This window comes from Callithrix jacchus, chromosome 1 (assembly GCF_049354715.1).
Source record: "Callithrix jacchus isolate 240 chromosome 1, calJac240_pri, whole genome shotgun sequence".
Lineage (NCBI taxonomy): Eukaryota > Metazoa > Chordata > Mammalia > Primates > Cebidae > Callithrix > Callithrix jacchus.
In genome coordinates, this window is record NC_133502.1 from 170,276,722 (window position 1) to 170,853,437 (window position 576,716).

The following is a 576,716-nucleotide window of genomic DNA, read 5'->3' on the forward strand; positions in this document are numbered from 1 at the left end:
CTGGCTTCTCAGGCTGTCCAGCTCTTGAGGACCCCTTCCCTCCACTTGAGCCAGCCACTCCTGGGGCCCTCCTTGGGCTGCTATCACCTCTGACCTCTTAGGAAAGTGTCACCCATGCTGCTCACAGCGGGCACAGCTGCCAGGCCTTCCCTGCTCATCCTCCACATCAGCACCCATCTCCTCCCCCGCCCGTGTGTCCTCTCTGCCTTCCCCCATCAAGCCTAGCCCCTGTGGGCTCCCTCCTCAGCCCTTCTCTTGACAGTATTTCTTGACAGTATTCCTTGACCACTTTGGCCCTGGCTCCACCCAGCAGTCATCATCTCCAGCCCACCAAGCATTGCCGGAGAAAACTAAACACCCCAGTTCCGACTGTGCCCTGTGGGTCTGTTCCTTTCTCCACTCTCAGCTAGGCCTTCCTCCCTCATTCTCCACTCTAGTTAATCCAAATTTGTACCTCTCTTCGGATCTCCCAGCCAGCCAGCTGGCCCTTCTCTGAGTCCTGCCTCCTTCCACACTGAGGAACCCCCACACCCTCTCCCTGGGCCGACCACCAGCCTAGCTACCCCAGCCTTCAGCAGTGGCAGGAGAGGAGGCAACCTGTTTCTTCCCAAGGCAGCCCCTAGCCAGTGCCTGCACCCCCTGCCTCTTGCTGCCTCCGTGGCCTCTAAACCTCCAGCCTCCCCATCCCACAGCATTTTAAAGTGCCAGGTCTCTAATTGGCTCCAGGCTGTGTCTGCTTTTCTCCCTTTCAGCCAAACTTCTTAAAAGTATACTGCCTACAGGGGCCTGCCATCTCCACAGCCTCAACCCTCCTCTCTCCCTGCCCATCAAAACCTGACTTTGACCTCCCGCTCCTTGGCCACCCCATTGCTTCTGCCCTGCTGTCTCATCCCTAGGCTCAGGGACCACCATCCCTCTGCTGGGGAGTTACTCGTAAAGGACGCTGAACTCAAGGAGACAGCAATGAACGCGACAAAGAAATCATTTCGTGTTGATAGGAGGCATTTATTTTACTCTTTTATTTGTATGAATTTAAGGGATATGGGTGCAATTTTGTTACATGGATATATTGCATAGAGGCATAAGCTGGGCTTTTAGTGTATCCATCACCTGAATAGTGTACATTTGCCCATTAAGTCATTTCTCACTGCCCACCCCCTTCTACCTCCCCACTCTTCTGAGGCTCCAGCATCCACCTGTTCACACCCCATGTGCACGCATTGTTTAGCTCCCACTTACAAGAGAAAATGCCATATTTGATTTTCTGAGTTCTTTCCGATAGGAGGCATTTGTAATGAAGATACAAACGGCATGAACTTCTGTTTGTGGATAAAATCGCGTCAACTAGAAAGCAAACTGCTGGAAGTGCGAAGGAAGAAACTGACAGCCACAATTGCACATGAGACGAACACACCACTGGCATTAGTTTATTACAGGACAAGGAGGAAAAAAAAACCAAGAGGATTTTAATAATTAATAAGGTTTAATAATCTGTGATACACCAAGCTCTTACCCTAGAGAGAGCACACCCTTTTTTCAGTTAGGATTTGGAAGACTACCCAAAGCTGATTGTATACTGAGGTATGAAGAAAACCTCAGAAAGTTGCCCAGAGAACCAATTCAGGCCGCAGTCTGTGCCTTGAAGCAGAAACAAAAATTCAAAAACCCAGAAATTGGTAAAAAGTGTAGAACTTTTTAAAGTCACCGTAAGGGTAATGCTGGGAAACTCCTGGCCTCTGCTACCATCTTTAAAAAAATAAAAATAAAAATAAATCTACCATCAATAAGTTTTTAAAAATAAATGTTGAATCAGTAGATTCAAAAACAAATTTGTCTTCTAATTGAACCAGGTGTATTGGCATATTGACCACATGCATTTATCTTTTCTTCCGCAAACCACTATACAGACAGGAAAGAAAAGATTTATGCTCTGTAAGGATAAAATTGATTTGGGAGATAAGAGAATTTGGAAAACTCTGGCAGATGGAAGGGGATGAAGGTGAATCTAGCAGAGCAGTGGGAGAGACCAACCGGAAATGAGCTTATCAGGCCCCAAGGAACCCCCAGAGGCTCAGCAGTGGGAGGTCCCCCACTGTGTTTCAAGATGGGGGCTGGGATTGGGGGGACCTTGGGGAATGGTGCACCAGGCTGGAAACGGAGATCAGAGCCCGACATCCTCCCCTGCTCTGCACAGCCGGAAACTACTCTTTCCCCCTCATCTCCTTGCAAGGGACTGGACATTTAGTCTCTGGAGAAATGGAGCCAGGTATATTCTGGACTTGGGGACGCAAGGGGAAGCAGAATTATCTGTGGGGGTGGGGCTGCCAGCAATAATGTTCCTCTCCACCCCTCACAGCCCCATCACGGATCCCAAAGTGGCGAGGGCCACACGTCCAGCCCCCAGGGAGCTGATTGGAACATTCTTTGGAAAAACCAGATCCCAGGTATTTCCCCCACCTGAGTCACTGTCCGGCATCCCATAGTGGCACCCACCAATCAACATGCCCTACACACACAAATACGCACGCGCACGCACACACAAAAATACGCGTGCGTGCACACACACAGAACACAGCTGAGGACTCCCCAGACCATCAAGGAAAGCTAGAAGTGTGAAAAGGAGAGGCCAGCTCAACCAGCCTATAAAAGGAAACAGAGGCAATGTAGAAAAGAGATGAGCCTTAAAAAAATAACCCACAACTGGCTAGGCACAGTGGCTCACCCCTGTAATCCCAACACTTTGGGAGGCCATGGAAGGTGGATCACTTGAGGTCAGGAGTTCAAGACCAGCCTGGCCAACATGGTGAAACCCCATCTCTACTAACAGTACAAAAATTAGTCGGGCATAGTGATATGTGCCTGTAGTCCAGCTCCTCAGGAGGCTGAGGCACAAGAATCACTTGGACCTGGAGGAGTGAGATCATGCCACTGCCCACCAGCCTGGGTGACAGAGCAAAACTCTGTCTCAAAAAGAAAAAAAAAAAAAACCCACAACTTTAGTATCCTCGGAGAGATAAGAACAGGATGCTATGAAAAAGGAACCGAGATTGAGAAAGAGATTCTTCTTATTAGAAAGTTCTTTCACAAAAATAAAATAGTTAATAAAAGTGATGGAATAGAAGGTTGAGGGATTTTTTTCAGAAAGTAGATCAAAATATGAGAATAAAAAAATAGGAGAAAGGGAAAAAAATCTAGAGGTTCAATCTAGGCTGTCCAATATCCAGTTATTAGGAATTCCTGAAGGAATGAAAGATTAAAAGGCAGGGAGAAAATTGTCAGAAGAATAATAAAGGCAAGTTTTCTAGGGCTCAAGAAAGGACCTTAGTATCCAGGTTGAAAGAACCCGGTACAATAGATGGAAGAAGACTTAGCCCCCACGGTACAGGACCACAGAACGCACAGCCATGGCCAGAGCCACCCAATCCACACTGGCTGACCTCGCCTAGGAGCCCAGAGAAAGGAAGGGCAGCCTGTGATGTGGCCTGAATGAGGGGATGTTACAGAACTGTGGTCCCAGAGAGCGTAGAGGGACTAACATTCCCAGGGATTCCTGGTGAGATATCCTGGTAAAGAATTGGAAAGTTACATCGAGGCCTGTCAGCACAGTTGTGTACTTTTCCATGGCTATGGTCATGGAAAACCATTGACCCTGCTGGACAATAAAATCATAAACAATGAGGTGTGCATTGTTACCCGACAAAAATGTACACACGAGCTTGTAACTGCCCAGAATCTGGCCTTCTAATCTATAGTAAATGGCAGGGGGCATTCCGCTATGATGAAGAGTCCTTGGGCCGGCCTCTTAAAAAATATTTCAGTAGGATGCCGGAATGACACCCTGCCTTCAGTTTGCCTTAGTTCCAAGTTTTGCGTGCTTTTTTTCTTAATACACCTTGACAATATGCCATAGTCACAAACCCCAAAGGCTTGGTGACCTGGCAGGAAATGAGTGACACAAGCAGGCCTCCTTGAGATGACACCCAGACTCAGGTGTCAGGAGACATCAAGGAGGGGGTGGAGACTGGAGGGAATTGGAAAGCATATGCCCTTGCTAAAGGCAGCAGGGAACCATCGCTGTGGATTGACATATCATCCATTCGCTGTTGACTTCTCCATTTCTATATCAGCCCCTCCACATCCCAAACTGCAGGTTCACAGGGCTGAATGCCCACTTGGATAGTTCATAGGCATCAAACTTGTTATTTCTTAAATGGAGCCCTTGACTTCTCTGACTCCCTAACCTGTTCCTCCTCTCATCTTCCAATCCTAACCAATCATCCCAAACACTCTCCTCCCCACTGCTCCAGCCAAGAGCCAAGTGTGACTTCTTGATTCTTGCGCATTAAAAAGGATTTATAGGTTTGGAACAATGTTCATGATACATTGTAGGCGAAAAGCAAGCAATAGATCAGTATGCCCCATTCCTGTAAGGAAAAATAAATAAATTACATTGCGTACAATAAATTACATAGAAGAACGATGTGGACGCAGATGCATCACGCTGTTTATGGCGGTTTCCACTGGGTCGTGGGGCTCAGCAGGATAGGGAAGGAGAATTTGCATCTTCTATTTTATATTCTTTAGTATTGCTTGAATATTTTTACAACCAGTTTTTGTTTCTTGTTTTGATATGGAGTCATTTAAAAATAAATAAAACATACCCATATAATGAAACACTATGCAGCCGTTAAATTTGCAGAAGAATCATAAATGGCATTGAAAGATGTTAATATAATACATGTAAAAGCTAGTAACAAAATTGTATGTGCAGGATGATTCTAGTTTAGTTTTTAAACTATATTTGCAAAATCAGTTCTGGATTAAGAGAGAGTAGAGTATAGGTAAGAGCTTGAGCTTGGACAGAAAAGGGAAGTGGATGTGAGTCTTGATGGCTGTGGATTAGCCATAGAACCTTAGCCAAATTGCAAAAGCCTCTAAGTCTCAGTTTTCTCTACTGTAAAATGGGGATAACAGTATCTACCATAGAGAATTCTGTAAGGATTTGGAAATAACCCTTTTCAGCCCTCTACTTAGCAGTTATTAAAATATAAATCATATGTGTCACCTATAATAGTAATAATTTTTGAATTAAATCATAATACACTTTTATATATATCTTAAGATATAAATCACAAATAAATATAAGGTATATATTTGATATTTACCTTATTAAGATACATATCAAAGTGTTAACAAGACAGTGACCTAGGGATAATGAGATAATAAACGACTTGATTTGTCTCTTCACTTATCAGTATTTTCTAAATTTTTTTCATTAACATACTTTTATAATAAAAACATTTAAAAAGAATATCTTAAGCCAATATTTATATTCGACATCGTCCTTAAGAGCAAAATATAAGAGACCTTCTTAATGAGGAAAGAAATGACCTGGATGCAGATCTCTGCCACATTTCAATGCAAAAAGGAAAGAAATAAACTGGAAGAAGTCTGGAATTGTGTTCCTAGACTTTTCCAACAGAAAAATGGTCCCTCTATAGGTAGAGTGGCTGAATACACAATAAATATACAAAATTGAGATTGCTTCCCCAGATACCAGTTTGTGCCCATTAGCAAGATTGCGGAGGGTGGGGGTGGGTTGGTGATGGTTACCAGGAGAGGTGGGTGATAGAGGACCACAAACCGGAACACCCCAGTAAGGGTGCACACACAGTCTGGATGGTCACCAGACCCCTGGCTAAGGTGGAGAGCCTGTCTCCCACAGTGCATTAGGACCCTGATCTTATTATCTGATGAAGAGTGGAATTATACTATACAACAGTTTACTTAACTTGTATTAAAACATTTGTGTTATGTATTTAATGTGAATATTCAGAATTTACAGTCGTTTTTATAACCCTCTTGCCATTTCTTTATTTTTATATACCCTTAAAACATCCAGAAAACAAATTAGTCTAGGACTTCTGTACTCTTGAGAGACCTAGCCAGTCAGAAACAGAAACAGTCTCTTCCTCAGGGGATGGTAATCTGACTTTGGCCATGCCCTTCCTGCCAGCCACTGGTACAGTGGATACGAGGGGACCAGAGGGGCCACTCACCTGAGGTGCAGGATCCCTGAGGAAACCTGGAATGGGGTCCCTGGGGGCCTACACTTGGTAGTGTCCAGGCTTTGCTGACACATGAAGTTTGGCTTCATGCCCATCATGGACTGGCAGGAGGGGGTTCAAACTACAGAGTCAGTAGGTAGGGGGACCCCCCTGGAACTCTGAATTAGGTACCCTGGAGAGTTTCAGGAATATTTTATTTATTTGTTTATTATGATTATTATTATTTGAGATGGAGTCTCTCTCTGTCACCCAGACTGGAGTGCAGTCGCACAATCTTGGCTCACTGCAACTTCCGTCTCTGGCTTTAAGCGATTCTCCTGCCTCAGCCTCCCAGGTAGCTGGGACTGCAGGCATGCACCACCATGCCTGGCTGATTTATTTTATTTTATTTTTAGTAGAGATGGGATTTCACCCTGTTGGCCAGGCTGGTCTCTAACTCCTGACCTCAAGTGATCCACCGGCCTTGGCCTCCCAAAGTGCTGGGATTATAGGCCACCATGCCCAGCCTACTTTTATTTTTTTTAATGTTTCTAAATATGACCCTCAGTGATAAAAATAACAAATGATTGTATTACAGAATACATTTTTAAAACAGCAAACCCTGGTTCTCGTGCAAATATGAAATGAACATATATTTAGCATTTTTAATTCATTAATTGATGAGGGAAACAGTCAGCTGTCAAAACCAATTCAAAGGAAAATTCAAAGAACCACACTTATATAGGCAATCACAAATGTTGAAAAAAATTTACAAATAGATGCAGAATTGATCTCTCCTCAGGGCAACAAACAAGTGCATTCCACCAAATATCACTTATTTGCATTTCTTTGATTTTTTTTTTATTTTGGATAAAGAAAATGTGGCACATATAAACAGTGAAATATTATTCAGCCAGAAAAAGAATAGAATCCTGTTGCTTGCATTCCTATGGATAAGAATCACATACACCATGATCAGGTTTTTGTGACTTGCAGAGTAATAAAGCAGCTCAAAGAAAATGAAAGGCAAGTGGTAGATGTAGGACGTCCAGTAATCCTTTTTGCCTATTTTATTTGATTTACTTCTATATTTTGAGACAGGGTCTGTCTCACTCTGTTGCCTGGGCTGGAGTGCAGTGGCACGATCTCAGCTCACTACAATCTCCATCTCCCGGGTTTGAGGGGTCCTCTCACCTCAGCCACCTGAGTAGCTGGGATTACAGGTGTGCATCACCATGCCCAGCTAATTTTTGTGGTTTTTGGTAGAGACAGGGTTTCACCATGTTGCCCAGGTTAGTCTGGAACTCCTTGGCTCAAGTGATCCACCCGCCTTGGGTTCCCAAAGTGCTGGGATTACAGGCATGAGCCACAACACCTGGCCCCTTTTTGCGTATTTTAAAGACTTTCACACATTTTCCTGCTTACAAAAAAAACTCAGAAATATATAAAGTTAAAAAGAATTTACTCACCTACAAGTCCCCCCTCTGTAGATACCTACTGAAAAAATGGAATCACACTACACACAGATCAATAGTTTGCTTTTTTCATTTGGCAGTATATCATGGACATGATAATACTACAGGCATAATTCTTTTTTTTGTGTTACTTTATTATTTTTATTTTTAATCATTATACTTTCACATAGCCTAAAATTTTAAAATCCCTGGAATCAAAAATGTTTAAAAAGCCTTTTGCTTTGGAAATCATTTCTGACTTAGAGCTAAGTTGCTAAAATCAATGGTACCAGGAATACCCATGTGCCTTTTACCTATTATCTCCTATTAATATTTTTATTCCCTTTGCTTTATCATTCTCAGTCTGTCTCTCCATACACACATACACACACACACATACACACATACACACACACACACACACACACACAATTTATTTTCTGAATTGCTTAAAGATAAGTTAAAACATCATAGCCCTTTACCCCTAAAAACTTCAGTAGTGTATTTTTTTCTGAGATTAGGAATATTCTCTTACGTAATCAACTTCAGTCAATTTAACATTGGTATATATTTTTATCTATTCTTAACATTCACATTCCAATTTTCTCAGTCGAACCAATGTCTTTTTCTGTAATTTTCCCCTCTAGTACAGGAGTCAGTCTAGGGGCAGGGGTTGCATGCAGCTAGTTGTCACATCTCTTTAGCCTCTTTTGGTCTGGAACATTTTCATAGCCTTTTATGATCTTTTATGCCATTGACATTTTGGAAGAATACGACCAAGCACACCCACCTTTTTCAAGAATAGAAAGGCATTTGTCTGATGTTTCCCTGGGACTAGTTTTCTGTTCTTCATTCTTAGCCAGAATCCTGCATACAGCTTCTCAGAGCAGCACATCTGGAGGCACAGGACAGCCATCTGTCCTTCCTTGATGATGTTAATTTTGATCACTTGGTCAAGGCGTAGTCCCTTTTCTTCACTGTGTCATTACTGGTTTTTTTTGGTCTTCTTTGCAACTAATAAACAGTCTGTGGGGAGACACTTTGAGATCATGGAAACGTTCTGTTCCTCATCAAAATGTTCCCCTAGATTTAGCAACTGTGAATGATTCTTAATTGATCCCATCTTTACTAGGATGGTTGCAAAAGATGGTTTTCTAGCTCTAACAATCCTTCCATCTCACTGGTTGATTCTCAGAATTCTATCATCAGCATAGGTCCTCCTTCTCCCCCACGTATTGATCTATCTATTTACTATTGGTATAAACTCAGAAATTACCATTTTAAGGGTTTATATTTCATTATTATTTGCATGCTCAAATAGTCCTAGGTTTTGCCACCGGGAGCCCCTTTAAGCTGCTGACATGCCTCCCAAAGTGCTTTGGACCATTTCCTTACTTTCTGGCACAACAAAATGTCCCAGACTCACCATGTATCTACCCTGCCCCAGCTCTGGAATTAGTCAGTTCTCCAAGAAACCCTGGGGAATGATATTCAGACCCAAGATCTGAAAGCTAGTAGAATGGCTTTTCTTTTTGACCTTGTCAGCAGACAAAACCAGGAAATAAATGCATATATGTGCATATACACACATACCTGTGCACACAAATGTGCATGTATACATTCTACAAATCACGGGTTTATATCTGTACCTCCAATTCCGTGGAATCTGAAGTTTAACAGGGACCCCCGGGAAGCAAGCTCCTGCATCAGGCAAATCAGGAAGAACCTGTGAATGCTCATCAGGCGGGGAGAAAGCAACCCGCAGGAGGGAGAGGTAGGGCTGCTCCCCGCACCGAGCAAGCCACCCTATAGTCACAGATGAGGCCAGGAACCCGCAACGCAGGGCAATGGTCTTGCTTTGCTCCCCATCAGAGCATGTCAGAGATGCAGAGGCCTCTTAATGGGTCTTAAATAAATGCTGGTTCAAGTGATGTTTCATCAGATAACAGGAGTGAGTGTGCTCCTAGGACAAAGGAGCAGGCTGAAACAAAAATTTGGAAGGAAAGAACGTCGTTGCTGATGGTGGCAAACAGAATGTACGTGCTGAAGTCAAAGTAGTGATCCATTCCAGAACGTCGGCCTGAAGTATCCAAGAATAAGGTAAAAGGAAAATAACTGGTAATTAAAGGGACAATAAATAAATGGGAATATGCTCATCCATGATAATAATTCAAGAAAAGCAAATACAAATAACAAATATCTCTATTATTTTGTCCGGCAACGGTTACGTAATAGAAACACAAAAGGAATCAACCTAAATACAGAAAAAAACATGAGATTTGTTAAAGAACATAGAGGGGCTGGGGTTCCCTCTGTCACTGCGTGTCACATCAAATTGTAAATTTTGGGGAGTGGTGGTGGGTATCTATCACTTCAAGCATTTATCATTTATTTGTGTCACAAACATTCCAGTTATACTCTTTTAGAGTTTTTTGGTTTTCGTTTTCAAGATGGAGTCCCGCTCTGTCGCCCAGGCTGGAGTGCAGTGGTGCAATCTCATCTCATTGCAGCCTCTGCCTCCCAGGTTCCAGAGATTCTCCTGCCTCAGCCTCCTGAGTAGCTGGAATTACAGGCAGGTGCCACCATGCCTGGCTAATTGTTGTATTTTTAGTAGAGACAGGGTTTCACCATCTCTACAGTTGGCTAGACTGGTCTCGAACTCCTGACCTCAGGTGATCCACCCGCCTCAGCCTCCCAGAGTGTTGGGATTACAGGTGTGAGCCACTGAGCCTGGCCTATTTTTAAATGTGCAATAAATTATTGTTGACTGTGGTCACCCTGTTATGCTATCAAATACTAGGTCTTATCCATTCTTTCTAACTATATTTTTATGCCCATTAATTATCTCCACTCTCCCTCTCCACCCTCACCCTCACCATCCTTCCCAGCCTCTGGTAACCATCATTCCACTTTTTATCTCCATGAGTTCAACTGTTTTAATTCTTAGCTTCCACAAATGAGTGAGAACGTGCAAAGTTTGTCTTTATGTGCCTGGTTTATTTCATTTAATATGATGACCTCCAATTCCATCTATGTTGTTGCAAATGACAGGCTCTCATTCTTTTTTATGGCTGAATAGTACTCCATTGTGTGTATGTACCACATTTTTTTAATCCATTCATCTGCTGATGGGCACTTAGATTAATTCCAAATCCTGGCTATTGTGAACAGTGTTGCAGTAAACATGGGAGGGCAGATATTGCTTTGATACACCCATTTCCCTTCTTTTGGGTATGTACGCGCAGTGGGATTGCTGGATCATATGCTGGCTCTACTTTTAGCTTTTTGAGGACCCTCCTTACTGTTCTCCATACTAGTACAAATTTGCGTTCCTACCGACAGTGTATTGGTATTTATCTCCACATCCTTGCCAGCATTCGTTATCGCCTCTCTTTTGGATAAAGGCCATTTAAACTGGGGTGAGATGGTGTCTCATTGCAGTTTTGATTTGCATTTCTCTGATGGTATTTTATTTGATTTGTGGCTATTGTAAATGGGATTGCTTTCTTGATTTGTTTATGAGATTGTTCTGTTGGCATACAGAAATGCTACTGGTTTTGTATGTTGATTTTGTATCCTGTAATACAAATTATTACTGAATTTATCAGTTTTACTGATAAAACTGAATTGCTTAGATTTTTCAAATACACAATCATATCATCTGTAAACAAGGATCATGTGACTTTTTCCTTTTGAGTTTGGATGCTCTTTATTTCTGTCTCTTGTTTTATTGCTCTGGCTAGGACTCCAGTACTATGCTGAATAACAGTGGTGATAGTGGGCATCCTCGTCTTGTTCCAGATCTTAGAGGAGAGGCTTTCAGTTTGTTCTCGTTCAGCATGATATTAGCTGTGGCTCTGTCATGTATGACTTCTATTGTGTTGGAGTATGTTCCCAGTTTTTTTGAGGGGTTTTATCATGAAAGGATGTTGAATTTTATTAAATGCTTTCTCAGCATCAGTTGAAATGATTATATGTTTTTTGTCCTTCATTCTGAAGATACAATCTATTACATTGATTTACATAGGTTGAACCATTCTTGTATTCCTGGAATAATGGATTGTAAATGTTGATTTATTTATGCTCTGTTATTAGGCTGCAGGGCTCAAGTTTTATTCAACTTAGTATAATTATCACCTAACATGATGCTTGTCACATGGTAGTTCTCAATAAAGGAAAGGCCATATTTTTTAACCACAGAGCAATGAAAGTAGGAATTAATAACAGGAGCTTACCTGCTGTCTGGAAATTTCATCAACAGACAAATGGATAAAGAAAATATTATATATATATGTAATTTATCTACATAATTTACATATATAAATTATATATATAATTTATCTATATTATATATAATCTATATATATCTAAATTATATATAATGTAGATATATTATATATTATGTAATTATTATATATATAATTATTAGATATTAGATATATAATAATTATATATTATTATCTATATATAAATTATATATTATCTATAATATATTATTATCTATATATAAATTATATATTATATATATACATATATATTATGTATATACACACACACACAATGGAACACTATTTCAGCCATAAAAAGAATAAAATCTTACAATTTTCGGCAACACAGATGAACCTGGAGGATGTTACATTAAGAGAAATAAACCAGGCACAGAAAGACAAATAGTAGTAATGCGTGTTCTCACTCATATGTGGAGGCTAAATAAATTGATATCCTAGAGATAGAAAGTTGAATAGTGGTAACTAGAGGCTGGGGAGGGGAGGAGGAAGCGAGGACAGAGAGAGGTTGGTTGACAAATACAAAATTACAGCTAGATAGGAGGAATGAGCTCTAGTGTTCACTGTAGGGTGACTTTGGTTAACAATTATTTATTCTATATTTTCAGATAGCTAGAAGAGAAGATTTTGAGTGTTCCCAATACAAAGAAATGATAAATGTTGGAGGTGATGGCTGTGTAAATTACCCTGATTGACTATTCCATTATGCATGTGTGGAAATATCAGACTGTATAAATATTATGAGTTATTGTGCCAATTAAAAATAAAGAAAAAAGATGAGATGCTAAAATAGATGGAATTATATATAATTCTAATAAAATAAAATAAGCATAAAAAGCTTTACATTGAAAAAAAGCTTACCTGCTGCTTAGAAATTCAAAATGCATGTAGAAATGTGTGTGGATGTATGTGCACATGTATGAGAACATGTGTGTGTAGGCATTTGTATGTGTGGATATGTGTATTTGTATGTATATATGTATGACTGTACATGTGTGGGGGGATATGTGTGTGTGTGGATGTGTATATGTGGTTGTGTGCGGGTTTGTGTGTGTGTGTATATGTGGATGTATGTGTGTGTGTATGTGTGTGCTTGTGAGTGTGTGTATGTGTGTATATGTGGATATATGTGGATGTGTGTGCTCTTGTGTGTGTATGTTCACTTGTTTATGGGTGTGTGGATGTGAGTGTACTTGTGGATGTGTGTGAGGATGTGGTATATATGTGGATGTGTGTGTGTGTGGATGTGTGCTTTTGCATGAGTGTTTTTGTGTATGTGTATTATGTGTACATGTGTGTGTGTGCTCTGTGAATATTTGGGTGTGTGTGTATGTGTGTGTGTATGTGTATGAATGTACATGTGGATGTGTGTGAGGGTGTGTGTATGAATGTGTATATGTGGTTGTGTGCTTGTGTGGGGGTGTTTGTGTGGGTGTGTGTATATGTGTCTCAGTGTGTGTGTGGATGTGTGTGTGTGGATGTGTATCGGGTATGCTAGCTGTGATTAAGGTGCTCTGACTAGGTGTGGGTAGGTGTAACCATTACCTTGGAATGTGAGTGGGTATCTATGGATGTGTTTCTGTGTGTGATTTGTATACCAGTGTGGGCTGGTGTCCCATTTTAGTTTGTGAGGAGGTGTGGTAGGTGTGGTGTGTCACCTGCAGAAGGCAGAAGTCAAGGCCTGCGGCTTCCAGGAGGTGCGGCAGAGTCAGCCGCAATGTGGCCAGGTTGTAGGCTTCTGGGGTTGAGTCCCTGCTGGCTGGCCCACCTGTAGCCCTGCCGTAGCAGGGGGCAGTGTGGTGGGGCAAGGGACAGGGACTTGAGGACAGGGGCAGGGAGGCAGGGAGACACAGGGCAGAGGACAGGGGTAGAAGCTGGAAGACAGTGCAATGCCTTGAGATCAACTCTCTGTAAATTGCACCCAAGTACAGCCCCCAGCCCCCAGCACCTCTCAAGCTGCAGCAAGGAGTGAGCTCAAGATCCTCCCACTCCTGTCTCCCTGGAGGTTTGGTAAAATAGTCCTGGCAAGGGGAGGGGGCAACATGTTCATTATAGAAAATAAGCTGCACAATTGCATTCTGAGAAATCCACACAGATTTCAGAGCAGCACGGGGGCTCACGGGCTCTGCGGGCCGTGGAATTCAATATGATATGCTTCAGCTTGTCAGCTAATGGGCTTCAGCTGGACATCACATGACCCAGCCTTCCTGGGAACGCTAAACAATGCTGAAAAGTGGCCCAGATTTATTTATTGGGACGGCGCTTCTGCCTGTGGGTGTGTGGGGTAATGACAAGTTGTGAAAACAGGTGCGTGTGAGCAAGGGCGGAGGAGCTGGGGACTCCACGCTACCCCAGGTCCTCCCTCCTGGACCTGCTGCTGGGTCTGCTGAGCACTGGGAACAGGATGTCCCACCCGGATGACTCACCTCCCCCTACCCCACCCACAGTGTCAGTTTCCCCATCTGTTAAATCTGTCCATCCATCCATTCTTCCTTCCCTGTCACCTTTCGTTCATTCATTCCCAGAACACTCCACCTTCTGTGTGCAGAGCCATGTTCCTAGATACTATGATGCAGCTTCCCACAGAATGACTAGGCTCTGCCCTCAGGGAGTTTCAATCCAGTAGAGAGTGAGATGGCAATTGAATAGCTGCCCTGAGAAGTGCTGTCAACCTGGCCTGTGTACAACCGCTTGAGTGCGTGCCCTTCATCTCCAGGGCCATGCCAAGTTGGAGCTGCCAGCCCTCCCACCTAGACCCCTGCACTCACTCCCAGCCTGCCCCTCCATGCCCACTCTTGCTCCACCCAAATTGTAAGCTTGGTTATCTTTAAAAACACAAACCAGATAGTGTCATCCTCTGCACACTCTCCAATGGCAAAGAGAAAATCTGCTACAGGTGCTGTGGGGATTGGCCCTTCTCCCATCAGCCTCCCCCTGCCCCAGGTCCTGGCCCTGCCCTCTGCTGGTAGTTAAGCCAGCCTGTCCACTAGCAAGTTTCCCTGGCCCTTTGGCTCTGGGCTGGCAGGGGCCACATCTTGTGCCTGGGAGATCCCGATGGCAAAGGTGTTGGTGCCCACCAGGGTCCTCCTAGGATGCCTCTCTGTGGGGGGTCAGGGTGGGTAGAGAATCTGCTCTCTGGAAAGTCCTCAATTGTGAATCTGAAAAGCAGACTAGACCTTCCAAATAAAAAATCCTCCACTGCAGACTCAAGAGGTGCACTTTAATTACCTGGGAAGGGCAGGTCAGCTACATTTTTTTCAAATGTGCATTTTACAAAGTGTTTAATGGATATTTATATGAAAGAGCAGCCCATTGGGTACGTGCATGACTTTAAATTAGGTGGAGGAGGTTCTGAGCCCTCCCTGCTCGCCCCCTGTGCCGGCTGAACTCGGCCATCAACGGGGCCTTCGGTCCCTCCCTCCCTTGTTCCTCCTACATGCAGGTCTTGAGGGCCCCTTCTGTGCCCGGCCCTGGCTGGGGGTGGGATCCAGATATGAGTGGGCACAGCCCTGCCTGGGGTGCACCTGGTAGAGAGTCACCATGAAGTGGCTTAAAGAGACACACCACGGGGTGGGGGAGCCACCTGCCAGGGCAGAGGCAGTATGCAACTGAACAGCTTCCCCACGTGGGGAGCGGCATTAGGGGCAGAATAAGGACCCAGACGCAGTGCTGGCCAGATCACAGAGCCAGGCGCATTTGGGGAGTGGCAAAAAGAGCCAAGAACCACAAGGGAGTTGATGAGAGGTGGGCAGGGCGCAGTGGGTCCGAGGAGGGGCTCCTCCATTGGTAATCTGAAAAGCACGCTGGACTCGGTATCCGCGTGTCCCTGCCCTCTGTGCAGACCACAGCCTTCATGGCAGCACGCGGTAGTCCTGCTGGTGGGGAGGGAGGAAGCTGGTCTTTCCCATTGGGAGAGACCCACAAAACCAGGTGAGGAGTCGAGCTGGACGCTGGTGACAGGAATCTGTTTTTGGTCTGTTCAGGGGTGATACCATCAGCTTGGCTTTCCAGAAAGGTCACTCTGGCAGCCCATGGAGAATGGGCTGCAGGTGGGGAGACAGTTGGCTGCCGGAAAATGACCCAGGTAGGATACATACTTTTCAAAACTGTGGCAAAAGACTAGTTCTTTTCATCTGCAAAGCTGCTGCAAATCAACAAGAAAAGGACTAGTAGAAAAATGGGTGAAGAATGAGGCTCCATTGCATTTATAATGTAAGAAATGGCTGGGCGTGGTGGCTCATGCCTGTAATCCCAGTACTTTGGGAGGCTGGGGCAGGAGGATCGCTTGAGCCGAGGAGTTTGAGAACAGCCTGGGCAATATGGTGAGACCCCATCTCAATTTTTAAAAAATGAAAAGAACATGGAATGGAAGTGAACATTTTCTGTCTGGCCTTAAAGCAGAGAGCTCTTTGCTCTGCACTGAAGGCCCCTCTCTTAATGAGACTTTTGTCCCCTTTCCGCCTGTCAGGCACCAGGTCACATGCAGCCTGTGAGCGCAGAGAAAGAGCTAACAAGAGTGGCCTTTCCAGACCGAGCTGAAGCCAGGCACTGCCCGGGAAGCCTCTCTCCTGACCATAGGGTTGGGAGTCCAGGCTTTGGGGTGGACTCTCTGGATGTTGTTTGCTCGCACGTCGGTGGCCCCAGGTGGTTGGAGCTGAGGGATTTTTTTTTTTTTCAATACGGAGTCTTCCCGTGTCACCCAGGCTAGAGTGCAGTGGTGTGATCTCAGCTCACTGCAATCTCTGCCTCCTGGCTTCAAGAGATTCTCCTGCCTCAGCTTCCCAAGTAGCTGGGATTACAGGCACCCACCACCACACCTGGTTAATTTTTGTATTTTTAGTAGAGAAGGGGTTTCAGCAAGTTGGCCAGACTGGTCTTGAACTCCTGACCTCAAGTGATCCACCCACCTTGGCCTCCCAAAGTGCTGAGATTACAGGCATGAGCCACTGTGCCCAGCTGGAGCCAAGAGAGTCTCTGACCTGCAGTCATGTGGGCAGCTGCTTTCTTCTCCAGTCTGTGGGGCTCTGCACCTGCTCTGGGCTCAGAGCTTCTATGGTGGCCATGTGGCCTAGTCAGGGTGGCCTTCTGCAGCCTTGGGCAAGGTAACTAACTTCTCAGGACCAAACCTGTTTCCTCAGCTGTATAAAGAAGGCAATGCCACCTGCCTTGCCATGATGGCTGGGGTGATGCTGGCGCCTGGGACAAAGCTGGTCCTCAGCACACAGCCACCTTTTCCCCCACTAGCATCCCCTCGCCCACTGCCTGGCCCATTTAGCCCAGAGATGGAGGCTGTCCCAGTGAGCTCAATGTTGTTCCCAAGGTCCCTTCTGCCATCACCTTGCTGCCAAGCACAACAACTCACAAAAGCTGGAACCTCTTGGGCAACCCTAAGTCCCGCTTACTGTGTGAACCTCACTGAGTTGGGGCACTTCCTCCAGGACTTTGAGTTCAAAGGCTTTGCAGGCAGGTTGCTATTTGAGGCCTCTCCCAGAGCCTCCACTTTGACACGTGCCCGGTGCCTAGCTCCTCTGCAGAGTCGCCTGGGCTCGGACAACCTGTGCCATCTTGGGCTCACCACTGCACCTCTGTTTCGAACTTCAGCTTCCTCTACTGTAAAGCAAGGTGATAATAGGAGTGACCACCCGAGCCTGTTTCTCAGACTCAATGAACTAATGCCTGTGTGCCCTGCATGGGTCTAGGCCTTGTGTGTGTGAGACCCTAGCCATGAATCGAGAATGTGCTTTACATTTCCCTACCCCCACTGCCTATGTTCATCGTGACAAAACTTCCAGCAGCTACAGGAGAAGCCCGATGTCATAGGATTCACTGCCTGTGAATTCTTGGCTTTGCACAAAGCCTGCCGTCCTCAGCAGGGAGCCAGGCTCTCCTGGCTCATCTATGCAGGGGCAGCTGGAGAGGGCTTGGCCAGAGCCCCCTCTCCAGGCCAGATGGTCCCTGGGGCGTGGTCTCAGTGCTCTGCTCTGGCCTGGGAAGGATCCCTGCCTCCTCAAGGGAAAATGTCAGTTCACCGGCTTTGGACTCAGTCTTCCAGGTGATGGGGAAACTACCCATGGAGCTTGGAGCTGAGCTGCACCCGGGCCACAGAGCCTAGGGATGGCTTTCTTGGTGGGAAGGCATAAGACACCCTCTAGCTCCCCTGTGACTCTGGAGTCAGGAGACCCACGTGACCTCCATCTGCTCCAACCAGTGGAGAGAAGGAGATGGGGTGGTGGCGCTGTGTGCAGCCCCAAGAGAACCAGGATCATTTCATTGGTGAAGCCATTTCATGTGAAGATTGAAGGGGAGAAAAATGTTCTTCCATTGAAACTAATAGGAATTGTGACAAAATCAATATTATTTTACTTTTGTCTGCTTGTGTGCCCGGGAAGGGCTCATGTCACATGGTCCTAGTACTTCCATTGGGGCCATGGGACTGCTTTCTGGCCAATGGCATGTAGGGGGAGGTGGAGTCAGCCCCTCTCTGAACAACATCCCCTGAGGACCCCTCTTTCCCCCTCATCTCGCCAGGGGCAACTGGGAGGCTGTGGTTGATGAGGAAGAGGCTGGAGCTTGTCAGCTGAGAGCCATCCTGAGCCAACCAGACCCAAGTGACCTTTGCGTTCACAAGAAATAAACGTTGGCTGTGTGAAGCCCCAGAGCCCTGTGGGTTTATCTGTTATCTATTCACGGTGGCCGAACCTAGCCCAACTAAAGATGTCAAATAGAGCAGAATGCAGTATTTACAGGACTTTCAATGCTAACACTAGTGGCTTCGAATAAATGGCTGCTTGTAGCTGGCCTCTCTGGGACATGCCCTCAGACTTCTGACCCATTAATGTCTGGGGTCTGTCTCCTCCCAGCACAGCTAGTGATGGATCCAGTGACCCACCAATGCCACCCGCCGCGGGCTCTGGAAATAGCTCAAAGCAGGTCTATTTACATGGTAGGTGAGGAGCTATGATGGTGGAAATTCTTCAGTGGGTCCCATCATCCACCCTAGATGTCTGATGATTAGTGTCCAGTGGCAGATGAGCCCAGGGCCAGCCTCAGGGGCTTCCAACAACTGTTCTACCAGGGGCAAAAGAAGCCAGGTGATGGACGAGGTGTCCGTGTCCCTCCCAAATTCATCTGATGAAATCCTAGCCCCCAGTGTGACGTGCTAGGGATGGGAGTCCTTTGGGAAGTGATTAGGTTGTGAGGGCGGAGCCCTTGTGAATAGGAATAGTGCCCTGGTGAAAGAGACACTAGAGAGCTCAGTCACCCTCTTCCTACCATGTAAGGCTACAACAGGTCTGCACACCTGGAAGAGAACCTTGGCCAGGACCCAACCGTGCAGGCGCTGTGATCTTGAACTTGCAGGCTCCAGAACTGGGAGAAATAACATTTCTGTTATCAACCGCCCAGTGTACTTTACTTTGTTATAGCAGCACAAATGGATTAAGACACCGGCTGGGTGCGGGGCTCACCCCTGTAATCCCAGCACTTTGGGAGGCCGAGGCAGGAGGATCACAAGGTCAAGAGATCGAGACCATCCTGGGCAACACGGTGAAACCCCATCTCTACTAAAAGCACAAAAATTAGCTGGGCGTGGTGGCTCATGCCTGTAGTCCCAGCAACTCGGGAGGCTGAGGCAGGAGAATCGCTTGAACCTGGGAGGTAGAGGTTGCAGTGAGCTGAGATCGCACCACTGCACTCCAGCTTGAAGACAGAGTGAGACTCCATCTCAGGAAAAAAATAAAAAAGGACACCAAGCCAATATCTGGAGGCGAGAGGTCCCAGCTCCTCCCTGGGTCCCAATGTGTATCAGCCCAGCACATGAGCACCGGAGCCAGCATGACACATACATCCTCCAGGGCAGGGCTGGGGGTCCTAGCTGGGCTCAGGCAGCCTGAGGAAGATGCTGCTGTGGTCATGACCTTGAATGAGTTACTTCTCCTAGGCTGCCAGCTTTGTGAAAAACTGGAATTGCCCCACAAGTAAAATATTGTAAGTGATTACGGCATTTGAAGCTTTTTTCTTACATGCAACCCCAATATATGAAACAGCTAGCTGAGCTGCTCTAGGGTTTCATGGGATCTAGCTTGAAAACTCCTGGCCTGAGGCTCTCTAGGTTCCTTTCTGTGGGTATTTGGTGAGGTGATGGGCTGGGGTGGTGCAGGCTTCTGATCACACAGGGCAAAACAGATTCCTTCATGGAAGAGGCCTTAACTCATGTCTCTAACTTGCTGGGCATTTGGGGCAAGCCCCTTCTCCTCTCTGGGCTTCCCTGCCTCATGTGTAATATCGAAAGGCTGGGGTCAGCCGTGGATACTATCTTTTTTTTTTTTTTGAGTGACCCTGACTATTCACAGCACCCAATGTGGCCAAGACTATTTCCAATTTTGTATTTTATTATCTGATAGATTAAAATTAATCCCATGTTTTAGTTTGCATTTACTTATTACTGGTATTGACTCATCTTCTGTATCTTGATACTTTTTTTTTAATTGCATTTTAGGTTTTGGGGTACATGTGAAGAACATGCAAGACAGTTGCATAGGTACACACGTGGCTGTGTGATTTGGTGCCTTCCTCCCCTTCACCCATATCTGGCATTTCTCCCCATGCTATCTCCCCCGCCACTGTCCCTCCCCTATTCCCCCCAATAGACCCCACTGTGTAGTGCTCCCCTCCCTGTGTCCATGTGTTCTCATTGTTCATCACCCGCCTATGAGTGAGAACATGTGGTATTTCATTTTCTGTTCTTGTGTCAGTTTGCTGAGAATGATGTTCTCCAGGTTCATCCATGTCCCTACAAAGAACACAAACTCATGGTTTTTGATGGCTGCATAATATTCCATGGTGTATATGTGCCACATTTTCCCAGTCCGGTCTATCATCGATGGGCATTTGGGTTGATTCCAGGTCTTTGCTATTGTAAACAGTGCTGCAATGAACATTCGTGTGCATGTGTCCTTATAGTAGAACGATTTATAGTCCTTTGTTATTGTAAAGCTCATCAGGTCAGTCTGGGAAAGCTGTAGTTGCCTGGGTTACAGACAGAGGTGGGGTCTGAGCCCTGAGGGGATCCTGGGGGGTGGGCAGCAGTGTGAAAGGGCCCTTCTGGCCTTCACTCAATCCCCCAAAGACATGCCTGGCCCAAGTCAGCCCTAAGCTCTCACGCTGCCCTAGCTGCCTCTCCTCCAGGCTGCAGGGCCTCGGGCAGGCAAACCCGGTTTTCTCCAGCAAAGAGTGGCCCGACAGCTCCGCCACACTGCAGAGCCGTGACCTGTGACACAGGAGCCTGGGACCGAGGTGCTGGTCCATCTGAGGAATGTGCAGAATCTGAATGGGTCATAAAAAGGCGAACTGGGATCCAAAGGACTGGCGGGGTCACCCGTGGGAACAGGGCCTGCGTAAGTGGCCTCCCTGGGCGTGGGGGGCCATGTGAAATCAATGTTTCTCTGACACCAGTGGGTGAGGGGATTTCCAGGGAGCTGGGGTCTCACTTTATTTTTAACTCAAGGCCATCTGCTTTCTACTTGCCAAATATTCTGAAATATTCAGAGTAGACATATGCTGCTCCCCAAGGGTAGAAGGAGAGGAGGGGTGATAGGAGGGGGCGGAGCGTCTGTTACCAGGGACAGAGCCACCAGCTGGACCAGCGGCCCTAGGAATTGCCTCTTTAGTGTGGGGTGAATGGTTTAGTTCTCTAGGGAGGCCCCTGCCTCTAGATTCCCCAGTGAGGGTGAAACGTGCAACACTCACCAGTCTAGCCGGATCCGGGCACTGGGGCTCCTCCTGCATGCAGCGGGCTGCAAGCGGCCATCCTCTCTCCCAGGGCAGCCACAGTCTCCACCAAACTCTAGGTCCCTCCCTCCCTAAGGGAGACTGTCCCCAGCAGATCAAGGGTTGGAGGATTTTCTAAACCCCTCCCTCTACCTCTCCCAGGATCTCACAGTCCTTGAGGTAATATTTAGCTTCCCAGGCAAATATTAAGCATAAAGGGAGAAAAAAAAATTAAAGGTGTCCTTTTCTCCATGATTGACCCCAAGTGAACAGGCACTGTCCACCCCAGTGGATTTGCTGTCAAAAATTATCACCCAGAACAAACTGTCAATACTTCGCTGTCGTTTCTACAACGAGCCTGTGTTTAGCAACACTCAGCTTCGTTTTATTATTGCATTTTACAAAGTTGCCAAGACAACTGAGGCCAAGTAACAGAACCTTGACTTTATGCGCCATGAAAATTTAATAAAGAATTTTTAAAGGCTTTTAAGAGGCAGGAGCTGCAGTCTCTTAAAGGCAGAGCTCAGCATGGAGCAGGGAGGGCTGGAGCACCTGGGGCCTCTCACCAGACCTCCAGGAGCCTCCCCCGTCAGGGAGGTGGAGGTGGGCAGACGTATTTCCTGGCATCTGTGTCGTTTCCTTGCTTTGAGACCCTCCCTTTTCTCAACAGACAGGTATCAAGACACTTCGCAGGTGCCAAGTCCCACACTCGGCTCTTTACATACATTGTGATGTGATCCTTACTATCTAGGCAAGGAGCAGGGATCAGAGAGGTAAAGTCACTGGCCCATGGCCATTTAGGGAGAAAAGGACAGACACAGCCAAGTTCAGACCCAGGTCTGACGGCAAAGCCCTCACTTTCCTGAATAGTTCACAGCCTCCTCTGGGATTCTTAGCCCTCATTTTTCCCATTCTGATGCAAGGGCTTCTGAAGGGAAAATATCCCTGTGGTCTGGGAAGGTCTGGGGGAGCAGACAGTGTTCTGTGGCCCAAGACTGGGTACTGGTTGGAATCTTAGCAAACTCCTTCTTCATGTTGGAGGCAAGGTTTCCCACGAGCCTCTTGGTAAGCACGACACTACCCTGGGGCTGCAAAGAGCCCTTTCCACTCCGCTCTCTAAATAAGACTCAGAAGCCAATCACCAGAAATTAGAAAAACATCAGTAATTTTGCCATTTTCCGCCAAAGTTCGGCAGTGCTCAGTGTGTGTGTGCGTGCGTGTATGTGTATGCATGCGTGTATGTGTGTGCGTGCGTGTGTGTATGTGCGTGCGTGCGTGTGTGTATGTGCGTGCGTGCATGCATGTGTGTATATAAGTATTATGCCATGTGGTTTTCCCGGTTATATAACAATCAAGACTTTTGGCTACTGGAGATAAAGGTAATTGAAGCTGTGGCCTATTCTGCAGAGCTGCTCCAGAAACAGAAAAAAAATTAGACTTATTTTGTGAGGGAGAAATTCGTATGCCATATGGGAAAATTTCTCTCACATTCATCAAACCAAAAGGGAGATTGGCAAAAATATCCATCAAGGCGAGGTGGATTTCAGGTTAATATACACGGTAGTGAACGATCCCTCCATGCAAAGAGGGCAGCGCTCTCGGCGGCGGCAGGGAACGCCAGCTCCCTGCTGGGAGAGCCATCATTTCTGAGCTTTCAGGGAAGATGTTCTCTTGTCCTGGCCATTGCAAGCCCAATTCTCAATTAGAGGGCTGAGGAGTAGAGGACATTAGTCAAGAAATGGGGAAAAAATTAAGCTATTCTGGAGGGACACTGCCAATCACAAGGCACATTCCGGGTGTCAGAGAAGCAGCGGAATAATTTCTCAGGCTATAAATGTCTTTAAATATGTGGGAATGAAGGGGAGGAGGGGAGGGGCAGGAAGAGCTGACTGGTGTGGTTTCATCTGACTTGATGGATAACATTATTCAGGAAAGAGCTTTTACCTTCATCCCTTTACACTTTGTAGGAAGCCAGTAGCCAGGCTGAAGATAACGCTGCAGCACTTTGGTCTACAAAACACTTTCGCATTGATGACGTTTTCTGTGAGCTCCTCTTATGCTCCCAAAGATCAAGTGAGACAGGACTTGCTACTCTCACTGAGTGGCTGGGAGAACTTCCTGGGGTGCTCGGCAGGAGGAGAGCAGGCCAGACAGCCCCAAGCTAAGTCCGCAGAACTGAGTGGAGCCAACACCCAGCCTTTGTGGGACGTGGGTTTCCACATCTGCAAATGGGATGTTTTGGGGAGCACTGAGGCACCGTGCAGAACCAAGAAGTGCTGAGGAAGGAGTGTGGGATCTGGAGCCAGCTGGAAGCCTCTGGGGGACCCTGGCTCTGTGCTTCACCAGCCAGAGACCTCGAGACCTCAGTCAGTCACTAAGCCTCCTGGAAGCCAGTTCTCCACCTCAGGGAAAAAAGAGTGCCAACGATCCTCATCCTTCATGAGGTTGGATGGATCTAAAAGTACTTGCTAAACTGTGAAGGATTGAGCATGTGCAGATAAAATCATGTAGGATAAGGACACCATTCCAAGTGTCTGTGCCCCTACCCTCCCACTTCCTTCCCCTGGCTACCCACATGCACATCAGGAGGACCTGCTGGGAACTTACCAACTCCACACAAACTCAGGGCAATGCAGAGTTGAAGGGAGGCTGGCTGGAGGGGTGTTGTTGGTGAGGACTGTCCAGCCTGGCATCCTGTCTCTGAGACTGAACGAGAGGGGGTGCCCATTGGTACACAGCCCAGGTCTGCCCACAAAGGACCGTGGAGAGACACCTAGGGTCAGAGGAGCCATTATTTGTCTACGGACACAAGACAGCTGCCGAATCCCAGGGAGCCAACAAGGCAGGCGGGGATGTAGAGGTGTTCAGCAGATTGGCTTGGCAAGGTTTAGAAATCTGTGCTTCTTAAAGGCATCCACAGGCGAGGCGGAGAACAAGCGCGGTCACACTATCTCTTCTCCTGGGGTCTGCTAAATGTTCCTATTCACAGCAAGCACCCGCTCCGTGCCAACATGGCCCTAGCACATGCCTGATCCTGCAGGAACGCACAACTTGGTGGGAGCCAATGCTGTGGTCCCACAGTATGCGCGACAATACAGGAACTTTCCAGTTCTTGGGAGTGTGGGGAGGGAACCACTCACTCTGTTTTGGGGATTGCAGCAAGGGTATTAGAACTGGGCCTTGGAAGTCTGTTTGCCACTGGGCAGAGGAAGGCCATTCCAGGCAGAGGGGCAGAAGACAAGGATGGCGGGAAATAGCACACCTCCTCCTGTCTGGTGACAACAGATACAAACAGTCCTGGGAGCAGGGGTAGGACAGGGGCTCAGGGAGGCCACAGAGCCTGGCCCTGGGGTGTGGGGGCCAGGCATGGGCCTTACGATGGAAAGAAAGGAAGGGCACCGATGGGGGCTGCTTTCAATAGGCGACTGAACATCAGCTCTGTTGCTCTCCGAGTTCCTTCCACACTAGTGGGGATGGAGGGTAGGGTGGAGGGGTGAGAGGCAGGGAGGCAGCGGAAGCCCAGGCGAGAGATCATATCTGAGTTCGGGGGAGTGGGCAGAGGCTGGGCGGAGAAGGAAGAGGAATCCAGGCAGTTTGTTTTAGGGATGGACGCTCATCTCTCCTGGAAGCCCTGCCTCTGCACATGGGGAGGGGTCTGTTGGGACCAGCACTTGCCAACAGTGGCACTGAATCCAGTGGGTCTTTATAAGCACCTACCGCAGGCTCCATTCTGGCCAGGCCGTGAGGACACAGCTCCTGCCCCTAATAGCAGAAACGCTGAGCCTGTTCCCCTGGGAGGTTGGAAGGAAGGGCAGGCAGGGTCAGCATGGCAGGAGCAAGGAAGCTGCCCAGGGGTACACCCAAAGGGGCAAGACTAGCACAGCAGGAAAGGGTGGGTCTGCCCTGTTCTGATGCATCTCTCCCCAGGTTGGGCCCACTAACTTGTCATACTTGGATGTGAACTCCTCAAACTAAGAACTGGCTGGGCCTGATCTTACCCGTTCGTTCCAAGCCCTGGAGCACCCAGCTCTCCAGGAACTCAGTCAGCAGACTAGGGAGAGCATCCATGTGGCTGGGCTGTGTGTGCGCTGGGGGTGGGGCAAGACAGGTGTCAGTAAGAGGGGGAGGGGACAGGAGAGGGAGAGAGAGAAGACGCTGGAGATGGGTACTGAGGGCCCTTCCAGGGACCGGGCTTATCTCGCAGCAAAGCACAGGGGCTGCACAGCTATGTGCTAGGGCCCCTGGGCCCGCCGGACTCTGGGCTCTGCTTCCTGTCCTCTTGGAGGAAGCAATCTGCTTTTGCTATTGCTTCAATTACACCAATAAAATGAGTGGCCGATTACCAAAGGGGTAAATACAGTGGGACTTCTTCTTAGGAACAGAGGAGGCGGGGTGAGTCAGCTATCACTCATTCTGATAATGGAGCAGCCTCGAAATGCTTTTGGTTGAACTGAAAAGGGGCCAATCTGTCACAAATGGCCTCTCAGAAAATCACCAGCGAGGCTCCGTGTCCTGGGGCTTATTTGGGGCCTTGTCGACAGAGGAGGGGCTACTCCCAGGATACAGGAGCCATGGTGGGGGGAGCAACCTGCCTCCAGATAATGGCAGGGGTGGGAGAGGCCCTTCCTCACCAGGAGAGCTGACGATTTTATATCACCCCAGACAAGGTGGCTGGAATTCAACCTCTTTATTTTATTTTTCAAAACATTCAGTGTGCTTGGCTGGTTTTGGACCCGAACATTGAACTCCATTTTGGCAAATGAATACCGTCTAAAGACCAACCTCAAGAAAGAGTGCCGAGTGAGAACTTTGTTAAGACTCTTGGTGGCTCCCACTTGATGACAAGTGTGCCCCGACTCATTTCCTCTGGCCTTTCTCTGGGAAATACATTTGTTCTGCCAAAGGGCATTGGGAGAGCCGCATGGGGGCTTCCAACGTTGTTTCTCACACTGGACCATTTAGGAGTCCTGACTGCCTTGTCGCATGCCACCAGACCATGACAAGCCCCAGGCAGCCCCGAGCGGGGTAGTCCTGCGGGGTCTCTACTTGGAGCTGAATTCATGCTCGCCTAGGGACAAGGAGCCGACAGACAGACCTGGACCAAGTCCTGACCACATGGCCTCCTGGGCCTTCCTTTCCTCATCTGAAAGGGGAGCAGTGGTACGGACCTGCCCTAGGACCTGGGGAACTGAGCCAATGACACCGCCACCGTGCCCCAAGTAGGGGGCACTCGACACACCTCAGCAGGCATATTCTGCCTGTGCCATCTTCCCACCTATCCCGCCTTCTGCTTGGGAAAATAAAGTCATTGCATAAGTCTGCTGACACTGAACAGCCCAGAGTGGGTTCTGCCGGGCTCGGGCCCACAGCCCCTCTAGGCTGGGGAAGAGCGGCAGCCTTTGGGCTCTGCTAGTGGCAGGGAAGGGGCACTGCACGGCAGCCACACCAGGGGACACCGGTTTTCCTCCTTGAGAGGGTAAGCTCCCGGCAGCAAGGAGCCCCAGACAAGGAGGAACACAGCAGCCCCTGCTCTCAAATCACTTGCCAACAACTGGAGACACCTTGGATTAAAAACCTTCTCTTTGGGTTTAAAAATACCTGGGGAAGGCGGATTCAAGTAACTTGTTTCCACAGATGCTTTTGAGTACCTGTTATGAACCAGGCTGTGGGCTAGGCCGTGAGTCAACTGCTCTTCTCAGTTTGAGGGAAGAGGACTTGGGTCAGGAGGCAGGACAGGATGTTGGCAGGGAGGAAAAAGCTACAGGGGCTTGTCTGGGATGCGCCTCTGCCTCCCACGCCCCTCTCCCTGGCCGTGCATACGAGCCTTTTCTGAGTCCTTCTGTGTACCAGGCACAGTACTAGTGCCTCAAAGACTTTCCTCCACCTCGCTTGGAGCCTGATGATTGACTCTTCCCAGGGCCCTCAGCATCCTTTAAAGGGACCCTCCAGGAAAGCGCCACATCAACCTCAAATCCAACCACACTCTGGAGAGCTTGGCTTTGCCAGGTCAGGTCTGCCTGTCTTCAATGGGACCTGCACCCTGACGTGACCAAGGCTGTTTCCAAAACACCACCTTCCGCTGCCTCTGAGGTGTTTCCTCTGAGAGGGGGGCTACCTGGGGATACAGATGGAGACAAGGAAAGGGTCTCATGGAAGAGAGAGCTTGAGCTTCCCTGTCCCTGGCACCAAGCCTAACATGCACTCCTCCTCTCGCTCTGGTTCTCATCCACGTCTGATTTCCTCTCCTTACTAAGGGCTCCCAACACAGTGCTGGGCATGCAGGGACACCTGGCAGTGCTTCTTGTGGACACACTGGCCACGTGACCAGCACCCTACCTATGCAGGGGTCCACTCTGACCATCTGATCAGGGAGGCTAAAGATGGGATTCCTGCTCTGGGATCACAGTCAAACAAAATCAAACAAAATGACCTCTGAGGCTCCTGCCAGCTCTGAGGCTCTAGGAGTCTTAGTTACTTCTTGATTAATTATTTCTTAATTAATAGCAAACCAAACATTGCAGCAACAGGCAAGCTAATGAACTAAATGAGGGTAATCTGTTCACTACACCCGTGTAGCACATGATTGGGATGGGAGATTCGCAGACGCCTACTTGATATTTCCACTTCCTTCTCATGGAGCGGGTGGCAGGAAATAAACACAATGTTCTCGGGCTTTTCCCTGTGGGCGTGCGGAGGTCCCGGCAGATCCCAGCACTCGGCTTCCTCTCCACGGCTCCAGGCCTTGGGATCGTTTGTGTCCCGTGCCCCAAACACAACAGATTTGCCCCAGTTGGTGCTTCCTGTGAGCCCAGAATAGAAGCTGCCATCTGTCACGTTTTAGATGTCATATGTCCACTGATGACTCGAAAACAGGGTGTATCACCAAGAGGTGCGGGGAGGAAGGCAGGTGAGAACCAGCCAACCTGGTGAAGTGCAGCTCAGCCACAAGCAGAGACGGTTCATGGGGGCGGGGCAGCCAGGCCCTTCGGCGGCCTGCAGGCAGAATGCCTGGGGCTCTCCAGTCCTGAAAGTCACCCTCATCTTCCATCTTCTGCGAAGACAGAGTGGCCCTCAGGAAAGGGTATGTCTGGGATGGGACAGCTTATTGGCGCAGCTGGTGCGGGGTTGGAGGTTGTCCCCAGCCAGCTGGGCTGAGGGGGAGGACTCCTGGGGAGTGCCACGGTGGGCGGGTCGGCCCCCAGAGGGGATGCCCCGGGCACACACCAGGCGCTTTTCATCCAGCAGGGACAGGTGGTACTCGCACAGGTCAATCAGCGAAGCCACCTGCTCATGAAGTGGCAGCATCTTGAACTTCCTCTGAGCCAGGAAAAAGAAGGCTTCTACGAAGGCCTGCAGACACATCCCTGTGAACAAACAGACTGAATGAGGGGTGCACATACTGCCCATGCTGCCCTGGAAAGGCCCATCTCTGGCCCCAAGGATGTCAGCGAGAAATGGCCCTGCTCCCCACCGTCATCTCCATTCCAGAAACTCCTATCAGAGCTAACTCACAGAATGTCCACCAGGCACTAACTAGGCATTTGACAGCCATGTACAGACCCAATTCCTCACACAGCCCTATGAAGTAAGTTCGATTAACTCCATTTTACAGATGAGGAAGTTGAGTCTCAGCAACATGGAGAGACCTGGGGAAAGTTATATGAGATTTAAACTTAGCTCAAAGCCTTGTAAAATATCCACAATGAAATGCCCCCATTAAAACCCAGCTTTTGGCCGAGCTCAGTGGCTCATAGCCGTAATCCCAGCACTTTGGGAGGCCAAGGTGGGTGGATCACTTGAGATCAGGATTTTGAGACCAGACTGGCCAAGATGGAGAAACCCCATATCTACTAAAAGTACAAAAATTAGCTGGGCGTGGTGACACATGCCTGTAGTCCCAGCTACTCAGGAAGCTGAGGCAAGAGAATCCCTTGAACCTGGGAGGCGGAGGTTGCAGTGAGCTGAGATCCTGCCACTGTACTCTAGTCTTGGTGACAGAGCAATACTCCAGCTCAAAATACACAAAAAAACCCAGCTTCTTAACTTGTTTAATCAGGGAACGAGGTTATGAATATATGAAGATAAACCCAGTTTGACAGCAAAGTTCCATCTCACGATAGTGATGCTGGTTACATGGGTGTATGCATTTGTCAAAACTCAAATTGTATCATAAGGCTCATGCATTTTGCTGTCTGCAAATTTTGTCTCAAAAAGTAAAATAAATCCAACCGTCTTTTCTCTGGCCCAAATTACATTCTGGAAAATATAAATAGTAATCCCTAAGACACTCCTGGAATGCTCTTCCCTGGTTTAGTCTTATAAGCATCTACCGATGTTTGGAACCTGAGCTCAGAATCACTCATTCAGTAAAACCTTCCTTCCTGATCCCCAGATTAGACCGGGCCCCTGATACAGGCTTCCTTCCCTTCTCTATGCAGCACCTGCTGCAGCTTGCTCTGTGTCTGTCTGTTTGTGTGGTCTCCATCCTCCTCTCTGGACTTCGTGCTTCCCATGCTGCACAGAGGTGCTCAGTATAGACAAATGAGTGACTGAATGAATGAATGCACTGATGCTAGGTACTTTACCGAGATTGCCACTAATTCTCACAATACCTTTATGAGGTCAATATTATTATGCCATATCTTATAGAATAAGAAACTGATTAGCTAGGGAATAATAAAGTACTTGCCAAAAAAAAAAGAAAAGAAACTTACGGCTGGGGTGGTGACTCACACCTGTAATCCCAGCACTTTGGGAGGCTGAGGCAGGCAGATCACAAGGTCAGGAGATAGAGACCATCCTAGCCAACATGGTGAAACCGTGTCTCTGCTAAAAATACAAAAATTAGCTGGGCATGGTGGCTCGTGCCTGTAATCTTAGCTACTCGAGAGGCTGAGGCAGGAGATTCACTTGAACCAGGGAGTTGGAGGTTGCAGTGAGCTGAGATTGCGCCACTGCTCTTCAGCCTGATGATAGAGTGAGACTCCTGGTCTCAAAAAAAAAAAAAAAAAAAAAGAAACTGATACTCAGAGAAGCAACTTCCCTAGGGTCACATAGTCAGGGAAGAGTGACCTAAAAAACTGATTCCCAAGTGTTTTAACTAAGTTGTTAAAAACTTAGTTAAGAATTTTAACTGCTTGAAAAGGTCTGAGTTTCCCCAATGTCCAAGTAAAACTGAACCCTGGGATCTAAACCTATAGGACTCCCTGGGCTCCTTGGGAAAGGTGACAGTAAGGCTGGACTGAATGCCATGTGGCATTTTAGATTAGGCTGGTGTTGACTCTGAAATCCACACCTTCCTGGTGATCATGCATTATTGTTACCTGCTTCTGGCACCCGCAGCAGAAGCCTGGTCTAGGGTTTATAGATCCCCGGTTACATACAGGTCCTGGGATCTGAGAGCTGTTTTTGCCTTGGGAACTTGAGCTGGGCAAAGAAGTTGTGTTTTGTCTCCCTCCTAGTCCATCAAAGCTCCTGGGCTGGGCTTCTCTTGACTCCGGACATCCTACGAGGCCCTGCTCTGTTTCATCCTGACATGAGGAGCTGATAAAAAGGGTTTTACACCAGGGTTACTTTTAATGTAAACAGAGGCCTGGGGTGGACCAAGACACAGGGATGTGGGAGCCTTGGTCTGACTCAAGAGACAGATGTTTTCTAATCACTAACTCTGGGCCAGGGCTCTCCTAGGGTGGGCTGTGCCTGTGCAAATATGTGCATCTGTGTCTGTGAGACGGTCGGGTGGGAGGGTCACACACAGAATGAGAAGATTAGGATCAAAAGCTAGAGAAACCCAGTCCCAGCCCCCTATTTTCCAACTGTGTGATCTAAACAGCGCCACTCAAAGTGTGGCTGGCTGACAGTGCCAAGCCCACGAACTGTGTGTCCCTGGTCCCTGACAAGATAAGGAGCAGGGGCCAGAATGTTAATCACGGCCCTCATCAATCACATTGTTTAGTTTTGTTGGCAGTAGTTAGTATAATAGCACGTATTCTTCTGTAAACCAAGCAGCGTGCTATATACATTCTGGCTCAGGCCTCTTGTCCAGGGCTGTGAGTCAGTGGGTTGCAACTTTGAGTAACTCTGCTCTGCACAGCCCTTCCCAGCTGTAATGCGCACTTCAGCCACCAGCTTGTCCAAATTCAAACCCTGGGCTGGGGCCAAAGACACCGAATTTCTAGCAAGCTTCCTCGTGGTGCTTATCCCACACTTTGAATGGCACTCACTGCCCCTCTTTACTTTACAAATATCAGTTCTGTTCATTCGGTTGAAGGTAGACTGTGATTAGAGCTATAATGCATAGAAAACATACAATGAGGACTGATTTGGAAAAAAAAAAGGCTGGCAACATTATCTAGAAAAAGATATTCTCAAAGGAGAAGTGGGATCTCACTGTGCTGGCTCGGCCTGCTTTCTGCTTGTCTGCATTTTGTGATTTTCTACAGTAAACACGTTTGCAACTTAAACATCTGCAGTGGGAAATTCAAGTGTGTGGAAAGAGATGACATAGGCGGAGATGCTTTTAATTATGGACCCCTTTCTACGATTTGAATTTGAAATCAGGTACTTGTATTACTCTGAAAAACATACAATGCAAACTTTGTACATATATTCTACTTAACTTTTTATCAAAATAGAATATATATTTATATTTCTATATATTTATAAATATATATTTATATTTTTATAAAATTTATATTTTATAATTTAATATAATTTTATATTTTTATAAAATTTATATTTTATAATTTAATATAAATATATATAAATATATACAAATACAAATATATATATTTATATATGTAACATATATTTATATATAATATATACATATATAATATATATTTACATGTATTTATATATTTTTTATATATATGCATACATATATATGGGTTACTGGTTGTATAAAACCATATATATAGGGTTTTACACCAGGGTTACATTTGGCAGGGCTGAGATTTGAACCCAAGCCTCATGCACTGCTGCTTCTGCACCTTATTCCCAGAAACCCTCTGGAGCATCCCTGCCAAGAGCATTTGAGGATGGAAATGGTAGAACCTGCAAGGAAACACGGAAGCCAATGCCTCGGAGGATCTGGGGGTTGGGGCTTCGGTAGAGGCTTGTGGGGAAGTGGACATTACAGTAAGGCCTTGCAGAATGGGGAGGGCTTTGAAGGGCAGAGATGTGCTGGGGGTGGTAGACTGGGCAGAGAGCAGGGACCTGCAGGGCAGGAAGGCGGGGTGGATGGCCCGGGAGCCTGCTGCAGAACAGGCTGGGGAAGAGGCCAAAGGGACTACACCCGGAAGCCATCGGTGGCCACTGCGGGGCTGGAGTCAATGCTGGATGAAGCCACCAGGACCCCCCTGCAGGTGCTGGGCAAGGCCCGTGTGATCCGAGTCCCATGGGTGTGGACCCGTAACAGCCTGATCACATTTTCTAGTCTGGTGATTTCTAACCATTTTTTTAAAAATAGTAATGAAGACTGTGAGGGATTCTTTTTTTCTTCTCTTGTTTTATTTCTCAACTGAAATCTTCTGAGGGAGTCCAGTATGGCAGACAGGTAAAGGACCTCTCTCCCCGCTCTATTTAATCCAGGTGAAGGGTGGCTCAGAGCCCTGCCACACAGTCCCTCATCCCTCAGGGGCCTTGGATCTTCATGAGCAGCACAGTCACCGTCACCCTGAGGCCCTCAAACCCCTGCCTAGCAACTGCATTTTGCTGAAGAGTGTTGGGGGTATCTGAGGCCCCCAGTCACACTCAGCAACTGACAGAAACAGGGCTCGACCCCAGCTCTGGGACCAGTGCCCAGGGCACCCTCAAACCACATCTCCCCTTCTGAAAAGAAAATGAACGCAGAATCAAACCAATCACTTCTCCAGCCATGGGCTGTCTCCACTGACAGACAGCCCTGCTGAATGTATCCCAGTGAGTGCTGGGACCAGGGGATGCCCCAAACTGCACGCCACAAGCACATGGGCCTCTGGTCCCCACAATGGCCCATTCTAATGGCCCTTTGAGTTTGACTAGACTTGGCTTTAATCCTCAATTCATCAAGGAGGCCCAGGAAATATTCACTGACCCAGGCCAAAATTCACTGAGCTTACCGTTTGAAGGTTTCAAGGGGATGGGGGTGGGAGGAGGAGTCAGTGCACTGAGATAATTCAAGTTACGCTGCAGGAGCAGGGCTGCTGAGTTCCTGCTGAGACTCCAGCTTGGGCTCTGGGTCATCCCCCACCGGCTGCAGTTTCCAGCCTTTCCAGAGCATCCACAATAGAACTGGGGCTTTCTCCTTCCTTATGTTTACTTACTGTATTGTAATGAGAATCTCAGCAGAAAGTGCAGTAGAACCTGTGCCTGGCCTTCCCTCCAGCACTTACATATTCTTGCAGACTGACCTTCCACCCTTATTCTTTGTCCAGAGGAAGATGTGTTGTCACTTAGTTGTGATAATACACATAGAATTTTTTTTTTTTTGAGATGGAGTTTTGCTCTGTTGCCCAGGCTGGAGTGCAATGGCACAATCTCGGCTCATCGCAACCTCTGCCTCCTGGGTTCAAGCGATTCTCCTGCCTCAGCCTCCTGAGTAGCTGGGATTACAGGCACACATCACCATACCCGGCTAATTTTTTGTATTTTTAGTGGAGATGGGGTTTCGCCTTCTTGGCCAGGCTGGTCTCAAACTTCTGACCCCAACTGATCTGCCCAACTTGGCCTCCAAAGTGCTGGGATTACAGGTCTGAGCCACTATGCTTAGCCACGCAGAACTTTATTTTGCTTAAAATTGTTAGCATTTTTGTATGTTGCTAAGCCGCCTTCGTAACCATTAATTTAATGGTTGTGTAAACGTCCATCAGATTTTTGCCTTCTGTGCCATTTCACCACCCTGTCCCTGTTGAACACAAAGACTATTTACATTTGTTTACTATTGCTGAGAACATTATGATCAACACTTGGTATTTCATTGTTTTTATTTATGATTTGTTTATTCTATATAATAAAACCCTTGGGAACTGAGTGGTTGTTTTTTTTTTAATAAATGTAAGGTTGGTTTGGTAATTAATTTAATGATAAAAAAATACATAAAACCTTACAGAAGCTGGGTGAGATGGCTTAACCCTATAATCCCAGCACATTGGGAGGCTGAGGCAGGAGGATCGCTTGAGCCCAGGAATATGAGGCTGAAGTGAACAATGATCACACTGCAGCACTCCCACCTAGGCCACAAACAAGACCCCTTTTTTTTTTTTTTGTATTTGGGCTCTGGGGTACATGTGCACATCTTGCATCCTGCAGGATTGTTGCATAGGTACATACATGCCATGGTGGTTTGCTGTCTCCATCCTCGCTTACCCCGTCGCCTACATCAGGCATTTCTCCCAGTGTTATCCCTCCCTATCCTCCACACTCCCTTACTGTCCCCCCTCCCCTCCCCTTCACTCTCCCACCTAGCCCTGTGAGTGTTGTTCCCTTCCCTGTGCCCAAGTGTTCTCATTGTTCATCACCCACCTATGAGTGAAAATATGCAGTGTTTGGTTTTCTTTTCTACTGTCAGTTTGCTGAGAATGATGGTTTCTAGATTCCTCCATGTCTCTATGAATGACACGAACTCATCATTTTTTTATGGCTGCATAGTATTCCATGGTTATATGTGCCACATCTTCTTTGTCCAGGCTATCATTGATGGGCATTTGGGTTGGCTCCAAGTCTTTGCTATCATAAACACCACCACAATGAACATATGTGTGCATGTGTCTTTATGATAGAACGATTTATAATCCTTTGGGTATATACCCAGTAATGGGATTGCTGGGTCAAATAGAATTTCTATTTCTAGATCCTTGAGGAATCGCCACACTGTCTTCCATAATGGGTGAACTAATTTACATTCCCACCAACAATGTAAAAGTGTTCCTTTTTCTCCACATCCTCTCCAGCATCTGTTGTCTCCAGATTTTTTAATGATCGCCTTTCTAACTGGTGTGAGATGGTATCTCAATGTGGTTTTGATTCGCATTTCTCTAATGAACAATGATGATGAGCATTTTTTCATATGTTTGTTGGCCGCATATTTGTCTTCTTTTGTAAAGTGTCTGTTCATATCCTTCACCCACTTTTGAATGGGTTTGTTTGTTTTTTTTTCTTGTAAATCTGCTTTAGTTCTTCGTAGATTCTGGATATTAGCCCTTTGATGGGTAGATTGCAAAAATTTTATCCCATTCTGTTAGTTGCTGATTCACTCTAATGATTGTTTCTTTTGCTGTATAGAAGCTTTGGTGTTTAATTAGATCCCATTTGTCTATTTTGGTTTTTGTTGCCAATGCTTTTGGTGTTTTAGTCATGAAGTCCTTGCCTGTGCCTATGTCCTGAATGGTGTTGCCTAGGTTTTCTTCTAGGGTTTTTATGGTGTTAGTTCTTATGTTTAAATCTTTAATCCATCTGGAGTTAATTTTAGTGTAAGGTGTCAGGAAGGGGTCCAGTTTCAGCTTCCTGCATACGGCTTGCCAGTTTTCCCAACACCATTTATTAAACAGGAAATCCTTTCCCCATTGCTTGTTTTTGTCTGGTTTGTCAAAGATCAGATGGTTGTAGATGTGTGGTATTGCCTCTGAGGCCTCTGTTCTATTCCATTGGTCTGTATCTCTGTTTTGGTACCAGTACCATGCCGTTTTGATTACTGTAGGCTTGTAGTATAGTTTGAAGTCAGGTAGCATGATGCCTCCAGCTTTATTCTTTTTGCTTAGGATTGTCTTGGCTATGCAGGCTCTCTTTTGGCTCCATATGAAGTTTAAAGTGCTTTTTTCCAGGTCTGTGAAGAAGGTCAATGGTAGCTTGATGGGGACAGCATTGAATCTATAAATTACTTTGGGCAGTATGGCCATTTTCACAATATTTATTCTTCTTAACCATGAGCATGGAATGTTTTCCCATCTGTGTCCTCTCTTATTTCCTTGATCAGTGGTTTGTAGGTCTCCTTGAAGAGATCTTTTACATCCTTTGTTAGTTGTATTCCTCAGTATTTTATTCTCTTTGTAGCAATTGTAAATGGGAGTTCGCTCATGATTTGGCTCTCTGTTAGTCTGTTATTGGTGTATAGGAATGCTTGTGATTTCTGCACATTGATTTTGTATCCCGAGACCTTGCTCAAGTTGCTTATCAGCTTAAGGAGGTTTTGGGCTGAGATGATAGGGTCTTCTAAATATACAATCATGTTGCCTGCAAATAGGGACAATTTGACTTCTTCTTTTCCTAATTGAATGCTCTTTATTTCTTTTTCTAGCCTAATTGCTCTGGCTAGAACTTCCAATACTATATTGAATAGGAGTGGTGAGAGAGAGCATCCTTGCCTAGTGCCAGTTTTTAAAAGGAATGCTTCTAGTTTTCACCCATTCAATATGATATTGGCTGTGGGTTTCTCATAAATAGCTTTTATTGTTTTGAAATACGTTCCACTGATACCTAGTTTATTGAGAGTTTTTCCCATAAAGGGTTGTTGAATGTTGTCGAAGGCCTTTATGTGGTTTTTGTCTTTGGTTCTGTTTATGTAATGATTACGTTTATAGATTTGCATATGTTGAACCAGCCTTGCATCCCCAGGATGAAGCCTACTTGATCGTGGTGGATAAGCTTTTTGATGTGCTGTTGGATTCAATTTCCCAGTATTTTCTTGAAGATTTTTGCATCAGTGTTCATCATGGCTATTGGCCTATAGTTTTCTTTTTTAGTTGTGTCTCTGCCGGATTTTGGTATCAGGATGATGTTGCTCTCATAGAAAAAGTTAGGGAGGATTCCCTCTATTTGTATTGTTTGGAATAGTTTCAACAGGAATAATACCAGCTCCTCTTTGTATGTCTGGTAGAATTCAGCTGTGAACCCATCTGGACCTGGGCTTTTTTTTTGGTTGGTAGGCTAGTAATTGCTGCCTCACTTCAGACTTTGCTATTCAGGGTTTTAACTTCTCTTGACTTAGTCTTGGGAGGGTGCAGGTGTCCAGGAATTTATCCATTTCTTTCAGATTTACTGGTTTATGTGCATAGTGTTGTTTGTAATAATCTGATGGTAGTTTGTATTTCCGAGGAATCAGTGGTGAGCTCCCCTTTATCATTTTTTATTGCATCTATCCGATTCTTCTCTCTTTTCTTTTTTATTTGTCTAGCTAGTGGTATATTTTGTTAATCTTTTCAAAAAACCAGCTCCTGGATTTATTGATTTTTTGAAGGGTTTTTTGTGTCTCTATCTCCTTCAGTTCTGCTCTGATCTTAGTTATTTCTTGTCTCCTGCTTGCTTTTGAGTTTTTTTGATCTTGCTCCTCTAGCTCTTTCAATTTTGATGATAGGGTGTCAATTTTATATCTTTCCTTGTTTCTCATGTGGGCATTTATTGCTATAAATTTCCCTCTAGACACTGCCTTAAATGTGTCCCATAGGATCTGGTACATTGTATCTTCATTCTCCTTGGTTTTGAAGAACATTTTTACTTCTGCCTTCATTTCATTGTTTATCCATTCCTCATTCAGGAGCAAGTTGTTCAATTTCCATGTGATTGTGCAGTTTTGAGTGCTTTTCTTAATCCTAAGTTCTAATTTGATTGTGCTGTGGTCTGAGAGACTGTTTGTTATGATTTCCATTCTTTTGCATTTAATGAGGGGTGATTTACTTCCAATTATGTGGTCAACTTTGGGGTAAGTGCAACGTGGTGCTGAGAAGAATGTGTATTCTGTGGATTTGGGGTGGAGTGTCCTGTAAATGTCTATTGGGTTTGATTGGTCCAAATCTGTGGTCAAGTCCTGGATATCTTTATTGACTTTCTGTCTCTTTAATCTGTCTGATATTGACAGTGGAGTGTTAAAGTATCCCACTATTATTGTGTGGGAGTCTAAGTCTCCTTGTAGGTCATTAAGAACTTGCTTTATGTATCTGGGTGCTCCTGCATTGGGTGCATATATATTTAGGATCGTTAGCTCTTCTTGTTGCATTGATCCTTTTATCATTATGTAATGCCTTTCTTTTTCTTTTTTGATCTTTATTGTTTTAAAGTCTGTTTTATCAGAGACTAGGATTGATACCCCTGCTTTATTTTTGCTCTCCATTTGCAAATCTTCTTCCATCCCTTTATTTTGAGTCTATGTGAGTCTTTGCATATGAGATGGGTCTCCTGAATACAGCACACTGATGGGTCTTGACTTTTTATCCAGTTTGCCAGTCTGTGTCTTTTGATTGGGGCATTTAGGCCATTCACATTCAACATTAATATTGTTACGTTTGAATTTGATCCTGCCATTTTGTTAGTTACTGGCTGGTTGTTTTGCCCATTAGTTGACGTGGCTTCCTCCTTGAGTTGTTGTTCTTTACCATTTGGTACATTTTTGCAGTGGCTGGTACTGGTTGTCCCATTCCCTGTTTAGTACTTCCTTCAGTAATTTTTGTAAGGCAGGTTTTGTAGCGATGAAATCTCTCAGCAATTGCTTATTCGTAAAGGATTTTATTTCTCCTTCACTTATGAAGCTTAGTTTGGCCAGATATGAAATTCTGGGTTGAAAGTTCTTTTCTTTAAGGATGTTGAATATTGGCCCCCACTCCCTTCTAGCTTGTAGGGTTTCTGCCAAGAGATCTGCTGTGAGATCTGTTTGGCTGCCCTTAGGATTTTTTCCTTCATTTCAACCCTGGTGAATCTGACAATTATGTGCCTTGGGGTTGCTCTTCTTGAGGAATATCTTCATGGTGGTCTCTGTATTTCCTGGATTTGAATGTTGGCCTGCCTTAAAGCCTCCGAGAATGATGGGATTATGTGAAAAGATCTAATCTACGCTTGATCATTGTACCTGAATGGGGCGGGGAGAATGTATCCAAGTTGGAAAACACTCCTCAAGATTTCTTCTTCTTCTTTTTTTTTTTTTTGGAGACAAAGTCTTGCTCTGTTGTTGCTCAGGCTGGAGTGCAGTGGCTTGATCTCAGTTCATTGCAACCTCTGCCTCCTGGATTCAAGCGATTCTCCTACCTCAGTCTCCCTAGTAGCTAGGATTACAGGCACCCATCACCATGCCCAGCTAATTTTTTCATATTTAAGTGAGAAGTTTAGTAGTAGAGTTTCACCACGTTGGCCAGGCTGGTCTCGAACTCCTGACCTCAAGCAATCCACCCACCTCAGCCTCCCAATGTGCTGCGATGACCCAGACAAGACCCTGACTTCTAAAAAATTTTTTTTAATTTAACATTTTTTAAAAAATAAAATCTCCTGGAGTACCCAAATGGACAAAGCACATGAACGGGCAATTCACATATATCAGCAAATAAGAGAGAAGACATCTGGCCCCATCCAAGCCACAGGGGCTACTGCTCACCAAGTAAACTAACAAAAGTATTAAATGCTGATAACTGGAGGTAGAAGTGAAATTGCTATAGACTTTTGAAAAGCACTTTGGTGGACGTTTTAGGAGCCATTCAAATGTTTATATTAGGGAGGTTGGAAAGGAGGAAAAAAATAAAAATTAAATTTTGTTTAATTGAACATAGTGATCACAATCCTAGGAATTTACCCTAATGAAATATCCCTTCCAAAGGAAAACAATGTAAACAATGGTATTCATTACAAACTTATTTATAGTACCATAGGGCATGGGGCATGGGGGAAGGCAGTGCTAGACTTTTAGGGTATTTTATATCTTCATCCTTTTCTGAATTTTCCAAACAAGATAATGTATGCTCGTTGTTGGTAATAAGTACACACACACACACACACACACACAATTTAAAAAATATCCCTGACCTAGCCTCCGAGGTCACTGGTTCTGGGAATCTGTCCTTGACCATTCCCAGGTGGAGTTAATCACCCTTCATGGTGCTTCCTCTTGTTTTTCATCATATATTAGGATAAATCCATGGGTACACGCTGTCTCTCTAATGAGACTCTGCTCCTGCAGGTGCGGATCCTGTCCCTACATTCCCAGAGCCCAGCATAGCCTGGCATACAGTAAGCATCAATATAGATGCATTTAACCCACTGAATAGACTGTGAACCTTGTAACAATCTTGTGATGCAAGTGTTATTGTGCCCCCTTTACAGCTGAAGACACTGAGGTAAGTCAAGGGGTGAAGAAAAAAAGAGACCCATGGAAACTCTTCTCTTAGAAGATATGCAGACTTATGAATGCAATGATCCAGACCAGAGGCTCTCAAACTTTTGAATCCCCTAGAGGGCTTGTTAAAATACAGATGGAGGGTCCAACCCCACAGCATCTGATTCAGAGAGCTGAGGTAGGGCCTGGGAGTTTGCATTTCTCACAAGATCCCAGCTGATAATGAGCCCTGCCCCTTCCCCTCCCTGCTCTCCACTGCAGTCCAGTCAGTATAAACTTCACTCTGAAGCCCATCTGCAAAGAGGGGCTTATTTGCAAAAGGACCTGCCCCCAAACTGAGAGAAGCTTGACTTTGGGCTAAAAATGTCTACATTTTAAAGACACTCTGATTGAGAGCAAACCCAACCAGTTATTTTTAAAAGACTAATGATGGAGCTGAAAAGCCATGGAATTGTTCCAACTATGCATTAAGTTCTCTCTTCGTTTCTGAGAAACTGCACAGCCTCAGATTCTTCCAGCATCACTGCTTGCCAACTAAGTGGGAGAGAACTTCTCCAAGCCATCTCCTAGGCCCTGCCCTTCCCTGTCTGGGCTGTGTTACAGGAGACCCAGAATGTTCCAGGACGCTAGGCCATAGGGGCCCTTGTAGACCATGGCAGGACTTTGGATTTCAAAATGAAGAAGATGGGAGGCCACTGGAGAGTCCTGAAGTGACATGTCACTGTGGAAGCTGTGTTAAAACCCAGTGGTAGGAGCACAGGTGAGAACAAAGAGATCCATTCATGGGCTACTGCAGCAGTCCACATAAGAGCTGATGGGGTGGCTGGGACCAGCATGATACTGCTGGAGGTGGTGAGGGATGATTAGATCCTGCATATATGGTCTGAAGGGAGTGCCAGTGCCATCCGAGATTTGCCCATGGTTGGATGTGGGTGTGAGGGCAAGCCAGGAATCTTATGCAGGAGGGCCTCTGACACCAGGCTGAGAAGACTGGCCTTCCCCCAAGGTTAATGGCTTTCAAACATTTTTATACATAACATAATCTGGGGACCTTGACAAAAATGCAGGTTCCTGTTCCCTCTCCCTGGGGATTCTGCCTGTTGGCAGTGAGGCCCCAGAAACTACATTTGTAATAGCAGCATTGGGTCTTCTGCCCCAGTGAGTGATCAGGAAACAGAATGAACATGCCAACATGGCCAGCTCTTGAAGGGCTCTGTAGGAGGCAGTGGAATGAAGAAGTTAAAAGAATGGTTTTTGAGAAACTTAGTACTGGGCTGGCCCTGCTGCGGATGATCAAGAGCCTTTGCAGACACAGAACGAGCTTTGTCCTCTGAAATACCACTGCTCACTCTCTGCTCCTGGTCTTAGTCTGCTCGGGCTGCAAAATCCCATAGCCTGGGAGGCTTAAACAACAGAAATTTACTTTCACAGTCCTGGAGGCTGGAAGTCTGAGAACGGGGTGGTGGGGGGGCCCTGCATGGTTGTGTTCTGGTGAGGGCTCTCTTCAGGATTTGCAGACGGTCGCCTTCTTGCCATGTCCTCACATGGCAAAGAGGTAGACTGGGCTCTCTGGTGTCTCTTCTTATTAGGACGCTAATCCTATTCAAGAAGGGACCCACCCTTATGACCTCATTTAACCTTAATTACTTCCTTAGAAGCCCCATCTCCAAATACAGCCACATGGGGGGCAGTTAGGGTTTCAACATATAAAGTTGGTGGGAGACACAATCGGTTCATAGCACCCCCAAACACTCAGTTCCACTGAGGTGCACCTAGCTCTTGGGGACACTCTCCTACTACTACTCAAGTCTCTGAATTTACTTGAGCCATTTAGAAAAAAATATAACCTGCTCCTTCAGCAGCACTCAGAAAACCCCTCACAGCTTGGATTGAGAGTTGAAAGGAACTCTGACAACATTGTCTTAATGTCCTGTTATGGTAGAAGTAATGAAAGTAAACAGTAATCATTCATATTTATTAGCCCTCATTATGTGGAAGGCCCTGGGCTATGGGGTGCCTTCGAATTATTTAATTTAATCAGACAAAAACCTTATAAAGTAGGTATTATTGACAATCCATTCTACATTCAAGACTTGTCAGAGTCATTTGGCTGGTGGGTGGCAGACCCCAGCCACCTTGCTCTTAACTCTCTTACTCCACTGCTGCTTCGAGAGTTTTCCAAGATTTGGCCAGGTGTGGTGGCTCATGTCTGTAATCCCAGCACTTTGAGAGGCTGAGGCGGGGGGATCACCTGAAGTCAGGAGTTGGAGACATGGTAAAACCCCAGCTCTACTAGAAATACAAAAATTAGCCAGGCATGGTGGTGCGCACCTGAAGTTCCAGATACTCAGGAGGCTGAGGCAAGAGACTCACTTGAACCCAGGAGGCAGAGGTTGTAGTGAGCCGAGATCGCACCATTGCACTCCAGCCTGTGCTACAGAGTGAGACTCCATCTCAAAAATAAAAATAAAGTGGGGGGAATGGGGTGAGTTTTTAAAGACTTGGCCAGGTGTGAATTCCAGTAATTTAGAACAGAAACAATACCAGCCTTGCAGTGAATGAGGGATGGAGCCTCATCTACCTCTGCTGGATGTCAACAAGAAGATGCAGCTGGATTCCCTGGTCTTTGCAGACAGACTCTCCCTACCTGCCCCGCACGCCACAAGGTACGCTGCTGAGAATTTTTCTAAACCTCATTTGGGTTGTAGTCTTCATTCCAGTTGTAGTCAGCCACACGTCTCTCACCTGAGACTGCCACTAGGATATTGAGACGCGGCCCCTGACAGATGGTGGCCTCATTCTGGCAATCGGCTGGGTAAGGATGGCCCACCAGCTCCTTCTAGACCAAAGCCCCCTGCTCTCCACTCCCGGGAAGCCATCCTTGCACTCAGGGCTTTATGAAAACATTGGGAGCTGCTCACCAATAATCTCATCGTGTATTCCCCGGTGTAAGGATGGGAACAAGAATAATATCTTACGTCTGCACAGCACTTTCCAGTTTACATAGAATATTCATTATTCTCATCTACTTCTCAGAGTAATAATGGGAAGAGGATATGTTTACATGTATTCTTCATTTTCAGTGGAGGAACACAGGCCTAAAGAGGCTAAGTAGCTTGTCAAGGTCATCATCCAGGTGGACAAGGCAGCACTGAAACCCACGCCTAGCTGACTTTCGAGTCCACGCTCGTTTTTCTACATTACGCTTTCTTAACATCTGACATTTATGTGTTATTTTACAGTTTACAGAGCACATTTGAATATATGATATAATTAAATACAAATCATCGCCGACAGCCAGGGATATTATCCCGGACTGAATATGAGGTATTTTCTTCCTCTCAGAAGTACCTGAACTTCCTTGCTAGTAATTCAGTTTCCAGGGATTGGTGTGTTTGAACAGCCACTTGCCAAGTCCTTCTTTCTCTCCAACCTTTAAATCTCTTTCTTATTACTCACCTGGAATAGAGGTTTCTGTCTCATCATGCAATTCTAAACGTATAAGTATACAAGTTTGCTGTTTGGAATCATTGGTAGGAAATAAAGCTGAATGATCTTGACTAGAATTAGCTTAGTGCTTCCTATCTGTGCAGTGAAACGGCCCCCAGAGGAGCTATCTGTGAAGGCTGCACAAACTCCAAGGCGGTTCATCACAGGAATCTCAGCCTTCTCTCCATTCTTGCAGCCTGGCTCCCTGTCTGCTGCTGCATGGTTCCCCCATACTTGACCATAGTCTCTCTAAGCCTGGGGCTGGGGCCTTGAAGGACTCCACACGTGGCTGATCAAACCTGGGCATCTCTCAGTGAGATGGCATTTGGCTCCATGCACAGGGACTGGGACTCAGATGAGCTGGTTGGGGTCCCAGCTCTGCCTTTTACTGGCTGTCAAAGCATTTCACTTTTCTGGGTCTCAGTTTCTGCAACTGTAAAGTAGGGATAGTAATAACTGCCCTGAGTGGTTTTTTTTCCCCCCACAAGGTACCACACAGAAAAAGCAGTACAGTGCTTAAAAAATAGCGGCACGAGTGCTTCCCGTCATATCTTCCACTTGGAAGTCTGCCCCCTCACCTCACCAGCCTAGAGGGCTATCACAATATTGCTTTCATTTTCTCTTATTGAAGTTGGCCAATTTCTTGTCACCCCGCTGGACTGAGTTTCATGAGGCCAGGAATCTGAGTTAAGGGGCCTGGCATCTCCATGGTCTCTGCCCCAATACACTGCATGGCTTTGAGCTGGTCACTTTCCCTCAGTGGGCCTCACTTTTTTCCCCTCTGTAAAGTAAGGGGCTGGATGAGGTGATCTCTGAGGATTCCACAAGTATTGGAAGTGATGGTGACTTCTGAATATTTTAAGAAGTGAAACGTCCATGTTTATTGAGGACGTTCTGCCCACCGGGATTCCCACTGGGCATTATCATGTCCAGCTGCCACCCTAAGAGGCTGAAATGCCAATACTCACATTGTGCAGAGGAAGTGCTGAGCTCAGGCACCTGCACCAACTAAGTTCTCTACCAGTTCGTCCCCAACCCAGATGGAAATCTCAAGGCCCATAGTTTAAAGGAAGAAGGAAGAAAGCCTTACTCCTGCCACCGCCCACCTTATCAGCTTGGGAACAGACACTGCACACATGCAGTCATTGTCTGAAGCATTACAGCAACAAAAGTCACTATCACCTTTGTCCTTGGCTGGATGGAGAAATTAATAAGTGTCAGGACTGAACCATAAATAGATCTTGCAGAAAAATCATTACCCCCAGAAGACTGCAGCACCCAAATAACAAACATAATCAAAGGAGAAAGCAACTATTCCATCATTTCATTAATCACCGGTCATACTGCTGGCCAGGGCAGAGTGGCCCAGAGGTCTCAGTCCAGTCCCATCCAACGTCACCCCTGATTCCACCACGACATGAACTAAGTTCCTGAGTCACCATCTGGGAAGACAGGGCCACCGTTCTGGTCACTGCTTCCTGCAACTGCTTCATGCTATTGCAGACATTTCTCAAGAGATTAATGGCTCCTATAGAACCTTCTGAGGCTCAGCACTCATTCCTTAGCAAGTGGTCAAAATCTCCGGCTTAAAAAGGATTTCAGAGATAACACAATCCAGGCCCTTGCAGGGTAACCAAGACACCTGTAATGATAAGCGGAATTACTAAGAGCAACCTGTATACAAGAGGTGCTTAATAGCTGTCAGGCACTGTGGTGAGCACTTTACGGGCAGCTCTCTTTAATCCTCAGAACAAAATCTGGGTGGTAGATGCTTTTATGGCCGCTGCTTTCCTGTGGTTGTTTGCCTTTGTTTAGTGACATGGCAAAGCTGTGTAAGTGTCTCGGGTTCTGTGTGTTAGTTGGGTGTGAGCAGACCCAGCCATTACTCAGAGTCCCCCAGGCTGGGGCTGAGAGTGGGGAAAACTGGGGCAGATAAAGCGTGATTTCTGGTCCTGTCTCTGTGGCTTTCTGCAGTTTGCCCTGTGAGATTCTGAAGGGCATGGGTGGTCCTTCCTAACATTGCTAACAATGGCCATCCAGTCCCCACTTGGTTGCTTCCAGCGATGGGGAGCTCATCACTGCCCCAGGAGGTCCCTTCTCACTACCATGTGCTCTCTGCTCTCTGCCTGGGGGCTGAAATGTGCAAAACCTCCCTTACATCTCACTTTAACACAGAGCAAACCAACCTCTTCTTCCACCACCACAACTTTTCTCTACGAGGATTTGAGGATTCAGAAGGCAGCAACCATGGCCACTCAGTTCCACTAGCCCTGGCTGACCCCATCGTGTGGATTCAGAGATGAGCAAGCCTCCTCTGATGCAGGGCAGGGAGAAGCAGGGAGAGGGTAGGATGACCCAGCGTGAAATGGGGGTGTTAGAACACAAAGGAAGAAGCAAGTCATTGCCTGGGAGAGGCAGGAAAGGCTACGGAGAGCGTGTGGTGCACATGGTGAGAAAATTCAGACAGAGACAATGCACAGATAGTGGAAAGTCAGGGTCCTGTTTCCCTCCTCTGCCCTGCAACCTCTGATTCCTGTGCACCGGAAGTGAATGCTGTTTGCAATTTCTGGCATGTATGCATAAAAATGAAATATATGCATTGCCGTATGCATCAGTATCCATATCATATAATTTTGCATATGAATAGGATCCCATTATATGTACTGCACTGCACTTACACAGTTTTAACCATGTCTTGACACTTCTCCATATCAGCATATCTAGATCTACCCCGTTGTTTATAGACTGTATAGGATTCCATAGTATAGATGTACCACGAGGTTTTAAAATCCTTCCCCTACTAGTGGATACTTAGGATGTTTTTCTTCTCTTTGCTTCTTTTTTTCTTTTTGATATTGCAAATAACACTGCAATGAACATCTTTGTGTATATAGCAGTACATACTTAAATGAGAGATCACTTCTTTCTAATGGAACATATGGATCAAGTAGTACGTATTATCTGTACTAGTACGTTTTGATAGCTCTTGCCAAATTATCTTGGAGTTGGGATCTTCAAGGATCAGCACTGGGGAGGAAGATCTTTCTGAGGAGAGGAGCCAGTAGTACAAAATCTTGGTGCTATGAAAGGGCTTTTTGGGGCCAGACACCATGGCTCATGCCTGTAATCCCAGCACTTTCGGAGGTCAGGAGGTCGAAACCAGCCAGACCAACATGGTGAAACCCCATCTCTACTAAAAATACAAAAATTAGCTGGGGGTGGTGGCGTGTGCCTGTAGTCCCAGCTACTTGGGAGGCTGAGGCAGAAGAATTGCTTGAACCCAGGAGGCAGAGGTTGCTCCAGCCTGGGTGACAGAGTGAGACTCTGTCTCCAAAAAAAAAAAAAAAAAGAAAGAAAGGGCTTTTTTTAGGGTGCTGGGGAACACAGCTGGTGCTGTGGGTGTCCTGGCAGGTGGGTTTTGGGGTGGTGGGGGTGAGGGATGAGGGGAGGAAAGGGAGTTTGTCTAGAGTCGGTCCTGATAATGCTGCCAGCTTGTCAGTTTCTCCCCTGCACCTTAATGCCACCATCTGCCATCAAACACCCCTGAGATCTTGTGTCGCTGAAAAGCCTGCCTGACACCACATCTCTCCTGTCATTATCCTCTCTATCTCCTCACTTCTCAGCCAGTCTGCCCGTGTCCCTCTTGGAATGGTACTGTCTGCACAGCCTCCCTTCCAGCTTGAGAGAGGACATCCACCCCGTCTATCCTCCTTAAAGGGCCCTTGACAAATGCCTGGGTACCTTCCACTCCCATCTCAGTTCTGAGCTCCTCTCGGCTGTCTCTCCATAGCATGTGACCATGTGGAAGCCTCCCTCCTGGAGACACGATCTTCCCATGTCCGTTTTTTGTCGCTCTCCTGCCTCTCACTCCCTCTCTCTTGCTGGCTTCCGTCTGCTTTTCCTTGCTGTGGGCCCCACAGGGCTCTCTCTCTCTCTCCCTCTTTTCCTGTCATTCATTCCCCAGGTTGAAATATCTTCAATAAATCCATGCCTCCAAATCATTATCTCCAGGCCAGCCTGCTTTTTTGCCACTGGGATATTGCATTAGCCTGTTAAAAAAATGAATCCCTTGGTCTTCTCTTCCCAATTCTATTTTTCCTTGAGTCTAGCCCATTTTAGTAAATGGTCTCTCTACCCACCTAGTTGTTCAAACCAGAAGGCTGAGGTCATTTCTGAGACTTCTCTCACCTCCTCTCAACACCTCCACATCCTTAGGACCATAAACCTCTGCTCTCCTGCCCTGACTCACCTCAGCAGCTGTTGCCCCTGAAGCCCCACAGCCTCCTTGCTGGTCTCCCTGATTCCACCACTGCCCCTTCCAGAATGACCTTTTAGAAACACGAATCAAACCACACACTCCCCTGCTTTGAACTCTTTAACATTTCTTGCCTTGTCCACCTACCTCTCTTGCCCTGCTCTGTGGGATCAATGCCCACCTCTCCAGCTGCCTCTGGAGCCCATGCCCCTGTTCCCGTCACCCTGCGGCCCTTCATTTCCCAGAACCCGCTCCACATGATTCCACCTTGGGACTGGTCCCTGGCCTCTGCCTGGAACACCCTGGGTCCGACCTGGCAAAACTTCCATCTCAGCTCAAACGTTACCTTCACTGACACATCTCTCTGATCCACCTCTTAATATAAACGAGGTCCTCTCTGTCCTCCTCATTAAAACTTATTTCACAGACCTCATCACAATGTCCAATTACATGCATATTTCTGCGTTTTCGTGTTTAATGTCTGCCTCTGCTACCAGATTTCAGCAGCGCCAGGGCTTGGGTGTTCTGTTCGTCCTTGCACATCCCCATCACCCGCAGTTCCCGGCGTGTGGGGGCTGCTCAGTGAACATTAGTTGATCCACTTAGGGTAGAAAATCCCAGGCTTGATATCACACATGCCTAAGTTCAAATCCAGGGTTGGCCTCTTACACATTGTGGGATGACCTTGGCTTACTCCCTGCCCAGTTGGGAGCCTCAGTCTTTCTACCCTGCTAGGCTCTGGGGAGCTCAATGATAGAAAACAGACATAAAGGGCAGGGCCTGTGTCTGGCACATGGAAGACACGCTGTAAAGGTAGACTTCTTTCTTGATTGTCTTTAAGTCATGAGAAGGCCAAGCCTGGCAGAATAGAGAGTTCCCTTGGAGGGCCACGGCTCAGATTCCCATTCCATCCAAAGATGGGCAAATTGGAAGTTGGGCCCCGCTAACTTAGCCACCAACAGCAACTCTCCTCTCCATCCTCCTGGCTGTCCAACAGTTAACTGACCGGGTCTTCTGGAATCTCCAGAAGACCCCTGCCTCAGCCTTGGGTGGGGCAGAGCGGTGGCCACTCACCAAGCGGACCGAGCCCTGTCCTCAAGGTGAGAGCCTTCTGAAGAGCTCTTCAAAGCTGGCCTGCCGTTTGGAGTGGTGACAGAAGGCAGATCAGTGTCAAAAATAAGACAGAGCAGGGGGTTTCAACTTGACTCACATTAAGAATGTCACATTAGAGCACAAATGAAAGGGAAGAGAAATGCTCTTTTATGCGGGAGTTTATTTTTGTCACTTTGTCAGAGAGAAATTGCAGCCTGGAGGGCACTGGAGCTGTACCGAATCACCCAAAACATTAACATGCAAATTGCCTTCTTTAGAGAAGGTAATTTTATTAGTGCACGAAAATGTTTCTTTCACTGTATTCATGCCTAGGAGTGGTGCTAAGGGCTGGTTAGGACAACCGCAAATGGAGAATTAGGGAGGGTCCCAAACTCAGTTAGGTCTAGAACTCATTACCTACCCAGCTTGGGACCACTACATGTCCTCGGATGCGTGGAACAAGGCACGCTGCAATGTGCACAGGCTCGAAAGGGCAAGTGACTTGTTCAAGATCATACAGCTTCTTCTTTTTTTTTTTTTTTTTTTTCCTTTTCTTTTTATTTTTTTGAGACAGGGGCTCACTTTGTCACTCAGGCTGGAGGGAGTACAGTGGTGTGATCTTGGCTCACTGCAACCTCTACCTACCAGGTTCAAGTGATTCTCCCACCTCAGCCTCCCGGGTAGCTGGGATTACAGGCAACTGCCACCACGCATGGCTAATTTTTGTATTTTTAGTAGAGATGGGGTTTTACCATGTTGCCCAGGTTGGTGGCCTCGAACTCCCGACTTTAAGTGATCTGCCTGCCTCAGCCTTCCAAAGTGCTGGGATTATAGGCATGGGCCACCATGCCCAACCCATCATATACTTTCAATGAGGAGGCAGAGCTGAGGCCACACAGCCTGTGTCCGAATACCAGGTGACCAGTGGCAAACCATGAGGTCCTGGAAGTAGTTGCTGTGAGAGCAAGGAGCCTAGTGAGACCCCATCTACCTATTCGTTCACTCATGTGCTTGTTTATTCAATAAGCTTCCCCTGTGCTACGTGCTGGGACCCTAACATGAATCAGGCATGAGGCACCTGGCATCCACTGGGGGCAGGTGGAGAGGGGATACAGACACTTGCAAATACTTCTGATCCAGTGAGTTATGACGGCCAGAGAGATGTGCCTGGAATCAACAGATCATAGAAGAGAGCACGGTTGTGTGGCAGGGAGGGCAGGGAGAAGGGTCTGGAAGCTTCACAAACTAGCGTCTCCCCCGTGGGCCTTGTGCAGGCAATCAAGGCAGGGAGGGAGGTTACAGGAAGGAGACACTATGAGCAGAGGCCCCACGATGGAAGCACGCTGGCTGGCCCCAAGCAGCACAGGACGTGTGGGCGAAGAGCGCGGCAGGAATGGGGGCCATGGTTGTGGAGGGTGGAGATGAGGCTGGTAAGACTGATCTCAAAGGCTAAAGAGCTCAGAGGTACCTGTATCCTGCAGGTAGCAGGCAAACCCTCCAGGACCATTCAGCACAGAACCTTGAGATTTTAGAAGGGAGGGGCTTCCCCAGGCCCTGTGTTGCCAAAATGACAGAAGGTTCTCTGAGGCTGCGCTTATGTAAGGCTTCCTCCTCCCTTCGCAGATGTGATCAGTGGGGAAGTGTGGGCAGAGACTCCCACCTGCTACCAAGAAGAACGCGCTCAGTCATGTAAGGTCTTGTGGAACAGATGAGGTGAGCTCCCTTTTTCTAGAGGCTGCTTGGGGCCTCCTGGGTCAAGGACACATCTTTGCCCTGAGTCTGGTGGCAGATGCATGGTGTGGCTGTGGTGGGGTATGAAGACCTGTGACAGTAGCCCCAGGAAGCCAAAGGGGAGAAGTGGCTACTATTAACATTGGACCAGCCCTTCTTTGTTGTGGGGGTCTGTCCTGTGCATTTCAGACTGTCTAGCAGCAGCCCTGCACTGCTAGATGCCAGTATAGCAACTCCCTTCTCCCAGTAGGACAACGAAAAATGTCTCTAATCGTGGCCAAATATCCCCTCGGGGACAAAATTGCCCCCAGTTGAGAACCACTGGTCTCTCTAGACCTCAGGGAAGATACAGATGCCTGGCCACTGGAAATCCCCCAGTTCTTCCAGTGAGATGCAGGCACCCCGAGAGCACACGCCTGCCTTCTCCAGCTTCCCAGGGGGCAAAGGACAGGGCAGTTTTCATCACATACTTGTGGACTATCTCAAGAAGAAAGGTGTCTAACTTAATCCTAAAAAGATCTGGTAAAAGAGCAGGCTGGGATGTAGAAATCTAATGGACAGTAGGTGCTTCTCCCAATACTTTGCTAGGGCCTCAGAGTCCCTCATTGTAAAACAAGAAGGTTGCAAGAGATGATCTTTAAGATTCCTTCTCCCTTTTCTTTCCTTTTCTTTTCTTTTCTTTTTTTAAGACACATGATTTCTCTCTGTCACCCAGGCTGGAGGACTGGAGTGCAGTGATGTAATCATAGCTCATTGCAGCTTTGAGCTCCTGGACTCAAGCAATCCTCCTGCCCCAGCATCCTGAGTAGCTGGTCTTACAGGCGCATGCCACCATGCCTGGCTACTTTTTTGTAACTTTGTGTATGTATGTGTAGAGACATGGTCTCGCTATGTTGCCCAGGCTGATCACCAACTCCTGGGTTCAAGTGATCCTCCTGCCTTGGCATCCCAAAGTACTGGGATTACAGACATGAGCTACGGTGTGCCTGGCCTCCTACTTTTGAACACTATGATTCCATGTCAGTAATATGAATATGCAGGAAATGTTACCCAGGAAGTCTGAAGGTGGCTCCTTTGGGCCAGATGAGGCTCTGCTTAGGTAACCTGGGTAATCATTCTCTTGATGACAAAAAACTGATCAGATGCTGTGTAAAATTCTCTCTACTCTCTTGGGTTAAACAAGTAAGCCCAGATTTCCCCAGAGAATCTGAAGGGTAAACACTTCTGGAATGTTAGTCATTGCTGCAGTTTCTCAAAGACCATTACAATCTAAAGAATTATGGCTCTACCACTCACGAGCTGGGTGACCTTGGACACATTACTTAACCTCTCTGAGCCTTAGCTTTCTTATCTGTAACCTGGAGTGGAGAGCTTAAATCTCAGGATTGGTGGGAGATGTGCAAAATGCTAATAGAGGACTTCTAATGTCAGCTCTGACATGTAAAGAGCTTAGAAGTCATTGCTCTTGGCTGGGCACAGTGGCATACACCTGTAATCTCAGCACTTTTGGGGCCGAGGCTAGAGGATCCCTTGAGCCCAGGAGTTCAAGACCAGCCTCAACAACATAGTGAAACCCCATCTTTATTAAAAAAAAAAAAAATGAGAGAAATAATCACTTCTATCTTCACAACAAGAAAAAAAGCCGAGCAAATTGAAAATCAATTATTCTGAGGTTACAGAATAAGCTGCTACCCTAAAAACCAGAGAGACCTAGGAATATAGAGAACCACAGCTGAGCTCAGCTTACCAGGAGCAGAAGCTGCAGGAGCCAGGAGTTGATAACATTTCATTGGTAATTGATGAACTGCTAGCACAGTGTGAGGCTCAACCTTTAACTAGGTTGAGTTAAAAATGCCTGGGGGCCAGTCTTAGGGGGTCTCCCACCTTTCTGTGGGTGGGCTCCAGGAGCCCTACCAGGTTCTCAAGAAAGAGTGGAGGTGTGGGCGGTAACTATTTTGGCATGTGCCTAGAGCACTCTCTATAACCAAGGCCTGCTAATGGAGGAAACTATTACTTACTTATTTTTTGCTACTATCATTATTATTAAAGACAGGGTCTTGCTCTGTCACTAAGGCTGGAGTGCAGTGGAGGAACCACAGCTCGCTGCAGCCTTGACCTCCTGGGCTCAAGCCAACCTCCCACCTCAGCCTCCGAAGTAGCCTGTCAACCTCCCACCTCCTAAATAGCTGAGACTACAAGCGTGTGACACCAGGCGTGTGACCTGGCTATTTTTTAAATTTTTTGTAGAGACAGGGGTCTCGCTGTGTGGCGTAAGCTGGTCTCGAACTTCTAAACTCACATGATCTTCCTGCCTCAGCCTTCTAAAGTACTGAGATTACTTGGTGTAAGCCACTACACCCAGCCAGAAACTACTTTAGTGGAGGCTGATCTGACCTAGGGGAAGGGCAATTAGACAACTCTAGCCTTTCTAGCCTTTCTAGCATTCACACATAAAGGGAGAAAAAAAGGGGGCCAAGAAACACTTCTGAAAGTCACAGCCCGCTAAGAATGGATTTAATCTCAAGATTACAAAATGCTTTCTCTGCCCAGCACCTTGTCACCACATCAACAGGGCTCACTCCAGTGTAACAACAGAGGATTACAACTGAGGGAGATCCAAGGAAAAGACTCAATTTAAGGAGTTTTTAGGGAACTCCAAAGGCAATGGGGGAGAAATAAAAAACAATTGGAGGAAACGGAAGCCTCTGGCACCTATGACTACAGCATATATTAAACACAGCCCAGCTCCTAGCAAGATAAATATAAAACCTCACACTGAAAGCCTGATTACCTCAGTTCCTATTATCAGATACTTCATGGCTGGCTTTCAACAAAACATTACAAGATCTGCGAAAAGGCAGGAAAATACACAGTGTGAAGAGACAAAGCAAGCATGAGAAACAAACTCAGGTATGACACAGATATTGGAATTATCCAATGAAGAATACAAAATAATGATTAATATGTTAACGTCTTTGATGGGAAAAGTAGGGAACATTCAAGAACAGATGGAAAATGTACAGAGAAGATGGAAACTCTAAGAATCTAAAAGAACTGCTAGAAATAAAAAACATCATAACAGAAATGAAGAAGGCTCTCAATGGGCCCATCAGCAGATTGGATACAGTCAAAGAAAGAATCAGTGAGTTTGAAGATATGTTAATAGAAATGCCCGAAACTGAAACAATTAGTTAAAGAAAAAGAATACTGAAAAAAAAAAGAATATACAGGAACAGTAGGACCATGACAAAAGGTACACAATATATGTTACAAGAATATCTGAAAGAGAAGAATGAAGGGAGCAGAAGATATTTGAAGTAGTAATATTTGATAATTTTCCAAAATTATAGACAGACACCAAAACCACAGAACCTGAAGCTCACAGAAAACCACACAGGACAAATAACAAAAAGCTACACCTAGGGAATAGTATATTTAAATTGTAGAAAACCAGAGACAAAGAGAAAATCTTGAAAGAAGCCAGAGAGGAAAAACAATATCTTACCTATACAGCATTAAGGGCAAGAATTATACCAGCCGTCTCACCTAAAACCATGGAAGCAAGGAGAGAGTGAAGTAAAATACTTAAAGTATTGAAAAAAGAAACCCCACCAACCTAGAATTCTGTATGCAGTGAAATTACCTTTCAAAAATGAAGGAAAAATACACTCTCAGACAAATGAAAACTGAAGGGATCTCTTGCCAGTAGACTTGCTTTGTAAGAAGTCTTAAAAGAAATTTTTCAGAGAGAAGGAAAATGATACAGGCCAGAGACTCAGATCTACATAAAGAAAGGAAGATCATTAGAGAATAAATAATGGAAGATAAAATAAAATGTTTTTTCTTAGTTTTAACTGATCTAATAGGTAATTGTTCAAAGTAATTAATAGCAACAAAATATTGGGTGATTATAGCTTGGGGATAAGTGAAATGAATGACAGCAATGTTTTAAGGCATGGAAAAGAGAAATCGGAAGTTCTCTGTTATAAGGTACCTGCACTATCTGTGAAGTGGTATAGTGTTACTTGAAAATGGACTTTGTAGCTGGAAACTAATTGCAAACTCTAAGATAATGACTATTTTAAGAAAATAGTATAATTGCTATGCTAAGAGAGAAAATAAAATTATACAAAATTCTCTATTAAAACCGGAAAAGGTAGAAAAAGAAGTAAAAACAGAAACAAAGAACAAGTCAATGAATAGAAAGCTGTTACAAACATGAAAGGTATCAATCCAACTATATCAATAGTTACTTTAAATGTGAATGGTTTAAGTAAATTAAAGGACGGAGACTGTTGAGAGGATAAAAAACAAGATCTAACTGAAACACAGTTTAAAGATGAAAAGAAATATACATTTAACATAACAACAAAAAGAAATAGATAAAAAAGTAAAAGGGATGGAGAAAGATATATCATGATACCCTAACTAAAAGAAAATTACAGTAGCTATGTTAATTTCAGACAAAGCAGATTGAAGAACAAGGAAAATTATCAGGGATAAAGGTGGGTAATAATGATAAAGGGGACAATTCTCCAAGGAGACATAACAATCCTTAGCATGTATGCACCCAACAATAGACTGTCAAAATATGTGAGATAAAACTGATAGAACTGCAAAGAAAAATAGATGAATCCACTATTATAGTTGGAGACTTTGACACTCCTCTATCAGTAATTGACAGATCCAGCAGGCATAAAATTGGTAAGGGTACAGTTGAACTTAGCAGCACCATCAATCAACTATATCTAATTGACATGTATATAATACTTTATCCAACAAGAGTAGAAAATACATTCTTCTCAGTTCACATGAAATATTCACCAAGACAAACTACATCCTAGACCATAAAACAGACCTTTTTAAATAAATTTAAAAGAATAGAAATCATACAAAGTATTCTCTCAGTCCACAATAGAATTAAACTAAAAATCAGTAACAGAAAGATGGTTGAAAGTCCCCAGATATTTAGAGAATAAGTAGCACATGTCTAAACAACATACAGTTCCAAAAAAAATCTCAAGAGAAATTTGAAAATATTTTAGGTCAGGTGCAGTGGCTCATGCCTATAATCCCAGCACTTTGGGAGAGGCCAAGGCAGGTGGATCACCTGAGGTCAGGAGTTTGAGACCAGCCTGACCATTGTGGAGAAACCCCATCTCTACTAAAAATACAAAATTAGCTGGAAATGGTGGTGCATGCCAGTAATTCCAGCTACCCAGAAGGCTGAGGCAGAAGAATCACTTGAATCCAGGAGGCAAAGGTTGTGGTGAGCCAAGATCATGCCATTGCACTCCAGCCTAGGCAACAAGAGTAAAACTCTGTCTCAAAAAAAATTTTAAACTAGGTGAAAATTAAAATATGTAACTTATTGAAATTGTGGGATGCAGTGATATTAGTGCCTAGAAGAACAATTTATAGCAATAGATTAGACAAGAAGAAAGATCTAAAATCAATAAACTAAGCTTCCATTTTAGGAAACTAGGATAAAAGCAAATTTAATACAAATTAAAAAGATAGAAAGAAATAATAAAAATTAGAACACAAATTTATGAATTAAAATAGGAAGAAATCAATAGAGAAATTCTATGAAACTGAAAGCTGGTTCTTTGAAAAGATCAATAAAATTGAAAAATTTCTAGCCTGGCTAACCAAAAACAAGCAAACAAATAAAAGCAAACCAAAAAAGCAACAACAGAGAAAGAGAAAAGATTCTTAGATTACTAATTAGCAATTACAAATTACTAATATCAGAAATCAAAGAGGGATCATCACTATCACTACTGATCCCATGGATATTAAAAAGAAAATAAAGAAATATTGTGAATAAGTCTATGTCTACAAATTTGATTAAATGAAATAGACCAATTTCTTGAAAGGAACAATTTATGAAAACTCACACAAGAAAAAACAGATAATTTGAATAGGCCTTTATCTATTAAAGAGAATAATCAATAAATTTTCAAAAAAGAAAGCACCATGCCAGATAGGTCCATTGGTGAGTTCTAACAAACATTTAAGAAATAAATGATACAAATTCTTTGCAATCTCTTCCAGAATATAGAAGCAGAGAAAAAACTTCCTAACTCATTCTGTGAGGTAACAGCATTACCCTAATACCTAAACCAGATGACATTACCAGAAAGAAAAACTACAAACCAATATCTCTCTTGAGCATAGATATAAAAACCCTCCTCACGCCTATAATCCCAGCACTTTGGGAGGCCAAGGCGGGTGGATCACGAGGTCAAGAATTCGAGACCATCCTGGTCAACATGGGGAAACCCCGTCTTTACTAAAAATACAAAAAATTAGCTGGGCATGGTGGCGCGTGCCTGTAATCCCAACTACTCAGGAGGCTGAGGCAGGAGAATTGCCTGAACCCAGGAGGTGGAGGTTGCAGTGAGCCGAGATCATGTCATTGCACTCCAGCCTGGGCAACAAGAGTGAAACTCCATCTCAAAAAAAAAAAAACCCTCAATGAAATATCAGCAAATTGAATCACAGGCTGGGCACCAATGTAATTCCAACACTTTAAGAGGCCAAGGGAGGAGGATTGTTTGAGTTCAGGAGTTCGAAACTAGCCTGGGCAAGCCAGCGAGACCCTGACTCTACAAAAAAATTTTAAAATATAAATTAGCCAGGCGTGGTGGCACACACCTGTAGCCCTAGCCACTCAGAAGGCTAAGGCAGAAGGATAAGCCCAGGACTCTGAAGCTACAGAGAGCCAAGATTGTGCCACTGCACTCCAGCCTGGGCAACAGAGCAAGAGCCTATTGCTAAGGGGAAAAAAATTTAAAAAAAAAGGAATCATATACCATAACCAATGCAATTACTTCATCAACTTGATAAAGCAATATCTACAAAATCCTATAGATTAATGGAAATAAACTAGATGCTTTCCTCTTAACATCAGAAACAAAAAGCCCCCCCTCACCTCTCCTGTCCAGCATTATACTGGAAGTCATAGCTAATGTGATAAGACAAGAAAAGGAAATGAAAGAAAGGTATAGAGATTTGGAAGGAAGAAATAAAACTGTCTTTGTTCAATGGATTGTCAATGTAGAAAATCCCAGTGAATTGACAAGGAAATCTCCTGAAGTAACAAAGGACTGTAGCATGGTTGAAGGATACAAGGTTATTATAGGAAAGTCAAATTTTTAATATATTAGCAACGAGCAGTTGGAATTTGAAATTAAAAACATAACACCATTTACATTATCACATTTAGGTATAAATCTAACAGAATATGTCCAAGATCTATATAAGGAAAACTACAAAAGTTAGATGAAATAAATAAAAGAAGATCTAAATAAATGAAGAGCTACTTCATGTTCATGAATAGGAAGATCACTATTGTTTTTTCTGACTTGATTCAACACAATCCAAATGAAAATCCCAGCAAGTTATTTTGTGGATATTGACAAACTAATTCTACAACTTATATGAAAAGACAAAAGGCCAGAATGGTAAACATATCACTGAAGAAGAAAAAGAATAAAGTCAGAGGACTGACACTACCCAATTCCAAAATTTACTATAAAGCTCTAGTAATCAAAACAGTATGATATTAGTAAAAGAATAGGAACTAGACTAATGGAATGGAATACAGAGTCTTGGTAGGCCCTTATAAATATAGTCAACTGGTCTTTGACAAATGAGTAAATGCAATTCAATGCAGGGAGGTTAGTCTTTTCAACAAACTGTGCTGGCACAATTGTGCACTGATAAGTAAAACAAACAAATAAATAAATAAGATAATCTAAACACAGACCTTACACCTTTCACAAAAATGAACTCAAAATGGATCCCAGGCCTAAGTGTAAAATACAAAACTACAAAACTTCTAGATGATAATATTGGAGAAAATCTAGATGACTTTGGGTTTGGCTATTAAATTTTAGACACAACACCAAGAGCAAGATCCATGAAAGAAAAAAACTGTTAAGTTGAACTTCATTAAAATTAAAAAGTTCTCCTCTGAAAATACATCGTTAAGAAAGTGAGACAAGCCAAAGACTGGGAGAAAAGTATTTGCAAAATATATATCTGATGAAGAACTTATCTTCAAAATATACAAATAATGCTTAAAACTCAACAATTAAAAAATGAGCAAAAGGTCTGAACAGACACCTCATCAAATAAGATATACAGGTGGCAAATAAGCACATGAAAAGATACTCAACATCAAATGTCTTTAGGGAATTGCAATATAAAACAATGAGGTGGCACTACATACCTATCAAAATGGCTAAATCCAAAAAACTGAGTGTACTAAGTGTTGTCAAGGATGTGGGGCAAAAGTAACTCTGATTCATTATTTGTAGGAATGCAAAATGGTACTACTTTGGAAGACAGTTTGGTATCCCTCAGCATCCACAGGAGATCAGTTCCAGGTACCCTCACTGATATCGAATTCTGCAGATGCTCAAGTTCCTTATATAAAATGGTGCAGTATTTGCATATAACCTATGCATATCCTGCTGTATAATTTAAATTATCTCTAGATTATTACTTATAATACCTAAGACAAGTAAATGTTATGTAACTGTTATACGGTTATTTTACTTTGTATTTTTTAATTGTTATATATTTTTTTATTTTTCTTAAAGAAACTATCAATCCATGGCTGGTTTGAATCTGCATATGTAGGATGCATGGATATGGAAGACTCACTGCATATATATATATATATATATGAGAGAGAGAGAGAGAGAGAGATAAATAGATAAAGATATAGATACAGAGACAGATATTAATAGATATGAATATGTGAGAGGGGATTTATCAGGGGAGTTGACTCAGGGCTGAGAAGTTCCACACACGATAGGCCATCTTTAAAGTGGAGACCCTAGGAAACCAGTGGTGTGGCTGAGTCCAAGTCTAAAAGCCTCAGAACCAAGGATGCCAATGGTGTGACTCTCAGTGCCAGGCCTAAGGCCTAAGACGCTGAGGTTGGGGGAGTGGGGGTGAGGGGAGGACCTGGTGTAAGTCCTAGAGTCCAAAGACCAGAGAACCTGGAGTTCTGATGTTCAAGGACGGGAGAAGAAGAGTGTCCCAGCTCCAGGAGGGAGTGGCGGCAGAGGAGTGGAGAGGTGGGGGACAAGAGAGACAGAGAAAGAGAGTCATCTTTGCCTTTTTTGTTCTATTTGGGCCCCCAGCTGATTGGATGGTGCCCACTCACATTAGAGTGAATCTTCCCCATCAAGTTCACCAACTCACACACCAATCTCCTATGGAAACACTCTCACAGACACACCCAGAACTAATGCTTTCCCAGTTCTCTAGGTATTCCTTATTCCAGTCAAGTAGACACCTGAAATTAACCATTGCACCGTACGATCCAATTGTCACATCCTTGGGTATTTGCCCAATCGTCTTACAAACTTATGTCCACACAAAACCCACACACGAATGTTTATAGCAGCTTTAATCATGATTGCCAAAAACTGGAAGCAACCAAGGTGCATCTGAGTACACCTTGTACCTAAGTGAATAGATGAACAAACTGTGGCATATCCATTCAATGGACTATTATTCGGAGATAAAAAGAAATGAACTAGCAAGCCATAAAAAGGCATGGAGAAACCTTAAATGCAAGTTGCTAAGTGAAAAGGGCCTGTCTGAAAAGGCTAGACACTTTATGATTCCAGCAACGTGACTTTCTGAAAAAGGCTAAACTAGAGAGAGTAAAGATCAGGGGCTCAGTGGGGAGGACTGAACAGGAGGAGCACAGGGAGTTTTTAGGGCAGTGAAACTATTCTGTATGATACTGTAATGGTGGATATGTGACACTATGCATTTATCAGATCCTGTACAACGCAGGGTGAACCTTAATGCAAACTACAGACTTGAGTTGGTCATAATATTCCAAGGTTTTCCCATTAATTATAACAGCACAATAATGCAAGATGGTGTTGTAAGGAAAGTGTGTGCATGGGGTTGGGGGAGTGTATGGGAATTCCATGCTATCTGCTCAATTTTTCTGTAACTGTGTGTTCTAAAAACATTAAGCCTATTAATTTTTTTAAAAAGGTTTTTAGAGCACCTGACCTGTGTTATCTGCTTGATAAATGTAGCTGGTGTTGGTGTCAGTCACTGGCAGTGGCACTAGGAGAAAGTCAGGAGACCTGGGTCTCAGCCTGAGCACTGCAGGGGCCATTGGAGATGGCCCCTAACTTCCCCATCCTTATTCCCACAGCTCTAAATCTGGGATAAGAGAAATTCCTTCCCTCAGGGCAGTTGGGAGGGTTGGGTGTCATGTTTTGCAACAGTAAAGTGTGTACAAACATTCTACTGACTTCCAGTCTGGGGAAGAACAGATGAGAGGGGTGTCAGAGGAAACCCTCACAGCCCAAGAGCTCTCTGGACATGCTGTTGTTGTTAACACCAGACTGAGCCAAGACTAGGGGCCAGACCGTCCTACTAAACACAGCTCTGCCCAATTCTCAGGCCTGGGAGCATCTGAGGGCCGGCACGGGGCTCACATTTTCATATGCCTGTGACTGTTGTCACTGTGCAAGACAGCCCAGGACTGAGACTGGGGCGCAGCTCCTGTTGCGCCCCTGCCTGCCTGTCGATCTGTTTCTAGCCCTCTGAGTCTTGGTTTCCTCCTCATAGATAGGATTGTGGTAAGCTCACTGGGAGTGTGTGCACGGTGTGGACAAGTGGGTTTGGAAACGGGTTGTAGTCTATAACACCTACACCCACCAGGAAGGATGGTGGTGGCTAACACAGAAAAAGAGCTACCGTTTTGGCCGGGCGCGTACTTCATCACTAAATCCTGACAGTGCCCCAAGGTAGATGTCATTGGCCCCGTTTCAAAGGAGGCTGAGGCTCCCAGAGGTGCAGTGCCCCTTCTTAGGGCTTCCCGATGGCAGGTAGCAGAGTATAGAAACCCAGTCTGTCTGACTCAGCTGCTGGCTTTCTGCACAACACTGGATGCTGTGGCTGCTATTCCTGAAAGATCTGAGGATGGTGAGCAACAAGTGTGGGGAGAGGGGAGGCCTACATCCAAAAGAATTCAGCTTTCCCCGCTTTGTCTGTTTTTGAGGGATGAGGCCAGATGATAGGGAGAGGTCGTATTCTCTCCACCCTCGAGGTGACTGAGGATGAGGAAGGACAGGCGCTCGCCTGACAAAGGGGCAGCGGGTGTGACCACACCTTGCCGGGTGGCACTACTGGGGGAGAAGTGGCTTTAGCAGGGCTCGGAGATCAGGGTCTGGGTGAGCGAGGGGGAGGTGGATCTGGCATTTCTGCTGGCTCACTTGCTTTTATTAAAAATAATTCTGATGCCAACTATTTTGTAAGCATGTAGGGCACACATCCAGAGAGGCCCATCTGACTGTGAGATAATTTCAAGGCTGGAGAACATCGTTCGTGCCAGACACCTCAAATGAGCCACTGCGTGAAACTGGCCTACTTATCCGTGGCCTCCTGTATTTCAGAGGGAGGGGGCAAGCATGTTTATGTATAAGGGAGGCTGCCCTCAACATTCCAAATAAAAATACTCTTCAATATTTCAGTGATTCTTTAACCAAATACATTTCAGCTGGGGCTCACTCCAGCCAATGGAGCAGAGGCGTCAGAAGACTTGCAGTCAGTGACTGAGGAAATTCAGTGAGAGATGGTTATGAGGCTCAGAAACCACGGGATCAGCAGGTTGCTGAGCCCTGGTCCCTGGGACCTGTGTTTGCAGAGCACCTGCTAGTTGCCAGGCTCAGTGCTTGGCCTCATGCAGGCGGGAACAGCTCTGCTTCCTGGATGTTGGCCTCACGTCAGGGGCAGATGTCCAGGCTCATTCACAGTATTCCATGTGTGCTGTGGTCAAGGGCAGCGCTGGGTGCTGTGGAGCAGGTGAGAGGGTGCTGGGCCCAGCCCGAGCACTGGGGGAGGCTCTGTGAGGAAGGGGGACTGGGTGGTGGTGAGCAACAAGAGGGGGTTCCTGCAGAGGTGGGGGCCCAAGGGGGCAGACCACTCTGGCTGGAGTGAGTATGAGGCTAGTGATGAGTGTGGGGACTCAGAGCAGACAGAGGTCCAGCTCTCAAGGCCCTCAAATGCGCCAATGCTCTCCCCTGGGGTTGGAACTGTGAGACTAGTGACTGCAGGTAGCTCAGAGCCAGCACAGGTCTGCAAGTGATTAGAAGAGGCAGGGCTCTGGCTTCCCATAGTTATGGCTGAGGCTGCCAGCACCGCCTTTCCTCTGCCTTCACCAGCCTCACCATCCCCACTGTCACCAGGGTGGAATAAGGAGGGCCTGGCACTCTGTTGGCCAGCAAGGGAGTCTATTGTGGCCACATCCAAACCCTCTCATCTGGCTGTGAGGCAGGGCTTTCTTCCATCTCTGTTGCCAGCACCTGCAAAGCAGCTGGCAGGGGTAGGTGCCCCGGAAGCACTTTTTGAGAAAGGAGTGCATAGAAGGATTGGGATCATACTAGGGGCAGCCCTGCTTCCTGAGCATTTTCCATGGGCAGACAGGACCCTGAGTGCTTTCCATGTTATGTTTCATTTCATCCATCCCAGTGTTTCCATGAGGCAGGCACCATTATTATCTCCACTTTACACATGATGAACTTGAGGCTTGGAGGAAGTTACCTAACTTGCTTGAGGTCATATAGCTAGCAAGTGACCAAGAGCAGATTGAAAACCCAGTTTGTCTGATTCTGAAGCCTGTGGCTTTGGGTACATAGCAAGTCAAACCAAGGCAGCCCCCCAGAGGTGGGCATGTAGCTCATCAAGCAGTGGAAGAAATGTTTCTTATTTTGGTCAAAGAGTACTCAGCATATGTCAGACATTAAACAATGCCACTCTTAGATTTCCCTCTCCAAGAAAGGGGTGTGTGGTGTTTGAGTTCTCATGGGAAGGGGAGGTGGGGAAGTCGCCGCAGTCAGTTTTTTCTTCCTTTGCTCTCATGTTCCCTTTGGTTACTGAGAGGAATCTTTAGCTTACCTCTTAAAATAGCAAAAACATCTGGCTTCGAAGTAAACAAAGTTCAGAAGCCTCCAGATGTTGGTCTTTTGTTAGATGGACAGGATGCCTGGTTGCCCACCTCAAATATTACCTTTGCAAGTAAAATGTTTGACTCTCACAGCTGACACCAGTGATTTTGTCTTTAATTGCCTAATCTTGATTCTCTACTCATCTCTTACCACGGAGATGTGAAATTCCACTCTGGAAAGAACTGAGGGCAAAGTCTCCATGATAAGAAGGAGCTCGTGAGTATAATTTACATGAAATAAATGCATACTGACAAATTTGTTTCTTTATTTCATTCTGGGCAACAAGAGGGCTACTTGAGGGCTACAACATCCTGGTTTTGCTGATAACACTCTCATTTAGAGTTCTGTGTCCTGCTGGAAATTCTAGAGTTGGAAATTAAAATCCTTTTCCTTTCTTTCTTTCTTTCTTTTTTTCTTTCTTTCTTTCTTTCTTTCTCTTTCTCTCTTTCTTCTTTCTTTCCTTTCTTTCTTTCTTTTCTTTCTCTCTTTCCTTTCTTTCTTTCTTTCTTTTTCTTCCTTTCTTTCTCTCCTTCTTTCTTTCTTTCTTTTTAAATGACAATTACATTGGCATGCCAGAGAGCGTAAGCTACATGTTAATAAATTCCATCAAGCTCTAGAATAGTCATTGACATTCTGACAGAGGTGAAGTTGAGCCCATTTAGGGAATGGTGAACCCAGGGTGCAGATAGAGAGTTCCTTAGGTGGGGAGAGCCACATATTAGATATAGGTCATTGTCAAGTCCTAGCCTTTGTTGTGAGCGGTGAGTTTGTAGATGTCTATTCCATTATTAAAAATAGCTAATTTAAAAAGCTAACTAAATAAAAGTAGGCTACACATGGATCGTGATGGAAATGTCTCATGAACCAAGGGTGATGGTTAATCTCATTCTACGTACCTGAGGTCTAATAAAGCACAAAACAAACAATCAAAAGCAAACTTATTTAAAAGGATTATTTGAGGTTTAGATTTCATAATGTGCATGCTTTTTCTCACTAGTTTTGATTTTTTTACCTGCCTAATTATTTGAAGCACCATTTTTTCTTCTCCATTTCAATAACAAGGTCCTCTTTTGCATGCTATTTTTGTTCATAGAAGTCTCAAGCATCAGGGATCTGGTTAACCCCTTCAGTGGGCAGCACAGTCTTATTAGGGCAGAAGGAAGGCCTGACTGGCTTCAGGAGAGGAGAAGACGCTTTAGCACTTTAACACAGCAGGCACTGGGTATGAGTGATGATCCAGTCCAACTGGGCATTCAGAGGAGGGGAGGGAGACCCTGTCAAAGAGACCACCTCTACTCTAAGCTATGGTTCTCACACTCAGGACTCCCTGCTTTGAGGACACAGGGCATCTTTTATTTTTGCATTTGTCCACTCATCAAACACTCACTGGGCACTGGGCAAGATGCTCTACACATTCCAGGCCATGTGCTAGGCCCTCGAGGATACAGACGCACAGTGGGTGGCTTTTCTGGGTCACAGCATCCTACATGGCTTGTATGCATTCTCTCTTAACCCTCACAGCAATGCTCCTCTGTTGCTTCCCCCACGATAGCTCTGGTCGTATACTACTGCAACTGTCAACGGTCTGTCATATTCATTTGTGACTGAGAGACTGGGTATAATGGAAAGGGAAGTAGGCTCTGAAGTTAGATTGGTTTTTATTCAAATAATAGGGTCCCCATTGTAATGTTTTCTTTAGAGGCAGGATCTCTTTCTGTCACCCAGGCTGGAGTGCAGTGGCACCATTGTAGCTCACTGCAGCTTTGAACTCAGGGGTGCAGGCAATCCTCCTACCTTGGCTTCCCAAGTAGCTGGGACTATAGGCAAGTGCCATCATGCCTGATGAATTTTTAAATTTTGTGTAGAGATGGGGTCTTCTTGCTACATTGCCCAGGCTAGTCTTGAACTCCTAGCCCCAAGCAGTCCTCCCATCTCAGCCTCCCAAAGTGCTGGGATTATAGGCATGAGCCACTGCTACTGGCCCCCACTGTTACACTTGTCATGTCTGTGTAATTTTACCTCTTTGAGGCTCAGGTTTTTCATCTGTTGAATGGGAATAACAATGCTTATCTCACAGGACTGTGTGAGAAGCAAATGAGATAATTCACAGCAAGCATTTTTTATTTCTGTCCCATATAAATGTTCAGTAAATGGTCTCTCTTTTTTCCTTAAGAGGGTAGGATCTGTACATAATTTATCTTTATATCTCTGCAGGGCCCAATACCTGGTAACACATTCATGAGCTGTTAGTTGAGTGGATGAATGAATGAATGAGTACGTGTTCTCTGAGCAATGAGAACCTGGGCTCTACCATTCTTCACAGGTTTCTTTCTTTTCTGCCCCCCAGGAGTCACAGATGGGGAAAGTCGTCTCCCTCAGCATAACATCCATGCCTTCAGCCAGTACCTAACTGGATCTGAGAGCCTGAGAACCGCTTGGCTCCACACCATGGAGGGAAGAAAAGAAGACCCTCTGGCCTTTCTGCTGACACTCGGCAAAAGGAAGAATGACCACTCAACCACAGACTTCATCTTTTGCTACTCAGTAGCTTCCTGAGTGGTCCTAAGAAGGTGGCTGTCTCCAGATGCCCCTCTCCTTGAGAATCAGGGGCTTGGACCAGCCTTGGGAAGGAGGCAAAAACTGGGCCCTGGCTGGCACCAGCAGTGGCTCCTGAGACCATGGGCACAAAAGGCTTCCCATGCCTGGCTTTCATGCCCAGGCCCACTTCCTAGACTTCAGGCCCTGTTACTCCTTCCAGGAGTGATGAAAACTCCGAGGATGGAGGAAGGAGAGACTGGTGGTTGGACAGGAACCCTCTCTGCTCCAGTTCTATCCTCCCAGCAGGCTCTGTGAGTGCCTCCTGCTGCTGCCATCTTCTCTGACTCCTGCATCACGAGCCCCGCCCCCTCTGCATCACTGAACAAGAAGTGTTTGGTGTAGCCCTGGATGGGGGAACAGCACCCTGCGTGGGGGGTAGGAGGCTTGAGTTCAAATCTTGCCTTCCTTTGCTACTCTCTGGCTGTGGGAGTTAAGACAAGTCACTTTTGCTCTTGGAACCTCGGGGTAATCATCTGTAAGCTGGTGCTGTTGCTCACCCTGAAAGCTGAGCGTGAGAATCTGCAGTGATATGTGCACACATGAAGTAATCTCAAAATGCTGTTACTACTGGTGATGACCACTCTACCTAGTCAGGGACTGAGGTCTGGCGAAAGGCCTGGGAGATCCCAGCCCTGAATTTGCTTATCAGTATGTGCTAAAAATAAGTATGTTTCTCATTTCCATAGCTTGGTCAGCAGAATGCAGAGACCCTGGCAGACCCCAGAAAACCTCACCAGAGCTTGAACTTCGGACAGCCCCTGTGGATTCTGCTTACCAGGAGCAATTTAAGAGGCAAACAAAACATGAAAAACTACTCAGAATTAACAATGGGCCAGATGGTAATGCTAGTTTGCAGCAATAAAACATGAGAAATAGCTTCCCGCTGCTACTCCTGATCAATTTCAATATTTAATAATTCCACAGCCACCCCCACCCCCTCATCTGGCCCCCTCCACAGGATCCTGGATGACTCCCCACATTCAGCTCACAGAGCAAACACTTCGCTTTCTAAAGGCGTCAGCAGAAAGTGCCGCCGCTCCATTGTCACGTGAGCACCCTCAGCCCTCGAAATGATAATTAATCTGCCTACTTGTCCTGAAAACGAAGACGCTCCATCTCATGCCTCTCCTTGTTGCCAGGGAGGGCTATAAGGGAGCTGCCAACTGCAGAGATGCCACAGAAGCACTCACCTTGTTGAGTCAATGACTGCTGGTATTTCCTGGGTTTTGATTTTGACTTAAAGAAAGGGGAGCTGCAGGGAGCTTGGTGGTGGTCTCACTCTAGGACCAGTTAGGGGGAGAAGGCAACCTGAAGAGGCTCAGGAGGGTTGGTGTTTGAACCTTATCCACCAGCCATGCCTCTCGGGGCCTCAGTTTCCTCCTCTGAACAATGGAGCTAATCATATCTACCTCTAGGAGAATTCTAGCTGGTGCTGCATATGTAAAGTGCCTGCAGAGCGCTTTGCATATAAGGGCCAAGAACTGGCAGCCGGGAGCATCATTACTAAATAGGAAGCCAAGCTGCAAATGGTGCCTGAGCACCAGTGCCCTGCAGGAAGGACCTGCTGTGTCGCTGTGGTTGGGAAGTTTCTGGCCTACATGGGTGTAGGGCAGGATTGGCTAGGGGTGCAGCAGGTGCCAGACAGGTTGCCCCCAGGATTCTCCTCAAGGGGTGTCCACTAATAAGATAAACTGCCCCGCGCTATCAGCAAAGACTCCAAAGACCTCAGCACAACCCTGGAGAACAGGGATTGTTGGTGCCATTTTACAGATGAGGAACTGGAGATTAGGAGGTGGAATAGCTTTTCAAGCTGACAGGGGCAGGAAATGGCATAATCAATTCTAATCTGGATCTCCCAAATGACTTCATGTTGTCTCCACCAACTCACAGGAGCAAGCTGCCCACCCCTCATGACCCGGTGCCTCCCCTTTTGCAGGGAGGCAGCCAGAAGAGGATGTGGCATGGGTGTCAGGGTGCTGTGGCCTCACAGTTCATGTGTGATCTCTGTCACCTGAGCTGGAGTTTACTCGTCTGGGAAATGAGACTCATAATGCCTACTGCACTGATTCATGGGGACATTTAATGAGGAAATATGCATGAAAGGACCTTGGGGTTTGGTGATGAGCTGTACAAATGTCAGTTGTGCTTTTTATAATTGGTTTTAGAAAAATACCCTCTGGGCTGGATGCAGTGGCTCATGCCTATAATCGCAGCACTTTGGGAGGCCGAGGCAGGCAGATCACTTGAGTTCAGTAGTTCAAGACCAGCCTGGCCAACATGGTGAAATCCTGTCTCTACTAAAAAAATATAATATTAGCCGGGCATGGTGGCTCGCACCTGTAATCCCAGCTACTTGGAAGGCTGAGTTACGATAATTGCTTGAACCTGGGAGGCAGAGGTTGCAGTGAGCCGAGATCACACCGTTGCACCACTCCAGCCTGGGCAACAGAGCGAAACTCCATCAAAAAAAAAAAAAAAAAAAGAGAGAGAGAGAGAGAGAAACACCCTCTGTGAGGAAAAAGTTTGGAAACTCATCTACTTAAAGGTGGGTTCTTCTCACAGAATGCTTTACCACAGAACCTAAAGGATCAAGATCAAATTTTCTTGTGTGGCATTCAAGGCTTCGACAGCTCCTGTAACCTCATCTCTAGCCCTTGTCACATCCCTTTTTGCTCCTCCCTGTCTGGGGTGCTTGGTATGGTGTAAAGCTCAACAGCCTCTCCTGCGTCATGCTAAGGCCAGGTAATAGCCCTGCCAGAGTGTCTGTGCCAGCCCTGTTCACCATCTGATGCCACACACCCTTCTTGTGAAGTCTTCCTTGGTCCGCCCTGGATGAGGAGCTCCTCTGCTGGGTTCCTGGATAGCTTCTCTGAGCTGCTCTCCATCCCAGCCAGCATCCTACTACCTGGCATCATTTTCTCATCTGCCTCCCAATGCTATAGAGTTCCTTCGGGATGAGAACCAAGCACTACACCCTCCAGTCCACCCAGAGCTGGGCCCAGCATATGCTCAGGAAATGTGTGTGAAGGGTGAACGAATGAAAGAATAACTGAGCATTCCCCGTATGGATGGAATCTGAACCTTAAGCAAAGGCAAGGAATGGCTAGTGGTAGCACGAGAATTTGGAAGCAGACAGTGCTCCAGGATTTAAATTCAGCTCAATCCCTGGGATGATGTCTTGATCTGATGGGATCATCTTCTTCCCCCATCTGCACCCTATCTGGACCCTTGACAAGAAAGAATAGAAAATGTGCCACCCACACCTGTCAGGACCCCACAGGCCATGGCAGAGGAATTTGTCAGGTACCTGAGTCCCGCTGGTCCAGGGTCATGGAGTTCCACCTCCGTGTGATGTCAATGTAGAGGATGTCCACAGCGGCCATGGACAGGCTGCTGCTGCTGAGTTTGCAGTTCCTGCCAACAATGGGAAGTGACATGTCACTGCCAGCCTGAAGCCTGTTCTGTCCATCTCTCCTCCATTCCTGTTAGGGACTGATTGTTTATCATCCCCAAATCCGTAGTTTGAAATCCTATCCCTCCTATGTGACGGCATTAGGAGGTGGGGCCTCTGACAGGTGATTAGGTCATGACGGTGGCGCCCTTGGGAATGGGAATAGCGCTCTTCTAGGAAGAGAGACTAGAGAGCTTGCCTCCTCTCTGCTCTCCACCATGTGAACATAGAGGAAGGTGGCTGTCTTCAAACCAGGATGTGGGTCCTCACCAGACACCAGATCTACCAGCACCTTGATCTTGGTCTTCCCAGCCTCCAGAACCATGAGAAATAAGTTGTTGTTTAAGCCACCTAGGCTGTGGCATTTTTGTTCTAGCAGCCTGAACAGACTAAGACATTGTCTTTGCTTGGATTGTGTTCCGGGTCTAGAATGTCCTCCCTTACTACAGCTGGAACTACTGGAGGGTGTCTGGCACAGAGCGGTGGGAGAGAAGGCTGGTGATGTAAGCAAGGTTAGACCCTTGCGTTCCTGTAAGTTCAGCTATTTGGTTAGTTAGGGGTCTAATGGGCTGGAAAGAGCAAGAACTTTAGGAAAGCAAGTCTTTTTTTTTGGCATAGAGTCTTGCTCTGTTATCCAGGCTGGAGTGCAGTGGTGTAATCTTGGCTCACTGCCACCTCCACGTCTCAGGTTCAAGCAGCTCTCCTGAATAGCTGGAATTATAGGCACCACCACCATGCCTGGCTAATTTTTGTATTTTTAGTAGAGACAGGGTTTCTCCATCTTGGCCAGGCTGGACTCAAACTCCTGACCTCAGTTGATCCGCCTGCCTCAGCCTCCCAAAATGCTGGGATTACAGGTGTGAGCCACCGCGCCTAGCCAGGAGGGCAAGTCTTGAGTTGTAGCCTGGCTCTGCCACTTGGAAGCTGCATGGCCCTGGTTAAACTATTTCACCTTCTTGAATCTTGGTCTCCTCACCTATAAAACAGGTGGTCTTTATTACAGTCATTGTGTATCAGCCTGACCTTACATGGCAATGTGGGTCCCTGCCTGCTCCAAATGGGAATGAACTCCACACAAGAAATACCCCCATGCCCGTGTCCTCATCTTCCCATCTCTCAGTCACCAGGAGGGGGAGGGAAAGCTGGGCCTTCAGCGCTGCCCTCTCCAGCCAGTGTCCAGGTGGCTGACAGTGTCATGCTCAGATGACCCAAGGATGACGGCATGTTACCAGTACAGGCTGAAGCCATCACTGCTGTCCAGGAGCAATTCCCCCTGGAAAGGCTCACCAGATGAGTCCCTGAGGACAAATCTATGGACAAGGGGTCAAGGCTTCTGTACTTTACCCATCTTAATCTGTCACCAGAAGATTCTACATAAGCCCCAGATCAGCCACACTAAGCCCAAGATTTATAGAGCAGAACAGCTCAGGCTGGGTCCTCGCTCCTCTGTGTGGGCTGACGTGGCATCGCTGGGGAGGTTCCTTGTTCCTGACTTTAGGGGAGTCACCTGGAAATGACAGGAGGATGAGGGGGGCAGGCCTCTGAGCTTCAGATATTCTGCTTGCTTAGGAGCAGGGAGGCCACAGTCACCAACCAGGTTTTCAGTCTGATGTCAGCATTGGGACTCCCTGTCCAGGCCACAGCAGGGGTGTTTAGAATCCTCCTACCCCTCTCCAGCCTTTTTTTGGTCTGGACATGTGAAGGGGAGAGCAGCCTTGTATGCTGAAAAGAGCATGATTTAGGCACCAGACAGATGAGGATTTAAATCCTGACTGGCACGTTTTCTAGCTGTGTGACTGTGTGGAATTTACTTACAACTTCCATGCTTTTATTTCTTGGGCTCCAAAATGAAAATGATAATACCTGCCCACAAGATTTCTGGGGCAATGAGTACATGCCAAGAACACAGCATGGTGCTTGTCGCCTGGTAGGTCCACAGCAATTGTGAGTTCCCTTCCCCAACTCTCTCCCCCTTTTCCCTTTTCTTCTTCTAGAGCTAGAGCCATCCCACCCCAGAGGCTGCCTAGAGTGAAACTCTCAGTGAGTGACCCTGCCCATTCTGGAGAAATGGAATGCACCAGCCGGAATGTCTGCGTACAGGGCTTGGGCTCTCTGTTCAGACTGGAAGCAGTCCTTGGCTTGTCCGGGTGCACCCCTGCCCTGGGCTGGATTTGTCCAGGGAATCCTGAAAGCCAGGCCTCTGGGCCAGCTGTCAGGTTGGCTGAACTACATTCAATGCTGCTTTCAACTTTTCAAATGAATCCACATCCACTGCCTCAGCTAATGATGAAGTGGCTCTTTGATTTCCCATTTGTCATTATCCCCTGTGTGAATAGCTCTGTTAGGGACCAGACAGGGGAGGGGTTGATGGGCAAGCAGGATTTGGGCATCAGAGGCCCCTCTCCAAACCCAAGCACACCCCTAATGATGGTGGCTGGGCGTGTGCCCCGCATGGTGCCCAGACAAGGCTGGTGCTCCTTGTATGCCAGCACACTTTCTCACCCCCTTCCTCCCTCCTCCCTCCTCCCTTCCTTTCTTCCTGCCTGTATATCCCAGGCCATCAATGCACATCCTGCTTCCTCCTGGGCTCCTGCTCCATATTTCAATCACAAGTCACGGCAGCAGACTTCAAAGCACATCACCACACAGTTATTGAGCCCCAGTAACCACTTGTCAATGGACGCCGAGATTTTCATGTCACTTGTCACCAAGACGGCTACCTAGTGGGTTCTGTGGGGCATGATGTCCCAGTCTCTCCCAAGGTATTCCAGCAGCCTGCATTGCTAATTTACAAGGCTTCATTAGGAATGGCCACAGTGTCCTCTAATTATCATATCAGTGTCCTCTAGGCTACCTGCTCTTCCACAAGACAGGAGGAAGCACTGCCTGGCTTGCTCTGTGGGTTAATGGAGTATTAAAAGGGGAACCAAACTGACCACTGGTATATAGTTATTTTTTTTTTCTGACAGGCAGAAAATAGAAGTGTCAAACCTTTAGCAGGAGCCGTAATTTACCAAAGAAATTCTCCATTTATTCCCTTTCCAAGGTAACTCTTTCTCCTTAGCGATGCCTGCAAATAGAGTTGACTGCAACGTCTGCTACTGGGACAGAGGAGGGATCCATGCTGGCTGTGGTAGGCAGGAAATGCAAATGCCTTTGAAGAATTTTGATACTGTAGGCATTTCTTGGGCACCATCTATATGCTCATTAGCTCTCTGGATTTTAACCATTCTTTAAAGGTGGTATTCCTAGTCCCATTTTGATGAAGGGTATGCTGAGGCTCAAGAGATGGGACGTGACTTGCCCAAGATCACATGGCTGGAATTCACATCTAGTTCTTCCTTGGAAGGTGGAGCAGTGGGTTTGGGAGCTGTGGGGAGGTGGCCCAGTCCAGGGTTGCAGGAGGAATTCAAGAATCAAGAAACCAGGTCTCAGGCCAGGGACCAGTAGGGTTGGGGCCTCTAAAGCACTCCTGTTGCAAGTTTTGGGATATGGGGCTTGGGCTGAGAGTCCCAGGGCACTTGGATTTGCCCTGTGGTTACCAAACATTCTCAATAAACTCAAACAGGAAATGAATGACTTCAACAATCAAGATATCAAGACTTTGGAATGAATTTTTCATCCCATCTATCCACTCAATGTGAATGTATTTGTGCCCTCTCTGTGGAGGCAGTATTCTGAGCTCCCACAGCAGTGAAGAGCTGAATGGGCCTTGGATACCCCTCTCAGAGACTGTACGTGATCTCAGAGTCTGGGGTAAAAATGTGAATCCTTGGTGGCTCCTAATCATTGAGAACAGTTTTCCCTTATGCCTGGGGATGCAGTTCATCAAATGACCGATAAATTCTTTAGTGGAAGAAAAGTCCAAGAAATAGGGTACCATGAGAAGCCAGAAAAGTTTCTAGGAAAGGATGGGTTAGAAATGTGCATGGAAAAGACTAGCTTTGGAGTCAAATGCACATGAGTTTGATCTTGGCTTTGCTGTATGACCTTTGTAAGTCATGGAGGCTGTCTACATTGACATTAGGAAAGATTTATACAATGAGAATGAGGCCACTCACCATACAAGGCTCTTTCAAGGACTAGCTCAGTGCCTGGCACACATGGGGAAGTGGCAAATGGCAGTTCCCATCCTTCCTCTCTGATGCAGAACCAGTTTCAAGAAATAGTATGGGCTTTTTTTTTCCAGAATCAAAGGAATTTGGGCACATATGATGGGAGCGACTCACAAATCATTTAAGTTCATTAGGAGTCCAAGTATAGAAAGATTTGAAATGATCATTCTCATTTCCTCTTAACAACTACTGACATCTCATGGGAAATTTAGGAACCAACTTTTTCCACTCCATAAAATCCTATTTATAGAATTTCTTTTGTGTTCCTCCTTCTCTGTTCAGAAAAGAAGCTTCTTCTTTTTTTATTTTTATTTTTCTGGAAAGGGTTCTATAACATGAAAGCTAACAAATGATCAATATTTATTTTTTTAAAACCATACTACATAAACATTTGGCAGAGGAGTGGCAAGAAGACTACTCCGGTTTAAAATGTATGGCTTCGAAAGGCCATTTATATCCAAAGCATGCAATATTGCTGGAAAGGGATCATCACAGAAGTGGGGGAGATTATCAAATCACTGAGGAGTTAATGACAGAAGGGGAAGCTAGGCCTCTTACGCTCCTATTCTAGAACATTCTAACACACCATGTTGCCTCTCAGAGACTAAAACCCCTGCAGCTACCCTTTATGAAGCATGTTAATATCTCCTTGTGATAAAAGGGAGTGGAAGGGGAAAGGGAAAAGGAAGAAAAACCTTTCCCTCATTCAGGAGACCCAGGATCGGAAGCCACCCAGTGGGAGAACCTCACAGGAAGCAAATGCTCGTGGTATAGAAAAGTGGCTGCATTTCCTAGAAATAAAGCTGGTTTGGCAAACTGCTTAATTTCTGGGCTGCCATCATGAAAAATGTAGCATATGCAAACTGATGTCAAATTCTGATGTGGGATACATTTGTAAAAATTTCCCTTCGTGAATTACATAGATGCCCCGCCAATCAGAAATCCAGTGGAAGGAGAATGACAAAAATGCATCTCCCTCCAAGAAAGCTGTCAAGCTAAAGAGTCAATCAGATCATGTCTAGTTCTCGGGGAAAAAGATGGCTTCACACCCAAGCAATTATTATAAAATAAAATGTTAAAAAAGAAAGAAAAGGGGCACTTAATTCATGGTAATATGCGCTACTATTATGTGCCTCCTGAGGAAGTGACACGAAAAGCTGGTGAGGGAGAGTTAAGTCTAGACGAGAGAAGAACAGTTCATTATTTCTCATTTCTTGGTGAAAAGGAAAAATAGAAGATGGCCAGACTGGCATTAGCATAATTCACTCCGAAAACTGCTGATCTATGCAGCACATTATAAGAGATGGACACTGGAAATAAATTCGATTGGAGTGTTTATTATTTTCTTCCCTCTAGTTCTTTTCAAGGAACTTGGAGAGAGAGAGTGGGTAGAACAGATGAAAAGCAAGTTCAGCTTCTGCCATTTGCGTGGGAGCACTGAGGAGTGTATATCTCGCCAGCCAATATGTCTTTTTCAAAGTGCTCCTGAGAAGGGCACTTGGTTCGATTTAACATATGGCATAAATATTATTAATTCATAATGAAGCAAAATTTTAAACCAAAGTAGAAGGAAGAGAGAGAAGTGTTGTTACCAAGAGAAAGTGTGTGCTATTAAATTTAGCTGGCAAGACTGAACATACTCAGAGAAATCTAAAGGCGGAGAATATCATCTTTTATGATTAGGTTGCTGTTAGGATTTTTTGGCACATTTGAAAAAGAAAAATCTGCCTGGGCACAGTGGTTTACGCCTGTAATTCCAGCGCTTTGGGAGGCTGAGGTGGTGGATCACCTGAGGTCAGGAGTTCAAGATCAGCCTGAACAATATGGGGAAACCCCATCTCTACTAAAAATACAAAAATTAGCCAGACATCCTGGTGCACGCCTGTAGTCCCAGCTACTCAGGAGGCCGAGGCAGGAGAATTGCTTAAACCTTGGAGGCAAAGATTGCAGTGAGCCAAGATCACACTACTGCACTCCAGCCTGGGCAATAGAGTGAGACTCCATCTCCACCTCCCTACAGCTCTCAAACCCACTACTCTGTCTTCCAAGGAAGGACTAGACGTGAATTCCGGCTGTGTGACCTTGGGCAAGTCATGTCCCATCTCTAGAGCTTCAGCATACCCTTCATCCATTTCAAAAAAAAAAAAAAAACAATCTATTAAGGATTGTGTAATGCTTTCTCCATTTCTTTTTGCCTTTTTAATTACTACATGCATTTGTTGGGAGGGGAGGGAGCAGGGAGAGGGCTCAGTCTGAGCCCTGGCTGCCTGGTCCCCACTTGAAGACGTGGGTCTCAGTGTCATGGTCAGTCACCATGGCTCCCTAATTGAGCTTGGCCACTCACTGATTGGGAATGATGGCTGCAGGAACTTAATAGTCTCTAAGGTCACAAAACCCAGGTTTTCATGCAAATGCCCTTAATTATAGAGAGCAAAAGGGTGGAAAATCATAAAGCCTATCACACGGAGACAGATGTATGGCAATATTTTTGACCTCGCCCGGTTCCAGTCTGAGAGCATGTTAGGAATCTTCTTGGCTAGAACCATTGTCAATTCTTTCTTTCTTTTCAAGAGTCATAGCAGTCCTCTTAATAGGTACCTCCTCTTGTACCAGAGGTCACGCACCAATGGTGTTGATGGGCAGTCATGCTTTCATTGAATCCATAGTGTTTAAAATTATTTTTCAAATTGCCAACATTTATAGATATGTATTGAGGTCTTACATAGATATTTAGGATGGAAAAATCAAAAGCTCTGGTGATGTGAGCCCAGCAACGCCTTCCTTTAGATGGGGATGTGCTCTCCGGCTTGCCACAGCCTGCCTCCCTCCCTGACCTTTTCTGCCCAGCCCTCTGTGATAGCTGATGCTTCCTGCCTAACCTGTAGGCAAGTGAGATGGTGATTCTTACCATAAGTAATTTTTCAAATCTCTCCTTCTCTCTTGAGTTCGGGTAGGACTTTATTAGGAGTAAAAAGGAAGCATTTCCATCTCTACTAGCAATTTAACCTAGATGATAAACCTTTCTAACTTCTAAATTTGGGCTATACGTGCCATCCATTCTCAGGCTCTCCCTGCTGCCTGGAAAAATCCTGCTTCTACCAGTCCAAACCCTGCCTCCTCTCGGGGGCCTGCCTTGATTCCACCAGGGAGGCAAAACCTCTTGCATTCTGTACTTGTAGCATACCAAATGCTGCCCCGCTGGGGAGTCCATGAGCAACCGCCCTGTGACTCTGCCAAAACATTGCATTTAATTGTGTGTTCATTGCATGCTGTCTGTTAGACTGGCAGCCCTTTGAGGGCAGGCAGGGTCCCTTTATTTGCCTTCGAATGTCCCATGGCTACCAGGTGCTCAGGAACAGTTGTTAGGTCAAACCAGACATAATCCTTTATAACGTAAGGTTGAGATAGAACAGATCTCACAGGACCAGGGTTCCCTGCAACTCCCAAGATGTCATCCCCATGAAGCCAAGCCCTCATGCTCTGTGATCTTGAATTGAGTCTTCCGTGTGATGGCACAGAGGCTGGGGAGGGCCAAGAAAGCTTCTGCCTTTGCTCGGAAGGTCTGTGCCCTTATGCTGAGAGAAGCACCCCAGCTTGCTCAATCTCATCATTCTCCAGGGTCCCAAAATACTTCCACAGTGCCCTAAGTGCCCTCATGACCTGAGGCCTCTGTCACTAAGCTATTTCCTCATGTTACAAGGTCCAGGAATCACAAAGGGGCAGAGCCCGCCTACCTATCTGTTACCTTACTTCTCTTTTACACTATAATGGGACAGCACTACACATAGTTATAACAATTCTGTTTCCCAGCTTCCCATGCAGATGTTGGCAGCCAGTAAGATGGAAGGGGAAGTCACCGAATACAGCTTCCAGAAAAGCCTTTTAAAGGGATCGAATTCATCTGTGGAGGCCTGTTTTCTTCCTCCTCTTCTTCCCCTTTCTGCCTGGAAATCAACCATGATGGTTGGGCTTTGAGCAGCCCTCTTGTGACTATAAGACAACCCTGAAGTGGAAGTACACATTTAGGATGGATGAGCAGAAAGACAGAAAGTGGAACACGGATCATACTGTGACTCAATGACTGCGATCAAGCTGAATGGCTGTGGAGTCACTCACCAGCTCCAGAACCCCCACTGCAAAAGCTCCTGTTGTATGAAAGAAAATTACTATTTAAGCTATTTGTAGCTGGTTACCTATTTCTGAAAGCCAAATGTAATTCCTAAGTGAGTCAGAGGGTATCATGTCAGGCAGTCTTCTCAGCGCAAATAATAACATGTGCCTATTGACTTTTTCGAAACTTCCCACTGCCTGATGGAAATAATAAGCACAAGACTCCGACTAAACAAGCAGCTCCCATGAACTAAGCATCAGGCCAGCTGCTTTATGATAAATTATCCCAACCTCATAACAACCCTGTAAGGCAGGAACAATTGTTCCCATTTTGCAGATGAGACAACTGAGTGCAGAGAAGATAAGGAATTTGCCCAAAGCCACACAGCTATTAAGTAACGTGTGATACTTGGCTCTGAAGCCAGGCCTGTTTGATCTCAAAAGCCTGTCCTCTCTCCACTGGGCTTCTCTCCCCTCTCCCAGCCCTACCTCCTGAAACTAACACAAATCCCTTCTCAAAGTCAGCATGCAAAACTACTACTTCAGGTGTACCGAAACGGCAAAATTCCTGCCAATACTTCTGTTTACCATCCTATCAGGAATAGCAGAGGGCTAGAGTTAGAATTTATAAAATTTCTTTGGAAACAAACTTGACAAAAGTGGTTTCCCACTCAAGACTTCTAATTATATTAGTGAATAAAACTGTAGAAAGTGTGACTTTGAGGTGCAAGACAAAAATATTAACATCAGTGATGAGAAAAACAACAGCAACATTGAGTGCTAGCAGACATGCTCCTCGGGGTGTACAGGCTACAGTTAATTGCTAAGGAGCAACTCCCTAGCATAGCCGATTCTGTTTGTTAAAGGGATCCAGGGTTATCAGTTTAATACATACTTAGCGGGACGCTTCTTTGATCAAGACTCTGTGTAAGCTCATACATATCTATATAAATATACATAAAATTTCATGAAATTCTTTTAACCTTGCAGGAAGAAACTGACATTTATTGATCAGTTACCACATGCTAGATGGTTCTATGGAATCTTAACTAATCTTACACACACTATTGTAGGCCACAGACAGCTTCATCCTCTTTTGTCAGGATGAAGTCATTGAGGTTTAGGGGTGCCCTAGGGTTTCTTTCCCTTGAAGCTAGTAAATGCTGCTGTATTGCCCCAAAGTGCTCCACAGGGCAGAGGGAAATTAATGTGTAATCTCAGGAAAACAAGTGGCAATTGCTTACTTTGCAGGCTGCAGCAAAGATATGATTTCTTTATCTCATGTTTTATCTTTAAACTTCATGCAAATTTTGCATTATACTCTATAACATAGCCATGTTATTTTTATATTAGAAAAAATGTATTAAAATATTTATCAGCTGAATTATTTAACTTTTCCCTCCTGAAACTGACACTTTGGAAAGATGTGCTTTGCTTCTCTGTTGTGGCTTCATGAACGCCAAGCACACAGCCGTGCACCACTGGGAGAAGCCTGGTTAAGAGGCACGAGGTCTGCTTGACTCCAAGGGGTGATTATTAATATGCGTTTTCTGGACTCAGCTCAAGGTGGGCACAGAATTGCTTTTTAATCATGAACATAAGGTTGTGAATGCTGTCACATCCATCATATTCATTAATTCACTCAACAAATGAGAGTCTACCGTGTGCCAGCCACTAGGCTGATCCAAGCTCCAATGGGGTACTGACCCAGCACCACAGACTCTCCCAAGCGCAGTCAAGGAGAGCCAACCAGCCAGATGTGAGATTGGACTCCACCCTGCCCAAAGCCCAAGCCAGAGGGGGTGTTCTCACTGACCTTATAAAGGTACGAAAGCCTGTTGGTCCCAACTTCATTGTCCCCTTGATTCCCAGGAACCGGATAAACAAATTTGCCATTCTGTCCACCAGGCGCAGGTAGTTGAACTGCTTTGCGTACTTGGGGAACACCTGCTTGAGGCAAATGGAGGGCAGGTGGGCTTCGGGGTTGGCGTTGCTATCTGGAGCACTGGTCAGCTCACCGTCCAAAGCATCTTCCTGGCCAGCGAATGGTTTTTCAAGCTGCTGAGACCTGAAACACACAAGGAATGAATGATGTAGCACTTTCCCTTGCAGATTTACCACCTCCTCGGGAGGCAGCATTACCAATATTTTTATTTTACAGGAGGCAAGATTGACCACAGAGGAGTGACCTGCCCAAGCTCACACAGCTAGCACACAGCAAAGCCAGGACATGAAGTCAAGGCAGAGCCAGGGCTGGAAACGTGTGCTTCCTCCTTTTACCCATCCGGGTTTCCCAGCATGAAAACCTTCCTTTACTGTATTCACGATTCAAGAGAATACTCTATTATGTAGCAGTCTGGCTTTGATTTCAAACTCTTACTTATGGGTAGTAATTGAATAATTAAGAAATATAAAAATCTCATTGAGGGCTGGCAAGAAGCCAGAGCACGGTTCAACGAGCAATTTGCAAAGACGCCTCAGCTCCCGAATTCTAGGAATAGGAACAATGATGTTTCTGGCTTTACTGTTCTTTTTAAAATTTGGAATTCATACAAAAAATGATTATAGTGTTGTGATTCCTTAGTCTGGATATTTTATTCAGAAATTACTTTGATATTCAAGAAAATTATCAGCTAATAACTCTTAAATATCCACCTCTAGCTCAGAATGTTCTTCTCACCTTAAACCCATGTATTATTCCCCCTTGCCCCAAATCTATGTCCCCCATCTCCTTGAATGTCACAACCATCCGCCAGTCACCCAACAGGAAAGTGTAGAATAAATGCCGACTCCTCCTCTGCCTCCGCCTGCAAGTTAGTTTTGCTTCCTTAGCCCTGGAGCCAACCCCTGCTCTGCCCCCACCTGGACTGCAGCAAAGGCCCTCCTGCCTCTGGCTTTACCCATCCATAGATCCATCCTCCGAACTGGCACCTGAGTCACCTCTTTTTAGGCCAACCTGGCTGAGTCACTTACTTGCTAAAACCCCTGAGGACTTCTGAGTCTGAACTGCTCACTCTGGCACTGGAGGCCCTTCCCGACTTCTTCTCGGGCCTCCTCATTTCCAATCATTGCCCTCGCCAGGTGCACTGTTCCAGCCCAAGCCTTGTGTGCTGCTCCTGCCAACCTGCCACTCGTTGGCCTGCCTTGGAACCAGAGACTCCATGCCCCCTGGACACCCAGCTCCCTTCCAGACCCAAAGGCCCTCTCTGCAATTGCAACTCAGTTCTCACTCCTGGGTCCTATCCTGTCAGGATCTGGGGCCAGGTGTAACCCTCTCCCACCTGTTGTGTTCATTCCTGAGACAAAACCTTGAGCATGTTATACATGGTCAGTAAATGCTGCCTGGTGGACTAACTGATCCAAGAAAATTAGAACGACATCTCATGGTACTGAGACGTGGTGCTGTTAATGGTACCAAGGCCTGTTCTCTACTTTTTATTAAATGGCCTCATGCCCAGTGCTCTCATTTCCAAGCAAGCACATCATCAGTGCCCAGGTTGGGCCATCTGGGTGTCTCTGTGCCTGCTTTCCTCTGGCCCTGGCCACCTGGCACACTTCTGCTCCACTTTCAGAACCAGCTGAGATGTCTTCTTGACCACACTGGTCCCTGTCTCTCATGCCTTACTCCGTTCTTTGGACCTGCTTCCTTGTTTGCTTTGTCATGCCTGCACTGCACTGGTTTAAATGCCAGTCTTTCTCACCATTGTGTGAGCGCACTGAAGGCACGGTCTACCTCTATTTCACATAGAAATTGAACTCCTATTTCTATAGGACCTGGCACACACTTGGTGTTTGGGAAAGTTTCATTGAATCTGTTGAATTAAAAAAGTTTGCAACATAAGCCTTAAAATATCAAGGTTACCATGTGTGGTAATCTGTAAGCTCTTTTAAATTCAATAGCAAAGCAACACGCATGACAGCCCTGCCTGAATGGGTCCTCTCTTCATCCCAGTCCAAGGAGCCAGCCTCTGGGAAAAACTCCCTTGCGTGAATAAAAAGTCCCAGAAGGCCTCTTCCCGGTTCCTCCTTAGTGAGTCTTGATGCAGGTCTCAAAGCAAGGACAGGCAGAGGGCAGAAGCAGAGAAGCATGAGGGGGAATCTCTTTGCAACTTCAACAGAGTGGAGGGTTTTAAGGAAAGAAATACTCCCTCCTACAAAGAGGAGAGTCCTGCTCCTTGGGAGAGGCAAATGTGCCCAAAGGGCTGCAATTTTCCTTTAGCTAAAATGATTTTGTCATCATCACCTTGAACTTAAGACAGTAAATATCAGGTGGTTGCTTTTCAGATGAAATGAAATGTTTTCCCATTAAGGTCATAGGAAGAAAGATGAGAAAAAAGGCGACACTCTTACCGGAAATTAGCCCTTAAATTACTGGGTAAGTGGCAATCAATGACTTTATAAGCACTCAGTAAGTTTTTATTCAAGGAAAGATTTGGAAATGTACAGTTGGAATGCACTCAATAACAATCAAAATAGCTCAGAGGACTCCTCCATCAGCAGAACCGTCCCACAGTTAGGGGGGCATTTGCTGTTCACTCCGCTCGTGCAGGAGGTTGTTATGACTACGCCCCTGTTCCAGATGAAGAAACTGAGGCTTGGCAAGCTGTTGCACCTGTATCATCTAGCTGAACTGGAATTAGAAGTCAGCTCTTATAATCCACTGCTCTTTCTATTTTGCTACCCTAATTTTTCTCCTCCTTCCTCTTCCTCCTTCTTCTCCTTCTTCTTCTGGCTTCAAGCCATTCTCCTGCCTCAGCCTCCTGAGTAGCTGGGATTACAAACATGCACCAGCATGCCTGGTTCATTTTTTAAATTTTTAGTAGAGACAGGGTTTCACCATGTGGGTCAGGCTGGTCTTGAACTCCTGACCTCAAGCCAGCCACCCAGCTTGGCCTCCCAAAGTGCTGGGATTACAGGCATGAGCCACTGAGCCACCATGCCCAGCCCTTCTTCTTCTTTTATTTTTATTTTTTAGAGATAGGGGCTCACTCTGTCACCCAGGCTGGAGTGCAGTGGTACGATCACAGCTCACTGTAGCCTCAGCTTCCTGAATAGCTAGAACTATAGGTGTGCACCACCATTAGCCTGGTTAATTTTTTCCTGAGATGGAGTCTTGCTCTGTCACCCAGGCTGGAGTGTAGTGGCGAGATCCTGGCTCACTGCCACTGCAACCTCCACCTCCTGGGTTCAAGTGATTCTCTTGTCTCAGCCTACCAAGTAGCTGGGATTATAGGTGCATGCCACCACTCCTGGCTAGTTTTTGTATTTTTAGTAGAGACAGGATTTTGCCATGTTGGCCAGGCTGGTCTCGAACTCCTCACCTCAGGTGACCTGCCCTCCTTGGCCTCCCAAAGTGCTGAGATTACAGGCATAAGCCACCATGCCTGGCCAGCCTGGCTAATTTTTAAATTTGTCTGTAGAGATAAGGTCTTGCTACATTGACCAGGCTAGTCTTGAACTCCTGGCCTCAAGTGATCCTCCTACCTTGGCTGGCCTTCTAATATCCTGGGATTATAGGCGTGAGCCACTGTGGCCAACCCACCACCCCATTATTCAAATACACATCATGGTTCACATTACGTGTTACAAATCCTATGTGGAATTGTTGATTTTTTATTTTAAAGAGTTATTTAAAGATTATATTAGTACATCATGCTCTTTGTAGACATTTTCAGAAATGTATAAAGGAATCAAAATCATTTGTAATTCTATAATCTGAGATCAATACTATTAACATTTTGATTTCTTATCTATATTTATAAAGTTAGGATTACATTACATGCATTCCAAATCCTTCTTTTTATACCTTACATTGTAAGTATCTTCCCATGGCATTAAGTGTTTTCATGAGTGTAATTTCTCATGACATGAAGTATTCTGTATTAATTAGCCATTCTCCGTCAGTTAAAGATTTAGTGTCACATGGCCTGTCATTTGACTAAATAGAGTCAGTGATCAGTCCCTTGAGCAATGTACTCCTTCTCAGAAGCATAAAATCTTACAGCTAGAAGTGGCTTTGGAGATCATTCTGTCCAATGATACCATTTATTATTTTATCATAGTCTAATAACAAACATAAAGCTCACCATTATAACCATTTTAAAGTGCACAATTCAGTGGTATTTCATGCAGTTCACATTGTGTGTAACTGTTACCACTATCTAGTTCCAGAATATTTTTGAAATGACTTTAGAGAAGAAATTGAAACCCAGATAGATAAGGATGTTAACACCAGCCAGTCATTTGGTCAGGACATCATCCAGGGTCATGACCTTAGCTGGGATTGCCAGGTGATGGGAACCCCACCACCTCCGGGACACCTCAGACTAGAAAGCCTGTCCCAGTGGTAACCAGCGGATGTCATTCTCCAGGATCCAACTCCTGCCTCCCATCCTGCCTCCAGAGCCTTGCAGAATGAGTCTGTTTTTCCTTCTAGCTATAGCCTTTCACATTTCTTTCAAGGGTTGCTATATTTAGTGGATGACTACCATTTCCCATCCTTTCTGAATCCCAGTTATAACCTTATGATGAAAAGAGTCTTCAAAGCCACAGATATTATTTTCATGAACTCAACCACGAATTCAGAGGGAGGTGGTTTTACTGAGCTGGAAGAAGGCACTAAAGATAAAGCTGATATGTAAGAGGAAATAAAACAATGAGAAATGGTATCTTTGCTGGAGATAATTCCAATTATCACATTGAGATCCAAGCCATCACAAATACTGTAAGATCCTGTTTTTACTTAATAACGTTTTAATGGAAATGTCGGGCTTATGAAATAAAAGTGACTGGTAAAAAAAAAAAAAATACATAAATCAAGCTTACTAGTCCTTTGGGATAATTTTTTTTAAATTGCATTTGGTATATCCTTGATTCATTAAAATAGGTGAAGAGTTCTAGAATATTTTATCTACTAATGTTTTTTAAATAAAATGGAATTCTTTTTCATTAAAACTTGTGAAAAACCACCTATTTCTATTTTGTCTGGAAAGTTAACTGCTAAAAATCACCATTTATCAAGGGCCTACTACCTGTCAGACATTGCTCCAAGCAACTTACCTAAATTATTTCATTTGTTTCTCATAACAATTTTACAGTGCAGGTAGAAACGATTCCCATTTTACAGATTAGGAAACTGAGGCCCAGAGAGGCTGAATACTTGCCTAAGCTCACCCAATCAGTAGTGGAATCAGGATTTACACTTGGGAGTCTCTCATGACATACCTTATGCTTAGTTCACTATATAGTTTTTGTGATAATTTGATTTAAATCAAATCAGAGACTTTTCTTCTATGTATAAGGGATATATAGTTCAGAAATTAACAAAGCAGAGAAGTAGACCTAGCAAGGTCAAATTCTAGTTGCTGAGAAGTTGCTTGAGTTAATTTCCATCTCCAATTAGACATTCCTTCAATAATTTATTCATCCATGAAACACGTTCCAAGCACTCACATGCCCCAGGGGCCTCGGATACAAGAGTGAGGTGGACACAGCCCCTGTCACCCAGAAGCATGTGACCAAGTGGGGAAAGACAAGACCCATATATAAACAGTAACTTGGCAGTGTGATGATGAGCTAGCTAGCGTGGGTCTAGGTCACATGGGACCCTAATGTGAGAGAAGCGTGCTTGGACATAGTAGTGAAGGGAAGGAGAAGAATGTGGTGGATTTTGAGGAGAAGCATGACAAGATTAAAACTGTGGTGGAGACAAATCAATCTGCCAGCACTGTGTATTCTGAATTGAGAGGGGAAGGATGGATGGTATTAGAAAGCTACTGGAACAGTCTAGGCCAGCAATTCTGAAAATGTGGTCCCCAGCCCAGTATCTTTGGGGCCTCCTAATAAGTTGTTAGAAGTGCACATTCTTAGATCTCACCCCCGACCTACTGACTCAGCAACTGTGAGTGGGCTGGGCAGTCTGTTTCAGCAAGCCCTGCGGGTGATTCTGATGCAGGCTAAAGTCTAAGAATCACTGGTCTAGGTGAAAGAAAATGAGACCTAAACTAGGGCAGTTGTAATGGGCATAGACACAGGGAGTTTCAGACACACAGATTTAGCAACTACTGCTTAAATATGTGGGACAAAAGGGGAGAGAACGCCCTGGCTCACATTCCCAGGGAACCCCGCGGCTTGGCAGGAGAGCCTTGTGGCAGTGGTGCCGCATGGCAAAGGGACAGAAACAGGTCCCCTTCCCTGCTGTTCAGCCAAGGCGAGTCCCTCGGTCACTAGCGGGTTCCAAATGCACATGTATCATGTTGGCATTCCTGCAGAAAATGCTAACCAGGCACCAAAGAAGTCCCTTAAATTAGCCCTGCAGCTAATTTAAAGAATCGGAGGATGAAACACTAAAAATAAACTTTACTGTATAGCCCAGCTCTGTCGCTTGATAAATCTCTGCTATCACAGAGGCCCCATTTGCCTGCTGGGTGATGCTAGGTGACTTAAAGGGAAGGCAACAGACTCTAAAACAGGGGAGGCGTGGGCTTCCAGTGACGAGGAAAGGACTTAATAAGAGAGCTCCATCTGCCATCCAAGTTCCTCTAAGACCTAGGCCCATGCTGAGCCTACTCCCACCTGTTCCCCTTCACACAATGACCCTTCCTCCCCACAAACCCTGGCCAGGCCACTTCCACCTCACTTGATCGCTTTCCTCTGCAACATATCATCAAACAGCGACAAAACATCAAAACCCAACGACACACAACAACGATGGTATTAATTGCACATGTTATGTGCTAGGAACGGCAACTTATAAAAATTAAATCTTGATAAAATCCTATGAAGCAGGTGTTATTACTAATATGATTCCCATTTTACAGATGAGGAAACCAAGCCACAAGAATGTGAACCAAGATGTTGTGAATCTGGGACAGAAACCCAGACAGGCAGGCTCTGGCATCCTTGCTTCTAACCACTGCATCATGCGGCTCCATACCGGGGAGCCATCAGGCACTGAGTACCTCGAGAGTCAGGCTGGTTATTTGTAACATCTCCTTTGACCCTAGCAAGAATCCTATGAATTAGGTATTACAAATGGTCCCATTTTACTGATGAGGAAAGTGAGCTTCAGAGAGGTTAACGTACTTTCCTAAGGTGGCTCAGCTTTGAGTACAAAGACCAGGTGCTTTCCACCTCGTCAGGCTCACTTGGTATGACTGCGTTTTCTACTCACTGAACTCATTTTTCCCTCCTTTGCAATGGAGAGAAGTCTCTGACTTTATGGGGTGGTGTGAGGCTTAAGCAGGAGGATGGAGCCCACGCCTAGCACAAAATGGCCACGTTGTTTAGGACTCAAAACAGCCTTTCCACAAAGCATCAAGCTGAATCTGCTGCGGGGGGCCTGTAACTGTCCTCAGTGTGACTTCTTCGGAGGGCACCAGTGCTCATCTGGCTGCTTCGTTTTGTTTGCCAAACAAGTCAATCTGTTACTTTACATTCTGGGCTCCCACGAATTGCTGACATGTAACGTTTGTAATGTTTGCTGACTATATGAACTAACAGAGGACCCCATGGCGACAACAGCAGACGAGGTCCCTGCCTGGAGATGGATTCCCCAAGCTGCCAGGCCTAGGGTTGCTGCAGGAGCATTTTCCTGCACGGCCAGGCAATGCATTAACTAAAGGACAAGCATAAAGACTTACTTTAATGCCCTGGCTCCTACAGACCCAGAACTCGTGCTATTTCAGAGCTGGAAAGGCCTTTTGGGGTCACCAGGCCCAGCCCTCTCATTTTACGGATGAAGGAGCTGACAACTCATTTTACAAAGACCTCCCAATAAGTTTCTTTTCCAACAGGGCCCTCCACTGTGCCGACCCTGAGCACAGAGCACGTGTCTTTGCCATCATCTCTCTTGCCCAGTAGGCCTGCAACATGGTCAGAGGCAATGAAATATTTTTCACACACAGGCCAAGGAGGTGTGCTGCCAGTCCACTCCTCCTCCCTGGGCTGGAGGCCTGGTGGTGCAGGGGGTCTGGAGTTTGAGCTTTGGGGGCAGATCAGGGCATGGTTGAAATCCCAGCTCTGCCACTCACAAGTTATGTGAGTGGCAAGTCATATAATCTCAAAGTCATATAACCTCAAAGCTTTTGTTTCCTCTAATATAAAATGGAAATAATAATGGCACCTAACCTATAGTACTGATGTTAGGATTAGCAGAGAAGATAGACACAGCACCTCAATACCTGTCAGCTGCTCAGATCATGACCACTGACATCTTTCTCTCACGAGTGTCATCATCTCAGGGGCCCACTGTCTAGTCACCAGCCTTCAGTGGGAGAGACTGGTATTCACCCATGGGAACTCAGGATAATATGGGTTCTGCCACACTTTCCACCCCATGTAACCAAACACTAGATTATCCTTCTGCTCCTCCAACTTGTTCTCCTTGGGAAACTCTCACTCCAGACTGCCCAAGACCACCTAACAAACCCTCCACGTGTGCCTCATTTCTTCAGGCCTTGCTGGGGAGCTAACTGCTCCTGCACTGACACCCTCCTTCTCTATTGAAGATGAAATAATGCATGAGAGAGAACTTTGCTACTTTGCTGCCACCCAGGTACAGAAAAACTTAAATTTTGGAGTTAGAAGGAGCACTAGCAATGACCATGTTTCATTTTCCTTCTGAAATATATAAGGAGTGGGTCCAAGCCCCTGGCTTGAGGTGAGGCATCCCTCAGGGGTGGCAAAGGCCCCCAGACTTCCTGTCCAGAGCCTTTGAGATAAAAAAGAGTGAAAAAGAAGGGAGGGCATAGTGGTTCATGCCTGTTATCACAGCACTTTGGGAGGCTGAGGTGGGAGAATTGCTTGAAGCCCTGAATTCTAGACCAGCATGGGCCACATAGTAAGACCCCACTTCAACAAAAAATTAAAAATTAGCCAGCTCTGGTGGTTGGGATGACACCTGTCATCCTAACTACTTGGGAGGCTGAGGTGGGAGGATTGCTTGAACCCAGGAAACAAGGCTGCAGTGAGGTGTGAGCAGTGCCACTGTACTCCAGTGTGGGAGATGGAGCAAGACGCTGTGTTTAAAAAAGAAAAAGAAAGGGCCGGGCGCGGTGGCTCACGCCTGTAATCCCGGCACTTTGGGAGGCTGAGGCAGGTGGATCACGAGGTCAAGAGATTGAGACCATCCTGGTCAACATGGTGAAACCCCGTCTCTACTAAAAATACAAAAAATTAGCTGGGCATGGTGGTGCGTGCCTGTAATCCCAGCTACTCGGGAGGCTGAGGCAGGAGAATTGTCTGAACCCAGGAGGCGGAGGTTGTGGTGAGCCGAGATTGTGCCATTGCACTCCAGCCTGGGTAACGGGAGCGAAACTCCATCTCAAAAAAAAAAAGAAAAAGAAGCCAAAAATGACACAGCTATTGAGCATAAATGCCGGATTGGCCAAAATTCTCAAAGAGAAGCTCAGACTCTTCTAACCACCTTGGCAGAAAGGGAGGAAAAAAGCCTTTTGCCTGAAGGACTTAGGAGTACCCCTTTAAACCTCCTGGGTAGTTGGCCACTGCCTTTCTGTAGATAAACTGGCTGGTGCTTAGTTTTTCTCTGAAACCCAGAGAAGGATTTTTCTGCCCAAGGCACGGTGGACAAGGCCCCCAGGCCCACGAGCATTTGAGGTCTGCACGGCCTGGTTCCTGCCTCCTCCATCCTCCGCATCCACATCCCTCCCTCCTGTTATAAATGATCCACTTGAAAAACATGCATCTTTCAAATCTTAGATTCTCTCTCACCTTTCCCAAAATGCTTTCCACGCTTTTGGAGATAGAATCAAGCATTCCTTTCTGTATAACCTCCTGACCTAGTACTTCATCCTCATCATCATCAAGAAATTTATTGAGAACTCAATCTGCATCTTGCTTAATGCTAAGCCCACAGGATACATGTATTTTTTCTTCAGAGTAGTTATCGCACTCAAATGGCTGCTGGCATAACTGTCTGCTTAATGCCTATTTTTTTTATAGACAGAAAATTCCCAGAAGGGCAGGCACCATTGCTGCCTGGTTTATGACTATATCTACAGCCCCAGCACAGCTCCCAGTACACAGTAGATGCTTAAAAATATCTGACAATAGGCCAGGCGTGGTGGCTAACGCCTGTGATCGCAGCACTTTGGGAGGCCAAGGCAGGCAGATCATGAGGTCAGGAGATCGAGACCATCTTGGCCAACTGTCTCTACTAAAATACAAAAAATTAGCCAGGTGTGGTGGTGCAGGCCTGTAGTCCCAGCTACTTGGGAGGCTGAGGCAGGGGAATTGCTTGAACCTGGGAGACAGAGGTTGCAGTGAGCCAAGATTGCACCACTGTATTCCAGCCTGGGAGACAGAGACTCTGTCTCAAAAAAAAAAAAAAAAAAAACCTGGCCATAAATACAGTCATTATTTCAGTGAACTCTCACAATAATCCAGTTAGTTTGGCACAATTACTAATGTGAGTTTACACCTAAGGACACTGACGCATAGGGCAGTTAAGTCAGTGGTTTAAGTGATGAGGTGGGGGTTGGAACCTGGGTGGTCTGCCTCCACAGCCCATGTGCTAAACCTCCACACCACCCCGAATTTCCATACCCCTTTACTTCTGGGTGCCAGAATGAGTATTTTTTTCCTCTTGTTCTCTCAGATCCTGGGAAGAGCCTGGTCTCTACTCTGCAAGAACAAAAATTTCCTCATGGCAACAGCAAGAGGCTGCCCATATGACAATTGTAATCAGTGGTTGTATTAGCCGCTTTACCACCTCCAAAATTAGCAGAAAAGGCCAACTTGAGCCTTCATTGTACAGCTCTGCTAATGAAGGGATCCTTTTAATTACATACTCAGTGCCTATCTGCAACACAAAGCATTTTAGTATTTAAACACAGTTGTGCACCAAAGTATAGGCCTATGTGAATACAGACAATACAAGGGGGGGAACCATGTGTAAAAGTTATTCTTTGCCTAGACTGTAATTTCTTTTTGGCATTCAATTTCATCTAAACCCAGTTCATTTTCCATGGTAATCCTAATTCTCTTCTGTACACTGAGCACTCAATGAACCCTTATTCAGTGATTCTGTAGGCATATCCCAGGTCAGATACTCCCCCTTCAGATTGCAGATGAAATCTGCACACTTTGTTAATTTCACTCATCACTGACTGATTTGCCTTGAGGGCTCTCCCCACGTACCTGCACTGGCACATCGGTCAATTCCTGCAGTACAGGTGTTGAACACAAAACCAGCTTCACTCAGCATCACGCCAGGAGCTCATGGCATTTGTATCCCACTTTCCAAAGCAATTTTTGCACGCCATTCTGTATGGGATTTGCACTGAGGTGAGGGAGGCCTTATGGGGCTGATCCCACAGACCTTTCTCAGACAAGGGTATCCTGATTTTGCATTTGTATTTGGTCAGGGGGAAAAGGGAGTCACTCTTAGTAAGCTCCTCCTATGGGCCACGGAGTAACAGGCATTCATTACCCTGGTTAAGCCACACAGAGACCTTAAGATGCGGATATTAAGATGTACCTCCAGAGCCAGAATGCCTAGGTTGGAATCCTGTTCCTGTTCCTGTCCCAACTAGCTGGTTATCTTTGAAAAGTCTCTTATCTTGCTCATGCCCTGATGTCTTTATCTGTATAATAGGGATACTCATTCTCCCTATGTCCCAGCATTGTTGCGATAATTAAGCAGGCTAATCCCTTCAGAGCCATACCTGGAATGTGGCAAGCACTCAGTATTAGCTGCTATGGCTGAACAAACCAAGCTAAGCTCAGGTTAAATACAGTGCTCAAGGTCACATGCCTCCCAAACAGTGTCAACTGGTAACCAGGACCTGCCTGACACTTAAGACCCTATTCTTTCTAGGCTTTCAGGGAGGCTAAGCCGAGGGGGTCTCACTGCTGGTCCACTCCTTGGAGACTGTAGTCAGCGCCCTGGCCTGGCAGAACATGACCAAAAGACAGTCCTTCCAGGTGCATGGTCCCCGTCTGGCCACAGCACGAGCACACTGGCTTCTGCTTTCACTGCCCACATACTGTTCTCTCAAGGATGACCATGTACCTCCTAATCGCCACGGATCTTCCTTTTTTTTTTTGAAATGGAGTTTTTCTCTTGTTGCCCAAGCTGGAATGCAATGGTGCAATCTTGGTTCACTGCAATCTCTGCCTCCTGGGTTCAAGCAATTCTCCTGCCTCAGCCTCCCGAGTAGCTGGGACTACAGGCATGCACCACCACACCCGGCTAATTTAGTATTTTTAGTAGAGACTGGGTTTCTCCATGTTGGTCAGACTGGTCTCAAACTCCCGACCTCAGGTGATCCACCTGCTTTGGCCTCCCAAAGTGCTGGAATTGATTACAGGTGTGAGCCACCACCTCTGGCCCCACCACTGACCTTCTTAATCTTTCTTCAATCTTGCTTGTTCACAGCATTTGATGCACCTGAACACTGTCTTCCTGAGCCTCACATTTCCCGGCTCCGGCACCCATGCACTCTCCATGGTATTTTTCCATCCTCTATTTTTCCTCCTCTAGGACCCTCAGTGGTAGGTGGTCCCATAAAGCCCCTGTCCTTGACCTGCTCCCTGCCCACAGTCTTCCTCGTGATTTTAATCACACACACAATGGCTCCCAGGCCTGCACCTCATGCCACCTCTCTGGGATGCCTCTGTCCTGCCCACCCCTTCACCACAGGCAGGTCCAAATCCTGCTCATCCTTCCATGCTCACTCTAGACACCAGCCCACAGCCTTCTCGGATCCCTCCCACTCAGAAATACTCTCTTTCCGATTCCCACAGTACCTCATTGTGGAATTTATCATTTTCTAAATTTATATCACAGTCATTTAAGTTTGTGGCTTCTTTTTCCTGATAGACGATGAGTTTGCCAGAAATAGAATCCATTTTTGTTCCTCTGGCAGTACTGTACATCTAATAGGTGATACAAAAAAGACATGCTGACACATGACTGTGTAAGTAAAGTATTTCTTAAGACAGAGAACATGAAGAATTTGGGATAATTTTGCCTGAAGACAAGAAAATGGGCAGGGTGACCTCTGGGTGTCATTTTCAGTTTACGGGTCTATAAACCCATCTTTAAGGTTAAAAAGGCTACATTAATAATTTATGGTGACGAGAATAACGGTCATACTGGTTCCGTTCCTTACCAATTGTGTGGCCTTAGGAAAGTGGCATCAACACTCAGCCTCTGCTTCTCTTCTGCAAAATGGAGATGGACGATAGAACCTACCCTCTGGAGGTGTTGAGGGATTAGATGGGCTGGCATAAACAAGAGGCTGGTACGCTGGATGGAACGTCGTATGTACAAAAGAAATGATAGCTGTTATATGACTCCTTCGACATATATTTATTGAGTACCTACCCCGCAGCCAGGTATGTTGGGTCAACTCAAGCCCAGCCTCCTCCAGGAAGATTTCTTGGCCTCTTTTGACCCATAACATTCTTTCCTCAAAGAATTTTGGTCCTATCAAGATTAGATTTTTAAAATAATTCGACTAATAAATTAGGCATGCCTATTAGCAATCAGGTCCAGAGAGAAAGTCCTAACTTTTTCCTTGATGCAATTTGAATTCCCCAAACATAGAGCTGTTGTCAAAATCCATTAAAGTATTTAATTTCTCTCGTCACTGCACAATTCCCCAAGCAGACATCCAGACAGTTTGCAGTGGTGTTTCTCACAGAAGTGCTAAACGTTTAGTTATCAAGGTACATTTTTTAGATGATGCCTCCCTGATGGCTCTGGAGACTCTAGAGAGACTGTGTAAGTTCAAGTGCAAGGTTAAGGCAAGCAGCCGAGTGGCAAGCATTGCAGGGAGTATGAATCACGCAGGCCTGGGCTTTAGCTCTGACACTGGCACTTCCTGGCTGATTGACCTTGGGGAAGGTACTTAACCTCACTGAGCGTCAGTTTCCTCATTTGCAAAGTGGCGACAGCACCAAACCCATGGGGCTTTAGTGAGCACGAAGTGGAAACCAAATGTAAAGAACATAGGAGCATGCCAACGCATCACTGGTCCTTGATACCAGACGGCTTAAAAATCTCGGAGATTTGCAGATGCACAGACTGGGGTCTAGAAGCTGCCTTCCCCTTCCCCCTCCCCCTCCCAGAGGGACAGCCCTAAGGAGCAGTGTGTTTTTGGCGACACAATGACCAGACCCACTGAGTCCCGACTCTTCGCAGCAGCCTTTCCCAACACCCATTCAAATCAATTATTACCCCACTTGACCGACTCACCCGGTGGGAGCCAAAGGTTTCCATGCCAACAGGAATGTGGTGGGCATCCCAACCCCCAAGAAAGAAAACAAAAGCGATTCTTTTAGTTTCCCTACTAACAAGCATGGAGCTGAAGTCAGAGCTGTCTCTTTCTCAGTTGTCATGGCAACGTCTACTGACCTACCCTGTCCTGCTAAACACACATGCGGGAGAGAGAGAGAGGGCAAGGGGAATGTGTGGGAGATGGTGGCAGAGGGATGAGGGGTAGGAGAAATGTTCCACAGTGCTCGGGAGAGAAGTACAAGAACACCTGCTTTTACAAAAAAAAAAAAAAAAACAAACCCACTGGCAAATGCACATCCCTTGCCAGGGAATGGGGAAATTCCAGTTTTTACTGTGTAGTTCCTTTGGCGATTATGAACAAATTTAGAGTCTATTCAAAAGGCCAGTTCAAACCAGAAGAGGGAACAATTATTATTTCCTCAGCTATGACACAGAGACAGGGGGCACTTCACTTACACCTCTCCTATCCTGCTCAGCATTTGGGGGTCTGGGGTTGATGCCACTATCTGCTGCCTCTCACCACAGCTCAGGGCACAATCGACAGGGCAATTTCCCCTTCCTGACCTATTGCAGCCTCAGCAGCAGCTTGGGAAGAACAAAGCAATGTGCCCACTCTGCAGGCAGGAAAACTGAGTGCTATGACCACAAACTCATGAGTACCCACTTCTGTTTTCTGTTTCCTAGTTTGCTCTCTGCCCCCAGAAGTCTTCACCCAGGACAACACTTGAATCTGCCCAAATGGGATTAATTATTTCCCACTCTCTCAGTCTGCATGTAGCTTTGAAGAATCATTTTCTGGCATTCCAACGACTGCCAGAAAAATCCACCCAGATCGCCCACTTGCATCTCAGTAATCCAATGTTCCAGGTTGAACACAATACGTCACCTTGAACCTGCTTCCTGCTATTTCCATGTTGTTACCGGCAACTTCATCTCCCTCAGTGAGCCAAGCTCCAAACCCTGAAGTCAGCTTTGCATTCTCCCTCTTCCTCAGCCTGGTTTCTGGGGACTTGTACAGAAGTCTTTCACTGTCCCTCTTCCATTTGGAGGCTCTGATTCAAATATTCTAGGGCATTCTAGCAGGTGGAAAGCAGTGAGCAGTGGCTAACCGCAAAGGCTGTGGGGTCAGCATGCCGGGGCCCTCACTGTTTGTACACCTGTGTGCTAAGCACATCCTCTCACTTGATTCTCACCACAACACTTTGAGATTAGGATTCTTCTTCATATGATTCCCAGTTTCCACAAGAGACTGTTTCCCTATAAGATACAGAAAACTGACATAATTTGCCCAAGGTCATCCAGCTTAGAAGTAGCAAAGCCAGCTTATGAATCTAGATTGGCTTGACTCAAACTCTCACTCTGAACCAATACGTATAGCTCCTTCCCACCCAGCCACAACTTTTTCTTTCTTTCTTTTCCTTCCTTTTCTTTCTTTGAGACAGGGTTTCACTCTGTTGCACGTGCTGGAGTGCGATGGTGTGATCACGGTTCATGGCAGCCTCAAACTCCTGGCCTCAAGCAATCCTCTTGCCTCAGCCTCCCAAGTAGCTGGGACTACAGGTGCGGGTCACCACTCCTGGCTAGTTTTGCTATCTTTAGTAGAGACAGAGTTTCTCTATGTTGCCCAGGCTGGTTTCTAACTCCCAGGCTCAAGCAAACCTTCTGCCTTGGACTCCCAAAGTGCTGGGATTATAGGCATGAGCCACTGTGCCCAGCCTATAACTTTCTTAAGAATAAGGCTCATCACTTCATTTTATATCTCAGCGCTGACACCACAGCCTGCCTCGCAGCACCTGATGAGCCACCTGATCAAAGCTCCACACACTGTCTTAGCTTGGAGCTGACCAGCCTGCGTTCCACTCCCTACTGAGACCCTTTCTCCGTATGTGACTTTGGGGAAAGCATTAGATAACAGCTGGAAGGCAGCAGTGGGCAGAACACTGTCCCCCAGAAGATATGAGCAAGTCCTAACCCCTGAAACCTGTGAATGTCGTCTTGTTTTGGAAAAAAAGAGTCTTTGCAGATATAATTAAGGATCTCAAGACCATTCTGGATTTACAGAGGGGCCTAAATCTAGGGACAGATGTTCTTATAAGAGACACAGAGGGACACACACAGAGGAGAGGCCACGGGAAGCTGGGGCAGAGGCTGGAGTCATGCTACCATAGCCAAAAGCTGCCAAATGCAGGAAGAGGCAAATAAGGATTCTCCTCTAGAGCTTTGGAGGGGCCATGGCCCTGGGGACACCCTGGTCTCAGATTTCTTGCTTCCAGCGATGTGAAAGAAGACATTTCTGTTGTTCTGAGTCTCACAACTAACTTGTTAGGCAGACCTAGGAAACTGATGTAAAAGCCCAGTGTCCTTATCTCTGACTGGGTTGCCCTTGGGGGTTACTGTGAGATAATGTAACTGGAAGCAACAGTAGGCCCCTCAACAGATGCCAGCTGAACAGCGCTAAAACATTCTGAGCACTAAAACATCTCAAAAACTTCTTTCCCAAGGCACACCTGGCTGACTGCCTCTGTCTACATTCTCAGGCTTGTAAAATGTTTAACTTCAGAACCCATGAGCCAGAAGGAAGAGTCACAGGGAGTATCTATCTCCGCTGAGCCCAGCTGTGTGGGATGAATGGGCAGCCAGCAGAGACACTGGTGTCCTTGCGAGGCTGGTAACTAAGTGCTGGCCCATCTCCAGCCCAAGATGATGAGCCTGTCACGGTGGGTTTCACAAAACATCTGTTTCAGGAACAAGCCTGTTGTTTCAGGCAAGCTCTAGAGATAATAGTATGTTTTTCCTATACACAGCCATGACATGTTCACTGAAGCTGAGTATCTCTAAATGTGACCAATTTCTTAAGTGGCAGAAGCCCATCAAACTCTTTGAGAACAAATATGGTATGCGGGCAGCCCAAGTGGCTTCCTTTGCTGCTGCAGAGCTAAAGCAGCACTCACACTGGCTTGCAGGGAGGCGGTCAGAGTGGGGGCGGGCAGCTGTGGCGACTTCTCTGAAGTTGGTCCCTCTTAAGGTTATGCTTAATTCTGCAAGGGAGTCAGGTCCCCAGGCTTCATGCATATGGATGGCAGTGGTGGCTGAATGATAACCTGCAATTTCTCTTCCCCACGGTAATCGACTTGGGTTGGCTACCGAGAATTTGACTAGGCAACGCAGTGGCAGTGCACATACCAATGATCCCAGGATCTTAGCACAGCTCTGCCTGCCGGCTTCAACTCGATTCTAGCCTGAGATAAGAAAGCACTAACGCAGCGTCCCACGTGAGATGAGCAGGCCGTGCCTTGGCATGAGATAGAGAGACAGCCAGAAGGCTGACCACAGCAAGGAGATCTGGGACACTTTCCCACAGGAGAGGGGAAACTTGGGCCCATGAAGCACATGCTGCAAGATCCCCCATGGAGAAATGCCTCCACCACAGCAAGCACAGAAAGGCTGTACCCCGCCTTCCTCCCGGGGAGGAGCGGGATGTGAGCTCCTTCCCTTGGCACACAGATCAAGCCTGGAATATGTCTGGTGTCTGATGTGCTGCTTGGGAGTCAGGCTTGAACTGCTTGAGGCGCCCCAGGCAGCCCCAGCACCCAGTAGGGGTCTGGAGTGAGTCAGCTTCCTGGCCCCAGGAGCCCAGTTAGCCTGAAGCTGCCCTGGCTTTTGGAACCTCCACTCTTAATCCCTCTGCTCACCCAGGTGGGCCACTGGCCTGAAGCCTTGACTTGGGTCCCTTCTTCATTTCTGGTTCTATCCTCCTCCCCTTTCTCACCAGACTGCTGCTGGGATCCCAGGATGCCACAGTTCAGCCCGTCCTGGCTGACCGAGAAGGTTCCAAGGCCAAGTCTAGGTCGCTCGAAAGGCAGTGACTCTGTTATAACCTCCTGCAATGATCCTGTGCCCTGCCAACTGCACCCAGAGAGCACTGGCCAAAGAGTCAACAGGTTTAGAGAGGAAATAACTTCAAGCCGCAGAGACCAGCAAGTTCCACGTCCTCATTCTGCATGTAGACAACTTCTGGAGATGGGAGGTGTGGCTTGTCCAAGGTTTCCTGGCACTGAGGTTTTAGGGTTTCTGCACTCCTAGTGCAGTTTCCTGTGACAACGTCCTTGGCTCTACTTTGGGCCAGTATCAGCTCTTTGCAGACAGGGGCTGTGTCTGACTCATTTCTGACTCTCCTGCAACAGCATGGGGCCAGGCCCAGAGCAGGGATCAGTCAATGTTACTTAGACTTGGCTCAATCAGTCCCCTTTGTAAAACGAACAAATCAGACACAGACACATTACTGAAGCCAGCACAAAGGTATGACTTCAGGATCTTCAAATACCTCAACTACGAGCAGGGAGGTGCTATTTCTGCCTATAAAATGGCATGGAAGTAGAAAAATATGTCACATTACTACGTGATTTTTTCCTTGCATAACTGTGACCCTGTATCCACATAGTAATAGCTGCTATGGTCTGGAGGTTGTGGCTGACACCCAGATACTGCACGGGGGGGCCTCGGACACAGGTCCGATTTAGTCCTGCTCTCAACCCTGCCAGGCAGGAACGACCAGCCCAGAAAGTTCCTGATAATAGGTGGAAACTGAGGCTTAGGCCAGTTCAGTGCTTTGCCCAAGGGCACATAGCTCCCAAGTGCTAGAGCATGGACTTGAGTCCAGGTCTGTGCTGTTTTACCTGAATTGGGCAGTTCTATCATAAGAATAGTAATAACTAACACATTGTGAGTTTGCTCCTCTGTGGCAGGCAGGTTCGGTGCATGGATTCATTTACTTCTCACAGAAGCCCTATAAGGCATCGCTACTTTACAGATGAAGAAAAATAGGCCCAGAGAAGTGAAGTAATTTTACCTGGAAATTCTAAGCCAGCCTAGAAGACAGGGAGTACTGAGAGGCAGAGAGAGCTCAGAATAAGAGGCGGGGGTGCACAAGGAGCTCTGGCGTTGGGCTGGATTTGCCAGCTATGTGATTTGGGGCAAATTACTTGGAATACTTTTTTAATTTTTGGAAAACTGATATAACATACAATTTACCATTTTAACTATTCCAAGTGTATGATCCACATCACACACATGCATTGTTGTGCAGCCATCACCACGTTCTGTCTCCAGAACTTTTCTCATCTTCCTTCACGAAACCCTGTCCTATCACACAATAACCCTCGACTCCCCACATCACTCCCAGCAACCACCACTCTACTTTCTGACTCTATGAATTTAACTACTCTAGATGCTTCCTAAAAGTGGAATCATGGCCAGGCGCAGCGGCTCATGCCTGTAATCCCAGCACTTTGGGAGGCCAAGGTGGGTGGATCACAAGGTCAGGAGTTTGAGACCAGCCTGGCCAAGATGGTGAAACCCCGTCTCTACTAAAAATACAAAAATTAGCCAGGCGTGAGGGCTTACACCTGTAATCTCAGCTACTCAGGAAGCTGAGGCAGGAGAATCACTTGAACCCGGGAGGCAGAGGTTGCGGTGAGCCAAGATCGTGCCACGGCACTCCAGCCTGGGCAACAGAGCAAGACTCTGTATTGGGGGGGAGTTGGGAAGGGGGAATCATATAGTGTTTGTCTTTCTGTGTATCTAGCTTGTTTCACTTAGCATAATGTCTTAAGGGTTCATCCATGCTATAGCACATGTCTGAATATCCTTCCTTTTAAAGGCTGAGTCTGTTATTCATTCTTCATTGATGGACATTGTGAATAATGCTGCTATGAGCAAGGTGTACATGAGCAAGTCATTTTTAAGTCAGTCATTTTTCTACCCCAATCCGGAGCTTCCAGCTTTGTTCCTGACTCAGAGGAGGGATTCCCAACCCACCCAGTGTCTGGGCCAGACACCAGAGAGAAGAGATTAATTCTCCCTCTCCTCTCACAAGCACCAAGCCAGCCAAGTCCCAGCCCTCCTGCCACTGCAGTTCACATGCATCTCTGCCATCGCTTGTCATCTCATAATGGGTCACCTGAACTTCAACGGCCTCTTCAACAGTTTTCTGGCTTGCAGTCTCCACTTCTAATGCCTCCTCCATGTCATAGCCAAAACCCAAGCCTATCCCTGGCTCACTCCCTCATTTCCTTCAAGTTCATGTCCAAGTGTGCACATCTAAGGCAGGCTGCCCTGACCACTCCACTTCCAAGTACAGCCCACAGCCTTCCCGGTCCTCCAGATCCCTCCCTGCTTCATTTTCTCCATAGCACTCATCAGCACTCATCACAGTATAGATTTTACTCATTTATTTTCCATCTTCTGTCCTCTCATCCTCCACTCTCCATAAATGATGGCAGTTCACAAAGGCAGGGACTGTTGATAGTTTTGTGCACTGCTGACTCCTCTATCCTGGTGTAGAGTAAGTGCTCAATAAACACTGGCTGGGTGCATGAATGTATGAATGACTGGCTTCTCTTTACCTGCAGGGTGAAGTCTAAAGTCTCTAACCTGGACAAGCCTTTCCATGCTTTGACTTTGGGTCCCTCTCTGGCCCCATCTCAGACCACAGTTCTATTTAAGCTCCAGCCACTCTGCCCTGACCCTCAAGTCCTCCTGCTGTCTGATAGACAAAGACCTTAAGCCTTTGCAGCAACCTGGTCTGTGCCTGGACTGTTATTCCTTCCACTAAGCCCCACCCTTCTGCTAGCTTATGGGACTCCCTCCACTAGGTTCCCATGACACCCTGGTTTTTGTTTAGTTTAGTGTTGTTTTGTTTTGTTTTTGAGACAGAGTCTCGTTCTGTCACCCAGGCTGGAATGTAATGGCGTGATCTTGGCTCACTGTAACCTTTGCCACCAGGGTTCAAGCGATTCTCCTGCCTCAGTCTCCTGAGTAGCTGGGCTTACAGGTGCATGCCACCATGCCTGGCTAATTTTTGTATTTTTAGTAGAGATGGGGTTTCACCATGTTGACCAGGCTGGTCTTGAACTCCTGACCTTGTGATCCATCCCCCTCGGCCTCCCAAAGTGCTGAGATTACAGGCACAAGCTACCACACCCAGCCGACACCCTGCTTTTACCACTTGTGAAGCCCTTTTCACACCATATTACAATCATCCTTGAACTCATCTCTAGCTGTTCTAAACTGCCAGCTCCACCCGGGGAAGGAAGACCTCGCTCACACTGGGATTCTCAGCGCTGTGCACGGAGAACATCGTAGATGCACGGAAAGTATCTACTGAATGACATTGTCAGTCTCCACTGCTTCCACCTGCAACAATGGCAATGCCACTCCTGCAGGGTTGCCCGAGGATCAGATGTCACACACAATATGTGCAACATCTGTCAGCGTGCCTGGCACAGAGCAGGCGTTTAACACTCACAGTTCAGTGCTACCCTCTGATGCAACAGAGGGATCACAACGGTTAAGAAGATCTGCGTTTGTTTAGAAGCCACCAGCTGAAGTCCTTCCATAATTTGTCATCTCTGGGGCCACGCTGGTAAATGTCAGCCCCAGAAAGAATTCCTGTCCTTCCTGTCTTATCCATCACATTTTGGCAGCGTATCCGCTGAGCACAGAAAACATCCAAGTTCATGTTCTTCTCAGAACGGACTGTATCTATGATCATCATGTCACAGAATTGAGAACTTCCAGGGATTTCAAGGACCAACTGTGTTGATCACTCATTTTACACCTGAGGATACAGGCTCAGAGACGTTGTCTAACTTGCTCATAGTTGCTCAGCCAGCTAAGAATTTCACCTTCTCTTTCCTTTATGCACATTCTCTCTGGTTGAACCTGTTGGACCCTAAAGGATTTGAGAGTTTAGTCTAAAATTCTCACCTGGGCTCAATCCTAACTATATATATGTATATATACAAACATACATAGCGATGATAATATCTATCTATTCATCCATCTATCTATTATGAAAGTTAAAAATGTCTCCTTCTACCTTCATATATATATAAAATACATATAATATATAAATTATATATTATAAAATATATAATTCTTATATACAATATATTATATATAATTATATATAATATAATATAAATTATGTATTACATGTATTTTATAATGTTCCAGTATAATCTTCCAATCAGCAGCATCAAGTTCATTTTAGACTCTGGAAACCGTATTAGTCAATTTTCATGCTTCTGACAAAGACATACTCAAGACTGGGAGGAAAAATAGGTTTAATGGACTCGCAGTTCCACATGGCTGGGGACGGCTCACATGGCAGCAGCAGGAGAGAATGAGAGCCAAGTGAAAGGGATTTCTCCCTTACAAAACCATCAGATTTCATGAGACTTATTAACTACCACAAGAATGGTATGGGGGAAACCACGCCCATGATTCAATTCCAAACGCCTCCACGATTCAATTACCTCCCACCAGGTCCCTCCCATAACACGTGAGAACTTATGGGAGCTACAATTCAAGATGAAATTTGGGAAGGGACACAGAGCCAAACCACATCAAGAACCTTCTCTGTAACCCAAACAGAAGAACTCTTACTTTTTCCATCCCCCTGAACGAATGACCTGCCATCCACAGAGGGATGGCAATGTCACCCCAGTTCTCCATGGAAGAGAAGTTCCTCCCTGGAAAATACCTCTGCCTGACTGGAAGTGGGGTCCCCTTCGTCGTGGCCACCAGTTCTGTTGTTGGACTGCTTTGAGTGGGGAGGGAGGCTGCTGTGGGAGCAGTGTCAGGTCTGGCACTCAGAGGGGTCGCAGAAGGAACAGGAAGGCAATGAGGGGTGGTCTCAGCTGGAAGTGAACCCAGAACTCCCTCCTCAATGGAGGAGGGAGAACTCCCTCAATGGAGAGGGAGTTCTGAGTCATCAGCCACCACCTACAGACTAATTCACAACCTCTGGTCCCAGAGGAAATCATTAGTTCTAATTATTATTATTAGGCATTATAACTAATTAGTAAAAAATAGCTACCATTTACCAAGTGCCAACTTACGCTTGATACTTAATGCATATCATTTCTTTATTCCCATTTTATGTCTTAAAGTTTATTTCCTATTTTCCTAATTACAGTCAATATATGTTCATGGAAAAAAATAGTTAAATATACCAAAAAGCAGACAAAGGGGGAAAAAATCATAGTTTATTCCCCCACCTACCTATGATCATTGTTAACATGTTGGTGTTTTGTTTCCAGAATTTCTTCTCTGTCTGTCTGTCTGTCTCTCTAGTCTTCTCCACGCATGCATATGTGTGTGGGGGTGGGGGCATGTGAGATTGAACATACTTGTGATTTTACAAAAAATGACTTCTAACTTCTATAACAATCCTATGAGTTGGGTACTATTGTCCCCATTTTACAGATGGGAAACCTGAGGCTCAGAGAAGATGAATAATTTGCCCAGTGTCCCACAGCAGGTCTCTGGCAGGACAGGGACTCATAGCAAGTCTTTCTGTTATCAAAACATGTCCTTTCCCCAATCTGCCACGTTCCTTCCCACTTAGCAAGGAAGAACTAGGGGTCTTTTAATTACCTCTACTTCTGCCATCCCATTCCTCTGCCTGTATCTGCTGAACCACACCCCACTGAGAGATATAGGTAAGGGAGATGCTCTCACCTACATCTACTCAATTGGTAGTACTCAAGGATGGAAAGCTTTGAGAGCTTAAGCTTAGACACAGACATTCTATCAGAAACTGGAGGGAATCTGTGTTTTCCGTGCATACAGATATCTAGAAAACTGAAATCAGAAAGCACAATGAACTATTTTTTGCAAGCTGATTTGCATGAGAAAAATCTAACTCTCTTCTGCGGAGCAGCTGCAGGATGGCCTGCAAAGCTCTAAGGGGCTAGGCCACCACAAACCACTCCTGTGGGGCTAAGCAATGAGCACGTGGATTCCACGTTTCACCAAATGTCTGAGCAAAGCCAAGGGTACTACATGTCTTCATGTTGGCACCAAGCAGATAACTGTGACATCTCTCTCCTATATGCCAAGCACTGGGCACAGGGGCTGTAAAATAAATAAGACAGTGTCCCTGCCTGCAAGGAGCTTACAGCCTGGTGCAGAAGACCCCTAAAAGAAGAAACGTACACAAGGATGTAGGAAGTGCTGAGAGGGAGACACAGAAACCTTTTTGGAGAAATAGGAATGCTTTTACACTGTTGGTGGGAGTGTAAATTACTTCAACCACTGTGGAAGACAGTGTGGTGATTCCTCAAGGATCTGGAACCAGAAATACCATTTGACCTAGCAATCCCATTACTGGGTATATACCAAAAGGATTATAAATCATCCTACTGTAAAGACACATGCACATGTATGTTTATTGCAGCACTATTAACAATAGCAAAGATTTGGAACTGATTCAAATGCCCATGAAGGGTAGACTGGATAAAGAAAATGTGACACATATACACCATGGAATATTATGCAGCCATAAAAAAGAATGACTTCATGTTCTTTGCAGGGACATGGATGAAGCTGGAAACCATCATTCTCAGCAAACTAACACAGGAAAAGAAAACCAAACACCACATGCTCTCACTCATAAGTGGGGGTTGAACAATGAGAACACATGGACACAGGGAGGGGAACATCCCACACTGGAGCCTGTCAGCGGGTGGGGAGTAGGGGAAGGATAGCATTAGGAGAAATACCTAATGTCGATGACAGGTTGATGGGTGCAGCAAACCACCATGGCACATGTATACCTATGTAAGTGACAACCTGCACATTCTACACATGTATCCCAGAACTTAAAGTATAATAATAATAATAAGGTTAAAAAATTGGACCATCAAGGTCCAATTCCTAAAAACATTAAGATGGGAGAATTCATGGTTGAGAAGAAAAGTCAGCAGGGGTCGGGGGAGGTGGGACCAACAACAGGAACAAGCTGATTAAAGCCTATGCTCATTTAAATGAAACTACAAAGACAGGACTAAATAAAGATATATCTTTATCTTACACATCTTAAATTTAGTAACAATGAGTTGCCACACTTCACTCCCTAGGGAGTTTTCAGGATCTTTCTCTCTTTCATCTTGAACAAGATGTCTGGAATGTTTTGCTTTGCCGCAGATAATGTTCACAATGAACGGTGTCTGTGTGTCTGTGTGAGCTTCTGTTTGTGTGTGTTTGTGTGGCTGTGTTTGTGTGAGTGTGTGCATGTGTGTGTGGTGTGTTTGTGTGTGTGCATGGATTTGTGTGGTTGTATGTGTGTTGGAGGTTTGGGTGTGTTTTCTGTGTTTGTGAGTATGTGTCTATGTGTGAGTGTGTTTTATGTGTTTGTGTGTGGATGTGTGTTTGTGTGGTTGTGTGTGGTTTTTTGTGTGTTTGTATGACTGTGTGACTGTGTGTGCCTGTGTGTCTGTGTGAATGTGTGGTTATGTCTATGAGTGTGTGTTAGTGTGTGTGTGATTGTGTGAGATTTTGTGTGTTTGTATGACTGTGTGACTGCATGTGTGGTTGTGTCTGTGTGAATGTTTGGTTGTGTGTGTGTATGGGTGGTTGTGTGTGTTCATGCCTGTTAATGTGTGGTGGTGTGGGTGTGTGACTGTGTGTGATTGTATCTGTATGTGTCCATTTGTGTAGTTGTGTTTATGTGTGTGTCTGTGTGTGTGTATGTGTGGGTGTGTGTTTGTCAGTGTGTCTGTGTTTGTGTGGATGTGTGGGTGTGTTTTTTGTGTTTGTGAGTGTGTGTCTGTGTGGATGAATGAGTGTGTATATGTGGGCGTGTTTTGTGTGTGGTTGTGTGGGTTTGTGTGACTGTGTGATTGCATCTCTGTGTGTCTGTATAACTGTGTGTGTGAGTGTGTCTGCATGTGTCTCTGTAAGTATGTGTGTGGAGGTTTGGGTGTGTTTTCTGTGTTTGTGAGTATGTGTCTATGTGTGAGTGTGTTTTATGTGTTTGTGTGTGTGGATGTGTACATGTGTGTGTTGATGTGTGGGTGTCTTGTGTGTTTGTGTGTGGATGTGTGGGTGTTTTTTGTGTTAGGGATGTGTGGGTGTTTTTTGTGTGGGTGTTTTTTGTGTTTGTGTGTGGATGTGTGGGTGTTTTTTGTGTCTGTGTGTATATGTGTGTGTGTGTCTGTGAATGTGTGGTTGTATGGGTTTGTGACTGTGTCATTGTATCTGTGTGTGTCCATTTGTGTGGCTGTGTGTGTTTGTGAGTGTGTGTGCTCCACCATCTACAGGTTCTGTTATCTCTAACTGAATAACCAGGAGTTGATGAATTCTGCTTCTGGCTCCCACCCAAGACACAGAATGCTGGGAATGCTTCCACCGTGGTCCAGTGCAGCAGTTATCAGGAAAGAATAGACACATTTCTTAAGGCATCTACTGCAGGCTCCCCTTAGAAGGGCTAGGTGGCTTTAGCTTAGAGTTCCCATCTGTCGACCAGGAACCTACCCCTCAGCCCCTGGAGGTCAATCCCACAGCCCTGCCCACTGCCCTCAGCTCTCCTGTCTCACACACAGTCTTGTACCCAACCTCTTCTGTGTCACTTTTTCTCCTACTCTTCCCTCTCGTGCTTCAACTCCCAGGCCCTCTTTCTCCTGGGAGTCGGGGCATGAGCCGGAACTCACACTTCTCCCTGGTTGGGACAAGAGTCATGACTCACTTCTGGGTCCAAGGTTGCACGGATGAGCGTGCAGGAGGCCATCTGCAGGTGCCTGAGCTTCAGTGCGGGGTCCTGGGGGGGCAACAGGAATGACTATGCAGACCCCAGCCCTGAGGCAGGAGGAAGCATCGCCTCCATCGGTGGCAAGAGGAACAGGCGTTCCAGCCAAAATCATTTTGGAAACTGCTCCGGCAGCCTGCAAACGGGGCTGTTTGTGGGTGTCGCAGCCATCCCATGCCACAAGGAAAACGCATGCAGGCATCTGAGGCACGAACAATCCGCACATGACAGATCGCAGCCTCGAGTCAGCTGTAGGTCTTTTACTTATGACCACTTCCCAAACTGGCTCTGCAAAGTCAATGTCAACCAATCACCTATTCAACAAATTTGATTCAGGCCACATTAATTTGCGTTTGACCTCACAGTCTAGCAGTGAATAGACCTATGAAGGAAACCCAAATGACTATGCATACACATGAAAAGGTCAAAAGGGGGGTCTTTGTGAAGAAAGGCACAGCTCACCCCTACACAGAGGCTATGTGCTTGCAGTTTTTTTCCAGTTATGAAAAATAAAACCATACTGATTTTCCACAGCTGATATCCACTGGGTGCTTTTAAACCTCCTAACAAGTCTGCGAGGCAGGAAACTGAGGCCCAGAGAGGTAAAGCAGCTCCCTCAAGATCACACAGCTAGCACGTGGTAGAACTGAGGTTCAAACCTGGCCAGGCTGAGCCACTCTTAGCTGCTGCCTCTTCTGGGGGCTGCGGTCATTCTTCAGGGCCAGTCTTCAGCTCATTTTTCTCTCTCTTCTCTCCAGGCACTCAGCATCATCAGTGCTCTGGCCATCAACTCTGTGATGACTCCAGGTTGATCTTTCGAATTTTCCCTTCTCACCAGGCTTCCAGCCCACTCTGCAAGTCCCTGCTGAATGTTGCCTCTTGGCTACCCCCGCATCCCACAAGTCCACCTTCCCAGGCATTTCCCTCCAGATACACACACACACACACACACACACACACACTCTCTCACATACACACACACACGAAGTCTCCAGCGGCCCCCGGAAAGGTGGTCTCATTGCAGGCCACCTCATCAGGGAAGCTTTCTCTGCCCGTGTCTCCATCTGATCCATCCGTGGGTAATGTTTCCCCTCAGTCCTGACTATACCAGGCACAGCCCCTGCTGCTGTGTTTTCCCTCATATCACTGCATTTCTCCCCATCAAATGGATGTTTTTCCTCCTTCTCTCTTCTCTTTTCTCCTCTTCCTTCCTTCCCTCCCCATCTCTCTTTTTCTTTCTTTCTCCTTCCTTCCTTCTTTCCTTCCTTCCCTTCCTCCCTTCCCTTTTCTTTCTTTCTTCTTCTCTTTCTTTCTCTCTTTTCTTTTCTTTCTTCCTTCCTTTCTTGACATAGCCTTGCTCTATTGCCCAAGTTGGAGTGCAGTGGCATGATCTCAGCTCACTGCAATCTCTGCCTCCCAGGTTCAAGCAATTTTTGTGCCTCAACCTGGTCCTTTTGCCGGGTGCCCTTCTTTTCCCGGCCTCTGATAGCTCAGGAGACATGGTGATCTTGGCATTGCAGAGGGGCCATCTCCTGCTCCATCAGCCCCTGTCTTCATCAGACCTCAGCCCCTGTCAGGGGCCATACAGTGTCAACAAGCTACTGACATCACCTCCTCCCTGGGCTCCTCTGCTCCAGCTCTGCTGGCCGCCTTGCAGCGCCTTGAACTTGCCAGGCACAGTTCTGTCTCATGGCCTCTACACTTGCTGACTACCCTGCCTAGAGACCTCTTCCTCCCTCAGCTTGCTCCCTCTACCCTCTGCATTTTCACTCAACACCACCTTCTCAATAAGCCCTGCCCTAAACACTCTCTATGCATTTTGCTGCTTTATTTTGACTCTCATAATACTTATCACCTCTTAATTCACTGTGTTTATGTGTTTATACATACATTATATATATATATACACATATCTATATATATATATCTAGAGACAGAGTCTCACTCCATCGCCCAGGCTGCAGTGGCACGATTATGGCTCACTGCAGCCTTGAACTCCTGGGCTCAAAAGATCCTCCTGCCTCAGCTTCCCAAGTGGTTGGGAGTACAGGAGCACCATTATGCCCAGCTAATTTATTTTTATTTTTTGTAGAGACAAGGTCTCGCTATGTTGCCCAGGCTGGTCTTGAACCCCTGGCCTCAACCAATCCTCTTGCCTCAGTCTCCCAAAGTGATGAGATTATAGGCATGAGACACCTTGCCAGGCTCACCCTATATTTTAATTAATTTTTTCCCTCCATTTTCTCCCTCCTTCTATCCCACCACCATTAGAATGTAAGCTCCATGGGATTAGAGTTTTTGTCTGTTTCATTCTCTGTTACATTCCCAGTGACTAAATACAGGGCCAAGTGCATATTACATGCTTAATAAACACATGTTGAATGAATAAACTTAAAAATTACCCTTCTAAATGTCTCTTAGGGGTTTTATGTTGTATCTTATTTAACTCTGTCAATAACCCTATGCAACAGACACTATTTCCCCCTTTATAGAGGAAGAAACAGTAGCCAGTGAGTGACATGAATGACTGAAAAAGTACACATGCCTAGTAAGTGGGATTTGAAACCAGGACAGTCTCTCTCGCGCCTGTGCTTATTACACTCTCCACATCACACAAGGGTGTCTCCTGATAGTCCCAACAGCCTCTGGACCTAAATTTAGCATTTAACGACAGCATCTTGCCTTTAGCGAGGGTCTGTTGCTCCTAGTTCTCAAGGGTCTTAATTTTGCCCCTTGTCTCGAAAGGTTCATAGAGTATATAATTCTAAGTTTTCAGTTATTTTCTCTGAGCACTTGAACAGATTTCACTGACTTCTGAATTGTATTGTGACTGCTGCAAAGTCAGCGGTCAGTCTAATTACCACTGTGTTTCAGCACATAATCTGCTTTGGATCTCTGGTAGCTTTTACGATCTTTTCTTTGTCTTTGTTATTTGGCAGTTTCACAATATGTCTACCCATGGATTTCTTTTTATTTTGCTTGAAATTTGGTGGGCTTCCTGGATCTGATCATTGACGTCTTTCATTTCTATTCTCATCAGAAAATACTCAGCCCTAACTTCTTTGAATATCAACTCTCTGCATTCTTTCTACTATCTCCTTCTGGAATTCCTATTGAAGGTATGACCTTCTTATTCTAGCCTCCATTCTTAATATTCTTCCACTGTGTTGTCCATCTCATTGTTTATTTGTGCTAAATTCTGGCTAATTTCTTCAAATGTATCTTCAGTTGTCTATCCGTTCTCTAATTTCTTTTCAGGTGAGTCTAATCTGCCATTAAACCCACTGAGTTCCTATTTTAGTTTTCTTTACTTATTTTTGAAATAGGGTCTCACTCTGTTGCCCAGACTGGAGTGCAGTGGTATTATCATGGCTTACTGCAGCCTTAACCTCCTGGACTCAATTGATCCTCCCGCCTCAGCCTCCTGAGTAGCTGCGACTACAGGTGTGTAGAGATGGAGTCTCATCATGTTGCCCAGGCTGGTCTTGAACTCCTGGGCTCAAGAGATCCTCCTGCCTCAGCCCCCCAAAGTGCTGGGATTACAGGAGTAAGCCACCACACCCTGCCTGGTATTTCACCTTCTTTGTGGCTACTGTAAACAGGATTGTGCTCTTGATTTGATTCTCAGCCAGGACATTATTGGTGTATAGAAATGCTACTAATTTTTGTACACTGAAACTTTAGTATCCTGAAACTTTACTAAAATTGTTTATCAGTTCTTAGTAGCCTTTTAGCAGAATCTTTTGGGTTTTCTAGTTAGAGAATCACATCATCACTGGAGAGAAATAGTTTGACTTCTGCTTTGTCTATTTAGATGCATTTTACTTTTTTTCTCTTGCCTGATTGCCCTTTTGATCTTCATTGGTAGGAATTCTTAGAGTCCCAGGTTTAAAGTTCATTTTATCAGAGAAGAACTGTGTTTGCTTCTGTTATGTGCCTGGGAACACCAACAACTTAGAACAGCTTTAAACTAAACTGTAAGTATTCTGTTTTTCAAGTCACACAGATCATGTGAACTCCAACTCTAAATTCCTGTGACAATGGGCTTATGACTCTTAAAGAAGACACTGTCTTCCCCTCCCCACAGAGCCAAGGCCAACACTGGCAAGTATCCCTACATTGCCCTGCAGGATGGGTTTTTCCTGGTTTACTTGCTGAGAATGTGATCTTTCAGCGCTCCTGGTTTTATGTAGGAGTTTCCAATCTAATTTCCCTCATTGTTTGGTCTCTAGACTTTGTCTCTTGTCTCCATGTGGGCCCAAGCTCTAGGCGACAGGGGATTGTCAGATACTTGCATGGAAACCCTAGTTGCACCTGCTCACGCGCTCTGAAACTGGTTTCTCATTGCTTCTGGCTTCTGATGATTTTTCTTACTTTCCTGTCAGCACATTCATACATTTAATTTTCTTTTTAGCCAGCATGTACTGGGGGAGTTTCTTCAGACATCTAGTCTGTAATATTGTTAGACACAGATCTATTGCGTGATTACACAAAAATTACTTTCGTTGCTTTTCTCTCTTTATAAAAATAATATATATCCTATATAAAGAAAAAATAAAATCACCGATCATCAGGATGAAAATAAAAACCATTTCTCATCCTACAGCCCAGAAACAACCAGTTAACATTTGGTGCCTATCCTTCCTTATCTGCATAAAACGGGTCCTCTGTATTTGTTATTTTGAAAGCTTTTTCCTCCACTCAAACTATGATGAATATATTTCCCTGGACTTCACTATTCTTTAAAAACATCCTTTGAAGTTACCGGAGTGCACAGGTGTGCTATGATGGAGGCAGTTTTGGATAAAAGTCTGCCTGACTCCTGAGTTCTTCCTTTTTCCCTTGTTCAGTGCGAGGCATTTCCCTCTAAGCATTAGCTAAACCACAGTAGTTAGGAACCCTGGAGAGAAAGATGTTTCTCACAGTCTGTTTCAATTCCCTGTGTCCCACTCTAGGCTTAGTGTGTCTTTAATTGTGTGCAGCTGGATTTATGCTTGATCTGTTTAGCCTGGAGTTTCTACCGAGGTTTTTTTTAAAGGTCCTTAATGGGATGTTGATGTGTTTATCTCAGTCTCCTTTTCCATGCCTGTACTGTGAGTCTGAGTAAGTCATCAGCAAGCCCTCCATTTGTGCGTTTTTAGTGAAGTCCGGATGCTTCTTTTGTGACACAGATGGGAATTGAACAGCAGACCCAGGGCCACAGGAATGCTCAGTGACCACAGGAATGGTCAGCCATGCCGTTCTCTCTGGACTTCTAGTTCATCATTGTACCATGCACTGGGAAATTCTAGAGCCTTTTCTGCACTGACATCCAGCAAGCATTTTCTCTCTCTCACAGAGTCATAGGTTATCAGACAGGGGATGTCTGCAGGTTCTACACTATAGACTATACTGTCTACCCCCGGGACTCTTATCTAAAATGAGCCCAGCTGCTTGGGGGCTTTCCTATGACTACTGTAACCACATTTCCTTATCCAGAAGTTCAGACACATTGTCTGATGGCCTCGGTCCAAAGGTAATAATCACAATGGGCCAACTCTCAGAGGCCTGCAATGTACCTGAAACTGCACTGTATTTCACATAGATCCTCTAATCCTCATACCACCCCTGCGGTGCAATAGTCTCCCTATTTTATAGACAGGAAAACTAAAGATTAAAGAGATGAGCCTGCCCAGCATCACACAAATAGGAGAGTCAGAATTAGAGCCTGAGTCCCACTCTTTCCATCCTGCTGTACTGCTTTTTGCTCTTGGGTTTTTAGAAGACAGAAATTCTGAGGGCATGGAAAAAACACTTAGCTAAATCTTTGGCAGTCCCCAAGGCTTGGCTGAAAAGTGCCTATCATGTGTCTGGCAAAGCTGGATGGCACTGGTAAAAACAGCACCTGCTTTAAACTCAAAACTGGGTTCAAATCCCAACTCTGTCACTGAGACACTGTGTGACTTTGGGCAACTCACTTAACTTGTCTGATCTTCTGTTTTCTTATCCTTAAAATGACGGTAATACCTCACTTGCAAGGTTGTTGTGAAGATTAGGTGAGATTTTATATAAATATATACATGTAACATATGACTATGGGATTATGTATATTTATTTTTATGCACTAAGGGAGACCTATGGGGATCGCTCCCGTGTGAGGCCCCTAGGAAATGGGCCTCACCATACGGTGAGCTGGAGCCCGAACACAGATCCCTGGTTGGGGGAGTCGAGCTGAGGGAAAGCAGGAACCGAGAGAGGAACTATGCGTTATTCAAAATAATTAACAGACGTTACTTTATGGATATGAGGACTTGGGAGGCATCGTGTCTACTTTCGGCTTCTTATGGTTTATTGTCTCATTGTGATCATTTTGGACCCTTGTTACCTTCATTGTAAAATATTAACTTAAGTATTTACACTTGGTAACTTACTTACCATAACTTACTGGGCATGACTGTAACTTACTTACCTTGACCTATTGGGCGTAACCTACTTACTGGGCGTCACCTACTTACTGGCTTAACTTACTTACTGGGCGTAACTTAGTGGGCGTAACTTGCTTACTGTAACTTAAGTACGTTGATCTTGCGTAAACAACTTGGACTTCAGAAAAGTATATAATGAAACATATTGCAAAAATAAAATCACTGCATGAGCATAGCGCATGTAGCCCTCCAGACCTCGCTCTTTTCTATTTCCTTTTTAACAGCAAATTGGATAATTGAAAGGATTAGGTAAATATGAAGTATTGAAAGAGAATACCGAGATGTGTCTTTTCTTCTGTGCTTTGTCTTTTCTTCTTGTCATTTTGTAGCTAAGGGTTTGCAGGGTTTTCCAGCAGAGCTCAAGGATATCAAGTGCAATGTGGGTTAAATACACAGGCCAACTCAGCTTCACGCCTAGGCTAAGACTGTCCATGAAGCATAAATTGCTTTAATTCCCATATTCATGACAGAGATCTCTTGGGAAACAGCATTTTCTGTGGAGAAAATACTAACAACTAAAACTATTTCCACATTTCATAATGATCATCCAAGGGACGTCTGCAAATGCATGGCTTTGATCCATTTTTACACGTTTAATGTGCGGCCCATCTAGAGCTGCACCAGCGGACTCAGCCCTGTAGGAGCCTTAAGCCAGTCTGGCCCCAGCAATCACCTTTGCCCTGGTGGTGTTCTTTCTGACTTAAGTCTGGAATCCTCACTCGTAAGAGAAACCTCAGGCTCTAGTAGCTACCAATCCCATCATCGTGGAGCCAGGTCAATTTCCTCCAACTGGGCTTCTGCCCTTGTTCCTGGTTGGTACCTTGTTTCCCACTAGGGAGACAACCCGACCAGGATCCCTACCCATTTGATGAGCCCCTGCCATGCCCTTGTTTCCTTTTTCTACCAGGGGAGCAGGTGTTAGTCCCCACACACCTTCTTGCTATCTGGGTCCGGCTGTGAATAACCTGAGCTCATGAAATCGTGAGGCCACCAGCATCTAGTTGCCAGGGTTGACTCATGTCTGGACGTTGATGCTCCTCCTGCCATTTTAAAACCACAGCTATCGACACATACAAATCCAGGTTTGACTTGTCATGTCCCTTCACTTTGAAAAGCCCAGATCACTTTCTGGGTTGGTTCCCAGGCCCTCAGAATGTGCTGGCCTATGCTGTACATTTCTAGCTAGTGGTGGTCCAAGTTGTGGGGGTTCTCTCTAATATCACTGGTTCTAATGTTGTAATATTATATCTCTCTGTAGAAGACAAGAAAAATATAGAAATATATAGGCAAGAGAACAAAACTCTCATATGTAATCTCACCATCCAGAAATGATCACTTTTAGTATTTTGATAAATCCCTTTCCACTCCTCTTAGATGCACATAATATTTTCATGTAGCTGAAGTCACATTCTATATACAATTTTAAAACCTGCTTTTACATTTAAAACTTTTTTTTTTCTTTGAGACAGAGTTTGCTCTGTTGCCCAGGCTAGAGTGCAATGGTGCAAACCTGCAACCTCCACCTCCTTCTTGAACAAGGTTCAAATGATTCTCCTGCCTCAGCCTCCTTAGTAGTTAGAATTACAGGCACACATCACCACACTTCACTAATTTTTTGTATTTTTAGTACAGACAAGATTTTCTATGTTGCCCAGGCTGGTCTTGAACTCCTGAGCTCAGGCAATCCACCCACCTCGGCCTCCCAGAGTGCTAGGATTACAGGCATGAGCCACTGCACCCAGCCATTTAACATTTTATTATAAACATTTTTGCCATATCACCAAGTTTATGTACAGACATCATCTTTTTTTTTTTTTTTTGAGATGGAGTTTCACTCTTGTTACCCAGGCTGGAGTGCAATGGCGTGATCTCGGCTCATCGCAACCTCTGCCTCCTGGGTTCAGGCAATTCTCCTGCCTCAGCCTCCTGAGTAGCTGGGATTACAGGCATGTGCCACCATGCCCAGCTAATTTCTTGTATTTTTAGTAGAGACGGGGTTTCACCATGTTGACCAGGATGGTCTCGATCTCTTGACCTCGTGATCCACCCGCCTCAACCTCCCAAAGTGCTGGGATTACAGGTGTGAGCCACCGCACCCGGCTAGACATCATCTTTAATGACAGAATGACTATCCCTCAAGCTAAGCCATATTTATACTGTTTCCAATTTGTCACTACTTGGATGAACTTATTTATGCAAAAAATCTTTCTCATAACTTTGGCTTGTATCTTTGGTGCAAATTTCTAGATGTGAAATTTCTGAGTCAACAGGTATTAACATTTTAAGTCCCTTGATATACAATCTGGCTTTAGTCTATGACCTTGTGAATTGTTAAAGAATAAATTTATAGTCACCAATTCAAAGATTTTTCATCTATAATCTTTTGTTGGCCATGAAGTTTATGACTGAGATCACAATAAAATAGGATGATACATTTTTCTGTTAATTTCAACACAAATATGGGTTTAAAAATGTTTCACACAGGAGTATGGGAAACTGGAAGTAATGAGATTAGGCAATATTTTCAAATGACCCACAATCACTTTCCTAATAATAGGAAATAGTCACTGAGATTTGTATCTCTAATTATTTTTTAGACTCTTCAAAGCTATGAATCTGATTCTGAGTCAGCAGCCTAAACAGCCAGAATTGGAAACAGTGAACTCTATTTCTGAGTTTCTTGTGTAGAATGGGAACTTGGGATGTCAGCTGCTCAGAATCCATTTATGTAATAATTTTTTTGAAAAAATCTGTCTTCTCCATGAACCCTCCTTGGATTCCTCCAGGCAGAATTAATCACTCTTCCTTCTCTGCCCTGCTCATCACCAGTGCCTCATTTAACACTTGTCTTGGTCTTTATCCTATCTGAGTTATTTGTTCAAGTCTCTCATTAGGCTGGGTGCTCCTGGAAGGCGAAAGCTAGTGTGTTTCCCTAGACTTAGCACAGAGACCAGTGCAAAACAGGCACACACAAACAGGAGGAGGGTTTTTCTTTTATCTGCTAGTAAGCATGTGGATTGTGTTTGCTGGGAATCCTATGTGTAGGACAGATTGGAAAAAGAAAAAGGAAAGGGCCCTACATAGGGTCCTATGGAGGCCATCCATGAGCAATGATCAGAAGAGAGTATTACTTCTAAAATTTCAGTGGTTCCAAAGTGAAAAGTTCATTGACTGTTTCATAGACATTGTGGTATACCTTCTAGGGAGCAGGTATTGTGCCAAGTTATGGGGTCCAGAGAGGAGTGAAAAGCTCTATTTGCTTTTCTAAAGCTCCTGGAGACCACAACCACCACAAAATATATAGATTTTGGCTGGGCGCAGTGGCTCACGCCTGTATTTCTAGCACTTTGGGAGGCCAAGGCAGGAGGGTCACCTGAAGTCAGGGGTTCGAGATCAGCCTAGCCTACATGGTGAAACCCCATCTCTACTAAAAATACAAAAATAAGCCAAACATGATGGTGCATGCCTGTAATCCCAGCTGCTTGGGAGGCTGAGGCAGGAGAATCACTTGAACCTGGGAGGCGGAGGTTGCAGTGAGCTGAAATTATGCCACTGCACTCCAGCCTAGGCAACAAGAGCAAAACTCTGTCTCAAAAAAAATAATAATAATAAAAGAGATTTCAATTATCCTATTAAAAAGGTTGTCCATGGATAAAGGAAAATAAGCAATGCAAATCCAGATAGGATAACAGATAGAGCCTGGACTTCCACTAATCAGGACTTCCACCTTTAAGTCCATTATCTAAAAATCATTTAAGATTCTTTCAAGCAATCACCATGTATCAGCCCTGCTATCTGCCATGTGTGGGTTATCTGCTCACTCATTTCCATTCGGTAGCAAGTTTCCAAGGATAAGTAAGACCTTTGAAATCCACTAAATCTTACTACAAATTTTTTGGGGGGTTGTCACATCTGTGGTGGCTTGCCATGAAAACTGTATTATATCTAACCAAGTGGATATTTAAAACTATGTTGTACACAATTGGGGAAAAATAGCTAAGGTTTAAGAATAAAGATTCATTAAGAAAAAGTGTTGCATGATAAAAAGTTGTGGAGGGACATGGCCAAGATAAAATCCTCATTCTACTGGACATTCATCCATAGCCTTGATAAATTACTTAGCCTTCTGGGGCTCAGTGTTCTCAGCTGTAAAATGGGGATCTCCTAAAGAAGAACAGAAGGAGAGGGAGAACAAAGAAGGCTAGGCAGGTTCCACACAGATGTCTAGCACCCAAACATATGGAATGTGGAATGCATAAGAAAAAAGGGAAGATACCTTCTTCTGGTGGGTAGAAGACTGAGCAAGAAGCATCAGGTGACTCAGATTCCAGTCCCAGATCCAACCCAAACTCTCTGTGAGACCCAGGGAATCCCATTCTTCTCTAACAATTTCAGTTTTCCCATCTGTAAAGTGAGCAGGCTGGAATAGATGACCCCAGTTTCCTCCCAGTTCTGGCATTTCATCAGACTCTTTTGTTCTCTCTTCTTCTAAAGCATGTGAGTCAGAGGACAGTGAATCAGTTAGGATCGGGGCCAAGGCAGCATCGTAACATGGCTCATTCAGGCTTTCATGTCTGCAAGTTAGAAGGCTGCTAGACTGGCTTGCCAAGCAGAATACTTAGTACTTGTGAGAGATCCTGCCACAAGCTGGCGTTTCATGAGCAATGAAAAGAAATCCATCTCCCATTTTGACAGCGCTGCACCAGGAAGTCACAAAATATTCAAGTAACTAATAAAGTCATTTTTCGATTCAGCAGTGTTTTTCTCTACTCATCTCTTCATTTGTTTGTCCATCCAGTTGGTGATTCAACTCACTGGAGCATCAATTATGAAAAGAGACATGCAGATGTGCTGCTTGTCTTCCAGGAGCTGTTGTTTCAGGCCTCTCTTCCTGACTTGTAGTTGGCTGTCTTCTCCCTGGGTCTTCACATGGCCTTCTCTCTCTATGTGTCTGGGTCCAAATTTCCTCTCCTTGTAAGGACCTTATAAGGTAATTAGGGCCTACTCTACTTCATTTTAACTTGATTACCTCTGTAAATACCCTGCCTCCAAATAAGGTCACATTCTGAGTTACTAGGGGTTAGGATTTCAACATATGAATTTGTCGGGGGACACAATTCAACCCATAACAGTCAGCTTGTTCATCCATTCCTTCATTTGTTCATATGTTCATTCATTCTTCCATTCAACCCATAAGAGTGAGTCAACTTATATATCCATCCCTCCATTTGTTATGTTCATCCATTACACCATCCAACCCATAACAGTCAACTTATTGATCCATTCCTTCAGTTGTTGATTTCTTCATTCATTCTTCCAACCGTAATTGAGTATCTTATTCCGGGCATTGTGTTGGGAACTAGAGATGTATCTACGGAAGGTGTTATATCTGGTGGAGGCACTATGCACACAGCTTACTCAGTTCCAGGCAAGCTTAAAGCAAGGGCTGGGCACAGGGAACGGGGCACTCAGCTCCCATGGAGCACTCTGGGCAGGTTTCTAAGTCTTCAATGAGGTGATGCTGTTGGGGCCAAGAGGTGAATGACTTGTGTAAAGCTGAGTAGATGGCAGGTAAGAAGAGAGGAATGCCTGGATTCCAGGCAAAGGAAACTGCAAAGGAAGACATGAGGGAGTGTGGAAAGAAAGGGTACCATTTTAGAATTCAAGTAATACGGATGGAGTCTAAGATGCGGTTTCCACCTGTAACCTCACTGGATCCTCAAGGCAATGATGGAAGGTATGTAGGGCAGAAATTAACATTTCAAAATAAAGATAAGGAAACTGAGGCCAGAAGAGGATAACTAATTTGCTCACACAATATAGCGTTCAAGTGCAAAACCAGGGCTAGAGCTGTGGTCTCCCACACTTTGCGATACAAGGGAGAACAGCAGCAATTAGTGTCCTGAGGAAATTTTATCTATTTGAGTTTTGCAAATGACCTTGACCCATCTATTTGGATTTTGCAAATGACCTTATTAAATCTCTTATACTCTGAGTTTCTCTCATGAGGTACTTCTGATATCATTTTGTTATTACTTGAGCCACAATATGCTATTTTTCCACAGGGAGCACCATGGCTTGATTTCAAACACTGTTACTTGAAACAATTCTTTAACATTTGGCTACTAGGAAAAACGTCCCTGTATTCTTTGAGTGCTTTAGAAACTTTGCAGTTCCTTTACAGTTTCCTCCATCAGCTGAGTGTAGCAGTTTGGAAAACAGTGATGCATCATTACAGCAAAATGAAACACCAATTTTAACCCTTTCTAGCAGTGGTTTTTTTTAGTACGCATCCATCATTAAAACAAAGGGTTGTGGGTTTGTAGGGAAAGTGACATTTGAGCTGTCAAGACAATCAAACATATTTAGGAAAACATGTCTTTTTTTTTATAGATAATGCTTGGTTTTGGGGCAAGTACAATTTCAAAAAAAAATTCTTTCTTGTAAATGAACATTTTTAAGATAACATAGGGAAGAGCCAGGAAATCTTTGATTGTCTCAAGTATAATTGTTGTTTTGACTAATAAGTCAACTTTGCAATAACAGAAAGGCAAGTCACAAAATTAACTATGTGGTTTGCATTTGTTTGTATTTTCAAAGTGTAAATCCTGAGTTTTGTTAAGTAAGAGAGCCAAGAATAATCATAAAGAGATTTTTTTTAATGTGTGGGGAACTGGTTTTTCAACATTGGTATCGGTTCTAAGTGGTGTATGACTCTTTTTAACAATAATAATGGTGACCACATACTATATTTAAATAAACTCTGAGACTTTACAAAGTTCTTCCACCCCTTTTATGCCCCTGGTTCTCAGAATAGCCCTATAAATGGCCAGGGGTGGTGTCTCATGCCTATAATCCCAGCACGTTGGGAGGCTGAGGTGGGCAGATCACTTGAGGGCAGGAGTTCGAGACCAGCCAACATAGCCAAACACTGTCTCTACTGAAAATACAAAAAATTAGCTGGGCAAGGTGGCAGGTGTCTGTAATCCCAGCTACTCTGGAGACTGAGGCTGGAGAATCACTTGAACCCAGGAGGTGGAGGTTGTGAGCCGAGATAGCACCACTGCACTCCAGCCTGGGAGACAGAGTGAGACTCCATCTCAAAAAAGAAAAAAGAAATTGACCCAGCAATCTCATTATGGGGTGTATACCCTAAGGATTAGAAATCATTCTACTATAAAGACACATGCACATGTATGTTTATTACAGCACTATTCACAATGGCAAAGACTTGGAACCAACCCAAATGCCCATCAATATTAGACTGGATAAAGAAAATGTGGCACATATACACCATGGAATACTATGCAGCCATAAAAAAGAATGAGTTCATGTCCTTTGCAGGGACATGGATGAAGCTGGAAATCATCGTTCTCAGCAAACTAACACAGGAACAGAAAACCAAACATCTCATGTTCTCACGCATAAGCAGGAGTTGAACAATGAGAACATATGGGCACAGGGAGGGGAACATCACACACCAGGGCCTGTCAAGGGGTGAGGGGAAAGGGGAGGGATAGCATTACGAGAAATACCTAATGTTGATGATGGGTCCAGCAAACCACCATGGCACAGTTATATCTTTGTAACAAACCTGCACATTCTGCACATGTATCCCAGAACTTAAAGTATAATTTTAAAAAATTAATTTAAAAACAGAATAGCCCTTTGAGGAAGGCAACTACAGGTGGTCACCCCACTGTACAGATAGGACACTGGAGCACTGACAAATACTTACAAGCTTCCACTACGTAAGAAGCCCTGGCCCGGGCACTCCAAGCTGAATTAGACACAGTGCCCCTGCTCCCAGGGAACTTACATGAGTTTGCAGGCAGGCAGACAGAGCAGGGCCTATGACCCAGGGGCCTGGGCCACTCATCTACTGTACTATTAGATCTATCTCAAATCTGCAGCTCTGTTAAACGCAATGGTGAAATTTCCTATTGGAAGAGACGCCTCCTGGTCTGGAGGCCATGTGGTACCTGCCAGGCCTCTGTGGTCAACCTGAGGAATCATCCAGAACACTTCAAACCCAGGTCCCCAAGGAGGTATAAGCACATCAGGAGAGCCTCTACCCTTACCATTCCCCTGCCCCTCCTCCCTGTCCAGCAATACCACACTGCTTATACTCCCCCAAAACATGAAATGCTCTCTGTGTCTCTGCCTTCACATAAGTTCCCCATTCTGCTCGGAATGTCCCTCTCTGCCCTACAATCCATGTGGACTTTGTGTGTCACTAAAACCTAGCACTCCCTTGCCTGAGTCCCTTCTATACCATGTATACACATCCACTATTGAACTTGTCACCTTAAATTCTGTCTGTCTCAATACCCTATTCTATCTGGGAGCATCCTGAGAGTGGGGGCTGTCTTTTGTGACTTTCTAGAGCCTCCGTGGCTAGTCCAGAATCTGGCACAGGGCAGATCTTCAACACATTTAGTAAACACTTGGAATGTGATGAGTTTGACGTACCCTCTAAGTGTGTGATCTCTAAGCCCCATCATGATCCTGGGTGGCAGGTGTCTGTAATCCCAGCTACTCTGGAGACTGAGGCTGGAGAATCACTTGAACCCAGGAGGTGGAGGTTGTAATTTACTAATTTTACATATGAGGAACCTGAGATTTGGAGAAATTATGAGACTTGTCCAAGATCAGAGTCAAGAAAAAGAAAAGTAGTAGGATTCAAAGCCAGGTGTATCTGATTCCAACATTCTGTCCACAAACCCACAGTGACTACTGAATTGCCTTCAAGGTAGTTTCTCCTGCAAAGTTTGGTAAAGACTGCAGTGAACTCTGGCTGCTATATTCATTCTCCACTCACCCTGCTCCATCTCAGACAAAGGGAAGCAAGGAGGTTTGGGTTTAGAAGTCTCCTGACGATTTCTTCTCTATGCCTCCCGTTTTGTTTGTTTTATCATAAGAGTGTTTCCTATAGCGTGAATCTGAATGACAAGACTTTAAGCACCTTGCTCTTAGTAATCTTGACTTAGAGTGTTTTTTCTTTTTAATCATCTGACTGCTTCTGAAAATGGTCAAAGACCACATCTTACTGACACTAATTATTTCTTTCAAACGTGCAGATCCGTCCGTTGGCAAAAAGAAGTCCAGGAGGCAAAGTTAAATTACATAGTACGTCACTGTCCCCAGCACAGTCATCGCTGCCACTCTGACAGTGTGAAAATTTACAACCCATATTATCTCTTTGAAGGGGTTCAAGTCCTAGAAAATACAAACTAAATTTTAAGTAGAATTTAAATTTTAATGAAAGCTTCAGGGAATGCTGTTTATGTTACTTATCTTTCATACCTGGTGATTAAGTTAATTTATGCTTAATGGAAATGGATATTTCTAATCCCCAGCCAGAGCTCAACATCTGTCTAGGTCTGAGTTTTTGGATGCTTTAAGCTGCCTGTGATAGACGTAACAAAACCAGGACACCACTGAAGGCTACGTGTAAGGAAGACCAGGGACATTATGTCCCTGCCCGGTGCTTGTATTGAAATCAAATCAACATCCCAAGCACTTCATTCTGTCAGCCCTTAAAACCCTGCCTCACCTGCTTTCATGGTATTCCCTGGACAGGGCTGTGGAAATGAAGGTGGGTTGTGAGGTGGGATCTGGCATTCGCACTCAGTGAAAACTAGCAGTTCTTGAGCCCCTGTGACATCTACAGGCCAGGGCTCTGCTAGATGCCTTATATACACTGTCTTGTTTAACTCTCACAATAATTCTACCATCCCCACTTTTCACTGGGAGAAACTAAGTCTCAAAGAGGAGAAATTGCTTACCATGTGACACAGTTGGCAAGCTAGTATTTGATCCTAAGACAGTCTGCTTTTGTTCTTTTTCCCATAGTATAGGCAGGAGTTGACAAACCATGGCCCTTGGGTCAAACCAACTTGCCATCTGTTTGTGTAGATAAAGTTTTATTGGAACACAGGCAGCTCTTTGTTAACATATTGTCTACAGCCAATGTCACGCAGCAACGGTAGAACTGAATAGATGCGACAGAGACAGCCTGACTGGCAGAGCCTAAGCTAGTTTCTAACAGCCTTTTACAGGGAAGTTTGCCATCTCCAGGCATAAGGCTGATACCATCACAAGGAAGTGACCTTAGCATCTATTACCTAGGAGGCCTGAGTTGGGCCAAGGCATGGAATGAAAGTTGATGAAGATACAGCCCATGATTTCAAGGACCTTAAAATCTGTAGGCAGGGCCTTTGAATGAAATAATAAACCCAGATGTTAACTATCTCGGCAGCCCCCAAGCTGCCCAGTAAAAGAGACAGTGCTGTCTGCTCTTACCCTCCACATGGATCGCTTGGGCTTTCCTAGGCGTCTCCATGAAGAGCCTCAAGAGCACCCAGCACATCCTCACACAGCCCACTCCTGTGTCATGCAGCCTTCTCCATCCTCACATGGCCCCCTCCATCCTCATGTGGCCCTCTCCATCCTCACATGGCCCCCTCCATCCTCATGTGGCCCCTGCCATCCTCACATGTCCACCTCCATCCCCACATGGCCCTCTCCATCCTCACGTGGCCCCCTCTATCCTCATGTGGCCCTCTCCATCCTCATGTGGTCCCTCCATCCTCATCAGCCCACTCCTGTCTGCACTCTTGCAGACTTGCAGATGGCCTACTTCCCCTGTGCATCACGCTGCTGATGAGCGCTGCTTGGGAGCGCCATGCCACAGTAAGAGGGCTGGCTCCTCCTGATCCCTAGGCTACCTGGGAATGGAGCCAGATTCCATGGAGAAGGGGAGAGGACTAGAGTCAGGAGCCTGTGTCACTGTACCCCTGGGGTCCTGCTTATGCCAAGTGTGGCCCAGGTCCTCTCATCCGGACCCATCCGCTCTGCCTCTAACCCGCTCTCCACAGGGGCTCATAACTAGTGCTAGGGACCCAGGTCAGGAACACATGCCATTTCATCTCAATTTCCTCCGCCTCTTGTTGCTCTGTGATGGAAACCTCTCTCCTTAGAGAATAGACGGTCACCAGCAGTGGTGGTGGGAAGGGGAGCTGGCCAATGATTGATACCAATGACCACTGGACATAAAACTGGGTATTCACCCATCACAGTAAAATGAGAAAAGTAAATAAAGTGTGTGTGTGCATGTGCGTGCATATGTGATTGTGTGAATGTTGTATCATTCTTTCACAAAATTATGCTCACAGGACTATGCTAAACCATATGAAATAGCAGATACTGGACAATTTTTACATACAAAATGCCATTTTGGAGTGCATATACTTGTGCTTTGCTTGTATACAGAAGAACATGTCACAAGAACATGTGCACGTCTGCCAGCAGACAGGACACTCCCAAAGTCAGTCCCACCTTCTTCTGACTTCCTGATACCTTTCACGTTTGCTTATTCTGATACCTAACATGTTGTATTCTAACTGCTTAGGTAGATGCCCGTCCTTCCTAAAATACTACGTTTCCTTCTTGAATCAGAAACTTTTGTTATTTTTAAATATCTTTGCCTACCTAGCATTTCCCAGTTCAATATATGTTTGTTGAATAAATGGACTGTTTTGTGTGTAAAAGAATAACAAAAAATAACATGGTTCAAGTCTAATAATCAATACTTGATTTTTTTAAAAGTACCCTTACAGGGAAAAGTAAAATATTGGCTACTTTATGTTATCTTCGCAATTTTGGTTTTTCTTTTCCATTTCATTGGTTTATAAAGTCTGGAAGTCTGGAAATTACTTATCTTATACAAGCAGCAGTTGGCTTCCAAACATTCTCATAAAATTTGGCAGTAGCTATCAATATTTAAAATCACCTATTTTCTTGACCCAGCAATTTTATTTCTTTTCTTTTTTCTTTCTTTTTTTTTAAATTTGAGACAGAGTCTCACTCTGCCACCCAGGCTGGAGGACAGTGGTGCGATTTCAGCTTGTTGCAACCTCCACCTCCCGGGTTCAAGTGATTCTCCTGCCTTAGCCTTCTGAGTAGCAGTGTGTGCTACTCAGAAGTGTGTGCTACTCAGAAGGGACTACAGAAGTGTGCCACCACGCCTGGCTAATTTTTTGTATTTTTAGTAGAGATGGGGTTTCACCATGTTGGCCAGGCTGGTCTCGAACTCCTGACCTCAGGTGATTCACCTGCCTTGGCTTCCCAAAGTGCTGAGATTACAGGTATGAGACACCATACCCAGCCCAGGAATTTTATTTCTAAGGGTCCATCCTGAAGAAATATTGGCATGTATAGACGACACACACACACACACACACACACACACACACGCACACACACACTGAGGGGTTCCTGGCAACATTGTTCGAAATGTGAAAAAGTAGAAATAACTTAAGTCCTCATCAGAGGATTGATTATAAAAAGAATGAAAATGCCCCAAACTGGAATAGAAACAATGATGTCCAGATCTGTATCTCCTGACGTGGAAAGATGTCCTTACCGTACTGATAAGCGAAAACAGCAAGTCGTGGAATGTCATGTGCGTGATATCATACCTAGTGTGATCCTGTCTTTATAAAAATTACTACAACAAAACAAATTTGCCTCTCTTTACAGGTTTCAGTATCACTAAGAAGGTTAGAAGGGTTGTTTATGGTGGTTGTCACTGGGAAGTGAGGCTGGGTTGAAGATAAGCTGGGGGATGATTTGCCTTTCGATCTACAGGCTTTAGAAATTGTTTGAATTATTTACAAAGAAGATGCATTACTATTTTTATAATTTTAAAAACAAAGCAATAAAGAAAAAAAAAGCCTTGATACGTAGTGGTGATATGTGCAAAGCAGAATAAGAGAGAATACAGAAAAGGGAAAAATTCATTTTGATTCTGGGGTTCTGGGAAGGCTTTCAGAGAAAGCAACTTCTGAGTTGGCTCACAAACGATGGTAAGAAATAACAAAACGATGGTGCCCAGATTGAAGGAATCATGAGAGCACATGAGCCTCGAGGACAGTTATCCACGTTATAGTTTGATTTACAGTTGATGACAGTCAGAGTTGAAAGTTTTGTTACAAAACTTGATCTCCAGTTAAGATTCTTATTACTTTATTCAGACAAATCTAATTTCTCATCAGGTAAATGCCTCTTACCTGGAACCTAGCTGCCTAGGTATGTGAGGGCTGGGAAGCTGCTGCAGATACAGTTAAAGCCCACCCTATGGTGGCTCACACCTGTAATCTCAGCATTTTGGGAGGCCAAGGTGGGTAGATCACCTGAGGTCAGGAGTTTGAGACCTGCCTGACCAACATGGAGAAACCTTGTCTCTATAAAAAATACAAAATTAGCTGGGTGTGGTGGTGGACACCTGTAATCCCAGCTACTCAGGAGGCTGAGTCAGGAGAATTGCTTGAACCCAGGAGGTGGAGGTTACCATGAGCCTAGATCGGACCATTGCACTCCAGCCTGGGCAACAAGAGTGAAACTCTGTCTCAAAAAAAAAAAAGAAAAAAGAAAAAGAAAGAAAGAAGAGGGAGGGAGGGAGGAAGTAAAAATGGAAGGGAGGGAGGAATTAAAAAAGGAAGGAAGGAAGGAAGGAAGGAAGGAAGGAAGGAAGGAAGGAAGGAAGGAAGGAAGGAATGGAGGAAGGAAGGAAGAGAGGAAGGAAAGCAGCCGACAGCACCCAGCAAAGTAAGCATAAATTGTGAGTATAATCTCTACATCTTACATTTAAATCTCTCATTGCTCCATAGGAAATAAATTGCACTTAAAAATCTACTAGAATTAAGTTAATGGAATAAATGCATCTTTCAATGCACCTCATTTTATAGGTAAAGAAGCTGCAGTCCGGTAAGTGGCTTGCCCTGGTCATGGAGGCTGACAGAAGTTGTGAAGTTCTCAGCCTTGGTCTGTCTGGCTGTAGCCTGAGCTTTCCTTCCAACGTCACGCTGCCTCTCTTTAGCTCTCGGGAAAGTGATGCTCTCGTTTTCATCCTCAACTGAAAGAATTCCTTTTTTTTTTAACTGCGTTTGCTTTTGTGCTAGAGAAGTGATGGTTTGGCTGTGTCCCCACCCAAATCTCATCTTGAATTGTAGTTCCCATAATTCCCACATCTTGTGGGAGGGACCTGGTGGGAGATAACTGAATCATGAGGGCCATTTCCCCCACAGTTTTCATGGTAACGAATAAGTCTAATAAGATCTGATGGTTTTACAAGGGGAAACCCTGTTTGCTTTGCTCTCATTCTCTCTTGCCTGCCACCATGTAAGACGTGCCTACAGCCATGATTTGAGGCCTCCCCAGCCATGTGAAACTGTGATTCCATGAAACCTCTTTTTCTTTATAGATTACCCAGCTCTGGCATGTCTTTATCAGTAGCGTGAAAACCGATTAATACAAGAAGCCTTCCCAGACACCCTCAAGTGGAGTTAACCTCTGCCTCTCTCTCATGCTTTCAGTACTCAGTATAGTGTGTGGCCCATTGTGGGTGCTTGGCGTGTAGTGACACTGTTGAATGTCAACCTAGGATGTTTCCTTCCCGTCTGAGTGCCACATTCCCAGCACTGTGGCAGTGATCTCTTATGGCAGGGCAAGGGGGCAGAAAAAGGAGGCAAGGGCACAGCCCTGGCTGGCTCCCAGTTCCTGAGTTCTGTATGCTGCCTAATGTTATTTGTTAGTTGGTTTGTTCTAATCACAGTGTAGCTGAAGAGGGTTGGGAGATATTGAGAACAATCCTTTCAGAGGAAAGTGCAAAAGAAAGACTTGGCTAAGCAAGATGGGGGAAGGAGCAGGTGAGAGTTCTGGAGATGAAGAAGAGAAGCTGGAGAACAGAGGAGAAGATGACAGGTGGAGAGACAAGCTTTGGGAGTGCCCTGATGAAAAGGCAGAAGTCAGAGTGAAACTGGGCACTTCCAGAAAGAGGAAAGAAAAAAAAGAGGCCCAGGCAATTTCCTGCAGAAATACCTGTGGGGATAACAAGCACTTTTTTCAAACCTGAGCAAAAATCATCGAGCCCAGCTACTTTTATCATCTAAAATTCATTCTGGAGATTTCCTCCAGCTTGTGAGAGACATCTTAACTCTCCCTGAAATAGTCATTTGTCACAGGGGCTGGAAGTGAGCCAAAATGTCTGTAAGCGAAGTCCAGGGGCTCTATATAATAAAACAAATTGCAAAATATTGATTTTGTTTCTTTTCAACCTGTTTTAATCCAACAGTATCATCTTATTACGAGAATTTCCTCTCCTGATGGCGAGGAGAACAGGCTCAGCTGCAGGAGAGGAAAAACAGGCTTCATTTCTCCTCTGAATTCTCTGTTTAGAGATCTCTAATGTCACCAGCAGAACTGCAGTTCCAATCTTCCACCATGACATTTCTAAAGGAAAGACCAAAGTGCTGAAGAACATGACAAATAGGGTGTGTGCTTTCTTCCTAAGCTTAGAAAAAAATAAAAACAAGAACCCAGGGAAAGTGACCAAATGTCACTCAGGTGCTACTAACACCTTTTGAAGAGCCCATGAGATGAGTCCCAGGCTCCTAGGCTGGGTGGGCTCCCAAATAGGGTGGGCTCCCAGACAGGGTGTGTGAGGCCTCCTGCTGCCTGGCTTCCATCCACCTCACTAGCCTTCCAGCTGCACCCACCCACCCCATCCCTACACCATCCTCCCCTTTGTTTTCTGGACACATCAGGCCTGGTCATGGCTCTGGGCCTTTGCTCATGTCCTCCCTTCTGCCTGGGAGGCCTTCTCTCCTCTTCCTCGAATGAGCATCTACTCATTCTTCAAATTCATGGGCTCCCTCCTCAGCAAAGCCCTCCTGACCTTCCCAGGCAGGGTGAGAGGCTTTCTCCCTAGGTTTCCCTTAGGTTCCCATGCCAAGGCTCTCCAGGGACTCCCGCAGCTGTCTCCTGCCTGGACTGCACGGGCCTCAGCGGCAGGGGCTGGTCTCTGAATCTCTCTGTGCCCAGAGCCTAGTCCAGAGCCTGGAATGGACTGAATGAATGAATGAATGGCAGTGCCCTGCTCCCCTCCTCCACCCTCACCATTTGTTTAAGAACACCACCCATTCAGGGGCAAGAGCCTGGCACCCAGGCCTCTAATCTCAGGATGAAAGGCACAGTCCCGCTCTTTAGAACATAAAGCATTCATCTTTCCTTCCATTTTTCTTGTGCCACAGGAGTTCTAAAAATCCTGCCATATCAATGTCTTCCAGGTTCTGTGTTCCTCTCAAAAAGATACCAGTTTGCCCATGTGAAGGCTCTGAGGTTATTGAGTCTCTCGAGGGTTTTTTAATCTTCGGAGGCAGAAGAGGATCCTGACACACACTTTGAAGTTTCCCTTCACACACATCTGCCAGGAAGGAGCCATGGTGTTTCAGATGTGCGGAGTCTCTGCTTCAGAGGGGCCTGGGGCTGGGGTACACAGTCAGAACTGGCCCTGCGGGGACCCTGCACTGCCCGCAGGCCTTTTCCAGCATGCCAGGGGTCAGGGCAAAGGCTTGCCACATGCTCTGAAACTCTCGCTGCTATCCACACGCTCTCCCTCCAGGCCCCTGGGTCCCTGCTGACCCAGGCTTTGTTAAGAATCCGAAAATAACTCCCCGCTTCTTGTGTTCACTGCCACAAGGCGTACTAAGGAGTCATTCACATTCATTAATCCCTTTCATTCTCAGAACAACCCGATGATGGGGACAGTGGCTGGGTGCCAGGCGCTGGGCTGAGAACCACACAGCCCTCAAGGTGGTGCTCTTCCTGGCCCTGTGGCACAGACAAGGAGCCTGATGCTGGGGAGGACAGCAGCTTGTGCCCAGTCTTGGGGCTGCTTAGGGGCAGAGCGGGGCTTTGGGGCCAAGCCTCCATCAACAAGGCCGTCTCCTCTCTCCCGTGTCATGTTAGGGTGTTCTTCCTCTTCGAGGCTGGAGCAGGAGCTTTGGCATGAGCCAGGACTGGCTTTGGATCCTAGCAATTCAGCTATATATTGGCACGCTGCTTGTCTTCATCCACTCTGGCTGTTAGAACAGAAAATCATAGCCAGGGGCCGCACGGAAACAACAGAAATGTAGTTCCCACAGTTCTGGAGTCTGGAAGTCCGAGCTCACAGGGCCAGAATGGTTGGTTCTGACAAGGGTCCTCTTGCGAAAGCAGACAGCTGACTTCTCATGAGAGCCTCACATGGTGGAAAGAGAGTGAGGGGGCGCTCTGGGGTCCCTTTTATAAAGGCATGAATCTCATTCATGAGGGTCTATCCTCATGATCTAATCATCCCCCAAATACCCTAACTCCTAAGACATGGCAGGGTTGGGGGGATGGGGTTAGGATTTCAACATATGAATTTGGAAGATCACAAACATTTGGTTTGTGGCATAGTATTACTTCATGTCTCTATGCTTTCTCTCCTCGCCCATCAAATGGACAAAATAATAGTAGCACTGTTGTAAAAATGAATTGAAGTAGAGCTTATAATGATCTCAGCACAGCATCTGACACATAGTGCATGCTCTGTGTCTGTATCTATATATATATATATAGATAGATGGATAAAGAAATATTTATATAACCATTATCCTCTTTCTAAGCTTTTCCATTTCCCTGGGAATTTGATTCTCATGGTTACCCTTTTTGTTCAACAAAATCAGCACCATGATCCTCTATGAACAGCCCCTCCCTGAACTATGATGCAGCTTTTCAGATCAGTAAATCCTGCTAAGTGTCAAGCACTCTCAGGTAAAGGAACCTAGAGATATATGATAACCTATTTTCCTCGCCCCCAGGAAGGTGAAAAGAAATATGTAAACTGATCACTTTAAAATAAAATAGTAAATATCACGAGAGCAGAAAGTGGCATTTTTTTGGAAGGTGGGCAAAGGCAGAGAAGACTTCTGGGGGATACCATTCTGCCCAGGACAGCGACAGAGGACTAGGAGTTAGTGAGGCAAAGAAAGGGCCTAAGCAGTGCTCTGAACAGAGTGGAGAGCCGCTGCAGTGCTGGGTTATCCATTTCCTTTTATTCGGTATCATAGCACAGTTCACTGGGAGACAGGAGATGGTGGCAGATGGTTTTAGCAAGGTGGAGAGACCCAGTCATGAAGTAGCTGAGACTACAAGTGTGAGCTCCCACACCCCATTTGGGTTTGTAAAAATGCTATTTATTTACAGTCATGATAGATTATTTTTAAAATTTTATAAAATTTTATGTGCACACACAACATACATTTGCCACACAACTATAAATGAATCCTCTTTCTCCTTTGAATAAACAATAATCGTCGGCCTACAAGAGACAACCTTTGTGATTTTACGTAGAACATGCAGTTTCAGACAACGTCGACCATCAAAACATGGTCTTCAAATATGAAGAGAGCCCCAAAGTCCCCCAAACCACAGAAACTTTCCATAAAAGTTACACATTTTATTTTAGGAGAGCCAGAGGCCTTTGCAGTTTCTCTTTCAGTCAAGGAATATGTATGAAAAACGGGATGGGGAGGGGTGGCCACAAGGTTAAAATTAGACACTAGAGCTACAAACAGAGCATGCTGAGGCCATTTGCGGGGCACATAGGCTCATTCATTTGTTCCTTATAGCTTTTTGTGCTCACTCTGTGCGGGGGTCCCGTGCTGAGTGCTGGGATGACACAATGCAAGGCCTTAAGGACAAAAAGTTGTTATAACATAATAGACAGGAAGAAAGCGTGCCTGACAGGGAAGCATGAGGCAGGTTCTGAGGACCAGCCCTCGGCCCCTCTCCAGCTGTGTGACCCCGGACAGGCCACTTCGCTCCTTTGGGTGTTTGTAGAATAAGGGATGAGTCACAGTTCCTTTTAGCAATAAGGTCCTATGCTTTGATGTTCAGAAGGAAGAATCTAATCACCAATAATTAAAATTAACTGCTGCTAAGAAGACACATATGTGTAAGCATTTTAAAAGATTTCACATTTTAAATGGCTACAGTTAAATTTTTGTGGTTAATGAATAAATGCCTGTCATTTGAAAATAATTCACTTAAGGGAAATATTGCATTCCCCAAAGACTCTCCCAACATTTGAGAGCTAGAAGAGTTCCTTAAAGATGACCCAATCGACTTCCATCATCTGAGGAAACTGACGTCCAGGAAAACCAAGTCTAACCAGATAGTTAGTAGGTGAGTGGCAAAAGGAAGCTGGGCCATATTCCTGGCTGCATCAGAAAAAGACTTTCTGTCACATTGTGCTGCTGTGATTTATAAATTATGGAGTAAAATGTGCAGTATCAGTAACTGGGCTTGAAGCGGGAGAAAAAGGCCTTGAATTCTTCAAAGCACTTGGCCTCTATTTGAGCTCTTTAACTCAAATAGTTTGAAGCCTTAAGGGAGTAGCCCCAAATCATTTGCCTGGGGAAAGTATAGATACAAATTGGTTCGTTTTCTCAGTTACACACATACTCAAACCATGTCCCACATCTTAAGACACACCATCCAATGACAAAGTCTAATGGCTGGTGAAGAATTAAACTCAATCCCATAGCAATCAGCACCTGAGAATGCTCGTCCTCCCAGATCACCTGCTGCAGACAGAAGAAATGGCTCACCCAGGGCCAGCCAGCCAGCTGGCAGTGGCAGAGTCCTGGGCCAAGGATGAGAAGGACCAGAGCTCCCAGCTCCCTAGGTGCTGCTGTCCCAGGTTGGCCGTGCCCGTCGGGTGGTCCTGGTGGTCACTGCACCACACTACGCTTGGACCTTTGTGTCTCTAAGATGGAGCTGACATGCTGTCCACGCTTCACAGGGCAGTTGTGAGGACACGTGTTTAAATGCAAATTTCCTCACAGAGTTTGGCACTTAATAAGTGTCTACTTATTTTAATGTTTTTAGTCAATGGCAGTTATTAACGTTATGGGCATCACAGTCTCACACTGCCCTCCTTCCTGATAACTGAATTTCCACTCAGCGGTACACAGTGAGGAGACAGGAAGTGCTCAAGCGGGAAGCACAGCCAGTGGCTTGGAATCCATCTAATCACTCGTTTCACTTTATTCTGCCATTAACTGGTAACATGGCAAGGTTCAAAGACCTAATGATTAGTATGAGCTCTCCCTGCTCAGTCAGGCCAGCTATCTTCCTGCTCCACCTGGCTCAGCCATTCACTGGGAAATTGCCTGAGTGGCACCTGTCCCATTTGTCAAACGCCGAAGCGCTGGGTAATGATCTAACGTGCTTGGGGCAGAGAGCACATGCTAATGGCAGCAGGCCACCCCACGTCCTCAGAGCCCCTTGCAGGCATGCAGACCTCTCTCAGGTAGAAGACGGAGGAAGCTAAGTGGCTGCAAGGTTAAAATTAGCTGTGCCATGACTAGAGTTCTTGTTGGAGCAGGAGTAATATGTTCTCTCCAGTTTCTTTCTCCCACACTGTCTCACCCCTGCCTTTCTGGACTATAAGAAATGTTCAAAAGATTGAGTGCAGTGCCTCATGCCTGTAATCCCAGAACTTTGGGAGGCTGAGGCAGGTGGATCACTTGAGGTCAGGAGTTCAAGACCAGCCTTACCAACATGGTGAAACCCTGTCTCCACTAAAAATAGAAAAAATTAACCAAGCATAGTGGTGCATGGCTGTAGTTCCAGGTACTCAGGAGGCTGAGACAGGAGGAACACTTGAACCTGGGAGGTGGAGGTGGCAGTGAGCCAAGATTGTACCATTGTACTCCAGCCAGGGCAACAAGAGAGAAGAAAGAAAGGAAAGGAAAAAGGAAGGGAAGGGAAGGAAAGGAAAAAGAAGAAGGGAAGGGAAGGGAAGGGAAGAGAAGAGAATGGAAGGGAAGAGAAGGGAAGGGAAGGGAAGAGAAGGGAAGGGAAGGAAGAAAGGGAAGGGAAGGGAAGAAGGGAAGGGAAAAAGGGAAGGAAAGGGAAGGAAAGGAAAAAGGAAAGGGAAGGGATGAGAAGGGAAGAGACAGGAAGAAGGAGAGAGAGATTCAAGCCTCATTTCGGATGGAACTAAAATGCCCATGAACTATTTAAACACCTCAGTGCATGCTGGGAACAGAACTTGTGGAACACTAGAGGGCTCTTGGAAGGTCCCATCCCAGCAGACTAGCCTCCTGACATCCCGGATAGCCTGCCTGCTTTCCAGAGGAAGCCACTGGTCCCTCTGCACTTTCAGCAGAGAAGTAATGATGCCAACTATGGCTCCTCTCTCCCCTTCCTCCTTCATGCCTTTCTCAACGATGTCAGCACACTGATTTCTCTCCTCTCTCTGAATTCTTGCAGTATTAGTGTTGGACCTCATAATTCGGAATTGATAATAAAGCATCTCTTTCAGAGAGGCTTCCCAAGTTCTTCAATCAGATCTTGTCACCATTCCCAACCTGACCCACTTCTGCCCCTTAGCCACAGGGCACCTTGTTCTGTCCTTACCTGCATCCAATGTCCTACATAGCAGGCTTTGGGCTGCATATTCTATTTAGCTCCATTACAAGCTTATGAGCTCTTGAGAGTTGACCTTTGCACACTCTTCTCCTCTGCCTCTGCTACATCCCAGGATGCAGCAAGGGGCCTGGCCTAGGTTTGACATTTATGATAGATGATAGATAGATAGATAGATAGATAGATAGATAGATAGATAGATAGATAGATAGACAGGTATGTATGTATATATATATATATATAAATTAGCTGCTGCTAAGAAGACAAATATGTGTAAGTATTTGAAAAGATTTCAGATTTTAAGTGGCTACAATTAAATGTTGGTGATTAATAAAACAAATGCCTGTCATTTGAAAAGAATTCACTTAAGGGAAATATTGCATTCCCCAAAGACTCTCCCAACATTTGAGAGCTAGAAGAGCTAGAATTGTATGTGTGTGTGTGTGTGTGTGTGTATAATATATATTATATATATATTATACACACATATATAATATATATAATATTCAATATATATATTATATATGTGTATATATATGCACATGCTACATAAGTATATATATACACACACACATATTAAGTATATATATATATACACACACATATATACTTAATATGTGTGTGTGTATATATATATAAAATGAATATTCTGCATTGTGCCTGAGGTTTTGGCAGATGTAAATATTTTGTTTCTGAGAACACTATATTCTTCGTTTCAGATACAGGCTGTGTTTTCTCCTGCATCTGCACCCCTCCTCGGTACCAGGCACAGCTTGGGTACATAACAGGTTCTCAGGATGTGTTTGGATTACAGAGTTTTAGAGTAGGATGAGCTTTCACAAATATCCAGCCCATTCACTTCACATATGGGAAAAAGTAGATCCAAGGAGGAAAAGAGTCTCATCCAGGATCATTAGCAGCCAGTGGAAGCCCCATTCCCCACCTCCTCAGCCGACAACATGGAGAGCTAGTGCTATTACAAAGGCTTTCTTAACAGTTCAAAAAGAAAATCTTCTCAAACCTTGCATAGTAGTATGGCAGGCTGATAGATGTAGATAACCCATTTTTTTTTGCAAAGGAAAAACGAATAATAAGACTAATTCCCATTGATCCTGAGGATCGGTGAGGTCTGAGTTTAGACTTCAAGAGGATGGAGCTCAGAGAAAAGATGATGTAACATTAAAATAGGAAATTTGGCAGATGCAAAAAAATAAGTACCCATCTCAGAGATTTCCCACTACAAGAGACAAGTAAATCGGCCTCATTAATGACAAAATGCAGATGCTTTTCTTCCTGAGCAGGAAAAAAACCACAGAGCAAATTATATCCGAGCCTGTAAAGAGGCATGTGAGAACGCTCTTAAAAATATATGATGTCTCAAAGAAAAGACTGATCAACTGGCTCCCTGAGCATTGAAAGTGTCGGTTAGTTTTTCCTTTCTCTTGTATCAGATGGGTGGTGATTAATATAACACAGCGGACAGTGAAGGAGGCGAAACTTGTAAAACAGGTACAAAGGGGAAATGATCAAGGACGGACATAATGAGAATTTAAATCTGAAGGTAGAGAACATGTATGAAATATATTAACATGGAGCCTATGGAAGGGAGAGAATGTGAGCGGGTACCACAGATGCAGGGAAAGAGAAAGCTCTCCCGGGCTGTGACGGTCAGAGTGAGGAGAGGTGAATTACATAGTGGAGAATGGGGAACAAACGGGTTTTCAGCAGAAGAAACTATATATGCCAAGGCCTTGGCACACAAAGGAGTCAAGCTGGAGTAACTGATGGAGTAATGGAAAGGCAATAGTTTGAGGGAGTTCTGGGAAAACTAGGAGTGACGTGAGATAAGTTAGATACCCGGATCTCTGTCTAGTGTCGAGATCAGTGGTGTTCAAAGGTTTTGGTCCCAAGAGTTTTTTATACTCTCACTATCGATTTCCAAAATAGAAATGAAGGCAGAGAACTTTAAAAAATATTCACTCATTTAAAAACAATAATAATAAATCCATTATGTGTTAGTGCAAATTATATATTTCTGTGGGAAATTATCATTTTTCCAAAACAAACCAAAAAAAGTGAAAAATAACACTGCTTTAATGTCTGGCTTAATAAGAAATAGCCGGATTTTCATGTTGGTTTCTACATTTGGTCTGCTGTGATATGTTGGTGGGCGAAGAAAATCAGCCATGATCAAATCTGGTCAGGCAATACTTTCTTAAAGGTTAGTTGCAATATGGAAGCTGAAGCCATGTCAATAAACTTTTCATACTCTGTTACATTTAAATCCGTTGGTCCATCTTGCGCTCTGGATCTTTTACCCATACCAAACTGTGTAACATCATACCCACGACACCTGGAAAATACTGGTTTAAGTACCTCTTCCGAATGTTGTGGATTTCATCATACATCAGAAAATCACATTCATTAAAATCACCAACTGATCTCAACAGAAAAGTCTTTTTTTTTTTTTTTTGAGACAGAGTTTTGCTCTTGTTAAAACTCTGGAGTGCAATGGTGCGATCTCAGCTCACCGCAACCTCTGCCTCCTGGGTTCAGGCAATTCTCCTGCCTCAGCCTCCTGAGTAGCTGAGATTACAGGCACATGCCACCATGCCCAGCTAATTTTTTGTATTTTTAGCAGAGATGGGGTTTCACCATGTTGACCAGGATGGTCTCGATATCTTGAGCTCGGGATCCACCCACCTCGGCCTCCCAAAGTGCTGGGATTACAGGCTTGAGCCACCGCGCCCGGCCAGAAAAGTCTTTAAATATTGTGAAGTTGTCAAGCTCATGGTGGCAGATATGAGTTTTCAGAGATTCCAATTTTTGCTTAAAATTTCAAATTTTATCATTGGCACAAAAGTTGGCTGTTTTCCTTGAAGAAAAAGGCTTACTTATTTCAGTTTCAGGAATGTGTCTGCAAACGTCCAAACCTGAACAACTATAGTTTGTCTGCCAATTGTTCTTTCCACAAATAACATTTTGATTGCTTCAAGACGAAAGGGGCTCATTCAGCTTACAACCCAAACAATCACTAGAGCTTGACTGTCGGTTCACTGCAACCTCCACCTCCCGAGCTGAAGCCATTCTCCTGCCTCAGCCTCCTGAGTAGCTGGGATTACAGGCATGCGCCACCACGCCTGGCTAATTCTTTTATGTTTTTAGAAGAGACAGGGTTTCACCACATTGGCCTCCCAAAGTGCTGGTATTACAGGCGTGAGCCACCGCGCCCAGCCAGAAAATTTTTTTTTACTGTTTTGTCAAGGAACTTCTTAAGTGAGTCTGGCTTATTGTTTGTTTTAAACTTCAAAGTATGTGGTGGTGATGAACATAGTGACTACTGGTCCACCTCGGTGCCACTGTCTCAAGTAGTAATAAGCCCCCAGCAGTTTGACTCATCACTGCTTTTACATCATCACTGCAAAAGTCAATACAAGAACAAGGCAAAGGATGTCTTAGCATTATTATGATGAAAAGTTTTCACCTCATCGATATCCTGACAAGATACTGGGGACCCTTGAATATTCCAGGACCCCACTTAGAGAACTGCTGGTCTAGTCTAGATCAGACAAGGCCTTGTCGGGCATTTAAAATTTTTTTAAATTTTATCTTTCTCCTCTGGGGAAATGAAAAGCCACTGAAGTGATTTTAGCAGGAACTTAATCCAATTAGATTTTAGTTTTGAAAAGATCACTCTGGCTGCTGTGTAGAGAATGAAATGGATTGAGATTAAGAGTGGATGAGGAGAAAGTAAGTTAGGAGATTCTTAGAGCTCTCCAACTTGAGAAGACGACTAGACAAAAGTGGTGAAGATGGAGAGAATGACAAAATGACAGATCTTTAGTAGTTGAGCTCAAGGGGGCTCATTGAGAATTCATGGTAACCACCAGGGGTTCTGGCTCAGGTACTTTGAATGAACTGAGAGAAGAGCTCAGAGAAATAAACAACGCGTGTCGTGTGCAGAGCACAGAACCTCACTCGGTGAATGCCAGCTGCCCAGGCTTGGATGCAGCACAGCCCCCACAGGTCTTGAGGTACCCTGACCCTCTCCTGGCTGCTTCTGGGAAAAGCAGCCTTAGGTAGCAAACTGCGTAACACAGTCTCTTAGTGACTGGCTGAAACTGAGCTATTAATGCCTGCCAGAAAGAAATACTCTACACCAAGGGTAGTTTGGCCAACTCAGTTAGATCTCCCTGCTTGGAAAATGGTAGGTGAGAGAAAGGAGAGAGGAAGACTCACAGTGGTGGAGTGTGAGAAGAGAATCTCCTGAAATAATCAGAAGAATTTAATCATTAAAGGGTGACAAGAGTCCATATAATTAAGACCTCTTTCTTTCTTTTCTTTTCTTTTTTTTTTTTTTTTTTTTTTTTTTTGGAGACAGGGTCTCACTCTGTTTCCCAGGCCAGAGTGTAGTGGCTTGATCACAGCTCACTGCAGCCTTGATGTCCCAGGCTCAAGTGATCCTTCCCACCTTGGACTCCTAAAGTGTTGGGATTATAGGCGTGAGCCACTGCCTTAGGCCAATTAAGAGCATTGATATCAAGCTGGATTGCAGAAAGAGAAGAGACAAGACTTCACTCCTTTTCTGCCCTTGGGGACCCAGAAATCCTGTTTCTAAAGCCCCCACACCAGCTCCAATGTTTGCCTGTAAGTAGGGGTCCTACTGGCACTGAGTCTTCTGGGACTTGATGTCCTCGCACAGGTATAAGTGGGTGGCCCTGGCTCCCTCCTTTCCTTGCCAGAGCAGGCTCATGGTAGAAACTTGGAATACACAGAAAAACTTAAAGAAAAAAGCTAAAATTATAATATTACAGGTCAGAGATCATCATAATTAACATTTAGTGTTTCCTTCCAATATATTGTATGCACACAAACCATACATTTAAAAATAAACTTGGGGCTATATGCACATAGTTATAAAACATTTGACTACATCATTACATGGACTTTTAAAACATAACAATAACACCTAACTATTATTGTTAAATGATGTTTGCAGTCCTTTCTCTGATTCCTCCTTATGAGACGTGCTAGGCTGTTTCTCCGGGCCTTTGACATGATTTCACATTTCTGTAATGACACCACTAGATGCAGACAAGAATTTTGGTTTAAACCATCCCAGGAAATGACATTTCTTTCCCTTTGCATGGTGTTCTACATTTATCAAAGCCTTTTTACACATATTAATAAAACCCAACATATTTACAACATTTTACTAAATGTTCCCACACGCTCGTATGATAACATCTGTCAAATGGTAACAGTAATCTATCTCATAAAGCAATTGTGAGGATCAAATGGAAAAACAGACATGAATAATGACAGCTATTTTTGGTTGACTTTCACGCTGTACCAGATACTGTGCTAAACATTTTATATCATATACATTCAAATGTAGTCTATAAGGTAGATCCTGTGACTATCCTGCTTTAAGAGAAGAGGTTAACTGGGGCTTTAAAAAATGAAGTAACTTACTAACTTGCTTACAGTGACATAGTTAATAATTGATGGGGCCAGAATTTGCATCCAAATTCATTGACTCCAAAACCTGGGTGTCTGGCAACTCTCCCTGATTGCTTTGCTGTAAGCAAAGCAGAGAGCAAGCAGAGAGCAAGCACTAACTGTATTCACCAAACACTGAGTTCACAGAGTCCAGAGATTCCTCTTTGCCCACACCCCAACTCTTCTCTATTGGCATACAGTAGTTGCTTAATAAATGTTTGGTGACTCGATGGCTATGGAAATCAATGGAAGCAAAATAAAGAGACTTCGTGGAAAGTATTAAGAGAAGTCCCTCCCTAGAAAAAGACCAGGGAAACCAAAAAATCCTGAAATGAGAATATTCAAAATAATTAAAATTTAAAAGAAAGAACATCAAATCCTCAGGGAAGAAATGATTAAAAATAAAACAATAAATCTAAGATAAAAACCAAAGAGAATATCTAGAAATAAACCCAGTAAAATATAAAAAATAATATATAATAACCAAGGTTTATCCTAGGATTGCAAGGATGGTATAAAATCGCCTGACAAACGATGCCTACCAAACCCCACAGCTGGGATGTGGTACTCACACTCATATGCATACACATACTCATAGTCATACTCAACAATAAAATGTAAGAAAGATTTTCTTTAAAATCAGGAACATGACAAGCATGTCAACAATCCTAATTCTCACAATTAGGGAAATGAGATGTTAAAAAAGAAATAAAAGGTTTAAGAATTAAAAAGAGAATAAAACCATCATTCTTAGCAAACAAAAAATAAGACTATATAAAATTGAAAACTTCTATTAATCAAAGGGCAAATTAAAACAAGGTAATAGACAAATTATAGCCTAAGAGACCATATGTATAACTCATAAAACCATCAAAGGGTTTTTATTCAAGACAAATAGAGCATTTCTACAAACAAGAAATTTCCACAAATTTTCTTAGAGCATTTCTGCTCTAAGAAAACAGAAATGGCAAAGAATATGAACAGATATTTCATAGAGAAAGAAATCTAAATGGCCAATAAATCTATTAAAAAGCTGTAAACCTCATTAATGATCACAGAAATGCAAATTAAAGCAATATGACACCATTTGATATGCACCAGATTGGCCAACATTGATAAGTTCCATAACCAGGTGTTGGCAAGAATGTTGGAAATGGAAATACTCATATAAACTGGTGGGAGTGTAGGTTAGTACAGTTGCTCTGGGGAGTAATTTTTCTGTGTCCATTCTTTTAACAAATATTTATTGAGTATTTACAAGGCACTCTTCTAGGTGCAAGGGATAAGGCAGCAAACAAAAGATGAGAAATATAACCAATATGAGAAAAATAACCCATAAAATAGAAGATGCCTATTTCCATTCTAGGTGTTAACCCCAGAGGAACTTGCACGTGTGAATGAGAGACACATAGAAGGACATTCACCACAGCTGTGCTTGTAATAGCAGGAATGCAGAACAACTTGGCTTAGTAACAGTAACCTAACAAGGAGGGATTCCTGTATATTTCCTTTAATAAACCCCAGTATTTGTGTATAATAAAACTGGGGTTTATTGAGGGAAATATTAAATATTATAACCTCAGTTTATTTATAATATAACTGGGGTTTATTAAAGGAAACATTATACAGCAGTTAAAATCAATGTGGCTCCAACATAGATCTAAATATATCATATTGGACAAATATCAGAAAGATGATAAGCAGAAAGGCTGGTTGCAAAAGGACATATGGATCGTATCATTTATATAAAAGGATATTGTATCATTTATACAAAAAAGTGATACATCAGTCACTTTGTTGATAAACACACACATATGTAGTAAAAGAACATAGTGATTCTCTGGGGGCAGAGGGAGAAGAATGTCATATCTGTAAATGGTTTCTTTATTTTTAAAAAAGCAAAAGAGAGATCTTAAGTAGGTATGGCAACATTGTTCACATCTGCAGAATCTTAGTGGGGAGTGCATAAATATTCATTATACTGGTTTCTGAAAGTTTAAAAGATTTCATAATCAAAAACAATTTTTTAAAAAATTTTATAAAAGAAAGAACAAAACAAAACATCAGCCTCAGCACTGAGATCATGGCTGGTGCTCACTGCGCCTCCCTTCCTGCACCCAGCCCAGCCTGTGGATGGCAGGTCAGGTCAGGCACCTCTGGGATGCAGTGGCAGCTGTGAAGAGCATTTCAACTGTCCAGGCTTGTATGCATTCGCTCAGCAAGGAGAGGATGAAGGCAGCAGAAGGCAGAGGGGAGCAGGGAAGGAGGCTGGGGGAGGGCTGGTGAGGACGAGAGGTGAGTGAATCTCAGGTACTACCTGAAAAGGTGACTTGCTGAGAAAGGACAAATGCCTTCCCTCCTCCAGCATTCTGAGAGGACTGGCTCGCCTTCCTTCATTACTGGAACTTGACAACTGAGCTTATTCTCAGATATTCCAAGAATGGCACAGGTCAAACATTTATCCAGTCTTTCAAGGCTCAGCTTACAAGCAAAGGGCTTGTAATAGCTGTGTGATATTTTTTGAATCTTGTTTCAGTCATAGTCACAAATCCTCTTTTCTAAATTAGGTGAAATTATGGGAAGCCGGCAGCCTCTTCCCTCACCCTCCTTCTCTAAAACTCTCTCCCTCCCTTCGATTTCTAACCATCTGTGGTCTATGCCTTTCTCTCTCTTGGTCTATCCCTCTCCTTCACTCGCCCACACCCAATCAGCCACCACAGGAGAGGTAAAAACACGTCTCAAAGCTGTCCCCAGGATCGGTGCCGTAGTTCAGGCCTCCTTGGCTCCCCCGGACCAGAGTGAAGTTCTCCTAACCGGCCTTCTGTTCAGATTGGCATTCTGCCCTTTTTTTCCTGGTGTCCTTCAAGGCCTACCTCAGCTGTCACCTTCTCTGGGCAGAGTAAGCTACTTTCTGATCTGAGCTCTCTCAGCACCCTGTCTCCCTCCAGTTGCAGACCCTGAGCGGCCTGAGGGCAGGGACCATTTCTTGCTGTATTCCGCAAATCTGTCTCTAGCTCACTGCACAGTAGAGAGCAGGCTCCATGGGACATTTGCTGATCTCCGCTTTTTCTATTTCATATAAACTGGAAATATAATTTTAATTGGATTACTAACTTCTTAAAGCATGCTTCAACTCTAATTAAACAAAGAGGTCTTTATTCACCACCAAACCCAGAAAAAACGTTGACTAAAGAGGTAGCAGGAAAGCTGGAGGCTCCTCAGAACTCCAATTAAGGCAGGAGCCAGCTATATTTGGGAGCCAATTAATTTCACAATGTCGAAAACTAATGCATTTAAGATTCTGCCGTTCACATCCATTTTACTCCATTAAAATGTTTTAACTGTGTTGTGCCTGTCATCATCTTACCCAGAGTAAGTGGGTAAGAACTTTCATGTAAGGAGGACCTCAGGATTGCTGGAGATATATAACCAGTGGCTTACTCTTTGCCTTCTAAAATTGCAGTCAATTTTAAGGCACTTTCAAGTCAATCCACATTCATCACCAAAGTGAGCCCTGAGTACTGGAAAATGCTTTTTGCACCAGCTTCTAAATGAAGTGGGGTGGGGGGTGGTGCTGCTTTCCTCCTCCAAGCTCTTCTCGAGCTTTCCACTGGTGGACCTCACCTTCTGCTATGACCTCAACTACCTCTGACAGACCGATGGCTATGAAATCAGTGATGACAGTGACAACGGTGATGAAGACAGCCGACATCTGCCGAGTGTTAAAGTCGACCTCTCCAAACCTGGACTTCTTTTCTTCCCCTGGAATCTATTCCTCCTGTTGCATTTCTCATGTAAATTAACCATTTCATTCTCAACCCCATCATGCTCAAATTTCTCAACTTCTTAGCTCATCAGATCCCACTGATTCCTCTGCCTGCATAGCAGAGCCAGGAATGATGGTCCCTCTGGCCAGTTCCCTTCCCAGCTCTCCTGCCCAGTGCCTTTGTTCAGTGGTCACACTTCTCATCTGCCAAGTGGCCCTGCAGTCTTCTAGTTCTCACTGACCCTGCTCATCCTCGGGACTGTTCCCAAAGGCTATTTGTGTGGCACAGATTGGTAGTGTGTTCATTGCCTCTACCCAGCCGCTCAGGCCAAAATCCCTAGAGTCTTCTTGATTCCTCTCTCCCTCTTCTCCCTCATTGTACCCAGCAGGAATCCTGCCACCCCTGCCTCCAAACACCCTTACCCTGCCCTCTTACTCTTTCCCCACTTCTGCAGAGCTTGTTCAAACCACCACCATGCCTCCTGCAGGTCCCAAAATAACCAGGAAGGGCAAGAATAACCTGCCCTTCTCACACGCAGTCCATGGAGCAGCCAAAAAGCAACTCATGTTGCCAAGCAACTCATGTCAACCTGACCCTAGAATAAAATCTATATTCCTGCTCTAGCCTCTGCAATTCAGCCCCCAGCATCATCTCCTACCATTCCTGCTCTTGCCCACCACCACCTCAGCAATGCTGCCTTTGTGTCTGGTGAACTTCAAATGCACCACTCATCCTGCCTTAGGATCTCCATGCCAGCTGTTCCTGGTGCTGATTTTCCTGAGGAGATTTTCCCTCAGCTCCTTGCATGACAGCCTCCTCTTTGACACTCAAGTCTCACCTTCAGTGTCACCTTCACAGACAGACTGTTTCTGATCATCCATTCGCAAATAGTTTCCCAGGCACTAACACATCATCCTAGCTCTTCATTGTTGACTTATTCCCTCACTTGTGTATTGTCTGTCTGGGACCTTGCAATGAGCATCTTTCCTCTAGTGCAACCCTGTAACCCCAGCTCCTAGAATAGTGCTCAGTACACAGCAATTGCTCAATACATGTTTGTAGAGTGTTGAATGAATAAACAGGGATGTCACCCTCTAGTTAAAAACTGCCTGTTTTTCCCACTGCCATGGCATCTAGTCTGATCTCTGAGCCTGACATTCAGGTTCTCGCAGTCTACTTGCAACCTGCCAAAATTAATCTACTACTCTCTCCTTCCTCATGTTTCTAGTCTTTTTTATTTTTATTTTTCTTTCTTTCTTTTTTTTTTTTTTTTTGCCTGAATATAGCTAGTGCTTTCACACTTTCCTGCCTTTGCAAATGTGGTTCTCACTGCCTGATGTTTTCCCTTTCTCTGTCTGATGAGCTTCTCTCATTCAGCAACAATCAAGCTCTAACATCCCCTCATTCAAGAAGGTGGGACCACGTGCCCCCAAGCAAGGGAGCTGTTTGCAGTTCCCCTGCCCTTGCATGCCGGTGTATCAGACTCGGGAAGGTGTACAGTAGACCCATGGCGCTGGCAGTCCTGAAGTTCACATGGCATGCGCGGTGTGAATGAAGATAATAATCCTTACCACACAATCGTGAAATGAGATGAGTGCAAAGCACCTTTCGTGACCTTGACTCACCCCCTCCCAGAGGCAGGTTTGAATTAACAAGTCACTTAACTAGTGAATGAGCCCACTTGACCAATGAATATGTGCATAACAGTCAATTTAAGGATTCCCAAAGGTTTCTGGACGTGAGCCTGGTGACTATCAAGGACCAACTGTATTATAATTATTTATGTATCTTTTTCCCCCTCCTCAGAAACAGGGATGAGAAGCCTGGCTCTTCTTAAATATATACAGACCATACAGACACTAAGATAAAGGTTTGTTGCATTAATGACTGAAATAAGACCCAGGTGAATGTGTGAGTCCATGGTTGCCGGAAAGACTTACCACTTCCCCAGACATTTACCTCGTCTACTTATAAATCCCCAAATTATTATATCGAGAGACAAAACCTTTTCTTTTACAATGGAAGATCATTCAGACCTCAGCAAAATGACAAACTGCTACTACATTTCTCAGATCTTCGTGGTTGCTCAAGAATGATCGAAATAGTACATGTTAAACCTGCAGGTGTCTAGAAGCCAGAGTTTGCATCTATTCTGTTTAAGCATCTGCCTCTCCACTCTACAGTGAGCACCTCAAGAAAAATATGATGTCTCATTGTCCCCATCGCTGTCCCATCACCGTAGTTACTGGCCTCGCTGCACTTGTTTTCTTTCTTTGTATACATGTGTGACTCCTACCTACCTCCTTTGAAATTCAGGCTTCATTGGAAGAGACCTTCTAGTTAGCCTCGCAGCTCGCACCCCACACAGGAGATGCTCAGAAAGTGTTAGTTGAATAAATGAATGAATAATTCTATAAGCCTGCCCATTTCTTTCTTTATGTCTAATCAGAGAAAACTCAATCCTTATATTATGAATAGCTAACAGTGAGAGAGTCAAAACCCAGATTAATGTGATGTTTACAAATCCCTGATCAAAAGTGAGTCTATACAATTGCCATTTTCCTGAAAGGAAGAATATACTGTGACCAAATTAACAAAATGATAAATATAGCATGGGAAGTGCAGTTGCACCATATATCATCATTGAAGGATTAAACTTTTGCCCTTGGGGCAATTTTATAATTTGGGTCTTCACTATTATAGCAAGAAAATACTGAGTTTCGGGCCTGGTGCGGTGTCTCACACCTGTGCTGAAAGAGGCTGAGGTGTGCAGATCACTTGGGGTCAGGACAGCCAGCATGGTGAAACCTCGCCTCCACTAAAAACACAGAAATTAGCCAGGCATGGTGGCAGGCACCTGTAATCCCAGCTACTCGGGAAGCTGAGGCAAGAGAATCACTTGAACTCATGGGACAGAGGTTGCAGTGAGCAGAGATCATGCCACTGCACTCCAGCCTGGGCAACAGAGTGAGACTCCATCTTTAAAAAAAAGAAAAGAAAATGTTGAGTTTCTTTAAGTGAATTGACAGTAGTGGTGTTTAATACACATCTATAATATACTTAAGCTGTATTTTCAAATTATTTTTTATTATTTTCCAGATGCTTTTAAAGTAAAATACAAATTCCTATGTCATAAAGCATGGTCCATTGGCAAACGGAGAGCAATAAGCAGATGACAGCGAAGAAGCTGTAGAAAAGAACAAGGACATGGGCCAGCCCTGGGCTGAATCCCAGCCTGGCCCACATTGGCTATGTGACCTTAGGCAGTGACTCAGTTCTCTGAAACCAGGGTTCCTCTTCTGGAAAAGCAGTATTTGCAAAGTCCTGTGAGAAACTGGCAAGATAATAATATTTTCAAAGAACCCACACTGCCGCTGGCACCACGTGTAACAAAACATTCATCTCAGAAAAATGTGGTATCAGCCAAGAACTGGATATGCTTGTTTTCAGGGTTAAAAAATACCATTAGGGTTTCTTCACTAAATGAACTAGTAATTTTAGAAGCCTGGTCTGAAGAAGGCCTGTGGTTTAACAAGCAACTAATTAGAAACTGCTGCTCCCTAAGCTCTGAGTGACACCTGCTTTTAAAACTGTACTCACAGAGAGGAGTCAGGTGCAAAGGACAGTCACTGGCTGTGCTGTCTCTGGAAAATACAGCTAGGAGCAAGCCCCAAATGATCCCTTTTAATAATATCTTCTCAGAAAAATACATGGGTTAATAATATGAACAAAGGAGGTTTGCTGAGGTCCCATCAGTTTAATTCCACCCAGCATCAGATTATTCCTGCCAGGATGGGCTGTGAAAATAATGAAAGCAATAATTAAAAGTAAATTATGCAAATGGCAAGGGCAGAACAGAAGATTGGGGGATTGCTCAGAAGGAAGAGTGATTTGATCTCATCTGTTCAAGGGCGGACCACAATGATGCTCTCACCCACCCACTGGGCGTGCCTCTGCCACTCTTCCTCTGAAGTGTCCACGGGGTCCTCCTCTCTGCCCAGAATCAGATCTAAAGCTCCTTAGCCTGGCATTCAAGGTCCTTTATCATCCAAATCCTTGCCAATCCTTCCAAACTCATTCCCTCTGCTTCCTACATCACTGCTTTCATCCATACTAAACTACTTCCAATTTTCCTAACTCACCCTGCATTTAATGATTCCATCCCAGACAGATGGAATTCTGTTGGAGAGAAATTTATTTTAAAAGTCAATGTCTAAGTCCCTTAAAGAAAGTGATCCACAATTTAGCAATCATGGTTAAGCCCTGCCATGGGGACTGAATCTCCCTGTGAATTTTCTGGAAATTAAAAAACACATTCCACTTACCTGAAAGTCACCCTTTCATAAACTTATCCCTCTAAGTCACAGTCCTGAATACAGAGGTAAGATAGAATTGCCTCCCATTCACCCATTCTTCCTTCCATCTTTTGAAAATATTTTTTAAAAAAACCTCTGTGTGCCAGGCCCCATGCCAAATGCCAAGGGCACAGATGCATCCGATGTAGTTCTGAGCCTTGAAGAGCTTACAGTCAGGATGTTTAGCCTATAAATCCAGCATGCCTTCTGCTGGGTTCATAATGGGCACTAAATAAGTATTTGTTGAATTAAGACAAACACGTAAACGAATAAATGACAATATCATACAGGAAGTGCTGTGCTGGGGTGGGCACAGAGGGGAGTGCCCTGGGAGGGGTGGGGGGGCAGGGGTGAGATGTGCAAAGGCATAGAGGCATCAAAAAGCATGGCAGACTTTGAAGGTCTCAACAAGCCGACATGGGCTGGGGAATGGGGTAGGGAGAGAATGGCAAGCAGAATTCCAGAATCCTTTGCTCCTGAGCCCCCTTTTTCCTGGCATGACCTCATCAGTTTCCATTTAAGATCCACACAGGCACAAAACACACAGCCCTCTGGTTCTGCCACAGCTCACGGTCTACTAGGCAAAGCAGGTGTGGCTTACAGAGACAGGGGCTTTGACCACAGGAATCATACCTGGGGCCAGCCTTCAAGATTTAGGAAGATAAAAAAGCCCTTATGCAAAGAACGTTACCAGGTTACCACACAGTACAAGAGGCTGGGAAGGCTATCCTGTAACACCTGCTGTGTGCCAAGTCGTTGACTTATTTTGGAGGTGACAGGCATACTCACTACCCACAAGTGTCTGTCGGGACCAGTGGTCCTCAAATGTGACTTGTGCATTTGAATCACTGGAGGAGAGTGTTCTTCTAATTTTTTAAAAAACCATGTTCAGGCTCCACCCCCAGAAATTCTGGTTTAATTGATCTGAGGTGGAGCCCAGGCAGGAAAGAAGTTCCCCATTAGTTCCAATGTGCAGCTGAGCTTGAGAACCACTGTTTCTGGGGTTTTCCAGAGTCCCCACTCAGCCTACCTCATTCATTAGATCAAGTGCTTGGCCTCAACAGCACTTGGAACCCCGACTTCTGCCACCTTCTCTGGTCCTCACTATCACTCGGGGTGTAGTCACATCTAGCTCAGTTTATACAAAGAAATTCAGGTTAAAGACCCTGCCCCAGGTAAGCCCAGATTTCAAGCAGAAAAATGAGGACCAAAACCAGGCATGTCCAGGTCTAACAACCATGTCCTTTCCCCAGTGCTACCTACGCTGCTTCCTTGCAGAGCTGAGCTCAAGCTATCCACAAATATTCAGGAGTCTTTTGAGCTGGTTGTTAAAGACCGCTGAGAGCCTGAAATTAGTTGTGGAGGGAATATTTACACATGGAAATAGACCAACACTACCCATCGAGAGGTATTTGTTTTGTTTTTTTGAAACCAGTTTGCCAGCACACCTCTTAATTCTAAGGCACCAAGAAAAAAGAAAAAAAAAAGTCAAATTATATTCCTTCCATTTCAGGAAGCAGCTGTATCATGCATTTTTAGGAAGATTTCCACTCCAAATAGTTAAAATTGAAAGAACTTTTTGAGTTTAGAGAGATAAACCTCAAGTGTGTGAAAAATATACACCTGTAACTTTTATTACGATGCCACATGGGTACAGATGCATTTTGCATGCTGCTGTGGGTTAGGTGCATTCAGCTGAAAGTCACTTAGTGCCAGTGAAAAAGGAAAATACAAGTGTGGAGCAAGGTCTCTGGAGGTGCTCCCTATCTCAGCCGCAGGGAGCATAATAGAAAATGTTCTCTGAAACAAGCCATCTGGCAGCCCACCTCTGCCTCAGATACCTTGATATGTGGAGTTTCAATATTGGAATGCTGGATGGGAGCCTCCTATTACAGAATAACAAGAGAGACTAACAGGAGTTACTTACCCCCCGGGATCTCCAGTACCACCGCAGAGCTCAGCTTTAAGTGGTCCCCACTGAACAAAGAACTGTGACATTTCTCTTCCCAGCATGGTTCCTCTAACAGCAGGGCCGAGAGCTACAAAGCCTGGTCATACTGGTACAGTGCTTTTGGAGGAGGGAAGAAGATTGTAAATTGAAAAGGAATAAAGGAAACTACCGTTTACTGACTGTCTACTGTGCAACTAGGCACTGAACTAGACACTCTCAGACCTGGCACTAGAATTGACATTTATTGAATAAATATTATATGTCAAGCCCCATTCCAAGCCCTTAGCTACATTACCTCATTGCATCATCTTAATAACCCTATGAGGTGGCTCCAATCATTCCTGTCTTACAGAGGAGAACATAGAGGTGAAGATGAAGGCATTTCCTAAGTTAACATAACTGGACCACGGCAGGTAGGACGGGAACCAGGGCAATGATCCTGGGGCTGCTCTCCTGAGAAACGGAAATACTTCTGGCAGACAGGAAATTGTCACTGACTTAAACTCTGGTCTTCAGGTATGCTATAATTAGGAAATTATAGAAACAATTTGTAGGTAGCTACTGTTCATCAAGTAGTATCTATCATCTCTGAGAACTCTGCCGATCATTTGATGATGGTGATAACACGCCACTCTCTAAGCCCTTCCATATGCCAGGCACAGGACTAAAAAAGCATTTAACATCAATTCTCATAATAATTGGATGAGGTAGGTATTGTCCCAGTTTACAGATACTGAAACAGGTTTGAAGAGCAACTTGCTCAAGGTCACAGAGCCAGGAAGTGGCAGAACCAGGCTGGAATTCAGGATCTGGGGCTTCAAAAGCTGTGGTCCTAACTTTAAATGCCAAGCATGTGGGCTGCAGAGTGGGTTACACACTTCCTGAATGGGTGACATTGCATGGCTACTCAGGGGTGGGTAAAGTGCTGTTTTCTGAGTTCCCATTGCATGAAGCTAGTGCAGACACAACACGGCATAAGAGCAAGAATGTGACCTGATGCAAACTTTGGGCACAAAGGGACCAAAATGGGAATGTGTCTTCCCTAGTCATAGGGCTCAGCATTTCTCACCAAGGCATGGCTGCCCCAGAAATGTGGAATCTTGGAAGTGAGAATGACCCTCAGGAAAACTGAGCCAGCCTCTCACACAATGTTTATGTCACCACTGCAATCCTGAGTCAGACACTCTGCCACTCACTCTTGTGAGATGAGGCCATCTCACAAGATTGGGTCTATTATGATTAAATGAGATATTAGTAAAAGTGCTTAACCCAATGACTATCACATTAGTTAACAGCAACTAACATAGTCAATCCCACCCTCATCCAACCACCCAATACATTTTAAGTTAGAGTCTATTATGTACCAGGCTTGGGATAAGACCCATGCTCAAGCTTCAGGGGTGATTTGGGGGGATTAGGGAGCATCACTGATTCACTCATTAATTCATTCAACAAACATTTACTATTATATGATGGCACTAAGCTAAAAACTCTAAGAGAAACTCTTTGTCTTAGATGGAATCCAAGACAAATTCGTCGGATGACTAAGAGATATTCATCAGTAACTACCAGGAAATGACAATGAGCATAATAACTAACACTTTGTGTGATGTCTCATAGTTTATAAAGCACTCTTATACTTGTAATTAGGTCCTTGCAAGAAATGCAGATTCAGATGAATCAAGTGACCTGCCTGGGGTCATACAGCCAGTGTGAAAGTTTGATTCAAATCTAGGTGTCTGATGCCAAAGCTAGGCTCGCTCTCCTTTACCAACTTTGTCACTCAGAGCTGCTTGGGCCCATCAGTCTGCTCAGTGGCAGCCCTGTTCCACTTTTAGAAAATCTTGATTATGGTCAGGCACGGTGACTCATTCCTGTAATCCCAGAACTTTGGGAAGCCGAGGTAGACAGATCGACTGAGGTCAGGAGTTTGAGGCCAGCCTGAGCAACATGGAAAAACCCCATCTCTACTAAAAATACAGAATTAGCCAGGCATGGCAGCACATGCCTGTAATCACACCTACTCAGGAGGCTGAGGCAGGAGAATTGCTTGAACCTCGGAGGCGGAGATCGCACCATTGCACTCTAGCCTGGGCAACAAGAGCAAAACTCCATCTCAAAAGAAAGAAAGAAAGAAGGAAGGAAGGAAGGAGGGAGGGAGGGAGGGAGGGAGGGAGGGAGGGAGGGAGGGAGGGAGGGAGGGAAGAAAACTTTGATTATAAGAAAGTTTTTGCAAATATTCATTAAAAATTCTGCTAAATTCTATCTTGTTACTCTTAGCTCTTCCTTCCCTCCAGAGCCATGCTGAGGACAGTTCCTCTGTCCTCAGAGAAACTTTAATAGTCTTGCTAAAGTCTTCTCTGCTCCAGGCAACATGTCCAGGTCTTCTGTTCTTCCTGTTCTGACCGAGCTACTAATCCCTCCCCAGCTTGCTCTGTCGGCATCCATCCAGCCTCTCCTCACACTCCCTGGCTTGGTGGAAGTTATCTTTTCCTAGGAGTCTTCCAATGACTCTTCACCCAAGATCTAGTTCCGACCCATCTAGGCGCTCTGTACCCTGTGTAGCTGCACTCCGCAAATGGTGTTGGCATCTTTCATCTGTGTGTCACTCTTTGCAGGCAGTGAGTTCCTTGAGGCTGTGGGCTGGTCTGCAGTCATAATCACAGCACCGCTAAGTACCCACCACACCTTAGGCACAGTTTAGGCCCCTTCCATTGAGTGCCCCAACCATACGAGACAGGTGCTATTGTTAAACTAACTCCTACCCTGAGGCCTGACAAACGGCAAGGATTCATAGATTTTTTTCAGAATTGAAAGAAACTCTAATTTATTCATATCCCCAAAGACTGGTTGATGTCAAGGGTGGTTTCTCTGACCAGAGCAAGGCAGAGTCTGACCTGAGGCCAGTGTGTGCCACAGGGGTCCTTCAGAGAGCCTGGCTTCTCCCAGGAACATTCAAGTGCTCACCAGGCAAGGAAGAGAAATGAACCGTATCAAAAAATGTGGGCTGTGGTGAGACATCAGCAATAATCACTACCAGGAGAAGGGAAACTGCTGGTTAGTGCCGAATGGCAATGACAGGAAAGCTGCAAGGGGCTGACGGAGCCTCCCTCCAGGCTTCAAGGAGCTTGTCGCCTGGGCTCCCAATGACAAGGCACTGGGAGGAGCCGAACCTGGCTCAAATCATGACTCTGCTCATGACCTGGAGTAAAATGAAGACAATAATACCTTATAGGGTTATGGTAAAAATTAAACCCAAAAGCATGTGGCCATAGTAGCCCTTGATCAATGTGATGATGATGATGATGATGGGGATGCAGAGGTGGTAGAGTGAAGCTACAGCCCCCTGCTCCACCTTCTTCCCGGGCGGACTCACTGCCAGGGCCGCCTCTGGCACACGAAGCTGTCCCTTAAAGCCTGACGGCGGAACATCGACTCATGAGCACTCCGAGCCTGTGTCAAATTGCCACTAATGATTTCTCAGCATAAATTAAATGGCGTGAAGACTTTCTAATGGCCACTACAGAATTACATGACAGCTTCCAGGAGAAGCTACAAAAATAGCTGGAATCAGAAGGATGGTCATTCAGATGCCTGCAAGTTTCTCATTAATTTAATTTCTTCTTTCCTCCTGGCATCTTTGTAAGAGCTGACAGAAAAGAGATGCGTAACAAGCCACCAGGTACTCCCAGCCTACTTAGATAAGCCTAGGGAGAGAGCACTGACCATATTGTATAGCAAGTGGAATCTAGCATTGCAGTAAAACCACTACCATAAATAATAAAATTTATTTATGTTTATATAAACCTGCATAATTTACAAGGGACATTTATATATTTGTCTTTGTCTCATTTGACCTTCTATAATTTATGGAGCACTTATCACGGGCCTGGCATTTTAAATATATTATCTCACTTAATTTTCACAGTGACTATTATCTCTCTTTTACAGGCAAGGTTCACCAAAGCGGAAGAATTCCTCTGGAATCATACTGTACCAGAAAGGGGTCCTGATCCAGACTCCAAGAAAGTCTTCTTGGATCTCTTGCAAGAAAGAATTCAGGGCGAGTCAGAGGACTAAAGTGAAAGTAAGTTTATTAAGAAAATAGAAGAATAAAAGAATGGCTACGACTCCATAGACAGAGCAGCCCCAAGGGCTGCTGGGTGCCCATTTTTATGGTTATTCTTGATTATATGCCAAACAAGGGGTGGATTATTCAGCCCTCCACTTTTTAGACCATACAGGGTAACTTCCTGACGTTGTGGTGGCATTTGTAAACTGTCATGGTGCTGGTGGGAGTGTAGCAGTGAGGACGAGCAGAAGTCACTCTTGTTGCCATCTTGGTTTTGGTGGGTTTTAACCGGCTTCTTTACTGCAATCCGTTTATCAGCAAGGTCGTTACGACCTGTGTTTTGTGCCCATCTCCTGTCTCATCCTGTGACTTAGAATGCCTTCGCTGTCTGGGAATGCAGCCCCAACAACACAGCCCAAAAGTGCAGGACTAGGATTTGAACCTGGGTCTGTCTGGCTCCAAAGTTTATTCTTTGAGCTCATTACCCAGCTTCTGTTTGGGGTGGAGGCACTTTTTCCATACTCTTGCTAATTCTTCCAGCATGAGAGGAACACCTTTCAAATAACGTTTCTGGCCTCTCCGGCCCCACATTCCCTGTTCCCCTGGGGAAATACAATGCCTTGTTTGATTGGTGAGTTTGCAGAAACTGGCAAACGCACTCAGCCCCTTCCTCTCCTTCCTCATGGAGCTCATTCCTGCCGCCCTTCAGAGCCCGGCTCTGGTTTCAGCAAACCTGCTTGGGTTGCAGGGGGAGCTGCTATCTGCCTGAGTGGAGCTCTGGATTCGGCCTCAGGAAGCTCATTTGCCCACAGACCTGACACATTCCCCAGCAGCACCTTTTTCATAATGAAGGTGATATTTTGTCCCTTATCCTCTTTATTCCTTTATCTTATTCTCAAGTAATTCAGAACCTAAGTGGAAGAGAGGAATATTTATTGGCCTTCCTTCAAAGATTCTAATGATTATGATCCTCATTTTACAGATAAAGCTCTTTCCTAAGAAAAGAGTTGAAATGCTGGCAGATGTGTGATAAATAGCCCCATACATTATTATGCTATGTGAATGTAATTCCTTTACTTCATATCAGTACATGTAATGTAAGGATGAGGAAAATGGACGACTGGAATGATACCACCAAAAATGACTCACACGTGAAACAAACTAAAGGAGAAAACACAGCTTCATATGAGCACATCATAATTTAAGAAAAGCCATGCTCCACCAATTGAGAGATCTTTGGCTGTGGTACTATATGCAGTAGACTGAATGCCAGTAAGAGCCCCAGACAGAAAATAAACCACAGCAGTCAGGCACCATGGCTCATGCCTGTAATCCCAGCACTTTGGGAGGCTGAGGCAGGCAGATCACTTGAGGCCAAGAGTTCAAAACCAGCCTGGCAACATGGTGAAACCCCACCTCTACTAAAAAATACAAAAATTAGCCAGGCATGGTGGCACATGCCTGTAATCCCAGTTACTTGGGAGGCTGAGCTGTGAGAGTGGCTTGAACCCAGAAGGTGGAGGTTGCAGTGAGCTGAGATCGCACCAGTGAATTCCAGCCTGGGCGATAGAGCAAGACTCCACTTCATAAAAAAAAAAAAAGAAAAGAAAAATGAAAATTAGCCAAAGCATTTCCCAACTACCAAGAAAGAACCAAGAACCAGTTTATAGAGACCAAACCCTTCCCCCAAAATCCACAAAAAATAAACAAAGCAAACAAAAAACCCAACAAACCTTGCATGGGGTACAAAACAAGCTCACAGTCTAAGCATGCTTTTTGGAGCCCTCTGTAATTTGGAACCCATCCAGAGATTTACCTGTTGCTGGAGTTCTACCAAAATGGCCACCTATATAACAGGCATGAGGCTTAGTATTACTATGATCAGTAACTGAGTTAACAAACAGAATGTTAGGACAAAGTCCTCAGTATTCAAGCCAAAGCCCTTGCTGAAGAGAGAAGGCGCTAATGACAGAGCTGGCAGAGGGAGCATCCCTGAACCCCCTGTGCATCCACAGGACCCAGCACAGCCCCAGGCCCACTGTATGTGAAAAAGAACCACATCAGCGGCAGGGCCAAGGCTGGAACCTGGGTCTCCCAACACTAGCATTGCTTCCTTTTCTTACAGTGCATCAGCTACAGTGACACTTGTCTGTTCACTACATGGCTATCATGTATATTCACTGTCGTGTTATCATAGGCCAAGTCAACAGGCCTATGGACCAGAGGAATGATCTCTCATAAACAAACAACTGGCTGGGCACGGTGGCTCATGCCCATAATCCCAGCACTTTGGGAGGCCAAGGTGGGCAGATCACTTGAGGACAGGAGTTCAAGACCAGCCTGGCCAACAGAGTGAAACCCCGTCTCTACTAAAAATACAAAAATCAGCTGGGCATGGTGGCAGGCGCCTGTAATCCCAACTACTGGGGAAGCTGAGTCAGGAGAATGACTTGAACCCAGGAGGAGGAGGTTGCAGTAAGCCGAGATTGTGCCACTGCACTCCAGCCTAGGCAGCAAGAGCAAAGTTCCATCTCAAAAAACAAAACTGGTATAAGGGTGCTAAGATTCAAACTATGGGTGACACTGAACAATAGCTGAACATGGAGACAAGCCCCATAATTACAAGCACAGGTTCACCAAAGACACTAGCAATGAACCCAGGCCGAGGATAAATGCAAAACCTTGTAATATCACTCTTGTAAAGCACTCAGATTCTAAGAGAATCAAAAAATGGCCTTCTGTATCCAGAACTATTTTTAGAAACACAATCCTAGTCCTCTTGTTCAAACTAATTAGCGTTCATAACCAGAACTAGAGTGTTTCTTCTGAATGCAAGGGAGAAGCAAACCTTTCTTTTTGGAAGCAAGAAGCTAGATGGTGAGAGACTGTCAAGAACGCATTCAGTGCAAGCACACACACACACACACACACTCATTTCTGATACACTCCAGATGATCAACGCAGCTTCCAATTAAGCCGGCTTCAACTATTGGCAGCTAATACCTGTTGGTTTAAAAACAACTGGCAAAATTTGCAGTCTAAGGGTTTTTAAAGGATGAAATCTTGCTTTTAATTTTTTGTATTTCTCTTTTTAAAGGGAATAAATCACATGCATTTACAGAATTGTAGCATTTTTGCACAACAGCTGTCTCTAGAGATGAACAGATCACAGCCAAGGGCAGTGTGGGGACTGGCCCTCAGTCAAGCTCAGAGTGCAGCGGCCCCAGGGCAGACATGCAGCCCAGAACCTCAACTCCCAGCCAGGCTCCCCACGCGGTCAGAGCTGCCTTTCCACATCAAAGAGAAGTTCATGAAAATCTATGGAGTCCATTTTCAATGTGAGGTGCAAATTGAAGAAATGTTTTGCATCAGGGGTTATCTTAATTAAACTATTTATTATGAGCCATGTTGGTTTACTTCAATCTTCCTGAACTTCATTAAGCTTTCCATTTGCTTATATAAATTCCCGTCTTAAAAACTAAAACTCATATAGTTTGTGTGGTAGAAAACTGTATTTTAATATACATCCATGTGTAAAAATTGTGACGATGTTAACAATAGTAAAACTAAAACTCATTTGTTAAACCGCATTTGGGCTCAACATTGTGATAGGGACTTTATATGATTGTAACAATAAGAAAAATTACAATATAAATTTAGCACCACTCATTAAATGCTTCCCATGCTCAGGTAGTATGCTGTGTAGTTAAGAACTATAATTCATTTAATGATCACCATAATCTTGTTAGGTAGCTATTACTGTGATTCACATTTTACAGATGAAGAAACTGATGCTTTGAGAAGTGAAATCACTACCCCAGATTTCACAGGGAGTAAAAGAAAAAGTCTAGAGTCATATCCAGGCCCACTGGCCCCTAAAGCCCTTTGCCTTTTCTACTGCACAAAGCTACATCCCCATTTGTAAAAGGATTACTTCAAGCTCCATTTCCAGCAAGGACATTTCTAGATCCAAGGACAAACTAAATGGTGCAAAGATGACCTATTCCCAATGAAGGCCTTGGACTTCTCTATGGTCTGGAACAAGATAACTCTGCTACTGAATTTTCCAAGGGAAAATAGAGCTCACAGCATCAGAGTAATTAGATAATGCTTAAATATGAAGTGGTTCAGAACCACAATGAAATTTGGGAGTCAAACGTAATTTGTCTATTGTTCCATTTTAAAACATTCATGAAGCAAGGAAGCATTTCCACATTCAATAATTAAGTGGTTAAAATCTGCATCCTGATATATGTACCAATCATGAATGATGCATTCCTAGAAGGACCTAAATTCAAATTAGCAGCCCCACAAGCTGCCGTGTTACAGTGTAAAACCAAACAAATGAGACAGAAATGTTGCTGCTGTCTGGAGAAAACATTTTCCCCACCACTGGCTCTGCTGCAGAGAAAAGCTGAGTCCAAATCGAAAATGCACCCAGGACTTTGCCTGAAAAGCAGCTGGAAGAGAATGAAAGGGGGAGAAAAAAATCTGCAACTTTCTCCCTTGTTGGAAGAAGTGTTCTAAGATGCTTTGATTATTCCCTAAATAAGGTTATATTTTTACAATCATTTCACATTTCACTTGTCTTAAGAAACCTGCCCAGAAAGGCAGGGAAAGAAAACATTCATGAAATTGTGAATTTAAAAAGTGGCTCTGTTTTGCTTCTTCAGGTCTCTGGTCACAAGTAATATATGTGACACCTGTGAGTAGAGTTGTATTAAACTGGGTGTCTTGTTCCCTGTATTACTGGCAAACTCTGTTTCCAATGGCCTCCCTCGCCAGAGGCATCCTCCATCACTGTGCATGAGGATGGGGCCTCTTGGCTGCCCTGCTGAGAACACAGTGCCAAACCCTAGTGGAGATGAAGGGCTGCTTTCCAGGGTCTTCAGGTGGCCTGGGACAGATACAAGGCCAGGGGCTGGCAGGCAGGAAGTTCTCAAAGTGTTGTACCTGGACCAGCAGCATCTGTTTTACCTGGAAACATGTCAGAAGTGCAAACTAATCAGAAACTGGGAGTGGAGCTCAGCAGTTTGGGCTTTAAAAACCCCTTCAGGTGATGCTGGCATCCACCAGCTCCAGCCTGGGTGGCCGCTCCTCTTCTGTCCCTACTTAGCTTCAGGCTCTAAGATTCACATCCAGTGGATCTGCCCCATCCAGTCCTACAACCTTGCTACCTCAGCAGGGAGCAGTTAGCTGACTCCAAGCCCCAGAAGAAGGAGGGTCTGGAAGTGGCCTTGCTGACTCAAACCAGAATCCGATGCCCCGCTGTGTCCTCCCCGCTGCGTGTTGGCCCAGGTGGCTGTTCTAATAGGGCTGTGGTTCTATCCTCAACTCCGTGGCTAAGGCCTGGGCTTTGCCACTCTCTCCCACCCCAGCCCGGCACCCAGGGCAGGAGCTTGTAGTCTCAGGTCTTCCTCAAACCGGCTAGCCAGTCAGAAGCAGGGGGTCCCTTCTACCACTGCCCAGGGACTCTTCCAGAAACAGCCTGCCCATAGAGGGCCTTCACCACCACAGGAGGAAGAATGCTGATCCAAAAGGAAACTTAGTCAATCTGTCTCTACGGACTTCATCATTTGAGCTGCTGGCCCACATCTCCCTGCCCCCTCCTCGCTCCTCTGCTTTCCCAGCTTTGTGCCCTCCCTCTGAGCCTGCCACTGAGGCTCCAGAATGGCTCCTGGCTGAGTACATCCAGTGTAACTATAACTAAGCACCACCACTTACTGAGTTAGCCTAGAACACTGTGCTTATACCCTGGCAAGTGGGTCCCTGCCTGTGCCCTGCATTTGAGAGGGTCCTTCTCCAGCCTGACTCTGGTAGCCCTCTTCCCAAGGGGCAAGGAGTCCTTGAGGCCAAGGAGACACACTCACATGGAGCCCATGCCCTACCTCCTCTGGGAACCCCTTCTGCGTATCTGGGAAAATTCCCCTCCTAGATGGCTGGAGTCCATCCTCTCAAGGGCAAATGGTACTTCTGGGGCCTTCCTCTAGACTTGAAGGATGGCCAGGGATAGCCAGGTGTGGGTGGGGTTGGTGTGGACAGAGTTGGGATGTGTGAACTGTAGTGTCTACCCAACTCCTTGCCGTGGTGGATGGAGTCAGGAGTGGGAAGAGGAGGAAGGCCTGGAAGGAGGCTGAGGTTTCAACTTGTTTTCTTTCTTGGGCCCCACAAATGTTAGGGGCTGGCCTGCCATGAAAATTAAGTCAGATCGCATATGCCATGTCCCTAGCAGGAACTCAGTAGCTACTTGCAGAATGAGGGTACCCAGAGATGTGCTTTGGTACCTTCTTAGATCCTCACAACCAACCTGCAGTGTAGGAACAAACAGCATGCTCATCGTCTAGAGAAGGAGACCTGGACTCCGAGAGGTTAAGCGACTTGCCCAAGATGGCACAGCTAAGAACTGAACGGCTATTTAGGCTTGGTGAGATCACTTCCAGCTACATGGAACTTGCTGCTCCTTTCAGGCAACCCTTATCATTCCGGGCAAAGAAAGTCATTGCTGCTGCTGTTTTCTTTCCTTCCTCCCTTCCTCCCTTCCTCCCTTCCTCCCTTCCTCCCTTCCTCCCTTCCTTCCTTCCTTCCTTCCTTCCTTCCTTCCTTCCTTCCTTCCTTCCTTCCTTCCTTCCTTCCTTCCTTTCTTTTTTGAGACGGAGTTTCACTCTTGTTACCCAGGCTGGAGTGCAATGGCGCAATCTCGGCTCACCGCAACCTCCGCCTCCTGGGTTCAGGCAATTCTCCCGCCTCAGCCTCCCGAGTAGCTGGGACCACAGGCACGCGCCACCATGCCCAGCTAACCCTTTGTATTTCTAGTAGAGACGGGGTTTCACCACGTTGACCAGGATGGTCTCGATCTCTTGACCTCGTGATCCACCCACCTCGGCCTCCCAAAGTGCTGGGATTACAGGCTTGAGCCACCACGCCCGGCCTGTTTTCTTTCTTTCTTTGAGCTTAAATCTCCCTGCAAATTTCAGTCATGGGTCTTTGTTCTGCCTACTGGGGCCGGAAGAGACTTCATCCCCTTTCCCACATAACCACCTTCAAGCTAATAATGGAAATGCTATGCCCTTGGGGTCTTTTTTTCTTCAAGCCAAATTATTCCTAGCGCCTCCACCATTTCCTCCTGACAGAGGATTTCCAATCCCGCTCCTCATCAGGCCTCTGAGGATGGATTTCAGCTTTTCTCTCCTCCAGCACCTCACAGAGGTCATGGTGTATAGAAACAGACCCCAGCCGAGGCTTCACCTAGTAGATTTGGACACAGGTAACCGTTTCCATCACCAGCAACCTGCCCTCCAACACACTGAGTCCTAAAGCCTAAAACTTGTGAAATGCCATGCTGAGTCTTGGTTCCCTTGCCTGTGAACTGGGAAGAATGACTCATTTCCTGCCTATTTTGTGTGGTTGAGTGAATATCATTTAGGATTATTGGTTTGAGATGACTCTATAAACTGCCAAGCCCTGCACAGGTGTGTGGGGTGATGGTGGCTATAATGACAACGAGCGGAGGAGGAGGCTGGCTAGGGAAGCCTGGAGAAGCAGGTGCTCCAGAGAAACCCTCACTGCCTGCTCCACTCAATAGTCTTCAATCACTCTTCCTGCCAGGCACGGGCACCGCTTATAGTGGGGGTCCAGTGCTTCTTAAGGTCTGCAAGGCACTTGCACAACTCTGAAAGCCTAAAAGTGAATTAAGACAACAGAGGTAATACACAAAAGGCACCGTGAAGACAGGATGTTTCTGTGCCCAGCCACTGAGCCAGCAGGCAGGGCCGAGCTCCGTGAGCATGCCGAGGTGGAACAGGGTGAAGAATGTTGCAAAAGGAGGAGAGAGTCAGGATCTGAACCCAGACCTCCTGTCCTGGGCTCACCCCACTTCACCACCATGGCCACCAAAATCACTTGGTATAGACAATGTCTAGTCCATACATGGGGACCAAACCGTCCCTGTCTACTCTGTGGAGCAATTATTCTTGCAATGGGCCACATCCTCTCATGAGACCACAGTCCATGCACCCAACTACCTATTAGATAATATTCCTGGAAGTCTCAGGGTCCTTCGTCAGCCCTCACAAAGCTGTTCTTTTCCTAGGTCGTGGCATTTCCATGACTGGCACCCACAGTCACCCAGTTGCTGAACCTGAGCCCTTTCTTGGTTCTTCCTTCGCACTCACATCTCAGATCCAATCCGCCACCAAGCCCTGTACTTTCATCCTCCTAAAAACGTCTTGATACAAACATTTCTCTCCATCCCTACTACTGCCACTAACTCACATGACTGACATCTCCCAAAACTCGGAATTGTCCTACCTCCGCCCTTGCCTCACCCCAGTTTGGCTTTCATGCTGCATGCAAAGCGATGGTTTTAAAACATAAACCTCATCATGTCAGCCTGCTTTTAAAATCTGTCCATTGCTTTTAGAAGGAAAAGCCAAATTCTTGGCCTGACCCATGAATTAGGCCCTGAAGCTCTGGCCCCATCTCTTGACACCATCCCTGCTTGCTCTCTGTGATCCTGCTATTATACATTAGACTTCTTTATATTTTTCTCTAAAATTTTCAAATATCACACATATACAAGCCTACAAGCCTGTGTAACATAGATGTATACATTTAAAGAATAATTCTAAAACCTATACCGCCACCACCTGGGTTAAGAAACAGAACACAGCCAGATCTCAGCCTCCACCTGTGACCCCTCAGATCACACCTCCCTCTACCCATCTCTGTCCAGAAGTAACACCTTCAACTCTCTGATCCTTCCTTCTCACTTTTCTTTGTATTTTACTACTTAGGGTTATGCCTCTATAAAACAAGGCTTAGTTTTGCCTGTTCTGAATTTTATTTCCTTGAGCTGTACTGTAGATGTCCTTGTATGACTTGCTTCTTTTGCTGTACATCAATATCAACGCACAAAGCTATAACTCATGCATTTTCATTACTCGCTGCCTCCTTCCTGCCCCACATCTCCTCATGCCCAGGCCTAGCTCACCTGGCTGTTGGTGCTCCTGCTGCCTCCTATACCTCACAGAGACTACGGGCATCACCGATCCGGCCTCTAGCACAGGACCTACGTGTAGCAAGCCCTCAGCACTCATTCGTGCACTTACGCATACTTGCATTCATTCACATGTTAGCAGTTTCTCAGGACTGGTCTATGGTGCTGCAGTGGCATAGTGCAGTCTAGAAGAAGAAAATGATCCTCTCTAAGTAAATAAAGGCATCCCCCCTGACAGGAATTGCACTTCCAGGAAAGCCAGCCCCACAGCTAGACACAGAATTCTGCTGATTCTCACTCCTGAGACGCACGCCCAGAGAGGATGAGCCTGGGGGTGGATCCCAGGGTGGATCCTCCTGCTCTGAACTGCTGAAATTCCACCCTCTCCCTGCTCTCCCATTAGCCTCTGTGATGACGGTTGCAGAGGGCTCTTGGGCTGCTTGAAGTGAAGGAACAAATGGAAATTGCATGAAAAGAAAAGGAAGGAAAGCAGTTAGAGAACACTGCCAAACACTTGGTGTGATAACCAAGGGCTTTCAAATGATGACTGAAACTGACCTTCAGGTTGACCTTTCCTTTCTGAGAATCTAGCAGATCACTGGAAGAAAATCAAACCCACCCTCATGGTCGAAGATGAACCTGGCACTGCTGCAGCTAGCTCTCTTCCCACTTTACCACCCCTTCCTCCACACTTTCTTCCTCAAGGAAAAAACCTCCAGGTTACATATATTGTTCAATTTATTTAAATACATTCAGATTGGATATTTTCCATGACAAACACTTTCTTAGGAATAAGCAACATATTCCCTCTCTCCAAATTAAGAACTTCTCATTGCTTTGTAGGTTTAAAAACATCCAACTGAAAACTTCCTTTTATGGATCGAAAAAAACGACAGTACAGAGAGTGGGAGTCTCTGCCCCATTTATGGTGACAAATGCCAGAGCCAAGATCTACCCCAAGAGTCTCAATCCCAGGCCCCAACCCTTACCCGCCCTGCCCTTCTACTGTACATTGAAAACCAGAGATCTCCATTCCTGCTGCCCCAGGGACTCTCTCCACCCTACGACACCATTCTTATTGCACACAGAGCTTTAAGCTTAAATGCTAGAAATGAACTGAACATTCCCCGATAGGAAGGCAAAGTCTGATCCAGTCATTGATGAAAATGATGTTCATGAAGAGTTCTGAATAAGAAAGGGCAACTACTGCCTTATAAAAAGGAGAAAAATCGGCCAGACATGGTGGCTCGCGCCTGTAATCCCAGAACTTCGGGAGGCCAAGGCAGGCAAATCACCTGAGGTCAGGAGTTGGAGACTAGCCTGGCCAACATGGTGAAACCTTGTTTCTACTAAAAATACAAAAACTAGCCAGGCATGGTGGCAGGTGCCTGTGATTCCAGCTACTCAGGAGGCTAGGCAGGAGAATCACTTGAAACCAGGAGGTAGAGGTTGCAGTGAGCCAAGCTCGTGCCACTGCACTCCAGCCTGGGTGACAGAGTGAGACCCCATTCAGGGAAAAAAAAAAGGAGAAAAATAAAAACAGCATACCAAAATTACACAGACAGTATGGCTTCAACTATAAATGACAGAAGAAAACTACACTATTTTTATTAAGTAAAAAGTTAATAAGGTCAGCTCTTGGTGGCTGACTTTGAGGAAGATGTTATGCTATGCATTTTTCAGTGCTTCCCAATAAGCTTTTCTACAATAAGCACACATTACTTTTATAATGAGGAAAACATTTAAATAAGAAATGGGCAGCAGGGAAGCAGCGTCTGTCTCCCCCCAAAATGTCCTTTTGGAAGTATGATGGGTGGTCCTGACCCACCACTGGTGCCTCCTTAACCCTACCCAAACCTGTCACCTGCTTCCTGCCTCTCCCAAGCCTACTTATATATTCTCACTTATCCAAGCCCAAGGTAATGCAAGCCCCCCTTCTTCAAGAAGCCGGTCTTGACCATTCCCAGCCAACTATTAGGTTAGCCATATGACATTGCCATTCTTGTATTCCAGACACTGTCTACTCTGGGTGACTTCATATGACTCAATCTATTCATTGCAACCTCCTCCTCCTGGGTTCAAGCGATTCTCCTGCCTCAGCCTCCCGAGTAGCTGGGTCTACAGGCTACTACAGGCACCATTATGCCCAGCTAATTTTTGTATTTTTAGTAGAGACGGGGTTTCCATGTTGGCCAGGATGGTCTCGATCTCTTGAACCGGTGATCTGCCCACCTTGGCCTCCCAAAGAGCTGGGATTACAGGCATAAGCCACTGCACCCGGCCAACTCACCCAATCTTCTCATGAAACTTCGGCCTATTCCCAGGTCTGGGACGCACAACTGCACATGGGGAGTTTTTTGCCTGGGACTGTCTCTCTTGTTTCATGTGGAATCTGGCTTTAAGTCACTCTTCTTAGTACACTGGCTTACATTATATTCATTCTGGTTGTGAACATTACTGAAAATAAAGCCACAGACCTTCCTCACTCATAAGCACCTGCTTGGGTTCTACGCTTGGCCTTGGAGACAGAGACATGAGTCCCTGCCCCAAAGTTTGCAGAGAGAGAAAGAGCCTTGGATAGGCATGAACCCAATCAGGGAATGCTAATACCTTGCTGGCACCCATCTCTTTAATGTGCTGAATACCTACCCGTTGGTCCTCTTGCAGGGCAAGAGCTAGATGGGCCTGTCTTTAAATCTAAGTCTGTCTCTCATAAGCAGGTGGACTTGGCCATGCCACTCAACCTCTCCAAGCCTCAGTGTCCTCATTTAGAAAATAGAAGTAGTTATAGCCCCTACTGCAGATCCTGTGTAAGGACTAACTGGAAGTACATGTGAACATTTATCACCATGCTATACATAGTCACACTCAAGAAACTCTCCCAGCCTGGCACAGTGGCTCATGCCTGTAATCCCAGTGCTTTGGGAGGCTGAGGCGGGCGGATCACAAGGTCAGGAGTTCGAGACCAGCCTTACCAACATGGTGAAACCCTGTCTCTATTAAAAATACAAAAATAAAATTAGCCAGCATGTCAGTGCGCACCTGTAATGCCAGCTATTCAGGAGGCCAAGGCTGGAGAATCGCTTGAACCCAGAAGGTGGAGGTTGCAGTGAGCCAAGATCATGCCACTGCACTCCAGCCTGGGTGATAGAGCAAGATTCCATTTCAAAAAAGAAAGAGAGAGAGAAAGGAAGAAAGAAAGAGAGAGAGAGAGGGAAGGAAGGAAGGAAGGAAGGAAGGAAGGAAGGAAGGAAGGAAGGAAGGAAGGAAGGAAGGAAGGAAGGGAGAGAGAGAGAGAGAGAGAAAGAAAGAAAGAAAGAGAGAGAAAAAAGAAACACTCCCTTGTGGAGCAGGCAGGGCAAAAACTATTACTCCCTTTATTTCCTAATGAAGAAACTGAACTCACGAAAGTCTAAGTGACTTTTCTGAGACCAAGTGGTGCTGATACTAAAATCTTGGTCTCCTATGCCCAGCGTGTGCTGTGTTCTAGGCTAACATCTGCTGATTCTAAAAGCACACAAACATTTAAGGCTCACTGGTGCAACTCCTAAGGAAATTTCCAAACACATTTGCTACCTCATCACTACCTGGAATAACTTTGGAAGGGCCCACAAAGAATTCAGCACTGCCACTTCCCCGTGATGATGACTGGCTGGCCATATGCTCGCCTAGTTTCCCATCTGCTCCACATACGGAAAGAGGGAAAGCGTGCCTACCTGCCGGCAGAGGGGCTCAGCTCCTGTCTAATGGCCCTCCAGAATGATACTCTCACATCAGCTCAGGAAATTCCACCTTCCCCAAACGTCTTGGAAATGGTTCCCTCTCAACAGACTTCCCACAAATAAGGCTTTTGCTGGTTACTTCTGATTTAATGCTTATACATTTTCAAATGGAAGAGAGTTGTCTGGTTTTACATTTTGCACATAAAATAATGTACTTATCATTAGTCATCTCCTGTCTGCTCACATTTGAAAATGTATGCACATTTTTCTAGTTTCCTATCATCTGAAACCTGAGACCTTTCAAGGTATGGGGAACACAGTGTATCTTGAAGCCAGGAACCTCAGACAAGTTGTTGTGGCTTTTTATAGCCTCAGTGGTAATAGGATGACAGTTTGGTTCTTCACTTTTTGAAAATATGATGAAACTTCTGGCCTTTGCTCCAGAAAAAATACACATAGGCACAAAATCACAGATACCCTTCAAGACTTCATGCATTCCAGATAGAAAAACAGCTCCATAACAAACCTGCTTATATACCCCCTGACCCTGAAATAAAAGTTGGAAGAAAGAAAAAAGGTTTTGAATATTGCGCCAAGGATTCAGAATGAAGACTGTGGCATGTTCGTTAGAGGAGGGCAAAAAAATAAGATAAAAATCACACATAAAACCGAGTTCACATTTCTTTCCCTTTTTTCTTTTCTTTTTGAGACTGAGTCTCCCTCTATTGCCCAGGCTGTAGTGCAATGGTGTGATCTCAGCTCACTGCATCCTTTACCTCCTGGGTTCAAGTGATTCTTTTGCCTCAGCCTCCCAAGTAGCTGGGATTACAGGCACCCACCACCATACCCGGCTAATTTTTGTATTTTTAGTAGAGACGGGGTTTCACCATATTGGCCAGGCTGGTCTTGAACTCCTGACTTCACGAGACCTGCTGCCTAGGCATCCCAAAGTGCTGGGATTACAGGCGTGAGCCACCATGCCTGGCCTCAAGTTTCTTAACTTAACATTCAAGGCCATAAACCTCTGGCTGTGGGTTCCCATCTAGTTCCCACAGCCTCTCTCCTCATCCACTCCATGCACACGTCCCTCCTGCCATCCTGGCTCCCCTAGCAGAGACTTATGCCTTTGTTTCCTTCACCAGGGACCTCCTGTTTCCTTTACCAGGGACCTTCTTCCCCTCATTTTCATATTTCAATCCTACTCACGCTTTAAACCTCAGCTCAAGTGCCACCTCCTTGTCAGGTTTTTAAAAGTTCTTCCCATCAGGAAATTACCTCTCCCCCGACACTTTCCTCCCTTAGCAGTTTGTCTTTATGCTTGCAGTACTTAGCACATTCCACCTTACAGATATTGATGCATGGGTCTTGCCACCCCTACTGGCTGGCAATCTAATTCGCTTCTGTAGTCTTCCCCTGGCACATAGTAAGTGCTCAATAAACACCTGAAATAAATGAATATCTGTTTCTCTAATTCACACACAGTGCAAATGAAATGCAAATAAATATGCATTTCTCTGTGGCCCAGACTTTTATTTATGTAAAATCTTCAAACATGCTTGGGGTCAATGGGTGCTTGTCTGTAGGGTCAGGGTTCCTAATTGAACCCTCATGTATTAGTCTGTTTTCACACTGCTATAAAGAACCACCTGGGACTGGGTAATTTATGACGAAGAGGTTTAACTGACTTACAGTTCTGCAGGCTTAACAGGAAGCATAACTGGGAGGCCTCAGGAAACTTACAATCATGGCGGAAGGTAAAGGGGAAGCAAGGACCTTCTTCACAAGGTGGCAGGAAAGACAGAGAGAGAAGGGGGAACTGCCACATACTTTTAAACCATCAGATCTCATGATAACTCACTTGCTATCATAAGAACAGCATGGGGGAAACTGCCCCCGTGATCCAATCACCTCCCACCAGGTCTTATGGGGATTACAATCCGAGATGAGATTTGGACAGGGACACAGAGCCTAACCATATCACCTCAGGAATGAGTTGAGCCCAGAATTTCAACCAAAGGTCAGCAGTACACATGAATGGGCCATTCAGCAGAATAGCTGATGATTCTCCTGGAAGAATCTATTCTCCAGTCAGAAAGATTATGTTCTACATTTATGACTACTTGCTTAATCTAGATAAATATCTAGATTAAGAACCTCTTTTCCTTATTTTTGAGGGGACTTCAATAACAGGTGCCACCAATTTAAGGGGCAGGGTTCTGGGTCTGGAGGATTTCCGATTATGGTTTCTCCAGTCTTCTCCAGGATTGGACAAAGCCACATTCCTTGGTTGTATGACAAGGCCCAGCCACAAAACAGAGTCCACTGGGAGATTCCTTTTTCTCTGTTCTCTGAGATTGTTTTACCTTTATTCTAGATTCTACATAGAATCCACCAGATTTGGGGATTCATCTACTAGCACTAAACATGGCACAGGGCCCAAGAGATGTGCTTGGAGTCAGGTAGGAAGTAAAGCCTGAGTGCCCAATAAAACCTTTAGTGGACAAACACCTCTGAATTAGGACCACAGCTGCTTGGCAGGCTGACTCCTCTCTTTACAGCAAACCTGGTTGTTATGGTGATAGAAAGTGAATGAAACTGGGAGAGGATTGTGAAATGTTACTGTGGAAAAAGGGGCTTCTGGGCCTTATATAAGTCACGTTCCAAATATATATCTTTGAATAAGAGGCAAGGAGTCCATAACCCAGCTCCTAGGCATTGCGTGGTGTTGTGATATTAATAAAACCCCCGCCGATTTTTCCAAGCCTGTCTCTGCCTTCATTTATATTACACTGGGGTCCTGAATGGTTGTGATTCTTGAGAAAGGAGTCCAGTTCCCTGAAATATCTACTTTCAGGAAAAGGAACCCAATACTAGTAAAATGGTTCCCCGGGGAGCCAAGAATGAATCAATCAATGGAATAAGCACCTTGTTTTCAGAATACCCCAGACTGCGATTCATTTACTTCTGCCTCTGATAGAGGTTTTAGAAAGAAAGACTTAGGCTGCCCAAATACCTTTAGTAAAAGGAGAAATTTTCCATTGATGATAATGATTATTATTATTATTTTGGTTAACTTCAAAGTTAAGCTTTGAATTGAAAGTGGAAACTGGAGCCCAAGGCAGCCTCATGGCCAAGTGAACACTGTTGCAGAAGTCAGGCCCAGGGCCCAGTTCAAGTCTGCCTCTAACTAGTCTTGGGACTTGGGGCAAGTTTCTTGCCTCCCTCCAGCATAGCTTCCCCATGTATGACTCAGGGGGCCAGAACCATTGTATCCACAACTCAAACAGCTTGTCTCAAGAGCTGGTGACTTTTTTGTCACCATCAGCATGATTTTAAAGGAAAGCCTGATTGATGACCTGGTGATCCTAAGAAATAGCTGTTGTCTAATGCTCTCGGATTCCATGGGGCTCTCTCACAGATGTCATTTCATATCATGACCATGACAATTCAGCCAAGGAGGTACCTTGATTCCCATTTTACAGACGTGATCAGACCAAAGTGACTTGACCACCAAGCTCATAGTGCAATGATCAGAGATTAAGGACATGGTCCCAGGCCTGACTGACACCAAGTCTCGTGTCTTGCCAGGACACATGCCGCTCCTCTATCAGTAATGCTTCAGAGGGAGATTCTTGAACCAGGGAACTGACCAGTATGATGAGTTCTAAGGTATGTGCTTTTAGCAATAAATGAGGAGGCTGGATGAAAACAGGGGTTCTAAAGACATCTCATAGCAGGAAAAACTTCTCATAGAAAACTTCTCTAGTCCCTCTCTTCAAATGAAATCTAACGAACCTAATGTAGAGTGCCAACATATGAAATAGATAATTGTAGCATCCCTCTGGTTGAAAAAGAGATGGCATCCACCCAAATGTCCATCAACTGACAAATGAATACTAAATGTGGTCTATCATCTTATGGAATATTACTCAGCTGTAAAAAGGAATGCAATACGGACACATGCCGCAACAAGGGTGAACTTCAAAAATATTATAATAAGTGAAAGAAGCCAATCACAAAAGACTGCTTATGGTATGATTCTATTTAGATGAAATATCCAGAATAGCTAAACCCACAGAGACAGAAAGCAGACTGGTGGTTGCCAGGGACTTGGGGTGGAGGGGGTTGGGGATGGAGAGTGACTGCTTGATGGTTTCCTTTTTGAGTGGCAGAACATCGTGGAGCCAGCTAGCAGTGATGGTTGCACAACTTTGTGAAAGTACTAAATGCCACTGAATTGTAAGCTTTTAAATTGTAAGATAAAATTCACTATCATAAAATTCACATATGATAGTGAATTTTACCTCCATTTATATAATGTTTCCAGAATCCCACCCCATAAGCCTCCTCCTTCCCATGCCACTAAAGAGCCTCCAGAGAACCCTAGTAAGAAACTCAAGTAACGAGTTTGAGTAAGAAACTCGTTTGAGTCACTAGATATTACAAAACACTACCTTCACCAAAATAGTTCACATATGACAGATGTTTTCCTCCTTCAGGAGCCAAAGGTAATTTCTCCTAACACATGAAATAAATATGAGCCAGTGACATCTTGCTACCTGGAAACAGAACCTTCCATTGGTAACCAGCTCCAATGTCGATTCTAGTCCACAGTAATCAAGCAGCTTCGTTTTTAGGATACACTATTGGTTTTAAACTTTAAAAGTCTATTTTTAGTATACCAGGAAAGAGAATAACAACTAAGCATTGCTTTTTCTTTCATGTCCAGTAGATACTTTCACTGTTGAGTAGTAAACTCAGCATTATCAAGTGCCTACTATACATTAAAAGATTTTCTCATTTATTTTTATTTATTTTTATTTATTTATTTTTTTTGAGACGGAGTTTCGCTCTTGTCACCCAGGCTGGAGTACAGTGGCACAATGTTGGCTCACTGCAATCTCCATCTCCCAGGTTCAAGTGAATCTTGTGCCTCAGCCTCCCAAGTAGCTGGGATTACAGGCATGCACTATCACACCCAGCTAATGTTTGTATTTTTAGTAGAGATGGGTTTCACCATGTTGGCCAGGCTGGTCTTGAACTCCTAACCTCAAGTAATCCACCCACCTCAGCCTCCCAAAGAGCTGGGATTACAGGTGTGAGCCACCGTGCCTGGCCTCTCATTGTTTATTTGAACATCATTATCCCCATTTTAAAGAAAAGGATACTGAGGCTCAAAACAGCTAGGCAACGTCTCCAAGGACTCACCATCAGTTGGTGAGAGAGTCAGGATTGGAATCTCCGGCTCTTCAGCTCCAGAGAAGGCACTCTCAACTATGCCAAGGTGGGTGTATCAGCATCGAGCTCGTCCCCTGGTAGACTGCCTGAGGACTACTATCAGTCCCCCAAGAAACTAACCCCAGGCTGCAAGACCCAGAGGTGGCAGAGATGCACAATGCATGGACACAGGTCTGGGGCCCCTTCTGATGTCTCCTCTGCATCTGTCCAGAGCAGTCTGGGGAGATGAGGAGTTCGGGGTATCTACTTTTTTTCTTTAGTCTGTGTGGGGAAATAAAGATCCACTTCAGCAGTCTTGCTGACAAACTGTTCTCAAGAAATGACTAATGATGGACAGACACTTCAGACCCTCTCTTGCTAAAGAGTTGAAGGGAAATGCTGGGATTCCATTTGTTTTTTAAAAAAATAGGTCAGATTCTGTGCAAAGGCTAGAAACCCTGGCTTCTAAAGGTACCTTCTAGCCTGGAAGTCTGCCTGACATCATTTTAACGCAGTAGGAGTGACAGAGTCTCAGATTTAGACACAGGAAACACTGTGCAGCATAAATTGGTAACTTTTCAACTTATTTGGAAACATTTCTACTCAAAGGAGTTGAGAAGAATTTCAGTCTTTTCCTCTGCATGGTAAATTATCAAAATGATCATAATCCCTTACATACAAACACACTTTGTGCATTACAAAGTACTTTCATGGATAATCCTTGCTGAGTTTTTTTTTTAAATGGTGAAATTAAGAAAAAGTATCAGTAAATAGCATTGAACTATTATCATATACTGTTACATTGTAGGTAAGAAGAGGATGAGAGGAAAGGGTTTTATATTAGAATGAAAGTCAGGTTCCAACTTCTCACTATTCCTGGTTATCAATAAAGTCAATGCTTTTTAAATTAAAAATGAGGTGCTGCTATTTATGACTTGATAAGTTGTAAAATGCGTTTCCCATCTTTCCCAATGGTCTTATGTCCCATTATTATTAAATTCTAGGCCTGTAGCTCATACAGATCACACAGAATGCAGCTCCTATGAATTATATACATGTAGATAAAGAAAAGCAACTAGAACAAGAAAAATAAAACTAATTTTGTTTCAATGTTATTTAATGAAAATACAGTAGAACCCTCTATCCCCTCACATTTAGGTGGCAGAGCTTGAATAGACTCAGGCCATGCAATGGCTCTTGAATTTCTTCTTCCCACCAGAGGACTAAGAATGCTGATATGCCAAGGTCATCCCAAAAACACTGTACTGCCATGCCATACTGGCATACACCGCTACCCAAATCTCCTGACAGTACCATATGGTTTCCCAGAACCTAGTCTCTGCTGGCGAGACCAATAACTATTAGAGAATAGATTTTTGAGGAATGAGTTTTATTGCAGTAATTCTCACCAAATGGCAACTAATCCACTGCTTTTCCTTTGAGATGGCTAAAGAAAGCAGCTGCAGATGCATATGTACTGGCGAACACATTCTTTGGCTGCCATCGGGTCTAGGCTGCTCAGAGGACAGCTTTGAAGCACTCACCAGTGGAAGCCACACCGAGCAGGACTGGCCTTTACAAACTACAGGTAAACATCCTCAGCTGAGCCTTGCCAACAGCGGCAATCTGTGCCTCACACAGTCAAGAACACTCTTGAGAAGAACTCCGCCAGGCAGGCGCCATCCAGCCTAACTCAGAACATGACCAGTACTTCTTCAGGGTAATATTTCCCACAGGGAAGTGGCACTCAACTTTGGCTGCACAGTAGAATCACCCAGGGAACCGGGAAACTTTCCGTGGCCAGGCCTGCAACGCAGACCAATCAAAATCAGCACCTCTAGAAGTGGGAACTCTACCATGGGTATTTTTGAAAGCTGCCCAGAGGGTTCTAACGGGCAGCCAAGCACGAGAAGCACTACCATAGGGTGATATTTGGGCCTGAGCCCAGGTGATGAGAAGCCTTGGCAGAGGAACCTGCAAAACACCACTTGCTTGGGGAAGTCTGCATTCCTCCCAGTCTTGAACAATCACTGACAAGTGCTTTACTTGTCTGCGCACATTAGGGTCAATCTGATTTGTCTAGAGGTACGAGAAGTGCTATTTGAGATGCCTGTCTTTGACTTTTCTTCCTGAAACACTGACACAATGATATGTACTCAACCCTTACTTTACCTGGAATTTGGTAAAAACAAAACAAACAGCATACCCAAGTGAAATATCATTCATTTCCGGGGTGATTCCACAGAGGGAGGGCGGGGAATGTAATGTGCCACTGAGTGGGGGGGGTGATGAAGCAGAATTACAACTGTTGTAAATATCATAGAGCTGGCATTAAATGGGGTCTGCCAATTTTGAAACAAAAACTGTATACTGCAAGAGTGTATACATGAAGAAAATAAAAAGGAAGGAATTTTACCATGTCCTAGTTACCTGTGGCTCTCTTCTCCTGCATTTTATTGTGCTCTTCCTGTGCTTGAGGATTTCAAGGAGAAGCACTATATGAACAATAGCAGGCAAGTGGGAGGCCTGTCCTTGAGGGAGCTGTGGCTTCTTAGAAGAGACATTCCAGATTTGGATATTAGAAATTCATCAACGGAAGGAAGCCCATTTGTCAGATTATTCCCAATTTGAGTCACTGGTTGTTTGGGGGCTGATATTTATAAAATGAAGATATTTTATTAGAATTGTTTAAGAGGTAAATCTCACTCACAATGGTAAGAGGTTCCAAGAACTTACCTGCTTAGGATATGAAGCAGAGTTAGGAAGCAGAGCTGATAGAAAGGAATGACATAAAAAAGCACTTACTGGTTCTCCCTTTTCTTCTTGAGTGGGTCCATGAGGCGCAGAGTGTCTCTGATCACAGCCACTTTCACTTCTTCATCAACAAGGCTGGGGACATTTTCAAACACCCCTGGAGAAAGCTTGAATGGGTAAGGATTCTGTGTCACAGTGGAGACCGTGATTCGGTGCCAAGTGGCTATCAGCATCCAATCCTCCATCTAGCTCCAGGGGTTATACTATCAATTTTGCTTATCCTAATCTATAGAAGAAAATGTTTAAAGACTTCCTTTATACTACTTTAAGATCAGTTTCCTTTTATAAATTAACCAGATATACGAAGAGAAAAAATAGCACGATGTTTTTCTAATTATCAAAATGATATGTGCTCACTGGAGAAAATTAAGAAATATAGAAAGGGGTTAAGAAAACTAAAATAATCTAAATAATCTCCCCTAAACCCAATATTGATATCTGTTGTATTTCCTTCCAGTTTTTCTTAAATGCATTTTTTGGGGAGGGGGAGAAATACAGAACCACTGTTAAATGTACTATTTATCTTAGTGATTCAAGTATGTCAACATGACTAAATCATATTCATAGAATTTCAATTAGTTCATCTCCTGAGGTTAACTAATTAGTTCATGTCAAAACTGATGGGAAGGCTCAGCTGCTTCTAAGTTTCCAGACCTTAAAAATTAGAAAAATGGCATGCTGGGAAGTTACCGTAGGTCAGATAGGTATTGTATTGATAGTCTATGTTCAGAGCTCAACAATATTGAAATTATTTGACTTGAGCACAATTTGGCTATGACAATTTGAGAATGTTCAGTCTTGTTCTGTTAAGTGAGCAGCATGAGGGTAGGAATATTCAGCTGAATGGCAACATCATCAATGAAATGCTCAACATACTTACTTCGTGCTCATGTTCGATTCTCATACTGGGATTTGCATTTACTTCAAGTAGTATAGGCTTCAGGTTTTTCATTAGAAGAATGTCGAAGCCTAAAATCTGGGCAGGATAAACACAATTCAGAATTACTCTCTCTATTGAGTATGGTATTAGGTTCATTAAGTTGAAAATAAATTCAAACTCAGTCCCCAGCCTTGGCCTTGACCCTGGCTTCTCTTGGCCACAGCCCCTCTTCCTCTGGGTGTACTCAACAGACCAAATGGACAGTTGGAAATTTTATGGGAACCTTGATAATGGGATGAATTCCCACAGTGCATTTCAGCAGCATCTTTGTCGTCTGAAGGGCTGTGAAGTTGATGACCTCTTTCTTCTTTAATAGGTTTATTACTATGTTGAGGATGAGTAGTAGTCCCTCGATTTCTCCCTCTGCCTTTTCTTCTGCTATCCTTTACTAAGTGGCTCCTTAGCTAGCTCTCTAAAAACCTAAGGTTGCTTCTGCGAAACTGAGATATACATCAGTGTCATACAAGGAACCCTTTTAAAACCACCACATTGGCTGGGTACGGTGGCTCACGTCTGTAATCCCAGCACTTTGGGAGGCTGACGTGAACAGATCACCTGAAGTCAGGAGTCCGAGACCAGCCTGGCCAACATGGTGAAACTCTGTGTCTACCAAATACACAAAAATTAGCTGGGTGTGGTGGCGCCTGCCTGTAATCCCAGCTACTCGGAAGGCTGAAGCAGGAGAATTGCTTGAACCCAGAACGCGGAGTTTGCAGTAAGCCAAGATGGCACCATTGCAATTCAGCCTGGGTGACAGAATGAGATTCTGTCTCAAAAAACAAATACACACAACCCCACTACATCCCTACAGAGTCAGAAGTGCTCAGAGCAGAACCCAGGTGAATGTATTTTGAAGAAAGCAAATTCCCCAGGTGATTCAGATATACCCTCTTAGTTAAGAAGAAGTTAATACTGATTAGGCACCTATTACTATACAAAGCCCTGATTATTCATAGTCTCATTGAATCCTCATGGCAGAGTATTTGAAGGAGGGATTATGCACTCCACTTTACAGAAGTAGAACTGAATCTCAGGAAGGCCAATGGATTTCCCAGAGGCCGCCTCGCTAGTTAGTAAATGACAGAGCTGGCTTTTCCACCCAAGCAGGACTAACTACACAGTGACCTGGCTCAACATGAAAATGTGGGGCCCTTTGTTCAAAAAGGATGAACAGTTTCACGATAGGCACATTAAATCAAGCTCAGAGTCCTTCTAAGCGCAGGGGCCCTGTGTGACCGCCCAGTGTAGCTGGAGGTCTTCAACACCATTTGCTTTAAGCCTGCTCTCGAATCCAGCATGCTGCCTTGGGTGAGGCTTTGTCTTCCAGCCCCTCTAGTTTCTTTCCATTCCTTACAGAACCTACAATCCAGGCCAGCCACTTGTGAGCATCTTCTTCTCTCCGCCGAAAACAACTCTTCATCTGGATAACTTTTGCTAATCCTTGAGATTGCTGCCCCTAATGAAATTCTGATTCAGACAACAAAGACTTCCGATTCTCCAGAGGACTCTCGTTATTGCTACAGAAGTGATAATGCAGAAAGTTTCTAATATAACTAATAGAACCCCAAAGTCTCAAAAAATAATGCGGAGAATAAAGAGAAAAAAGAAAAAGGGTTATAGACTCCCCTCTTCTGTGGATTCAAGGAGGAAAGATGAGGGAAATCCATTTACTTGTCTATATAGAATATGCATAAGTTAAATGATAATTATTAAACTTTAGCTCCATCCTTATTAATGAAATTGGAGCCTGAATGATCATTTTGGGGGGTGATTCAAGATGAAGTTATTTTTCAGTGAAGGGCAATAAGGATGAAAATTTGGGAAAAGTCATCCTCACTCTACTTTTCTTTCCTTGGTCATGAAAAGAAAGAAATGGAAATTCAGTAGAAAATGTTACATGTATTATAGATCTGCTTAATAATACATGACAAGTGGAAGTGAGTGATGAGGCCTTTTAGAGACTCTGGTGACATCATCAGTCTAACTTCAGACCTGGTTGGAGACATGTGATGTTGATGAGGCGACAGAGAACGGCAGGCTGTGGTGACCACGCTTATCATCCTTAGTCATCAACTCTTATTTTTGGTATATTTTGTAATTTCTCAGCCTGGTGGACTCTTCCCAGTTCAATGCCCAGTGGTTTCATGAATGTAAAGCTGGGAATGCTGAGAGCTGGAGCAGTAAAGCCTTGTCAGCCCTATTGGTCTGCACTCACCAGTGTCATGATTTTCCAGAATCTAAATTTGGGTGCATGGTTTTGAATATGCTGGGTCCTGTACAGGAATGCTTTGGAGTCAGAAAGACCTGGGCTCCAACCCCAGCTCAGTCTCTTACACTAACTAGATGACTCTAGGTAAGGTGCTTAGCTGCTCTGAGCCTAGGTGATCTCATCTGGAAAATGAAGATAATCATAGCTATCTGTCAGGGTTGTTGATAATGGTAACAACCATTAATTTATTATTTTTCTTGAGACAGAGTTTCTCTCTTGCTGTCTAGGCTGGAGTGCGATGGTGCCATTTCTGCTCACTGCAACCCCCACCTCCCAGGTTGGGGGTCAACCATGTTGGCCAGGCTAGTCTCAAACTCCTGATCTTAGCTGATCCACCTGCCTTGTCCTCCCAAGGTGCTGGGATTGCAGGCATGAGTCACAGTGCCTGACCCAGAAAATATTTATTGAATGCTTTCAATATCCCAAGAACTACTCTAGCTGCTGGAAATACAGCAGTGAACTAGAAAAAGTCTTACACTCCAGTAGGGGAGATAAGATCGAATAAAGATAATGCAATAGGCATTTTTTTGCACAATGCTTGACACATAGAAAGTGCTTAATGAAAGCCAGATATGGCATTTTTTCATAAGTTCAAGGAAATATGCATGATTTTCTTTTCAAAAGTCCAATAAAATATGTAGCATCAATGGATCTGAATACACAGAATCATCGAACTGGGAGATATGTAGAGTTGATCTTGTCGTAAAATCACAGAATGTCCCAGTTGGCAGAAAATCAGGAAATGACTTCATCCAGTGGTTTTCAAAATGGGGTTCTTTTTTGGGGTCCCAAGGGGGAGGCCAACCAGATCAGACCAAATTTTCCCTTTTACCTATGTGGTATATGGGGTTCCCAGGGAAAAAGCTTTACCTTTTTTTTTTTTGAAAACCCACTTTGTGCAGACAAGGAATGTGCAGCTTAGAAAGGGGAAAGCCTCTTTCCAAGTCCCTCTAACAGAGCAGGAATTGTTAAACGGAGAGAGTTTTCAACCATGTGACATTCTGCCTCCCCAAGTAATTCAATCAGCAATAATGTGTTGAGCACCTCCTACCTGAGGGGCTTCCTTGGGAATTTAAAGATATCTGTCCTTCATTCCTGACCTCTAGAAGCTTCAAATCAAGTTGGGGAGATTCCTGAGCCATTAATTATAAATTCAAGCAAAGGCTCCAAACTATATCTCAACAAGAGGCATTAGTTCCTGAGCCCCACATCTACACTTCCATCTGCATCCAGAGTATCCCCAACTGGGAGGTCCTAGAGTCCACAAATTCACTGTATCCAAATGCACTCTGTGGCCGACTATCTCTAAGACACTCCTAATAATCCCTACCTCCTGATATTCACAGCCTTTGTGTAATCCCCCCTCAAACACATTGGGGTGTGACCTCACCTAATGACTTGTTTCTAACTGAATAGGGCAGAAATGATGAAATGTCACCTCTAATATCGGGTTATAAAAAGACTGTGGCTTCTGTCTTGGATGCTTTCTCTCCCTCTCTTGCTCACTCATTCGGAGGGAGGCCACCTGCCATATCATTGTGAGCTGTCCCACGGAGAGGCCCAGGTCACAAGGAACTGATTTATCTAGCCCACAGTCCCAGTAGCTGAGACCCACCAACAGCCACGGGAGTGAGCATGGAGGAGGAGCTCTCCCCATTTAAGTCCTGAGATGACTGTAGCCCTGGCCAACCTGTTGGTTGCAGCCTTGCAAGAGACTTTGAGCCAGAAGCAGTCAGCTAAGCCTAAATTCTGACCCACATGTACTGTGAGATAATGAATATTTCTTGTTTTAAGCTGCTAAGATTTGGGGTAATTTGCTACACAGCAATAGATAATAAATATACCATTTTTTCCCTAAAATCTCCTTTGCTTTCTGTATTCCTTATCCACCCAATAACACAAATCAAAACTTGCCCCTTCATCCCTTACAACCAGCTGGTCACTAACACCTGCACACTCTACCTCCTAGAAAGCTTTCTAGACCTGGCCCATCCCCTCTGCTTCTACTCTCCACAGGTCTGTACCATCTCTCACCTTTCCCCTGCTCTCAATCTCACTCCTCTAATTCATCCGACACAAGGAGCCATTTTTCTAAAGTGCAAATAGAATATTAACACTCCTCTGCCTAAAATCTCTGCCTACAGAACGAAGCCCAAGTCCCACAGCATGTCCTACAGATTGCTCTGTGGCCTGACATCTGTCAACACTCCAGGTTTATCTCCTCCCACTTGCTACTATACATCTTGGGCTCTCATTGTGCTGAACCATTACTAGTTCAAGGATGGTTTACTGCTCTCTGCCTTCATACTCTTCTGCCTGAAGGCATTACTTCCTTTGTCAGTTATTTATTGAGCACCTACTAAATACCAAGCACTGTTCTTGGCACTGAGTGTAAAACAGTGACAAGACAAAGCTCCTACCCTCTTGTAGGTTACATTTTAGAGGGGAGAGATACCACAAGCAAGCCAATAATGAAAGCAAGGTAAGAACACAGAGTGTGATACAGTGGGTGGAGGGGAGCATCTGGGGATCTACCTAGGAGGGCCAGTGAGGCCTTTCTAAAGAGGAGACATTTGTCATTGTCTCTGGCCAGAACAGTTTCTGATGAGAATGTTGTGGTTATTCTTTGTTCTTCTGACATAGTGTGCCTTTTCTTTCTGACTACTTTTAAGATTTTCTGATCATGATTGGTTTTCCAACAGTGTTGATTATAATTTGGGGGTAGTGTGCATGTATTTTATTTGGAATGTCTTGAGCTTCTTAGATTGTGAGTTTATAGCTTTTTTTCAAATTTGGAAATTTTGGCCATTATTTCTTGAAAAACATTTTTTATATTCCCTCTCTCTTCTGCCCTGAAACTTCAATTACACATGTTAGACCACCTGATATTGTACCCTCGTCCACCAAGGATCTGTTCTTCCTTTCCTTGGCATTTTCCTCTGCTTAATTTTGGACACATTCTATTGCTATGTCTTCAAGTTCACTGATGGTTTCTTCTTCAGTGTCTAATTTGCTGTCAATCACATCCAGTGATATTTTCATCTCAGAGATTATATCTTCTGTTACAGATGTTTCATTTGGCTCTTTTCACTAGCTTCCATTTCTCTCTTCACTAAGCTCATGTTCCTTAAAATTTTTGTATAGAGTTATAACAGCTGTTTTAATATCCTTTTCCTGCTAGTTTCATCATTTCTAATATTTCTGGATCTGTTTCTCTTAAATGATTTCCCCACTGGTGAAGGTGACCTTTTCCTGTCTTATGGAACGTTTAGAGACTTTTTCTAATTGAATGCTGGACATTGTGATATTTCAATGCTACGTGTCTGGTCTTGGTCTTCCTTTGAAAATTCTGGGCTTTGTGTTGGCAGTCAGTTATTTGCAAATCAGCCTGATGCCTTCAAGGCCTTTTGCTTAAGGTAAATAGGATGAGTCTCGAGTAACCTTTATTTCAGGAAAGATTTAATCCTCCCCGTTACGGCAGAACTTCTTTGGAGTCTCCACTGAATGCTCCCAGCCATCACCACAGACCCTTCACTCTGACTGCTCAGCCCTCAAATGCCTCCCTGCCCTGTGTGAGCCCCAGAAGTGGTTCAGCTTATCAATTCCCCGGTTATTCTTTGCCCAGCTTTGTGGATTAACACTCCATGTATGCACGGCCTAAGACTCAGCAGAGACCCACTGAGATCCCACGCAGCTTTCTGGAGCTCTTCCTGCTTCGCTCCTTCTGTAATTCTGCCCCACAACTTCCAGCCACCTTAGGCTTCCCAAACTTCAGTCTTCACCTCCTCAACTCAATGAGGTCACTGGACTCTGTTTAGGTTCACCTCCTCTGTGTCCATATTCCAAAAATTGCCCCCTGACGAAAAGCTGAGGCAACCATAAGACTCGCCTCAGTTTTCCCCACTTTTCCCAGAGATTACAGTGCTGAGCTATCTGTGGTTCAAAGCCTGAAAATGCTTCTTTTGTTTACATATTCATATATATTTCTGGTAGTCTAGTCGTTTGAAGAAGGAGGTTACATTTAGTCTTTGTTACTCCCTTATCACCGGAAGCAAAAGTCTCAGGAGGTGACATATGGACAGGGGCTGAATAAAGTGAGAGAATAAGTCATTTTTGGGCCAAGCACAGTGGTTCACATCTGTAATCCCAGCACCTGAGGAGGGTGAATCGCCTGAGGTCAGGAGTTCAAGACCAGCCTGACCAACATGGTGAAACCCTGTCTCTACTAAAAATATTTTAAAAATTAGCCAGGTATGGTGGCAGGTAGCTGTAATCCCAGCTACTTGGGAGGCTGAGGCAGGAGAATCACTTGAACCCCAGAGGCGGTTGCAGTGAGCCGAGATGGTGCCGCTGCACTGCAGCCTGAGTCAAGAATGAAACACCATGTCAAAAAATAATAATAATAAATCATGTTTGAATAGCTGGGGAAGAGCAGTCCAGGCAGAGGGAAAAGCAAGAACGAAGGCTACTTCTGAAGAACAGCAAGGAATGAGTGAGAGAGAGAGGCAGAAGATGAGGTCAGATAGACAAGGGGCAGATGGCGCTGCATCTTGTAGACCATGAGAAGGAGCCGGGATTGTAAGTGCAATGAAAAAGCTATTGGAGGGTTTGAGTCAGGAGAGTAACTGGATTTACCTTATGTTTTAAAGCATCTCTTTGGCTACAGTGAGAAAAATAGGCTATAGGCAGCAAAGGTGCCCATGACAGCCATTCACGTGCAAGGTGACGGCTGCCTAGACTTGGATGGCAAGAGTGCAGTTGGCTAGAAGTGGTTACATTTGGGAATATTTTAAAGTATATTTGCAAGAGTTTCTTATGGATTGGAGGTATGAAGGAGGGAAACAGAGAAAAGAAGGATGACTCAGGCTTTTGGACTGACTGAATGTCATTCATTTACTGAAACAGTAAAGACGACAGTGTAGGTTTGGGAGGGAAGTCAGGAGCTTGACTTTGGACATGTTCAGTGTTTGATGGTTATTAATCATCCAAGTAGAAAATTAAAGTGGACAGTAGGATACACCAACCTGGAGCTCAAGGAAAGGTCAGGACTGGAAATACAGTTGTAGGCACCAGTATAGGGCTAGTGCTTAAAGCCACGAGGCTATGAGATCATCTAGGAGGGATTGTGAATAGGGGGACACCTTTCAAAGGATTGAGCCCTGAGACTCTCCAACACTGACAGGTCCAGAACAAGAGGCTGAGAAGCAGCCAGGGAGGTAGGAGGGTATGCTTCCCTCATATTCTGCTCGGCAAACCCTTCTGCATGCTTTATGCTCCAGCTTAAGCAACTCCACCTCTGGGAAGCCTCACCTGACAGGGTTAGGCAAAGTTACCGACTCCCTTTTCTGGGCTCTCCCAGCATCCCACAGGGACCCTCTCATGGCTTCTTATGAGGGACTGCAGTTCTCACGAGCCAGCCCTCCCCACTACACTGTGCACACCCTCAGAGCAGGGACCTTGTCCTATCCGTAACCACACACCCATGCTAGCTCAGGGCTCATCTCAGTAGTGCCCAGGGAATGTGTCAGAGCCGAAAGGAAGAAAAGCTGAACTATCAGAAGTGGTTTTTGCAGGAAGGGTTTATCTAGGAGGTGGGGCTTGAGTAGCACCTTGGAAGGCATTGACGTTTAAGAAACCGAGAACGGGAGAGAGCATGCCAGGTCAGCTGAGACAGAAGAGAACCAAAGGGCAGAAATGGGAAGCACAAATTATGTCTGAGACAGTAATCGTATCTGTTTTGCAAGACCGCAAGTCTTAGGGCGGGTACAGTGAAGCTAGACTGGGGCCGGGGTCAGGGTGACAAATACCAGGCTAAGGAAATGGTTTGCAAACTCTGCTCCTTGGAACACTGGCGTTCCCGTTAAGTTTAAGATGTGAATATTTCATGGTTTCTTATAACATCAAGGCATCATAGACAAATTTGAGAACTGTTGTGGTTACAGAAAACAAACAATGGACTAATCACAAAAACGGTCATTTATTGATTCCTATGTGCTAGGTGCTGTGCTAAATATTCTTCCTTGCTCTTATTTGCGCTTGTGATAATTCTGAGGGGGAGGTACGAGTATGATCTCTAAATGCAGATAAAGAAACTGAGGCTAAGGATTGCTAACTTACCAAACCGACTAACTAGAGGTGCCAACCCCAGGCCAAACCCAGGCCATCTAAGAACCAAATCCAAGCCCTTTACCTCTCACTGTATTGCTCCTTGGCCTTCTTCCCTTGGGGTGACTGGGCTGAAGGGTAAGGGAGAGATTAAAAAAAAGAATAAAGAGGAGAACCATCTTAGGATTTAGGGATAGCATCTCCTTCAGGCATCTAAGGGAAAGGATCATGGGCCAAGGAGAGAATTAGACACAGGGAGCTAAAAGAAGATACAGACCAAGCAATGGAACTGGGAAGGAACGTTCTTGAAAGCTAAGCTGGAAGCCTTTCCTCCGCATGTGTAATTTCTGCCATATAATTCATCTACACTGAGGCAGGTCTCGCTGTTTAAACCAGAGTCATACTGGTGCCCTCAGGAAGACTGACATGAGGATATATCGCTGGGAGCTACCTAGACAATGACAGGGGACAGGCTGGAATGACAGGGCAGCCACGTTCCTCAGCAGCAGATTACAGGAAACCTGCCCGCAGCCCAAGCAGTGCCCACAACTGCTTCAGGCCACCACAATTTCCCAAGTAGTTATTATGGCTATGATTGAAAAGGGTTCACCGTCACGTGTTTAAGATACATGTGATCTCTTTGGCTAGAGTTTATGTTCTGGAATACTGCAATCTGGGCCAAGCCAGGCAATGAGCGGGAGAGGCTGTACGGCAAAGAAGCAATATGCTCTATCTGCACCAAACACCACGGCTTGAAAAGCCATTCATAATCTTTAGCTCACTGGAATTTGACAACAACGCTGTGAGGTAGGCAAGGAAGAAGAGGCACAGAGAAGTTAAGTGACTTATACAAGAACACACAGCAAGTCGATGGCAGAACCTAACTGGGTCCCTAAATCTCGTGGTTCCAAGTCAGCTCTGGTATTTGAGACCCCAGCTGAAAAGTGTTCTTTCAAGTGGTAAGAATGAAGTTGGAGAGGGCTACAAGGAGAAAAGGATACCATTTTCTCCCTTGACGACTGGGAATCTGAAATTCCAAATATCTGACACCTTATACCCTGTCAAAGTGCTGTCACCTACATTACTTCACAATAAAAGGCAGGCAGGGAAGTGAGCATAGGTGATTTACAGAGAAAGCAGCAGAGGCTCAGCGTGGTGAAGAAATGTGCTGGAGCTGGCACAGCTGGGAAGAGGAAGAGCATTTCCTCTCGCCTGGCCTCTCACACTGTGCTCCTCCTCTCACCCAGGCCTGGAAGCATTTAGTGTGGTCAAGCAGTGGGAGACGGTCCCAAGGCCGTGGTTCCATCTGTTAGACATGATCTGTCCAAACCAGTGGCTCCCTGCCTGTCTGCCCCTTCCACCAGCTCCCCACAGCTTGGGCCCCAACGATGGCTGCCCCATGTGGCCCACCCATAGCAAGACAAGTAGCAAAACAACCAGCCTGGCCCTCGACCCTGCCACTCAGTCCAAGCCAGGGCTCTGTGGCTTGGCTCTGCCTGCTGGGCCCACATGATACTCCTGGAATAGCTGTCACTGTCAAACAGATGTGACCACATGGTACCCTGGGATGACCCCTGGACATGTCCACGTTGCAGCTTAACTCCTTGACCCTAACTTTTTGCTGGCTTAGGTCAAGACTTGTTTTCTCTGGTCCTACCTCTAAGTTCTGCCTTTTTCTTCTTACTAATATTTTAAACCACCTACCTGATGGCTGAGCTGTCCATCCTCCCTGGGAACCAAAGGCCAGGGGTCTAAGTTTCTCAGGACAGATCTCTGGTTGACAATTACCCCCTCCTGGTACTGATCCTGGCCTGAATTCCCCTCCAAAGGGTCCCGCCAGCCCATCCGGAAATCCTGCTGATGGGTGCCCAGCCCCTGGGGTGGCCTCTCTGGGTTTGGGGCTGCACTTTGGGACCAGCCTCCTCTTCTGCTGTTGAATGAATGCCCCATCCACTAGAGACACTTCCCCACTCCCTCCCTTCTCCCTTCTTGTCCCAAGAGACCTGTTACCCACCTGCCGAGAACTGGAAATAATCCAAATGTTCCTTGACAGAAGAACTGATAATAATTGTGCATGTTCACAATGGAATCTACAAGAGTGCAAATGAGACGGTGCCCACGACCACCACCAGCATGGGTTGACCTTTGAAACCTTACGCGTAGCAGAAAAGAATGTTGCAGAAGGCTCCATACTTTATAACAGCATTTTTATAAAACTCAAAAACAAGCAAAACAAAACAATACATTGTTTAGGGATACAGTCACGCCTAATGAAAATATTTTCTAAAGCAAGGAAATAATAAACATAAAATTCAGGGTGGTCTTTACCCCAGAGCTGGGCAGGGACACTGGCTGGATGTCTTGGGCTGGAAGGAGCGTTTGGGATGATCATTTTGTTGTTTGGCTTCATGGCTTACAAATATGTTCCATGTATTCTCTTTTCATATCTATCAAGTGCTACAAAATAACTTTAAGAATTAGATGGAGAGGGTCCCAGAGGTGTCCCTTCTTTTCTTCTCCTCCCCACACAAATTGATCTGGGGGAAGGAAAGTATGTGTGCCTTTGGAGTGTCTGGATGCCACATCTCCCCATCCCACACTGTCACAGCTGAATGGCCTTTAAGAAGGTTCCAGCCTCATTCCTCATTTCCTGCCCTCCCACACTCTGAGTCCACCAGACTCTGGCTCCATTGCTCTGCTGAAGACAATTCTCTCTAAGTCTCCAGTCAACCCCTTGTGGATGGAGTGGACAGTTTCAGTGCTGGCCTTGCCTGGCATCTCAGCAGTATTGGATGCGACAACCCCTGCCTGCTTCTCCAAGAACCTCTTCCTTGGCATTTCGGGTCTTTCTCTGGTATTTATCTCAAGACACTCCTTCTTGGCCTCCTTTTCTAGCTCCCTCTCCCTTCTCTGCCTATCCCTTGGTTAAACAGTGGTGCCCACAGGTGTCTTCTCAGTCCTCTTGTCACCCTCTTGGGTCACCATTTGCCAATGAGTTCCCATCTCTGTCCCCAACCTGAAATCTGTCTCCTGAAATCCAAGCTTCAGGCTCCAAATATCCAATTGTCACCTCAATCTCTCCACTTGGATGCCTCATAAGCACTTCAGGTCCAACTCCCAACCATCCCCCAACAGCCTGATCCTCTTCCAGGGGCCTCTATCCATCCACACAAGTACCCAGGCCACCTGCACATCAGTCTCGGTTCCTCCCTGCCCTCACTGCCACCATCTGTCATCTCTCTCCAGCCTCATTCAGTCACCAAATTGAGCCTTTCTAGCTCCTTCCCTGGCACCCAAATCTGTCTATTCCCCCTACCTGTACCACAACTTTCCCAGTCCAAACCAGCATCCTCTCCAGCTTCTGTGAAAGCAACTGTCTCCTAGGGACCTCCCCACTTCCAGACCTGCCTCAGTGTATTCTCTACCCTGCAGGTATGCTGTTCTTTATAACATGCAAATCTGGGTGTATCTTTCCCCTGCTTAAAATTCTCCAGGGACCGCCCCCCTCCATGCCCAGGCTCTCCACCCCCTACCTTCCTCTCCCATCTCACCTTCCCTCACCTCCCCTGACATCTCCACCTTGGACCCCACCCACCAAGCATACTGAACCTCCACCAGCGCCTCATGCTTCCCCCTCACCTCTCTGGCTACAGCATGGTTCCACCTGGATCCCTTTGTCTCCCTCCGACTAACTGTCACTCCAGGTTCCAGTTTGACTGTCATTTCTTCTGGGAAGCCTTCCCTGACCATGCCACTCCTGCCCAGAGAATGTAACATGGCTCCACCATCTCAAGCACCTCAGATGTTTCCTATTCTATTCTAGCACTTGTAACCCTTTATAATTATTGCTTTTTAAATTATACATCTCTCAAAACACACTATATGTCAGCCGGCAGGGTCCTGACTTACTTTCTCAATAGAACCCGGGACAATGCCTGACCCCTACTAAGCATGTGGCAAAAGTTGTGGAATGAGTAAGTAATGAATGAATGAGTAAATGAATGAATGTAAAACTCTGCTTTATATATGTTATCTCATTTAATTCTTACAAAAACTTTTTAAGGTAGGTATTCTTCATTTCCTTTTACAGGTAACAGAGGGAAGCAGCTTGCCCCAAATCACACAGCTAGCAAACCAAAAGCTGGAAGTTGGGCCCAGGTTTAACACCAAAGCCCACAGCACCACCGCTCCTATCCCCTCCTCTGGCCACCCCACCCCATCACTCATCCCACACAAAGCCAGAGAGCCCATTTGAGGCTGCTCAAGGCTGAAATGCAGGCTGAGAACTGGTTACCTGGAAGCACGTGGGGCCTGGCCTCCCTGTGGGGATGTCCGACTGGTAGAAGACCCTGAGCTCTGGAGTCAGCGCGATGACAGTCTTTATCACGAGGGAGATGATGTCAGACCAGACCTTCTTGATGTCAACGCCTTTGGAAGACAGTCTACAAAGGATGCTGGAAAAAGTCCTTTTGCTGCCTGTGCTAGCACTGTCTGAATGGACAAAGTTGCTGCTGTGGATGTTCAGGGAATAGTTGGTTAAGTGCATAAAAATGTGGTGCAGGTTTTTGGGGGTGGGCTCCTGATATGGCTCAGTACAAAACCTGGAGAGTCCGTCTTTGGCTATATAAATCTCTAAGGGGTCTAAGGACTTGAGTAAGACATACAGACGAATATCAAACTTGAGCTTGTCGATAAGGAGAGGTTTGCAGATGTACTCCTGGACCACCGCCGGCCTGCTCTGGAGGGTCCCTGCCAGGCGGATGTCACTGGGGTCTTTAATGAGGTAGATTCCGTCACCCTGACAACCACCATCAGGTTTCACGATAAAAGTGGGCTTCCAGGAAGGGTCACCATCTTTCACCATTCGAACCTGAAAGGGGGAAAAAAGGATGGCTGACATTATATTCTTTTCCCTCTGGATCCCTAGCACAGAGCAAGGCCTTGGCAAATGTGTGGTGAATGAGTGACAAGATGGTCCCTGCCGATCTGACCATGTGCTGAGCATCTTCCATGGAGACTACACTGCACAAGGTACTGAGATCGTGACATCAGGATTGGCCCCCGTCTTGTACTCCAGAGTGAGACAGAGCTCTCTTGTGAAGTGGATTGGCAGTCACAAGACCTGGGTTTGAATCCTGTTTTGCCAGTTATTAGCTTCCACCTTGAACGGGCCATAATAGCACTGAGAATAATAATGATGGTGAGCTAATATCATTTATGAGCTCCCGTGAACACTATATCAGGCGCTTACCTAATTAGCTCATCTAACCCTCACCAGAAATATGGTCGTGCCTTTTCATGTCAGGAACAGATAGGGTACAGCAGTTGCTAAGAGCACGGGTGTTGGAGTCAGATGGCCTGGGCTTAGACACTGGCCCTGCTCCTTATCCTGGGCCTTGGGCAAGTGACTTAAGTTATCTACACCCTTTCCATCTATGAAATAGAAGTAAGGTTGTTTTGAGAATTAAATGCAATAATAAATGCAAGAGGCTAAGTACCTAGAATCTGACAAATAAAAGACAGTCCAAAGCCTGGTTGTCGCTCTTCTTAGAAGATGAAGTGGCTTGACCAGGTGCAGTGGCTCACGCCTGTAATCCCAGCACTTTGGGAGGCCAAGGCAGGTGAATCACCTGAGGTCAGGGGTTCGAGACCAGCCTGCCCAACATGGTGAAATCCCATCTCTACTAAAAATACAAAAAATTAGCCGGGTGTGGTGGCAGGCACCTGTAATCCCAGCTACTCTGGAGGCTGAGGCAGGAGAATCGCTTGAACCCAGGAGGCGGAGGTTGCAGTAAGCAGAGATTGCACCACTGCACTCCAGCCTGGGCAACAAGAGCATAACGTTGTCTCAAAGAAAAATAAAAATAAAAGAAGATGAAGTGATTTGCCAGCTAATGAGGTTAGAATTGGGATCAGAATCTAGATTGATGATTAGAGCCCTCAGACCTTCCTCTATCCCACAATGTCTTGGTTTCCTCACTTTAAAAATGGAGATATAGACTCCTACTCTCATTGGGTCATTGTAAGGATGAAATAAACTAAAACGTGCAAAGGACCAAGTGCAATACCAAATACAGAGCTAGTGCACAGGAAATGTCCGTTTCATGTTTACGCCCCTTCTTAAGTTCATCTGGTAGACCTGACCAGTCCTTCCATCTGTTGAGATCTTTTTGAAACAAGATCCTGTCGTCTGTAGTATTTGCTCTCCTCCCAGCTCCAGGTCAGCAGAACACTCACATAACTAACTATCTGGGCAACTGACCATCCAGATAGTCGGTCTGGACCTGTGGTTCTGCATAATTCATCCTCACCCCATTGCCCCCGATGCTGGTGAGATGCTTCCTGCAGCTATGGAGAGTGGATGGACTGAAATGGCAGGAGAGGAGGTTTTCACCAGGAGAGAGAAGCTGGAGGAAATGTAAGGACGGATTTCAAAGAGGGAGCCATCCTCTCTGTAGCTTCTTGCGTGAAAGTTTCCCTCTGAAATTTGAGAGCAGTGCCTGGCAGGCTGAGTTGGTGCCCCAGTGAGGGACTCCTCTCAGCCCTCCACCTTTGCTGTGTAAGCCCAACCCAGGACAACTGCACTCTCGGTTGCACTTATCTCTTTGACCAGCCTATATTTCTAAATGAAGCTTATGCCAATTCCTTGGGCACTATCAGTTATTCCAGGCTTGTAAAAGATCTTTAACAATGGAGAAACACTTAAAGCCTTAATAATGGTCCACATCAATTGTTTGCCCCTGTCAGCAGGATTCAAGAATGGAACTTCACAAGAGATCAATGCAAGCCTCCCAGGGCCTTCCACTGAGGCTTTCTTGCAACTGTGACCTTGATGTTTATGTAGTTACTTAATATTCATCCAAAGCATTCGTACACTCGGCCCTTTACAGTAAGTATAAGCATGCTGGACAAATGGCAGCTATGGATCAGGAAGTGAAAAATGTCAGGTTTGCACTGATGGGAAATTTTCCCTCTGGAAAGCTTTTGCTATGCCGAAGACACTAACAGTTCAATAGATTATCCAGAGCAATATTTTTTCCTTTGAATTCCATGTATATGCCTTAAATAAATTAAACTACATGGTCAATAGTCTCAGTCACTCACTGGATCCCTGAATACTACTTCTGCTCTTTGCCAAAATAGTGCCATACAAATCAAGATGATTAAAACTCATAGAGTCATTGAAATTTTAGAACTTGAAGAATCCTCGGAGATCAACATCACCCAGTGCTCTCAAAATTCATGGGGAAAACTGAGGCTCAGAAAGGCGACATGACTTCCCTTGGGTCTCATAGCTGGCTAGGAGGATGGTCAGGATGAGAACCTAGGTCTCCTGACCCCACCTCAAGTTCATGGTGCCATTTTCACCTCTAAGATAAAACTGAAGATGTCTTTTTCCTCTTCTTACTATAGGAAAGTTCCTCCTAATATATCAGACAGTACTGATGTCTGTGCTCTGGCCTCACCCTAAAGATTTTGGCCCTGAGTATGGCCATCCAGGAACTGTATCTGTAGATCCTGAGTTGGCCAGACTGCCCCAGTTTCCAATCTTCTATCTGGGTGCCTGGCTTGTTAAAGCACAGGTGTGATCTATAGGAAACCCTCACAATTGTTCAGAACGTGGTTCCTGTAGCCACGAGACCCTTCTGCCACTGCTACCCTAAAAAGAGAAACATTTTTCATAATTCATATTTACTTTTCTCTGAGATTTATTCAAAAATGACCCTTTCCCAGCAGTTATTAAAGTTAAAAGGTCACATATTGGCTCTTAAAAAGAAGTGATGGACCAGAATGAAAATATAATCCATATACCTCAGCCCCAGCCTCAGCAATTCTGATTTAATCGATCTGGGATGAGACCTGGTCATATGTATTTTGAAAAAATCACCACAGGTGATTCTGATGTGCACTCTGTCTGAGAATCACCGGACTAAGTGAATTAAATTAAGATACCATCTGAAACCAACATATTCAATGAAGTATTCTGCGCAGATGTTAGCCAGAGTGTGAGGAAGACTTGCACTTAGGCTACGACTGATGGTATCTCTAGTTTTATCCAAAGCCTCTGTTGGACCTGAAATCCATTACCTTGTAACTGTATACACAGATGGCTGAAAGAGATACAGAGGAGGTAGTGGCCTAATTGCCTGGCACTTCTTTGGCCTATAGAAAAATTTATATGGTTTTTACTGCCCCCTAGTGGGCATTTAGAAAACGCTACTGGGAAAGTCCCTCGGTTCAAAATTCCAATACTACAGAGCAGTACGATATTCTATTAAGATATTAAAATGGTCTTAAAGAAACACCACTACAAATGAAATATTATTCAGCCTTAAGAAGGAAGAAAATTCTCACACATGGCACAAAATGAGTGTATTCTGAGGATATTATGCTAAGTGAAATAAACTGGACCCCAAAAGACAAATACTGTAAGAGTGTACTTACATGAGGTGCCTGGAGCAGTCAAATTCAGAGACAGAGATTACAATGGTGTTTTCCAGGGGTTGGGGTTGGAGGGAATGGTGAGTTAATGTTTAATGGGTACAAAGCTGCAGTTTTGCAAAATGAAAAAAATTCTGGAGATGGACAGATGATGGTTACACAAAAATGTGAATATACTTAATGCCACTGTATACTTAATGTACATGCGATGCACATTTAAAAATGGTTAATCTGATAAAATTTGTCATTTATATTTTACCACAATCTTAAAATTAATTTTGATTTATTTATTATTTTTTTTTTTGAGACTGAGTCTTAACTCTGTTTCCCAGAATGGAAGGCAGTGGTGCGATCTTGGCTCACTGCAACCTCTGCCTCCTGGATGCAAGCGATTCTCCTGCCTCAGCCTCCTGAGTAGCCAGGATTACAGATACACACTACCACGTAGAGACAGGGTTTCGCCATTTTGGCCAGGCTGGTCTTGAACTCCTGACCTCAAATGATTCACCTGCCTCAGCCCCCCAAAGTGCTGGGATTACAGGTGTGAGCCACCGTGCCTAGTCAATTTTTAGGTTTTTTAAGTCATAGCTTTTGGTAAGTTAGAAATAGTACCACAGTGAAAAACAGAAAACCTGGATTTTAGTCCCAATTATTTCTAACTGTGTGGCCTCGAGAAAGTCACCTAACTTTCTGGGCTTTGTTGTACTCACCTATAAAATAAAGGGGTCACACTAAGGTCCCTGGCTTCTGCCAGAGAGCAAGTGCTGAACCATGATACATCTCGACATCACCACAGTTGAGGGCTGCGTTACAAACACACAAGTGGCATTCACCATGCTGGAGAGTTCCCACTGTGCTGTTAGGATCAGCACATTGGGATGATCTATAAGAGGAGGAGATTTGGATCTGAGATTGATGATGCATTTGAGGAAATCAGCAGCGCATTTGGAGGAAGCAAGCAAAAATATTTGGAGGGAGAAATTCAGCAACTGGAATATCAAGCCCCAAAACATTATTAGCAGTGAGGGGCAGGTAAGAGGCCAATTTCTGAAGAAATACTGTGTGTCTGCAATACCAGGGAAGTCAAACCCAGTTAGGGCAGCCCTTTGTCACTCAGGTGGATTTGCATCTAATCTTAGCAACTCAGACCTTTGTTGTCACAGGCACACGCTGCAGATCTCAGGCAAAAACAAGCCTCTGGTAGACAAAATCAATGTCACACAATGCACGCCAGACAGGAGGCAGGGCCAGCCCCTGCTAGCCTTAGGGATATAAGCCTGGTACCTAGGACAAATTCCTACCTCAATGTTGAAGGCAATTTTTGAGTTTGGTTAAGACGGAAGGCAGTCTGCAGTGAGGTCACCTAGGGTCAGATGGAAAGGGCAAGAATGGCCTGTTGGGGCAGAGTGGGGGATAGAGCAGGGAGGTGGAGAGGAAGAACTTGAGCAGACGACGTGCTGCTCCAGTGGTGGGTGATGAAGGCAGGAGCAGGCAGGACACTTCTGGGAAACTGCTGATGTTCCGATGGCAAGAGAACAAAAAGTGGGTGGAAGGGTGTGCACATGGAAACCCCACTAGTGAGATTGGCAGGTTCCAGATAACACCACCACCACCAATAATAATAATATTAGCATATACTTATTGAGTGCTTCTAATGGGTCAGGCACTGTTCTAAGCACTTTGGAGGTATTATCTCATTTAATCCTCACAACAATCCTATTGTACAGATAAGGAGAGGGAGGCCCAGAGATGTCAAATAACTTGTCAAAGGTTACACAGCCAATAGGTCACAATGCCAGGATTCGAACCCAGGCAGGCAGATTCCAGAGCCCATGCCGGAATGAATGAGGGATGTATAAGAAAAAGGGATGGAGGAAGATCAAGCCTAGCTAGGAGGTAATGGCCTCATAGGGAAGGCCCTCGAATATTGTTTTAGGGAATTTGAGCAATGTCCTAAAATGATGGAGACTCTTTGAAAGGTTTTGAGAAGAAGGCAACTTAATTAGATGTGGACTATGGGAAGATGCCTTAGGCTGTCACATAGAAAATGTACCCAAGGGGGTGGATGGTCTGGGTCAGAGAGGAAAAGCCTAAACTGAGGCTGGCAGTGAAGTCAGAGAGAAGGAGAGAGGTTTGGGAATATTTTGGAACTAAAATCAACAAAGCTGAGTGCCTGGAAGAGGGAGACAGAAGCATACAGGATCACTGCCCGATGTCTAGGGAGTCACAGGGAATATAAGGGTAGGAGGAGGCTGGGCGCGGTGGCTCATGCCTGTAATCCTGGCACTTTGAGAGGCTGAGGCAGGCGGATCATGAGGTCAGGAGATTGAGACCATCCTGGCCAACATGGTGAAACCCCATGTCTACTAAAAATACAAAAAAATTACCCAGCCGTGGTAGCACGTGCCTGTAATCCCAGCTACTCAGGAGGCTGAGGCAGAAGTTGCAGTGAGCAGAGATTATGCTATCGCAATCCAGCCTGAGCAACCGAGTGAGACTCCATCTCAAAAACAAACAAAAAACAGTAAGGGGAGAAGGAAAGGTTGGGGGAAGGCAGGGGGAAGATGATGAGCTGGACAGAGGACCCTGGAGGGCATGTGTCTGGAGAGGTTTGTGGTCCCTGGGAAATGTATGTCTGGAGCTTGGGAGAGAGATCTGGGGTCGTCAGGCCCCTCAGGATGGCCAAGGCCCTCGCAATGGGCCAGATTACCCAGAGACGGGATAGAGAGGAGGAAGAGTGCACCTGGGAGCCAGAGGCTGGAACAGGCAGGACAGACCATGGAACACTCTTGTATTTACACTTGATCTGCAGGCAAAGGATGGAGTTTCAACTGGCCAGTGACATGCACCCACATCACCAGGGCACCCAGGAGGAAGGCCGTTTGGAAGGAATGAGACCAGGTACAGGAGGTCCCGAGGCTATCAAAGCTCCGAAGGCCTGAGCAGGGGCAGGGACAACAGGGTTGAAATGGGGAGCTGAGAGAAGAGGTAGAATCAGGGCACCTGGTGACTGGACAGCTGTGAAAGGGGAGAGAGGAAAGGGTCATGGGTGAGCTCATGGTTTGGGGCTTTAGCAATTTGGGGAGGGGTGATGGTATCATGAACAGATTTAGGGACTGCAGGGAGAGGAGCAGGTCTCATTGGAGGAAAGTGGGGACAAGGAGAGGAGGAATTCACTTCATCAAATGAGTATTATTTGCACAATTCCAGCCACAGAGCTGATGTAGGACTTTATAATATTCCGCAAGCCCTTTACTGTTCATTGGAACCAGGCCTGGTTGTCCGATATCTCCGACAGGTAATGAATTCTGATACAACGACTCTCCCACGCTTAGAAAGAACAAGAGCTGCTGTCTGGCAAGGATGAGACTCAGACTCTAAACTCAGATGGGGCATACCTTGAACTGGAACACAGGTGTCTGCACGGACCTCTCAGCTCACGGTGAGTGCGGAACCACAGGACGGTGGAAAGGAGGCCGTGCGGTTTGACGGTGCGGTCAAACATTTTCACCACTCTCTGGCTTTGGAACAGTTCCAGTTAAGAAAATCTAAGCAGCAAAGAAAGCAACCCTGTTCAGCCTACTGTTCAGGATACTGATGAGGTATCCTCAGTTTACTGGGGCGCTGGCATCAATTACCCACAAGGAGTTGGGGCTGACCCCTGCATGCACTCCTCGAATGGCCTGGATGGTCCTCCCTTCCTTGGCAGCCAGCACCAGCGCACCCTGGCAGTCTCCCTCCTGCCCTTCCCTCCTGTCCTCTTTCTCACCTCAATGCCTTTACACCGGCTTCCCTGTGTAAAGGCATTGAGACGACCAGCCTCCTGCGTCGTCTTTGCCTGTAAAGCTCTTGCCCATCATCTATGGTCCCGTGGGAGTTCCTTTCCTGGCCTGCAACCCTCTATAGACATCTTTTCCTTCCCAAAGTCCTTGAGCTTCCCCCTATCTTCCTGACCAGCCCTTCGAGGCCCAGGAAAGACTTATCACGACACACACACACGCACACACACACGCACACACATGCATACACAAGTACAGATGTGCAAGCACATGCACATACTTTATAAACAAACAAACTGAGGCCACAGGGCAAGGAGACTTGCCCAAGGCCACACAGCCAGTAGCACAACCAGAACTATTAGGCTGGTGCAAAAGTAATTGTGGTTTTGCCATTGGAAGTATGTGGAAACTGCAATTACTTTTGCGCCAACCTAAATAACACATTAAATCTTCTGATTTCCAACCCTAAGGTCTTTCTACCATAATTAATACAGGTATCTGAAGAGGTCTTTCAGAAGAAATCTTGGAATAAGTACTCTCTCTCATTTTCATTCTGAATACATTTGTTTGCTGCTATTATAAATTTTGATGCTCTGCAAAGATACTACTCCGTGTAATTGCCAACCCTCCACTCTACGGAGAACAAGGAAATTGAGGCCCACAGTGTCCATTGAGAAATCTACAGTCACCTAGCTTGAAGGTGGAACCAAAGCATCAGTTCTGGGCCATGCTGCCCTTCTTTTTTTTTTTTTTGAGACGGAGTTTCGCTCTTGTTACCCAGGCTGGAGTGCAATGTCACCGCAACCTCCGCCTCCTGGGTTCAGGTGCCCTTTCTTTGCAGATGTTCTCAAGTTCTCTGTGGAAGTGGACACAGCATCACACGGTTCATCAAGACAGCTGGTGCTTCTGCTCAGGAAGCTCGAGGGGCAAGGAACAGCCTCTCCGCATGTTTTACCCCAATGCCAGCCTGCTGCCAATGCAACTTAATGGACTCTGCTTTTGGAGCCCAGCAGCCTTCCGTGGGCTATAATCTACCCATCATTAGCGAACAACCAAAAAGCTCCTCTAGAACACGCTTCGGACATCGAAACCTGTTTAACAGGAAGGGCCCAGTCGTACTGTGAGACTGCCCATATGCCTCTTGGGTCCCTTCTTACAACCTGCCCCTAACTACTGGAGCTGAGGGGAGTGAGGACACAGCCCGGCACCCCAGCCTTGCCTGGCCTCCCCACTTCTTCCCCACAGTGCAGTCCCAGCCAGCCTCTGTTCGGCCCCACCTAATTCCCCTACCACATGGGTCCAAAGCCCGGCTTGCTTGGCCTAAAGCCTAGCTTCCTAAGGGTCCTGGGTGACCCTGGCATGCCTGGGGGCCCTCAGAATGCAGTTTCCCTTTACCTCCACTGAGTCCACACACGATGTCTGCGAGGAACAGCGGCAGAGAGGGAGTGGGCTTTGGAGTCAGACAGGCCTGGGTTCGGATCTCAGCTCAGCCACTTCCTTGCTGTAGACTTATTCCCTCTTGTGGTGCTATTTTTAGTATTTCATCTTATTTGTCTTAGTCTGCCTTGGTTTCCTGGTCATCCTCCTAGGCTACCAGATTTCCAGGTGAGGCTCATCCCAATCTACTTGGCCAGAGTCTCAGTGCCTGCCTACCTATCCTCCAGTGCTCACCCTGGGGTGACTGGGACCTGTCTCCTGATCCTCGGCTATTTCCTGGGTCCACCTGGGTGTCAGCCTCTCATTTCCCAACTCCTGGGGTCCACCCCTTCAGAGTCCGGCCCATAGCCTGCCTCATCTCCCTGGCCCACAGCCTTATTCTCCTCCCCCAAGTCTCCTACTGAGAGCCCAGAAAGCATCACAGCTGAGCCCACCTGGAACATAACACTCCACTGCTGAGTAAGCTCCCCTTGCAGCTAAAATCGTTTTTTCGATAGTGAGGATTTCTTGCTAATGAACTGGCTAAATAATCTTCAGCTCACTTCTGAATGAATACAACTGGTTCTAGTCAAAGGCGCTTCGGATCACTGGGCCGAGCTTTTCTTCCTTCCCCACACCACAGTCCTACGTCCTTTGCATTCCTGCCATAATTTACACATTAAACTTTTCTTTTTTTTTTTTTTTTTGAGACAAAGTCTCTGTCGCCCAGGCTGGAGTGCAGTGGTGTGATCTCGGCTCACTGCAACCTCCACCTTCCAGGTTCAAGTGATAATTGTGCCTTCCGAGTAGCTGGGATTACAGGCACCTACCACCACACCCAGCTAATTTTTGTATTTTTAGTAGAGACGAGGGTTTCACCATGTTGACCAGGCTGGTCTCAAACTCCTGATCTCGTGATCCGCCCGCCATGGCCTCCCAGAGTGCTAGGATTACATGCCTGAGCCACTGCAACCGGCCTAAACCTTTTTTTATATAATGCAAAAATATCAGTGTCTTATTTTGCAGCACTCAAAGTGCCCTCCCTCCCAGTGCTCTTTGGCTAAACTAGCAGTATTGAGCAATTGCAGTATTGAGCAATTTGCAGTACTGATCAGTGCCAGGCACTGCACTAGGTACGTCAGTATGTATATATGAGATCTAATCCTACAAGATAGGTTATAGCATTTTCATTGACTTGTTTATTTGTTTTTTTTTATTGTTTTTTAGAGACAGGGTCTTGCTCTGTTGCCCAGGCTGGTCTCGAACTCCTGGGCTCAAGCAGTCCTCCTGCCTCAGCGTCCCAAAGTGCTGGGATTATGGGCATGAGCCACACTGTATCTGACCCAGAATTTTTATTTTTAGACTTTGTAACTGGAGGTTTTTTCCCATATTCCAAGACTCTACAAAAAAAGAAGCAGAGTTAACTATACTCACTGCTAAGTCCTTGAAGGCAGGGGCAATATTGCCTTCATCCCTCAATTTTCCTGCCCTCTCTGTCCCCAGCTAGCACAGGAAGAGCATTAATGGTGGGGGACTCAGCAAATGCTTATGGGAACCTGCCTCTGTCTCATTTGGTTCAATGCTGTCATGTTCTATCCAGGATCACAGGTGACATTCCTTCGAACACTAATCCTGAGTGATTCCAAGCACTCCCTGGACTCTGGTTAAAGTATGCCCCGAAAGCAAATAACTTCCCACTCTATCTCTGGAGCATACCTCTCTTGGGTCTCCCATGTCACCCACCCCCACCCAGTCACCAAATTGATATTTCTACATCTGAATACACCTTACAGTCCCTCAATCATCTCAGCATTTCTCACGTGAATTGCTGCAATAGCTTCCTAGGTGACCTGATAGACTGCAGTACAGGCTCTGTGCTGGGCACTGCTCATACATTATTTTCCATTCTAATAAGCAACCCTGTGAGATAGGCATTAAAGGGTGAGCCACATTAAACCGTCATTTTTATAAGTCAAACCCAGCTACACACACACACTACCCCACAACATACACATTTGCAAGTGATTCAACCTAATACCGCTATTATTACCCACCCACCCCCAAAACAGGCAAGGAAACTGAGATTTAAAGGGTAATTTATTTCCTCAAGGTCACACATTTTATACCCTGGGGAGCCAGGATCTGAACATGGGTGTGTGTTCAAATTTCCAAAGGCCACACTTTTTCCGCTAAATTATATCATCTTCAAGTCCATATATCACTTCCCAGAGGAATGCTCACAGCCCTAAGTATATTACTTAGAGTATTCATATATCTTAATACTTTCATCAGAGGCATTGGAACTAGAGCAACTCCATCTTGAATAGGATCTGGGTAAAATGAGGCTAAAACCTACTAGGCTGCATTCCTAGAAGGTGAAGTCATCTCACAGGATGAGATAGGAGGTCAACACAAGGACAGGTCAGAAAGACCTTGCTGATAAGACAGCTTGCAGTAAAGAAGCCAACTGAAACCAACCATGACCAAGATGGCGACAAGAATGACCTCTGGTCGGCCTCACTGCTACACTCCCACCAGCGCCATGACACTTCACAAATGTCATGGCAACATCAGGAAGTTACCCTATAGGGTCTAAAAAGGGGAGGCATGGCTAATCCACCCTTTGTTTATCATGTAATCAAGAAACAACCATAAAATGGGCAACCAGCAGCCATCAGGGCTGCTCTGTCTATGCAGTAGCCATTCTTTTATTTGTCTACTTTCGTAATAAACTTGCTTTCACTTTATTCTACGAACTTGCCCTGAATTCTTTCTTGCACAAGATCTAAGAACCCCCTCTTGGGGTCTGGATTGGGACCCCTTTCTGGTAATACTTTAAAATGTTATTAATAACACACAATTATAACAACTACCATTTATGGCACCTATGATATGCCTTACAATAGTTATTTCAGTTTATCTCCACAGCTAAGCTATGAGAAATCTACAATACTGGTTTTTTTTTCTTTTCTGGGTTTCATTTTGTTTTCTTCTTTGGTATGTTGTTTGTGTGCATGTGTGTGCAATACTTTTTGTTTTTTTTCTTGAGACAGAATCTTGCTCAAGCAATTCTCCTGCCTCAGCCTCCTGAGTAGCTGGGATGACAGACTACCACCATGCCTGGCCAATTTTTGTATTTTTAGTAGAGATGGGGTTTCCCCATGTTGGCCAGGCTGGTCTCGAACTCCTGACCTTAAGTGATCGGCCTAAGCCTCCCAAAGTACTGGGATTACAGGTGTGAGCCACTGCACCCAGCTGCAACACTGTTTTTAATAATGTTACAAATAAGGATTGAGATTGAGTGAAGCCAGGCGATCTGCCAGTCACACAGGAGGTGGTGAGCCAAAAGGCTGGGGGTGGGAATCATGAAGAGCAAGAGCCGGCGGGACACGGAAGCTGAGCCAACGTCAGGGGCCAAGCTCGCCAAGGTGGACACTAGCCCTAAGTCCCAGCAGCACAGCCTGTGCTTGGGTCAGGTTCACAAGTGGAGGGTGGGCAAAGACAGCAGTGCAGAGCTGGTGCTTCTGGGCAACAGTGCTGACCTCTAAAGAAAACTGGCTGGAAACCGACACACCAGGAGGATCATTTTAAACACACACCCAGCCACTCAGAGAGCCTGGTTGGGGCACTTGGCTGCCCCAACCCAGGAACCGGACGCTCAGCCTGATCATTTACACCACGAGAGTGAGAACAGGATCTCCTGCAAGCCTCTGGATTTCAACTGCTGGTTTAAATTTCAAGGAGAAGCATGAAAGTGTTGACATGTAAGGAATTACTTGTACATGCCTTTGATCACCCTGAAGGTCTGGGGTGTTCCAAATGAGCATGCTGGTTGGAAGCCAAGCTGAGCTCAATTTTTACAAAGGAACTCCTACTGTGCCACCTTAGGCCAGCTACAGAAGGCACGTTTCCTTAAATCAACACTGCCTGTTTCCCACCTTTCATTCAATGGCATCACGTGGCCACGGACAACAAGACCTTGGGCTAAGCCCCCTCACAGGAAATGTTAGCCTGGCACCCACTTCCTGACCTCTGGCCAGTTACTTCACTTGGGTGATCGGTCATTTGTAAGGAAACCTCCCTGCTTCCTTAATAAGTCAGAGAGGGGCACTGGAAGTCTCTTTGGGGAAACAGATGCCCCGAATGCCCTCCCAAATTTATTTTCCCTTTGGGGATATTTCACTAGTCGCTACCACCACCACAACAGGCTTAGGACAGGGAGGGAAGTGTTGATGCCCTTTAATGTTCTGGACAACACCTGGGCTCCGACTCTTTAGGTCCCTGTAGCCATGGACACAGCTTTTTTTTTTTTTTTTTTTGATGGAGTCTCGCTCTGTAGCCCAGGCTGGACTGCAGTGGTGCGATCTTGGCTCCTTGCAACCTCTACTTCCCAGGTCCCAGTTCAAGCAATTCTCCTGCCTCAGTCTCCTGAGTGCCGGGACTATGGGAATGTGCTACCATGCCCAACTAATTTTTGTATTTTTAGTAAGAGATGGGGTTTCACCAAGTTGGCCAGGCAGGTCTTGAACTCCTCACCTCGTGATCCCCCCACCTCAGCCTCCCAAAGTGCTGGGATTATAGGCGTGAGCCACTGCGCCCCGGTCTGACACAGCTTTTAAGACTTTATTAATGACTCAAGGAGAGTAGAAGGGAAATAAACAGAGAAGAGCACGCAACTTGATAATTGTGTTTACAAGATACTCTCGTCACAGCATGACAGCGCTCTTTAGTTTGCCCTTAGATGGCAGAGGCAATGTTTTCCCATCCCCTGGGAAAACATCCAGATTCCCTGCAGGCTCAGTTTTAAGAGATCCCCAGCCTGTCGAGCCTCCCGGCCAACTCACATTGCAAAGTCCACCCTGCTTAGAGAAACCTCACCTATGACTCACAAAGACAGAACAGCTATGTTACACTCTCGACAGGACAGCTGTTTCAGGATGTCAGGATAGAATACCATCAACTGAACAGCCACAGAAGAAATATGTTTAAAAAAGAGCAAGGTATGTGTTACTCAATAGCATCAATATCTTCATCTGTCAAATAGAGATTATCATAAAACCTCTCTGGTCCAGCATTTTCCAGACTTGCATGGTCAGGGAATGCTTTTAAAATTATAATGTACTTGGGGAATGCCAATAGGCACTCATACATATTCAGAATAATAATGTTGACTGATTATAATGTTAATATATAAGATATGGTGATAAGGTGATGTTAGTCAATGGTGACATTAGTCAAGATATAGTGTAACATTATAACATTTAATCTGTGAGATCATTTACTTTTTTGCCTTCAACTTTAATTGAAATACACATGGGTTCCTTGTTTGTGTTTTGCCTGTATAAAGTTTAAAGTATCTCATGGTTATCTAACCAAAGGGTGAAATTTAAGAGCAGCAGAGGTAAATCTGGCTGATTTTCCTATGATAAATCATTTTATCCTGAGCTTTAAGTCCTTTGTGGAAGATGCTCCAAACATATCAGACTGGGGGAAGGAAAGAGAAAGAAGCTAAGCATTGAGCATCGTGGTGCTGAACACTCTATAATTTTTTTTTTTTTTTGAGACTGAGTTTCATGCTTGTTGCCAGGATGGAGTGCAATGGTGCGATCTCGGCTCACTGCAAGCTTCACCTCCTGGGTTCAAACAATTCTCCTGCCTCAGCCTCCCAGGTAGCTGGGACTACAGGCATGCACCACCACATCTAGCTATTTTTTTTTTTTTTTTTAGCAGAGATGGTGTTTCACCATGTTGGACAGACTGGTCTCAAACTCCTGCCCTCAGGTGATCCACCTGCCTTGGTCTCCCAATACAGCATTCTTATTAACACCCTCTCTTATTCATCTTTCCAATGCCCTCTGAGAAAGTCATTATTTGAGTTTGATAGACTGAAAGTGGTACTGTGAGGCCACACATGTCACCATGGATGGAATCAAATGCAGCCTGGCCAGCCCCAGGACCCAAGTCTTTCCGTGATACCACACTGTGAAGGCCATGGGGCAGCAAGCCTCAGTGCACCTGCTCACACTTGTGTAGTCTTTGTCTTACTGCTGTAATAAAAGCTCCATAAAGACAAGAACCACATTAGGCTGCTTTGTCACAATAATCTCAGTGACAGGTGCAATGGCAGAGACTGAAGAAAACCCAATTTTAGCATTTCTAAAGGGTTGTCATAGGGGCTATAGGGAACATGCATGTCCCATGGGATCAAGAGGGCCAAACTGCACCCAGAGAGAACAGAGAGGAGAACGAGACACAGGGAGAAAGGTGTCAACTCAGAATATTTTGAAAATGAGAACAGTCCCATTATGTGACAAAGTACCTTGAGAAATATTAAACTGCCCATTTCTGAAGATGATTAAGTATAGGCTGGAGCCTGACCATCTGTCTGGGTGTGGAAGGGATTCACCCAGCAGGGGAGTGGCCTGGATGGTCTCTCAAGTCCTTTCCAGTCCCCAAGACTAAGTTATTTGTTGGTACTGACTTCAACTCAAGGCCTAATTAATGTCTGACTTACTGTGTGACTCAGCCAAGTCTCTTTCCCTCTCTGGGTCTCAGTTTCCTTATCTGTACAATGGAGGCATCTGTACGTTCTGCTTAGGGCTTCCAAGATCCTACACACCCTCTGAAGAACAAGGGTTATGATAAGGTTGCCTGCAGGGTGGCATTGTGCTGTGTCACAAACCTTCCTGCTGATGCCCCCTCTGCACACAAGTCCCAGCTATCTTGGCAGTGAACTCAGGTCACTTCCCCAGCCAGGCAGGGATACAGATCAGGTCCATTCTGATTCAGAAAGTAAAGTGGGAATCAGGCAAACCCATAGTGTTAGACATAATTCTAGAATGTGTCAAAAATCAAATGCCCTCCAGCAATATAACAGTATTTTTTCAACAAAGATAGATGAAAATGCTTCTGATCCATAAGGATCCAACAACAGTACTCAGCGGGGCTGGTACTGCCACCCAGGGAGGGTTTTGGAAATTTCCAGGGGTGTTTTTCATTGTCACAGTGTATGGAAGGTATTACTGGGCAGAGGCCTGGAGTGCCAGCCAGCCAGCCATGAGCTGGGCAGTCCTGCCACACTTTAATAAGGGTGAAGAATCTATCTGTATATAACATGAAGACAGCCTAGCATCTAACTCCATGTTACATATAAAGTGTTTTTACAGGGTTCAAACTGTGCATCACAATGTTCCAAGAAAATAAAAATCATGTAAATAAGGGCCAAGTGTGGTGGCTCACACCTGTAATCCCAGCACTTTAGGAGGCCAAGGCAAGTGGATCACTTAAGGTCAAAAGTTCAAGACCAGCCTGGCCAACATGATGAAACCCCATCTCTAATAAAAATACAAAAATTAGCTGGGCATGGTGGTGGCTGCCTGTAATCGCAGCTACTTGGGAGGCTGAGGCAGGAGAATTGCTGGAACCCAGGAGGTGAAGGCTGCAGTGAGCTGCAATTGCATCATTGCACTCTCTAGCCTGGGTGACAGAGCGAGACTCCATCTCAAAAAAAAAAATCATGTAAATAGAGGGGAAATTATGCTTTGCTTTTTTTCTGGATGTTTTTTAGTCTATTTGATATTTCAGAAACATCACATCACTAATGATATTGTGGCTCTCAGTATTTGATTCATTCATACAACACCCAGTGATTATATAGGAAAACAGTTTAAAATGTTAAATAGAAGGAAGATTAAAGAGAGAGGCTATATTAACCAATCAAATATTGTCTTGCTTTTCTTATATCTAAACTTACTCATTATAGGTAGTGGTAGCATCTGACCACTTTGTTATGTCATAGGGTATAATAGTGCCAAAGTATTTGCTTATTGAATTATATATTATTTCATTACAAAGAACTTTTCTGGCCACGTGTGGTGGCTCACACCTCTAATCCCAGCTTGTTTAACTGAAAAAAAGGGGGCTGAAACAGGAGCCAGGTGATCTGGCTTGGCCAGTTCCACCCCCACAAAGACCAGCAATCTGAAACGCTCTGGACTGAGAGTTTCACAGCAAACACAGCCGGACCCGGGACAGTCAAGCTCTGTGGGGCAAAGGGCACCTGCCATTACCGAAGCAGTCCACCACTACCAAAGCAGTCTGCCATTACTGAGGCAGACCACCATTACCGAGGCAGTTCTAACTATACCTCTATAAACAAAACTGCAAGGAAGTTCACACAGCAGCTGGGCAGAGCTCACGGCAACTCAGCAATGCCTCTGCTGGCAGACTGTGACCAGGCTACCTCCTCACTGGGCAGGGCATCTCTGAAAAAAGGCAGCAGTATGTCAGGAACTTATAAATAAAGCCCCACCTTCCCAGGATAGAGCACCTGGGAAAAAAAGGTTGTTATGAGTTCCATTGCAGCAGACTTAAATGTACCTGCCCAGCAGCCCTGAATGGAACAATGGAGCTCATAGCTCAGCACTTGAGCTTCTATAAGGGACAGACTGTCTCCTGAAGCAGCTCCCCGACCCCCGTATATCCAAAGAGAGACTTCATAAAGGAGAGCTCAGGCTGATATCTGGGGGTTATCCTTCTGGGACAAAGATAGAAGAAACCCTTACTGTTCTGCAGCCACTGCAGGTGATCACCAGACAAGCAGGCTCTGGAGTGGGCCTCCAGCAGTCCTACAGCAGAGGGGCCTGACTGTTAGAAGGAAAACTAAAAAAACAGAAAGAAATAACTTCATCATAAACAAAAAGGACATCCACTCAGAGACCCATTTGAAAGTCACCAGCTACAAAGAACACAGGTGGATAAATCCACAAAGACAGGAAGAAACCAGTGCAAAAAGGATGAAAACAGCCAAAACCAGAATGCCTCTCCTCCTCCAAGGAATCACAACTCCTCACTAGCAAGGGAAAAAGGCTGGGTGGAGAATGAATCTGATGAATTGACAGAAACAGGCTTCAGAAGCTGGGTAATAACAAATTTCTCTGAGCTAAAAGAACATGTTCTACCCCAATGCAAAGAAACTAAGAACCTTGAAAAAAGGTTTGACAAAATGCTAACAAGAATAAACAGCTTAGAGAGGAATATAAATGAACTGATGGAGCTGAAAAACACAACACAATCATATACTTCACAGATCATATACAAGTTTCAGTAGCCGAATTGACCAAGCAGAAGAAAGTATATGAGAGACTGAAGAACAACTCAATGAAAGAAAATGAGAGGGCAAGATTAAAGAGAAAAGAGTAAAAAGAAATGAACAAGGCCTCCAAGAAATGTGGGATTATGTGAAAAGACCAAATATACATTTGATAGGTGTATCTGAATGTGATGGAGAGAATGAATCCAAGCTGGAAAACACTCTTCAGGATATTATCCAGGAGAACTTCCCCAACCTAGCAAGACAGGCCAATATTCAAGTCTAGGAAATACAGAGAACACCACAAAGATATTCCTCAAGAAGAGCAATCTCAAGGCACATAATCGTCAGATTCACCAGGGTTGAAATAAGAAAAAAATGCTAAGGGCAGCCAGAGAGAAAGGTTGGGTTACCCACAAAGGAAAGCCCATCAGACTCACAGTGGATCTCTCAGCAGAAACCTACAAGCCAGAAGAGTGGGGGCCAATGTTTAACATCATTAAAGAAAAGAACTTTCAACCTAGAATTTCATATCCAGCCAAACTAAGCTTCATAAGTGAAGGAGAAATAAAATCCTTTACAAACAAGCAATTGCTGAGAGATTTCATCACCACCAGGCCTGCCATACAAGAGGTCCTGAAAGAAGCACTAAACATAGAAAGGAACAACCAGTACCAGCCATTCCAAAACGTACCAAATGGTAAAGAGCAGCAACACAATGAAGAAACCACGTGAACTAATGGGCAAAGCAACTGGCTAGCATCAAAATGGCAGGATCAACTTCACATATAACATACAACTTACAAAGAACGTAAGGGACCTCTTCAAGGAAAACTACAAACCACTGCTCAATGAAATAAGAGAGGACACAAACAGATGGAGAAACATTCCATGTTCATGGTTAGGAAGAATCAATATCGTGAAAATGGCTATACCGCCCAAAGTAATTTATAGACTCAACGCTATCCCCATCAAGCTACCATTGACTTTCTTCACGGAACTGGAAAAAATCCACCATGAACTTCATATGAAACCAAAAGAGAGACCGCATAGCCAAGTCAATTCTAAGCAAAAAGAACACAGCAGGAGGCATCACACTACCGGACTTCAAACTATACTACAAGGCGACAGTAATCAAAACAGCATGGTACTGGTACCAAAACAGAGATATAGACCAATGGAACAGAACAGAGGCATCGGAGGCAACACAACATATCTACAACCATACAATCTTTGATAAACCTGACAAAAACAAGCAATGGGGAAAGGATTCTCTGTTTAATAAATGGTGTTGGGAAAACTGGCTAGCCATGTGCAGAAAGCAGAAACTGGACCCCTTCCTGACACCTTACACTAAGATTAACTCCAGATGGATTAAAGACTTAAACATAAGACCTGGCACCATAAAAACCCTAGAAGGAAATCTAGGCAAAACCATTCAGAACATAGGAGTAGGCAAGGACTTCATGACAAAACACCAAAAGCATTGGCAACAAAAGCCAAAATAAACAAATGGGACCTAATCAAACTCCACAGCTTCTGCACGTCAAAAGAAACAGTCACTAGAGTGAATCGGCAACCAACAGAATGGAAAAAAATTTTTTCAGTTTACCCATCTGACAAAGGGCTGATATCCAGAATTTACAAAGAACTCAAACAGATTTACAGGAAAAAAATGAACAAGCCCATTCAAAAATGGGCAAAGGATATGAACAGACACTTTACAAAAGAAGACATACACGAGGCCAACAAACATATGAAAAAATGCTCATCATCACTGGTCATTAGAGAGATGCAAATCAAAACCACACTGAGATACCATCTCACGCCAGTGAGAATGGCAATCATTAAAAAATCTGGAGACCACAGATGCTAGAGAGGATGTGGAGAAATAGGAACACTTTTACACTGTTGGTGGGAGTGTAAATTAGTTCAACCATTGTGGAAGACAGTGTGGCAATTCCTCAAGGCCTTAGAAATAGAAATTCCATTTGACCCAGCAATCCCATTACTGGGTATATATCCAAAGGACTATAAATCGTTCTACTATAAGGACACATGCACACAAATGTTCATTGCAGCACTGTTTACAATAGCAAAGACCTGGAACCAACCCAAATGCCCATCGATGATAGACCGGACTGGGAAAATGTGGCACATATACACCATGGAATACTATGCAGCAATCAAAAACGATGAGTTTGTGTCCTTTGTAAGGACATGGATGAAACTGAGAACGTCATTCTCAGCAAACTGACACAAGAACAGAAAATGAAATACCACATATTCTCACTCATAGGCGGGTGAGGAAAAATGAGAACACATGGACACAGGGAAGGGAGTACAACACATCAGAGTCTATTGGGGGGAATGGGGAGGGACAGTGGGGGGGCAGAGCTGGGGAGGGATAGCCTGGGGAGAAATGCCAAATGTGGGTGAGGGGAAGGAAGGCAGCAAAACACACTGCCATGTGTGTACCTATGCAACTATTTTGCACGTTCTGCACATGTACCCCAAAACCTAAAATGCAATAAAAAAAGAAAATAAATAAATAAATAAATAAATTCACATATAACAATATTAACCTTAAATGTAAATGGGCTAAATGCCCCAATGAAAAGATACAGACTGGCAAATTGGATAAAAAGTCAAAAACCCATCGGTGCACTGAATCCAGGAAACCCATCTCACATGCAAGGATATACACAGGCCAGGATGGAGGAAGATTTACCAAGAAAATGGAGAGCAAAAAAAAGCAGGAGTTGCAATCCTAGTCTCTGATAAAATAGACTTTAAACCAACAAAGATCAAAAGAGACAAAGCAGAGCATTACATAATGGTAAAAGGATCAGTGCATCAAGAAGAACTAACGATCCTAAATACATATGCACCCAATACAGGAGCACCCAGATATATAAAGCAAGTTCTTAACAACCTACAAAGAAACTTAGACTCCCACACAATAATAGTGGGAGACTTTAACACTCCACTGTCAATATTAGACAGATCAACGAGACAGAAAATTAACAAGGATATCTAGGACTTGAACTCAGATCTGGACCAAGCAAACCTAATAGACATTTACATAACTCTCCACCCCAAAACTACAGAATATACATTCTTCTCAGCACCACATCATAACTACTTGAAAATTGACCACATAATTGGAAGTAAAGCATTCTTCAGCAAATGCAAAAGAATGGAAATCATAACAAACAGTCTCTCAGACCACAGTGCAATCAAATTAGAACTCAGGATTAAGAAACTAACTCAGAACCGCGCACAACTTCATGGAAACTGAACAACTGGCTCTTCAATGTTGACTGGATAAACAATGAAATGAAGGCAGAAGTAAAGATGTTCTTTGAAACCAATGAGAACGAAGATACAACATTACCAGAATCTCTTGGACACATTTAAAGCAGTGTCTAGAGGAAAATTTATAGCAATAATTGCCCACATGAGAAGGAGAGATCTAAAATCGACACCCTACCATCAAAATGGAAAGAGCTAGAGGAGCAAGATCAAAAAAACTCAAAAGCTATCAGAAGACAAGGAATAACTAAGATCAGAGCAGAACTGAAGGAGACAGAGACACAAAAAACCCTTCAAAAAATCAATAAATCCAGGAGCTGGTTTTTTGAAAAGATCAGCAAAATAGACTGATCACTAGCCAGATTAATAAAAAAGAAGAGAGAGAAGAATCAAATAGATGCAATAAAAAACAATAAAAGGGAAATCACCACAGATTCTACAGAAATACAAACCACCATCAGAGAATATTACAAACAACTCTATGCACATAAACTAGTAAACCTGGAAGAAATGGATACATTCCTAGACACTTGCACCCTCCCAAGCCTAAACCAGGAAGAAGTCAAAACCCTGAATAGACCAATAACAAGGGCAGAAGTTGAGGCAGCAATTACTAGCCTACCAACCAAAAAAAGCCCCAGGTCCAGATGGGTTCACAGCTGAATTCTACCAGACATACAAAGAGGAGCTGGTACCACTCCTTCTGAAACAATTCCAAACAATCCAAAAAGAGGGAATCCTTCCCAAATCATTTTATGAGACCAACATCATCCTGATACCAAAACCCGGCAGAGTCACAACAAGAAAAGAAAACTTCAGGCCGATATCCACGACAAACATAGATGCAAAAATCTTTAATAAAATACTGGCAAACAGAATGCAACAGCAAATCAAAAAGCTTATCCATCACCATCAAGTAGGCTTCATCCCAGGGATGCAAGGCTGGTTCAACATACGCAAGTCTATAAACATAATTCACCAAATAAACAGAACCAAAGGCAAAAACCACATGATTATTTCAATAGATACAGAGAAGGCCTTCAACAAAATTCAACAGCCCTTTATGCTAAAAACTCTCAATAAACTAGGTATCAACAGAACATATATCAAAATAATAAAAGCTATTTACGACAAACCCACAGCCAATATCATACTGAACAGGCAAAAATTGGAAGCATGCCCTTTGAAATCAGGCACTAGACAAGGATGCCCTCTGTCACCACTCCTATTCAATATAGTATTGGAAGTTCTAGCCAGGGCAATCAGGCAAGAGAAAGAACTAAAGGATATTCAATTAGGAAAGGAGGAAGTCAAATTGTCACTACTTGCAGATGACATGATTGTATATCTGGAAGACCCCATCATCTCAGCCCAAAATCTCCTTAAACTGATAAGCAACTTCAGCAAAATCAATGGGCAAATATCACAAGCATTCCTATACACCAATAACAGACTTAAAGAGAGCCAAATCAAGAATGAACTGCCATTCACAATTGCTACAAAGAGAGTAAAATATCTAGGAATACAACTAACAAAGGATGTAAAGGACCTCTTCAAGGAGAACTATAAACCACTGCTCAAAGAAATAAGAGAGGACACAAACAGATGGAAAAACATTCCATGCTCATGATTAGGAAGAATCAGTATTATGAAAATGGCCATACTGCCCAAAGTAATTTATAGATTCAATGCTATCCCCATCAAGCTACCTATGACCCTCTTCATAGAACTGGAAACAACCACCTTAAACTTCACATGGAACCAAAAGAGAGCTCACATAGCCAAGTCAGTTCTAAGCAAAAAGAACAAAACTGGAGGCATCACACTACCTGACTTCAAACTATGCTATAAGGCTACAGTAATCCAAATAGCATGATACCAGTACCAAAACAGAGATACAGACCAATGGAATAGAACAGAGGCCTCAGAGGCAACGCCACACATCTACAACCATCTGATCTTTGACAAACCTGACAAAAAAAAGCAATGGGGAAAGGATTCCCTGTTTAATAAATGGTGTTGGGAAAACTGGCTAGCCATGTGCAGAAAGCAGAAACTGGACCCCTTCCTGACACCTTACACTAAAATTAACTCCAGATGGATTAAAGATTTAAACATAAGACCTAACACCATAAAAAACCTAGAAGAAAACCTAGGCAGAACCATTCAAGACATAGGCATAGGCAAGGACTTCATGACTAAAACACCAAAAGCATTGGCAACAAAAACCAAAATAGACAAATGGGATCTAACTAAACTCCAGAGCTTCTGTACAGCAGAAGAAACAATCATTAGAATGAACCAGTAACCAACAGAATGGGAAAAAAATTTTTGCAATCTACCCATCTGACAAAGGACTTATATCCAAAAATCTATAAAGTACTAAAACAGATTTACAAGAAAAAAAACAAACAGACCCATTCAAAAGTGGGCAAAGGATATGAACAGACACTTTTCAAAAGAAGACATATATGAGGCCAACAAACATAGGAAAAAATGCTCATCGCTGGTCACTAGAGAAATGCAAATCAAACTACATTGAGATACCAACTCATGTCAGTTTAAACAGCAATCATTAAAAAATCTGGAGACAACAGATGCTAGAGAGGATGTGGAGAAATAGGAACATTTTTACACTGTTGGTGGGAGTGTAAATTAGTTCAACCATTGTGGAAGACAGTGTGGTGATTCCTCAAGGACCTAGACATAAAAATTCCATTTGACCCAGCAATCCCATTACTGGGTATATATCCAAAGGATTATAAATTGTTCTATTATAAAGACATAAGCACACATATGTTCATAGCAGCACTGTTTACAATAGCAAAGACCTGGAACCAACCCAAATGCCCATCAATGATAGACTGGACAGGGAAAATGTGGCACATATACACCATGGAATACTATGCAGCCATAAAAAACAATGAGTTCGTGTCCTTTGTAGGGTCATGGATGAACCTGGAAACCATCATTCTCAGCAAACTGACACAAGAACAGAAAGCCAAACACCGCATGTTCTCACTCATAGGCGGGTGTAGAACAATGAGAACACATGAACACAGGGAGGGGAACGTCACACACTGAGGTCTGTTGGAGGGAACTAGGGGAGGGACAGTGGGGGGTATAGAGTTTGGGAGGGAGAACATAGGGAGAAATGCCAGATATAGGTGATGGGGATAGAGGCAGCAAACCACATTCTCGTGTATGTACCTATGCAAGAATCCTGCATGTTCGTCTCATGTACCCCAGAACCTAAAGTGCAATAAAATATATATTTAAAAAAAGGAAAAATGCTCAGAACTACTAATCATCAGAGAATTGCAAATTAATAACCCGATGAGCTATCACTTCACATCTGTTAGAACAACTATTAAAAAAACACATCAGCTATTATCAAAAAGACACCATGTTGGAGATGATGTGGAGGAAAGGGAACCTTTGCACACTGTTGGTGGGAACATAAATTAGTAAAGCCATTATGGAAAACAAAAAAATTAAAAATAGAACTACCCGGTATGATTCAGAAATCCTACTGGGTTTTTATCCAAAGGAAATGTAACCAGTATGTTGAAGAGAGATCCGTGCTCCCATGCTTACTGCAGCATGATTCACGATAGCCACCTGTGTCCATCACAGATGAATGAATAAAGAAACTGTGACATATATACACAATGGAATACAGTTCAGCCTTAAGAGAGAAGGAAATCCTGTCATTTGCAACAACATGGATGAACCTGAAGAACACTAAGTGAAATAAGCCAGGCAAAGAAAGACAAATACTGCACAATCTTACTTATCTATGGAATCTAAACAAGTTGAACACATAGAGGCAGAAGAATCATTTGAACCCAGGAGGCAGAGGTTGCAGTGAGCTGAGATCGGGCCACTGCATTCCAGCCTGGAGACAGGGTGAAACTCCGTCTCAAAAAAAAAAAAAAAAGTAGAAAAGAGAATGATGACTACCAGGGTCTAGAGGTGTTGGGGGGCATTGGGGAGATGTTTGTCGAAGGGTACACCATTTCGGTTAGATTCGAGGAGTAAGTTCAAGAGAGCTATTGTACGACATGGTGAGTATAGTTAATAACAATGTTTTGTATTCTTGAAAATTGCTGCTAAGACAGTAGATATTATGTGTTCTCACCACAAACAAAAATGATATACATGTGAGGTAATCTGTATGTTAATTAGCTCAATTTAGCCATTCCACAATGTATGCATATTTCAAAACAACATGTTATACATGATAAATACATATAATTTTTATTTGTCAAATATTTATTTTAACATAACAAAATGATAATTTCATTAAGTCAACAATAAAAATATAAATTTATTAAAATTTAAAAATATTTTAATATCTACTCACTGTTCACCAATTTTTTGGTATTACCTTTTTTATATTACCTTTTGATGTGAAAATTTAATAAAATGAATGATGCATAAATATTTATCTGAGCATATTATTCTCTATAGTATATATATATGTAGACATATTATATATATATGTATATATAAACTACCTGTACTATAGATACCAAAATGTGTACATAAACACCACATTTACTATATAAACACTATATATGAGTAGATATACACACAGAACATACATATGCACATATATATATAATACTATATACCATCCAGAGAAGAGAGAATAAATTGTACATATAGATGACTTTAAAGTTTAAAATATATATATGACTTTGTATCCACACACATACACAGTCATTTTAGTGTCTGCTTAATAAAACTATGGCTTAATAGAGATGTACTAATTTCAAGAGCTTATATGAATCCATTCCATGATTTCAGATAGTTAGAAATCTAAATCCAGTCCATGAAGGCTGATCTATTTTCTTCTTTGCTATCTCTAGAGATGGCTACTGTATAGGAAGAATTTTAATAAATAATTTCCCATAAACTAAATACATTGAGTTCTCTAATATTGTTTCTTTTCTTTCTCTTTCCTCTTTAGCTTTGTATTTCTCCAAGAGAAACTGTATCCTGGCTGGTCACTAAATCTGTATAGACAGACTAGAATTGAGCTTTACCATGTTTTTCTTAACATTATTTCATGTACTAATATTGCCTCTGGAGTGCCTTCCAATGTTTAGTTAATCTGACAGGTCAGACATTCTTCCTTATAAATTACCTTTATCATTTAACACAAGTCCCTTTCCTCTTAATCATCATTTAATACAACTGACACGAAATGAAAGTTGTATTAAGTGAAAATGAAAACCATGTCGACTCCCTCCGTTTATAAAAATGAGATTCAGGTATTGCTTAAAGTGAAAATACATCTATCTTTTCTTCCTGCAATTGTAGAACCTTTCTAGAGCCTCCTCAATGAAGTGAGATGATTTTAGCCCTCTATCTCAGGGGTTGGCAAACTTTGGAGCACGGTTCCAGTATACCACTGCCTGTTTCGTGAAAAAAAGTTTTCTTGAAACACATCCATACTCATTTACATATGGATGGTCTGTGTCTGAGTAATTATGACAGAGACTCTATGATCCACAAAGCTGAAAAGAGTTACTCTCTGGCTTTTACAGGAAGTTTGCCCACCTCTGCACGTGGATGGACATCTAACCATTAGTAATACTGCTACAGAAACAAGCATTCACATATAGTATTGCTAACTGTCTTGATAAATGTATCTAATCGAGGGACAGCTTTCCATGGGCATTTGAATATTTCATATAAATCTGTTTACATTTAATTGCTTATTTCCAAGATAATTCTTTCTAGAACTGAAATCTGTCAAAATTTCCTCAAAATCAGAGTTGCAGAAATATCAGTTTACATGATAGTTAAAAATATGGCTTTCAGTGTCTGACAGGTCATGATTCAAAGCAAGATCTGCCACTTAATGGTTGTTAGCACCTGCTAAGTACCCAGAGAGGAATGCATAAGCTTGGGCATGGCACTTGAACTCTCCAAGCCTTTGATATGGTTTGGCTGTGTCCCCATTCAAGTCACATCTTGAATTGTAGCCCATAATTCTCACATGTCATGGTAGGGACCTGGTGGGAGGTAACGGAATCATGGGGGTGGTTTTCCCCACACTGTTCTAGTGGTAGTGAATAAGTCTCATGAGATCTGATGGTTTTATAAGGGGTTTCCCGTTTCTCTTGGCTCTCATTCTCTCTTGCCTGTCGCCACATAGACGTAGCTTTTGCCTTCTACTATGATCGTGAGGCCTCCTCAGCCTCATGAAACTGAGTCCATTAAAACTCTTTTTCTTAATAAGTCTCGGGCATGTCTTTATCAGTAGCATAAAAACAGACTAATATATAGCCTTTTCTTCTCCTTATTTACAAAATGGAGGTAATAAGAGTATCTATCTTATAGGTGTAATGCAACAATTAAATTTAAAAAGTATATAATGTGTTCACAATTATACCAGAGCACGTGACGTATACCCCATAACTAGTGTGTGTTTTAAATAACCCAAGTAAATATATAAAAAATTATAATTTCAAAATCTGAATAAATTCTGAAAATGATAATACTAGATGGCTGTTGATTTCATGATTTTGATAATGACACTGGTTATAAAAGAAAGTGCCCTTATATTTCAGAAAAACATATAGAAGTGTTAAGGGTTACATATAGGAACATCATGTATGCAACATACTCTCAAAAAGGAGAGAGACAGCAGATGTAAATGTTAACATCTGGGGTTGCATGGAGGGTATGTAGAAATTATTTGTATTATTCTTAAAATTTACCAGTAAATCTAAAAATTATGTCAAAATAAAAGGCTAAAAGAAAGTGGAAGGGATTCTTAGGTCTAAACACACAGAGAATAACTGTTATGGATATTTTCTAACCAAACGCATCCTTTTATCTTATTCTTCTAATCCTTCTAGCAAATATACAGGGTTAATTTCAGAAGGAAGGTGGGAGAAGAGGGTATATGTTTGGGTGAGGGGAATCCTTCCATCAGCAAGGCCAGAACACTTGATTACACACCTTTCTAAATTCAAATCTCTACTTTGCGTTGCCTTTCATTAGAACCCCTCCGAGATGCAATTACACAGAAAAGAAGTTGAACAAGAAACAGAATAGGAGAGATTTCTTTATTTCTTTGGAGATGAGGAAAGAGGGTAGAGGCAGAGCAATTTTTATAATTTCCTTTTGAAATAGGCATTGAAGTCAAGATTGGCTCTACTATTTTCTTGTAGAAAATTAGACATCTCTAGTCAAGTGACTCAGGAGACATCACTAAGAACTTTTGAAAAATGAAATGAAAGGACAAAAATTGAAGGGTGAAAGATGACCTTTTACTTCCTTTGGGGAAGCAAGGTTTTCTTGACCTTTAAAATAGTCTCTCCCGGAAAAATGTTTACTTCTCTTACTTTTTCTTTTTAAAAGCTTACCATTGTGGGGGGGAGCACATTAAAGCAGTAGCCCTCTAATGATCACATTCATCTCAAAATTCCACATAATAAATCAGTACAGCAAAGGAGCAAGATTGTAATAGTTGTGATTTAAGACATTAAATGTATTTGGGGGCAAAATGAAGTTTAGAAAATTAAACAATAAGCGCCTAGCATTAGAAGTGTTACTGCACAGGATTGTCTCTGGTCGGGGGGAAAATACACACACACCCCAAGTTAAGCACCAAACTGAGATACAGTTCAATTCAGTCAAAAAGAAGTCCTAGCTCTTTTCTTCTCTTAAATGATCTATCAACATATAATGAGATAATTCATCTGAAGATCAGATTTTTATTAAAAATTAAAATCCATTCAGTTCCACATTTTCAAAAAGCCAGAAATGCCCAAAAGCATTCTTAGCTCCAGCTTAGTTTCCAATTTGAAACTGCAAATCCTTTTTTAATATTCATTCGTTTCACACATACACCTGAAGTTACCCTTTGTGTGGGGCACTAGGGAGCAGAAATAAATCTGACCAGATTCCAGTTCCTCAAGGGACCCCCAGTTTAATGGGGAGCGCAGATAAGTAAATGTCCACTTAGTGAGGGGATACAGTGTGATTCTCATAGCAAACCTAGGATGCTGCAGATGAGGAAACTGAGGCTCAGAGTATAACTTACCCAAGGGACACACTTAGGAAGTCATGAAGAAAGGATTTCAACCTAGGTCTATTCTGACCCCAAATTCTTGCCTCACTGTCTCTCAACCTGGAACACTGCAAATACAGTATTTTAGGGTTCTATAATTGAGAGAGTACAGGATTGGGATCAGAGGACAGAGCGGTCAACTGTACCACGATCAAGGCAGCAGGAGTGTAAGAGGTGGAGTAGGCAAGGAGGTGTCAGAAAAGGCCTTCACAGATTTGGAGACATCCACTCTGAACAAGGATACATAGCAAAGGCTTGTGCAGTGGAGAAGAGCAGGAAGGGTCTCCCAGCAGAAGAAATGAGGGCAAGGGCAACAGCCAAGAAGTATGAGAACCTTGATAGATATGAATCTTTCTGAATGGCCTTCATAAGGAGCCAATAGGAAGGATGCCTTGGCTTAGCCAATATCTGCTAGTCTCAGCCAATCACACCACAGGGATACTTGGCAAGGAATATGCAGATGTAGCTTTAGTTCCTCGCCTGGGAGCAGGTGGAGCACAGGTAAAGGAACTGCAATTGCCTGGGGGTGGCCACAGCTATCCCCACAGAGGCAGCTGTACTGCAGCCTTCATTATTGGCTGCTATGCTGAGCCCCAGGCTACACTGACCCCAGCAGTAGCAGAAATCTGTGCAGAATTTTAACTCCAATGAAGAGTTTAATGAAAGTCCAGGAAAGCCAAACCCATGGAATCACAAAAGATTAGAAGAAAGTGATCTTAGCGAATAACTATAATCTTCTTTTGCAGAAGAGGCATTGAAGAAGCCTTGGTGGGTGAGGGAAGGCTAGACGACATGGCCAGGGTTTCATAATCAGTAAAGAGGTGAAGTCATGACTTGAACCAAAGGCCGGGCACAGTGGCTCATGCCTATATAAGTCCCAGTAATTTGGGAGGCAGAGGCGGGTAGATCACTTGAGGCCAGGAGTTTGAGACCAGCCTGGCAAACATGGTGAAACCCTGTCTCTACTAAAAATACAAAAATTAGCCAGGCATGGTGGCTCAGGCCTATAATCCCAGCTACTCAGGAGGCTGAGGTAGCAGAATAGCTTGAACCCAGGAGGCAGAGGTTGCAGTGAGCTGAGATCGCACCACCACACTCCATCCTGGGAGACATAGTGAAACTGTCTCAAAAAAATAAAAATTAAATAAAATAAAAAGACTTGAACCTAGGGTCTCCTGACTCCAGTTCAGTGTTTCATTTCACTTGAAATGACTGCATAGGAACTTTCCCTGACTTCTCCACCTTCCCGCATTTCCCATTCCATGTTATGCTGGTTTCCATAGTGCCTGTGTTTAATTCCATCCCAGCATGGACAATCCACCTCCTCTGCTAAGCAGGACCCTTCATTGGAAGCTGAGACTACATGTTTTGTCTGACTCCCCACTCTGCCAGTGCTGGAAATATAAAAGGCACTTAGTAAATATTTGTTCACACTAAAGGAAATTGTGACAGAGTCAGAAGATGTGGGTCCTAGTCCCGGCTCCATGAACCTATAGGCCATGGGACTGTGGGCAAGTCACTCAACTCTCTGAATCTCAGCTTCCTCATCTATAAGATGATGAATGAAAACATGATATAGTGGAAAGATGATGGAATATAAAGCCTATAAATGTCCAACTGAATGAGCAGATGATCACCCTTCTATACCAGAAATCCTGAGGGCAAGAGATTTCTAACTTGTTTTGTATCCTTAGCACTTGGCACTTAGTGGGCCTCAGGAACAGACTGCACTAAACCACATAAGAATATCTGAGTAGGGGCTGGGCACGGTGGCTCACGACTGTAATCCCAGCACTTTGGGAGGCCAAGGCGGGTAGATCACAAGGTCAAGAGATCGAGACCATCCTGGTCAACATGGTGAAACCCTGTCTCTACTAAAAAAATATAAAAAAATTATCTGGGCATGGTGGCGCGTGCCTGTAATCCCAGCTACTCAGGAGGCTGAGGTAGTAGGAGAATTGCCTGAACCCAGGAGGCGGAGGTTGCGGTGAGCCAAGATGCCGCCATTGCATTCCAGCCTGGGTAACAAGAGTGAGACTCCGTCTCAAAAAAAAAAAAAAAGAATATCTGAGTACACCAGCAGTTGTATAACCAGGAGCAAGTACCTGTGATTCTGAACCTTTATTTCCTCATTTTTAAATTGGAGATCATGATACCTTCCCAAACTGCGTGAAGATAAAAGAGGTCATATATATATATAAATCACTTGGTAAACTGCAAGCACAACACAGATGCCAGTCGTCACTTGGGCTGTTTAAAAGGACCTCCTGATGAACAGGACCTAAGTATGTTTTCCAGAAAGGAAAAGATTCTGGATGATATTATTTTCCCAGTAAACACATTGAACTGTTAAACAAGGAGCACAAGAACAGCATGATATACATCCGAGCAGGAGGTGAAGTTCTAATTTTGGCAACAAAGGAAATAACACTGGAAGCAGATGGGGAGGTGAAATCATGGCTCCTAAGGAGGCCTTGCAAGCTGCTTTGAATCATCTGCCTTCTTCTGACAGCTGGAGTCCCCTCACTTCTGTCTTTAGTCTTTTACTAGTTATGTGCCAGAACCCAGGGCCACTGCATCGGCCTCTGGGGATGCCATGCTTCAGAGGCAGAAGACATTGTGTTCTCCATGTCAGTTCCCAGCCCTGCTGCGGATGTGTAAGGGCGAGGTGTGTGGCTGAAGGTCGGATCATCACCAGGGAAAGGCTGGCTGGTGACCACCTGGCACTCCCACTGGATGGCATCACTTTGGTAAGTTTCTCATGGTCCCAGTCTGGCCCACCCTCTTGTGAAGTGACAGGCTGGGTCCTGCAGATACCCTGGCCTCAAAGAGGCTGACTTTAATGACTAAACTCACAAGAGACAATAAAAAGTAAACCACAGCATATGCACATTAATTTGCAACTCAATTTGGCAAATATGCTTGAGTCCCTACTGTGTGCCAGGCACTGTGATAGGCATGGGGGAGATAATGATGAATGAGATCCATCTGGTCACTCCCCTTTGGAACTTACAGTAGGAGAGGACGGTAATTAAACAGGCAGTCACTAGACAGTGTGATTAGCATAAGTACCATGAAAAGAAAAACAGCAAGGAGCTGCTGAGAACTTGCTCCAGATGTAGGGGGCAGAGTAGGCTTATAGAGAAAATAAAAGCTGACCCGGGGTCTGAAAATTGACAAAACTGTCAGGTGAAAAGCGGCAGCTTGGAAGTGGAGGGGGTACAAAGAATGAAGGTGGGTGCTCCAGGCAATAAGAAAGGCAGTCAGAGGTCAGAAAGGTCTTGATGCCATTGAGTATCTACTCAAAGGCTGAATATGGAAGGACCCAGGAGCAAGAGTTCAGAAATGGGGAGAAGTGTAGCTGCCACGGTGGTTAAGGGCTCTCTATAAGGCACGTGCAGGAGTTTAACTGCATCTTTTTGATAAGCCATTCATTGGGTTACTCAGTCAGTCAAATCAGTACATTGTCTACAGGAAGGAAAATGATGCAAGTAATCCATTTACCGGAAGGTTATTCGATAAGCGTGGAGTCAGGACAAAGGATATACACTTCACACTGCAAGTTTTCTTTCTGCCTTGACTCTGACCCACTTATAACGCCACATTTTCCTGGTTCCTAAACCCAGGGGAGAACATTGTTCTCTGGGGGTTTTTGCGAATAATGCACTTCATTCAGTCTTGAGAAGCTGAATCAATAAATGCTAACTTGGGGTGGTAACTGGAGAGGAAAATGGAAGAATTTCGTGCTTGCTGCTTCCCTCCAAGAAACTGCAAAACATTATTGAACAGGTTTTTGGCTATATTCAGAGAAAAATTCTTCTGCTGAGAAATACAAACTCTTTCACCATAATAAATACTGTTTTGATAACAAAACTGTACTTTTCTCAAATACCCAGATGGAAGACCATATGCAAAATAAACTCTAAGGAATTTTTTTATTGGCCATCTGCTAAAATTGGAAAGAAAGCCTGTATCCGCCTCGACTCTTTACAAAAATTTTCTCTAAGAATCCCACTTGCTTCCACGTGGTGCCACCTGCTGATCATATTTGAGTACCTGTTTTGCAAATGAAGAGCAGGGTAATGTGGATCTCCCTATTTCTTTAATGAAATAAACTTAATCCTAATTAATGTGAGAAATATCCTGCAAAGTGTCAGGCTTTCAGTTGTTACACCAAAACTCACACTTCTTCCTGTTGTTGCCAGGAATCACAAAGCAAAGCCCTCGCATGTACATACCTCTGAGCCTCACTTCTGAGGCACTGTTAGGACATTTTTTTGCCCCCAGGATTGAGTACACTACCTCTAATAAAGCCCTGTGTTTGGCTTTCACCTGTCAAAAATGACAATGTACTATATTCTTTAGTATATCAATTCCACTTTGAGATATCTACCCAAAGGAGAGCTGGCACAGGTGTATAAAGGCATGTGAGGACATTCCGCATTGTTTGCTGAACCAAAAAATAAGAGAATGTCTAAATGTCCATCAACAGGGTGATGATTTTTAAAGTCATAATGCATTCATACAATGAAATACTGTGATGCAGCACTGACATGGCATGATGTCCTAGACACATTCAATGGGAGAAAATAAAGACTAAAGAATGGATAGTATAATCCAATGTTTTTAAAGAAAAGCAGCTCTATTTGTTTATACACAGGAAAAGGTTGAAAGGATACACACTAAACTAAAGCAATTTCTGAAGAGTAGGGACTTTTTCCCACTTTTTACTTTAAACAAGCCTATATTATTTGAATTTTTACTATCGATGCATTGTATTACAACAAAGGAGCTACTAAAATTATAATGCCACATTCTTTAAAAATCAGATTTGCAGCCAATAAAGCATTTCATCATCACATGAGATGAAATGTGATGCTTTGCTCCAGAAGCAGGAGACACTGTATTCATTGTATCTCATCGTCACATATTCACTGAGTGCTCACTTGCTCTAAGGCTAGAATCACTTTCACATTTAAGAGATGAAGAAATGGGACTGAGAGGAGAAGGAACCGAGATCCTGTAGGCAACAGAAGACAGTGCCAGGGCGCTCCAGCAAACGACTACTGAGGGGTTTTTAGAGTCTTATTCTGCATGTGCCAGGCCCTAAACCAGCAGTTTTTAAACTGATTCCACTATGTGGACAAAGAAATCCTCCTTTACATTAGAAAACTACACAGTCCTGAGGACTTTCAGCATCAATCAAATGGGCTATGAAACTTCAGGGCCTAGAACATTAAAGCAGGAAGACCAGAGCAGTCACCTAACTCAGCCTTCCTGTTTTAATGATGGGAAAAGGGTCTCCCTGAGGCAGTCAATATTAGAGCAACAAACACTTGCCGTCTCCAAGGAGTTAACTTTCCTTCTTCTCCACTAAACCCGCTCCTCCTCTTGGGTTTCCCATTCTGGCAAATGGTAACCCAGCAGACTCCTGAAAGCACCAAGTCTGCCTTCTTCCTCATCCTCAATTCTATCTGTCTCCAAATCCTATTGATGCCACCTTCCAAATATTCCTCACATCTGGTCCTTCTCTGCATAAGATTCCACCTGGGTGTCTCCATACAACCTTCAGCATCTCTTCTGCCCAGATGAATAGAATGGCCTTTCTAATAGGTCTCACTCCTCTTCCCTCCCAATCTACGCTATCCTCTCCAACAGACCACCTTTCTAATACCAAAACCTGATAATATACCTCCCTGCTCTCTACTTAAAACCCCTGCATGGCTTCCCCTTGATAAGCACTTTACCCTGGCATTCAAGACCCTCTGTGAGCTACCCTCTACTTCTCACAGCTCATCTATGGTCAAATCCTTTTCAATTATTTTTATTACTTTTTTGAGACAAGGTCCACTCTGTTTGCCCAGGCTAGAATGCAGTGGCATGATCTCAGCTCACTGCAGCTTGACCTCCTGGGCTCACATGATTCTCCCACCTCAGCCTCCTGAGTAGGTTGGGACTGCAAACACACACCACCACACCCAGCAAATTGTTCATATTTTTAGTAGAGACAGGATTTTGTCATGTTGCCCAGGCTGGTCTCAAACTCCTAGACTCAAGCAATCTGCCCGCCTCAGCCTCCCAGAGTGCTGTGATTACAGGCATAGTATGGTTTGGCTGTGTCCTCACCCAAATCTCATCTTGAATTATAGCTCCCATAATTCCCACATGTTGTGGGAGGGGCCCAGTGGGAGATAATGAATCATGGGGCAGTTTCTCCCATACTGTTCCCATGGTAGTGAATAAGTCTCACAAGATCTAACTGTTTTGTAAAGGGTTTCCCTTTTCACTTAGTTCCCATATTCTCTCTTGCCTGCCACTATATAAGACATGCCTTGGCTGGGCGCGGTGGCTCAAGCCTGTAATCCCAGCACTCTGGGAGGCCGAGGTGGGTGGATCACGAGGTCAAGAGATCAAGACCATCCTGGTCAACATGGTGAAACCCCGTCTCTACTAAAAATACAAAAAAGTAGCTGGGCATGGTGGCGCATGCCTGTAATCCCAGCTACTCAGGAGGCTGAGGCAGGAGAATTGCCTGAACCCAGGAGGCAGAGGTTGTGGTGAGCCGAGATTGCAACATTGCACTCCAGCCTGGGTAACAAGAGCGAAACTCTGTCTCAAAAAAAAAAAAAAAAAAAAAAAAAGACGTGCCTTTTACCTTCTGCCATGATTGTAAGGCCTCCCTAGCCATGTGGAACTGCAAGTCCATTAAACCTCTTTTTCTTCATAAATTACCCAGTCCCAGGTATGTCTTTATCAGCAGCATGAAAACGGACTAATACAAGGTGTGAGCCACCATGCCTGGCCTAAATCCATTTCTCTTAAACTTTAGTGATTTCAAACTGCTTATCATTCCAAAATGATAAGTCAGCTGTCACCTCTGTCAGGAAGCTTCCTCTCTCCCTCTATTCCATTTGCCTTCAGCCCTGTCCATCCCTGCTCCCCATCACCAGCAAAATTTTATTCCTTTTCTCTGGAACATTTCTTTACCTTATACACACATCTATTTTAATATCTTCACACATTATTACACAGAAGGGAAAGTATTGGTTGGCTCTTAAGCCAGTCTTCCAAACTGTGTTACCCCGGCCAAGTGACTTAACCTCTCTACACCTCAGTTTCCTCTCCTACAAATAATAGAAGAATCCTGTGAGGGTTGCTAAAGAATTTTAAATTAGGTAGTTGTTATGGACTATATGTTTGTGTTCCCACCCCACCTCTGAATTCACATATCGAAACCCTAACACCCAAGGGGATGGTTTTAAGAGATAGGCTCTTTGGAGGGCAATTAGAACATGTAGGTGTATCTCACACAATGGGATTAGGGTCCTTAAAAGAGAAGGATGACAGAGTCCTCTTTTTCTATTCCAGGTAGGCACCTTCTCATTAGAAGGTGACCATCTATAAACCAGGAAGAGGGCTCTCACCAGAACCCAACCATGCTGGCATGCTGATCTTGGACTTCCAGCTTCTGCAACTGTGAGAAAGAAATGCTTGTTGTTTAAGTCACCCAGTTTATGAGATTCAATTATATCAGCCCAAACTTCCTAAAACAGTAATCTAGATAAAAACACTCAGCAAATGTTGCTACTGTTATTGTTATGTATTCATTCTTTTAGAGGACTTCCACTTTCAGCAAAGTGTAATAACAGAAACTAGATTTACTCCTGCCCCACATAGCTCAAGCAACCAAAAAGTAGACAAAGTATGTTAAACAACAGTTTTGAAGCCCTGGACATGAGGCAACAAAGGACAGTGATTCCTGAGAGACAGGAATCAAATGATGTGAGCCCTAAGATTGCCCCAGATTACTGCCTTGAGAAAGACTCCAGGCTGCAATACAGAGTGTAGGAAGAGTAGGACCTCAGTGAAGCCCAGTGGACACCCTGAGTCGAGAAAATGGAACTGAAAGTCAGGGGAGGCTGAGATAGCCAGCGTTCTCTGGACAGAGTATTGGGAAGGACAGTTTTGTACAGAGAACTCTGGAGTATCTCCCTTAAATATTTTGCTGGGTACAGATCAGCATGCACATGAGGAAGCTACCTGAGGCCAAACTACCTGAAAAACACCCCAAGAAAGCAGAGGTAGCAGTGCCTGGTGTCCACAAAGAGCCAGGAGTAGTGTCTTTCTCACCAGCCAGACTAGAAAACATCATGATTCATGGAGAACTGGCTAGAGCCCACATGAGATTCTTGCTGAGTAGTTAGGGATAGATAGTAAGCCTTAGACTGATTACCACTCCAGTCCTGCCTAACAAATCTTGAAATAGACCTGAAATCTATTTCCAAGTCTCTTAACTGAATCCTACGACAAAGTTCAAGAATATGTGCAGGAATGTGGAAATATCCAACATCCAAATAAGGTAAGATTCAGTATATCTGTCACCCAGCTAAAACCTACCGGACATGAAAAAAACATGGTGATATGGGCCATAATGAAGAGAAAAATCAAAACAAACTCAGAATGGACAGAGTTAGAATTAGGAGTCAGTAACATTAAGACAGCGATTACAATGTATTTCATATGTTCAAAAAGTGAAGTAGAAATATGGAAGATATGAAAAAAGAATCTAATGTTTAGAAATCAAAAACTACAATGTGTGAGATAAAAAAGACTGAATGGGATTAGACAATAATGAAAAAAAATGAGTGAATGTGAAGACAAAACAGCAACTCTCCAAAATGAAACAGAATGATTTTTTTTTTTTTTAATAAAAAGAACATCAGTGAACTGTGAGACAATTTGAGATGGACTAACATGTATATAATTAGAGTGGGGAGTGGAAGTGAAGAGGCACAGAAAAAAAAAATCTAAAGAAATAATGGGCAAGTATTTTCCGAATTTTATGAAAATTAGAAACCCACAGGTCTAAAAGCTCAATGAGAAACATGAGCTTTAATATGAGAAATATGAAAGAAAATTACATCAAGACACACTGTAATCAAATTGCTCAAAACCAATGATAAAGAAAAAATATTAAAAGCAGCAAGAGAAAAAGAATATGTTATATATAGAAGATCAAAAATAAGGAAGAAAACAGATTTCTTGTCAGAAACAATATAAGCAAGGAGAGAGAAGAGCAATATATTAAAAGTGCTGAAAGAAAAACAAAATGTCAATCTAGAATTCTGTACCTAGAGAAAATATCATCCAAAACCAAGGGCAAAATAAATTTCAAGAAATATAAAAGTTGATAGAATTCATCACCAAATGACCCTCACTATGTGAAATGCTACAGAAAGTTATTTACACACACAAAAATATGATATCTGATGGAAATGTGAATCTACACAAAAAAAATAAAGAATACTGGAAATGGTAACTATATGAGTAAAATATTTAAAATTACTTCAACTTGTTTTTTAAATCCCTTTAAAATAGAGTTGATTGTTAAATAAAATTAATAACAATGTAGTCTGGAGTTTTTATATATTATAATAAACATAAAAGTAAAATATATCAAAACAATAGCATAAAAGCTAGGTATGGGAAAATGGAAGTACTGTAGAGTGTGAAGGTTCTCACACTACAAATAAAATGATACAATATAACTTAAAGGCAGATTGTGACACGTCAAAGATGCATATCATAAATTTTAAAGAAACGACTAAAAACAAAACAATTATAGCTATTACATCAACAAAGGAAATCAATAAAATTGATAAACTTCTAGCCAGACTGATCAGAGGGGAAAAAAAGAAAAAGGCAGAACACAGATTACAAATGTTAGGACTAAGAGGTATCATTAGTAAATGTAAAGGCAGATTATAAAAGTTAATATTATGAATCATTTTACACCAATAAAAGTGAAAACTTAGAAAAAAATGGACCAATTTCTTGAAAAACAAACTATTAAAGCTCATTCAAGAAGAAATAGATAAGATGAACAGCCTTTATCTGTTAAAGAAATTGAATTTGTAGTTAAAACTTTCCCATAAAGAAAATACCAAGCTCACATGACAAAATTCACTGGTGAATTTTACCAAACATTAAAGAAATAATCCCAACTCTGCAAAAACTCCTCTAGAAAATTTAAAAGTAGAAAATACTTTATAATTCATTCTATGTGACCAGCATTATCCTGATAACAAACCAAAGACATTACAAAAAAGAGAAAACTACAAACCAATATCCCTCATGAATATAGATGCAAATAAAGAAAATGTTAGCAAATTAAAATCCAACAATATATAAAAACGATAAAATGTTATGCCTAAGTGGAGTTTGTTTGCAGGGGTTTGTTTAATATTGAAAACCAATCAGTACAACTCAACCACATTAACAAACTATAAAAGAAAATACATATAATCATCTCAGTAGGAACAGTGGGGGAAAAAAGTGATGAAATCCAACATCCATTCCTAATTAAAAACAAACAAAATCCATGGAAACAAGAAATGAAAGGAAACTTCATCAATCTAATAAAGACCATCTACAAGAAACCTACAACTAATACAATACTTAATGATGAAAAACTAAATGCATATCCCCTAAGATCAGGAACAAGTCCCAGACATCTGTTCATGCCACTTCCATTCAACATTACATGGAGGTTCTAGCCTGTGCCAGATGGCAAGAAAAAGAAATAAAGGGCTAATTAATTATAAAGTAAAACAAAAACAGTCCATATAGACAATCCAATGGAAGTACAAAATAAGTTACTGGAACTATTAAATAAGTTTAACAAGGTTGCAGGATACAAGATCAACATACAAAAATCAATTTTATATTGATATACAATGAACAATTAGAAATTGACATTTAAAAATAAAACACTGCCAAGGTATCACAAATTTGAAATCATAAAGAAAAACTGTGACAAAAGATCTGAAAGATTTGTACACTAAAAACTAAAAAAACACTGTTGAAAGAAATTAAAGACCTAAATAGAAGGAAAGATACACCATGTTGATGGGTCAGAAGACTCACTCTTGTTAAGATATTGATTCTACTCAAAATGATATATAGATTCAACACAATTCCGTTCAAAATTCCAGTGGGCTTTTTTGTAGATATTCACAAGCTGATTCTATATTTCATATGGCTGATCAAAGGACTGTAATAGCCAAAACATCTCTGAAAAAGAAGAATAAAGTTGGAGAACTTATACTACATGATTTCAAAGCTTATTATAAAGCTATAGCAATCAAAACAGTGAGGTTCTGGCAGAAAGAGAGACAAATAGATCAATGACATGGAATAGAGAATTCAGAAATATACCCACACATATTTGGACAACCATTTTTAACACTGGTGTAAAGGCCATTTGAAAGAGAAAGATGAGTGCTCTGATCAAATGTTTCTGGAATAACTGGATATTCATATACAAAAGTGAACTTCAATCCATACCTTAGACCATATCTGAAAATTAACTCAAATCACAGACCTAAATTTGAAAGCTAAAACTATAAAACTTTAAGACAAAAACATAGGAGAACATCTTTGTGAGCTTGGGTTAGATAAAAACTCCTATACATGACAAAAAAGCACAATGTATAAAAGAAAAAAATGATAAATTGAACTTTATTAAAATTAAAAACTTACTTTTTAGAAGATAATAAAGGAATGAGAAGACAAGACACAGGATCAAAACATCTCATGTACCCCATATGTATATGTACCTACTATATAGACACAAATATTAAAAATTAAAAAATTAAAAAGACAAGGCACAGACTGGAAAAAAAATTTACAGTTGGTATATCTCATAAATACATGTATTCAAAATATATAACAACTCTCAAAGGTCAATAATAAAAATAAACCACCCAATTAAAATAAAAAAGCAAAACATGTAAACAGACATTTCATCAAAAAATGTATTTGGATGGCAAAGCACATGAAAAGAATGCTCCACATCATTAGTCTTTAGGAAGTGCAAAATAAAACCAATGACAGGCCACTACATACCTATTAGAATGGCTAAAATTAAAAAGACAGACCACTGGTCCCATACAGTGACAGCTGGGAGCAGTGGCTCACACCTGTAATCCCACCACTTATGGAGTGTGAGGCAGGCAGATCGCTTGAACTCAGGAGTTCAAGACCAGCCTGGGCAACATGGTGAAACCCTGTCTTTACAAAAAATACAAAAATTAGTCAGGTGTGGTGGCTTGTGTCTGTAGTCCCAGCTACTTCGGAGGGCTGCTTGAGCCTGGGGGACAGAGGCTGCAGTGAGCTGTGACTGGGCCACTGCACTTCATCCTAGGCAATGAGCAAGACCTCGTCCTAAATAAATAAATAAATAAATAGACTGACCATTACCAAATTTTGGCAAAGATATGGAGGAATTGGAATGTTCATACATTATCGATGGGACTATAAGATGATACAACTGCTTTGGAAGACAATAAATACTTTTGTTAAAATTAAATGTATGCCTACTGTATGATCCAGCCATTCCATTTTTAAGCACTAACCCAAGAAGAATGAAAACATGTCCACACAAAGACTTACACACAGATGTTCACAGTGTATTTGTAATAGCCAGAAACTGGAATCAACCCAAATGTACAGCAGCAGGAGAAGGTCTAAGCAAACTGTAGTATAAACATTCAACAGAATACTCCTCAGCAATGAATTATTGACACATACTACAAATATGGATGAATTTCAAAATAACCAAAAGAAGCCAGACCTCCCCTCAAAAGAACTGCCTGTTATATAATTCCATTTACATAGAATTCTATAAAGTGCTAAGTTATCTTGACAGAAAGCGGATCCACAGTTGCCTGATGATAGGAGAGGAGGAAAACAGGGAAGAAGTGAAAGGAGGGGCTGGGTTTAGTGGTCATGCCTGTAACCCCAGCACTATGGGAGGCAGAGGCAGGCAGATCACTTGAGGTCAGCAGTTCGAGACCAGCCTGGCCAACATGGCGAAACCCCGTCTCTACTAAAATTATGAAAATTAACTGGAGGTGGTAGCAGATGCCTGTAATCCCAGCCACTCAGGAGGCTGAGGCAGGAGAATTGCTTGAACCTGGAAGATGGAGGGTGCAATGAACCAAGATTGCACCACCATACTCCAGCCTGGGCAACAAAGCAGGACTCCATCTCAAAAACAACAACAACAACAACAAATGCTGGGCGCGGTGGCTCAAGCCTGTAATCCCAGCACTCTGGGAGGCCGAGGCAGGTGGATCACGAGGTCAAGAGATTGAGACCATCCTGGTCAACATGGTGAAACCCCGTCTCTACTAAAAATGCAAAAAATTAGCTGGGCATGGTGGCGCGTGCCTGTAATCCCAGCTACTCTGGAGGCTGAGGCAGGAGAATTGCCTGAACCCAGGAGGCGGAGGTTGCAGTGAGCCGAGATTGGGCCATTGCACTCCAGCCTGGGTAACAAGAGCGAAACTCCATCTTGAAAAAAAAAAAAAGAAAAGAAGGGACGGACAGAAGGATTACCAAGGGACACGAGGAAACATTTCAGTGTGATGCATATATTCATTATCTTGATTGTAGTGATGATTTCATGGATTTTTACATGTATGAAATGTATCAAACTGCATACTCTAAATATCTGCAATTTGTTCTATGTCAATTATATCTCAATAAAGCCGTCTGTTTAAAAGTATAAGACAACTAGGCTCTCTGCAGCATCTCAAATTATCTCCTTACCAGATGGTTAATGATTACAAAGGGAAAAAATAGTAACTTTATAGTGGAGAAATCTAGCAGACACCACTTTAACTAAGTGATCAAAGTTAACATTACCAGGAAAAAGACATCTTGACATCATGTACCTAACAACATCACTTTCAGGGTGTTCTTGCCAAAATTGTCTAATCTGAATCTAACATGAGAAAAATCAGACAAATCCAAATGTAAGTTCATTCTAAAAAGAAAAAAAAATAACTAACTAGTTGTATTAGACTGTTGTATTAGACTAGCTAGTTGTATTAGACAGTTCTAGCCTGCTATAAAGAAATACTTGAGACTGGGGTAATTTATAAAGAAAAGAGGTTTAATTGGTTCATGGTTCCACAGGCTGTACAGGAAGCATAATGCTGGCACCTGCTCGGCTTCTGGGGAGGCCTCAGGAAACTCTCAATCACTACAGAAGGCAAAGGGAAAGCAGGCACTTCTTACTTTCTCTCCTAGCTGGAGCAGGAACAAGAGAGAGAGGAGGGAAGTGCTACATACTTTTAAACAACCAGATCTCGTGAGAACTCTATCACTATACAGCACCAAGGGGAGAAATCTGTCCCTATGATCCAGTCACCTCCCACCAGGCCCCACCTTCAACACTGGGAAATTACAATTCAACATGAGATTTGGGTGGGGACACAGATCCAAACTATATATCACCAGCACTCTTCAAAAGAGTCAAGGTCGCAAAAGACAAAGACAGATTGGGGAACTGTTACAATCTTGAGAAGACTGGGGAGACATGACAGCTAAATGCAATGAGGGATCATGGAGTGAATCCTGTACCACAAAAAGGGCATTGGTAGGACAACAGGCAAAACGCAACTAAAGAGTGTAGATTATTTCGTAATATTATATCAATGTTAATTTCCAAGTTTCAGTCATTGTCTAAGATGTTAACATTAGAGGAAGCTAGATGAAGAATCTAGGGGTGCTCTGTCCTATTTTTGCAACTTTTTTGTTAAGTTTTAAATTATTTCAAAGCAGCTTAAAAACTGAAGGCAAAATAAAGACATTTTCAGACAAATAAAAGCTGAGGGAATTTGTCACCAGCAGACCTGCACTGCAAGAAATGTGTTAAAGCAAATTCTTGAGGACAAAAAAAAAAAAAGTACCAAATGGAATCCCAGAGCTATTCAAAGGAATGACGAATGCTGGAAATAGTAAATACATGGGTGAGTATAAAAGACAAATGTACTCATTTTTTAGTTTCTTTATAGGATAATTGACTTTTCAGAGCAAAAATAATAACAATGTATTGTGTAGTTTATAACATTGTTAGGTGCAAAATAGATGAGAATTGCACAAAGGATGAAGGCAGGAATGGAACTATACTGTTGTAAGGTGCTAATATTCTTCTTGAAGTATGTAATACTTAAAGGCAAATGTGGTAAGTTAAAGATGCATGTAAACCCTAGCTACTAGGGCTAGGACAAAAACTAAAAACATTTTTAAAAGAAGTGTAGCTAATAAACCTAAAGAAGAGATAAAATAAAACACTAAAAATATTCAATTAATCCAACGGAATAAATAGAAAAGAAATAGTAAGGTGGTAGACTTGAATCCATCAGTTAATATTATATATTAAGATTAACTGAACTAAACACACAAATTAAAAGGCAGAGACTGTCAAACTGAATTAAAAAACCACACCCAATTACATGCTGTCAACAAGAAGCACTCTTTAAAAATACAGATAGGTTAAAAGTAAAATAATGGTAAGAGATACACCACGCAAATACTAAGCCAAAGAAAACTGGATGGGCTAAATTAATATCAGACAAAATAGACTTCAGGACAAGTTACTTATAAAGGAGTCAAATAATCAAGCTAATACAGAGCTTCAAAATACATAAAGAAAACACTGACAGAACTAAAAGGAGAAGCAGACAATCCAAAATTAAAGCTGGAAATTTCAACACTAACTCAGTAACTGATAGAACAAGCAGGTAGTAAACTAGTAAAAATGATGTGAATACCACCAATACCACCTTGGCCTAATTGACACTTAAAAGATGCTACATCAACAACTCCAGAATACTTATTATTTCCAAGTGCTCATGAAACATTCATCAAGATGGACAATATATAAGCCATAAGAAAATTCTCAATAAATTTAAGGAAACTGAGATAATACAGAATATACTCTGATGTCAACAAAATTAAATCAGAAATCTATAGCAAAAATATTTGGAAAAATCCCAAAATTACTTAAAAAATAAACAACACATTTCTACATAACCCATGGGCAGAGGAGAAATCCCAGGGGAAATTAGAGAATGTTTTCAACTGAATTATAATGAAAATGTAATATACAAAAATTCCTGAGGGGGATCCGTAGCAGTGCCTAGAAGAAAATTTGCTTTAAGATTTAAAAATCAGTGATCTCAGATTTGCAGCACAGCGCATTACTCATGTGTTCATGGTGCTGCAGGTGTAAACAAACCTACTGCACTGCCAGTTGTATAAAAGTGCAGTACAGCCACACAGTTATGCACAGTACATAATACTTGATAATGACAATAAACTATGTTACTGGCTTACGTATTTACTATAGTATGCTTTTTATAGTTAGTTTAGAGTGTACTCCTTCTACTTCTTAAAAAAAAAATAAAAGTGAACTGTAGAAGAGCCTCAGGCAGGTTCTTCAGGAGATATTCCAGAAGAAAGCACTGTTAACATAGGATATGACAGCTCCATGCATGTTACTGCCCCCTGAAGACCTTCGATTGGGATGAGATGTGGCGGAAGAAGACAGTGATATTGATGATCCTGACCCTGTGTAGGCCTAGATGAAAGTATGTGTTTGTGCCTTGGTTTTTTAACAAAAAATTGTAAAAGTAAAAATAATTTTAAAATGTAAACATAGAAAAAGGCTTACAGAATAAGAATACAGAGAAAGAAAATATTTTTTTCTATAGCCATATAGTACATTTGTGTTTTATGCTAAGTGTTATTACAAAAGAGTCAAAAAGTTTTTTAAAATTAAAAAGTTTAGAAAGTAAATGTTACAGTCAGCTAAGGTTAATTTCTTATCGAATAAATTTTTAAAAAAGTAAATTGAGTGCAGCTTAAGTGTCCAGTGTTTCTGAAGTCTACAGTAGTCTAATGTCCTGGACCTTCACATTCCCTCACCACCCACTCACAGATTCACCCAAAGCAACTTCTAGTCCTGCAAGCTCCATTCATGGAAACTGTCCCATATAGGTGTACCATTTTTTATGTTTTATACAGTATTTTCCCCTTTCTATGTTTAGATACAAAAAAGACTTACCAGCATTAAGCCCAGTACCATGCTATTCAGGTTTGTAACCTAGGAGCAATAGGCTATACCATATAGCCTGGATGTGTAAGAGCCTACACTGTCCAGGTCTGTGTAAGTGCACTCTGTGGTGCTGACACGATGAAATCACCCAGTGACACTTTTCTCAGAATGCATGCCCATCAAGTGACTCATGACTGTAGTTGGATGCAGAGCTGTAGAGGTGGGAAGGAAAGGTACTCCACACAGCAACAACAGCATGAGCAGAGCCACAGAACAGAGACATTGGGGGTAATTATGGAGGAACAGCTGAGAGTTACCTTTTAAAATTAACTTTATTGAAACATAGTTTGCATACAATAAAATGTACCCATTTTAAGTTAATAGTTTGATGAATTTTAAGCAATATAAACAAACCCATGTGACCGCCAGCTCACAGAAAACTTCTTTTAAAAAATTATCACTTCAAGCTGTTTTTGTGTTTAGTAAATGATAATTTTATTACAAGTTTTATAATTCAATATTAAAACCAAAACAGTACAGAGGCAATAAGATAGACTATAGAAAGCATAGGCCTTGGAAATAGCTCTAGGTTTTAAAACTTACTTCTCAAGCAAGTTGCCTAATTTTTCAAAGCCTCAGTTTCCTCGCCCATAAAATAGAGATAATAATAAAACCAACCTCACAAGATTGCTGTGAATATAAAAAGAAATAATGTGGGCTGGGTGTGGTGGCTCATGCCTGTAATCCCAGCACTTTGGGAGGCCAAGGTGGGTGGATCACTTGAGGTCAGGAGTTGGAGACTAGCCTGGCCAACATGGTGAAACCGCTGTCTCTACTGAAAATACAAAACAAAACAAAACAAAAATTAGCTGGGTGTGGTGGCGCACATCTGTAGTCCCAGCTACTTAGAAGGCTGAGGCAGGAGAATTGCTTAAACCCAGGAGACAGAGGCTGCAGTAAGCCAAGATCGCACCATGGCACTCTAGCCTGGGCAACAGAGCAAAACTCCATCTCAAAAAAATAAAAATAACATAAAATATATTAAACCTCTAGCACAAAGCCTGGAACATAGCAGACCCAGTAAATGGTGTTAGCCTTATCACAATTAGACAGGCACTGGTTGTACAGGTACCCCAGAGTTATGAAATGGACTGTGGAACTTGTACACAAGGGCTTTGAAAGGGTCCTAACTGAAACTGTTAAAAGGCTAACAAAAATGGCAATTCTGAGTTCCGCTTCCCTACTGGTTCCACTTCTCAATCAGTGGTGAAGACTCCAGTGTTTTACATGCTCAAACGTAGTGCTTCAAGATGGAATGGGTCACTTGACAATTGATTCTGTAACAAGTTTAAAGCAAAACACTTACAAGGTTCCCCATGAGTTTGTGAGACCTGCTCCCTGGCCTTTAAACAAAGCCTGACCTTGCACATCTCAGACCACAGGAAGCCAGGGAGGCCAGGGCTCTAGGATTCCCCCAGTGGCCCCATTCCACTGCCCAACCACCTGCTCTGGCTCCAGCTCCCTGGCTCTCCAGCATCCTGACTCCATGATCCAGCTCTGATACCAGCCTCAGGCCTGTCTCCCTGTGTCAAGACCTGTTTCTTCAGTTTACCTACCTGTTACCCTACTCGTTCAACTCTGCAAGTTGTTTTGATAGCTGCCAACACCTACTGTGTGCTGTTAAGACGCTTCCTGAGTCAGTCTGAGCTTCCTGGGACCCCCTGCCCCAGCTCCCAGCACACAGGACCCAGGACACAGTTGCAACCATAATATAATTCAGGGGTCATGGGGACGGAGTGCCATCTACCTGAGCAACAAAGAGCTGGAACTCGTCAGGCAGAATCCATGAGCGAGGGTAGAAGTTGTACTCCTCAGGAAAGAGATTCTGCATGGTTCTCACTGCTCTGCTCAGAGTAATTTTACGCACCATCTCCGTCATGCCTGGGGAGAAGAGACGCTGTGAGGTTTTAACAACAGTGGGCTACTAGCTATAAAACAGCCATTATTTGGGACTTTTAAAACCACCCACCCGACATATTCTCTTTTTCAGGCAGGATTTTTTTTTTAAAAAGTCTGAGTTGTTCCCCACAGCGGTGACTCATGGTTTGGAAAGAACTACTGAGTTAATGAAAATCTTGAGGTAATAGATGGGTGTTCTTTTCTCTTTATAAAAATGAAGTATCAGTTTGAAAGAATTCGTCTTCACCTAGTTTATTATTCTATTCTTTGTCATGCCCTTAGGTAATGAATAGGGAAGCAATTATATCTTGCACTTAAAATTTAATACCTTCTTTAATTTGGGACCACCATACATGCTTCTGGGACTCCTTCCATCTTGTACCCTAGAGAACAGTATCTAGTGGACTCTGGTTACATGATGAGAGGCTTGATTAAGTTTCTTTCTTTTACTGTTTCATGAGTATTAAAGGCATGAGACAGAAAAATGCACACCTTTCAGCCTAAAATCTGTCTCCTTGAATGAAGGACAGGAAATAAAAAGAATACCATAATTTATACTTCAAAGTGGAAAATGCAATCTGTAGGAGTTCCTCAGTTATAAGGACTGACGCTGACATTGATCCCATCTCATTAATTTGCCCAGAGGGAATTGAAATGTCTCACTGTTATAAAACATTAAAAGAATCGTAGATTTTTTTTCTTGTAACATCATTAGTAACTCTGACAAGAGAAGAAACTGAGTACTATATATTGTAGCAAATTTTAAGCAAATAGGTAAAAATTATTATCAACTTTAGCATGCTTCTTTCTTTCTTTTTCTGAAACAGAGTCTTGCTCTACTGTACCGGCTAGAGTGCAGTGGCATAAACTCAGCTCACTGCAACCTTCGCCTCCCAGGCTCAAGTGATCCTCCCACCTCAGCCTCCCGAGTAGCTGGCTAATTTTTATATTGTTTTTTGTTTTTTTAGAGACAGGGTCTCACTATTGCCTAGGCTGATCTCAAACTTCCAGACTCAAGCCATCCACCCACCTTGGCCTCCCAAAGTGCTGGGATTACAGGCGGAAGCCACTGTGCCTGGCATCAGCCTTCTTTTTTTTTTTTTTTTTTTTAGGCAGAGTTTTACTTTTGTTGCCTAGGCTGGAGTGCAATGGTGTGATCTAAGCTCACTGCAACCTCCACCTCCCGAGTTCAAGCAATTCTCTTGCCTTAGCCTCCCTGTTAGCTGGGATTACAGGCACACACCACCATGCCCAGCAAATTTTCGTATTTTTAGTAGAGAAGGGGTTTCATCATGTTGGCCAGGCTGGTCTGGAACTCCTGACCTCAGGTGATCCACCTGCCTCAGCCTCCCAAAGCGCTGGGGTTAAAGATGTGAGCCACCGCGCCTGGCTATCATGTTTATTTCTTAAGGCAAATATCACTGCTAAAAATGGAGGCTAAAAATGGCCTTCACCCTGAAAGAGACCAAACAGTTCCATTACTGACACTAGAAATGTGCTTAGCAAAGCTATTTTTATTATAAAATACGAAGTTTCATGTCAGCTTGGTATGCCCAAATTATCACACATTCCAAATGGGCAAGCAGAATGAATGAGGTTCCTCTAAACTCCCACGTTCAGACAGCAAAGGGTAAGCATCTGAGAAGGAAAGTTTTAAGAACCAACCTCTTCTTCTGTCAGCATATTAAAAAGTGCAATAAATCTAAAGATCCCAGCTTCAAGATGTTAATGCCCAGGTGTTAGTTGTTGTTTAGAAGGATCTAGGGAAGGATTAAGTAAGAAATAAAGGTGCTTAAAAAGCACTAATAAACTCTGCTCTAACATGGACTGTTCAAACGTACTGAGCACACTGTTCTGGGCTTCCCAAGAAGGGTGTCTGGAAAATCACAGCCATTTCCTTGCATTCACTTACAAAATTAGAATTGCATTATAAACACTAGAGCTGACCACAAAGTAAACGAAACAAAATTTCAACTTTTTTGGAATCCTTTTGCTTGAGGTGGACTAACATATTGAACTGAAAGCCTTCATAACTATCTGTAATACAGCACCTTACTCCACGTACAGGATCCCTGTTGACCAAATAGCGTTATGGTATTTGCTCACTTTAAGGTCGTTGGGCGGGGGGAAGGTTCTCTTTCCGAAATCCCTCAGCAGGTCAGATGGGCTCACACAACCCAGAGAGCTGTGAGTACATGAGGGCAGTCTGGATGCTCCAGAAAAGTTTTGTGAAAATCTATGTCCAGCAAACTGAATAAATATTCATTTAATATTGGCAATGGCTCCTTCTGTAATGTGCATCATCAGGCCCCACGCCAGCTAATAGGTGCTTCCAAGTTTACCTTTGCGTCTCCAGACAGCTTTCTACTGAATATAGCCAACTTAAGAAGCACCCCTGGAAGCCAGGCACTTCCTGTCTGCAGGCCATAGGCAGCTCACCCCAACTCTGCCTGAATGCCTATCTCTAGGAGGCACGGGTGTAGACCTCTCTCAATCCACTTTGCTCCTCCATATCTAAGCTGTGCTCCTAATCAGTGCCACCAGGGAAAGAGTTTCTGGGCCCTCACTAGAACCCACATGGAAGCTGCTGGCATCTCCACTGCTGGAGGTGGCTCAGAGACAGGTGTCAGGGGAGCAGGGTTTCTAGCTGATCCAGGGTACACGTTCCCAGATAAATCTGTGAGAAGGGAGGTTATGGCCAGCTCTGCTGACTTCAGGCCCCATCTCCTTTCCCTAAGCAGCTGCAGCACCTGACCCCTTGTCACCTGTGTCCCCTCCCTGGGCTCTAGGACCAATTCTGATCTGAGATAGAAGATATAACCCTCAGCTCCCTTCTGCTAAAAGTCTCACCTAGATTTCATATTCCAATCAGATAAGAAGGATTTTACCCATTTTTCCCATGCTCTATTGCTTATCCCTAAATGTTGGTGAACTTATCTTTTGCTCCTGGTGTCTGAGTGGCTGCTTTAGCAATGCAGAGCTGAGGCCTCTTCCTTGTTCTCTCCAATGTCCCTCCTCTCCCCAACCTCTCCTCTGTTCCTTTCAAGCCCATCCTTCAAGGGCTGGAGTCCTCCTGTTTGTGGCTTTAGCCCAGTGTCTGGGGTTCTGCCACCTAACAGCTCCTTTTGAGGTTGACTGCCCACCTCGGCTTCTCAATAAGGTCTATCCCTAGATGTCCCTACAGAGGTAGTTCCCCTATCAGTTGGGAAAACCTCCTAATTCAGGTGGGAGCTTCTGACACTAAGAGCTTGCTTCCTGCCCTCCTTCTGAGAACTGGGTGCTTCTGTTTGCTATGCTGGAGTCTCAAGGCCTGGTGGGTCTCATCCAATTCAAGTTAACCAAGAGCATAACAGTTCAATCTCAGGCCTGCCCATGCAGCCCTACTTAACCCAATTAACATAAAACAAAGCAAAACAACTGAACTATACTTGGAGCACTATTTAATCAAAATATTATTTGTAAGAATAATTCTTGGCAAAAACATATTACAAGCACCAAACAATAAATAAATACTTTCTGATCCATCCTATTCTCTCTATTCCTGTTGCCACTGATCCATTCATCTCTTAGGTGGATGCTGCTGCAGACTCTTAGCTACATCTGTTTCTTCTCTCAGCTGTCTCATCCGTTTCTAATTGTCCCTCTGGCTGATCATGCTAACATGCAAGCTGGCCCACATCACTGTCTAGCTTAAAAATTCCTCAGTGGTGGCCAGGTGCAGTGGCTCAACCTGTAATCCCAGCACTTTGGGAGGCTGAGGCAGGCAAATCACAAGATCAAGAGATCGAGACCATCCCGGCCAACATGGTGAAACCCCATCTCTACTAAAAATACAAAAATTAACTGGGCATGGTGGCATGCACCTGTAGTCCCAGCTACTCAGGAGGCTGAGGCAGAAGAATTGCTTGAACCTGGGAGGCAGAAGTTGCAATGAGCCGAGATCACGCCACTGCACTCTAGCATGGTGACAGAGCGAGACTGTCTAAAAAACTAATTAAAAAAAAAAAATCCTCAGTGGCTCCCCATGACCTTCAGGCTCTAACAGTGCCGTACTTGGGTGCCTGCTCATCACCCCACCCCTGCCCCATTCACCTGACGTCCTCTAACCATGGTGGCCCACTTGCCCTTTGCTGAATGAGCAATGTGCTGAAGGCATTCTGTCTTTGCACCAACTCTGCTCCCTTGTTTGGCATGGGGATCGGGCCCATCCACTCTGGAGGCTCAGTTTCCATGCCAGTCCTCTTCTCTAGGCTCTCTCACCCTGCTGCTCCCTAGGCAAATCTGGGTTTGGTTGCCTGCCCTTGCTCCAGATCCCCACAGCATTCCAGCTTCCTCCAGCATAGCCCTTTGATTATATTTTTCTTCTCTCTTTACATGCCTTTGTCCGTCTTTGACTGATGCTTGACAGATGGCTGTCCCCACAGGTTCCTCACTGAAGCTCCCTCCCTCTCCAGCAGAAAGCCCCTCCTCAGGTGAGCTCTCAGGTACCACCTGCCATGTGATCCCATACATCTTAGACCCTGAAACTCAGCAAAAGACCTGCTCGGAAGCTGAGAATGGACAGTTTTGGACTTTCTTAAAGCTAAATCTGCTATGTCTAATCTGATATGTCTGATTTAGAGATGTCTAAAGAAAGTAGATATTAGATATGCCTACTTTCTAAAGTAGAAAAGTCTTAATTCATCGGCTAAGGTATAATAATGTGTTTGTTTTTTTTTTTTCGAGATGGAGTCTTGCTCTGTCACCAGGCTGGAGTGCAGTGGTGTGATCTCAGCTCACTATAACCTCCGCCTCCCGGGTTCAAGTGATTCCCTTGCCTCAGCCTCCCAAGTAGTTGGGACTATAGTTGCATGCCACCATGCCCGGCTAATTTTTTGTATTTTAGAAGAGACAGGGTTTCATCATGTTGGCCAGGATGGTCTCGATCTCCTAACATTGTGATCAGCTGTCTCGGCCTCCCAAAGTGCTGGGATTACAGTTATGAGCCACCATGACCAGCCCATAATAATGTATTTTGAACCAGGAAATTGCCCATAGAAAAGTGACTAAAATCTAGTGTGCTGACACAAACAAAATTAATCACTTCCATATGTGTGTATCCAAACGTTTTCAGTTTATTCAGCAAATGAAGTGTTTATACTTGTCTGGGACATCCACTAGAACTTACCCTAAGTAATACAATGCATAGGAAATGCATTTTAGAATAACGGGATATATGAGAGACAGAAGATAAGCTTGGACACAAACTGGTGTCAGGGGACAGACTGTTCTAGAATCACCCCTCTGCTGAGGATTACCACCTTTCATGGGGCAGAGGGTGAGGCAACACTGTTCCTCTGCCTAGAGGTTCAGGAGCCTGCTTTGTCATTAGAACTAACTAATTTCTGTTAGTGAAGTGGAAAAGCCTATGTTCCAGTCACGCATGTGGAATATGAGATGGGGCAAACCTGCTTCTTTGGAATAAATATCCTTTTATCACCTGTAATGAAACTCATCCTTTGGGGGTACTTCATTCTATATTTCCAATTTGTATTCCAAATGGAGATCTCTAGCTACTTCTTTCTTACTCTCAGCCACTAGACGAGGCAGGAGCAAATGGGGAACATGTAAATGAAACTTCATTTGATGATTCATGTCTTAGAAATTCTGTCCTCATTCAAAGTGTCTTCTCTTCCAAATTCTATCCTCCCAATATCCTAATAAGTCCTTTAAGTGGCATCAGAAAGCATGCTTTTCGGAACAGCAAGACACAGAAAATAACAGCTATCTCATTAAACTGTTGTGCAGGCACTCTGGCTGCAAGAATCATTCTTGTTCGGAAACAAAACCCTTTCTCCTTCTCTAAGGATAAATTTGACCTTGGGTTAACTTTCTATCTCTGGTCCCCTAAAAAACAATGAAGGTAGAATGTAAGCTGAATTACTAGGCATCTGGTTAAAATAATCCCTGATTGGTAAATTGCATAAGTATCTAGTAGAAAGCCATAGCTCCAGGCTTTTCTGAGTGAGATGATTCTTGTAACTTAATATGACCCTTGCTGGGACCTGAGAAGCCATACTGTGGAGCAGTTCTAAGAGATACTGACTCCTGCGGGGCATCTAAACCAAGAAAGACTCACTTCCACCAATGTGAATCTTGTCCTTTTGCACCTGAGCTTTAACTTGAGGAGCCAGAGACTAGTCCCTGGAACTCTCGCAAATACTCCACTGAAGAGAAATGCTTGACACTGACTTGCCAGCAAGCTGTATTTCCTCCCCTATATCCTTCTAAGTGAATCTGAGCCAGGTGTGGCCTATGGCAGTGACCTTGTAAGACTGCATGCTTAGGTGGAAACTGCTAGTGGATGTCGCATAACTACTAACCAGTGTATAACGTACGGCAGAAAACCGATTTCCTTAAAGACATGGGACAGAAGGTCAAGGAAAAAGAGTAAATGGATTCTCTCTTTAAAATAGGTAAAACTGATAAAATGCTAAGAGAGAACACCTTATATTTAGGCAACTATACTATGACTGCAACCATGCAAAAAGGATGAGTCAACATTGGAAGGAAATGTGGAAATATTCCCGTTGCTGTTTTGTTAAATGAGGAATGGGATTCAGGGTGATGTTCTTTTTAAAAATTATTTATTATGGCATTATAATATGGTCTGTGTAATATATTAACATTTTAAAAAATAAGTGGAAGACCCTCTGACTGTATCATGCCCAGCTTAATCCAATGCTCCTTCTCCCTAAGCTGTCCTACCATCTTAAACACCCTCTTCATTCAGCCATCAAATATAATGAAGACTGGGCACAGTGGCTCACACTTGTAATCCCAGCACTTTGGGAGGCCGAGACAGGTGGATCACTTGAGGTCAGGAGTTTGAGACCAGCCTGGCCAACATGACATGGTGAAACACTGTCTCTACTAAAAATACAAAATTAGCCAGGCGTGGTGGTACAGGGCTGTAATCTCAGCTATTTGGGAGGCTGAGGCAGAAGAATTGCTTGAACCTGGGAGGCAGAGGTTGCAGTGAGCCAAGATTGCACTACTGCTCTCCAGCCTGGGTGACAGAGAAAGACTCTGTCTCAAAAAAGTGGTAGAGATTAAAATGCAAAACAAAAAAGTTGTATTGGGAGGTTGGTGGTGGAGTGAGGGGGATATCTTAGTGCTGGCCATGATGCTTTTCTGGCACTAAGATATCTCCTTATAGGGTAAGTCTTGCTGAGATGTTGTCATTAGGCAAAAGGCAGAGGCTACCTGCAGCCTATAGTTCTTAGTATGGAGACTGATATATTTGGTTTTAAAAATGGTACCGCCAAATATAATACTTAAAGAAAAGAGAAGTTGATATCCCATTTCTATGACATATTCCTAGAATTCTGGTACTTTTATTTCCTGCAAGAGTGAAATGTTCTATTTTTTTCATTTTCAGAATATAGTCCTCTCATTAGAACCCCATATTATATGTATAACCCAAAAAGTGAAAATCATGTTCTTCCACCAGTGGACTTTAGACCAAGAAAGGCTGTCTTTGATTCTTTAAAAGCCTGTCTCCAATCCTTAAACCCTTAGTGGCTAGGGAACACAGCAATTCCCTATTAAGAGTCCTCAAGTTTGGTCTCAAAAATAACTGTCATGTTTTTGTAGAAGAGTGTACCTGGGACTTGGCCCTAGAAACATTTTTAAATGTCGACAATAATAGCAGATACCTGGAAACTTGTTCACTTGACCGGAGAATATGTCATTGTCATGAAATGAAACTCCATGCCAGTAGATGTCACAAGGCAAGCGTCGGCCAAATGGGAACTAGAAGAGAAAAAAATGTGACTCATAATATGAATAAGAAGAGCAGCGATCACAATGAGTACCCATTATGTACAAATTCCTGGCACCCTGGTGTACTTACCATGGTTTAATCCTTATAATAAGCATGTGAGGTAGCCAAATATTCTTTCCCATTTTAGAGATGAGGAAACAGATTCAGACAGGTTTAACAATTGCTCCAAGTGGCAGAGCTCTGATTACATGTGGCAGACACTACACCCCTGGCTTTGCAGGCACCACTTCACCTTAATCCTTGTAACTACCGTATAAAGGACTACTCCCATTTTGCTGATTCAAAACCTAGGGCTGACAGAGGTAATTTAACATGCCCAAGGATCACACACAGCTGTAAGGGGAGGAACCAGGATCTGAGTCCAGGTCTATCTGAATTTCAAGCCCATACATCCTTTTCTCTGAAAATTACAACCCTCAACCAAACCCAAAGAATAAGCTTTCAGAGTCTCTCTCTCTCTCTCTGTCTCATACACACACACACACACACACACACACACACACACACACACACACACACATGCTCCATGTGGATAAGATGAATCCCAGTGCCTATAATGGTTCCTGAAACTCATAAAGACTTCCTGAATTAATAAATGAACAAATCAGGCGTGGTCATCTGACTCAAGATGAGATAACCAGATTCTCTCTTCCAGGAATCTGGAAATCAGAGATGCCAGACAACCTCTGCTGGCCCTTGAACTGGCAGGGATAAAAAGCCAGAGCCAGGCAGCTGTGCTTGGCTGTGTACACAGGAGCAAAGACAGCCAGTCTGCAGAGAGACAAGAAAGGAGCAGGTGTGGGAAGGAAAGCAGAGACGAGACCACGTAGCCCTAGAAACTTAGACTGAGTGGCCTCAGAGCCGCATGAGCCTGTTAAGATAGCCTTGTATCCTGAGAATACCTTTTTGGTCTTCTAAAATCCTGTTTGGCACAAGCTATAGCGTTTCAATTATTTGCAGCCAGGAAATCTCTCACTGAGACAAAAGGGCCTGTTCTTTCCACTACATCCTGCTGCTTCTCAAAGTTATCAACAAGCTCTGCATTTAATGAACATATTTTTTAAATCTGTAACTCAGATGGATGACCTTGTTAAAGGAGAAAAGAGAGGCCATGTTAGTTCATATTCAGAACTTGCTTGTGAAAAGTGCACACGAATAGAAATGCCGACACATTAAATAAAGTCTTTTGATTTTCCCATTCTAGGACTATAGGTAATAAGAATTTTTATCTACTTGGAGTTGAGGGACCAAGGTCCCATGGAAAAACATAGCCTTACTAATGAAAAGGTGGTAACTCAATGCTGTCCATCCATTCCACATTAAAATGAAGCCAGACTCAAGTCCTTTAAATCAGTCACATTAGTTCAAAGCTGTGCACAGTGAGGCATACGTTGTACACTCTACTCACATTAATTTATAGCATTTTGCTCATTTTCCTTTTATGCAATGGGCTGTAAGTTATTAATTCAGTAGTCATAAATACAAAGAGATGCAACAGACGTTATTTTCTTCTAGCTGTTAAGTGCTGATACAGAGAGGGAGAAAATAACCAGAATTGAGCTATCCAAGCAAAGGGAAAAGTGACTTTGTTGCCCACAATGAAGAACCAACACCTTGTCAGTGGGCAACCCAATGATTCTTATCTCCCTTTTCATCACTCTCCATTCCTTCCCATTCTCATGAATACCAGATTGCCCCCTCCATTTAGAAGCACTTTAGCTCATTCAGTTGTGAGAAACTACCATTTTTAAAAACATATCCATTCACTCAGTAATTACTACATGCCAGACACTGTGCTAGGTGCTACATATATGGAGGACATAATTTGAAATAAGTCCCAGGATTCACAATCCTACCTCTTTTTAAGCTCCTTTAAGAAAAAAAAAACCTGTCTGCTTACACAGCTAACATCATACTTAATGGTAAAATACTAAAAGCTTTTCCTCCATGATAAGGAATAAGACAAAGTTGGCCACTTTCACCACTTCTATTCAACATCAACATAGTATTAGAAATTCTAGCCAAAATAGGCAAGAGAAAGAAATAAAAGGTGTCCACATTTGAAAACAAGAAGCAAAATTATGTTTGTAGATGACATGATCCCATATGTAGAAAACTCTAATGATTTCACATAAAATATTAAAAGTAATAAACAAATTCAGCAAAGTTGCAGGATACAAAATCAACACATAAAAATCAATTGTGTTCCTATATATAATTATAAACAATCCAAAAATGACTTTTTTTTTTTTTGAGATGGCGTTTCGCTCTTGTTACCCAGGCTGGAGCTCAACAGCGAGATCTCGGCTCACCGCAACCTCCACCTCCTGGGTTCAGGCAATTCTCCTGCCTCAGCCTCCTGAGTAGCTGGGATTACAGGCATGCACCACCATGCCCAGCTAATTTTTTTAATTTTTAGTAGAGACGGGGTTTCACCATGTTGACCAGGATGGTCTTGATCTCTTGACCTCGTGATCCACCCGCCTCGGCCTCCCAAGTGCTGGGATTACAGGCGTGAGCCACCGCGCCCAGCCCCAAAAAGGACATTTTTTAAAGAATCCCATTTATAATATCACCAAAAAGAATAAAATACTTATGAATTAACCAAAGAGGTGAAAGATTTATACACTGAAAATTATAAAGAATTTGTAAAAGAAATTAAAGAAGATATTAATACAAATAAACAAGAAGATATCCTATGCTCATAGACTGGAAGGGTTAATACTGTCAAGATGTCAGTACGACACGAAATGATCTATAGATGCAATGCAGTCTCTACCAAAATCCTAATAACTTTTTTTCAGAATTAAAAAATTCATCCTAAAATTCATATGGCATTATGAGGGACCCCAAATAGCCAAAACAATCTTAAAAACAAAGAAAGAACCAGGTGGAGGTCCCACACTTCCCTTTTTTTTGTTTGAGACAAAGTCTTGTTCCAGGCTGGAGTGCAGTGGTGCAATTGCAGCTCTTATTGCAACCTCTGCCTCCTGGGCTCAAGCGATTCTTCCACCTCAGCCTCCCAAGTGGCTGGGATTACAGGCACCCGCCAGCACACCTGGCTAATTTTTGTGTTTTTAGTAGAGGCTGGGTTTTGCCATGTCAGCCAGGCTGATCTTGAACTCCTGACACCTCAGGTGATCCACCCACCTCAGCCTCCCAAAGTACTGGGATTAAAGGCATGAGCCACTGTGTCCAGCCTGGAGGTCTCACATTTCCTGATATCAAAACTTGTAACAAAGCTATGGTAACCAGATAATATATAAAATAACAATGAGTTACCACCAGACACCTATTCGAATGGCCAAAGTCCAAAACACTGACCACACCAAATGTTGGCAAGGATGTCAAGCAACAGGAACTCTCATTCCTTTCTGATGGAAATGCAAAATGGTAAAGTCACAGACTCCCCTCTGCCAGCCTGTCCACCTCAAGTTGGGCCGCTTACTTCTTGGCACTTGCACTGTCACTGTGACTATTTTCAATCCTTTAAGGATACAGCACTTGATTGTTTGGTGGCCTGGGTTTCTTCATGTCATCCTTCCACCTGGGATCTTCTGGCTGGGCTTGCCCATCCACTCCCACCTCCATGATGAACCCTCAGCTCTCATTGTGGCATCTGTCACTAGACCCATCACAGGCCATTCTGCAACATCTTTATTCATCTGTCAGCCTGGCCACTTTGCAAACTCTTTAAGTACAAGGAGACTCCCAGGCTCATCAGTGTAGCCCTAATACCAAGTCTTCAGCACACTGTAGGCTTTGTTTTTAACCTTTCTGGGGTCATACATTTCTTTGAGATTCTTGCCAGAAAAGCACACACATGCACAAAACCTTCCACATGAGCTTAGGAGATTCAAAGACTCCCTACGGCCCCTAGTTGTTCTCAGATACCAGTGTTAGCAATGCCTGCAGTAATGTTTCATGAATGAATGAACTCACAAACAACAGCCACTCAAATACATGTCATCATCATCATCACTACATTAGCATTTGGTAATGCTTACTCCTATGTCTATGGTTAAACACTTTACATGTATTACCTTATTTAATCCACAAAACACAATAAAGGTGCTACTATTAACCCTATGATTAACCCTATGATAAAGGTTATGATATAGGTGCTACTATTAACCCTATTTGCAAATGAGGGCAGCGAGCATTAGGAGAGTAAATAACTTTCCCAAGGTCACAGAGGTATGATAGTAAGGGCAGAGGCAGGATCAAATCCAGGTCTGCCCAATTCCAAGGCCCATGCACTTAAGCACTACAGATGCCCTTTCAAAGATAGTTATAGTCTTATTTACTAGTTCTACATGAATCATGTAACTAACCTACCCTACATGCTACCATCTTTGTCACAAAAAAAGTTCCTCCCCCAGAGTATACACCTGGGTGGACCCGAAATCTTTTCCCTCTTGACCAGAAGAACTAAAAACAAACTTGCAAAACGGTCACGTTCAAACAAGAACTGAAGCTGTTAAATGTTCTTTGAGCAAATCTGTGTTTAAGGAATTGATGTTCCGGTCCCTCTTCTAATGGCCCAAAGAGAAAGTTCAAGTACCCCTGGGGATTTTGCAAAATGAAATTTCACACTTAACGCTGATGAAAGCACAATTCACATTCTGTCCTTTGTGAATTATTTTCTTCATAAAGCTTCTCTATGAACAGAAAGCATTTCAAGTGACTGAGGACAAAGGTGGCAAATAAGCTTTGATATGAGCAAGCCTGTGTGCAATGCATCTGCAGGTGGAAATGGTCCAAATGGCTGCTCTAAGATGAGGGGTCCAAAGTACTCAAAGGAAACAGGGAAGGTGTGGTGGCCAAGGCACCAAGCATGGACTAGCAAGACCCTGGCTCAAGCCCCAAGCCACCATGCCTCACTGTGTCAGAGACTCTGACGCAGTGATCTTGCCCCTGTAAGCTTTCACAGCTCAGCCACAATGGAGAAAAGCAATAGCAGTAAAACCTGTCCACCTCCCAGGGCTGTTATGTGGACTGAGATAGCACAAGGGAAAGTACTTTGCAAACAGTACATTGCTGTTATATGAAACAGGTTATTATTTTTAATGTCCAAGGAAGTCACTTCAACAAGTAACTTCAATTTAAAAAGACGCCAACCAAATATCGCATATCATTAGGACAGCTCTTGAGTAAGGACACTGCGGGGCTGCACTTGGGAAACCTTCCATGGTGCCTTCAGGCAGGTTAATAGAGCTCTCAACAGTGTCCCCCTGGCATTCTGTTGATGCAGGTAGCACAGCCACTGCCTTACAGGGCATTTATGTTTACATGACTGCCTCCCCAACCTGACAGAATGCTTCAGAGACATTTTATTCTTCTTCCTATCCTCTCCCCCATTTGTGGTCTGAAGCCTCCAAGATGGTCCCCAATGATCCCTGCCTCCTAGAATTCATTCCTTTGTGTGTCCTCTCCCACACTGTCACAGGTTTGGTCTAGATGACCAATGGAATACAGCAAAAGTGATGAGCTGTCACTTGTGATATTTTGGATATCTTTGTAAAAAGACTATGGCTTGGCCGGGCACAGTGGCTCAGGCCTGTAATCCCAGCACTTTGGGAGGCCAAGATGGGTGAATCAGGACGTCAGGTATTCCAGACCAGCCTGACCAACATAGTGAAACCCCATCGCTATGAAAAACACAAAAATTAGCTGGGTGTGGTGGCATATGCCTGTAATTCCAGCTACTCAGGAGGCTGAGGCAGGAGAACTGCTTGAACCCAGGAGGCAGAGGTTGCAGCGAGCCAATATCATGTCACTGCACTCCAGCCTGGGTGACAGAGTGAGACTGTCTCAAAAAAAGCAGAACAAAGACTATGGCTTCTGGCTTGGTCTCCCAACTCCCCCTTGCTTTGGGAATACCTAAGGAGGCGCCCACATGGTAAGCAATTGAAGTCACCTGCCATCAGCCATATGAGTGAGCTTGGAAGTAGATCCGTCAGCCCCAGTCAAGTACTCAGTGTCTGCGGCCCTGACCAACAGCTTGACTCTAGCCTCATGAAAAAGCCAGAACCACCCAGCTAAGTCACACTCAGATTCCTAACCCTCAGAAATGGTGTGAGATCATGGATGCTTTTGTTTTAAGCTGCTAAGTTTTGGGGACAACACCAATGCATAATGAATGCACCATTTCAGTTTTCAGTTTTAGAGCAAGGTCCCAGAGGAAGAACATGTTCTGAGAATGAAGGAATTTAAGATCAATATATCCTTATAATATAATGAATATCATAATTACTCTTGAGTACTTAACTGTATGCCAGGTATCTTACATAAATGCCTCCAATTTTCAGATGAAGAAATATAATCCCATTGCTAATAAGTGGCAAACCCAGAATTTGAAGGTATGTTGGTTTATCTCCAAAGATCACACTCCTTCAGTTCAACTAAGGGGATGGATGGATGGATAAAATGAGTACATACAGCAGACAGTTGTGACAAACACTTCAAAGAAGATGCCATAAATGTCTTTAATATGCCCTGCAGTTTCTACTGTGGCATCCGTTCTGTGGCCTGGCATAAGTTATCTGAAACCCAGTCATACCACATCACCTTTGGCCTAGTTAAAACTTTCCCTCCCATGTGGCTGTGATACTGCCTGCTTGGGGCTCATCCTGTGGACCCAAAACCCAACAATCACAGCTGTTGCCTACAACAAAATTTAATCACCAACACCAGAGTCAGTATGTCTCTCTCTCCTCTCTCTCTCTCCCTCCCTCTCTCTCTCTCTCTCCTCTCTCTCTCTCTCTCTCTTATGCTCACTCACTTGCTCTTACTTCCCATTCACTGGTTGAGCTCCCTGTCCCCTCCAGACTTCCAGATGGTCCGCAGTCAATACCCCTAACCTCTTTGGATCCTCTGAGTAATAAATTTCTTCTGTTTCACCTCCTCATTGTGTCTCATCTGACACATACCCAAACCTAACTTTCCCCTGGTCAGGGCTCTCCTAGAGAGTAGCCATCGTGGCTTGTGGCCACGCTCAACACAGAGACCTCAAGACCAAATTAGAAAGAATCCATAACAATAAAAGTCACAAAAGAAAAACAGCACGGAAAAGTCCAGAAGAGCCAATTAAGACAAAGAAGGGACTAAGTAACTCCCCTTCAAGAGTGGATGAAAAAAAAAATCTATCAGTCTTCTTCAATCAAGAAAACAAACCAACTAGGAAAATACTGGTGGAAATTGATAAAATCCTCAAGGGTGTGACCGGATGGAACACAGTTCTATCTGCCAAACGTGAGCACATCAAAAGGAGGCATGTCCCTTTCAGGCCTGAAAAATGGAGTCCCGCTCACTTCTCTGCCTTACTTCTCACATCTCAGTGAAAAGCATTGCTCCCCAGAGGAGAAATCCACCCCAACTGAAGGGCTCAGGAAAATGCCAGGTTCATTCTTGCCTATGGAAAATGGGGCAGGTGAGAAAAGATTTCCTCATGCTGGCGAGGGACCAGACAGCTTTCTGACTGCAGTGTCTTTGTATGGGGCTGGCGGGGAAGCCTACCTGTGGGAGCAACTTCAAGCCTGTTTCTCTATGGGAAAAATAATGTCAACTTGATTGGGTCACCACAGGAATTAATAATATGTTTGGACCACCTAGCTCTGGGCCTGACACACAATGCTTGATGGATAGTAGGTGTTCAAAAAACACTATCTTCCTTCTTCTCTTCCATTATTTCCTACCATTCTTCACCTCATACTTAGTGGCTGATAAGACTTTTTGAAACTCCTCCTTCACCCATCTTTCTATTACCCAAAAGAGCTAGGAGATGGGGGTACTGCAGGACTAGCCTAAGTTTAAATGTGCACATGGTCCAATCAGGGTATTAAAGCCATGTGAGTCATCATGACTAGGCATACAACCTCTAGAGAAAGCCCACAAGTGCAGAAATGCTCCTTCCCTTGAGTTCAGGAACTTGGATTCAAATCTCAGCCCTGCCAACTATTAAAGGCCTTGGTTTCATCATCTGAGAAAGATGAGTAGCAGAGCCTCCCTCACAGGGATGTTGTAAAGATGAAAACAACCGCATAGGTGAAAGTCTGTTTGTGAACGGCCTGGTAGACAGTGGGAGTTAAATTAGTCCAATTAGAGATTATTGAGAGCAAGCCTCCTGGAATGTTTGCCTAATTAAGTCCCTTGGTGAGAAAGGCAGAGAGGAAGGGTCCCTAGACAGGCCAGATGGCAGAGAAAGCAGAAGCTGGCCCTCCACAAACCCACCTCAGGAAAAACAGTCCATCAAGCATGGCTCCAGTCACCTGGGTTCCAGGAGCTGGGTTGGGGTAGAGGCAGACATGTGGACAGACCTGCAAATGCACTCCACGTGCCAGAGTGCTGTGTGAGAGTCTGGAGGGAAGAGCAGTGGTTTCTGATCTAGATGAGAAAAGCTTAAAGGAGGGGCCCCTGGAGCTGGGGGTGAAGTAGGCCTTTGCAAAGGAAGAGTTGAAGGGAAATCAGGCAGAGGGATCAGTGCACATGAACTGGGGAGTCTGGGACAGCAGAGATGTCCCCCATGCCTGGAGCCTGGGAGGGCAGGGGAACAGCCAAAGCTGGAGAGGTCCATGCAGCCCACACAGATCACTGCGGGCTCACAGGGCAAGCTGCAGAGCTGGAGCTTGACTCTGCAGGTGAAGGAAGTGCCCAAGCAGGTCTATGTGCAAAGTGCCCAGTGCCCAAGCAGGGCTATGTCAGACCAGGGGAGAATGGAGGGTGGACGAGGTGTAGAGAGAGACTGAAAGCAGCCAGGACTATGAGGATGCCGGCCAAGGCTGGGAGAAAGGGAGGGAGCATGGGGGATAACTGGGCCCAGAAAAAAGTATGCACGGGGAGCAGGGCTAGGGGAAGGCATGGGGGAGTAAGGACAATCATGAGCTCCATGTGCAAGGACTGCTCTGAAAGTCCATGCACTTCACAGGCCCCTTCCCTTTTGCCCATAGGCTATATTCCTGTCTCACCGCCGACAGGTTCCTAGTCATTCGAGGTTCTTAGTTGTTCGGGAATCTGAAGGGAGAGGCTCCTACAGGGATAACTAGCACTCTGAAGAGCTTTCCAATGTAATAAAGGCGCTGTCTGGCTCCAGTGGGTTTCCCAGGAACACAATGATTACTCATCCTCTAATAGAGCCAATAAATATCGCAAGAGGATAAGTAATTAACAACCTTTTGCTGGAAAGTAGCAATTCTTGTGATCTATGAAGTTTCCTTTTCCTGTTCTCTTCTTCATTATTGCAAATATGATACCCCGGGTAAGCGTGCCATTCATCCTTCACTGAGTTAATCACCAAAGCATGTTGTATTTTTTATTAAATCCATTCATTATAGTTGACTCATATGAATGAAAGCTGGAAGAGCCACAGTGAGGCCCATCGTCCACCTTGCTTCCGCTTGTGATTGCAATACTTTTAATGAGATCAAAATTGTTATCAGACAATTTAACAATGGGGAGAAAAAACCCTGTCAGCAGGAGAGGAAGATAACCTTACTCCTTTCATAATTTCAGTGTACCACAGAACTCTCGTCCAGCTATTTATTCTGCTGTCTAATTTCCCACCCATAAAGAATCTTTATTAGTAGTAATTATATTATTACGCAAGAGAAAAAGAAAAACTTCACAAACTTCTAAAGTGATTTATACCTTGGCTTGCAATTTTAATTAAAATTCCAGTTTATTTAGCAAATAGCTCTGAAAAGATTAGATACCAATTTACCACTATGTTCTTTTTCCACTTTCCAATTCATAAGGGTGACATAAACAACAAAATAGTCACTTTAAGTGACTCTTACTTCATTCCATCATAATTCAGCCTATAGAAAAGAGCTCCAACATCAATTATAAATCATAAATTAACTCCATTACACCCTGAAAATTAGCAACAATCATCTCCCAGTTCTCTACTTCCTCACAGTTGGTAAATTGTATCAATTCGCCACCAGGCCTCAAATTACTCAGACTCTTCTACATCAAAACATTAAATGGTTTATTAACTGAAATGGAAACAAAGAAAATCAGGTTTCCATGTCAGCAACACTTACCTCCCATCCAGGATATCAGATGACTTTATCCAAAGTCACACCTGACTTCTCTTAGGGCGGCTTTTCCCCAGTTAACCAGGAACCCAGGCCAATTCAGTACTTTCCCCAATAACAAGTCCCACCAGAGTGTTGGTCTAAAGGCACCATGGTGTTGCCAGCCGTAAATTCATTTATTCAACACATAAGCAAGTCATGACTTTGAGACAGGTATTATGCTTGGGGAATGCTCAGAAGTTCCACACACAGGAGCAGAGGGTTAGAGGTGAGAGGCAAAGCTGAAGAGGGGAAGTACTAGTCAGGGTTTTCTAGAAAGACAGAACTATTAGAAAGAATTAATTAAGAAGAATTAACTCACACCATCACAAGGTCCCACAATAGGCTGTCTGCAAGCTGAGGAGCAAGGAAGCCAGTCCGAGTGCCAAAGCTGGAGAACTTGGAATGTTCAAAGGCAGGAAGCATCCAGCATGGGAGAAAGATGTGGGCTGGGGGGCTAAACCAGTCCAGGCTTTTCATATTTTTCAGTCTGCTTTATATTCTAGTTGCACTGGCAGCTGATTAGATGGCCCCCAACCAGATTAAGGGTGGGTCCACCTTTCCCAGCCCACTGACTCAAATGTTAATCTCCTTTAGCAACACCCTCAAAGACACACCCAGAATCAATACTTTGCGTCCTTCGATCCAATCAAGTTGACATTCAGTATTAACCATCACAGGGAACAAAGGAGGATGAATGAACCAGTGGACAAGTCAGACAAATAATGCCTGCAGCCACCATCTAAGTCAAGTTTTTTACCTATGCTGTCAAATTTCCAGTCAGAGCTCCACATCACCTTGTAAATAGCTGTCATATCCCCATTTCACAGAAGGAGCAACCAAGGCTTGGAGAGGCAGAAGCTATTTGAACTGACTCTTGTTTAAAAAAAAAGGGGTGGGGCGGGGGAAGTTACCAAAAGACTGGGGAGGGAGGGTTTTCCCTCAGGAGGAAGCCAATCGCCTGGACAAAGACTGAGCAGAGAGCAGCCACGAGCCCCAGGAACCCAAGGAGCCGGTCCTGTCTGTGGCCACTAACTCGCTGAGCCGCCTCAGGCATTCACAGACCTCTTCAAGCCTATTTCCCCATTTGCCACATGCAGGATATTTCCCATTCTGCAAATCAACAAGACCCTGCTCTTCTTTTCCAGCAACTGACAATGACTTGTGCTGAGCCCAACATATCTAGTGCTGCTAAAATAATGTATCCAAGGGAGAAAGAAGAGGTTTCCTAGAGGACTAACTAAAGGTCAATGGGCTCTGCCTCCCTCAAAATTCATTTGCTCCTCGTAATCCCAAAAACCAGCCTGTATCTCCCACAGATGTGCCACAAGAGCCTCAAGTCATACCATCACATATTAACAAAAATTAATATTATTGTACTGATAATTTCTGTAATAATGAAAATGGTGACTACTATTTATGTGCTGTGTATATTACATGTGCTATCTCAATTCACCCTCACACCAACACTATGAAATAGGTACATATATTATTTTCACTTTATCTAAGTGAAAAACCTAAATTAAGAGCAATTAATTAACTGGTTTATTTACCCCTCTGGTACTGCATCCAGGAAGTGGTAGAACAAGAACTAGAACCCAGCCCCGTTAAATACTTAGGCCCCACAGAACTGAGCCTAGGAGAAATGAATGAGGTTCCTTTAACTAACACAGAACTGCAGTGATGATGGAGCGTGTACTGAGTTCCTAAACTCATTTGCATGACAAGAGTCAGGGGAGGGACCCAGCCCCACCTAGGAGCTCTCCAGAGTGCTGAACAGACTGCCAAAGCATTCCCACTCAAAGCACTGCGTCTTCCACCAGGGTGCCTCTGACTATGCCAAGCCTCACCTCTTGATATCAGTGCCCAACAGAACCACTAATGCAATTGTGTTGGGAATGGGAGTATAAACAGGAGGAAAAAAATAACTTTTAGAAGAACTGAGCTAGAGGGACAACAGGACATCAATCAGAGGTATCCCACAGGAACTGGAAATTCAGGAACTGGAGTAGAGAGAAGCCAAAGCAAGAAGGGCACATGTCTGCTTCAGAGAGGAATCACAGAGAAGAGAAATGATGAATGGATGGATGTGTTCCCAGAGTGATTACTGAGAAAGAGCAAAGGCCAGAGGTGGGAAGGGAAGGAGACTTCTTTCAGCTGCCCTAGACAGTTGGCACCAAGAACAAATATTGCTTAAAACCCCACTATTGTATTAAAGGTGTCCAGGGAGAACAGCATTTTACTGCCTGTAGATTTGAATCTGTGAATAAATCCCCACCACCACTCCTAAACCTCCAGTAAGAAAGACTAAGAAATGACAAAGTGTGTTCCAGGGAAAAAAGAAAGTGATCTGCTGTAAGGTGACATGACTCAAGCTCAAATCCACTTTTTTTTTTTTTTTGAGACATAATCTCACTCTGTTGCCATGCTAGAGTGCACTGGCATGACCTCAGCTCACTGCAACCTTTGGCTCCCAGGTTCAAGCGATTTTCCTGCCTCAGCCTTCCAAGTGAGCCCACCACCATGCCTGGTTAATTTGTACTTTTGGTAGAGCCAGGGTTTTGCCATGTTGGCCAGACTGGTCTCGAACTCCTGGCCTCAAGTGATCCACCTGCCTTGGCCTCCCAAAGTGCTGGGATTACAAGTGTGAGCCACTGCAACCGGCCAGTCATATCCACTTTTAATTGAAGTGAAAACATCTTAAAAATTTGAGAAGTCATTTGGAAAGACCCTGAGCTTCTCTTTGGCCTTCCAGACCACAGAACCTAAAGGCTTACATAAAGGGATATTTATAAACACATCTCTCCCTCTGGTGGTAAAAGAGATATTTAAAAAGCACATTTATTCTCTGGCTCTACCCCCACTTCCACCCTCCTACATACCTTACATAAGAATAGTTATCCCCTTTTATGAACTAGGTCTTTCATTCAAGCAAACTTCATTATGAATCAACTCAATGTCAGGAACTGGGGGGTCCAGAAAAGAGTAAGGTTCAGTCCTGTCTTCAAGATGGACTTGTAAACCAATGATAATGCAAATTAATAAATGTTCTAGTAGATGAGGGCCACAGGGCTACAGGAGCATGAAACAGAGTGAGTTATTCCACTGGAAGGAAAGGTGAGGTGAATTTGCCAAGTCTAGAAGCCAGGAAGGTAGGGTAGGCATGGGACCATGAGGGAGCATGACTGTAAGTTTCCTCGAGGCAGGGACACCTTAATGATCCCCATGCTGCTGGTGCCTAGCCCAGTGCCTGGGAGGGAGTAGGCACGAAACCGATGCTAGACAAATGAATGGCATGTAGCTCAATGTGGAGTGGGAAAAGCATGCCCACAGGACCTTGCAACAGACAGGGAACTCAGTGGAGCCAGAATCCATAAGCCTCAAGACCAATTTTAATGTGAAACTGCTCAAGCCTTCAGCTGTCATGTGCAGGTTTGGTCCTCCATTTCCCCAGCCAAGGATTTAGTAATAATGTTCATGTCTACCTCACCAATGGGGAAAGGAAATATATGACCACAGTGTGGTCCAGTTTCAAAAGGGATAGGCCAGCTCTCAGCTGCAAGAGGGAGAGTCCACTCTGCTATTTAGCATTTTAAAATGTATCATCAGCAATAACTGCACAAATTTTATGGGACAGGCGGCTAGTGCATATGGGCATCTTTATCAAATTTTGGAGTCTTCTTTTGTTTCTGATGTTGAGCTGTAAGTTCCAAATCTTCTCATTTTTCACAGCTCAACACAGCTAACAGCTGTGGCCAAATCCAGTGCTTTCACTAGCTCCTTGAGATGAGAGCTGTTATTCCTCTACTAAGTATTTAAGCAATACCTTTTAATTTACTTAATGAACTCAGAACAAACTGACTGATGGCCCAGCTCAGTAGGCAATGACAGCTGGCATTTCCCTGATGACCAGCTAATGAGGCAATTGCATTAAGTGTGTGTCACCCTCATCAGCTGGCAGGGTCTATTAAGGCAGAGCCAGGCCACGTATGCTTTCAGTCAGCTTCCACAGCATGCAGGTCCTTAAGCTCTCTGGGACTGGCTTAAACACCTCTGTATTACCATGCTGTGATAAATCTGATGCTTTCTTGGTGCATTTGAGGAAACCGAGCCAGTCAAGTTAGCTTTGGAAAAGCCTGTATCCTATTGCAAATAATGATTAGAAGAAATACTGTAATCCTGATTAATTCATCCACTTTTCAAATGTTAATCAAAGGCCTAGCATGTGTTAGCTACTAGGCTAAGTGCTGGGATATAAAAGAAAACCACTATCACCACGTTTGCTGAACATTCACTATGTGCCAGGCATGCTAAACACTTCCAACGTATAAAGTCACTTAAAACTCCTAACAACCCTAGAAGTAAGTACTATTATCATACCCATTTTACAGATGAGGAAACTGAGGCACAGAGCAGTAAACTTGCCTCAGTTTTCGACCTCATAAGTGGCAGAGCCAGGAACAAACCCAGCCAAAATGACTCTAGAGATGAATGAAATGTAGCTCCAATCCTAGAGAAGCTCGAAGTTTCTTGGAGAAATACACAGACATGCAGACATGTACACATGCGCACTTAATGCTCTGTGATCCAGAAAAAAATGCATAACCTGTATTAACTTTCTATTGCTGCACAAAAAAAATTAATACAAACGTGGTGCCTGAAGACAACACCTATTTATTAATTCACAGTTCTTTAGGTAAGAGTCCACCATGGTGTAACTGGTTTTTCTTCTTCCCTGCTCATCCCAGGCACGTCCCACTGTATTTAATAAAGCAGCTAATCTCATGAACACTTTGTTGTTATACCTCAGAGTGCACTGAGGGCTTGATCTCATACAAAGCCGTGACACTGCACTGTTTAGAGGAGGCTGTTGGAGGATGCTATCCACCACATCACACAAGGGCTCCTTTATGAAGCCCTCTGGGGGAGTTTCTCCCAGCCTTAGTGCTAGGAAAAGACAGACTTCTCTTCAACATCTTCTATTTGATCTGATAGATATGACTTATACTTGGTACACTTCTGTTTTTCCTTGGCAACCAGAAAGCTCAGAACCAAATCTATGTCCCATCATAAAAACTGTGCAAGATCTTTATATTGTGCAATTTTTTTTGAGACAGAGTCTTGCTCTGTCACCCAGGCTGGAGTCAGTGGCATGATCGTGGTTCACCGCAGCCTCTGCTTCCCAGGTTCAAGCAATTCTTCTGCCTCAGCCTCCCAAATAGCTGAGATTACAGGTGCCTACCACCACAACTTGCTAACTTTCGTATTTTTAGTAGAAATGTGGTTTCACCATCTTGGCCAGGCTGGTATTAAACTCCTGACCCCAGGTGATCCACCCACCTTGGCCTCCCAAAGTGCTGGGATTACAGGTGCGATATATTATGCATTTCTAGATATTAACTTTCCCCAGATTTTTTTTTAAAGAGATGAAGTCTCACTCCATCACCCATGCTAGAGTGCAGAGGTGCAATTACTGCTCGCTGTAGCCTTGACCTCCTCAGGCTCCAGCAATCCTCCCACCTCATCCTCTCCCATAGCTGAGTGAGGATGCCTCCATGGCATACAGGTGCATGCCACCATGCCTGGCTAATTTTATTTATTTTGTGTAGAGACAGGATCTTGCTATCTTGCCCAGGCTGGTTTTGAACTCCTGGGCTCAAGAGATCCTTCCACCTTGGCTTCCCAAAGGATGGGATTGGCTGGGATTACAAGCCTGGGCCACCGCACCGGACCTGAGTTTATCTTACTATATCATCTTAATTGATCCTTTGCCCTAAATTTTTTACCTAAATTTTAAGAAACCAAAAACTTATAATAATGTGTATCTTTTTGAAAGCCATTTTACATACTTTTTAGGAATAAAATAGGCATAAGTACATATTAAAATAATTTTAAATTTTATCTTGTGAGATTTAAATAATATACAACTTATGTGAGTTAAGATCCTTACTTCAAAATCGACCTATTTTATAATCCATATATGATAACATCAGATCTACTGTTGATTTTTAACTGGAAGAAAATACTTCAAACATGAACTATGCAAAACATATCAGTAATGCTAGAAAACAGGTCACTAGCTGTAGCCATTCAGGTACAGAAAAGATAGTATTGCATTTTAAAATACAATACTATTTATTTTGAAATCACTATCATTGTGATGATACATACAATAGTGCAAAAGCCATTACATTTATTTAAGACCATCTGTATTTAGTTTAGTAGCTTTAAAAGCAAAATTAATTTTCAAAAACTTTCACAGAATTTCTTAAAGGCAATTTTAACTTCTTATGGTTCCCATGTTTCTTAAAACAAAAGCAACAAAATTTATCCAATTCCTTCTCCAAGAATAGGATGGCCAACTAACTCATCCCAGTTTTCCCAGGACTGTCCTGGTTTTAAAACTGAAATCGAGTGTCTTAGGAACCCAGGCATAGGCAAACCAGGACAGCTGGTCACCCTAGCAATGGGGCAGCCTCCTTTTGCCAATGTAAGGAAGAAAGAGCCTATTAATAGCAAGTCCTTCTCATACACTTTAAATTTGAAAGGCAGTCATGTATCTGAAAGGCATTCCTAAGTGTTAGGAAACAATAAAATTGTGAATTTAGTTCACTTAATATCAGCCTGGATTTCATAATGGATTAGAGAGACTCTTCACACATCAATGTTCTTATTCTCTTCTAAAGAATTCCAGGAAAAAAGATTCCATAAAGCTATCTTTGAAATCCATTCTGCCATCCATAATCATTTTAAAATATTAAATTATATCAACAATTATCTCATTTTCCTTCTCAGCACCAAACTGAATAAAGAAGTCTTAAAGATATGCTATCCACAGGAAATCAATTAAAATTATTAAAGACCTCAAAATGGGTCACCAGAACAAAGTTAAAAGACAGTGAAAAACATTCTTTTGACTTGGGGATGGGGGAGAAAAAGAAGACTAAATTCTAAAATGTTAAGAATACTGGAAGTTTTTTAGGATAGTGGGTCAAGCAAAGACCCATAAATCCTTGGTTATAACCTACTCTATTCAGTATAATAACCATAAATGAGTTCCTCAAAATGAAACCACATATTCTCACTCATAGGTGGGTGATGAACAATGAGAATACATGGACACAGGGAGGGGAGCACTACACACTGGGGTCTAATGGGGGAAATAGGGGAGGGACAGCCGGGAGGGGGAACTGGGGAGGGATAGCATGGGGAGAAATGCCAGATGTGGGTGAAGGGGAGGAAGACAGCAAATCACACTGCCATGTGTGTACCTATGCAACTATCTTGCATGTTCTGCACATGTACGCCAAAACCTAAAATGCAATTTTTAAAAAGGCAAACACTACCATTTATTAGATGCCTACTGTTTACTGGTTGCTGTCATGCTCAGTATTTTAATCTCCCTATGCATCTGTTGATAACTAGCATTTATCCATTCTACAGATGAAATAAATTAAGACTCAGTCATTCACACTACACTGTGCTGGGTGTTGGATGAGCAATAATAAACATTAGAGCCATGGTTTCTGCTTTTGTGGAGCTTAGAGTCTAGTGGAGAACGATAGACACAAGAACTCATTACAAAAATAATTATGATGTCGGGCACGGTGGCTCACGCCTGTAATCCCAGCACTTTGGGAGGCCGAGGCGGGTGGATCACGAGGTCAAGAGATCGAGACCATCCTAGTCAACAGGGTGAAACCCCTTCTCTACCAAAAAAAAAATACAAAAAATTAGCTGGGCATGGTGGCGCGTGTCTGTAATCCCAGCTACTCGGGAGGCTGAGGCGGGGGAATTGCCTGAACCCAGGAGGCGGAGGTTGCGGTGAGCCGAGATGGCGCCATTGCACTCCAGCCTGGGTAAACGAGCGAAACTCCGTCTCAAAAATAATAATGATGATAATAATAATAATTATGAGTGACCCAGCTTGGGAGAAATCAAGGAATGCTTTCCTGAAAACTGAAGAGTAAGAAGACAAAGGAGAAGGGAAGAGGCAGGGAGAGAAAGGAGAACAATTTTTTCTTTCTGGGCAGAGGAAACGGCACACAGCGGTCTTAAGTTTAGAACAGTCAGTTGTGTGCCCAGGATTAATCCAATTTATAAGGGGGCAGCTTGGGGTTCTGAGTCCTGTGCTCTCTGACTCCAGAATTCATGTTCCCTCCTCTGTAATACAATGTGAGCCTCGGTGCTTCAATTCTAAAGAGGATGGTCCACAAAGGGGACCAAATTCCCAGCGACAGCACTCAATGTCTCCCAAACCAGTTGCTCAGAAGAATCACCTAAGGAGGCTTGTGGATCACGAGGTCAAGAGATCGAGACCATCCTGGTCAACATGGTTAGCTGGGCATGGTGGTGGGTGCCTGTAATCCCAGCTACTCAGGAGACTGAGGCAGGAGAATTGCCTGAACCCAGGAGGCGGAGGTTGCGGTGAGCCGAGATCGCACCATTGCACTCCAGCCTGGGTAACAAGAGCAAAACTCCGTCTCAAAAATAAATAAATAAATAAATAAATAGTCCCTGGGTCCCACCCCTACTGGCAAATCAAATTTTAACAAATGTTCCAGGCGATTCTTACGATCAGACCAGTTTAGAAGATGCTAAGTTATGGCTTCAGGAAACCTAAAACTCAAAACATTTGTTTACTTAACTGCAATCTCCTGGCCAATTTTAAGAACTGGGTAGAGTTCCTTGAAGTAATTTAGCCTTGCAAGAAGAAAAGGAATGGGAAAAAAATAAAAACCTCTAGAGATCAATCAGCCAGCCAGTCAAATAAAAATGCTGCCCCTCCTTTCTTCCAGATTTCCTATGGGTTTTTACAGCCTCTCATTATAGATTAAGTAATGTCTTCTTAGTATAGGTTATGTGACTTCTGTCAAAACAAAACTGATTCCCACTCCAGGAGGCTCAGTAACACACTACTAATTTGGAGTCATCCCTAATTAAGGACTTGAGTAGTCTCCCAGAAGCAGCAAGATAATAAGAAACTACAAGCCTTGGCTTTCAGCTGGGAGAGGTTATGGATTTAGAATCCAAACAACCTGGGTTCAAATCCCAGACCTACCACTTACTAGACAAACATAGACAAGTTAATGAACGTCTCTGAGCTGTATCTTCCCCAACTGCACATGGGGCTAATAACTACCTCCATCGTAGACTTATTCTGAGGAGCAGGTCAGATAATGGTGGGGGGGTAGCCCAACACTATCAGGTCCTTAACAAATGTTTGTCAATGAATAATAAAACAAGAGTGAACTTATAGCCCAGTAAGAGAAGGGCTGTGCTAATATGCAATCAGCAGTTAATAAAGACATGTTAAATCTTAAAAAGAGAGACTCACAGGCACAAAGCACTGATTCTAAGCTATATTGTAGAAAAACAAGCCCTTCCCAGAATAGAGTGGATTGAATTACAGTATGGTTCTTTGGATAGGATGTTCTTAAATGAGGGTGGAGGGGAAGGAGGAGGAGCGTTAATGTGCTAATTTTGTTCTTAGGTAATAGATTTCCTGGGAGCTGTAAGAACTGAACCCAGGTTCCAAAAATGAGAGCAGACCACAGACTGAAGTGACACCAGCTCAAAGGCTGGTGGACTGGGGAACAGCGTGGTGCTGTGATGGTGGTGGTGGTAGGGTTTGTAGGTCACCTTAGTAATAATAATGTCATCCAATCTAGAAAGTGCTTTAAATGATTTCCCTTCACTAAGAGACAGAAGACACAAGAAGAGAAGTTTGATCAAAGGTGCTGGGGGTAGGGTGGGAGACAACAGGGAAGGGCAAAAAAAATTACTGAGCCAGAGTCCAGGGTCATACCGACAGCAATCTGGCCTTGGAACTAATGGGTGGAGACCATGGAAAGATGGAAACCAGCAGAGCTGACAGTAAGGACTGGACTAGTCACCTAAGAATTGCTGGATCCATGACTTTAAGATTTAAGTATGCCAAAAACCAAACTTGTGGCCATAACAGACATGACTCCCTTTCTCTACTAAGCTTAAAGAGGCCACAGAATCTCTAAGAAGCACTGCAAATCAGCAAATGTCTACACAATAGGTAAAGCTTATTTGATAACCAGGAAAGTTCTGCTAAATCCCCTAATTAAGTCCAGAGTAGTATGGTGTATTAGTCCATTTTCATACTGCTATAAAGAACTGCCCCAGACTGGGCAATTTAGAAACGAAAGAGGTTTAACTGACTCACAGTTCAGCATGGCTGAGGAGGCCTCAGGAAACTTACTATCATAATGGAAGGGGAAGCAAGGCACTTTCTTCACAAGGCGGCAGGAAGGAGAAGTGCTGAGCGAAAGTGGAAGAGCCCCTTATAAAACCATCAGATCTCATGAGAACTCACTCACTATCATGAGAACACCATGGTAGAAACTTCCCCCATGATTCAATCACCTTCACCTGGTCTCTCCCTTGACACATGGGGATTATGGGGATTACAATTCGAGATTTGGGTGGGGACACAAAGCCTAACCATATCATAAAGACATCAAGACTTGAGTTCAAATCCTGATTCTGCATGTGTTGGGCAAGTCACTCAACCTTTGTGAACCCATCCCTTTCTCTGTTTGGAAAACAGGAATAATAATTGCACTTCAAAGGATTCGCAAGAATTCATAAAATAACCTATAAAAACTCCCTAAAACAGAAAAGTCCCCAAATGTGTTTGCTTCTCTACCACTCAAAACAAAAAGAAAAGATGCATTTTGTTTCTATTATGCTGAATCTGACTTTTTGACAGGTGTGGGGTTTAGAAAGCTGGTGGACAAGCTTTCTAAATTTTTTTTTTTTATGTGGGAAGATGAACTCTGGCAGTAAAAGTAGGTTTCCATTGGTTTATAAATCTGCCAATATTATTGCTGCAGAATCTAAACCCAAGGCACCATAGGAAGATAATATAAAGGTCTGTATGAGCAAAATGGTTTTTATTTAACAATTTATTTATTTGAGACAGAGTCTCCTTTTGTAACAGGCTGGAATGTGATCTCAGGTCACTGCAGCCTTTGCCTCCCGGGTTCAAGCGATTCTCCTGCCTCAGCCTCCTGAGTAGCTGCATTACGGGCACCTGCCACAATGACCAGCTAATGGTTTTTTTAATTTTTAGTATACACAGAGTTTCACCTTGGTGGTCAGGTTGGTCTCGAACTCTTGACCTTACATGATCCACTCACCTTGGCCTCCCAAAGTGCTGGGATTACAGGTGTGAGCCATGGTGCTGAGCAAAGGTTTTAAATGTAAACAATGTACTTAATCTCCCACCTTCTCATGACAAGCCAAATCTCAAGTCCTAATTCTTTCTCTTCACAACAGTTACCAGAGTGAAACATTCCAAATTTTATACCTTAGTTTTGAAGAGAATTAAATGTATGGTATGATTCCTAGATTTTTATCCTACAGATATTGTTACACAAGTGCACAAAGACGTATATACAAGGATATGGTCATTGCAGTGTTACATACAGTGGTAACACCCTGGAAATAGCCAATATGTGTCAATAGGGCATTAATTAAGTAAATGATGGTACACTTTTATTATGGAATGTGATGTAGCCATGAAAAAGGATGCAGTAAATCAATAGATAATGATTCAAAACAATAGCTAACTTAGGTTACTAAATTATATAAAAGGCACAGAATTGAGTGGATTATATGAAAGCATTAGGTACATAAAAAGGGCTATTTATACAATATATACCTAGATATACATATCTGGAAACATAGCAAGAAAACTGCTTAAGGTGGTTTGCCTTTGAGGAAGGGAACTACAGGTGGGATGTACTGTTCTACTATGCAGATTTGTTATGACATGCATGTTATTAAATTGCTAATCAATAAAACTGGGATATACAGTAATAATAAAGATAATAATCCACATAGTATTAATAGTCACCGTTATAACATTGTTAGATACCTATTAGTATCACTGGGACTGTTCCGACATTATCTCTCAATCATCCTCTGAGGTGAAGCTTATTATCCCCCATCACTCAGCTCAGGAAATTAAGGTTCAAAGAAGTCAAATCATTCACCCAAATGTACTCAGCTACTAAGAAGCAGAGCCTGGATTTGAAGGTGATTCTGGCCAGCTCCAAATCCTGCACTTTTTCTACACTGCACTGTAGCAGATACTGAGAGTTGTTCACCAAAATCCATTTCCTCTTATTCCTGGACACAACACCGGGCTACATTTCCCAGTCTCCCTGGCACTTGAGTGTGACCAGGTGCCTGAGTTCCAGCCAGTGGGATGGGGACAGAAGTGACATGCACCACTTCCTGGGCTCACTTATAAAAACCTCCTGTATATGCTCCTCCATGCTCTGTCCCCTCTTGCTGCCTGGGTGTAGGTGATGGAGAGGCCCCAGGGAACGACAGAGCCACAGATGGACGATCTTGGGCCCTTGAATGATAACCCTACCAAGGTGAAAGTGGTGCATATCACAAGGGTAAGAAATAGACTTCTAGATGTTGAGACCTTACACATTTGGGCCTACTCATTACAACTGTTTATCCTACTCAACTGAGTACACATAGCAAAGAAAACAAAGACCAAGAAATGCAAAACCCTTTTGTGTTCAACAAATCATCATTAAGTTTTGGAAACCAGATGCTTGGTGCCACAAAGAAAAATCAACACTGAGACAAAGGATCTCTCCGCAAGCAATTTTTACTTCCTGGACTGCAGGAAGGGCACCCTCGCTAGCCATCTTGCCACAAGAGTACAATGAACAAAGGAAAAGCAGACATATTTATCACTTACGCATTGAGGTCGTCCTTACTGCTGTGTCTGATCTCTGTTGGAGCCAGACCTTACAATCTAAACTAAAACCCAATTGGCTAACAACTTTAAACTTTTCTAAATTGGTAAAAGCAATGGCAAGCTGGAACATGCCTGTGAGCATGTCCAGCACAGATAATCCTTGTTAAAGTACAAGGACACAGAATATACTACGTGCTATAAGCACGGCATGTCTTAACAGCTACATAGCATAGGGCTTAACAGAGAGTTATTAGCACACTTATGATTTATTCTTTAACAAGAAAGGAAACTTTACTTTCTGTTTTTTTTTAATTTAATTTTATTTTTTATTGCATTTTAGGTTTTGGGGTACATGTGCAGAACATGCAAGATAGTTGCATAGGTACACACATGGCACTGTGTTTAGCTGCCTTCCTCCCCTTCACCCACATGTGGCATTTCTCCCCAGGCTATCCCTCCCCAGCTCCTCCCCACTGCTGTCCCTCCCCTATTCCCCCCAATAGACCCCAGTGTGTAGTACTCCCTTCCCTGTGTCCATATGTTCTCATTTTTCATCACCCGCCTAAGAGGAACTTTTCTACTCCCCACATTGAGCAACTCCTGGGAGTCAGGCACTGTTCTAGGGCTGGGAATAGAGGTGACAGGGATGATCCCTACCTGTGCAGGGGGAAACTCTCCAAGTATTTGAGCCCTACCTCCTCAGGCTAGGTCAAAGACATTTCAAAGCAAAGGGAACATGGCCAGTTTTCATTTGTTCTCTGGTAGTCAGCCAAGGGTTCAGGATAGAAGACAAGAACAGCTGGCAGAGGCCAGGCGCAGTGGTTTGCACCTGTAATCCCAACACTTTGGGAGGCGGAGGCAGGCAGATCACCTGAGGTCAGGAGTTTGAAACCAGCCTGGCCAACATGGCAAAACTCTGTCTCTACTAAAAATACAAAAATTATCCAGGTGTGGAAGAGCCTGTAGTCCCACCTACTCAGGAGGCTGAAGCAGGAGAATCACTTAAACCCAGGAGGTGGAGGTTGGAGTGAGCAGGGATTGTGCCACTGCACTCCAGACTGGGTGACAGAGTAACACTGTCTCAAAACAACAACAAAAGAAAGGCTGGAAGGCATGGGACTCTGGAGGAGGGATCTGGTCACTCTCCCAGGTGAGGGTAGGTGAAAACCTCTGCTGGACAGCCCCAGAGAAGACCCAGCAGCGTGACCCCCACACAAAAGCAGCCTTTCCTGGCAGGAGGCCCAAGGACAGAGAGAGGAGAGTCATAGAACTGGACTTGGGCTCCTCACGGTATCACTCGCCCCACCGTATACATTCTCCATTCTCCTGGGTCACAATCCCTTCCTGAGCACCTACTCTAGCCCAGGCATAGAGAATCTCTCTCTCTCGCTTTCTCTCTCTCTCTCTCTCTCTCTCTCTCTCTCTCTCTCTCTCTCTCTCTCTCTCACACACACACACACACACACACACAGAGAGAGAGAGAGAGAGAGAGAGAGAGAGAGAGAGAGAGAGAGAGAGAGAGAGAGAGAGCAGAACACCATCTCTGTCCTCAAACTTCTTAGGGTTTAGTGAGAGACACGGCTCTTAAGCAAATCATTATCCGCCATGAAAAGCAACATATAGAGGGAGGGACACGCCAAGGGCTGTGACAACACAGGAAGCAGGGGCTCCTTCTGCAGGGCAGGTGAGGCTTCACGGTGCAGCTCATAACTGAGCTGGATGTTGAAAGGGCCTCCAATTCGGCCAGCAGGGAGTCAGGGGAACAAAAGCTATTCCAGGCCGAGAGCTGTGTGTGAGCAAAGGTTGGCACCACAACTACCTCGGGCTGTTAGGCCACAGCATAACGGGGAGGGTGGAGACATCGGCAAGCCTGGCAGGGGTGAGGCTGGCTCTGGAGGGTGTGAGGTTCTTTTCCAGGCTGTGAGTAAAAACTGAGTGTGAGAACATCACCTCTACAGCCCTCATCCCACCCGAGGCACCTCGTCCCCTCGGCCCTTGCAGACAATGTTGTCCTCCAGAGTCTCCTTTTAAATGTGACACTCTGAGAAAGAATCACAATCTGATTCATCCATCTGCTCATTACTACTCAGCAAAGGTCTCAGGATGGACTCAAAACGATTTTCCAATAGGGCGGAACAAGTGTCTCTAAGGGGACAGAGGAGTGAAGGAGAGGGAAGGACAGACAAAAGGAATGTGATGAGAGGATGGCAAAGGCCAGCGCTCACCTCCTGGGGGCGGGAAGAACCTACCAGCCTTTATCCAGTTGTATGTGCAGCTTCATGCCAGGGTGTGGGGGCAGACAGACAGGTTCCTGCCCTCAGGCAGTATATGATTGACCCAGGCACAGGCTGCTGACCTCCCTGCTATCCAGCCTTGGCATGAAAAGCAATCAATACTTGTCTCACAGAGAGGACAGAGTCCACAGGAGGGCAGCCTGGTATTGTGGAAGGAACAGGCACTGTGTGATCAGAGACCAAGGACTGAGAGGGTAGTTCTACCTCTAACTGGCCAGTTACACAGGCACTCCATTTCCTCACCTACACAACCAACAGCACAGTCTCTGCTTGTCAGCGTTGCTGGAACTTTTAAGCAAGAAAACTAATGCAAAAGCATCTATCCAGTGCCTGGCTTACAGTGGATCCCGGATGGTGGCTCATTCCCTTCCCCTTAGGAGAGGGCGTGCATGTGAATAGCCTCTTTAGGATTTTATTTCCACATGGTCTGAATTTGATTTAACTCTGCATCTTCCTTCTCAGTGAGGTTGAAATATATCATTGGTTACCTAATGGCCCTTCAAGCAATGAGGCCTTTATTAAATAGCAGCGTGATACCCAGGCGATGAGGATGTGAGCCGCACAAGAATCTCTCCCCACTGCTTTTGTGAAGACAGCTTTCAGCTGCCCCCTGGGTCTCCATCTCTCTCTGCCTGGAAGGAGATGCAAGAAAGAGGGCACCATTGCCTGGACGGAACATATGAGATGGCCCTCTGTGGCTGGAAGCCTAGAGATGCCTCCTTGGGCTCCTCCCTTATCAGAAAAGAGGAGGGTGGTCCCTGGAGAGGAGAGACACTGGCAAGCCGTGCTCTCCCCAGCATGGCTTCCCCACCCAGCCCAGCCCCTAGGTGCAGCATGGGACAGAACAGAAGGTTCCTGGCCTGCCATCCACAAAGACAATGTGACTAGGGACACATCCTCTAGCCAGGCTAGAACTCAGGTACCTGGCCTGAAAAGCAGAACTAATGCTATTCCCCTACTCACTGAGAGGATTGCAGAGACTCAGTAAAGTGACGGTGGTGATTCTGCTGCCATTCTACAGCAAGGGCTTTTGATTCTTACTTTGCTGTCTCTGCAGATTGGCTCCATCACAAAGCACCACTTCAGTGCTTACTGGACACCAGCTGCTTGCCAGATGTTAGAGATGGAGGAGGAAGCAATTCTCTCTGCCCTCAAGGAGGGCATCCCCACTTCCAGCTCACCACCGCAACCCCTAAATACCCTCCACACCACCACCAGAGGAGTCTTTCTAATATATAAATCAGACTTTTCTCTCTCTCTCTCTCTCACACACACACACACACACACACACACACACACACACCCTTGTTTAAAACTTCCCAGTATAGGCCTGAATGATGGAGTGCACCTATAATCCCAGCTACTCAGAAGGCTGAGGCAGGAGGATCACTTGAGCCCAAGAGTTCAAGGTCAGCCTGGGCAATACACCAAGACCCAGTCTCTAAAAGTTTAAAACCAATACCTTTAAATGGCTCCCTAGAGCTCTCTGCTTGCCGCTCAGTTCTGTATGACTTGGCTCCTGCATACCTCTCTGATCCATTCCCTTTGCTCTCCTCTCACATCCTGTGATCGGCTGGAGTAAAATATTAGCAGTCAGCCAGGCATGGTGGCTCACACCTGTAATCCCAGCACTTTGGGAGGCCAAGGTGGGTGTATCACTTGAGGTGAGGACTTCGAGACCAGCCTGGCCAACATGGTGAAACCTTGTCTCTACTAAAAATACAAAAATTAGCCACATGTGATGAAATGCACCTGTAATCCCAGCTGCTTGGGAGGCTGAGGCAGGAGAATTGCTTGAACCTGGAAGCCTGAGGTTTCAGTGAGCAGAGATTGCACCACTGCACTCCAGCTTGGACAACAGAACAAGACTGTCTCAAAAAAAAAAAGATTGCAGTCTCATAAACACCCAGTGTTCTCACTTGCCACCATGCCACCATCCATGCTGAGCCTCTCCCCCTGCTACCTTGCTGACCCCTCATCCTCCAGAGCCAGCTCAGAGGCGCCTCCTGGAGAAGAACCTCTCTGACCCCGAACCTAAGCCAGCCGCCCCTCCCTTCCCCTCTTCCGTCCAGGTAACAGCACTTCCTACCCTGAATGTCAATAAGCAGTGAGGGAGCTCTCCAGGGAAGAGACCCACAGGGTGTCATTCCTTTGTTTTCCCAGTGCTTGGCAGGGTCCATGGCACAAAGTAAGGGTTTGGAAAATGTTTGAGGAAGGAATGAGAAAATTGCTTCAGCCAATATTTATCGAAATCTGATTATATCGTGTATTAGGCACTGTGCAGTATGAGGATCCAACAATAAACAATAATGAACAAGACGGATGCAGCCCTTGACCTAGCTGAATTTAAAATTTGGTGGGTGGCTGGGCGTGGTGGCTAATGCCTGTAATCCCAGCACTTTGGGAGACTGAGATGGGCGGATCACTCGAGATCAGGAGTTGGAGACCACCCTAGGCAGCATGGTGAAACCCCATCTCTACTAAAATACAAAAAATTAGCCAGGCGTGGTGGCTTGCATGTGTATTCCCAGCTACTCTGGAGGCTGAGGCACAAGAATCACTTGAACCCCGGAGCCAGTGGTTGCAGCGAGCCAAGATTGTGCCACCACACTCCAGCCTGGGTGACAGAGTAAGACTCCATCTCAGAAAATAAAATCTGATGAGAAAGAAGGAAAATCAAACAAGCAATAGTCACAATAAAGTTGATTCATGCTATGATGGGGGCTGGGGGAGCACAAAGCAAGAGCATTGACCCAAGGTGGGGAAGGAAGGAACCTGGAAGGCTTCTTAGAGAAAGTGAGATTTAGGCTGAGACCTGAAGACAGAAGAAGTTGTAGGCAGGCAGAAAGAAGATCGGCATAGGCTAGCTGAAGATAGAAACCCCTCACCAATCTGGAACACAGCTATCTCATGTATTCAGAAAGTAGCCAGAACCAGGAAAGGAGGCTTAAAGGCTACTTACGGCCAAAATATGTCAAAAAGACCATGGACCTTACTCACCCGGAAGTCTCTCATTTACACAAGCCTTTCTCTACCTCCAGCCTGACCTCATCTTGCCTTCATCTGTCACCAGCCACATTTATGCACACTTCAGTAGGGCTCTTAGCAGCCCACAGAGGAGTCATCAGCTACGTCTGCTCCCCCAGTCCAGGGCATCCAAGGCCATCATGTGTGGCTTTTTAAGTCATGCACAAGAGTGCCATGATGCTGGCCAGGCACAGTGGCTTATGCCTGTAATCCCGGCACTTTGGGAGGCCGAGGCATGTGGATCATTTGAGGTCAGGAGTTCAAGACCAGCTTGGCCAACATGGTGAGTCCCAATCTCTACCAAAAATACAAAAAATTAGCCAGGTGTGGTGGTGGGCGCCTACAATCCCAGCTACTTGGGAGGCTGAGGCAAGAGAATTGCTTGAACCCAAGAGGTAGAGGTTGCGGTGAGCCAAGATTGTGCCACTGCACTGCAGCCTAATAAGACTCCATCTCAATTAAGAAAGAAAAGTGTCATGATGTTGTTCACAGGCAAACATCTGTAACACCTGGAATATTTTTATAATTATATTTCAAACTGTATAAAAAATGGATTATTTCATGATAACAAATATGAGTTATTGTAATACTTACATATTGTCATCAGGAAGGTACTTATTGATTTAAACTGGGAATTGAGAAATATTTTGGTTTTGTAAACAAGTATCAGATGATTTTATTATATTTGGGTGCTTTTTTATTTATGACAAGAATTTTCTGGCAATGGCAGTTGTCTTATTTTAATAAGCCAATATCTATTGTTCCCCTTTGCCAAATTTGATCATCAAAAGACCATGTTGGGCTGGGCATGGTGGCTCACACCTATAATCCCAGCACTTTAGCAGGCTGAGGCAGGAGGATTGCTTGCTAGGAGTCTGAGCAACCTGGACAATATAACAAGACTTTCATCTCAAAAAAAAAGCTGAGTGAGTTGGCATGTACCTAGTCCCAGCTACTTGGAAGGCTGAGGTAGGAGGATGGTTTAAGCCCAAGAATTTGATATTGCACCACTGCCCTCCAGCCTGGGCAACACAGCAAGGCCTTGGTCTCTTAAAAAAAAAAAAAAAAAAAGGTCTTGTTGATGTAATTATGCCTAAAATAGTCTGTGTTTCTAAATAGGGATCTGCTTTGATATCTGATAGATGATTAATGAGTCCCTTTAATTTTTTTTAAAAAATCCCTCATTGGTATCAGTGCACTGACTAAATTTGAAGATTCATATTCATACTGTAATTCAATCATCTGCTGTTTGCTTATTGTGCCAGAATACTTCTGAATTTCAAGTTCAAATCAAAAAATACTTCATTATATTATATAAATATTATTTAATAACTGATATTCATTTATCATTAATAATCCATTGCTGTAACAAATTTGCTATTGATATGTAAGTGCTACATTGACAAATTTAATATTCTTTCCTTGAAGAATGGGCATCTTTTTCTAATTCACACAAAAGAACACAATGGGTGAGTAGGGATGACAGGGTGGTGTCTGATAGTGATCACCCATGCCTTGCACAGGCCTTGGGCCACAGCAGACATTCTACACATATATGTTGAATGAACAATAAAGACCTTCCAGGCCTCAAAACTTAAAATCGCACATATATGCTTTATTTTACCATACCTTCTAGAAATACTTCTGCACATTTAATGGAATAGTATTGCATAAACTCTTAGAACAACAGTTCTTAGTGACCAGCTAAAGCTTATTAAACTGTCACACAGCAGGAACCACTTGCCTCTCCCTTCATTTCCTAAACATAGAGCACTTTTTCCAAGAAGAACGCCTTAGAGGAAGAATATTTATAGCTGTAATATACCATTAGAGGAACAGCTTTGCAACCTGCCTAGAGAGTCATAAAGTTTAGTAATTTCTAAGAAAATGTCATAAAAATCCAGTAAGATGGTAAGGTTGTTGTGTAAGTAATCTCAAGCAGAGCTGGAGACTCCTTAAGTAAGGAACAAGTGCACAGGCTAAAGAAAGCTGTGTTATCATGGAAAGTAAACCCTTCCAAAACCTAAGGCTTTTGGGCTTACAAACAGCTGGCTCTCTATTTCTGGCTTGGGCTTCGCAATGCCAGAGACAGGCATGAGTTCACTGCCTGGAATCCCTTCATGTCATTTCCCTTTAAGGAAAATAGTCACTTAAAAAAAAAAAAAAAAGCTCTAGAACCGTTATTGATTCCACAGTTCAATTCAATCAGCATCTGTGAATGACTTCTCTGTGCCAGACATTGGAAGGACTCAAATGTAAAAAGACGTATTTATGATGATACTCACCCTGAGACTGAATATCTTACAGTCTATGGGAAGAGACACACCATCTTAATCAAGAACCTTCCCCATCCAACACCATTCTGTCTGTCCTAGGGGGACAACGCCTCTCTTCTGAGGTTTATAACAGCATCCTAACTTGCCTCTCTGCCTCCACTCTTCAAGCCCTCTGTAACCTATCCGCCATAAGCCAATCGGGGCAATCTTTTTAAAAGTGTAGTTATTTTGCTCCCTGTGCATGTTGGCAGTGGTCTGGCCTCTGCATGTGGTCTGGCCCCTGAGTGTCTGCTGGAAAGGCAAGAATCAGATTGGAAACTCTCATACCAAGCTAGGTCCTCTGAAATGCCACATCCTCAGTGGGTGAAACTGGCAGAAAACTTTCTGTGTTTTGGCCTTGCCTCAGGAAAGGGGAAATAAAAGGAATAAATCTCTCCTCCGAATGTCTAACCATAATACCTTCCTAATGTCAAGTATGGAATCAGAATTTATCCTACACCTATAACCCAAAAAAGTCCAGCACCAAAAAATGTAGTTTCAAGTGTGCTGGGTAGTACAGATGCCTTCTGAGGCATCTGTATAACAGGAAGAGTCTCACTTGAAACCCAAGCCTCAAAGAATGATCAGCAAGTAAAGTTCCAAGGAACGTAAGACCACCATCAAAAAAAGGCCTAACATCTAAATCAGAATTCCAAAAAGAGAGAAGAGAAGGAATGGATGAGAGTCAGTATTTCCATAATTGATAAGATACCAAACCTCAGAGATAAGAATCCCAACAAATCCCAAGAAGAATAAATCAAAGAAATCCTCACCTAGAAATGTCTTAGTGACAGCGAAGACATCTAAGACAAAGAGATTTTAAAAGCAGCCAGGAAGAAAGACATTTTACTAGCAGAATAAAAAATTAGGCTGACAACTGACTTCTCAACAGCAAAAATGGAAATGCAAAAACAGTGGCATATCTTCAAAGTGCTGAGACCCTATAACTGTCAACTTAGAACAGTATGCATAGCAACACTATTTTTCAAGAATGAGGAGGAAATGAAGGTAATTTTGGACACATAAAAACTGAGTTTATTGCAACATAATATCTCATTAAAGGAACTTTTAAAAAATTACTTCCAAGAGAAAGAAAATGATCCCAGAAGGTAGGTCTGGGTTGTGAAATAGAATAGCAAACAAAGAAAATGGATAATGTGGGTAAATCAAAAGGACACTGAGACTACATAAAATACCAATAATGTCTAATTTGGGAAGTTCAAAAAAGAATAAGATAGGACTAAAATATTGGACACCAAAGACATATATGTCAGAAGCAATGTGGCCACAATGAAACCACACACCAAGATCCTTGTGTTTTTAAGAAGAGAATAAAGACACTAATTTTAGGCTTTATGAACTTATACACACATACTAAATTTTCTAGAGTAATCAGTAGAAGAATAAAAATAGAATGTATAATGTCAATACTAGTGCAGAGAGAAAATGGACAAGAAAAAAATCAATTAAAAAAGATATAAAATTGACAATCACAGAAGAAATTTTTAACATGACTCTTATCAGACAAAAATTAGGGCTATAACATTTATATAATGCAATTCACAAGTTAATATACCATACATATGTAAAATGTTGGACAAAACTCAGGGCTACAAAACTTACATAATGCAATTCACAAGTTAATCTAATATACATATATAAAATGTTGCAGTCAATAACTAAACAATGCATATTGTTTTCAAGTATACATGGAACATTTGCAAAACTGACCATGTATTAGGCCATAAAGCCAAAAATTGCCAAAAAAAAAAAAAGTAGGGGGAGGGAAGAAGGAAATAAAGAATATCCTCTAACTATAATGAAATTAAGTTAGAAATTAATAACAAAAAGATAAGTAGGATAATCTCATGTGCTTAGAAATTTTTTAAACCACAAATCTAAAGAATTCATGGGTAAAGGAAGAAATCTTCATGAAAACGTAAGATACATAGAACTCCAAGGTGATTTTTAAAATACTGCATAATAAAACTCGTAGGTGTCTAAAGCAGTAGAGGGAAATTTGTAGTCTTGAGTGCTTTTATTAGCACAGCAGCCAACTTAATACTGGAAAAAATAAACCTCAAAAAGTAGAAGAGAGGACTGGGCACGGTGGCTCAAGCCTGTAATCCCAGCACTTTGGGAGGCCGAGGCGGGTGGATCATGAAGTCAAGAGATCGAGACCATCCTGGTCAACATGGTGAAACCCCGTCTCTACTAAAGATACAAAAAATTAGCTGGCCATGGTGTCATGTGCCTGTAATCCCAGCTACTCAGGAGGCTGAGGCAGGAGAATTGCCTGAACCCAGGAGGCGGAGGTTGCGGTGAGCCGAGATTGCGCCATTGCACTCCAGCCTGGGTAACAAAAGCGAAACTCCATCTCAAAAAAAAAAAAAAAGAGTAGAAGAGAAGAAGTAATAGAGAGTAGCAAGTCATGAAATAGAAAAAAAAAAAGATACAATAGAGATAATTAATAAAGTCGAAAGTTGCTTCTTCTTTTTTTTATTTTATTATTTTATTTTATTTATTATTATTTTTTTTTTTGAGACGGAGTTTCGCTCTTGTTACCCAGGCTGGAGTGCAATGGTGCGATCTCGGCTCACCGCAACCTCCGCCTCCTGGGTTCAGGCAATTCTCCTGCCTCAGCCTCCTGAGTAGCTAGGATTACAGGCACATGACACCATGCCCAGCTAATTTTTTGTATCTTCAGTAGAGACGGGGTTTCACCATGTTGACCAGGATGGTCTCAATATCTTGACCTGTTGCTTCTTTGAAAAAAGTAATCAAATTGAGATCTAAATGACCCAAGGAAGGGGACTTAGCTTAGCCTGGGGCATGTGTGTGGGAGTCAGGAAAGACTATGGAAAAGATGAGCTAAAAGTGGATTCTTGAAGGTTGTGTATGTAAAAGGTAGCCAAAGAGAGGGAGGGAGTGTTTGGAGAAGGAAAAACATGAACAAAGGTCAAGAGGAATAGCACAGCAGGAAGGCTCAAGCAAACCACGTGCTGTGAGATATCAGCAGTGCATGAAGTTCAAGGCAGGGATAATGGGAAATAAGCCTAGAGGTTAGGGCCAAGTGTTAATTTTTTAAAATATTCCACCGAGTCTTCATTATGTACACGGCACTTTACATGATTACAGCTTTTTATGCTGGCAATAAATAACTCCATGAAGTATGGTTGTCTTATGCCCATTTTATAGACAAAGAAACTGAGTCTCAGAGTAAAATATGCCCAAAGTTACATAGTAAATTGTTTCAAATCCCCATCTGTGTGGATCTAAAGCTCATGCTTTCAACCACCATGACATAATGCATCTCAGCGTCACATGGAGCTTTTATAAGGAGTCTGAACTTTGTTCTTCAGGCAAATATTGAAAATTTCCCTAAAAAAACAAAAGTCATTCTTATGAAGAAAGTTTGGAGTGCTGTTACAGCTTCAACCAGGTTGCATGCTACCTTACGCAACTTGAACAGGACTGCATTAGCTACATTAGCTACGGGTATCCAAGGAGCCAGTGTACCTGGAGCAGGCAATATCTGCAATGCAAAATTAACAGGAGGCGCAGAACTTCAGTCCCTAATGAATACTGCCAGTTACTACCTAGGAAACAAGTACTGCTCAATGACAAGAACTGGATAAGCATATGGCATTTTTTAACAGCTTTATTGAAATATCTTTCCCATACCATACAATTGACCCATTTAAAGCATACAATTCAATGGTTTTCAGTATACTGAGTTGTGCCACCAACACTACAATCAATTTTAGAACATTTTTATCACCCCAAAAAGAAATCTTGTACCCACTAGCAATCACTCCGCACTTCCCCCACCAAATTTCTCTCCCACCTCTAGGTAACTACTAATTTATTTTCTGTCTCTATAGATTTCCCTGTTCTGAATACTTCATATAAATGAAATCATATGATATGTGGTCTTTTGTGCCTGGCTTCTTTCACTTAGGATAATGTTTTCAAGGTTCATTCCTTGTTATGGCTGAATAATAATCTGCTGTTTGGATAGACCACATTTTATTGATCTATCAGTTGATGAACATTTGGATTGTTTCCACTTTCTGGCTGTTGTGAATAATGCTACTATCAACATCAGTTTACAAGCTTTTGTGTGCACATATGTTTTTGTTTCTCTTGGGTACATATCAGGAGTGAACCGCTAGGATGTTTAACCTTTAAGGAACTGCCAAACTGTTTTTCAAAACAGCTGCACCATTTTACAGTCCCACCAAGAGAATATGAAGGTTCCCATTTCTCCATATCCTCACCAACGTGTACTATCTGCCTTATTTATTATAAATAACCCAATAGGTATGAAGTGGTATTCACTGTCATTTTCATTTTCATTTCCCTAATAGCTAATGATGGCATATGACATTTTAATGCAGCTCCTAATTTACTCCCTTTTTTTAAAACACCAGAAATATTTTGACAAAACCTAAAAAATCACCTATCAAAACTTTTGGCAATAAAACTGCCAAAGTATGTGAAATGCTTAAGCCTCACCTCTGGGTTGAAGATCAGGGATGACACAAGAAGTCAGAAGTAATGAGAAGGACAAGGATGAGCCAGGCATGGTGGCTCACACCTAGAATCCCAGCACTTCGGGAGGCCAAGGTGGGAGGATCACTTGAGGCTAGGCATTCACGACTAGCCTGGGCAACATAGTGAGACACCAAAGGAGGATAAGGACAAAGAGAAAGTCAAGTACGTCTACTGAATGCATTATTTGAGAATTAAAAAGTGTGACTTTACATTTTGATATGGCTGTTTCAAATTAGGCATAATGGCCACACCAAATTAGTTGTATCAAAATGTCCTGCTTTGAACTATGCACTGATGATTAGAATTAAGTATTTGGTGAAGACAGGACCCATAGGTTGGAGAAGATTCATTTGTTTCACTCTCTTTTACAGTATTTGTCATTATTTGACTTGTCTCTATCATGTCACTGTAAACGGTAATATTTTCAAGGGTTATAGATCAAAGATATTTATTTAGAAATGTACAAGATACTGAAATTTAGATTCCTTATACTTAAGACTGATTTTACTAAAAGATTATTTTAATATTCTATTATAAATTTTAAGAATTTGTATTCAAATTGTATGTAAAATATGTAAGATGTTGACGGCACTATATTAAGTGGTTCTATAAAAGCTGTTCACAAGTTCTACTGTGATGGACGTTCTCATCATAGACAAACCTCTTCTGTTTCATCCTCAATTTCTAGTTACAGATATTTGGTGATGCTTATTTTTGCCAATTTTATGTCAAAATAAGTTCAAACTTCCCTCCTGTTCACCTCTTGGGTCACTATCCTGTATAACTTCTGGTGTGATATTTGCCTAGGGGCAGCCAGAGCCACTTCTGAAACCCAAGATCTCCTGGGGACCTTCACACCACTGAGATGAAAGCGTTGAGATCGTACCTCGATAATCAGGGACCCAGTTGTGTCTCAGAGAAACCATAGGTATCCTCACCACTTCCCAGGGAGGGGAAGGTGAGCTTGGGAGCAGAGTGATGCTTTGACTTAAAATAGGCATGAAATTGCAACTAGAAAAATTAGGGCAATTTAAAAAAAAAATTTAATAGTCACTTATTGCATGAACTGGAGTAACTCTACTTGGTGGTGAAAGGATAGTTATTTCACACATAAAACATTCACCCAGTTTTACTAAAATGTAATTTCTTCTGTCATTTGAAAGTACTGACAACTATTTGTAACTAATCTTGCATAAGAACTGTATTTGAGGGTATCAAATCAAGCTTGTAACTTAAAATCTATACCAACAACAACAACAACAAAAAAGCAAGTATTTATAGGAACCCTCACAGAGTTGAACATAAATTGCTAAAACTCTTTTGGAAAGCAATTTGGCTACATATTCCAAAAGCCTTAAAATGTATATTCTCTGTGGTCTATTGAAACTTATCTTAAGAAAATAATATGAAATATGCTGGGTGCAGTGATGCACTCCTGTAATCCTAGCAATCTGCGAGGCTGAAGCCAGAGGATCATTGAGACCAAGAGTTTAACACCAGGCTGGGCAACATATGGAGACCCCATCTCTACAAACAAACAAATAAACAAAACAAAAATTAGCTGAACGTGGGGGCACACACCTTTAGTCCTAGCTAGTTTGGAGGCTTGGGTGACAGGATCACTTGAGGCCAGGAGTTCAAGGTTACAGGGAGCTATGTTCATGCCCCTGCACTCCAGCCTGAGCAACAGAGTGAGACCTTGTCTCTAAAGACTACATATATATATATATATGAAATACAGGAAGGGACTGGGCGCAGTGGCTCACACCTGTAATCCCAGCACTTTGGGAGGCCGAGGTGGGTGGATCACAAGGTCAAGAGATCGAGACCATTCTGACCAACATGGTGCAATGTTTAGAAACCCTGTCTCTACTAAAAATACAAAAATTAGCTGGGTGTGGTGGTACACACCAGTAGTCCCAGCTACTCAGGAGGCCAAGGCAGGAGAATTGCTTGAACCCAGGAGGTGAAGGTTGCAGTGAGCCGAGATTGTGCCACTGCACTCCAGCCTGGCACCTGGTGATGAAGAGAGACTGTCTCAAAAAAAGAAAAAAGAAGAAGAAGAAGAAGAAGGAGGAGGAGGAGGAGGAAGAGGAGGAGGAGGAGGAGAGAGGAAGAAGAAGAAGGAGGAGGAGGAGGAGAAGAGGAGGAGGAGGAAGAAGGAGGAGGAAGGAGGCACATTCCTGAAGAATTTTTAATAGAGAATTCAATCTAAACATTTAATACTAGAAAAATAACTAATGAAATACTTCCCACTGAATGAAATATTTTTTAGCAATTAAAATGACATTGATAAAAAGTAGCATAGTAAGGAAAAATATTTAAATTATAATGTGGACATTAATGTTAATGATATAATAAAATTGTATCAGCTTTGTAAAACGAAAAAAATATATGCCCAGAAGAAATACTAGAAAGAAATCCTTCAACGTGAAAGCAGTCATTGCATCTCAATGGTAGGACTATAAATGTTTTAAAAAATAATTTTCTCCAAATTTTTTTTTTTTTTGAGACAGAGTTTCGCTCTTGTTACCCAGGCTGGAGTGCAATGGCAGGATCTCGGCTCACCGCAACCTCCGCCTCCTGGGTTCAGGCAATTCTCCTGCCTCAGCCTCCTGAGTAGCTAGGATTACAGGCACGTGCCACCATGCCCAGCTAATTTTTTGTATTTTTAGTACAGAGGGGGTTTCACCATGTTGACCAGGTTGATGAGGTTGATCTCTTGACTTCGTGATCCACCTGCCTCGGCCTCCCAAAGTGCTGGGATTACAGGCGTGAGCCACCGCACCCAGCTTTTTTCCAAATTTTTAAGCAATGTACAAGGATTATTTATATAAGTGAGAATGTGCTTTTTAAATAAAACTAACATCCAGGCTCAAAGCCCAGCCCTGCACTGAAGGACTTACATAAACACTAACTTCTGATGGCCTTACTTCTAAGGGGCCAGGAACTCACACTCTCTTCAGAGGAGCAATACAGTTCACTAGAAAAAGACCTGGCCGGGGCCGGGCATGGTGGCTCACGCCTGTAATCCCAGCACTTTGGGAGGCCGAGGCGGGTGGATCACGAGGTCAAGAGATTGAGACCATCCTGGTCAACATGGTGAAACCCCGTCTCTACTAAAAATACAAAAAATTAGCTAGGCATGGTGGCGCATGCCTGTAATCCCAGCTACTCAGGAGGCTGAGGCAGGAGAATTGCCTGAACCCAGGAGGTGGAGATTGCGGTGAGCCGAGATCCTGCCATTGCACTCCAGCCTGGGTAACAAGAGCAAAACTTCGTCTCAAAAAAAAAAAAAGACCTGGCCTACGAGCCAGAAGAGCCAGCCTCTAGTTCTAAGGTATGTATCTCTTACCACCTCTGAAGGGTAGAAGAGTTGAAAGAAAACAAACACCGATTGCATACTGACTTTCATTTCATTATTTCTGTTGTACAGGAGGATAGTTTGAGCCCAGGAGGCGAAGGTTGCAGTGAACCAAGATCACACCAATGCACTCCAGCCTCTGCGACAGTGAGACCTCTCTAGAAAAATAAAATATGTGTATATTTATATTTATATACAGCATATATTTGTATCTCTACATATTATTTCTATTGTGGTGGTAATTAGCAGTTTACCGAATAACTTAATTCTCTTCTTTACACGCTCATGGTGAAACTGCACATCCCCCATCGCTCTGAGGTTAGCCATGGTCATACGTATGTGATTAACATGGAACAACCCCCTAAGTACCATAATGATCCATGTGACAGAACTAATCACAATCATACATATCATACATGATCATAGATAATCATGCATATATGACTAACACGGAACAACCCCTTAAGTAACATGATGCCCCATGTGACAGAACTAATATGTGGTGGGGATTCAAACCGAAATCTATACATGCAGAGACATCGGTACAATAGAAATAATGACATCTACCATATTTACTGCACAAAGTCAAAGTCATGTTAGGTAAATCTATGTGAAAGTTTCATATAAAATATCCAGTTCCATGGACATGTCAAACTCTAAGGCTTTCCACACAACCTCTTAATTCGCTAGATATTTCATAGCACCTGAGGGTAGAATTGTATGTTTCTTCTGCCTTCTTAAGCTAACAAGTCAAAAGTAATTAAGGACTTTTTTAGTGAATGAGAAGAAGAAATTTTTTAATTATAATGCAGATCATGCAAGGCAAATGATTATTTGGTAGACATTTAAATAACCAAGGGTGAAAATATTTACAATGTATATGAGATAAAAAGTAACTGTCCATAATATTTACAAACCAAAAAGAAAAAAACATAAACAAAACAACCCAAAAGATGAACAAAGAATACGTTCAGTCATTTCACAGATGAAGCAAGACAAATGAACTAACTTATGCAAAAAGTTCAACCTTGTTGACAATCAGAGAAATGTAAATTAAAAGAACACATTTTTACCTGTCAGGCTGACAAAGATACACAAGATGAATAGTATATAGTATCGGAGCAGATATGCAAAGACAGGCAGTCTCAAACCCTGCTGAGGGCAATTTGATAGTAACTATCATAAAGTACATATGCCCTTTGACCCAACCGTTCCTAGGAATTTATCCTACAGAAGTATTTGCACAAACACATACTTAAAATGCCTGAAAAGGCCAGGTGCAGTGGCTCACAGCTGTAATTCCAGCACTTTAGGAGGCCAAGGGGGCCAGATCACTTGAGGTCAGGAGTTCAAGACCAGCTTAGCCAACATGGTGAAACTCTGTCTCTACTAAAAATACAAAAATTAGCTAGGCAGGCTGGGCACAGTGGCTCACGCCTGTAATCCCAGCACTTTAGGAGGTCAAGGCAGGTGGAGGTCAAGAGATCGAGACTATCCTGGCCAACTTGGTGAAACTTCATCTCTACTAAAAATACAAAAATTAGCTGGGCATGGTGGCATGTACCTGTAGTTTCAGTTATTTGAAAGGCTGAGGCAGGAGAACCACTTGAACCCAGGAGGCGAAGGTTGCAGTGAGCTGATATTGTGCCACTGCACTCCAGCCTGGTGACAGAGTGTGACTCTGTTTCAAAAAAAAAAAAAAATTAGCTAGGCATGGTGGCACATGCCTGTAATCCCAACTACTCTAGAGGCTGAGGCACAAGAATCATTTGAACCTGGGAGGCAGAGGTTGCAACAAGCCAAGATAGTGCCATTGCACTCCAGCCTGGGTGACAGAGCAAGACTCCATCTCAAAAAAAAAAAGGTCTGAAGAGTGATGTTTACTGCACCACTCTTTGTTATAGCAAAGAAAACACATGGAAACAACATGCATCAGTAAATTGTGGTACATCCATAAAATGGACTATTAGGTTGTTAAAATGAAATGAATCTATGCATACTAACAGAGAAAGGTGTACATGAGGTACTGCTAGAAAAGCAGTTGCCAAACACTATCGACATGGTATAACTGCAGCATTTTAAAAAATGAAATATCTGCTGGGTACAGTGGCTCACACCTATAATCCCAGCACTTTGGGAGGCCAAGGCAGGAAAATCACTTGAGCCTAGAAGACTAGCTTGGGCAACATGGCACAATGCTGTCTCTACAAAAAAATATAAAAAATTAGTTGGGCATGGCGTGCACCTGCAGTCCTAACTCCTGGGGGCAAGGGGAGCTGAGATGGGAGGATGGTTTGAGCCCAGGAGGCGGAGGTTGCAGTGAGCCAAGATTGCAGTACTGCACTCCAGCCTGGGTAACAGAGCGAGACCCTCTCTGGAAAGAAAAATGAAATATGTGTATATTTATATTTATACATAGCATATATTTGTATCTCTACATGTGATTTATATCATGATGGTAATTAGCACAGTTTACCCAAAAGCCTGATTCTCCTCTTTACACCCTCAGGTGGGACTGCACATCCCCCATCGCTCTGAGGTTAGCCATGGCCATGTACCTTACTTCAGCAAATAAAATGTGAGCTGAAGTGATGCATCACTTCTGGGTAGAAGTTTTAAAAACCCGTGCAAATTTACTGCCACAAGCCCTTTCCCTCCCTCAGTGACTCCTGGAAGCAGGTGTCACAATGGGAGACCAGGATCTCAATGACCAAGATGATGAGAGACCCCTGCTCCCCCATCCCACCAACCCCCATTGAATGCACTGCGTGGGCAAGAAATAAACTTTGGTTGTATTAAGCCACTGCTATTTTGTGGTTGCTACTATAGCACATTTAGCCAACCTGATATATACAAGAATAAGAAAAAATATGGGCCAGGCACGGTGGCTCATGCCTATAATCCCTGCACTTTGGGAAACAGGCATGTAGATCACAAGGTCAGGAGTTCAAGACCAGCCTGGCCAACATGGTGAAACCCCATCTCTACTAAAAATACAAAAATTAGCCAGGCATGGTGGCACACACCTGTAATCCCAGCTATTTAGGAGGCTGAGGCATGAGAATTGCTTGAACTAGGAAGGCAGAGGTCACAGTGAGCCAAGATTGCACCACTGCACTCCAGCCTGGGCAACAAAGCAAGACTCCATCTCAGAAAAAAAAAAAAAGAAAAGAAAGAAAAAATCTGGAAAAATACTTATCAAATTGATTCTGGTATCACCTCTCAGAAGTGACGTACAGGGGAAGAAAGAAAGGGAGCGGGGTGGGGTTTTTGTTTTATTTTTTATTTTATATGCTTGAGAAACTGTATCAATTTTCATAAGCACACACTGTTTCTGGAATTGGAACAAAGTTATTTACACATAATCTAAGATGTCCAGAAAATGGTCCACTGTTGCTTTTTAAAATTCCAATGACCCACAGTTCTGACACAATGAGCAATAAAATCTCCCTGTGAACATAAAGAATAAAATAGGAAAACTGGCCTTCATCAGAGTTCTAGGCAGATGCACTGAGGAACTTATTTGAAAAGCAAAAAGATACCCAGGGAAGACTACCCAGGAGATAAACTGCCTGTTCTTCCAACTTCATTAAGGGTGTAAAGGTTTTATTCAGATGACAGAGAAGCTTATGGGAGAGGGAAAGAAGCCTCCAGAAGTGCCTGCTAGGACATACAAAGCATTTATAAAAATTACTAGATAATGGTTCAGAAACACCCAGGGAAACAAACACGCACATAAATGGCAGCAGCAGCAGCTGGCAAGGCGCAACTTGAGGAAGAAGCAGAGATGGAAGTCCATCTGGAATATGGAAACTGAATCATTCTCTCCAGCAAAACAATAACTTCTGTGAAGAAATCTGAGGGACATGACTTGGCTTCAGAGGAGCAACCACAAGGAAAGGAGGGGTTCAAACCTAATTAGAGGATGTCAAGCTGATCTGCCTGTTCATACCATTCATTTTTCTGTTGACAAAATTTAATTAAGATATCATAGAGGCTCACCAGAGGGAAAGTCAAACCAACATGTATTCTTAAAGTGCCAGGCACTTTTAAGATATTCTGACTTCAGTGGGAGGATTCCCAAGATGGCTGAATAAGAGGCAGCTCCAGAAAGTAGCTCGCAACGAGAGAGACACAGAAGCTGAGTGGTCTCCACAATTCCAAACAAGGTACCAAGTTCATTTTGTGGGTCTGGTTGGACAGTGGGTATATCAACAAAATTGAAAGAGTTAGAGGAGCAAGATCAAAAAAACTCAAAAGCTGGCAGAAGACAAGAAATAACTAAGATCAGAGCAGAACTGAAGGAGATAGAGACACAAAAATCCCTTCAAAAAATCAAATCCAGGAGCTGGTTTTTTTAAAAGATCAACAAAATAGATAGATTGCTAGTCAGACTAATAAAAAAGAAAAGAGAAGAATCAAATAGATGCAATAAAAAATGATAAAGGGGACATCACCGACTCCACAGAAATACAAACTAACATCAGAGATTACTACAAACAACTCTATGCACATAAACCAGTAAACCTGGAAGAAATGGATAAATTCCTGGACACTTGCACTCTCCCAAGACTAAACCAGGAAGAAGTTGAAACTCTGAATAGACCAATAACAAGGGCTGAAGCTGAGGAAGAAATTAATAGCCTACCAACTAAAAAAAGCCCAGGTCCAGATGGGTTTACAGCCAAATTCTACCAGACGTACAAAGAGGAGCCGGTATCATTCCTCTGCAACTCTTCCAAACAATACAAAAGAGGGAATCCTCCCTAAGTCATTTTATGAGACCAACATCAACCTAATACCAAAACTGGGAAGAGATGCAACAAAAAAAGAAAACTTCAGATCAATATCCCTGATGAACATCAATGCAAAAATCTTCAATAAAATACTGGCAAACAGAATGCAACAGAAAATCAACAAGCTTATTCATCATGATCAAGCAGGCTTCATCCCAGGGACGAAAAGCTGGTTCAACAATTCCAAGTCTATAAATGTAATCCATCACATAAACAGAACCAAAGACAAAAACCACATGATTATCTCAATAGATGTAGAGAAGGCCTTTGATGAAATTCAACAGCCCTTTATGCTAAAAACTCTCAATAAACTAGGTATCAACAGAACATACTCAAAATAATAAAAGCTATTTACGACAAACCCACAGCCCATATCATACTGAACGGACAAAAACTGGAAGCATTCCCTTTGAAATCTGGCACTAGACAAGGATGCCCTCTCTCACCACTCCTATTCAATATAGTATTGGAAGTTCTAGCCAGAGCAATCAGGCAAGAAAAGAAATAAAGAGTATTCAGTTAGGAAAAGAGGAAGCCAAATTGTCTCTATTTGCAGATGACATGATTGTAAATTTAGAAGACCCCATCATCTTGGCCCAAAAACTCCTGAAATTGATAAGCAACTTCAACAAAGTCTCAGGATACACAATCAATGTGCAGAAATAACAAGCATTTCTATACCCCAATAACAGACAGAGAGTTCCCATTCGCAATTGTGAATTGTGAACTACCATTCACAATTGCTACAAAGAGAATAAAATATCTAGGAATACAACTAACAAAGGATGTAAAGGACCTCTTCAAGGAGAACTCCAAACCACTGCTCAGTGAAATAAGAGAGGACACAAACAGATGGAAAAACATCCTATGCTCATGGTTGGGAAGAATCAACATCGTGAAAATGGCCATACTGCCCAAAGTAATTTATAGTTTCAATGCTATCCCCATCTAGCTACCAATGACCTTCTTCACAGAACTGGAAAAAAACACTTCAAACTTCATATGGAACCAAAAGAGAGCCCGCATAGCCAAAACAATCCTAAGCAAAAAGAGCAAAGCCAGAGGCATCAGACTGCCTGACTTCAAACTATACTACAAGGCCACAGTAATCAAAACAGAATGGTACTGGTACCAAAACAGAGATATAGACCAATGGAACAGAACAGAGGCCTCAGAAGCAACATCATACATCTACAATCATCTAATCTTTGACAAACCTGACAAAATCAATGGGGAAAGGATTCCCTGTTTAATAAATGGTGTTGGGAAAACTGACTAGCTATGTGCAGAAAGCTGAAATTGGACCCCTTCCCAACACCTTACACTAAAATTAACCCCAGATGGATTAAATATCTAAACATAAGGCCTAACATCACGAAAACCCTAGAAGAAAACCTAGGCAAAACCATTCAGGACATAGGCATAGACAAGGACTTCATGGCTAAAACACCAAAAGCAATGGCAACAAAAGCCAAAACAGACAAATGGGATCTAATTAAACTCCAGAGCTTCTGTACAGCAAAGGAAACAATCATTAGAGTGAACCAGCAACCAACAGAATGGGAAAAAATTTTTGCAATCTACGCATCTGACAAAGGGCTAATATCCAGAATCTACAAAGGGCTAATATCCAGGATCTACAAAGAACTAAAACAGATTTATAAGAAAAAAACAAACAAACCCATTCGAAAATGGGTGAAGGACATGAACAGACACTTTACAAAAGAAGACATCTATGAGGCCAACAAACATATGAAAAAATGCTCATCATCACTGGTCATTAGAGAAATTCAAATCAAAACCACATTGAGATACAATCTCACACCAGTTAGAATGGTGATCATTTAAAAAATCTGGAGACAACAGATGCTGGAGAGGATGTGGAGAAATAGGAACACTTATACACTGTTGGTGGGAGTACAAATTAGTGCAACCATTGTGGAAGACAGTGTGGTGATTCCTTAAGGACCTAGAAATAGAAATTCCACTTGACCCAGCAATTCCTTAAGGACCTAGAAATAGAAATTCCACTTGACCCAGCAATCCCATTACAGAGTATATAACTAAAGAATTATAAATTGTTGTAAAGACACATGCACACATATGTTCATTGTGGCACTGTTTACAATAGCAAAGACCTGGAACCAACCCAAATGTCCATCAATGATAGACTGGATAAAGAAAATATGGCACATACACACCATGGGATACTACACAGCCATAAAAAACAATCAGTTCGTGTCCTTCGTAGAGACATGGATGAATCTGGAAATCATCATTCTTAGCAAAGTGACACAAGAACAGAAAACCAAACACCACGTTATCACTCATAGGCGGGCGTTGAACAATTAGAACACATGGACACAGGGAGGGGAGCAGCACATAGTTCGGTCAGTTGAGTCGGGCTAAGGGAGGGGCAGCAGGGGGTGGGGAGGGTGGGGAGGGATGAGGGGAGAAATACCAGATATAGGTGATGGGGGGATGAAGGCAGCAAACCACCTTGCCATATATGTACCTATGCAACAATCCTGCATGATCTGCACATGTACCCCAGAACCTAAAGTACAATACAAAAAAAGAAAAAGATTTTCTGACTTTGTCCTCACAACGACTCGCTAGTATTTTATACTCAGTCTTAGAGATGAGGCAAAGCAACTTGTCCAGGAGCACAGAGCTACTATGTGACCCAGGAAATTTGTATCTTTTCCACATAGCTGGTAAATACTTTCATGTAGAATAACATCTGTTTTCCCTGTGAAACCCAAAGTCAAGATACTGATGTCACTCATATGGTTAAAATGAGTTTCCCGTGGTGATGTACATAATTAATATATCACAGTATGAGACAGGCCGGGCAAGGTGGCTCACGCCTGTAATCCCAGAACTTTGGGAGGCCGAGGCGGGAAGATCATCTGAGGTCATGAGTTCAAGACAGGCCTGGCCAACATGGTGAAACCCCATCTCTACTAAAAGTACAAAAATTAGCCAGGCATGGTGACAGGCACCTGTAGTCCCATCAACTCAAAAGGCCTTTTGAGACAGGAGAATCACTTAAACCTGGGAGGCAGAGGTTGCAGTGAGCCAAGATCACACCACTGTACTCCAACCTGGGGAACAGAGTGAGACTCCATCTCAAAAAACAAACAGACGAAAAACAAAGTATGAGATAGGCACCAGGTCCAGAATGGAGACTTTAAAACATTCAATTAGACTCAGGAAACTTTAAAAGTATAATTTATTTAAAAAGAAAAAAAAACAAGAAATCAGTGTTATTTTGTTATTTTTAACATCTTAAACCTAGACTACATCAGGTTGACATTCACCCAGAGTGCAACTGTCCCTTACACTGCAGCCATCTGTGTGTGGCTGTGTCATCTGCTGTATCCCCAAGATGCCGAATATGGCCTGGCACAAAGTAGATCTCAAAATATTTATTAAATGAGTTAAATTAGCTGGTCATACCTGCACTGATTAACCAGTAAGCTACATATATGGACTACATTTTAAAATACATTTAAGAAAACAAATAGATCAAATAACCAATGCCTGTAATTACACAATAGAAAGAAAGGACTCAACACTAACTGATTATCTACAGTGTGCCAAGCATTGGGTTAAGGCAATTTACATACACTCCTTCATTTACTCTTACAAAAATTCTGTGAGAGAGCACTAGCCTATTGCTACGTTGAAGAAACTGAGTTTCAGAGAGGTTCTTTATTTAGTACACAGTTTAGTCCCACAAGCAATCAGAGGCAAGGATTTTAACCTACACCTGTCTGATTTCAAAGCCCATGCCAACTACAAGATACAATACTTCCCCTTGAAAGAAAACACTTAAATAGTGGTCGATTACTTTTACAGTATGTTCAAGAATAGCTTTAAATAAAAAATAAAATGTATGATTGAATTTTTGCCTTAAACTTCTGCTGATACAAAACCAGAATCCAAAACACTAGCAAAATTGTGGCACAGTAAACTGTACATTTTATAACATGGAAAATGGCCTAACAATTACAACACCTGCTTAAAAACACACAGACACAAGTTTAATTTACAGGAGTTATAGAATTTGAATGTGAGCTCCTTGAATTTATTGCCTCTTAAAGGACTGTTTAAGGAGTTAGTGTGGATTCATGAAGCTATTACCCAAATAACAGTGGATTGTGATTTTTATGTTATAACAAGTATAACTTGCAACAGAAAAATTCCAGTAGATTAGACATTAAAATAACACATCTATTGAAGGAGAACATTTGATGGCGTAGGGTATATAATATTTTTTAAATATAGTGCTATTTTTTAAAAATGGGAAGTAAGTCTCAATGGCCATCATTGAAAATAGAAAGGGAGGGAAGGTTAGACTACCCAATATTTCATTTTACATTCTGCTTTCTTCCAAAAGGAATCCAAGACAGAAAGATTCAAATAGCTGCCTTATATTCCACAGAGGAGGAAGGCAACCCAGGTAGTCAAATGGCACAGGAATCGCATCTCCCCTGTGGGCAGCAGCAAGACAGAATTTGGAAGGTGCAGGCACCAAATGCTCCCTCTGCCAGGCAGGATATATTTCAGTGTGTTTTATTTTAAGTCCTGTTTGCATTATTGCTCTCCTGATTCCGACTGACTCCAATGTCACTTGAGTTATGGGTCAAATGAGGAATGGGAAGGTTAAGAAGTAGAGAATCATAAAACACACTTAAAAGTGGGCTTTGGAACAAAAAAAAGACTACTGTTTGAACCCTGGCTTTCTCATTTGCTTGCTGTTCCCACGTCAGTTTCTTCTATTGTTACTTGAGAATAATAATGATGATAGTGATGGTAATAGAACAACTTCTTGCAGAATGGTTTGCAGCAAAGTATTAGCAAAGAAGGAGGTATATGACTGAAAACTGACTATAAGCCCAAGCCCTAGATGGCTCTGCCACTGGTTACCTGTGTGGCCATGGGCTGGCCCTGTACTGGCCTCTCGCTAAGCCTCAGTTCCCTCATCTGTAAGATAAGATGATAATGCAGTCTATTTCAGAAAATTGTTGTGAGGATTCCATAAATAATGCATAGGAAATACTCAATACAATTATTTTTTGAGACGGAGTCTCACTGTGTTGCCCCAGCTGAAGGGCAGTGACTCCATCTCAGCTCACTGCAACCTCCACCTCTCAGGTTCAAGTGATTCTCGTGCTTCAGCCTCTCAATACAATTTTTCATGAGCATAAAATACTTAGTACAATGCCTTGCACATAACCCATATTTAATAAACAGTAACTAATATTATACATGTTGTAAATAGGTCAATATAGTAAGTGTATACTTGTTCTAAAGAAAGGCTGGATACATTTCAGGAAACAATGCATGATTTGGAATCTCTGAAACAAAGACTTCATACTGTAATAGATCTCAGGACAGGGGCTTATTCAAACTATCATCAACAAAGGTCCCTCTATGAAATCTCTCAGAGCCCTCATTCACATTAGCTGGTGGCCATGGAACCACTGTGCACATATACACAATGTACATCTCCAAGGAGGGCAGTTCACAGCAAGAGCGGCATCTATTCTCCATGGTGTCTTTCCTCTAAGGTATTTTTTAATGAGGATAGGAAAATGACAGAAGAATCCATGGGGGATGGTGAGACTTCACAGGATGGGAAGAGGACCACACAAATCCATAAACATTGAGCCTCTGCTGTGAACCAGGAACCATGCCTTTCTCTCACGTTGCAACTTCAGTGGTGACTCTGTAAACATGATTTTGCTATTTGAGAATAACTTCAGTCTTGTCTACAAGTTTACAGAGCTCACATCTGTGACTCTTCCCTTTCAGAAACAAATTTAACACTGTGGGCACAGTTAAATTAGACCTGACCAGAACGGGTACGACTGCACACTGAATCATCTGAGAGCTGGCATGGTGCACTTGGGACTGAAGGAGAGTGGGCAAGGGAGGCTGGGTCTATATATGGCAAGCAATCTGTGATCAAACTCAGTCAGAAGCGCAAGCTTCTTGGCATGGCCTTCCACATGCTCTGTGATCTGGCTCCTTCATCGCTCTCCACTCCCCTAGATGCTCCCTAAGCTGCCATCATCCCACCCTGCATATAAAATGTGGTCCATACTGCCTGCCTTGTTGCCCCTACTCTGTATGGAACGTCCTTGACTCACTCACCTCCCAGATCAAACTGTAACTGTCTGCTTGCATTCATTCCTCCTCCTACACCAGGAGCACCTGGAGGGCAAGGAGTGTATTGTGTTCACATCTACATCTGTGACCTCCAGCCCAGTGTTTTCCAATAGAGAGCACAGAATTGAAGCCTGATGTTAAATGGAATGCCTATTTCAAATGCTAGCTCTGTTCCTTACTAGCTGTGTGGCCTAGGGTAAGTTAACCTCTGTGTACTTCCATTTTCTCATCTGTAGAATGGACACAGTAAGGCACTTACTTTACTGAGTTGTTGGGAAAGTCAAATAATTGTATACATGTAGAGCACTTAAAACAGCTCCTGGAACAGAGTAAGAGCTATATAAAGATTTATTATCATGGTGGTGGTGGTGGTTGTTGTTAAATATATGTGGAATAAGGAAAAGTGAAAAAGGGGCCGGGGTGGTGGCTCATGCCTGTAATTCCAGCACTTTGAGAGGCTGAGACGGGTAAATCACTTGAGGTCAGGAGTCCAAGACCAGCCTGGCCATCACGGTGAAACCCCACCTCTACTAAAAATACAAAAGTCAGCCAGGCATGGTGGTGCATGTCTGCAATCTCAGCTACTCAGGAGGCTGAGGCAGGGGAATTGCTTGAACCTGGGAGGCAGAGGTTGCAGTGAGCCAAGATCGCATCACTGCACTCCAGCCTGGATGTCAGAGTGACACCCTGTTTCCAAAAATAAAAAACTGAAAAAGGAAGGAGGGAGATTGTGTGCGCTGCAGCTGAGCAAACTTCTGAATTCACATGCTGGTTTGGTCCTACCCTGTTAGAGTAGACAGTGAGATAGAGCTCCTCATTATGCACACATCAAAGGCGACGCAGCTTTCACTCTGATTGGTGTTCACGACCTTATTTCTTACCTGGGCTACCTATCCATTCCCACCGAAGCCAGCTACCTGGATACTCCCTAACCCTGCAGCCATGCAGCATGACATGCAAGAGACACTGTTGCTCACTCCCTTGTACTGTAGCCCCCAGTAGAAGTTCTTGCTCCTAGAACATCAGTGCTTGGGAGTTCAAGATGATCTTATCCAATATTACCCCCATAACAGATGGGGAAAGACAGGCCTAAAGAGGTCACATGTTCGTACTTTCTTAGTACCAGGGATATACATATGTTACTTTTCACACAGTCAACTTTGTAGGAGGTACTAAGAATACTAGTACCTTAAATTTTATTTAAATTTTAAATAAAAGTTTAAAGCAGGAAGGAACTTTAAAGTTTAGCTACTCTGGCACTTTTTAACCTCCACACTCCAGGGTGTCAAGATAAGCTCTGTTGCAACTATTCCACAATTCATTTGATAAATATTTACTGAGCACCTACAATGTACTGTACATTAGGGACATAAGTCAGATACCACCTCTGCCCTCAGGACTTCACACACTAATGAGGAAGGGTGATATTAATCATCACAAGTCTAATAGTAGAGTCCTATTGTTGCAAGTGAATTATGTTATTTTAATTTTCAATTTCTCTTTTTTTTTTTTTGAGACAGGGTCTTGCTCTGTCACCCACGCTGGAGTACAGTGGCACAATCATAGCTCACTGCATCCTTCATCTCCTGGACTCAAGTGATCCTCCTACCTTAGCTTCCCAAGTAGCTGAAATTACAGGCATGAGCCACCACTCAGCAAATTACATTTTAAAATACACTAGAATAGGCATCTCCACTTATATGCCAATGTGCTCTCTGAGCGGGAAGAAAGGGCAGGGTTGGAGGTGGAAGAAGCAGTTACAGGTAGTGCCCTGGAAACTGCCTACCACCTAGGGTTGACCAGCGCAAAAGTCTCACGTAGATCAACATTACCATTATGTGGCTGCCAAAGTAGAGAGTCTGGAAACCACTGAACTAGCTCTACCCACCCCTGCTTTACAGATAAGCAAACTGAGACCTGAAGGGTTTAACTGACTTGCCTTGACAAATGGAAGAACACTAAAATACTGTCAATGGCTCACATAATCTTCCTCCCCCAAACAGGTCCAAATCCTTTCGCATGACATGTGATCTGATCCCTGCTCGTTTCTGCAGCCCCATCTCTCACCATTCCACCTCCCATGCTATGATCCAGCCATACTGAATTATATACAAAGTCCTGAAAGGCCCTCTGCTTTGCCCATATCACTCCTGCAACCAAGGATCAAGTCCATGGCCCCTAAATAACTCCAGTTCATTTTCAGCACGCAGGACTCAGCTCCGGTTTATCTCCTCCGAGAAGCCCTTCCTGGGGTGCCCTTCCTCTACCTCCCACAGCAGTTCTACTTTCACATAGAAACACTTATCACATAATGTATTTATCCATTCAACAAATATTTATTGAGCAGCTTCTACGTGCCAAGCACCTGCGGGTACAGCAATAAACAAAACAAACCCCTGCCCTCACGGAGCTTACATTCTAGTGAGGGAAACAGACAATAAATAAACAATATATAATATAATGCCAGGTGAAGTTTAGTACTATGAGAAAAAAAAAAAAAGACCAAGGGCTGGAGACTGATGGGAAGGTATCGTCTCAAGAAGTGACAGGAGTAAGCCATGCAAATAACTGAAAAGGGAGCATTTCAGGATGCAGCAGCAATGGCCCTATAATGACCACAATTATTCCTTTCTTATGTTTTATTCCCTATTGAACTATAAAATCCTTGGGGGCAAGGATCACATCTTAAGCATGTTTGATTCCCAGGGCCCAGCATAGAACTTGGCAGCTCCATAGTGGACATTTACAGAATGAGTGAATGAACCTGGGCTGGGATGTATGAGTCCATCTGGCCCCATCTCTCCTAGCAAGCAAGATCTGGCCTGCTTCATGTCTCTCTCTCCCACAGGGCTAAGCTAAGTGGAGGCCCCATTTGGGCCAATCTGCCTAGCCTGATTCCATAGCCTGGATTCACCTGCTGGATTCTCACTTCATTAGGACCACGACACTGACAAGTTGTCCAGTTGTACCTTTTCTAGCCCTTATATCTCTGGCCTGGACCTGGGACCCTGTCTAGAAACCCAGATACTTTTAGAACTGAGAGTGTGCCCTTGTTTTCCCCAAGTTTCCCCAGCATGAAAGTTCCCCTCTGAATCCCAAGCCTCAGGGCTGAGGGCCCAAACACCTGGAGTCAGACTTCCCCAGTGGCTAACCTCTATCAACCTGGAAGTCAGTTCTGCCTGATCCTTGACTTCCCTCTGAACCAAATGAGTTCTTTCCTACTGGAACATCAACCCTCTAACCACATCAATCCTTTCTGTGGCCATCCCTCTGCATGTTCCAACTTAATGAAACCATTACCAAGTATCTGCCATAGCCAAGGCACAGGGCTAAGTACCTGAGTTCTCTGTTGCCTGTAGCAGATCCCTGTTCCCACCAGCTGTGTCCACACTCAGCTATCCCGACTCAAACTCCTGACTCTCCTGAAAGCACATTCAATACCCTATATGCTGCCAATACAGTCAAATGGCTTTATCCACTCAGCCAACTGCAACAGACACCTCTAGAGTCACTGGTGCTCCATCCCATCCCCTGCCAGCCTAAAAGGGGCTCAGGGATGATAACTCATGTCTTCATTCACCCTTTGATTCACCACTTACTGACACCTGCTGTATGCCAAGCCTGGAATATAAAATACAGTGCCTACACATATGATGATGACAGTGGTAGTCCCGGTGGTGGTGGTGGTGATGAGGTTGAGGAAGAGAGAAAGGAGAGGGTGGTAACATAAGTTACCATTTATTGCAGACTTGTGCTATAAAACACTAAGCAGTGAGTCTTCTAATGCTAACAAGATGATGAGATAAGTATAATTGGCCTCACTTTATAGAGAAGGGAATAAGCTGAAGAGGTGAAGCAACTTGCGCAAGGTCACACAGCTAAGTAGCAGAGTGAAGTGAGACCCTAGGCCTGTCTGCCTCCAAAATACAAACTGTTCCACTGCCCCAGAGTCACACAGCAAATGCTAAACAAATATAACTTCAATGAAGAAGTGAGAGAGCGGGTCCGGGGCCCCAGGGGCTTACAAGCTGCTGGAGGAGACAGACATACACGTATACAACAAGCAGAGGCGAGTGCTGATGGCTGGGGACAGATAAAGAGTTGCAGGGGAGCCAGAGGAGGGAGTAGCTAACTTGACCTGGAGGGGTCTGGAAAGCCCTGTTGGAGGAAGTGACTTGGGGGTAAGCCTTAGAGGATGAGCGATTTGCGGCTGACGAGCAGGCCGAGCGTGGTGCACTGCAGGAGCTCGGCCCTCGCCCGCCGACCTGACCTTGGCCGTGCCGGGACCTCTGAGGTCGTCCTGTCCACCCTGCTGTGCCCATGCGGCCGGGCCGGGCCTCACCTCCTTCCACTTGAGCTGGCGGATGCTGATCTTCAGGGCATCCAGGGAGGTCCTGGCCTTGGAGCTGTCCACGGTGACCGGGCGCTGGTAGCCGTTCTCGCCGGAACGGTGGCCCGAGCTCCGCTTGCAGCTTCGGCCCTTGCCCAGGGGCTTCCCGTGCAGGCAGAGGCCCTGCGCCGGCTTCGGCTTGGACGGGGGCAGCGTGGGCGGCGGCCGCTGAGGGACCCGGGCGTCCCCCTCCTCAGCCGCGCTGGGCTGCGCCGGGACCGGGGCCTCGGGCTGCTCCTCCCCCGCCTTGCGCTCCGGTTCCCCGGCCGCGCCCGAGTCCACGCGGACCTGTTCTGCTGCCGTCTCCGCTGTGGCCTCGGCCTCAGCTTTGGCCGCCGCTTTGGCCGCGGCCACCGCCTCTGCCTCCCACCGGGCCGCCAGCTCACTCTCGGAGCTGCCCCGCCGCATGGCGCTCAGGGCCGGCGCCAGTGCCAGTGCCGCCGCCGCCGCCGCCGCTCCGCCGCCCCGGCCCGCCACCAAACTGCCGCAGCTGCCGCGGCTGCCACGCGCTCCCCGCCCGAGCCCGTTGCCATGATCGCTCAGGCTCGGGTTGACAGCCGCAGTCGCCGCCTCGAGACGGAATACGGGAAGGGACAATTGTCGATCCAGCCCCAGCGATCTCATAGGCGAGGCTGCCCACGTGACCCTGCCTGTCACAGAGGCAGCGGCGGCCATGTTGGAAGAGGGCAAAGAGCCGCCAGGGCCCGCCCACCCCGCGGAGGCGCTGGAACTCCCGGGCGCAGAACTCAGAGTGGCGAGGAGAGGCGGGAGGGCAGATGGAGCGCTCTTGGGGCCCTGAGCCCGGGGACTGGGGAGCCTCAAGCAGGAGGCTCAGTCCCCGCCAACACACTCGCTGGGTGCCCCCCCCGATGGGAACCACCTCAGTGCGGTGGATGTGACCAGCCCAAGCCCTAGGGGAGCAGAGAGTGTTCCACTAAACCCTCTGCTGGTCCTTTGAGAGCCCCCAGATAAAAGGGGAGGCACTTTTCTCAGGGAGCTCCCGATGGGATGGAGAAGCCCCCTACAGAGCTCTCCCATTCGAGTTGAGTTGAGGATATTACCGATTTTTCTTTTCTTTTTTTCTTTTTTTTTTTTTTTCTGACAGGGTCTCGCTCTGTCACCCAGACTGGAGTGCAGTGGCGCGATCTCGGCTTACTGCAGCAGCCTCAACTTGCCGAGGTCAAGCGATCCTCCCACCCCAACCCCCGGAGTAGCTGGGACTATACGAACCCACCACTACGCCCGGCTAATTTTTGTATTTTTCTTAGAAACGTGATTTCGCCATGTTTCCCAGGCTGTTCTCAAACTCCTGACCTCAGGTGATCCGCCCGCCTTGGCCTTCCAAAGTGCTAGGAATACAGGCGTAAACAACCACGTCCAGCCTGACTGCTTTTTCTTTTCTTTGCTGTTGTTGTTGAGATGGGATTTCGTTCTTGTCGCCCACGCTGAGGTGCAATGGTGCGATCTCGGTTCGCTGCATCCTCCACCACCTGGGTTCAAGTGATTCTCTGCCTCAGCCTCCCGAGTAGCTGAGACTGTAGGCACCTGCCACCACGCTGGCTAATTTTTGTATTTTCGGTAGTGACGGGATTTCACCATGTTGGCCAGGCTGGTCTTTAACTCCTGACCTCAGATGATCTGCCCGCCTCAGCCTCCCAAAATGCTAGGATTGATTATAGGCGTGAACCAACGCATCCAGCCTAATTGCCTTTTTTTCTTTACTTTTTGTTTGTTTGTTGTTGAGACAGAGTTTCATTCTTGTCACCCAGGCTGGGGTGCAATGGTGCGATCTCAGCTCACTGCAGCTTCCTCCTCCTGGGTTCAAGCGATTCTCTTGTCTCAGGAGATTATTCTGCCAAGTAGCTGGGATTGCAGGTGTCCGCCACCACACTCGGCTAATTTTAGTAGAGATGTGTTTCACCATGCTGGCCAGACTGATCTTGAACTCCTGATCTCAGATTCTCCGCCCTCCTCAGCCTCCTAAAGTGCTGGGATTACAAGCTCAAGCCACTGCGTCCAGCCTGACTGCTTTTTCTTCTATCACTTTTTTTGTGGTGGTAAAATACACATAACAAAGTTTGCCATTGTAACATTTTTAGTGTACGTTCAGGTGGCATTCAGTACATTCATATTGTAGTGCAAGCAGCACCACTGTGGGTCTCCGGAACTTTTTCATCTTCCCAAACTGAAACTTTGTTTTCATCTTCCCAAACTGAAACTTTGTGTCTATGAAACAGTAACTCCCGATTTCCTTCTCCCCTAGTCCCTGGGAACCACCACTCTACTTTCTGACTATGAATTTGACTCTTCCTGGCCCCTCATATAAGTGGAATCACGCAGTATTTGTCTTTTGTGTCTTATTTCACTTAGCATAACGTCCTCAAGTTTCCTCCATGTTATAGCATGAGTCAGAACTTCATTCATTTTTAAGGCTGAATAATATTTCATCATGTGCGGACACCACCTTGTTTTTATCCAATCATCCACCAATGGGCATTTAGGTTGTTTCCACCTTTTGGCTATTGTGAAGAATGTTGGTTAACACTGGTGTGCGAATACCTGTTTGAGCCCCTGCTTTCAATTTTTGGGGGTTGCCATCTATTTCAAAGCCAAACCAAGGAGAGAGCTCTTCCCTCCCACCTGAGGGAGCCACATTTGTTTTTTTAGGAAATGGGGTTGAGAAGCTATAAGAGCACCCCAGACTGACGGCAGAGGCCATGACTGCACACAGGGGAACTTTGCCTCGCTCTGCACGGCAGGGTGAAAGAAACACAGAAGATGTCAACATGGTCCTTCTTCCTCTCTCATCTCTCCAGGTGTCTTGTTTCTTGGCATTAGTCCAGGGGTTTCACTTGCTAAATAAACTGCCTTCAAAGGTCCAAGTTATAAACTCAAGAGGCCCAAACCTCCTTTTTAGCAGCAGATGGCGCTCACATCTGTTCTCTTCGTGACTTTATTCTGGAGTTTCTGTAAGTATGGTCGTCCGTCCACTTGCATGGGAGCAACCTGGGGTGTTTATTTAAAATGTGGGCTGCTGGACCCCACCCCCAGAGACTTTGATGTGACACATCTGTGCAGACCTGGGAGTCTGCCTGATAAATTAGCTCCTCCCCTAATTCTAAGGCAGCTGAGGCAAGAAACACTGGTGGAGTCTGTTTCACATCCTCTGGAAATTGTTGGAGCTGTCCGTGGTACTAGTAAAAGCCCTCACTGTCCCCCCATCTCTCTCCACCAACCTGCCCCCCAAATCCTGTCCCTCCTCCTGGTGTCCCTTAATCTCAGCAAGTGGCCCCCCACCTTCATTCAGTCATCCAGGTGTGAAAATTGCCAAGTCTTACTCTCTCCCTGCCCTCCTAAAGCCAGTCCATCACCACGTCTTACAGGTTTTGTATTGAGATCTCAGTCTCTGGGCCAGGCATGTTGTCCCACGCCTGTAATCCCAGCACTGTGGGAGGCTGAGACAGGAGGGTTGCTTGAGGCCAGGAATTAGAGACCAGCCTGGCTAACATGGTGAAACCCTGTCTCTACTAAAAATACAAAAAGAAATTAGCTGGGCATGATGGCGTGTGCCTGTAATCCCAGCTACTCAGGAGACTGAGGCATGAAACTCATGAACCCAGGAGGCAGAGGTTGCAGTGAGCTGAGATCACACCACTGCATTCCAGCCTAGGCAACAGAGTGAGACTCTATCTTTTGAGAGAGAGAGAGAGAGAGATCTCCTCTTTCTTCTCTCATCTATCTCTATCATCACTAACCCAATTCAGGCTTCTGCTGTTAGCCCGCCTCCAGTCTCTGCCACACACCCACCCATTCTCCACACCAGAACTGCCACTGTCCTATTTAGAAACCTCCCCTGGTTTGTCACCATCTACAGATAAAGTCCAAGAACACTGATTGTCCTAAGAGGCCCTTCTGATTACAATTTTGAAATCACCCCTCTCTCCCTGCCTCCATGCCTTTGTATACATTCTCCCGTCTGTCTGGACTTCCCCTTCCTCCGTTTCTCAGACAAGCTTTTTTCAGTGCCCCAGGCAGAAATAATTACTCTCTGTACTCTTCTACTGACACCCATAATTCTCATCCACACCTCTCAATCATGGTCTGTCTGTCACACTGTCTAAAAATCATCTCAGCCTCCACCATTCGTCTGGGCAAGAACAAATCTTGTCTGATTCATCTCTGCATCCCCGTCTTTTGGGTCTTGAACACAGTGGCCCTTGCTTTGTTCATAGCAGTATGAACAGAGTAGTATGGATGTACTAATGAATGAGTCATTTTCAGCCTCATATGTCAAATCTGTAAGGCCCATCCCATATAGAAATATTCATTTTGGCTTCACATCCCAAGACCTCTTCTGCCTCAGAGGCTTTGCACAAGCCCTACTCTCTGCCTTTCTTTAGCTCTCTGGCTACTTCTCCTTCAGTATTCAGTGTAAATGATACATCTGCACAGACACCTCTGATCTTTCCATCTAAGCCAGACTTCTTCAGATGAAATAATGATGCAAGAGAGGAAAACAGGAGGTACCATGAGGGAGTATATGATTAAGTGCCAAGGAGGCAAAGAGTAAAAAGTAAAATTCAGGCTGGGCACGGTGGCTCACGCCTGTAATCCCAGCACTTCGGGAGGCCGAGGCGGGTGGATCATGAGGTCGAGAGATTGAGACCAACCTGGTCAACATGGTGAAACCCCGTCTCTACTAAAAATACAAAAAAATTAGCTGGGCATGGTGGCACATGCCTGTAATCCCAGCTACTCAGGAGGCTGAGGCAGGAGAATTGCCTGAACCCAGGAGGCGGAGGTTGCGGTGAGCCGAGATCGCGGCATTGCACTCCAGCCTGGGTAACAAGGGCAAAACTCTGTCTCAAAAAATAAATAAATAAATAAAAATAAAATAAAATTCATCCAGTAGCTTAAGGAACAGAGAATTTACTGTGAATTAGAAGACCAGACCAGGCTTCCTGTAAGAGAGAGACCATAAGCTAGTCTTCGAGGTGGAGTAGGAATCAGGGCGATAGAAAGTTAGGTGGGTGGTCGTTGCAGAGCTATGGATAGGGCTGCTACGATCATGTAAGGGACCTTGTGGGCATTGAAATCCAATGTGTGCAAAGCCTCACCCATCAAGGCTTTGTCCATGGGATGGGGGTGCTTTTGCCCATTGGCTTAAAGACTCCCAGGGCTCATGGAGGCCCTGTACTGAGAGGGAAGATGAGGAAAAAGTGAAGCAAGATTTAAGAAGGGGATAATCATCTACTTCTTCAAGGAGGCAGAGAGCAGACTGGACCGGTTGAAACTCAAGCCTCAGAGAAAGGGAGAAAATAAAGGAAACAAGGCCCACTTGAGCCTGACTCTCAGGTCTTTGAATACCATGGCACCCTTGATTTCTCAGGAAATTCTAAAATGTGTTAGTGGAAAATCAAAACCCACACGAGACTCCTCCAAGAAAAGCTTCAGCATGTCTGCTGAGAAGCAAAAGCAGCTTAGATTTCAGGACTAGGATTACTTCCAAAAAATACACAAATGTGAAAATAAAGTTGCTCTCTCTGGGAGTTCTCTCCTTTTCCTTCCCAGCACTCACCATAGTTTACAGCTGGAGTGTTACTTGTTTGCTTACTTGTTATGGCCTGTCTTGCCAGCCAGGGTCTGGGTGCCAGAAGTGAGGGGTGTATTGTTCTTGTTGACCACAATATCCCAGTGCCTAGTTCAGTGCCTGGCAGAGAGTAGGCATTCTGGAACTGTTTCTTGAATGAATGAATGAATGAATGAAAGAAAAATTAGACTGCCCAGATAGTTAACAATTAAAACATGGTTAAGTGAATTACAACAAATTCTGTCCATGACAGCTTTAGCCGCTTGGGAAAATGTTGATGATGTAACATTAAAGGAACTGGTGCAAGCATTGCAATTACAATGCTTAAAAACTGCTCCGCATAAACAAGGCCTGGAAGAATATAGAGACAAATGAGAACAGCTGTGAGTGCTGGAGACATGAGATCTTGCTTGAAATTTTCCACTCAGTTTTGGCAAACTGTAGCAACCTTGTGGCTCTTCATATCCTTGAACCCACCAATCAATCTCATTTCTCATTGCTGCTAAGAGTCAGAAAGACAAAGCTTTATGTAGTAATCTATTAATGGTGAGTAACCTCTCTACAAAAGGCACTGTGCTAGCATTTTGCATATATCACATCATTTAATCTCTAAAACACTCTGGGATGGGTCCCATTGTTGATCACATTTTACAGATGGCGAAGGAAATTGCTACTACTCCAAGAAGAGAAGACACTTGCCCAAGTCACAGCTACTAAAGGCAAAGACAGAATGCAAACTCAGAGTGGTCTGACACCAGCACCAGTTCCCGACACTCACACTAATCCCCACACCAAGTCTGTCTACAAAAATACTCAACATACATTTAAACATCAGCGAGTTTAATCCCTATGAAAGTTATATTCTTTCCAGAGAAAAACACTGGAGGCAAATATGCCAAAATATTAATAGTGGTTATTCTGGGTGATAAAATTAAGGGTCACTTATTTTCTTCTTTATTCTATAATTTCCAAATTTTCTACAGTGAGCATGCATTGCTTTGATAACTGGAAAAACAACATACCTTTTTTCTTTTTGAATCAGATTTTCACTCTTATTCTTCCCAGGCTCAAGCAATTCAACCTCCTCAGTCTCCCGAGTAGCTGGGATTACAGGATGCACCACCACGCCTGGCTAATTTTGCATTTTTAGTAGAGATGGGGTTTCTCCATGTTGGTCGGGCTGGTCTCAAACTCCCGACCTCAGGTGATCTGCCTGCCTCAGCCTCCCAAAGTGCTGGGATTACATATGTGAGCCACCGCACCCGGCCCAATGTAATTTTTAATTTAAAATGTACCTTAGTTATTGTTATTTCTCAATGCTCAGAGCGTTCTTTCTGTAATAGAAATCTGACCATGTCAATTCTCTGTTTAAAACCCTCCTGGGAACCCCTGAAACTATGGAAAGGAGTTTGTATTGTTTTTGTTTTTGAGACAGGGTCTCTGTCGCCCAGGCTGGAGTACAGTGGCATAATCTCCACTCACTGCAACCTCCATGTTCTGGGTTCAAGCGATTCTCATGCTTCAGTCTCCTGAGTAGCTGGGACTACAAGTGCTCACCATCACACGGGCTAATTTTTGTACTTTTAGTAGAGATGGGGTTTCGCCATGTTGGCCAGGTTGGTCTCAAACTCCTGACCTCAAGTGATCCGCCCGTCTCGGCCTCCCAAAGCGCTGGGATTACAGACATGAGGCACTGCGCCCGGTCGAAAAGGGGCTTGTTTTGACACTGACTTCACCATGTCTTTACCACTCCCATCCCATCCACATCCCAACATCCTCTTTCCCCATAAATGGTCTTGCTGTAAAATGGACTTTTACAGCTGCCAAAAGTCAATTGACTTTAAATTTTTAAATTGACGTTACAACTGTAAAAGTCCATTTTACAGCAAGTCCATTTGTGGGGAAAAAGACAGGAGGAACAAACGCTCCAGGAGAGAGGGGTGTGGGCAACTTTTACCCCACCTGGTTGCTTCTGACCTGTTAGTATCAGAGATCGCCACCAGGTGACGCCCGACGTCCAGTTTTTAAGAAGAAGAAGGCTGAAGTGCGTCTGAAGCGCGAGCTTTGCTTAGCTCAGCTTGCAAACACACACACTTTTGCATCTCTGGGCTTTTGCCACTATTGCTTCCTCTCCCTGGTGCACCCTCCCTCACCGCTCACCTGACCCCATCTTCTCGGTTTATCCTTCAGACCCAGCTACAAAATTTCCTTCTTTTCTTAGGGTATGGCTGAGCTCCCAGGGACACCCTGTTCCTGGAAGGGGGCGTGGCCAATCTTAATGAATGAGCAAAAGGCATCATGTTCAGTTTCAGGTTAACTTTTTATCTGATAGGTTGTTTCTTTCTTAAAGTCAATGGTAGTCATTGATCATGGAGCACATCTGTATGTCAAGCCTTGTTGTGTATTTGAACATTTAATTGAGCATTATTCTCCCCACAGCGCAGTTTAACCTGGAGACTGAGCAGGAGTTCTGAAGCTGACTGCCTGGGTTCAAGTCTCATCTCTCCCACTTTGTGGCTGATTATACTTAGATAGGTTACCTGGCTCTTCTGTGATTCTTTCCTCACCGTGAAAAGGTGAAAAGGATAGTACCTACCTCCCAGTGTTCTTGTTACTTTGAGGATGAAGTTAGCCACCACATGGAAAAGCATTTAGAACAGAAACAGCCAGCAAATAACAAACCCTCAAATAACCTGTTGATCTCTGTTATGTCCCTATGTCTCTCTTGACTTTATGATTCTCTAGAAAGCAGTGTTATCCCCTCCTCTTTGATCTGCTTTTATGACCTCTCTGCCCCATGCTAGGCTGCATTTATCCATCCCCACAGACCAGGAGTTCCTGGAGGACTGGGCTGGGGTTGATTGATTCCCCCAGGCCTCCAGCACAGGACCCAGCACAAAGTCAATTGATCTTATGGAATTGAATTATTAATTATTCAGCCTGGGCATTGTTGCGTTAGGTTTCACAGTTCTGTGTCTACAGGTGTGTCAAGGGGTATAGGGGTGAAGAAACAAAATACAGTTTTGACATTTTTATTGAAGGGTAATATACACACAGAAAAGTTCAATGGATTTTCATAAACTGAACAGACCCGTGAAACCAACACCCAGACCAAAAATCAGAACATCCCCAGCACCCTGGAAGCCCCACCCTAGGGTAACTGCTTTCCTGACTTCTAATAGCATGGATTAGTTTTGTTTAAAACAAGATACATTTTAACTGATTCCAAGTTTTAAGAACCCATGCCATACCATATCTGCTTGGGTAGAGAGGCATAAGGCCAGGGGCTATTTTAAAACACAAAAGGGGAGATTGGGACCCACAGTGACCAAAAGTCCACTGGGGTGGGGTCCTGCTTCATGGCTTGCGAAATGCCATGTGATATCTGTACACTGAGTACCCCTTCCCACTTCTGCACACCCATGTGTCCATCTGTGCATGGAACTCAAGGAGTGCCTGGCAGAACGATCACTCAGGGAAAGGCCCCAACTGGTGAACTGGGGAATGGAAGGGGGTGCTGGGTGTGTGCAGGAGGGGTGGTAAAGCCTTGGTGAGGCTGGCAAGCTCAGTGTCAAAACAAGCCCTTTCACTGCAGGGCACAGTGGCTAACACCTATAATCCCAGCACTTGGGGAGGCTGAAACAGGCAGATCACTTGAGTTCAGGGGTTCAAGACCAACGTGGCCAACATGGTGAAACTCTGTCTTTACTAAAAGTACAAAATTTTTTTTTAATTTTTAAATTTTTTTAAACGTACAAAAATTCGCTGGTGTAGTGGTACATGCCGGTAGTCCCAGCTACTCAGGAGACTGAGACATAAGAATTGCTTGAACCCAGAAGGTAGAGGATGCAGTCAGTGGAGATCATGTCACTGCACTCCAGCCTGGGTGACAGAGTGAGACCCTGTCTCAAAAACAAAAACAAAACAAGCTCCCTCCTACAGCTTCAGGGGTCCCCAGGAGTTTTTTAAGCAGAGGACTGACATGGTCAGATTTCTATTTCAGAAATAACGCTCTGCACATTGAGAAATAAAAGTAAGTCAACATTTATTGTTCTAAACCCTTTTCATTGATTTTCAAGTTTACGGCTCACAGCGACTGAGGAGGTAGACAGCATTGGTCTCCCGCATTTTATACAAAAGGAAGCAGCCCAAGGAATGTGAGTTGGTGCCCAAAGTCCTGCAGCTGGAAGTTCTAGAGCTTATATGCGAACAGTGGTCCAGAGGCTGGCCCTTCACTTCACTCTACCGTGGAGGAGGGCTGGGGGCAGGATCAGGGTGGGGAGACCAGTGAGAAGTCTACTGCAGTTAAGCAGCCCAGAGGTGGTCGGTGGGGCTGTGGGAAGGGGACCAAGATGAGAAGGAACTGGGGCCCTTCCTGCTGCTCAGGCACATGAGCATTTCCCTTTCCTTAGGCACCAGGAACGTGACCTGGGCTCTCCTCTCCCCAGCCTAACTTCAGAGACTCCCAGTTTCCTCCCCCCGCCACCCACTGTCCCCAAAAGACTCATCCTTTCAATGTTTTTGTTTTGCCAAGGAAAACGCTGGGAGAAGGCAGGAAGTCTGGGGTCCCACAACCCTGGTCTCTGCCCCGGGGCTCGTCAACCTCATGAAAAGGTCTCTGGAAGCACTGGAGAGCCTGCTCCCTCTAGTTACCCTGAGGATGAGTGCGGGTAACCCTGGTTTCCTTCCCCTGGACCTCTTCCTCCAGAGCACCCCTCTCCCTGGGAGATTAGCTTGAAGCTGCATCAGCCTTGAGGCTGACACCCCCTCATCTTGGGTGGATGAATGGCCACTAGGAGACCTCCAGACTAGCAGCAACTCCCATGGAGCCCCTGTCCTGGGAAACCTGGAGAAGGCTGATGGAAGACAGAGGTACCTTTGGGCAGCCACACCTGGCACCTGGCTGACAGACATACCTGGAAGGGCAGCCTGGAGGGAGGTGAAGATGGCTTTCGGGAGAAATTGGAGCTGCAGATGGAGGCCTAATCTTGTCTTCTCTGAGAAAGACCCCTGGGAAAGAAAGAAAGAAAGAGGAGTGGTAGGAGGGAAGGATGGAGGGAGGGAAGAGACTAACATTTGCTTAACATTTCCAGTATATTGGGAACTTGATATAAACAAACCTTCACTGCAAGATTATAAGCCTCCATGGTCTAGAGCAGAAATCAGCAAACCTTTTCAGTAAGGGCCATATGATAAACATCGTAGACTTTGTGGGTTCTGTCACAGCCACCCAAATCTGCCATTGCCATGAGAAACCAGCCATAGACACATTGAATGCACTAGCATGGCTGTGTTCCAAACTTTATTTACAAAACAAGCAGGAAAGATCCTCAACATCATTTGCCATCAGGGAAATGCAAATCAAAACCACAGTGAGATGCTGCTTCCCATCCACTAGGATGGTTAGAATCAAAAAGACAGGAAGCGTGAGGATGTAGAGAAATTGCAGCTCTCATACTGCTGATGGAAATGCAAAGTGGTGCTCTGTTAACAGTCTGGCAGTGCCTCAAATGGTTAAACATAGAGTCACCATATGACCCAGTGACTTCACTCCCAGGTGGAATGAACACCCAAGAAAAATGAAAAAGTGTCCATACAAAAACTTGTACATAGATACACATAGCAGCACTATTTATAATAGCCCCAAAGTGGAAAAAAGCCCAAATGTCCATCAAGTGATAAATGGATAAATAAAATGTGATACATCCATTCAATGAAATTTATTTAGCAATAAGAAGGAATAAAGTAGGCTGGCACAGTGGCTCACATCTTTAACCCCAGCACTTTGAGAGGCCAAGGCAGGTGGATCACTGAGGTCAGGAGTGCCAGACCAGCCTAGCCAACATGGTGAAACCCCATCTCTACCAAACATACAAAAATTACCTGGGAATGGTGGTAGGTGCCTGTAGTCCCAGCTACTCCAGAAGCTGAGGCAGGAGAATCACTTGAACCCAGGGGTCAGAGGTTGCAGTGAGTCGAGATCACACCACTGCCCTCCAGCCTGAATAAGAGAGCAAGACTGTCTCAAAAAATACATAAATAAATAAAAATAAAAAGGAATGAAGTAATAATGTAAGAAATTTATCAGTATATAATAATATTAATTTCCAAATTGAACAGGCCCATTGTGTGTGCAGGCCAGTGAATAGAATAGGCACATACCAAGTCACATCATGTTAAATTATAGTACACTGAGAAATAAAATCCTAAATATATCCAGAGAAAGAAAATATGAGGGACAGTAAAAACACAAAGAATGGGAAATAGAATGACATGAGATTGCTCAACAACACAGAATCTAGAAGATAGTAGAACAGTGGTGCCTTTAAAATTATAAGTCAAAGTGACAGAGAATTCTATACCCAACCAAACTATCAAGTATGAAGCTAGAATATTTTCAGACAGTCTAGGCCTCAAAATTTTATATTCCAAGTATACTTTTTAGGAACAATTGAGAATGTGCTCCCCCAGAATGAGCAAGTAAAATAAGAAAGAGGAAGACTTGGGATTCAGAAAGTAAGCTATATAGCAAACATGGAATTTTTTTTAAAAAAGCAATAAAGTACTGATACATTAACCTTAAAAACACTATGCTAAGTGAAAGAAAGTCAGACACATAAGACCACACATTGTATGATTCCATTCATATAAAATGTCCAGAATAGACAAATCTACACAGAAAAAGTAGATTCGTGGTTTTCTAGGGATGAGGGACATGGAGAAAATGGAGAGTGATGGTTAAGAGGTTCAGGGTTTATTTTTCAGGATGATGAAAATAGATTGTGGTGGTGGATACACAGTGTTGAATATACTAAAAACCACTGAATTGTACATTTTAAAGACATGAATTGTATAGTATGTGAATTATATTTCAATAAAGGTGTTTTAAAAAACAGGCGAGACTTAGACTCCCACAGAATAATAGTGGGAGACTTTAAAATAAATTAAATAAAAATAAAAAACAGGTACTGGGGCACATTTGGTCTACCCACCAAGTTTGCTGACCCCCTATGTGGAGTAGTCAGACTGCCTGGGTTAGAATCTCAGCTCTTTGTACAACATTGGGCAAGTTTTATAACTCCTCTGTTCCCTGCTTTCCTCATCTAAAAAGTGGAGTGGGGCTGGGCATGGTGGCTCAAACCTGTAATCCCAGTACTTTGGGAGGCCAAAGTGGGAGGATCAATTGAGCCCAGGAGTTCAAGACCACCCTGGGCAACATAGGGGTGCCTCATCTTTTAAAAAATTGTTTTTTGTTAATAAAAATTAAAATTGGAATGATAATTATATCTCAGAATGTTGCTATACAAAGAAGTGAGTTAAATATGTATGGCACCTGCAACAGAAATGCTCTTCAAATGCTGGTGATTATTATAGCTTCCATTTTAGAATTGAGGAAACTGAGGCTGAGACAAAGGAAGACTTTTATTCAGCCACAGGTGAGTAAGTGACAGATTTGAAGTTCAAGCTTCAGTCTGTCCTGTGCTAAGTCTGTGTTTCTTCCAATCCACCATTCTATTATAGCTGTCCCTTGCTGGCCATGCCCTAACTCACTGACAGACCCTGGCCTGGCCCTGCACCCTCTGGCCTTTCATTTTCCCCATGCCGACTGAAGAGTTTGGCCCAGATGCCCCCTGCATTAGTCTGTTTTCACATTGCTATGAAGAACTACCTGAGACTGAGTAATTTATAAAGAAAAGAGGTTTAATTGACTCACAGTTCAGCATGGCTGGGGAGGCCTGAGGAAATGTACAATCATGGCAGAAGGCAAAGAGGAAGCAAGCACCTTCTTCCCAAGGTGGCAGGAATGAGAATGAATGCCTGAGGAACTACCAAACACTTATAAACCATCAGATCTCTTGAGAACTCACTCACTATCACGAGAACAACATGGGGGAACTGCGCCATAATTCAATTATCTCCACTTGGTCTCTTGCTTGACACACATGTAAGGATTATGGGGCTTATCATTCAAGATGAGATTTTGGGTGGGGACACAGCCAGGCATAGTGGCTCACGCCTGTAATCCAACCACTTTGGAGGCCAAGGAGGGCGGATCACCTGAGGTCAGGAGTTCAAGACCAGCCTGACCAACGTGGTGAAACCTCGTCTTAAAAAGAAAGAAAAAAACAGCCAAACCATATCACCCCTTAAGAGCTATGTTATCTATGACATTTTACTAATGGATGAAGAAGATGATATGGAAATACCATGTCTTTGGGAGGCCCCATGCACCAGGCATTCCCGTGCCATAGTCACTAAGCCTAGGGGATGATTTCCCATCTCCCTCACTGGACTCGCATGCCAGTCACCAGAAGAAGAGGAGATGCACCGTACTTTACCTACAGGTAACAGAATAATGGCCAGGCTTGGGCATCAGTGAGCTGGACAGATAATAACTGGCAACGCGATACCATCTTGGATTCTCCAAGCACTCTGTGAAGGCAGAGAATAAACACCAAATTTCAAATTACTTTTCCTAAAAGGTCAAGAGAAATTGAAAGCAACTGCACTCGGCTAACAGCAGCCTTCTCTCTTGGAGAGCTGTCAGGGTTTAAAAATATTTTACAAAGCAATCATCTGCATGCAATCAAGAGAGATGCCTCACTCAGGTCAAGAAGCAGGGGCTGTTGAAATGTGTCAGTGGAGCTGTGCTAGGAAAAACCCACCACTGATAACTCAATTCTAGCCTAACTTTGGAAAGCAAGTTAAACGCTAAAGTAAAATAAAGGAAAATTAATCCCAAGTGTTCCCAAGTGGCCCAATTTGAGAAGAAATTCTTTTCCTTGTCGGTTTAAGGGTGAACTGGATGGTCAAGATGAAGATACACAATGCATGCTTCCGCACCTATACATGGCCTTCCATGTGCCTCAGGCTCAACTGATGCTTCCTTCATTCTGACCTTCCATGGTGCTGGGAGCTCCACACAGGGATGAGTAAGACAAGGCCCCTGAGGACACTCTCTGTCCACTGAGAGGACAGGCGCATCCACAAATAACAGTGGCACTTGAAATGATATAATAGATAAACAGGGTGGTCAAGTTGGGCCTCCTAGCCAGGGTGCCCTTTGAATGGGCTCCTGCAGCAGGGAGCGCTCACCAGGCAGATGGGGAGGGGTGGGGAGGCCTTCTAGGCTCATGCAAAGACAGAAGCTTGAATCAGCCTGGAGCCGGTGGCCAAAAAGAACGGTGTTATGTGGGACATACATATAAAGCAGTGGAGCGGGGAGGCTGCAGAGGCAGGCAAAGCCAGTGAGTGACACAGGGTCTTTCAAGCCTAGGGAGTGGGTGTGAACACGAGCCTGAGCTCAGCAGTGGGGCACTGAGGGTTTGGAACTGGAGCAGGACAGGACTGAATCAAACTTTTCTGTGTACTTCTGGCTGCCTAGTAGAGAAAGCCTTGGAAGGAGGGAGTCCAGAGGCAGCTGGCCAGAGCCTGAACTAGGCATTCATTCAATACATGTTGACGGAGCACCCACTGTGTGCCAGGCACTGCTTCTGGTGTGGGGATGGAGAGAAGGGGGCAGACCTGGAGATGTCTGGAAGGTCACGTGGGTGATGAGGAAGAGATGCAAGTCCAGAGGACTCCCCGGCTGTGGCTTGCCCAACTGAGGGATGGGTGGAGGTGTTATTGGCTAAAATGAAACCAGAAGGAGAAGCAGGTTTGGGTGACAAGAGTGAGCTGAGTGTTGACAAGAGTGACAAGAGTCTTGGAGTGCTGAGTTTGAGACATCTGCAGAGCAGTGGAGACCTCTCCCAGCCTACATTTCCATCGATGCTGTGGGACAACAGCCTGGGTGTTGGGGTTGTCCCTGTCTTCAGCTTTCCTTGGTCTATATTTCTGGAGCCAGAGAAGTTCCAGGGATATGCCCAGGCAGAGTGGGGGGAACCTGAGGGAGTTCGCTTGTTCAGAGGAGCCAGGATGAGAGAGAGAGGAAGCCGGGTGTGGCTGCGGAATCTGGGGGAGGAGGGGGTCTTTGGCAGTCTGTATGCCTCCAGAGGAAGCCATGGAGCAAGGGGACAGACTAACCTTTCAGCCTCAATTTTCTGTCTATAAATAGGATTGATAAAATTGTTGAGGATTAAACCAGACAGTTCAGGTAAAATTGGTAGCAAGAGGCCAGGTCCATAACAATGGATCTCTAAGTGGCTGATGTTTTTATTAGCTTATTGGGTCCCTGGAAGCAGCTAGGATGCAAGTCCAGAGGTTTGGGGATGCATATTCAGCTCCAGGCCAGGAAGAATCTTAAAAGGCCTGGGAGAGAGCGAGGAGAAAGGGAGAGGAGTCAGGGAGATGAGCGGATCAGCGCCCCCATCCCCAGCCCCTACTCCTGGTCAGGGCCTGAGGCTGCATGCTACCACAAATCCCCTCTTCCCCACCGACATGGGAGCCAGGTACCAGTGCAGGGTGGGGCAAGGAGGTGGCAGGGTGTACTGGGGGAGCCAGGAGGCAGCAGAGGCCAGCAAGAGGAAAGCAGCTGGAGGGCACTGACATGTGAGAGAGGACAGCTTGGGCACCCTAGGGGTGAAAGCCCCGTCTCTGCACCAGGAGGAAGAGGTCCAGTGAGGAACTGCGCAGAGGCTTAGGCCTGCCACATCTGACCCTTAGGCAGGCTGCTCTAAGGCAGGGGAAATTGACTAATCCCCCAGCACCATGACCTTCAGGGATACCCAGTCCCAGAGTCCCAAAAAGGTAGACCAGATCGGCAACAGCCTACCACCACCTCAAAACACAGCCTTTCCAAGAAAACCACCCCAAATCAGTTCAGGGCACGTCCCCAACAGGCGGATAGAAACACCTGGCCACTGGCTTCCTGGGCCCAGCTTTCGCACCAGGGAGAGGGTGCTTGGGGGCTGGGGTCTCTGATCAGCCCCATGCTGTTGCCTACCTGTCACTCTCCGTCGACTGTGGGTGGGGCTTGAAGAGAATCCCCCTGCTTGGGGGGTGCCAGTGACATGGGGGCCCTGTGTCTGCTAACACCTCTCACTTTCTCCACTCCCCTGCCCTCATACCATTTCTGGTTCTAACATGAGGGTCAAATCTATTTGGAGGTCAAGGTGAGGCAGCAGGATATACCTTTCAGGTTTCTTCCAGCATCCCAGACCTCTGTTGCCTTCAGCAAGCACACACTTGAGCCAGGCACTTGGACACAGACAAATCCTCTTGCCCACGCTGGCCCTCAGGCATCACATTACCATTCTCCTGCACTGCCTCCTCCAATGTCAGCCTGTGAGAGTCTTATCCATCCCGCAAGGATGGGCTTCAAGGACACTGCCTCCAGGAAGTTACCCTGACTGAACCTTCTTTTCTCTCCCTATGTCTGCCTGAGCCAGAGTGAAACTTTCTCCTTTGAGCTCTGGCATCCCTTTCTCTGACCCTGGTTTCAGGTTTATTCATGGCAGGGCAGACTCCTCCAAGAGGCCATGAGGTCTAAGAACATGCTTTTTTTTTTTGAGACAGAGTCTTGCTCTGTCACCAGGCTGGAGTGCAGTGGCACAGTCTCCGCTCACTGCAACCTCCGCCGCCTCCCAAGTAGCTAGAATTACAGTAGCTAATTTACGGTAGCTAAAACCCTGTCTCTTCTAAAAATTTTTGTATTTTTAGAAGAGACAGGGTTTTACCATATTGGCCAGGCTGGTCTCGAACTTCTGACCTCGTGATCCACCCACCTCAGCTTCCCAAAGTGCTGGTATTATGGACGTGAGCCACTGCATCCAGACCAGGGGATGCTTTTTGAGCACCTCCTGAGCACTAGGTACTGTGTAAGTGTGATGTGCACCACCTCATGGATGCTGACCCTTCACTCAGGGCTGTGAGGTGGGCGCTGAGACCATCCCCATTCTACCACAGGGAAAGTAGGCCACTGCCTGACAAGCCAGTCATGGGAGCAGGGAGCTTATCTGCCTCGTCCAGAGAAAATAAGAATGGGCGGGGCCTGGCCAGCTGTTCTGCTGCTCTGCCCAGTGCCATCTGCCCGGAGCCCACTCTGCTGCCACCAGCTCTGCTCCACCTGCTCCTTCAAATGCTAGCCTTGGTTTTCTGAAGGGCCTCTGGCCAGCTGGGAGCCTCCATCCCAGGGCATGATGTAACCTGTGATTCCTCTTAGCTGGAGCCCTGGACGGCTGAGTCTGGGGGTTTCAGGGTCCACCCGACCTGGCGGCAGCCAAGGTGCCAGCCGGGCTGCATCTCCCGGACTCTACATCTGTGCCCTGCTGCCCAGCCCTGGAGCTGCCACCTGCTTTCAGTCTTCAAATGGCTTGTGCTTTGAGGACCCCAAGTTCCGCTGGCCACATCCCTGGCCCCCAGAAATACCTTAAGGTGACCCATGGGCCCTGGATGATCTGCTCCCCCCACTTCAGTCCCCCATTTCCAAGCCATTGCTCCAAGCCCCAGGTCCTCCCACCTGCTGGCTTCTCTCCTCAAGGTCATGACACCCAAAGCTTCCTCTTCCCGGCCAACTCCATCACTCTCCAGGTCTCTGCTCTGCAGTCTCCTCAGGGAGGCCAACCCTTAACCCCAGAGTAGATCTCCCAGAGCCCTGGGCCTTCTTCTTGTCCTCATCACACTTGACATGACACTTTAACAGCCTCCCCCATCGGAGTGAGAGTGAGCTCCATGAAACAGGGCACTGGTTCCTCCGAGCCCAGCACAGTGCCTGGCACACAGCAACCACACTGAGGACAGGACACACAGGCTCCCAGGACACTGGGGAGGGAGGGAGAAGACGTCCTTAAGTGAAGGTTAGGAAAAGCAGCCCGTAAGACTGGCATCTGAGCTCATACCCAGGTGGGCAAGGCAGGAAGGGCATTCCTGAGATAGGGAGCAGCCTGGGCAAGGGGTCGAAGGGGCCCCGTTATGCTCCCCACCAGATAGATGAAACCTGGGGCTTGGCTGGATTCCACGACCTGCCCAAGTTGGCCCCGTTAGCAGCAGAGCCCGAGTTCAAATTCAACCAGTTTGATTCCACGGGCTACATCACCCATCCTGGCCTATCTGGCACCCTGGCCCATCGCCCGTGCCATCCTCTGGCTGCAGTCTGTAGAATGACTCAGGGGAAAGTGTCTGAGCCCCCACGAAGAAAACCATATTCCAGGCTGAGCCCCAGACCTGCCGAGGAAGCTGAACAGAATTCAGGGAGAAGGGAAGCTCTGGGCTGGGGGCTGTGGTCCAGGCCTGGTGAGGGGATTGGGGCCCCTGGGTGGGGGCCTTCTCTGTGCCTCCCCATCATAACCCTTCCCCGCCCTCCCCCAGCCTCTGTTCCTTCACCTGTTCAATGGCACCAACCATGCCTACCTTGAGTCATTTTTATCAAGCGAGGAAATGGAAATAAAACACATAGTCTCCTGCAAATGTCAATTGCTGACATAAACATTTTTATTATAATGACTGTTAGGAATACGATTGGTTTCTAATTGGTTTCCCACTCCACATTGTGTTTTGATCATCAGAGGCATTTGGGATTACAGGGGAGACCCCTTCTTGGCAGCAGCAGCCCCAGGCCAGGGGCCGCCCTGAGACAGACTCCATCATCCCTTCCCTGTCCTTTCTGTCCCAGCCAACTGGCTCCGTGCCTTGCTCAGGCTTCAGGGTCTCCATCCTTCTGGGCCATTCCTCTATTCATTCAACTCAGGAACCTCTGCTGGCTGCCCACCATGGACAGGGTTTTCACTGGAGGAGCCAGAATGTCAGGCCCTGTGCTTGGGGAGTTACTGGGCAAGACAGAGGACACCAGTAGAAGAGCCAGGGCTGTGCTGGGGGAAGCACTGGGTGCCCAAACAGCACAGAGGCCCCAGTCCAGCCTCTCTCCGTCTCCACTGTTCTGATCATCCTCAGCAGCTGTAACTCGGGGCTCAGTCTGGAGTTCTGGGTTGTCCCAGCCTGCTGTCTATATCTTGGGGTCTGTGGCTCCTGCCTTCATCACATCCTTCCCCTCCTCCCATCCTGGCATACAGGCTGCTCCTTTGGGGAACTCTCCAGGTGTTCTGCCTGATGAAATCCCATTAGAACAGCCTTGGGGGAATTCAGTTCCCCTCAAGAAACATCGATAAGCATAGTTAAGAGTATGCGTACTGAGAGTCAGCAAAAAACAAAATTGGATCGTACCCACAGCTGCCCTGGGAGGGCAGAATTACTACTACCCCCATTTAACAGATGAGACATTCAAGGTTCCATTCATTCATTCATCTCTCCCCACATGCTGGAGATGCGGCAGCAATCATGTGATCAGGACCGCTGCCCAGAGGAAGGAAGTTCAGGGACCCTGAGTGAGTCGTCCTAATGAGATGACAAGAGGAAAGGGGGCCCCGGGAAGGGGGACTGTAGGGAGGGTCAGAGACCTGGAGGAGGAGGGGATGGCAGAGAGTGGTGAGTCAGGATGGAGAAGCAGCACAAGTTAGCTATTTGCTCAACTCCAAGTGACAGCCACAGCTGGAACCCACTAGACTCCAAGCCCAGCGCTCTTCCCATAACGTCACGCTGCCATACTGACGCCTGCATGGCCGTGCCCCGTCCTGGGCCCTGTGAAGGAAACGCCCACAATGTGCCGTGAGTGTTACAGTGTGGACACTGCTGTGTGAGCCCAGAGAAGGGAGTTTGCCTGGGAAGACTGGGAAAGGTCTAGAGTGTTCCAGGAAAGGGCTCCCAATCCACACCCCGAGTGGGGGCTCTTGGATCTCGTGCAAGAATTCAGGGCCAGTTTGCGAAAGTGAAAGCAAGTTTACTAGGCAAGTAAAGGAATAAAGAAAGGCTGCTCCATAGACAGAGCCGCCCCGAGGGCTGCTGGGTGCCCATTTTTATGGTTATTCTTGATTATATGCCAAACAAGGGGTGGGTTATTCATGCCTCCCTTTTTAGACCATATAGGGTAACTTCCTGAATTGCCACGTCATTGTCATTTGAAAGCCATCATGGTGCCGGTGGGAGTGTGGCAGTGAGGAGGACCAGAGGTCACTCTTGTCGCCAGCTTGGTTTTGGTGGGATTTAGCCGGCTTTTTTATGACCTGTATCTTGTGCCGACCTCTGATCTCATCCTGCAACTTAGAATGCCTTAATGGTCTGGGAGTACAGCCCAATAGGTCTCATCCTCATTTCACCGAGCCCCTAGCCAAGATGGAGTTGTTCTGGTTCCAACGCCTCTGACAGGAGGGCTTCACAGAGGAGGTGACATGAAAGCCAGTCTTTGGAAGATGGGTAGGAGTTTGCCAGATAGAAGAGGACTGTCCATGTTGAAGGAGTACGGTGTGCAAAAACTCAGAGATGAGAACATGATTTGCATTTTGGGGACCTCACTGTGGGGAGATGAGTGAAGGAAGGGCCCTAAGAAGTCAGCCGCCAACCCCTGTGGCTCCATCAAGGTGTGAAAGAATCGGGCAGAGGAAGGAAGAACTGGAATCGAGGAGAGCTAGGAGCCGGGCTCCGCTGCACGGGGAGGGGACCAGCTGCCAGTAATTGAGGCGTGTTGTTGGCTCCTCCATTCATTCCTGTCTCTCTCGGAAGCTGATTAGCAATTGTTCCTCGAGCTTCTTAAGAGGCCAGGGGATTGCAGGGAGGGAGGGCGCGCCTGCAGAAGCTGCCAGGCTTCCATGGAAGGATCCAGGAACAATTTGGGAGGCACAGGAGGCCCCTTGACCTCAGACACCTACTCCTAACCCCTCCATGTTCCCTCCCTTTTCAACCAAACCTGCAAAATGGGGGAGGAGAAAAACACCTAAAAATACTGAGACACAGGGTAGCATTCTAAGGCAGAGGCATTTAAATCCATGGAGCAATGGAGCAATGGAAAAAAAAATCCTTGAATCACACCTGGCATTGTGGTCCATGCCTATAATCCCAGCACTTTGGGATTTGTGAGGCCCTTTGCTTCACATCCACCCTAGATACTCCCTTCTGTCTCACTGGAGCCCCTGTGTGCAGAAGCGAAGCGTGAGTGAGGACTTGCACTGAGGATGTGTGACTGCCCCACACCTGGTCCTCCAGAAGTCGGCGCTCAGCCTCAGCCAGTGCTGGCCCAGGACTCACCCCAGAAGGAGATGACAAGGGCAGTAGAGTGCAAGGTTGGAGCCCCCAGCTTGGGCTCAAACCCTGATTCTGTCACTTTTTGGTTGCGTTATCTTAGATCAGGGCTTCTCAGCCTCAACGCCAGCGACATTGTGGGTTAGAAACTTCTGTGCTTCGGGGGTGTCACACGGAGGGTATTTAGCAGCATCCCCACAGCACCCCTGAGATGTGACAACCACAACATCTCCAGACATTGACAAATGGCTCCCCAGGAGTATAATCACCCTGGCAGAAAACCACTGCCTTGGACAAGTCACTTAGTTTTCTTTAAACTTAGTTTCTCCATCAGTAAAATGGGAATTAATTGTGATAAGGACAAAAGCTAACTTGCATTGTTTACTAAATGTGAGAAATTGTTCTAAGTGCTAGACATGTTTTAAGTTTTAATTCATTGTATCGTTGCTGCTGTCCTAAAGGGGGGGTATTATTCTCCCCATATTCTGAGGAAAGAAATAGAGATGCTCAGAAGTTGAGTAACTCTCCAAGGTCCTACAGCTAAGAAGGCTGCTGTTTAGTCCATTCTCACTCTGCTATAAAGGACTGCCTGAGACTGGGTAATTTATAAAGGAAAGAGGTTTAATTGACTCACAGATCAGCATGGCTGGGGAGGCCTCAGGAAACTTACAATGATGATGGAAGGGGAGGCAAACACATCCTTCTTCACATGATGGCAGGAAGGAGAAGTGCCGAGAACAAGGGGGGAAAGTCCCATATAAAACCATCAGATCTAGGCTGGGCACGGTGGCTCATGCCTGTAATCCCAGCACTTTGGGAGGCCAAGGTAGGAGGATCACCTGAGATCAAGAGTTTGAGACCAAACTGGCCAACATGGTGAAACCCATCTCTACTAAAAAAAAATACAAAACAATTAGCTGGGCATGGTGGCACATACCTGCAATCCCAGCTACTCGGGAGGCTGAGGCAGGAGAATCGCTTGAACCCAGAAGGCAGAGGTTGCATTGAGCCAAAATCACGCCACTGCACTCCAACCTGGGTGACAGAGTGAGACTTCATCTAAAAAAAAAAAAGTCAGATGGTAGGAGAACTCACTCTCATGAGAACAGCATGAGGGTAACCACCCCCATGGTTAAATTACTTCCCACTGAGTCCCTCCCATGACATGTGGGGATTATGGGAACTACAATTCAAGATGAGATTTGGGTGGGGACACAGCCAAACCCTATCAGCCACCCAGCTCAAACCTCAAGCCCATAACCTTTATACATGTCCCCCAGGGCATAAAAAGTTCAGGACTGAATGAGGCAATGCATGTAATGTGCACTGTATCTGGAATTATCTCAGGCTCAATAAATGGTATTATTAGTCTCAACAAACCTCTGCAACCCAAATACTGGCCCTTTGTGCAAATACAACACATCGTATCTCCTGTTGTTTCCAAGTCAGCTGATGGTTATTGCGGTCAGGCTCAGTGGCTGACGCCTGTAATCCCAGCGCTTTAGAAGGCCAAGGGTGGAGGACTCCTTGAGGCCAGGAGTTCAAGACCAGCCTGGGCAACATAGTGAGACCCCTGTCTAAAAAAAAAAAAAATGGCTATTGAGCCAGTAGGCTGTGCCAGTTATCACATTCAATCCCATGAGAAATGTCCCTGCCCAGGTTGCACAGGAGAAAATAATGATCCAGGCATTATTTTCCTTGCTTGCCTTGTGCCTGGTGGTGTGACTCTGGGACTGGCTGCCTGTATAGCACGACCCTCAGCGAGACCTGGGTACCCACTGGCAGGCTCTCTCTGCTTCTGCAAGAAATGTCAGGGAGAAGATGAGCAAGTGGTATCGGCCAGAATGGCAGTGATGCTGAGGAAGAAACCAAAGGTGAGTGCCCTCTCCCTTTGCATTAAACCCAACTTTCCAGGCTCAGGGCCTGCAGCCTGCACAGTATTGAAAAACAATTGTCATAAGTTGTTGACACTTGAAAACATTTAAACTTGTGAGATTTCACATTAAAATCTGTATTACTGCCTTCCTTTCAAAATTTGGAAGAAGGGGCCGGGTGCGGTGGCTCACGCCTGTAATCCCAGCACTTTGGGAGGCCGAGGCAGGCAGATCACATGAGGTTGGGAGTTTGAGACCAGCCTGACCAACATGAAGAAAACCCATCTCTACTAAAAATACAAAATTAGCTGAGCATGGTAGCGCATGTCTGTAATCCCAGCTACTCAGGAGGCTGAGGCAGGAGAATCACTTGAATCTAAAAGGCGGAGGTTGAGATGAGCCAAAATCACACCATTGCACTTCAGCCTGGGTGACAAGGGTGAAACTCCATTTCAAAAAAAAAAATTTGGAAGAGGGAATGCAACCTGTATAGGTGGATAAGAGCAGGAGCTCTGAGGTCAGATCACCTGGGTTCCAGTCCTAACTCTGCCACTAGCTTGCTGTGTGTCCTTGGCCGAGTTACTTAACCTGTCTGTGTTCTGCTTCCTTCATCTGCATAAAGGGGATAATAACAGTACTTTCACCAAGATTGTCATGGAGATTAAATAAGAAAGTGCCTGTACAGCACTTCTTCAGAACAGCACCAGGCACAAAAGAAAGAATCATGCATAATGTTAGCTGCTGTTATTTATATCTTTTTTTTTTTTAATAGGGTCTCTCTCCATAACTCAGGCTGGAGTGCAGTGGCACAATCATGGCTCACTGCAGCCTTGACCTCCTGAACTCAAGTGATCCTCCTGCCTCAGCCTCCCAAGCAGCTGAGACTACAGGCTTGATCCACCATGCCCAACCATTTGTACCATCATTTACAGTGTTTAGTATTAGGCAATGCTGACCCTGCATTGTGTCCCGGGCAGAGCTGAGTAATAGCTGTCCCTTTAGATGGAGTGTGAGCTCTTCCATTGTCCACAGCTCCCAACCTCAGGGACCAAGGCTGAGGTCCTCAAAAGGGCAACACTGTGTAGGAGCCTGACTCCTGGTTGTTGTGTGACTCTCGACAGTCACTCCATCTGTCTGGGCGAGTGTCCTCACTTCTAAACTGAAAGCACAGAACCCTGAAAACATTATGCCAAGTGAAAGAAGCCAGACACGGAAGACCACATAATGTATAAGTCCATTTCTACCAAATGCGCAGAATAGGAGAATCCATGGAGACGAACAGTGAATCATTAGTGTTTGCAGGAGCTGAAGGAGTGGGAGTGACACTTGATGGCTACAGGGTTTCTTGTGGGGCCACAAAAATGTTCTGGAATTCCATAGTGGTAATGACTGTACAACCTTATGAACACACTCATGAGGTGCTTAATGACAGGGATACGGCCAGGTGCGGAGGCTCACCCCTGTAATCCCAGCACTTTGTAATTGGCTATGCCATGTGGCCTAGGGGTGCAGTAGGCTACATCATCTAAGTTTGTGTAAGTGCATTCTATGAAGTTTGCGCACCAAAACTGCCCAGTGACACATTTCTCAGAATCCCCATCTTTTTTTTGGCGGGAGCGGGGGTGGGGGTGGATCACCTGAGGCCAGGAGTTTGAGACCAGCCCGGCCAACATGGTGAAACCCCATCTCTACTAAAAATGCAAAAATTAGCCGGGGGGGGGGGGTGCATGATTGTAATCCCAGCTGCTCAGGAGGATGAGGCAGAATTGCTTGAACCCGGGAGGTGGAGGTTGCAGTGAACTTAGATCTCTCACCATTGCACTCCAGCCTGAGTGACAGTGAGACTCCATCTCAAAACATGGTGAAACCCCGTCTCTACTAAAAAGTACCAAAATTAGCTGGACATGGTGGCAGGTACCTGTAATCCCAGCTACGTGGGAGGCTGAGGCCAGAGAATCGCCTGAACCCAGGAAAGCAGAGGTTGCAGTGACCTGAGATCGCTCCACTGCACTCCAGCCTGGCCGACAGAGTGAGATTCTGTCTCAAAAAGAAAAAAAAAAAAAGATGGGGATCTGCAAACATTCATAGGTCTTTCTAGCTGTCCTGTGTTGTGGACTGTGCATGTGTCCACCTTGATAGACTTATCAATGTTCACACGCTGGCTACACCTGTACATTGTCTGTATGTGCAGCTGTGTGCATGAGTCCACTGGAGCATGTGTCTGCACTGAACCAGAAGGGCTGTGCTCACATATCTCCTGTGCCCATGTGTCTCTTCTGTGTGTGCCGAGGCAGGCCACATGAGCATGAGGACCACAGCCCAGGCCTTGGAAGCTTTCCGCCAGCTTAGACTTCAGCACCAACTGCACATGGCAAATGGCACCAGTGGAAGACACTGATGCCAGAGGGCACCACTACTTCAGCAGGAGTGACACCAACGAGGCCAGCACCAGCCCCACCCCGGCCCCCTTGAGCAGGGATACGTGGAGAGATTCTGGAGCCTGGAGAGCTCAACAAGCTGGCAGCTCCAGGCTCCTCAAGGTCCCATGGACAGGCTAAAATCCAGAAAGCAGGAGGGCACAGCACAAGCTGGAGCCTGGGGACCAGGGGTGGTCTGGGGGTGCTCCATGGGGCCCCACCCCAAGCCTGCTCCACATATTCCCCTAGGGCTCCAGGAGTGTGGAGAGCCATGGGTGGGGAAGGCTGCCCCACAGGTGCACAGGTACAGGTGAGGCTGACACAGGTGGGTGAAGGATCTGAAGCAGGAAGAGGAGATACTTCCTGCCTGGTGAGTCTCTAGCTGCCCCCTCCAGGGTCTAGACCCTCTCTCCTGTCTTTGGGGCACCTTCCCCTCTCCTGTCTTTGCGGCATCCATCCATGGCCCCAGCCTCTCAGGCTTCAGAAGCAGCAGCAGATGCAGCAGGCTGAGGCTCAAGTGAGAGTAGCTAGTGGGCAGGTGGAGGCCAGACCACCCTTTCCCATCCCAACTGGCCCAGGCTGCAGGTGCTACTCCATGAGGCCCCAGCTAAGCACCAAGACAGCTGCCCTCAGAGAGGCCATGCCCGCCAGCTCCCTGTACCAACCAGAAGTTCCTGCGGCACCTGGCACCACTCAAGGCCCACCTGGGAAGAAAAGCTTCAAGAGCCAACTCAGCTTGGTGCCCGGGAGGTGATGGTCTGGTGAGATGTGGGAAGCTGAAGGTCCTGCCCCAGGTGGGGACTCAGAGAGATAAAGAAATGGCAGTTCAGAGATGGGAGGGGATTGCACAGGCTGCCTGTCCAGGCAGCAGCCAAGCTCCTGTGACTGCAGAGCCCTTTATTACCCTTTTCCACCCCCAAGCCAAAATGTGGGTAGGACCTGACTGACTCAGATCCATCTCCAGTTGCCCCTAGATACCCAGGGGGCTCCAAGAGGCCACAACCCAAGGACTGGACCCCTAAGACAAGTAGGTGCCCCAGGGTTGCCTGTCCTTCTTTACCCCAATATAGGGCTGCCCAGGGCCTATAAGGTGCTTTCCTGAATTCTGGATACATCTTCCTACCAAAGCTCAGAGAAGGCTGCCCACTTGCTCGAGGTCACACGGCCAGAGAGTCGGCACAAGACAATTAGCCTGTGGGTGCTCTCCTGCGTCTCTGTCCTTGCTGCCCTGGGTTGGCCCAGCTTCTAAGGGGAAGGGACCCTTTAGGTAGGCACTGTCTCCCCAGACCCCTCTTCCTCCTGCTCTGGCTTCAGCTTCCCCGCCACCCACAAGCAGTGATCAACTAAAGCCACACTTTGTCAGGGAGGCCCCAGCCCTGACTCCTCATCCGCAGCTGAGGCCACCAGCAGCCACCAGCACACCAGTCCCTCTGAAGGTCTGATGGTAGCCCCAGAGCCAGGAACCAACTGTCCTGACCCTCACATTGCCCCTCACCCCAACTGGCACCAAAGGGCTGCAGACCCACAGGACAGCGCTGAGAGGCATCCCAGGATAGGGCAGGGCTGCTTCAGAGGCCTGAAGACCAGCAGTGCTGAGAAGACTCTAAAGCTCTTTCCTTCCTTGTCCCATTGGGCCCTGAGGCCCAGATAAGGCACAGGTGCTGACAGAGAGCAAGCAGTGGCAGGAAGAGGAGCCCAAACAAAGAACCAGAGCTTTGCCCTGGGGGTAGACAGAAGCAGCGCCCCCCCCCCCCCCACTCCAGTACTCCCTGTAAGAGGAATCAGAAACCACCTTCAGAGATGGTCACTGCAGGCAGGTTTAATTCAAGGTCATGGGATGGTCCGTCCTCACTCGGCTGACCTTGCCCATGCCTTAGGCCTCCTTGGGCTAGCGTTCTGCTTTCTCACTCACATGCTGTACCTGTGCCATTGACCTTACACACTTATTGTGGGCAGATGGGGGGAGTGTCACATGGGCTGGAAGGGGGGTGAGGGGATACAAAATGAAAGGGATCCCCAACAGGGCCCAAGAGAATATGATGTCCAACTGCCCCACTTTGCAGAGAAAGACACTGAGGCCCAGAGAGCCCAAGGACGCAACACAGATGAAAACAGCATCTGAAAGCCGAGTTCTTACAGAAGCCTGAGCCCAGGCAGGACCTATTTTTACGCTGCCCCCTTCTGGTCAGAGGAGGGACTGCCATCCAGCGGCGCCCCTGTCTTGAGTCCACTGAAATACATGGTCTCCTTTTCTCCTTCTGAGGTCAGCTCGCCTTGACCCTACCCCAGGGTCCTATTCCCTCCTTGTCTGTAGATCTGGAGGATCCTCAAGGGCAAAAGGCACACAAATGTCCCTACCCAAGGCTGGCCCCCTTGAGCAGGGATACGTGGAGAGGTGACCAGCTTTGCCCTGCTGAGCCTGCCCGGCAGCCCACAGTCCCATCTGGGCCCCATCTTCAGTCCTCATCTCCAGGCCTTCTCTTGTTTCCTGCATGACTGATCACGTCCTCTTTCTTGGAACCCCCTCCTTCCTTGGCCCAAGTGATGCCACACTGTCCCGGGTTTTCTCTCTTTTGTGGGCATCTTGCTCCTCTGGTCCCAGCCTGTTGATGATCCCTGAGCCTCTTGCTTTGGCCTGGATTTGGAGCTGGGTCACCTAGCCGGCAAACAGGTAGACACCTCAGGCACCATCAGACCAGGAGCATCAAACAAGGAAGACAGGGAGGAAAAGGTGCAGTAGTGCCATCTCAACTCACTGCAACCTCTGCCTTCTGGGTTCAAGTAGCCTCCTGAGCAGCTGGGATTACAGGCGTGTGACACCATGCCTGGCTAATTTTTGGTATTTTTAGTAGAGACGGGGTTTAACCATTTTGTCCAGGCTGGTCTCGAACTCCTGACCTCAGGTGATCCGCCCACCTCAGCCTCCCAAAGTGCTAGGATTACAGGTGTGAAACACCACACCAGGTCAAAAGTTTTGTAATACATGTTAAGGGTTACATGTTATACTTTAGTCTCCTTTTTGACTCAGAGAGGTGAGGTGAGCTCCATGACGTCTTCGGTGCTTAGGGCTTCCAAGGACCCTTCCTGGATGACCTCAGCTGTGCACCACCTTGAACCACCTGTCAGTAACCTTCCAAATCCCACGTGGCTATCTCCAGGCCTGACTTCAGCTGCCTCCAGGATACCTCTCAAGATGTCCCCTTGGCTGTCAGGCTCTACAGAGCCAGATCAGACTCATCATCTCTCCCCCAGGTCCCTTGGTCAGCACTGATATGCCCCGAGGTAACTTCATCTTCTGGCTCCATGCCCACCATGGCCAGTTCCTCACCAGCCTGGCAAGTCCATCTCCTTCATAGCTCTGGAATCTGCGTCATTCTTGCCACCTCACTCCTACCCATGTCCTGGTCTGGGTCACCACACCCTCCTGCCTGGCCCTCCTGACTCAGTCTCTTCTCCTTAGCCGGTGTTCACATATGCTTCCCTCTCTCAGCCTGTCTCCAGACCCCTGTCCCCCAGAATGAAGCCCACGCACTTGGCCTTGAAGACCTCCAAGGGGTAGCCTGGCCACCCTCCGCAGCCTCATCTCCCACCACCCAGGATCTCACACTGCTGGTCCAGGTGCTGAGATGCTCTCAGAGTTTGATGATTGACGAATAAATCACACAGGAGAGTGGCTGGGCTGGGGTGAAGTAGAAGGCTAGACATACCTCCCAGGGCTCTTCAAGCTGGTGATGTCCGATGATGAAGTTGTCCACTCTGCCACTAAAGACCACCAATCTGCCGGTGGCCCCAGCCCAACCTGTACTCCTCCCATGATAGGGAGCTCCACCCCTCACACCATCACTGGACTGGCCCTTCTGTGAGCAAGTTCTGCTCACATGTTCTGTGGTACATGCAGAGAGGGGTAGGGAACTGGAACTCAAAAGACCCTCGACCCTAGGGACACAAATTCCTTTTCCTCCCTGAAACTCCATCCCTGGGAGTTCCAGTTCTCTGGGTCTGGGCCTGGGCTCCCGCACGTGGCTCAGCTGTGGCTCTAGGAAGCTAGCCTGGGCCTGAAAGCGAGATTGCCAGGAGAGCCGCTAGAGGGCAGTACTGCCCCACACACACCCCGGGGCCAGCTTGCCTTTGTGTCTCAGGTTGCGTGGGTCTTTCAAGGAGAGGCTGAGCGTCTGTGTTTGTGTGTATGTGACTGTGAGAGTCTATTACTCTGTGAGTCTCTGGCACAGGGGGAGGGGTTGTCTAGGCCAGTTGGTGTAGGTGGTTGTCCATTTTCGCTCACATCTGAATCCCCCAATTTCCATCCCAGGAAGGTATGCAGATGCCTGCTCACTCGGCGGGGTCCCAGAGCAGGATGGGGGAGGAGCATGGCCATCCTCTGAAGATCCCTCACCACCATCCCCCCCCCCAACACCGGGTCTCCACACTGGGCCTCAGACACCTGTCACTTAAGTGACAAGGACCAGTTAGTTGTCCTTGTCGCTGTCTGGAACTTAGGGCCAGTCCTGGCCTGTGGCATCCAGGTGCTGCAAACCCCCAGTCCCTCCCTCCCAGCCTCCTCTCCCTTCCTGCCCACCATCACCGTACAGCAAGGACAGGGAGACTACACCTCCATATCATGGCGGAGGTGTCCATTTGATCAGCCCTGAGCTGGACACCAGGACTTCCTGGTGACTCATGGGCAGCCCCCAGACAGGTCAGGCCCAGGAGAAGGACACCAGTATACCCTCCCTGCCTCTATAATTGAAGGACATGCCTGGACACCAGGGTGCTGGGGCGGGAGCTGTCCTGCTGCCTGCGGTGGTGGGGATAGGGGAAGGCTGCTCTGGGCTGTACTTGGGATGTGTCTGGGAAGACAGGAAATGCTTGCCACCAAGAGAACAGCGTGTGCAGGGGAGGGAGGTGTGAGGGCACAGCCTAGGCAGCCAGGGGGCCTGTGCCGAAGGATGGGTGGGTCTGGTGGCATGCGGGAGACCGCAGAGGCAGCGGGCAGGGAGGGGCCTCTCTCCCCAGCAACTTGGTTAGGGGGACGAGACAAGCCACCCCATGCTCACAGCCAAGGCAGGGCTCTTGGGACCCGTCTCGTACCTCTGTGACCTCCACGGAGCCGACAGTCCCCGTTACTGCCCCAGCCGTCCCCAGGGACCCAGGAATGCAGGGAACGTGCAGCTGGAGGAGGAGGGCCAGCGACTGACATTCTAGAACGGAGATGCGCCCAGTGAGAGGCCTAGAGCCAGGAGAGGAAGTGTCATCAGGCTCGGAATAAGGAGAGAGAGAGCAGAGGGAGAAAGAGACACCAGGAGGGAAGAGAGACCGAGACGGGGAGTCGGAGGAACCGAGGCAAGGGGGTGCCGGAAGGAGGGGTAGGGAGAACTTTCTTGGCCTCCCTGCCCGCACCCTCCCGGGCAATCAGGCCGGCAGGAGGCAGGTGGTCCGGGGCAGACAATGGCGCGGAAGAGTGCGGAACCTGGGACTAAATTTGGCGTTGCCTTTGCAGGGCGCGGGGCGCCCGTTCATCTCGATGCAAAGGAGAGACGAAATGAATATGCAGCGCGGGCTGTAATTGGGCCGCCGCGGCCGCCGCCGCCGCCGCCGCACTATAATTTTCCAAACAGGATCTTGCAATCAGGGCCTTATTCATTAGCGCATAAACAATTTTGTTTCTCGGCACTCGAGCCTGTCAATCACGCGGAGAGGGAACATCTTGGCCGGAGGCGCGGGCCGCCGTGCGCGCTCCCACGCGCGCCCCCTCGAGCGCCGCCAGGTGGTTTTGTGTCCGGGAGGCCCTTGGGTGCTGGGGTCGGTGGGGAGGAGGTCCGGAGCACACTTCGGGGTCCCCACCCCAGCCCAGCAGATGGGGTGGGCGGCCTGGGAGAACACAGGTTTGGGGCCCACAGCCCGGGCTTGCAATTCAGCTTCTGACCTCACCGGCTCTGCCCTTGGCAACTTTCCTCCTCCTTCCCAGCCTCAGTTTGCCCACTCTAAGACGTGCTCAGCGCACTCAGCCCGCAGAACTAGAGGGGGCATCGGTTGGAATAATGGATGCTTTGGGTGCTGAGGCTGGGGGTGGGGAGCTGGGGAGGGGCCTTCTAGCTCCTTTTATTAAAGGAGGGGCTCAGAGGCCCCTCTGGGACGGCACCTGTGGCACTATCTAGTGAGGCCTCAGAGTGGTTCTCTAGGAGCAGGGCTGGGCACAGCCTGGGCTCCCCCACAGGTTGGGGTGTGCATGCATGTGTGAGCTCCCGTTCTGGCTGGCAGGAGGGCTATGCATCCCGGGGACCTGTAACTCTACAAGCCCATGTGTGACTGTGCCACGGGCTTTGTGCCTGTGTGTGGTTGTGTCTGTGTGTGTGTGGGCAGAGGTGCTGTGATTGTGTGTACAGCTACTTGGCTTCTGGTGAGACCACGGACCAGAGTGTAGCTACTTAGCAGTAGCCAGGTGACAAGGACTGAAGGGGGTTGGCGAGCCAAGCTGTGGGGTCTTTCGGGCCCAGGTGACCTGGCAGGAACTCGGGGGGGGGGGGGCAGCAAGCACTGAAGGACTGTACCTTTCAGGACAGATGACACCTCTGTCCTCCCACCTCCTCCTTGGCCACCCCTCCTTCAGCCCCATGTCCCTAGCAGTCATCCAGGGTGCCCAGGCTGGGGAGATAAGCAGCCTGGTTTTGCCCTACTGCCGGGCCTTTCAGTGTGGAGGGTTCACCTTTCCCTCCTCTCTGACCTCACCTCCAGCCCCTCAGCACCTCCCCTCAGACAGTACTGAGACTCAGCCCCATGCTCCCTCCATCAGGGGAGCCCTAAGGACTCTGAAATTTCAGGGCCAACTGTTGTAATCAGCTCAGCTTTACAGAGATCACAGCAGGTCAGAGCTGGACAGACCCATTGCAGGGATGGAGAAACAGAGGCCCAGGACCGGAAATGGGAACCATAGAGGCCTGAGACACCCCCAGCAAGTGGGGAGCAGAGCTAGAATCTGAACTCCTGTCTCTGGCCCCAAAGCATGGGGCAAGGACCTGACTTCCCAAAGACACACACCCCCTACAAGCATAAGCAGGCCTCCAACAACCCACCACGCCCCTCTCCCACCCCCACCCCTGCATCCTCCTCCTCTGCTGTGCCCAACCCCTGCCCCCTCCACAGTCCCCACTCCATACAGAGACAAAGAATTTGAGGATGTGATGGCAGCCAACTGACAGGCCATCAGTCTCTACCCAGACACCCTCTTCACAGCTCTAGCCCCAGCCCGGATGCCACCCCACCCGATAGTCACCCCCAGCACCGGGCCAGGAAGGGAGGTGGCCCGGGAAGGGGCTGTGGGGGAAGGCACGGAGTCCGGAAGCCCAGAGGAACAGTCTTCAACCTGTAAATCCGGCCGCGCCTGGCCCTGCAGCCTCCCAGGCCCAGCAGACTCCCTCCTCCTGTGTGTCCTAATGCACGATGCACAGCTGACCCCAGCCTGCCAGGGACCCAGGCTGTCTGTGAGGCAGGTGCCATGAGTGACTCCTGGCAAACAGCCCATTGGCACCTTCAAGTGCTGGACAGAGGCAGAGGCAATGGCTTTGGATGAGGAGACTGAGGTTTAAAACCCAGCTCTGTCACTTTCTGGCCAGTTGCCCACGGGCAAATCACCAGACTTCTCTGTGCCTTGGTTTCCTTATCTGGAAAGAAGAGCTATTGAACTCACTGGGCACCCACTCGGTACTCAGTGCTCAGTAAACAATAGGATGAAGGAAAGGAAGGCACAGAGACCCTTCTACCTGCAGGCCAGACTTAAACCCAGAGCCTCGACCCCAGACATGTGTTCTAGAGCTTTCACGCATGAGGAACCCTTGCCACGGCCCCACCTGCTAGAGGCAGCCATCGGGGTTTCTAAGCAGAACTCACACAGGTTTGTCATTATTGAAAAGCAGTCCTTTTCCAAGCCCTGTGTGACCTTTCCTTATGCACCACGTGCTCTCAGGGCCCTCATCCTGGGAGGTAGGTTACTCTGCCCATGTAATGGGGGCAGAACTGACCCCAAAGTGTCAAAGCCTCTTCCCCAAGGTTCTTCCTTAACTGGGAAGAAAAGGAGTCAGGACTTGAATCCACGCTTTCTAGTACTCCCATTTCTGCATCCATTCTGCTGCTGCCTTGGTGGGGATGGGCATTCCAGTTGGGGACACCTGGGCTGCTCTCAGTCCAGCCTCCAGAGCTGCCAGGTCAGCTGTGTAACCAGTCACTGCGCCTCCTGCAGGCTTGCTAGACTGTCATCTAGGAAGAAGAGGGTCCAAATTCAAGTTCATCAGGAAGTCCCGGTTCCGAGGCCCTGCTGAGCATCAAAGCTGGAGCAGTTGTGGGAGAGAAAACTGAGTGGGGGGGGAGGAACCAGGACTCTAAGGAGAACCAGGTCTCTAGACCTCCTTAGAGACCTAGAGGCACCAGTTTCCTTGGGCAAGTCCCTCTGTAGATCTTACCTCACTCCCAGCCTCCTCTGTCCTGGGGGCTTTACTCATATGTCAGTTATCTATGCAACATGGAGTGGGAGGAAGAGCTCAGAGGGTTACCAGCTACGTGACCTCCAGAAACTCATAACTTCTTAAGCCGAAGCTTTCTCATCAATGAGAACGGAATAGAATCCTAATAAGAATGACTACTCCATGCCCAGTGCACTATTCCAGCCCTATAGCCCAGCATAGTGCCCTACACAGAGTAAGTGTTCAATAAGTCTGTGGAGTGAGTGAATAATCGAGTGAACTGACAAAATAGAAAGCAGAAACCCCATTGCCCACAGGGTTCCTTCTCCCCAGCCCCAGCCTCAATCTGCTGGTGCCCTGGAGGCCCTTCTGCAGACTCAGACCCACCCAGTACCTCATTCCTGGTGGTAGGGGGACAGCTGCCTCCAGGGCCTAGGACTGCCTTGTCCAATGCAGCAACCACTGGCACATGTGGCTCCTGGGCAAGTCCAAACTGAGGTGTACTCTAAAAGTATAGGATACAAACCAGTTTTTAAAGACATTGAACCCCCTAAAAAAGCCATGTAAAATATCTCATTTAATTTTTATTTTGGCAACAGGTTGAAATAATATTGTGGACATATGGGGTTTGGTAAAATATGCAATCAAAACTAACTTCACCCACCTCTGTTTACTTTTTTAACGTGTTACTAGAAAATTTAAAATGACACACGGCTTGCATCTTTGGCCTGCGCTACGTTTATATTAGACAGCAGAGGTCTGGAAGATGCTACAGACGCCAGCCCCTCAAGGGTTCAGGTGAAGATCCTGGACATTCAGTTACAATGATCCCAAGGCCCCTCCCAGTGCACTCACATCTAGTGCACAGGATGTGGCATCTAACTCTGTTTCCCCCATCCTGCCCCCAGTTCTGTGTGTGGCCCCAGTATCCTGGAATCACCCATAGTCTCATTCCTGAGCTAGAAAAGTACTTGCACAGGGTCACACCCACAAACTCAGAAGTTCCTGTGAGGCTCGGGCATGTGTCCACCAGCCTTAACCCAACCAGTCCTCTCGCCTTCCACACCTCACTCTCCCCTTACACTCCTCTCCTTCCCGTAGGCCACACCGCTAATCCAGGTCCCATCCATTCATTCAGCAAGTATCTACTGAGCACCGGGGTACCAGGCACTCTTGCTGGGCCTTCATATATACTTCAGTCAACGAAGCAGACAAACCCTTCCACTCTCATGAGCTGGCATCCCAGTGAGGAAAACAGATAGTAAACAAGAAATCTAAGGCAAGTATATGGTACATGTTAGAAGGTGTAAATGCTAATGGGGAAAAAGAATAGAGCTGAGTAAGGAAGATCGGCACCACACTGACCTCCAGGTCTCCTGGCTATCCTCTGATCCATCCTCCGTGGGCTGCTGGAGGGATCTCAGGTCTGACCATGCTACGTCCCTGCCTGGCAGCCCTCACTGGCTCCCCAGGGCCTCCAGGCGAAGGTTTGAACTCCTTAGCCTAGTAATGCAGAGCGCCCCCATGATCTGGCCCTGCCAACCTCATCTTCCTGCGCTAGCGCCACCCTGCCTTTCCCTCTACCAAGAACACCCTTCTCACATTCCTGAGTCTGTTAGCCTTAGAGGCTCCTCCCATTGTCAGGCAGGTCTGCGCCCAACACATGTGGGTCTCCACGTCCTAGGCCTTGTGGATGCTGTGGCTACATGCCTGCTGCTGCCCTCGCTCTCACATGCATATGCAGATTCTCTGTGAGCAGGCACACCACATTCCCTTGTGTCCTCCTCCTCCTCAGAGAGGTCCAGTCGGGTGCAGGGGCTGCCCAGGTAAGTCTGATTTCCTAAAGCCTCAGCAGGAACAGGCGCTGCGATTCAGGAAGTCGCCATGGCAACTGCCGGGCCCTCCTGCCATCTCCTGCAATCAGCCGGGACCTGACCACCTGCTGGGCTTCCTGGAGATTCGTTCCCTGTGATTTGAGGCTGGGGGAAGAGGCATATGGGATCTCTTAGCACCCCCCACCGCCTGCCTTTCCTAGCCTGTCCTCTCTTTTCCCACCCAGGATGGCCGGGCTGCTGGGCTGGAACAGTGTGGTGTTTGGGAGAGGGTCCCCCTGGACTGGAAGCAGGGACTGAGTTTCAGGCCCGAATAACAACTTGTGTGACCTTAGATCCCTTCATCTCTCTGCACCTCCATTTCCTCACCCATGAGATGCCTCTCTGATAGGGTCTCTGTGGGGTCTGGGGCAATAATGTGGCACGTATTAGATATTCAACTAATGCTGTCATAGAAACTGAAGGTCTAAAACAATCTGTTGCTTTTACTGAGTTTTAGGGCACTCTTCCATCTGTTAGTCTGCCACAGCCCTTGAGGTGAGCTTTTTCATGACAATTTGACAGTATAAGAGCCTAAGGTCAGAGACGGGGAGAGAAGGAGATGGTGGGAGAAAGCCGGGTTGCTGGGGAGCCCCAGGGAAAACTCTCTGGGAAGAACGGTGCCTGGGATGGTTCTTTCTCTGCCAGCACACACAGGTGACCCTGCCTCCCTTCCACTTCCTGTCAAGAGTCGCACTCATCTCAGGCTGGAGCTGGGGAGCGAGGGGACTTCTAAATCCCAGGGCCCTCCTTAATAGAAAGAGCTCTGGACTGGAGGCAGGAGGCCTACATTCCTATCCTGACTGGCTGTGTGACCTGCGGGAAGGGGAGAGGAGAAGGGGTCACTTGCTGTGTCTGAACCCCTTAGATTAGAGGATAAGCCGGAGGACCCTAAGGGCACAACCTGCTGGCATGGGCTGTGGTTCCTACTCTAGATCAAGACAAGCTTTTGGGCCATTGCAATCCTGGGCTATGGCGACCTGTGAGTTTGCCCAATATCGTGGCACAGACCTCTCCCACTGAGAGATGGGCCTTGCTTCACACATGCTCTTGGCAAGACTGGAAACAGAGCAGTATCTGTGTTCTCCCAGCTCCACCAGAGCCTTGAGTTTCTTAATCATGATGCTGCATTGTCTGTTTCTCCATCTCTCCAGTTCTTGCTGGGAAAGTCACCCAAGTGAAGTAAAAGGCACCATGTTTGCCACTAGCCTTGGGCACATTTAATGTCCATGGTCCCATCTAATCCCCACAACCAAAGTAGCCCTTACTGCCTGCATTTCATGGGTGAGGAGATGAAGGCTCAGAGTAGAGTGACTTGCTTAAGGTCACACAGCTAATAAATAAGTGGCCAAGCTGGGATTTGAACCCAGGTCCCTCTAATCCCAGATCCTAGTAGAGAGACAATTCTTGATTTCTGCTTTACCTAATTGCCTGGTCCCACTCTCAGTGACAGCTCTGCTACCTAGAACTCCTCTCCCTCCTCTTTCTGGGGCCCCAGGTACTGTTCATGGCACCGCTTCCTCCTTATCCAGGCAGGAAAGGTGCTTAGACTCAGAAGTACAGAGCCAAAGAGCCTTTTGAGAGGACCCAGGGCAGCTCCACATGACCAGCTCTGCCTCCAGACAGATGAGAAACTGAGGCCAGGCTTCAGACCTAGAATTTTTTTTTTTTTTAACGGGGTTTTACCATGTTGGTCAGGCTGAAACTCCTGACCTCAGGTGATCCGCCCGCCTTGGCCTCCAAAGTGCTTGGATCACAAGCACGAGCCACCACGCCCGGCCTAGATTTTTTTTTGAGATAGAGTTTTCCTCTTGTTGCTCAGGCTGGAGTCTAATGGCTCAATCCGGGCTCAATGCAACCTCCACCTCCTGGGTTCAAGCAACTTTCCTGCCTCAGTCTCCCAAGTAGCTGGGATTACAGGCATGTGCCACCACGCCCAACTAATTTTTTTGTATTTTTAGTAGAGACGGGGTTTCTCCATGTTGGTCAGGCTGGTCTCGAACTCCCGACCTCAGGTGATCCGCCCGCCTCAGCCTCCCAAAGTGTTGGGATTACAGGTATGAGCCACCACGCCCAGCTGGGATCTAGAATTAAAGGTGCGGTCTCCTATCTAACCATGAGGAATGGTGGAAGGTGAATCTCACCCTAGGAGGCATAGGCTCTCAGAAAGAGGGGAATCCATGGAGAACGCATCAAGGGATTCCGCTCTTTCTGAGAGCCTATGCCTCCTAGAATCCTGTTGGGTGAGATTGCGTTCTACGGCAGGCAGGTCTGCTGGTCAGGGCATTAAGGTTTGAAATGGACTCATGGAGAGGAGAGGGAACAGGCCAGACCCGAGGGTGGGGGTTGGATGGCTGGCTGAGCTGAGGGGTCATGCAGCCTTGGCCCGGCTCCCATCTCTAGCCCCAGGGCGAGCGCGTGAGGTGGAGCTGCAACATTCAAGCAGCTTCCTCCCCTTTGTTGGGAGTGATGTCGCCCATTTCCTGGATGTCCAAGAACCGGCTTCAAACAATAGCTCTGTCAGGAAGCCAGGAAGGGACTGCTGCCCTGCGCCTGGTTCTGCCCCATCCCTCCCCACCTCCTGAGACCTGGCCAGGCCATCCTTTATGCTTATCTCTTTGAGTCTGATGCCTCTGCCACCAGGCAGCTGTGTTTCTGCAGGCAGGCCACCTAACTTCTCTGGGCCAGAGCTCTCCATCTAAAACCTGGGGAACAGATTCTTACCTAGCAGAGCTGGCACACAGATCAAAGGAGGTAATAACAATAGTAGTAATGGCGGTGGCCAACACACAACACATAGATAATGCATGTGGAAATGCGTGGCATGTGGTGGGCTTGAAAAATGTGAGTTGACAGTTTTCATAATTCAGACTCAATTCGCCTTTTCCAAATGCCTACTGAGTGCTGAGCATTTCCACATGCATGATCTATGTTTGGTAGGTTAACACTTATGGTTTTGGAGTCAGACAAAACTGGGTTTAAATCCCAGTTCTACCACTTACTGTGTATAGCCGTGTGACCCTCGATAATGACATAACCTTTCTGAACCTCAGCTTCTACATCCATAAAATGGGAATAACAGGAATGCCTGTTTCACGAAGTCACTGTGAGAAATAAATGGACCAATACATGTAGAACCCTTGGTGCAGTGCTTGGCAAAAAGCAAGTACCTCATAGGTGTTCACAGTTATCATTTCCACTGTGGGCTTCTACAGGCCCATTTCATATCTCTGCTCCCGCTGTGCTCCTGCCTCTGTCTGAGCCCTTCCTCTCTACACGTTATGCAGGCATCCAACTCTGCACAACTTTTAACAGAGTGGCAGGCCCACAGGAAGTCCAAAGTGAAGGAATCAGAAGTCTAGGCTCAATCGTAATTTCACTACTCTGAACCTTTCCCATCTTTGGGCCTCAGTTTCCCCCTCTGTGAAGGAAAGGGGATTTAGGGTTCTCTAAGGGTCTCACAATTCTGATGCTACATGAGTTAGTCCAGTCCTCTGACACCGGGCCATCCCTGACACTGGACTTAGCAATGGATCAAAGCCCTCACCCAGCACGAGAGGGCGACTGCATGCTCAGGTCACTCACAGGCTGGAATCCTCCCCAACTGCTTGAAGCTGTCTCCAGGCTTGGAAGCTGGGTGGATGCTTTTGTCAAGAAACAGGGCCTTTTCATTAATGCCATTGGCTGCCAATTAGCCTAAAGATGACTCACAGGGAACCCCCTGCCGGGGGCCTCTATTCAGACAGCCTGTGGCCGGGGCTTTGTGTTCTGCTGGCCCCTCCCTCTTGCCTGGAAAAGCTCTGCCCCTGCCTGTCCACCTTGCCTCAAAACCCACTGCTGGGTGCACTTGTCAGCCTGAGAGGTCCCATTGGCCACATACCTACTTGGTGCAAGGCAACTACGATCATCTTGTCATGGAGTCAACAAAACCACTCCAGAAGGGCAGCACTGTTGTTATTCTCCTTTCTCAAAGGAGAAAAATAACCTTCACGGAAGTGTGTTTCTCAAGTCCCACAGAAGACTCAACTGTCTCATGAGTCACCAGAGTGGCTATTTGGACTGTGTTTGCCAAATAAGCTTAGAGCTGCATGGCCTGGGCAAGACTCTTCAATCTCCATATTCTCTCCTGTCCGTCCTCATGATTCCGTTATCAGTCATCCCATTCACCAACTCCAAACTGGTAACTAAGACGAAGCAAAGGGCCTGGGTTTTAGAGTCAAACAGCCATGGATTATTTATTTATTTAGAAACAAGGCCAGGTATGGTGGTTCATGCTTGTAATCCCAGCACTTTGGGAAGCTGAGGCAGGCAGATCACAAGGTCAGGCATTCAAGACCAGCCTGCCAACATGGTGACACCCCAGTCTCTACTAAAAATACAAAAATTATTCAGGTGTGGTGGCTCACACCTGTAATCCCAGCTACTTGGGAGGCTGAGGCAAGACAGTCGCTTGAACCCGGGAGGCAGAGGTTGCAGTGAGCCGAGATCACACCACTGCACTCCAGCCTGGGCAACAGAGCAAGACTCCATCTCAAATACACACACACACACACACACACACACACACACACACACACACACACACAGGATCTTGCTGTGTCACCGAGGCTGGAGTGTAGTGGCATGATCACAGCAAACTGCAGCTCAAGGGATCCTCCCACCTCAGCCTCCCGAGTAGCTGGGACCACAGGAGCATGCTACCATGCCCAGCTAAGTTTTTCATTTCTGCAGAGGCAGGGTTTCACCATGTTGCCCAGGCTGGTCTTGAGCTCCTGGGGTCAAGTGACTCTCCCACCTTGTCCTTCCAAACTGCTGGGATTACAGGTGTGAACCACCATACCCAAGGGGTTTAATTCTGCTTCTGCCAGAGAGAAAATACACATAGTACCTGCCTTGAGAAGTTCAAGTCAAGAAAGGGAGGTAAAGTAGAACAGTAAACAAATGATCACCATGTAATCTGACAGACAAGAGAGCTGTACCTCATAGAAATGTCCCATGTCAATCTAGAGTCACTTCAGTCCTTTTAATGGCTGTTCAAGATCACACTGTGTGGCTCTATTGCAACTCATTTGACTGTTCACTACTAACGAACACAAGCTTTTCTCTCTCTTTCTCTCTCTCTCTCTCTCTCTCTCTCTTCATTTTTTACAAACAATGCCAAATGAACATCCTTGTACACTGCTTAATGTACTTGAATCAGTGCTTCTGTGGTATAATTTTACAGGTGTGAAATGGTACACCCATTATATTTTGATACAGGTACCAAATTACCTTCCAAACATTATGTATCAATACAAAAATGTATACTCCTCCCATTTCTAGGTCAATACTTGATATGAACAACTTTTTATATTTTTGCTGAATTAATTAAATTAATTAATTAATTAAATGGCATCTTATTATGGTTTCACTTTGCATTATTCTAATTGCTGTTGAGGTTAAACATATTTCACGTGTTTATTGGCCATTCTGATGCTCTCTTCTGCAAACTGCAAAAGACAGCCTTTGTAGATTTTTTTTTTTCTTTTTTTTGAGACGGAGTCTTGCTCTGTCACCCAGGCTGGAGTGCAGTGGCACAATCTTGGCTCACTGCAACCTCCACCTCTTGGATTCAAGCAGTTCTCTTGCCTCAGCCTCCCAAGTAGCTGGGATTATAAGCATGCACCACCATACCCAACTAATTGTTTTGTATTTTTAGTAAAGATGGGGTTTCATCATGTTGGCCAGGCTGGTTTCAAACCGCTGACTTCAAGTGATCCATCCACCTTGGCCTCCAAAAGCGCTGGGATTGCAGGTGGTTGAGCCATGGCGCCCGGCCAGTCTTTGTAGATATTTCTATTCAGGTGTTTATCTTCCAACTTTCTGCTTTGGTTTTGTCTCAAGTTTTTGATCCCACTCCTGCCTGTTATGCTTCTGATGCTCAGGTCTCATCCAGTATCCCAAGCACTGCTCCCACTCCTGTAGTTTAATCTTCCCCAGCCGTTCCTCCACACAGTAGCACTAGCCACCAGTTTCAGCCAGCCTGAATCCAGGAGGGCAGAGAAATTCAGACTGAATATGGCTCAATGAAAAGGCAGTTCAAGCAGGGGATGATCTCCAAAAGGCTTCTCTTCTAACATTTAAGATCAAAGACCTCATAATAATCCTCTAAACAAATTCAGCCTCAAACAGCAACAAAGTTACATGAAAAATTTCTTTTTCCTTTTTCTTTTGAGACAGAGTCTCACTCTGTCTTGCCGGCTGGAGAGCAGTGGAGCAATCTCAGCTCACTGCAGCCTCTGCCTCCTGGGTTCAAGTGATTCTCCTGTCTCAGCCTCCAGAGTAGCTGGGATTACAGGCATGTGCCACCACACCTGGCTAATTTCGTATTTTTAGTAGAGATGGGGTTTCACCATGTTGGCCAGGCTGGTCTTGAATTCCTGAACTCAGGTGATCCACCTGCTTCGGCCTCCCAAAGTGCTGGGATTATAGGCATGAGCCACCGCATCCAGCCACATGAAACAATTTCTAATGAGGGAAGTAGCTGACAAAATCTCGGAATCCCTTCCATATCTTGTCCTTCAAATGTCAGTGTGAGTGATCTGTTTAAAACAGAAGCCCAAAATGCCCTTCTCATTTTAATGAAATTCCCAGAATGAATTGCCCAGGTGGTTAGCTCTATTTCAAGAAAATATGAAAATTCCACTGTCTCCCCGAGCAAGCTGTTAATAGAGAAACTATGTTTCATATAATTCGTGACATGGAAAAGAGCCTGGATACCAACATGGTCCAATTCTTTATTTTACAGCTAAAGAAACTGGCTGAGAGGGGAAAGTGGCTTGCCAAGACCACATAACAAGGTCAGAGGTGGAGCCCAGCATAGCATCCCAGCCTCCTTTTCCTCTTTGCCTCGCCGCCCATCACAGTGATAGGGAAGAAAAGATGCTAAAGGACTTTCTGGAAAATTCTTTGGTATAAGTTCACCACTAAGATCCTTGGAAACAACCACAGCAGCCTAAGGGTGCTGCATGTTCAACATCAAATAAATAAATAAATAAAGCCTTTCAGTCAAACCACCGTCACAGGACATAATACCTTAGTTTTAGAGAGCAAGGGAGGAACAGTATTATCATTTTCTTTCTAACATCAACTTATCCATCAGAGCAGCAGAAATGATTAAAACAAGCTTCCAGAAAGGGCATGTCTGCTTAATTTGCATTCAACCCTCAAATTAAAGGAATACCAGCATGCAATTTATATTTCTTGCATGCAATTTATATTTCTTATTACCACAGCCTAATTTGACCTTTTATGCAACCATCTTCCCTTCAGTTCACAGACAGCATTTATACTGAGACTGTAACAGAGATTGCTGGGCTTCTTTTTTGAAAACACAAAAGCAAAAAGCTTGCAAGTCCCCTGTCTTTTCCAATGGTGTTAATCATTAAGGTAGAATCCTGGGTCTCCCTTTGCATAGAAAATGCCCTGGTGTTTATTCTGTATAGAGTGATACACATTCAATGATTAATGAGGCTACTCTCTCTTGGAGAGGTGATGGCTGTGCAGCATTCATTCAACAAATACTTATCAAGCACTGACTGTGTGTTGGCTGCTTTACATGAAGGAGAAGATAAAACTGCAAAGGAGATGCAGTTCTTGCTCACAAGGAGTGTCATACAAGGCAGGTCATGCCCGGGGTGCTCCTGAACACGGAGGAAGAGGTGATTCCCTTCCTGGGGGTGGGGATGTTGCCAGCCGCTTCACAAAGGAGACAATCTCTGTGAGACAGGGTTTCCCCATATTCTGTCTCAAGTTTTTTACCCCACTCTGGCCCTTTAGGCTTCTGATGCTCAAGTCTCCTCCAGTATCCCAAGCACTGTTCCCCCTCCTGTAGTTTAATCTTCCCAGTCCATTCCATCACACGGTAGCACTAGCCACCAGTTTCAGCCAGCCTGAGGATCCAGGAGGGCAGAGAAATTCAGACTGAATTTGGCCCAATCAAAAGGCAGTTCAAGGAGCAGATGATCTCCAAACTCATGTGAGCTGAATCTCCAAGAAAGGGTTCACCAAGAAGAGGTGGGGAAGACCATTGGAGCAGAGGACACAGCAAGAGGAAAGGCACAGATGGGGGCTCGACAAAGATGGAGTGTAGGGGAACAGTAGTGGGAGATGAAGCTGGAGCCTTCTGAGTTAGACTGTGTGGAGACTGACAGTCACACTGGAGAGACTGGACTTTACCCAGCAGACTGCAGAGACACCTATGACAGGAAATGTCCCTATGAGAATAAATGTGGAGGTATTATCAATAGTCTGTGGCCTGCATCAGGTTCTTCCACACAAAACCACACTCCAGGCAGACGAGTTTCCTCTCTGTTACTGAGCACAGAGAGCCCAGCCTTGACTTAGGGTTTTGCTTCTGCCAAAGGGTTTCTTCCTGCAGACTAGGACACTCTTCCATCCGCTCTTTCAGTGACTAGTTCCTTTTCACACTCCAGGAAGAAGCTCAAACCTCGCTTCCTCTGAGAGTCCTTCTGTGGCCTGTCTTCCTAGGCGTTCCCTCACCCCCTAGCTATTCACTATTACACTGACGCTGTTTGGTTCCTTCTCAGGATTTATCACAACCTGAAATCATCTTGTTTCTGCATTGCCTGTTTATTGCCTCCACCACCGGAATGGAAGTTCCATGAGGAACTTAAGGGCCCCCATCTTCTTCACTACCATGTCTAGAAAGGCAGGCTGTAAAATAAATGCTGATTGAATGAACTAGTTAATGTGTTTCCAGAGTTCTTGCTGCAACTACACCCTTTTCTCCAACTGAACAAAATATTTATGAGTATAAATGAGCAAGAGTGATAGTACTTATTACAATGTCTGTATGTCCAAGCCACACCACACACCAGTTTTTGTTGTTGTTGTTGCTGTTGTTTTTTGTTTTTGAGACAGAGTCTCACCCTGTCACCCAGGCTGGAGTGCAGAGACACAATCTCAGCTCACTGCAACCTTCACCTCCCAAGTTCAAATGATTCTCATGCCTAAGCCTCCCGAGTACCTGGGATCACACCACCATGCCCAGCTAATTTTTGTATTTTTAGTAGAGATGGGGTTTCACCATGTTAGCCAGGATGGTCTCGAACTGCTGACCTCAGGTGATCCACCTGCCTCAGCCTCCCTAAGTGCTGAGATTACAGGCATGAGCCACCACACCCGGCACCCAGACCAGTTGAATCTGAATCTCTGGGGGTGAGATCCAGACATCAGTATTTCAAGGTCCCCTTGGGTGATTCCAATGTGTATCCAATGCTGAGACCCTAATACTTTTGAAGGACAACCACACGGCTGTTGGGACCCGACAATCTTCATTTTGTTTCCCAGACCTACCAGTTTTCATACATGAAGCCTGGGCCATCTTACTTAGCTACTCCCTAATCTCTTGAATCTGTCTTATTTTTTAAAAGTAAATAAATTTGCAAATTTCAATATCTTACTTCAATTACTTGTGACACACATCACAAATAATCAAGACACAAAAAGGCGTCACAACCTCAAACTGAGACTTCCAAAATAGGAGAAGCAGCTTTTTAAAGCCCAAGTATGTCATGATCCATTTCGGGGCATTAAAAAAAAAAAAATCCTTTATTATACCCGAAGCAGTTCAGCTAGGATTTGATATCTACAAAGATGGCAATTTAACATCAAAGAATTAGTTGCATTTCTATAGAGGAGTAATTTATTGTTTGTGGTTTTATAGCACGGAGAGGGTTTGGAAGTCCTCTGGAAAGGTAAACTTCATGTACAGTTCATCATTTCCTGGATGTTTGCCATATACTGGGCACTGGGATAGAGAGATAAGATAGAAGTTCAACTCTTGCAGTGCTGAGAACAGGAGAGGTAAGACACAGCTAGTGTCATGACGGGTGTTACTCAAATACAGTCTATAACAATGCTACCATTTATCAACCCTCTACTATTAATTTTGTGTGTATAACTCACTATATAGTCATAGCCATCCCAGAAGGTAGGTACTATTATTGTCATTAATAGTAGGTATTATTATTGTCATTAATCTCATTGTTTTACATATGAGGTCTATGAGGTACAGGAAGGTTAAGTATCTTCTCTAGGGTCACACAGCCATTAAATGACCAGAGCCTGGATTCAAAACCAGATAGCCCAACTTCAGAGCCCTCAGGCCCAACAATCATACTATATTGTGTCATGAGAACAAAGGGGCAGGAAAGACCACTTCTGGCTGTAGGAAGGAGATACTTCCTGGAAAAGACAGCATTCATGTTTGCCTTCAGAGATGGGTAGACTTTCAAAAGGCAGATATGGGGAAGGACTGTTTCCCGGCAAGGGGGTAGCATTCATGAAGATTTAAAAATTCTTGATAAATGATATGTTGTAGAGTGTAGGGTACATAATAAGAAGTAAGGTAAGGCTGGGTGCAGTGGCTTACAGCTGTAATCCCAGCACTGCCAAGGTGGGCAGATCATGAGGTCAGGAGTTCGACACCAGCCTGGTCAATATGGTGAAACCCTGTCTCTACTAAAAATACAAAAATTAGCCGGGTGTGGTGATGTGCACCTGTAATCCCAGCTACTTGGGAAGCTGAGGCAGGAGAATCACTTGAACCTGGGAGGCAGAAGTTGCAGTGAACCGAGAGCACAGCCATTGCACTCCAGCCTGGGCAACAGCAAGACTCCGTCTCATAAATAAATAAATAAATAAGAAGTAAGATAATGATGGGAAGTGGGTTAGGCTAGGTCCAGATTATATGGAGTGTCAGAATGCCAGTAAGGATTTGGGCTTGAGTTAGCAGTCATTTGGGAGTCCCTGAAGGCTTCTGAGTAGCAGAGCACGTGGAGCAAACTGAAGGATGGACTGGAGGGGGAGATGGTGATGGGAGACCCCTTAGGAAGTCATTTTAATAATCCGTGCAAGGGAAACAAAAACAGCCTAGGAATGTGACAGTGAGATAAAAGAGGAAGTAGCAAATGTGAGCGATTACAGAAGAAACTCCACAAGACTTGATGTTGGATTGGAACTTGGAATAAACGGAAGAGTCAAAGATGCATCTCAGGTTATTTGACGCTGGGAGGATGGAGACACCATTAACACAGATAGGGAAGACAGGAACAGGCTTGGCAGAGGAAAGGAGGCAGATACATTTCCTTTGGGAATATAAGGAATTCATCTCATTATTCTCAAACCAAACCACCAGGAGGATGTTCTATTATTTGAAGCCCTGTTCAGGAATCCTTCACACTAACTGCTTTCCAATTGTTCTGGGACCTTTTACCTACTGAAATTGAGACATGCATTTGTTATGAGAGACTTAAGAAATTATTATATTTAATTACTTAAACTCTTCTGTCCTAGAAGGCTATGATGTCGTGTAATCCCATTGAGAGTACAGGAAAGCCAAAAGTTAGTTTCTTTGTTCAAGGAATTCAAAGCAAGGTGGGGAGGGGGGAAGGCAAGAACTGCTGTCCAACTTGGGCAAAAGTTACATCCTAGAATTGAATTTGAAACCATTAACAGTTCAAGATGTGCTGCTTTGATTCTACAGAGGTGAATTCACATTTGGGGAGTGAACAGTGCTAGAAGCTGCAGCAGGTAAATTAGCCAGACATACATCCTACTCAGAAAGACAATACAGTTTATTCCCTCATTTCCCATGTGATCCATGGACCAGTGCCATTAACATCAAGAAACAGCTTATTAGAAATCTCAGGCCCTCCCTCAGACCTACTGAATTAAAAATCATTAAAATCTCCAGGTGATTCATATACACTCATTTATTTTGAGAGCAGGGGCTTTGTAATCAGATGTATCTGGGTTTGAATCTCAGCTTAGCCACTTACTACTTACTAGCAGGTAGCCTCCTGTACCTGCTTCCTCATGTCTAAAATCATGTGGTTCTACACCTTGGTTTCACATTAGAGTAGGCTGGGAGTGCTTTCAGAAATTCCATGCCCAGGCCACACTATACACCAGTTATGAAAGAATCTCTGGGGATGGCATCCAAACATTGGGATTTAAAGGCCTCCCAGGTGATTCCAATGGGGACTCAAGGCTGAGAACCACTATGGCTTTGAAGAACAGGAGTGTGGCCATTGGAACCAGACAATATTCACTTGTACCCTGTATATGCTGTATCTGCTACTTCTTATATATGAGGCTGGGACTTCTCTTTTTTTTTTAGACTAAGTTTCGCTCTTGTTGCCCAGCCCAGAGTGCAGTGGTGCAAACTTGGCTCACTACAACCTCAGCCTTCTGGGTTCAAGCAATTCTCCTGCCTCAGCCTCCCGAGTAGCTGGGATTAAGGACATACGCCACCACACCTGGCTAATTTTGTATATTTAGTAAAGATGGGGTTTCTCCATGTTAGTCAGGTAGGTCTCGAATTCTCAACCTCAGGTGATCTGCCCACCTCAGCCTCCCAGTGCGCTGGGATTATATGCATGAGTCACCTCACCCAGCCTTGAGACTGGGGCTTTTTTTTTTTGAGACGGAGTTTCGCTGTTGTTACCCAGACTGGAGTGCAATGGCACGATCTTGGCTCACCACTACCTCCGCCTTCTGGGCTCAAGCAATTCTCCTGCTTCAGCCTCCTGAGTAGCTGGGACTACAGGCACACACCACCCTGCCCAGCTAATTTTTTTGTATTTTAGTAGAGATGGGGTTTCACCTTGTTGACCACGATGGTCTCCATCTCTTGACCTCATGATCCACCGGCCTCAGCCTCCCAAACTGCTGGGATTATAGGCGTGAGCCACCGCGCCTGGCCTGAGACTGGGGCTTCTTAACCTCTAGCTAAACTAACTTCCTTCATCTGTGAAATGAATATGACCTATAGTACCTTGTTCAAAGGACTCTAGGCATTGAAGGAGCTGAAATATGTAAAGGGCTTAGCGCAGTGCACAGTGCTCAATGAATACTAGTTATTATTTACATAAGGCACAGCTTCCTTTGCAGAAGGAACCTAGGAAGCAACATGGGTTGAAGTATCATTAAACACCAATCTGCTGCCATGCTCATACTTCACCCACCAGAGGTGACTTCCAATTACTTGGCCACCAAAAGGTTAATGGGTTTTGCCTCAGCAACTGAAAAAAAAATGCAAAAAACGATTTTTCATTAGAGATTCTGAGGCAAAAGTTGGCTGGCAAGTAACTTTTGCATAACAGGTGGGGGTTCTGCTGGAAGCACCCCAAATGCTTCCAGCTATGGGGGCAGCACCAGGTGCAGCAGGAATGACAGATCATACAATGCTTTTTATTTGAACTGTCCTAGTACTGCAGGCAACAGACCCTGCACCTCATCTGTCTAGTACCTCACAGCAATATCCCCACTTAGAAAATCTTGAATGAGCTCGAAGGGCCTTTACAAAGACTCTTGTCCAAATGCTTTGCTTTTTAGAGTGCTGCAAAGAGGTAACCAAGGCCCGGGGGGTTGAAAAGACTTATGCAGGGTCATAGTCTATGCAATTTAAAGCCATAACCAGAAGGCATAAAATAACCCAGTCAGGCGTAGAGGAAACAGCCTAGTAGTGAAAAAGGAGTTGAATGAAAGGGGTAAAAAGACATAATAGTGCTTTGAACCAAAAAGCTTTATAAACACTTGTGCCTTTAACCTGCCCAGGAGGTAGATAAGCATGTGCCCTTTAGTTTGTCCTCAAATTCAACCTCTCACAAGAGGTTAAGGAACACACCCAAGGTTGGAATTGACACTCAGACCTCCAGACTTCCTGCCTTTGGAGCTGGAAGTTCAGCCTCCACCTCCCTTGTCTATCAGGAAAAACATCTGGGTTATAATGCTTGAGGATGGGATATCAAGGGGAAGTGGTGGAAGTTCAGTTCTTCAAGAACTGCATAAGACCCTGCTAGGAGCCCCTCCCATTCCCCAAGTCACGCCTCAAATAAGTTTCTGCACTTCTATCCTGGAGGCTCCCCTTGTATGACCTTTAGGAAAATCTTTTTGCCTAAGATGTTGGATGGAAGGAAAGAGAGCTGAGACTTCAAAATGTGTGAACGCAGAGACACCCCAAGGAAAGCTGCCTTTCCTTCACACAGCCACTTCTCCCTGTTCTAACAGGGATCCCCAGCCACAGGAGTGCCTACTTAAAGCAAAGTAAGAGGAACAGGCAGGACCACAAGAAGAAAAAGCAAGGGGAAGTCATCTTTAAAGGCCAAAGGGTCACATAAAACATAATAAAATACAACTGTTTCCTTTAAAAATTTTAATGGACAGGAAATGGTATAGAATAACTGCCAAGTCACATAAATTAACTTTTTTGTTAATGTTTGTGATCCCGGAAAGAACACACTATCAGTCGATGCAAACTGCTTGGGCGTTTTCATCAGTCGTTGTCTGGGCACATGACTGAGTGTGAGCCATGGACCCATCTTTACTTGGTCCAGAAAGAAAAGCGGCTGCCATATAAGGCAGGCTTCAGATTTCCATCGTACTCAGGCTTGGGCTCTGGTCTTGGTCTTGAGTGATAGGGATTCTCTGGTAAAGGCCGATCTGTTTTCACTTTGGTGACCTGGGAAGGGTGAAGAGGGCAAAGGCAAAGTTGAAAGCTCGGGTGGAGGAATCTATAACCTTCAGTGCGCCTCCTGGTGTCTCCCCCGTTGCTCCCACTGCTGCCAACTGCTCCCTGACTTAAATCCCCAGCAAATCACATTCAGACTTATTTAATCCTAACACTCAGTAAAGCCTACTTTATATCATTCCATGTGGTAGAAACTAGGGATACAGAAGAAAACAACATATACACTGTCCTCAAGAGGATCACAGTCTAGTGAGGGAGAAAGCCAAGAATAATCACCAAGATTTCCCAATTACTTCATGCCTAACGGCAATGATGGACACAGAAACTGCCTGCTCTAAGAGCAAGAGCTGTGCACATCTAACCCATCCTGAAGGCTGGGGGTTTGGACTATTGCTGAGGAGGTAAGACTCAGCTTAAAGTCTGAACAGGAGCCAGTCAGAAAGACAAGGGCGGAAAAGACATTCCAGGTAAACTGTCATGTGGAGATAGATAGGCATGTCTTCAGAATGGCTGAAGCAAAGGCTGCATGAAGAACGGAGGGAGACGAAGCCTTTCACCAAGCACTTATTGTTAGAAATGATGTTGAGCACATTATTCCATTCCATTTTCACACTCTTATGAGGTCATTCTGCAGGGGCTCATTAAGGCCACCCAGCTAATAGTGGAAGAAGGAGTACACAAAGCCAGATATGCCTACTCCAAAGCCTGCACTTCTTAATACCACGCTACAGTGGTGGACAGCCAGATAAAAGGTATTAAACAATGAGCAAGGCTGGGTGCGGTGGCTCAAGCCAGTAATCCCAGCACTCTGGGAGGCTGAGGCGGGTGGATCACAAGGTCAAGAGATCAAGACCATCCTGGTCAACATGGTGAAACCTCGTCTCTACTAAAAATACAAAAAATTAGCTTGGCATGGTGGCACGTGCCTGTAATCCCAACTACTCAGGAGGCTGAGGCAGGAGAATTGCCTGAACCCCGGAGGCGGAGGTTGCGGTGAGCCAAGATCGCGCCATTGCACTCCAGCCTGGGTAACAAGAGCGAAACTCCATCTCAAAAAATAAATAAATATATGATAAGCAAAGGTGTTTGCATTTTAACCTAATGGTTAACAGGTGCCACTGAAGCAGGGCAGTAACTAAATTCCATCTCCGTTGGCTGCAAAGTGTGAAAGCTAGAGAGGCAAGACTCAAACTGGGAAGCTGAGCCAATAAGCCAGGAGAGTGGTGAAGTACTAAAATGCCAACAGGGAGAGAGATAATTTACACTCACAGTACCCCTGACGGCTACAGAAATCTCAACTGGAAAGTCAGCAGAAACTGTTGTCATTTTAAAGACAAAGAAATAGGCCCAGAGAAGTAAGAAGACATAAAGGCCACAGTTGTCAGCAGTCTTCTGATTATTCCTCTACTGATCTGAATTCTTAAGTCACCTCATGTAAGATGACCAGATTAATCTTTCTGTATGTATACATTCAGAAAACACTTATTGGGAACAGAGCTTTCAGGTATAGAATCACACAATTATTATTCTAACTACCTCATGAGGCATTATTATCTCTACTTCACAGATGAAGACCAGGGAGGCTGGCATGCCTAAGATAAAGATACACAGTAATGTCAGAGCTAAAGCTGGAACCTAAGTCTTCAAGTCTACTAGTTTTGTTTGCTTGCTTTTGAAAGTTTTCCCACCTCCCTGTCATACTTAGAGATGGTTCTTAATGGTCCACTCATGGTTCCTTAGTATGTGAAGCTCTTTTAAGGAATTAAAGACATTTATGAAATTGGCTGGGCACGGTGGCTCATGTCTGTAATCCCAACGCACTGGGAGGCTGAGGCAGGCGGATCACTTGAGGTCAGAGTTCAAGACCAGCCCAAGCAACATGGTGAAAGCCCATCTCTACTAAAAATACAAAAATTAGCATGGCGTGGTGGCAGGCACCTGTAATCCCAGCTACTCAGAAGGCTGACGCAGGAGAATTGCTTGAACTTGGGAGGCAGAGGTTGCAGTGAGCAGAGTTTGTGCCACTGTACTCCAGCCTAGGCAACAGAGCAAGACCCCACCTCAAAGAAAAAAAAAGATATTTAAGAAATAAATCTAGAAAAATGTTTCTCAAACTTAGAGAACCCCTTTTGAGGAAAGAACAAAAAAGCAACTTCCTCTTCTGTATCATCCCTTAAAAAAAAAAAAAAAAGGAGCAGATGCATGTGATCAAACTAAGTACTAGGTAAATGACTTTGGCCAGCTGACTTATCCTTCAATTTCCTGTCTGCAAAAGGGGGTTATTAGTAGCTCACAGGGTGACTGAGACAACGCAGGATAACATGTGAAAACTTCTTGATATATAGTAGGTGCTTTAAAGTTATTTTTAATATTATCAGGATGGTGAGCGTCTGGGTGAGAGAGAGCAATTCTGCCTGGGAAAGTCAGAAACTTCAAAAAAGGACATGACATTTGAGGTGAGAGTAGGTGAGTGAGCAGGAATTCACCAAGGGAAGGACCGAGAAAAGGGCTATCCAGGGGAACAGAGTGCAGAAGTGAATGAAGCTAAAATGTAGGCTTTATGCACCTGATTATCATATTTCCAGAAAGAAACTGGATACTGAATCTAGGTATAACTAAAACCAGTAATCCTCTTAGAGAAACACTTTATATTTTTTTTGGGATGAGGTTTTACTCTTGGCTCACTGCAACCTCCGCCTCCCAGGCTCAAGCCATCCTCCCACCTCAGCCTCTCGGGTAACTGGGACTACAGCAGCACACCACCACATCCGACTAATTTTTGGTATTTTGGGTAGAGACAGGGTTTTGCCATGTTGCCCAGGCTGGTCTTGAACTCCTGAGCTCAAATAATCCTCCTGCCTCAGCCTCCCAAAGTGTTAGAATTGCAGGTGTGAGCCATGGCACCTGGCCAAGAAATACATTTCTGAAAGAGTTAGGATAATTTTTTTTTCTTAATCTTACAGAGTTTTAAAAAATGTTAATATAAAGATTCAAGAATAAATATGCTTTCTAAGTAGCATGACTTGTTACTTCTCCTTTCATAAGAGTCAGAAATGAGAAAAGGTAGTTTTATTTGTTACATGTATAAATTCTACTACTTTCCAACCTAGAATTATCAACTATTTAAAATAATATGTTCAGTACATCAAAAGGTACCTGAAAATAATCATGCCAGATAAAAAAGACAAAAAAATTGCTAAGTTATCACTTATGACACCAAGCTTATAATCCAACTATTCACAGATGCTATACACAAAGAGAAGGGAACCAGATCAGGCACAGTGACCTGTAATCCTAGCACTTTGGGAGGCTAAGGTGGGAGGATCACTTGAGCCCAGGAGTTCAAGACCACCCTGGGTAACATAGCAAAATCCTGTCTCTACTAAAATACAAAAATTAGTCAGGCATGGTAGCCTGTACCTGTAGTCCCAGCTACTCAGGAGGCTGAGGTGGGAGAATCACCTGAGCCCAGGAAGTGAAGGCTGCAGAGAGCTGTGATCACACCACTGCATTCCAGCCTGGGAGACAGAGTGAGACCTGAGTTTTTTCCTCCACGCCTTACTACCCGTGCTGCCCCAGAGGGAACTGAGGGAGCTGAGACTGAAGAAGCAGGGACTGGTCAGATCATAAAGGGCCTGTATGCCATGTTATAGAGAAAATGCTTTATCTCACCAGCAATGGAGAGTCCCTATACAGCTTTTAAAAACACAGTGACGTAAGATTTATTTTTCACACAGATCACTCTCATTGTAGAGGTGTAACTTAATCCTCAATTCTTCAATTTCAGAGGGCACACTGTCTTCTAAAGCCCACAGTGATCCACTCTCCCCTTCCAGAAATTCATGTACCCCAGGTTAAGAACTCCTGTCCAAGAATAAGAGCAGCAGGAACGAGAGGATTAAAAAAAATCCAGGAGATGCTAATCTATAGGAAGTGACGACTGCATGGAATCAAAAGAGAAAGGAATGAAAAATTCAGGTTTCTAGCTCTGATGTTTCAACAGATAGTGGTGTCACAACTAAGATAGGAAATATAGGAGAAAGAGAAACACTTTTAAAAACAATTGTAAAACTAAAAGTATGTCATTTTTAGAAAAATCTTAGCTATGTTCCTGAAAAGGCACCTACCTAAGCCTGATCCTATTTCCCTAGTGAATTCCACAATAACCCCCACCATGTTTCCAACTGCCAGTGTTTCACTAATACTTTATCTTCCTCTACTCCCTTCTGTTCTTTAATTAGCTAATTAACAAAAAACAAATCTGTACATGCTAGAAGGTCTAGTTAAAGAAATATTTCTATTTTTAAAAATTCCTTTCCAGATCATATATAATCACTGCCTAATTATTATGTTTGGTAAATCTGGTAAGTTTTCATATGTGTATTCACAGAGACCCTTTTCTGACCACCTCCTGCCTTTATCCCACCCCTGAGTCAGAGAGTGAGACCTCCAGCAAGAGCCTTTTTACCTTTGACAGCTCTCCCAGGTCAGGCCGCACCCAGCCCAGTTTGTCCAGCACACACTCATCAAACTTTGCCTGCTGTTTGCGACAGTGACGAAATAACTGCTGGCCAGAATAATCAATGCAGGTCCAATATTCTGTAAAAGGCTCTGCACAGTGACGTTTTATCTGCCTGGAAAAGAGGGCTGGGTTAGGAGCAGCTCTTTGCAAAACAATGAAAAACAGAAAAGTGAGAAAAAAATAGGTATAGATCTCAAATACAGAGCCTTGCTTTTTGAAAGGTATGGGAGTAAATATTCTTACCTCACTTATAAAACAACTTCAAGATCCTCAAGTTGAGAACAAGTTAGTAAACAAAAAAGATTTCTGAGGTAGAAAACCTAACTTCTTTATGTCGTAGGAAGAAAAGAGAACAGCATAATGCACACACATTTTACTCAGAGAGGAACTTCTTACTTGGGGCCTATCTATTCTTCTCATTAGACCCAATTCCTCTAAGGAGTATCAGCTTAGCAAATTTAGAAGAGGAGACATAATTAGATAATGGACATGCTGATAGAAGTCAGAGGTGACCGACAATGGCAAAGGAAGAGGCAGAATTATAAAAAACAAATACACAAACTAACAAGCAGAAGATCCTGGGACCATTCAGTATAAAGACAAACTGCACTCCACTCCTCAAAAGCTCTAGGTCCTCATTCTATTAACATATTGAACAAAGCCAGATATTAATCCCTGCTATCAATAACAAAGTTATATTTGGTGTTCTCTGTTAAGAAGCAGGGTAGCATATAATTCATTCTGTGGCCACCAAAAATGGCTAGAGAAAATTTAACTTCTGGGTATAAAGTTTCAGCTTTTTGCAAAATCCCCCTTTTCATTCAACCCTGGTAGCATGCATGTTCCAGCAAGAATAAAACACCATCATTTTACATAAAAGCCATACTTGAGGCAGTGGAAGAAACTCAGAACACCTCTTTCTCCCAGTGAAATAACAATTTTATTTTTTAAGTGCTTAACTGCCATACTCCAGAAATCTAGCTATACCCTCACATGAATCTTGTTTAATATGGATCAGGAAGGAAGAATCTCAGCGATGGCCTAAGGAAGTATACAGTGAAAAGTCTGCTCTCCACTCCTGCCCAATAAGCCACTCAGTTGTCCTCCTGGAGGTCCACGAATGTCACCAGTTTCTTAGGTTTCCCTTCCAGGTTTTCTAAGCACAACCTGCACCCACCTAACTTCTATTCAAAAATCACTTTGGTAGAAAGCTACCATTTCCAAGGGGAATTTTATATTTCTCCAAAATGCAGCAGCAGAAGGGCTGCAAGTCACCTCTCTAGCAGCATGGTTCCCTGTTCTGGACCCTGTTCCCCATAACCAACAATTATCTACTAATGCCTACAATCAGCAACTTCAGCCGTGAGAAATTCCTCTACGGAGGCAGTTAGGCACCTTGGGAATTTGTGAAATCCAAACATTCGTCCCTTAAAATGTACTGTCTGGGTCATGGAAAAAATGCTTTGCCAAAGTTCTCTTAGAGAATACAAATTGTTTAGACTGGATGTGAGAGGCCAAGGCAGCCAGATCATTTGAGGCCAGCAGTTCAAGACCAGCCTGGCCAATATGGTGAAACCCCATCTCTATTAAAAAATATAAAAATTGGCCGGGTGCGGTGGCTCACACCTATAATCCCAGCACTTTGGGAGGCCAAGGAAAGCGGATCCTTTGAAGTCAGGAGTTTGAGAGCGGCCTGGCCAATATGGTGAAACCCCATCTCTACTAAAAATTAAAAATAATTAGCCAGGCATGGTGGCGCAGGCCTGTAGACCCAGCTATCCAAGAGGCTTAAGACAAGAGAACTGCTTGAACACAGGAGGCAGAGGTGGCAGTGAGCCAAGATCGCACCACTGCACTCCCGGCTGGGCAACAAAGTGAGACTGTCTCAAAGACAAAAAGAAAAAAATGATGATCATGAAGACTATATAACAACTTCAAAGAATGTTTCCAATAGTGTCAAGTGAAAAATGAATTTCTTCATGTATACAGACTACCAGTATAACCACAAAAATATCTTTGCATAGGGAAAAAGACAGCAGAAGCAATCAAGAAGGAAGGCAGCTACTGTGCTAAGGTATCTAATTTTTTTCTCTATTGTAATTGTAGTGGACAATCAGTGGTTTTTGCCTAGCCAACAGTCATTCCCGATTCTTCTGTAATATCCTTCAATTTTCCTTTGGGAACAACCCCTCCCTGTCTGTCAGCAATGTGGTTTCGATGAAGCTAAGTCTACTTCCTACTTCAGGCCTGACCAATCAGAGCTTTTTATCTCCTGAAGCACAAATGGTGCAACGATATGTATACAAAGTAAGCCAGCCAGGACAATCAGATTCAGTCCAGGAGCTTCTGCTCACTGTTGGTTAAAGGGCACCCTTTGTCTAGGTTTGCCAAGCAAGTATTAACAGAATAGCAAGTCCGAAGTGACTGGTAGCCATTTTTGCAGCAGCAAGGTAAGAGTCTTTCTGAAATGAGGTCAACAGAGAAAACCAGAACCAAGAGATTATGAGAAGAGTAGAGGCAAAAAGACATCAAGTCATTAATGACATTATTTAAGCCCTTGAATCCAGTCCTGCCTGATGCCAGGCCTATTTCTGGACTTTGGAGTTATAAGAGCCAATTCCCTTTGAATTGACTTTCTCTCCTTTTAAATAGAGCGCCGACAAATATGCTTGTTAAAACATTTTTTCTACAACTACACAATTTAATTTTTTTTACTCAAATTTTCTTTCACTCAAGCACAGTGGCCTACCTAAAACCTAACTCTGAATACAGTTCTTTCCATCATACCTGCGTTCTGTAGTAATGACAACAATCTAGCTAATGCCTGCTTAAAAAGGACTGTACTAAGTTTTTACGTGCCTTTTCAAATTTTTCACAGCAAAAAGACTTCCCCTTTGCTGCAGCAAAAATGGCCACCAGTCACTTGAAGCTGCTATTCTACTTGCTTACCAAACCTAGATAGGTATTATTTTGCCCTCTGGAAACTGAGATTCATGGAGATTAAAGAACTTGCCAGATAATAAAAACAAAACCAAAAATAACTATCATCTTTTGAGTGTTTTACCTTGGTCTATCTGATTTCAAAGCCTATGCAGTTCCTACTAAAATCCACATTATTAGCTGGCTTTTCACTTATTCATTTAAATCTTTATGTTTCAACCAAGTAGGCACTTATACCAAAAGATTTTTACCTAAAGAAGTCCAAAGCACACTTGTTGACCAGCTTGCCTTCCTCTAAACACCGCCTCGGATCTTTCTCTTCCCAGCGGCAGAGCATAAACTCCTTGTTGGGCTTATCACACTGAGCTCCATAGTGATGGGCCGCGGCTTTAAGCACAGCAGAACTGACTTTCACCTGGGAAAGGAAGATGGGACAAAGACCACAGACTGTGAACCAGAATACCACTTTCTCAACTTTAACTCATGCAGGTCAGAACACAGAACAAAAGAATAGCACTGTTCTGATGTTACTAAGAAAATTAAACACTGTCATAATAATAATTTTTTTTTTTGAGATAGGGTTTCCCTCCCATTGCCCAGGCTGGAGTGCAGTGGTATGATCTCAGCTCACTGCAACTTCCGCCTCCCAGACTCAAAGGATTCTGCTGCCTCAGCCTCCCAAGTAGCTGGGATTACAGACATGAACCACCACCTAACCCAGCAATTCTTTACAGTCTGTGGTAATTTAGAGATCATAAAGCTCCTTCACATATATTATTTTCTTCACTTTTACAATAATCTCATGAAGTTGATATTACTAACCCCATTTTAGAGTGGAAGAAATGGTAGCCCTAATAGAATCTTTAGATATTTATGGTAGAGAGAAAGGGGGTGTGGAGAAGGATAGAGGCTTCTAGGTGTAGAGAGAGGAACCAACTCTGGAATGCTTCGCTGAGTTTCTACTCCTGGAATAAAATTAATAGATATATAATGCTGTGCAAGGTGGCTCACAGATGTAACCCCAGCACTTTGGGAGGCCAAAGCAGACCACTTGAGGTCAGGAGCTCAAGACCAGCCTGGCCAACATGGCGAAACCCCAACTCTAGTAAAGACACAAAAAAATTAGCTGGAAGTGGTGGCATGCACCTGTAATCCCAGCTACTTGGGAGGTAGAGACATGAGAATTGCTTGAACCCAGGAGGCAGAGGTTGTACTGAGCCAAGATCATGCCACTGAACTCCAGCCTAGGTGACAGAGCAAGACTCTGTCTCAAAAAAAAAAATTAAATTAATGGATAAATAAAACTCCCAGAGGACTATAGAGTCACAGAAGATGAGGCTGGATCACAAAGAGCATCTCATCCATCTAGTAATAGTCCATCTAGTAATAACTAATAATAAAGTATTAAAATCTGCAAATTAAAAAAAAATCAGAGCAAATCCAAGATTGCCATCCCTTTATGTCCAGCAGTTTCCCTCAACAGCATTTTAGTGATATTTTATTGAGAAGATATGCAGTGTAGATACAGCCAGCTCAGAGGGAACTGCAAACGGTCCAGGGCTTACTAACAGGTGCTGCAGTTAGTAGGGTCCTGCTCGTCTCTTTTCTGTATTACCTTTTCTTATACCAATAAATACCATGATGTTTTAATTACCGTCACTGAAGAGAATATTTTGTTATCTGGGAGAACCATCCTCCTCATTCTTCCTTTTCAAAACTATTTTGGCTATTCTTTCAGATGAACACCTTCCCCCAATAATTTGCATTCAAATTGTATTAAATTTAGTTATATATTAAATCAGGGAACAATAGGCACTTTCATAATACTGGGTGTCTGCTCAAATTTCACATCCTCTGAGAGCCTTTCTCTAATCTTCTTATATAAGCTAGCATCAGTGGTCACTCACATGGTCTGGTCTTAGCACTCATGTGCTAAGTCTGATTAATTCTAGATATACTTGTTCTTTCCACTCTGTAAGCACAGTTTCTGTAAGCACCAATTACACTGGTCGTTAACATGTTTCTCAATAATTTTAAGAGTTACTGAGTGGTCTGTGTGTGACCAGTAGAATATAAGCTCCAAGAGGGTAGGGATTTTGTTTTCAACAGAGATCCACTACTGTAAAGATGTCAATTCTCCCTAAATTAAGCTAGGGTAATTAAATATAATGTTTACTATGGTACGCACCAAGCACCCAAAATAGTGGCCAGCACAAGTAGCTGCTGAACACCCACTCTTAGCTAAAAAATGGGGATACAGTAATTAGAAAACAGATATGAATACATGAATCACATCTTCTCATCCACATCACAGTACTTCTATTTATTCATATTCAGGTCATTCTTGTCCTTTGGTTAAAATTACAGTTTCCTTCATTAGAGGGACCTTGAACATTTCTTGTTCATTCCTCAGTATTTTAGCACTTTTGATATTATCTAAATAGGGCAGTTTTTCTATTAGATTTTCAAACTGTTTACTGTTTGCCTGTACATTCTCTCCAGCCACCTTACTGAACTCCAGTTAGTTCTGATACAAAAGAGGATTAACAGAAAAACTTCCATTTACAAATAAAAACTGTCTCTTTCCCTTCTGATACTTTAATTTTTTTCTTCTTATTCTCATTTCCTATTTTATTGCTTTAACCAAATGCTTCAGGACAATACAGATGAAGAGCAATGACAGCAGACAACCTTGCCTTTTTCTAAAATTTAAAGCACAGTTTGGTATAATATTTGCTGTTGGTATCTGGGATAGAGTTGTTTGGATATTCCTTGTTAAGAAAGCTTCTTTCTAATTCTAATTAGTTTTGCTTTACTGTTTTCTATACCAGAAAAGACTAAAATTTTCAGGCTTCATTTTCATTAATTTATAAATGTAACATAGAGCATTAACAAATTTTGTAAAACCGATCCACTGTATTTCTAGAATAAAATCTAGTCTGTCACAGTGTATCATGCTTTAATACAGTCCTGAATTTTATTTGTAAAATTAAAAATTTTTGTGTGACAACAGTCTGTAATTTTATTTTTTATGCCCTTTACACAGCTAAGTTATTAATAAAAGGCAAGGAAAGGTGACAGGAATAATTCAACTACACACTATAGAAAGGGGAATAAAGCTATGACTATGTCTATTAATAGTGCAACTGTTATAATTATCAAAGCAAAGATAAAATTTTCAGATAAGTGAAATCTGCCATGATGACTCTAATAAATTTATGTTTAAAATCTGTAACGTTTTCGCATTAAAGTTTTTGAAAATAAAAGAATGTATTAAGGTAAACTGAGTGGCACACATTTGCTTTATTACCTATAAGCAGGTAGGAGAATAAAAACTAACACGCAAACTTTTTAAAAAGCTTATTTTAATAATTAAGTTAGTTATATTTACTTGTCATATGTCTTAAAATAGCTTTAAGTGGCTGATTCAATTATTCAAATGCCCAAAGCTATAAGGCCAAAAAAAGCCTGTTGCATTATTTATATCCTTACAAATGTGGAAGTCTTACCAAAATGAAGATACACTCATGTCACTGAGTGTATAAAACATCATCCCTGTCACAGGAAAACAAAGGAAGACGCTCAATCTGTTTTGTAATTAATGAAAAGTAGGAAAGGATGTACTAGAGGCAACACAGCCAGTCAGTGGCAACCCCAGAATTGAAACACAGAGACTGTGACCTCCAATCAGGCTTCCTCCCATTACATCACCATCACTGAGGTGGATGAATCTGAGATGTTACCATATCCCCTCACCTGCTTCTTCACTAAGACTGATGAATTCCAACAGAAACAACTCCTTTCACAGCTCTTTACTGTGAATACCCTTTCAAATTCATTCAGCTCTCTTTGTCTCACAGAACACAGAATTTCAACCTCTTTTCTCATTTATTCTCACAACAGCCTCACTACACAGCAGGGTTACACAGTCTGCAGGTGTGGAAAGTGAGGCAAAGTCACCATCTGGAGCCAATCAACCTTCTAGTCCTGTCCTTGCCTCCTTAAACATGCAGAATTGTCATGCTGCAAATCTGACATTGATTCTTCAACCTTCCCTGCCTCCAATATCTAATCCATTGCTAAGTCTGATCAAATCTAGATATTCTTTCCTCTCTGTAAGCAGTCTCTGTAAGCACCAATTACACTGGGATCATTAACATCTTTCTCAATAATCTTAAGAGCCACTGCGACCAGTCTCTCTGCTTTTCTTTTCCTTTCTTCAATCGTTTTTCACAGAGCTGCTAGAGTGATCTTCCTAAATGATAATCTTACTTACTCTGCTATTAAATTAGCAACTAAACTCTCATTCAGCCTTAGCCGAATAAGGCCTAAACTTCTTAACAGGTATTGAAAGGCTTCTGAACCCAAACTATCTTTCCAGCCTTCTCACCCACAACACTTCAAAATGGGACTATTTACTGTTCTTTCAAAACACTGAACTCTTTGCAGGGCATAGTGGCTCAGTTCTGTAATATCTGCACTTTGGGAGGCCAAGGCAGGTGGATCATGAGGTCAGGAGTTCAAGACCAGCCTGGCCGACATGGTGAAACCCCGTCTCTTCTAAAAATACAAAAATTAGCTGGGCATGGTGGCACATACCTGTAATCCCAGCTAATCGGGAGGCTGAGGCAGGAGAATTGCTTTAACCGAGACCAGGGAGGCAGAGGATGCAGTGAGCCAAGATCACCCCCCTGCACTTCAGCCTGGGCTACAGAGTAAGACTCTGTCACTTTAAAACAAAAACAAAAACAAAAAAACCACTGAATTCCTTTTTGGCTCCCTGAATTTTCCCATCTCCTTACTTCTGCTCAGACCCTACCCTAACTTACAAGGATCTTCTCTTCATCTCTGCCCTTAAATGCCATTTAGCCAGGTCTTACATTATGCCCCAAAAGTGCTTTCTCTAATCCCTTTATAGCTTCAAAGAATTTTAGAGCTGGGATCACCTCATCTTACAAATAACCATGTCTCCAAATGCTAAAATCAAGTAATCAAGATGACCGGCAGGTAGGCCTAGAATTTACATCCAACTTCAAATCTTCTCTTCTTTGGTTTTTTTTTTGGTGTGTGTGATGGAGTTTTGCTCTTGTTGCCCACGCTGGAGTGCAATGGTGTGATTTCAGTTCACCGCAACCTCCACCTCCCAGGTTCAAGCAATTCTCCTGCCTCAGCCTCCCAAGTAGCTGGGATTACATGCATGGGCCACCATGCCTGACTAATTTTGTATTTTCAGTAGAGATGGGGTTTGACCATGTTGGCCAGGCTGGTCTCGAACTCCTGACCTCATGATCTGCCTGCTTCAGCCTCCCAAGGTGCTGGGATTACAGGTGTGAGCCACCGCAGCATGCCCAAATCTTCTTTTCTTAAACCACATCTGCCCCCTTTCATAGTATTTAATCACACTTGTCTTCTATAGTTATTTAATTATCTGTACGTTCATTCAATTGTGTGAACCCTAAAGGCAAATTTATTCTAGATGTATCAGTTGTATGAAGTAGAACCTCAGATGTTTGTTGAACCAAATAAAAACTGGAACAAAAAATACAGCAACTCAAAATTAACCCAGCTACGTGGGGTCAGGGGTGGAGGGGGACGACAAAAGACTGGTGGCCACATGGCAGTTCCCCTCTGCCACCTCAGAGTAAATGTCGCTTTAATATAATAAAGTCCCTGAACATCGCTAATAATTTCTTCCTCTGAGGAAAATAGCAGTTGCCACTCTCACAGGCATGTAAGACTAAATGAAGCACTGCAGGTAAAACACTTACTGTAGAGTCTGGTCTATCATTTCTAGCACATCGTTTCTAGTCTTGGCCGTCTTCTCTTTAATATAGCCTGTTCTACTGTCCAGCCCCGCCATGACACTCCTCTGCCGTAAAACCTTCCACCTCTTCCCACCACCTCCCTCACTAGATTAAGTCCAAACTATTTGGTCTGACCTTGTGGAAGCTACTTCCAAGTCCTATCTCAGCACAAGTTGCTTCTCCAGGCTCAGCACCTGCAGCTTCTCACCACCGCTCGCGTCACATCAAACTGTCCTTGGTTCCCTAAACACCCAAGTTCTGTTAGGCCTTCCCATTCTTTTGAGCTTTCACCCATAATACAGTGGAAAAGCATTGGTTTTAAAATCAGACCTGGGTTCACTTCCAGCTCTACTACTTAAGTGCTCTGTGACCCTGGGCAAATCATTTCTACTCTCGGGGCCTATTTCTTTATATATAATATGTTAAGATCAATTGTGTATATCCTACCTTATAGTGTTACTGAGAGGATTCAATGAATTAATGCATAGAAAGAAATTAGCAGCCTGCCTGGAATCTAGAAAGGGCTTGATCATGTCAGCTATAATTAGTAGGGTGTGTTTCTACTTCACTTCTCACAGCACTAACTACACTGTACTGTGATTGCCCCTTTATGTGTCTGTCTCCCTACTAGATTGTAAACTCCATGAAAGCAGGAAGTATATCTCTTCCAGCATTATCGGCACATGTTAATTACTCAAATGATATCTCTTGAATAAACGAATGCTTTAAATGAATCCTGTTACCAAACACCTTTCCATGGCTGTGAGTAGATGCACGTTCGAATACCATCTCATTTTCCCGCGGCCTCCTCGCCCCACTATGCACTCTGGACCGGTGACACCACTTTAAGGTAGGTGACGGTCTCCCTCGACTGTGAGCCCCTAGGGCTGTATAATCACTTCGCATGCAAGTTTGAGGATTAAGCCACATAAGCTAAGTAAAATGACTCTGGTTGGTGCTTAATAAAAAGTATCACTATTATTCAAGGAAGGGGAAGCAGGTCGCTGTGGAGGGCGAAAGGGGGAGAATTCTAGGGCCACTGCGGGATGTGACAGGGTGAGGTGGAGAGGGGAGGCAACTCCCAGAGCTGCGGAGGGGACCTCCGGGGGTCGACCTGTATATGTGCTGGGGACTGGGGAGGAGGGCCCGGGGCCCAGGGTCCGCTGAGCCCAAGCGGGGCTGGGCCCAGGCCCGAGAAGCTGTAACCCCATGTCTCCCTTGCCTGTCCTCCGGACAGCCTCACCTCTTCCACTTTCAGTTCCTCTAGAGTGGGCAGCTCCACTATCCCCGGCATGACTGCTGCAGCCCTGACCTCGATCAGGAGCCCTCAGCCGCGTCGCCCCCGTCTCCTTGAACTCCCCTTTCGACCGCCGAGAGCCACACGGCACCTGCGCATGCGCAGCCGGCAACACGCAGGCGCACTGCTCTACCCAACTCCGAGCGAGGGCGCGTGCGCAATACCAAGTAGCTTACCGCTTCCATGGGGGCGGGGCTTCGATTCTGCTCCGCCCAGCCCTCCTAGTTGTCATAGTGATGCCATATCTACTGAGACTCCGGATCCTAACAGCTGGAAGCTAAAAACAGGAGCCATGGAGTACACAGGGAGCAAATATATCGGGGAATATGTAGATGGGAGGTAAGGACCTCGTTTGAATCACTCACTAGACCTTGAATAGTTGTGACTGGAAAAAGACTGCTGTCTTTTCGCTTCTTCGAAACACCTTGAGCCAGGCACTTTCACAAACTTGCCCGAGTAATTTTTTCAAGGACCATATCTAATAAGCAGCAAAGCTGAGATGTATTCATTCCATATATACTCTGTGTATGTGTATGCTCTCTGCCAGTTTTAGACATAGGAATAAGAATATTTAAAATGTCAAGATCCTTGCTCTTATGGAGTTTATAATCCAGTTGGAGATGTATTACCAATAAACAAATAAGTGATAAAATAATTACAGATAGTGGTAAATGCTATGAAAACAAACACGAAGACTGGGGAAGAGAGACTGTGGCCAATCTGAATCTACATGGTTGCCTCCCTCCAGGAGTTCACAGTTCACAGTCTAGGGATTATTATAGAGGATTATATACAAAAATCGCTGTAGTGGACTAGTAGTACAAACAATTCAACAGGTTTTTTTCTTTCTTTCTTTATTGTTTTTGTTTTGTTTTGAAACAAGATCTCACTCTGTTGCCCTGGCTGGAGTGCAGTGGCCTGTTCACTGCTTTCTGCAGCCTTGACTCCCTAGGCTCAAACAATCTTCCCACCTCAGCCTCCCAAGTAGCTGGGACTTCAGGTGTGCACCACTACCCCCAGCTAATTTTTAGATGCCTTTTGTAGAGACCAGGTCTTGCTATGTTGTCCAAGCTGGTCTCATACTCCTGGTCTCAAGTGATCCTCTTGCATGAGCCACCATGCTCAGCAATTCAACAATGTTGGGTGGTAACTGAGTACCAGGTCCTGGAATTGACTCTGGGCACAATCCCTGAAATCCTCAGAAAGTTCGTCCAAATGTGGTGGGGCAAGTAGACATAAGAGATAATTGCAATTCATTGTGGTAAGAGCTGTGGTAGAGAGAAGCTGAGGAACACAGAGATGGCCACTCTTTCTTGCCTACCACCCTGGATGAAGAAAGTGGAATTTCTGTTTGTTTGGTTTTTTGGTTTTTGGTTTTTTTTTTTTTTTTTTTGAGATGGAGTCTCGCTCTTGTTACCCAGGCTGGAATGCAATGACGCGATCTTGGCTCACCACAACCTCCGCCTCCTGGGTTCAAGCAATTCTCCTGCCTCAGCCTCCAGGAATCTCTGTTTTTATAGTTGAGGAAACTAAGGCTGGACGACATGAAGTGGTTTGCCAATCCAATGCTAGTTGTCAGGACTGTAAATCACTCCCACCTGGGCCCTGTATTCACAAGTTGGTGGACTTCAGGGGCATTTTGAGTTCATAGGAAAAAGGGATCTGTGGTCTGGACAGGGATAGGGGATAGATTCCTAGAGGAGGTGGTAGGGATGCTGTGAGATGCTATCTCTAATCCTTACATCAATCTTGCAAGGAATATGTTGTTATCTTTCTGGGTAAGAAAGGTGACCCTTACAGGGCTTGAGACACTTGTCCTAATTAGCAGATAAGTGGCAGAGGTGCTTGCTGTGTGCCCCATCTCACTACTCAGTGAGATCATTCAGGCTGACCTTGCAAATGAAGGAACAGAAGTTAAGAGAAGCAAAATGACTTGCCCGCCATTATGGATACACAGCTAGGAAGTAATGGAGTCAGGATTTGAACCCAGTCCTCTGTCCAAACCACGTTCTTACTTTACACAAGGCTCTGCTACAGTGAAGGTGGTTAAATTTTAGCAGATAGATATTAGGCACAAACATTTTAGGCACAAAAAGTTGAGAAACTACGTTAATTTTCTACGGGCTGTGTATGTGTGAGAGAGAAACACACAGATGAGGTAAGAGGGAAAACATTCAACCATTTGCCTTTGGCCTTCCGTGTATTTTTCATTGGGTTTGTGTATCGTATCAGCCATGCCCATGCTTCTGTCCCTAGGAATTTGGGTTTTGCTTGGGATTGTTTGGTACCTCTGTAACCATAATAAGGATGTCCAGACCTGAATAGGACTTCCCAACTTCCCATAACTAGCAAGAAGTCAGCAGTTTTTCACTTGTTATACTTCTTTTCATAAGTTGGACATGTGTTCGGTGTTGATTTTGTTCTTTTTAACCACAGTTAACTAGAGTTCTATTTGGAGTGTCTCAAAGTTTTGCATGTAAGAGAGAGCAACAACATAGTAGAGGAAAAAAGGCTTCAGCATGAGACAGTCTGGGCTCAACTCTGCCACTGGCTTCTTGTTTAATTAACCACTCATATCTCAGTTTCCTCATCTATAAAATGGGAAGGCAATGCTGAATGTTCAGCAGCAGTGTTCTGAGGAATAAGTCATGATCATATATAGATGTTATTTATATCTATGGTAGACAATTTTTTTTTAATTTGGGGAGGGGATATTTTCTTTTTGGAGCTTAAATGAATAGAGTAACTTCTCTATACAGTAGGAAGTTGATATTTAACATTTGATTTAAAAAGTCTATATAGACTCCCCACAGCTGATGGGAATGTCAAATGGTTCAACTCCTTTGGAAATGTTTGGCAGTTTCTTAAAAAGTTAAACCACCATTCTACTCATAGGTGTTTACCCCAGAAATGAAAGTGTTTATCTATACAAAGACATGTATACAAGTACTCATGACAACCTTATTTATAATAATCAAAACTAGAAACAAACCCAAATGTCATCAACAGGGGAATGAAGAAACTAATTGTGGTATATCCATTCATTGGAATACTACTCAGCAATAAAAAGGAGTGAATTATCGGTACACAGAACAATGTGAATGAATCTCAAAAAAATTATGCTAAGTGAAAGAAGCCAGACCAAAAAAGAGTAGATACTGTATGATTCCATTTATATAAAATTCTAGAAAATTCAAATCTTTGGTGACAGAAAGCAGGTCAGTGGTTGCCTAGAGATGAGGATTGTGGGCAGGGGCAAGGAGGAAGTGTCACAGAAGGGCATGCAGAAACTTTTGGGGGAGTAGATATGTTGTCTTGATTGTGATGATGGTTTCCCAGGTGGATGTCAAAATATATCAAATTGTATATTTTAAACATATGGCTTATTGTATGCCAATTACACTTCACTAAATCTGCTTCAAAAAAACTTGAGAGAGACATGATTTCCCCGTACCATGTGTGAATATTAAAAAAATTAAAAGTTAATATAGGATCTGTCTGACCTCAATATCACGGTCAGATTGATAACTCCATTGCAAAGCACCACAAGGTAAGTGCCAGAAAAGACCTACAAACACAGGGGAGGAAGGAATGCCAAGAGCATTTGTGTAGCAACTACTGTGCTCTGGGTGGCTTTGCCTGCATCTTCTCTTCACAGGGCCTCTTTAAAATAGATATCATTATCCTGTTCTACAGATGGGAAAAATAAGGCTCAGAGAAATTATATAACTTGCCCAAAGTCACCTAGTTAGCATTTGGCAAAGCAGATATTAAAACCCAGGTCTATCAGACTCCAAAGCCCATGTGCTTCCTACAGTAGAGCCCTGCTGCTGGGCCTCTTCAGAGGACACATACAGTTGGAGCCATCCTTAAAGGCTTCATGGAAGAGATAATATTTGAAGTGGGCCTTGATGGCTGGGTAGGAGTTAGGTGGTTGGAGATGCAAGGTGAAGAATGTTTCTAAGCAGAATGTGTGTATAAAGTAGAGCTGGCAGTTCAGTTTGTGAGGAGAGTGGGTTGTGCTGGGAGGAGTCATGCGAGGGGAAGTTGGACAGGCAGTCTGTCCTCTGCCAAAAAAAATGTCAATACGTGCACAATTCTGGAGATGGAAGAACCACTGATAGACCCTTGGTAGAGCCAAGCATCAGGAAATAAAACTTATTTCATCTGTGTATCTCTTCTCATGGTGCATATATGTGGCAGGGACTCAGTAAATGCTGGCTGAATGCTGAATGAATGAATGAATGAATAATAAGTTGGTTTTTTTTTTTTTGAGACAGGGTCTCACTCTGTCACCCAGGCTGGAGTGCACTGGTGCGGTCTTGGCTCACTGCAACATCTACCCGTTCTGTTCCCCCCACCCACTCCCCACAGACTCAAGCAATCCTCCCACCTCAGCTTCCCAAGTAGCTGGGACCACAGATGTGCACCACCATGCCCAGCTAATCTGATAGGTATTTGAGATCTGGTAATCATATCCTTATTATGGATTGAAGTCTTCATTATAAAGTGGCTTTTTTCTTCTTTTTAACTTACTTTGAATTTGCAAGGCAGGCTTTTCACCTTGAATGAATTTTTTTAAATGGAAGAGAAGGAAGGAAAAAAAGGAAGGGAAGGAGAGAGAGAGGGAAGGAGAAAAAGAAGGAGGGAGGAGAAGGGGAGAGGAGGGAAGCAGGACAAGTATAGATGAGGAGATCAAATCAGAGCTCATTGCAGTTGTCCCAGTAAGAGGCAGCAGAACCCTGGGCCAAGGCAGAGGCAGTAGAGCTACAGGAAAGAAAAATGCAGGAGAGATTTGGGGGTTTTACTGCTAGGATTTGGCAGCCGATTGGCCCCACTCCTGGCCAGAGATGACTTACAGCCCCAGCCCAGAGCCCAACTCCTGGCCTTGAACCAGAGGATTGTGATGCCAATCATGGAAGTAGAGAGCTCTAAGGAGGTGCTGCTTAGTGGGGGAGGGGATGAGTTCTGTTTTAGGCGAGTTGGAGATGTCTGTGAGAGGTCTGAACAGTGATGTCCAGTTTGAGGTAAGAAAAGGTGTTGGGTCTAACTTCAGAGAAGGGTGTGGAACTTTAATATGGAGACAGAGCTTAAAAATGATAGGTGTGAGCTCGAGCAAAGAGTAGCGGAGGAAAGGAGAAGAGGAGTTCTCCCTTCCCCCCATGTCTTACACTAGAATAAAAGCAAAATAGTTTTCAAGTTCTTTCTCTATGCCAGGCATTCTGCTATGGTTTCACATCCATCGTCTCACTCAGCTATCTCAACAACTTTGTCGTCCATTCTGTTCACTCACTGGTCTTTCTGTTTCCTTCATTCTTTACTCAGGAGACATTTATGAAGCACCTGCTTAGTGGTTCTAGGAGCTGAGGATACCAAGGTCTTCCTTTAAAGAAGTTTTAATTCATTGCAGGAGCTAAGATATCTAATTACAGTACAAGGTAGAAAGTGTTATGCATCCCAACAGAGGTACCAGCAAAAGCCTAAAGAAGATCAGATTTAGGAGAGGCCTTCAGCTTGTGGGAGGAATGGACAAGGAATGAATGAAAGAATATTTATTAAGCAGTCACTATATGTCAAGCCCTTTACTAGGAAAATCATTATATGTTATCTGGATTAATCACAGCCATTTCACCCATAAAGAAACTGGCCAGCCCAGTGCAGTGGCTAACACCTGTAATCCCAACACTTTGGGAGGCTGAGGCAGGAGGATCACTTGAGCCCAAGAGTTTGAGATCAGCCTGGGCAACACAGAGAAATCCTGTCTCTACAAAAAAAAAAAAATCTTTAAACCAGCTGGGTGTGGTGGGGCACCTTGTGGTCCCAGCTACTTGGGAGGCTGAGGTGGGAGGATCACTTGAGTTCAGGAGATTAAAGCTGCATTGAGCCATGATCACACTACTGCACTCCAGCCTGGGAGACAGAGCGAGAACCTGTCTTGAAAAAAAACAAAAAACAAAACAAAGTCAACTTATCAAGTTGGTGTCCCTACCTTGTTCTGTATGGACCTGTCTTCCTCCTGCATAGCACTTACCACATATTGTATAATTGCTTAGTTGTGTCCCCACTAGACTGTGAGTCCCCCAGGACAGGAACTGCATCTACCTTGATAGCTGTTGAATCTATTATGTATTCAGCAGGTTGGACCATCAGCAGAGTCCCTGAATAAATGTCGGTGCTCTGTAAATATTTGTTAGGAAGGAAAGAAGGGAAGGAAGGAAAGAAGGAAGAGAAGGAAGGGAAGGAGGCACAAGCAAAGAGGTTTGGGGAAGTGTCTTTATTAGTCCATTCTCACACTGCTATAATGACATATGCAAGACTGGGCAATCCATAAAGGAAAGAGGTTTAATGTACTCACAGTTCCACATGTCTGGGAAGGCCTCACAATCATGGTGGAAGGCAAAGGGGGAACAAAGCCACGTCTTACATGGCAGCAGGGAAGAGAGCATGTTAAGGGAAATTTCCCTTTATAAAACCATCAGATCTCATGACATTTGTTCACTATCACAAGAACAGAACAGGAAAAAGCCACCCGCATGATTCAATTACCTCCCACTGGGTCCCCTCCATGACATGCGGGGATTATGGGAGCTACAATTCAAGATGAGGTTTGGGTGGGGACACAGCCAAATCATATCAGTATCCAAGATAATATATTTATAAAATGGTGAAGTAAGATTCAAACTCTTATCTCCTATCTCTAAATTTCATATTTTTCCAAATATTCCACTGGTGGCATAATAGGCAAGGATAGGTTGGTCATGGGGGAACAGAGTAATTTACAGAACCAGCTGCTAGAAAACCCGGGCTCTAGTCTCCACACTTTTTACTGTGTGGCTTTGGGCACATTCTACACTCTCTGGGCTTACCAAGGGGATATATTTCATGGGGCAGTGTGAACTCCAAGGTGAGGGTGAGCCTCTAGGTGAAGGGGAGAATGAACAGACCAAACTCTACTCCCCTCTTTTCATTTTTGAGCTTTTAAGGGAAACAAAACAAAAATTTTGTTTGCAGCAGAGTGCTGGGATGATAAGGATGAGGATGATGAGAATGGGGTTCCTGCTCACTCTGTCCCTGCCAGCCCCGATGCTCCAGCTGTCAAACAGGGCTCAATGATTTCCCTGTGTCTTTACAGGATGGAGGGCAAAGCCAAGTACATCCTCCGTACTGAAACAGTATATGTTGGGGAAATGAAGGACGGCATGTTTCATGGCGAAGGAACTCTGTACTACCCCAACGGGAGCCAATACGATGCTGTTTGGGAAAATGGATTGGCCATAAAGGTGATCATTGTGGGGGACGGGCTGTGGAGGAGAAATCCTCAGGCAGGAAGGGCCCCATCCTCCCTGTCTGGTGCCCACCTCCTTCCATTGCCTTTTTTCTCTTTGTTTCTCCCTCCACGTTTTTTGTTGTTGTTGTTTTGTTCTTGTTTGCTTGTTTGAGAATGAATCTCACTGTGTCACCCAGGGTGGAGGTGCAGTGGCACAATCTCAGCTCACCACAACCTCTGCCTCCTGGGTTCAAGCTATTCTCTTGCCTCAGCCTCCTGAGTAGCTTGGATTACAAGTGTGCCACCTTGCCCGGCTAATTTCTCCCTGCTTCTGGATCTCCCAGGGCTCTAGATTCCTCTCCCTCTGGATCTGGAAGGACCTGTGGAGAAACCACGATGAGTTTGCATCTGTTACACCCCTTACTGCCTGATACTGGGCCCACAACTTCACCTCCCTGAGAGTTCTTCACCTATCAACTTGGAGCAGTAGTTGCATTCGTGACCTATTGGTGCTATAACAAGTTACCACGAATTTAGCCTTACATCAGCACAAATGTATTATCTTACAGTTCTAGGGCTTGTAAGTCTGAAATAGGTCAGCCAGGCTGCATTCCTTCCAGAAGCTCTATGGGAAAATCTGTCTTCTTGCCTTCTCCAGCTTCTAGAGGCTGCCTGCATTCCTTGGCTCATGGCCACACATCACTCCAACCTCTGTTTTCATCATCACATCACCCTCCGTCCCTCTGCTTTCATCATCATCTCGTCTTCTCTCACCCTGACCTTACTACCTCCCTCTCTTACGGACCTCGCAATTATATTTGGCACACCCAGATATTCTAAATAATCTTCCCACTTTAGGATCTCTCATTTAGTTATATCTGCAAAGTCCCTCTTTCCATGTAAGGTAGCATATTCACAAGTTGCAGACATCTGTGGGGGACCATTATTCAGCCTACCACAATAGTACAAGGCACCTCCTAGGATGGTCATAAGAGTAAATAAGGCAGTATACATGAACACTTTGCTAAGTTCCTGGCACATAGAAGCACTTGATAAGTGTTAGCTCTTACTACCAGCACCACTGTTGCTATCATATAATTTACCTAATCCAAGGATTCGTAACCTGGTATTTGTGGGTCATAAATAGAATTCAGGGAGTCACTAAAACTTCTTGATTTATATACAAAAGTTTCTGTGTAAAGGAGACTAAGTTTTTCTCCAGGAAAATTATCTATAGTTTTTATCAGTTTCACTAAGAGCATGTTGGGGCCTGACTCATGACCTAAAAAAGTTAAGAAATGCTCCTTGTTTTATAGCTTGGAGAATCTAAGCCCCAGGAAGGGGATGTGACTTACCCGAGGTCACACAGTGCATTAATAGTATCACTGGAATTTCCACCCAGGTTTCCTGATGTCCAGGCCAATGCAATCTCTACATCCTGAGGCTTCCTTTAGCACTAAGGCAGCAAAAGCAGAATGTATGTGTTTGGACAAAGGGCCATGGCTGATGGCTCTGACCTTTCCAGCTATAATAATAATAAAAGAATAATAACATTTGTTGAATGCTTATTTTGTGTCAGTGTGTCAGTCAGGGTTCTTCAGAGAAACAGAACTGATAGGATATATAGAGATGTATGGAAAGAGATTTATATTAGGGGTTGGCTCACAAGATGACGGAGGCTAAGAAGACTCCCAGTTTTCCCTCTGCAAGTTGGAAGCCCAGGAAAGCTGTTAGTGAGTTCCAGTCCAAACCCAAGGGCCTCAACTGGGGGTTCAATGGTTTAAGTCGAAGTCAGAGTTCAAAGGCCCAAGAACCAGGAATGTGGATGTCCAAGGGCAAGAGAAAGTGGATGTCGCAGTGCAAGCAGAGTGAGTGAATTGGCGCTTCCTCTCCATGCAGGCCTTCAACGGATTGTATGATGCCCACCCACTTTGGTGAGGGTGGCACTTCTTTGCTCAGTCTCCCTTCCAGAAACGCCCTCACAGACACACCCAGAAATGTTTTACCAGCTATCTGGGCATCTCTTTCCCTTAACCCAGTCAAGTTGTCACACAATATTGAGCATCACAGCCAGGCAGTCTGCTAAATGCTTCATATGTGCTATCTCAATGATTTTTCAACAATCCTATTTTGTGTACACCATCATTAACTTACAAATGAGGAAATGAAAGGCCAGAGAGAGTTGGTTATCTGCCCAAGTTCATCTGCCAAAATGAGTTCACCTACCTTGAGCAGCACGGACAGAGCTCAGCACTTACATCCATTCCCTCTTGTCGTCACAACCATAATAATTGTGACAGTTACCACTTCTTTACTGTGGCCATCAGAAAGCCCCCTCTTCCCTTGACATCCAAACCTCTTGGCCAAAAGCCTTCAGCTTCCTCTGACACACATGTGTGCTCCTTGTCCTCCAGGGCACATACACCTTTGCAGATGGGCTGCACTATGATGAGAAGAACTGGCATTACTGCGATGGCTATGATCGGAGGTTTTTCACAGAGATTCGCAATGGCTTGAAGCCTGCAGGTACCCAAGCACCCACCCTTTCCTTCATACTCAAAGAGGGAAGCTAAAGGTAGTTTCAGATAAGTGGACTACGGCCTACTGAAGTAACTTTTTCTTTTCTTTGGTTTTTTTTTTTTTTTTTTTGGTACTATTGAGATGAAATGAATGTATTCTACTGAAGTAACTTAAAGGGAAAGAGGAACTGAGCAGGCGTAGAATACAAAAGAGGCAGTAAGGCCAATCCTCACATCTCAGCTCCACTGTGCTAGCCAGAGGACCATGGGTAAGGGACTTTACCTACTGCACCCCAGTTTCTCCCCTTCAAAATGGGGTCAATCGGCTGGGTGCGATAACTTATGCCTGCAATCCCAGCACTTTCAGAGGCCAAGGCAGGTGGATCACTTGAGGTCGGGACTTCCAGATCAGCTGGCCAACATGGTGAAACCCCATCTCTACTAAAAATACAAAAACAAACTGGGTATGGTGGCATGCCTGTAATTCCAGCTACTCGGGAGGCTGAGGCACAAGCATCATTTGAACTCAGGAGGTTTCAGTGAGCTGAGATCACGCCACTGCACTCCAGCCTGGGTGACAGAATGAGACTCTGGTCTTGAAAAAAAAAGAAAGATCAAAATGTGGTCAGTAGCATCATCTACCTCCCAAGATTGTTGTAAATAAGATAATTCATATCAGGTGTTTAAAACAGTGCCTTGAATGCATGCAAGTACATGGTACATGTCAGTTATTCTTATTTGTAGTACCTACTGTAACCATAAATTATGTAAATATTTTAAAAAGAAAGAAGTAAGGGCAAAGGCAGTACGGACAGAGCATGTGCTTTGTGTATCAGGTGCTGGGGAGGCTCTCTATAATCTCTGTCTCCCTAGTGTCCAGATGACCCCACCCAGTCAGCCTTCCTAGTCCCATGTCACTCCAGGTTGAGGCTGTGGAGTCTAGATATGGTTTCCAGTGGCAGAGCTCACACTGGAGACCCAGTCTTCCTCTCTGAGGTCCCCTGTATCATGCTTCCTTTCTGCCAAACAACGTGTCCCATCAAGGAGGGCTACATTTGGGCCACAAGTCTAGATTCAGAGAGCGGCACCTTAAAAGGCTCATCTGAGTGTTTCTGGGATGTGTTTGACATAAGGGAACCTCAAGAAGAGTGTAGTTTTTGGCACAGCAGAAATAATATATCCAAAATGACAGATGGGAAAACAACTCTGTATACCATAAAAACAATCCCAACTTAGGTTATGAGAGACCATGTGCTATAGTTGGCAGAGCATGGAGCCAGAAAGTGTGGGTTTGAGTCCTAGCATTCCCTGTCAGTAGCTGGATGAGCCTGCTCAAGTCAACCTCCATCCCAGCAGAAGTCTCCAGGAAGCCCCCAGGCACTGGAGTCAGGCAGACTAGAGCTCAAACCCCCATCTCCTTCCCTTCCTGGCTTCATGACTTGGGTCAGTTAATTGACCAGCTGAGCCACCTTCTCTCCTTTTGCCCTCCTGACACTTACTCTGCTATTTTCCTCCTATCCCCAGCCTTCTTTGCCAATACCTCCTCAACTTCCCCCCACCCCATTATTCATTCATGTTGAGGTTCCCGGGGCTCTCTAGCTTAGGCACTGTTTCGTTATCATTCTGTACACTCTTCCTGAACAAGTTGATACACTTCTAAGCCTTCAACTATCATCAGCTTCTAAACTGAAATCAGAATCCCTGAGCCTCAGATCCCTGCATCAGCTTCCCTGGCACCTGTATTGGTCATTCCCCAACTTCTCTGCACTGAATTCATTGTCACTCCCACCATGATGGTTGCCTTCCTGAATGTGGCATGTGCATCCACCTAGGTAAGCCTAATTCTCCCCTCTCCCGTCCCCTAAGTGCAATCAATCACCTGGCCCTACGGATTTTATCTCTGAAATGTATTATTTCATTTGTTTATTCAACAAATATTTATTGAGCACTTCCACATGCCAGTCAGCATTCTCTTCATACTCTCTTTGCCAGTGCCCTGTTCCAGCCCTCCATCATCTCTCCCCTTGATGACCTGGCTTCCCACTTGACCCCCTTGAGGTCATTTTCCATTCTGCAGCCACTTCCATCTTTATTTATTTTATTTACTTATTTGAGACACTGTCTTGCTCTGTTGCACAGGCTGGAGTGCAGTGGTGAGGTCATAGCTCACTGTAACTTTGAACTTCTGGGCTCAAGCCATCCTCCTGCCAAGAGATCTGGCTTCCTACGTAGCTGGGACTATAGGCATACACCACCACTCCTGGTGAATTTTATTTTTCTTGAGTTTCTTATAGAGATGGGGTCTTGCCATGTTGCCCAGGCTCATCTAGAACTCCTGACCTCAAGCAATCCTCCCTCCTTAACTTGGGATTACAGGTGTGAGTCACCATACCTGGCCACTTACATCTTTTAAAATGTGAATCTGATTGCCCCCTGACCACAACACCCTTGAGTGCCTCCTATGCCCTCAAAATAAGGTTTTGAATTATCAGAAACACTGACATTCCCTGGCTTCTCCTGATATTCCAGCCTAATCCCGGGCTACCCACCCTTCTCAGTTTTTCTCTGCCCCTCTTGCATGCTTGATTTCTCTCTATTTCTCAAAGAGACCACACTTATTCCTGCCATTCTCTCTGCCTGGAATACTTTTTTTCTTTTTTTTTTTTGAGACAGAGTCTCACTCTGTTGCCCAGGCTGGAGTGCAGTGGTGTGATCTCAACTCACTGCAACCTCCGCCTCCTGGGTTCAAGTGATTCTTGTGCCTCAGCCTCCCTGAGTAGCTGGGATTATAAGCACCCACCACCACACCTGGCTAGTTTTTGTTATTTTTAATAGAAACAGGGTTTTGCCATGTTGGCCAAGCTAGTTTTGAATTCCTGACCTCAGGCGATCCACCCTCCTTGGCCCCCCAAAGTGCTCAGATTACAGGCATGAGCCACCATGTCCAGCCTCTGCCTGGAATACTTTAACCCTCTCACTTTACCCAAATAACTCCTTCCCATCCTTCAGGTCTCAGCTCCATGTCCAGAAGCTAGGACCCCCTTCCCTGAATTCCCATACCAGGTAAGGTCTCCCTGGGGAATATCAGAGAGCAACCATAATCTCCCCCCAGGGCTTGGATCATGAGTTTTCAGCTCATCTTCCCAAGCCAGCTGTGAGCAACATGAAGGCAGGGCCCTAGCATATTGCCTGGCATACAGTGGGTGCTCATTAAAGAATTCTTGTCAAACAGGGATAATGATATTGACATCACAGTGCAGGGTGAAGTATGTGTGTAGGGGAGTTAAGGCAATGACATTAAGAAACATTTCCTAAGCTCCTACTGTATGTCAGACACTGGCTGGCCCCGGGGAGACCCAGAGCTGAAAGGACATCATCTCTTCCTTCAAAGAGCTGCCAATCTGGCTGCAACTTTGGAACCTTGCAAATCACTCCTCTCCAATTACTTATGATGGGAGGCCTCGACTTTGTCATGGGCTGTTCACTCCAATTCAGGCTGTAGGCAAAAAAGGCCTCAGCCTTAGGCCTCCGCTTTCACACATTGTCTGATTTTGCCAAAGCTGAGCCTCTGCCAGTCTCAAAGGCACTGTCATGGCTTTTCCCAAACCTGCCTGGCTCTCCCCTTCTCCTCCAGGGACCCTCAGCAGAGCAGCTCGATTCTAAGTTTTCCTTCGAATTCTAAGGAATTCTAAGATTTCCTTCCCTTGTCACTCCACACTTTGCCTCTTGGGGCTGGCATTGTTAGGGCAACTTTCCCTGCCTGTAAGGCAAAGTGAGGGTTAAAAGTGTCCTGTGGCCAGGCATGGTGGCAAGTGCCTGTAGTCCCAGCTACTTGGGAGGCTGAGGTGAGAGGATCGCTTGAGCCCAGGAGTTCTGGGCTGTTATGCGCTATGCCAATCAGGAGTCTGCACTAAGTTTGGCATCAATATGGTGACCTCCTGGGAGTGGGGGACCACCAGCTTGCCTAAGGAGAGGTGAACTGGCCCAGGCTGGAAACCGAGCAAGTCAAAACTTCCTGTGCTGATCAGTAGTGGGATCACACCTGTGAACAGCCACTGCACTCCAGCCTGGGCAACATAGCAAGACCTCATCTCTTAAAAAAAAAAAAAAAGTGTCCTTTGACCTCTTTGAGCATCCATGAGCTGGGCATTGGCATGAGGCTTCAGTGAGAGAATGGCTATAAAGTGCTTGACATGGAGTCAGCGTTCAGTAAACATTAGCCAGTACACATGGGGTTAGGGTTAGGGTCAGGGTCAGTGTCAGATTTGGGGTTAAATATGTCATTAAGCAACACAAGAGCACCTACTAGCTGGCTACAGTGGCTCATGCTGGTAATCCCAGCACTCTGGGAGGCCAAGGCTGGTGGATCACCTGAGGTTGGGAGTTCAAGACCAGCCTCACCAACATCAAGAAACCCTGTCTCTACTTAAAAAAATACAAAATTAGCTGGGTATGGTGACACATGCCTGTAGTCCCAGCTACTTGGGAGGCTGAGGCAGGAGAATCACCTGAATCCAGGAGGCAGTGGTTGTAGTGAGCTGAGATTGCACCATTACACTCCAGACTGGGCAACAAAAGTGAAACTCCATTTTTTTTAAAAAAAGAGCACCTACTGTGTGCAAGACACTAAATTGTGGACATGGTGCTGTGAGCTCAGTGGGCATCCAGCTCTCAGTCCAGAGAACAAGGAATTATAGGAACTATAGTTAGAAGGAACCTCAGAAGTTATTTATTCCAACCTTTCCCTTTACCTCAGCTGTGGTATTTCAAGATACACACACATAAGGTGCATGACCTAAAAGGTGCACTCAGTCTTCTTTCCCTCCCAGAGGTCCCAGTGTCCCTGGTCCTGTGGCTGCACCTAGGCTCTCTCCTCCCCTGATATTGGCTGCTGAACATACAGGTTCCAGAGCTAGACTGCTTCCTAGCTGGATAACCTTGGGAAAGTTACTTTAACTTCTCTGAACCTCAGTTTTCTTATCTGTAAAATGGGGCTGCAGAGTTGCTCACAGGATTAAATAAAATAGGAGCGCAATGCCTGGCACATAATAAGCATTCAGTAAGTGGCAGCCACCATGGTAACTTGGGTGAGAGTCAAGGTTCTTCACCACCTACCTGCCCCTTGTCCACCTGATCCATTTTTTGTGTGTGCTGTTCTCCTTCACACGTGCTCTGCTCTACAAGGTTTCCAGAGTGGGGCCTAAGGATCCATGTGTCTGGCCTCTGCCCATGCTTTGAATGCCACCCATCTTCTGGACATGATGCTTTCCTATCCATCTGTCAATTCTGACCCATCCTCAGGGTCTGTCTGACTTTAGAACCTGCGCTCTTTTTCATGCTATCCCAAGAAATGGTGGAGAATGGGGTCACAGGAAGAAGACGACAGAGGGTCTAGTTCCCAAGACTCTGTTCCATAGAGCCATTTTTCAGAAAGTTCCTTTGGGGCACTGTTCCTGCTGGGTTTGCTCCTTGCCCTGAGTAGGGGGTATTTAAGTTCAACAATGGAGCCAGATAGTCACATGAGCCATCAGTCACAAGTGGACCTTATGGGAACATTGGGTTTGGATTTGGCCTTGATGGTGAACTAATTGCCCATTGTGTTCCTTCAAGCTATGGCTCAACTCACCAATATGGACCCACCTAGAAAAATCCCCAAGGGCTGGTATGATTGTGGAGATGGCTTCTATAACCCGGTCACCAGGGTAATCAAGGACTATAGGAACCGCTTTCTGAGAAACGCAGGTAAGTTTCTCACAACACTGCAGCTCATTTTTCTCTCCACCCACATATAAGTATGTGCATCTGTATGTACAAATTATACATGCACTTGATGAGAAAGAAGCTTTTGCTGATAAAAGACAAAAATTGATTACCTGAGTTTTTGGACTTCTCGTGGCTGGCAAATCTGTACCTAGTCCTAAAGGGAAGTAAAAGGACATTTGTGGTCTAGCTGTGATGGCACATAAAGTCACATTGAAAGGATTAAGGGACTTATTTTTGCATACATTCCTTCTATTTAAATGGGCACCTACTGTGTGCTAGACACCGTGCTTGGTGATGGGGGAAAAGCGAGCAAAGCTGGACAGTCTACCTTCTTTGTGGAGCTTGCATTCTAAAGGTGGCAGAGAAGTACTATAAACAGTTAATTGCATCATGGGACAAACACAATGAGGGGAAAAACATGGTTCTGTGGGGAAGGGAAAATAGGAGCCCCAGAGAGGTGGGACAGATGCTGTCGGAGCACAAAGAAGGGGTATCAGATCCTGAAGTGGTAAGTCAGAGAAGGTTTCAAGGAGGAAATGACTTCTAAACTGAGATCTAAAGAGAAACTGGGAGATGATCGCAAGGCTTGGGGAGACAGTTTCCCAGTGAGAGGAAATGGCACAGGCAGCAGCCCGGAGGGGAGTGATCCCTTGAGGTCCAAGAAGGTTGGTTAGTCCTGTAGCTGGGGAAGTAGGTACCTTGGAGAATGCAGAATCTCAGTTTGGTAAGTCAACACAAGGCTGATCAGACTGAGAAGAACCCATTGACAGTGACCACACTCACAGGAGATCAATATACAAAATAATAGAAACATTTTCCTTGAATGCAGTGATTCCTAGCTTTTCCCTTTTCTGGAGTCACACTCCCACTAGGAATATCAAAAGATATGGGCCCTCTTGCCAGAAAAATGTCCATGCATGCACACATGTGCACACACACATGCGCGCGCACACATACATTTTGCAGATAGTCTTAAGGGATGGATGGGACCTCTAAAGACCTAGGTCAAGAAACCTTGCTCTATAAAGAGAAAGAAACTGCCAGGTAGACCAGAATGTCTGCAGTGGTGAATGAGAGCATCCTCTCCCTACAGGGAAATTTATTCAGTAAGTCAGTGATGGCCAGAAAGGTGCCTTGTGGAGTGATAATAAGAGCAAGGAGGCTGGGCACGGTGGCTCACGCCTATAATCCCAGCACTTTGGCAGGCCGAGGTGGGTGGATCACCAGGTCATGAGATGAAGATGATGCTGGTCAACATGGTGAAACCCCATCTCTACTAAAAATACAAAAATTAGCTGGGCAGGGTGGCAAGCGCCCATAGTCCCAGCTACTCAGGCGTCTGAGGCAGGAGAATCACTTGAACCTGGGAAGCGGAGGTTGCAGTGAGTCAAGATTGTGCTACTGCACTGCAGCCTGGAGACAAAATGTGAGACTCAGTTAAAAAAAAAAAAGAGCAAGTAGAATTGTCAGCTGATCCTGTGACTGGAATCCAGGAGCTGAGCTGCCCCTAACCCACTGGATGCTACTGGAGGAACATGACAAATGCTCCCGCTCCAAGTCCCCTGGCTCACATTTTCTCAATGACTTCCCTTTTCCATTTGCACAATGCACTACTCTGTAGCACACTAACTGCTCAGTGCTCATAGGTTGACCATGAAGTTTCTCACTCAAGTAAGACAAGAAGTTGCCCGAGACAATGCTAACCAGGCTTATTTACTGCAGAACTTCTCAGGGCCTTTAATATGCTAATATGCTTTGTGCTTTTCCTTCAAGGCACTTATTTCAACATAATTAAATATAATATTTGCCTAATCTGTATCTCTCCCACTAGACTGTAAGATCCGTGGGGAAGAACTCTGCATTATATTTACTTGTATCAGTAAGAGTTCAGTTAGAAAAACGGAATTTGCCAGGCACAGTGGCTCATAACTGTAATTTCAGTACTTTGGGAGTCCAAGGCAGGTGGATCACAACATCAAGAGATTGAGACCATCCTGGCTAACAGAGTGAAACCCTGTCTCTAGTAAAAATACAAAAAAACTAGACAGGCATGGTGGCCTGTGCCTGTAGTGGAAGCTGAGGCAGGAGAATTGTTTCAACCTGGGAGGCAGAGGTTGTAGTCAGCCAAGATCGCACTACTGCACTCCAGCCTGAGTGACAGAGCGAGACTCCATCTCAAAAATAAATAAATAAATAGAAGAAAAATGGAAAGAATCTAATATCAGGAAATTGGTGGCTACCAGGGAACTGGAAAAGCAAAGGAAGACATTGAGGTAACAGAGAAAGTAACTGAAGGATGCAGGCACCCCTCAAGGACTGGGGACAAAAGACATTAGGTTGTGAGAACCTAGGAGGTTAACAGAGGGATGCCCAGGACCTGCCACCCAGACCCCTGAGCAGAGGGCATCTGGGGCTGGCTCCTGGGAGCTCAGAGCAGGGCTCCTGCAGAGCTGGGACCCAGACCTCTGGCAGTGGGGAGCACTGCCCAGTGGAACCTCTAAGAGAGGAAGCCGATTCTAGGAGTGTGGGAAAAACTGGAAACTGGAAGTGCAATGACACTGCTGAGATGCCCCTGGCATGAACAACAAGGACAACAGAAAGGAGCGAGTCTTTGTCTGCCTACAGCCCCTAACAAGGAGCCGGCTGGTAAAACTAACGTTCAGACAGTTCCCGTCCCAGCATTGCCAAGTTGAGTATAGAAGGGTCACTTTGGGGCTGAGAGTCAGTAGCTTTTTTTTTCTTTTTTGAGGTGGAGTTTCATTCTTGTTGCCCAGACTAGAATGCAATGGCAGGATTTTGGCTCACTGCAACCTCCGCCTCGCGGTTCAGGTGATTCTCCTGCCTCAGCCTCCTGAGTAGCTGGGATTACAGGCATGTGCCACCATGCCTAACTAATTTTTGTATTTTTAGTAGAGATGGGGTTTCGCCATGTTGGCCAGGCTGGTCTTGAACTCTGACCTCAGGTGATCCACCCATCTCAGCCTCCCAAAGTGCTGGGATTACAGGCGTGAGCCACTGTGCTTGGTCTCTTTTAAGTTTTTTGTTTGTTTTTGAGACAGAGTGTCACTCTGTCACCCAGGCTGGAGTGCCATGGTGCAACCCTAGCTCATTGCAAGCTCCGCCTCTCGGTCAGTCTGTCCATCTCTTCTGTCTCACACTCCACTGCTGTGTCTGGGTTGGGCTTTCCTCCTCTGTGCTTTCCCAATGTGCATATAGATGAATAAATGGAGAGAGAAGACATAGACACAGATATACATGCACATACAAGCAAGGAGAAAAAACTGTATCACTTCTATAGTTCTCTTTCTGTAACTGGCCATGAGGCTGCAGTTAATATTTATAAATTCCTTCTTCCATTATTCATCCCATGTTCCATTTGCCTTTAGCCCACCCTTCCATTGGCCTGGCTTTTTACCTAGCAGAGTGATCAAAACCTTCATTCCTGAAGGGTCCATACCCTTAGCAATCCTGCCTTTGTTGGTTATGTAGTTGGTTGGATTCGTTTTTTATTAATTTTTACTATGGTCACTGGAAGTACCAAGAAGAGGTGTCCTGGAGAACTGCTGGTTTCCATACAGCATTCCATTTCTTCTAAGGGATGGCAGAATTGTCTTCTATACCGAGGCTTCTCTCAGGGGCCAGGAGAAACTGATGGCAACATGGATCATAACATCATAGAGCTGCTGCCAGAGAACTTAGTAGGGACACTTTACCCTGGAGGCTGGTAGGCCAAGGAGGTTTCCTAGAAAAAGGAAGATCTACTCTGTAACCTTAAAAAGAGCTGACAAATGCAGCAGGGTTGGTAAGAGTGTTAAAGGCAGAGGGGACAGTATGATCACCGTTGGGAGAGGACATGTCATATCTAGGAAGCCCCAAGTATTTCAGGAGCATGAGCTAATAGTATAAAAGGGGACAAAGAGCAAGAGAGGAAGCCCAAGAGGTGGGCGGGGTGAGGGCAAAGATTATGGGTGTCTTTTACCCTAAGGCAGTGGGGAGCAAGGGAAGGCTTTAGGCAGGTAGCATCGTAACTCATTTGTTCTTTAGAAAGACTTCTTTGATTACATATAGAGAAGAGGCCAAAGGAGGTAAGATTAGGTAGGAGAGCCTTCTGGTAAGAAGATGGGAGAGAGGAGCACGCCAAGGACCAGGGGCTCAGGGTGATGGGGTAGGTGACCCGGGTTCCTGGTCCTGGCCCCGGCTCACGGGCTGCCTGCTGGATGACCCTGGGCCAATGCCTTCCCTCTCTGGGCCCCTTTCTCTTTCTCTGTAAAATGAGAGAGTTGAGCTGGATAATTTCTAGGGCCTTTCCAACCTTAAGTAAGAGTCTATGATGGAGGAGAAAGGTAGCCAAGGAGTATTTTGGTCCTGATATTATAGGATGGACGAAGTTTGGAGTGTCCTGAAAAACCACTAAAAAGGAGTCTCTGTTCGTGGCCACCTAGTCATTACCCCTGACTCACCTCACCCTGCGAGGGACTGATTCAGGCTCCTGTCCCTCTTCTGTTTCCGCCAGGGACCTCTCTCTGCTGCATTCCAATCTGCCCCCACAAACAGTGCTTCCTGGTTGGCATCCTGAAGGCGCAGGCTGCTGGGCCTCCGGACCTGAGATGGGTGACTGAGGCCACCCCAGAGTAAACACAAGGGCCTCAGCCACTGCTATTATGAAGCACATGCCATCTGGGTGGGTCAGAGCTGGAAATGCTTATTGTAAAGCTGGTCACAGGATGGGCCACCAGAAGAAGAGTCACCTTTGCTGTGAGATTTTAAATCCATCCTTCCACGTATCAAAATTTTTTGAAGCCAGGCTTTGGGGTTCGGGGCAGACAACATAGTCTAACAATAACTCTCAGACCTTTGATCCACAGTAAGGAATGTTTTACATCATGATCCAGAATATACACACGTGCATGCATGTGATGTATTTTGTACATGCAACATTCTATGATATTTTCTTTTTTTTTTCTTTGAGATGGAGTCTCACTCTGTCACCTAGGCTGGAGTGCAGTGGTGTGATCTCAGCTCGCTGCAACCTCCGACTCCCAGGTTCAAGCAATTTTTCTGTGTCAGTCTCCCGAGTAGCTGAGACTACAGGCATGCACCAGCACACCCACCTAATTTTTGTATTTTTGGTAGAGACAGGGTTTCACCATGTTGGCCAGGCTGGTTTTGAACTCCTGACCTCAGGTGATCCACCTGCCTGTGCCTCCCAAAGTGCTGGGATTATAGGTGTGAGCCACTGTGCTTGACCTGATATTTTCTATTCTATTTATTTTTTTAAATGCTGGTTGCTAGGCACTAAATTGATTTCACAACCTTCTCAAGGGTGGGACCAGCTGTTGGTAGACATTGTGCTAGGCAGCCTTCCTTGACTGTCTCTTCTGTCCCTGACTCCACTGCTGTATCTGGGTTGGGTGTCCCTCCTCTGTGTTTTTCAAGCCTACCTCATAGCCCTTAGCTCTGGAAAGCAGTATCTTTATTAGCCTCTCTCTCCCGCTAGTCTGGGAGCAGCTTGAGGGCAAGGACCATGTGACTATGTCTGATTCATCACTGTGTCCCCAGCAACTCACGCAGGCCTCATGAGTTGGAGCTGATTAAATGTTTGTAAAAGACAAAGCAGGCAGGCAAGCAGGCAGGCAGAGCACCTGCTCCCAGGTCCCTCGTATTATTCAATTAATTATACCAAATTCAGTACCTGGCACATGATAGACAACTTATAATTTTGAATAATAAAAATAATCCATTATATTTTATGCACATCCAAGTTTTTAAAGCAGTTTAACATCTGTCAGAGGTCTCAACCCAGTGGCTCTCAGGATAAATCTCGTTTCAGTTTTTGTCTGGTTGGTCCAATTCTTGAAGTGGCTTGGGTTCGAGCACCTAGGTGGGGCCATGCACTGCCCAGATCCCTACCACTCCCTGCTGTGTGACCCTAGCAGCATCGGTCATTTCTGGTGCCCACCTTAAAGCCTTCAAGCTCATGGGCCTCACATCTCATAAACTTCTCACGCATCCAGTGAGCTGAGAACGGGCTCATCCTGAGATTGGGAAACAAGGTCTTGGAATGATGAATGACAGAATTGTGATGGTAAAGCTTGAACGCAAACCCACTCACATCTGACCACAGCCCAGTGGTCACTCTACTACACCCTACTGCTGCTTACCCTGAGACCATAAAGCCATAAATGATAGCGACTGTAGACATTTATTATATATTCTAATCAATACTGCAAAAACAAAACAGAAGAGAGACTCAGTTAGGATCTCTTGCCCTACAGAGGTCAGAGAGCTGGGAGAGGTGAGAGAGACAGCATGGCGTGGTGGTGAAAAGCCTGGCCTGGAATCCATCCATGCCTCAGGCTGGCCTCTACTCCTGGATCTTCACTGACCAGCTCTGAGGTTGCTTTTCCCCTTGGAGCCTCAGTCTCCTCATCTGTAAAAGGGGCATTGTTGTAGTACCTACTGGAGAAATTATGGTTAGAAAAAAATGAGATTGACTATTCAAAATACATCAGACAGCACCTGGCCCAAGACAGGTGTCCTATGATTAGTAATTGTGGCTGTTACCATTACGATAATTATTGACTCAGGCCAGAGAGAAAGAAGTGAATTAGACCCTGGGATTTGTTAAGCTTTCTCTAAGCACCCGAGAGGAGTCTCTAGGACGAAAGATGGGCCTGAATATGCTGTCTTTCTGCCTCAAGAGTTTTGCTTGGAAAATGAGGTGCTGCTGAAACTTTGGGATCTGCAAACACTTGATTATGGCACTCAGAGCCCCAGCATAACTTTGAAGGTCCGTGTTCCAACCTGCTCTTTTACGCCCCATGTTCTAGTCCGACAGGACCAGCTGGCATCCATTGATAAACACACCAGCACTTCCTAATGCCTATTCTCACCTCATCTCTCCCCCAGCACAGAATGCCTTTCCCTCTTTTCTCTACCCACCTCAGTCCTCCATGTCTCTCAATGCCTAGCACCTAACAGAAGGCCAGGAAGATTTTCCCGTACCCCTCAAAGGAGGGCACATGGCTTCACCTGTGTATCCACAGCTTGGGGAGACAAGCTGGGAAAGGAATGCTTATTGTGGCGGATACTTGCCAGGCTCTGTGCCAAGCACCTTAACAGCTTACCTTGGCCAGGGGCGATGGCTCACACCTGTAATCCCAGAACTTTGGGAGGCCAAAGTAGGCTGATCACCTGAGGTCAGGAGTTCAAGAACAGCCTGGTCAACATGGTAAAACCTGTCTCTTCTAAAAATACAAAAGTTAGCTGGGTGTGGTGGCACACAACTATAGTCCAGATACTTGGGAGGCTGAGGCAGGAGAATTGCTTGAACCTGGGAGATGGAGGTTACAGTGAGCTGAGATTGTGCCACTGCACTCTAGCCTGGATATCAGAGCGAGACTTGATCTCAAAAAACAAATAAACAAACAACAACAACAAACAGCCACCCCAAGTGGGTAATTTGTATGAGACACATTTTACAATTTGCAATGAAGACGCTTGGTCTCGGGTTAATAACTTGCTTGTGTCACATAGCTAGTGATAGAGACAGATTTAAACCCCAGTCTTCCCAAAGCCTGTCCTGTTCGTTCTTCTTGCCAGCTATGTGGTCCTGGTTTATTCTGTATTCATCTATCTCCTCTCTAGGTAGGGGCATGTGTGATTCATAGTTGTTCCTCCACCGAGCACAGTTCCTGGCACCCAATGGGAGCTCACTAAGATTCCTAAGTGAATGAAAAGGTCCATCCTAGAGCTTTAAAACAAAAGCACCACAGTCCCCACAATCAGATGTTACTTTATTTGAAAAGCGCTCCTTTATACACTGTGAGCTAATAAAGAAGCATTTGGAGCTATTTGGGTGAATGGCCTTTACTATGATGGGAAATTGGGAGATGAACTCTAACCCTTCCCCCTCCTACACGTCCCTGTCATTCCTCTTAGGAAGGGTAAGCTAGAGCCTCGCTGGCAGTTTGTATGAGTATCTCTTTCATGTAGCTGTTGCTTGCCTCAACGTTACTAGTAGTAATCATTTGCAAAATAACTGTACCACTAATCTTTACTCCCTCCTCCCAATTAATGATACCCCATGCGAGTGTCTCAGATGAAAGACACATTATTAATATTCAAAGAAAAAACCCTCGTAACCATTTTAACATATACAACTAACAATGAACTAAATTTGCTTTGTGGAAGACAGAGAGTGAGCATCCCAAATTAGTTTATGTAAAAGCTGAAATTCTTCCCCGAAAGGTCTCAGTACCATCCTCAAAGAATATCCTGATCATCAGAAATGCCGTCAAGATTCCCGCCAACATTATCCCCTTTGTTGTCTGAAATGTCGAATCAAGCACATCTGGCAAATGTCCTAGAGCTCACAAATCTTTCAAACAGCGTATAATTCCCAATGGTTAAAGAGATAACGCCACCGCTTAATCGTGCTGCTCTTCAAAATAGCACAAACTTTCCTTCAATCAGAAACAATGGCTTTGGCTTCTTAAAAATATCACACACTAGTGATTATTTGCAGAGAGGGCCCTTTTGCGTTTGAACCTGTGGGTTCCAGACAGAATTCAAAATCAAGACCACAAGGCTCATTTGAATGTACACTCCATTAAATGGACGATGGGAATCAGGGGTGTGAATTAGAGTGTGAAAAGTAACCTGGCTTATGTGACTCAGCTGCCACCATCAGAATAATGAGGACGATGGCAATGATGGTGGTGGCGAGAGCTAACGATGACTGAGATTTTGCCACACACCAGACCCTCAGCTAAGGGTTAGGGAGTACTCCTGTGATCCCTGTTTAACAATGAGGAAACTGAGGCTCAGTGGGGTTAAAGAATTTCCCCCAGAAATTTGGCAGGAGCCTGAATTCACACTCAGGCTTGATTGCTTCCCCAGGTTTCCCACTTTCCACTTCTGACCAGCTCCAAGATCATCTGTTGAAAGAGACATGGGAGGCCAGGCGCAGTGGCTCATGCCTGTAATCCCAGCACTCTGGGAGGCCGAGGTGGGTGGATCACAAGGTCAAGAGATCGAGACCATCCTGGCCAACATGGTGAAACCCCGTCTCTACTAAAATACAAAAATTAGCTGGGTGTGGTGGCGTATGTCTGTAGTCCCAGCTGCTCAGGAGGCTGAGGCAAGAAAATTACTTGAACCCAGGAAGGCAGAGATTGCAGTGAGCCAAGATCACACCACTGCACTCCTGCCTGGAGCCTGGCGACAGAGCAAGATTCTGTCTTTAAAAAAAAAAAAGAAAGAAAGAAAGAGACACGAGTGAAAAGCTCCCAGACAGGGTGTGTATCTGCTCCCCACCCAGCTTTAGAGAAGGGTGAAATCTAAGCTGCACAGTGAACACCTAGAGAAAAAAGACCACTTTTATCTTCTAACATTTCTCTGGCGCTGTTTAGACAGTTGAAAACTGGAAACATCCCCAGCATCCAACACGAGAGGACTGGTTAAATAACATATACTTTATTCTTACTATAGAATACAATGCAATCATTAAAAATGGCAGCAAAGAAATAGATCTATTCATACATAAAGGTATCCATATACTGTTTCAGGTGATAAAGCAGGCTAATAATAATAGCCAGCATTTGCCAACTGCTTACTGTGTTCCAGGCACTGGTCTAAGCACTTTACATGTATTTTATTTTATTTAATCTCCACAGTAGCCCCACAAAGTAGTTATCCTTGTTATTCCCACTTTACAGATGATGAAACTGAGGCAAGGTGAAATGCCTGCCCAAAGTCAAACTGATAGCAAATGGCAGAGCTGGAATTGGAAGCCAGGTCCAGTTGACTCCAAAGCTAAAGATAATGTTAGAGTTGACTTTGAATGAGAAATTGGAGTGTACGAGTGAAAGAAAGAAACAACCGAGAGCCTTCCTAGCAGCCCTATATTTTATAGAGATATAAAAAGTACATATCCAAAGAGTGTAAGGTTGCAGATGACTATTCCCAAGAGAGTTCTCTGCCCACTTTCTTCCTCAAAAATTGGCCAATAAACGTCTTTCAATGTCACTGACAAACCAAGACTCCCTTGGTCTTGAAGCCACGGGCTTTGCCTGACAGATGAGAAATCTGAGACCCAGAGAGGGCAAATCACGTGTCCAACCCCATATAGTCTGCCTGTGGTAGAGCCAGGGCCGGCACCCTGGTTTCTCACTGCTGGCCGGAAATCCTTCTGCAAACCCAGGCTACCTTGCCACAGTGCCTCCCTTGTGGTTTTTGCAAAATGGCCGAGTGAGACTCCCCCACAGTCCCCTCCTGCTGTCATCCCTCCAGCGAGACAAAAGGCAATTTACCGAAATGTTATAATCACCTGGAGGCTGGCACACAGGGACATCCATGCTTTATCTGCAGTGTTGTTAGCAGCACTGTAATGAAGGCTTTGTGGAGGGATAATATGCTGTAACTGCCAAATGAAATGCCCGCACCAATCACACATCCCTGCCAGCAGACGGGCATTTGCTGTAAGCAAAAGGGGTAGGAAGGAAAGTTATGAGTATTGGATGCCTCCACGCTGCCAGGAACTTACCACATCCCAGTTCTTTGAGGAATAGACCCTTATTCGCATTTGGCAGATAGGGAAACTGAGGCTCGGGGGTAAGTTATTTACTGATGATCAAGCAGGTAGTAAAGGGAGGAACCAGGATATGAACCCAGGTCCCTCTGACACTGGAGGCCATGCTCTGAACTGACGAGATATGCTGTGGCCTTTCCTGAACCATGAACCTTTCTGAGAATCTAGGCCCAGCTATGGACTTCTCCCCAGAGAAATACACTGGAATTCACAAACAGAATTTTGCCTACAGAGGGAGGGATTGGTCACTTGGAAGCCATCCATAGAGCCCTGTCAAGACCTTTGCTCTAGGAATAACAGCCTGCCCAGCTTGCCACCTCTCCCTGGACTGCAGGAATTGCCCATTGCCATCCTCTCTCCCCACCCCAATTCCAAAGGCCCTGGAAATTCCCCTTCCAGCCATGGTGCCCATTGGATTCCGGTAACAATACCTCCCCTGCCCCCCAACCCCCATGGTAGCCTCCTGGAGGCATCTGAAGGACACAGCTTCCCCTTCCGCGGCTGGAGTCAACCTGAGCCAGCACTATAATGCTTTGTTTTGTCTCCTTTAATAGAAGTGAGTGGAAAGCCAGAGCCCATGGGGCAGGAACCTACTCTCTTCCTCAGCTCAGGCTCTGGAACTCAGGGCTGTTGACTGAAACCCCTCAGGTCCAGGAAGGCAGACAGGGCTACAGGCAGGGACTTAGAGCCAGCCAGATCTGCAAGCAGATCCCAGTTCTGCCACTCACCAGCTGAGTGACCTTGAGCTAGGCCCTTAATGTCTCTGAGCTTTAGTTTCTTCATCTGAAAAATGGGGACAGAAATAGACCTCCCTTCCAGGATTGTGGCCTGAAGTGAGATGACATGCATGAAGTGAGATGGTGTCATCTCCGACAAGAACAGCAGCTGGCCCAAGTGAAGGCCTTGGTGCATGTTGGCAATCACAGTTGTGATCCTTTTACACCCAGGGTGAAAAGGTGGAAAGCAGGGGCCTCCTTAACTTCACATCCCAAAGGGAGGAGCCAGTGTTACCATGGCAAACTGCACTCTGGCCTCCTCCCATCTGCTTTTGATTCTAGTTTCAAGACTGGACTAGAGGCCTGTGATTTTCTGATCTGTCTACCCAGCCCTGGGCATTCTGTTATGGATATGTCCCCATCATCTTCATCATTTCTTATGCACCTAGAGCCTTAAGCCTCCAAATCTCCCCCTAGACACAGGCCTTTGTTGAGGCCCTGCATCCACCAGGGTTTCACATGGGGATCAGACCCTGTGCCTGGCCCCCACCAAGACCAGTACAGGGCTAGAGGGAACATATATAAAAATAGACAGTCACAGGACTGGGGTAGGTGTTCTCTGGACAGAGGCCTGGGTCCTTTAGGGAACCTCATGTTGAAAAGACCATAAGGAAACTCCCACCCCTCAAAATACAGTTTAGAAATCAAAATAACATAAACCATAAAAAAGCATAGGAAGCAGTCCAACACAATTCTATATTTCCTATGATGTTTAACTTTAAATATTAAATATGAGCTTCTTTCCAGAAAACTGGGAGTGTCCCTGTTTCAGTGGTGTCAGGAGCTACATTCACTGTGTGCCACACACACAGAAAAGAGCATCAGTGTGTCCCAAGCAGTCCAGATGGTGTCCTGGAAAAGGTGGAGTTTGGCTAGGTCTAAAAGGATGATGATTGGATTCTGCTACATGGAAGGGAAGGAGCCACATGGGCAAAGACTGGAAAGACGCAGGGGTACGGGGTGCCCCAGATGGAGCAACTGAGAAGGCTTATGTGTTGGGGAATGGGGAAGGTGTCAAGGAGGCCTCACTCCAGCTGTGATGGGCAGACTGGGCTTTGATGAGTATGGAGGAGTGGGTCTCAGCTGGACATTCAAGGCAGAGGGACCCAGTGTGGGCTGGAGAGATAGAGGTCAAGAGTTTAAGACCAGCTTGGCCACCATGTTGGTAGAGACCTGTCTCTACGAAAAATACAAAATTAGCCAGGCACAGTGTAGGCGCCTGTAATCGCAGCTACTCAGGAGGCTAGACAGGAGAATCACTTGAACCCACGAAACAGAGGTTGCAGTGAGCCAAGATCACTACACTCCAGCCTGGATGACAGAGCAAGACTCCATCTGAAAAAAAAAAAAAAAAAAAAAAAGCAAATTAATTCCATATATTGAAACAAAGTGTACCCACATGAAATATAAATCCCACATTCAATATAAAAATGTTGCTGTTGCTTGGTAAACTGTTTCACGATGAGTCTTTAACAATTGGCCATGATTTCCTGAGAGTCATGCATACTGGGGAATTCTCAAAAAATGAGGAAATGGAGCCTACAAATGGATTTCAAGTGTAATAAAATTGCTTTGATTTCTAAATTTAATAATTAAGTCTGAATGCATTAATTATAACATTTATTAATTTCACTTTTGTAGTTTTTCTTTTTTTTCTATTAGAGCCAATCGTCTTTTTCTAAGCCGTTTACATTTGAATAGGCCTTGAGAAGCTTGTGGGTGCTTGGCCAAGCCCTCTGCCCAGCCCAGAAGATGCTCTTGTATGGGGAAAAGCCAGAGCAGCCCCAAGGCCTCCCACCTCCCCGCCCTGTGACAGGCTCTGCCTAGGCAATGACTCCTCAGTCAATATTGACGATGCTGTGGCGTTGGCCTCTGGCCACCACCACTGCCAGTAAAGTTCAAAGCCTCTTTCTTGTCAGGAGTGGTGATGGGGATGCCTGAGCATTGCCACCCTCACTGTGGCACTGCTGTGGCCCTGCCCCACCAGCTCACATAGCCTGCATTTGCACAGAGGGTGTGGCAGGGCAGTGGATGGGATCCATAGGTGCCCACAAGCTGGGGAGCCTGCTTTGCAGTGCACCCCCCAATCCCAGCCTGGAGCCCTCTGAAGATGGGCCTAGATCCCCCAAAAGACAAACAGCCCCTATAACAGAAGCTTCCTTCCCCTAGGGCCTGGCCCAGCCCTGTGTTCACTGACACCCTGGCATTCGCCATGAGCCCTGGGCTGTCTCTGTGGGTTGGAAATGCTTCTGCCCTCTGCATGTGATGGAACACACTGAGATTTTAGGGGTTCACATCTGCCACACTCAGGCAGTCACATGAGTCACACGCCATGTGCACACCTCCCCTCTGCTGCAGCCACTCACACACACACACACACACACACACACACACACACACAACCTCTTCACGCTGATGCTGGTGTGAGAACAGTTGGATGGAATATACACACCTGTGCCTGCACACACACTGGCAGCTTCACCGAGCGTGACTTGGGTGCCAGGCACACTGGGCCCTTCCCTCTGGCTGATGGTAGAAATTGGGGCAAATCATCTCACCCCCAGTTTTCTCATCTTAAGTGGAGACAGCCCCATCTCACTTACTGAAGAGAGGACGAGTGTGGCCCCCCACATACAAGCAGAGGTGGGCACCTCCTAAGTGCCCGGCCAGTGTGAGCTCTGCTGCTCTCCCAAGGCAGACGCTTTGTTTCATCTTGGTCTCCTCCCTTTCCTAGTCCCCACCCCAGGCCCCTCACTCACATAGGGTGGGAGCTGCATAGCAGCGGTGACCGCAGGTATGCCCAGCCCAAAGGCGTGCCAAGAGCAGGCAGAGCCCAGCCTGTGGGTATGCAGTGACCCCAATCCGCCTGCTTGCCTTCCCTGGGCTTGCCTGCCCTGGCCTGCCCTGCTGCCTTTGAAGAAAAATTATTAGCTGAGCTATGGCCCTTGATCTTTATGGCAGTGATCCTTGTGTGAAGGCCTCCTCCTCCCATGGGCTCCCCTTCCATCCTGACACAGAACCAGAAGTCCTACAGATGTCCTGAGCAAGTCCCTAAAAAACACTCCCTTATAGGCATCCAGTTTGGGAATGCAAGACCCATCATAATGGTGATTGTAGCTTCCATTCCTGGGTGCCCACTGAGTGCCGTTCATCTGGGCCAGTCCTCACTCTGCCCTCTGAGGAAAGTCGGGTGAAATCTGCTGCAAAGACGAGGAGCCTGGCTCAGAAATGGGAGTGAGGTGCCCCAAATCACCCAGCGAGTTGGTGGCTCAGCATCCAACCCAGGCCTGGTTGGCTGCAGGACTCCTGCCAGTCTTTGCTGTGTTACTACATGAGCCCTAAAGTCCCACCTTCCAAAGATAACTTCAGGCGTTTCTTTTGGTTTTTGGCCTTTGCTGTGCACCAAGGGCTCTGCTAACCTTTTTTTAAGGAATAATCTCACTTGGTCCTCATGCAAGCCTTCAAGGCAGGCATCACTGTAGATGAGTAAATGAGACCCAGGGAGGTATGAGGCCACTTGCTCAAGGTCTCTGAGTAGTGGCACAGAGTTCCAACGCCCACGCTCGTAACCATCATGCCACACTGCGTCCTCCCTGCTAACCCTCTGAAGAGCTGATATTTCCTTGCAGCTGTTCTGAGACTTTCAGGATCTCTTTTCCCCCCAGCTCTGCATGGACCTGCAGGCTGCACTAATGTCACCCATGACTTAGACACAGCTCAGCAGGCCTGACACACCTGTGGCCTGTACAGGTCAGCTCCTCCCCACCTTCACTGAGAGGCAAGTCCCAGGCCAGTCAGGCTCTGAGCTTCCTGAGTGTGGTTAGTGCCAAGGTATGACCCCATACAACCCAGCCTTTCCATGTGGTAGGGCTGCCCAATCTATTGCCTCAAGTCACAAAAGGAACCAGCCTTGGACTTGCCCTTGGCATGCCTGCCCTGCCCTCTCAGCAGCTCCATTTGCCCAGGGTGGGGAAAAAATTCTTCCTCCTTTGTCAAAACCCCACATGGTAAACCTATTACTACTATATCCTCAAATTTACATTTCTTTATTCATTATTCACTATGTATTTATGAAATACTTTCTAATTGCCGGATCTGTGCTAGGCCCTGACGATCAAAAGTAAATGGGACAGGGCTGCCCAAGGCTGGAGGGGGTCACCATGACCAACACTGTGACCTCGTCCCAGCTCAGGGAAGGCTGACATCCACGCAGGGTCTGTGGGGGTGGGAGACAGCCAAGAGGGCAGGAGGCCCAGCCCACACATTCATGGGGCTTTTAAGTGTGGATTGTGACACGACTGAAGGAGGACCCTGTTCATCAGACAACTTGAAATTCACACCCCCTTTCCTGACCATACTGCCTTCAGCACACTGTGAACTTATACTTTTTTGGGAGAAATCCTAGAATAACACACTCACACTACATTTGGTTGTTTCTGTTAAAAGTAGTCATTTGTTGGCCGGGCGCAGTGGCTCACGCCTATAATCCCAACACGTTGGGAGACCAAGGCGGGCAGATCACAAGGTTGAGAGATAGAGACCATCCTGGAGAACATGGTGAAACCCCATCTCTACTAAAAATGCAAAAAGTAGCTGGGCTTCGTGGCACGTGCCTGTAGTCCCAGCTACTCAGGAGGCTGAGGCAGAAAAATCGCTTGAACCCGGGAGGCGGAGTTTAGTGGGCCAAGATCGCAACACTGCACTCCAGCCTGGAGACAGAGCGAGACTCCATCTCAAAGGAAAAAAAGGTAGTAATTTGTCAAATGTAAATATTTAAATTATACTGCCATTGTTATCATCTTGCTCGGGCCTGTCTTCAATTTTAGGTACACTGATTCAACAAAATGGAAAGTACCTCGGGCCTCTGTTGTGCCCTGAGAGGCTCTGGAACAGCAGATGCAAAGGCACAGAGGCACTGGCGAGCATGCACATGTGTACTACAGCAGTTCCTCCAGTGGCTGCATTTTAGTGTGAGGGGAGCTGTGAGGGAAGTGGGGAGGAAAGCAGGGGGACCAGGAGGCCTTGAAGGCCAGGCTGAGGAATGGGGAACCTTTTCAGGAAAGTTTTCCATTTGCAGTAGCTCATGGTCATAGTTGGGGTCTCTCTTGAAATAAGTTCCTTTTCTTCTCTATAAAAAGCTCAGTTCTCCTAATGACCTATGGGGGCAGGGCGCGCAGGTGGCAGCAAGGTTACTTCCAAAGCTTCGGAACTGGAATAAAGACATCCTTCTGTCCCAAAGATAGACAGATTTAAACCTGGAGTGTACCTAGGTCCTGGCAGTGCTCTCTGCTGGCCTCAGTCCCATCTGTCCCTAGCATTGGCCAGGGCTGACCACAGGATTGGGCTTTCCAATTCATTCATTAATTCAAAAGATATCAACTGAGAACCTACTATGTGCCAGATGCTCTCCTAAGCACTAGGATATCATAGTGAACAAGCAGGCAGGGCTCCTGGTCTCACTGGAGCTCGGTCTGGACAGGGACGGAGACAACATGAACATAAACAAATGTATATGCAGGGAGTGGCTTATGCTATGGAGAAACTAAAATGAAGACAAGATGGAGTGACTGGGAGTGGAGGTGGCTAGATTAGGGTCACTGAGAAGGTGACATTTCAGTTGAGACCTGGATGCCAGGAAGGGGGTGCAGAGGGAATATTTGTTGATGGCAACTAATACAATCAGAATGAAAAAGGCTTATTCCAGACTTCATATGGGAGAGAATTTATTAAGCACCTACTGTGTGCTGGGTCTAGTGGTCAACAAATCAGACATGGTCCCTGCACTGACAGCTTATAGTCTAATGGGAGAGAAAAACATTATATAAGAAGATATGCAGGAAGGGCTTGGTGGCTCACATCTGTAATCCCAGCACTTTAAGAGGCCAAGGCGGGCAGATCACCTGATATCAGGAGTTTAAAATCAGTCTGGCCAACATGGTGAAACCCCATCTCTACTAAAAACACAAAAATTAGTCAGGTGTGGTGGCATGTGCCTGCAATCCCAGCTACTCAGGAGGCTGAGGCAGGAAAATTGCTTCAACCCAGGAGGTGGAGGATACAGTGAGCCGAGATCGCACTGCTGCACTCCAGCCTGGGTAACAAGAGGAAAACTCCATCTCAAAATAATAATAATAATTATATATCTATTTATAGATACATATATATATATAATTTTTTTTTGAGACGGGGTCTTGCTCTGTTGCCAGGCTGGAGTGCAGTGGCGCAATCTCGGCTCACTACAACCTCTGCCTCCTGGGTTCAAGCGATTCTTCCACCTCAGCCTCCCAAGTAGCTGGGACCACAGGCACGTGCCACCATGCCCAGCTAATTTTTGTATCTTTTTTTTTGAGACGGAGTTTTGCTCTTGTTACCTAGGCTGGAGTGCAATGGCGCAATCTCGGCTCACTGCAACCTCCGCCTCCTGAGTTCAAGCAATTCTCCTGCCTCAGCCTCCCAAGTAGCTGGGACTACAGGCACGTGCCACCATGCTCAGCTAATTTTGGTATTTTTAGTAGATATGGTGTTTCACCTTGTTGACCAGGATGGTCTCGATCTCTTGACCTCATGATCCACCCATCTCGGCCTCCCAAAGGGCTGGGATTATAGGTGTGAGCCACCGTGCCCGGCCAATTTTTGTATCTTTAGTAGAGATGGGGTTTCACCATGTTGGCCAGGATGGTCTCGATCTCCTGACCTCATGATCCACCCGCCTCAACCTCCCAAAGTGCTGGGATTACAGGCGTCAGCCACTGCGCCCGGCCATATATGTAATTTAAACTAATATAGCCACAGTGTTATCACTTCAATACATGGTCAACATAAAAAAGTACTATTTTATATTGTTTTATTTGCAGTACGTGTTTGAAATCTGTTGTGTATTTTACACTAACAGCACACATCAGTAAGGACTGGCCAGATTTCAAATGTTCAATGGTTACAATGTGACTAGTGACTACCATGTTGGACAGCACAGCTCTAGAGACTAAAAGCACAGCTTATTTTGTATATATGGATGGCATATTTCTATTATCATACCTAGAAGAGTCTTAGTGAACTGCCAATCAACCCTTCCCATCCACACTATGCACTGTCTCTCATTGGCCAATCAATGAGATCTCACGCCATTGCACTCCAGCCTGGGCAGTAAGAGCAAAAACTCCATCTCAAAAAAAGAAAAAAGCAAACAAGTATAGATTCAAAAGTTGTGATATGAGGGGACCATGAATGAAAAGAGAGTGAATGACTTCAATTTGGATGTCTGGGTCTGTGAAGGATTGTCCACTCCTCTTAGAGAACATGAGAATCTCGTGTTTTAGGGAGCACACTGGATTTTCATGTATTTCTTAAACTGTTTCTTTGAAAGCAGTTAAATTAACAGAATTCTCAAAAAGATAGTACAATTTCCCTACGGTCTTATATCGGATGGTACATCTGTCACAATTAATGAACTAATATTGATGTTGTGATTCACTAAAGCCCATACTTTTTACAGATGCCTTTCCCTGATGTCCATTTTCTGTTCCAGGATCCTATTCTGTCTCCTTAGGCTCCACTGGGGGATGACCATGGCTTAGGCTTTCCTTGTTTTTGATAACAGTTTTAGGGAGTCCTGGTCAGATATTTTGTAGGATGCCCCTCAACTGGAATCTGTCTGATGTTTTTCTCATGATTAGATTGGAGTTGTGGGTTTGGGAGGAAGATCACAGAGGCAAAGTGTCATTTTCATACCATCCTATCAAGGGTCCAGACTGTCACCGTGACTAATCAATATTGCTGTTGACCTTGATCACCTGGCTGAGGTAGTGTTTGTGAGGTTTCTCCGTTATAAAGTTCCTTTCCCCCTGCTCCCTTTCCACACTGTCCTCTTTGGAAGTCACTATGCACAGCCACACTTCAGAAGTGGGGATTTTTGCTCCAACTCTTTGAGGGCAGAGTACATAAATTAATTACCTGGAATTCTCCTGTGCAGATTTGCCTATTCTGATATTTATGCATTTTTACCAATATCTTTATGCAAGTTCTTTTGGCTTTTCAGGAGTTCAAGAACCCTGTTGGTATTTCTAGGAACCCAGAAATATTATTTTATTTATTTAGTTAGTTATTTAGAGACAGGGTTTCAACTCTGTCACTCAGGCTGGAGTGCAGCAGTGTGATCACAGCTCACCGCAGCCTCGACCACCCCAGGCTCAGGTGATGCTTCCATCTCAGCCTTCCAAGTAGCTGGGACCACAGGCACTTGCCACCACACCCAGCTAAGTTTTCTATTTTTTGTAGAGAGGAAGTTTTGCCATGTTGCCCAGGCTGGATCAAACTCCCAGGCTCAAGCAGTCTGTCCACCTCAGCCTCCCAAAGTGCTGGGAGTGCAGTTGTGAGCCACCACACCCAGCCAAAATATCTTATCTCAATTAACAAAATGCAGGAAATTACCAAGACATTAAATTGGAGGGTAAGAAAAAAAGGCAATAATTATTTTGATTTTTTTTTCTATTGTCAATACAATAGAAATATTATTTTATTTATTTAGTTAGTTATTTAGAGACAGGGTTTCTAAATAAAAGTGAAAGAAGATTTGGGAAATAAAAGAAGAAAGAGAAAGTCTCCCGTCCCACTACTCAGGGCCATTATTCACATTTCAATTTATCTTTAACTTTCTTCTGTGCAGTTTTCACACAACATATATTATGTGTAATTTTATTTCTTATCTCTTCTTGCCTTTTTCTTTTGCTTATTATCACATCAAAAATATTTCCCCCATGTTGCTATACAAACTTCCTAACAATTATTTTCCAATCTGCTAAATATCCCCTCACGTGCCTTATAGTATCCACCTCCCCGAATTTAGCACCATGCCTGGCACATAATTATTTATTAAATGAATGCATATACAACAAAATAATCATTTCCTCATTTTTAGAAATGTAGGTCATTTTCCTTTTTCCTGATTCTAAATAGTTCTGAGACAAATAGATTATCCCTTTAAGATAGTGTCCCAGAGTGGAATTACTGGGCCAGTGAGGACCAAAAATTTTTAAGATAAATACACCAAACCAGAAATCTTCTTCCATCTCTCTGCACCACTGGCAGTTGTGCCAAGGGTAATAATTTACAATTGATTAAAGAGTTTGTGGGCTGTTTTTTCTCCCTTCTCTCCCTCTCCCCTCCTACCAAAAAGGAGGGAAATTATCTGAGAAGGTGAAGATGTTCTCAGACAATCATATTAACATATTCCAACAATCGCAATTTGCAAAATAGTAATCACAACTCCCAGGATCTGGGAGGCATTAATCAAAGCTGCAGGTTTAATTCCATTTTAAATATTGATGAAATGTGCTTCGGCAGCCTCACCCTGGCATGGCAGGGCCAGGGGAGCCGCAGAGAGGCGCAGGGGAGGCAGAGGGAGGGTTGGTGAGCAGCTGCCGGGAGGGGAGGCATCTGTGATTCAAATTGGTGGCTGTACAGCCAGGTAGAGAGTGAAAGGGGTAGTGAAGAGGGCTGTTAAGTCCATTGCTGTCAATTTTTAACGATCAGGGAGGGGCCTGAGGACTGGTTCAGCACAATAAACCCAGTCTGTCTGGTTTCAGGGGTTACTGCTGAAGAGGTTGCAGCTGCACTGACTCGAATAGCCTGGAGACTTCAGAACTGTAATTACCAACCAGGCTGCTCACAGTGTGGCAAAAGTGGGCTCCACCAGCATTTAACTCCTTGTGTGCTGACACATCATTGCTCTTTCCCCACCCCTGGGCTTCCCAGCCTCAGCGGGGACTCCCAGGCAGCCTCCCCAGAGGCAACTGAGGCTCACGGGCTGCTTGCCACAGTGTGCCAGGCAGCAAGCCATTTTCCTGAAGTCCTATGTAAAGAAATGGCAGGGAGGTGGTTGGTGATGTGGCGGCAGCCTCAGCTCCTGGTGTGCTCACATCTTCCCTGGGGTGAGAGGTCAGGTTGCAGAGCCTGGTGAACCTTGGTTTGAATCCTTAGGATAAGGCTCTCCCCTACCCGACAGGGCTGTTACAAAGATCCAATGAGACACAGTGTCTGCAAAGCACCAAGCACACATAGGCTATCCATGAGCCTCCACCTCTCTGTTCCTGGGTCTGGTGCCTTTCACAGAAGAGGAAGGCATCCTTGGCAGGGGATCTGGTTCAGAAAAGCTTTCTGTGAACCCTCTGTGTTTCAGCTCTCAGGGAGTGCCCTTGTTCCCAAACATCTGTCATTTGTCACCCAAGGAGGGTGGGCAGACCCATCCTTCCTTCTCTTAGGCAGGAGGCACTGGGCTAGACACGGGGTAAGGAGAGGAGGCAGGAACTCCTTCAATGCTGTGGCCTTCAGGAGAACTGGTTAAAGGCAGGGGTGGCACCAAGGGAAGGGAGAGGTGGTGGGAAGGTGGAGAGGCAGGATGGCAGGGAGAAGGCAGCCAGCATGGTGTGAAAAGAGCATGGGCAGCAGAAAGGGTGGTGTGGGAAGGATGTGCAGGACTCCGTGACCCTCCTCCTGGAGGGAATGTAACCCTAGAGACATTCTCCATGTATCTATGAAGGGGTGTGCCCAGGAATGCTTGTCCCAGCATTGTTTCTGGTAGCGGGAGTTGTAGGCAACCTCTGCATCCACACCAGCACAGAGAGGAAAATGTGATGGAAGCCAAGCAAGGAATATTAGGCAACAGGAAGAAGCAAAGAGCTGGATGTACACACAGCAGTAAGAATGGGTTTTGCATAAAAAAAAAGTGAGACATAATGGAAGCCACAGCACAATGCCATTTCTGTAAATTAAAAACACGTTGGTATACAAAACAGCAGCACATATTTTACAGAGCAACATGCATTTTTCGGGTTCTCTAGCCCATCATTGGAGTAGGTCCCTACAGTGGTGAAGGAGGGGCCCAGTGTGGGTTTGGAGGTAGGAAAAATGAAAACAAAGTCAATCCATGGAGGGTTCTTCCACAGAGAGACGATGGCGGCTGCTGCGGACTGAAGAGTGAGATTCACTAATCTCTCTATTGAGGTTTAAAAAACAGAAGAGGCTTTGTAGCTGGACAATCCTAGGTTCCAATCTGAGCTCTCTCACATGCTGACCCTGTGGCTGTGGACAAGTGCCTGGACCTCTGTGAGCCTCTGTTTGTCCATCTGTAAGATGGTGGAGAACTGCACTGGGTGGTTGGTAATGAAGGAGACCCTGTGTCTAGGGCCTTCAGGGCACAGCAGCAGCTCCTGGTCCTCTCTGTTCCCACTGAAAGGCCTGGAGTAAACAAGAGTGTGTTAGTCCCCTGGGGAAACGATGGGTTCTTTAAAGGGTCAAGAATGGAGAGCCTAGAAAGGAAAGGAAAATCTCAGGACTTTGTCTCCTAGCACCACCAGCAAGCTAGACCCACTGTCCCAGGGCTGCCATGCATGGGCTGTCAGAACAGGCAAGTGCTGACTGTGAAGCACTGCTCTCTGCCTGTCAGATCCAGTGGAGCTCAGGGCAGCCAGACCGCCTCATACTTGCCTCCCACCAGCAGCACCCACAGCTAGAAACCCTTTCATGTTCAATTTCCCCAAGACCAGGCACTGCGAGGCATTCAGTGTAAATGAAAGGTCTGTTCCTCCCCATACAAAGCTCAACAGACTGGCCACCGACATATCATCCCAGTCCCAAGGCCCCACCTGGGGGACACCCAGGCCAGGAAAGGTCCCAGCGAGCACCAAGCATGATCAGCTCTTCTCTTTCCTTGCAGATGATGACGAACATGAGTGGATCACCCGTACCTGTAGAAAGGGCTACGACGAGATCGTGGGTCACAGGCCCAAGCTGTGAACTCCGTGGCTGCCTCCACCAGAGGTTTCCATCTGCCCTACTAGCATTGGCTACCCCGGGGGGCAGGCTGTCATTCTAGAACCTGACTTTTAACTCAGGAATAAAGACTTTCTGTGGTCAGAGGCTCCAGGTGTATTTTCCTCAAAAGCTTGTTTCTCAGGGGGCATCATTTCACCTGGACAAAAGTGTGAGCTACAGATATCCCTGGGCCCCACCCTAGACCTGCTAATCAGAATCTCTGGGAATGGGGCCTAGTAATTTGCATTCCCAGCATTTCTCATGCATCTGAACATTTGAGAACCACCCCTTTATAATAATACGTGGGTGTAATTGAGTACTAACCACCGCAGGTAGTGTATGTGCATTATCTCCGCTCCTCACAACTGCCTTGCAAGGGGAAGGCTTTTGCAGATGGGGAAACTGAGGTTCAGAGAGACAGTGACTTGCCTGGTCTCGGAGGGCAGTAGGACCTGATTACGGTGCCCAGACCCGCGGCTGGTGGCAAGGGTGTCCAAGGGAGAGAATACAGTCATGGGTTCTTAGTTTTTGTTTCTGGTTGGGCCAATGAAGCTGCTTCCTCATCCCTTGTTTCCACTTATCACTAGAAACAGAAACTAAAAACCATGGCTTCAGGCTGCTGAAAGCCTAAAACAAAACAGAATGGAAAAATAATAACAACAAAATAAGGTGGGTTGGACAAGCTGGGCCCAAGAATGATTAGTTAGGTCTGCCTTTCCCTGCTGGCAGCTCCCCCATTTGAACCTCACATCCTAAGCCCAGAATCAGCATGATGCCATAGAAGGAATATGGCTTCGGAGGACGGGTGTGGTGGCTCATGCCTATAATCCCAGCACTTTGGGAGGTCGAGGCAGGAGGATCACATGAGGCCAGGAGTTCAAGACCAGCCTGGCCAACACGGTGAAACCCCCTATCTCTACTAAAAATACAAAAATTAGCCAGGTATGGTAGAATGTGCCTGTAATCCCAGCTACTTGGGTGGCTGAGCCACAAGAATTGCTTGAACATGGGAGGTGGAGGTTGCAGTGACCGAGATTGCACCATTGTACTACAGCCTGGGTGACAGAGTGAAACTCTGTCACAAAAAAAAGAAAAAAAAAAAGAATGTGGCTTTAGCATCATACAAAAAATAATCATAATAATGCTTTAAAACAATACAGTAGCTGTGTGGTTAAATGAGATGATACAAGTAAAGGACTTGGCGCATAGCAGGTATTCAATATGTGTTTGCTTTAAAGAACAACTTGTTAGTGTTGCATATAATCTATTCCTCAGCATCACCCTGGAGGTCACATTTGTCAGCTGAAAATCAGAAGAGGAAGCGGCAACGTGTTCCAGGGCCACACATGGGCCATATGCATCCTGAATCTTTGTCTAACTGTCCCTCCTTAGTGGCTGCTAGATCCTGTCACCCCCTGTGCTCTGTCCCCTGGGACACCAGGGCTACCCAGTGGAGGCAGAACAGTGACTCAGGTTTGGAGGGCAGGAGAGGAAATTAGATCCCAAACTAGGGACCCAGAGGCATCATGCTGGGGCAGAGCCAGGAGCCAGTGGGAGGGGAGGCCTGGGCTCACTCTCAGCTGCGCCAGGGAGGAGACTTGGGAGAATCGCCCCTCCCCAAGACTCCAGTTACTTTGATAGATAGGGTTGAGCTCTGCTGGTAGTTTCCAAACTGTACTTTGAAAATGGAAGGTGCGTTCATGTAAAGAAATACACAACTAAACTCATATTTTCAAAGATACACATATATCTAAACATTTGAAAATGGATTGGAAGAGCAGATAAGTGAGGGTCAGGGATGGGATATTTCATAACTAATAGAATAAAGAGCGGGGCCCCGCATCAGTGATCATGTGCACCACAAGCCGAGGTTTCCCAGCAGCTCATTTCTGTGCAGGGCTGCAGCAGGCCAGGGAAGCCGTGCATTCTGCAGGGCAGCTCTGCCCTCCATACCAGGAGCTTTGGCTGGAGCAAACAATTAGACTGCTGAAAGAAATTTGACAACAGGGCCAGGCGCGGTGGCTCACATCTGTAATCCCAGCACTTTGGGAGGCCGAGGCAGGTGGATCACGAGGTCAAGAGATCGAGACCATCCTGGTCAACAAGGTGAAACCCCGTCTCTACTAAAAATACAAAAAATTAGCTGGGCATGGTGGTGCGTGCCTGTAATCCCAGCTACTCAGGAGGCTGAGGCAGGAGAATTGCCTGAACCCAGGAGGCGGAGGTTGCAGTGAGCTGAGATTGGGCCATTGCACTCCAGTCTGGGTAACAAGAGCGAAACTCCGTCTCAAAAAAAAAAAAAGAAAAAAGAAAAGAAATTTGACAACCACCAGAAAGATGTTCTCTCTCACTCCTCAGGTTACGAGGTGCTTCGGGAGTGTGACAAAACCACTGTAACACCCAGGCTGGTGCGGAAGCTGGGGCCCTGCTGCCCATCCCTTATTCCCTTAACTTCACCTTACTAAATTCTTCCCCATCTTCCAGACAGGCTCCTCTGCACCTCCCTCCCTGCCCCACCCTCACCTAGTCTGTGACCTTGTCTGATAGGATCCAGCTCTAATATCCAACTCCTTGACCCCCACAGCATTTCCCAAACAGAGAGCTCCTCCAAGGCAGGGTCTGGCTGGGAGCCTTTTCCGAGTCTGCAGAGCCAGCACAGGGCCCAGCAAAGAGTGTGTGTTCAGAGACTGGAACGGAGGGCATTGACCAGCCTGATTTCCCCCAAAGCTTAGATAAGAAGCAGGTGTGACTGAGTACTTCGAGAAGAAACTCATTATCAGGTCTTTACAATGCATCGTTGACTAACTGGGAAATGGTACCAGTTTTTCAGGAAGGAGGATTGCACTGTCCAGCAGTCCAGATATTCTGGGAGCCAGGGACCTAAGCCCTTCACCAGAGAGTGGGAAAGAAATGGAATCCCATCATGTTGTGGATTTCAGTGCCAGCACTTCTACTTGCATTAACTTTATTACACAAATAAGACATTTACAAAGCACAACATGAAAGGTATGTAACAAAACAGACATTGGTTTTACAAAAAAAGTGCTTACATTTTTTTTTCCGTGTGTGTGTGTGTGTTCCCCTTTTTTTGTATTTAAATAAATAGTCTGATGGCCTATACATTCCCAGGCTGCTCTTTTTAACAGGTTACTGGAGACATGTTTGAACTGTAACATGCTACGGCCACACGATCCACGCAAGGAATAGACCCTGAGGAGAGGCTCAAGGCAGAGTGGATGTTGGGTGACCCTGGGCAGGGCTTGGCTGTCCACTTACCACATGGTTGCCACTGGGGCCTTGATGATAAGGAGCAGAAATCAAAGGAAAGATGTGAGCTCCCCAAGACCAGGGATTGGGCTCTGGTTGCTCCTGTTAATGTCAGTGCCTAGCACAGGGCTGGGCACAAGTTACCACTGGATGAGTGCTGAGCTGAGCTGTACTCACCACATTCTGAGTGGTGCCTTCTCTTTGCTCTCAGACAGCTGTCACCATCTTTGGAAGGGAGAGGAAGCAGGTTTTGTTCTTGGGCTGCACCTGTGCCTAGCCCGCCTATAGATCCCAGAGCAAGAATGACATATAGGCTTTCATTTTAAGTGCCAACTTCAAGCATTTGAACTCTGAAACCTTATCCAGACTCAGTGAGATAGAGCTGCCATTGATTAGCGATGTCTGCCATGGGTAAAAACAGAGACAATGGCTGCATATGTACCACGAACTTGCTTTCCCTGTCCTGGAGTCTCCTTCTAAAAGCAACATAACAGGTTAAGCACAGCAGGAAGGCGGACTTGGGCTAAAACATACTGACTAGCAACCTCTAGTGGAAAATGCATCAGGACACCAAGTAGTTCTACAATTACAGGATAAGCTTGGGACAAATGGGCATCCACTGAAAACACAAATCATGATCGTGTGTCACCCAAGCCCTTCTGTTTGGGGTGGAAGAGTTGTAGCAGGATGGATGTTATGCAGCTGTGTGTGGCCTCTGTTCTCAAGGGTGGGTGGGGCTGGCTCCAGGAAGTATTGGCGGGGAAGCATAGAGGTGCCAATTGGAATCCTGAGCTTGGCACCCTCACCTAGGCAATGGGCACCCTCTCTCTACTTAGAGATGAACCCAGGGTTAACATTCTGACTGCCATTTCACTGGGCTCTGTTCCCTTTCCCCCATGAGGGATCCCCATCCATCAGGAAGACCTGACCCAAGTACCCCTATGAGAGGTCAACAAGTAGACAACAGGGGTCCCCAACTCTAACCTGTCCAAACATTCAGAAGAGTCATGGCACAGATCAAACACATCTCTGCTATGTTTCCTGCATATATGCTGGATAATTAGATGGTGGTAAGGTCTCTCCCTGACCCCAGAATTGTCTCTTTCCTCTCCTTAAAATGGCTAGTGCCTCTTCTGGTCCAATATGCCACCACCCTCTCCTTGATTTCCAAACCAATGGGGGTCTTTGTTCCCCCCCATTCCCTGTCTATGCCCCCCTGCCTCCTAGTCTGGGTAGGCCTCCATCTCTGCCCTGTTGGGCCTCTCAGGGTTGGTCACTGTCTCTTCTCTTTCTGAATTAACTTGACATAACCAGACAGATGGAAATGATAAAATTAGAACATAGCTTTCCTTTGGGGACATCCCACAAACACTGTAGAGTTTTCCAGACAAAAGCAACAGAGTGGATAACATTGGGGGTTGTCAGCTATTCAGAATTCAGAGATGGTTCCAAGGAAGCAGTAAATAAAGGCCAATGTGGGGGAAGAAAACCTGTAAATTAGAAGGCCGTTGGTGTCGCACTATTCAATTCCGCCTTTTGCTATTGTAATCAGCTGAAGTTGAAGAGGACTCTTGTTTAAATGGGAAAAACAGGCTGTTTCCACCCTGATTCCAGACTTCGGGAAGTTCTGCCTTCCAAGAGGAGGACTCTGTGGTGCTCCTGGTGGGTTCTGGTTCTCAGCAGGAGAGGGAAAGGCCAGGCCTCGGGAACTGACCTGGTGGTGGGCAGGATAGCGGACGGGGGTGGATGCGGAGGTGGGTGGATTCCTGGCTGCGGCTTGGACACTGGACCTCAGCGGCTGAGAGGCAGCTGTGGGGCGCCCACAGGCAGATGCGGAAGTGCCGGCAACGTTAGTACTGAAAAAGGATGACCTGCAAGAGGAGGGCATGGGAGGTGGCTGAGCTGGGGGCCTGCCCCACCCTATCCTCCCCAGAGAACATCAAAGGCACAGAGAAGAAGGGTGGGCTCAGGGCCCAGATCTGAGTTTAAGTCTTGGTTCTGTCAACCAACATGCTGTGGGACTTTGGGCACCTCACTTTACCTCTCTGAGCCTGTTTCCTCTCTGTAAAACGGGATGACAAAAATCTCCCTCTGAGAATCAGAAAGATTCAAGGAGCTACAACAGCAGCAGCAAAATCCTACCAGGCATTTCACCTTGCACCTTTTGTGCCTTATTTCACTGAAGCCACACCACAGCCCCGCCCGTGAGGGAGTTCCACCATTCTATTTTACAACAAGGGCACTCAGGCTCAAAGAGGTGGAAGTGAGTGAGCCCATGAGCACAGGGCGAGGAAGAGGACCTGGCACTGGAGGCCAGGCCTGGCTCACAGCACTCTCCTTACCATGGCACATTGCCTCTACCTCTCTAAGTTCACCATGACCATAGTGGCTGATTGCTTATTACCCACCGGACCATGGGCTAAGCACTTCACATGCATTTAATCTTCACATGCACGAAGCCTAGAGGTGCGTGGTTCAGACACGCTGGGCACCTGATACACAGTGAGAGATCAGGACTGTCTGTCCCTCTCCCCTTCCCACTCCCGCCTCTAGCACTTGGTTGACATCTCACTGCTGATGACACAACCAGTTCCCTGAAGTTCAGATCAAGGATCACTGGCTGGCTGGTCAATGGCGATATGTCATTTCACAGTAAAGTGTGAGGAGGGGGTTGGTCCAGGGGCATCTGGTAGGCATGACCATATGGCTGTTCCCTTTTCTGATCAGGAATGTTACTTTCCCAGAATTGGTTATCATAAGGAGGTGATGGAAAAAAAGCAATGATGATGATCTCCATAATAGCGATCATGATAACTAACACTTAGGGGGCATTTTCTGTGCTACCAGGCACTGTGCTGGCTCTTTACACACATTATGCACTTACTCTCTGCAGTAACCCTAGAGGGTGGTAACTATTATTATCCCCATTTTGCAGATGTAAAAACTGCAGCTCCGAGAAGCTAATTGCATTCCCAAATCTCCCAGGAAGGAGGTGGCAGAGCTGGGATTCCGAGCTGGCCTAACTCCAGAGTGGCCAGCATGGGCATTCCTTCTGCACCCTGGCCACTGCTCCACTTTGGCCTCCAGAATGACTGGCTCTTAGCCCTTATTAAGAGAACCTTTCTCAAAAACCCTGATAGCCGGGCATGGTGGCTCAAGCCTGTAGTGAGGCAGATGGATCACAAGGTCAAGAGATTGAGACCATCCTGGTCAACATGGTGAAACCCTGTCTCTACCAAAAATACAAAAAATTAGCCAGGCATGGTGGTGCATGCCTGTAATCCCAGCTACTCAGGAGGCTGAGGCAGGAGAATTGCCTGAATCCAGGAGGCAGAGGTTGTGGTGAGCTGAGATCGCGCCATTGCACTCCAGCTGGTTAACAAGAGCGAAACTCCGTCTCAAGGAAAAAACAAAACAAAACAAAAAAAACCCTGGTAAGACCCTTCCCCTTCATGGGCCTCAGTCTCCCCCACTGATCAATGACAGCTTGGCCCCAGTTTTTAAGAACTTTCCAAGTGTTGGATTTGTGGGATCAGGGGACACAACCAGGAAGAAATGTGGCTCTGGAAACCCCCAGGCATGTGTGGCCAAATGATGATGTAGTGGAGGCAGGGGATACTCGCCTGAGTGCTCAGAGCACTGTTCTCCTGGCCAGGCCAGTGCTGGTCTAGATGAGTGAGTTCAGGGGCCAGCCCCAAGGGGACACTGAGACTCCTCACAGCTAGGCAGGCTCAGGCCTGGAGGACTTGGAAGAAAGCCCAGGCAATCCTGTGCTGGCCACACACATCCCACACACTGCCGCCCACCAGACCCCAGGAATTTGATGAGCTGTGGACAAGAAAAGTCCCTAGGAGCTGGCAGAAAATCCTGACAGTGAGAGGACAGGTCATGAAGGAGGAAGAAACACTTTAATGTGGACTTTCTGGATGCAAAGTTGGGGACACAGCCCAGCAAGGGAAAACTCTGGTTCAGCAGCCAAACCCAGGGGCTAGAAACTGCCTATAGCCAAAACTGACAGCCCCAGCATGGCTCATCCGTCAGGGTGAACCACACAGAACCACAAGCTCAGGTGAGCAACTGGGAGGCGGAGGCTCCTCTCCAAGCACGGAGTCCAGCCCTCTGAATTTCCAGGGCCCACTCCTTGCCCTCCATATAATGTCCAGGACCCTCTCTCGATGATCCTTTGATCTGTGGCCCCTGTGAGCTCTCCCCACTTCCCTGGACCTCAGCCACACTGAACAACCCCCGGAGTCCCCTCCAGCCCACGCTCCTCCACTACTCTGGGGCTTTGCACATGCTGTTCTGTTGATGTGGAATGCCCTTCTTCTCGTCCCCTGTCTCTCCCCTAGAGCTCACTGCCACCTCTTCTGGGTCCTCTAAGGCCATGTTTCTCACCTATGCCAGCTGCCCATTCCCCTGCAATGTAGCTGCCCACATCCTGTGCTAAGCCACAAGCTCCTGGAGGACAGGGATCATGTCAGCTCATGTCCGCAGTCCCAGAGCCAGGTCTAATAGGACGAATGCCCTCCTACAGGAAGGGACAGCTCTGGGGCAGGTGGCCCTAGAATCCAGGCCAGTTCTGCTCATGCTCATATTGTGATTCTGGATGAGCACTGCTCTGCCTGAGCCTCAGTTTCTGCAAGTATGAAATGGAGGTCAAAACAAACAGCCTCCCCGGGAGACTATGAAGAATGAGGTCGAAGAGAGGGCTGTGTAAACAATAAAGCGCTGCACAAAAGGAAGTGATGCCTGAACCACGCAGACTTCAGAGTCCAACAGACTCACTGCATCCCTGGACATGTCATGTCACCTCCCTAAATCTGTTCATCTCTTTACAATGAGGAGGACATCTCTATGTCCACAAAGTGGCTGGGAGGTATCGACCAGATACCATGTGACAAGCAGCGGCCTTGAACAGAAGGAGCTCAGCAAACAGCAGCTCTTCCTATGAATGTGACAGTCTCAGCAGCAATGATGTTCCTGTGGTGTATTCACTCACTATAGATTCTACAGGATTTTGTGTTAGGCACTGCCATTTACTTATAAATGTATCTGTCCAGGGCTGTCTGTACCTCCACACCATACACATTCCCCTGTGGCACCTGACACAGAGAGCTCAGCACATACTAGGTATACTGAGCTCAATCAGGAGGCTGAGCCAGAAGTACTGTCCTAGAGGAGCAGAATTGCACAGGCTGAGTATTACACACATAGATCCCTACCTCCCACTCCATCAGATTCTGAGAGTGAGGCTTAGGAATCTCTGTATCTTTACAAGCTGCCCATGTGATTTCAAGCACCCCAAAACCAGGATCCACTGGACTGGAAGGCCCTGACTCCAGCCCTAATGCTCTGACCCTCTCCCTCAGGATTGCCACACTCACTGACCTCCAGAGTTCCCTGCCTCCAACTGGGTGTCCTCCAACCCAGCAGTCTCTGAAGACTGCTACAGTGATGTTTCTGCAACAGGCCTTCCAGGTCCCCACACTGCTGCAGGATAAAATACAGACTCTGGCCAGGTGCAGTGGCTCACCCTTGTAATCCCAGCACTTTGGGAAGCCGAGGCAGATGGATCACAAGGTCAGGAGTTCGAGACCAGCCTAGCCAATATGGTGAAACCCCGTCTCTACTACCAATACAAAAATTAGCCAGGTATGGTGGCAGGTGCCTGTAGCCCCAGCTACTTGGAAGGCTGAGGCAGGAGAATCACCTGAACCCAGGAGGCAGAGGCTGCAGTGAGCCGGGATCGTGCCACTGCACTCCAGCCTAGGCGATAGAGACTCCGTCTCAAAAAAAAAAAATACAGACTCCTCCACCTGGCAGCCCCAAGGCCCTCGCTTCCCTCCTCTCTTCCTCCCAGACCTGCGTGCGACAGTGCTGAATGGCTCAAGGTTCCCTGAGAGCTTTGGTGTTTCAGGCCTTCCCTGATAACTCAGCCTGAGCCTGGCCTTAGAGGTTGCCTTCTCTGGGAAGTCTTCCCTGCCTCTCTCTTTGCCCCTCCCGCCTCCCCAGCTCCCATGGCTTCCCCTGTCATACTGTATTGTAACTGTTGGGATCTGCCTCCCGCTCCAGACTGTGGCCTCCTCAAGGGCAGGGACCACACTTTACTCATCCCCACTCCTCATCCCCAATCCCTGGCAGCAGACTCAGGGATGCTGGGCACAGTCAGGACATAGGCAATGTCTCCAAATAAATAAGTAAGTGAATGAAAAAAAGTGCAAGGTTCTCACCCAGTCTCTGACCTTGAGCCATCTGGGCCTCAATGTCCCCATGTCTCAAATGAAGGGTTGGCTGAGAGCAATGGCTTTCAAGGCTAACTGTGAGGTACCTTGGAGCTGGGAGGGAGGTGAGGCTCTTCCTCTCTCCGTGGTTTCACAGAGCAGCTCAATCCACCTTCATCTGTACTATGGACAAGTTTAAACAAAGGGCTGCAGTGCTTCAGAAACAATACCTTGAAACCCTGGAATAGGGACATCCAAGCACCCTTCTAGAAGTACAGTCCTAAAGCCTGAGCCAGCCAGAATCCCGGCTCCACAGAGGAGGCCCTGCCAGTTGTCCCTAGGACCCACCAGCTCAGGGTATTCACTCCCAACAGACAAGAATGAAAAGGAGGAACCAGTGAGATGATGGAGATTGAAGTGATGAGTGATATAAGCCCTCCCTGGAATCTCAAAGCTTGGGTAAGGGAAATTCACAAATCTGAGACAGAGAAGGGCAAACTGCCAGTGAGGAGCTGCAAGGAGGCCTTTGGAGTGGCCATGCACACAGAACATGCCAGCAGCTGCTCCAGCGACAGCTGTGGGGGTGCAGTGGGGGTCTAAGCAGGTCGGACAGAGAGGATCTGCCACAGGGCAGCATAGTACCAAATCATTAACAGGCTGCTGCCAGGAACCCATCCCTGGCAGGGTAGCTCTGACCCACCAGACCCAGCCTGGTTCCATTTACCTTCTCACCCCGGTTGGAGAGCGGCCCATCCATATCAGCTTTGAGGTGGACAGGGGGTGCGGTGTAAGGCAGCCGGCAGTGCACCTGCCCGCACTGTACCTGACCTGTGGACGAGAGGATGCCTTGGAGCTCATCCCCCAGGCTGTACACAGGATCCCACCTGCCCTGTGCTCTGCAAACTGGAGCTCTGAAACTAGTTTAATCTCTGCCACTTACCTCCTGGGTAGCCCTGGGCAAGATTTCAGTAGGGTTGGTTGTGATACTCTTTATAGTCTATAAAGAGCTATGTGACAGTAAGGTATAATCATCTAGCTCCCTGATAAACACTCCTAAATAAATACGTGCTTTCATATTCATGCACATGCAAGCCAGGCTGTACCCCATCTATTCAGACCCTGCAAGCCAGGCTGTACACATCTATTCAGATCCTGCAAGCCAGGCTGTACCCCATCTATTCAGACCCTGCAAGCCAGGCTGTACCCCATCTATTCAGATCCTGCAAGCCAGGCTGTACCCCATCTATTCAGACCCTGCAAGCCAGGCTGTACCACATCTATTCAGACCCTGCAAGCCAGGCTGTACCCCATCTATTCAGACCCTGCAAGCCAGGCTGTACCCCATCTATTCAGATCCTGCAAGCCAGGCTGTACCCCATCTATTCAGATCCTGCAAGCCAGGCTGTACCACATCTATTCAGATCCTGCAAGCCAGGCTGTACCCCATCTATTCAGACCCTGCAAGCCAGGCTGTACCCCATCTATTCAGACCCTGCAAGCCAGGCTGTACCCCATCTATTCAGATCCTGCAAGCCAGGCTGTACCCCATCTATTCAGACCCTGCAAGCCAGGCTGTACCCCATCTACTCAGACCCTGCAAGCCAGGCTGTACCCATCTATTCAGACTCTCCCTCAGTAAGTTCATATCTCTTAGGTATCACCACAACTTTACCCATGCCTCCTAGAGGACTCTGTACTCGTATGTCACCACTCTCTACAATTGCAATCAACACCAACACCTACTCCCTACCCTCCCTGTCTTCCTCCCAGCTTCGTTTTATTTTCTTAGCACTTACCATCTGACTTAACTGCATTTTTTTTTTGAGGCAGGGTCTTACTCTGTTACCCAGGCTGGAGGGGAGTGGCGTCATCTCAGCTCACTACAACCTCTGCCTCCCAGGCTCAAGTGATTTCTCACACCTCAGCCCCCCAAGTAGCTTGGACTACAGGCATGCACCATCAAGCCCAGTTAATTTTTGTATTTTTTGGTATTGAGAGGAGTTCACCATATTGGCCAGGCTGGTCTCAAACTCCTGACCTCAAGTTATCTGCCCACCTCAGCCTCCCACCTTCTAAAGTGCTGGGATTACAGGCATGAGCCACCATGCCCAGCCCGACTTACGGCATATTTTTATTATTTATTTGATAAGATCTGTCTTTGCCAACTAGAATGCAAGCTCCATGAGGGCAATACTTTTTTGTCTGTTTTTTAGATTCTAATCTTTGTGGATTTCCAGCACCTAGAGTGAGACATGGCATTTAGTAGGTACTCTTAAGTATTTGATGAATGAATTTCCATACCATATTCCAATATCTTAAACTGTTGGGGAAGGTCCACCTTTGCGTAGGATCCAAATTTCTCATGCTTCAGCCTGTTTACCACTACAGTGGAGAAGTCCATTGCTTGTCTCTTCTTTCTTTATTTTTTATTTTTATTTTTGAGATGGAGTCTTGCTCTGTTGCTCAAGCTGGAATGCAATGGCACAATCTTGGCTCATTGCAACCTCTGCCTCTTGGGTTCAAGCAATTCTTCTGTCTCTGCCTCCTGAATAGCTGGAATTAAAGGCATGTGCCACCATGCCCAGCCAATTTTTGTATTTTTAGTAGGGACAGAGTTTCACGTTGGCCAGGCTGGTCTCAAACTCCTGACCTCAGGTGATCCATTCGCCTCGGCCTCCCAAAGTACTGGGATTACAGATGTGAGCCACTGTGCCCAGTGTTTGTCTCTTCTTTAGACTTCATTCTCTTTGGTCACTGGGAAAAACCACTATAGAGAGACTTATACCTGATATATAAACTGGGACAAGTCACTGTTCCCTTCTGAGCCACAGTTCTCCCATTTGTAGAATAAAAGAGTTATATTAAATTGGGAGTTCTTCACCTGGGGTGTTCAAGGAGTCCATATGCAACTTCAGATTACCTGGAAAAGGTAGTACATCTGCATTTTTCTAGGGTCTTGTTCCAAAGCTTTTATCAGATTCCAAGCTCTAAGCCTCCAGGAAACTCAGTATTCTGTGACTTTAGTTCACTGCAGAGCAAAAGTTCGTTTTTCTGGGGTCTGGTTCTAACACATTCATTAGCTTCTCAGCTCAAGGCTTCTGAAAATTCACAACTCCATGATTTTAGTTCACTGTAGAGCAAACTACTGTGGTGACTATCAGTCAGTCACGCAGCAAGAGATACAGGTGCAGACACCCCCAACCTCTTCTTCCCCAAGCTGAGTTCCACCACCTCAGCCTCTTCTCTAAGCATCAAAGACACATCTAAGTTTGGTGAACAGAGTGTGTGGCCAGAGTCCTGGAAGGGACTCTGGAGGTCATGACCCCAAGTCCAAAGAGGTCATCTAGATTTCTTATTGACCCTATACCAAGTATTAGCAGGTAGCTCAGACCCCTGGTACCTATAGAGCCCCTGATCCTTGGCATCTTTAACAGGTTCCGTGCAGCCTGAATATAAGTTTTTGTTTAGAAAAAGAAAGGGAGAAAATGTCACTCCTACTGAGCAGATAGTTCAGAAATGCAACAATCTAAAGAGACATGGTTTCCAACTGGCAGCCTGGTGCAGAGACAGGGCTCTGTCCTCCTAGTTTTGCCAACCCAAACCACTCCCACCATCACAACAGCAGCCAATACTTATGTGGCACTTGCTAAATGCTGAAGACTTTAAATCAGTTGTCTCATTTGATGCTCAGAACACTGCTTTGAGATACTCTTGTTGTCCTCATTTTTACAGATGAGGGAATGAGTATTCAGGAAAGCTAAGAAACTTGCCCACTGTCGCACAGCTAGTAAATGGCAGGACTGGGATGTGAAGCCTGGCCATCCGACACCAAAGCCCACGCTCTATCATTAAGGCATACCACTCCCACTAACTCACAGTGGGCCCTTGGTTTCCTCATCTATTCGAGGAGATGGTGGCCTCTGATGTTTAGAGACGCAATCAGTAGAGTAGAATACAGTCAGTAAGCAGCAGTTCTCTCTCTGATTTCCCTTCTTTTCCCCTTTTATATGGAGCCAGAGAAGGAAGGATTTGCATGTGTGTGTATGTGCATCATGGTCCTCTCTATTTTTTTTTTTTTGTTATGCCCAGCTTTGAGGAAACAATTGATGGGAACAACTTCAAAGAGAAAGACAATCTGTGATAAGCACCTGCTCAGCAGCAGATGCACTGAACAATTATCCTACAGAAATCCCCGGGTCTCCTCTCACTCCTTCAGGTTCCTGCTCACAAGTCATTTCACCATGACCCACTTACACCTGCATCTCCGCCACAATGCTCCCTGCCACAGACATGCCTGCTCCCTCCCTTATGACACACTTATCTGTCTGGTTATTTTTCCATGCCCACCGGAATGCAGGCTCCACAGGGTAGGTACCTTGTCCATCCTGTTCTCTCCCCAGTCTCCAGGCACTGGCACAGACTGGGTGCCTTGAAAGCATTTTTTGAACGGCTGAATCGTTTGTCTCTACGAGAAGGGCCCCGCCCCACTGAGGCACTCTTAGATCCAAATGACTTCGGATCCCACGTCTTCACCCACGAGGCTCTCCAAGGTCCCCCACCCCAAGCCTCAGCCGCTCACGCGCGCTCCTCCGCACTCCCTCCCTGCAGGCCCAGCGGCTCCCAGGGCTGCGGTCACTTACTCTCGATGTAGCCGTGCAGGGTAACCATGCGCGCCCGCTCGGGGCTGCTGAACGGGGTGTAGTGGATGTCGTCGGACAGGGCGGAGGGAAGGCGGGACGGGGGCGCCCCCGAGGGCGGCACTGGGTGCTGCGGCGTGTGCTTTTTATGACGCGCCCGGCAGTTTTGAAACCACACCTGGAACGACAGCCTCGGCAGCCTCAGCCTCGCGGAAAAGAGTCGGACGCGCCGCCGGGGACCCCAAGCAGGACAGCCTCGTCGCCTCCTGGAGAAGGGTGGCCACGTGCACCCACGACCTCCGCGCCGAGCCCAGCTACGAGCTCCAGGGCGTGTCCGCGGTCCCCAGGCCCCACCCACCCCTGTCCCACCTGGATGACTCTCCGGCTGAGGCCCGTCATGTCCGCCAGCTTCTGCAGCGTCTGAGCGTCGGGGTTGTTGTCCTGCGCGAACTGCGCCTGCATAACCTGCGGGGCGGGGAGGGCGGTGAGGCACCAGCACGCGGAGACTCCGAGACCCCGGCCCAATCAGAGGCGCCAGCCCGCAGGCCACGCCCCAGGCAGCGGGGCCCCGCCCCGCCACCAGGGTCCGGGCAGAGGGGCGGAGCCAAGAGACCTTATCGGCCCCGCCCACGCCCCGGCCGCCGGCGGCCTGCAGCGGTACCTGCAGCTGTTCAGCGGTGAAGGACGTCCGCGCGCGCTTGGCCGGCTTGGGCTGACTGTCCTGTTCCGAGGGCACTGCCCCCTCCAACGTGAGGCCGTTCCCTGGGGGCGATATAAGCGGCTGACCACGCGTCCCATCTCTTCTAGTGGCAGCCTGGAAAGGACGGGGGTGGGGGGAGCTTGTCCCTGGAAGGGTCAGGAGCGGGAGTTGGCTGGGAGCGGGGATCCCAGGTCCTAGTCCCTGAGCTTAGTCTTTGGGGAAGGGGTTTCTGAGAGTCCTTTCAGTACTGAACACTTTTTACACGACAGGACCACGTCTTACAGCCCTGATGAGAGGTGGAGTTACCCCATTTTACATGGGAGGAAACTGAGACTCAGAGAGAAAGAAAGCCCCTGCCCTGGACCTTTCGACTAGAATCTAAAAGCTAGCTGACCCTAATGTCCCATGGCTCCCTCCTGGCGAAACTGGGGGAAACCAAAGGCTAGAGGAGCAAGGAAGTAATGGAACTATGATCCTAATTCCATAAAAATAAGCGGAAGAAAAAAGTTTGTAAGAATATACAACAAGGTGTTGGCAGTGGTTTTCTTCCCAGGAATGTGATTATGGAAAGTTTTTACTTTCAGTATTCCTGTAACTTTTGAGGTTTTTTTAAACAATCATATGTTGCTTCTCTAAGGTTTAATTTTGTTAACCAGAGTATATGTTAGATATTCTCTTTCTACTCATATTACTTTTACAATCATACTAAAACACTAACTATATTCCCATTTTATTTTTAATACCTAATTGTTCTGAATATCCTGAAAATCTCAGAAAATTTCCATAAGCACAAAGAAGAAAATAAAAATCACCAGTAATTCCAGCACTCAGAAATAACCACTGTTCACAATTTATTGTAATTTTTTAATTAGGAAAAAATTATGTTGAAGGAAAAAAGCAAACACCATAACATACATGGAAAAAATCTGAAAAGATACACATTAAAATATGAAGGCAGGCAACATTTGGAGCGACTGTTATTTTCTTCTTATTGCTTACCATCTTATTTTTCTACAATGAAAGTGTGTGTGTTTGTGTGTTATGTTTAAAAAGTGAAACAGGAGCCAACACTTAGGGCTGATCAGTAAGAGATCAGAGGCCCCAGCCTTTGAGTTCATCAGCATGGTAAGAATCTGTGGACAGGTGTGGCTGTGAGAGCTAGGATGAAACTGGCAAGGCTGTGACTACAGGTGGCCCTGATTGGACCATGTGTGGAAGGAGTCTGTGGTCACTGATGGACCACAGTGTGGGAAAGCTCTAAATCCTGGGCTTCCATCCCAGCTCCACTGCTGACTTGCTGACCACTGCAAATAATTTCATTGCCCACCACTCCAGATAAGTGGGCAGCAAGTGAAACCCAAATTCACTTAGACCCACTTAGTCCTGATCCTGGCAGGAGAAAATGATGGCCCTGGTGTGGCCATGGCCAGGAACACTCTGGTGGTCCCTGACTATTTCCCAGGCTGGGACCTAGAAGTTGAGGCAGGGTGGTTCATACTCCTCCCCAGAGGAACTGGGGATTGGGTAGACACTCTGTGTTATTAATGTCCCCTAGGAAGCAGGCAGGGCAAGCATTGGTGTGTTGGTTTTTTAAATGGGAAACAAAAACAGAGACAGCTACATCCCAGAAGCCTCCTTGGCTTTATGAGATCTGATTAGGGTGCCCTAGAGTTTAGGGCCAAGGTGCTATGGGATGGTGTTAAGAGCCTGGCCTTTGGAGTCAGGTAAATCTCCTAGTATGTAACTTTTGGCAAATCCTGTTTCTTCTCCTGTAAAATGGGGATGTCCCACCTACTTCCTAGGGCTGTCGTAAAGATTACATAAAATAATCCATGTTACGGGGAAGTTAGCAAGCAACTTTCACAGACCCTAACGGGAATTAAAGAAAGGGTCCCTGCCTCTGCCCACAGCCAAGCAAGCACTGCCCTTCCCCAGCTCAATCTGGCCTGTAACTCAGTCCCCAGGCCAGGGAGACCTGGATCTTGTTCCTGGGCAATCTGGGGAATAACAGTGTCAGAGCCAGAAGAGATTTAGGAATCATTCTAGTCCAGTATCTGTCTTTGCACAGGTGTGTGGACTGAGGCCCAGAGAGAAAAGGTATATATCAACCCAGTATGTGACAGCCTGATCTCCAGACTCAGGAACCTGGTCCTTTCCTCTTGTAGTTAGATACCCTGGTCCAGGATGAAACCCTTCTCCTCAAACCTCTGGCTTGGAGCTGCTAGAATAGGAATTGGGAGAAGGGGGCCAAGCCATCTCTCCAGCACTGGCCCAAGCCTCGTCCCTGGCAACTGGGGGGGATAAGTCCCCAGACCAATGAGAGCTGTCCAAAGGTGGAGTCGGCGGGCCCCCTTATGAAAACCATCTCTAGGATTCACTGAGTGCCGCCTGGCTTTACAACACATCAGCTCATCTATCTTTGGGAAGGTATCCTATCCTTAAGGCCATTTTACGGATAAGGAAACGTTGTTGCAAAGTATGTTTCTGCCTCCTTCTGATTCCTAAGCAAAAGATCCTGGAAGTGCAAGATCTGTGCGCTGCTCCACCCCCATGCTGCCTGCGGGGCGGTACTGGGAAGGCCCAGTCGGTAGAGGAGTGTGAGTGGTTCCTGGGGTGCTGGGGTGGGGTGGGGTGGGGCGGGAAAGGGCTGGGGGCAGAGGTGCCAGGCAGAGCAGGTTGGGTACCGTTCTCGGCGGCCCTCTTGAGGTTCTCGATCATTGTGTCGTAGTGGATTCGGCAGAGCACCTTCTCCTCCACCAGGCCAAACTCCTCACCAGTCGACAGCTGGCGCTTACAGGAGAAGCAGGCGAAGCAGGCCAGGTGGTAGGCGTTGCCGCGAGCTCTCCGCACCCAGTCGCTGGCGTAGATCTGTCGGCCACAGCGGGCACACTTGGTCCCGAATCGGCTGCAGGTGGAGAGGACAGGCACGGGGTGGCGAGACTCAGACAGGCCAACCTTTCCCCTTCCACCCACACTGGCCGCCAGCTCCCAGGCTCGGATGCACCAACCCTCTATACCTAGTCCCAGCTAGGAGGTGAACTGGTGGGTGATTTTTATTTTCTTCTTGGTGTTTTTCTGAATTTCCCAAATTTTCTACAATGGTCACTTCTATTTACTTATTAATTTGTTAAAAATACATCACAAGTTAGAAAACCCATAATAATAGTAATAGGCAAATTGTTGAGCACTTACCACTTGCCCAGCAGGAATCTAATTGTTTTACCGTGATTATCTCAATTTATCCTCATTTTGCAGGTGAGGAAAATGGGGACCAGAGAGGCAAAGTAACTTGCACAAGGTCACATGGCTTGCAATGACAGAAACCCTAGCCATCCTGACTCCGGAGATGAATATAAGCTATAGCCCCAGGTGTACAGAATGCAGTTTCTTAGAAGAACAGACAGATAAGCACTTACTGGCTTTGTGACCCTGGGCAAACTGTTTAACTCTGAGTTCTCATTTTCCTTGTACTGCACTGAACTAGATGACAACAGCAATGACCACTACTGTTTGTTCAGAGCTTGCACTCTGCCAAGTACCCAGCAAGTTCTGGAGCTGTGACATTCTATTAATAATACTAAATGTTAAAAAGACAAAAATAAAAATAAAAAGCCTGAATCGAATGTCTTCTTACCCCTTAAGCCTTCCTTGATTCTACCTCTTCCCCTTCTCCCTTCCAGTTTTGTAGTCTGGCAATTTGGGTGCAGCTGCCTCCAACACTAGACTGGGAGCCCCTCCAGAAGGGAGCAGAGTCTGGTTTATCCCATCCTAGAAGTCAGTCCAGGGCCTGAGCCAGGGCACCAGGGAAGGTGTGTTCTTTAAAGTGGATGACTCACTTGCCACTCTGTCCCAACCCTGGCACCCTGTTTCCTCTGGTACACCCTCTATTTCAGAGAATGGTGCCACCACTCACCCAGCCCCTGAAGCCTGAAAATCATAATCGTGCACTCCTCTCTCTCCTCAACCCCACATCCAGCCAATCATCAGATGCTGTTGGTTCTGTTTCCCAAGTGTCTCTGGGATCCATCTCCTCCTCACCATCTCCACTGTCGCCCTCCTAGGCCAGGCTCCCTTGGTCCTTCCCTCACTGTCAACCTCCTCCTGGGTCTCCCTGTTTCCAGTGTCACTCCTGCCAACCCCTCCTCCACACAGCAGTCACAGAGAAGTTTCCAGCATGCACACAGAATCCTGTTTCTGCCTTGCTTACAATCCACAGGATCTGGTCCAAAACTCTTGGGGTTTGCAAAACCCAACCGACCACATCCTCTTCAGGCCCATCCTCTCCCTAACCTTCAAGATGTGCCGCCCCTCCATCCAGGCAGGTGTCCCAGTCAGCCACAATGAAAGGTCACTCCCAGGTCTTTATGGCCTCCTCTGAAGCACTTTCCCACCCCCAGGCCTTTGCACTGTTGCTTTTCCAGACCTACCCTCCCCCAGAGTCCCAGGGCCCCCGGCACCGCTATCTCAGTGCTGACTGCACTGGTTTGTAAATGTTGCTGACGGCACTGGTTGTAAATGTTTCGTTTCGGGCTCTTCCCTTCCACCCCTTCCACCTTCCTAGAGTTGGGGGCCCGGGGTTGGGAGTGGAGGACCAAGGAGATTTGCCTCTGTATCCCCAGGGCCGGTACCCTTCCACCCGGGGGAGCATTCGGTATCGCCTGTGTGTGCACGGAGGAAACAGCCCCGCAAAAACTCTCTGGTTACAGCCTGCCTGCCTTGGCAAATTCAAGCAACTGTCGGTTGAAAAAAACAGCGTTGGGCTGGACTGCGTGCGGGAGCCCAGCGGCTTCTGCCAGTCCCCGCTCGCAGACTCATTCCCAACCCTACTGTCTCAGACAAGGAGCACGAGAAGACCCTTCCGCGGGAGGCGCGGTTCGCTCAGGAGGCGCTGCGCACCTAGGTGGAGTCTACCGCTCCACCAAGCAGAGGCGGTTCCCGACCTCGGAAACGCGGTCTCCCCAACAGAGTGTCCAGCCCAGCCCAGCCCATGGTCTCTGTTCCCCGTCCCGCAGTAAAGGGGAGAGGAAACCGTTTTGCCCAACCCAGCCTACTCCCGGCGAAGGTCCGACCCCGGGTTCCGCCGCGCTGCTGGTAGTATCCGGATTGGGTGCACTTTCTGGCCTCGGAGGAGAGGCTGGCTTCCGATTATTTGTGCTGCAGGAGGGCGGCGGGGGGTGGGGTGGGGGTGGCCAACCGCGCTCAGAGCCCTTACTGCCGGCAGGGGTCCCGGGGCGCGACGCCTTCATTGCACCCCCTGGGCTTCGTCGCAACTCGGTGAGGTGGGGACTCTGGCATCCGTTTTTCATACAAAGAATCGAAGGTTTAGAGACGCCGAGTGACTTGCCCGAAACTCCGCAGAGTGTGCGGCTGGGTTTGAGGCCCCCTCTAAGGTGCAAAAAGTACCTAAAACCTGCGGAGCAACTGGACTGGAGACGAGGAGAGCTGGAATCCCGCGTGGATTAACAGGAAGCAGAGCCAGTCAGGCAGCGCCGCGTCCCCACTCCGGGCTGCTGGTTCTGGAATCTCCCGCATGAGGGGCCAAGGACCCACCACCTCGAGAAGGCGGTGAGTGCATCCTCTGGGAGCGGACAGAGCCTGAGCAGGGAGGGTCTTGGCCATCAGAGGCCGGGCGAGAGCAGCTGAGCCTTCTGTGCGCCTGGCTCTGTGGGATTCTTTCCCCTTGGCCACTGGACGCGTAAAAGACGCGTATCTCTCTGTTCTTCTAAGAAACTGCACTTCTGTACACCTGGGGCTATAGCTTATATTCATCTCTGGAGTCAGGATGGCTAGGGTTTCTGTCATTGCAAACCATGTGACCTTGTGTATGGCGATCCTGCCCCGCGGGTCCCAGACGCCCTAGTCCATTCTGTGCCTACACAGGAAGGTCACAGTGTCCTCACATCCTTGGTCGGAGGTAGGCGCTGCTAGTGACCTCTCAGCAACTTTCTCATGCTCTGCGTGTCACCCCAAATGCCGGAAGCTGTCCCAGCTCTAGAATCCTCCTGCGCTCCTGGTGGCTCATTCCAGTCTACGAAATCGTACTTGCGCTGGATCTTTGGGGTGGGGAGAGGGGATTATGTAGGTTTGGTTGTATTGCAGACTGCCCTGCAGCGTGTCCCCCACCGAGGACAGGGGTCAGCAGCACGAAGGGCGTGAGAAGGCTTATCGATCCAAGCTTTGACAAAACAGCTGACTCCTTCCCAGGCGGGCTGCGAGGCCCGAGCCACCGGATTCCGGAAGCAGCGAAATTGGCGGCGGAGACAACGAAACCTCAAGAAAGAGGTGTGCAGGAACTGCTACCAGAACGCCAAAGGGATTAGAGGGTGTGCCAACTGCCACCCCAGCCTTGCTGTGAGGTCCAGACCTTGCGCGTCCCTGGATCCCGGCGTGTGAAGCGCCTAGGTGCAAAGCACCTGAGGCGCTTTCGGGACGGAGAGGTGTTGGAAAGATACAGCTCATCCTGGCAACTGCTAAAAAGAGTAGGGTGGGCATCGCGCACCGCAGGGCCCTCTACCTCCTGAAAGGAGGGCAGAGATATCTGAGTACCAGTGGTCGTACCAACGGAGCTCTGCGCCCTTGACCAAATCAGACTCACTTTCCCAGCCTACTACCTGGATACCTAGTAAGCACTTGGTAATTATTTGTTGGATGAATGAGCCTCAGCGAAGGAGCCCATCGGAGTTTCACCTCAATCCTTTCTCCCACTATTAAGCTACCCCTTTTCTGTACAAGGAAATCAAACCTTAGAGTGGAAACGCCAATGTTAGTTACCAAGCTATTGAGCCGAGAGGCTGAAACTGAAACGGGACTTCCCTTATCTTATGTTCAAGACGTTCCTGATGGTCTTAGATCCTGTAAGGGGAACAAGGTGGGTTGGAGGTGGAGTCCCACCTATTCTCTCTGATCCTTCCCTTCTAGGTACACCCGTAGGGGAAGAAGGGGGGGGACAGAACCAGCAATTAAGAGGTTAAAACGACCGCTTCTCGGAGGTCCCGGCCCCAAGGCTCCTCCCCCAGCTCCCCTCTCAGCTCTCCCAACATCTTTCCCCCAACAGCTGGCTGCCGCGGGGCCGCTCTCTGCCGCGGCGGGGGGCCGCTTCCCGCTCCGAGCCTCCCCGGGGACCCTCGCTCTGCGGGAGGGGGTGGGGTTCTCTCGCCGGAGCCTTCGACAAAACTTGGGCTCAAGGCAGAAGGCCAGGGAAGGCTGGGGGCTTGCCTGAAGTCCTTTGGGCCTAGCTGGAAAGAGGATCTTTAGCCTCCAGGGAACTCACTGAACCCCTATCCCCATAAACCCGAGGGGAGGCAGTTAACCCTTTACTCCCACTCCCAATGTAAGAAGGCCTAAGGGCCAGGGACTGCAGTAACCTGATACTGACAAAGTTACTCCACTCACAGGCTTCTGAGGTCATTCCTGTCCTAGTGCTCCCAAGAACTCCCAGGGAGCCACACATCAGAACACACAGTGGGTGTGCCAACCTAACTGGGCAGGGAATCTTAGGAACAGCAGAGAGGGGCCCCACGAGGCACAGAAGGGTGTCTGATATATCTCACCTATAGAAGAGTATGGGGGTGTTTAGGGGCAGGGATGGTGGAGCCAGGCAGCTGTAGGGCTTATCTAGACTCTACCACTTAGCCGAGTGACCTCATCAATCAGGGTCTCTGTTCCCTGATCCCACCCCCACACTGCCATCACGTGGGATTATGAGAGTATCATACACACAAGGTAGACCTGAGAATTGAATGAGATAGAACAGGTAAAGGGTTAGTCCAGCTGCTGACTTAGACAAAAACTCTACACATTCTGATGACTGGTGCCCTGTGTGACTGTAAGCAATGACACTTTCCCAGGACAGCAGTCACGCCAGCTATACAATGGGCATGATGTTCCAGGAGGCTGGGGAAGCCAGGAGGGCACTGCAGATTGGGTCATGCCCTATTGAAGGGCAGCAGCTGCAGATATGGGAAGCTGTCTGGGGCTGTGGTTGCTGGTAGCAGGGGAAATGTGAATGTCCCAGAAAGGAGCACTGTTTTTTCCCCCATAATTTTCTTCCATTTTTGGAAGAAAACAGAAAGAAGAATGGTCTTAACAAAAAGGGAAAGAAATTAAGAGTCCTATCACATTTTTTTGGTGGTAATTTTTTTTTCCTCCTGGGAACCTCAAGCAGTAAGGGGAGATAGGGATCTGGTTGAACCCACAAGGACTGGTAAGGGCCCTGTTTAGAGGGTGAATTGGAGAAGCCGAGGCAGAGTCCAGTGGTCTGGCCAAGGACACATAGCCAATGAGAACCAATGTCTCCCAGCAATGCAAATGAGCCAGGAGCAGTACTGGACCTCCATGTCTCCTCTATGCTCTGTAGCCCCTCTCCCTGGTGAACTTGGAGTTTCTTTCTGACCTTTAATTCCCTGAGCCACCAGTGCTAGCTCTGTCAATGGAGACTGAAGGAGGGTCTATAAGATGATGTCAAGGAGGGACAAGATGGGGGATAGACCCTAGATCCTCTTCCCTGGGGAAAAGACCAGAGGTTAGAGGACCAGGGGATCCCCATGCTCCCCCTCCATGGGGCCTTGGCCACTCCCTTCCTGCCCCCTGCCCTATTGGGAGCTCTTGGCCTCTCTTTGGGCAAAGTGCTCCAGTCCACATCCTACCAGACCCTTGACCCTGGGCTTCAGGAAACAGAAGCCTGGAGAATCTCAGCATGTGACCTCTCCCTGGGCCCCAGCTCCTGAGAGGAAAATTCTGCCTCCCACGCCATCATTCACACTCTCTTAAGGAAGAGCTTCCTCATAGCAGCCACCCAGAGCCTGGGCTGCAGTGCAGTGCAGACAATAGTCCTTGCCTGGCACTCAACCGGCTTTTTCTTTCCCTTTTTGTGGGTTTTATTATTTTTGTTTCAGGTGGGGCTGCCAGGGATGGGTTATGCCTGCAGGGAGAGAAATGATCAGAAGAGCCACAATTCTACCCTCAACCCAGGGAATGTGAGCTTTTATTGCCTCCATTTTCTTAACCAGAAATCTGGTTTAGTTTTGCTTTCAGGGCTCTTGTCATTGGAAAAAGATTACTGCTCAGAACCTGCAGCCCAGAAATGGCCCAGTCTTATCCCTCCAGGGAGACTCTGCTCCTCTGATTGTGTGGGGAAATGCCATCATGGGTTTGTGCCCAGCATCCACCCTGCCAATGATGACAATGCTGATAATCGAGGCATTCATACCAACCGCCATTAAGGGAGCCTTTACAGAGACTTCCCCCACAACAGTGGCCTCTTTGGCAGTCCTGGCAGACAGCCTTGGAAAGGTAGAACTAAGGGCCAAGAGATGCAACAACTTGCTCAAGGTCACAACTGGCCAGACTGGGCCCAGTTTCCTGCCTGTTCCCACAGTGGCTGCATACCCTACTGTATCCCACTGCAGTTGGAAGAGGACTCTAGAATGAACGACGGCTCTGAATAGTGGAGTTAGGATCTTCTTTTAACTAGTTTCAAAGTCTAGTAAAGCACAGTAGCCAAGGAGGCTCGGTCCAGCATGGGCATGAGCTAGGGCTAGAGAAGCAGAAAAGAAATTTGGGCAAGTGGTAAATAAGACTGCCAAGTTCATTGTCAGGAGAGCCAGGAGAGGTGGCCTTCCCTGCCTTAGTCTATGGGAGAGGCCCAGACACCATCCTGCTGCTGGGTTTCCCAAGCTGGCACCCAGAATTTAGGAGCTGATGAATCCAAGGAGCCCCCAAGCATCACCTGGCATTGTTTGTTTGTTTGTTTGGTTGGTTGGTTTGTTTGTCTTAGACAGAGTCTCGCTCTGTCACCCAGGCTGGAGTGCAGTGGCACAATCTTGGCTCACTGCAACCTCCACCTCTCCAGTTCAAGTGATTCTCCTGCCTCAACCTCCTGAGTAGCTGGGCCTGCAGGCACACATCACCACACCCGACTAATTTTTGTAATTTTAGTAGAAATGGGGTTTCACCATGTTGGCCAGGATGGTCTCAATCTCCTGACCTTGTGATCCACCCACTTTGGCCTCCCAAAGTGCTGGGATCACAGGTGTGAGCCATTGCACCCTGCCCATCTGGCTTGTTTTAGACAAACAGGAGTCAGGCTTACAGTAGGGAGGCGGCTAGACAGTGACTGTAATCTCCATTTCCTGTCCTGGCCAAACTAACAGGGAGGGGAGACATCACACTCTGGTTACACACCACTAATCTCCTTTTGACTACACACACACACACACACACAAACACACACAGCCATCTAGATTCACAAACACATTCACATCACACCCTTCATCCCTCAGTGTCTAGGTGGAGGCCCTTAAGCAGGAATGGCCCCTCAGAGAAGGTGGGAGGGGTATGATGGGATTTCAGAATCCCCTCACCTCATCTCACCCTCCCACCTCCAGATCCTAGTCCAGATGTAATCCTGTCCTCACCGCTTTGCATGCACAAACACGCACATGCACACACACACACACACACACAATCCCAACATTCACATATAGACACCCACTCTTGACACCCACACATGAATTAAAAGACAAATGTTGGTCTATAAAGGAACACACATGCAATCCACACACCCCCAATCCTGCTCAGTGATGCTTTCCCCAGCACTACTGCACACATCCCAGAAAATACAGACCCACAGGCGCTCCTTGCACACTGAGTCCTAGGCCACCTGGTCGAGCACCCACTCCCCCACCCCAGCTACACACTCTTTCACATCCATCCCATAAAGGAAGAGTCCACCTCTTTAATCACGCTTCCTATGGTTTCTTCAGATTACCCTTGCCCCAAATGCTGCCAACCTCCCCCTAGACTCAAGATCTCCTCTATCCAGATCCCTGGAGGTTCAATGCCAGTGCATGGAAGGAGATCGCCTTCCATCATATTCCCTGACTCTCAGAGGCTCTTTCTAGCACAGGGGTCTGGCCAGGAAAACTGAAGCCATGACGTCTTCCTATGCAAGGATGGGAAGGATGTCTGTGGGTTGGAGGGTAATTATAAGGAAGCAGCTTTCTCCACTTTTTGAGAAAGCACTTGGGAACAAGCATCCTTCTCAGAAACCAATTCCCCACCATCCTCTTCGGATCCCATAGGCCTGGTGGTCCAACCCTCAGGCCTGGTTCATGCCTCCCACTGGGATCAGCAGACAAGGCCGTGACCCTGCAGTGACCTCGACCCCATCATCAGGTCAGTTCCGGGCTTGTGGCTAGAAGCCAGGCCCAGGCAAGTGGCTGAGATGCGGCAGAAGGACAGGAGGATGCGCCTGGCTGCTGTCGGCTGCCGGGACGCGGCCTGCGGTGCGGAAAGCGCAGCCCGTGGTAATCCTACTCTGTGCTCTGGGCTGCAGTGCCCGGTTCTTCCCCTTCCCATCCCGGCGGCCCAAAGGCAGGGCCTAGACCCTGGAGAGGCCGAAGCCAGGCAGAAACAACAGTGAAGCTGGGACTGGAACAGGCGCCGGGGACCCGCGCAAGACCCTAGACTCCTAATGCGACACTCCAGTGACGCCGGGGTATAGCTGAGATGGAGCCGGAGACCGAGGTTGGGGTTCAGGAAGAGGCGCTTGGGTATGGAATCGGATCTGAGGCAGTTTCGGAGCTGGTGCTTGGGGCTGGACCAGACTCGAACCCAGAGCTGAGCCTGGGTCAGAGCCAGGGCAAAAGTCCGGAGCCCAGCTCAGCGTCCAGCCTGCGAGAGACCCCAGTATGACTGGCGTCCGAGTAGGTTTGGAACCCGAAGCCCGAGCGCACTGGAGATGCAGCCAGACGGCGACTGGGATCCGAGTGGGTCCGGGTCAGAGCTAGGGACGTCAGAGCTCCACCGAGGCGCTCGAGGTTGGAACTGGAGACTGAGACTCAGGCAGGACCCGAGACAGAGCCAGAGACGACACCGAAACCCAGATTCGGGGCGCGAACCTGTGCAGGCACCGGCGAGCTGCCTGAAGCTCTGGGTTCGCGCCGCTGAGCCCGCGCTGAGGGTCGGAAGTGCATTCGGGATGCCGAGGCTCTGAAGCCGGAGACCACACGCCCCAAACGCGGCCTCTGAAAGAGCCCAGGGCCTGCCGCGGGGACATTGCTGGCCCGGCGGCCGCAGCCTACCTGAAGTAGTCCATCTTGCAGAAGATCTCCTTGTTCTTGATGTAGCAGCTGTTTTGCTGCCTCAGCGACGTGCGACACACGGAGCACTCGAGGCACCGCACGTGCCAGATGAGGTTGTTGACCTGGGGAGGGGGCGGGGACGGGGGTGGCTCAGCGCAGGCCTCTTTCACGCGGGGCCCTAGTCTCCCCGGTCCCATTTGCAGCCAGAGACGCTGAAGCTCAGAAGGTGCATGCGACTGCCCTACTTTTTCTTCCATAATACTGAGCCTCAGGGAAATGGAAATAAACTCTTGCTATTTTTCAGGAGGAACCCGGGGACGCAGGCAGACCCTAAGACTTGCCCAAAGCCTCCCAGTCGGGCAGCGGTGGAGCCAGGATTTGGAAGTAGGTGGACCTGGCGCCGGCGGTGCTTCCCCGAAGTCTCCTGCACTGAGTCCCACGCCCCGACAACACGCACGCAACACCTACCCCTGTCTCACCTTGAGCAGATACCGGTCCAGGATCTCGAGGCCGCAGCTGGAGCAGATGTTCTTGCCGGCAGACGGCACGGAGGAGGCGGCAGAGGGCGGCGAGCAGACAGATGGCGTGCTGGGCGTACATGGCGAGGCCCGACCCTCGTCCTTGTCCAGGACTCCTGCCAGGGCCTCGGCGTCAGACTGCGCCTGCGGCGGGAGAGAGAAGGAGAGAGGAGCGCTGAGCCCGGCACGCAGAGTTGCGGCTGCCTCGGAGACAAATCTGGAGCCCCCAAGCACCAATTAACAACGAAATCTCCCCGGGACAATGAGCCGTAGACAGGAGGACAGGGATGGAAGGCCCTATCGGAGAGGAAGGGACGGCCCCAACTTTTAACACGTGCATTCTAGGTGCTGGGAGCAGTTAAAGCCAACATTCCCTGCCGGAAAATCAAGGCTCAGAGAGGGGCGGCGCCCGCCGGGAGTCCCCCAGAGTGTGGGCAGTGGTTTTTAGCCGGAAAGCCTGGCCAGGTCCCCAGGGCCGGGCCTCTGGAGGACTGGGCACCGCAGGCAGGGCCAAACAGACTCACCATGGCGGGCGGCGCGGTCCCTTCAAGACAGCGGGTGGTCGCTTTGCAGCCGGACCCTGGCTGGGCCATCACCTGGGGGAGGGGGAGGGAACGCAGGCGGCGGCGGCTGCTGAACTGGCTTCGCGCAGCCTGAGCCCAGCGCCTCCCCGCGCCTGTTATATAAACCGGCGCCGAACAATGAGTCCTAACTTTGTAGTGGGCATTTAAAGCCCTTCCCCACAAAAGCGGTGTCTCTCTAATGAAGCAATTTGAATTTGGATTGGATTTTTTCCCTCTCTCTCCCCCTCTCCCTGCACTTAACCCGTGGCTCTTGAAGTAATCGCTTAGTTCCCTTGCAATCCAAGCCTCTGAGGGGGGAAAAAAAACACGCGCACACACACACAAACTACCTGCAATTAGAAATTGTCGTGAATGCCCAAGATAAGAGGTAGCCAGAGTGTCAATTCCAACTGTCAATCAGTGAGATCCATCAGGCCGCCCAAAGAATTGCAAATTTGATTTTTTAATGGTAGTAATTAAAAATCGAATTTTTTCTCTCTCCACCCGTCCCCCCCCCGCCCGCTCTCTTCTCTTCTCTGCACAAAATGCAAAAAGGAGAAAAGAGAGAAAGAAAGAAAATAAAAAAGAGATGGGTGAGGGGCGGGGGGTGGTTGAAGAAAATAAAACCCCGAGCGCGGTGAGCACCCGCCCGCCCGCCCGACACGCGCCGCGAAATTGAAGCGGCGATATTGATACGGATTCAGGCGCCTTTCCAGGGCCAGTCGGAGGGAAACCCAGAGCAAAAAGGGAGCGAGGTCGGGGGCGAAACGGGAACCAAAAAGAGAAAAGAGAGGCGCCCAAAAGGAGGAAAAAGCACCCTCCAGCCCCTTGGCGCGCCCAGGACCAGCCCCGCGTCGGGATTCTCAGCGCTGCGCCCGCACAACCCCCGGCGCATCGGCGCTATCAGCGCCTATTCAGACGGACAATACCGGCCTCGCCTCCTCTTGATTCGCCTGTGTCTTTACTAAATCGCTTTTTGAGAAATTCCTCCAACATTTGCATAATGTGTTCCCGCTTTCCGCGACCCCCCCCTCGCTCGCGCGCGCTCGCACACTCACAAACACACACTCACAGGCGCACTCTCGTACCCCTCCTCCCTGCCGCCGCCCGCCACCCGGCTCGGCCCGGCTGGGTCCCGGACCCTGCCCAGCCCCGGCCCGCGCCGTTCAGCCAGTCTTTCGCCGACTCACCTGGTCGGTGGCGGGGCCGCCCTCGGCCGGCAGCCTGCAGCCCTCGGGCAGCGCCGGGGCGGCGTTCTCATGCTTCCAGTACATGGGCCGGGGAACCGCGGGATCAGCGGGCGCGTAGCGCAGAGAGTAGCGTCGAAGGGGGCCACGGCCGCAGTGGGAGCAGAGGCTGCTGCAGGAGCAGGAGGAGAGCCGAGGCGCCGGCCCCGCCGCCCCGGGCCCGGCCCCAGCCCCCGCCCCCGGCCCAAGCGCAGCCCCGGCCTCCCTGGTTGCCGCCGCCGCTGCCTCGGGAGAAGGTCCCGACAAACTTGGAGAGGCCCCCGCCCCCTCCTTCTTCTCCTCCTCCCCCTCCTGGTAGTCTTCCTCCTCCTCTCCCTCCTCCTTGTCCTCCTCCCTCTCCAGCTGCAACTGCGGCCGCCCTGCCGCTGGAGCCCCGCTCGGTTCAAGATGAGTCATGCGTGACCAATCCCCTCCCCGCCAAGGGAGAGCAAGACACACACGATGAGGCAGAGACCCAGGGAGACACACACACACACACACACACACACACACAGACACAGAGACACACAGAAACTCAGAGCTGCCAACAGAGAGACTCGGAGACACGCAAGCACACAAAGGCACCGGCGGGCACACACCCACCCAGCTCTCACTACCGCCCCTTCAAGGGGCACCCATCTTCCTCAGATACTGCCCCACTCACAGGTACAGGAGGGACCCATGGCCATACGATCTGCCTAGACAGATTCAGTAAAAGGTCACACGTTATACTGTGTTGATGCAATCCCATGCCTGGTACATTTGTTGAAACACTAATGCAAGTGATTACCTGTTCACATCATTTACACAGGCATGAGGCCCCACACTTACTCTCACACACCTGCACAGATACCTCCACTCCATAAGAATGAGACAGTGCACCGGATCCCAGGGACTGAGTGGGATTGGGTGGGGTGAGATGGGAGGGTAGTTCCACTGAATTCTCTTGGGAGGGATTGCTTGGCACATCCTCTTTCTCTTCAGGATTTGCTTAACCACACAGTCTAATGCCCATCTCATCTTCTTTAGAGTTCTACTGGTAATGAGAATGGTAGGGAAGGCAGGAAGGCCCCAGTGTTTAGACAGGAGACATTGCCTCCAGACACACAGACAGCAGAATCTTCAAACCCAAAGACAGAGCCATAAACACACTAACACCCTGCAGCATACACAAGTGAACACTTAGCGCCTCAGCCCCCTTCTCCACACACAAACTGAGCCTAAAGAGACACATGTAAACTTACATCATCTTCTAAAAACAAATAAGCACACCCAGACATAGATCCAGCCCTACAGACACCATGATAGCCTACCCTCACTACATCCCACATGTCATCACCTCCACAGTTGCCCTAATTTACAGATGTAAACCCCCCCACACCCAACTGCTCTTGTATTTGTACACACATCCATATTCAAGAGGGCACAGACTTTCACTGAGTTCCAAACCCATGTATAACCTTATGTCCTCTACTCAGCCACCCTCAAATATGTACTTACATGCTTACAGATGGTGAGACAACCATTGGTAGGCATTTATAGGCAGACACAGCACACACACACTTCTACAGAAATAGATTCCCAATACTTACAGTCTCAGTTTGCACACACAGGCAGGTTCTAACAGATGCAAGTAGTAGAGAATGGCTGCGCACCAATACTAAAGACCCACATCCGTATCCCCCAAAGGTACAAATAATCTGTTCCTTTACTGGCACCTAGTTGCACAAAAACAGCCCCAGCCTCGGCTAATGGCATTTGCCAACCTCTGCACCCCAGTCATTCACTGATCTCAAACACAGAAATTCAGAGTGAAAAGAGTTTCTCTTTGAACTCTAATCTTTTATATGAAGAGAACATGTTGCAGTGTGAAAGTGGGTGAGGTGTACGCATAGATACACATGTGTACACACATACACATGCATTCTCAAACATGAACACAGAAGAACAACCCCTCGCCCTCAAATACCTCCTTTGCACATAATAATTTCAGCTACTGATGGGATTATTCCCAGCTACTACAGCTACTAAACTGTGCCAGGCATGATATTAGGCATTTTACAATCACGATCTTATTTTCCTTTCACAATAATCCCATGAGGTGGCATCTCTCAGGGTGCTTGTTTTACTGACAAAGAGACTGAGGTTCAGAGAGTTCATGTGATAGATACAAAATGGTGCACATGGCTAATTGCCAGAATCAAGGGCTTAAAACCAGATTCATCTGACATTAGAGCTCATAATCTTGATCTCTAGGCTGCAGACATGACCATGTTTATTTTCTACACACATACACTCCACATTATCAGTTAAAAGACCTGAACGTGACTCTCAGACTCACCACTTATGGGCTCAGCTTGTTTTTCTCATCTGCAAAATGGGAATAACAATAGGACCTGCTTTATTTCCTTTTCTTCATCCCCTCTGGGTGGGAGGGGGGGATTGAGAGGTTAATAAACATTACAGAATGCTGCATATATACTAGATTTGTAAGAGCAGAAGGACTCCAGGAAAGAAGGCCATGAACACTGCACTGGCTTTGCAAAACTTCTCAGACTCCGGGAAAGAAGATCACGAAGATTGCACTAGCTTTGCAAAACTTCTTAGACATGAGCAGTGGAGGGGGCTTGAGCTAAAACTAAAGGGCAGGTGAAATATGGGTGGGTTCAGGGAGGAGAAGACTGTTTCAGGTAGAGAGAGGACCACAAAAGTTCGGAGGCTAGACAAACAAGTTGTTGCACGCTAATGAAGAGGAATGTGAAGCATGTGCTCCTAGATTGATAATAATAATAACTACCATTTATTGAGCATTTAGGTGCTAAGCCCTTTGTTTTACATGCATTATTCTCTTTAATCCTTGCAACAACCCTACAAAGAGGTTGTATTATTATCTTTCTTTTATGGTTGAAGAAACAAATTTACGGGAGCCCCATCTGAAGCTCTGGCACTCAGATTTTAGAACCCAAACTCTTACCTACTATGCAATTGTGCTCCTGAATTCTGATTAAATGCTCCAATAATAAAAACTGAAGTAAGAGGCAGTGAAGTCAGTAGTGAAGCAAAAAGACTTGGGCCAGATGGCTTTGATGCCAACCTTGACACTTCCCTTTATTACTTGGGTAATCCTGGACAAGTTCTTCAGTCACCCGTCAGCCTCAGTTTCCTCATCTGTAAAGTGGGGATAACACAGTTCAACTCCTATGGTTGTGAAAATTACACAAATGGTCCATGTAACAGGGCTCAGAAATATGTCAGGGACAGAGTAAGCAATCAATAAACATTAGCCACCACTGGCTGGGAGCGATGGCTCATGCCTGTAATCTCAGCACTTAGGGAGGCTGAGGCAGGTATATCATGAGGTCAGGAGTTCAAGGCCAGCCTGGCCAATATGGTGAACGCCGTCTCTACTAAAAATACAAAAATTAGCTGGATTACAGGTGTGAGCCACAGCATCTGACCAAAAACTAATATTTAAAAAGTGTTGTACTTTATTCATTTATGCATCCCTGAAGCTGTAATTAGCACCCTACATGAATAGTGGTATCTTCACTTTGCAGTTCTTCTCTTGGTCACTAAACAGGATGTGGTCATCTGGTCCTCTGAGGTGAATTTTGCCATCTTCCCCCATTTGAGTCTAGGTGCAAGGGTTCAGTTTGAAAGAGGCTTCATTAGTAACTGGATAATTCTGTGGGAGGCCCCCAGCAATGGTTTGACCCTGCCGGGGAGTAATTCTAGGAAGGTAATGTGAGCTGGGGGAGGCTGGAGACCCAGCTTTACATTTATTTACCTTGACAGCTAAATTGGTGAGCAAGAGGGAAATCAGATGAAAGCCATTTCAGAGTAAATACTAAATATGAAATTTAAACATTCAGGTTGTGACAAATGGGAAAAGGACAATGGGAAGAGACATGGGCAAAACCCCCCTTCCAAGCCTAGGACCCTACACATCCCCTTCCTAGGTAATTCCTGTTTTAGGAAAGAGCACAGGATGGGGTACAAATTGTCTGACCCTAGGCCAGCAATTTACTTCTCCTGGTCTCAGTGTCCTTGTTTGCAAAATGTGCGTTTGAAACAGCGATGTGGAAGTGATGGCGAAGGCCTGGGAGTAAGACCACAAATCCCAGCCCAGCCACTTCCTGGCTGGCTGAACTTGGAAAAGTCACTTACCTAAACTTCATTTTTCTCAATATCAATATCTGGGACAATATCAATCTCAGAGGAGTAAATAAGATAATCAGTGTGAAAGGACTTTGAGAAGCACAAAGACTCTGGGGCCAGATGGCTTTGAGGCCAACCTTGGCACTTCCCTTTATTACTTGGGTAACCCTGGACAAGATCTTCAGTCACTCATCACCCTCAGTTTCCTCATCTGTAAAGTGGGGATAACAGAATTCACCTACCGAGGTTGTGAAAATTACGTAAATGATCCATGTAACAGGAATCAGAAATATTCCTGGCACACAGTAATCAATCAGTAAACATTAGCCGTCATTATAGGATGGACTGGTTGAATTTTCTGATTATTTTTCTGCTAGGTACCACATCAAATTCTTTGTGAAGGCAGGGGACAAATCAAAGCTTCAAAGTATATTGCAAAGTAATATTGCATTCCTCAAATCATATTGCAAATGTGAACAATTACAGTTACTGAAAGTCCCCTTCCAGGAAGTTTTGACGTTCACTAAGTAAGTTCAGGTCAGCAGACATTTCTGAAGGATTTACTCCATACCAGGTTCCATACTAGGCCCAGGAAATAGAGGAAGCTGTCCTTGTGTCCTTGCCTCTGCCCTTGAGGAGCCCACAGTCTATTAAGAGAGAAGAAAGCCAGCCACTCAGGGCAGTGTGACAGGTGCTAGCTACGAAGGGTGCAACAGAAGCAAGGAGGAGGGGCACTTAACCTGGCTTACAGGTGGTGGATCAGTAAAACATCCTAGAGGAAGTGACGTTTCATATACGTCCTGAAGGATGAGTAAGTATGGGACAGGCAAGCACTGAAGGGAGTTGGACCAGGATGAAGAGTGGCTGCCCAGTTAGTGTTTGCTGGGGCCACAAAGGGAGATGAGGCTGGTGAGGTAGATAGGAGCCAGATTGTGGGGGGCTGAATGTTCAAGAGTTTAGATTCATTTTGGAAGCTGGAGTCTAGAAGCCTCCAGTGCCATTGGAAGCAGTATCCTGGAGGGGTTGCACAGCACAGTGGTTAAGAATTCTGGGCTTGGAGCCAGGTAGCCTACATTAAAAACCTGACCCTATTACACACTGGTTGAGGGTACTGAAGGCAAGTCACAAACTCTATGAGCCTTAGTTTCCTCGACCATAAATAGGCATTAATAGATAACCCATTGACAAGTGCTGTGATGATACCAGATCACAGTGCATCTATGAGTTAAGGTCTTTGGCACTAAGAGCCATTGTTATCACTAAGATGAGGTAATGAGCACAGAGAAGGGACTAGCTAAGTGGAGATCTTCAAGGTGCTAGATGTTCCCTCCTCAGAGAATTCTACCCTGACCACACTATTAAAAATAAATCTCTGTATCGTTCCAATTTTAGTATATGTGCTGCCGAAGGGGAGAAGGAAAGAAAAGCACACTGCCATGTGTGTTCCTACGCAACTGTCTTGCATGCTCTGCTTATGTACCCCAAAACCTAAAATCCAATAAAAAATTAAAAAATAAATAAATAAAATAAATCTCCGCTATGAATCTTTTTCCAGCAGAGAGTAGATACAGCTTACAAATAGCCTCACAAATAGTATTCTATAGAATGCTAAGGAATTTGAACTTCAAAACAGGAACTATGAGGGTATACCAAAGGCTTGTAAGCATGGAGATCACATGGTGAAATTGGAGATTTGGAAAGATGATTTAAGTAATTGATTTGAAGATAGATTAGAAGGGGTAAGTACTTCATTGATTGGAACAATACTGAAGGTTAGGAACTAATAAGGGAGAAGGGATAAGGCAGCTGCAGGAACAAGGAGGATGAACAGAAAGAATAGAATTAAAAGTTTATCATTTTACTTTGTCATGTTATATACGATCATATATATATATGTATCTACAACACATCCAGTTTCCTAATCAACTTTTTTTTTTTTGAAACAGAGTCTCATTCTATTACCCAGGCTGGAGTGCAGTGGCACCATCTCGGCTCACTGCAACCTCTACCTCCTGGGTTTAAGTGATTTTCGTGCCTCAGCTTCCCAAGTAGCTAGGGTTACTGGTGCGTGCTTCTGCGTTCAGCTAATTTTTTATTTTTGTTTTTTTGAGATGGAGTTTTGCTCTTGTTGCCCAAGCTGAAGTGCAATGGCCCGATCTCAGCTCACTGCAACCTCTACCTCCTGGATTCAAGTGATTCTCCTGCCTCAGCCTCCTGAGTAGCTGGGATTACAGGCATGCACCACCATACCCTACTAATTTTGTATTTTTAGTAGAGATGGGGTTTCTCCATGTTGGTCAGGCTGGTCTCAAACTCCTGACCTCAGGTGATTCACCCGCCTGGGCCTCCCAAAGTGCTGGGATTACAGGTGTGAGCCACCGTGCCTGGCCAATGTTTTGTATTTTTAGTAGAGATGTGGTTTCACTATTTTGCCTGGCTGGTCTTGAACTCCTGGCCTCAAGTGATCTGCCTGCCTCCACCTCCCAAAGTGCTGCTTTTACAAGTGAGAGCAGCCGCGCCCGGCCAACTTTATATACTAAGGTTATACATGTTATATAGAATCATATATATATAGAATATATGGTATAAACACATACATACATATGATATTATCAGCTATATAACATTTAGGAAACTGGAGATACCAGAGCGGAAAATGTCTAAGATAACTCTCAGATTTCAAATTTTTAAATAATTTTTTTCCAACGACATGGAACACAGGAGCAATTGAGGAAGGGCAAGAGGGATCAAGGAGCTCAGTTTTGAGTCAATGCACCAGGGGAATATTCAAGTGGAGGTGCCCAGGAGTGAACAGGACATATGGATCTGCAGCTCGGAAGACAGCCTGGATCTAGGAGAAGGAATTTCAGAGATATCAGGGTAGGGATCACAGCTAAAGCCTTGGGAGTGAAGATTTTACAGCAGCTGGAATTTACCTCATCTACAAGAAGAGAGTTGACTTCTTTGCTTTCTGGGAGGTAATTTGCCCCGGAAACTCATCTTATTTTTAGTGAGAATTGTTTCTTAAATTATAAAAGCACATCATATGTAGTAATAAGTGCTAAAACAGAACCAGGTAGTTAAGACACAAAAAGGCAATTAACTGCCTTAGGGGAATGAGCATGGGTGGGAAAATATGTTAGACAAGTGGTGGGGTGAGGGTGGGCAGTAGGGACTTCCCAGGTAGAAGGCACATCTTGTACAAGGACAGGGGGATCTGGGAGATTCCATCATGTTTGGGGTGCACAAATGGTTTAGTCTGGCTAGGAGAATGCCTAGTGGGACTGATTTGGAGAAGGCCTCATACACTTGGCTTAACCTATGGGTCTGGGTATTTGGAAGTATCTTAACTCCCTACTTAGATTAAATCTCAATTTCTTTCACCTCGGGCTTTGTTCTTTGTTCAACGTTCCCCTGAAACCCTTTACGCAGCTTATTAACTCAGGGAACATCACCTAAGCCACCACATCCCACTTCCAGCCTGGTCCCCATCCTCCAGCATCTTGTAGCTGCTGAGTCTTCCCTTTACATGGCACATCACAGTGCACAGGGCTCCGGCCTCATCATCTTCCCACCCTCCACACTTCGCACATGGCAAACGCCGTCTGTTTCAGGAATGAGTAACCTTCCTTCTGATGAGGTCACCTACCAGAAAGCTTCTCAAATGGGATAGGCCTGTTTTCAGAAGAGGAAAAACATAATTTGCTTCATTTTTTAAAGGCGAAATTTTAAAATTATACTTCTAGTTTAGAAAAGTCACAGGGCATGTAAAAATTAAACGTCATTTGGTATAATCAGTAATCCTAGCCCAATAAGGCTGAATGCAGAGGAAAGAAGATACAGACCTGTGTACTGGGATAAATTCTGACAGATTTGTATTTTTAATTTTTTTTCTTTTTAACCTGGGATTCAAGAGACCTCTCCAGAGACCACAAAGAAGAGCCTGCTTGAGAATGAAACTAACCCAGAGGAAAACACAATCAAGAGATAGACAGATTCCTAACTATATCATTGAACACCTGGACTTTTCAGTTACATGAGCCAGTACATGTTCTACCATAAGGGAGTTGGAGTGGGGTTTTTGTCACTTGAGCTGGGAGTACCGTAATCTGCTTACATAGTTGGGGCTACAAGTCTGAGGCAAGCATACCTGATGCCCAAGTTCTTACGGCCTTAGTTTCCTCAGAGGGACAGTAAGAGCCCACATTGATAGCCCTAAGCAGTACAACAATGCCACTAGCCTGGCATAGCCAGTTCTCTGTCCCAAAACATGTATAAGGGGTCAGGAACACTGACTGAGGAATATTTAGTGCACATCATTCTGTCACCTGTTGCTTTTATTCTCTGCATTAACACCAGAATTTTGACCCTACAATGGTTTAGAAAAGACATTTCCAGTATTGGAATGCAGTTTACCTTAGGGCTTGACAAATTTTTCCTGTAAAGGGACAGATAGTATATTCTTTAGGTTTTGCAGGCCACAGTCTTCATTGCAGCTATTCAAGTCTCCTATTATATGGGGAAAACAGCCTCATGTAAATGCCTGGGCATGCCTGTGTTCTAATAAAAGTTACTTTATGTATACTGAGATTTGAATTTCCTATCATTTTCATGTCACAATATAGTATTTTTTAAAACTTTTTTTCTCAACCACTTGAAAATGGGGGAAAAAAAACCATTCTTAGCTTGTGTGCTATACAAAAAGGTGGTAGAGGTCAGTTTGCTGAACACTGGACTAGATACTTGCAGGCCTGGGTTCTACCTAAAGCTCTCCCATTAACCAAGTGACCCTGGCCAAGTCACTTTGTCCCTCTGGGTTCCCATTTTTCCCATCTGGACAATGAGGGGGCTATATATGAGATGGTATCTAAAGCCCCTTCACTCTCAAGTACCAGAATTCCTGTAGTTCATTCAACAACTATTTATTGAACATGTATGATGTACAGCCATTGTTTTAAATGCTGAGGGTATAGCAGTGACACAGTTCCTGCTTATATGAAACTTACATTGCAATAAAAAGAGACAAAAAAATTTAGATATAATGTTGGTTAGAGCTAAGTGCTTTTTAGAAAATGGTGAGGAAAGGATTGGAGAATGACTGGGTTGTACTTTTAACAGGGAGGCCAGGGACTGCCTCTTGATTATTAACATTTGAGCAGAGAGACATGAGTCAGGTGAGGAAGTGGGCTCTGTGGCTATCTGGAGAAAGAGCATTCCAAGCTAAGCTAAGGCAACAGCCAATGTAAATGCCTTGAAGCAGCTCCCTTGTATTCAAAGAATAGCAAGAAGGCCAGTGTGGCTGGACCACAGTGAGTAAGGAGAGAACAGTAGGCGATAGGGTCAGACATGTAGTAAGGGACAGGTCATTAGGGCCTTACAGGTCTTTGAATTTTTTCTAGGTGTGATGAAAAGCCACCAAGAGAATGACATTTTAAAACAATTACTTTGGCTACTGTGTGGAGAATGGACTCTAAAGAATCAATATTGGAGGCAGGGAGATAATTAGGAAGGTATTACAATAGTCCAGGGAAGAGATGATGGTGGCTTTAACAAAAATGGTAGTAGTGTGGAGGTGGTGAGATGGCTGGGATCAAGATGCATTTGGAAGGTAACAGTTGACAGGATTTGTTGAAGGACTAGATAGGAGCTGGAGAGAAAAAGGGAAACAAGGATAAACATGCTGAGACTAAATCATATTTTAGGAACAAATGATTACATATAGGAAATGTCTGACATTTAATTTATAAGGCAAGAATTACTCCTGTCCTTTTATATAGTAGTATGAAAGAATCACAAATATATTTGTTGATTCAGAAATTGTACATATCTTAATAAACAAGAGGGAGCTACAGAATACTTGGTTCCATACAACTTGTGCTACTGAGTTTTGACACCCTTTGTTTTTGTTTGAGATGGAGTCTCACTTTGTTGCCCAGGCTGGAGTGCAGTGGCACAATCTCAGCTCAATGCAACCTCTGCCTCCAGGGTTCAAATGATTCTTGTGCCTCAGCCGACACACTTTGAAAAATCTTTGCTCATGTGATACTCCTCCCCAATGCTGAGACGCCAATTATAGAAAATCAGCTGGTTAGAATTACATTTTCATTTGATAAAATAGGAATTGAGATAAAAAATAGTTCATACCTCTCTCCTCAATATTTCCTTCAATTCTTCACTCTTGTATATAAACCCAAATTATAAGTAACATAATTTTAGCAAACTGAAAGAATTAACCAGTAAACCAAATAATAATTTTACTTAAAGTACAGAGAACCTTATAACAAAGAGTTGAACAAGTTAACACCTGATATTTAAAAACCTTTTGTCAGAGTGCTTTCAGCATGTTTATGATACATATATTTATTCCTTTGAAGTCTCTATGAGAGACTAAACACAGTACGATACTTGCAGAGATTCCATTAACAACTTCTTTTCAAATAGTGACATTTGCGATGGAAACAGCTGACCTCTCTTCTTATCTCTAACAACAGAGGTAGGCAGGCATAAAGGGTAAAGAGAGTTGCCTCTGAGTTTGACTCTCTAGCCAGAGCCCTCTGCAGAGAAGGCACTTAGAAGCAGCACCCCACCTGGACATGCCGGCCCGAGTCCTGAGTGGAAACGAGCCTGCCAGAGAACTGCAGTCTATGCCAGTAAATGAATGAGAGAAAATATAATCACATATACACTGTTTTACATTTATTCACACAGAGGGATAAGAGTCAGTACAAATAATAAACATTGCTTTAAATACACATAAATAGCTCTGGTTTCTAAAGAAAACAACTCTATATATAATTCTAAGTTTTTTCTAAGTTCCTATTAAAAATAGAAGACTATTTTGCATTATGTAAGTTCTACTCCACCATAACCCTTTGAAGACTTACAGATAAAATGGTGAATTCTATATGCCAAGAAGTCACCAGAAAAATGGGAGATAATGCTCCTACCTCTCTGAACTATCCTCCAAATAGGAGAAGAGTTACTTGTATCATAGACAGACCCAGCTAATAAAGTATTTGATATCTAGAGATATTTAAAAAGAGTCACCTTGGGAGAAGTAATAAACACTTCATCGAACCAGTTTTATGAATTCTAAAACCTCCCTCTATGATGTTTTGATTCAAAGGTCTTAAATTCATTTACACTCATGGGAAGATGTTAAGTTCCTACAATGAAAGCTTCCTTTTGCTAAGGATGATAGTGATACACAGTCTGTAATCACCAAGGGCACCTGGAGTAACTAAGTGATACATACCTGGTAAAGAAGCAAAGGTGCTACCCAATTAAACAGTACATCAAACTTGGCACCAAAATGACCAAAATGTGAAGAAATACCTCCCCAAATCTGTCGGTTGACTTATCTTTCTCTATTGTTATATTTAGAACGCTTAGAGTGACAAAAATATCCAGAGGCAAGTATGTTCTCCAAGTGAAGAACCATTTTCAAATCATGTAGTCTTTTAAAACTACCTATCACACTGTAGTCTTGGTGCCACAGCAGTGTCTGCTCCACTGACTTTTGGTGCCCGCTGCAGGTCCCCTTCTTGTCTGGCACAAGATGATGCAATCTCTTCCACTACACAATTATTAGAAAATTGTGTGTTTGATAGTGACCAATATAGCAATGTTGAGGTTTTCAAAAAAACTTTGCTTCTATTTAGACTGACCATGATACAATTCCAAACAGAACATTTTCATGCTATAAAAACAATCCCATGCAATAAATGCAATTTTAAAAGTCCCATAATAGCAACAGGTGGTGTTATAGAAGGCTTGGTTATTTAGATTTGAAAAAAAATGATTGCTATAGAATAAAAGTTCAATTTCCAAGTAGAACCTCTGTTGTGGTATAAAATGTTACATTTGATTCTAGTTTTGTCAACCCAAACTATTTTAAGATATACACCATGTTTTCCTAATTGGGATTTTGAAACAATAAGCATAATGCATAAACAGATTACTACAACATTCGTTCAAAGAATCAGGTCCCTTTTGCCAAGAACTTTCTCTTTTTCAGTCCAGTTGGAGGGATTTCCATAGCAAATTCTGAAACAGTTCTGAACATGATTTAAAAATCTGTCTCTCACTTTCCTCCCTGTCTCTTACTTTTTCTTTATGTTGTAAAGACACATAAGCATAGAAAATGCTCAACTTTTGGGCATGGTGGCGCATGCCTGTAATCCCAGCTACTCAGGAGGCTGAGGCAGGAGAATTGCCTGAACCCAGGAGGCGGAGGTTGCAGTGAGTCGAGATCGCACCATTGCACTCCAGCCTGGGTCACAACAGTGAAACTCTGTCTCAAAAAAAAAAAAAGAAAAAAAAGAAAATGCTCAACTTTTTAGTAGACGTTAATATATTTAGTTGCCTGATTTAAATAATAACATTTTATGTATTTGCCATTTGCTCTGGCACATTATAGAATGTTTCTGGAGTTACAAATCCAAACAAACCAGCCAATTAGAGCATCCCAGGGTTCAAATCACTATTTGGGATACAATCCTATTTATTCTGGATGATGCTCAATTCCATACATAGTTCAGGGAAGAAACATCCATAAGAACATCCAAAAACATTGTTACCAAACGCTAACATGTGATTGTGCTCTGTTGAATAGTACCATTCACATCTACAAAGTACAAAGGCAGACAATTTTAGGTGTGAAGACCAATTTGCTTTTGCTGCTACAGTAATTCACAACCATCATCTTCGAGATTTCCATGCTGTTCTAGAATATGGAGTAGTCCTTTTTTTATCCGGTGGTTTAAAGTAGGAGTAAACAGGTGCTGCTGGATACTCTGCATCAGGATTTTCTGCCATCATTTTCAGTTTTGCTTCAATGGCTTTTATCTTTGCAGTGACACTGGAAAAACAACAGCAGAGGATCAGAGTGGACCTAGGTACACTTAGAAAATACCTGTAGAGTTCATCTCCTTAAGCCTCTTGGGAATATTAGAGAAGCAACAAAATACTAAATTACAAACATTTAAACATTTCATATAAAAGCCAGAAATAACTAATACTCTCATTCTAAGAAAGAGGTAAAGTCTGAGCCATCTATTAAATTTTTAACATGAGCCTAGGCATTGTTAGGAGTACTTAATATGGTTTTACATTTAATCCTCAGATATAGACTCTGTTCAGCACCTTAGTACTTGGCAGAGAGTAGGCACTAAAAATAATTCTTGTAGAATTGAAAACAATATTATTATATGTTATATTCTTTATTTTACAGATAACAGGCATAGAAAGGTTCATTTGACTAATGTTACACAGTGAGAGAGTGAGAGCAGAGATTTGAATACAAACTGACTCAAAAAGCCCAGGTTTCACCTGAATCACTGAATAAAAATGGAAAAAAGAAAACATTCTGGAAATTCTATTCAGTTTCTTTTTACTGATGAAGATGTGTTAATAAAAGCTATCATTTACAAAGTGCTTACAGTGAGCCAGGCACAGTGCCCAGCATTTTACTTACATTATTATTATTATTTTTTTTTGAGACAGGTCTTGTTCTGCCAAGGCTGGAGTGCGGTGGTGCCTTCATAGCTTACTAAAGCCTTGAACTCCTGAGCTCAAGCTACCCTACTGCCTCAGCCTCCGGAGTAGCTAGGAATACAGGCACACACCACCACAACCAGCTGATTTAAGAAAATTTTTTTTGTAGAGATGGAAAATCACTATGTTGTATGGGCTGGTCTTGAACTCCTGGTTTCAAGTGATCCTCTTGCCTCAGCCTCCCCAAATGCTGGAATTACAGGCATGAGCCACTGCACTTGACCTACTTATAAGGTCTGTAATCCTTGAAATAGCTCTACATGGGTTATCATCCATGTTTTATAGATGCAGAAACAAATGCAGAGGTAGTGATATAACCAAGGTTCACACAGCTAACAAATTGCAGAGTGAGGATTCAACTCATCATCAAAGCCCTCATTTTTTTCTTCTCCACCCGATTAAGAGCAAAATAGTCCTATACTACACAGGAAGGGTGAGGAGATGCTAGAGAAGTGGGGAATTTGCTTTTGATTGAGGTCATTGCTATCCCTGGACCAGAATGCAAAACACTTAGGCAGCAGGTAGTTTTTGGCCTGTGGCTACCTTCCTTTTCCATTCTTGATGCTGTTAATGGTCTATATAGCCAGTGAGAGAAACTTGCAAGGAGTGTATACATGGCCTTTTGGAGATCCTCAAAAGGTATACATGGGCAAGAAATTTAAAAACTAAGTTACAATAAAAAGAACACTTATGTATTACTGAGATGCATTCTGGCCCTCTTCCATTAATGGCACAGCCAGTCACTGATTTTATACAAGTCACAGGGAAGCAACCTTCTCTCATTAGGCATAATGTTAATAGAGAGATATAAGCTGAGGTACTCCAGATAAAAACATAGATGGAAAACCTTAGGCTATCTTGTAAACAAGTGGCATACACAAATCATAAGAAACTTGTTTGTTGTAATATGAAGACCATCAAGCATAAATGCAGTCATCTCTTTCCAATAGGAGTTAGATTTATGACAACCTTCATGGAAGTCAATCTATGATCAAGGAGTTCAAATCTTATGAGAAAAATAACACAGTGGATATATGTTCCCAGTGAATCTACACAAGTCACTTAATTCCCTGGAGCATAAAATAAAAACAAAAATCATAATATTAAACTTAAATGAGTAACTATAAAATTAATTTAAATGTACCAATTTATCATTCCTGAAACTTTTAGGACTACCTTCCCTTGCAGTTGAATGAGATGCTTATAAATCTGTTTTGTCTGGTGCACATAATACACACTAAAGGCATTTAACCCCCTACTTGGTGCTCTGCCCTAATAAGCATCACTTTCCCGACTTTAGAATTGTTGGTTTTGATCCTTATGTATCACTGATGCTCCTTCACATATTTTCTTCCCCAGCCCCAGAACAGGCTTTAGAACTGCAGTCCTGAATTTACGGCCTGGAGCTTCTTTGACGTAGTAACTAAAAGACTGAATTTTGAAGTCTAATAGACCTGGCTTTGAATGCTGACTCTGTTATTTGCCACCTGTGTGATCTCAGCCATAGTAAATGACATACTTCACATGAGTGTTCAGCAAAGTGCCTGCTTCCTAGTAAGCTCAATAAATCCTGGTTATTGCTATTGTTATTGCTAAAATTTCTCCCTAGGCTACAATGCAAAACAAAATAAGAAACAAACAAACAAAAAACCCACCTTCTACTTCTGCCCAACCATCCACTTAACTTCCCCTTTTTCTGCCCAACCCTTAGTTCTCCTGTTTTAAACTCCAAAGAAATAACTAACAATTCGTACGAAAACTGTTATGGCCACTGCAATGGTACACAGAATCAAACATCTGCAAACTAAAATTCTGTATAAGGTAACTTAAGATTGGGGAGAAATTAGTCTATGACAAATGCCAAAGAGACCCAAGGCCTTATTAAAATGCTTGTTTTTAGAGTAATAACTGATCTGCCTTTGTATCCTCAGTGCCAACCACAAGGCTTGGTGTGTAGTAGCTATACCCAGTTTTTTTACGAGAATGAACTCTGTAAACCAGGAGTACATGATCTTAGGTGGACAGAAGGAGAGGAAATGTATACATTCTGGAAATTAACTGAGCATCTCTCTCAATAGGTCAAGTTAATAAATTCTAAGAGTCTGAAGACTCACTATTTTATGAAGACATGGTATGAGGCAATGGCTGAAGCTCCTGAATTACTGTCTTTCTATAGTATACCATCTTACCTTAGGTTAGATTGAGTAGGCTCAGTGCTTGAGGATGGCTCAAGGCTGATTGGAAGAATCTTATCATTCTTGTTATGATCGTATCTCTGAAAATGAGAAACAGAGAATTACTTCATTTGGGCAGAAACCAGCCCTTTACTGTAGTGCATGGGTTCAGAAACTAATACCATCAGTGTATCATCAGCTTACTTCTAGACCATTTTAGGACCACTTTACATTTAGAATTAAAGAAACACTTCACACAGTTTTGGCCTAAAAGTTGTAAGTTTAGAAAAAGAAGCTTCCATCTAGCCATCAGTTCCTCCTTATTTGGTAGGAAAAAAATGTCAACTTTCAATTTCCCAGATGGTACAAACACACAGGAGGGTTGCCTTCTTATATTCTTGTTTTAACTGTCACATATCACCTCTTACAATATTTATTGCATTAAAAATACTTTAAAGTGGCCAAGCATGGTGGCTTATGCCTATAACCCCAGCACTTTGGGAGGCCAAGGTGGGCTGACTGCTTGAGCTCAGGAGTTCGAGACTAGCTTGGGGAATATGCAAAAACCCTGTCTCTGTTTAAAAACAAACAAAAAACAAAAATTAGCCAGGCAGGCAAGCTGGCACATGCCTGTAGTCCCAACAACTCAGGAGGCTGAGGTGAGAGGACTGCTTGAGCCTAGGAGGCAGAGGTTGCAGTGAGCCAAGATCTTGCCACTGCCCTCCAGCCTGGGTGACAGAGCCAGACCCTATCACAAAAAACAAAAAAACTTTAAATTTTGCAAAGTAACCACCAAGCATGATATTTAACTCTTAACAGTCCTGAGTGGAGAATACAAGTAGTAATAACTTTCAGTTGTTGATACAGACAACATTCTACAGAAAAGTAGTAATTTAATTTGATGTCAGATAATTACATAATTCTTTTTTTTTATTTTAAATTTTATCAGAAAAAATAAACACAGGGCTTCCCTATGTTGCACAGACTGGTCTTGAACTCCTGGCCTGAAGCGATCCTCCTGCCTCAGCCTCTCAAAGTGCTGGGATTACAGGCATGAGCCTCCATGCCTAGCCAGATAATTACATACTTCTTGTAAAAAGTAAATATAATACTGAAGAGCAATCAAGAGCTTCTGGTCAAAAAAGATTTATAGGAGAAGAGAACCGTGAAGCACAAAGATTTTCAAATGGAAGACAGGAATGGAGGATGATTTCTCTTGAACACCTTTTCATTTTTTTTTTTTTTTTGAGACGGAGTTTCGATATTGTTACCCAGGCTGGAGTGCAATGGCACGATCTCAGCTCACCGCAACCTCCGCCTCCTGGGTTCAGGCAATTCTCCTGCCTCAGCCTCCTGAGTAACTGGGATTACAGGCACCCGCCACCATGCCCAGCTAATTTTTTGTATCTTTAGTAGAGATGGGGTTTCACCATGTTGACCAGGATGGTCTCGATATCTTGACCTCGTGATCCACCCGCCTCAGCCTCCCAAAGTGCTGGGATTACAGGCGTGAGCCACCGTGCCCGGCCTATCTTGCATACCTTTTCAATGAGATGCAGAACAAGAAAACGGGTTTAGCAAATGAGACTTGATTTTTCCCTTGAGTAAAAAAGCATTTGGTGATTCTCCTTGTTGTTCTATTTTTAAGGCAATGTGTCCTAGAAATTGAGAAGGCTCTGTGATTACCTGAAATATTCAGAAGGATCTAAAGTATCTGTACTTTGTTTTTCAGCTTGGACATTGAGCTTAAATGTCTGTTTAGTCTCTGTGACTCTTTACTGGGAAGTTTGTAGAGAGTTTCTGATAAAAAACCACGTTTAGAGCTAAAGACTTCAGCTCTAACTCAAAACTGTCACAAATCTTTGTGCAGGTAGGTTTGTCAAGTCCGCACTGCAGAAGGAGGCAGATCAACTCTTGGGACTGCTCCAGTCAACACACTTTACCACCTCTGTGCCAGCTGGAACAGAATGCCATTTGTTTTGTTTTTGTTTTTACTGACTGAAGCTTTTCTAGTGTATTCTCCCAAGACACTAATTACAGAATGAACAGGGCAGACTGCTACTTCTCAGGACTTAGACACAATGCAGGCACTGCAAAGTCACTACAAAGTCCCATGAACCCACACCCTAGTTACTCTCAAGATTTCTGGAGTAAGGAGATGGCAGTGCTTTCAGCAATCATACATTTCTCAAGCATTTAGAATAAACAAATTCAAACTCTCCACTGAGTCAGAGGCTGGGAAGAGTCTAATAATGCCCACAGCAACTGATTTTAAAAATAAATACATTTTTTCCTCCAAAGAACAGCCCTCCACCAAAAAAAAAAAAATGACAGAGGTCTGAGCATACACATTAGCCACATGAGAAACTCAATCAGAACCAGGATCTGTGGGCATGTGGAGAGAAATTACCAAGGAACTTAATCCCTCCTGAGATTTCCTCAAAACAAAAATCTGGCAACACGCACGGGAAATACAAGTAGGAGACTGAAGTATGGCTGTTTCAGGCGTGAGGAGGTTGGGATATAAACGGGTAAGTGGACAACTGTCTTTCTAGCCTCTCAGACATACCTTTACTTGAGCATGTGCCCATCGCACCACCAACTTCTTGGACAGGGCCAGCTTGCCATTGAGACACTGGATGGCTTGTTCTGCTTCCTGTCCAGGAAAGAAACAAATGTTAGTTAAAAACTGAAGTGCTTGACTAGCTACATGTATTCTCACATGGCCTCACAAGCTTTGATTGCTGAGTTTCTAATCAAATTGTTTTTGGTAAATAACTGGCAAGGGTTTACAATTTTAAAAGGCAGAATTTTTAAAAAGGCATGAGTTTTTAAAAGCCAGTCAGACAAAAATTCAAATCCTGGTCTGTCATTTGCTGGCTATGATATTCGGAGGTCACTTAAGTATCTCTAGCTTTGTTGTCTGTAAAATATGGATAATTTTTTTAATGGATAATATGGATACCTATTCCTCAGTGGTTGTGAGGACTCAAAGAATGTATGTAAGGATGGGGCATATGATATACACTTAACATATGTTAGTAATAGTGCTGTTCCTATTAGGTAACACCTATATTCACATTTCTGTTAGTTAGGTAGCACCTCCTATGTCAAGAAACTGTACTCCCCAAAGGGTCCTGGAACCATAACCTGGACTAGGGTGTACTCCCTGGATTCATAGTGAGGAGTAAGTAACTGCTTTAAAGGGCATGGAAGGAAACTAGGCCGGAAAAAGCAGGAGTGAGTCAAAGAGACTGTGGGCAAGGTATCTGTGTGAGTCAATGTACGCACCTGGTTTTCAGAATCAAAAGTTCCTTGACCCTTTCCCCATCAGACACAGGAGTAATAAGGTTGAAAGGAATTCCTGAAGCTGGCTAACAGTCACTCTAGGTCATTTCCAGGAAATCTGGCTGTACTTTCCATCCTGCCGAACCTCCTTTGCCCCATTTGTATCCATGAGGCATTTGGACAAGTGTAACCCATGTTTAGTGAGGGTGAAGAAGCCCTTAAGGAACAGAGGAGAAATAGGATGTCCCGGGGAGCAGGGAGAGCCTATAGAAGCCGGTAGGCATTCTAGTTTGGTTTTACTGGTGATTCTCTAGTTCCTCCAGAACCTACCAGTATGACATTTAACAAATATTTACTGAGTTCTCACTGTGTGTCAGGCATTGGATATTCACCAGTCATCCTCACCCAACTACAGCACACAGAGCTAGAATGACAGGTAAAAAACATTTTATTCTTTTAAGCTTCTCTTGGTGAATAAGAACTTATAGGGCACTCTATTAGTTCCAAAGTAGCAGCAGTAATAAATTGCTCGCAGGTGTTTTTTAAAAATAATTTCCTACCTATATACATTATTTCAAATTTCACGTATTCAAAAATACTATTAAATGCCAACTAGGTTTTCTTATACTTTCATCTATTCTCCCAACTTCCTGTAAGGTAAGAAGGATATGTATTCTTAACCTCCATTCTTAGATGGAAAATCGAGGCCAAAAGAGGTTAAAAGACTTGCTCAAAGTTAATAAATAAAAGAGCCAGAAATAAAAACTAGGCTTTGTATTTTAATCCAGTGTTTTTAAGCCAACATCTATGTCCAACATGACCACTGGATTTAGTTGTCTGCAGCAATTCCCAGGCCAGGTACAGTGGCTCATGTCTGTAATTTCAGCACTTTGAGAGGCCAACATGGGCAAACTGCTTGAGCCTAGGAGTTTGATCAACCTGGCAACACGGTGAACCCCAGCCTCTACAAAAAAAAATACAAAAATTAGCCAGTGGGTAGTGTGTGCTTGTGGTCCCAGCTACTTGAGAGGCTGAGATGGGAGGAATGCTTGACTCCAGGAGGCTGAAGCTACATTAAGCTGTGATCGTGCCACTATACTCCAGCCTAGATGACAAAAAGACCCTGTCTCAAAAAAAAAAAAAAAAAAAAAGAATTATCACCACACTTTATCATTAAGAAAGAATAAAGTATTTAAAAATGCTGGTCAGGTGTGGTGGCTCACACCTGGAATCCCAGCACTTTGGGCGGCCGAGACAGGCAGATTGCTAGAGCCCAAGAGTTTGAGGCCAGCCTGGGCAACATGGTCAAACATTGTTGCTACAAAAAATGCAAAAATTCCAGTGGGAGGGGGAGGTGGGGAGGGATTGCCAGGGGAGAAATACCAAATGTGGGTGAAGGGGAGAAAGCAAACAAAACACACTGCAATGTGTGTACCTATGCAACTGTATTGCATGCTCTGCACATGTACCCCAAAACCTAAAAAGCAATAAAAAAAAAAAAATGCAAAAATTAGCCAGGCGTGCTGGCATGTGCCTATGGTCCCAGCTACTGTGGAAGCTAAGGTGGGAGGATCACTTGAACCTAGAGGTCAAGGCTGCAGTGGGTCATGACTGTGTCACTGCACTCCAGCCTGGGTAACAGAGCAAGAACTTATTTCAAAAAAGAAAAAAAGAATGCTAATTCTATAGTGCATTATTTCGCTTCCCTCAAAATACTTGAACGATTACTTACTGGCTATCATATTTACAAAAATTAGAGGAAATAAAAAAATACCCAGCACTGGCAAGGAGAAATGACACTATTACAGTCTCAGAACATACTGATACATCATTTCTTGAAGGCAATTTGGCAGTTGTATTAAGAAAAACTATGCATGGACTTTGATGATGCCACTCCATCTCCACAAATGTGGCAAATATACATAATTAGAACTGTAAAAATACTCTTGTGATATTTATACTAGTGAATCAACCCAAATACCAGCAAAACAACCCAAATAGCTAACAATTGGGGACTAGTCAAATATCATATATTCACATTATGTAGTCATCAAAAATGATTAGTTTTTAAATGCAGTCTAAGTCACATACAATAAAATGCCCAAATCTCAGATACAAATCAATGATTTTATACACACACACACACACATACACACACACACGTACATACAAACACCAATGAAGCCACAATATCAGGATACAGAATGTTATCTTGATGTGATAATATGGTAGAAAAATTTTAGTATACTTTGAATGATAAATGTGATAATGATTCTATCTGTGCGTTAAACACTGTCTATGTGTTTGTGTGTGTGTGAATGTGAAGAGACCAAAAAAGACTGAAAAGACATATGACTAAACATTAACAGTGATTATTTCTGGGTATTAGATCAAGTAATTTACATTTTCTTTCTCAGTTATCTATATTTTCATCTATAATATTCACACATTACTTTTAGAATAAGAAAAACACTCATACAAATTATTATCATTACTATTATCATTAAGCGATGGAGTCTTGCTCTGTCGCCCAGGCTGGATGGCGTATAGTGGTGTGATCATAGCTCACTGCAGCCTTGAATTCCTGGGCTCAAGCAATCCTCTTTTCCTCAGACTCCTAAGTAGCTAGGACTACAGGTGAGCCATCACACCTAATTAAAAAATTCTTTTTTTAGAGACAAGGTCTTACTATGTTGCCCAGGATGGTCTCAAACTCCTGGGCTCAAGCAATCTCCCCATCTCAGCCTCCTGAGTAGCTGTGATTACAGGTGTGAGCCAGGCCTAAATTATTAACATAACGATAACAATGCAATGTTCTTACATATGACGAATACAATTATAGAGTACCATGCAGCATCTCTACATTTAGTAATAATCAAATTCAATTCCTTTATCAATGCACTTCTACTTCAAGGACTAAATTTTAATACAAGGAGATCCATGTATATACCATGGTCGAAGGTAAATGCTCTCTTCCACATATATTAAAATTTATATGTATTTGTTCTGAGACCTTGAGAAGAAATAACAAAAGAGTCTTTGTGGGTGTCTCATCACAGATAGGTTTCTGTACCACTGGGCAAAACTACTGAAAGCAAAGAAGGCTTTGTCCGTTAGCCAGCCAGTAAAGGAACGAACAAAAGAGAATAGGGAGGGAGATGTCCATGTGCTCAATGTGGGCATCCTAATGCATTTGGTCAAAAATGTAGGTCTTAAACCTTGGCCAAGGGAGGGTAAATTGTGAAAGTTATTCACGAATTCATTTGTTTATTGAGGACGACCTCTTTTAGGACTCAGTGTAAGGCACATAGATGAATCAGACATGGCTCCTGCCTATAGGGAACTTCTATTCTAGTAGGCAAGAGAGATGCACAGATAATTATGACAGAGCTTGATAAATACTATGAAATGGGGAGAAAGCTCAATTACCTGCTTAGTTTCAAAGTTAACAAAACAGTAGCCTCGAGGCTGTCCCTCCAAAGCGCCTGACTTGTGGAAGAGGAAGTCAAATTGCTTTACCTTGCCAAACTTCTGGAGGAGTTTGAGGAGGTGGTATCTGCAGAGAAAGAAGAGCCCATGAGTATGCTCTGGGAATTCTTTTGAACACTCAGCCTGAAGTGCGAGATAAAAGCAGGAGATAATTTACCCGAGGGATAAAATCTCTCACCCCAGCCCCCTGCCCTCCTCCAAACTGCTATGTTAGTTTATTTGGCAAACAGAGTTGTTTGTCTCTATTTGGAATGGGAACTAGAATTGTCATGGCTATGCATCTGTCCAACACAAAAATACCAAACAAAAACCCCACACCTTACAAACAGCTGTCTGGCCTACGAGCACTATTTGTTTTTCTTTTGGAGAAAAGCTCAAAAATAGTGTTGATTTATTTATTTTTAATTCCTTGGCAGTGAAATGGCATTTGTGAATAACTGTAACTCCATCAGAAATACACATCAACCCTTCAAAAGCCAAAGCCTACCCTATTTCAAAAATAAAGTAACAAACATATATGCATTCATGCAAACAAACAAACAAAAAATAGTCCTGGAAGATCTTCCTATTCGATTATGTAGTTAATTCCTAGACACACATTGGCGCAGTGAGAAACTCTGCCATTAATCAAGTCACACCTAGTGATACTTCCACAGCACTTGTGAGTTTCAATCACTGATGTGACTGAACATTAGGACAATGTGGAATTACTACATGACTGAGGCCAGTTTCACAAAGGTCAGGGGAACCTGGCCAGTCCAATAAACCATTCAGCTATGGGTAACTAACCAACCTCAGTTGCCTTAACACAGTTTATACTCTAGGGTATGGTGAAGTAAAGAATACAGATGGTCAAGGAAGAAATTTATTCCTGACAGGATGTTCACTCCAAGCGATTGCTTGCCACTCTGCCCCTCATCCTCTTCTTAAATTCCTTACTCGGTTTCCATAGAGCTTTTAAGTTATTCAAACAGATGTGGCCTTAACAGGTTGCTGTGGCCAATCTCAATTCCGACTTCCTGTCATCTGATGTGGGGGTGAGACAAACCAACAGCTCTCCCGTTTCCTTTCCCTTTGGCCTTCCTCCTGGCATCCTCCGTGCTATTCAAATGGAGTCAAGGCTTTCTCTAAACAATGCTGTCCCTGTGATACTAAAAAGGTATCAGCCCACATGCTAAATCTGTTATTACTGGGAAGTCTACCCCACAGGGAGTCAGTAAAGTTACATTATAGCCACATTTATATTCACATTGTTTTCTAAGAGAAACTCATCAAAATTTTATCCTTGAGTAAGTCTCTCCTTTGGGAGGCAGAAAGATATGAAATGGACCATACACTATACTAAATTTGATACTAATGCACATCAACAAGCAAGTCCATTATCCTGGATTGAGTGTCTGACACAGCGGAATAAGAAAGACATAATACAGGTTTAGTACTGGGACAACTGCAAGGCTCCCAAGGCATATTGTGGATGTTACTCTGGTTTATTTTGAAAGGTAAAACAACCATGATCCCCTACTTTCTAACTTCCCAACTCCCATCAGGACACCTCAACCACTAGAGAGAATGTAGGAAGTGACTTCAGGGGAAAGGAAGACACCTTAAGTGCAAACCTGTGGTTTTACTTGACGTTATGAATAGGCTTACTGCAAGGGTGAGTCTTTCACACATACAGAGGGGCTAGAATAATCTCCCCCAGGGTCCTTAATTCACAGCTACATCTTCCAATTACTAAACCCATTCAAATCTTAACACCGTGCCAGTTGCCACAGAATGGGGAGTCAAACCGATTCTTAAAAAAAAAAAAAAAAAATGGCTGGGTGCAGTGGCTTATGCCTGTAATCCCAACATTGGGGCTGAGGTGGGCAGATCATGAGGTCAGGAGATCAAGACAATCCTGGCCCACATGGTGAAACCCCGGGAGGCTGAGGCAGGGGAATCGCTTTAACCTGGGAGGCAGAGGTTGCAGTGAGCCGAGATCACGCCACTGCACTCCAGCTTGGCAACAGAGCAAGACTCCATCTCAAAAAAAAAAAAAATCTAGGCCAGGCACAGTGGCTCATGCCTATAATCTCAGCACTTTGGGAGGCCAAGGCAGGCGGATTGCCTGAGGTCAGGAGTTCGAGACCAGCCTACCTAACATGATGAAACCCTGCCTCTACTAAAAATACAAAAAAATTAGCTGGGCATGGTGGAATATGCCTGTAGTCCCAGCTACTTGGGAGGCTGAGACTGGAGAATCACTTGAATCCGGGGGGCGGAGGTTGCAGTGAGCAGAGATCGCGCCACTGCACTCTAGCCTGGGTGACAGAGCAAGACTTAAAGAAAAAAAAAAATCTAAGGCTACTGTGGGCTGGTCATCTTTCATTAGCTCCATTCTGCTTAATAGCAGGAAGGTAACACGATTGGCATTTCCTAAGAAATGAATTTTAATTTACTCAGAAAAAAAACACACCAACAAAAGATTACTCTTTGTAAAGCTAACAAACACAATCTGCCCAAGAAGTGCGACCTTAAGATTCCAGGAACATCTGCTTAGGTCTGTGTCTTTCAACTTCTCCAGGATTTCTTTTCTTGTTTGATAATTTCTTAAAATTATCGGAACACCGAAACAAAAGGAATGAAATGTTTACTATTTTGCTTCCTGGAGATGGGGACTGCAAGCTCTGATAGTGAAAAAAGCATGAAGGATCTTGCTTTCACATCTGCAAGCACTTTTATCTGCTGCTGAAGTGCGGAGAGCACACTACTCAGCAGAGGCTTGCTTCTCTTAATGAAATGTGCGCCCTGCAGCCTTCAGGAGCTAGAAAATTAGCACACCAGTCCCACACATATATCTGCAATTTAATCAGTGTTTTCTGTAATTGGTTTTTAAGACAGCTTTTCTGCCTAATAGCACAGAAGTAATTAATCTATACAAATGTTAAAATAGGTATCTACAATGTGTCTAGAGCCAAGCAGGCATATGGAGTATGCAGATGAATAAAACTAGGTTCCTGCCTTCAAGGACCACACATTCTAATTGAGAGAGACAAATGTAATCAAACATTTACAAAACAACGTGACACAGAGGTATGAATAGGAGCGCACAGAATGAGGACCAAGGGTGCAGGGAAGGTGGTGGTGAAGGAAAGCTTCATGAAAGGAGTGATAACTGACTGGGTTGTGTCCATGTGAGTGAGTACTAACCAATGTGCAAAGACATAAAGGTGAAAAAAGGTCTGATCCATTGGACTAGAGTGAGGGTAGCTAGTGAGATGAGGCTGAAAAGTAGAAAGAGGACAGGCTGTAAAGAATGTCATGGGTTGAGGGAATTTTAATTTCACGTTGTAAGCAATTGGAAGCCCACGAAATGAGATTTAAGATTATTTTTAGTGCACAATTTCTTGTAGAGAAAATTTTCTTTATAAACATATATAGAAATTACTATGAGATGGGTCTTTTATGTTTCATGCTACACACATTATTAAATGGTCTTACTGTGTTTCCAAATTAAGTAACCAAACAGTGAAGGCTGTTTCATGCAAACCAAAACATAAAAAGATATATGGACAATGAAGGAGACATAAGGAATGGGCTAAGAGAGAAACAGGTTTCTTCAGGGGGCAAACACATTGTTCCCACATGCTCATGCATTTATTTTCCCTTGCATTCTAGCTTACCTAGTTTACCCCTGAAAGTCTTTATCTGAAGGACATTTCTACCTGGATGGCTCTCCAATGCTTCTAAGTTTACCTAACATACCCCAAACTGAATTCCTCCCTACCACAAACTGATGATCCTTTCAGCTATCCCTCTGGTCAGGGGACATGATCTTTTCACATTCCTTAGGCAAGAAACATCAGGATTACCTCAACCTTCCACTCCACTTCAATCACTTTCTTCATCTCTCAGACTTACCCATCAGTTTCCAAGTTCACTGTCTCTATCTAGGTGATAACTGATGGCAAGACTGGTTCATGGCAATCTCTTTCAGCTAATGTTCATCTTCAGTTTCTGCCCTTCCAATTCATCCTACGTACTGATGTAAAATTTCTCTATTAACACATCATTGTCTAGCCTGGGCAATACAAGGAGACCTCGCAAAAAAATTAGCTGAGTGTGGTGGCACATGCCTATACTTCCAGTGACTTGGGAGGCTGAGGTGGGAGGATTGCATGAGCCTGGGAGGTGGAGGTTGCAGTGCTAAGACTGAGCCACTGCACCCCAGCCTGAGCAACAGAGTGAGACTCTGTCTCAAAAACAGAACAAAACAACAACAACAACAACAAACAAACCCACAACACTTTCATGCTATCAGTCTCCTGCTAAACACCCAGAATGAGTCCCTTTTTCATGTAATTCAGACTCGTCTGGATGAATTTTAAAGATTCTGTTTTAACCTGAGAATATTCCATCTATTCAGCCACTATTTTCATTCCCATCCAGTATTCAACTTTTGCTTAAGTAAAAAAGATCTTGATTTTCTACTTACACATAACAATCTTTCTTATTCCTACTTACAGACCTTTATTTACGATTTTCCCACCACTCAGAATGCTCCTTCTATTGGCATTCCTACTGACTTGGTTCTCTTTCATACTTGTATATGCTAATACAGTGGCTACAAATTTGGCATTTTATACAGCACATCTAATACTTGAAAAAGAAAGTCATTATTAGCCCTTTTAGAAAAAAAAAAAACCATAGTGTAGAAAATAGATAATGTCTTAGATCAATAACTTTCAGTTTCTTTGTGGATGGCACTAATAATGATATTCAGAGGTATTGCTTACCCTTAAAGTTAGATTGGGTCTCACAACACTGAAAAAGAAATCTTTACATTTTGAGATTTAGAACAGAATACATTAGGTTATGACTATTCAATAATTAGAATATTTGTGCACAGAACACTAAATTAGGCAGTGGGAACTATCATTAACTACTTCAGTATACTGAGCCAACTTACTTCATTCTTCATTTCCTATATAACAGGGAAAATAGTATCTGTTCCATTTACCTCACAAAGTTTTAAGGGGTTATGTAAGAGAGACTCATATAATATTAGAGCTAGAAGTAATGCTCAGATCATTTAGTTGAACATTCTCATTTTGTGAGAAATTGTTACATATGATATAGTTGACAGGAATCAGAATATAATGGAAAGAACATAGGTTTGGAATCTGCTACTTCCATGAACAAGAATGCATCATCACTCCCTCAAATCCTAATCTCCAAGACGTATTTAGTCATACAAATATTTCTGGTACCTAACAGAGCCCTAAAATGGTATTACAACCACAGAGTGAACACAAACAAACAGGAAGAGTAATATTCGAGTGCTAGACAGTCAGGAACACATATTCTGCTGGGAGGAGGCTGACAGACATCCTGGTGTAACTTGAGCAGGACTGATTAATAACCAACAGGCACACACACGTAGAATGACTAGAAATAATTACAGAATAAACTAAAACACTGGGTGTAAAAGTGGCTATTTTTTTTAAATTGCCACTGTTTTACATTTACTATCATTCATGACAGTAAGTTTATAATGTCTTCTAACAAGAGGTAAAAGAATAATTGAATGAGTGAGGTATTCAAATCGGTTCAGAAAAGAGATCAGGCAGCGGCGGTGGGAAGAGGGATACATACAGGAAAGAGAGACGTAAGAAGGGTCTGTTGAAGGGGGAAATGGTAGGAACTGGAAGCAATTTATGGATGGAACGTACGTTTAAACAGGAAAACTGGAGGATGCTCGGCACATTTCTGTTAAGAGTCATTAGAAGTTTAGAGGTTTGGATTCAACTAATACTTTTTGAGACTGCACTACAAGACGGGTACCATATAGTCACCTAAGTTACATATGTAATTTTACAGTTCATCCAGACTTACCATTACATGCCCTGAGAGAAACATGATCCAGAAGTTTTTGTATTTCAAAAATGTGGAAAGAAATCATCTATTTCTACAAGATAAGATTTACTTTACTAAAATGTCAGGTGCCTTTGCTATAATTAAGTAAATTAAATGAGGTAATACTAAACATTTCATGTTAACCATAAGCTATGACTGTAATTATCTCTTTATTTTTTTTTTCCAGACAGAGGCTCTGTTACCCAGGCTGGAGTGCAGTGGCATGATCTTGGCTCACTGCAACCTCTGCCTCCTGGGTTTAAGCAATTCTCCTGCCTCAGCCTCCTGAGTAGCTGGGAGTACAGGTATACGCCACCACGCCCAGCTAATTTTTGTATTTTTTTAGTAGAGATGGGGTTACACCATGTTGGCTGGGATGGTCTTGATCTCCTGACCTCGTGATCCACTCGTCTCAGCCTCCCAAAGTGTTGGAATTACAGGCATGCACCACCGCGCCAGGCAGTATTTATAGCTTTAAAAATAAATTTATTAAAATTTAAGAAACCAATCTGTCTGACAGATGAAATGTTTTAAGGTAAAGAATCTATAGGATGGCCAGGTGTAGTGGTTCATGCCTGTAATCCCAACACTTTGGGAGGCTGAGGCAGGAGGATCGTTTGAGCCCAGGAGTTCAAGACCAGCCTGGGAAACATACTGAGACCCCTGTCTCTACACAACAAAAACACAAACAATAAACTAGCCAGGCATGGTGGCAAGCACCTGTAGTCCCAGTTACCCAGGAGTTCCAGGCTGCCGTGAGCTATGACTGCGCCACTGCACCCCAGCCTGGTGACAGAGCTGTCAAAAAAAAAAAAAAAAAAAGAATCTATGGAATAAAATAATAAAAATGGTCTTTGGTGATACGGAAGTGGAGAAGCCAGCCACAGGGAAAGCCCAGCACTTCCAGCCAGCATGCTCTGATCTACAGTTTATTACTTGATGTCTACCTCTGGCCTGATGTAAAAAGAGCAGAGATATCAGTGGGAAAGTTCTGATTCGATGTTCCTGCCAATGTTCTAATTGAAAAAAACATTCACACACTCCAACTTATGACATAAACTGAGGTGGCAAATGCCCATTTAAACCTTCCTGTCAGGCAGCAGGACACAATTAGAACAAAAGTCTCATTACAGAGAAGTGCGGCCAACACAACCAACATTGTTTCCACACTTTAGATTTCCATTCAGACAGGCAGAGGTGGGAATGGAAACCACTATGAGCATCCCCTCATAGCTTGGGTTCTGGATGATGAAAAAAACTTCCCTGATGAAGAGACATTAATTGAGAGGTTAGACAGATTCATATACTCACCCTCAAAAATCATGAATCATAAAAGAGAATCGAAATAAATGCAATCTACTCCAGGGTCCCTGTGACCAATATAACATAGTATGTGGGCAACACGTATTAAATACAGTCATAATTTCTACAGGGACCCAAATATATTTACATTTGGTTGTTATGAGCTTGAGCAGGTATAAGGGACTTTCTGTTATAATCCTGATTTATAAGTTTAGATCCTTCTCTTTCCCAATCCTAACTCTCATATATACCTGTCTCATCCCACACTCAAAGAAGCAGGTTTCCTTCTCTCCTCCCTTCATCTTTTCTTTTTTTTTGAGAAAGGGTCTCCCTCTGTCGCCCAGGCTGGAGTGCAGTGGCATAATCTCCGAGTACTGCAACCTCCACCTCCCAGGTTCAAGTGATTCTTGTGCCTCAGTCTCCCAAGCAGCTAGGACTGTAGGCACACACCACCATGCCTGGCTAATTTTTTCATTTTTAGTAGAGACAGGGTTTTACTATGTTGGCCAGAATGGTCTCCAACTCCTGACCTCAAGTGATGTGCCCGCCTCGTCCTCGCAAAGTGCTAGGATTATAGATATCAGCCACTATTCCTGGCCTCCCCTCATCTTTAACACTATTCCAAAGGGAGTCACTTATATGACTGATGATATACTCAAAACATGCTTTCGGCCTCACACAGTGGCTCAAGCTCGTAATCCCAGCACTTTAGGAGGCCAAGATAAGCCTGGTCAACATGGTGAAACCCCATTTTTACTAAAAATACAAAAATTAGCCAGCATGGTGGTACATGCCTCTAGTCCCAGCTACTCCGGAGGCTGAGGTACGAAAACTGCTTAAGTCCAGCAGGGGGAGGTTGCAGTGAGCCAAGACCGCGCCACTGCACTCTAGCCTGGGCGACAGAGCAAGACTCTATCTCAAAAAACAAAAAGAAACAAAAAAACTTGTTTTCAGCATTGACCTCCTACAGGCCAATCCACTCATTCTACTCTGCCACCGACCACCACCCTCCCCCTATCAAACAACTGGCAGAAGGGAAAAACCTCTCAATTTTCTCAGCTAAGAAATTCCTTTTCATCTTAATGGCTGTGATGTAAAAGAGCAGGGAGTCAGGGCAATTCAATTAATTTCCTGATCTCGGGCAAGGTACTTCTGTCTTTTGGGACTTGGTTTTCTCTACAGTAGCATAAAGAGCCTGGTTCCCATCAGAGGTTGTCAGGTGTGCTCCATGGAACCCCAGAAGTTCTATAGAGCCTCAACAGGGATGGCCAAAGAAAGGGTAGAAGCTGACAAAAGATTTGGGCTCCATCTTCTACCTTTTAGTCAGAGCAACTCTGAGCTCTTATTTTATATATAGCTTCAGGGTTACTTTTACTTAAAGACAGGGCTCTTCAGATTTAAGAAGTCTGAAAACTGCTTAGCATGGCACTTAAATCATTTAATGAATGAATGAAAACCAAAGGGACAGGGATGATTTCTAAGGTTCCTTATAACGCTGACCTTCTATAGTTCTATGGCTGCTTAACATGAATTACAGTCAAGTTGTACACCTCTGCCTGTTTGCAAAGGTACTGAGACTTCCGCTTGTTCCTTAATTCTGCGTACAAACGTATGCCCAAGGCTGATTCTAGAGAATAATTCCCTAGAGCCACTAGGTACAAGGATTCAAATGGTTGGAAATGGGAGAACATCTTTAGCAGATAGGAAAAAATAGGTATATGGATTAAAGGATACCCAAGTCTGTGTCCCTGCAGTAGCAGAGTTCAAATGTAAGAAAAATGACAAGATAACAGGCTAATAACAACATCTTATCTCTTCAAAGACAAAATGTAAGTAACAGGGTCAAACTATATCCCACACCCCTTGAAAATTCTTCTTGACATCATCATGGCAAAACATCCCAATATTGTAGGTAAGGAACTAAGGTAATTTAGACTTACTCGGTAATTTTGGGGTCCAGGTTGCCAATCCATAATCGGTGTCCTTCCTGCAGAGAGCCCTCTGAAAGGATGGATGCATTCTCCAGGGGAAGAGTTTTGGTTTCTGCTTCCATCAATGTCTATGAAATACTAAAGTAAATGTGAACATTCAAGCAGGAGAGGAATAACAATGTGTGAACACAAGACTCCAAATTCAACTCAACAAACATTTATTCAAAGAGCGCATGCCCTCTGGGCAGTCCTTCAAAGGCCTCAGTTATTCCACAACCAGGGACCCAGAACCAGTTCCCTTGGGATAACTCCTCTGGCAGCCAGAGCACACAAGCTGCCGTTTAAGGTGAAAGGGGTGTGGTTCTGTGTAGAGAAACTAAAGTTTTCCTCCTCTGAAGCCAGAGGCTGACTGGGCAGGAGGCCAAAATCTCTATTACTACATGATATTTCAGTTCAACAACTGTCACCCAAAATAAACCCTGGAAACCACCAGGAAGAGTCTCAATGGCATTAAAAGGGATGGGTAGGGAAGAGCAGCATTCCATCCCTTTTCCTCTTGGAATAGGCAATACAGTAAAGGGAAGAGGCAATATAAGAAATCTGTGCATAGATACAACTGGGTTTGAAAGCAGGTTGTGTGACTTGATGAACTTTCTAGGTTTCAGTCTCCTCATTATCTAGAGAAATAATAGTGCATATTTTACAGAGTTGTGAAGATTAAAGACAGAAAAAAATCACTAAATACTGTATCTAACAACATACGTAATCAATAAATATAAGCTATTATCATGCTTACTCTTTTGAGACAGACCAGGAAGAAGAGACTAATTTTCTCCTTAGTTATTCAAGTTCCAACAATCGCTAGCTGTGTAGCCCTGGGAAAGTTATTTAACCACTGTTGGCGTCAGTTCCCTCATCTGTAAAATGGGGATAATGTCTCATGAAATTATGCTGCAGATTCACTGAATTAATATACCTAAAGCATTTAGAACCGTGCATGGCACCTAGGAAGCATTCAGCTTATGTTAAATTATTACTAGTCTTAGTTCCCAAAATGTCTCATCTCACAGCCAAGGAGAAAAGATGATTATGACGGAGGCAGCAGTATAAAGAACAGAAAACTTGGTGTCAGAAGACATTGTTTCAAATTGTGGCATTTCTTCTCCACGCCCAACCCCCCAAAGAGTCTCACTCTGTTGCCCAGGCTGGAGGGGAGTGGCACCATCTCAGCTCACTACAACTTCCACTTCCCGGGTTCAAGCGATTGTTGTGCTTCAGCTCCTGAGTAGCTGGGATTACAGGTGCGTGCCACCATGCCCGGCTGATTTTTGTATTTTTTGTAGACAGGGTTTCACCATGTTGGCCAGGCTGGTCTTGAACTCCTGACCGCAAGTGATCAGCCCACATTGGCCTCCCAAAGTGCTGGGATTACAGGTGTGAGCCACCATGCCCAGCAAAAATTGTGGTTATTTCTCTCCGAGCTTCAGTTTCCCCATCTTTAATAAATTTTGCCTTGTTTATAATTTAAGGCTTCGAGGACCCAAAATGAGATGGCAGATGTAAAATAAAGCTTTAGGGGCTGGGAAGACAGCAGGCTGTGCCAGAGTTCAGAAGACCCTGCTAGAAAACACATGTCCTATACCCAGAAGTATCTCAGAGGTCAGCACTACAGGAACTGTGGGGTCAGCAACAACAACTGCCATTACCTCTTAATCATCTCAGCACACCCTATAAAGTCTAGCACAGCAGTCCCTAAGCAATTGTTATTGAATATGTCTATCTACCCCCTGCACATGAGGGAATTTTTCTTCCTTTCCCCCCTCACATCTTTAATCTGTTCAGCAATGTAAGTCAAGCAACTAGGAACTGTTAAACTCTGGGCTATGTATTGAAATACAGAAATGAATGAGCCACAGCTCTTGTTCTTACCTCGTGGGAGGAAGGTGAAAGACAGAAATAGAATCCCAGGGGAGAACCATTTTGTCTTCTCTCTGCTTTCCTTTCCCCCTACTTTTTAAACAAATCAGTCATTCAAAAAATAAATGTACTGTTTCTATTTTCTAGGCCTTATCTAATTACTAGAATCAGAGCAGTGAACAAGCAAGGTCCCCATCCTCTGGATACTTATATTTGGAAGGGGAGCAGGACAAAACAAAAGCAATATTAAGAAAATATGATTAGTGACACATGCCACAAACAATTAAGAAGGGTGATGTGAAGGGGGCTAGATGACTTTAGAATGAGTGGAGGGAAGGTCTCTCTAAAGGAGATGACATTTGAGACTTGAATGATAGGACATTCTGATCTTCTCCTGTCTAAAATCAGCAATAATACTAATGGCTATTAATACTTATTACCACAAAAAGGTACAATGTTTTACTGGTTAAGAGTGCAGGATATGCAGGTCTGGATTCAAATCCTGACTTGCACCTAGTTACTGTGCCTTTGGCAAGTCACACAATCTTTTTCTTTTTTTTTTTGAGACAGATTCTTACTCTGTCACCCAGGCTGGAGGGCAGTGGCACGATCTCCACTCACTGCAACCTCTGCCTCCCAGGTTCAAGCAATTCTGCCTCAGCCTCCCTAGTAGCTGGGATTACAGGCACCGGCCACCACGCCCAGCTAACTTTTGTATTTTTAGTAGAGACGGGGTTTCACCATGTTGGCCAGGCTGGTCTTGAACTCCTGACCTCGTGATCCACCCGCCTCAGCCTCCCAAAGTGCTGGGATTACCGGCGTGAACCACTGCGCCCGGCTCACACAATCCTTCTGCATCCTCTCGACAGAAAAGCTTTCCTTAACAGACCCCCTTGTTAGTCTGTATCATAGCCACCTTTCCACCTTTTCCCTCCTACCTAATGCGATTTCAACGTATTTCTTAATGTTTTCTCTTCTGTTTCCTACACTAGAACAGGACAGGATCTTGCCTATCTTGATCATGGTTCTATTCCTAACATTTAAGTACTGCCTGGCTCACGGTTGGTACTCAATATTTACTAAATGAAGGAAGCCACTTCTCCACTCGGAACCTCAGTTTCTTTTTCCTTCCTAGAATAGGTACAATACAACTATCCCTGTCTCACGAGGTCGTTGTGAGTCTTAAATAAGACAGTTTTGATGACAGCTCAGTATATGGTTTTTTGAGAAACGGTAAAGGGTAACAAAAGATCAAGGCGGCATGGGACTATCAAAATGCTTTGCGTTTACAATAGCAACAATCCTTTAGATTACCAGAGATTACAAAACGCGGTTACATTTATCCTTCCAGTTGAGCTGCAACAACCCTGGAAGCCAGAAAGTCATTTGGGGAAAGCACAATTCAGAGAAGAAGAGACACTTGATCCTAAAAGCTAGTGGTGGGGTCAAGCCTGGAACCCTGGCTTCCCGATTTCTGGCTGCGAATTCCCACACGCGACGGGTCATTACTCGATTGTTATTTCCGGGCCAGCGGCAGGACAATCCGGGGCGGGGCCAGAGATGCTGTCCTGCGAGGGAGGCCTCCTGTAAGACCTCCTTGAGGACCCATCGCCGAGGTGTAGGGACACCTCGCGGCCGGACTCACCTCGTGGCCTCGGCGTGGTGCCCTCAGCTCATGCCCCGAAACCAGGTCCCCACTCCGCGGTCAGACGGACCTCTAGACGCGTCCGCCTCAATGCCGCCAGCTGCCAGGCCGCCCGTGACGCGTTACGCCTGCGCCGCCGCCTCGCCCCGTGACGTCACGACGCCCGCGCCGCTGCGGTAGCCGCCGCCGCACGAGTCTTTCCTAGTAACCTGGGCAATAGCTGGTGAGTGTTCTTGACAGGGCCTCGAGACACGCGTGTGGTCTGGGTGCCAGAGACCCTTACTCAGGGACCTCTGGGGTTCTCAGGGGACCAGACTACCGTCCCTGACCCTTTCGAGCCCAGCTTGACCTTTAAGGCTGGGGGCGGGGCCTGTGGCATCAGAGCGAGTCTCTTGGGTGGGGGCGGGGCTCATTTTACCAGCTAGGAATTTAGGCGATGCTGGGGGTATTTACTAAAGAGTAGTCGCAGACGACGGGAACATTTGGTTTTTAGATCAGTCCCGAGGGAATAGCTGTTATTATTTCCAATAATGAAGAAACGGAAGCTCAAATAGATTATTTTGCCAGGGTCACGCGGTCAGAAAGTGAGGGCGCTTAAATTCAAACCTAGGTCTATCCGACTCCTAAGCCTGAACTTTTAACCACTACTCTGTGCCACCCAGTGGCAAAACAGTTGTCATTTTAGTAGCCCCTCTCCATTTATATAACTGACAAATAGTATTGTCATTTAAGTATTACAGATGAGACGGAGGTCCAGGGGAGTTAGACCGATCTAAGGTCACGTGTCTAGGAAGTGCTGGAGCCAAGATTGTTTCCCGAGTCTTCTCTAAGTTTAGTGCCTTTTTTTTTTTAACCACACTATTGCATTTTCCCCAGCCTTAGAAAGCTTTATAGTTGGAAAGAATGAAAAGCTGATCAGACACCTTCATTTTATGGTTGAAAAAAAAATCTAGGTAGGAAAAATCACTTGGTACAAGTCACAAGTCAGTGGTAGAGCTGCCACAAATGCTTTTTGAATACGGGTGATTATGAATCTAAAGGGTGGATGGCAGGATGTGATAAGGAAGGAATATTGGAGTCCAGATCTCTTAACTCTTAGGCAAAAGCCCTTTCTCTACCTGTTAAAGTGTCTCATTCCTTCTTTGGCTGTGCCAGGTGCATAAGGATTCTGTGTATAGTCAGATAATACAAGTACTTTTCTTTACCTGGCACTGCATTTAGAGAAGAACATGCTCTACTATCTCTAAGCAAAAATCTGGCAAACCAAGAGACAGTGGAGGCAATGCTGGGAAGCCCAGAACTTACATCACAGTAAGAGTAGATTCCAATCCGATTCTGGTTCCCTCATCTTGACCCTGGACAAGGACTTAATCTTTCTGGACTTTGACTTATGTATTCATCACATTTACAGTGTCTTCTCTGTTCAGACAGTGTACCAGGTACTGGGGATACAACAGTGAACAAGAAAATCATAGATTAGTCCTTGTAGTGCTTATAATCGTAGGGAGGGAATTAGACAACAGTCAAATAATTACACAAATCTTAGCTTGTATTGTTAAAAATTAAGTGCTATGAGCTGGGCATGGTGGCTAATGCCTGTAATCCCAACACTTTGGGAGGGGGGAATTACCTGAGGTCAGAAGTTCAAGACCAGCCTGGACAACATGGTGAAACCCTGTCTGTATTAAAAATACAAAAATTAACTGTGCACATTGGCGTGTACCTGTAATCCCAGCTACTCAGGAGGCTGAGGCAGGAGAATCGCTTGAGCCTGGGAGGCAGAGGTTGCAGTGAGACGAGATTCCCTCATTGCACTCCAGCCTGGGCGACAGAGTGAGGCTTCATCTCAAAATTAAGTGCTATGATGAAGTAAAGTGTGTTATAAAAGCAGGCTATGGGACACTTGACCTAGTTGGGCTGTAGGATTTTCTGAGGAAGTGATGGTTAAGCTGAAATCTGAAATAAAAATGGGAGATAGTCAGTTAAAGAGATGAGGGAAGATCATCAAGAAGATTCCATGGCATGTTTGAAGACCCCAGAGCAGGGGGAGCATTGGAGAAGTGAAAGATCATTTTGCTTATTTTGTAAAGTATGGGTGGTGATTATCACTCTTTAGTTATTATGAGAAATAAGATGATACATGTGAAAGTGCTTTATGTACAAGGCCCTGGGTGTGTGCACATTCATAAGAGTGCTTATGCTATAAGCTAGTATGCAGCTGGATTGAAAGGAGTTGCTGGGACAGTAGATAAGCCAGGACGTTGGGTTCATAATCTAACCAAAATTCAAAGCACCTTCTGACAGGGAAATCCAAGTTTTGAGACCCTCAACTTTGGAAAAATAATGTGTGCTTCAAGTAGTTTTAAAAATATTTCAGGTCGGGTACAATGGCTCACACCTGTAATCCCAGCACTTTGGGGAGCTGAGGCTGGTGGATCACCTGAGGTCAGGAGTTCGAGACCAGGATGGCCAAAATGGTGAAACCCCATCTCTGCTTAAAAAATACAAAAATTAACTGGGCGTGGTGGCAGGCACCTGTAGTCCTAGCTACTCAGGAGGCTGAGGCAGGAGAATCCCCTGAACCTGGAAGGCGGAGGTTGCAGTAAGCCTAGATCATGCCACTGCACTCCAGCCGGGGCGATAGAGTGAGAGTCTGTCTCAACAATAACAAAAATTCAATAGTTGGGATGCTGTTATAATAGCTACAGTTTATTGTGTACCCGCTGGATGCCAGGCATTGTACTGTGTGTATGTGTTTTGTTGTGGTTGTTTTAAAGAGACTAGGTCTCACTGTGTTGTCAAGGCTGGCCTTGAACTCCTGGTCTCAAGTGATCCTCCTTCCTTAGCATCCCAAATAACTGGAACTATAGGTGCCCACCACCATTCCCAGCCATGCTGAGTATTTTATATGCATAGTATAGTGGCTAATACCATAGACTCTGGAGCTAGACTGCCTGAATTCAAATCTTGGGCAGAGTACTTATTTGTGCTTCTGTTTTCCTATCTGTAAAATGGGAATAATCGTAGTACTTCAGGGTTGTCATGAGGCTCAAATGAGTTAATATGTGTAAGCCACTTAGAATAGTTTCTGTCACATAGTTATATAAATGTTAGGTATTGTTGTCATTATTATTGTTATCTTTTTAAACCCTCATTAATATCACTATAATGATGATGTGGAAGCTGTTGCTCTGAGAGGCTTAATGACCTTCCCAAGGTCACACAGCTAGTGAGTGGGGGAACTGAGATTTCAGTTCCAGACTGTGTTCAATCTCAGACACTTCCCCACATTACTTCTATGTTTAGGTTAATTTTGTTGACTAATGCTTGGGATCTCAATAAATTTTTCTTCAACTTTAATTCTTTATCTGTGTTGAACTGAATGTTAATTTGCATACCCTTCATACCCTTAAGGTAAAGGACCACCTTTATTGAACTTCCACTTTGAAATTTCCTGACTTCTGTGCAATGAAAATCTACGCCTAAAGCATTTCAGCAATGTGGTTTATTTATAGAGTTGTCTTCCGGTTCATGTGTACTGGGTCTGCTTTTGGGTGCTGCGTTTTCTGTCAAAGGTTGTTTATTTCTAACCCATTTTGATTTCCTGTTGCTTTGTGAATTGGTATTATGACCTGCAACAGGAACACCAGGAAACCTGTCTTAAATGGAGCAGCCAGACTGAGGCCCTGTAGACAAAAATAAAAAACTACACATTATTCTACAGCCATATTTGGTTATAAGTGCGAGTTAGGCATTGATTTTATTAGGGAAAAACCTAAATACAGAAACTTCACTCTGAGCCAAACTTCTGTGAACAGTTCCACTAAAATAGAGCTGGGCTATTAGCTCCATGTCCTTGGACAGTGACTTAATTTCTCTGAACCTCAGTTTCAACATCTAAAATGGGGATTATTATACATTCTTTGTGGCATTATTGAGAGGATTAAGTGAAATAATATAATTAAAGCAAGCAGTCCAAACTTGACCTCAATTAATAGTAGGTATTGATACTAATGAAGAAGAAAAATATTCCTTTTTTAAAAATCATGTCTGTTTTTATAGACTTCATACACTGATCACTAACTTCTAGTATCCCTTACTGTTAAAAATTCCATTATGAGAAATTATTTGCCTTTGTGCTACTCATTTGTTTAAAAATGATAACGATAGCTACTATGTTCCTGGCACTAAGTTAGTTGTTTTACATGTATTCATTATTTCATTTTATTGTAAAGTCAAGGTTATTTTTATCCTTGATGAGGAAAATGATGCCAGGAAAGAAGAGTTAATTGCCTCAAGTTGAAATTTACATCCGGGTCTGACTGATCGTAGGCTACCTTGTACATCATTAGTAACATACCAAGTTTCTTTACATCCTGGCACTTTGGGAGGCCAAGGCAGGTGGATCACCTGACCTCAGGAGTTTGAGACCAGCCTGGGCAACGTGTTGAAACCCTGTCTCTACTAAAAATACAAAAAATTAGCTGGGCATGGTGGCATGTGCTACTAGGGAGGCTGAGGCAGCTACTTGGGAGTGTGAGGCATGAGAATTTCTTGAACCCGGGAGGCAGAGGTTGCTGTGATCCGAGATTGTGCCACTGCACTCCAGCCTGGGTGACAGAATGAGACTCAGTCTTAAAAAAATATAATAAAGATAATATTTTTTAAAAAGTGTTTGAAAGAAAAGGTGATAGCTATCAACAGGTATTATTTTGGGGGGCTCCTGTTGTTTGCTAGGCCTGTGTCAAGGACTTTACCTGCATAACCCCATTAGTTATTCCCAACCCTAAGAAATAAGTACAAATATTCTCATTTAACAGTTGAGGAAATGAAGGAACAGAAGTATTTTGGAGTATTTAGTTAGTGATGCAACTAGGATTGGCTTCCAGGTCTTCCTCGCGACAAACCCATGCTCTCAATTCACTGCATTATGTTGCATCAAAATTTTAGGATGGGATTTTTTTTTTTTTTTTAATGAGGTGTGGGACTGCAATGCAAAAGAAGCAGCTTCCAAGTATTTGATACTAGTTGTTTTTAATTTTTAGCTGAGCCTAGCAACATTATGGGCAGACGCTATTAATGATCGATTTGTCTTTTAGCTAGGGCTGTGTTCTATCCTGAAATAGTTGTAGGCGATGGCATCTTTCCATGGTCAAAGGCCTCAGCTGTAGAATGCCTAACTTGTGTTAACACAGTGGAGGGTGGCATTTTCCAGAGCTCTAGTTTCTATACCATGGAAGACCTCAAACCTCAATCATGCTTTAGACTCACATTAAAGGGCATTCTAATTGGTAATCAGTGCATAAGGAACCAAAGAAAATTTTAATTAAATGCTGTTGTGTGAATTTTCCAGTCATTTTATGCCTGTTAAGATGGTTTTCTTATTTTAAGTCCTCTTCTAGTGCTCTGCCTTCCCTCTTTACACTTTATCAAGATTTTGTGCTTTTTCTCGTGTAAGGGTTTAATTAGTATCATTACAATTTTAGTCTGCTGCATGTTTGCTTAATGGGCATTTTGGTGAAGTGGAAAGAGCTTGCAGTTTGGAGTCCAAAGTGGACAAGTTTATACTTAAATCTCCGTGAGCCTCAGTTTCTTCATTCTGAAAAATGAGGCAAATAACATTTCTTCTAGGGCTATTGGGAAAAGGATTAGAGATAATGTATTTAAATTGCCTAGTACTTAGCTTAGTTTATAGGAGTTGTTTGATAATTGGTATGAATTATCTGAAGTTGCAATATGATCTCTTTTACTTAGATCTGCTTTTTGTCTTATTTTTTTAGTGGATGTTTCTAAGGATCGTCTTCAGTCATGGCCTTGGGGGCCTTGGGATTAAAGTGCTTCCGCATGGTCCACCCTGCCTTTTGCAATTACCTTGCTGCCTCAATCAGACCTGTTTCAGAAGTTACACTGATGACAGTGCATGAAAGACAACATGGCCATAGGCAATACGTGGCCTATCCAGGTGTACCAGTCCGCCATTTTGCTACCAAGAAAGCCAAAGGTAGAGACATGCAACGTTCTCTCCTACTTCACCCCTTTCTTTTATTTGGCCCTTGAATAACAGCTGGCAGGTATCTCAGATGTACTGAATTCACTCCTTGCCAACATGAGGAAATGATGCTTCCGCTATTTCATTTGATTGCCTTAAAAGGTTACAGTGGCAGAGATGGTGTTATAACCCAGTGCTGCTTTTCTCATTACTATGCTGCCTCATTTGTTTTCTTGGTAGATCAGATAATGGCTAATTTCTTTTGTTTAGATTTGGAATTAGAGGTGTAAGTGCCAAGCAAGCCAGAATGCTTGTAGCAGGGATCAATATATTGTCTTCTTATAGGAAGATGCATGTTGGAAGTATAATTAAGACCAGAAGGTTGTCAGGCAAAGCGGGTATTAGAGCCATGGATTTAGATGGATGATCTTAATGGCTTGTGTCATCTAAGAATGAGACTTTGATGTACTGCAGGTCTCAGCTTAAATGCTACTTCCTCTGGGAAGCCTTCCCTGACCTCTTAGACTAGGTCAAGTCCCCTGTTACCTGCACTCGTGCATTCTGTTATTTTACCTTTGATGCACTTAGAACAGCAGTGATTAATTAATTAAATATAAGATTAATTATTGTTGATCTGTCTTCTGTGCTGGACCTGATGAAGGTAGGGTCTGTGTCATTCTTATTTAGCATCTAACAGGGCCTGGATATAGTAGGTGTTGATAACTTTTGTTGAATGAAAGAATGAGTGATAGAAAATTGTCAGTCAGACCAGCAATTTGCAGTGATGGGTTAGGGAGTCCTCTCGCAAGAATGGCACTAGATATATGCTGCTGAATATTTCCCCACTGATTCTCCTTTTCTGATTTCATGCAGACCTTCCCTGTTCTGTAATAGGAACATTAACAAATTGCTGAAAGAACAGTAATGCTTAGAAGACTTATTCTGGTAATAGGGTTAGTAGTAATAACCTTTGATCTCTTTTTTGCATTGTATTTTTTAAAGTTTCCATACATTTACTAATTTTATCCTTATAATTATCAATTAAAGGAATTATAATTTTCCATTGAAGAAATCCTTATAATTATTTAATGAATCCAGATCTCACCATTTTATAAATGAAGAAACTGAGATACGTTTGTGAGAAATTTGTCCATGGTCCTATCTAATTAGTGGCAGAACCAGAAACTTGAGCTCCTGGTGTTTACAGTACTGCAGTTTTCTAGTACAGTATACAGTAACTACAGTGTGTAAGCAGCATTTTTTCATATTTTGTGGGCTATTGAATTTTGTCTTCTTTGATTGCCTCTTTAAAAATTAGTTAAGCTGGGCTGGGCACGGTGGCTCATGCCTGTAATCCCAGCACTTTGGGAGGCCGAGGCGGGTGGATCACGAGGTCAAGAGATCGAGACCATGCTAGTCAACATGGTGAAACCCCGTCTCTACTAAAAATACAAAAAAAAATTAGCTGGGCATGGTGGCACATGCGTGTAATCCCAGCTACTCAGGAGGCTGAGGCAGGAGAATTGCCTGAACCCAGGAGGTGGAGGTTGCTGTGAGCTGAGATCGCGCCATTGGACTCCAGCCTGGGTAACAAGAGCGAAACTCTGTCTCAAAAAAAAAAAAAAAATTGGTTAAGCCAAGTGCTGTGGCTCACACCTGTAATCCCAGCTACTCAGGAGGTTGAGGCAAGGGGATTGCTTGAGGACAGGAGTTTAAGAGTAGTCTGGGCAACATAAGGAGACCTTGTTTCTTAAAAAAAAGAAAATGCTGGGCCTAGTGGCTTATACCTGTAGTCCCAGCTACTCAGGAGGCGGAGGTGGAAGGATTGCTTGAGGTGAGGATTTAGAGGCTGCAGAAGTTGAATGTTTGACTTTTTCTTTTAGAATTATTGGATTCTTTCTATTGTATTAGGGATGTTTATTCCTTCTCTATAATATGTGTTACAAGTATCTTCTTTGTTTTGTACTTTATGATGTCTTTGTTGAACATGAGTTTTAATATCATATTTTCCAGTCCTTTATTACTTGTGTCTTCTTTAAGAAATATCCCTCTATCTCAAGGTAATTTATTTCTGAATATGGTATGAATAACCTAATTTTTAAAGTTTTCTTTCCAGATGGATAGCAAGTTGTTTCAAAATCATTTATTGATTAGCCTACTCTTTGCTCCTGGATTTGTAGTGCCCCTGTTGTGTTGTCCAGTTTCTTTATATGTATGGTGTTGTTTCTGAGCTCTTGGTTTTATTTAACTGCTTATCTCTCCCTGCATTAAATTTCATACTGCCTGATATACTGTCATAAAGTTAAATTTAGTGGTACAAATCTTGCCCCTCACCACACATATCCTTTTCTTTTTTTTCTTGACTTTCTCCTCTTCTTTAAAAAATTTATGCTCTTATTGTCAAGTTTTCTCCAGACGGATCTTGCACAAGGCCAAGAGTGGTGGCTTATGCCTATAATCCCAGCACTTTGGGAGGCTCCCAAGGCGATTGGATTGCTTGAGCTCAGGAGTTCAGGACCAGCCTGGGCAACATGGAGAAACCCTGTCTCTACAAAAATTAGCCAGGTGTTATGGTGTACCCCTGTGGTCTCAGCCACTCAGGAGGCTAAAGTGGGAGCATCACTTGAGCCCAGGAGGTCGAGGCTACAGTGAGCCGTGATCATGCCACTGCTGTTCCAACTTGGGTGACAGAGTGAGACCCTGTCTCAAAAAAAAAAGATCTTGTACAGTTTTTTAATTAGGTTTATTTCTGGGGGTTTAATCCTGTCCTTTTTTTGTCACTTTTATATATATTAGTTTTTTGAGTTTTATATAAAGAAAAGTGTGTACATAAATCATAAGTTTGTACTTCAGTGAATTTTCACAAAGTGAACACAATCATGTAGTCATCACCCAAGTCAATAAATAGACTGTCACTTCTATTTTGGAAACATCATATGTCCCTTTGAGTTGTTACTCTCCTACTATAAGGATAGATAACCCACGATATTGACTTTAACGCCACAGATTAGTTTTGTCCTTTGTGAAGTCTGTATGGATTTTGTGTCTGACTTCTATTGGTAATAATCTGTTTGTGAGATATGTCCATGTTATGTATGTAATGGTTATTTGTGCTTTTTTAAAAATGACATTCCACTGAAAGTATGTACCACAATTTAATAACCATTTGGTAGTTGACAGACATTTGGGTTGCTTCCAGTTTTGAGCCAAAACAAATAATGCTAGTATAAGCATTGTTGCACATGTGTTGTGGTACACATATGTCCCTTTCCTTTCTTCTCCCCTCCTGTCCCATCACCCTCCCTTTTCCTCTCCTTCTCCCCCTTTTGTTGGATTGGCTAGGAACTCTAGTATAATTTGAATAAATGTGATTGGTGATAATAGGCATCTTTGTTTTATTCCTGACTTTATTGGAAACACTGTTATATGTTAATGTTAAGAATTATGTTTGTGAATCATAATTCTTAACATTAATGTATAAGAAGTTAACATATAAGAAGAAATCATATTACCTGACTTCAGATTATACCACAGAGCTATATAGTAACCAAAACAGCATGGTATGGGCATAAAAAAAACAGACACATAGACTGTTAGTCCATTCTCACACTGCTATGAAGAAATACCTGAGACTGGGTAATTTATAAAAGGAAGAGGTTTAGGCCAGGCACGGTGGCTCATGCCTGTAATCCCAGCACTTTGGGAGGCTGAGGCAGGTGGATCACTTGAGGTCAGGAGTTCAAGACCAGCCTGGTCAACATGTCAAAACCCTGTCTCTACTAAAAATATAAAAGTTAGCCAGGCTTGGTAGCACATGCCTGTAATCCCATCTACACTGGAGGCTGAGGCAGGAGAATTGCTTGAACTCAGAAGGTGGTGGTTGCAGTGAGCTCAGATCATGCCACTGTACTTCAGCCTGGGTGACACAGTGAGACTCTGTCTCAAAAAATATAAAATAAAGTAAAAAGGAAGGAGGTTTAATTGACTCACAGTTCTGCATATCTAAGGAGGCTGCAGGAAACTTACAGTCTGCTTCTTCACAGGGCAGCAGGAGAGAGAATAAGTGCCTAGGGAAGGGGGAAGCCCCTTATAAAACAATCAGATCTCTTGAGAACTAACTCACTATTACAAAAACAGGTTGGGGAAAATCACTCTTATGATTCAGCTATCTCCACCTCCCCAACAACAGGTGAGGATTATGGGAACTACAATTCAAGATAAGATTTGGGTGGGGACACAGCCAAACCTTATTCTGTTCTGGTCCCTCCCAAATCTCATGTTTCCACAATTCAAAACACAGTTGTGCCCTTCCAATAGTCCACCAAAATCTTAACTCATTTCAGCATTAACTCAAAAATTCAAGTTCATAGTTCATATGAGACAAGGAAAATCCTTTCTGCCTAGCCTGTAAAATCAAAAGCAAGTTAATTACATCCTAGATACAGTGGGTGTGCAGGCACTGGGTAAATAAATGGGAAAAATTGGCCAAAACGAAGGGGCCGCAACCTCCATGATATTCCAAAATCCAATAGGGCAGTCATTAAACCTTAAAGTCCCAAAATGATCTCCTTTGACTCCATGTCTTACATCCAGGTCATGCTGATGCAAGAGGTGGGCTCCCAGGCCTTGGGCAGCTCTGCCCCTGTGACTTTGTAGGGGATAGCTTCCCTCCTGGTTGCTTTCACAGGCTAGCATTGAGTGTCTGTGGCTTTTCCTGGTGTACAGCGTAAGCTGTTGGTGAATCTACCATTCTGAGATGGAAGATGGTGGCCCTCTGGGGACTCTGTCAGGTCTCTGACTTCACATTTCCCTTCCACACTGCCCTAGCAGAGGTTCTTCATGAGGGCCCCACCTCTGCAACAGACTTTTGCCTTTTCATCCTCTGAAATCTAGGCAGAGGTTCCCAAACCTCAATTCTTATCTTCTTCATACTCGCAGGGTCAACACTATGTGGAAGCTGCCAAGGCTTGGGGGCCTGCACCCTCTGAAGCAACATCCTGAACTGTACCTTGGTCCCTTTTAGTCATGGCTGGAGCAGCTGGGATGCAGTCCCAAGGTTGCACACATCAGGTTGGCCCTTGACTTGCCCCAGGAAACCATTTTTTTCTCCTAGGACTCTAGGCCTGTGATGGAAGGGGCTGCTAGAAAGTGTCTGACATGCCCTGCAGACATTTTCTCCATTGTCTTGGTAACTAACATTTAGTTCCTCATTACTTAGGCAAATTTCTACAGGGATTGAATTTATCCCTAGAAAATGGGTTTTTCTTTTCTGTTTCATTGGCAGGCTGCAAATTTTCAAACTTTTATGCTCTGCTTCCTCTTGAACGATTTGTCACTTAGAAATTTCTTCTGCCAGATACCCTAAATCATCTCTCTTAAGTTCAAAGTTCCACAGATCTGTAGGACAGAGGCAAAAAAACGACAGTCTCTTTGCTAAAGCACAGCAAGAGTCACCTTTGCTCCAGTTCTCAAGAAGTTCCTCGTCTCCATGTGAGACTACCTCAGCCTGTACTTCATTGTTTGTATCACTGTTAGCATTTTGATCAAAGCGATTCAACAAGTCTCTAGGAAGTTCCAAACTTTCCTACATCTTCCTGTCTTCTGAACCCTCTAAATTGTTCCAGCCTCTGCCTGTTACCCAGGTCCAAAGTTGCTTCCACATTTTCAGGTACCCTTATAGCAGCACCCCACTCTTCTGGTACTCTATTAGTATTTACTGTATTCGTTTGTTCTCATACTACTAATAAAAACATACCTGAGACTGGTTAATTTATAAAGAAAAGAGGTTTGATCGACTCACAGTTCTACATGGCTGGGAAGGCCCTCAGGAAACTTACAATCATGGTGGAAGGCACCTCTTCACAAGGTGGTGAGAAAGAATGAGTGCCCACTGAAGGGGGGAGCTTTTTATAAAACCATCAGATCTCTCAATAACTCACTCACTATCACAAGAACAGGATGGGAGAACCACCCTCATTATTCGATTATCTCTACCTGGTCCCTTCTACAACACATAGAATTTGAACTACAATTCAGGATGAGGTGTGGGTGGAGACACAGCCAAACCATATCATAAACCAGTGGAATTGAATAGAGAACCCATAAACAAATTCATACACCTACAGTGAACTCATATTTTGACAAAGGTGCCAAGAATATACATTGGGGAAAGGACAATCTCTTCAATAAATGGTAGTAAGAAAACTGGATATCCGTATGCACAAGAATGGAACTTGACTTCTGTCTCTTGTCATATACAAAAATCAAAATGGATTAAAGACTTAAATGTAAGACCTCAAAACTATTAAACTACTACAAGAAAACATTGGGGAAACTCTCCAATACATTGAAGTGGGCAAAGATTTCTTGAGTAGTACCCCACAAACACAGGCAACCAAAGCAAAAAGGGACAAGTGGGATCATATCAAGTTAAGTTTCTGCGCAGCAAAGGAAACAATCATCAAAGTAAAGAAACAACCCACAGAATGGGAGAAAATATTTATAGATTACCCATCTGATAAGGGATTAATAACCAGAACGAAAAAGGAGCTCAAACAACTCTAGGAAAAACTCTAATAATCTGATTAAAAAATGGGCAAAATGTTTATTTATATGTCTTGAAAGAAGACATATAAATGGCAAACATGCATATGAAAAGGTGCCTGGCATCACTGATCATCAGACAAATGCAAATCGAAACTATAATGAGATATCATCTCACCCCAGTTAAAATGGCTTTCATCCAAAAGTCAGTCAATAACAAATACTGGTCAGGATGTGGAGAAAAGGAAACCGTTGTCCACTGCTAGTAGAACTATAAATTAGCACAACCTCTGTGGAGAACAGTTTGGAGGTTCCTCAAAAAACTAAGAATAGAGCTACCATATGATCTAGCAATCCCACTGCTGGGTATATACCCAAAAGAAAGAAAATCAGTATATTGAAGAAATACCTGTATTCTCATGTTTGTTGCAGCACTGTTCACAATAGCCAAAATTTTGAAGCAATCTAAGTTTCTATCAAGAGATGACTGGATAAAGAAAATGTAGTTCATATGCATAATGGCATACTATACAACCATAAAAAAGAATGAGATTCTGTCATTTGCAACATGGTTGGACCGGAGGTCATTCTGTTAAGTGGAATAAGGCACAGAAAGACAAACTTTGCTTGCTCTCTAAGTGAGAGCTAAAAATCAAAACAATTTTGTGGATCTAAAAATCAAAACATTTGAACTCTTTGAGTTAGAGAGTAGAAGGATTGTTATCAGAGGCTGGGAATGGTAGTCGAGGGGTGGGAAGAAGTTGGGGATTGTTAATGGATACAAAAAATATATCCGTTAGAAAGAATGCATAACACCTAGTAATTAATAGCAAAACGGGGTGAATAAAGTCAGTGATAATTTAATTTTACATTTAAAATTAACTAAAAGTATAAATTGAAATGTCTTGTTACACAAGGATAAATACTTGATATCCTTGATAAATATCCACAAGGATGGATATTCTCTTTTCCATGATGTGGTTATTATTATTGCATGCATATATCAAAGTATCTCATATAACCCATAAATGTATATACTATTGTACCCACAAAATTTTTTTCAAGTTTTTAAACAGAAAAAAATGTTTGCTTTGCTATTGGTATTCTCTTTTAAGCAAATATCATTTATCCCTATTTTGCTAGCAGTTTGTTTCAGATGAATATTAAATTTTAATCAAATGCTCTTACTGCATTTATTGAGATGATCTTTTTTTTCCTCTTGTAATCTATTAATTGACTCAACATCAATAGCTTTTTATCATGTTAAACCACTTTTGCATTCTTCGTATGAGCCTACTTGCTTTTGATACATAATCTGTGTATACATTGTTGGATTTGGTTTGCTAGTATTAATGTAGATTTTTGAGTCTATATTTGTATGTGACATTAGCCTTAATGTAACTTTCTAGTATTCATAAGCATAGTTTTCTTGTATTATTCTTCTCTGACTTTTGTATTAAGACTAGCTTAGCCTTATAGTATGAGTTGGGGAATGCATCTCTTTTTCTTAATGGGATGGTCTATAAAAAATCAGGATTATCAGTTCCTTGCGTGTTTGATAGAACATGCCTGTAAAGTAACATGGATCTGGGGTGTGTATGTGTAGGTAGACTTTGAATAATAGAATTGGTTTCTTTAATGATTATGAGACTGGTTAGATTTTTCTCTTCTTGATTTTAGTAAGTTGTATATTTTAGGAAATTTTTCATTTTTTCTGACTTTTCAAAGTTGTTGGCATAAAGTTGTCCATAATAGTCTCTTAAGATTATTAAGATTTCTACTGTTTTTATAATCATGTCCATTTTTTCTTTCTTAATATTATTTATTTGCATCTACTTTCTTCTTTTCTTAATTGTTCTTGACAGAAATTTGTCAATTTTATAAAACTTTTAAAAGAGTCTTTGATTTTTTGATCTCTCTTTTTTGCGATTTTATGATTTCTGTTCTTTATTATTTACTTTCTCCTGTGTACTTACTCTCTATCCTCTGAGTTGGACAATTCGTTCATTCATTTTTGGCCTTTGCTGTTTTTTTTTTTTAAAACTTTTCATTATAAACATGATGCTTTGATATGCATACAGTGAAATGGTTACTTACATGCAAATTGGCATGTCTATTATCTTACATAGTTACTCCCTCCCTTTTTTTTTTTTTTTTTTTTGGCAAAAGCACTTAAAATCTGTCTTAGCAAAAAATCCGGAGTATAATACAATATTACTGACTATAGTTTGTATTATACGTTCATATTGAACGTTTGATCTCCAGATTTGTTCATCCTATATATCTACTACTATGTATTCTTTGACTTATATCTCTCCATTTCCTCACCACCACCACTACCTACCCCCGCTGACCCCTGCTATTTATTATTTTATTCTCTGTGTGTATTCAACTTTTTTGTGGATTCTACGTGTGGTTAGACATGGTGGCTCACGCTTGTAATACCAGCACTTTGGGAGGCTAAGGTGGGTGGGTCACTTGAGCCCAGGAGTGATCTATTAAAAATACAAAGAATTAGCTGGGTGTGGTGGTGCCTGCCTGTCATACCAGCTACTTGCGGGGGGGCGGGGGAGGTTTCAGTGAGCTGAGATTGCACCACTGTACTCTAGCCTGGGCAACGGAGTGAAACTCCATCTCAAAACAAACAAACAAAAAGAAAAAAACCCCACAACTTTAAATGCTTACTATAAGGTTATTTATTTATTTCAGAGACAAGGTCTTTCTTTGTTATGTAGGCTGGAGTGCAGTGGCACATTCATAGCTCACTGGAACTCCTGGGTTGAAGTGATCCTCTTCACCTTTGCCTCGCAGAGTGCTGGGATCACAGGTGTGAGCCACCGGGCCTGAATTGAGTTTTTGATATTCAGTATTTTTATTATGGTCTTTTCTCAATATTTAAAAATTTTCATTATACATTTCTCTATGGTTCATAAGTCCTATATTGTTAAGAAGCGTTTTAAGTTTTTCAAACATGGTTGTTTTGAGATTAGCTTAATTCTACTCTGTTCAGAGAACATGTTCTAAATGATACAGATTCTTTGATCTTTGTTGAGATTTGATTTGTATGTGAAACATGGTTGTTTCATAGAAAGTCCAAATGTGCTTGAGAATAATGTATATTCTCTTATTGCTGGGTGTATTCTCTTTGATCAAATTGGGTAATTTTGTTGATCAACTTTTCTGTTTTACTTTTTAATTTGCTCACTTATCAGTTTTCAAGGAAGGTATATTAAACTCTACTAGTATGCTTGTAGATTGATCAGTTTCTCTCTTTTTTTTTTTTGGAGACAGGGTTTTTCCCAGGCTGGAGTGCAGCGGTGCAATCATAACCCACTGTAACCTCAATCTTCTGGGCTCATTTGATTCTTCCACCTCAGCCTCCTGAGTAGCTGAGACTACAGGAACATGCTGCCATGGCTGGGTATTTTTGTATTTTTTGTAGGGAGTGGGTTTTGTAATGTTTCCTGACTGGTCTTGAACTGCTGGGCTTAAGCAGTCCACCCACCTCAGCCCCTACAAAGTGCTGAGATTATAAGCATGAGCCACTGCACCCAGCCAGTTTCTTCCTTTAATTCTGTTAATTTTGAGGCTATCTTATTGATATATTTAAGCTTAAAATTGTTATATATCTTTCTAATAAATTGTTTCTGTTATCATTTTGAAGTTGTCTTCATGATTTCTAATAGTGAATTTTGTCTTAAAATCTTTTTGTTTGATGATAATGTAGCTAAACCAGCCTTCTTTTGATTAATGTTTGCCAGGGTTATAATTTTTCCATCTCTATATATCAAACATTCTGCGATTTTATATAATTTTTTAAAACTCTCATGTTATTATATTTGACTAGATTTTTAAAAATCTTACTGAGAATCTCTAATTTTTAACTGGTCGTTTTGATTCATTTATGTTTATTGTACTCACTAAGTATTTGTGTTATTATTTTATTTTGTACTTCCTTTTTTATTCTTTTTTTTTTTTGGGACAGAGTCTCACTCTGTTGCCCAAGCTGGAGTGCAGTGGCGCAGGCTTGGCTCACCACAACCTCCACCTCCCAGGTTCAAGTGATTCTTGTGCCTTAGCCTCCTGAGTAGCTGGGACTACAGGCATACACCACCATGCCCAGCTAATTTTTTGTACTTTTAGTAGAGATGTTATTTCACCTTGTTAGCCAGGCTCGTCTCCAACTTCTGGCCTCAGGTGATCCACCTGCCTCAGCCTCACAAAGTGCTAGGATTGCAGGCATGAGCCACCACGCCCAGCCTTATTTTGTACTTTCTTAATTATGTTTTTTTCTTTTTCTTTTGTTTTCAAGTCCATATTTTTATTTTTAAATTTTTTATTGATATGTTTGGGGTATATGTGATATTTTGTTGCATGCATAAATGTAGGGAATGTGGGTTATCTAGCACTTGAAGTTTTTATCATTTTTTTGTGTTGGGAACATTTGAAGTTCTCTCTTTTAGCTATTTTGAAAATACCTTTTTTTCTTCTTCTTTTTCTGTTAGATTAAGTTTCTTTATCCCTCTCTCTTTTTTAAATTCTGCTGATTTAGAAGACATACATCTAGTTTCTTATTGTTTTGATAGTTACCCTTAACCAAGTTTTTTAACCTTTTTGTAGAAATAAAAAAGTACTGTAGGAAAGTGAAGTTATCATGAATTTCACAAGCTGAAATCACTTATGTACCAGGACCCAGATCAAAAAACAGAACATTCCTAGCATATCAAAAGTCCCCTTTGTGATTCTTTCTAGTAAGTACTACCTCAACCCTTTGCAATTAACTATTATTCTGACCTCTAGTAGCATAGATTAGTTTTGTCTTTTTTTTACTATTCAGTTAATATTTTCATATCTGGCCTTTGTACAGTACAGTTTTGTATTCTTGTGTCTGGCCTCTGTTGAACATCATCATGTTTGTGAGACTCAAATTTTTGTGTGTAGTTCATTCTTTCTCATGGTTGCATAGTATTTCATTCATAAATACTACTATTCATTCTAATATTGACAGGCATATCTTTACATTTTTAATGTGCATATTTGGTTTTAAAAGTTTAAAGTTGAGGATATTATTTCCATTGTTTCTGGCTTCTGTTGTTGCTCTTGGAAAGTATTCTAAGTTTTAATCCTTCATGGATAATTTGTCTTTTCTCTTGGGCTTTTATAGAGATCTCTTTGTCTTTTGTTTTCTGTGTTCACAAGGTGTGTAGGTATGGATTTACTTTTATTTTCCTATTTGAAACTTGTGTTTTTCAGTCTGAAGATCCACATCTTTATCAGTTATGAAGAAAACCTAAGCCATTGGTTTCCAAGCATAGTGGCAACTTGGACAAATAAATGGTTGAAAAAAATCACTCTGTTGCTTACTGGTTGGTTACTTTGGACAAAACATTTAAATGGCTTGTGCTTCAGATTTCTCATCTGTACAATAGTGACGATACTAATTGCTATTCTTCCTACCTTGGAGAGCTATCTTGGATAGCAAAGAGGAGAACGTACTTAAAATTGCACTGCAATTTATAATATGTTACATGAATAGTACAGGATTGAGCTCACTGTAGGTGTTCAGCAAAATTTACTGAATGAATCTCACTAAATGTTTGTTGAGTGTTTAATGAATAAACAGTATAAGTATTAAAGTTTCATTCTTTTTCTCTTTCCCCTGTAGAAGAAATGCAAGAATATTTGCATCACTCACAGAAATTATGTATACACATATTATAGAATGTATATGAAAAATCACTAGGATGATTTAGACATAAAATCAAATTGTATTATTCAGCTCCCAATGCTATTGATTTTCTAAAATATAAGCCACTGTCTCTACCATTGGTAGTCTTTAATGTCTGTAAAGTACTGTTGTTCCTTTTGTCTGTACCAGCCATCAGATACTGCATGCATATCCTTGTCTTGGTATTCATTTTTTAATGAATTGATTTATTTTCTGTCTAATTAGATTTTGTGGAGATGGGCTAGTGGAAAGTTCATGGGTTTAAAATTAGGCAGATCTGGAACCAGATCTTGACTTTTCCGTTTCCTGACCTGTGACATTAGGCAAGTAGCTTTACCTTTCTCATCTTCTGTTTACTTTTCTAAAAAGCAAGGAATTAATTTAGTTAATTAATTAACTAAATTATGGATTTAGTTAATTAATTAACTAAATTATGGATTTAGTTAATTCCCTGCCTTATGGGTAGTATTCTTTTAGGTGTTTGAATGACTTAATTTGTATCCTTGTAACAACCTTGCAACATAGATGTTATTATTCTTTTACAGGTAGGGAACTGGGATAACTTGCCTAAGGTCATAAAGCTATTATGCATTATAGCTAGACTTTTAACCTGGGGTGTCTGATTATAAAGCCTGTCCCCTCACTAATACCTGAGAAGGTGTTTAGCACAGTACTGGAAATCCAATTGACATTCTGTTAATATAGGCTCTTTTTTAGTGCAGTGATATTTTATAATTTTCTAACACTTTACATTTTTCCTTGTGCATAGTAGGTACTTCTTCACCATTTGCTTATTGGCTCTGTTTATGCTGCTTTTCTTTTATTCACTGAATGTTCACTTTTTAGCCAAAGGGAAAGGACAATCCCAAACCAGAGTGAATATTAACACTGCCTTGGTTGAGGATATAATCAACTTGGAAGAGGTGAATGAAGACATGAAGTCTGTGATAGAAGCACTCAAGGACAATTTCAATAAGACTCTCAATATAAGGACCTCACCAGGTGAGTGACTGAACCAATGTTCTGGGTAGGGATGTAATGGAAAGAGCATGGCTTTGGCAGAGTTGAGTTTTAGTCCCAGCTTTGCCACTTACTGACTGGTGATGGGCAGTTACTTTACTTTCCTGGTCCTCCATTTTCTTGTTTGATTCTTACCTTACAGCTTTGGGATGGGAATTAAAATAAATGAGGTAACATATATTATGGTTCTAGCACAGTGCCTGGTGTATAGTTAGCGCTGTATTTATCTATGTAGCAAATTTTTGTCTACTATGGAACTAGGTGTTGTGCTAGTTCATAGTAGTGAACAAAAATATGTTTTGTCTTTGCTATCATGGAATTATACTCTCAAAAAAAATGAGGCCTTTATTATGAATATACTATAAACACATCTAGGTATTTAATCTCATGGTAACTGACATCTTTGGTCCGGTATTTTCAATTTGTCCTATCTGGCAGTTCTTATCCCTTACTGGGAACCAAATGGATACAGACCTGCCCAAGTGAGGCATTTCTGTACCCCTGAGTTTGACCAGGAAGATTCCGTTTGGGTTAATAACTTCCTGAAAGTGGCTTTTCTAAGTGGGAAATGTCAGAACTGTCTAGGCGAACTGTTTGCAGATGTGATGGAGAAGTGAGTTGTCAGCTGATGGTGTAAGCAGGCAGGAAAAATCCAATTGCTGTTAAATTAGCCTTTTGCAAATTGTCATCATCCTAAAGTTAAACCTGAGACCCCCTTCTGAAGGTATCTGTGGGAGCTTGGGCTGCTCCTACTCACATCTTGATTAGGGTAGTTCATAAGAAAACTAGAAATGTTTCATGAACTTGCTCTTAAGAAAACCAAGTGAAAAATACACAGCTCCTTACAAACACTATCAGAAACATACCGAGTTCAGAGATGAGATCTAGTGTGAAACTAGAAGTGTTCCCGTCATTTGTCAACTTTTCGACTGGGGCATTTCTGCCTTTGCTGACAGTAGAGCGTGCCATTCAATCTCTCTCAAATGTTTATTTTAAACTTGCTTATTATTTTAGGTATGAAACTGATAAAGTGCTCTGTCTCCCTTGTGCTTTCCGGCCTGTTAACATTCTGCAGCCGAAACCAGAGAGCAGTTTGAGAGGAGCTCGGGGAGAAATGTGATACTTAAAATTAGCCAGCAAGCTCCACTCTTGTTGAACTTAAAAAGATGATGGGCCTGGAAAGAGGTTGGGAGTGTAATTTGTTAAATGTTAACCTCTGAGAAAATGAGGGGCAGGAATGAGGCTGAGGGAGATTCTCGCTGGGGACAGATTGAGGGAAAAGGATTTGATGCATTATGTCGATACGGATTTAGGAATGGTAACCGTAACCAGCACAACTGCATTCTGAAATGCCTGTGTTGGGACTTTTGTGGCAAAGGATCTTATGGCAAATCAGGAAGACTGAATTAAGATCCATTTTCAAAAGGCCTCCTGTTGGTATTTCCTCTTTCCTTTCTCTTCAGGATTATGTTTGTATAATGTTCTATGTAGAACTTGGGGCCATGAAGAGACTGGTTGAAACAGACTAAACTTAGCTAGTCTCTTTTGCCAGATTCTTCCATTTTATCTTTCGTTACTCTCTGAACCAACAGGTGCTTTTCCCCTTATATTTTGCTCTGTCTCACAGCAATTTCTGTCTCCCAGATCACTGACACCTTTCAACAGTTGTATAGATACAGGTTTATTTGTTTATTCATTGTTGTCCTCTTCCGTTTCATCATCCATGCTTACATTCATTGTCTATCAAAGCATTATTGAGCACTTTTTCTGTGCTGATTACTTTAATATGTGCTGCGGATACAGAGAGAAAAGATATTGTCCCCACCTTCCAGTAGCCTAGAACCTAATGTGAAGGGTCAAACAAGTAAACCAATATGTGTAAAGCCATACAACAAAGCTGAGTGGTGAAGACCAAATGACTTTGGAGTTGGTCAGACCTGGGTTTGAATTCAGGCTCCATTAAGAGCCATTGTGATCTTGGGCAAGTTAGTCTGTATCCCTCAGTTTCCTTGTCTGTAAGGTAGAAATAATAATAACTATGTCATAGAGTTATTTTGATGATATTGACAGCAAATACATTATAGAAAACATTTATCATGATATCTTGCTCATAAGAAGTGTTCAGTAAATATAGGCAATCATCATTATTATGGAAATATGCTCAGATGCTGGGGGCTTATAAAAGGGATTTGTATTCCAGCCTAGGAGATCCGACAAGATTACTGAGATTAGATGCCACTGTATCTGACTATTAAGGAATGAGCAGGATTTAGCTGAACAGAGAGGGGTGTTCTCAGTAGAAGGAAAATTATATGCAAGGGTCCTGAAGCAAGACAGAACAGAGTATATTAGAGAAATTAAAACACAGAATGTCTAGAAATAATAATAGTCAACATTTATTGGGACACAGTTTAAGTGCTTTTCCTACACTTTGTCATTTAATCTTCATAAAAACCCTATGAGATAAAAGTACAATTTTTGTGTCCAATTTAGAAATCAGTAAACAGAGGCCAAGAAAGCTGAAGGGATCTACCCATGGTCACACAATCAGAAAGTGGCAGAGTTGGTATTTGAATGCAGGTCTTCAGAATAACAAAGACTTTTACCATTATACCTCCTGGACTTTTCCAGGTTGAAGCCACTAGTGTCAGCCACTAGTGTCTTATGATGGCATTGAATCTGGTTGAGTACCTCAAATCAGATCTTTGGGCTATGGTATGATACTGCATTATTCTAACAACATATTCCCAGGACAACTCCAGTTTGTTTAAAAGACTCCATTTCCCCCCTTTCTCTTTGTGTCTCAGAATGAGCCATCCTTGAGTGGTTCCTACTGTGAATGGTAAGGTTTTTCTTCTCGTTCTCATTTGCATAGGAAATAAGGGAGTTCGAATAATGCCTCTTTTCTATCTGTAACTGTAGCTTTATTGCTTGCTTTCTTGCATTTTTGAAAAATTTTCCCAGGGTTTTCCAGAATCTAGATGCAGATAAAGATTATATTCAGGATAATAGGAAAATGTTAATTTTTGTTGTTGTTGTGTTTTGTCTAATGGGCTTGTTTCTAAAGGGGATCTAAGTACCAAAATGAAGGGTCATATAAGCAAATGGTTCCAAATCTGGCTGTGTCAGACTCATGTGCTGAACTAAAAAATTACAGGCTCCCCCAAATCACAGGCTCTGAAGCCTCTGCAGAATCAGGATCTCTCTGGAGTGGGGCCCAGGCATTTAATTTTAAAAGCTCCCTGGTGATTCTGATGCACACTCAGATTTGAGTTCCATTTGTAAGGGAAAGAGCCTTGATAGAAATCAGAATTAAGCACACCTGAGTTTGGGTCTTGACTCTTGTTTTGCCTTTTGTTACCCCTATGATCTTGGCATGTTTATTCTTCTCAACTCTTACTTTCTCATCTGCAAAATGGGGGTAATAATGCATTTGTTACAGGGTAGTTGTAAGGACTAAAAGGGATAATGAGAGGTATCACTTGAATGCATATTTTTTGGTGTTTATTGTATACTCGTTGTTTATATTTAGTTAGACTCCTTTAGCTACAGTCCTCACTCTAATCCTCTAAGGTAGTTATTTTTTGACTGAGTTAGAAACCAAGGCACTGAGAAGTAACTAACCCCAGATTTCATAGCAAGTAAATGTCAGGGTTGCTTGTGAGGCTGATCAGCTGTTTCCAGTGTTAGTTCTAAAAGTCCTGTCACAGAAAATTCTTCAGCTCCAGGCAAACCAGGATGGTTGGCCACCCTAGTTGATAGTGAGGAATTTCAGCCTAGTTCTGTCACCATTTCAAGCTTTTTCTATCACATGATACTGCTGTTCCTGTGAAAGCCCCTTGTACACTCTCGTCACATTGATAAGAATCCCTAGATGTTTGCTGAATCTGAATTATTACTATTAAATTTTGAGACAGGATCTCACTCTGTTGCCAGGATGGAGTACAGTGGCGCAATACAGCTCCATCTCCTGGTTTCAAGCAATCCTCCCACCTCAGCCTCATTGCTAAGTAGCTAGGTCTCCAGGCACATGCCACCATGCCTGCTAATTAAAAAATATTTTTGTAGAGATGGTCTTGCTATTTTGCCCAGGTTGGTCTTAAACTACTGGCCTCAAGTATTCATTCCAATTTAGTCTTCCAAAGCTCTGGGATAACAGGTATGAGCCACTGCATCCAACCTGAATCTGAATTAGATAGGTACTTAGATGTGGGGCTATGAAGATTCTTTAGAATTCTAAAATTCTATTATTTTTCTTTTAGGATCCCTTGACCAGATTGCTGTGGTTACTGCTGATGGGAAGCTTGCTTTAAACCAGATTAGCCAGATCTCCATGAAGTCGCCACAGTTGATTTTGGTGAATATGGCCAGCTTTCCAGAGGTAAGGTGGCCTTGCTGAAATCCCTCTCCATCGTCTCTTTCGGGATGGAAGAAACTGGGTCATATCAGGAGGAAGTGTTCTCTTTAGCCTAGAGTGAAACAAGAGAGAAGACATAATAAAGAGAATTTAAGAATAAGGAAAAGCTCTCTTCCTGTTTCCAAATTCCAAGCCTAGAGTGAAACAAGAGAGAAGACATAATAAAGAGAATTTAAGAATAAGGAAAAGCTCTCTTCCCATTTCCAAATTCCTTTTCTGTTAAACTCAAATGCTATAGAGGCTAGATAAGTGGTTTAAATACCCAAACAGGCCCCATCTAAGAAAAACAATATTGAAGATGCAGTGATTGGTGCTTGGCCAGTGTGGAAAGGCTCTGGTGATCTGGAGAGCCTGTGCATTGTCTGATGGGGGTACCTCTGCCCAACTCCTGCTGATCATCTCAGGCAGAATGTAGGCTTGTTAATCAGTGTTACCTGATATTATGATTTTTATTTCCAGAAGCTACTAACACAGATATTTATGTGAGATATTTATTCTTTAAATGTTGATGACTAATTTACCTTTTTAAAGACTATGAGGCAAATAAAACCATATTTTAATGAGCCAGATATGGCCTGAGGGCCACCAGTTTGTGACCTCTGCATTAGTATTTGGGGCAGACCCTGCAGGAAGTCCTTTTATTCTAGACTGGCCATTGCAGAATATTGCATGGAGCACGGTGCTTTTTTGTATTGGGTCACTGCATCATTGAAGCTTTATGATTTCAAGTGTAGTTGAGGAAGGTAATTGGGCTTTTTGTTATTGGTCCACTAGGAATTGGCCTGGATTAGGAGTCCTAGAGTACCTGGAATCTGGTCCCATCTCTGCCACCAACTGGCTGTTTGACCTTGGGCAAGTTGCTTCACTCTCTGGGCCTCCATTTCCTCATCTGCTAACATGAGGTGAAGGAATCCTCCTATTCTTACTGTTTATTTCAGTAGTTGTATTCCAGAGTCATAGACCAACATTGGGCCTGTTGGATTTGACAAACTAGACTAGAGATAGGAGAAAGGGAAAAAGACCTTACTGTGAACACACTGTTTGAAATCAAAGGGCTCTGATAGCTAATGGGCCAGGCACACACCTGTGAGGTGATGTTACCACTGCCTTACCCCATTCTCCATACCTCAACTAGAATGAGTTTTTGAAAAATATATATTGTGCCAGGCGTGATGGCTCATGCCTGTAATCCAAACACTTTGGGAGGCTAAGGTTAGAGGATCCCTTGAAGCCAGGAGTTCAGGACCAGCCTGGGCAACATAGTGAGACCCTGACTCTACAAAATTTCAAAAATAAAAAATTAGCGAGGTGTGATGGCACACTCCTGTAGTCCTAGCTACTCAGGAGGCTGCAGTGGGGGGATGGCTTGAGTCCAGGAGTTTGAGGCTGCAGTGAGCTATGATCATGCCACTGCACTGCAGCCTGGGTGATAGAGCAAGACCTTGTATCTTAAATAAATAAGATGTATATATGTATATATATATATAAACGATTATGTCATTTTTCATTCCCATGATTTACATTATTGGTGGCTTCCAGCAATCTTTAAGAAACAGTCCAAAATCCTCCTTACTGTGGCCTCTGTCTTTTCAGTTTTGTCATTCTTGTGCCACTGTCATCCTTGTACAGTGCTTTAGCCACACTGGTCTTCCATTTCCTCAAACACGCCAAACACTTTGCATCCTTAGAGCCTTTGCATATCCTGTTCCTGTTGCCTGGAACAGTCTTGCATGGCTAATTCCCGCTTACATTTTGAATCATAGCTTAAATGTCATTTCTGTAGGGAAGGCTTTCCTGATCTCTCCAATCTAAATTATTCCTTCACACTAAGTTCTCCTATACAGCACAATTCTTTATCTTTCTTACAGTTATTACTAATATACATTGGTTTATGAATTTATTTTTCATCTCATTTTTACTAGAGTGTAAGCTTAGAATGTAGGAATGTCTAATTTGCTCGTTGTGTCCAGCACCAAACACGGTGCCTGGCACATGGAAGCATTCAGTAAATTTTCCTTGAATGGGTGAATACTGGTTATTAGGTTAATAAAAGGGAGACACTCATTCCTGGTGTTACTGAAGAACAGAGAAATGGATGAAAAGGGAACTGTCAACTCTTTCTCTTTCTGGCCCCCTCTGAACCACTGAGCCCTCTCCGCCTTGTTCATCTAATCCCATAGGCACTGCGGGCCAATTTAGGGAATAGCCTCCTAATTACACAGCTTGAAGACCTCATCAGGCAGATTGCTTTTCAGAGCCAGCCACTTCTGTTATTAAATAGCAAATGGCATTCACAGAAGAAGCACCTGATTGGCCGCTGGAGCATCTTATGAAGCCAGAGGAGATATTAATAGCTTAATTTTTTCTTAGGAAGTTGGAGTATATCTTCATTTTTCAACCCAGACATCTTTGCCATTTGTTCAAGCTGAAATTCCATGGGTTTTGAAAAAAATCCTTACAAGTATCTTGGTAGAGAGGTTCATTTATAGGGACAGAATGAGGAAGTGTGAGTTACATTGTCTTTTGAATTCCTTTATCTCATCTGTTGTATATATTAAACAAATAGCTCTAACTAAATATTTCCTTCCTCCAGCTTAGAAGCTGACCATAGAGTACCTAGGTTCATAGCTTCAAATGCTGAGCTAATCCCCTCAGTGTTTACATAATTTCTTTCTGTTTCACATGCAGTTGGCTTTCTTTCCAAACCTGAGCATTTCCATGGCATGCTGTAGTGACACGATGCAGGTTTACATGTGTAATCTTTTTGAATGCATTGAAGACAGAAAACTGTGTTGCATTTGTTTAACATGTGTCCTGCTTGATAAATGATACACATAGTTGCTGCCTTCCATAAACTTGCCTGCAGCTAGAGTTAATGATGGGAAAGAAAGGAAGGGAATAAAAACCACAGCATGATTTAAACAAAACAAGGCAAATGAAAAAACAACAACAACAACGAAAAAAATCACAACTCCGCAGGCACCATTATTGCTTTTGTGGAAGGAAGAAAATGAATGTGTATTGATTGTCTCCTTTGTCGCCAGTCTCTTTCTCATGTTTTGTTTCATATGATCAACACAGGTACTCAGTAAAATTAGGCATTATTTCATTTTGTAGATGAGGAAACTGAGGCTCAAAGAAGTAAAATATCTCCACTAGGTTCACACTGTTGTGACAGAGCCAGGATTTGAACATATCTCTGACATGAAAAGGCCTGTGCTCCTTTCATCGTTCATTCATTAATTCAGCACATATTTTTTGAGCCCTTACAAGTGATTAATTTCTATTTGAGGGACTGGGAATTCACTGATTATTAAGACAGACTATATGTCTACTTTCATAGACCTTATATTCCAGGGACTTACTGGGATATGAAGAAAATGCAAGGCCAATAATTGATATGGAACTAGCAGTTGACTTTAATTGAAATTCTCAAGGACTTGTTCACCTGTCTACAAAAGTCTTATCATTTTTTTTTTATTTAGCACAGATTAGCTTAGAATAACAAGAGCAGACACTACTAATTGATCACATCACTCTTCTCTGCCTGACCTCAGATGGGATTTGTGATCTTCCTTAACACACTGCTCCAAGCAGCCACAACCAGTTAGTTATATCATCATTTGAGAGCAACCTGTTTGCCCTGGGATACCGTTGAGCATCCTCTCTGCAAAGGGATGAAGCATAAGAGATGGAGAGTCTATAGGATTATATACCTCTTTAGTCTGAACCATGAGTAGTTTTTCAAATGTCATGTGGGAAAATGACTAATTCCCTGAGGTTCTGAGTCCTACCATGTCAAAGGAAAATATATCTAGAATATCCTAGAAGAGCTGTCTCTTTCAGTAGGTTTCTTTGCAAAATGAAACTTGATTCATGATTTTTCTGCATATGAAAAGATGCAGAAAAGTTAAAGATTTTGAGCCACTATATACATGAGGTAAAGGAGATGAGTTTTTCTAATAGATCTGTACCAGATCACTGGTATATTCAATCAACAAGCTTTTACTGAGCACTTACCAGGTATCTGACACAACTTGTACTGGGAAGATGTATATATTGAGACATAGTTCCTGCCCAGCTTGGTGTCAGTAATCGGCGCTTTAGTGCCAATAGGGGAAGTTTATGGAGACACTTCGGTCACCTTGTGAAAGGGAGGTAGTAGTGATGGGGTGTTAGAGTAGTGATTATCAGTCATTCGTGAGAAGCTGTAGAAGGGGATTGAGAGACTTGAGATTGGACTACTTCTTCATAGTAAAAATTCCTTATTGTTAACTTTATAATCTCTGTTTTATTAAGGAAGATGGCATTTCTTTTGCACAGAAAAATTAATTTCATTGTTTTATTCAGCTCTTTTATTACCTTGATCATAACCTTTATACAGCAAACGTAATTCCAAATTATTTTTGGCTATTTAAGAAAAATATCAGGCCAGGCATGGTTGCTCATGCCTATAATCCCAGCACTCTGGGAGGCTAAGGTGGTTGGATCGCTTGAGCCCAGAAGTTTGAGACCAGCTTGGGCAACATGGTGAAATCCCATCTCTATAAAAGAATACAAAAATTAGTCAGGTGCGGTGGTGCACACCTATAGTCCCAGCTCTTCTGTTTTTCCTCCTGTAGTATACTTTTCCTCTTGCAGCTACTTGGGAGGCTGAGGTGGGAGGATCACCTGAGCCCAGGAGGTCAAAGCTGCAGTGAGCCATGATTATGCCACTGTACTCCAGCCTGAGTGACAGAGTGAGGCCCTGTCTCAAAAAAAAAAAAAAAAAAAAGAGAAAAATCAAATCCTTAATGTTATCGTTACTGAATATGTTGAGCTGGGGATCTGGAAAAAAAAAATAAAGACAGAGCAGCACCATTGGATTGAATCTCCATTTAGTCTCCTCTTAACTCTGCCAGTAACTGGAAGTATGGTGGGTGGGGGTCCTCAAACCATCTCTCTTGGGCTGTCAGGGAAGACCAGCCTACTCTTGGGGATGTAACCCTATTCTACAAGTTCCTGTTCATGTAATGAAGAGACTTGGTTATGTCAGAGATCCCTTCCAGGTCTGATAATCTGTGGCCGGAGGTACTGTTTTTAAAATGTACTATTTAGAAAGTGGCCACAGTGTTCGATTCTGTGTACAGCCTCCCAAGAGTATTCTTCATCTGTATATGGAAGTTCTGGTTTGTCTTTGTGACCTTATAGTAACACCTCATGTAGCTGTACCAATAAGGTTATTTTAAAATGAAATGAATGAGTTTTACAGGCAAAGAACCTAGAAAAGTAAAATAGTGTGGATCAACCCCCATTCACTTGAATTAGAAAGTCTTGGAGGAGCTCAAATGTAGGAATTGGCCTGTGAATCTAAGTGCTGCGGATTGGCTCTAGTCAAATCTAAAATTCTTTTGAAAATGTCAGGCTTTGTTTTCGTGAATTCCACATTGTCATGCCAATGAAAGGATCTCTCTTCCACACTGCTTTCTTGTTATTCTTTAGGATTGCATACCAGGTGTGGCTATAATGTTGCTTGAGTGTGAGGTGAGACTCTTTGGGAAATGAGTGTACCAGTTTGCCAGCTGGAACGTTAGTAGCCAAACTGTCCGAGAAGCCCCTGAAGGATGTTGGGCGGGGATAGCAGTATATCAAACTACATGAGGACATCAACTCCACCTCGTTTGGGGTTTTTTGCATTCTTACCTTTACATAATAAATGTATATAATGCTTATATGACTGCCCTTGCCTGAGTATTACTATGTGCCGGGAACAAAGCAAGATGCGTCGCTCATGTTACTTCACTACCTCTCTGAGGTTTCGGTGCCACATGGTCTCAGATGATGAAGTATAGGCTCAGAGAGGTCAGGCATGTGCCCAGGGTCACATAGTTACCAGAGTTGGGATTTGAACTGGGATCTTTCTGACCCCAAGCCCCTGATTTAAACTAGTATACCATACCACCTTTGCGGGAGCGTATAACAGCAGAGATTCATGGCTCATTCCAAAATATGAGAGAGTTTGGTGTGAGTGCAGATGTGAACGAGTTAAATTTACTTACTCATTCCAAATCGGCACTGGTATATTTTGAGTGTAAAATGTCAACTGGATTTTTTTAACGTATGAAATCTTTCATCTGTCTTTACACCAATCTTAGCAGAGACCAACCCCCCTCCCTTGAGGATTTATTGTGGTTTTGATCTGGGTTGCCTCAAACCATTGAAATCTTTTCAAAGAAGCAGAGCTGTTTTCTTTTTATTTTTTCTTCTTTCTTTTTTTCCTCCTGCAGTACACTGGTACCAGGCGTGGACATAGTTTGCTGTTCAGCTTGATCAAAGCACTCTACACCAATGTAACTTCCTGATCTTACTGGTAACAGAACTAAATGTTTCCATGTTCTGCCAGGATGGGTTGCCAGTTATCGACAGAAGGCTTGCATCTGGTAATAATTATTTACTAATTCTGTTTACCTTTTGATCTGGTTTTCAGTGTACAGCTGCAGCTATCAAGGCTATAAGAGAAAGTGGAATGAATCTGAACCCAGAAGTGGAAGGGACACTAATTCGGGTACCCATTCCCCAGTAAGTTTGGCTGAAATTCACATACTTTGATGAAATGGGGTGGTTGTCCTTGGAAGGAAACCAGCAAACACCCTACTATATTGTTAGGCCATTAACATACCTTACCTGCACCTTTCACCCTGGCAGACATCTTTTGAGATCACTTTACTGATTCAGAAATACTTATTGAGTTCCTGTTATGTACTAGATGTGAGATTTGCAACAGTAAGCTTGAAAATTTGTTGTCCTTACATAGTTTACATTATTGTTGGGAAGGTCGGACAAATAAATAAAGTCATTCCAGATAATGAAATGTTATGAGAAAAGAAAAGGCAGTGGGATCCAATAGAGACTGACTTGGTGAGGATAATGGTGGCAGGGGCACCTTTAGCCTGGGAAGACTCTTTATGCAGGTAACATTTTTAGTGATAACTAAATGATGAGGAACCAGCCTAGGGGAGAGCATTTTGGGCAGAGTGAACAGCAAGCACAAAGGCCCCAAGTCTGAAAAGAGCTTGACACTGGTAGTCTCTAACTTAGATTCTTTAAAGAGCTATTTTTTACATTAGCCCTTGCTATGTAAAGGCTAATGTAAAAGAATTATTTGGATAATAATTGAAGAATTTTAGCCTTGAGAACAGAATATTATTAATTATATAAATATATAGAACTTAAAGTTTTAAGTGAATAAAAATAAAATGTTCATTTTTAAATTTAAAAAAGGAGAGAAAATACAAGACCTTGGCCTTTTTGAGAAAGAAAAGAGCCAGTGTGTGAGAAATGCAGGGAGAGGGTGGTAGGAGAGGAGGTTGGACTAGTCAGTCGAGGCTGATGGTTTAGGCTTTATAAGTCATGGTGAGCATTTGGACTTTATTCTCATTGTAATGGGAAGTCAGTGAAGGGATTTAGGAAGGGGAGTGACCTGATCTGATGCTAACTGTGTGTGGGTCTCTCTGGCTGCTGGTTTAACAAATTGGCTGTAGGGGGACAAAGTGGACACAAGGAAGAGAGTCAGGAGGCACCTGCAGCAGTCCGGGTGAGACACATCTTCTCAGATTCCATACCAAAGGATTGAAATCCCTATTCCTCCAGTGCCTCACATATAGCAGGGCCCAAATAAGTCTTGAATTAAATCATTCAGTCTTTCAGCAGATATTTATTAAGCACTAATGACATGCCAGATACTTTTTTAGTTGTTGGAATATAGCAGTAAACGAAACAAACAACAAAAAGTCTCTCTCTTCCTCAGGCCTCCCTGAGAGTTGCATAGGCACAGTAAAGAGAAAATAAATACATAATGGAATGTTGAGTGATGGTAAGGACAATGAAGAAAAACAAGCAAAGTAAGGGGATAGGGAGATTTGGGGCTTTTATTATACGTAGGGAGGGGCAGGAAGAAAGTGACATTTGAACAAAGACCTAATGAATGAAGCTTCCAGATAACTAAAAGGGAAATGGAATCGAACACTAGTTGAGTGTCTTTTTGTGCCACCCATTATCCTGTATTCCTTTATATATATTGCCTCATTTGTCTTTAAACCCTGTAAAGTACGTTTTTTCCTATGGAAATTTAGACTCAAAGAGGTGAAGTAGTATCTTTGAGGCCACCTAGCTTGTGCAGAAACCACACAGCTTGTGCTGAAGTTGGGGCTCAAATTCAGGTTTAGTTGATTCCAAAGCCTCATGATATACCCATACCCATACAGACAACAAGAATCAGTCTCAACATGGGGAGTCCAGAAACTTTCCACACTGAACTTTATCCTGCCTCATGGCCAGAAAATGGCTGTCTTGTTCCATTGTGTTCTCAGTACTCTGTGAGGCTGAATTAACACTCTGCTTTGAAATCATGTAAATTGGGAGGAATATAACCTAATGTTTAAGAAGCAAATAGACCTGGGTTCAAGTCTAGTATCTGTTTGTTTGGCAAGTTCATTGATTTGTTCGGTGAGTTTTCCAAGAATGTGTATGTGCTGGGGATGTATAGGTCTGATGTATACCTCATGGAGCTCACAGGCTGTATACCAGGCTTCTTCTTTGTATTGCCTCCACCTTACTTGTGCAAGTTGCTAGGACCCACATTTTATAGACGAAAAATGTGAAGTTCAGAGAAATTAAGGGACTTGCCCAGATCATATGACCGGTAAATAGCAGTCAGGATTTGAAGCCTGTTATCTTTCACCTGCATTTTCTGCGTAGATGCATAATTCTGGAAAGTGCTTAAATGTATGCATGGACATTAGAAGCAAGATTTATAAAGGTAATAGTAGTCAGCAGGTTTATTTTCTAGTTTTTGCTGTCCTGTTTGTGAAACCTTGGACAGCCACTTAACCTCCTTAAGCCTTGGTTTTCTGATATACCCGATGAAGGGGTTGTTCTTAGTGGCCTGCCAGGTCCTTTCTGAAGCTCCAAAATTCTGTGAGGCTATGAATTTGTGCTACCAAATGCTCATTGCTGATTTGGATTCTTCTTAGGGTGACCCAGTCGTATATCACATTTTTCTTTCAAAGATCTGGTTGACATAACATTCATTTCTGCAGCCCCACAGTAGTAAATGATCACTGCTGGTACATTGTATGTAGGTTTGAAAGATCAGTGAGTTTAACTCAAACTTCCAAAGATAATGGCGATCTGTTACATTATTTTTTACATTATTTTATTTTGGCTAAGGGGAGTAATCCAAGAGAAAGTTGATGGACCCAAACCATCTGCTTCTGCAAACCTCATTTTTTATATACTTTCTTCCCTTTGACAAGGTGGTGGGGTCATGAGGCCCCTTACTGAATTATAACGTTTGGTAGTTTTCCAGATAAAAAATGAATGATCTGTTCTTTATTATGGAGGCTGTGTCACGTGAGAGGATAAAGGTTGATTTATAAGTAAGAGGATCAAGGTTTTTATTTGGTTTTAGCAGTGACTTCCATATGACTCTGGGCACATTGCCCTAGCTGCTTGCTGCCTTTTAGTTCCTTATTCGTAAAATAGGTGAAATAGCGCATAATGATAAGCAGAGATGTGGTGATATTAATAGAGCAAATAAATTAAGTGGTATGATTTCCTTAAAGAAACTGTATAAACATAAGATGAACGTTTACTTTAGTAAACTTTTAATTTTCTACATATTATATAATTTTAGGAGAAACGGAAGGAGGGAGGAAGGGAACTAATAGGTTGAGCATCTACTATGTGCCAGGAATGCTAGGTGCCTTACATATTCAGGAAAGCAGAAAAGTACAATGGTTAAGTTTCACCTTGGTGTCACATAAGCATGAAATTGAGTTCCAGTGCTTCCTGCTTTTTAGCTGTGTGACAGTGGCACCTGTCTGCCTTTCTCAATCTCAGAGATAGCTCAACTGTCAAGTGATAATTTACAGGATTTGCCATATGTGGTTATATGGTTATTGGGAGATTTCAGTGAGATAATATACATGAAGCTTTTGATGCTTAGTAGGCACACAATTAATGCTAGCAAATATGCTGTTCCATCATTCCCTTTCACAAATAGGAGTATTGTTTCTTTTCAGGGATGAAGAAAATGAGATTCAGAGTGGTGAGGCATTGGTTTTGGGTCACACAGCTGGTAATTGACAAAGCTGTGAGGAGGAAAATAACACATCAAAGCTTAGGTGTGGACTATGAGGGGTAAGGGGAATAGGAAGCATAAATTCCTAGGATCCGTTTCTTTTTTCTTTTCTTTTCTTTTTTTTTTTGAAATAGAGTCTTACACTGTCACCCAGGCTGGAGTGCAGTGGTGTGATCCTGGCTCACCGCAACCTTCACCTCCTGAGTTCAAGCAATTCTCCTGTCTCAGACTCCCTAGTAGCTGGGATTACAGGTGCCTGCCACCACACTTGGCTAATTTTTGTATTTTTAGTAGAGATGGGGCTTCACCATGTTATCCAGACTGGTCTTGAACTCCTGACCTCAAGTGATTCAGTCACCCAAAGTGCTGGGATTACAGGTGTGAGCCACCGCACCCGGCCCCTAAGATCAATTTAATTCTAGGAAAATTTGCCTTCTCTGATTGACCCTGATTCTTCCACTGCCTAGTGATAGTCTGTAGGTTTGCTTTTTTGCCTTAATTCAGCACTAAATTTTATTTTCAGTTGAAGCAGATCTCACCTATTACTTCACCTTCATTACAGTCCTTACGTACATTACGTGATTCTTACATTCTTATTTAAATGAGTCTACTGAGTATGTGACTCTTAACTATAATCTGCCTCTGATCTTTTGGGGAAGAAGGTAGAAGATAAATCCTAAATCAATAACAGCTCAGGCTTGGAGCCTGAGTGGTCCTTATCACCAAGTCCTCTTTTTTTTTTTTTTTTTTTTGGGGGGGGGAGGAAGGCAGGAAGGAAGGGAAGAAGGATGGTAGGGAGGAAGGAAGGGATGAAGGAAGGAAGGAAGGGAGGAAGCGGCGAGGGAGGGAGGGAGGGAAGGAAGGGAAGAAAGGAAATCAAGCAATGAAAGAGACATTGCCGACCTGGATCTAGAGGTTTACAAGTTGATTTCTTTTTTTTGAGAGAAGGAAAGAAAAAATAATAATAAGTAAAGGAGAGGAAGAAAGAGGAGAGAAAGAGGGAGAGTAAATGGAAATATTGCTTTATTTTGAAAAAAATTGGGTATTAATAATGGCCAATCAATGTTTCATTTAAACTAATGGGTAGGTGTGATGTGGTATTGACAAGAATGTATATTTTGTGTATTTGAAGTGGAGAGCTCTATAAATATTTATTAAGTTTACTTGTTCTGGATCTGAGTTCGAGTCCTTGATATCCTTATTAATTTTCTGTCTCATTGAATCTAAGTCTCCTATCTGGGTGTTAGGATCGTTAGCTCTTGTTGTTGCATTGATCCTTTTACCACTATACCTTTGTTGCTTTAAAATCTATTTTATCCGATACAAGAATTGCTACTCCTGCTTTTTATTTATTTATTATTTATTTTTGCTCTCCATTTGGTTGGTGAATCTTTCTCCATCCCTTTGTTTTGAGTCTTTGTGTATCCTTGCATGTGAAACAGGTCTGGATGTAACATGCCGTTGGGTTTTGGCTGTGTCTTTTGATTGGGAATTTAGTCAATTTAAATTTAGGGTTACTGCCATTTGATGTTGACTGGCTGTTTTATCCATTTGTTGGTGTAAATTCTTCTTTATGTTGGTGCTCTTTACTTTTTGGTGTGTTTTTAGAAAGGCTAATACTGGTTGTTTCTTTCTGTGTGTAATGCTTCTTTCAGAAGCTCTTGTAAAGCAGGCCTGGTGGTAATAAAATCTCTGAGTTCTTGCTTGTTCATAAAAGATTTTATTTTTCCTTCAGTTATGAAGCTTAGTTTGGCTGGATATGAAATTCTGGGCTGAAGGTTCTGTTCTTTGAGGATGTTGAATATTGGCCCCCACTCTCTTCTGGCCTGTAGAGTTTCTGCCGAGAGATCTGCTGTAAGTCTGATAGGCTTGCCTTTGTGGGTAATCTGACCTTTCTCTCTGGCTGCCCTTAGTATCCTCTCCTTCGTTTCAACCCTGGTGAATCTAACGATTATGTGCCTTGGGGTTGCTCTTCTTGAGGAATATCTTTGTGGTGTTCTCTGTATTACCTGGGGTTGAATGTTGACCTGCTTTGCTAGTTTAGGAAAATTTTCCTGAATAATATCCTGAAGGGTATTTTCCAGCTTGGATTCATTCTCTCCGTCGCATTCAGGTACACCTATCAAACGTAAATTTGGTCTTTTCACATAGTCCCACATTTCTTGGAGACTTTGCTCATTCCTTTTTATCCTTTTTTCTCTAATCTTTTCTTCACGTTTTATTTCATTAAGTTGGACTTTAACCTCTGATATCCCTTCTTCTGCTTGAACAATTCGAGTGTTTAAACCTGTGCATACTTCTCGGAGTTCCTGTATTGTATTCTTCAGTTCCATTAATTCACTCATACTCCTCTCTAAGTTGTCTATTCTCAATAGGATTTCATCAAACCTTTTTTCAAAGTTCCTAGTTTCTTTACGTTGGGCTACAACATGTTCTTTTAACTCACCGAAGTTTGTTATTATCCATTCCTTGAAGAGTGATTCTGTCATCAGGAGGCGCTCGTTCTCCATCAAGCCTTGTTCCATTGTTGATGTGGAACTGTGATCATCTTTAGAGGGAGAGACGTTCTGACTTTGAGTATTCTCAGCTTTTTTACGCTGGTTTCTTCCCATCATTGTAAATTTATCCTCCTGTCGTCTTTGAAATTACCAACTTTCAGATTAGGTCTCTTGAGTGGACGTCCAGGTTGTTAGTTCCCAGGGACAGAGCAGCGGCGTTAAAACTGATGGTGCTTTTCTGTCCAGGATTCTCCTGTCGGGCTTCCTTCTTGTTTCCATAGTAGGCGACTCTGCCTTCCCGGGGCTCCAAACCTCGGTCAGAAGGGGAACCGGTCCCGTTTACTCTGCTCCGAGAGCTGCCGCGGTCCAGGTGCTGGCGGAACCGCTGCGCCGACCACGAGAGTCGCGCTGGCGACTCGTGTGTTTCTACCACTGGGGGATCTTCTGCTCCGTGAGCGACCAGACTTTGTCTGAAAGTGTGGCGTCCTCTAGTTCTCCGCGCCTTCCCTGAGAGCTGCAATCCCGGGATGTTAGCGATCGGCCATCTTGGATCGTTCCACCAAGTCCTCTTTTTACAGCCTCTGAGGCTGTGTGCAAGTTTTCTTATCATGACTGTCTCCTCAGGTAAATAACCATTGAGTCTCAGGGACTCTGGATTATATCTTTTCTCACAGACAATGTGGATAGCTTTTGTTTTCTTCTTTGGCAATGATTTTTATTTAGATAAGTCAGTCAACTGGATGGATTATGTTGGAACATTCCTGTTAATGGAGATATACTGAAATAGTTTTTTCTGTTTTTCCAGTTTATGTAATTACATTTTGGGTACCATGTATCAACTACCTAAACTAGAGGTATAATGCCTGGAATTGCTGAGCTGAGCACTTGACATTTTCTCCCCAAATTCTTACAGAACTGTGGGGTGAGGAAACTATTTCAGGTTCATTTGACCGATGAGAGTCCTGAAGCTCACAGAAGTCGATGCCCAATATCAGATAGCTAGTAAGTGGCAGAAGCAGGATTAGAATTGGGATCTTTGTCACTGCCTTTCTTCCTGTTCCTGTCTCCTGATAGAAGATCTGTCTGAAATATCAGTCCTTCACTCCTTAATCAGAGGCCCTGAAAAGTTTTGATCAGGGGTTCATTTTGTTCAGGCCAGGTTTCTGCCTTCACCTTATTCACGTCATCGTTATGCCCATAAATAAAAATACAGTCTCTTACTCATTGTTTTACCAAACATCTATTGGAAAACCACACTAAGTAGAATAGTATGCTTTGGTTTGAGATTGCTGAGTTCATGCCTGGCTTTAAATAAATGCTATAAGGAAACTGTGACTTCTCCGAGGAGGCAAAAGTACATATGATTGACTCACTACTCACAAAGGTTGTATCTTTCCTTGATTGTCTTCCTCTTCTTTCATCAGTGTCTCTGTGGTTTTATTTTAAATAAAATTACATTAAATATTTATTTAAAATTTTATTTTAAATAAAATTACATAAAATATTTATTTAAAAATTTTATTTTAAATAAAATTACATAAAATATTGAGGCCAAGCATGGTGGCTCACACCTGTAATCCCAGCACTTTATGAGGCTAAGGCAGGAGGATCACTTGAGCCCAGGAGTTTGAGACCTCCCTGGGCAATATAGTGAGATCTTGTCTCTACAAGAAAAAAAAAATTTTTTTTTGAAATTAGCCAGGCGTGGTGGCATGTGCCAGTAGTCCCAGCTACTCGGAGGCTGAGGTGGGAGACTCTCTCGAGCCAGAGGGGTGGAGGTTGCAGTGAGCAGTGATCATGCCACTGCACTACAGTCTGGGCAACAGAACAAGCAACACTGTCTCAAGAAAAAAAAAAAAAGGAGAAAACACCTCCATCCTTTGTTCCTTAGGGATCCACTTTTAGTACCTTGATTTTCTAGATTTTTTCCAATGTAAAGTCAAGTGTATCTCTGGTGTCTCCTTTATTTTTCTTGTATTGACATGGGATTATTATATACATGATGTTCTGTACATCATCAGAACAGAAAACAAAAACTTGAACAGTATGCCATTGCTCTCTGTTGTGAGAATTCTTCCTTACTCTTTTTCTAAATGTTGTGTACTGTTGGCATTTTATACTTAGCATTAACCAGTTTCTAAATGTCAAGTACCTTAGTTTAAATTTTTTGTCTTCTACTAACCATGCCTCAATGATTTTCTAAGGCCTACTTCCTGTTCTGCTGGGAGTGGGAAGTGGTGGGTTGGGGACTATAATTGGGAAAGAAGCGAATGCAGAATGTGGGGGATGCTATGGCTGCTGCCCTTGATTGAGTGCTTGTTTGCAACATCACTACATAGTACTGTGCTTCTTAGAGACATGGACATTTCAGGGCCAGAAAACCCTCTGCAACACACCCAACTGACCCCTCCATTGATACTTAGACCCAAACTTGGTGTGACTCTTTTCAGAAACCCTACTGGTATTTTAATGCCTCTCCTGGCTCACTGTACGGCAATACTAATATTAAGGAAATTGACAGTGTTTACCAAGTGCATACTGTATTCTAGGCTCTGTACTCTTAATGAACTCATTCTGTTCCTTTTTTTTTTTTATTTTTTTTATTTTTTGAGGCAAGTGTCTCACTCTTTTGCCTAGGCTGAAGTGTAGTGGCACAATCTTGGCTCACTGCAACTTTCACTTCCCAGGTTCAAGCAATTCTCCTGCCTCAGACTCTCGAGTAGCTGGGACTACAGGCACGTGCCACCACACCTGAGTAATTTTTTACTAAAAATAGTACAGACGGGGTTTCACTCTGTTAGCCAGGATGGTCTCGATCTCCTGACCTCATGATCCAGCCCGCCAAAGTGCTGGGATTACAGGAATGAGCCACTGCGCCTGGCTGTGTTCTTTATTTTTTATATGTGAGCAAAGTAAGCCTGAGTTGTGAGATAACTTGCTTGGGTTCATTCAGCTAGTAAAGGTAGAGTTGAGCAGGATTCAAACCTGGGTCTGTTGTACTTTTAAGTCTGTGTTCTTGCATCCGTGGACTTCTGAGAGTGCTCTCTGCTTTTGTTTTGTGTTTGTTTCTTTGTGTTTGTAGCAAAGGACAGCAATTGGCATTTTTAAGTTTAATTCTATGGTGACCCAAACTATATGGAACATAATTTACAAAGCTCAAGCCAGGATGCCTAATCTGACAGTGAATTTATCTGCCACTTTTTGGGTTAAGAGGCAGTCTGAGATATAGGGTATTTATTTATTCTTATTCAATTTTATTAAGATATAACTTGAATAAATAAAATGAATCAATTTCAAGTATATGTGATGACAGGTTTTGACAAATGTATATGTACCTGAAACTACTACCCCAATCAAGATGTAGAGCACTCAGTCACCCTAAAAAGTTATCCTCTGCCCCTTTGCATGTCAGTCTTTAGTCCTCTTTCTCTGGTCGCAGACAACCACTTGTCTGCTTTTATGAGGATATAGAGTTTTTATGCTGAAATGTAAAAGTTTTAGGACATTCATAAATTTACTCAACAGACATGTGTTGAGTACCTATTATATGCCAAGCATAGTGATGATAAAGTAGTGAATAAGCCAGACAAAGCCTTTGCCCTTAATGGAACATCTACAGGGGAGATGGTTAACAACACACACATATAGTTTGTGTGTGTCAGATGGTCATATTTTTCTCTCTACAGAGAAAAATAAAGCAATGAAAGGAAATAAAGGATGTTGTGAGGTTGGGGGTGGGGATGATTCAGTATTAAGTAGATGTTCATTAAGTGTTCAGAGGAAGGTGATACTTGAGCAGATAATTGGAGGGGGTCCAAGAACAAACCATGCCTGTATCCAGCACTGAGGCAGAGGAAGCAGAAAGTGCAAAGGCCCTGAGGCGGGAGTCTACATGGAATGTTCAAGGAACAGCAAGAGGGCTCATGTAGCTGTAGCAGAGTGAGTGAGGAAAGAAAAACAGGAGATGAGTGCCAGGCACGGTGGCTCGTGTCTGCAATCCCAGCACTTCAGGACGCTGAGGCGGGTAGATAACTTGAGGTCAGGAGTTTGAGACCAGCCTGGCCCACATGGTGAAACCCCGTCTCTACTAAAAATACAAGAATTAGATGGACGTGGTGGCGTGCACCTGTAATCCTAGCTACTGGGGAGGCTGAGGCAGGAGAATCTCTTGAACCCGGGAGGCGGAGGTTGCAGTGAGCTGAGATTGCAACACTGTACTCCAGCCTGGGTAACATAATGAGTCTCAAAAAAAAAAAAAAAAGAAAGAAAGAAAGAAAATAAATAGAAGATGAGGTCAGAGTGGAATGGGGAAGCCACATCATTTAAGGACTCACAGACCATTGTAGGGAATTTGACTTCTACTTGAAATGAAATGAGAAGCTATTGGAAAGTTTTGAGCAGGGGAGGAATATAACTTAGGTTTTGAAAGGATCATTCTGGCTGCTATTTTGAGAATTATACTGTAGAAAGGCAAAGTTGAAAGCCAGAGACCGGTTGGGAGCTATTGTGATAATCCAGACAAGAGACATAGATAACTGTTGTAATGGTGGAGTTGGTGAGAAGTGATCAGATTCCAGATGAATTTTAAAGGAAAAGCTGCCTAGATTTGCTGATGGATTGGATATGGATTTAGAAAGAAAGGACTCAAGCATGAGTCCAAGGTTTTTGGGCTAGGCAACTAAAAAGGTAGAGTCGCCATTACTGAGATGGGGCAGACTGTGGGTGGGTATGAGGGAAGAGTTCTTTTTTTTTTTTTTTTTTTGTAGATGTATTCTCTCTCTGTCACCCAGGCTGGGGTGTGGTGATGCAGTCTCAGTTCAATGCAACCTCCGCCTCACGGGTTCAAGCGATACTTGTGCCTCAGCTTCCCGAGTAACTGGGATTACAGGCGCCTGCCACCACACCTGGCTAAATTTTTTTGTATTTTTAATAGAGATGGGGTTTCACCATGTTGGCCAGGCTGGTCTTGAACTCCTGACCTCAAGTGATCTGCCCATCTCAGCCTCCCAAAGTGCTGGGATTACAGGCATGAACCACAGTACCCGACGGAAGAGAAGATTTTGTCCATATTTATTTTCAGGTGCTACTGGACATCTAAGTGGAGAGGTAAAGTAGACTGTTGGATATATGGACCTGAAGTTCAGAGGTCAGATGTGGGCTCTGAAGAACTTGTAAAGGAGGTCATGAAATTAGATGAGATTACTTTAGAGAGTCAATGTAGATAATGAAGAGAAGAGGTTTGCGGACTAAGCCTTGGACACTTCACTTCAAGGTTTAGGGGTCAGAGAGATGAAGAGGAACCAGCAAAGGAGACTGAGAACAAGTGGCCAGTGAGGTAGGAGGAGAACTAGGAAAGTGTAGGGTCCCGGAAACCATGTGAAGAAAGTTTCTCAGAGAGAGGAGGGAGTGATGGGGTCAAAGAAGGTAAGATCTGAGATTACTAGATTTAGCAACATAATTTATTGATCAATTAATCTGTCTCTGTGGCTAGACAGAGATTGATGGGCTTTGGGGTTCAAATCCCTGTTTTGTCACTGTGGTTATGTCAGCTTGGGTCCTCTGAGAAGCAGATGCCAGGATGGAATTAGATGTGCAGAAGATCTCTGTGAAAGATAAAGGGAAGAGGAAGCAGGGGTAGACAGAGTGTAGATGGGATACCGGTGGAGAAAGGGAAGGAAAAGGGCTGTGGGGAAGGAGACTCACACTGCAGTGCAGCCAGGCTGATGGGGCATTCCTGAGCGAAGGTACCTCTGCTGTGCATGGTCATTGACTGGGAGAAGCGCAGTGGATGTGGCCTTGATGTGATCTCAGCATGAATGTCACAGTGGATCCGAAGGTGTGGGGGCTGGAAGCTGTCAGGCCTCTGGTGTCCCTCAAAGCAGGTTCTTCCTGGATGGTGATCTGAGCAGCATACCTTCACGCCTACTACGGTGAACTTGGACAAGCTGCCTAATTTTTTGAAGCTTCAGCCTCCTTATCTGTAAAATGGAAATTGTATCTACGGTTTTGAGGAGTAATAGGGTATGACATGTGAGGCTCATAGTATGAGGCCTGGCGTACCAATGGTACTTTTAATTCCTTTATCTCTTCAAGTATTTGTTATTATCTAATCTTCTTGGTTAAGGAGTTCTTGGAAATTGTCCTTTTCCTGATTATTTGGGAGTAAAACCAATAAATAATGTTTTATTTCTGTTTGCTGATTTCTCTTCCTTAATGCCCTTCTTCCTTCTCTTCCTCACTAACTCCTTTACTGAAGCCCTGTGTTCTTCCCTCCCCCCCCATCTTTTCCTCCATTTTTACAGATGGGAGGAGTTGAGTCATTATGTTGAAAGTATCTTAGAATTTAAGTTGCTCGGGCATACTGAAGTTTGCTTGTTAATAAGTACGTGGTTTGGTCTTTGAATATGAGTTAAGTGTGAACAAGACCTCCTGTAAGATATATCCCAAATAAGAAAATCTAGCAACTAGTCCTTCCTCTGGCATGAGAATTTCTTTATGTTCCTGATAAAGGCAAGAAGCCTTGGCTCTCTTCGGCACTCTCAGCCCACTGAACTGCTTCCTAAGGCTTCAAGATCGTTAGATAGTCGCCATCGTCATTTTCCTCTGGGCATTGTTGGAGATGATAGACCTTATGCCTAGACTAGGCTCTTTCCCCTAGATGACTTTGTTCCAGGGTGATAGGAAGGAGAATGCCACTGAAACCAGGGAGTATCCTGGATAACAGTAAAAAAGCCCTGAGTTATAGTTCCTCAGCCTAGATTCTGTCGTTCTCAGGTGTTTATTCCCCCCATATGCTGATGTGCAGGCTCTCCCAGGTTTCTCCAGGGAGAACAAGATGTGTAAGCCAGGGCAGGATGGTCCCCAGGCTGAGGTAAATGCAGAGGGGTAGCTGTGTAGCTAGGGAGAGCTGCACTTGACAGGAGCCAAGGTGACAGTCAGAAATTGTAACTCTAAAAAGAAAACCAGGGAAAAGAGCTTTGTGCCCTTAGGCTATTTATTTCAACTCTCTGACTTTGGTTTCCTCACCTAAAAATGGGATCATAGAATATTACTTTTGTGCAGATGTGTTGGGAGAAACTCATGTGAAGGATAGAGGGGAGAAGGGAACAGGAGTCGACAGGGAGAACATTTAGACAGCACTGTAAGTCTGACACCAGTGAAGAAAGGAAAGAAATTCAGTAAATGAGAGTTAATATTAATTTCTTTTTTTTGTTTTTTATATTTTTACCGGAGGGGGTACACCGTTCCTGGAAGTACTGCAATACCAGGTTGATGCGCGGAGTGGACGGAGCAAGCTCCTAGTCCATCTCCCTGCTCCAAAAATCCACTTAATATATTGTCCTTGGATAGAGGACGTATCAGATATTAAACTGGTAAGAACAGTTACTACACTTGATCTTAGCCAAAAGGCTGAGAAGCGATAATTTTACTTTTTAAATTGTTGATATCAGGTTAGCCATTGTTACTGAATATTCCTATGACCTTTCTACATGGTAATTTCTTTTTTTTTTTTTTTGAGACACAGTCTCTCTCTGTTGCCCAGGCTGAAGTGCAGTGGCATGATCTTGGCTCACTGCAAACTCCACCTCCCAAGTTCAGGCGATTCTCCTACCTTAGCCTCCTGAGTAGCTGATACTACAGACGTATACCACCACAACCGGTGTGTGTGTGTGTGTGTGTGTGTGTGTGTGTGTGTGTGTGTGTTTAGTAGAGATGGGGTTTCACCATGTTGCTCAGGCTGCTCTTGAACTCCTGTCCTCATGTGGTCTGCCCGCCTCAGCCTCCCAAAGTGCTGGGATTACAGGCATGAGATCACGCCTGACCTGCATGGAGATTATTAACTCTTATGGAGGAGTATTGTCTGTCTCTACTGCCATGAGGCGTGCTTGTCATCAAGCTTTCTACCTAGGATGCAAGTATTGTTCAATGATAAGGACTAGATGGGCATATGGCGTTTTTGCCACCTTCATTGAAATATAATTCACCCATTGAAAGTGTACAGCTCAGTGGTTTTTAGTACTATTTATAGAGGTATGCAACCAGTTATAACCACAATCAATTTTAGGAAATTTTCATCATCATCCCAAAAAGACATGGCCCACTAGCAGTCAGTCACTCCTTCCTTTTCCCCCAGAACCTTCTCCTAGGGATTGCTCTAGGCTACTACTAATCCACTTTTCTATCTCTGTGGGTTTCCCGGTTCTGAGCAATTTCTGTAAATGGAGTCACACAATATGTGGTCTTTTGTGACTGGCTTCTTTCTGTCTGCATAATGTTTTCAAAGTTCTTCCATGCTGTAGCCTGTGTCAGTATTTCATTTGCCAAATAATATTCTATTATATGGCTGTACCACATTTTATATATCAATTCCTCAGTTGATGGACATTTGGGTTTTTTCTACTTTGGGGCTGTTAAATGAATACCACTGCCATCAGCGTTACTGTACGTTTTTTATGTGAACATACTTTTAATTCTCTTGGATATAAACCTAGGAGTGGTTTATTACCAGTTAATTGCTGGGTCTTATGATAACTCTATGTTTAACTTTTTGAGGAACTTCCAGACTTTTCCACAAGGACTGCACATTTTACATTCCCACCAGCAGTATCTGAGGGTTTCAGTTTCTCCATTCCTTTGCCAACACTTATGATTATCATCGTAGAGGGTGTGGAATGGTATCTTATGGTTTTGATTTGCGTTTTCCTGATGACCGATGGTGCTGAGCATCTTTTCATGTGCTTATTGGCCATATGTATATCTTCTTTAGAAAAATGTCTATTCAAGTCCTTTGCCCATTTTTTAATTGGGTTGGTTGTTCTTGTGTTATAAGATTTCCTTATGTATTATGGATATTAGGCTTTTATTAGCTATATGGCTTTCTTTACTTGTAATTGCAAAAATAATATACATTTATCACAAAAATTCAAATCCTATAGAAATATAAAGAAAATTTCATTTATTGTTCCCCAATTGTTCTTCCTAGAAGTAACCATTTTTTTCTTTATTGCATTTTAGGTTTTGGGGTACATGTGCAGAACATGCAAGATAGTTACATAGGTACACACATGGCAGTGTGTTTTGTTGCCTTCCTCCCCTTCACCCACATCTGGCATTTCTCCCCAGGCTATCCCTCCCCAGCTCCCCCACCCCCGCTGTCCCTCTCCTATTCCCCCCAATAGACCCCAGTGTGTAGTACTCCCCTCCCTGTGTCCATGTGTTCTCATTTTTCATCACCCGCCTATGAGCGAGAATATGCAGTATTTTATTTTCTGCTCTTGTGTCAGTTTGCTGAGAATGATGTTCTCCAGATTTCATCCATGTCCCTACAAAGAACACAAACTCATCGTTTTTGATTGCTGCATAATATTCCATGGTGTATATGTGCCACATTTCCCAGTCCAGTCTATCATCAATGGGCATTTGGGTTGGTTCCAGGTCTTTGCTATTGTAAACAGTGCTGCAATGAACATTCGTGCGCATGTGTCCTTACAGTAGAACGATTTATAGTCCTTTGGATATATACTCAGTAATGGGATTGCTGGGTCAAATGGAATTTCTATTTCTAAGGCCTTGAGGAATCGCCATACTGTCTTCCACAATGGTTGAACTACTTTACACTCCCACCAACAGTGTAAAAGTGTTCCTATTTCTCCACATCCTCTCCAGCATCTGCTGTCTCCAGATTTTTTAATGATCACCATTCTAAGTGGCATGAGATGGTATCTCAATGTGGTTTTGATTTGCATCTCTCTAATGAGCAGTGATGATGAGCATTTTTTCATATGTTTGTTGGCCTCATATATGTCTTCTTTTGTAAAGTGTCTGTTCATATCCTTTGCCCATTTTTGAATGGGCTTGTTTGGTTACTTCCTGTAAATCTGTTTGAGTTCTTTGTAAATTCTGGATATCAGCCCTTTGTCAGATGGGTAAACTGCAAAAATTTTTTCCCATTCTGTTGGTTGCCGATCCACTCTAGTGACTGTTTCTTTTGCCGTGCAGAAGCTGTGGAGTTTGATTAGGTCCCATTTGTCTATTTTGGCTTTTGTTGCCAATGCTTTTGGTGTTTTGTTCATGAAGTCCTTGCCTACTCCTATGTCCTGGATGGTTTTGCCTAGATTTTCTTCTAGGGTTTTTATGGTGCCAGGTCTTATGTTTAAGTCTTTAATCCATCTGGAGTTAATTTTAGTGTGAGGTGTCAGGAAGGGGTCCAGTTTCTGCTTTCTGCACATGGCTAGCCAGTTTTCCCAACACCATTTGTTAAACAGGGAATCCTTTCCCCATTGCTTGTTTTTGTCAGGTTTATCAAAGATTGTATGGTTGCAGATATGTTATGTTGCCTCTGATGCCTCTGTTCTATTCCATTGGTCTATATATCTGTTTTGGTACCAGTACCTGTGCTATTTTGATTACTGTAGCCTTGTAGTGTAGTTTGAAGTCCGGTAGTGTGATGCCTCCCACTGTGTTCTTTTTGCTTAGAAATTGACTTGGCTATGCGGGCTGTCTTTTGGTTCCATATGAAGTTCATGGTGGTTTTTTCCAGTTCTGTAAAGAAAGTCAATGGTAGCTTGATGGGGATAGCGTTGATTCTGTAAATTATTTTGGTCAGTATAGCCATTTTCACGATATTGATTCTTCCTAACCATGAACATGGAATGTTTCTCCATCTGTTTGTGTCCTGTCTTATTTGGTTGAGCAGTGGTTTGTAGTTTTCCTTGAAGAGGTCCCTTACATTCCTTGTAAGTTGTATTCCTAGTTATTTTATTCTTTTTGTAGCAATTGTGAATGGCAGTTCGTTCTTGATTTGGCTCTCTTTAAGTCTGTTATTGGTGTATAGGAATGCTTGTGATTTTTGCACATTGATTTTGTATCCTGAGACTTTGCTGAAGTTGCTTATCAGTTTCAGGAGTTTTTGGGCTGAGGCAATGGGGTCTTCTAGGTATACTATCATGTCGTCTGCCAGCAGAGACAATTTGGCTTCCACCTTTCCTATTTGAATACCCTTTATTTCTTTTTCTTGCCTGATTGCTCTGGCTAGAACTTCCAGTACTATATTGAATAGGAGTGGTGAAAGAGGGCATCCTTGTCTAGTGCTGCCTCAACTTTAGACCTTGTTATTGGTCTATTCATAGTTTCGGCTTCCTCCTGGTTTAGGCTTGGGAGGACACAAGTGTCCAGGAATTTATCTATTTCTTCCAGGTTTACTAGTTTATGTGCATAGAATTGTTTATAATATTCTCTGATGATGTTTTGAATTTCTGTGGAATCTGTGGTGATTTCCTTTTTATCATTTTTTATTGCATCTATTTGGTTGTTCTCTCTTTTCTTTTTTATCAGTCTATTTTGTTGATCTTTTCCAAAAACCAGCTCTTGGATTTATTGATTTTTGAAGGATTTTTCGTGTCTCTGTCTCCTTCAGTTCTGCTCTGATCTTAGTTATTTCTTGTCTTCTGCTAGGTTTTGAGTTCTTTTGATCTTGCGCCTCTAGCTCTTTCAATTTTGATGATAGGGTGTCAATTTTGGATCTCTCCACTCTTCTCATATGGGCACTTATTGCTATATATTTTCCTCTAGAGACTGCTTTAAATGTGTCCCAGAGATTCTGGTATGTTGTGTCTTCGTTCTCGTTGGTTTTGAAGAACTTCTTTATTTCTGCCTTCATTTCATTGTTTATCCAGTCAACATTCAAGAGGCAGTTGTTCAGTTTCCATGAAGCTGTGCAGTTCTGAGTTAGTTTCTGAATTATGAGTTCTAACTTGATTGCACTATGGTCTGAGAGACTGTTTGTTATTATGTCAGTTGTTTTGCATTTGCTGAGCAGTGCTTTACTTCCAATTATGTGGTCAATTTTAGAGTAGGTGTGATGTGATGCTGAGAATGTATATTCTGTGGACTTGGGGTGGAGAGTTCTGTAAATGTCTATCAGGTTTGCTTGTTCCAGGTCTGAATTCAAGCCCTGGATATCCTTGTTAATTTTCTGTCTGGTTCATCTCTCTAATATTGACAGTGTAGTGTTAAAGTCTCCCAATATTATTGTGTGGGAGTCTAAGTCTCTTTGTAAGTCATTAAGAACTTGCCTTATGTATCTGGGTACTCCTGTATTGGGTCCATATATATTTAGGATCGTTAGCTCTTCTTGTTGTATCGATCCTTTTACCATTACATAATGACCTTCTTTGTCTCTTTTGATCTTTGTTGCTTTAAAGTCTATTTTATCAGAAACGAGAATTGCAACTCCTGCTTTTTTTTCTCTCCATTTGCTTGGTAAATCTTCCTCCATCCCTTTATTTTGAGCCTTTGTGTATCCTTGCATGTGAGATGGATTTCCTGGATACAGCACACCGATGGGTTTTGGTTTTTTATCCGATTTGCCAGTCTGTGTCTTTTGATTGGAGCATTTAGCCCATTTACATTTAGGGTAAATATTGTTATGTGTGAATTTGATACTGCCATTTTGATACTAGCTAGCTGTTTTGCCCGTTAGTTGATGCAGAGTCTTCATTTTGTTGATGCTCTTTAGCATTTGGTATGTTTTTGTAATGGCTGGTACTGATTGTTTCTTTCTATGTGTAGTGCCTCTTTCAGGAGCTCTTGTAAAGCAGGCCTGATGGTGACAAAATCTCTGAATACTTGCTTGTTCACAAAGGATTTTATTTTTTCTTCACTTACGAAGCTTAGTTTGGCTGGATATGAAATTCTGGGTTGAAAGTTCTTTTCTTTAAGAATGTTGAATATTTGCCCCCACTCTCTTCTGGCTTGTAGAATTTCCGCTGAGAGATCTGCTGTGAGTCTGATGGGCTTCCCTTTGTGGGTAACCTGACCTTTCTCTCTGGCTGCCTTTAGTATTTTTTCCTTGTTTCAACCCTGGTGAATCTAACGATTATGTGCCTTGGGGTTGCTCTTCTTGAGGAATATCTTTGTGGTGTTCTCTGTATTTCCTGGACTTGAATATTGGCCTGCCTTGCTAGGTTGGGGGAAGTAACCATTTTTAGTATATTCTTCCAGATTTCAAAAGATAAATATGTAAACCTAAATAAATATATTATATATATGTATATATTTAGTTTACATAAGTGGATGAAATGTGTACAGTACCACAACTTGCTTTTTTTACCCCTTTGACTTAATATCTTATGTACTTTTTAATTTTATTTTTTTGAGACTTTGTCACTCAGACTAGAGTACAGTGGCACAATCACTGCACCCCTGACCTCCTGGGCTCAAGCGACCCTCCCACTCAGCCTCCTGAGTAGCTGGGACTACGGGCACGAGCCACCAAGCCTGACTGACTTTTAAATTTTTTGTAGAAATAAGGTCCCACAGTGTTGGCCAGGCTGCTCTTGAGCTCCTGGGCTCAAGCAGTCCTTGCCTCAGCCTCTGAAAGTTGTGTACATATTGTCGTGGTGATCACATTGTTCTTTTGGCTGCCTAGAAATGCCCTTTTGAGATGGATTTAATACAGATGAGGAAACTGGGGATCAGAAAGTTTAAGCAACTTGCTCATGGTCACAGATTAGTAAGAGCCATTATTCAAACTTGAATCTGTCTGTTTCCAAAGCTGGGGCTCTTGCCATGTTATCACGTTTGTTCCTTGGGCTGCTGACATGAAACCTACTTCCTTTCAGTTCTGTGGCCTGCCTGTGCTAGCTATCTTGTTACAGAGTAGTGTCTGTAGTTTGCACACTCTAGGAAAACTGGTAAGACCCTTTTCACTCACACACACACACCCTTTAGGGATCTTGGAAAAAACCCTAGGGATTTTCACACACACACACGCACACCCTTTAGGGATTTTTCTCTCTCTCTCTCACACCCACACACACGCACACACATACACACATGACCCTTATCACACACACACACACACACACACACACACACCCACCTTTAGGGATCTTGGGAAACCCTCAAAGATAAATGCCTGATGACCTGACTTGGGCTGGGGCAGCCACAAACTGCATTTGAGCAACTGCAGCTGCTTTATTAGCCCTTTTATTCCCACTGCCTGCTTGCCATTGCTGCATTTTCCCTGGTTTGTTCCAGTACATTGTTTTTTTCTACTTTTTAGGCCTGGGTAAGCCTTCATGCAGTTTTTGGACACCAATCTTTTGTTCAATGTTGCTTCCCACCTGGCCTGTGACTTTTAAGGAGTGCGTCTTGCTATTGCAGGTCCCAAGTGTGTGGAATGGGGCTCCTTCCCAGTGTTGATGTACCGATTGAAACACACAAGGACGTTCAGTCAAGAAATGAGACTGGAGGATGGGCTGAAGAGACAGTTGCCACCAACACTTCTGCAAAAATTGCACACAAAAGGACAGGCTCTTATTGTCCCTGCCCCTCCTCTCTTCTCTATGCCTTGTATCATGCACCTGTTTATGATACCTAGCAGTTGACTACCATAGATCAGATCACTCTTCCATTGCATTCCTCCATAAATTCCCTCTCTTCTTTCTCCCTCCTGCTCTTGGATGTGTAGGGGGAGTAACATGAATTATATATCTAAGCCAGTATTAATGTAAGAGTTGTACTATTATTACCACCACTGGTAAGAATAGTTGATAGATTTGTCTAGCGCCAACAAGGGAGGAAATATAACAGAAGGCCTGGAATTCAGGAGTCAGGCTATACTGGGCTTAAATCCCATGTCTGCCAGGAACTTGTGTGACCTTGGGCAGGTTACTTGATCCATCTAAACCCTCACTTCCCCAGTTTTGTTTCTTTTTCCAGACAAGGTCTTGTTTTGTTACCCAGGCTGGGGTATGGTGATGTGATCATAGCTCACTGCCACCTTGAATTCCTGGGCTCAAGGATCTTCTGGCCTCAGCCTTACAAGTAGCTGGGAATACAGGCATGCCCCACCATGCCCAGCTAATTTTTAAAAAAATTTTTCATGGCTGGGCACTGTGACTCATGCCTGTAATCCCAGCACGTTGGGATGCTGAGGCAGATGGATCACCAGAGGTCAGGAGTTCAAGAGTAGTCTGGCCAACATGGTGAAACCTCATCAAAAATTAGCCTGGTGTCATGGCATGTGCCTGTTGTCTCAGCTACTCAGGAGGCTGAGGCAGGAGAATCACTTGAACCTGGGAGGCAGAGGTTACAGTGAGCCGAGATCATGCCACTGCACTCCAGCCTGGGAGACAAAGTGAGACTCTATCTCAAAAAAACAAAAAGAACCCAAAATTTTTGTAGAGATAGGGTCTCGTCATGTTACCCAGGCTGTCCACTTTCTAATCTGTAAAATTCAGGTAATAAAACCACTGTTGCCGTAGGAATGTTATGAAGATTTACTGAGCTAATAATGCATGGATGGTGCATCAGCTCAGAGCTTGACACATGGAAAGGGCTCTGCAACAGTTAGTTACCATTATTATTAGTATTGAAGGGGAGCAGATGACACTGGGGTCAGATGACTGGGCAAATGTAAGTGGGCCTTACTTATATGGTCTCTTATCTCCTTCTCTTGCTTTATTTTCTTCATACGCTCTGTGTCGTTTTATCTACTCACTTATTTACTGTGTCTCTCTTTCACTAGAATGTGAGTGCTTTTTTTCTTTTTTAACTTTTTTATTGGATTTTAGGTTTTGGGGTACATGAGCAGAGCATGCAAGACAGTTGCATAGGCACACACATGGCAGTGTGCTTTGCTTTCCTTTTCCCCTTCACCCACATTTGGTATTTCTCCCCAAGCCATCCCTCCCCAACTCCCCCTCCCACTGGCCCTCCCCTTTTCCCCCTAATAGACCCCAGTGTTTAGTACTCCCCTTTCTGTGTCCATGTGTTCTCATTTTTCATCACCCGCCTATGAGTGAGAATATGCGGTGTTTCATTTTCTGATCTTGTGTCAGTTTGCTGAGAATGATGTTCTCCAGATTCATCCATGTCCCTACAAACGACACAAACTCATCATTTCTGATTGCTGCATAATATTCCATGGTGTATATGTGCCACATTTTTCCAATCCAGTCTATTATCAATGGGCATTTGGGTTGATTCCAGGTCTTTGCTATTGTAAACAGTGCTGCAATGAACATTTGTGTACATGTGTCCTTATAGTAGAATGATTTATACTCTTTTGGATATATACCCAGTAATGGGATTGCTGGGTCAAATGGAATTTCTATTTCTAAGTCCTTGAGGAATCGCCACACTGTCTTCCACAATGGTTGAACTAATTTACACTCCCACCAACAGTGTAAAAGTGTTCCTTTTTCTCCACATCCTCTCCAGCATCTGTTGTCTCCAGATTTTTTAATGATCGCCATTCTAACTGGCGTGAGATGGTATCTCAGTGTGGTTTTGATTTGCATCTCTCTGATGACCAGTGACGATGAGCATTTTTTCATATGATTGTTGGCCTCATATATGTCTTCTTTCGTAAAGTGTCTATTCATATCCTTTGCCCACTTTTGAATGGGCTTGTTTGTTTTTTTCCTGTAAATCTGTTTGAGTTCTTTGTAAATTCTGGATATCAGCCCTTTGTCAGATGGGTAAACTGCAAAAATTTTTTCCCATTCTGTTGGTTGCCGATCCACTCTAGTGACTGTTTCTTTTGCCGTGCAGAAGCTGTGGAGTTTGATTAGGTCCCATTTGTCTATTTTGGCTTTTGTTACCAATGCTTTTGGTGTTTTGTTCATAAAGTCCTTGCCTACTCCTAAGTCCTGGATAGTTTTGCCTAGATTTCCTTCTAGGGTTTTTATGGTGCCAGGTCTTATGTTTAAGTCTTTAATCCATCTGGAGTTAATTTTAGTGTGAGGTGTCAGGAAGGGGTCCAGTTTCTGCTTTCTGCACATGGCTAGCCAGTTTTCCCAACACCATTTGTTAAAACAGGGAATCCTTTCCCCATTGCTTGTTTTTGTCAGGTTTATCAAAGATTGTATGGTTGTAGATATGTTGTGTTGCCTCTGGTGCCTCTGTTTTGTTCCATTGGTCTGTATCTCTGTTTTGGTACCAGTACCATGCTGTTTTGATTACTGTAGCCTTGTAGTATAGTTTGAAATCCGGTAGTGTGATGCCCCTCACTGTGTTCTTTTTGCTTAGAATTGACTTGGCTATGCGGGCTGTCTTTTGGTTCCATATGAAGTTCATGGTGGTTTTTTCCAGTTCTGTGAAGAAAGTCAGTGGTAGCTTGATGGGGATAGCGTTGATTCTGTAAATTACTTTGGGCAGTATAGCCATTTTCACGATATGAATTCTTCCTAACCATGAACATGGAATGTTTCTCCATCTGTTTGTGTCCTCGAATGTGAGTGCTTTGAGAGGGAAGAGGAAGAGCTTTGTCAGTTTTGTTCGTTGCTGTATTCCTAGGCCCTCAAACAGGGCCTAGCAGTAGTAAGTATGCAATAATGTAATCATTGTTTCTGGAACATTGTGCCAACTGCGGTTCCAGGTGCCATTTATGTATTAGCTAATATATTCATAAAAAGCCTTTTGAGGTCAATATGTTATCTCTATGTTACAAATGAAGTAACTAAGTCACGGAGGAATGGGATTTTTTGTGCCCAGTGTCACACAGCTAGTAAGTGAAACAACAGCCAATCTTTCTTCAGAGCCTGGGCTCATAGCCACTATGCTGTGTTCTCCCCCGGTAGGAAACATCACAATTACTTTTATTAATGATATTACTGATAGCTTAAAATAGTTTATTGTCTGTATGTGCAAAGTTCTTAGCCATCTTCTCTCATTTGCTCATAACACTGTGGAAAAATCCTGTATGGCCTCCCCTAGCCCCCTGCACTTGACAGTTGAGGAAATAACACGTAATGCTTATTGAGTACATCCCATGTACCCCAGCACACTTATTAACTTGCTTAATCCTCGCAATAATTAAGTTGTTGTAAGAGGGACTGAATGGGGACAGAGAAGAACAATTAAGTAAATTGTATTGTACACATTTGACAGATGAGAAAACTGAGACAGATGTAAAATAACTTCCCCAGAGCCACAAAGCTAAAATATGATAGATCTGGACCTCAAGCCCCAATAGTCTGGCTTCAGAGATTATTCTCTTAAGTGCTTCACCTGACAACCTTGCATTCAGAGAGGAAAAATTAAGTTCCACAGGTACTCGGTACTCAACTTGTATGTGGCAGAGCTGAAATTGAAAATCAGGTTGGGGTGGACCACCAAACATTTGCTTTTTCACATGTATGATGGAGCTAAGGAAAGAGTTATGTCTACTTACCGCAAAACTTGGGTTTCTATCCTTCTGTCGGCCATAGGAAAGGAGAAGACACGTGACTTAAGACCACTCAGCTGGGAATGTGGAGCTGTGACCACTGATTTCAACCTCCATTCTCATTCCGTCAGGCTGGGCTGTATTTCAGGATGGTATGTTTGGTTTAACCAGGCATTAGTCACAGAATAGTCCTTTGAAGCAGATGGCCAGTTGTGTCCCCAGAGAGAACTAAAATTACTACTGGTGTTAGAAGTCCTTCCAAAATGTCTGATTTCCTTGGGACACCTACAGAAGATCTAATGTCTTTATGAGGCATTAATGCATGTAAGACAGGCCAGTAGGATGAGGCAAGGGTGGTGTCCCTAGAAGCATGGGAAATATGGCTGGACTACACAAACAAAAACATTTTCTTCAGGACTGGCAGCCCCAAGTAATGGGGCAGCTCCCACCAGCAAACAGTGAAGCAGGGCACATGGTGCTGCTGTAAGGGGGGAGTCCCGGAAGCCCAGGGAGGAGGTGGCAAAGTTTCTGTCAGTGGCAGTGGCAGGAATGTATTTTGATATGCCATTCCTTGAAAGTGCAGCCTCCTTCTCCCTTAACCTGCTCCCCACAGCTGCTAGAGCAGAATTCATGTTCCTCACTTTCCCCATTGCCTACTGCTCTCCTCTGTGCCCGTTCTGTTTCTCTCTGCTCCCTATCTGCTCAGTTACCTAAGCTCCAAGTGGTGAAATCCTTTGTGACCATTTTCTCTCTCGCCACTCAAATCGTATTCTCCCCAAGTCCTGGAGATTCTGTAGTAAGAGTAATAACTCAGCCATCCTTTGTTGAGCTCTTACAGTGAATACATACTGATAGCATGCCAGGTACTTGCCTCCCATTATTTCTTTTAATCCTCGCTTCCACACTCTTTGTAATATTCTTACTCCCATTTTATGTAGGAGAAAACTGAGTTTGGAGAGGTTCAATAGCATGCTCAAATTTCTGAAGCTAACAAGTGGCAGAGCTGGGATTTCAGCTTGGCCCTAAACCATGTCCTTTCTACATTTTAACACTCCCTTTAAGCGTCTGAAGAGTCTTCTGAAGTTGAGTGTCTGTTGCATTACAACTTTTTTGCTGTCATTACCTGAGCTGAGCATTGCTTCCTCTGATACACACGTGGTGTATAGCTTTGTACATGTGTGACATTCTCATTGAAACAATAGGAAGCATCATTTCAGTCAGTGGGATTCTGTGTTGTGTGAGTTAGCAGTGGGGCATGTCCTCTGCTTATTGTTCATAGAAACATGCTTAAGGAATTTCTCAGGAAGGCCCCCCCCCCAGGATGTTACTGGAAGGTCTGCCTGGCGGAGCTTGTACAAACAAAGTATGACCCTGCCAGCTCAGCCAAAACCACTGCCTTATGCTAGAGGTTCTCTGACCCTAGTGGAAAAGGCTTCCTCACCCAGCTAAGAAACTGCAACAGGGTGGGTCCTGAGCTCCGCGGCTACCTACCTAGAGGCTCCTGGTCAGACTTTTGCCATGTATTTAGATCTGGGTTCGTATATTGCTGTCTACACAAACTACAAATCTGATCAAGTTTTTTTCTTATTTTAATGTAAAATACACATTTTAAAAATATACTATTTTAGTCTTTTTTGGGGAGGGCGTCAGGCCAGGCATGATGGCTCACACCTCTAATCCCAGCACTTTGGGAGGCCGAGGCAGGTGGATCACTTTAGATCAGGAGTTCGTGACCAGCCTAGCCAACATGGCGAAACTCCATCACTACTGAAGATACAAAAATTAGCCAGGCATGGTGGCTTGTGACTGTAATCCCAGCTACTCAGGAGGCTGAGGCAGTAGACTCGCTTGAATCTAGGTGGTGAAAGTTGCAGTGAGCCGAGATGGCACCACTGCATTCAAGCCTGGGTGGCAGAGCAAGACTTTATCTCAAAAAAAAAAAAAAGATGGGGTCATGCTGTCTCCCCCGGGATAAAGTGCAGTGGCATAATCATGGCTCACTGCCGCCTCTAGACTCCTGGGCTCAAGTGATCCTTTCACCTCAGCCTCCCAGGTAGCTGAGACTACAGGCACATGCTCTGAGGACTGGCTAATTTTATTGTGTGTTGTAGAGATGGGGTAAGTTGTCCAGGCTTGTGTTTTAGTCATTTTTTAAGTGTACAGTTCAGTGGCATTAAGTATATTCACATTGTTGTATGAGCAATCTTTAGAATGCTCTTCATCCTGCAAAGCTCTATACCTATTAAACAACTCGCCACTTCCCTCTTCCCCCAGCCCCTGGTAACCACTATTCTACTTTCTGTCTCTAGGAATTTGACAACTCATAAGAGCTTCGTGTAAGTGGAATCATACAATATGTGTCTCCATGCGTCTGGCGTATTTCACTTAGCATAATGTTTTTTATGCTAAATTTTTTTTATGCTAAGGTTCATCCATGTGATAGCACATATCACATTCTCATTTCTTTTTAAGGCCGAATAATATTATACATGTATACCATATTTGTTTATTCAGCTGTCAGTGGATCTGCTAAGACTCACTATGACATTGAAGGGCTTACAAAGCCTTGCTCCTGCCAGCCTCTCCAGCCTTCTCTTTTGGGATAGTCTTTGCCCTCTTCTTTCTATACTATCACCTTTTTTCATCCTATAAGAGCTATATTCTTTATGCATGCCATTCCCTCTGGCGAGAATGATCTTCCACTATCCCCCAACCCTTATGCAACTTAATATCACTTAGCCTCAATATCTCCACGTTTAGTTCCTGGGGTCCCATAAAGAATGGTTGGTCAGACTCCTTTGCTCCATTAATTATTTTTATAGAACTCCATATATCTTTATGGTGCATATTACAACTGTAATTTATTCATTAATTTGCATGTGTTTATATAATGACTTCCTTCCTTGCCAGATGGAAAACTGTATTTAATGCTATCTTGCTTTTTTCTGTCATAATGTCTAACTTATAGGAGATGCTTAGTAAATAGTTGTTGAATTAAGGTGTAGATTGAATGAATGAATGAATACTGAAAAGAGAAAATTTCAGGGCTACGTGCTGAGAGCATTTGAATTTTAAAATGTCTGTGAGATGTTAAATTACTAGTGAGCTCTCAAAAAGTCATCTTGCTAGAGCATAGATCTTTGCTCTGTCATTTCTTTGTTAATTATAAACTTTCATGAATAGAGTCTTCCTTATTTGAAGATGCTTCAGGGCTTCCAAAAATGTAACCAACAACAACAGCAGAGACAGCTTACATTTCCTGAGTGTTTATTCTCTATCAGGCTTTGTACTGGATGCTTTCCATATATTACCTCATCTAAGTCTCACAATAACTATGAAAGGGAGGTTCTGTTTCACTTGTTTGTTTTTGATTTCTATTTCCAAATGAGAAGAGCAAGGCTCAGAGAGTTTAAATAACTTATTTAAGGTCACTCAGCCTGTAAGTGGCAGGCCCAGAAGTGGGGACGGATCTGAGTTTTGTAGCCTGGGATAGAGCCCACCCCCTCTTCTTCATCAACTGAAGTAGTTGCTTTTTATGTGTTTTACAAATGGGGCCTCTGCCTCAGTTTTCTTTGAAGCCAGGGGTTTGTGGCTAAAGAAGAATTTGAAAATTCCAGGACTGTAGAATATATTTGACTGGGATGTACCCTTTTCAGCTTCATGCTCTCCCTCACTACATCTCCCACAGTGCTTCCCAAAATGCACTTTGCTTTCTTCTGCAGCTAACAAGTTACTGTGCATCCCTAAGGCAGTTTCCAAATCTCAAGATTGAAGTGTTAGGTTTTCTGCATGCTCCTCCCACAATAGATCCATCCTTCCGACCTAGCGGCAGTCATCGTCTTTCTAAATAGTGGCTGATGAGTTTGTCTCCACCACTAGTCTGAGCCTCTGGAAAAGTTGAGCCAGGCCTGCCTCTTCTGGAGCTCCTTGGCCTGGCCCAAGATCTGGCACAGAGCATAGGAGGCTCAGCCAGTGCTTGATGAGTGAAATTACACCTACTTAAAGTGGGTGCTCAGAATTGACTGGCTGAGTTCAGAAGCCTGAAGCCTGGAGTACAAACTCTGCTGTATACTCACAGAAACCCAGGAATGCAAGGTAGAGATGATCAGATGTATTAATCACTGGTTTGGAAAAGAATGAAAATATTTCCATAATAAAATATGTTTATTTTCTAAAACAGATGTGTTCTCATTGTTTCATGAGGAAGTAATTAAACATGTTTGATTAAAACATTCATAAACACTATCATTTATTCAAGGCTGCTATATATGCTGCTCTCTTTATTGGTACTTTATATCTGTTGTGTCTGCTTCTCTTAATTCTCCTGTAAGGTGTCTTTTTTAATCTTCATTTTAGAGATAAGGAAACTGAGGCTCACAGATTAAGTAATTTGGCTAACGATAGTCCATTTCTGAGCAATAGATACAGATATGAACCTAGTGTGTCTGATTTCAAAAGCAATGCCTTGCCATCACCCTAACTGCTTCTGATCTTATATTTTAGATGCTTTTCAGCCCATTACCCAGAACCAGCACACACATGCCCTTCTTCCTCTTAGCCCTCCCTTTGCCCAGTATGGTTTGTCTTCCTCCCTCCCTTCCCCTCTCCTCACAGCACTCCTCCATGTCCTTCTGGTTTCTTTTTGATTATTGCCTCTTTGCATCCTGAAATGGAAATATTTTTGACAGTGTCAATGACTGGACACTGTTGTTAATAGTGTGGTAATGTCACGTTTGCATTAATAAATACAAAATAATACATTTTATTAAGGCCAAATTACTTGTATTATGATTTTGTTTTCTTTATATAACTGTTAATTCTTGACTTTTTTGTCTCATTTTATATTTTTTAAATGTATGCTTTTCCTCCATTTAAAATACAACAGTGTAGTGAAAAGTTGAAAAGATAAATTTTTTCTTTCTTTTATAAGTCATTTTCTAAACAGTGGGATACCTATTTAAAATTTAAAATGAAAATACAAGATTGAAATACTTCAGTACATTTTTTCTGGAGAAGTTTATGAGATTTCTTAAAGACTTAGATTCATTTATTTTCTGCCTCTCAGTATTTCAGCAGGATTAAGTTTTTTGAATCAGTGGATCAAGTTTTAATTTTCCTGTTCCTTCCTTATACTGACATATGCTTTGGCAGAACAAAAAAGAGACCTAAACATGTCAGCATGATTTTTGTTCAATGAATTAAAAACCATAAAAGTAACAAGATCTGATTCAAATCCCTAAACTCCTGACATGGTGGTTTTGTCCTTTTCAGTCCCAAGCTTCATGTTACTTACTTTGAAGAGCTTTCTGCCTGGAAGCAGAAGTAATGGCAGCGGTGCATGATTTACTTGAAATAGATTACAAGAGTAGCTGCAAGAATACAGACCAGAAAGATCGGGATTTGAATCCCAGTTCTCTCACTCAAGCTCATGGACAAGTCACTTAACATCTGTGAGCCTGTTTCCTCATTTGACGAGTTGTGTGGATCAATGAAGTAACACACTTAAAGTACTCATGTGGCATAAAGGGGTTTAATAATAGTGGTAATTAGACTCATTGTTATTTTGAGAATACCTTCAAATAGCTGAATCCAAAAGGATTTACATAAATATGACTGTTCATTTCAGAGCTTATTCTTTCTCAAAATTCTTCTCAGCAGAGAAAATATCAGGTAGATGCTACTAAATCTTTTTTTGAGACAGAGTTTTACTCTTGTTGCCCAGGTTGGAGTGCAATGGCGTCATCTTGGCTCACTGCAACCTCTGCCTCCAAGGTTCAAGTGATTTTCCTGCCTCAGCCTCCTGAGTAGCTGGGATTACAGGCATGCACCACCACGCCTGGCTAATTTTGTATTTTTAGTAGAGACAGGGTTCCTCCATGTTGGTTAGGCTGGTCTCAAACTCCTGACCTCGGGTGCTCCACCTACCTCAGCCTCCCAAAGTACTGAGATTACAGGTGTGAGCCACCATGCCCAGCCGATGCTACTAAATCTTTAACAGCTGCTTAGCACTCTTCCACACTGAACATGTACCAGAATTTAGGATTGTCCTTCCTCAGCAAGAACTGTGGAAGCATAAGCACGTCCACTTCCGTACCCACAGCAGCAGAGCAGTGTTGTCATACTAAGACCATTGGCTTTTGTGACAGGCCCGCTTGAGTATAACTGGGTTTGACTTCGTATGAGATATCAAACTTCTTTGGGCCTCATTTCCTTCATCTGTAAAACATGATTTGTGATCTTACAAAACCCTCTGTGATACGGCTTCCCAGCCTCTTTTCTTGTCACTCCTTTCTTAGTTATCAGTGCTCCAGCCAATTCCTTAAATCAAACATGGGCTTTTGGTGGTTTTGTCCTTTTCAGTCCCAAGCTTCATATTACTGTCTTTGGAGAGCTTTCTGCCTGGAAGCAGAAGTAATGGCAGCAGTGCATGATTTACTTGAAATAGATTGAAAGAGTAGCAGCAAGAATACAGTCCAGAAAGATCGGGATTTGAATCCCAGTTCTCTCACTGGGAAGTTTGATACCTTATACAAAGTCAAACTCAGTTTGCCCATGTTTGGGCAGCTTAAAGCCTTTATACATGCCCTTTCCTCTTTCTGGAAATTCCAGGAATTTAGCCCACAGAGAGGAAAGTTACAAACTGCTGAACTGGTTGACAGAGTGGTGTGAAATTCTTGGCCAGCAGTTAATATATAAAATGATTTTGTTGAATGTTTTTTGTCTTTCATCAGAGTAACCAGAGAGCACAGAGAAATGCTGGTGAAACTGGCCAAACAGAACACCAACAAGGCCAAAGACTCTTTACGGAAGGTTCGCACCAATGCAATGAACAAGCTGAAGAAGTCAAAGGATACAGTCTCGGAGGACACCATTAGGCTAATAGAGAAACAGGTACTATTGCCAACAGATGTAGTAGTGTCTGTATTCAGTGCAAGTAATCATTTGTTCATGTTTGAAGTGAGGACAGTTAAAACAGAATACCTCTGATCTTTCACTCACATTGTCAACATTGACTGAGTGTCCTGGGCCTAGCCTAATGCCAGGTTCAGAGGGATCCATAGAGGAGGATAAGACACTTGACTTTGTATAGTGTGCCAAGTTCTGTGCTGTGCTGAACACTTTATTTTACTTCATTTATCCTCATTGCTACAAAACTATGAGGTGTAGGTAGTGAGGAAACTGAAGTTGATATAAGTTAAATAACTTGCTCAAAGTCACACTGCTGGTAAGTGCTAGAAATAGGAGCCATACTCAGGCAGACTGATTTCAGAGCCTCTGTACTAGTGCTCTCCTGTCTGGTTTTCTAGTTGCTGAGAAGTGAGCACTTAATGTTCTCAGTGTGCTGAGTAGTGGCACTTGAATAAGTCTTAAACTACTGGAGTGAAAGAGTAAGAGACAAGGGGGAAAGGTATAACCATATGTACACAGGTATCGTAATATAAAAACAATATTCAGTTAGATCATTGGGGCTTGAATGTAGGATAAGACTAGGGAATGAATAAAGAAAACAGAGTGGCTGGATCATAGAAGGAAGGTCTCGTACACCAGGGTTAGGAATTTGAATGTTAACATGTACAGACTTTTCCACATTTATGCCTTTATATGAGTCATTTATGGCCACAAATATGGCTATGTCTTTATATTAGTCATTTATGGCCACAATAATGGTACATAACTACCCCAAAACTCAGTGACTGGCAATATCAAAGCTTTATTTCTTGTTCTCATTTCCATGGGCCAGCTGGGGCGTAGCTATTCTAGGCTGGGCTCAGTGGGTTTGGCTCCAGATCTTGGATTGGGTTCAAATTTGCTTTATATATCTCTCAATCTTCCGGAGCCAACAGGTTTCCTAGGGCCTCTTTTCATGGTAACAGCAGATGCCAAGATCATAAGCCCAACCACTCAAGTACATTTTAAACACCTGCTCTTATCACATTTGATTGGCCAAACCAGTCACATGGGCTGAGCTCAATATCTTTGGTACAGGGAAATATATATATTTATGAAGGTCTGGGGAAAGAAGTGAATATTTGCTGAACAACATCTAACCTACCACAGTGGGTAGCTTAGGTAACTTATAAAAATCACTTAGGTGGCATAAAAATCCAGGTATCTGGGCCCTATTTCGAGAGATTGAGCCAATGAATCTTGGATAGAACCTAGGAATCTGCATTTTAAATGCTTCTCAAGTGATTCTCATACAGTGACATGCTTAAAAGATTTTTTTTAGATGGTCAGAGAGCACATCTATGTTTATGAAAGATGACTGCAGTAGCCCGGTGAGCCACAGATTGTAGGGGGCAAGACTGGAGTTAGGGAGACCAGGGAAGCTGTTGCAGAAATCCGACCAGGAAGTGATGGCCTGAATCTGAGAGGCACCTGTGGCAAAAAGAATTTACTGTAGGAGATAGAATTAGTAATGTTCAATGTAATATAAAGGGTTTTATAGGCCTTAAAGCCTCATTCACAATAAAGCATCATTTTAGGGAGATGGAAGAGGGAAGCGAGAAGCAAGAAGAAACCTTAGGGGGACCCCTGGAGAAGTCCATAAATTGACTAGCTTCTCCCCTTCTCCTCCACAACCAGCAGTGAAATTGTTAGTTGTAGGACAGCCACAACAATCACCTGGGGGGGAATTTTAGGTGGGTTCCTGGTCCCTGCCCCTGCATTTTCTGATACAGTAGCTCTGCCTGGCAAATATATTTTTATTTTACTTTATGTTATTTAATTAATTTATTTTTCTTGAGATGGGGTCTCACCATGTTGCTTAGGCTGGTCTTGAACTTCTGGGCTCAAGCAATCCTCCTGTTTCAGCCTCCCAAGTGCGCCCAGTTGGCATATATAGTTTTTAAAAGCTCTCAGGTAATTCTGCAAAAGCACATGTAGAAGATAATGACCTAGAAGCCTTATAGTGTACCCATGTAATGACACTAGAGTTAGAAAAAGATTGTTCTGCACTTGATGTCCTGTGACCTTGGGAAAGTTACTTGACTCTTTGGAGTCTGTTTCTGTAAAAAGATTGGTAATTTCTAATTTGAATGGTTTCCTTGGTATGCTAGAAAGCACTATTAGTGTATCTGACACCCCAACCTTCAAAGCTCCCCTCTTGCCATCTCTCTGTCCTCCTCTTTCCCTATATCAGCTAAAAGAGGAGGTTCAGAGATTAGGCAGGCCTTTCCTGAGCGCTGACCAGGCCTCATTAATAGTCCGGGACCTGGCTCCAGCTGGGCCAGCTCCTTGTCTTTGTACCAGGGGATTTCTTCACTGCTTTGCCTTGTCATTGCTTCTTGGTGGTAAGCCTATGGACCTCCAGGGCCTGCCAGGCACTCCTTACTCAGCAAGCCAGGACATCTGCCTCAGGAAACAGAGTCCATAGCTACTTGAAAGAGGAAGAATGATCAGATAGCAAGCATTCTTGATAAAAACCCTCTTGACAAAGACCTTGCTGGAAGCCTTCACTCATTAGCACTGGCTTTTCTCCATCTTCTTCAGATTAGATTTTTTCTTTCTTTCTTTTTCTTTCTTTCTCTCTCTTTCTTTCTTTCTTTCTTTCTTTCTTTCTTTCTTTCTTTCTCTCTCTTTCTTTCTTTCTTGCTTTCTTTTCTCTTTCTTCCAATCTTTCTTTTTTCCTTCCTTCCTCCCTCCCTCTCTTTCTCTCTCTGTCTCTTTCTCTCTCTCTCTTTTGTTCACTTGTTCATTCGTTCCTTCATTTCCCTCTTGTTGCCTGGGCTGGAGAGCAATGCCGTGATCTCAGCTCACCAAAACCTCTGCCTCCCAGATTCAAGTGATTCTCTTGCCTCAGCCTCCTGAGTAGCTGAGATTACAGGCATGCGCCACCATGGCCAGCTAATTTTTTGTATTTTTAGTAGAGGTGGGGGTTTCTCCATGTTGGTCAGGCTGGCCTTGAACTCCTGACCTCAGGTAACCTGCCCACCTCGGCCTCCCAAAGTGCTGGGATTACAGGTGTGAGCCTCTGTGCCCAGCCAGATTAGATTTTTTTTTGTTTAGTGCTTCTTACTGTTGATTTTAAGTACAAATACCTGTATTCGTTTTGCTGTCAAAAAAAAAAAAGTAATTGAAATCTCATCAGATGAGATTTGTCTCATCTGAGATTTTGACAAATCTCTGACTCAGAGATGACTATTAACATTTTAGTGTAGAACTTCAAGTTATCTCTCGAAACAAAAAAAAGTGTCATACTATTTATATGACACAATATATCATAGACATCTTTCTAAAGATAACACTATTTAAATGTTTATTTATTTATTTATTTATTTTTGTCACCCAGGCTGGAGTGCAGTGGTGTGATCTCAGCTCACTGCACCCTCCACCTCCTGGGTTCAAGTAATTCTCCTGTTGGGATTACAGGCGTGTGCCACCATGCCCAGCTGATTTTTGTATTTTTAATAGAGTTGGGGTTTCACCCTGTTGGCCAGGCTTGTCTTGAATTCCTGACCTTAGATTGGCTGCTCACGTCATACTCCCAAAGTGCTGGGATTACGGTGTGAGCCACTGCACCCGGCTAAATGTTTATTTCTAACCAGGATTGTTAATAACTTTGTTTACTGTCATACAGTTAAAAGTTTGGAATAGGAGAGAGTTTTATATACACTTCACGGTGTTCTTTCTGCTGTCAGAAGGCACCAAACTGGAATTTTTTTTGGCCGGGGGGGGTGTGTTTTAAAGATATAAAAGATGGCTATGGCTGATTTGTTGCTTCATCCATTTTAAAATTTTGCTTTTGTTCCTTATTATCAAAGTAATATATGTTCATTGCAGAAAATGTAAATTACAGAAGACTGTTTAAAACAATGGGGGAAAAAATCATCCTACCATTCCACACTGGAGAGGCAACCATTCTTAACATTTTGGAATATTTCTATTTTCCTTTTTAAAAATAAAAATCTGCATAGTTTTAAACATGATTGAGAACATATAGTATATATACAATTTTGTATTCAGCTTTTTATTTTCTGTTTGTCCTCAAAGGCATAAGCATTTTTTGTGTCTTGTAAAACTCTAATGGTTGCTAAATAGTTGGTGTTGTGGTATTCACTTTCATAAGCTCTCTTTTGGGACATGTTAGTTAGTTGTTTTTTTTTTTTTTTTAAGTCAAAAATGCTTCCTTTATTACATAAAGCCAATACTGCTACTTCTAAGTTCAACTGTTTGTGCATCTCTCTATTGTTCAAAGTGTTACATCCATGTTACTAGCAATGACCTCTTCCAAGTGGCAGAGAACAGTGGCTCCCTGTGAGTGTCATCATGGGTTGCAGGAATATCCTTATGTGTAAATCTAAGTTGAGATGATTTCATTGTGGAATTACTGTACAAAGGAAATGCATATTTTTTATAAGATTCTTGGTACAGACTACAGTGTTTCTAGAATATATGAATATGTGTGTGTGTGTGTGTGTATATATATATTTATATATATATATATATTTTTTAATTTGCCTTTTGTGACCCCTAACACTTGAACCTAGAATTTTTTATCTGAGCTGAAAATGTTGCTTATCTGGGAAGTGTTGCTTTTACTTTCCCATTCTACAGAAAAGATTGTAATTCTTTGTATAAATCCATACAACCTTTCTAGAGAATAATATATACCAAAAGCTATACATTTCTGATTTAGTGACTTAGGAATTTGCCAAAAATAAAGAATCAAGAACCTTATCTATAGGAATGTTCATTGATATATATAGTAGTAGAAAACTGGAAACTGTCTAAATTTCTGACTGTGGGAAGTAAATTGTTTACATTCATTACAATCTATATAAAAAGAGTTATAAAATTGTAGACATGGTAAATTTTTTTGCAATTTGTTTTTAAAAGGTAGATTATATAGCAGTGTGATTTTATTTTTATAAAGAAAGGTCATATGTACATGGGGTTGGCATTTTATAGATATCAAAATATTAAAGGGGGGTCATTTCAGGTGATAGGATTATAAACAAATTTTATTTTGTGTGAGATTATCTTTTTTAATTTTTCAAAAATCTTTTGAGGTCAGATTTTCTAAAGCTTTATTATAGAAATGCTTCTTCAATTTTTGGCATGTAAGAATGAAATGATTTATTTGTAGGTTCTATCCATGTGGTCATGTTTGACTTCTAAATTTCCTCAACTGCGTGCCCCCCACCTATCTCCCAATCCCTATTCCAGGCAAGCTCCACTCAAGAAGGACCGAGGTCTTCCTGCTCAGGACTCTGACATCTGCCAGCCTGCTGTTTCACCTTTGCTTTGGTTTACTATAAATGGGCCTGCTGAACATTAAAGCACTTGGCAGAAACCACCAGAAACTCTGGCCAAGATCCTTTCACTGCTGCCTTTCTCTGAGAAACAGAGCTGCTCTGAAATGAGCAAAGCTGGGTGCTAGCAGAGCTAAAGGAGGGGAAGGCTCCTGGCAGATGGATGGCAGGCAGGGAAGCTGGTCCAGGCAAGGCAGCGGGTGTTTTGAGCCAAGCCTCAGGAAGGATGGCTGGTAGGCAGGCCTGCTCCAGGAGTGTACTCTATGCTCCTGCCATTCCCCTCCTCTGTCCCTGCCTTTCATTTTCCTGAACTTGTAGGTAGCAAATATGATGATGATAACAACAATGATGACGATGTTATAATCTATATGAGGCTGTGTATTATATTAGAAAGGGTTCTTGCTTTGGAATCAGACAGGCCTGGATTAAAATCCTAGCTCTTTTACGTCTTAGCTGTTAACACCAGCAAGTGGTGTCATCTCTCTGAGCTTCTGTTTCTTCATCTACAAAGTGGGAGCACAGGATTGATATGAGCACCAAATGGTGCTACATACTTAAAAGTGGCTGGTGTGGTTGCTGGTCCTCAGTAATTGTTCGCCCTATCTCTTTATCCTTCTCTTTTCCCCAGTCTTGGGACTTTAAATGTAGAACTTGGATTGACTCTTAATGCTCCTAACACAGCTTGTCTGGAATGAGGAAGGACTAGGCCAGGTGCTCTGGACCCCTCCAAAAGGGAATAAAAACCTCAAACTGGCCATTAAGGTGGGTGAGTTCTTGGCTCAGCCACACCACTGACTTTTTATGTGATCTTGAACAGATCAGTTAACACTCTGTGCCTTGATTTACTCCTCTGTAAAATGGGGATAATACCTATTCTACTTGCTTTATAGAGTTTATGTGAGGTTGTTGGATTTGAATGAAGTAACAGAAGATAAAACACTTTTGCATTCCTACTATGCATCTGTCAAGTAAAATAATGTTCATTATATGGTAAAGAGAGATAATAGTATTTCCTTTGTTTTAGGGATTATGTGCAATAATGCATGTAAAGTTTTAGCCAAGTGTCTGATGTGTAAGTACTTGGTGAGTGGAAGCTGTTGTTGGCCTTGTTGCTATTAATCATTGTTTTAAAACGCCTGATAAAGATGGAAAAGATGAACTTACAGGCCGACTGTCCCCAAGGGCACCTTGTGCTTCTACTATGGTAAAATGTTAGTAAATATTTTCATTAATTTTTTTTTTGAGAGAGATTCTCTGTTGCCCAGGTGGGAGTGCAGTGGCACCATCTCAGCTGACTGCATCCTCCACTTCCTGGGCTCAAGCTATCCTTCCATCTCAGCTTCCTGAGTAGCCAGAACTACAGGCATGCATCACCATGCCTGGCTAATTTTTTGTGTTTTTTATAGAGATGGGGTTTCCCCATGTTGCCCAGGCTGGTCTCAAACTCCTGGGCTCAAGTGATCCTCCCACCTCGGCCTTCCAGAGTGTTGGGATTACAGGTGTGAGCCACCACATCTTCCTTATTTTCATTAATTGATTAACTGGAAAGAAATCAGGAAGTGATGCTCAAAATTATAGTAACACAGCCAATATTTGCCTAGCAATAATCAGTTTAAAATATGCTTGTATATTCATTTGCTAGATGAGGAAACTGAGAATCAAAATGGGAAAATGACCTACACATTTTCACCCTGTTAATTTCATCCAGAACCCATGTTAACAAATTGTTACCCTAAGTACTCTCCCTCTTCCCAGTCACCATCCCTGTCCCCAAACTACCCTCAAAGCCATTTTTCCAGAGGATGCTGGCAGCCATCATTCCTGGCTGCCCCAGGCTGCCAGCCTCCAGGTGTTGGAGTGCTGCTGGGCACCACGCCACACCCCATGCAAGGCAGCCACAGGGGGAAAAAGCATCTCAAGACTTTGCGGCTGGCTGAGTGAGGAGGGACCAAGCTGCCATTCTGAGTCCAGCCACTTTTCCAGAGTGTCTGGCAGCCCCCAGGTACTTTGCTTTTCCAGCTGAAAAAATGCACAGCTGTTGCTATGGCGAGAGCTTGGCCACCTCCCTGCCTGGGACCAATTGCTCTAAATCCTTTTTAGTTTCTACCCTTTTTAGTGCATTTAGTTCTCAATTCCTAGCCAAGGCCTGTGGTCTGCAAATAAAGATGTCCAGCAGCCGCTATGCTGATGAGTGTGCAGATCCTTGGCACCATGCTGCAGCCCTCAAAGCCTTCTGCCTCAGGCTTCCTGCTTTCAGTCTCTTTTAGACATAGGGAGGAGGCTGCAGCAGCCATTAAATTGTATTTTTTGTTTTTCATTCTTAGAGGGAGTACATGTTTATTGCAAAAATTATAGAAAAGCACAGAAAACTTTAATAATTATTCGCTCAGTGAGTTTTTCCTGAAAACTTGCTATGTGTTAGGTACCAGGCTGGATGTGACAGAGATGAACATGAACAATAGATTACCTGTCTTCCTATCACTAAAATATAACCACTATTAATATTTTGACAGGTTTCCTTCCATTTTTCAAAAATACACAATTTTTTCTTTACATATTTTAGAGTTCATTTCTACTGTGTATATACACAATTTTGTGTCCTGCTTTTCTTCAATTCAAGGATAATGTGAGCATGTTTCCATGATACGTACTGGAATGTTATTCATATTAACACCTATCCTTGAGAAGTAGAAAATCTAACCATTTTTAATGACTGTATATATTCAACTACTTCCCCATTCTATAACATTAGATTTTCTAATTTTTGTATTATTAAATATAAAGCTGGGATAAATATCTTTGTGTATAGAACTTCACAAAATTTTTTCAGATCATGTTCATGTGATGATTTCGCAGTTGAGAGATTTTGGGGTTAAATGGTATGAACATTTGCATCAATTTGAATTTCTATCAGTGATATATGAGCTTATCCATTTCATCATAGCTTGCTGGCATTGAATATTGTAATTAAAAACCACAACATCAAATTTTGCTATGATAGCTGAATTGTATCTTGTTTTAATTTGTATTTCTTTGATGTCTATTTTCCATGTTTGTTAACCAGATGTACCTCATTTTTGTTCAAGGCTTTTTTTTTTTTTGCTTGACTATTGGGATTTTAATATTCTTATCAATTTCTATGAGGGCTTTATATACAAAGTTGGAGGTATAGGAAATTCTAGAGGCTCATTAAGGAACAGATAAGACTAGCTTCTCTATATTGTAGAATATTAGTTAAGAATTTTGGGCTGTGGAATCTGAAACTTAAATTTTGTGGATTAAATTTTGTCATTCTCACCTTCTAGCTATGTGTCCTGAATAAGTGGTTTAAATGCCTCGGTTTTCTTATATGCAAAATGGGGATAATAATAGTATCTGTCTCATGGGTTTGCTGTTTGAGTTAAAAATAATGTATAATAAAGTTCTTAGTACAGTGCCTGGCTAGTACTTAATGTGAACTTTGTCACTATTATTATTTCTCATATAAACTTTTCATGTTTCTGGAATATTCATCCCCCTACCCTTTTCCAGCCCCAATTAATCGGGCTGTCTCATTTTGTGTGTTTACAGATCAGCCAAATGGCCGATGACACAGTGGCAGAGCTGGAGAGGCATCTGGCAGTGAAGACCAAAGAACTCCTTGGATGAAAGTCTACTGGGAGCCAGCAATACTTCAGAGCCCAGTTTCTGGTGGCTCCCATGGGTGGCACATTGGCACCTCTCCCCCCGCCCATCCACACAGAAGGCTATGACCATGCTGACAGAAGGCTGTCCTTGTGAGGCTCAGTCTTGCAGTGGAACATTCAGACTTGTTCATTCTGTTCCTCCTTCTGCTATGGGCCTTCTGGCATGGGTGGCTCTTAGAAAATATTTGCTGCTGGCAAAGGGCCTTTACTCAGGCCCTTTGACTTGATGTCACCAAGGGACTGAGGCCATTGGCAGGCTTTGTCCCACCTACTCCACATCTTAGGAGCCTCCTTTTCAAACAGGCTCTGTTCACATTTTAAAACTCTGTTTGGGCTGATGTTGGCCATCACCTGTGACTGGCCCATTTTCACCAAATAATAAAATCTAAATAAATCGGAAAGAATAACAGCCACAAAGGAAAGAATAGAGTTGGTCTGGATTGATGATCACTAAGAATCTGTATGTGAAGCACCCAGAAGAGTAATTTTGCCTATGAGTCATCTTCATACATGCTCTTTTCTCTGCCTGCATCCCTCTTCCCCTCCTTACCTGGCCAGTCCTGTTCCTGTTTATCTTAAGGCCTTGTCTTAGATAGCACATCCTGTGGAAGTCTTGCTTTCCCCTCTAACCTAGGACCCTCATTACTGGCTCTCATAGCACAGTCTACTGCTTTATATGAACTCTTAAGTATTCTTTTTGCTAATTAGCCTGCATATCCTCAGAACTTTGTATAATGCCTGGAGCATAGTAGGTAGTCATACGTTGAATTATGAATAAATTGCACATAGTAGCTACCCAGCAAATGCTGACTTCTTTTCTTTCTGGTCTTAACACTGTCTTTCATTTTCCAATCTTGTGCCTGTCCTCAGCATTTACTTGGTTGTGAGACCCCTTTCCCCCAGTGCCTGCCCATTGTTGACAGACAAATGGCTTAATGTGGCTTATCTCTGGAGACTGGGTTGTTAGAGTTTTTTTTCCTCCAATTATTTTTTTATTGATTCATTCATTCATTCATTCCTAATATAGCCATTATGAGTTAGGTATAGTGTTGTTGTTGTTGTTGTTGTTGTTGTTGTTGTTTTTGAGATAGAGTCTCGCTCTGTTGCCCAGGCTAGAGTGCAGTGGCGCGATCTCAGCTCACCACAACCTCCCCCTCCTGGGTTCAAGTGATTGTCCTGCCCAGCCTCCTGAGTGGCTGGGGTTACAGGCATGTGCTACCATGCCCAGCTAATTTTTGTATTTTTAGTAGAAATGGGGTTTCACTGTGTTGGCCAGGCTGGTCTTGAAATCCAACTTTTTTTCCTTTTTACTCTCACACTCAACATGAAACACTTATCTGACCAGGGGTGTGAGGTTGTTTCCCCCACACACCAAGCAATTCTCCAGCAGACACCAACTGGGTATCCTATAATTCAATTCAGTTCTGAGATTACCTGGAAATAGTGTCAGATCCCACAGGTTGAGTGCTCCACCTCCCAAGACTGCCAGCACTTTCCATGCCAGTCACGAGTCTGGGCCACCCATACTCCTGACTGAGCAACTATAAGCTAGAGTCCTTGACTTCCTTGGGTTAATTAGTTTCCTAGGACAGCTCACAGAACTCAGGGAAACCCGTTTACTGGCTTATTATAAAAAATACAGATGAACAGCCCAAAGAAGGAGGTACATAAGGCAAGGTTTAAAGAGAGGGTGTGGAGCTTCCATGCCCTCTCCAGGCTCACATTCTCAGCACCTCACCAACCTGGAAGGAACCACTGTACCCTGCTACCTTATTAACATTTAGTGAGCACAAGCTGTTTATCAGGTACTGCACTGTACTGGCAATACAAAAATGGGTAAGATATGACCCCTGTTTTTGAGGGGTACATAGTGCATTAACCTAAATTGCTATCTATAATAGTCTCTTGGTCTCTCGGGTGGAAAAGAAGGAAGTTCATTCCAGTTCTGCAAGGGATCTGCTTTCAGAATGGAGCCCACTTTGGTGGTTGCAAGGCCTGGCTGAGTTCTTTCAAAGCAGCATCCAACTTCTCTTTGCTCTTTGACCTCCTCCAGATTTTCTCCTGTCCTGGAGGTAATAAGGATTGCACTTCCCACTTTACTTATACTGGTGAAATATGCAGTGAGGATTCAAGGTCAGAATTGGGTCAAAGTTAAACTAGCTCAGTCTCCTGGACCACTTAGGTGCCCTCCAAACCCATTCACCAGCCCTAAGTGTCCATCACAACCATCAGAAGTCAGCTGGGGGGAGAGCAGGGCTAGATATAGCAATTAAGGAACCTCTTTTGGGGTAAGCCACATGACAGGGGCTTTGCAACAGTCTTTCATGAGTGGCCGAAATTCCCCACTCACTGCAAATGTGCTTCTCAAAGATGCAGGATTTTTTAATAAACAGAGGAAATGATAAATTATGTTGTAACTCCACTCCAAAGGCATTTGGTTCTTAACAGCCAAATCCTCTGTAGTCTTTAAATAAACAAAAACTTATTTGGTGAACAGACAGGGAGGAAAATGAAAGATTTTCTGTACTTGGGTTCCACATGTCAACAATTTCTCTCCTGTGTGTATGTTGGCCAAAGCTGTATCATGATAAATGAATAAAGGAAAACCTCGAGCCCAGGGCAGTCAGACAGCTCAGCAAATGGCTTTCAGCTGATTACTCAATTTCATTTGACATTTATCAAAGAGTTTCTCTGTTACTTTATGTGTCAGGGCTGCAGTGGTGACAGGGACAAGAATGAGACTACCTGTTTGGATGTGCTGAGTAATGAGTAATGCTGGAGCAATTCATTCTCCATTTCTCTCCTACAGTCCCTCTCAAAAAGAAACACTGGGTATGGAAATTCTCACACTTGCCAGAAGAATTAACCACCTTTTCTATTCAGTTTAACGGCTTTCAAAGCCCCATGAAATATTCAGGCCAAAGAGAAGCTGAGAATTTTTTTTCATGTTTGTGTGTGTGTGTGTGTGTGTGTGTGTGTGTGTGTGTGTTGGAAACTACAAAATAAATTAGAATGTAAAAAGTTAAAAAAAAAACTTCTTGCTAGTCCCCCAATCCTACTCGTCTTTAAAATTATATATATATCCTTCCAGAACTTTCTCTGTGTGTGTATGTGTGTTTTGTTTTGTTTTGTTTGGCTTTTGAGACAGTGTCTCACTCTCACCTTCGTGCAGTGGCACAATCATAGCTTACTGCAGCCTTGAACTCCTTGGCTCAAGCAATTCTCCTGCCTCAGCCTCCTGAGTAGCTGGGACTGCAGATATGCACCACCACTCCTGGCTTTTTTTTTTTTTTTTTTTTTTTTAGGCTGGTCTCAAACACCTGGCCTCAAGCGATCCTTCTGCCTCAGCCTCCCAAAGCACTGGGATTACAACTGTGAACCACTGTGCCTGGCCATCTACAACTTTATTATTTTTCTTTTTTTGGACACAGAGTCTCGCTCTGTTGCCGAGGCTGGAGTGCAATGGTGCGATCTCGGCTCACTAAAACCTCTGCCTCCCGGGTTCAAGCAACTTTCCCTGCCTCAGCCTCCCGAGTAGCTGGGATCGATTACAGGCACCTGCCACCACGCCTGGCTAATTTTTGTATTTTTTAAACTAGAGACAGGGTTTCACTATGTTGGCCATGCTGGTCTTGAACTCCTGACCTCAGGTGATCTGCCTGCCTCAGCCTCCCAAAGTGTTGGGATTATGGCGTGAGCCACTGTGCCTGGCCATATAATTTTTTAAAAGGAGAGAAAGGAACTATTCATATTCTGATGTTTGCTTTTTTCTTCCCCTCAAAACAGTCATGGTCATCTGTCCATGTGTATACATCAATTTATTCTTTGATTGTGATGCAGTATTCCATAATATGGATCTATCATAACTTACTTTGCTATTACCCCTTGACACTATTTAAAAATTATTTGATATACAGTGGAGGATGTTTGTATTTAAAGATTTTTTTTTTAAGAAAAAAGGCCCTATTCTAAGATTATCTAATAAGGTAATAAGGTCTGCTCTTTCTCCCTCAACCTCAGACTAACATTTATTAAATGCCTACAGTGGACCAGGTTCCATGGTAAACCCCGTGTTGCTACATTGAAACTTCTGAACAATCCTTGTTAATGGAGATGTTAATGATTATCTGTGTTTTTCTGTGAAAAAAATTGAGGTTCAGAAAGGATATTTAACTTGCCCAAGGTCACACAGGTTACTACCTGTGCTAGAATGAAATTTCAGACCCATGACTTCGAAGTAGGTCCTTAATCAGTGTGCTCATGTTCCTGAGTCTTGACTGAACAGTTACTCAAAAGGGACCTTGCACTGTTCTGGACGTGTGCAGTGATGTGAGAGGCGCAGAAGTCTTGCTTTCATAAAACAAATAGCAAGCTGTTACTAATAAATGACTGCGTGTAAAACAGCATAGTAACTGGCACATTGTAAACACTAAAGAAATAGTAGCTCTTACAAAGACAGTAAAGATTACATAATTAATCCCCCACCTGTTTGGCCAACTTCTCTAGAATACGTTAGAATCAGAGAGCAAGTAAAATGTTCACCAAACAGTGAATGATAATAACAATAACAGTATTGACAGTATCTAATACTCGCGTGGTGCTTTTTAGTTTTCAGACTGTTCCTACATTCTTGATTGCATTGAAACCACTCAGTGAAACGTTGCGGTTAGAAAGAGAGCGATCATAAAAGCTCATATCCTCAAAAGCCACCGTGAGGCTTTCTTTTGCCCTAATAGATGGTCGTTTTTCATGATGTGTGTTTGAAATGGTATGTTCCCTATTTTGGGGTACACATTTTTATATGTGTGCAGGAAATGCAGTTTATAGATTATGTTGTTTAAGTTGTCTGTTATTTTTGACCCTTTGATGAGTCTTGGACTGAAAGTGATGTGTTTCAGACCCCTGTTATTAACATTCCTATTTCTTCTTGCATTTTCTGCTTTATGAAAATGAATTCTGCTTTGTGAAAGTACTGCTGTGTTGTTTTATACGTAGCGCTCCAGACACTTACATCTTCTTTATTTCATTCAGTGCTCTTCATCTGAATTTTGTCTTGTTGTCTATCAGGATTACAGCTCTTGCTTGTTTTTTGTTTACATCTGCTTTCCCCATTTCTTGATTTTTAGGCTTTCAGAATCCCTATTTAGGTCTTATTTTGGAATTGGGTTTTGTTCAATGAACCATTCTGAAACTCCTTTTTTCTTGTTTTTATTTTTAATTGTAAAATATACATAACATAAAATTTACTCTCTTAGCCATGTTTTCTTAGATGGGGTCTTGCTCTGTCACTCAGGCTGGAGTTCAGTGGCATGATCTCTGCTCACTGGAGCCTTGACCACCTGAGCTGAAGCAGTCCTCCCGCTTCAGCCTCCCAAGTAACTGGGACTACAGGTGCACACACCACCACACCTGGCTAATTTTTAAAATTATCTGTAGAGACAAGGTCTTGCTGTGTTGCCCAGGCTGGTCTCAAACTCCTGGGCGCAGGTAATCCTCCTCCCTTGGCCTCCCAAAGTGCTGGGATTACAGGCCTGAGCTTCTGTGCCCAGACTTAACCATTTTAAGTGTACCGTACAGTAGCATTTAGTACATGTACATTGTTGTACAACCAGTTTTCCAGAACACTTTTCACCATGCAGGACTGAAGCTCTCTACCCATTAAACAATCCTGGTTCCCCCTTCTCAGCCCTCAGCAACCACCATTTATGAATGTATAAATTTGACTGGGAACATCATGTAAGTGGAATCATACAGTATTTGTCTTTTTGTGACTAGTGTATTTCACTCAAGCATGATGTCCTTAAAGTATATCCATATTGTGGCATGTATCAGAATTTCCTTTCTTTCTGAGTAATCTATTGGATATACTTGTAAGTATATATAAAACTCTTTTTAACAGACACTTCATTTACAGTTATTGATAGTAGTGATATGTTTAGTAGAACCCACTTACTTTTTCTTTTTCTTTTCTTGTTTTTTTTTGAGACGGAGTTTCGCTCTTGTTACCCAGGCTGGAGTGCAATGGCGCGATCTCGGCTCATCACAAACTTCACCTCCTGGGTTCAGGCAATTCTCCTGCCTCAGCCTCCTGAGTAGCTGGGATTACAGGCATGCACCACCATGCCCGGCTAATTTTTTGTATTTTTAGTAGAGACAGGGTTTCACCATGTTGACCAGATGGTCTTGATCTCTTGACCTCGTGATCCCCCCGCCTCGGCCTCCCAAAGTGCTGGGATTATAGGCGTGAGCCACCACGCCTGGCCTACTTTTTCTTTATATTCAGTATTAATATAGGTAATTTGGTGTTTTAGCCCTCAGCAGATTAAGGATTAGAGATTAGAATGAGGAAAAGGGTTGCTTCACATAGAAGCACTACGCGTTTGAAGTGATGGTCTCTGTCTCCCTCTCTCTTTTTTTTAAGAGATGAGAGGGTCTCCCTACATTGGGCAGGCTGGACTTGAACTCCTGGGCTCAGGTGATCCTGAGACTGCAGACATGCACTGCTGTGCCCAATAATCCCTTTCTCTTACATTCCTTTCTTCTGGTCTGTGTTTCAATCCATCCTACACTGTTAAGTTAGAACAACATGAAACATAGCTTTTATCATGTCACTCTTCTCTCAGAAACCTTCAGCGGTTCCCTGTTGCCTGCCGAATGATGTAAACTTCACCCTGGCATTCAGTAACTTCTGCAATCTGGGCCTGATGGATTCCTTTCATTCTGATGCATCTCTTACAACTACCCTGATAAAACTGGTACTTAAGCTAAATGGAATTGTTAGCTTTTCTGGAAGCTAATAATTTTGTGCTGCTTTCTCTCACCTTCAAGCCTTTTCTTAAGCTCTTTTCTTAGCCTAGTATGTGCTCCCTTAACCCTGCCCCACCAGCAGGAAAAACTTATCTAGTCTTATAAGCCCTTCTTGGTCCCATGTTCTTCCTTCACTGATTCATTCATTCATTATCCATCCCGATGCTTCTCCTGATCCCTAGACCTGGATATGCCTATTAAGCATCCCCACTTGGATTTGCCTTAAGCATCTTACATTCAGCCACCCATCTGTGTTTCCTCTCTCTCAGGGAAAATCCTCACCATCAACCCAGGTGCCAAGCCAGGACACTGGGAGCCACTTTTGCTTCCCTCTCTCAGCCCTCATCCAATAAGTCACCAAGTCCTGTCGATTCTACTTTCAACATACCTTTCCTTTCCTTTCTGGGCACACCCTTGAGTGGTGCTCACCAGGGAACAGATGTGGCAAATGTTCCAGGCTGGCCTCACCCGGGTCTCTGGACACTTGGCTCAGAGGTAGAACATGACTAACCCTAGATAAGCCTTGTGTGAGTTCCAGGCAAGAAGGTCCTCTGCTCTCTTAGTCTGTGCATTCTCTGATGATCACAGTGCTTGGCACAAAGCAGGTGTTGAGGAAATGTCTGTCCTGTTCTAAGGGGCCTGCCAGGCCTTGATACAAATGGTGTCACATTTACGCTAGAGATTAGAATGAGGAAAAGGGTAATTAGAGAAACCCAGAGTTTCTCTAATTACCCTCACCTCCCTGCCCAGGACCTTCAGCCTCAACTGCTGTGTCAGCCTCAGGCGTTTCTAGACATCTTAGGGCACCACATGGCATCCAAGGCCACTGGCACTACTGTACTCCTCTCCCACTGGTGCTTTGCTTTGCTGGCATCTGCAGCCACAAATGGCACTTAAGGGGCTTTACCTCCACTCCTGGGAGTGTCAGTGTCTGTGACAAAAGTGCTGGTTCCTGGGTGGGGGGCACCTGAGCATGTGGGTGGAAGGCCTGAAGAGGAAGGGAGAAGGTCTGCCCTCATCCCACACCTGCCATGCGTCCCTGAGTTCCAAAGCAGCCTTGCTGGACTCCAGAGCCCCGAAATCTCCCAAGATAGCAGCTCCTCTGAGGCTGGCTGCTGCCCCTGACCGAGGCTCACAGCTTGCCTAGGGGAGGGCAGAGCAAAAATCCCTGCTGTTCTGTTCCTTTCCTGGCTCAGGCCTTGATCCAAATAGCTCCCTTCTTCCCAGGCACTACTCCCCAGGCCCCTCTTCCTGATGATAATAGTGTCTAACAAGTTTTACTACATTTTAGACAACTCAAGGAGCTAGTTGGTATTTTGCTCATTCTACAAGTGAGGAAGGAAGCAGAGACAGTGGTTAAGTCACATGTCCAGAGACACACAGCGGGCCAGGCACGGTGGCTCACACCTGGAATCCCAGCACTTTGGGAGGCTGAGGTGGGCAGGTCACTTGAGGTCAGGAGTTTTGAGACCAGCCTGGCCAACATGGTGAAACCCCGTCTCTACTAAAATTACAAAATTTAGCCAGGCGTGATGGTGGGTGCCTGTAATCCCAGCTACTCGGGAAGCTGAGGCAGGACAATAACTTTACCCAGGAGGTGGAGGTTGCAGTGAGCTGAGATTGCACCACTGTCCTCCAGCCTGGGCAACAGAGCGAGACTCTGTCTCAAAAAAAGAAGACACATGGAACAGAGGAACACTTGGCATCAGGGAGTCTGGTGTCTGACCCCAACTAGGCATGTTTTCACTGAGAGACCAATGAGGCCGGAAAGGGACTTGTGAGGTGCTGAGTAGCCCGTGAGAGCTTCTAGGTCCTGTCCCAGTTTTGCCCTTTCTTCCCTCAAAAAATGGTCTCTCCATTTCACTCGTAACCAGGGAAAGACTTGGGCAAGATCTCTGGTTTCCAATGAGACCAGGGAACCTGTGCCCATCCTACCATCTTCACCCATCTTAGGCAAAATAAGTGACAGAAAGGTAATGGAGCAAATGTTTTTATCAAAGTCTTTATTGAAATTAATGGACTATTATCTATTCTTAGAGTTTTGTCTTTTGTTTTTGACATTAAACTATTCTTTCTATTATAAAATGATAAGTTGGTGATTCTTTAGAAATCCTGATTTAGAAAAATAATTGGTCCCATTCTGTGGGTTCCTTTCATTCTGTTTTTCAACTTCACGGATGTATGAATCCCACAGTCTGGGAGCTATGGGACCTCACGCCTACTCCTAGTTCTGATGTCCCCGAGGCTGTCATCAAGAGAAGCTGGAGCTGTAACTAGGGAAAGAAGCAAGAGAGGGAGGTGGTTTGACCTGTGTGGGTGTTGGGGACCCGTGGGTGAGTGAGCAGTGGTGGTGAGGCAGGGGTTGGAAACAGGACAATAGTCAATCAGAAGGGTTCAGAGACCAACAAGGGAGGAGGGACAGATGGGGAGAGGTGAGTCAGGGAGAGGAGACAGAGACAGAGATACACAGAGACAGAGGGAGGGAGACAAAGGCAGAATCAGAGTCAAAAATAGGAACACACACGCATGCACACGTACAAGCGCAGAGATCAGCAGAAAGACACAGAGACACCCAGGAAGAGAGATGGAGACAGTCCCAGAGACAGAAAACAGACAGGGACAGTGAGAGTCACTGAGACACAGTATCATCTATAGAGATACTCAGGAAGAGACATCCACAAAGACAGAGACTGAGATAGAGATGGACACAGAGGGGGACAGAGAAGTACACACAGAGAAGGCAACAGAAACCAGGAAGAGAAACAGTTTAGAAAGAATGGAGGGGAGAAGCTTTTCTCTTTGTTGGAATCCCCCTCTCCCTCTGTCTCTATGTGGGGGAGCTGTTTTTTTCTTTTTTCCTTCTTCCTTGCCTATTAAATTTTTCAAACCTTAGAACAAAAACAAAAAAAGGGGGGCGGGGGAGCAGAGAGGAGAAGAGAGACACACCTATAGGATATAGGTGGAGGCCGAGTGTGGCAGCTGAAGATGTAGGGGAGAGGGAGGGCGAGCCAGGCCTGGTGGCTTAGGGCAGCCCCAGGTTCTGGCGCAGGGTGTGGGTGGAGGAAGTGTCGCATCAGCCCAGGCCGGGGCTGCAGGGACTAGATAAGGATGCCTGCCAAAGGAAAGCAGGGGAAGGAAAGACGTTTACAAATCCCTCTAGGGGCAAAGCCAGGGAGGCCGCCCCAGGCCCAGAGAACAATGGGTACTTGACTTCAGTGGGTCATTAATGAGACAATTAATGGAAAGAGTAACACAGGCCTCTCTGGGGAGGACTTCGAAAGTGGTTAAGTGGAATTATTGAGGGCTTGCGGTGGCTCCAGTGGAGGGGCCTTTCCCCCAACAACCCCAGACGTCCCATGTGCCAACTGCACCTCCTCTGCTCCTCCAAATATGGCCAGTGCTCCCTCCGCCCTGGACCCCTGCTTTTCTATCCCTGTGCCTTTGCTTCTGCCACATCCTCTACCTGGAATGTCCTCCCCCGATTTACTCCATCCCTGGAAACCCCACCCTTCAGCGGGTAAGTAAATGTAGTGTATCCATACGGTGCAGTGGTCAGCCAGGGTCATATGTTTCAACAAGAATAGAGCCCTCAACGCATGATGGCAGTGGAAGAAGCAAGCAGAGTCCTCTTACAGCAGGATGCTATTTATACGAACTGGAATTACATAGACACAAAGCAATTTCTTTAAAAAAAAAAACAAAAACGATGCCTACTTTGCATTATAAAATGTCTAAAAGGGCAGGGGGAATTGTGAGGGATACTTGCTAAATTCAGAGTGGTGATTGACACTGGGGAGTGTGGGGAAGACTTAAAACACCGTAAAGTCATCGTGTGTGTGTGTGTGTGTGTGTGTGTGTGTGTGTGTAGGTATGTACATGAAAACTTGACTTAATGTGAATCTGAAGCTGCGAAAATAGGTGTGGTTGTTAACCTCATTTTCTGTTTTTATTTCCCCTGTACTTTTGATTTTCTTTTTTTCCAGAGAAAGAGTGAGAGATTCTAGCTATCTTCCACACCCAGCCCAAATACCTCTGACTACAGGAAGTCCTCCAGGAATGCATCCACAGATCAGACATGGTCTCCCTTTTTCCCTTGTACCAAACTCTTAGGGCTCTGAACACTTTCCCCCTCGTGTTTCCCCTTGTGGTGTTCATGGCTGTCTTCCCCACTGAATGGGACAGAGGTGTCTGAGACTGAGTCTCCGTCTTCCACCCTATCACTGCAGGAGGCAAACCAGGAAGGTGCTGACCATTTCTCAGATCTAACACCCACAATCCACTAGGGGGTGGGAAGGTGGGAGAGGGGCTCCTGAAATTCAAAGCCTGGCTTCTAGAATAAGGATCCACCTCTAGTGGGGAGCTGCTATTCAAAGATGTTCAGGAAAGAAGGAGGATGACTTGTTTGCTGTGGCCAAGGAATCGCTTTGTTGCTTGTTAGCGGGTTGTTTGTGTCCACATTGCTAACAAGGCATCTAGCCGGCAGTGTCCCCAACACATCCTAGTGGGCTAGAAATGCATTTAACCCCATTCCACCCAAAGCTACAGATTAAAAAATACACTCAAATTCCACCAGCCCCCAGAGAATCCCAGTTGTTAGTTAAAATGGAGCCATTGTTGGCCAGGCATCCTCACACCTTTAATCCCAGCACTTTGGGAGGCGGAAGTAGGCAGATCACCTGAGGTCAAGAGTTTAAGACCAGCCTGGCCAACATGGCAAAAACCTGTCTCTAATAAAAATACAAAAATTAACCGGGCATGGTGGCAGGTGTCTATAATCCCAGCTACTTGGGAGGATGAGGCAGGAGAATCACTTGAACCTGGGAGGCGGAGGTTGCAGTGAGCCAGAATCACCCCAATGCACTTCAGCGGGGCAACAGAGTGAGACTCCATCTCCAAACAAAACAAACAAAAAACTAATTCCCAGCCCCCAGTGAATCCCAGTTGCTGGTTCAAATGGAGCCATGGTAGAGAAGGAAGGAGAAAGGACCTCAGTCCCAGCCCACCCATCCAGGCAGCCACTACTTACCGTGCATTAGATGCTCAGCCTCTAAGCCACATTATCTAACTTAATTCCCACAACAGCCCTTTGGGCTTAGATTTTTTTACAGATGAGAAAACAGACTCAGAAAGGCTAAGTGCCTTGCTCAAGTCCCAGGTGGCAGGGAGTGTTGGAACTGGGACTCCTGTCTGACCTGTTAGGATGCGGATGTGTCTCGGATCTGCTACAGCCCTCCCCGCTTCTAGACCGCTCCCTGTTGTACAGGTGGGATACTGAAGCACAGAGAGGGGAAGTACTCATCCATTGGAGACACAGCCAGTGAATGGCAGAGCTGGGACTTGAACCCAGATTTCCTGATTCCTCCTGCTCCTGTGGCTGCCCAGTGGAGTCTAACAGACTGCAGGTCAGACCATACCTTGGGTTTGTAAGCCACCGAGCTTTGAGATGTCTTTAACCCTTCATGGGGCAAAAAATTGCAGCATTTGGGGAGCAGAGAAGAGTCTTAGAGAAAACCTAGTTTGGTGCTCTCTTTGTAGTGATGAGGAATTTAAGGCCTTAACAAGGCAAATGACTAAAAAGAACACTTCGATGTCAGAAAGTCCATGCCAAAATTAGCATCCTCATGATCCAGAGTCCGCTGGAGTCTCAGAACCTACTGACTCCAGCTTTAGAACCTGTGTTAATAATAGGTAGCTTGGTATCAAAACCCAGGGCAGATTGGAAACTATAAATTAGAATGCGAAGAAGGGCAGCTTCCACACAGAGATGTCTGTCGAATGAGGAATACACGAATGAATGAATGAATGAACTGCCAAGCTAATTTCTGGCTCCTACCTCACTTCTCTTCCTCCCCTCTATCTCTTGCCGTCAGATTAATCATCTTAAAATATAGCCTTTGCCATGATGTTGTCCTGCTCAAAAACCTTCAGTGGTTCCCCTTGCCTGGATGACTGAACAGCCTCCTAACCAGTCTGTTCCTCCTTCCTGGTCCTTGGATCCGTTTTCTCCAGAGGGTAAACTTCTCAAATGCAAACCAGGCCACTATCCTTCAGAGACCCTCTATTGCCCCCAGTAAAAGAATCCAAAAATCTTAACCCAAGGTCTTAACTGCAAGGTTTGATCATCTCTCTGACCCCATCTCACTCCAGCCTCTCCTTGCTTTGGCTTCTCTGGGCTCCCCCTGCCTCCCACCCCACCCCCTGCCGGTGACTGTCACTATACATCGTTTAGCTCTCAAGCAAACATCACTGCCTCTGGGCAGCCTCCCCTGACCTCCCCAGATTGGATTTAGCCCCTCTGAGAGCCTCTGGTTGTCCCCCAGCATGGCACTATCCCTTCTGATTATATGTAACGTCTTTCATGTCTCCTCCCCTGACTGTGAGCTCAGAGAAGGCAGGGACTGTCTCATTTACACTGCGTGCTCAGTGCCCAGGATGAAGCCTGACAGACACCGTACACTCAGCAAGTCTTTGGTGAATGCACAATTAAATACATGTAGCTGCCTAGTGAAACTGATTTAGCCATTCAACAAATATTTAAGCATCTTGGTAGATGCTTATTGAGCACTTACTAAGTGCCAGGCATGGTTCTCCACACTTCACAAGGTGAACAAAGTCCTTGCCTTTGTGGAGTTCATGGTGTACTTGGGAGAGGCAGGCATTAAATACACAGACAAATAACATAGTGACAGGCATAGCTGAGTGCTGTGAAGGAAAACAAGGAGTTAACGAATTGGAAGGATGGTGGTGGTAGGGGGGTGGTTATCACTTTAAATGGGGCAGTCAGGGAATGCCCCACAGAGGAGGTGACATTTCAGTGATGAGCAAGGGTTTCTGAGAGACACAGACCCTCCCCTGCCTGGGGCTGGCTGGGCCACAGGTATGTCCAGGTATGGCAGGCCCAGGTCCCCCAAACCTTCCTGCCTCTCGATTGGAGCAAGGAACCCAGAAGAGGCCTTAGGTGAGGCTTTTGAGACTGGTGCAGAAGCCTTAAGCTGCTCCTCACAACAGCTGTGATTGGGCCCTTTCTGCATGGCGAGAGGCAGCAATTGCTTTGTGCGCTGAGGACTCGGCTGATTGTGGTGGGTGCCGGGCTATTGGCACCCACAGACCGCGGCCGCCAGGGTTTACCACGTACCCCCAGCACCGTGGCGGGCCGTGCGCAACGCGCCAGCCCAATCTCGCCTCCTATATTCAGAGTTGATTAGACGCTATTTCTGCCTGGATTTTCAGAAGGCTCAAGAGCTTTTTTAATCACTACAGTGGCTCATTACAGTTTTGCAGTGACACTCATGTCCTTCAGTTCTCTTCTCAGATTAGATTCTATAGTCAGATGAATATTGGATGATTTCATTACATACAAATGCAATCAACAGTTTTGCATAAATTTCTTCTCTTTTCTTGAGTTTCAATTGACCCCAGCACCCATGGTGGCAGGCGCGATCCACATGCAAATGAGCTGGGTTTGCAGCGGAGGAGAGGGGCCGGGAGGAGGCGGGCACTTGCACCAGCCCAGGGAGGCAGCAGCCTTGATTGCTCAGGCTTTGGGAGAGGGGCCTTGGAGGAGGGGGCACCCCACAGTGGGCAGCCTCTGTGGCCAAGGCTGGGCACCCCATTCAGGATGGTGTTCCTCCAGGTGAACTGAGGCACAGGGACGCTCCGAGTGGGACAGGCTTTCTCTCTGGGCAGAGACTGGAATGTGGAGCTAAGGCCCTGGCAGCTGGGCTGGCGGGGAGTGGGTGGGTGGTGCTCAAGATGCTTGGAGCAGTGGCTATTTAACAGTTGGTGTGGACATGTTTCAATGTTTTAACAACTGGTGGGGCTATAACTGCATTCCTGCTGTGTATTTGCTGCTGTTGTTATGATAATAATCACCGTCATTACTCCCTCTGGAGGGCTTGAGCTGTGGCCATGGGGGCAACCAGTAAGAGTCAAAAGCCAGCCCAAGGCAGGTGGGAGATTTTGGAGCCAGAAGCAGTTGTCTCCAGCATCATTTTCTGGATTTTTCTATTGCTTTGTTGGGTGGAGGGCTAGGATAGTCTCAGAATCGGGCCTCAGCAGGCTCCTAATCCATCCCTTATCTGATGCTTGAATCCTCTACGACACTTCTCACACAGTTCCATGGTGAGAAGGTGCTTTCTGTGACTCCTGAAGCCACCCTCCCCAGCTCTGACCATGCGCTCTGGGCCCCACAGCCCATGTCCGCTCCTTCGCTCCGTCGTAGCTCCTGAGGTCAGCAGCTGGTGACTGCTCTCCTGAGTCACCTTCCTAGGGCTGGTCTTCTCAATTGCTGCAGGTTCCACTCCCAGAAGGCAGCCTCCAGCCTCCTACCCTGGTCTGTTCTCCAAATGCTTCTGGTGGCTGTCACAATTCATAGTCCAGGCTGGAGGGAGGTGTGGGGAGGAAGGGGACCCAGGGCTAACAACTGTGTGTCCCATGCGCTAAGCATTAGAGCTAAGAGGGGTCTGCACATTGCAAACCTCACTTCCTTTGGGCAGCTTCTTTATAAAAGCTCCAAATGTAAACACAGACCTGATGGGACCCAGGGAGAGACGTGTGGACGCACAAAGAGTCAGCCACCGAAGCTACTGCCATCATGGACGCTATGAAACCTGGAAGTGGCTAGGGCCGTAGCCAACCAGGGACAGGAATGAGACACACCTGTGCAGCCACTGCTCCAGGCTCAGGTTCTTTCCTGTCGCTGCCCTCAGCTCCCTAGCTTGGGGGTTGTAGAGATGCAGGAATCTGAATTGAAGCAGAGAGCACCTGTGTGGCTGGTGGGATTACTGAAGTCTGGAGAGGGGAGGGCTGGGCAAAGAGTCACCGCATAGAAGCCAGAGTCTCCTGATGCAGCCTGGGGACCACTTTCTTGTTCCTCTGGCTGCCCCTAGGAACCATTTCCTCATTATTCTGTCCTTCTCTGTACAGTCAGGAAGGTGTCTTCGTTCCTGGCTGAATGGATGCCCCTGTCACCCACTCACTGCCCACACCACTGCCTCCCTTCTGCTTTCACTCAGCCTCCCTAGGCTCTTTCTGTTTACATCTCTGTCATGTCTCTCCTGTCTCTCCCTGTCTCCATCTCCCTGTGTGTCTCCTTGTCCCTTTCTCTCCCGTCCCTTCCTTTGCCTCCCTGTTTATCTCCCCATCTCCCTGGGTCTGGCTGTCTATTTCCTTTGCCAAGCCACATCTACTCCTTTGCTCTCAGATCACGTGTTGCCCAGAGCTGGCCTCTATCTGGGATTGGCAGAGCTGAGATCCCCAGGGCTGCTCCCCTTAGAGCTGTGGCCCCAGAAAGAGGAGGTTGGGAGGGGCTCATTTCTGAACTCTTTGGAGCCTTCCTACTGTGACCTGCACTGAGTCATCTGTCCTTCCTCCCAGGACGAGGAAAGGACAGCATGGAAGCAGCCAGCTTTCTTACATCACAGACCTATTCTCACTCCGGCTGGAAGAGGGGGCTGGAGTTGGGGTGGGGAGGGTTCAAGAGGACACCCATTGACTGTTCAAGAAGACTAGACAAACTCGCTGCTGTCTGTGGTGGACTCCCCCCAAAGAAGCTCCCCTCTTGCCTCCCCTCCCTCCAGGTTCTCCTGGCAGAATGAACCTACCTCGCCTCACCTTTCCTTATTCGCCTCTCTCCCACCCAGGCACAGAGGGCTGCCTTCCCGTACCATGCCTGCCTTCCAGCCTGTGCAATTAGCACATGCAGGGTGGAGAGGAAACAGCTGGGCTCTGGAGGCTGATAGAACCATGCCGAATCCCAGCTCTACCACTTGCTGGCTGTGGCATCTCAGGCAAGTGACTGAACCTCTCTGAGCCCAGTTTCTTCCTCTATAAAATGCAGACAATACCCCTTCCCTTTCAAGGCTGTCATGAAGATTAGCTTACGTGAAAGTAGCTAGTACAGAACTGGGCACAAAGTAGACATTCAGTAAAGTATTTGTTATGAATAAATGAATGAGTAACTAATGAGTGAAGCATAGAATTGAGACGTACATAAATGGGGCATGGAGAAGGAGTGCCCGGTGTCAAAAACGGTACAAGTAGAGGCAGGAGATAAGAAACCCTGGAGAGGGAACAGGAAACCATCAACATTCCAACTACAAATGTGGAGCCAGGGGTTGCAAAAGAAAGTCTCAGGACATGAGGCAGAAATGGCAAGAGCCACATGCTGGCAGTGCGGCGGGCCAGGTTCAGGGGCTCTTCTTTCTTTCTTTCTTTCTTTCTTTCTTTCTTTCTTTCTTTCTTTCTTTCTTTCTTTCTTTCTTTCTTTCTTTCTTTCTTTTTTCTTTCTTTCTTTCTTTCTTTCTTTCTTTCTCTCTCTCTCTCTCTCTCTTTCTTTTTTCTCCTTCCTTCCTTCTTCCTCTCTTCCTCTCACTCTTTCCTAAGCATCCCTTGTAGCAGGGAAAGGAATGATCAGAACTTACTGAAAAGTAACAACAAACCAGGCATCTAAGAGTGATTATGGCAGCAGCTACCGCGAGTAGAGGCCTCGTGTTGGGGCATCTGACAAGCTTGCCTCATTTAATCTCTACAGCAGCCCAGTGAGGGAGATGTTATTACTATTGTTTTCACTTTACAGTTCAGGAAATTGAGATCTAGAGAAGTAAAGCGATTTTCCCAAATCGTGCAGCTAATAATGATCCCAGCCAGGATTTGAACCCTGGTCTATTCTGGCTCCAGAACTGATACTCAGTCCCTTGGCACCGCTCGGCCTTCCAAAGGGAGGACCCCCACATCCCTGGGCAGGTGAGGTCATCTGAGTAAAATGGCTTAAAAACACCTTGAGTTAGTGAAGGAGAATACAGAAGGCATAAGCAGAGCGCCTGAATATAAGGAAGACAGACGCTTGGCTTGGAGGAACCAGGGCAGGCTTTCTGGAGGGAGCTAGGCACAGAGGCAGAGGGACAGCCCAGGAGTGAGGCTGAGGCAGCCCTGGTGGGGGCAGAGGTGGGGTTGGGGCTGCCACCCAGGGCCCAGAGTACAGTAGCTGTGCTCCCTGCATCCTGGGCCTGCCTTAGGTGGACTCTTAACCAAGACTGGGGTCTACTTCCTCAGCCCCACCAGGCCCAGCGTGTGCATCATCTGCTGGTCCTCAGAAAAGCAAGAAGAGCAGGGTTCTAGTGACTCCAGACCAGGGCCTGATTCCCAGTTCTGCTACCCTACCTTTTTTTTTTTTTTAGACAGAGTCTTGCTCTGCCACCCAGGCTGGAGTGCAGTGGCACACTCTTGGCTCACTGCAACCTCTGCCTCCTGTTCAAGTGATTTTCCTGCCTCAGCCTCTAGAGTAGCTGAGATTACAGGCATGCGCCACCATGCCTAGCTAATTTTTGTATTTTTAGTAGAGAGGGAGTTTCACCATGTTGGCCAGGCTAGTATCAAACTCCTGACCTCAAGTGATTTGCCTGCCTCAGCCTCCCAAAGTGCTGGGATTACATACAGGCATGAGCCACCATGCCTGGCCTGCTACCCTCTCACTGCAGAACTTTGGCCACGCTGATGCCTTTTTCTGATTCTTACTTCCTCACCTCCAAATTGGGGCTAGAAATACCCACAGCTGGGTGCAGCCAACAGTCAAAGGTCAGCAGGGTCCACACAGGGCCAGATTCAGAGCGAGTGCTGAGCAGTGCTGGCTCCTTCTATCCCCAGGTGCCCCTTTAACTCTGGGCCAGGCCTGGACCCGATTCCAGTGCATCAAAAGCCAACAGAGAGGGTGCTTGCTAGCTGCAGAGGTCAGACTCAGAAGCCAATACAGTCCGGATCTGTATTGCCTGGGTGTATATTGATTGCTGTGTGGTCTGGAGTAGGGTACGTCACCCAGGTCTATGGCAGTTTCCTCATCTGTAACATAAAGATGGTAAGTCCAGAGTCCCTTCTCTAAAACCTGGAAAGTTCTGTGAGTTTCAGAGTTTTTCTTATTCTAAAGTCTAATGCAGAACATATCCCGCGTGCTGCATGACCTCCCAGTGGGGTCTAGGGCATTTCTTATAATTAAACTCACTCATGTTTTTCCCCAAAAACATAAATATTCATATCAGGTACTGAAATGAAGACCCAAAGCAGCCTCTCCTTAGTCCAGGTCAGATGTGGCACCAGACCTATGGAAAGCTTTTTTGGTCACTGAAGCTTTTTGAATTTCAAATCTTTGGTTAAGGGATTATGAGCCTGGAGTATTTGCTCATGGGCTGACGAGAGGTTAAGATGAATTCCTGTACATACGGCATTCAGAACCACACCTGGCACACGGTGAGTACCTGAGACATAAATGGTAGACAGTGGGTTCCTCCCTTGCTCAGAGCCTTCTCCCGGCTCCCATGCTGTCAGGATACAGGGCAAGCAATTTTGAAGCTTTTTTATTTTTAGACCAAGTTTCAGTCTTGTTGCCCAGGCTGGAGTGCAATGGTGCGATCTCGGCTCATTGCAACCTCCGTCTCCCAGGTTCAAGCGATTCTTCTGCCTCAGCCTCCCAAGTAGCTGGGACTTCAGGCATGTACCACTGTTCCCAGATAATTTTTTGTATTTTTAGTAGACACAAGGTTTCTCCATGTTAGTCAGGCTGGTTTCGCACTCCCGATCTCAGGTGATCTGCCCGCCTCAGCCTCCCAAAGTGCTGGGATTACAGCCATGAGCCACTGTGCCTGGCAAACAGCAATTTAGCAAGGCATTCGAGGCCCTTTATGCTTGGTGTCCTGCTAAGCTTGATTCTCAGGTAGCCACTGCCCCTCACACACTAAACTTTAAATTCAGTTTTTTGTCAGTTCCTCAGTCACATCAGACCCTCTTTCTTTGCAGGCACTACAGCACTTGCTGTATTTCTGCCTGAAATGCCCCCGCCTTCCCGAAACTTCCTTTCTCCACTCTGTTATCCTGCATATCTCACCACCCTCATCTAAGCAAAAGTCACCTGCAATGACTATTGCCTACCTCCCTGTCTAGACTGTGGTCTCCAGGAAGGCAGGGGCCATGGGCATATTCTGTGGCTCACAGTGGGTGCTGAATGAATGAACGTCCTCACCCATCAGTGGTGTTGCGTTTAGCTCAGGGACTGAATAGCATTCTTTGGATGAAATGAAACACAGCTTTGGGAGGAAGATCCCTAAAGGAATCTTCCATCCCTACCTCCACATGCACTCCAGGGGGAAAATTCCTGGAATGCTTTCCTCCTGCCCTTTCTAACTCTCATCTTCTTCAGATTCCTTAAGTGATTTTAAACCAGGTACCCAGTCCTTGCAGGGGGCCAGTGGGGCCTCCAGAATTGCAGGGCCTGGAGGAGGTAGTCAGTACATTAGGCAGAAACCACTTGTCCGGGGTTGGTAGAGGCCTCAGGGGCCTGGGGAGCAGGGGGTAGGGCGAAGCAGGCCTCCAACACTCTGGAGCAATTGATATAAAATAAACTCCATAATCAGGTAAATGCATTCGTGCGGGGGATGGTTCCCGTGCAGCTGTGGGCGTCCCCCAGCCGGAGGGGACCTGTCTAATCTCAGGGTAATGAAAACGTGGGTCTAATTACCACAGAGGGCCGAGGCCTGGGCCGAGGCCGGAGTTGGGGAGTGGGGGCCCTGGCAGCGGAATTTGAACATTTAAGCTGTCACACCAAATCCGGGAGAGGCCTGATTACCTGGCCCTCGAAGAGGCTGCTTTGGTTTGGTGTCGACTGTAATTTCCTGGCCGCCAGCCGTGAAGCCAAGGGCCACCTTCCCTCCCCTGTGATTGGGGGGTCCAGGTTCTGCCTCTTTGACCCCCCACCCTCATATCAGACCTACCCAGAGGAACCCGCCTGGGCCTCCCAAGCTGCCTGTGTGGGGTAGACAGGGGAACAGGTACACTAGTTGCACATACTGGCTCTGTGTAATACGTGCACACAGGTTATAGGTAAAGGAAAGTGTGTGCGCTGGCAGAGCACGAATAATGCATGCACAGCAGGTATATATGGTACATGTACATTTGTTGTGTGCACACTCTATTATCATTATTATTTTCTTGAGATGGAGTTTCACTCATTGCCCAGGCTGGAGTACAGTTGTGTGATCTCGGCTCACTACAACCTCTGCCTCCTGGGTTCAATCGATTCTCCTGCCTCAGCCTCCAGAGTAGCTGGAATTACAGGTGCATGCCACCACACCCAGCTAATTTTGCATTTTTAGTAGAAATGCGGTTTCTCCATGTTAGTCAGGCTGGTCTCGAACTCCTGCCCTCAGGTGATCTGCTCACCACGGCTTTCCAAAATGCTGGGATTATAGGCATGAGCCACCGCACACAGCCTATTTATTTATTTAGGGACAGAATCTCACTCTATTGCCCAGGCTGGAGTGCAATGCAGGATCTCGGCTCACTGCAACCTCTACCTCCCAGATTCATGTGATTCTCCTGCCTCAGCCTCCCAAGTAGGTGAGCTTACAGGCATGCACCACCACACCCAGCTAATTTTTGTATTTTTAGTAGAGATGGGGTTTCACCATGTTGGCCGGGCTGGTCTTGAACTCCTGACCTTGTGATCCACCCGCCTCAGCCTCCTAAAGTTCTGGGATTACAGGTGTGAGCCACTGCACCTGGCCTGCTACCCTTTTGCTGCAGAACTTTGGCTTAGCCCACACTCTACTTTAGACTGTATGTGTGGGGGGCAGGTACAAGCGGCATGAATTTACTGGGTGTGTGTAAATGATAGGAGATGTGTCTACATGGGTTATGTGCAGGTAATCCACCTTTTTTTTTCCCCTGAGACAGGGTCTTACTCTGTCGCTCAGGCTGAAGTGCAGTGGTGCAATCATGACTCACTGCAGCCTCAACCTCTGTGGCTCAGGTGATCCTCCCTTCTCAGCCTCCTGAGTAGCTGGGACTACAGGTGGGCACCACTGTGCCCGGCTGATTCTTTTTATTTTTGTAAAGATGATGTCTTCCTATGTTGTCCAGGCTGGGCTGATCCATCAAGGGGCAAGTGAGTGGTTCATGTGAATGGACTGTATGTTCATGATGCTACCTATGGGAAATGTGCACACAGCAGGGCCACATGTATGCAGGTATGTGTCCTCAGTGGTGTGCGCTGGTAAGTGCCATGAAAGCAAGGAGCAAGTCTGTTTTGCTGACTGCTGTACCCCAGAGCCTAGCCTGGTACATGGTGAGTAGCTATTGATTACATAGATGCTCAAGGACTAGAAGCTGTTATCCTCAGCAAACAAATGCAGGAACAGAAAACTAAATACTGCATGTTCTCACTTACAGTGGGAGCTGCATGATGAGAACACATGGACAGATGGGGAGGAACAACATATATACACTAGGGCATGTCAGAGGGTGGGGGTGGGAGGAGGGAGAGCATCAGGAAGAATAGCAAATGGGTGCTGGGCTTAATACCTAGGTGCAGCAAACCACCATGGCACACGTTTACCTGTGTAACAAACCTGCACATCCTGTACATATACCTCTGAACTTAAATTAGTTGGAAGTCAGGCTGGGCACGTGACTCGCACCTGTAATCCTAGCACTTTGGGAGGCTGAGGCAGGTGGATCACCTGAGGTCAGGAGTTTGAGACCAGCCTGGCCAACATGGCGAAACCCTGTGTCTACTAAAAATACACAAAATTAGGCTGGTGTGGTGGTGGGTTCCTGTAATCCCAGCTAGTCGGAAAGCTGAGGCAGAAGATTTGCTTGAACCTAGGAAGGTTCAATGAGCCGAGATCTCGCCATTGCACTCCAGCCTGGGCAACAAGAGTGAAACTTCATCTAAAAAAAAAAAAAAAGTTGGAAGTCAAATAAATAAACAAATTAACATAACTATAGATGCTCAATGAATTTATGTCTGTGTAATAGGTACAGGGGGACTATGTGATGTATGTGTTAAAGATATGGCATCTGGAGTCTACGCGGAATGTGTCTGGGGTGTGTGTGTGTGTGTCTGTGTGTGTGTGTATTTGTCCCCATTGTGTGACTGGGGGGCAGGAGCTCCAGAGAGAGTACTGTGGAATGCTGAACTGCCTCCTCCACTTACAGGTTGTCTGACCTTAGGGAAATCACTTAACCCCTCTGAGCCTGACTTCTCATCTGGAACATAGTTACTAATAATCACAGCTAGCATTTCCTGAGCACACAGTCTGTGTGACATTTGTGCTATACGCTTCTCATGCATGATGATCTCATTGACTTCCCAACAATCTGAAAAAGGAGGTACTACTATCGGCCCCATTTTACAGATGGGGAAACAGGAGCTCGCCAAAGGTTAGATACTGGCGAAGCCAGGATTCAAACTCAGGTGATCTGACTGTGGCGTGAACTTTTAACTGCCAGGATAATGAATAGAACCTGCTGCCTAGGCCTGTCGGAAGGATTGAATGAGTTCATTCTCCCAGCACTGCATATGGCACATAGTAATCACTAAGTAAATGTTATTGCTATAATTTGCACATTGATATAGGACATTTAAAACAGCTACAAGAATGTGTGGGAAAAGTGAGTGTCGTATATTTGGGACAGAAAGAGATATGTAGGTGTTTGTGTGGTGCGTATAGACATGCATTTATACAAGGTTTACGACACATGTATTTGGGAATATGTATATATGATATATTGTACATGATGAACACAAGCCACGTAAATCCCATGTATTATGATGTCTTTGGATGTACTGTATGGACATGTGGCTTATGAAATTAGACAAGCACATCCTTGAGGGGTGTAATACATAAATGGCCTATCCGGGGTCTGCATATGTTTACATCTAAGGTGCAGGCACTGGCATAAATGTGCACATGGCACACAGCAGGACCCCTGTGTGTATGGAATTGATACACATTACAGAGGCAGGTGCCATAGATACAGATCAGATGTAGGCTAGGTGGTGGCTCAGGCCTGTAATCCCAGCACTTTGGAAGGCTGAAGCGAGTGATCACTTGAGCTCAGGAGTTCAAGACCAGCCTGGGCAACATGGCGAAACCGGTCTCTACAAAAGATAGAAAAATTATAGCCAGACGTGGTGGTGTGCACTTGTAGTCCCAGCTACTCAGGAGGCGAAGGCAAGAGAATCACTTGAGCCCAGGAGGTGGAGGTTGCAGTGAGCCAAGATCATGCCACCGCACTGCAGCCTGGGTGACTGGAGTGAAACCCTGTCTCAACAATAACAACAACAACAAAAAGATACAGGTATGCATGTAGCAGATATAGTATGCACGCAGCATACTAGACTGTGTACACACTGTATACCATGGGTTTATATGGTCTAGCATGTGCAGATGTATGTGAGGTGCTTATGCACGGGGTATTTACAGCCACGTGGATGTAAGCAGAGTATGTTTGTGTAATACATATACTTGAGGGTATATATTGTATATACTTTTGAGATGTATATATTTGTGATACATAATTTGTGCATCTTTGCTCCAGTGTCACCGTAAGTTAAAAGATCCATAGCCACCCTGAAACAGCCCCAATTTCCCACCACAGTCCCTTCTTTACTTGTCTCTATGAAAGTATGGATTTTCAATATTCCATCTAATGCAGTAATTTAGGATGTTCTGTTGTCTCCTCCCTCATTAGAGCATAAACTTTAGACGCCCAAAGCTTTTCTCAGTTTTTATTGGATTGGCCCCCATTTGATCACAGTTCATCATCACAGCTCACTGCTCAAGGAACTCATGGGCTCAAGCGATCCTTCCTCCTCACCTTCCGAGTAGCTGGGACTACAGGCCCGCCCCACCATGGCCTGCCAGCTTTTCTGTTTGTTCACGCTGGACCCCCAGTGCCTGGCACAGGGCCTGTCCCCTGGCAAATGCCCACCCACCCAGCCACCACGTGTGGCAGCAACCGGTCTCTATAAAAGATAGAAAAATTAGCCAGTGGGTTGTGTGGGGCAGTGCCGCGTGCAGTGGAGACTTAGGTGCGTGGCACAGACCCGCATGTCACAAGGGACCCTCTGCCGCCTGGTCATCGCTGGATCACCTCGTACCCTCGCCCGGCGGCCCCCCGGTGGGCGGCCCTGGCAGTCTCCCGGGGCGCGACCCCGTGTACCCGCGCGGCAGTCCCGGGCTGCGGTCATTTCCCGGCGGCCCCAGGGCGGGGAGCGAGTGGGCCGCGGCCGGGCCGGGCGGGCGGGCAGGAAGTGCGCATTGTTAGCGGGCCGCGGCCCGGCGGGGAGTTCCCGGCCCCGCGCGGACATAAAAGGAGAAAGAGCGCGCGCGGTCCGGCCAGGCGGCCGGGGGAAGCGCGGCTCCGCGCTCCGCTGACCCCCGGCGTCCACTGCCAGCTCCGCCCCTCGGCCTCCAGGCGCGGGTTCCAATCCCGGCTCGCCGCCTCCCTGAGCCTGGAAAAAGTACGTTGGCTGCTGGAAGCCCATCTCAAGGAAGACCCCCGTGCTCGCCCCTCCACTCCTCGCGTCCAGTTTCCTGCCCAGCTAAAAACCCAACCCTGTGTTACGGTCCCTCCGCAAACCCAGGATTTCGGGGGGGATGTTTCACCAGCTAAGAAACCTACCACTGTAGCGTGAGCCACGCCCCACAACTCTGGCCTAAAACACCCTCTTCTGAGCGGAACGCTGTCTGCAGGCACCTTTATGGATGGGAAACTGAGGCCTGGAAGAGGAAAAACTTGCTCAAGTCCATCAAGAACAAAACCCTATTAATATATAGTGCAAAATGTGTACAAACCCAGGGGCTTTCTCCCCTGTGTAGAGGCATAGCCACGTTGTTGGTGGTTGTTTATTGAAAAACTGAAGGAATGTCTACTTACTGGGTGAACCGGCGTCACACCTGATACTCACCGAATACTCACTCCCCTTTTGGAGGTGGACATGAGTAAACTGAGGCCCAGAGAGGTAATGTGTCTTGCCCAAGCTGGTTGAGAAACGGGGGCTTGGCCCTGGTCTGTTTGGGAGATGTTACTGCTGCTGACAGTGCTGGCGCCATAATCTTGGGCGGGTACATATTTGCATAAGGGTTAAGATCTAACCAAGGCAGGAAAAAGTAAGGAGTTAGCAACCCCACCCATTGTAGCCCAGCCCAGCCCAGCCCATAGAACTGCGCTTTGCTCTCTTGGCCTGGATTGTACTCTTGCCTCTTTTGGGGGAAAAGGTAGGTAAGGAAAAGGTTGAAGCTTCACAGTTCCCACAGGGGCCCAGAGAGGTTAAGTGAGTGGCACCAGGTCACACAGCCTCCACCCACACACAGCCAGACCTCTGTTTTGGGGGAGAACCCTCTTCCTGCATCCTGAAATTTTGGGAACCTGTCCTGAGGTGTCTTCACCCACTGGGCCAGGAGATTCTGATTACGGAGAAGCTGCCTCCCCTCCACCCCTGCCCCTGCCCAGCCGGGGAACCCTACACCCTGGGGTAATTGAGATCAGATGCAGCTGTGACCCACAGAATGCTCCCTCAGAACCTGGAAGCATTTATTGTCTGGAAGAGAATCCAGGGCCGTCCTCCCTCCCTGCTGTCTCCTCCCCAAGTGGCCCTGCTGAACGTGGATCGGCCTGAGGAGCCTCTGGTGCTGCCTGGGGTTAGAGCAGCGGCCTTGATGAATACGACTGCTGAAAGCGCCTTCCTGGCTTCCTCCTTCCTGGGGATATGGTTACAGGGGGCCAGACTTCCTGCCCAGCCTGCCTTTGCCTTCGCCTTTCTGGCACAGTGTGGATCTGCAGGCTCTCCTCCTGCAGGCAGCTCTGCATGCCCCCCGCCCCCCCCCACCCCCGTTGCCTTGCAGCTGGGGCACTGGCCGGCCATCTCATTCAGAGCTCAGCTCAAATGTCACCTCCTCAAGGAGACCCTCCCTGGCCACCCTATATGAACCAGCCCACCTACCAGCAGTCCCTCCCTCTCACCCTGTTTAATTCTCTTCATATCACTTATCTTTAGTTGGGTGGTTCATTTATTTTCTTTTAATAATGTTTATTTCCTCTCCCCACTGCAAGAATGTGAACCCTGGGAGGAAGGGGACTTTGTTCTGTTCACTGCTGCATCATAAGGCCTGGAACTGTGCTTGGCACATAGTAGGTGCTCAGTAAATACTGGCTGAAAGAACAAGGCAAGGACTGAGTGCCTATTTCTGGCTTCCGAACTTAGAACTTGACCTTGAATCACTTTGCTCTGAGGTGATGTTTGCAGTTTCTGATCTCTACCCTCTGGCTTGTCTGGATTGTACATCTTGGTATAAAACTCGCTTTCTTTTCTTTGTCTTTCTTTCTTTCCTTTTTTTTTGAGATGGAGTCTCATTTTGTCACCCAGGCTGGAGTGCAGTGGCATGATCTCAGCTTACTACAACCTCTGCCTCCTGGGTTCAAGCGATTCTCCTGACTCAGCCTCCCGAGTAGTTGGGATTACGGGCGCCCGCCACCATGCCTGGCCCTCAGTCTCCAATTCCTTGTGTCTGGTTTTTGGTTCCCTCTCCTTACTCAGCAAGTACATTTTACATGGCGGGGCTCTGAAGTCTTGGGCAGAGTGCCTGCTGGCCAATACCATATCTTTATCTGACTTGAGAAAAGGTGCCCCCTGCTGGGAGGATGCAGTCCCGCTAGTGCCAGTTTGACCAACAGAAAGTGACCTTACATGAAGAAAATGGACCATCTTTTTTGGCTGGCAAAGCCCCACACTTGGGCACAGGTTAGCTGACTTCAGACATCTTGTGTAGTGCATAGCTTCCATAGGTGTGTGACTTGTGCTTGTTTTAATGCTTGACTGTCATTGTCTTGAATTTTATATTTCTTGAGACAGAGTTTTGCCCCTGTTGCCCAGGCTGGGGTGCAATGGCATTATCTCAGCTCACTGCAACCTCTGACTCCCGGGTTCAAGTGATTCTCCTGTCTCGGCCTCCCTAGTAGCTGGGATTACAGGCATGCATCACCATGCCTGGCTAATTTTGTATTTTTAGTAGAGATGGAGTTTCTCCATGTTGGTCAGCCTGGTCTTGGACTCCCTACCTCAGGTGATCTGCCCACCTTGGCCTCCCAAAGTACTGGGATTACAGGTCTAAGCCAGGCCTTTGAAATTTTTAACATTTGAACAAGGGGCTGCATATTTTCATTTTGCACAGGGCCCCTCAAATGATGTAGCCAGTTCTGATTCTACACACAGTCCTGATTAGGTGTTAGCTGCCCCCATTATACAGAAGGGGGAAGCTGAAGCCCAGAAAAGGTGACCACCAATGTGGCTCAGTGAAGCCTGGGAGGGCAGAGGCTGGTCTGCCAGCTCCCAGCTGAGTGAGGCTGGGCACACTCTGTTATAGGGGAACCAGCTATGATCTACCCCTGCCCCTTGCAGGTGCTCAGGATCAGAGAGAAGAAGAGAGATGCTGTCCACTTGTTTGCATTGCCTGGATAGAGCAAGTACTTGGTACCTGTGAGAGACTGAGGTGCCAGGGCAGTGTGGTAGAGGGAGTGATGCTTTCCATTAGGGGCTTTGGAGAAGGCTTCCTGGAGGGGGTGTCAAAGGATCTGACATTGAAGGATGAGGAGGGTTTGATTCAAGAGAGGAGGAGATATTCCCAAGAGAAAGTCCAGGATGGGCAAAGATCACTTGGTCTGAATAGGACAATGAGGATGCCACTGGAGAGGTAGGGGCCTCAACCTAGGGTGAAGATTTTATCCTCTGTGTGGGCTGGGGAGAGTCCTCAGCTTCTACTCCAACTAGAGCAGATCAATGTAAACATGTTTTCTGCTTCATACATGGGATTGAGGTGCAGGGGGTAACAGGGTCTTTGGATTTTGTTCATAAAAAAAGAAGTTGCCCCTAAAAATGTGTTTAAAAGTCATAGCTGTTGGGATGTAAAAAAGAGAAGGAATTAAAACTCCATCTGGCTACTCTGGCCCTCTTTTTGTAAAGAGGGTATTTGTCCTCTTTAAGGAAAACCTGGAGCCTCAGAGAGGGGCAGGTGTCTGCTCTGGACCCTTGGTGTATCTAGAATCCAGGTTTTTTTTTGACTCTGTAGCTGCAGGAACTCATCCCCACAGGCCTGTGGTCCAGTTTCCGTGGTTTCGTGGCAAAGCTGCATCTCCCGCAGAGATAGGTGCTCTCTTCTCACTCTGGCCGGCTCACCAGGCCAGCCCTGGAAAAAGGCGGCCTATGCTGCCACCTGGTGGCCACTCACAGGTAGGGGAGGGTGCCGCTTCTCTGATGGAGGCTAGAGACGCTGTCCTGGTAACAACTGCTGGTCCAGACAAGGGAGCCTGTGCCCAGGTGGGGGTTGCCCTGCTCTGGGGCACTGACTCCTTTGGGAAATGGGGACCATCAATGGTGGTATGGCCGACCTCAAATCTGTCCTTCCTTCTGTCTTTCCCAGTCTAAGGGACTTAATTCCCTGTCTAATCTGGAAGCCTGGGTTTTACCCTTGACTCTTCCCACTCCCTTTTCCCCTAAATCCCATCTGTCCCCAAGTCCTGTCAAGTCTACCTTTTAGGCTTATATGGGAATGTGCCCCATGGTCTCTATTCCCAAGACCACGACTCAGGTCCAGCCGCGTCATTGTCCTCACCTGGTCTGTTGCAGTAGCCTCACATTTGGTCTCTCCCCACTCAGGTCTGTCTGCAATCCACTCCCCAGGCCACATCCAGAGAGACTTTGTTAAAATGCACAGATACTTATATTCTCCTTGCATAAAACCATCAATGGCTTCCCATTGCTCCCAGAAAAAACAGCCTTTTTGCCAGGAAACCCCTCTGGGGAACAGTCCCTTGCAAACCCTCTAGCTCTGCCTCTCACAGGCCCCTCCTTCCCCTCTAGTTGGGCAGCATAGCACAGTGGTTACAGGAGTAGATGCTAGTGCCTGGCCATCTGCTTTTAAATTTCACCTTTGTCATTTGATAACTATGTGACCTCAGTCAGGTCCCTTAATTCATTTTTCCAATCTCCAAAATGGGGTTAATGATAACAGTGCCTAAGAGGGTTTTTGTGAGGATTGACTGAAATATCATGTAAGAAATTGTGCTGCTGGGCATGGTGGCTCACGCCTGTAATCCTAACACTTTCCGAGGCTGACGTGGGTGGATCACGAGGTCAAGAGATCAAGACCATCCTGACCAACAATAGTGAAAACCCATCTGTACAAAAATTAGCTGGGTGTGGTGGCATACGCCTGTAGTCCCAGCTACTCAGGAGACTGAGACAGGAGAACTGCTTGAACCTGGGAGGCGGAGGTTGCAGTGAGCCAAGATCACACCACTGCACTCCAGCCTTGTGCCTAGTAACAGAGAGAAGCCTTGTCTCAGAAAAAAAGAAAGAAAGAAAGAAAGAAAAAGAAATTGTACTAAGTTTGGGCCAACTACAAGGTTAGAGAGCAGAGTCTCCACACAAGACCATCTTCATTTCTTTGAATTTTTTTAATTAAAAAATTTGAAAAACTTTTTTCTTTTTTTTTTTTAATTATTTCCTGAGAGTTGAAGTCTCACTATGTTGCCCAAACTGGTCTCAAGTGCCCCATTTCCAGCGATCTGACCACCTTGGACTCCCAAAGTGCTGGGATTATAGGTATGTGCTACTGTGCCTGGCCAAAAAATTTTAATGTTTTAAAATTTATTTATTTATTTGTTTAGTATTATTTTTGAAACAGTTTCACTCTGTCACGCAGGCTCCAATGCAGTGGTGTGATTATGGCTCACTGCAGACTTGACCTCCTGGGTTCAAGTGATCCTCCCACCTCAGCCTCCTGAGTAGCTGGGACTGGGACTACAGGCATGCACTACCATGCCAGGCTGATTTTTTAGTTTTTGAAGAGACATAGTCCCATTATATTGCCTAGCCTGGTCTGAACTCCTGGCCTCAAGTGATCCACTGGTCTCAGCCTCCCAAAGTGCTGGGATTATAGGCATGAGCCACCATGCCTGCCCACCCTCACTTCTGACACCAGCTGGAAGTTCAAGAGGTTCCCCAAACCACCCTCAGGTTCTGTAATTTGCTAGAAAGACTCACAAGACTCACTGAAAGCCATTATACTCATGGTTGTGGTTTACTACAGGGAAAGGAAACAGATTAAGATCAGCCAAAGGAAGAGATGTACAGGGCAGAGCCCACAGGGGGTTTCTTTCAAACATAAAGTAAAGCTTTTCCATTGTGCTTCCCATGGAATCAGGATGTGTCACTCTCCTAGGATCAATGTGACAATATCTTTTTTTTTTTTTTGAGACGGAGTTTCACTCTCGTTACCCAGGCTGGAGTGCAATGGCGCGATCTTGGCTCACTGCAACCTCCACCTTCTGGGTTCAGGCAATTCTCCTGCCTCAGCCTCCTGAGTAGCTGGGATTACAGGCACATGCCACCATGCCCAGCTAATTTTTTGGATGTTTAGTAGAGATGGGGTTTCACCATGTTGACCAGGATGGTCTCGATCTCTCGACCTTGTGATCCACCCGCCTTGGCCTCCCAAAGTGCTGGGATTACAGGCATGAGCCACCGTGCTGGGCCTAATGTGACAATATCTGTGGAATATTGCCAACCGAGGAAGTGCTCTGAGCCTCAGTGTTCAGAGTTTTTATTGGGACTCTATTTTCTTTTCTCTAATTTTCTTAATTGTAAGAATACTGCATATAATGTATACGTAGCATATAAAATATGTGTTACTCAATGGTTATGTTACTGGTGAGGTTTCTGGCCAAGAGTAGGCTATCAGTGGTTAGGTTTTTGGGGAGTCAAAGTTATATGAATTTTTGACTGTGTGGGGGTCAGTTTCCCTAATCCCTGCATTATTTTCACTTTTTTGAGACAGAGTCTCATTCTGTTGCTGGGCTGGGGTGCAGTGGCATGATCTCAGCTCACTGTAACCTGTGCCTCTGGGGTTCAAGTTAAGGTCCTGCCTCGGCCCCCGAGTAGCTGGGTTTACGGGAGCCTGCCACAACACCCAGCTAATTTTTGTATTTTTGATAGAGACGGGGTTTCACCATGTTGGCCAGGCTGTTCTTGAACTCCTCACCTCAAGTGATCTGCCTGACTTGGCCTCCCAAAGTGCTGGGATTACAGGCACGAGCCACCATGCCTGGCCACCTCTGCATTGTTCAAGGGTCAGCGGTACTAGCTGTTATCCACCTGAGCTGCAACCTACTTCTCACAGTTCCTCAGAAGGGGAACTCTGTCTCTGGGTCTTTGCAGATGCTGTCTTCTCTGCTAAGGACACTTTTTCTCTGGGAAGACCCTGGGGACTGAGTTAGGTGCCCTGCATGTGCCTCACCTGTCCCCTCTTCTCCTCTATCCCAGGACTCATCCCATGGTCACTGCCCAGTCAATGGTCAATGCCTATGTCCCCCATCAGAGCATGGGCACCTTGCGGGCACAGAAGCTTCTGTCCTATTCTTCCCTGTTCTAGGTCCTTAGCATAAAGTAAGCGCTAAGGAACTGGTTGTTAAGTTAAACTTTGAACTCTGCACTATAGGACAGAACTTAAAATCCAGATTAGACTCAGACAGGATTTGAAAATAAATAATACAAATCTGGTGAAAAGCCATGGCCAGAACAGGGGCATTTCTTGCATTTCATGCATAATGATATTAACCATTTAAATGCCAGGCTCTGTGCCAGGTGCTTATTCATGCTATCTCTTTTCCCACTGAAAGCCCATGCATGCACTTACCTCCATGTTGGTGATGAGGACTTGGCCATTTAGGGAGGCAAGGTGAATTGCTCAAGGTCACACAGCTAGTAAGGGCCAAAGTGGGACTCACGCCTCTTGGAGGAGCTTGCATTCATAGCCTCTCGAAACAGTGATACTGGCAGGGAAGGTGATTGCTGCTTGCATGGCTCTGAGGGCCTACTGGGCAGAGAAAATGACCTGTGCTGTGGGTCCCGAGCAGCAGCAGGGCCAGCAGGAGGCTGGGGAGGCGGATTTGTTTCCTGTGTCCAAGAATGCAGACTGCCTGATGGGGTGGCTGCAAATGAGCTCTTGCTTTGCACGCCTGCCACCCATGTGCCTTGAGGTCCAGCGCTGTGCTGACTGTCTGTCTGTCCCTCCTCTCTGTCTATCCCCAGTGCTGCTGGGGGTGGGGAGAGAAGTGCTGGGAAAAGAGGAAGGAAGATCCACTCCAGCCAGAGGTCAACAGAGAAGCAGGAGGAAGAGGGAAGGAGGGAGGGCTGGGCTTTCCAGAGGCCTCTCAGGTGAGGGTGCTGGGATTCCCTCCAGTGCCTGAGTTCGTGGGTTCTGAGAAAGAGGATGCTCCCCGGGTTGGGGGTGGGCTGCCTGAATTGGACCTTTTGGACAGATAGGGCAGAAATCAGGGCCCCAAACAAACTCCATCTTGAGAGCCAACCCTGGCCTGGGGGCCGGGAGCCTCGGATTCCAGCTTCTTCTCTGTTCTGTTTTTGGGCAAACTCCTTCCTGCTGTAGGCCTCAGTCTCCTGATCAGTTGAATAGAGGTTTGGGCTCAATGACTTGAGGCACCCCCTACAGAAAGGCAGGAAGCCCCGGCTTAGAGGAGGGCTGGGAAGGGCACTGGAGGTTGGGTCAGGAAGGGTCCTGGTGGTGCCAGGGCCTAGAGCTTAGTTCCTCAGCCACCCCTCCCCGTCCAGTTTCTCCTCTGCCCACCGCACAGACCACAGCCTTCTCTTCTCCTTTTCTATATTCAGATATCCCAGAGTTCTGAGGAAGGCCCGGCCTGGTGCCTAGGAACTCTGAGCTGCTGAAGGAGGCAACTCTAGCGGGAGGGATTGCAGTTGGAGCTACAGCAGGTCATGGGCTTGGGAAGAGACAGCGGGGCCGCAGGAGGGGCCATCCCGAGTGCTGTGGAAGTGGTGAGGAGTCTTTTACTTGCTCCATCCTGCCTCTGGCCCAGCATCCACCCCAGCACTGGTTACTTCTGGAGTCTGGACTACCCAGGAGGCTGGTAGTCAGGGGGCAGCCGGGGGTGGGAAGTGGGTGTCGTGGTGGTGGGCAGGAAGAAATGCAGTCCTGGCCTTGTCTGAGGGGAAAGTCATGGAGGCTGTGCCTTGCTAGCTGTGGGCGCCTGATGGCCAAGCATGCGATGGCTGGATTCTAGGTTCAGTCTAGAACTAGAACTTGAACTGAATTTGGTAGAGTTAAACTGAGTTGGGTTGTGTTGGGATAGGTTTGTTGGGTTGTGTTGATTGGAGTTGAGTTTGACTGACTTGGGTAAGGTTTGATTTGGGTGGGCTGAGTGGAAGTAAATTGAGCTGAGTTGGCTTGGGTTGAATTTAGGATAGTTGAGTCTTAAAACCCCAGCCCCTGTCCCTCACAAGCAGCCACTCTGTGGTGGGAAGCCAAACCCCTGCTCCCTCGTCTCCCTGGGCCTATGAGGACTTCCCCCTGGTGCCCTGAGAACGGTGCCTGGGGTCCCAACCCCAAGAGGTGGAAGGGCTGGGGTCGGTAGGTGCTGGATGACTCTCACCAAAGGGACACCCAGAGTGCTTCTTGTCTCCCCTCCCCACAACCCTCCAGAGAATACATTTTCCTATGAGAGAGGTAGAGAGAAAGGCACAGAGACAGAGATGGAAATGGAGGAAAAAGAGAGCCAGCGAGGCCCTGCTCCGAGCCAGTGACGGCATAGTGATGGTGCTTCTGTTCATAAAGACGGCTTCTGGTGACAGACACTGTTGTTTTACCACCCACCTCTCAGCCTGATGCTCAAATCTCCTTACTCTGGGTTCAAACTCTGGGCTCTCCAGCCTCAGGAGGGCCTCATTCAGATTCCACTAACTCCGTATGACCTGGAGCAAGCCCCCTCCAGTCTCTGGATCTCTGTTTCCCCATCACTAAAATGAGAAGATTGGCCTCAGTTTCTGTCCAGCTCTATTGTGTCTAATGCTAATTTCCTGGCTGGGGCAGTAGCTTTAACTCCTGGTTCTCAGGCAGCCAGCGCTGACCTGTGGCTCCCCTGGTGGGGAAAGGGTGGAGCGGTTGAAGGGACAGAGGCATCTCTGTTCAGGAGGAACAATTCCCAGCCAAAGCTTAGAACATGAAGCAGCCTGTGCCAGAAACAGAGGCAGAGAGGGAAGAGTCAACGAGAGCAAGACAGCAATACAGAGATACTGAGAGGAGGAGAGTCCAAGAAAGCCACACACAGGCAGAGCAGAGATGAGAGATCGGGAGAGAGCGCACAAAGCTGATAAACGCAGGCAAAGGAGGACTGGGCCATAAAAAAGAGGGAAGACAGGCTGGGTATGATGGCTCACGCCTGTAATTCCAGCACTTTGGAAGCCCGAGGCGGGTGGATCACGAGGTCAGGAGTTCAAGACCACCCTGGCCAAGATGGCGAAATCCTGTCTCTACTAAAAATACAAAACTTAGCCAGGAGCAGTGGCAGGCACCTGTAATCCCAGCTACTCGGGAGGCTGAGGCAGATAATTGCTTGAACCCAGGAGGCAGAGGTTGCAGTGAGCTGAGATGGCACCATTACACTCCAGCCTGGGTGACAGAGTAAGACTCCATCTCAAAAAAAAAAAAAAAAAAAAAGAGGGAAGACAGAGCCAGGTGGGTGGAGCAGCGAGGTCAGGGACAGAGTTTCTGCTCCCTGGAGGTCAACTCAGACTCTGCATCTCCCTGCAAGGTGTTCAGTCTGGTTGTCCCTCTTCTGCTCATCAAATTCCTTTGGGAATTCTCTCTGCCTCTCAATCTAAATCTCCTCCAGACCTCACTTCCCTGGGGGTGGTGTGGACAGTGGTGAAAACCCCCACAGGCCTGAGGCTTCGTGGCCTTGGGGCTTCATTCAAGGGTAGCAGTAAATGGCAAAGTCAGGGACGAATAATAATTAATCTGTATGGGGGTGTGGTTAGAATTGGGAGAAGAACAAAAAGAGGCAAAGTCCAAAGAAAAATCTTCGCTTCATTCTGTTTTTTTTTTTTTTAGGCAGAGCTTTGCTCTTGTTGCTCAGGCTGGAGTGCAATGATGTGATCTCAGCTCACTACAACCTCCACCTCCTGGATTCACGTGATTCTTCTGCCTCAGCCTCCCGAGTAGCTGGGATTACAGGCATGTGCCACCATGCCTGGCTTATTTTTGTATTTTTTAGTAGAGATGGGGTTTTTCCATGTTTGCCAGCCTGGTCTTGAACTCCCAACCACAGGTGATCTGCCTGACTCGGCCTCCCAAAGTTCTGGGATTACAGGCGTGAGTCGCTGTGCCCAGCCCCCTTCATTCTTTAGATCGAGCATTAACTCTGTGTTCCACCTCCCCACCAGATATCCTGTCATTTATGGATAGGCATTACTCTGGGTCATTTAGGGAATTGACAGGATATCTGGTGGGGAGGTGGGAGGAAGATATTTATTGTTAGAAGGAAGGAGGAGATACAAAGGGAGAACTGAGCTGGGCAGGGATGACTTTATTTGAGTTAAATTATGTTGAAGGGAATTGGTTTTGTTTGTGTAGAGTACAGAGGAGTAGAGTTGCATTGTTGTGTCATGTCAGGAAGGACTGGATCAAATTTAGTTGAGTTGAATGAATGGAATTTGATTTGGAATTGGTTGAGTGGAGATGAGTTGATTTGACTTGAACTGAATTTAGTAGAGTTAAACTGAGTTGAGATGTGTTGGGATGGGCTAGGAAGAGTTGACTGGAGTTCAGTTTGATTGACTTGGGTAAGATTTGATTTGGGTGGGTTGAGTGGAAGTAAATTGAACTGGGTTGGCTTGAATTGAATTTAGGATGCAGTGCATTGAGTCGAGTTGAATTAGGTTAGGTTGGTTGGGATAAGAAAGTTAAAAGACTCCTGGGAGACAGATCCAGGGGAATTGTGCCTCAGGAAGAGGGTGTGAGCAAGGAGAGACCTGGTGAGAGGAGGTGTCCATGGCCAAGATCTAAGTAGACTGTGAGTCTGAGATGATTTGGCATATAAATGATTTATCTCAGTGTTTCTCCATTTTCTTTTGCATTCTCCATTCTCATTGGTAATGGAGGCTCATGATGGTATGAGAAGAAAGGAGTGTCAGAATCTCATTGCAGGTGTATGTGTCCTGGTGTGTGTGTGTGTGTGTGTGTGTGTGTGTAATTTGAAAAAAATACCCAAAGGTGGTTCTTTTTTTGGTTGTTCCTTTTTTCATTTTTAAAATTAATTTATTTTTAATTCACAAATAATAATCATGCATATTTATGGGGTACAGTGTGTATTAGTTTGTTTTCAGGCTGCTAATAAAGATGACATACTCAAGACTGGGTAATTTATAAAGGAAAGAGGTTTAACGGACACCCAGTTCCACCTGACTGGGGAGGCCTCACAATCATGGGGGAAGGCAAAGAAGAGGCAAAGGCACATCTTACATGGTGGCAGGCAAGAAAGCTTGTGCAGGAGAGCTCCCATTTATAAAACCATCAGATCTGTGAGGTTACCATGAGAACAGTATGGGGGAAACCACCCCCATGATTCAGTTTTCTCCACCTGGCCCTGCCTTTGACATGTGGGCATTATTACAGTTCAAGGGGAGATTTGGGTGGGGACAGAGCCAAACCATATCAAATGTGATTTTTTCTTTTTATTTTTTTTTTGAGACAAGATCTTGCTCTGTTGCCCATGCTGGAGTGCAGTGGCATGACTGCAGCTCATAGCAGCCTTAATCTCCTGGACTCAAGAATCTTCCCATCTCAGCCTCCTGAGTAGAACTGTAAGCACATGCCACCATGCTTGGCTAATTTTCTTTTTATTTTACTTATTTATTTTTTTCCTGCCCAGGTTTATTTGTACAAACAGCATGGGAGGACCCTGGCCCCATGCAGATGGCAGCCCTGGGGGTCACACCAGTCCTTCTGTCCTCACGTTGGCAGACTGAGATCTCCACTCTGAAGCCTTTGTAGGGGCCTGGGCACCTTTGGGAGCCTGAGCTGGAACTGAAGCCAGAGCTGCTGCCTGGGCCTTGGTTTCATGCTCGGCCTTGGCCTTTGTCCAGCAGAGCCTGAGCCCCTTGGCAATGCGGGCACGAGCGTGCTTCCCAAGCTTGGGGTGGGCAATGTAGACAAGTTGATCGAGCTTGCAGCTGACACCCTTTGGGATCTTGGGCTTAACCTCTTTGGGCTTTACGAGGGCCTCGATCACCTTGGCACCTGCACTCCTGGCCTTGGCATTGCTGGCCTGCATCTTCTTTAGGCCCTTCTTGTTGTTCTTCTTGGCAAAACACATGTTCCTCAGGAACTTGGGGTCCACCCCCTTAAGAGATTCGTATCATTGTGATCGGGGTTTCTTAATACCATTTCTATGCCATTTTCGGGACTGGTTGTGTGTGGTGTGGTTCTTGGACTTGCCCATGTCTGCACCTAAGCCGTGGCTCCTGAAGCACCTAGAACTGGAAGAGAAAGAACTCTTTTTATTTTTGTAAGAGACAGGGTTTCACTGTGTTGCCCAGCTGGTCACAAACTCCTAAGCTCAGATGATTTGCCCACCTCGGCCTCCCAAAGTGCTGGAATTTACAGGTGTGAGCTGCTGCTCTTGGCTAATGTGATATTTTGATCTGTGTATTTGTTGTGGAAAGATTCAATTAAGCAAATTAACAAATCCTTCACCTCACCGACTTATAATTTTTTTTTATGGTGACGGTGTTAACAATCTTTTCTTTTAGCAGTTTTGAAATATATAGTACATTATTATTAATTGTGGTCACCAT

At 44.7% G+C, this 576,716-nt stretch overlaps 6 protein-coding genes, 4 long non-coding RNA genes and 1 other non-coding gene across 43 annotated transcripts; 5 read left to right on the forward strand and 6 right to left on the reverse strand.

Annotated features, from left to right (window-relative positions):
- Nucleotides 1-26,227: 26,227 nt before the first annotated feature.
- Nucleotides 26,228-299,916, reverse strand: TTLL11 (tubulin tyrosine ligase like 11). 7 transcript variants are annotated; one of them, XM_003732039.6, is made up of 9 exons: nucleotides 299,332-299,916; nucleotides 245,496-245,592; nucleotides 237,647-237,780; nucleotides 189,090-189,665; nucleotides 176,362-176,457; nucleotides 175,473-175,588; nucleotides 80,280-80,531; nucleotides 70,095-70,201; nucleotides 26,228-28,919 (listed from the first exon to the last, which is right to left on the reverse strand). In XM_003732039.6, the coding sequence occupies exons 1-9, from the start codon at nucleotides 299,785-299,787 to the stop codon at nucleotides 28,627-28,629; spliced, it is 2,127 nt and encodes a 708-aa protein (XP_003732087.3). In that variant the 5' UTR covers nucleotides 299,788-299,916; the 3' UTR covers nucleotides 26,228-28,626. The 7 variants fall into 7 exon arrangements, with proteins under 7 accessions (XP_003732087.3, XP_078231700.1, XP_078231707.1 ...); XM_078375574.1 differs by having other exon boundaries at nucleotides 26,228-28,934; XM_078375581.1 differs by lacking the exon at nucleotides 237,647-237,780.
- LOC118144237 (uncharacterized) lies at nucleotides 195,063-203,127 on the forward strand. The gene is made up of 4 exons (XR_004728832.3): nucleotides 195,063-195,133; nucleotides 196,050-196,138; nucleotides 196,536-196,679; nucleotides 197,858-203,127. It is a non-coding gene; the product is annotated as an uncharacterized LOC118144237 (long non-coding RNA).
- Nucleotides 203,188-234,781, forward strand: LOC128928236 (uncharacterized). The gene is made up of 3 exons (XR_008473064.2): nucleotides 203,188-203,432; nucleotides 221,481-221,680; nucleotides 226,299-234,781. It is a non-coding gene; the product is annotated as an uncharacterized LOC128928236 (long non-coding RNA).
- Nucleotides 299,917-349,798: 49,882 nt separating the features above from the next.
- NDUFA8 (NADH:ubiquinone oxidoreductase subunit A8) lies at nucleotides 349,799-364,794 on the reverse strand. The gene is made up of 4 exons (XM_002743266.4): nucleotides 364,638-364,794; nucleotides 357,842-358,005; nucleotides 354,597-354,762; nucleotides 349,799-350,119 (listed from the first exon to the last, which is right to left on the reverse strand). The coding sequence occupies exons 1-4, from the start codon at nucleotides 364,686-364,688 to the stop codon at nucleotides 349,982-349,984; spliced, it is 519 nt and encodes a 172-aa protein (XP_002743312.1). The 5' UTR covers nucleotides 364,689-364,794; the 3' UTR covers nucleotides 349,799-349,981.
- A 138-nt stretch (nucleotides 364,795-364,932) lies between these two features.
- Nucleotides 364,933-403,521, forward strand: MORN5 (MORN repeat containing 5). Of its 2 annotated transcripts, XM_002806525.7 has the most exons (5): nucleotides 364,933-365,030; nucleotides 371,824-371,971; nucleotides 374,373-374,484; nucleotides 380,088-380,219; nucleotides 403,318-403,521. In XM_002806525.7, exons 1-5 carry the CDS (start codon nucleotides 364,984-364,986, stop codon nucleotides 403,395-403,397), a joined length of 519 nt encoding a protein of 172 aa, XP_002806571.2. In that variant the 5' UTR covers nucleotides 364,933-364,983; the 3' UTR covers nucleotides 403,398-403,521. The 2 variants fall into 2 exon arrangements, with proteins under 2 accessions (XP_002806571.2, XP_078231725.1); XM_078375599.1 differs by lacking the exon at nucleotides 374,373-374,484.
- LHX6 (LIM homeobox 6) lies at nucleotides 389,705-432,895 on the reverse strand. Of its 13 annotated transcripts, none has more exons than XR_013536457.1 (10): nucleotides 432,595-432,895; nucleotides 431,366-431,437; nucleotides 430,803-430,985; nucleotides 430,324-430,445; nucleotides 420,925-421,145; nucleotides 418,202-418,302; nucleotides 417,910-418,005; nucleotides 417,544-417,806; nucleotides 413,628-413,731; nucleotides 406,349-408,553 (listed from the first exon to the last, which is right to left on the reverse strand). XR_013536457.1 is itself a non-coding variant. In XM_035256513.3 (10 exons), the coding sequence occupies exons 1-10, from the start codon at nucleotides 432,676-432,678 to the stop codon at nucleotides 408,533-408,535; spliced, it is 1,179 nt and encodes a 392-aa protein (XP_035112404.2). In that variant the 5' UTR covers nucleotides 432,679-432,895; the 3' UTR covers nucleotides 406,349-408,532. The 13 variants fall into 13 exon arrangements, 10 of the variants coding, with proteins under 10 accessions (XP_054092550.2, XP_035112404.2, XP_035112418.1 ...); XM_035256513.3 differs by having other exon boundaries at nucleotides 417,544-417,718; XM_035256527.3 differs by lacking the exon at nucleotides 432,595-432,895 and adding an exon at nucleotides 431,755-432,375 and having other exon boundaries at nucleotides 417,544-417,718.
- On the forward strand, nucleotides 418,184-422,295 carry LOC118144238 (uncharacterized). The gene is made up of 3 exons (XR_004728837.3): nucleotides 418,184-420,837; nucleotides 421,001-421,282; nucleotides 421,496-422,295. It is a non-coding gene; the product is annotated as an uncharacterized LOC118144238 (long non-coding RNA).
- Nucleotides 432,896-443,469: 10,574 nt separating the features above from the next.
- On the reverse strand, nucleotides 443,470-468,097 carry RBM18 (RNA binding motif protein 18). Of its 11 annotated transcripts, none has more exons than XM_035256575.3 (8): nucleotides 467,988-468,097; nucleotides 466,355-466,435; nucleotides 465,222-465,342; nucleotides 464,435-464,563; nucleotides 455,235-455,361; nucleotides 451,087-451,173; nucleotides 448,533-448,618; nucleotides 443,470-445,648 (listed from the first exon to the last, which is right to left on the reverse strand). In XM_035256575.3, the coding sequence occupies exons 4-8, from the start codon at nucleotides 464,545-464,547 to the stop codon at nucleotides 445,489-445,491; spliced, it is 573 nt and encodes a 190-aa protein (XP_035112466.1). In that variant the 5' UTR covers nucleotides 464,548-464,563; nucleotides 465,222-465,342; nucleotides 466,355-466,435; nucleotides 467,988-468,097; the 3' UTR covers nucleotides 443,470-445,488. The 11 variants fall into 11 exon arrangements, with proteins under 11 accessions (XP_035112466.1, XP_078231734.1, XP_078231732.1 ...); XM_078375608.1 differs by lacking the exon at nucleotides 467,988-468,097 and adding an exon at nucleotides 467,680-467,857; XM_078375606.1 differs by lacking the exon at nucleotides 467,988-468,097 and adding an exon at nucleotides 467,657-467,857.
- A 40-nt stretch (nucleotides 468,098-468,137) lies between these two features.
- MRRF (mitochondrial ribosome recycling factor) lies at nucleotides 468,138-539,221 on the forward strand. Of its 4 annotated transcripts, XM_003732043.6 has the most exons (7): nucleotides 468,138-468,210; nucleotides 473,768-473,988; nucleotides 487,094-487,249; nucleotides 491,530-491,648; nucleotides 498,151-498,242; nucleotides 529,209-529,368; nucleotides 538,302-539,221. In XM_003732043.6, exons 2-7 carry the CDS (start codon nucleotides 473,796-473,798, stop codon nucleotides 538,377-538,379), a joined length of 798 nt encoding a protein of 265 aa, XP_003732091.1. In that variant the 5' UTR covers nucleotides 468,138-468,210; nucleotides 473,768-473,795; the 3' UTR covers nucleotides 538,380-539,221. The 4 variants fall into 4 exon arrangements, with proteins under 4 accessions (XP_003732091.1, XP_078231731.1, XP_078231730.1 ...); XM_078375605.1 differs by lacking the exon at nucleotides 498,151-498,242; XM_078375604.1 differs by lacking the exon at nucleotides 487,094-487,249.
- Nucleotides 511,534-511,724, reverse strand: LOC118147901 (U2 spliceosomal RNA). The gene has a single exon (XR_004734604.1). It is a non-coding gene; the product is annotated as a U2 spliceosomal RNA (small nuclear RNA).
- Nucleotides 539,222-563,314: 24,093 nt separating the features above from the next.
- On the reverse strand, nucleotides 563,315-564,204 carry LOC144582921 (uncharacterized). The gene is made up of 3 exons (XR_013536474.1): nucleotides 563,964-564,204; nucleotides 563,678-563,775; nucleotides 563,315-563,507 (listed from the first exon to the last, which is right to left on the reverse strand). It is a non-coding gene; the product is annotated as an uncharacterized LOC144582921 (long non-coding RNA).
- Between the last annotated feature and the right edge of the window lie 12,512 nt (nucleotides 564,205-576,716).

Coding starts and splice junctions, on each gene's coding strand:
- TTLL11 (XM_078375574.1), bottom strand. CDS start 299,787: ATGCGGCGGGGCAGCTCCGAGAGTGAGCTGGCGGCCCGGTGGGAGGCA. Junction 175,589..176,361: donor GAATCGAACATGAGCACGAA/GTAAGTATGTTG, acceptor TACCCATTCAAG/CTTTCTCCAGGGGTGTTTGA. Junction 80,532..175,472: donor AAGAAGAAAAGGGAGAACCA/GTAAGTGCTTTT, acceptor TGTGTGTTTCAG/GTCTCAGCAGCTTGAAAAAC.
- NDUFA8 (XM_002743266.4), bottom strand. CDS start 364,688: ATGCCGGGGATAGTGGAGCTGCCCACTCTAGAGGAACTGAAAGTGGAA. Junction 358,006..364,637: donor AGGAACTGAAAGTGGAAGAG/GTGAGGCTGTCC, acceptor TTCCTTTCCCAG/GTGAAAGTCAGTTCTGCTGT. Junction 350,120..354,596: donor ACCTGGGAGAGCTGTCAAAG/GTAAAAAGGCTC, acceptor CACCCTTCCCAG/GTCACCAAAGTGAAAACAGA.
- MORN5 (XM_002806525.7), top strand. CDS start 364,984: ATGGAGTACACAGGGAGCAAATATATCGGGGAATATGTAGATGGGAG. Junction 365,031..371,823: donor GGGGAATATGTAGATGGGAG/GTAAGGACCTCG, acceptor GTGTCTTTACAG/GATGGAGGGCAAAGCCAAGT. Junction 371,972..374,372: donor AAAATGGATTGGCCATAAAG/GTGATCATTGTG, acceptor CTTGTCCTCCAG/GGCACATACACCTTTGCAGA.
- LHX6 (XM_035256513.3), bottom strand. CDS start 432,678: ATGTACTGGAAGCATGAGAACGCCGCCCCGGCGCTGCCCGAGGGCTGC. Junction 431,438..432,594: donor GCGGCCCCGCCACCGACCAG/GTGAGTCGGCGA, acceptor CCCCTCCCCCAG/GTGATGGCCCAGCCAGGGTC. Junction 418,006..418,201: donor TCACCGCTGAACAGCTGCAG/GTACCGCTGCAG, acceptor CCCGCCCCGCAG/GTTATGCAGGCGCAGTTCGC.
- RBM18 (XM_009002399.4), bottom strand. CDS start 464,547: ATGGAAGCAGAAACCAAAACTCTTCCCCTGGAGAATGCATCCATCCTT. Junction 455,362..464,434: donor CTGGACCCCAAAATTACCGA/GTAAGTCTAAAT, acceptor CTTTCTCTGCAG/ATACCACCTCCTCAAACTCC. Junction 451,174..455,234: donor TTAACTTTGAAACTAAGCAG/GTAATTGAGCTT, acceptor TTTCCTGGACAG/GAAGCAGAACAAGCCATCCA.
- MRRF (XM_003732043.6), top strand. CDS start 473,796: ATGGCCTTGGGGGCCTTGGGATTAAAGTGCTTCCGCATGGTCCACCCT. Junction 487,250..491,529: donor CAATATAAGGACCTCACCAG/GTGAGTGACTGA, acceptor TTTTTCTTTTAG/GATCCCTTGACCAGATTGCT. Junction 498,243..529,208: donor ATTCGGGTACCCATTCCCCA/GTAAGTTTGGCT, acceptor GTCTTTCATCAG/AGTAACCAGAGAGCACAGAG.